Consider the following 519,681-nt stretch of genomic DNA (forward strand, 5'->3'; position numbering starts at 1 on the left):
TTGCTGATTCTTGCTCTTGAGAATCTTCTACAAATTTAGAGAACAAGCGGAACTTGACCAATACGCATACAACAATGTACGTTATAATTCAACTTTTCTAGTTCGAAATTCTATCACAGATGGAATAAAACTTCGTCAAAACCATGAAGTCATATTTCAATTTGTGTAAAAACCTAGTCATGTTAATCCAATTGTTGGTCTTTGAAAATAAAAATGAAAAGAAGGCAATAGCCAGTGCATTCACATCCACAATATCACCAGATATTGTTGATTTGGCCATTGATAAAAAAAATTGATATAGTTAAGGAGGAATTTAGACCTTTTGTGTCTCTTAGTTCTGTGTCTTTGACAAATGACACTGCTAATCTCATACCCATACGTATTTTACGAGATATTGTGGCGACTCGTTGTGAGAAGGTGAATTGTTTTTCGATTCAAGTTCTGCCACTGGTGAGTCTGTTATTGCTAAGGGTATTGAGGGTGGCTTTGTTAATGTTGCTCTTCATAACATTTATTTAACATCAGACCTACTTTCGGGACTATTTTTTAGTTGGAATAAGACCTACTCTACCAATTAAGGATCTATTATTATTGTTGGGAAATGATTTGGCTGGGAGAAGAGTTGTTGCCGAACCCACGATGGTTAGCAAGCTAATCACTGTTTCATCTAAGGATGATGTTGTTGAGGAGAATCCAGACATGTTTCCTCATGTGCTATGACTCGAGCTCAGACTAATAAAGTAAGTCTAAAGCAAAAATAGAGACTTGTTCAGAGGACGATATCATCGATTCGTCTGGGACATTATTTGTACCCGACGAGGATCTTGTGGAAAACTGTCCTACTGACAATTTTTTGGTTAGTGACAACGATGAATGTGAAGGATCAGGTTCATCTGGTGAAGTTCTGTTTGCTAGAAGCAAAGTGGTCGATGAGCAACAAAAGAAACTGTAAATCTCTTCATTGTTTCAATGTTCACTGCTAGAAGATGAACTGGAGAAAGTTCCAAATGGTTACTTTTCAAAAATTTTGTGTTCATGATAAAATAGAGACCACCAAATGTACGAGCTTTGGAGGACTGGGCTGTAGTTTATCAAATCGTTGTTCAAAAATCATATTGTTCTGATATATTGAAAGTTGCTCACATACTTTTCATTTGAGGTAATTTAGTAGTCAACAAGACATGTGATAAAATTATGAGACATTTCTTTCAGTCAAAAATTACGGAATATGCTTCCCGGTTTTGTAAAACTTGTCATATTTATCAGTTGGTCGAAAAACCTAACCACAAAATTCCTGTTGCTCCTTTGAAACCTGTTCTAGCTTTTGAAAAACACCTCAGTCGTGTGACTGTTGATTATTTCGGGACTTTACCAAAAACTCAATCAGGGAACCAGTATTTGTTGACTATCATGTGCACATCCACTCAATTCCTTGAAACTACCACTTTAGGATACATTTTAGCAAAAAAATGTCTAATGATTTTATTAATTTTTTTTTACTTTTTTGGCTTGCATATTGTCTGATCAGGGATCAAATTTTATGTCTGGATTGTTTCAACAGATTGTTTACCAGTTCGGAGCAAAACAGATTAAATCTAGTGCATCCTGTCCTGAATTGCAAGGTGCTCTTGAGCTTTCATTCTACCTTGAAAAATATGATTCAGACTTACTGTTTCCATAATGAGAATTATTGGAATGAAGGAGTTAATTTATTATTATTTGCTTTTTGTGAATCACTTCAGGAGTCATTAGAGTTTAGCCCGTTTGAATTAATGTTTGACCATTTTGTGCATGACCCTTTGAAATTGGTGAAGGAACAATGGCTGAAAGATAGCCTGAAAGAAATGCACTTACTGAATTACGTTTCAAGTTTTGGTTCAGACTGTTAGGTACTTATGAATTGGCTCGAGAAAATTTCAGCTATCCCAGCTATAATTAAAAACATTTATGATCGTAAGGCTGTAGACTGTAAAGTCTGTCCTTATGGCAAGATCTTGGTATTGTTACCCACTATGGGACATCCACTGAAAACCAGGTACCATGGTACCTATGAGATTTTTTGGAGAGACAACGAAACAGTCTATGTTGAAAAACACCTGATCATCTAAAGGCTACAAAGTTGTGTCATATCAACATGTTGAAGCCCTATCACATCCTAGATGCATCTGAAAACATTTTAACTGTTACGTGTGCTCCTGATATTGATTGCAGTCTTTTTCACTCCGACACCCATGACTTTGAAAATATTGGAGATAAATGCAAAATAAAACTGAGTAATTCTGATATTCTAGCCAATCTTGATGTAAAAGTTTATCACTTGCCTTCAGAAGAGAAAAATCAAATTATTAGTTTATTAACCAAATATGAGTGTGTATTTTCGATCTTCTTAATCAAACGAACGTTTCTGTTTATGTGTTGATGTAGGTAATGCTTCTCCTGTGAATCCAGTTGAGACTCATAAGATGCATAACGAAATATCCTATATGCTGAAGAATGGCAATATATTATCGGTCTTTACCTTGTATACTGGTTCCTGAATCTGATAGTGTGATTTTATTCTGTACAGACTTTTGTAAAATGAATGTTTTGACAAACACAGTTTCCTGTCCCATTCCAAGAATGGAGGACTGTATTTACAAAATTGGAAAAGCCAGACATATCACAAAATGTGACCTGCTGAAGGCTGTTCCTCTAACTAACAAAGTAAAGGAAATATCTGCTTTTTTACTCCTGATTGTACCAGTAGAATGTAATGCTGTTTGGGATGAAAAATTATCAGCCAACTTTTCAGCGAATAATGAGTCAATTTGTCAGATGTTGGAATTTATGTTAATGATATTGTAATTTACAACGATACCTGGGAAGAACACTTATAGGTACTGGTGTTTTGTGAGAAGCTTTAAAAAATCCACTCTCTCTGTAAATTTGGCAAAAGGTGACTTTTGTTAGGCCAAAGTTGTTTATTTAGGTCATGTGGTAGGTCACGGTCAATTTGTTACAATTCTAGCCAAAGCTGATTACATTGTGAATTATTAAACCCAATAAGACAAGAAACGTTTGATGAGATTTTTGGGAATGGCTGATTAATACAAAAAGTCAAGTAAACATTTTCTGACATCACTGTACCATTAGCAAACGTACTGAAGAAAAATCTAAACCTCAGTTGTTCTGAAACATGCCAATTTGCTTTTAAAAAATCAAATATTGAACACCCTATTTCTTATTTTTCTAAAAGGTTTAACTGTCATCAAAAGAATTATTAAATTATGTAAAAAGAAACAAGTATTAGCTTTACAACATTTCAATATGTATGTATCTGCATCTCAGTTGCATTGATCACACCTCACTGATGTTTTTGAACAAAGTGAAGGGCAAGAATAGAAAGTTTTGAATTGAAGTTCAACATCACAAAATATGATATGAATATAATCGATGTCAAAAGAGTTGATAACTTCTGTACTGATGCACTTTATTGCGCTATATAATTTTATTATCATAAGGTTATATGTATTGATTGTGTTATGTATTATCATGATTTTTGAAATAGTATAATTCTTTGACAGTATATTGTATTTAATACACTGTTATCAATGTTAATCGTGGCGTTAGACAATTTTTAATTCTTTAAGAAGGCAGGTGTAACGGATTTACTGTTGTACATTTATTTTAATACCTACGTTTTTTCAGTATAGTTTTATTTTATGCATATAAAGTATGTTGTTGGAGTGCATTGCACAAGTCTCGTCTGTTCTCTCAATTTGTAGAAGATTCTCAAAAGCGTTTTTTTCGAAAAGTGTTGAACATTCAAAAATATCCCATAATTTGTATAAAAGAAACTAGCCAAGAGACAGCTATTATTAGTCAGCTACAGACAGAATACTATAAGCTTCGGAAGCTATAATTATGGTTAATGCTTATTAATAGAAAAACAAAAGAATTAGACCAAATCGTTTGTGCATTTCGAATATTACAAACCTTTCAACTTCAATGAATTAACATCGGACATTAGCATTTTTACGAAAACATTAAAAATCTTCAACGGTAAAAAGTTAGCGGTGTGAGGCCAACAAAGCTAGCTTGCTTAAGCGAGATGTGACGATATCAACTCAGAATTAATTTGCTCGTAGTGGACCTGGATCGTCAATGATGTATTCGGTTCTAGATTGGATATAAGACTCAGGATTGTCTGCAAGTTTGTAAAACTGTTTTATACAAATCATTATTTGTAATAACTGTTATTATAAATTATAGTGTTATTTGTATAATAAAATATATTTGTTTTAAGAAAGAAAATTATGTGTATCAATTTGATGGCAAATATAATAAATTTAATATATAAAATTATTTAATTAACTTCTGAATTAAAATTTCCGGTTATTTAAAATAGTAATACGTAACGTACATAACATAATAAACCGGAAACTCGTTTTAAATAAACTATAATACCTAACATGGAAAAGAAGAAAACTTAAAGAATCTGTATATGCTAACACAGTAAAGCCTTCACTAAACAGAGATTCAGGATTATCATCCATTGATACCTAGTGCAGTTTTTCCTCCAAACAGAACCAGGGGAAAACAAACCCATCACAACTTCTAATTCTGGATAATTATAAAGACATTCTACATCATATTTCCTATTTTGTACTTACGAACATTTTGCCATCCAGTCTGTGCAAGCCAAGTTCCATGGAAAGGAAAATTCATGCAAACTCAACCACATCCAGTGCCAACCTTCCTCAACAACTTCAGTCTTGCATGTCTATACTCATCGATCCTACACTACTTTAGACCGTCTATTACATTGACTCAACCTACTATTATTTTAGCAAAGGTGACGACCATTATCGTGCTTTCCCAAGCTTACGAAGTCCCGAATGTAAATATCTTCTAAGAAAATCATCCTCATCTTCTCAATCATTGAATTTCTTTTCTGTTCATGACTTTTCTCGGGCACAACTGAAACATCCTTTTTGCACCTGAACCATGAAAGTAAGTTTTTCTCAGTGCACTTTCGTTTCCTCCTCAAGGGTAAAGTTCTTGGGCTTTAAATTTATATACCTCTTTGTCTCATGGGGATAATTTTGTTTGTTAAATTTGGATCTCTCTTATTTATGGCAGTTTGAACTCCTCTTGACTGTTTTAGGTATCTTCAAACCTACCAACTTAACACAATCAGAAATGTCAACACAATTACGAAAAACAATCATTGTTTTTAAACTAATATATATATGTATTCTCAAACAAGATTTGTTTATACATACAAAAAATTCTTTACGCTATTGAGATCGCTATGCAGTTCTCTTTTTCTTGTCAAAAGTCCTCTTAGGCCAATTCAATTTCCTTAAAATTTAGTTGACAAGTCGAAACATTACTTTCTATTTCTATCATAATAATATTGTGAATAACTCACTTACACTGTCGCACGAGTAATCGCAGTTCTATCCTGAGCGTCCAAACTTTGTAAAGGTCCACAGAGGTGGGTTCAATTAGTTTATAACAATCTTTAATAAGACAAGTTATTATCCTTATCTCTTTAAAACTGTTAATTTCACTCTAACATATCAATCGTTGGCCTTTCTCTCCTTTTTACCATGGTTAACTTTAGATTTGTAACTTCTCCCTGGCCGAATTTCTATATCGCATAACTTTGCTGTTACTCTTCTCCACTATTTTGGCCGCAGTTAATTGACTTTATATCTAACTCTTAATCCTTTTGGAAGTCTCCATAGACTTGACATGAATTAATTCCGAACACAAAATAAATGAAATTAATCATATATGCACTGCAATAAACAGTCTCTTATATCTGACAAACAACTAGTGACATCTAGAAACAACAACAAGAAATAAATAGTAGAAACATAATAAAAAATTAAGGTGAGAATTCTTTACTGAGTATCACACACACTGATCATTGGCAGGAGTATATTGATTATACTCTCACCATCTTATGAAAATGTTTCATTCAGCACTGTCAATTTGCTTAATTGATTGTTTGTTTTGAAGTTAAGCACAAAACAACGCAATGGGCTATGTGTACTCTGATAGCACATGAGTATCGAAACCCGGATTTCAGTGCTATAAATATGCAGATATATCGCTGTGCCACTGGGGAGCCAACACTGTCAAACCACTGATGTAGTCTTTCCATGGGCAGACCACCCTCACTACCTCACTTTAAGACATCTCTTGTCATCATTGAAGGTCTTTTCTACGTCTACTCTCCCTGGTAAATTACAAACTTTGTCTGCAAATGCGAACCGTAGTTACGTCTACTTCTCAAAGCCACGAGGAAACTATGTAAAAGAGGAATCCCACGAAAATCCGTAACTTATGAAGACATAAGATTCTCATGAAATCCATGGGGCTGAAGCCCACCATATTTCTAGCCCCCTCTCCACGCACCCAAAAGCTAAGCCAGCCTCCACACAGTGTTCTTGTGAAATGTAGATATAACTATTACCACAGACGGAATATTCTATTCCATAAAGCAAGATACCAACTCTAAATCCATGAGTCTATAAAGAAGATCTGAAACATGTCCCACTACATGAAGACCAAGAAAATAGCAGACTACATACTTTCCTGTGTATGCTTCTTCCAATCTTTCACTTCAAAACAGAAAATTTACAACACCATAAACCACATCTAAAATTTACCTCCTAAATGCACCAGTACAGTTCTGCCAATCTAGATACCTTTACCAGACAACCAACCAGCTCACACCAGACCAGATATCAATCCACACAAGAAAAAAATCATCACATTTCCGAGCATCTGCCACCATGATAGTTTTCTTAGCGAATAAAACCAACAATATCACACAGTTCAAGAGAAAAAACAACCTAGACTCAGCCATCATCAGAAGATGACATTGGATCAGAAACCCCTTCAGCAACTCCGTCTTTTTCATTAGAACTTCTCGCCAAACACTTGTCATCCAACCCACTGGATGTTCTAATTGTGTTTTCCAATGCCTAAAGAACAAATTCATGTGCCTCATGCACAGGTTTCTTTCTATTTCTTCCGTTGTATTTCTCAACTAATGACAACGAAGATTCGCCCTTAGACAGTTCATTAACCAACCAAAAATACTTTTCAAGCGCAGTCCGTAGCTTGAAGAATTCCATGACATGATAACATTCAGTCATGCCTTTTACTTTTAACTCCTCCACCACCAAGCCGTTTTTGTCTAATATTTTCCAGGTTTAATCTGGCACTGGCTAGGTAGACTATGCAGCCCCTAACCACTTAAAGTGGGTTTTCTAGGGGCACTCACGTTTTTCCTATATCTAATTCTTTTGGCAATTGATTTATAGGTTTCTGTCTCTCTGATGCACCATATGGCAATATCGGCTGCTTATTTGATGACAAAATCAGTTAGAAAGCAAGCTATTGAACCTAAACGAAGTCTTGAAACAATATATCCAGTATTTACCACAATCTCGGACGAGATTATGGGGAACAGCATTTTCCGAGCATCGCTGGTTGTCTTTTGCGGTTTTTCTCGGAATATTTCAAACATAAATTCCTCCTTGTGGATAGATAAACAGAAACAAACACACATTGATCTGAAGAGGAAAGACACGAGCCTTTCCAAATTTCCTTCTCTACACTTGCGTTTTAGAACAGTTGATGTCCATTCTAGTTTACTCATCACTTACAATGCTTGTTCTCAAGAACAACAGAAGAAGGAAACATTTACAAGCTCAATTGTCTTAGTCTAACGAAAACTTCATTGTTAATATCCAAGGTTGTACTCTTTTTGACATTTTGCTTAGAAATGTCTAAAATAGTTGTAAACACTATTTGTCAGTTTCTTTTCATGAGAAACTTATGAATTTATGCTTGGTTTTTCAACTATCAAAATAGAAACGTCTCTTTTATGTAGTATGGCTACTGAATACTTGGCTAATAAAAGAAATATCAGCTATAAGAACAACATGGAAAAGTTTGTTTGTTGTCTGTTTTTGAATTTCGAGCAAAGCTAACGCGAGAGATATCTGCGCTAGCCGTCCCTAATTTAGCTATGTAAGACTATAGGAAAGGCAGCTAGTCATCACCACCCACCGCAAACTCTTGGGCTACTCTTTTATCAACGAATAGCAGGACTGGCCGTCACATTATAACACCCCCACAGCTGAAAGGGCTAACATGTTTGGTGCGGGGCCTGGCATGGCCCAGCGCGTAAGGCGTGCGACTCGTAATCCGAGGGTCGCGGGTTCGCGCCCGCGTCGCGCTAAACATGCTCGCCCTCCCAGCCGTGGGGGTGTATAATGTGACGGTCAATCCCACTATTCGTTGGTAAAAGAGTAGCCCAAGAGTTGGCGGTGGGTGGTGATGACTAGCTGCCTTCCCTCTAGTCTTACACTGCTAAATTAGGGACGGCTAGCACAGATAGCCCTCGAGTAGCTTTGTGCGAAATTCCAAAACAAACAATGTTTGGTGCGACGGATATTTGAACCCATGTCCCTCAGATTACGAGTCCAGCGCCTTAACCCACCTGGCCATGCCGGGCCTTGTTTGTCGTTAAGAGCGAAACTACAGAGTAGGACTTTCTGTGATCTGTCTCTTGCAGGTATCGAAACCCGATTTTTAGAGTTATAAGCCTTCAGATTTCCTGTTGGGCCATCTGATAAAGATATTTGATGTATTTTGAACGATATATTTGTGTGTATGTGTGTTTATTTTATTTAAACTGACGCGTTTTTTAAGTTGAAAGTATAAGTAAGGATTAAAAACAATTTGTAGTTGTTTTTTGGAAGCGCATCAATGTCTACACGTGTGTAAAATTACTTTCACAATATATGAATGAAGTAAAGTCATGTATAGCTCATAGGTAAATCGTTTCGTTTAAAATCAATAGATTTTCTATATATTTTGCAATTTAAAATTGGTATTGTAAATAATCCGTATTAACTCATTATTTAGAAATAAAACAGTCTACTGTAGTCGCACAGTTGATATTTTGTTGTAGTTGTAAGTAATAATATTAAAGATGGACCCAAAATTGAAAGTCAAAAAGTTACATGCTGTATCATAATTGCTGCAGGCCTTGGTTATTTGTTCGAAAACACTGAATGTTTACTAACGGCAGCAATATTTTGTTTCATATTACTAATTTACTTTTTGAATTTTGGTCCATACGTATTTGATGTACGTGTTTTAAAATAATAATTGATTATATTTTTAGTTAATTTATTTTAAATCACATGAGGCCCTGCATAGCCAAGCGTGTTAAGGCGTGTGACTCGTAATCTGAGGGTCGCGGGTTCGCATTCCCGTCGCGCCAAACATACTCGGCCTTTCAGCCATTGGGGGCGTTATAAGTCATAGTCAATCTCACTATTCGTTGGCAAAAGAGTAACCCAAGAGTTGGCAGTGGGTGGTGATGACTAGCTGCCTTCCCTCTAGTCTTACACTGCTAAATTAGGGACGGCTAGCACAGATAGCCCTCGAGTAGCTTTGTGCGAAATTCAAAAAACAAACAAACAAATTTAAATCAGATGACGTAACAATATAATATTAATAATCGCCAGTAGTTTAACAAGGTTTTAAAAGAGGTCGCTTATGTAGACAGCGTGGAGATACTACTCTTATTTTTATAATAAAGATGGAATGTTAAAAAAACATGAATTGGAAATTATAGATCAATTAGTCTTGCTTCTGTAGTGGGAAAACTAATGTTTGATAAAAGAAATTCACAAAAGTAATCTAATTAGATACGGTAAAAATGAGAAAAATCTTCCTTTTCTGCTCTATTATTGTTACCTTTTCTTAATGTTTTTGTGGGTTGTAGACCTGTGTATTTGACTGATCTAAAAGGAGTTTATAAGATGCAACACAACAGAAAAAAAACTATATTAATGGGAGTTGGGAAACATTAATAAATTGAACTGTAAGATGGAGGTAAGCAAAACGTTGTTAAATGAGTTCTAGTGAAACTGGACTTTATAAGTAGGGTAGTTAGTGCTTAGTGGTTTTTCCTATTTACATTAATGATTTTGATACAGGCTAAAATTAGAGTTTGCATGTTATATTATTCTTGAATATATCTATTTGTAGCTGCATTAAGGATGATGAAGTACTAAAGAATACTGATCACTTGGTTAGCTGGACATGTATTTGACAAATTACTTGTAATTGTAGTAAGTGGAATATAATACATTTTAGTTATCATAATTTGAATTATAAGTTTAATACAGATGGGGCCCACTTATTAGTATGACTGGAAAGATCTTTGCTTGGTTATGGTAAGCCATACAACCCATCAAGATAGTGTTCTCTTATGAGTAGCAGAGGTAATAGAATTTTAGGGTGTATTTATACACATGGTGATTACAAAATTATCTTTATTTTATAATTAAAGCTTGATTTCTTTACTAGTGTAACCATTATAATGCTTCACAACTAAATAATGTAATTTAATAAGTAAAACACTACAATATCAGTTATTCAAATTCTAATAATCTGAATACCAGTCACTAGCTTTGAAAAGAAGATCATAAGAAGTTTTAGGACTTATATTTTAAACTCCCCATCTGATACACTACTGCCAGAAAAAGATTATTACCAAAATAATCTTCTGTATTTTAAATTGAAACTTATATAGCTACTTAAACTGTACAGATGCTAATACAGTCTGTTTTATTCATTAGTCATTTTACTATCAATTTATACCCTAATAGTTAATATATATTTTTTGTATTTCTTTATTATTAGTTATAATAGATAAGTTTGAGAAATATATCCACCATAAAAATCATTGCCTGTTTTTAACCTTCACTTAAAATTTGTTTTTCAATGTCTTCACTAGTATGAACTGGTTTGATGTCTTCATAAACTGTTGCAGACTACTATGAAGCAAAGCAATGAATACCATTCTAATTTACATGTGAATATTCTACAGTTTGTGTGAACTCTCATGGACCACTCGGATGGTTGTGACAGGTCAAAATCTGCCTGTGGATGGATTAGTGATTGACAAACAATACTTTAAGCCATTTTTTCAGCTCTTGCATCTCATTCTTAATATATGTACAGCTTCCATTAAAGTATATCTGGTGTGAAAAATAGTTCCATCATCCCCAAACAAAATAGTATTAAAAAGGTTTGAAAAATTAGATACAGTATGTATATATACTTAAATAAAATGTCTTAAAATTGATTTATGTAGGATTTCATACACAGTATTAACCCAATTGAAAAGCAAAAGTCTATTATTGAACATATTTTATAAAATCTTTGAAAATTGTGTAAGTACAAAAGTGGAGCTGTAGTTTGTAAATGCATTTCTCTTTACTGGCCTGAAAATTGGTACTGGTTTAGTAATTAATTTCCTGTCTGGAAATATTCTGTTTAACAAAAAGTAATAACAAATAAGGTATAAAAATTTAACAGTAACTGTTATAATAAAATTAAATAGCATACGTACTAATTCCATAGTACATAAAAAAATCTACTGTCAAATATTTACAGTTTTATTGTTATTAATAATATACAAAATGTTCAGTTAATATGACTGCAATTTTGAAAGTGTTAGAAATAATTATCATTACACATAGGAACTTTATGTTCCAACTCTAATCCAACATTAGCAAAAACATTAGTAAATTTACTAGTTATTTGTTTATTATATTTCAGTTTTAAACTTATATGTAATGGATTGCACAGCTTTCACATGCATCACATGTAATAGGTATTGCATAATTTAACCCCCTTGTGTTTTTTACTACTTTCTGAACACAGTATCACTTTCTCCACTATTAAAGAGTGGGAAACCTGTGATTGATAACCATAAGACAGACTATATATAATACGTGGTTAATTATGCTCTCTTTGTTTGATACTTATTTTTCGTGGACTATTTTTTTATCATAAAAAATTTATGTATATATTTCAAAAAGGTATCATAAGCAAAGTTGGGATTGTTATTACTTTTTATATCTCAGTCAATTGAACTCAAATTATTTTCTAGTTAAATTAACTAAGTATCACCTATGAAACTTTTCTTAATACAGACAGGTTATGAAAATTCATTTCCTAATTTGAAATAAGTTATTTGAAAATCCTGTAAGTGATTTCTAGTATCATTTATCAATATACAACTTTTTTAACACAAACTGGAGTTTGTTACTAGAGATGCATAATAATGTAACTAAAATAATGATCTGTATTTCATGAATGCATCTTTATTTGCAATGTTTTTTTTATTACAGCTTTGATTACTTTATTCTTAAATATACTCTTCAAGAAAAGAAACACAAAAGGCAAAATATTAGACAAATTGTTAACAAGTTTATTCCGGGTAGTTCTCTATGACATGTGTGAAACTTTGCACATTCACTGCTGAACATCCAAAGTCTGCAAAGGCGAACTCCACGCTCACTAGGTGAAGTTTAACGTCACTCAACGTCAATAATGAGTATGCCCCCCATGAGCATCAATAACTGCTTGGCACCTTCTGCCCATGGAAGCGATGAGATGATGAATCACATCCTGTGGAATGGCTGTCCAATCAACCTGCAAAGCTGCTGCAAGCTTAGGTAAGCTCTGTGGCTGAGGTTGTCACCGTCGCAGACGTCGGTCCAAATCGTCCCAAAGATGTTTGATGGGGTTTAAATCTGGTGATCTGGAGGGCCAGGGAAGAACGTTGATGTTGTGGTGTCTCAAGAAGACAGTGGTGAGTCGTGCTGTGTGAGGACGGGCGTTGTCATGTTGAAAAACGTCGTTGACGTTCACCATGATGGGTTGCACATGGGACCTAAGAATCTCGTCGACTGTTGCGTACAGTCTGATTGGAAATCCTATGCAGCCCTGGTATGGTTGAGGCAGTAGACGTCTCAGTGGTGGTCCTATCTCGAAGGTGATGTAACCGGATGTTGCGATCTTGTGCAGGCATGGTCACACGAGGTCTGCCAGATTGTGGAAGGTCACGAGTTGATCCATGTTGTTGGTGACGATTCCATAGCCTTGTGATGGTCGCTTGGGTGGACATTCACAGCTCTGGCAACATCTGATCAAGATTCGCCTGCTTCCAAGCGACCAATGGCGTTGTTGTGTTGTGCTTCAGTCAGTCTTGGCGTAACTGTATTGCGTGTCGGTGGCTTAACACTGAGCTGTGGAAACCGAGAACCCGTCACCTTTATAGGGATTTTGCACATGTTGCACTTGCAGAACATGCAGATCTCTTAAACAAATTTGTTGGACACATATACGTTTTGGCGAAAAATCCGATGTTTTCCTCCGTTTTCAAAGTGTACAACTTTTACTGTCATTTTGGTCTGACAATCAGTGCCTTAACACGTGTAACATAACATACTCTGAGCTTGTTATAACATACATTTCTCTTTAAAATAACAAAAATATCCCTTTTGCATTTCTTTTTTTGAAGAGTATATTTTAATGCAAACTAAGTTTATTACTAGACATATCTATTAATCTAAAGAAAATAATGATTGATTTCTCTAGTATCACTGGATGGTTAGTGGAATTTGATTATTAATCATTAGGCTCATTAAATAAATACCTTCAACTATTTGATTATTCTCACATGGTACTTGAATAATTGGAATAATCAATAGTTGTAATAATCAATACTGATACTAGGAGGAACACTAAATTTGATAATTTTATTATTTTGTGAGTTGTAGCACTGATCAGTCAACTTGAATAACATTTGATTAATTGAAAATAATAAGGAAAAACCATAATGGCAGTATTTTGATTACTTGGATAGTAGCAATAACTGAAAAGAGTAATAATTGGAAATAATTTCTATTGTTTGATGATTACCATGACATTTAATGGTAATTTTGACCAGTCACACTCATTCATGTAAACTATACTTATAGGTAACTGATTAAAGTGAGTTAAATGCCAAGCTTTCATTGTCATATGAGATTGCTTTCTCTATCATTACTATGACCATCTGTGACATGCATTGGCAGCACAGTGGGTGTATGTGATACTTATTTAAACTATATAACTAATCTGTTTTGTGACTATCAGGTCAGTGACTCCACTCTTTGATACTAAGGAAAATATGTTTATAAGGTAGCATAAAACATCATAGGGTTAAATGATGTAATATCTATTATGTGGGATGCACATGCAAGTTGTATTGTATGTGTGTAAGATTGAGATAACCTCTTCATAGAAGTACCATATGTTATCCTGAAATATTTATTTCTGTGTGTTTACAAGGTTATCTTAGTCTTCTCCTTTACATTTTTGAGACATAAAGGTTTGGTTACCAAAGTTATCATATTTTCTCTTCCTCCATGAGCATTTTTTTACCTTTTGAGGAAGTTTTCTTCTCTTGAGTCCCTTGTTCATCTTGGATTCAGCCATATGAATCTTTCTTATTACATTTTGGCAAATTCAAGAAGTATTTTCAGAGAGCTGCTCTCTTCTTGAATCTTTCCTATCTTCTCATGATCATGGGCTTTTGCCTCTGTACCTTAACTGTTCAATGATACATCTCCTATTTGAATAGGGTGCAGTTTGAAACGTCATAATTTTCAAGAAAGTGGTTTCTCGGTGTCATTGTCCTTGAGATATTGGCTGATCAAGAAGCTTGCCATAATAATTTGTCATGTCTTTATGGTTATCTTTCATGATCTCCTAAGAATTATTTTTTCTCACATCAGTTGACATGTTAATGTTTTGAGACTGGGTAATGAAAAACTATTATAAATGTATGATGTTTTGACAAGATTTTTCTATCCTCAGGTATAAGGAATTTACAGAGATTCTTGAGTATATTAATATATACAGTATAAAACAAAGAGGACACATTACTGGCTATTGCTTTATAGTCTATTATATATATATCTTGGTATCCCAGGGTGTTGATTTAAGGTGAGTCTGTTTTCATCAATTAAGATAGTTTCTTTCGTTTTTGTATTTATTGATGTTAGGTTTATTGTTTAAAATTACAGTTTTGCATGGATATACTGTGGTTTTTGAGTTGCATTGGTGGTAAACATGGAGGATTTTATATTTCATTCAGTGAATCTGGTTTCTAATTTTCTACCTGGTTCTCCATTATAAAATTCTGTACAGTTATTGCATGTTATTTTATAAATGACATTGAAAATGTGCGATTCTATGTAATTTTTATTTAATAATGATTTTTAGTTTAGTGCTAGTTTTTAAAACAAAACAAAACATACAATAACTGTACAGAATGTTATATTGAAAAAAAAAAAAATTGGAAATTAAAAACACCAAAATAAAGAAAAACCCTCCCACATATACCACCATTGCTGCTCAAAAACAAAGCAGAAAATCTGTGCAAAACACTGTAATTTAAAACAAATAACATGACATCAGTAAACACAAGTTAAAAAAATGTATCTTAATTGAAGAAAACAGTGCCACTGTGAAGCAATATCTAGTCATATGACCTCTGTTTTATACTGTATATTTACTTGTATTTTCGTAAACTACTTGTATCTGAGGGTGACAAAATCTTGAAAATCATACATTTACAATGAAGTTTTACTACCCAGTTAAGCCATTTCAAAACTTTTTATTTTCTAAAAAATGGGTTCCTTGTTATCAAGTGACAGGCAAACACTTGATTTGAAGAACTGTTTCCTTGTTCAAGCTTTCTCTCTGGTGTTCATGACCACCACATTCAGCTGTCATTTCACAGAACCTTTGACCCTAATGATAAATCAACATTTTGTGTGGATTGGATTCTTCCCACAGAATGGTCTTTACATCTGCTGTGCTTTTAATGGGTTTGCTCACACTTTGAATGTTTTATGCATTTGCAACTCTTCTCACTACCAATCTTCCACTTTTTATCTCTAGTTCTGGATTCTACAGCTCCTGTGATAGGTATACTCTGAGCCACAATTGGTCCAGTTTCCTTCATACCCATCCTCCTCATTGACTTCTTGCCATTTCAACTGTCACTGATTACTGAGCAGCTTTGTCAGTGGCATTCCAATCTCCCACACCTGTTTTCCATTTCTTTCTCTGATTCTTACAGATTTCTTCCAAGCCTTTTTTCCTCAGTTTCCCTTTTCATTCAGTTTCTCTTCCTGACTAGAACATTTGTTTTGCTCTGAGCATACTTGCATATCTGCTGGATGAACTTTTGACTACCTGATTCTTCTACCGTATTTTTCATAACTGTACTTCCTAAATTTGTACTTCCTTTTATTTGTTTTGCTCTGAGCATACTTGCATGTCTGCTGGATGAACTTTTGACTACTTGATCCCTCTACCATACTTTTCATAAACATTCTGTTTTTCTTTACACCTGGGAAAACACATCCTTGACATTTTCTCGTCAGACCTCCTTCTATTTTTGCCACAGATATCATTAATTTTGTTTTCTGACTGCTCTTTCCTTCCCAAGTCCTTTACCTGTTAATTTTTTTGCATCCTTTTGTGTATTTTTAATGTTTCTGCAGTTGTATTGCTCATTCAGTGTTTTTTTTTTTTTTTCATAAAATCAACCAGTTATTAGGTTACATTTTTTGTAATCTCCAGTTCAAGATCCTTTAGCTTTGAAGATGAATGATTGAAGGTTCTTGTGTGTTTATGTGACATGTTTTCAGTGTTCTACTCTAACTTCTCACTCAAATGTGTTTGGAGAATTATTTTCTATTACTTTTATCTCTGGTGCACTGTTTGATTCTTCTTTGTAATATCTATTGACCTTATTTGCATTGTCAGTTGTTATGTAGTCTGTTGGAAAAGGATTTTCTTAGTCTTTTTGTGTTTCTTTGGGAATTTATTTACCATTCCTTGAGGTCAGTTTTTGAGTCCTTATCTGTATATTATCCTCCTGCTTTTTTTATGCCTTTGCCTGATTTTCTAGGCTTTTATTTAACTGTTGAAGCTTTCACATTCTTGTTGTGAATCATGATAGTGGCTCTTAACATTGATTACTAAGGAATTTCACAAAAATTCTAATAGAACACACAGGCAAAAAACATTTTATAAAAGCAGACTTGTTCTTGAAATAACACTCGACCTTCTATTGCAATGACTGAGACTACTAGAATATTGGTAATAGCAAAAGGTTGGGTTTTCCAGTTAGACAGAAATGAGAATGTTCATGACCTATTTAAAATGTTGGTTATATTTCATATAAAGTTGATTTATGTGGTTATAGATACATAATATATGTGATGTTATGAGTGGCCTCCTTTGTACTTTGTGTTTGTTAAATACATATTTACACAAAATCTCTTGCACTGGTGGAAAACAAATAATGCAACAGTAAACTATTGAAAACATCATGTAATGTTCAACTGAATGCATATACATATATGTAGCTTAAACGTTAATTTCTAAATATAAACATAAGTTGAGAAACAAAATCATTAAAACTTGTTCACTCCGTGTCTTCAGAACCTATCAGTTTTAGTGATGTCAAAATAGCGATTTATTGCTTTGGAAAATAAAGTAGACACTATTTTTAATCTTGTTTGTTTTACCGTTTTTTGAGTTTTTTTATTGTAGGTTTGAAAATATAATCTTTGTAATTTGATTCAGTTTGTTTCTGGACTTTTTGATGGTTCCTGTTCCCCCTTTTTAATTATCTTGTCTTTATTTCAGTTGTACCTTTGTAGCTATAGTATCTTTGTATTGGTATCTGGTTAACAAAGTGCTTTCTTCAAGAGATAATCCACTTCTTTAATGAAAGTATTTTCTGAGTGATTAGTTGTCTTAGAAATGACAGTTTGTTACAACTTCCTGGTTTTTAGAGAATCACAGAGACTCTTCTATATCATAAATCTGAGTTCTGTTGTTAAACATAGATATAACACAGAGGTACATTAATTTGTTTCAATTAAGTATTTTTAAAGTTAAGATGCATTTCAAATAAATGCTTCTATATGCACTTATCTTCCTTTCATCATATTTAGTTATGGGTCTCATATGAATATGTAGGGTTAAGGAACAGGCTACTTTAGTTTAGTCATATGTGCGTATGTGATATAAAAATGCTATTAGACGAAGAGTTATCTCATAAACAGGTGAGGTATACAGTACCACCAGTACACTGTACCTCACTCATAATGTACTAGGAATACAGTGCATTATATTTTAGAAAGGTTAACAGAAGTGTCATAGTGGTTGTTCACAGTTATTAACAGTCTCAAGCATGCTAACTACTAAGAGTTTTTTTTACTTAATCAAGCTCTAGTTTACCATTAACTTACTAGATTTTTACATATCAGTGTGTATGTGCTTTCTTTACATGTAGTGTAACACCCAACAGAGCAAGCTTGCACATGGTGTCAGAATTGGGAATGGTTTCTTAGTCATTTTATAGTAAAGAAGCATTCAGTTATTCCCATAAGGCAAAATGGCTGCACAAGTTCAGTAAAAGTACAGAGAATGAATAACTGTTTTTGTGGTATAATAATTATTACTGTTTTAAAAATTTATTGTAATGGCTAATGAGAAGAAAAGATTGGCAAATTTAATGTAACTGAGGAAGGAAAACATTGAAACTGTACGTATGGTTTACAGATTTATCATACAATTAATAGAAAGGTTCATTAGAATAAAAAAAATAATTTAAAGGAAACAGCAAGTAGGATAACAGAAAAGAAAGAGTACTCACTGTACACTCAAAAACTGTGAATAATTTCTCACTGCAATAATTTAAAAAAATTACCAAAGAAAACCAAGACACTTCTCAAACAAGCATAGCAAAGTATTAATATTTTGTCATATTTGAAAATGTTTTGATTCATTGTTCTTGATTTTTTATATATATAAAAAAAATAATGGTTTGTTAATTTGGTATGAAGAACTTAAGTCTTGAGTTACATTATTATGAATAATATCCAAATAATTAAAATTTATTGTATTTTTTAGATAATGTAAACATATTCAAATGTTTATTCTTCTTTTATGACATTCTATTATCTTACAGGTGAAATACTTGATATTTCTGGATGTGGCAGTGATATTTTTGCTATAATCACAAATACTCCAAACATGCAAACTGCAAGACCTGCCATTGCCCGCTATATTCCATTGGTAAGGGGATCTTGGAGTGTGCTGTCTCTTGCTAGAAGAATCTATTACATGCCAGTAGCTGGAACTCGTATTTATGGATTTCACACTCAAATTTACTTATGTAAATCAGAGAAAAACGATGTATCTTCACTATTTATACCTGTAAAAGTGTTAAGAAATGAAGATGATATCGGTGTTGGAGAAGAGCTTTCATCAAAACTTAAAAAAGAAGATATTCTTAAAATTTTAAATCAGTTTCATAAAAGGCCTCAGATTAGAAAATTGAGTGAAGAAAATGGCTTAAATAACAGGCTGTTTGAACAAGCTTTTATTAGTTTTCGTAAGTTTTGCATGGATTCTGAGAATTTACCAACTGATCTCCACATTATTGTGAGTGACATAATTCATGGAAGTGGTCATGTTGATGATATTGTACCATTTTTCTTAAAACATGCCCATCAAGTTTTCCCTCATTTGGAATGCATGGAAGAGTTGAAAAAAATCTCTGACCTAAGGTTACCAGCAAATTGGTACCCTGAAGCCCGCAGAATCACCAGAAAAATAATTTTTCATGCAGGGCCTACAAACAGTGGGAAGACTTATCATGCACTTGAACGTTTCATTACAGCAGAATCTGGGATCTATTGCAGCCCACTTAAACTACTTGCTGGAGAAGTTCAGGAAAAAACAAATTCTAGAGGCACTCCTTGTGATTTAGTAACTGGAGAAGAACGTAAATATGCCAACTCAGATGGAACTCCTGCTGGGCATGTTGCCTGCACTGTAGAGATGGCACCCACTAATATTCCTTTCAAAGTTGCAGTTATTGATGAGATACAAATGATTCGAGACTTTGGGAGGGGATGGGCCTGGACACGAGCTTTATTAGGCCTTGTTGCAGACGAGATTCATATTTGTGGGGAAGCAGCAGCTTTAAATCTGATAAAACATATGGTTTCTGAACTTGGAGAAGAAATGGAAATACGTAGCTACAAACGTCTGACAAAACTTACTATTGAAGACAATCCACTGGGTAGTCTAGATAATGTTGAACGAGGGGACTGCATTGTATGTTTCAGCAAAAATGACATATTTTCTGTTAGTCTTCAGTTAGAACGAAGAGGCCATAAGTGTGCTGTCATTTATGGTGCACTTCCTCCAGGCACCAAACTTGTTCAAGCCAACAAATTCAATGATCCATTAAATCCTTGTAAGATTTTGGTAGCAACAGATGCCATAGGAATGGGATTAAACTTAAGCATTCGGAGGATTATATTTTACTCCCTTATGAAACCATCCATGAATGAAAAAGGTGAAAAAGAAATGGACACTTTAACTACATCACAGGCACTTCAGATAGCAGGCAGAGCAGGAAGATATGGCACCCAATTTGATGAAGGTTTTGTTACTACGTTCCGTGCTGAGGATCTTCCAGTTTTAAAAGAGATAATGTCTAGACCGGTGCAACCAATTACAACAGCAGGTCTACACCCAACAGCTGATCAGATTGAGCTGTTTGCATATAATCTTCCTCATGCTACCTTAGCTAACTTGATAGACATTTTTCTAAGCCTGAGTCAGGTTAACACTGCTTCATATTTTATGTGTAATGTAGAAGACTTTAAGTTCCTAGCAGATATGATTCAACATGTTCAACTACCTTTAAGAGCTCGCTATGTCTTCTGTTGTGCACCAATAAATCGCAAGATACCTTTTGTATGCTCAATGTTTCTAAAATTTGCCAGACAATATAGTCATAATGATCTTCTGACCTTTGAATGGTTAAAGACAAGCATTGGTTGGCCTTTTAATCCACCACAAACAATAATGGACTTAGTGCATCTGGAAGCAGTTTTTGATGTTTTGGATTTGTACCTGTGGTTAAGCTACAGGTTTCAAGACCTTTTTCCGGATTCTGAGCGTGTTCGGATGATACAGCATGAACTTGACAAAATAATTCAGGAGGGTGTATATAGCATCACTAGTTTACTTCAGACTGGAGGATTTGAGAAAGATCAAGTTATTACTGAAGAACAACTTTCAGGACATAATGAGGATATACAGACCAGATCAATGCAGTCAAAGAGTGATGATGTTTTTGTTAAAGCAGCAAGTTCTGTTAGTATTGGAAAAGGACAATTAACACAGCAGCTTTTAGATAAAGGACTGCTAACTCACCAGATGTTAAAGCAACTTCAAAAAGAGTGGGAAGAAGGTGGTAATAACAATGGTAGGAAAATAGTAACAAAAGAAAAGAAAAAGCCAAAGAGAACTAGAAAATAGATATGTAGTATTGAAATCAAAGTACTGTACATTTTTCATTGTTATATAAAATTATAAAGTAGTATGTCAAACCAACTAAAAATAATTTGTAGACAAATTTATAAAAGTCTCAAGTGGTCATTTTTGTAATGAAAAATTGTGTTGCTAAAATGCATATTATTAAAAGGAAGACGTACTGCTTTACTCTATGAGTACTTTGCCAATGAAAAGTCACATTAGTAAACACCAAAAATAAAACCAGGCTCTTGATTTAGAATGATTTACTACATATACACATTTCATGTTACTTTTTTTAATGCATTTTACTTGTATGACTAATTTTTAAATTGCACAAAAATATGGGGAAAATATATTATGCATTAAGAATCAAAGACCTTTTTGGATTAGCTATTAGCTTTTTAGACTTTCTGTGGTTAGATGGTGGACAAAATAATATTTAATGCTTTGGGTAATTTTTGTGTACTATGAATTTAATTTTTAGTATGAACATATTTTATATGTTTGTTACCATGATATTAAGTTGGGGAGTAAGAAAGATAAAATTATATTCTGCTATTTTTACATATTCTTAAGTGAACACCTTATTTCTATTAGTATGAATTCCATGGGATAGTTAATTTTTAAAGTAAAATATTTTTATTGTGCAATGTTTTGAGTATGAAACAGTTCACTAGTATATTTATGTGAAATACAGTGAATCTGTTAAGGAGGTCAAATACATTGCACCAAAATTGTTTTGGAACATCACTGTGTCATTACAGTATATGTTGCCATCCCTGGTAATGCACTGATTACTGTGCATCTTTGAAATAGCCCTTCAGGGTACTTTATGATGCAAAATACTATCCTGTATAAATAAAACCATTCTTCTGTGTATGCTTTTTATAATCGTTCTTTTATATGAAGATAATGGTTTCCCAGCATTCATTGCAATGGTCTAAAATCACAGAAATCCATTGGCATAGTATTTGGAACTATGAATGGTATTTCTTCGTATGGAATGACATGAATACCCACTTCCTTCTCCAACAATCTAAAGTATGTTGTAAATTAACATATATGTTGGGAAGTGACTTCTGTTTAAATTACTTTTTATCAGAACTTCCTTTTTTCATTATTTTGCATGCTGTTGGTTGCAGAACATGGAAAGATTTTGCTTGTGACTTTTGTGTTCATGGAATCTCACCTGTTTCAAGATGCCTTTCTTTGCTTACTGTGGTTGGGATTTAATGTATAGCAGGTTTCTTTGTAGATGGCCCTGTTATTCCAAGTTGATACATATTCCTTTGTTTTACAGTGCTATTAAGTACAAGGAATATCCTTGTCTTGGAAACTCCAAATTCCCAATCTAAACACATCTTTATGTTCTGAGCATATAAATATTTTGCATTAGAAAGAACTTGCATACCTTCCCAAAAACAATCAATATTTGGTGGTATCACATTGCCCAAGAAATTCCAAACAATGTAAAAATCTAGTTGTGATATATACAATTCTACCACTTTATATCAGCAGTGATTGTCTTGTGACTTGCTGATTTGCACAGTCAGTATTTTTTAAAAAATAATGTACTTAACCCTCTGTATAATATGGATAAATGGCTGATTAGTAAAATTAAATGTACTTAATGATAACAAATAGTTGTGTTTCTAGTACAATTAATTGCTGTTGAGATTAAAGCATTTAAAATTTATTTAGTATCATTAACTTGAGTTTAACATTTAATATTTAGATGCTTACCTTCTTTTGAAACATCAGTATAATTCCTTTGTGAGGTATAAACCTAGGACCTAAGCCTAGATTAACCATGTAGCAAGAATAGATATCACAATATTATGAGCTAACTTAGTGCTTAAGGATCAGTAAAAATAACTTTACATTTACAGTACATGTTGCTGTATGTGGATGATGTAGTTGAAAAACTGTTAATTCTGAGTTTGGTATCATTTTAATTTTCTTCAGTTTTAATTATGGTCAGCCTTATTTTCTGAGAAATTTCTTTTCCAAATACCATTTAGTTTCAAATTAGACCTATTTGGTGATTTTGTTCAGTTTACTAAGTGTCATTCTTAATTTTTATTTTGTATTTGATTTGCATTAGCTTTAATCTTGCATCTATTATTATATATATGATACTCTATTTAGTGTTTGTAGTAGTAATTCATGTGTTCTCTATTTTGCTTTGAAGTATGTCTAATTTCATTTATTTTGATGTAATGTTCTAGATCACTTAATTTCTGCTTGGTTTAACTAATTGTTTAACCTTTTTTTGTATTAACAAAGTTTCCCATTGGTGACTTTGTGTTTCATTTGTCATGCATGTGCTCAGAAGTTAATTACAGAGGATTAAAACCATCGATCTTAAAATGTTGACCTTCTAAGTACAAGGTTAAGGCCTAGAGATGCCATGATTTAAGAAAGGAGTAATTTCTACAGATGAAAGAACTGCTGATTTCATCTTTTCAAAACTTTAAATAATATTTGTTCTTGGATAAATTCAGGTAAAATTTGTGCAGGTGTTCTTTCTGTAGGTGGTTAATTTGTACCCTTCTACACAGGGTGTACAAAATCTGTAAACTTTTACTGATCCTTTGGCATAAACAAAGATTGCATTATTTTGTCTTAGACTTGCATCAGATTCTGGCTGTTATTCCTAAGTTTATGGCAACAACAAAAGAGAAGTCGTGTACCTTTGCAGAAATGATAAAAATAATGTTCTGGAGAGGAATTCTCCTAAACCAACCTATTCTTTTCGACAACCATCTCCCCTTGATAGTTGAATCTTTTTTACTGTACGTCCTATCATATGTGAAAAATGCCATTTTCTCAATTGAATCATTTTTAAACATTGCACAAGAATGATAAAAGTTAATTAACCTTAGAGCTGTTGGATAGCCCTGCTTAATACCTTCAATTTGGCTAAGATATTGATCATGAAATAATGCTAAATTTCTTTTTAACTGTTAAGCATAATAATGCAACTGGACAAAAGATGAAGTTACTCATATGGAACTGTTAGTTTTACTAGATTCAATTAACTAATAATGCTTTTGGGTCCTGTTGCAGATTCTCAATCTAACACTGCTTTGTTTGCAAGAAACATCACTTTTACCCAGAGTGATGAGTTCTACTCATGTAATTGGCCTTTCTGATTACCACATAATTAGGCTACAGCCTCTAGATGTATTACATGAATGACTTGAACAATGATGACAATGACCTTGTATAATTTGCAGTTTTATAACTATACCTTCTTAGATACAGAAGAAATATTATCTATTACAGAATAAAAGCAGCTAGAATAATGAACTTAATGACTTTTTCAAATACTCATTATGGGTAAATTGCTCTTATAAAGAATAAAAATTTATAATAAATAATATTACAAAGAGATAATAATATATGGTATATTGAAATTCCACATTAATGTGATACTCTGTTAACAGAGTAATATTAATTAGTAATCTATTTTTAATTTTCAAACTACATTTGAAGTAGATGTCATTATGTTATATTACTGGTAACACATCAATTATAAAATTTTGTGAATTTAAGAAATGTAATGAAAATACTTTAGGTTAAAAACTGATACAGGCCTACTACAGGTAAAACTAGGAAATATTCATGAACTTTTGAACTATCATAACACCTACTATCTCGTAAGTGTCTAATAGTGAGACATGCTGAAACCTAGACATTTTTGCATCTGTGTGTAAAGGAGCTACATATTGAATAGTCTTGATAAATTTGGCAAAACATTGTTTCTAAATTCTATTCAAACATTTCAGTCTGATATTCTTTGTGTGCCTTTGCTATATTTTCAGTTTCAAACAAAGTTCTTAGATATAAATGAATAAACCTACTAGAATAATTTTCCAAATGGTCACAGCATATAAAAGGGTTGATTGGATTATGTAATAAGATGTATCAATAAGAAAAAGCAGTAGTTTAGTTGATTAATTGTTTTTTGGTCTGATATACTTCAGTTCTCCTGTGGTTTAAAAATATCTTACCTTCATTTTCATGTTTGGTTGGGTTTAGCCTGAAATGGTGGATGTAATACTAAGAAAGTAAACATTGATTTTTAAGCACAATGACATGATTTATTTGTCTAGAACTTAAAACATGTTTCAACAAATTATTGATATGTCTTCAAAACAGTTCACTTATCTATCAAAACATATATGTTCCACCATAAATAAATCAATTTATTATGTTTATAAATCATTGTTTACCTACTTATTGTGATATTAACATAATATGCTTCCTTACTTAATTATGGTGGAGTATCTGGGTAACATTGTAGGCTTCTTTCTCTATCATGTCTGGATTTAAGTGATCACTTCAAAGAGTGTCACAACAGAAACTGCTTCTGTGAACATGAGAAATTCTCTCACATCTAACTACTGTAATATAAGTTCATTGGGTATTTCCTTGATTAATATATCAACAAGGATATGGTCTGTAAAGGTGGCCAGTCCCTTGGTGTTAATACTCTTCTAAGTCATGAACAAGATACAGGGGTGTCCCTAAAGTATTTGGCACCCATGGCAGATCTTTCCTTTGGGATCCCCCACAAGTAATCTTAAAATTTAAACACAAAAATATGTTTTCAAGTATATTTTTAAACAGTACAGTACTGTCAAAAGCAAATTGGAAATAAGAAAAATGCAGGGCATGAAACCTTCAGTGAACATGTAATAGTGTATTTTATTTTATAGAAAAAACATAGGAAATCCAATCTTAGTGCTCAGTCTATTCTTTGAAGGTAAATAAATAGGATTCACAGTCTCTGCTTTTGATCCTTAATTTTTGCAGATTGATCATTGACCTCATTAAAATTCACCTTCTTTTCATGTTCAATTTAAAGTAAAGGCAGATTTGTTAATCTTGTTTAACTCATGGTCATGGGAAAGAAATTTTTTATCAATTTCAATTTGAAAAAAAAAACTCGTGTGAAGCAACAGATGCACAGACAAACAATTTGCCCTCTCTCATTTCAATCCTCTTGTGAAGATACTTGGTATTTGCTCTTCAGACTCATGAGGATGAATATTTTCATGACTTTCTCCTATTGCACTTGATGTTGAAGACGTCACATACATCAAATTGATCCAAACATTGCTTGGGCCATTTGTTCTCTGGCATTCTTCATTTTTCTTTGTTGGAATCCACTGGGTCGATTTCTCTTCATCTGGATGCTTTCTGCAAAATTTCAAAATCAAAAGTATAAAGCATAAGCATGTGTGAAAAGTACAAACTATTATGACTTGAAATACATTAACTGAACAAATTGTCTGTGATGATTATTATCATTTTTTAGGAGGGGCTAATGCAAACACAACTCCTAAAAGAGCAGTAAACTATGAGCATTACTAACAAATTACTAGACCACTGACAAAATGAAAATTAACAATATATCCAGCAGATAAAAAGTGAAAACATATTACAGCAGAAAAGCTTCAAACCAGATACCCATTGAGTTATCAGACTATCAACCCAGACAAGCAGAAACAATTAATTATCAATACCATTGTATTAACACTAATTCAATGTAGTGTGGTATAACACTAGCTGTTATATTTGATATATCATTATTTTTTAAGCGGTAAGCATAAATAACGTATTGAACATACAATTATACCACACTGGACATTGTAAAATTGCTGAAACTAAGATGGCTAAACCAATAAGCATTAGGACTAATTCAGTATATAGTAGTACTGTAGCCGGTAATGTAGATCTCAACCGGTATTTACTATATTAAACATGGGAGCATTAACGCACCTCTGTGTTGTCGTATCATCACCATGTAGTTGCATTGAAAAAACTCAATCAGTTATACACATCACAGTTACTTCAGTAGTCATGGTTGTAGGAAAGAAATTCGTCTAAAGTTTAATGCAAAGTGTAACTTTCCTGTCTTATTTTAGTGATCACCACTAGTCACAGGGACCACCATTCATAAACATGAGTTTCTATAACATCAAGACGATGTATTTGTAAACATTTAAATATTACTATGATACCACATTGTCAAGAACCACTGGACAATGATATAAGTACCATGATACCGTTATAAACACCCGTACTTTATCCTTTATGATAATTATTTAATGAAGCCTCATGTATGTAAAGTCATAGTGTCAAATGAACAAAACTTGGAATATCAGTTGCAATCAGCTAGTGATGCTTAATAAACTGATGATTAAAACGTTCACCTTTCGATGTAATTTTTATCAAACATAATTTTTCGTTTGTAAACTTTGTATTGCCAAAAAATATAAACATTTATTTTATAATGGAAATTAACAAACTTTTGTAATAGTCTGATCATTTTTAATTTTCTTGTCTATCTTTAGCGAATTTCTCATTTGGTTCAGAAAACTTGTACTGGTATTTCAATTCTCCCAGTGGCACACCCATCTCCTGGCTGTCACCTGGGGCAAACTGCCTCCTTTAGTACGCCATTGACTAGGTACATTAGATCACCAAACTTTCTACTGAGTTGAATAAATATTGTATCTCATGCATGCCGTCCAAATGTAACTTCAATGACCATAACTCGTGTGCACTCTTTGTTCCAGACATGAGTAAATTCTCCTAAGTTTATGCTTGTAGATTGAATAATGCATGAAAGCTTTCTATCACATCCAGAAAAGGTCTTCTTGACTAGACGCATCTTCCCTGCAGCCACCTTTTTCCACTAAACTTTCCTTCTTGGTTGTGAGTATTGCTGTTTTTGTTTTGCATGTACCATTCTTATTTTAGAAATTACCCTTTAGATTCAATAAATACAAAGGATCGAGTAGGGCTATTATGCAAATTGTCGAAACATAAACTCTACAACAAATTATATTGTCATGGTACCAAAATTTCTCCATCCTATCTATTTGTGATTTTTTGAAGTGAACTGATTTACATGCAACTATCAGATACTACACCGAATAATAAAAGCCGAATCACTCAGAAACTAAGATGGTGTAAGGCTTATAAAATGAACGCAACCTTTAACATGGATAAACAAAAAGAAAATACAGACAGAACATGCATTTTTATATAAGAAAATAGTCATTTTAACCAGATATTGATTAGCTTCAGAGTTTTCTCTTAAGAAGAACTAAAACATTATAATCTTAGAATATGATTTTTATGTAAAGAACTTAAAAACCAAACTAATAAAATTTGCTTGACTTCAAATAGATCAACTCGGTTTCTCTATCCATTCAATGATATCACATTCTGACTCTGGTTATCTAACATACAGACATCTTCAGCTACGCCAGCCAAGAACATTACAAACACTGATTGTTTCAACACGAATACTAGACCATTCCAATGCCCTCTTGTATAGAATAGACATTCTCAAAAATAGAAAACAAGGTACCTCTAACATTTTTTGAAACTCATGTTTATGTTAACATTGCATAGAAATTAAACAAACAAAAAATACTATAAAATTTCTACATTAGCAAAAGCAGGTAGAATATATATATATAATACATCTCTTCTATATTGAATGAAGGTAAAATATTTACTACATTTCCTTTCTCGTACAAATATATTAGTTATATTTTTGGATATAAAATGCTTGCAGCATTTATTTAGTAGCTTTCTGCTTGTTTTTTTTCTTCGTAACTGATATTAATATTAGATTTCTTGATGAAATGGTATGTAGAGAGTAAAAATGACTAGTACAAGTAGGCACATTCACATGTGTGGTGAAATAATTTTCACGTTGTGGTCTAATGTTAATTTTGGTGTGTATGTGTGTGTTTTATTTTAACAAAGCCACATCAGGCTATCTTCTGAGCCGACCGAGGGGAATTGAACCGCTAATTTTAGCGTTGTAAATCCGTAGACTTACCGCTGTACTAGCGGGGACTTTAACTTTGGTATACAGAACGTTGAAAATAAAACCAGCTATGTAATAAATACACAGTGATTGGATATTTTTAACCAAAGCATGTATAATATCATATCATAATAATAGACAGCCAAACAATTTTAACATTATATTCACAGTCTACTATTAAACATTATCAAAGATATAATTTGCATCATCTTAACTCAATATGAGATTAGGTATGGAATGGAAACAGCTGAAATTTGGTTTTACTGCTCCATACCTTCAATCTAGCACGTTGGTTCACTAAAATTTAAATTACAGCAGACATGAAGCTTATTAAAGTACGTAGAGCATTCTTACAAGTTGCATCTGTACAACCTAGACAAACCTTTCATATATTGACTTGATGTCATGAAATTGTTGGAGGATGAGAATGTTTGTCAGGTTTTTATAAGGGCCGGATCCTTTACATTTTACAGTATGTGGCTTGTTGGCGATAAGTGTCAACAAAAAATGCACAACACAAATCCATTTTTTAAATAATATAATTAAAACAAGTCAAATGTATGTACATTAAATCTTTTTTCTATTGGCTTTCACATCTGCATTCATAGCTTTAAATAATTCTGTTTTATGTTAAAAGTCCACAGAAACTGGTTTAATCACATTAGAACACAACTGACAATACGAATTATTCTTCTCCATATCTGTTATTACGACAAAAGCTGTAAAACTCATTTCTAGATCACTGTAGGTGCTCAGTTAATTTAGAACACTCTTTGATAAGACAAATTATTATTCTGTTTTTCTGCTATTACAATACAAAATGTGAAAATCACCTTAAAAATCGACCATTGTGGCTAAACTGACAACCACAAAGTTTAACTTCAATGTTTTTCAGAAAAATTACTGTGGCTTCAAAATGCTTTTGACTCCGCAAATACCAACGATTTGCTTTTGAAAGAAAAAATAACAGCTCATAGAAATTTCAACTTATTACATCGTAAAAACAAAATTTCAGCACGAAGAAATTACACAATTTTGGATTCAAATGGCCGTGGAGTACCCTGAAATAAGTAAAAGAGTTTTGAAATTTTTGATGCATGTTCCAACAACACATCTTTGTAAGCAAGCATTTTCACTGTATACAGCTGCAAAGACCAAATTTAGAAAAAGGCTAAATATTGAAGATTGGTTTAGTGGTTTGTCTTAAGTGAAAGTCTTTTGTTAAAATCTTAATTAAGTAGAGAGTTATTATAACTTTTTTTTTAAATATTAACTCGTCATGTTTAGAACAATATATTAACAAAATCACATTAACATGATAATTTACAGTTTTGAATTATTTGTTAACCTTTGATTACAAAGATTGGTCATCACAATGTCTAGCGTTAAAGTGGCTGTCATGCTGTATTTTATGTTAATTTTTATTACATTTTTGTTTTACATATTTAATATCATATTTACATCAAGCTGTTTATATATGCAGAAAAAATACGAATGAGATTATAGATTAAACTAAGTATAATAGCAGGTTATGTAAACACCAGGAACTATGTGTCTAAGAATTTAAATAATTTTCAATCCAATAAATGGCAAGACATGCATAATTATAGCTTTTATTCACATTAAGAGATTGGGGGGGTCTAAGCATTTTTTTCCAAAAACATTATATCTTCATGAATTTTCTTTCATCATGAAATTCATTACCTTTTCTATCAGAATTAAAGAATAGCAGGGTCAGACATTATATTATTTAAGAATTTATTTTAATCACAGACCTCTTACAAAAGATGGCCAAATGAAAAACAATGTTGTCATGAAATATTAAAAGTTTGTTTGTAGTTAAGCACAAAGGTAAACAATAGACTATCTGTGCACCATTTGTATCGAGTAAACAATAGACTATCTGTGCACCATTTGTATCGAGTAAACAATAGACTATCTGCTCACCATTTGTATCGAAACCTTATTTCTAGCAGTAAAAGTCCGTAGATATACTGCTTTTCTAGTAGTAAGCAATATTAAAATATATATATATACATTCCTTATACGCACATTATTACTTTAACTAATATTTAAATAACACATTCATAAAATTTTATTTAGATTTGATTTTCATAATGAAATCAATATTTATCGTCATACAATACACTTAGCCAGTCTACATTAGAAAATCCACTTGTGGTTCAAAGCGATCTCTTGATCGGTAATACTCAACTCTCACCAACGTTCAAATTAGCTCAGTCTTAAGCGAAAGTCTACAGTTTAAATCCCAGTAGAGTGAGGATTTTCTATAACTTCTATTTATTTACTAACTTATTATGTGTGGAGAAAGATATTATAATATTAGGAAAACACAATAACATAATACTTTATATTAGAAATTTGAAATATTTGTTAATGTATTTTTAAACATAGATTACAAAGGCTGGATGTAACATTTTTATAGCACAAGACAATAATGTGGAAATCTAGAAGTGAAATTCCAGTCGAATTAGGATTTTCTGATATTTAGTTTTTATATTTATTATTATACTCACAGCAAGCTGGTGAATGTTTAGAATAATACAATCATGGATATATTATGTGGAAGTCTCAGGCTGAAATTTCAGTAGAATTAGGATTTCCTCTAATTTAATTTTTAATACTTATTATCATACTCACAGCAAGCAAAATAATCATATGTGTCAAAAACAACTTAAATATCTTTTCAATGCAGTAAATGGCGCTACAATACATTACTTATGTTTTTCTCACCTTCAGTAAAAGACTTTTAAAAATTGGGAAAATTTTATAAGCATTTCTTATGCACAGTTATACCTTCGTGTATTTGCCCTTTATCCTCAGATTCTTTGCCTCAACTATCACAATTAATAATTCACAGGCTCAGACATCTGATCAAGTAGAAATATTTCTTATAGAGCCAGTTTCTTGCATGATTCAGTATATGAGGCTTTATCGAGAAAACTGACTTCAACATAACATAGAAATTTACAAAAATCAAAATCCTAATGAAGGACTGACTACTTACAGGAGAAAAACAAATATAAACAAAAAATAGTTTTTCGTGAAATTCTTATAAATTATAAAAATTCCTTATACATATGTTGTTGCTGTAATATAACTTCTAGAAAATATGTTTATTTATTTATTTATATTAAAATTTTAGAAGAAAAGTTATTCATTATGCGATGGGCTGTCAGCTGGTACATAACAAACGCATCATTACAGATGGCAAAATAAAAATAAATCACATATTAACACGTGTATTACATGTCCAACGTAAACAACATTGTTGGCCTAACAACAGTTTCGTGATAGTTTTGTTGCTAAGCAACGATATATGTATAATATTGAGTGTTTCCAAAAGTAGCATGGCACAAAGACACAAACTGAATTAAAAGCTAAAATGCATTGTGGGAATTTTACGCCTTCGTGTTATTTCTGAAGACAGTAGGAGTCACCATGACGAGTTTGGTGGTAATTGGTCAAGTGGTGCAAGGACTTAACGGACAGACAAACATACACTTTCGCTTCTATGTATACAGATCTTGTGCAACTGTTTGCGTGTTTGTCCTACAGTTAACTAACTGATAGGCCAACTCTTCTATAAATGATTTATTGAGTAACTCATTACGTTTCCTTTAAACTTGATTAATTTGCCAACTACTATTTTAAATTGGCTAAACCCCATATATCATACTTTGTTTTTCGAGTTATCGAAGAAACTAACACCTACATAGCATGTTTATTGAAGCAATAATTACATAATTGCTTTGCTTGTTTTACAGCTAATTAATGGAGAACTACTACATACTCTGGTTAGTGAAACAACTCAATGCATGTTTATATAGAGATACTTAATTAGCTAATCCCTATTTAGCACGCTTGGTTCAAAAACTGATACTTTGTACGATTACAGCTAATCAGTTGGGCAAACTTTATATAGCGTATCTGTTATAACATCTCATTATATATTGGTTATACAGTTAATTAATTGTCTCATTTCTATATAACAAGCCTGGTTAAACAACTAATTAAATGGTTGGTTTACGCTTAACGAATTGCCTCATTTTTACATAATATTCCTGTTCAAACGACTAATTAAATGTCTGCTTTACAGGCAATTAATTACACTGGGGAACACTTTTTCAGTAACTTTGAGTTGCATTGGATATTTTAACTGATTCTGAAGGAGTTTTAGGCGCTGATTTCAAATCTGAAATTAGTTTTTCTCTACAAGCTCTAGTTTGTATGCAATTTGAGGTTAATGAAATTGTACAAATGTGAACTTGCGTAAACCATGTATAAGCATTTTCACGTCCATTTTTTGAATAGCCACCTTGATAAGTTCCCTGACAACCTGGGGGCTGTGAGTGACCAACAAGGAGAACGATTCCACCAAGACCTAAAGGTCATGGAAGAACGCTACCAAGGGCGCTGGGACTAAAGTATGATGGCTGACTACTGCTGGAGCATTAAACGAGATTGTCCAGATGAAGTGTACAAACGCAAAAGTTACAAACGCAAATTCCTACCTGAATAAAATACACAAACAAATTGATAAACTATTCCTATAATTTCCTATAATAACGAAACATTAAAAAATAAATAAAAATGTCAAATTGCATAAAATCTGTAGCTTGCAGACAAAAACCGACTTCAGATTTGAAATCAACACACTCAAATTGACTATAGAAAAGTCTTTTTTTTAAATGCAACAAAATGAGTGTTCCCCAGTGTTATTTAACCGAACAATTATTTAGTCGAACAATTTATTACAGGTATTTTTACAGTCGATTATTTGGTTAACCGATAGTTAACATACCTGTTTAAACAACTAATTATTTCTTTGATTTACAATTAATTAACTGGCTTACCATTACATTCTCTGATTTTTTTTTGAGCGACTGATTACACGTTTACTTCACAGTTATGTAATTGGCTATCTTTTATACAGCATGATTGGTTGGAAGCTCATTCCTATTTTTGCTTTACATTTAATTAACTGATTAAAATTTTATAATATGCTTGGTTGAACAAGTCATTACACGTTTACTTTACAGATAATTAATCCACTAATCCTATACATCATACTCCATTTAACTAATAATTGCATATATGCTTTACCGTTTGGTTGAACAAATCATTACGTATTTTTCTTACATCAAAATGATTGGTTAACACCTATATTCTTTTAGTTGGTTGATACGCCTATATAGCAGGCATTTTTGAACAAACAATTACTAGTTTCTTCTAAAGTTAATCAATTGGTTAACCTCTATACTACATACTTTTTTAACAGCTCATTACAAGTTAGTTTTACATGTACTAGTAATTAATTGACTAATCGTAAACATCATTCTTGATAAAAAAACAAAAAACATCACTAAATATTTGCATTTATTTGATTGGTTAACCCCTATTCAGCATGAACAATTCATTATGTTTGCTTTATTGTTAGTTGAATGGCTAAACTAAATACAGCATGCTTGATTGAACAACTCGTCTTTTCTTTACATTTAATTAATTGGCTATCTCCACATTGCGTGCTTCTTTGAATAACTAATTATGTTCGTTTTTCTCTTATTTAACTCGTCACCCCTTTCTCTCTCTCTCGGTGTTTTGATAAGAAATGTTCATACCCTGGATGGTCAGGTTCTCTGTGACCTCTTCCTCCTCCACTTACTTATGGTCTTGCCGGATTGGTATTTGTAATTGTTGAACTGAATATTATTCTGATCCTTTTCAGGGCAATGTCCATGTATTGTGGCACATATATAGTTATTATTTTACTCTATCAGCAGAATGTCAAGTTGTTGGTGGCACTTGTGTTTTTTGTTTTATTATTATTATTATTTAATATTTATTATTATTTTTTATGTATTTATTTATTTTTATGTTTAAAATATAAATTAACTGGGGAGAGATATTTAGGGCTAGCTTCATCATGTATGAGGTACCTATCTAGTTCGCATAGTAATTCGTTTTTCATCCAATTCTTATCGAAATACATTATTGTACTATGTTTGTTTGTTTGTTTTTTGAATTTCGCATCAAAGCTACTCGAGGGCAATATGTGCTAGCCGTCCCTAATTTAGCAATGTAAGACTAGAGGGAAGGCAGCTAGTCATCACCACCCACCGCCAACTCTTGGGCTACTCTTTTACCAACGAATAGTGGGATTGACCGTAAATTATAACGCCCCCACGGCTAAAAGGGCGAGCACGTTTGGCGCGACGAGGATGGTACTATGTAAGAGTCTATCTGGTTCGGTTGGTATGTTCGAATATTTGTGAATGAATTGAGTGATATAGTTCTTGGAACTCTGTATGATGTTGTGAGGAGTGTGTTTTGGATTGTTTGTTGTTTGGTTTTAATTATTTTATTGCTTACAGTTATCCATGCTGGAGCTGCATAATCTATCACTGGTCTAATATATGTTTTATAGATTTTTTAGTAAGTTATCTGTAGATGCTCCACTGTTTTTAACAGTTAGACTCCTAGCTTAGTTAGTTCTTCGCCAGGCTTTATTTTCAATTTCGTTAACATGATTAATCCAAGTTAATTTTAAATCATACGTTAGACCTAAAAATTTTGCCGATGGGGCAGTCTAAAGTAGTGTGTCATTCATATATAATTCTGGCTGTTGTTTTTTGTGTTTTGTCAATTTCGTAAAGACTACGTGTTGTGTTTTTGCTGTGTTTATTTTTATTCTATATCTTTGACAGTATTCATTTATTCTATTTAGTCCGTCGCGCTAAACATGCTCGCCCTCCCAGCCGTGGGGGTGTATAATGTGACGGTCAATCCCACTATTCGTTGGTAAAAGAGTAGCCCAAGAGTTGGCGGTGGGTGGTGATGACTAGCTGCCTTCCCTCTAGTCTTACACTGCTAAATTAGGGACGGCTAGCACAGATAGCCCTCGAGTAGCTTTGTGCGAAATTCCAAAACAAACAAACAAACAATCTATTTAGTTGCGGTTGTATGTTAGTGGCTGCTATCGTGGGTGTCGCGGCACTTTTCCAGACTGCCACATCATCTGCGAACTGTGAAGAGAATTATGATTTGGATCCTTCAGTGGCATATTGTTTACATACATGATGAAGAGTATAGGGCTAACCACCCCTCCCTGAGGGACACCAACTTCTGGAGTAAAGTACTCAGAAAAGGTACTCTCAACATTTACTGTACACTTTATATTTTCCAAAAAGTTAGATAACCAGCGAATAATTCCAAGCAGTAGTTCCATTTCATTCATTCGAAACCTTAGACCATCGTGCCATACAGTGTCGAATGCTTTCTCGATATCAAGGAAGCAAGCGACAGTGCATTCTTTTTTATTGAAGCTATCTATTATAGTTTCGGTTAATCTGACTAAGTGATCTGTCGTTTGTCTAAATTTACTGAATCCGTTTTGTTCTTTTGGTAATTTTGATGTTATCTCCAAGAATGTGTAGAGTCTATTACTGATTATTCTTTCGAGAATTTTGCCTATACAGCTGGTCAGGCTGATTGGTCAGTAGCTATTACGTTTATTTGCTGGCTTTCCTTCCTTATTGAACATTAACATATTAACAAGCTTCCAAGAAACTGGGATGTATCCTGAGGATAGATAGGTTAAAAAGTGTTTTTGGGTGGTCAAACAATTTCGGAGTGCACTTTTTTAGAAGGAAAGCTTGTATTTAATCTTCACCTGGAGCTTTGTTTTTTGTGTTTTTTATTGCTTCGAGTAGTTCTTGAAGGGATATTTAATTTGTTAGTAACGTGTTTGCATAATCCGTGTTGGGTCTTGTGTTTGTCTCAGTTATGCTTATTGGAAAAATTGGTTCAAATTGTTTTTTATTGTTTAATATATGGCTGGTGACTTTATTGTAGAAATATGTATTCATATCTGGATCAGAGTGAGTTTTAAAAGTATTTTGAAATTGAAAATTTGAAAGCTTCGGCTATTTCTTTATTTGTGTGTGCTATTGTATTATTATGTTCGAGTGCAGGATATTTCTTTGCGACTGTATTATCATTGATGAGTCTTTTAAGGTGTGACCAGAATTTTTTCGGGTCAATTTTATCATTTAGTTTTGAGCAGTAGTTGTCCCATTTATCTTGTTTTTGTTGTTTTATTTGTGTTCTGATGTGATTTCTTATATTGTTTATTATTTGCGTTTTTGTTTTTCTGTCTCTTGTTATTATGTACTGTCTTCTTAATTGTCTTCGTTTTTTGATTAAGGTGATTGTTTCTGTGGTGGGTTTCCATGTGTTGTTTGTTGTTTTATGCTGTTGTTTTGGTATTGTTTTCTTGGCTGCTTTCTGGAGGCACTCCGTTATTGTTTGACAGTAATTATCCATTTCAATATGGGTTTTAACTTCTTTTATAACTTTATTAGGTAAAAGGTTGTATAATTCCTGTTTGTAATTTTGCCAATTTACTTTACTGTAATTAAATTTTTCTTTCCTGAAGGTTATATTTTTATGGGGGGCGAGGTCGAAGACGCAATATATTGGTAGGTGATCACTATCAACATATTTTCCCACCTGGAATTTTATTAGTTTTTGGCTCAGATTATATGTGCAAATGCACAGGTCAAGTATGTCACTGGAGTTAGTGGCATACGCTATGTGTGTAGGGGTGGCATCGTTTAATAAGATTATATTGTTGTCATCTAAAAACTGTAAGAGGCTTCTACCATTGTTGTTTGAGCTCCAGCATCCAAAGTTAACATTTTTACTGTTTAGGTCTCCCATAACTATAAAGTTATGGTTGTGGGAAAAGATGTTGAGTAACGATATATCTAGTTGTTTATTTGGTGAGCAGTAAATTCCTGCTACAGTTACTTTTGTTTCTTTGCAGGATGTCCACTGTAACATGTTCGTTGTTACTGCTCAATCTAATTTCTAAAACTGATAGTTCCGTTTTGTAGAGCAGCATAATGCCTCTATTTTCATCATTTTTGTTTATTCTGTCTTTCCTTATTGTTGTATAATTTGGTATTTTAAATCTATTGTTATTGTGTATTAGAGTTTCGCTTACTATAATAATGTGGGGGTTAGTTTCTTGTATTAGGTCTTCAATCTCATGTTTCTTGGAAGCTATTGCACCTTGGATGTTGATATATACAACTGTGAGCATGTAACCAGTTAGTGTTGTTATTATGTATGATATACAAGGTGTGATGTGTTTTTTGAGCATATTAATTAGCAAATGATTGCAGTTGATTTTTTGGTTCGGTTTTGTGTATTCTGTTACAAATTCTGTAAATAGGTTTTTGATTATGGTAGTAATAAGGCTTGTTTTATCAGGTGTGTTAGCATTTGTTTCTTGAATGGTGGTGCTGTTTTCTTGTGGCTTTTGTATTTGTGTTAAGGTGTTATTTTCTTGAATAATAATATTCTGTTCTTGCTGCTTTGGGGGTTTGTTTCCTTTTTAACATTTGTGCATATGTGGTTTTAGTTGTTTTATTATATTCTGTTGTTATGTCTGTATTTGGTTGATCCTGTTCTGACGATGCTGTTCTTATCTGATATGTATGTTGCTTTATTTGTTTGTACTTATCACAACCTTTATAGTTGGCTGTGTGGGTTTGTCTACAGTTACAACATTCCGGTGTTTCTTTTTCTTTTTTGCACTGGAGATATGGTGTTCCCCGCCACAGCCGCAGCACTTCGGTGTTGCTAAGCAGGCTGCGGGAACGTGTCTCTATCTTTGGCAATTGTAACATTGTGTTACTACAATTGCCGGAGTTTTTAACTGTTCTACTTGGTATTTTTGATACCAAAGTATTATTCCATTATTAATGAGATTTCGTATGTTGTAACTGTCATCTATATCTACTCGTATAAGGTTTGTGAGTGCTTGTTTTGTTTTTTTTAAATTATCCGTTGAATGTTGGTGTGTTCATAGATTCAAGGTTAATAGTTTGGTGAACCCATCTTACGACAATAGCTTTAGGCTGCGGCTTACTTCCTGGCAGGTGGATTTTGATTTTACCAGGTTTGAAAGCATCTGCTGGCCATTCTTTCACTAACCTATTTAGGTCAGCAGCGTCTTGTCCTTGAACAAGGACACTGCCTCTGGGCAGACGCTTGATATTAACAATAGACGCATGTGGCTTGCAGCGTTTGACCTCTGTCGCAAGTAGGGGTTGATTGTACTGGCCTGGAATACCTTCTATAATAATAGAAAATTGTGGTGGTTTAGTTTTTTGCACAATATTGTTACTTTTTTTTCTTTCTATAATGTTATTTTTTTTTTAGATGTAATTGTCATAAAGCCTTCTTGATCTTCAGTGTCTGGCTCACTATCTGTGAGATTTTTCATGATATTGCTTTGAATGTTTTCAGTTGATCTATCAATATCCAAGGTGTTTGATTTTTCTTCTATTACATTTACATTGTTAGTTTTCTTAATGTTAATTGCAGGGGAAGCTACCTCTACCTCAGTATTAGTTGCAACGCCTGCTTCTTCTTCATTTTCTGAATTTTCCGTAGAGTTGGTAAGTTTAATAATTTCTCTTTTTAACTCTTCGTCTTTTTCTTATATTATTTTCATTTGTTTTTCCTACTGTACTTAGTTCTTTTTTTGCTATTGTACATAGTGCTAGTAAGGGTGAACTAGTTACATTACTTTTTGTTTTGCCACAAGACTTGACTTACTTGTTTTCTGTGTTTCGTGATCGGCATCGGTACTTTTACCGTCTGCCATTGCGTGTCCTGACCCAGTTGTATCCTCCAGGTGAGAGTTAAACGCGGCTTCCCGCTCTACAGTCTGTGATTTCTTCGGGTGTCCGCCGATGAAGTAGTAGTCGTTATAGTCGATCGCCTGGGTAAGTAAATATAAATCTTTCAAGCTGTATTTTAGTCAGGGGAGCCTATTTACTTAATCTTTCGTTTTAGTGTTGAGAAAACACTTCTGTCTCTTTCTCACTCTCGCCAAAGAATCACACACACACAATTACAGCAGGTGTTTAGATATAAGATTAATGTTTCTTGTGAAACATTAGTCCCCTGGGGTACTCGAAGACTAAACAGTCCTTCTTCACCCCGCACATGGTAGGAATTAGGAAAATAATTAAGTGAATGTATAATAAGGATAAACAGATTGATGGGTGTGATTTAATTCGTGTAAATGCTTGTGTGGCAGGCAACAAAGCTATCCGGTCACCCCTTTATGCAGAGGTTCCCAAATTGTGCGCCATTGCGCCTCAGAGCGCCGCGAGATATTTCAAATTTTCGAGGGAAACACAGCGATATCGACATCTGTCAGATATTGTGCGAGCTACTAGATCGAGGTAGTACACAGTTTCAACATTAGAATATTTGAGATGTGTTTTTGTTTACTTAGGCTTTCGGCTAAACCAGCAACTTCTCGAACTTTATCTTTTTTTAGATTTTGTATATAAATACCTGTCGACGCTCCAGGTCCGTCAGTAATCGAAATAACTGAAGGGTGCTGTGATCGAGTGTCTGCGCGGAAAAGCGAAGTTCAGTAAATTATTTTATTAATTTTTAGCTCTTGTGCATAAAAACGGAAATATTTGTTAACATTAATTTGTTTGTTTTGTTTTTTTACTTTCTCGCAAAGCTACTCGAGGATTATCTGCGCTAGCCGTCCCTAATCTAGCAGTATAAGACTAGAGGGAAGGCAGCTAATCATCAATACCTCTTGGACTACTCTTTTACCAACGAATAGCGGGATTGACAGTAACATTATAACGCCCCCACAGCTGAAAGGGCGAGCATGTTTGGTGCGACGGAGATTCGAACCTGCGACCCTCAGATTAGGAGTCGAACGCCTTAACACACCTGGCCATCCCGGGCAAAATGAATGAGCGAAGGGGGCACCCGGGAATGAACCGGGGACCAAACATCGTGCCGTGACCAGGACTCATTATTTCTTTGCTTTACAGATAATAAATTAGCTAACCCAACTATATCATGTTTGTATTCTTATGACGGCTGGTATGGGTATTAACACTTTAATTAAAATGTACAGAACAACGTTTCGACTTTCTTAGGTCATCTTCAGGTTAACAAAAACCTAAGAAAGTCGAAACGTTGTTCTGTACTTTATTTTAATTAAAATTTTAATACCCATACCAGCCGTCTTGAGAATACATTATTACTTCAAATGGGTTTCTCATCATCACGTCTATTTTTAACAACTTATTACATATTTGTTTTTGAATTTCAAGCATGCAAATGTATTAATGTTCCATAAAGAAGGAAAGCCAGCCAATAAACCAAAGTTACCGACCGACCAGCCTTGACCACCTCTTGAACGTATAATTAATAATAAACTCTCCACATTCCTGGAGATAATATCAACATTACCAGAAGTACAGAACGGTTTCAGAAAATTCAGACAAACTACAGATCACTTAGTTAGACTAACAGAAGCAACAGTAGATACTTTTAACAAAAGAGAATGCACTATCGCTTGCTTTCTCGATATTGAGAAGGCTTTAAACACTATATGGCATAATGGTCTCCGATTCCGTATGAAAGAATGGGACTACCGCGGGGAATTATTCGCTGGCTCTCAAATTATCCGGAAAACATAAAATGTAGAGTGAACGTTGAAGGGACCTTCTCAGAGTGTTTTTCTATAGAAGCAGGCGTCCCTTAAGAAGGGGTGGTTAGCCCTATCCTCTTCATCATGTACGTGAACAACGTGCCACTGAAAGATCCAAATCATGGATACTCATTATAGTTCGCTGATGATGTAGCATTCTGGAAAAGTGCACCAACACTAACAATAGCAGCCACAAATATACAACCACAATTAAATAGAATAAGTGAATATTGTCGAAAATATAGAATCTAAATAAACACAACTAAAACCCAACTAGTGGTATTTACAAAGTTGACTAAACACAAAAAAGTACAACAAGAGATACACTGCTGGACAAAATCTTAAGGCCAATGAATATAAAGAAAAAATATGCATTTTGTGTTGTTAGACTCAACCATTTATTTGAGTAGAGCTTCGAAAGATGAAAATAAGAAAAGGAAAAATAAAAATTAAAAACTTTTTTAGCGTTTAATAGGGATAATGTAAACACTATGAAATTAGCCTAAATACTAGCTGGTCAATAGTTTAAGACCATACTGGAACGAAGCATCAATCGGCAAACACGTAATGAAATTTAGTCATTTGTGTTCAAGCATTAGCGTTGTCAACATCTCCCACCGACATCTCCTGTGTTACATTGGGTAAAAACATGGCAAAGGCTAAAAAATTGACAGAGTTTGAACGTAGCAGAATTGTCGAGCTGCAAAAGCAAGATCTTTCTCAACGTGCCATTGCTGATGAGATTGGGTGTAGTAAAACTGCTGATGCAAATTTCTTAAAAGACTCTGAGGGATAAGAAACGAGAATTTCAAGTGGTCGGCCCAAGAAAATTTTGCTAGCGTTGAGCTGAAGTATTCGATGAGTTGTCCGGCAAGACACCAGATGATCGTCGAACCAGATTAAGACCCTTACGGACGCAGAATGAAGCTCAAAAACAATAAGACGGCATCTAGGACAGAAAGGCTTTAAATACCGTAAACGTCTTCAAAGATCACGCCTTCTTCCACACCACGAAATAGCTTGGTTAAACTAATGTTTGCTGAGAAGCACCAAACATGGAACGAAGAAAAGTAAATGAAGGTTTTGTTCTCTAATGAGAAAAAAATTAATCTGGATAGTCCAGATGGCTTCCAACGTTACTGGCACGATAAGGATATCCCACCGGAAAATTTTCTACACGAGACAGTGGAGGAGGTTCCATCATAATCTGGGGTGCTTTCTCTTTCCCTGGAACAATGGAGCTTCAGGTTATATAGGGGCATCAAACAGCAGCTGGCTACATTGGCATGTTGAAGAGAGCATCCTTATTGACTGAAGGCCCTCGCTTGTGTGGAAATGACAGGATCTTTCAGCAGGACAACGCTGCAATCCACAATGCCCGCTGGACAAAGGACTTTTTCATGGCAAATAACGTGATTCTTTTGGACCATCCAGCGTGTTCGCCGGAACTGAACACCATTGAAAATGTTTGGGATGGATGGGAAGGGAAGTCTATAGAAATGGACATCAATTCCAAACAGTCTATGATCTTCGTGAAGGCATCTTTACCATTTGGAATAACATTCCAGCCAGCCTTCTGCAAACGCTTATATCGACCATGTCAAAGCGAATGTTTGAAGTTATTCGCAATGACGGCCGTGCAACTCACTGCTGAGACCACTTGTTGGGCATTTCCTACCCTGTTTAGGACGTCTTTTTGGTATGGTCTTAAACTTTTGACCAGCTAGTATTTAGGCTAATTTCATAGTGTTCACATTTTTCCTATTAAATGCTAAAAAAGTTTTTTATTTTTATTTTCCCTTTTCTTATTTTCATATTTCGAAGCTCTTCTCAAATAAGTGGTTGAGTCTAACAACGTAAAATGCATATTTTTTCTTTATATTCATTGGCCTTAAGATTTTGGCCAGCAGTGTATATATGAATGGAGCACTCCTTCCGACTGCTACATTTGCAACATTCTTAGGATTAACATATGACTCTAAGTTAACATGGATAAACCACCTTAATAATATTAAAACAAAAATTTGGCGAAGGACAAACTATGCTCGGAGTCTAACTGGTAAAAGCAAGGGAGCAACAGCGGACGATATGTTAATAATATATAAAACATATATTATACCCGTCATTGACTATGCAGCCCCTGCATGGATGTAAAACAAAAAACAAAAAAACTGTTGCAAGCCAAACTACAAAGAAAACAAAAACACACTACTCACAACAACTTGTAAAGTACCCAGAACTACCTCATCAAAATTCATGCATAAATACGCAAACATAGCAACAATAGCAGATAGACTCCTACATAGTACGATAAATTATTTTGACAACAATTGGAGAAAAAAGGAACTGGTAGGCGAACTAGACAGACACCGTATACATGATGAAGATAGTTCTAAACACCTTTCCACAGTAAATGTACATATTCAAATAAAATAAAAAGGCCACTTATAAACTAGATTCCACATTAGTTTCGGGATTAACAAATAATCATTGGATAGGGGATTTATGTAAATGTTTTCTGGTTAATGCCTATCTAGTGATAGTGCAAATTGTTATGGAACTTTTGAGAGAAATAATATATTTGCATCAAGCGTATATGTAGATAATGCATGGATATTGTCCTGGTAGAGTCTTAAGTAAGTGCGGGTTACTCTGGTCCTCGTGTAACATTTATAAATACACTTGACAGTTGCTAATACCAATGCAAAGGAAGGAAGAAGAGGTCGACGCAACCTGACCTTCCCTGGTATACAAACACAAATACCTAAACAACGATAAGAGAGAGAGTCAAGCGCCCTAACCCCCTGGCAATGCCGAGCACATTACATGTTGGCCTTACAGTTAGTTAATTTGCTCGCCCCTACACAGCACTCTTGGATGAGCATTCTTCGCATTTTTATTTTATAGTTAATTCATTTGCTCATCTCCATCGTAAAGTTTAGAAGATAGTTTATTAACTAGCCAACGGCTTTGTATTGTGGTTTTCTCAAGTCAAGCTTAATGGAGATATATCAGGGACTTAGAACCATATGAAACCTACACAACATACTTGATATACGAAAACGTGACCTGAAAGAAATTACGTGGTCCTATATTTGTTTTACAGAAATCCAAATGAAATTATTGTTAACTTTTATTTGTAGGTTCTTTATTTTGAAACAAAACACAACAAAAAACAACTTGAATTTAATAATAGTAGGATTACAAAATAATGACAAAGTTTGTTTTTCACAGAGAATTTCGCGAGTATAGTACAAAGCACATATTTCAAAAGTACAGATAAGGTGACGGTAGACGTTTGTGCATGTACTTGAAATATTACGTCACCGAGTTGCCGTTGGTAAACTATTTGACCTCTTGTAAGCAGGCAAAAAAAACAACAAAATGCCAGCGCTTATGTACTGTGATAATGCTATCGAAGGAGAAAATATAAAGTATTATTAAATGAGAAGGAAAGAGACACGATACTGGACATTATTTAAAGTCAAAATTGTAAATTTGCAATAAATATAGTTTTATTTTATTTTATTTTCTGCCTGTAAACTTTTCCGTTATCCCTACCAAAGTAATGTTTATATGTACAATATTTTATCTTCAGATCTCTTAAGTGACAAAAACATGTTTTGTTCAACGTTATTTATAACTGTTTTACCCAAACTTTTTTTTTCACAAAATTGACTTCGATAAGTTGAACAGTAGTAAATTCATACACGATAGTGAAGGTTAAATGCAGCAGCTAGTTAGTTGTTCATTACAGTTTTAATCATGTGACTCGTCATTGTTTATTCTAGGAAAAATAGGATTTTGTTCACAGCAAGATAAGGGCTGGGATAGTCAAGGGCGTTAAAACACCAGTGTTTCGTACGTGTTAACTTCAACATACGTAGTTCGTTTCGAAATAACATGTATCAACCAAATATTTTGTTCCTCTGAAGAATTTCAACTACTTACATTCCCAAGTTCTTTTTACTAGTCTAAAGAACGGTAAGTTATTTTACACTGTTTTTTAAGAACTGACATTAGCAAATCTATGTTAAAGTAGAATGCCTCTGTTTAGAACTGTGTTATATTCGTTAACATTCCAGGTTATTGTGTTTGTGTAAATGTTTTAACACATTGTGTTAAGCTATAGTCTTATTAACTTTATTTTCTGATAATCTCGTCACTTCGATTGTAAAGTTGAGATTCTGATTTAAACTTGGCAATTTTTATCAATATTTGTTGTGTCAAACACTGCACAAATCAAACTGAAGGATTATTATGTTTTTTATTGTTGTCAAACGCACAGCTACACAATGGACAGTCTGTGCTCTGTCCTTCACGGGTATCGAACTTTAATTGTTAGCAGCGTAAGCTTCTGAACCAGTAGAAAGGGGGGGATTAGTGGACAACCGGTGCGTATTTTGTAGTAAAGTAATAAATTAATATGACATAAATACTTGTTGACGGTATGTGTAATGTGATTAGGATGTACGTTGTTTGTTTGCTTCGCTGAAGTCTACGTTACCCGTCTCGAATTTTCAGCTTACAAGTTAATGGGAAAAGGCGGCTAATTTACAGCATCCACCGCCGACCCTTTGGCTGCATTAGTTCTGACATTGTAATGGAATTACACCGCCACCCATGACTCCAAATTATGGATAACTTTTGTTTTTCTTTTCTTGTGACAAATGTTGAACTTGCAAATCCATAGTCAGGTTAACTATGATCATTGGCCACATGATCGAAATATTAATCAACGGTTTGGGATGGGACTAGAAGGGGGTAATTTTAGTTAACTCTTGATAATGTGAAACCCAATTGAAATAAACATGTATCTCAGGACGGTTGGTTTGGGTATTAACACTTGTATTGATAAGCAGAGAACAACGTTTCGACTTTCCTAGGTTATCTTCAGTTTAACAAAGAGAGAGTTTGCAACTGACCGTTGCCGAGCACATGTTAATTAACTACTTTAGTTAAATATCAATTTGAAGTGCACCTGAGGTAGTCTTAAAAGTAACTCTAGTGTTTCCGTCTTTTTTGTTCTTTTTTTTTAATAAACAATTCTGGACATCGGATCCGAAAAGATGTGACAGAAATTTAGAACTAATTATAATTATGACAAAGTAAAACTACTGTTATATCCTCTTCCTCCAACCTATACATTAGCAGATTCTTATATAAATCTGAAATGTAGAAATGTAAAGGATCTGGTGGATTCATAGAGCCTTGTCTCATTTGGTACTTTCAAGTATTTTTTTTTGTTTTGGAATTTCGCACAAAGCTACTCGAGGGCTATCTGTGCTAGCCGTCCCTAATTTAGAAGTGTAAGACTAGAGGGAAGGCAGCTAGTCATCACCACCCACCGCCAACTCTTGGGCTACTCTTTTACCAACGAATAGTGGGATTGACCGTAACATTATAACGCCCCCACGGCTGGGAGGGCGAGCATGTTTGGCGCGACTCGGGCGCGAACCCGCGACCCTCAGATTACGAAGCGCACGCCTTAACGTGCTAGGCCATGCCAGGCCGCACTTTCAAGTAAACTACAGAGTTTAAATAACACCAAAAGCATCGTGAACCATAGCTACACTTTAAAAATACATTTATAAAGTTCAATAATGTGAAAAAAGCCATTGGATTAAATGAAACCAGCCAATCACACACACGCTGTCAACGATAGGCGAGAAGGGTCTCGTTGTGTTTTAACACAGTGTTTAACCATTATTAACCAGTGGTAAAGTTGTTGAGAATCCTGAAGAAAGCAGATTATCATACTTAATACAAGTAGATAAACATTATATATTTATTGTACCTTATTGTAATCGTGAGGGAACCTGCTACATACTGAATCGGGTATTTCCAGCAGCAACCATACACCATATCAGACAGTTCACAGAGCCCAACTGTATGCCACAAAATCTAGTATTCTCGCACCAAGTCTTAAAGCAGGTTACCCACAGAGAAGCAATATTCTTTCTACAGATGAGTTCCATTTCACCGGCAGATAACAGATATGTAATCATTTAGAAATAATCCAGAAACACTTCTAACTTCATTTTTATATGGTGATGGTAAAGATATAATATGGTCGGGAAAAATAATTAATGGATGTTATGAATTAACATTTATTATATATATATCACGAGGTAAACTTTGTTATATGCAGTAAATGTGACCTTAAATGCATTTGTAAAAGATAACAAATAGGAAATTTTCTTTTTTGTTCAGCAGTCAAAAACTGTTATGCAGTTTTAGTGCTGTGAGAATTATCTAGTTATCAGTTGAGCAAAATCTTAGGGTGGATCACTTCATAACTAATTAAATGTCATGATCCTGATTGGTCAAAAAGCATAGCGGAAGGATATGAATTTAAAAGAGAAGGATGTATAACTGTTCTGAAAATGTATAGCTGAATTTGAGAGAAGGTGGACTGATTGGTTCCTGCTGAAAACAAATAATGGGATGTTGTGAGACCGGATGGAATCGTATAAAACCACATATAATAGCCTAATAACTATAACAGGAAGAAAAAGTGGAAACAAATCAGTTACCCTGTAAAAATATTCAACAATACCAGGAATGAAGTAAATTGTTTATCCTGGTTAATGTATGGAAGAAAGTATACTCAGTGCTTGAACCTAGATAGATATGCATGGAGATAAAAACTTTATAAGTTAGGTGTCATCTTACATAAATAGATATTTATGGATGATATAATTTGAATACACACACACATTTTATTTTTGTATAAGTATGTAATGCCGCATTGAAAGGTATTACTTATGATTGAATTGGCTTTGTTGATAAGAAATATATAATTTTGAAATTATTTGGCAGCAAGTCAAAGCAAACATTTGATTATCCAATAAGAACTGTTTTACTACAATTTTAACAAGTAGAAATTTTAGAAAACCATAAGGTCTAGTTTAGAAACTACATAGACTGAATGAAACTTTTTAAGTAATTGAGGAGTGAACAATAAACTAAATAAAGCATATATTTTGTTTGTTTGTTACTATACGCAATTGACTATTTGTGCTAAGTTTACCACGAGTATCAAAACCATACTTTTAACATTGAAAGCCCTCAGACTTACTAATTACCAACCTAGCGGTAACAAATACATATTACGTAAAAATACATTAACATCAACATGACTTTAACAACTGAAATAATATAAAACTGCAATGGTTGATATTCTCTACCATTAGCCATTAAGCTATGATATGTCTTACAACTTTAATGGTTGTCGAGTAATTATTTTGTTCTGATTTAAACTATTTTGTTTTTAATTCAAGTTTTATTATCAGTTATTTGCTAATATATTTCTAAGGCTAATTAATATTCAGACTGTGCTGATTATATTGGTTTTTAATCGTAACAATGGTTGATATCTTATCACCACAACTTTACCACGAATACATCTTTAATTCATAAATTGAGATATCCAGTCCATCTTTGCTGTGAATATCACATAAACTGCATAGCTTCAGCTTTTCGTCAACCTTATGGGGACTTCTTAACGAGAGAGTACGTTAGTGTTTCCTTTCCAATTGCTTGACGCGTCTGCTACGTGTTTGTTTGTTTGTTTGGGAATTTCGCACAAAGCTACTCGAGGGCTATCTGTGCCGTCCCTAATTTAGCAGTGTAAGACTAGAGGGAAGGCAGCTAGTCATCACCACCCACCGCCAACTCTTGGGCTACTCTTTTACCAACGAATAGTGGGATTGACCGTCACATTATACACCTCCACGGCTGGGAGGGCGAGCATGTTTAGCGCGACGCGGGCGCGAACTCGCGACCCTCGGATTACGAGTCGCACGCCTTACGCGCTAGGCCATGCCAGGCCCTGCTACGTGTTATTATTTATTTCAGATAAGTCTCCGATTTATTATGTTACGTATTGCTATTTCAAATAACCGAATTTTAATTGAGCTTAGTAGTCAATTAAAGGTTAATATGTATTAAAGTTATTTGCCAACAAGATTGATACAATTTCGTTTTGTAACACAAATATATTTTAATATGGAAACGTAAAAACAATACAGTTTATAAAAGCAGTTATTACTAATAGTTATCATAAATAATGGTTTGTATACAAGAGTTTTACAAACTTACAGATAGCAATGAGTCATATCCGAGTTAGAACTAAATATTTTATCGAGGATTCAAGTCCACGACGAACAAATTAATTCTGAGTTTCTATCGTCACAAAAGGCTTAAGCTGACGACGTCTTTCTTGACTAGCCTTACATTAGGTACAAGCTGATTCCTTCCAGCAAAGATATTTAATATCCTCATAGAAATCTTAACGTCCGAAGTAATTCACTGAAGTTGAACAATTTGTAACGTTCGAAATCAATGACTTTTCTGGTCAAATTCTGTGGTTTTCCGAATTATAGACGTTAATCAAAATTATAGTTTCCTAGACCCATTGAACGATGACTGTACTTGTCCAATGATATTACCTCATATTTCTTCGTTACTTTTATACAAATCATGCGAGTCTCTAAAACCTTTATCAGTATTCTCGCGCACTTTCGTCAAACAAGTATTGTTAATTTTTACACTTTCAAAAATTCCCTACATATTTCGAGAGAATGCGGGACTTGTGCAATGCACAGTTAAGAATATACGTCACAGACAAAAAGGAAAAGTGTACTGAAAGAAACTTACACCCTTGTGCAAATTAACGGAAACAAATGGTTATTTTACAATATTTTCAGCATGGCGGCCAGTGCAGGCTCGCTGGACCCGCTGATTTCCTTTAATAGTCATTTTTTCACACAGACGGCGTCATTAGCTGTGTTTTGCAGTACGGTCATCTATTTTTGGGATATATGACGAAATTTTGAGGAATATTACGTCATTCGAAATTGCGTTAGAAGGGCAAGGAGACCAGTCAAAAAACAACTTCTTACCAACTCAATGAAGAAAAAACGGTATCAATGGGGTCTGAAATACAAGAACTGTACGCAAGAACAATGGAGGAAGGTGTTATTCAGTGACGAGACTCATTTCTTCGTACAGGGTCAAATAAGTCTGCATGTTCGCAGATCTCCAGGTGAGAAACTTCGAGAATCTCGCATAAATCAGTTCGTAAAACATCCCTTGAAGAAGATGTTTGGGGCCTTTTCAGCTACTATGGCGTCGGAGGCTTACATATCGTAGAAAGTATGATGCGAGAACCACAGTACATCAAAGTTTTGCAGAGAAGAGTCGTTCCAGAATAGAAAAAGAGATTTCCAGATGGATCTGGCATTTTTCAGCAAGATCTGGCTCCGTGCCACACATCGAAACTTGTGAAGAATTTTATTATTACAACGCGAATAAAGGTGCTGGACTGGCCTGGAAACTCACCCGACTTAAATCCTATTGAAAATCTTTGGGGGATTTGTAAAAAAAGACCTCGGGGAAAAGACTGTACAACGAAAGATAAGCTTATTAAGGCCATAACTGAGGTGTGGTACCGCGATCCAAAAATTAGTAAAGATTGCAGTCAACTCGTTGACTCGATGTCAAATCGGATTAATGATTTTCTGAAAAATAAAGGCGGTCATATCATGTATTAATTTGTGAGTAATTTTTGGATTCTTAGAAATAAAATGCAAAAAATTGAAAAAATCGTATTTTTCTGCCTTGTTTCAATTAATTTGCACAAGGGTGTAGACACTAAAATAAATGTACAACAGTAAATTTGTCGCACGCGTAATAACACAATGTTCAGTCTCGGTAATCTATCGGACTGTTTTTCACTCATTATCTTAAATATTATTCATCCACTTTAGTAATGCTAAATGAGCATAAAGCATGAACTTTTGTCCAAACAGGTAGGAGAAAAAGTGTGTAATAAAATTAAACCCAAATTGAAATACTGATATCATAATTAATCCGGAAAGGGTTTGTGAGTCTTGTATGGTTTTGGTATATCATAAATATATATAAAGTCTAATGTCAGTTTATCTGAATGCTTTTCCAGTTGTTTCGTAGTGGATGTACTAGTTCTTTCAATACTTATTTCAACATGGCTTGGTTAATTTAGTGGTACTTTTGTTCCGAGTGTAACTTTTACATTGGTAATCATCACAGTGTGTAATCATCAGCTATGAAAATACGTATCGTGTTTTGATAAGTATGGAATATAACAAAACCATGCGTTTTCTATCTTCTTAGTATAATACACTATTTCTATGAACTTTTCAGTTATTCTCAGTATGTTTTTGCTTTTTTGTACTTGATTGCGAAGCTACACAATGGGCTATCTTTGTCGTGCACACCAGGGTTGCCAATGGGAACACAGCACAATTTTCGCATTACTCTTGATAAAGACAGTATTTAAGTTGATTTCGTTCTAGCTGCTTTTTTAATTTTTCATATTTGGAGAAAGAATTTGTTCTGCCAATGTATAATATAGCTGTAACATTGTATGTAGCGCAAAAACGCAGACAGTCTGTCTGTCTCAAGTGGCAGATTATGTAATAATTCGATATCGCAATTTTCCTCATGTTTGAATGGAATTGACCGTAAATGGTATTGGTGACACCAGTGTCTTGAGAGGAATAGCATTATACAACTTAATATCTGTTACTATGATTTATTAGCTCTTTTTGTCTTTAGCTATATATGTTATACATACGTGTGTATGTCATATCTATATGAATAGTACTATCTGTTGTTATATATCAATGTAACTACTTCGCAGGGTGCGGATGGACTTTCACCAAAATTGATATAGAAGTTCATTAGGTCTATGTGGGGGTACACACAATATTTCGGTTTTGTTTTTTGTGGTTTTTATGGGCGTTTTTACGTGTGTTTTTTACCACCACTTTGCTTTCTGTTGATGGACTTTCACAAAATGTGGCATAAAGATTTGTTAGGCCCATGGGGAGATACATGAAAATTTATGGTTTTACATTCTGTGCTCTGCTGTTTTTATGGGCGTTTTATTTAGAATTACATATAAGAGAACTAACTTTTCATATCTTAAGATTAATAATGATTTGAATAACTTGTGTTCAGGTGGTGGGTACTCCAGCTTGTATAACTTTGTAATATTTGCATCTTGTCTAACATACGAAGTATTTTATGATGTTGTTGTAAATTGTTGTTTTAGTTCAAAGCTGCACAGTGGACTATCTACAATTAGTCCACAGTGAGAATCGAACCCTGAATGTTGGTATTATAAGTCAGTAAACTTGTGCATGCGCTACACGTGGATAGTGCCTTCAAACGTTTGTCCGAAGTATTTTATGGCAGTTTTGAAAAGTAGTTTGGCCTCTTAACACTTGAAGGTAAATCTTAAAATATATGTCACATATAATTTTGCATTATATGTGTATATATTTTACCCTGGTTCTGTGATTTGTGTAGTCAATAAGGTGATGTAGTAAAAATATGAAGTATATTAGTAAATTGTATTAAAACTTGCATTTATTGCAAAAAAAACATGAAAAGATATATCCATATTTGGTTAAATATTTCAGCATTACTGGTAAGTGGTAAATGACGTCATAGAAGGCACTTCCTGCTGTCGACAGTGAAAGCCGGCCGGCTTCCGCCCACTTCACGTTGCTAGAGAGAGACTTGTTGCAGTCCATCAAAATAGTCTGTTTAAGCCAAGGTGACATTATCGGAATGATTCCAAAGTCCTTCTCCGAAGAGTTTGTGGTCACTTCACTAGGACCCCGTCTGAAAAGGACATACAGTTCCACTTGCAGGTATGAAGGTGAGCAACAGTTCATATCCAGCTTGACTTTAGTGCCACGGGTGGTTCCTCAACAGTTTCGTAGTACACTTTGCGTGGCTATGCCAGACACAGAGGCAGAGCCCGGGCCAGTGTTCACGGAAACTATAGATTTTGTTCCTCGTTTGACACCGTCCAGATATGGAGAAGCTATTTTCGCTTTCCCCAAAGATGTGTTTACAGAATATAAATCACAATTGAATTACTGGCCTAATTATCAACACCAGTGGTTCACGTGTGCCGTCCAACTTATTCCGGCTGAAAAACTGCACGTGTCAACCACTGTCCCAATGCCAGACACACAAGTGCTTGGTGAGTGCAGCGCATCCGTCGTCTGTACCGGAACTAAAATTCCACCGTTTATGTGTAGGCCAACAGGACAAGAACAAGTAGCCAACCTAGTCGTTAACGGAGAGGCCTGATAGGGGCGCATTACGTTTAAACTGGGGTAGGTTGTATACTTAGATTATGATAGAAATGAAGCAGTGTTTTCGATAATTGTGTAAAATGTAAATCTCAAATGAATACTGCACTATCTTCAAAGAGGAATGCTTGTTGTATACCAAGAGGTAGTCAGTTGTTTACAAGTAGATATGTATAATATATTTGTTTAGTGCTCGACTTAAAGAACTTAAATTGTAATTTATAATTCCTATGATCCTGATTATCTTTAAAGGAACTGTTTCGTTTTTTGTGATTGAATTTTTCAACCTAAAAATAATTACTTTAAACCTGATCCCCCACTGATTTTGACAAATGTTAGCAATTAAGAATTAAAACAAAAATATTTCGTTATATTGGGACGTCTTTTAATTCTGTGATCAGAGAGCTGCCCTTTATGAAATGTGAAAGATGAAAGGCTATTGTAATCTAGTTTGTTTTGTTTTTAAATACAACGATTTTCAGAATATTAGTTAAACCTTTAAATTTTGAATCCACATTTATTTTATGTTAATGTGATTGCATATTATCAAATTTTTGTTACTGCGAAGAATACATTTGTGTAATTTATAAACTCGTTTTATTTTGAAATTAATATAGATTTTTAAGCTTAGGAATAACGATTGTTGTTTAGAAGTTCTAAATAATTTAAATAATCAGCAATTCATCGAATTTCGTGTTGAGGAATGCTAGAATTAACTAGTAATTCCTTTAAGAAATGTGTTATTGTCTCGTTTTCCTATTACAAAAAGATACCTTGAGTGTTCTTGTTTCCCAAAAGATATTAATTTGAATAGCTGCTTTTAGCTTTAGTTCAGTTTCCATTTAAATAAGTTTATTTTACAACTAATGAATAGCTAGTACCATTTTAAAGACATCTTTTTATATATATATAAACAAATTATTGAGGTATCAGTTGTTTTTTGTTTTTTTTGTAATTAAGGACAAAGCTACACAAAGGGTTATCCATGCTCTGCTCACCACGGGTATTGAAATCTAGATTTTAGAATTGCAAGTCAGCAGACATTCTGCTGTGCCACTTGGGGGGATTAAATTAATATGCCTCTCAAAATCCTGATTTCCTGTCTGTTCTTTACGCATTTCACGGTGTCACAATCTAGTAGGCCAGTTCGACTCGTAATCTGAGGGTCGCGGGTAGGAATCCTCCTCACACCAAACAAGCTCGCCCTTTCAGCTGTGGGGGCGTTATAATTTACGGTCAATCCCACTATTCGTTGGTAAAGTAGTAGCCCAATAGTTGGCGGTGGGTGGTGATGGCTAGTTGCCTTTCCTGCTAAGTAAGGAACGGCTAGTGCAGATAGCCCTCGTGTATCTTTGCGCGAAATTCAAAAACCAAACTGGTTTACTAGTATTATCGAATATTAAGATGGCAGCATTAACGTTTCTTTCCTGAACATGGTCAAAAGTGTAGATCAAACAAACTGGAACGTGATTCATTAAACATATCCAACCCGTATCCACAAAAACGTAGTCTAGACTATCTTAATTATGTTTACAAACTTGTTTAGGAAAGTCTGTATTTCTAACGTCCACAATAAACTAAGAAATAAGTATAACAACAGAAACATTACCAATCTAACTCGGCCCTGACACTTGTAGTTCATTTTATTTCACATGAAATCTGCATAACAATACAAAATATAATGTGCAAGAGTAATGAAGAAGTTAAATTTATTGACAACCAGTACCCAAGCTGAAATGTATTTTCATGTATTGATTTCTTACTCTGCTCTTATATCTTGCTCGTAACCCTAAAGTTACTGTATTGACTAGTAGAGGTACAGTAGAAAAATGTCGCGTATTTACCCTAGTGGTTCTTATGTAGGGTGAAAAGATTTTCAAACTCAAAAAAGCGGGACAATCCAATCTTTGCTTCTAATTTCAAAATGGGTATTAAATTTTTGAAGTGATTTAACTTTTTATTTGATTCACTTTAAAATTGATTGAACTCTTCCACGATACTTAAAAATATATAAAGATTGGTATTGTTTTTGAAATAATTTCAATTATTTTTTAATAGATAAGAAACAAATGAGCAAAAATAGTAAAATTACGCGTTCAAGAAATCTTTAATTATTCGCTTAATCTAACTTTTCTTAAAATAGGTTACTTCTCACTTGGATTTATTTAAAAACCTATAACATTTTCAAAAATATTACTTTTACGTTTTAAGCATTATTTTCAAACTGTTTTTAAGACATGCTTTTCAATGGAACGTAGAAGTTCTGATTGTGACATTAAATAGTCATAACATTCAGTATATGAGTGTGAAAAATGAGTTTTTACCACAAGCGTTGCCTTCCCTGTGTTCACATTCAGATCTGGGATTTTCACCACGCACAGATAAAACTTTCGGAAGTTTGACTGCAGGAGAATAAGTGTTATAACTATGAACAAGTCAAGTAGGCCCACTGCTTTTGCAATACGATGTGACAGAGAGTTTGTTGTCTTTATCATAAAATCTGGACTTTTTGTGCATCCGTGAAAAGCTGTCGGGATACTGGGACAAGCTACTAAAAACAGGACTTTTCCGGCAAAACGCGAACGCCTGGTCAACCTATAATCATGCTATGATACTTGTGCCAGGAAAATATGAAGACTTGTTAGACAAAGTGCTATAACACATCAGAAACTGTAGTAACAGCAAGGACTCGTCAAAATCTATGGGTCTCTGTTAGTTGAAGCAACAGCTAGCATTGATAGCGTTTATAAAGCTTTTTTACTGTAAATTCTACACAGTCGAAAACTGAACACACCTTTTGGCCGATTTATTACTTATGTTGTACTTTTTTGCGGTTCGCAGGGTCCCTGGTTGGGGACGTGATTGTACTGAACTTGCTCCGCACCTTCCACTCTAGCGCGTATAAAAGTGACAGTCAGTTCAGTTATTCGGCTCGAAGCCAAACACAGAAAGCACTGCAACTGCGGACACGGCTAATTGGGTGGCTTTCATCTGGTTAGCAGTTCAAAATTTGGAACGCCTAAAACCTTAACCCTAAAGATTTCTGACTTTACAGATTAGCCCACATTTGTTAAGCATCGTTCAACTTACGATTTCCAATCCCATTCAAGTTTGAGTTCATAGATTTTTTATAAGTATTTAAAAAGAAGGATAATATTCGTGCTTTATTATCTATCGATTTTAATTTTCATTACTTATTGCGCGTCATATTTCGACAGAATACCACGATTTGTCAGATTGATTTTCTGGTCTCTTTACAATATACTATGTAATAATAAACGATATTTGTTTAACAATATAGTAAAATAGTTTAAATAATGTTTTTATTGTGTTTCTGGTATAGTGTCATTCACATTCGTCTTACGTCTGAAACGTTATGTATTAAACATTAAATTTTTCCATTGTACTTGATACTAGCTCTTTCATTTACGTTTGTTCTTCTGTAATTTTAAGTATTATCAAATATAAGAATTTTTATTTTCATATAAGTTATACCTTTATTCACTGTTTCTGTTTAACTTGCTTTTAAATAATTTAGTTTTGTGTTTGTATATTTAAAACTGATTGGTTAATAGAAATTTCGCTCTTTATAGAATGCTCAGTGTTTATGCATAATAATAATAATAAATTAACCTCATGATATGTCACGTGATTACTTGTTTATGCTTGATGTTTATAAGTGCAGAGATTCAGCATTAGTTAATCAGTAAAATAATTGGTCAAGTTTAGGAATATTTCTAACTTGTGTTGTTCTAGTAGTGCAAGGTAATATAATGGAAGTAGTTGTTGTTTATTATTATTTTAGAAAGCGTGCAACGTCCATAATATAGTTGTTGTTGGTCATACCATTCCAGATTGCTGCATTTTTTTTATTTTATAAGGAATCATTCAGGAAGATAGTGAACAATCCCCAATACTGGTGTTGTCATAAAAGCATTCAAAGAGCAAGACGTTGACACATTTTCTTCCTTGGCTATAGTATTCATCAAAAGTGAAGCTGAATGTCCCTTGATACATTTTAATTCTTGTGAATAAAAGGGCTAAGTAATATAATTAAAACATCTGTCAGAGCTTATGCCACCGTGAACTAAGATCAACTTGGTATGAAGGTTCGACCTTTACGAAAGTGGCCAGGAAGTGTGAGTTTTGGCCAAACGAAATAACTATTACGTGTGTGCAGAATGTACTTTATTTAAGACACGTCACTATTTATGAATTTTCAAAGAGAAAAATAAGATGTAAAGTAATTTAATATTCCGTTTCTTGATCTGTGAATTTACCATTATTCAAAAGTTAATAAAGAACATACAACTGATTTATATATATAATATATATATATAAATATATAATATATAAATAAGTAAGATATGAATTTGATGTAATACTTGCATTGCAATGATGTACACAAACCATGATATGTACATAAAAAGTATAAACCATTACAGTCTGAATCATACTGTGCGCCTATGAACAAGAAACTTCTGGGCACTTTCAACTGTTTTGTTAAAACCCAAATGATCTTGTTACAGAATGTCTCTCAAGGCGCTAAGAAAACAAACTGTCTTATTGTTTGATAGCATCATTTTGGTGATACCGTTGGAATTCGTTATTGTATAAATGTTGCCCCACCACCAACTGGGCCCTGCATGGCCAGGTGGTTAAGACGTTCGACTCGTAATCCGAGGGTCGCGGGTTCGAGTCCCCGTTACACCAGATATGCTCGCCTTTTCAGCCGTGTAGGCATTATAATGTTACGGTCAATCCCATTATTCGTTGGTAAGAGAGTAGCCCAAGAGCTGGCGGTGGATGGTAGTGACTCGCTGCCTTCCCTCTAGTCTTACACTGCTAAATTAGGAACGGTCTGCGCAGGTAGCTCTCGTGTAGCTTTGCGCGAAATTAAAAACAAACAAACAATATTTATTGGTCAGCTTGTGATTAAATGTTGTATAATGAGTGTAAATTATATGCTGGCAAATCATTTGTTTCTTGTTGCATTCATTTGAGTGTGTTTAAGTGTTGTTCACTCTTTCAAAAGTTTATACTTTTCATATATAATGACATTTTTAAAGAAATTCTACAGTTTATATTTTTCTAGCCTAGTGGTTGGTGAACTCGCCTAGCAACCGCTCCCCACTGGCACAGAGATACGTTTGCGGCCTTATATCGCTAAAATCTAGGTTTCGATACCCGTGATGGGCAGAGCACAGATGGCCTATTTGTAGCTTTGTGCTTAATTCAAACACATCAAATGAGTTCTTGCTACCTGTGGGTCGTGAGTTCGAATTACAATCATGTTCAACATTTCAGCCATGAGAGCGTTATATAACGTGATCAATTCCACTATTTGTTGGTAAAAGAATAATATGACATTTGGCGGGGGGGGGGGTGTTTACTAACTACCTTTCCTCCAGTATATCGCTTCTAGTTTAGGGAAGGCTAGTTTAGACAACTATCGGGTAGGTTTGTGCAAAATAAACCAAACCAAACCTTGCCAATATATCTGATGAACACTTGAGTTCTCGTTATTTATGAATCTTTTCAAAAGCAAGACTTTCCTCACAGTTGAATGTATTATACCCACCTTATTAGTTTTTTTATATGTATTTCTGGAGGAGTTTGTGTGCGTTTCCATATTTGTGAGATACTATTTAATTAAGCTCCTTTACTTTTTTAATTAAATATTCTGATAGTTGATTTTATATACTGTGTTATAGCTATTTTTGACATTGGTGTGTCATGAGAAATACAGTTAACAGTGTTTTGTTGTGTTTTTAGTTTTGTCTATTCACTTACACGTTACGCAAATTAAACAGAACAAGTGACTCTGCATTTAAATTAAATGTAAGAAAAACATCGGATCTAACTCTTTATATGGTCTAACGGTTAGGACAGTCGACTGGATAGAAATCTGTCAACGAACATGTTCGTCCTTTGGACATTATTATGTGAGGTCAGTCCTACTTCTCACTATTAAAAAGTAGAAAAGTTTGTGGATGGTATTAACTAGCTGTCTTTTCTCCAGTCTTTCAGCTCAAAATCAGCTTTGCACGAGATTCAATAAAACAAAGAAAAATGTCGGCCACATAGTGTTATAAATTTACATTAAAATAATCAGAATTTTTTTTACACCTTAAATTAATCTTATATTACGCTTTTACAACATAGAACTGATAAAAACGTGTGATTGATAAGAATATTTGACCTAATGAAAGCTACGCCTGGGTTTAATATTCATTTAATTAATAGCTCAAACACTGGATTTGATTGTTATACAGACACGTTACAGAGCTTAGCTTTAAATTAGAAAGAAAATGTGACTTCGACCCTTAAACAACTGTTTCGAATCATTCAATGAAATCATACGTATATGCGTGATACGAGTTTTTGTAAAACAAATATGGGAAATAAAAAAACGCACGATTTCACCTTAATCACAATATTTACATTTTACTGGAATATTTTAATAAATTTGAATGGACTAACGATGCTTTAAAATTGATTTACACTCGCGGTATGTCTGCTAGAAACCGGTTTTCGATAGCCTTAGGGGGCAGAACACATAATCCTTTTGTGTAGATTTATGCTTAAGAGGTATGGAGTAGATAGCGTTTGCAATGTCAAGTTACACCATTATTTACATTGTGAACTTCTGCTCTGAAGTCAAACATATTGCAATGTGTTGGTGTAGTCAAGAATGGTGACTTGACAAATGTAAGAACCCAAACAGATTTAATCTAGCCTTATTGCTACTAAGCATAGACTTTCAAAGTCTTTACTCTGGTAATTTGTTTTATCCATGAAGCCAGTATTGCAGCTGCCTTATGTGAGTTTTGTTTTTGTTTCTCATTAAGCACATGGCAGCACAATGTGTTCTCTGTGCTGTGTCTACCATGTATATCAAACTATACAACTTTCATTGTTATAACCCTTAAGACTCGCTGCTGAGTCACTGGGAAGCGTAACGGTTTTGTTACGATCATATTCAACAGTGTTTTCTGTTTTAAAGTAATTTAATCACTGTTATAATGGAAAGAATCTTTGATGTTGTTATTTTTCTTACAGTCTCTCCATCATCATAACAGGGCATGCAAGCTTTGAGGCACGAAATTATGCCTTGTGAAGGAATTATACTGTCTACATTTATTAAACACTGAGTGATAATTGCACTTAGCATTAACAGTACTTCATGATTAGCAATAAACTTCTAAGCACAAAGCTACTCGAGAGCTATCTGTGCTAGCCGTCCCTAATTTAGCAGTGTAAGACTAGAGGGAATGCAGCTAGTCATCACCACCCACCGCCAACTCTTGGGCTACTCTTTTACCAACGAAAAGTGGGATTGACCGTCATATTATAACGCCCCCACGGCTGGGAGGGCGAGCATGTTTGGTGCGACTCGGGCGCGAACCCGCGACCCTCAGATTACGAAGCACACGCCTTAACGCGCTAGGCCATGCCAGACCACGATGAGAACACAGAAATAGATGTTGATCAGAAGGCGTCTGACTTCTAATCGAGAAAGTTTTTCGTTTCATTATAGTATTTGATGGTTGGAGTAAACAAAAAACGAGCAATTCTCTAAAGCTCTGGTATTTTGTTGTATTTTTAGTATAAAATTACCATTTCTTCGATGAAGACCTATATATCCAACAAAGAATAGTAGATCCACAACTTTGCGAAAGAAAACTCAATTTAATGTGGAGCTGGAATACACGAGAATTAAAATATATTGTGTTTAATATAGTTCCTAAAAAATATAATCACCAGGATAACTGGATATGTGAGAAGATAAAATTAGTTACAAAGACTAATCAGGTAAATATTCTCTTGGCGTAAATCTCCGTGTGGTGACACTCACCTCCAAATACGTTTTAGAAAACTATTTTGTAGTTAAACATGGATAAGCTTATGCATTTTATGGGCACTCATAAGTATAAATGTCCGAAACAATTTTAAAGAATGTCAGAAGAGATACTGAACCTGTAAAATCAGGTTCCGAAAATATCCTTACAGTTATGGACGTTTAAAATATGTAGCTGATTGGGAATAAAGTAAAACAATAATATTGTGTTACATAATAATTATAAAGTATTCATAACAGTAGTATTTCCCTTAGTAGCGAGTAGTGGCTATAAACGTATTAATGAGTAGTGTATGCTATTTGGGGTAATAAATATTTTTTTACTTTAAAGAAGTGGATGGGAATTGGATTTTTTAACCATAGCTGATGGATTAATGGATTTTTTAATGGAGCTGAGTGGTATTGGTTTTTATAATCATGCCTAATGAGTTGTGAATGTTTTTTATTTGTAATATTTGATGATTAGCGGATGTTTTACCTCTAACATAGCGTATGCGTATTGGATTGTTTTATGTACATGTCGCTAATTGTTAGCGAATACTTCATAAAACAAATAAGTTCACGATTGTAAGCAATTAGTTTTTGTTAGTCTTTCGCATGATGGTGAACGTGTTATTCGAAACGTAACATAATGGACAGTAGATATTTTTAACGTGGTGGGATATGCATTAAATTTCACCAATACAGTGTATATTTGTTACAGGAACTTCTTAGAGCATTTTAAATTACAAAGCTCTGATTTGGTTTGCATAGGTACAAATAAGGTTAATGGATTTACGTAAAAAAATACTATTCCATTTTAAAGTGTTAATATTCCAGTCATTGTTTTTCTGCTTGTTCAATTTTTTTGTTAATGTACATGAATGTGATTAAATCTTGCTTAAATTGAGTGTATTATTAATATCATACTTTTAGTTACAGATTAGTTCTTAGTTCAGTCATTATTCTCATATCAGTTTTTAATGTGTTAGATTGTGATACTCTAATGTTAAACTGATTTCCGGCTCTGTATGGTCAGGTGGTTAGGGCGCTCGAATCGCAATCTGAGGGTCGCTGGTTCAAATCGCCGTTCCACCAAACATGCTTGCCGTTTCAGCCATGAAGGCATTATAATGTGACGTTCAATCCCACTATTCGTTGGTAAAAGAGTAGCCCAAATGTTAGCGGTAGGTGATGATGACTAGCTGCTTTCTATCTAGTCTTGCACTACTAAATTAGGGACGGCTAGCGTAGATAGCTGTCGTATAGCTTTGCGCGAAATTCAAAAGCAAACAAACAAATTGATTTCCACGAAAACTTTTAGGTAGGTTTAACTTATAATAAGAGTATTCGCTTGACTTGGTCTTCATTACTTTTCTGAAGCTATTGCGGCACTATTCACCTCCTACATCCCAAAATGGAAGCAGATTCTTTGCTTCTACCGTCCTGAACATCCGAGTTGAGGCGTCAATGACATTTGCTTCAATATATAGAGCATAACAGATAAGGATAGCTTTGCCCAGCGCTTTAGCACTAGAGCACTACAGGATGTGGTTAATTAACCCTCAGCTGACTTCAGTTTGATATGGTCGAGGTGCTTCAGTAGAGCCAACCATTTTAGATGTTCTGGGTACAGCAGAGGTCGATAGATCTTTCTAAGTTGGTGATTGCAGAGATATCAGTCAGTGTTAGAAACCTTTGCAGCATTGGTAAAGGTCTGTGTCCAAGAAACTGGTCACACAGAGGTTCAGCAATAAGTCAGAAATTATAAAGCCCAACAATTGGTTTTTAATATCCATGAATGGCACGTAACAGATAACACGTTATGTATCTTTGTGCTTAATAGCAAACAAAAAGTAAAGCAGGAGATGGTTTCTTCTAAACTCGGCACCACTCAAATAGAATAATCTCTGTCTCTTTAGCAGAAAACTCTCCTTTTAAGTCATATGTACTACTACTTACAGAAATTTCAGTTCATTAACTAAGAAGCTTTCGTTTAAGCTTCTTACACAAGAGTTAAAGTAAGAGCAACATACAAGCTAGCAAAAGCAAAAAAAAACACAAAAAAACAAGAACTTTGCTATGGTTTGGTTTTTAATTTCGCGCAAAGCTACTTGTCGTCCCAAGTCAGCAGTGTAAGACTAAAGGGAAGGCAGCTAGTCATTACCACCAAACGCTAACTTCTTGGGCTACTCTTTTACCAACGAATAGTGGAATTGACCTTCACATTATAACGTCTACACGGCTGAAAGGGCGAGCACATTTGGAGTGACGGAGATTTGAACCAGCGACACTCAGATTGTCAGTCAAGTGCCATAATTACCTGACCATGCCGGGCCTTGACGAAAGGTACGTAAAAGATGACAACACCTTTTAGTTTTATATACATGTGTATATATATTGTGATATATATTAATTATCATTGCTCTTAACAATTAATTACAAACAGTCTTAGTATTTACTGTTTTGAATCTTTATACTTGACCCACTTTGGTATGAAAAGATATGGTTGCAGCACCAACATTATTCATAACTGCATAGTCTCTTGTATTTAAAGGTAAAACTTAATCCCACAAAGAGTGTTAGGTAGGCCCTCTTTATAACTGGGGGCCCGGCATAGCCAGATGGGCTAAGGCGTTCGACTCCTAATCCGAGGGTCACGTCGCACCAAACATGCTCGCCCTTTCAGCCATGGGGGCGTTATAACGTTACGGTCAATCCCACTATTCGTTGGTAAAAGAGTAACCCAAGAGTTGGGGGTAGGTGGTGATAACTAGCTGCCTTCCCTCTCGTCTTACACTGCTAAATGAGAGACGGCTAGCGCAGATAGCTCTCGAGTAACTTTGAGCGAAATTCAAAAAAACCAAACAGAACAAAAACAAACTTTATAATTGGAGGATCGACAAGAAAAACTACAGAGTACATTTTGTTACATATTAATATTTTATTTAATAGCTGGATATTTGAATTTGAATTTAGAAGTTAATGTTAATATGTATCAAATGTGTGATATTTGCCAACAAGATTAATACACACAATTTTCTTTTTTAACAAAAATACATTTTAATATACAAATAAAAAAAATGAATTTATAATAACGGTTGTTACTAATAGTTATTACAAATGATGGTTTATATACAAATTTTTGCAAACTTACAAACAATACTGATTTTTATATCCGGTTTAGAAGTGAATATTTTATCAAAAATCCTGGTCGACAACGAGTAAATTAATTTTGAATTTAATAATGTAACACCTCGCACAAGTCAGCTAGTTTGGTTGGCCTCACATCGGTTACAAGTTTACTTCTTACAGAAAGATATTTAATGTCCTCGTAAAAATAACGTTCGAAGTAATTCACTGAATTTGGACATTTTGTAATATTCAAAATCTATAAATGTTCCTGATAAAAGTTTGTAGTTTTCTGATTAATAAACGTTAATCACAATTGTAGCTTCTGAAGCTTATAGTACACTGAATGTAGTTAACTAATAATATTCTTCTTCTGGATCGTCGGTTTTATACAGCAATCACACGAGTTTTTCGAAGTTTCAACAATGTTCTGGCACGTTTTCGTAAAACAAATATCGTTGATTTTTGCTCTCAAGAATCTTCTACGAATTTCAAGAACAGGCGGGTCTTGCGCAAAACCCGGTCAAGAATATACATCACATGCAAAAAGGAAAGTATATTGAAACAAGTTAGGTATTAAATTAAACATACAATGTAAATCCGTTACAATATGAATTGATCTACTAACTGAGTTTTAAACTAAGAAATAAAGTTGCTGGACACGATATGTAACATAAAACGAAAACAATTTTTGTTCCTTCTATTGACATAAACATGGTATACATACTTGTATCAAAGACCTGGCATAGCCAGGTGGTTTGGGTGCTTAACTTGTAACTTACGAGTCGCGGGTACAGGGTGTTCCAGAAGTCTGTACCCATATGGACAAAACACAATGTGTTATTGATTTACTTATTAATCAAATTGCATGCTATTAACAGACATGCACATATCAATTTGTCCTCCGATGATATAGCAATAAGTCTACAGATTCATAGCACTAAACATCAGGGGCTCAATTCTCTTTGGTGGACACAGTAAATAGCCGGATATGGCTCTACTATAAGAAAACACGCATATCAGTTCTAGGTATCTGTGCCATCAGGCTATTTCCTTCAGTGAAATATGTACAGTTGGCATTAGAAATGTGTTAAAGTTAAATAAAGAACATGATGTCTGTTTCACCATGGGTTTAGACTTGTGTGATACATTGGTTAAACGCTTGCATCTCAAGATTTTAAATTTAGTCACAGCTGTTACTATTTTAGAGCTGCTGATTGGAAAGATGGTACCCACATAACAACACCCGCATCACGTTAAACAGATCGTCCTTTTGGCCGTGGAGATGTTATAATATGATGGTCAATCCCATTATACGTTGGTAAAAGAGTAGTACAAGTGTTCACAAACCTAATTAAAATACATGTTCATGAAACACAAGATATTCTGAGTGTGGTATCAAATGGTATAATTCTCTGGTATCATAATTACACTGTAGTAACAACAAGAACGCCAGTGGTAGTTATAACTCACTGTTACAATTGGCAAAGCAACGAGCATATGGCAGCCGCATATAAAGTTCTCCCACGCTGTGTAGATTGTAGGGGATAACACACAACCACACCAAACTACAACGGATGCCAAAAATACAAGAACATTAAAACACGCATAACAAAGACACAAAATCAGGAAAAAGAACACCAAGAATGTGTTACCAACACCCATACCTTAAGGTACCACCAATTCATATCGACGATTTACCAAACATACATTCGCACAAGCCGTCAAAACACGCATTCATACTCACGACAACAACAACAAAAATAACACATAACTTAAAACTGCTCAAACAATAAGCCAAATAACAGAAGCAGTCAAAAATATTATGTACAAATTCCTGTCACAGTACAGAAACATGTCAAATCAAGATGACAGCATAACACTAATAATTAAAATAGCTATTGAACACCTAACACCATTACTAACACAGATCACACACTTACTCGCACTTCTAGAAACAATACAGCACACAAATACATAGCAAATATAAGTCAAGGAAGGTGCATAACCTGACAACATAAAATGGATATAGCTCTGAAAAGGAAAGTTGCAATAGAAACCAATAGATATCCAAACCAGCTTGCTTAAAATTAAATTTAGAACACAAAAATACAACAGATCAGGAGGGAAGAAGATGTCTGCTAAGAACCTGACCCTCCCAAGCCGCCAAAGAGACTTAAATTCCGATGACTGATTGAATTGATTCCATTAGGAGACTGGATGGCCATATTATGTTGAATTAGTGATATGATTAACAGTTTTCTCTCTCTCCGGATATCTTCCCCTTAACCAAATCACTCACTTCATATTTTATGTAGTCTCTTTAAATTTAATTTATCTGACTTAATGGGAAAGTCGAATTTGCCCATAATGACTAGTAATATCCACGTGGAGAGGTTTTAACCACTAGATACAATCTGTTCCACCAGTAGAGGACATTATTGTCATTGACTTCCATGCATTAAGCCAAGTAATCTTCAGGAGAAAAGCGGTTATTATTTTTAAAAACTATAAAGACACAAGTGCAACTAGAAAAACATCGACTTAACGGTTTTCTGGACTGACTACATGTTATGCAAAAATTGCGTAGAATTTTGAAAAAAAATTTGCTTTAAAATGAGATGGTACAAAATGTATGTCATGCCTACATGCCACAATATCATTTTACATTGATGTAACAGACTATGTTTATTCTGACTTTGAAAAACGTATTTTATCTTAATAGGTAAAAAAATTCTAAATTTCACAAAAACAGTGCGAGCTCAATTTTTACCAAAACATCTTTATTTATTCAAATTTATTTAATAAACTGAAATGGAAAAATAATTCATTGTTATTATTATTGTTCATTTTTATTTTAAAAGGTACTTTGAACGTTATTTTTATCATGCCCGGCATGGCCAGGTGGTTAAGGCACTTGACTCGTAATCTGAAGGTCGCGAGTTCTCGAACCCCAGTCCAAACATACTCATCCTTTGATCCGTGGGGGTGTTAAATGTTATGGTCAATCCCACTATTCGTAAGTAAAAGAGTACCCCAAAGGTTGGCGGTGAGTAGTGATGACTAGTTGCCTTCCATCTAGTCTTACACTGCTAAATTAGGGACGAGATAGCTTTCGTGTAGTTTTGCGCGAAATTTAAAACAAACTTTCATCTTAATGAAGTAGTTCGTATTTATTTAGCTCTTCTTAAGATGAACTTATTTGGAATGGCAATGTTTTTTAGTTTAATTGTTGCTGACTATTAATGAGGTTTAATTTATCAAGGATAGTAAAAAACACATTTGTATTTATTACTACTTGAAAGCATGTTAAAACTGAAATATGCGTTTTAACTTTTTATTCTTTGTCTAATAAATGTTTAGTAAGATTTGTTTTATGATTATATTATATATGAAATATGAAGCATAAATAAAATAATAAATATCGTCATCTTTGGATGTGGATTTGGGCGTGGCTTGGATGTTATCTTGGACATTTAGGATATGTAGATCAGGATTAGACACATTACTGTTAAATACACTTCTTGTTTTTAACTACAACTCCCTCATCAGAGACACAGTGGTATGTCTGCGACCTAACAACGCTAGAAACCGGGTTTCGATTCCCCCTGGTGGGCAGAGCACAAATTGTCTATTGTGTAGCTTTGTGCTTAAGTTCGAATAAACAGAGCAACTGAAAGTGTGGTATAAATCATGAAGGTCAATTTTGCTATTCATTTCAAAAAGCTTGACAAAGCGTTTATGGTGGCAAGTGACGCTGGATGTCTGCTCTTTTTCTAGTTATTAGTACAAATTGTACCTAAACAGTACTGGGTCAAAATTGTGTCTGTTTAACCCATAACCTTGCTTCCTGAGTCAATGAGCTACAAACTTTGAAATGCTCACGTCACAGAGGTCACATCGGCTTGTTCTTTGACACACACACAAACATATATTACTTCGTATTTTCAGAAGTCGACCATGAATATTTGTATTCTTTGTGTATTTATTATTTAAGGTGTATATCATTCTTGGTCGACTTTTCGTCGTAGTAAACGATTCAGTCGATGTTTTTGTTGTTTTTTTTCACAAATGCTTTAACACATGCTTGAACAATAAATAAATTAGTAATACATTGTATATCTTTTCTTATAGGGTCCGTACTTCTGGGTCCCCCTGTGTAGTACTTCTATAAAAATGTTAAATGTGATGATGAGATTCTTATTATTTATATTTTTTTGTGTATAATTTCTCAGGATGCTTGTAGATATCAAAGTTAATGAGATTTTTAAGTGCATTTTGTTTTTCAAAGTCAAATAGCATTATTTTGTCGTAGAATGTTAAAGTTTATAGTTGTAACTACATTTCGCGATCACACTAGCAATACTATTTTAAATTAGTTGAGTTGTTTGGAGGACAAATCTGATTGTGGTAATATTCTCACAGTTGGACATACGTTTTCAGATCGCATAATTAGCTATGTGGTTGGTCATTTTAAATTTGTTAGGAAATGCACTTTAAACGCACAGCGAATGAAATTAATATAAGGTAATCTATAAACACCCTGCTCTTTAACTATAGCCCACAGTGAGTTGTACTAAAGTTGTTGAGCTGTACCTTGCTTAAGGCAGTAAATGTCAATTTGTTTTTGTTTTTTCAAATTGTTCATATGCAACTCAACGGCCAATCAAATGAGAAAGTGAGCGTTTCCTTCAGTTTAAAATAATTGTCTGAAAGGCCCGTTCGAATCCTCATCGCACCAAACATGCTCGCCCTTTCAGCCGTGAGGGCGTTATAATATTCAATCAATCCCATTATTCGTTGGTAAAAGAGTAACCCAAGAGTTGGCGGTGTGTGGCGATGACTAGCTGCCTTCCCTCTAGTCTTACACTGCTAAATTAGGGACGGCTAGCGCAGATAGCCCTCTTGTAACTTTGTGCGAAATTCAAAAACGAACAAACACAAATACAAATGTACATAATAAAGCCAATTTTTAATACACTACAATTACAGTTAACACAAGCACCGGCAGAAAAACATTACATTATTCTGCGTAATGGAAGAATACGGTCCGATTACATCTTAATATAGGATTAAGCATTACGGATTGAGAAATCGGTCGTGATTTTTAATTATGATGCTGCTATACAAATTATTTACAAACCACTTAGTTAAAAAATGGAGAGAGTAGTTTTATATCAGTATATTTACACACAATTTATCTTTATTTTTCATTGATTCAAATGTTTACATTTTTGAAACAATTCCACCATTTTCTTGTAAACAATTAAGTGTCAGATTATTTTGTTCACAAAACGACCGCAAGATGTAACTCTAAAACGTCTGTTATTCTTGTATCATATTAAAACGCTTACAAAATAGGAAATTAAAGTACAAATGAATATAAATAAATATATAATATATAACTACTATATAATTTTATTATTAACCCGTTTTGGTAAAATATGCTCAAATATTCTATATTAGAATAAGGTTCTTAAGATTGTGTTCATTCGTATATGTATGACAATTTATAATTCACGTATTTTATAATTCCCTTTACCGTTTGACAGGAAACCAGCAAACCAGCTGCAGAGCCTGATATCTGTGGATTTCCTACCGTTCACCGTCAACAACGGAGTGAAGTCTTTCTCAGAACTTTGATCTTATTCTGCTCATATACATACAATATAATTCTCAAAATATTGGTTACCAATCAATTTATATGATTCCATTATTGCAAAGTCGTTTAACGTATGTAAGAGGAATGTTCATTCAGAGACAGTCTGAATTTTGCTGATTTAGTTATACATTGAAACACATTCCATGAAAATGAAACGTATTATATTGATTCAAGTTCTAATAGAAGCATCTCGTACATCTGTGAATGTGTGTCGTAAATAAATTCTCCTTGTTGCTTAAATAAAATTAATCTATAGCTTCAACACTATTGGTTTACTTTAAAGGCATTTATTATTGTTTTTCTATTGCATGATTTTTGAAAATTCAAAAGGAACTTAAAAGTGTTATTCATCTCGCTTATTTATCCAACAACGTTTCACTTAATCGATTTTTCTGTTGTGCGTTGTTAAGTAATGTTAAAAAGAGGGTTCGTATTAAAATTTCTTCTGATTATGTACACTGATTCTTACTTGGCCAGGTAACTTGCTAATAATATTTTACTGAGCTATAATAAGTATTAAAATTATGCTAGATCTTACCACTTTTTGTTTAGCTCGTGTTATCTCTAGAACGTAGCAAGTAGACACAATTAGTTATTTTGATTAAAAGTAAATATTACATCCTTTAAACTCTAAATATATATATACATATATATATGAGAAGTTTATTACAATTACTTTTACTATGTATGGTTGGCTATTTAGTTTTTTTAAAACGTTGTTGTTATTTAACACATGAAATTTAGTTGGGTCCAAACCTTCCTTGAAAGTGGCCAAGTGTCACAACAATAGAGATTACGTTCTTTAAAAAAATAATGCAGAATATTCTGGAAATATATTTGTTATAAACAACCTCAAGATACCAAAGGACACGTTAAACCCTTTCAGCATAAGTTTTGGTTTCAATTATTAGAAGAGCAAATTTCAAATACAGTATATTCGATTTCGAAAAGTACACGTCTTACATGATATTATGAATTACACGAAATCTGAAAAAAATCATCCACTAGTTTACTTTATAACATTAATTGTATCTTGTTTCCAAAAAGTTGCATCTTTGTTGTGAGAATGTTGTTAAAGCCAAATGATAATATGGTTGTATTGGTGATAAAAATCACGTGGTGTTATTACAGCGCATCTTTAAAACAGCTATATGTGTTAAATATAACATCTTTGTTGTCTAATAAAACCAAGAATTTGTCTTATGTTTGTTTCATTTGCACAATACTAATATATTTATAGCAGAATAAAGGAATTTTACCACGTAACGCACACGTGATGAAATATTTTCGAATAATGGTTATCTGTGTTAACGACAAGTTGTTTTGACAACTGAGCAGAGGGAATGTAGCCAATCAACTGCACCATGCTATCCATGCTAAGGAAATGACTCTCTTAGAATGCGCACAGAGTTTAATTATAAACTGAGAGGAAATATTTTGTAATATATTAATTCGAACCCAGTACTTCATCACCCACAATTCATATTCTAACACAGAACCAATCCATGGTCCAAAACAATCAGTACAAAGCTGTAAGAGAAATTTTTTAATGTCATGTTTATTTTCTGCCCTAGAGTTTCAGTTTAAATTGTAATAAAAAACTTAAAATATCGATATAATTATAATATACATATGTTTAAAGAGTGGAAATAAAACGTCATAAATAAAAATTAAAACTGGAATAAGTGATAATGTTGTTGAATTATCATAGATGGGGACTTAAGTAACCAACTCCAACGATGTATTACTTTTTAACAGATAGCCCTTGTGTAGCTTTGCGCGAAATTAAAAAAAACAAACAAACTTTCTAACAGAGAAAAATTAATACTGGGAAACAAACCAGTTGCCAGAATTAATTATGTATGTCATTAAACCATCAGAAATGTAAGAAAGTTCACCACAATTAACTTCATAAACAAATGTATGTTGATAACCGTATAGTTACAACTAAAGAATTTATAGTTGAAAGCATGTACACCGAAGAATATTTTTCCTGCGTGAATGTAAAGTAGAAACATCGATTTCTATATAGAAGTGATAAGATACACTACTGTATTCAGAATTTAAAAAAAAATTTCTTGCAGCACTCTAATCGTGTCGAAAGTTGATTATTTAACAGATTTACTCTAAAGTTTGTCCGGGACGTTAATGAAGCACTAAATGTCTAGTCATAAATTTACTAATCATCACTTCTTTTAACATCGTCGTCTTATTCGTATTTCCTTAACAATTAAATTATAAAATAATTAAAGTGTATCTCATTAGTCAAAGCAAAATCAATGTTGTTGTTTTTTTCATTTTAGTGCGAGGCATCGAACATGATTTCTCCACGTCGTTGGAAAGTTGTAATATTTCTCTTCTCTTTATTATTCCTAAACATGTTATGAAATTTCTGATATTACGATAAGTTCGTGGCAGGTTATAGATTTTTTAAAACTAACTACCAATATTCTGTATACTGACACAGATAAACATATGTTCGATTGTAATAACTAGTAAGAAGAGAATACGTTATGGAGATAACAATTCAAATACGTTTGTTTTTTGGATTTCGCACAAAGCTACTCGAGGACTCTCTGTGCCAGCCGTCCCTCATTTAGTAGTGGAAGACTAGAGAGAAGGCAGCTAGTCATCACCACCCACCGCCAACTCTTGGGCTACTCTTTTACCAACGAATAATGGGATTGACCATCACATTATAACGCCCCTACGGCTGAAAGGGCGAGTATGTTTGGCGCGACGGGGATGCGAACCCGCGACCCTCAGATTACGAGTCGCACGTCTTAACACGCTTGGCCATGCCGGGCCGTAGGACTATTTGTAATTAATTGTTAAGAGCAATGACAACTGGTTTGAATTTCGCGCGAAGCTACACAAGAGTTATCTGCGCTAGCTGTCCCTAATTTAGCAGTGTAAGACTAGAGGGAAAGCAGCTAGGCATCACCATCCACCGCCAACTCTTGGGATACAGTTTTACAAACGAATAGTAGGATTCACCATCACATTATAACGCCCCCACGGCTGAAAAAGCGAGCATATTTGGTGCGTCAGGGAATCGAACCCACGACCCTCAGATTACGAGTCGAACACCTTAATCCACCTGGCCATAATGATAATTAATATATATAACACTATATATAAAACTAAAAGGTTATGTCATCTTTTATGTATCTTTCGTCAACTTTCATATAACGTTTTGCAAAAATATAGAAGATCTAAAAGAACACATTTCGGTACGTCAGATTAATCAAAATGACCAACTTTTGTTTATTTACCCAAAGTGCAACTTATTCAACACTGAAAAAGTAAAAAAAAACAACCATTTAAACATTACTGGAATTTTAAAGAACAGGATATGAACCTTTGTTGAATAAGGATGAAAACAAGTTTCAAAATGGGAACTTATGTAATAAAAAGGCACAAGTAAGTAACAAAAGTTCGACTTATAATCGAAAATAATAGATGCAAACAGCTAATAAAAGATCATCTGCATGTGTGCAAAAGATATAGAGGTAACTAAATGTTGACTCAAGTTTGAAAGATATAATAAAGATCAAATTTTTGTTGCAAAAAGGTCTACTTTGATTGTAAAGCGACGTAAAATAAGTACCTAAAGTTTAACTTTTAACAGCCAATGTAAATGAGGAAGTCAGATCAACCAATATTGTTCTTAAGACTAATGTTTTATTGGATATACTTCTTTTGAAAAAAAAAAATCTTGTCACATTAAAGTGATGTTATGAATACACATTGATGTAAACCTCAGGGTTTTCCTAGTGTGTAGTTGAAAAATATTATAGCGGTTTAAAATTCACTCATATAAATAAGTGGATAAATAAGAAAAAAAAATTAACATTATAAAATTCCATTCCAAGGTTGATAGATTAGTGCATTTGCTAAACTATTCTTCATATTTTAGTTAAGGCACTCGACTCGTAATCTGAGGGTCGCGGGTTCGAATTCATCAAACATGCTCACCCTTTCAGCCCTGGGTCATTATAATGGGACGTGAAGCCCAAGAGTTGGCGGTGGGTAGTGATGACTAGCTACCTTCCTTCTAGTCTTACACTGCTAAATTAGGGACGGCTAGCGCAGATAGCCCTCGTGTAGTTTTGCGCGAAATTCAAAACAAACCAACTCCTCTAATTTTACAATGTTAAATTTGGGACAGTGAGCGTAGACAGCCCTCATACAGCATGGCGAAAAACAAAATAAATTCAAAAAACAAACAAACAGCTCAGAAACTAGTATATGGCATACTAAGAAACGCAAAAAAATAGTAAACAAAGATATACTGTAGCAGGCATGCCCGTATTTCATGGGTTCTCGGGAGAGATTGAAAAGGAAAAGAAAAAGAAGGGGAAGAAAAAGAAAAAAATTAAAGAAAAACGAAAAAAAAGCAAAAATATATGAAAAAAATAGGGAAGAAGTATGGATCGAGAGATCACCGTAAGAGTATTAAGATTTGGCTTTTGTTTTTTTATACACTCATTTTTTACCGTCGGAGCGCGAGCGCACGCATTTCAGTTGAATAATCAATATATGGAATAAATATTTTTAAATATTATATTATTCATTTCATTGATTTTCCCCACATTTTTGGACTAATCAGTTTTTTACTTTTTCTGTTCTAGGTCTTTTTCGCAATAAGTACAAAGATGCTGGAAAAAATACATGCAAGAATGTATAGCGACAATGGCTATAAAAACAGACATATTCAAAACTTTCATAGTCATATGTTGAAGACCGGTAGAGGTCCAAAGTTCTTTGAAATCGTATCAAAACCACAAAAGAAGATATGTATTTTTTGTTCTGCACCATCTACATCATCACTCGCGATGGAAATCAAAACTAATGAACGGTCAGTAGAAGTAGAGATTGATTCAAACTCTCAAGAAATTAGTTAGACTGACCCAGTTTTGACAAAAGTCAAAAGCACTGTTTCAAAAGAGGCACACGATTTTCAGGAAGAAACTTTTCTGGAAGAGGTGGAATCTATTATAGTAAATTCTGATTCGTCCAGTGACGATTTAGAAGATGATCTAAATGAAACTCTTCGGAAAAAGCATTCGGCAGAAAAAATTAGTGGTTTAAAATATACGGATTCACATCAACCACAACTTTCAGAATTCCAATCTCTGATTATCTAAAGAATTCGCTGATCATTTCAAGCTAAGTGATTAAAGAATTATTTTGGATATCGTATCATCAAAATTTTGATTCTGCGACTTGTTACTCTTGTGAGAAGTTTGCTCCAAAATCTTATAAGAGATTTACATTTGTTAAATGGTCAAACCAGAAAAACTTCAAAAACACGCTAAAAGTGTAAGCCATCAAAATTCAATGACAGCATGGATTCATTCAAAAGCAACAAAAATTCGTCAGAGCTCTGTACTAGTTCAAGCCAAAAAACAAAGTGAAAATGAAATATAACTAAATCGGCTTTATCTTTCACAAATGATAGAAACATTCATTTTTCTTGCTAAGCAAAACATTGCCATTAGGGGTGACCATGAAATCATCTTTATGCGGGTGATTCTCCTGATGTAACTTAAGGGAATTTTCTTGAACTTTTGCACCTGTAGAGTAAGAATCTTCCTTAGTTTAAGGAAAAGTTCACAAAGCTTGTTGGCCTACATAAACAATGGCTGAATTGGGATATTCAAAATGAAATTTTGAATCTGGTTGCGATAAACGTGAGAAAATTAATAACCAATGAAGTAAAATCCAATGGTTTTTATTCCGTCATCGCAAATGAAACTATAGATGTCAGTCTCGACGACCAACTTTCTCTCTGCCTCCGTTATGTTTCAGAAGGTATCTTTAAAGAAAAGTTCTTAAACTTCTTGTTGACGAAATCAATGAAAGTTTAATCCCTTTTTGAATTGATTTCAGAAAATTTAGTGATAGTTGACCAAGGATACGAAGGCGCTAGTAACATGAAAAGTGAATACGCCGGGCTTCAAAATATAATCAAGACTAAACCCCAAAATTAATTTATGTCCATTGTTTTGGTCTCTTGCTTAATCTTGCTGTTCAAAAATACCCTAAAGAAAACTCAATCACTGAGAAACACTCTAGGCACAATACAATCAATTTATTCTTTTGACGAGAAAAGTTCCAAGCGTCACCAAATTTTTCAGGATATTCAAAAAAATTGCGGAGAGAAAGCCATTATACTTCAGTCTCAGAGTGTGATCCGATGGGTCTTAAGACATACCCTATAGTTCTCGCCCTTATTAAAATTCTTTCAAACGATCCCAGGACTTCGGCCACTGGTAAAGGCCTTTTACTTTCAATCTGTGACTAGTCTTGGAAAAAACTTTAAGTGAAATTTCATCTTTGTCAACTTACCTTCAATCAGTAAAATATGGATGTCTTTTGGGGGAGCAAATCTGCTGATGCGACAATCAATAACCTTAAATCACTATAGACAAACGAAATTTTTCGAAGCTTTGAAACGAAGCAACTAATTTGATGAAAGACATAAGAAAAATAATTAAGGAAGAACAAGATATCAGTTTCAAAGAATTGACCATTCCTCACTACCTAATACTGACAGAACATGCCTTAGAAGCTGGATTTGCATCTGTTACTGCAGATTTTGATAATCCAACCTCTTATGCAAGACACGCCATTTTCTTTCTCACTGCTCAAGCTTTTAAAGAGCAAATTCAAACTAGTTTCGATTAAAATGATCAAAATATTCTTTTTGGTCTCTCTTCCGTCATAATGCAATCGGAAAAAGAGCGTGCTACAGATGAGGTATCATTGCTTTGTGACTTATACGGGCTGAATGAGAATCGATTATCTTCAGAAAGAAAGATTGTGGTTGGTCTTCTCGATCAAGAAAACAAATTTCCCATTTGTCTTCTGGATATAATTTGTCAAAATGGATTTATGGGAACGGCATCCCTCAACTCTTTCCAACTTCTTTTCAGTTGGCGCAAATATTCAACACTGTTTCAGCAACATCCTGTTTTGCAGAAAGATCATTCTCTGCTTTACACCGAATCAAAATTTACTTCAATTTTTAGCTGAATTAAATTATACTAAAGATAGTGTTCCTATTTTGGATTGAAATAAATAAAAATGTCCTTTTTTCTTTATTATTGGTCAGAAAGTTTCAAATTTGTTTCCTTCAGAGTTTGAACTGTTAAACATTTCATATTTATTTTCTGCATTTATTTTATTGCCAACAATTGAAGTTAGAGTCCAATGAAAGTAAAGTAACAAATCACCACTCTTGTCATTAGACTATTTACGTGTTACCATAATACAACACTCTAGAGAGCAACAAAGCATGGGCACAGAAGTAAGTGAACTTGACCTCTTCTCCGAGAACACGATGTGGAATTTATCAGCTTATGCATTTTACAGCTCCCCCAGTGACACAGCGGTATGCCTGCAGACGTATGCTGCTAGAGACTGGCTTTCGATATCAGTGGTGGACGGAGCACAGATAGTCCTTTTTGTAGCTTTGTGCTTAAATACAAACAAACAAAAACATCCTACAGCATTTCCAATGAAAATTCTCCAGAGTAATAAGATTATATTTTGAATCTGTGAAAATGTTTATTAAAGTATATGGTTCAAAAGCGATCCAATAAACACTGCAAATGTTTAAATATTAATCATCTTTCTGGGATGTTTGGAATTTAGCAGTATACTATTCATGCATAGAAATATAACTGTTGTATCGAAAGCCCGTATAAAGGAAGAGAACGAAGACATTGACTTTGATCTGGAAAATCGATGCACTCGTTATTACAATATTTATTGTTTTATTATAAATCGTAGAAAAAAGAAAGAAACTAAAAAGCTCTGTTATTAATGGAGCAGTAATCATTAATCGAGATCCTACTACTAAATAATTTGCTAATACTAACAGTAAAAAGCAAGAATTCCTGCACAGTCACTTAAAACAATCATCACACTTGCCCAAAGATGGCAGAAGATGATAAGGCCTTTATGTTTAGAGGGAGCAATTAAGGTATGAAATATACTCAGTACTAGTTCTATAATACACGTATGTAATATTATTCAAGAGGATAATTATTATTCCAAGATCTTATTCTAATTGAGAACACGATTGTTTCACATCAAGAATGTGCTAATATTGTCAATTGTATGAACTAAGCCAGATGTACATTAATTTATTAAACAGGTACATATAGTAAGTCTGAAAGATAATGGTTATTTGAAACTAATGAAAAATTGTTCCATATACAGCAAGGGATAAGTTTGTCCTCAAGGTTTAGAGGTAAAACTTAGATACACAGTTGTTGAAATAAATATATAAAAGTACGTGTGTGTGTGTTTTCTTTTAGTAAATCCACATCGAACTATCTGCTGAGCCCAATGAGGTGAATCGAACCCATGATTTTAGCGTTGTAAATCCATAGAATTATCTCTGTACAAGCGGAGGGGAAATAAAAGTGTCCTATTCATAAGACTTAATAACAAATGAGGAGGTAAGATTATTTAAGGAATTAGAAACTAACATTGAGACAAATTACGAAAATTTTCTAAGGAAGAGGAAGTTAACATATAAAAACTGACAGTTTTGTTGCTGTTAACAAACACTATGCTTAATAATTGTTTTAGTAAATATACTGTTATGTCAATCACTTGAAAAGCTATTAGTTCTCAATTTGTTAAAACTTTTTGACGTAGCGATAGTTTAAAAAAGAGAGAATACTGAAGCATATAATAGAAACCTTACATACTCTGAGGCAAATAAAATAGTCGAATTAAATAATCTAGAAAGACAACGGTAAACTAGGAAGTAGCTGAATCAAGTAGTTAAATGGTAAAATTCTCTAAAGTAAATATCCAGCTGAGGGATGGGTAATTATAAAATGCATCACTTAATCAAAATTATTTGGCAAAATGTAATAAGGTTTAGAATAATTGGTGGTTAGATCATTTTTAAGAAATAAGAAAGAAAGAAGGAAATGGTAGAAATTGAAACTACTTGAAATAAGAAGAAAAGCAATAAAACAGTAATAAGCCAATGAACACTAGGTACTTAAAAGTGCTTAATAGAGAATCATGTGAACAAGTCAAACATTTGAAAAACTGACATGAAATTTGATGTCAGGAACTGAACTACAGCCACAATGGTGAACCGAAAATCACGAGGACGAATGACTATGATAAAAATTGTGTATGTAGTGCAGGTAAATGTGATAATTAGAGTAAGAAAAATAATGTATTTAGTTTCTTGATTTTGTTTTAAATTACAGAATACCTAAATAAAGAATGTTATAGCAGAAACTGAAATATTCAATGTAGCATAAGTGTCCATGGTAAAGGAACTACCTCTCAAATCATGAATCCAATCTTGGTTGTATCTGTTCAAGCCACCTTATTCTAAAATACATTTGCCTTTCTAATGATTGATGACAAGATGAATGAACAGTGACGATCCTTCATAACCCAGAGTAAGAATATTGTGAATACCATTATTATAATTTTTTTTTTTCATTTTAATTGATATCAACCAGAGATGTACCAAATATATACTAATGGCATTGAAAAATCAAGGTTTCTGAGTACTTTGATAAGATACCATGTATCAATGTAGAGAGTAATGGTTGTCCATTCTAACAACAGATAATCATATCATACTTCGTGTGTTCCTATCATGATACTGTATTTGCACTATATTGTTGGTTGAAAACTTCACCAAGTTATAGCCTTGCAGAGAAGAATTTGAAATTGGATACGAAAGACAAGCAAAGATTTTTATATAAAGTGTTAAAGTTAAGTTACTATCAGTAAACTCCTATCTAACTATGTGTTCATGGCCTAACTATTCTGGATATCGATATTGAAATATGCAAAAGACTATCTAGCATTACAAATATTCTGGCATTTAAAAAAGGTATATATTTACTTACCCTTCTATAAACTAAGAAGAAGGTAAAAATGATTAATGTCGCAACAGATCAGGTGAGAGCTTGATTCTGATTTCCTTCTATTTCTTGTTTTCAAACTTCAATAAAATATTTTTGTTTTATGACATCTAATGTCACATTTATGCAAGAGTAAACACATTAATCTTTTATCGCTAAGGCTCTTTGTTTCTGAAATGGGATAGTTGAATGAAATTAATTATTCAATACATCCCCTACTCCATGTCACGATTGCCATCGACTTCCAGCATAATAAGGTAATTTATGTCCTATCTGATAATCATAATATGAGCTATATATGGTTAGATCAAGAAAATAAGACACTCTTTCATAGGTACTTTTGACAGTAAAAATGGAGTATTGTGATGATCCTATATCTCTCTTGTTCAAAAGTTATAGGTTGACTCCTGTTTGTCTTTTATATCAGTGTGAATGGTCTTAAAACGTTATTTAGGAATATATCTCAGGACGACTGGTGTTGGTATTAACAGTTACTAATAAAGTAGAGAACAACGTTTCATCTTCCTAGGCCATCTTCAGGTTAACAATATTAATTCTGACTCACAAAAAGAATCACGTAATTTACTGCGATCAAGTCACCAGAATGGTGGTCAAACCTCATTATTCAATTAGAGTATCCTAGAGTTGACAGTAAATACTTGTATTGAATAAAAGGTTTCGTCGGCGTCGATTATATAAGATATTATGTGGTTGGCTTATTGTTGTACATTCTTCTTTAATTTCATGCATAAGTCCTTAAAATTACTTATTTTGTTCTTAGGATTACATTATTTTTCTGTAGAGAAAGCATTTGTTCCTTAATATTTTATAACATAGGTTGTTGTGGGTATTTTTAACGTTTTCCTCTATTTTTGTACAATATATGAATTTATATATATATATATGCAACCCTGGATAAAAGTGATATATAAGAAACATGAATTTAAATTACATAAGGAATAAATGAAACGTATAATTTTTAGTTTATTAAGCAAGTATTATGTATTAATCTACTTGTTTTTTACTTACAAAATTCTCTTTAAAAATATTTAAATTTCACACAAATAATAATAAAAAAGAATTTGACAAATTTCAAAATATGGCAAGCAAACCTATTAGGAAGACTTTTTGTTACTCATAATATTCAAATGTCCGACGAATGGTTTTTAACTTCACGTTACGTGAATAAATGTAGCAGTAGTATTGGTAGTATTAAGAATCTTGGGTGTTATAATTTAAGTGTTTTCAATTAGCGTAACTACTTTTGTTATATAAAGATTACTTAATTTTTTATATTGTGTAGTAAGGGTTCATTGCTAGCGAACGAAATTCGTCTGATAGCCCTTATCTTATTTAAAAATTAATGATGAAAAGTAAGTATTCGATAACATTAACAGTATTAGTAATAGTATATGATTTATAGTACATGTTAGTAAAGCTATAGCCTATTATACTACACTGTAACTTATAACTTTTATCATATAATGTGAGTAATGTTAAATTTAACGACATATTGCAGTTTTTTACAAATTAATAGCATGTCTATGTGGTCACGAAAGCAGTTTAATGGAGTACAGGGAGTGGGACCAGACATGTGATAGGAAATATCCTTATATTTTACAATTATAATGTATATTTCAATTCAGTGAGACGAAATTTGCGAAGGGATGAAAGGTATAACCTAGATACACATGTAAATATTAGCAGAACTTAAATAAACTGTAGTAGTGTATTTACTTGATCAAGTAACTTGTAATACAATAACTATATGGTGATAAAGACTAACAGTTTTACTTTAAAATTTATGATGGCCAGGTGGGTTTAGGCATTCAATTTGTAATTTGAGGGTCGTGGGTTTGAATCCCCTTTGCACCAAGTATGCTCACCCTTTTAACTGTGGGGGCATTGTAATGTGACAGTCAATCCTACTATTCAGTGGTAAGAGTAGCCCAAGAGTTGGCAGTGTGGGGGGTGATAACTAGCTGCTTTCCCTCTAGTCTTACACTGCAAAATTAGGGACAGATAGCACTCCTATAGCTTTGTGCAAAATTCCAAAACAAACAATTAACCATGATTTTAGTACAAGCTACAGCTTTTTCAGTAACCAAGTTAAGAAGATTTATTTTTAGAGCCAGTAATGGTATGATGTTTTGATCATTGTACCTGTTTTATAAACAGAATATTTCTTACTGTAAAAGTTGTAACTTGTAATAACATAATACTAATAATAATAGTAGTAGTCAGCAGTGAAATTCTGCTAATACTCACTGGTATTAAGTATTGGAACTTTTTTGAGTTGCTTTATCATTTTTTTAGGTTTACAGGTAATTTTTCAAAAACAGGTTCACTTCATTCATCTGAATATCTCTACTTTTGTTTTGAGAATATCATTCTTGATAGTAGTAACTTTAGTATTAAATAGTAACAATACTATATTAGATCATGCTTAAGCTTAATTAATTAAAACAGTTAATGAGTTAATTAATATCCAGTGTGGGATGTTTCTTTTTTTGTACAAATGTTTTTTTGTTTGTTTTTTTTACAAAATTATTTGTTAGTATGAAAAACATCTCCTATGTTTATGCCGGCCCCCCGCTAGTGAAGCTGTAAGTCTTCGGATTTACAATGCTAAAATTAGGGGTTCAATTCCCCTCGGTGGGCTCAGCAGATAGCCCGATGTGGCTTTGCTATAAGAAAACATACACATGTTTATGCCAAGAACTTTCATTATCTCTTGTATGCTTTCAAATCATTATCATAATGTTAAACCAAAGCTAACTGCTGACAAAGGCCATTAAAATTTCCCATGCTAATACCCAAAATAGCAAAAAAACAAAAAACAAAAAAGATTGTCAGTTTGGCTAAATGGCTTATTCCAGTTTCTGCTATTTCTTCTAAATACTCTATTTCAAATTACTTAATAGAACAGTCTTGTATCCAGCCATAATCCCTAAACATTAAAACTGCTCTTAAACACTAAGGGTAAACTATGGCATAAGATAAACACTTTATTAGAAAAGTAAAGTAGTCCCAATTGGTTGTGCTTAAGATTTCTATATCTTATGTACTCTAGTTAATCTTCCTTATGTGGCACTTTATCAGAAGCTTTTTGATAGTCTAAGTACAACAAACCCACTGTGTTTTCCTTGTATAGATTAAACATAACATTTTCAAAGAAAAATTTGTAAGATATAATCTTCACTTTTTAAATACATGTTACCTAGCTATAGTAATGTGAAATTTGCATAAGTACTCTCTTAGAATTTTTTTGATTACAGACTAGGATTTAACAACCTTTGAACTCTGACTAACTAAACATCGACTTATTGGAAGGGGTTTAAAAGAGGGCAACTGAAATCAGTGGAGTAGGTATGGAAGGATTGTCTTGCGTGGATGAGTTAAGACAGGCATGTTGATTTCGTATCTTATGACCTCCAGAATAACATGATTTGTTTGAGGGACAACAATTTTTCACTGTTATACTTGGTGATAGAAAAAAAACTCCTGGTAGATTTCTAGGGACCCATGCAAATTCTTGAAACTTTTGAAATTTGTATGTGTAGCACATACAAATATTTAAAAATTCATACCTCTAAACCCCACACTGAAACTATAAGCACCAAAACCATATCTTGTTAATTGAAAACCCTCAGTCATCTATAAAGTAATGAAATAAGTTTAATTTTTTGGAACAATAATTACTTTTGTTTTACAGTATGGGCTAAGTAAAATTTTGAGTGCCAGATAAGGTTGCAATTGTTTTATATGCACACATTCAACAACAGTTTAGTTCAAGGCAGCACTGATATAAATCAACTTTTCTTAATTAGTTCATGCATGAGTTATTTTGCATGTTCTGTTGTTATTAAATAAAATGCATTAGTGAATGTACAGGAAGAACTTTGATATAGTACATATCATTCCCAACAAAATTAATCTATGTATGTACTATTTTCTTTTACAAGACTTGTTTTCCAAAATTTCAAACTAAGACTATACAATATTTTTACTTGTTTTATCTTGAGAAAGAAAGGTAAGAGGTGTCCTTATTTAAGTTTAATTATCTGTGGGATCAGTAGTGTAACAGCCTCTTGATATGTGCTATATTTTGAAGACAATAGGTTCGAGTCTTTCTGTAGTACCTCAATATAGCTGTAGATACCCAAAAGCTTGTCATCAGCAAATTTTACTAATCTAACCTGTCAATATCATTAATGTAAAGGAGAAAGTACAGCCCAAGTTTTGACTTTTATATAAGGTTGTCTACTAGTAACAAAAGATCCAGTTTGACTATACTTTATTAATAATTATTTTTATTTCTGTAACCCAGCCATTATAGCTGGATGATTTAATTTACAATTTTAAAACATATTGGCTGTTCCATCCTCCAAACTAAATGAAAACTATTAATAAATAAATAAATCTTAAAGGTGGCCCTTACCAACATTTCTCTCAAGCTCACTTAGATTTATTGTATGCATAACATCCAAAGACAACCCATTTTAAAGGCTGTCTTAACTGAAGATGACTCTTGTACTGTCAAAATTTATACTTATGTCCACTAGTCCTACTATTCTTACTGATAAGTATGAAAACAAATGATGCATGAACACTGTCAAATTATTTATAATCTTATACACCTTAATCAGATCCCCCATAATTTTTGTCAAAGAGAATACAACTTCAGAGATTTTACCATCTCCTCGAAATACAACCATTCTATCCCAGACATCATTCTAGAAACCCTTCTCTGAACCGTTTCCAACAATTCAGTGTATTTTCTAAGGTAAGATGCCCAAGACCGAACACAATATTCCAAATGTGGCTCAACCAGTGACCTGGACAATTAAATCAGAGCCTCTTTAAGACTCTATATTCAATGCCCCCCGCTAATACAGCGGTATGTCTTCGGATTTACAACGCTAAAATCAGGGGTTCGATTCCCCTCGGTGGGCAGAGCAGATGGCCCAATGTGGCTTTGCTATAAGAAAAACACAAACACACTCATATTCAATATCCTGCAGATGCAACTTAAGATTCTATTTGCCCTATCACTAGTAATAGCATAGTGTTTGGATGACACCTGAGACTGAGCAGCTATTGTATAAAGATATCTTTTTTTCGTGTGACCCCTTGGTGTGGATTCCAGTACGTGGTGAGGGGACCTCCCAGGGAAGGTTCTGTTCTTTCAATTTACCTCTTCTTGGATCTAAACACCCACCCATGTGTTTGCTGTGCGTGGCAACCCATAAAGGGGAGAGGAGAGGATCCTGGTGGTTGAAGGATCCAATCGTAACACACAACTTTGGCCTTGAATTCCTGCAGACGGGCAGCCTTAGGGTGGTCCCTTGGGTCAATTGGCTGGTCCACTTGGGCTAGGGTCAACTAAATACCAGTGTTGGATGTTCTCAACAGGTGTTGTGGACATTGTATCTGATGCATGTGTTTGGGTATAATGCTCATTCTGACATTTACATCACATCTTCCACCTGCCATCATCAAGGCAGGTTATCTTAATTGCAGTGTAAGGCCATACACTCCAAATCATCTCAAATGTTTCCAGTATCAGCAGTTCGGTCACTCGAAGATATTATTCCGTTGCTCCTTGACGTGTGCTCGTTGCAGTGGCAAGGACCACGATGCCTGCGAATGTGAAATGGACCCTCGTTGCATCAATTGCAATGGCTCTCACCCCTCCTACTTTCGTTCTTGCCCTAAATGGTTGGAAGAAAAAGAGGTGCAGTATTTAAAAATGATTCAGAACATTACTTACCCTGAGGCTGGAAAGTTGCTGTTCATCACTTCATCTCGGACTTGTGCTGCTGCACTTTGTTCCACTACTACAGTGAGAGTGCATATGGATCTCTCTGTGCCTCCAAAAGAATCATTCTCAAACCAAATGAAAAGTTTTTTTGACATCCATGGTTAAAAAAGTTGATGAATCACCTTAAACACCCATCTCTGTCCCTTACATACATTTTAACAAATCCCAAGGTCCACTTCCTTTGGTTCCAGATACAGGCATTTCCTCTGATACATCTTCTCCAACCCCAAGATGCAAAGTTATCATTTGTTCACATCCACAGTCACTGGAATCCATTCCAACAGCAAAGACCTGTCCAATCAACCCAGGGCAGGATCCATAGAGGTCGATAGACCTCCCTCAAATAAGGACAGTAAGGAAAAAAGACATTTTCATAAACAGAAGGATTCTCTACCCAATTCGCCTACACATAAATAAAACTGTCCACCTTGATATGAAGGAACTGTCAAGGTTTACATTCTAATCTGGATGACATTAAAATATTGATTGCTTCCTACCATCCTGTGTGTCTTTCCTTACAGGAAACATTTCTGAAATCTGCTTATACAGGCACCTTTTGGTGGTTTTCTTTGTACAGAAGTGACAGGCAGTGTGATGGACAAGTGCATGGACGGGTGACATTGTTAGTTGATCAGTATGTGCCAATCCTGTCTTTGCCACTGGACACACCCTTGGAGGCCGTAGCCATCCTTGTTTCCTTGGATCGTACCATCACTGTTTGCTCTCTCTGCCTGTCACCTGGAGAGACATACGAACAGTCGGACCTTGATGCTCTCATTGAACAGTTGCCATCTCCACTTTTAATCCTGGGGGACTTTAATGGACATTATCCCCTTTGGGAAAGTTCTGATATTGATAGGAGGGGTAGCTCTGTAGAGCATATACTCTCTGATCACAACCTTTCTCTTTTCAGTACTGGTTCTTCTACTAATTTTCATGCACCTAGTCAGTCCTTTACTGCTATTGATCTCTCAATTTGCTCCCCTTAATTATTTTCCCATTTTTCATGGAGGGTTGACAATAATCCATGAGGCAGCAATCATTTTCCTATAATTTTGTGAGAGACTGGCCATGGTTGATGCTACCTGACCCGCATACCCTGGTGGGAGCTGGATCAAGCAAACTGGTCCTCTTTCACTGCTCTTGCAAACTTGATCCTGCCATCATCTGTAAGCCATCAATAGATGACTGTGTGGCAGCAGTAACTGACTGTATTATACAAGCAATTGCTTAATGTATTTCTAAAATCTTGACACGTTTTCCAATATATCCTCATCTGTGGTGGAGTCCTGCCTTCCACATGGCATGGAAGGCTCAAAAACAGGTGTGGAATACTTTTCGTAGGTATCTCGCACTCTTGCACCTCATCACTTTCCAGCTGGCCCGTGCACATGTGGGTAGGTAAGATGTCAAAGCCAGAAGGAATCTTGGATTAAGTTCACAACCAGCATATCTTCTACCATCAGTTCCAAAGTCATATGAGACAAGATTCAAAAGGTCAATGGGCAATATAATTGTCCACCTCTCGATCTTACTCTCTGATGGCCAGGAAATAGCTGATACTTAGATCATTGCTGATACTCAAAGTAAAAGCTTTTGCCAAGTATCTAGCACTTCTGCTTCTTCCTCCACCTTCTTAGCCATCAAGACTTGGGCAGAGTGATCACCTCTTTCCTGTCAAGCTGATTGTCTCTATGACTATAATCTTCCATTTACGCTGGAGAACTAAAACAGGCCCTTCATCGGTCTAGCAGTACCTTGGTTGGACCTAATGATGTACCATATGGAATGCTGCTCTACTGGCCCTGAATTCCCTTCATGTTAGTTTATACCCTGTTCTTGCCAATATTCAAAACTAACTGGCCCATTTCTCTTTAACATCTACTTCTATCCAGTTTTTCTGGATACTGGGCCACATTGGTATTCGTGGGAATGAGCTCGCTGACACTGCAGCTAAATCTATCTGCTCTGGCTCTATAACAGTTGTACCTGTTCCAGACATGGACTGTGGTCCTGTATTCAAGGCTCAGCTGTGTGCCAGTTGGCAGTTGACTTGGAGTGAGCAATGTGAAAACAAGCTTTTTCCAAATAAAACCCTATATTGGACTCTGGCTGTCTTGCTTCTATAAGGACTGGAAAGAGGAAGTTCTAACTAGACTACTCATTGGTCACAGTTTTTTAACTCATCATTTTCTTTTATTTGGGACTGATGCACCAATATGTTGTTTGTGTAACACTCAGGTCAAAATAAGCCACATTTTACTGACTTGCCATAGTTATGACTCGACAGCAACATTTTAAACATGTTCTGTTCCAAGGTTTATCCATAACATTAGACTGTTATTAGTGATGGTGTCAACCTTGGAAATGTTTTTAGTTTTTTATAGGCCATTAATCTTGTTAATGCTATTTAAGTTTTTTAATTTATTTCTTAGACCTTTTTAATGTGCTTCCCTTTTGAGAATCACAGTTTATCTAGTTCAATTTGAAATTAGAAAATGGCTGAAATGTCAAATAACCAGGACTGGAAAGGCAACTTCAGGTTACTAATGATTGTTTTTGAACTTACCTGTTAGTCTTCCAGGTGAGTTATGATAATTACAGGTATGCTACAGAAAGTCCTTTACAACTTGTATTACTGTAGTTTTTTCTTACTGCTATAGACTAGATGTAAATATTGGTTTTAGTATTATTTATGTTTTTTTTAAACTTTATTTTGTTTTACTTAATTTCCTTTTATGAATTTTACTAAACTTACTTTAATTTTAACTTTTTACTGGATGTTTGGCACAGGTAGCCTAGCTGTTTTGTGCCAAAAAACTCCAACCAACTTTCACAATTCACAACAAAAAGAATGTTTAGAGAAGTTATATTAAACAAAAACTCTTAAGTCTATATATTTAATATTATGTGAAGTATTCTTGCTCTACCCAGTCATATTTGAACTATCTTTTTAGCTGTTTACAAAGCTTACTTTCATATATAAATAATTAAACCACTTAATGTGATACCATATTAAGATTTTAATCAAGGCCTTCATGTGAAATGCTTAAAAATTGGAGAGGAAAAAATAGAGCCCCAAGGGTGTAATATGTTCTTTGTTAATGTAATTATCTATGGGATGGTAGGAAAATATTTTTAAAAAATCAACATAGGCAAAACTCTTTGCAGCTGTGTAGAAGTAAATATATTAATTTTTATTTTCACAAATTACACTAGTGCCAGAATATAACAAAATATAGATTATAAAATATTTGAAGTTAAATTAGCTCACATAAAATTGTCTTAAATAGTTGAAGTGAAAATATGTAAAAATCTAGAACCCCTGTCTATCAGTGTACTAGGAGTAAGCTGTTTTTTTCATCCTAACTGTTGTACATGAAAGTGTATCATATGTAGAAAGTGTTACGAAACCTGTAAAAACTTAAATGTGGCATGATTAATATTCTGAAGGTTTCTCTCTACAAATATTGACATGACTACTGTACTAAAATTACTGACTTTTCAATGATAGAAATATACATATTACTGGTTTGTGACTCTTTTAAAAGAACAAAACAACTTATAAGTAATGTTAATAACTTTTACAACCTTAATAACATACAAAATAAAAAAATGAAAATGACTTTCATTGTTTTTTTTATTCTTTTAGTCACAATTACATATTACTAATACCTTTAGTAATAAAATCAGTGAGAAAGCCAACAAAATCATGATGATTAGTTCACTTGGTTGTAATCCAACAATTTGAAAGCTTCTATCTTCATTTGTAGAAAAATGATTGATGTGAAAATAAGTTGATTAAAGGCAAACAGTAAAATTTTGTTGTCAACAAGAAGTAACTATGTTAAGAACAAAATTAAAAAGTCTACACCTAAATTAATATTTTAGTATTTGTAAACAGAATGCCTCTTTTTCAACTGTAAGTCATTGCTTGTATAGCCATACAGTTTTGCTTAGTTTGGATATCAACATCCTGAGGGTTTTAATTTCAAATAATGAAAAATCAGGTTTTTAACAAGAATGACATATGCCTTCTACATGCTATAAAGAATGATTATGGTTTTATTTATGCATGTATTATACTTGTATTAGAAGAGCAGAAGGTGGCCTAAGTCATAAATATTAATGAAAACAAATCTTCAAAGTTTAGAGCAAACACACATTGCTAGTGTTTGAAAGAAGCTAAGGCACAAAATTTATTATGTCATTGTTTAATTAGTGTTTAAGTTGTTGTATTCATTTAGAAATAATCAGTTACTGGTTGAGGCCTATATTGGATTCTGCAGACTCCAGCTGTGTTCACCTTCAGAAAAACTAAAAAAAAAAACTTTTATGGTAATTAATAGGGGGCAATTAAATCAAATACAAATATTTCTTTGATACTACTGTCTGTTTTGAAAAATAATTTCTGAACAAAAGCAGTGTGGGGGTTGGATCCCCTAAAGTCTGTACCTACTTATACAACATTAAATAAAACAATTTTTTCAATTTCTGAAAACAGTAAGTGGAAGAAATTGGATGAGATTTTTAACCCCTTGGAACCCTATACTAAATCTATGCCTGCTTATACATTAACACTCCTATGAAAAGTGGGGCCTAATAGGCCCCAGAGCAACTTGAAAGGTTATTAATATTAGGCTAATAATTTTGTATTTAAATGAAATTGCCATTTAAATCCATTAATGAATGGGTTAACGAGATTCCCACTGTCCCTATCTACTATCTAGCGAAACCACAGCCAGGGGAACGGGCTTGGAGAAATCAGGACTAGAAACGTCTTTTCGTAGGAGTGTTAAGCAATGGTAATAAATTCTGAAAAAATAAATAAGAATAGTGGCTTATACTCTGGATCCCTCAGCTAGATCCACATTTATTTCTACAACATTAATGAATAAAGCTATTAATATATGGTAGAAAGATGGACAGGAATCTGGACCCTTTCTCCAGATTTGCACCTAAATACATAACATAAATGAATATAGTTATGCAGTTACAAATTATAACACAGGTGTAAAGAAAAATTGAAGAGCTGGTGATGGGTGTTGATATTAACAGCCTCTACTCAACAGGTCAAAATTAGTGACAGCAACAGATAGCCTTTAATAGCTTGCAGTAATAAAAACATGATAAATAAATTAAGGTCAACCATAATCAAATTTGAGGTTCTTAAATCACAAAGCACATTCTTCCTACTCACACATCTGTTATGTTTGTAGTTAATCTCAAAGTTGTTATATAATGTGGTGTGTCCACTACAGCTATAGAAACTGGGGTTTTTAGCTTTATAAACCTTCACACTTCCAACAGAGTCACTGGGGAGGTGCTGCCTGTTATGTGGTTTTGCACTTAAACCTAATGGCAGCATTTGTAATTCTTGATTATTCAGAGCAACTGAAAATCCTAATTTGACTAGTTGATTATTTTTCTGATATTGATCTTTTACTCTTTACTTTGAGTAATAAATTACTTTATAGGCCATTATTCAAATAATTACTGCTCGCTAGTAATCAATTAACTTGTAGTCCTAGTAATATGTTTCTGTAACAGTGTGCACCTTTTCATAATGAACTTTATTTATGTGTAAGCTTGTATTTTTTGACTTGCATGTTCTTAATTTATATCAATTTGTTTTTCTCACTTAAAGCATTTTATTAGGAAAGCAAAAATGTATTTTTGGAATATAATGAATTACATTATTATATTTAATTTTAATTACTAATTTTATCGATTACATGTAGAAGACAAAGAAGATCAGTATTTCTTATGTAACAAACTGTTTTACAAAGAAGTGCTATCAAAGTTAAATGTGTCTTTTTTGGAAATTTAAAACATTATGAATTAATTTTTAGTGCATTAATATTTTTGCATTGAACATAATATTAATTATTATTTACAAATATATGTTGATGTATTATTAAGTAGAACTATGGAAAAGTAAAATGAAAGATTCTTGACATAAATTTAGCCACATCAGTTTAAATTGATAAGTGTTTCAGTTGAATGCTATCATTTTGTGTGTGAGACTAACATACTTTTCATGACTGTAAGTAGTGCTCCTTTACAAAAATGCAGGTTATTCAATTATTAGTTATTAACTTTTGTTATAAGATGTTTGCGATAAGCTATTTTTGAGTGGTTATTTGACACTAAGCATATCTTTAGACTTAGTGAATATACTTTTTATTAAATTAGTGCAGTTAGCTGACAGCTAACAATGACAGTAACAGATGACTTCTAATTATTATTGTATCTAAACCTTGTTCTTTATTTTTAAATTGAGCTTAAATTAAGGAACATTTACAAAACATATCTGAAGTTAAAGTCATTGTTATTCTAACACTAAAACGTGGAATTTATTTGAGGCTCCTTTCATATAATGATAAGGAACTATTTTATGATATAAACATGTAACTAAAGAAACCTGAAAATTTTGTACTTATAAAACAAATATAAATTTATTGTGGTGTATCTAGGTATGAGAATTAAAAGGTAATGAATATCATTGGGGTAATTCAGCATGGCTACAACAGAGGTTTACTACTGCAGAATTGAAGTTATCCAGTTTAGTATTTGCTTTAGTAACATTCTTCCTATTTGTGTAATAAAGAATAAAGCATTTATTTGCTTTAAGATATCTCCAATTTAGAAGAGTAGCAGAAACAATAAAAATGAGGTTTGTAAATTAATTTTAAAGAATTATATACATCAGATTCTTATTTAATGACTGTTTATGCCAAAACTTGAAATAATAAAATAATTTCTTTTAAAATTTAAAGGCTTAGTGCACAGTAAACAGCAGAGTCTAAAATAAAGAGAGTTGTTTGTGACAATGCTGCTAATAGTAACTCTGTTTTGATTTTTTGAAATGGTACCTGTTGGATAATTAATGAAACCCACATTGTTATACATTACTTTTATAAACCTTTTGTTGTGAAGTTATTTTATTTAATTGGAAGGTGTTTTATTAACTCGAGAGTTTCATTTATGTATATGTTGAGGTAAATGTCAAGGATAAGTTAATTTTTCAGACCAGTAGGAAGTAGTAATGTCAACTGTTTAGTCTTGAAACTTGGTCATTCATTTTTCACATAAATTCTTCAATACAAGTTCATCTAACTGAACTAGACACTGTAAAATGCTTAAGAGAAGGTAAGTTACATTATACACAAAAAATAACTTATAATAGTTAATATAAGAATTTGAAATTAACACAAGCAAACTAGTAAATTGCTGTTTAGTGTTGGAGTTTTACTAGTAAAACTTCAAAGACATTAGCAGTAAATTGCTTGTGCACATTTCAGAAGGAAGGTTTAAAAATTCTTACTGTTGAGTTTTAATACAACCATGATAAATGCATTTTAGTCTTTTGTCAGATTCTGAGCACATATTGTAGTTATTAACAAAATAATTTTGATTGCTGGTGCCAAGTTGGTTTTGCAACACTTATTTAAGCTGTGTGGTATACCTCTGCTTATTACACTATGTAACAAAATTTTTACTTTTTCTTGTTCCTGGGCAGAAAGTGTTATTTCCCAATTGTTTATGCCTAAAGTAAGTGGAAAAGACCTGTTTTTCTCTTCACACTTTGAGTGGTTGCCAAGGCAGTTTTGCTTGCAGCATAGTTAGAGGTACTACACCCATGTGGTTACTCATTACTAAATTGCCATGAAACTGTGATTCAGCCAGTATTCAAAAGTAATGCTGATGCTATACAGAAAGTATACCTCAGCCACCAGTGTTAGTTACTAAAATCAGTTGAGGCCAGTATGTATTGACGTAGTATTGATACATTGCTAATTAGTACAAGTCATCTGCAGTTATGTATGTTGATATGCAATTGTTTCTTAGCAGGTTCAGAATTAATAAAGTCAACTTGTTCAATTTTGTTTACATCCATCATCTGTTAAGACAGGAACACTGTTTAAATTTTCATTAGTAAAAATTGAAGAAAATGTAAAATTTAATAACCCAACCATCTTGTAACCATCAGATACAAGCTTTTCTTTATCATCCCATAAGGGTCCTATTCTCATCTGAACATTTTGTTTATCCTTAACATATTTAAAGAAATCATTGTTGTTAAGTTTTACATTTTTAGCCAATCTTTTTAATACTTCTATTTTGACATACTAATTTTCTGTTTGAACAACTTTCCTATTTTCTATAATTTTCTGAATCTCCCATCATGACAGTCGATTTAAATTTATTAAAGTTATGATGCCTTTTTTAAAATTTTCTCTTACACTGTTTGTGAACCTTGTTTTTTTACTTGCAGCTACCCTTTTCTTTCTATAAGGAATTTCAATTCTTTTTAAATTTGTAAAGAAAATATAATTTTCCCTTATCTCCATATGCAGCAAAACACCAAACATAATAAGATAATGATCATGTGAACCCAGATGTTTCCCAATATCTACCTTCTCAATCACTTCTGTGTTTCAAGTTAACAATAAATCTAATTTATGATGTTAGTTTTCCAGTTTATACCACTTAATTCTGAGTTAAAAGTTTTACCATCTTACTTTTATTTACCAAAATTACTATATCTTTTTATTTAACCTAAATTACCACAAAATATAAATATTAAATAACTTTTTCAGAAATATTGAAGAGCTTAAATTTTTAGTGCTCTCCCTCTTCAGTTATGCCTTCTAGTATTAAAATCAAGTTAGACCTAAACTAGTGCTCAGCTGAAGAAAAAGTTCTTTATAAAACATTATCTAAATCATGCCAATTTGGGAATGAAAAATTTTGTAAAGGTATAAACTAAATAACATTCTTATTTGCTGTTTTATGTCATCATTATCAGTTCAAGCCTATAATTTAACACTAATTATAACCCAAGCAATGTCAGTACAATTCTCACACACAGAAACTTGTTACTAAATTCCAGTGATTTGTATTAATCATAAAATCTCTATTATAGTTTGACACATTGCATTAAACACCTTTTTTATTCTTTGGGGAATCCAGATAAATAAATATTTTTTTTCCTGACATTCATATACTTTGCAAATGGGAGACATAGTGGGGCAGTCTGTTGCTAGCCAAAGTAATCCTACTCCATTTCTGACTACATCAACTTGAGAACATCAGGGATGAATTAGAAGTGCAGTTGACAGACAGCATCTGTTGATAAGAACTATTTCACTGGTAGGTGAGGTGGAAAGCACCAAATGAGTGAAGTAGGTGAATCTCAGGCAATGGTGAGCATCTTATAGACAGAAAGTATGTTGATCCTGGAGGAACCTAGAGTGATTCAGGTGTATAAGTCTTTTTTTCTGTACTGCATTATACCAGAGATTGAGTACTCACCTGATATTTATAATCCATGAAAATACCAGCTACATCAGTACCACCTTAGTCTGATAATAGCTTAATTACATCAAAGGTTTGACTCTTTGGAAAAGTTGGGAATCAATTGAGGAGAGCATTTCAAGGCTTGTACCTTTCAAGGTGCATTCCTGTACATTGTGAGGGGACCTTCCAGGGAAGGTTCTGTATTTTCTGTTAACCTCCACTTGGATTTGAACATCCACACAAGTATTTGTCATGAGTAACAACTTGTAAAATGGAAAAGATCCTGGTGGTTGAGTGTTGTCTGGGGCACTGCAAAACTTCTCTTTGGCCTTTTATTCCTGTAGATGGGTGGCCTTAGGTTGGGCCTTTCAGCATCAGTCACCTAATCCTGTTTTGCTAATGTCTTCTGAGTTTTTGGGCATTATCAAGGGATGTTGTGGACTTTGTTTTCAAAGTCAGTCAATAGGCTATATTTTGGGGGCATCTTGGTGGAAGGATCTACACCAAAATACACTGAACTCTTCCAATTCAAAGGCCATGGCAGATATACTCATTTAAGTTACTTTCATTGCTGCTTTGAATTCAACTCAGCTTACAAGTCTTATTAATTAGTCTTAGTAAGTCTTAGTAGTTATTTTTCCTTTTTGATCTGGTAAGCTCGTTGCTTAGCAAATAATCTGAGCAAGCCAAAATGTAGTTCTTTCGAACCTAAGTAATTTGGCTCATAGTGTTTCATAGAGTCCAAAGGTGAAGTCCATGCATACTGTTAATTTGTGTTGTAAATAAAAAAAATGTTTTCATTGTGTATCATACTTTATATATAGTCCATTTATTTCTCAGCACAGACTTGGTTGTATTTACTAAACCATGGTATTACTTTGCAAATGAATCATGGTGAATATTCTGTAACACGAGGACCTACTTAATTTATTATATTGGAACATTAGGCTAGTTGTAAATACTATATATACATGTTTTAAAGTATAATTTAATTTTTACGTATTTTTCCTTTAACTTTACTGTTACTTGTCCACCTAAATATTAATGTACTTCAATTATAAGATGTTGAGTTTCATCTTATATTTTGTCATGAAACCTTTTCACCAGTCAAATAGTAAAATAAATGGAATTTTGAGATAACTGGACAGTTTTCAGATAAATATTGTCTTGTTTATTTACTTTAATTAGGTGGTATGTTTTAAAAGATATTTTAGACAATATAGCTTTTATCTAAAAGTATTTCGTATCTAAAGTGACTTTATTTGAACAATCTTAAAATATAACTTATTATTTTTTTAAATGCATGTTTGCTTTCAGGTTAAATTCTGAAAGAAAAATGTCAACTGCAACACAGGAAGCAAAAAATAGCGGATCCTCCTCTGGGGGTAATGAGAACAACACTGGTGGAAGTCAAGATGGGAATTTTGAATGCAACATCTGTCTGGATACAGCTAAAGATGCTGTAGTCAGTTTGTGTGGTCATTTGTTCTGGTAAGTTGATTTTTTCTACAACACGTATGTCTGTTTTATTACAGGCTTTTTTTGTGTTATTAAATGTATACAATTCTATTGTGCTTTTAAAAGTAAACCAATTATACTAAATTTAGATTATAAAAATGAAATATTAGAGTAACCAAGAAGGATTTAACTTTGTGTTTTTTGTTAATATTTATAGCTGTACTGCATACATGGATGTGCATATAAAATTGGGAAGAAAATGATGCATCAATATACTCCTATAATCCACAGTATTATGAACAGACTTTAGAGATATCCTTTGCTTAGGCTTAAGACAAGACTACAACCAGTTTTTAATTAGCTGATGTTACTAACATTTTGCTTTTGTAAAAATTAAAGCATCTACAGTGGTGCTAAGAGTGCTTCATCTGAATCTCACATCTGAATAAAAGGCTTATATTGTAGTGAAATAATTACCATCAAGGATACTTTATCGGAAGAAATTCATGAATTGTTTTGAATAACAATCTGAACTGAAAAAAATCCAACAGCTTCCAGTTAAATGGACTATAAATAGTAATTACAAAAAACACCTGTTACTCACTGTTTTTGACAAAGGAGAATTTTCTTTTGATGTGATACTTAATATATATGCATAGGTTGAACATGTTATATTAAAATAATTTTTGACCTAATCATGTGGTTACAATTCATGCTATCATGTCTAGTCATGTTCTATCTGAAAGGTAAGATTATTGACAATAAACATCACAATTTCAATTGAAAAATCCTTGCCTAGGGCTAATTTGATCATCATGGATTTTGTGTCTCAGGTTTGTGATGTTTTATATCTATCTCCTATTCACCTTATTATTGCTTGTTACACAAGCAGTCTTTTCAATGATTTTTGTTAATTCTCCCTCCTTTATATTCAGGTGTGTGAGGATCAACTTGTCTTTCAATCAGGAGAGGGGATCAGCATGCCATTCCCCTCAAGAACTTTTGATCAGGACACCCTTTCTTACTGTCATGTGGACTATTCATTTTTAGATCCTCAGTTGTTAGGTTAATTGGTACCTATTTGGAGGTGTGACTCTCAAATGTAATCTTAACCTTATCTATGTCCAGTATTCTTCCCCTTATCATACCATTACCAACTTTCTACAGTTTTTTCTTCCATACATTTCCTATAAGAGTGTCATCACAGAAATTCTGAGGGATTTTCTGCATATACTTTTCACATTCTCTTCTCCATATTAGCTCACATTTCATCCTTGGAAGTGGTGTTACACATGGTTTCTTTGTTGTTCGGACCTTATAGGTAGAAGCATGCTATTGGCTTGGGTTAGTTACCCTACAAAATATCCCAGGGATTTATGTCTTGCAGCTTTTGTGAGATGTCTTTGATGCAGTCCCAGAAACCACTGAGCCTTGGGTGACATCGGCTCATCAGCAATCAACCCCTATGACTTTTGTAGTCCGTTTGTCTTGGTCAGAACCTCATGTACCACTTATTCATATTTCCCATCCTTCATTCTCCCAACCCTTATCTGTTCCTTCTAATTGGGTTACTTATTTTCATTAATTTCTTTCATGACATGACATCTTTCAGTACCAGTGACTACCCTGTAGGTTCAGTGAAAGCTTGACTGTTGGAGTTTTTCTTCACTGCTATCCCTTAATTAACAATCTTGGGAAATACAGGTTCTGTCAGAATGATTCATTATCTAGTTTCTTTTCCCACCTCCTGTTTCTCCTTGCTTTGTTTCCTTTTCTCCTTTTTAATATCCCATGAAATACCAGTGTCTATCAGAGGCAGTTCAAACAAACTGGTTCACCATCTTTCATTGTCCACAAGAAAACCAGTTCATCAGAGTCTTCAAGTTCACTTTGGAGTCTTTTTCTCATCCTAAGATAGGTGTTTTCCCCAGGGTTATGGATAAGAAAAATGTCTCCATTGCTTACCTTTACATCCTCATAGCACATCAGTCTCGACCTTATCTTCAGTTTTTGAGTGTTTTACCAATTTTTTGAACTTGCCTGAGCTTTTGCTTATTATCTTTATGCTCTGGGCATGTGATTTCATTATTGCATGAATAACTGCTCATTCAGAGAAGGAATCTGTCACTTTTACTCGCAACTCCTTTCAATGATGACTCGGGTGAGCTGGTTGATCAGATTGGAGAAATCATTCATTTGATCAGCTCAGTATCTAATCCATTTGAGGGTCTTTTTTTAACACCAATGTCAGCTTCAAACTTTTGTTTCCTTTACTTCTTTGTTCCATGGAACTTTTAGTTCACCATACCTTCTCAGCTCAGTCACTTACAGCTAGCAATGTCCTGTCACTATTTGAGGATGTAATTCTCCATGACTGCTCTGGTCCCTTTAGGTCATGTCCATATAAGATCCCTGCAACAGGTGCTTTATGAACAATGGAGCCTTCCTCGGAATTCTCTCTGCTCCATCATTTTCTTTTCTACTTCCCTGTGAAATTATTTGCAATGGTGACTGGACAAAATCCATACATTAGCAGGCAAGCTGCTTCTTCCCTTGCATCCAGATTTACATGTTTTTATGGACATATTCCTTCAAATGTGAGGGTATAGGTCAGTCACGAGGAATATTCTGGCGATTGGCCTGTGAATGAAACTGTCTTGCATATCAGTGTTCTAACGCTTTTAGCAGTAAATTGTACATTAAATCTCTTCCTCCTCCTTACCTGTAATTGTATGGTGATGATTTATTTGTATAATTATGTCAGTGGTACATGTCAACCACCAAAGGGGCACCTGGTCCAGTGATATATATTTCCAGATGTTGATTCTATCATACTGGGCCCATGCACATGTTCACCTTATTGCATGTCTCATGCTAGGTTCTTTCAATCTATTCATGAATCATTTTTTGTGTCCATACCAGAATCAACAAATTAAAAATTAAATTTTCTAGTTTTCAGACACCTTTGCTATTAGTGGCATTCTCCCCAGTTGAATGCTTTTACCATGGGCCTCATTCTCAAGCTGCTTCTTTTTGGTCAGATGTACCACATCCATAGGCTTTGTTTTTCAATGTGTTCAGCCAGGATTGGTCACACACAAACTTTTACATATACCCTCCCATATGAATTCTTCATCATGAGAGTTCTACTATTTGTCAAGTCTTCTTGATTGCACTCTGTTGGCTTCTTATTTCATCTATCCTTTTAAAACATATTTCCCTTATTTCCACATCCCATCTTTACCTTAGACTGGTCCTTGATAGAGTTCTGTGTTATATAGCACATACTGCTACCTTTCAGGGTTCACCCAACCAACGTTTTACACTCATTGTATTCCACAAAACTGCGTGATGGTTAATTATCTCATGAAAATCTGCTTCATAAAAATACCTGTTCCATAATGTACCAACCACCAATGAACTGCATGAGTAAAACAAAAGAGGATTGCTGCCCTTCCCTGTAATGCCTTGAGTGAATAACTTGGTATGATCTCCTTTTAAAAATAAGACTTGATTGTAAACCTTGTATTTTCTCTGGTGAGGACATTCTGTTAGACCCTCCACCACATGATTATCCTTTTTTCCTTGAGTGGAGTATGGTAACCCTTACCATTTTCAGTTTCAAGCTGCTGAGGTAGTTGACCATGGAAGCACCCTGATGAATGCATTCACAAGGAAAAGTTTAGAACTATTAAACTGTGAGTTGAGCAGTGTGGTCTGCTGGTATAGGGGCAACAGCCTCCAGAGGAATTGAGACATCACCTAGCTGATTGATGTATCCTCATGTTCACATCTGTACAACAGCTGGATTTGAACTGACACCTTCATAGATGATTTGGCTCCCTGCTAACATGCAATCACTAGAATTGAGCCATCATCTTACTGGATGACATGGCCTCCTGACACCATTAACATAACCACTGGAATCAAGCTGTCATCTTCATAAATGGAGTTGCTTACTGCTAACATTTAAACAACCACTGGAATAGAGCCTTCACCTTTGTGGTTGATGTGGTTTCCTAATACTATTTACCCAAACATTCACAATTACAGTTTATCCCTTTGATTAGGAGACTTCATCCTACCTTGGCATGGAAGTCAGTTACCAGCATAGCAGTTTTGAATTTAGTGAACCAACCAAAACAAGTCTTCCCATGAGGTATATTGGGTGGCAGCTACAGACTGCTCTCAATTGTTTAGTGAAGTGGACCACAGCAAATTGTTTTAACTTCTCTCTTTCTAAAACTGTTTGCATGCACTTTTGCTGCCACCAGAGTATATACCCTGATCCTGAACTCCGTATCTGTGAAGTTGTGTTACCGGTGGTCCTTGAGATAAAGATCTAGCGGCTTATCTTTGACTCTAAGCTGATCTTTATACCACACATCAAACAGCTACAATTCAAATGTACAAGAGCACCAAACATCTTCTGTGTTCTCTCTTCCACCACTTGAGGAGTGGATCGATGTTATATGTTAAAGATATATCGTGCTCTTTTTCTATCAAAACTAGACTATGTATCTTTGGTCTATGGCTCTGCCAGAACCTCAGCCTTAAAGATATTGGACCCCATTCATCATCAAGGACTTCAGCCCTGCACTGGGACTTTCCACACTTCCCCAGTCCAGAGCTTATACACAGAGTCTCGTGAACCTCCTCTACACCTCCGCCATTTGCAACTCTCTTTACTGTATGCTTTGAAACTTCGATCCTTACCACAGCATCCCACCTGGGGTTGTTTCTTTTTCTTGGTGGGCTGCACTTTTTTAGATCGTTGCTCCTTTTGGCCTTTGTATCCAGGTGCAGTTGGATGAATTGGGTCTGTCCTTGGATAACATTGCTGTATCCACTGGCGAGCTCATCCCACTATGGCTTTCTACAGTCCCCAAATGTGACCTATCTTTAAGTCATCTGATAAAAGTAGACACTCCTGATTGGAAATACTGTCTGTTATTTGCTGAACATCTTTCAAACCATCCTTCCATTCCTATTTATACAGATGGTTTAAAATCAGGTGACTGTGTGGGCTCTGCCATGGTTTGTTGTGGTTCGGTGGTTGCATGCAGATTCCCCTCTACAGCTTCTGCATTCACTGCTGAACTGTACACCATTTCTCTTACCCTGGATCACACAGAAGCTGAGCAGCACTCAAACTGCACTATTTATTCTGACACTCTTAGTTCTCTAGTGGTCTTGGAATAGGTTCACGTTTGTTCGTATTCTGTTATTTCCAATATTAACAACCGACTGGGCTATTTCTTTTTAACATCTACTTCTATCCAGTTTTTTTGAATACCGGGCCATGTTGGTATTTGTGGGAACAAGCTTGCAGACACTGCAGCTAAATCTATTTGCTCAGGCACTATCACCAGTGGGCCTATTCCATACATGAGCTATGGTCCTGTATCCAAGGTTTGGCTCTGTGCCAACTGGCAGTCGACTTGGAGTGAGCAACGTGACAACAAGCTTTTTCAAATAAAACCCTATACTAGACTTTGGCCATCTTGCTTCTGTGAGGATTGGAAAGAGGAAGTTGTTCTAACAAGAATATGCACTGGCTACAGTTTTTTAACTTGTAATTTTCTTTTATCTGGAACTGATGCACCAGTGTATAGTCCATGTAACTCTCAGGTCACAATAAGGCACATTTTACTTTCTTGCCATTGTTATGGCTGTCAACAGCAGCACCATTTTAAACATGTTCTGTCCCAAGGTTTGTCCATGATGTTAGACAGTATTATTGGTAATGGTGACACTGTTCACCTAAGAAATGTTTTTATTTTTTTGAAGGCCATCAATCTTTTTAATTTTTTTTAAGTTGTTTAATTTATACATTAGACCTTTTTTAATGAGCTTCCCTTTTAAGAATCACAGCCCATCTTATTTGATTTGAAATTAGAAAATGGCTGTAACGTCAAAATACTTGAAACCAGGACTGGAAAGGCCAACTTCAGGTGACTGACAGTGGTTTTTGTATTAACCTGTTAGTCTTTCTGGCGAGTTATGATAATTACAATTATACTACAGAAAGTCCTTTACAATTTGTTAAGAGAAAAACTACAGTAATATGTTGTAGACTGGGTATAAACTTTGTTTTGTTTTGCCTTAATTTCCTTTTATGAATTTTACTAAATTTACACTAATTTTAACATTTTACTGGATATTTGGCACAGATAGCCTAGCTTCTTTGTGTCACAAAACACCAAATCAACCTAACAATCAACACATATAATTACAATTATACTACAGAAAGTCCTTTACAATTTGTTAAGAGAAAAACTACAGTAATATGTTGTAGACTGGGTATAAACTTTGTTTTGTTTTGCCTTAATTTCCTTTTATGAATTTTACTAAATTTACACTAATTTTAACATTTTACTGGATATTTGGCACAGATAGCCTAGCTTCTTTGTGTCACAAAACACCAAATCAACCTAACAATCAACACATGTCATTTTAGAGAAATTGTCCAGGCCTTTTTGACCTTTTAGAAGACTTGTTATTCAGGTATGTTACATTCTGTACTTCTCTCTCATTTGCTCTGTTCTATCCCTGTCCTTTTAGAATGTTCTAATGTCCCCATCTCCTTTGTCATTTTAAGGTTCTCTGAAGGTATACGATACATAGTTCTCCCTTCTGTGAAGCCATCACCTTTTTCATGACTCTTTCCCATTGTCCTTCTGGGTTGAATTCATTGTTTCATTCCTCTGGCATTTTCTACCTTTTCTCCTGATGATTGTCATATTTTCTTTCCATCATATCCATCACTTTACCATTCACCTAACAGTACATTTCTATTTTCTCCTGGGAGACATCAACAGTGCTATAACTGTTTATTTTTTATGATAAGTACTCTGTAATTTTTCTTTTTCTTTGCAGTGGCATTTATTGCACATTTGGATCCCACTCTGTAGTGAGTGTTTCCTGACCAGGTGTACTTAGTCTTAAATCTGCTCTGTACAATATGAGAATATACTAGTTGATTATGATGTTGAGACTTTTCCTACTGAAGACCTGATGTACCATTACACACACTGCATCAGGTGTTGGTTGATTGACTCTGTTCTCTAATCACCAATAGCACATGTAGAATGCTCACCATACTAATGGGGTGTTCTGCCGGATTGTTCATAGGTGTACCTTTGCTTTTAAAGATAGAGTATTGCAGTCACATATTGCACTGTCTAAGGTTCTCTGGATTGTAGTATCCTGTATCCTGGTAGGATACTATAAAGACCTGCAACATCTTACACACACACTAACCTAAAAATGAAAGAAGGAAGAATTTCAAAATGTCATTTTCTACACTTGTGCTTTTTACAACAGGCAATTGCTGTTCATTCCAGTTTACTCAGTTGCAAAGCTTTTTCATTGTATAGATGAATTAGAAATTTTATTGATCATTTCTAATCATGCCAATTGTCAAATTTTAAGTGTTGCATATAACATGTCTTAACTGTGTTATAGTATTTTATAGACATCCTACCTCAAAACACCACTTGATGTCTTGGAAAATAAGTCTTAATGCCCTTCCAGCAGTTATTCTGTTGATTAATTGATGTTATGGCAGCTTTTACATAGTCTTATAAATATCTAACCATAATATCCTGCTTTACAACTTGTAAGTTAAGGAATACCACATCTTTAACTAAAAGCTTGTTTATCTTTTGATCAACCTACCAGCCTTTAATGATCAAGTCAAAATGGTCATTTTGGTAAATTATCATTGCTTTTACCTCACTCTCTCAAACAGCTAGATAAGTATTAACATCTTCCTGCTAATCGGCTGAGTTGGTTTAGCATAATATAGTGATCCAGTTGTTCTCTGTTTCACCAGTTTTTCCCAATTTTAATTCCTGCCCCAAACAGTGTAGGAGAGACTTATCATTCACGTGGCTTTAACTTACCAACATGTTAAACATGCATTCATACTCTTTGCTACCCTAATAGCTGATAGTGAATGGACAGAGCTGTCTGAGAAAGCTATAAGGATCAGTGCAGCTGTAGCAAGGTTGTATCTATGCAGCAAAGACTTACCAAAACCATCTTTAGTCTCCATGATCAAACTTTCATTCTTTTGTCATAACATCCCTTTTGCAATATGATGACTTTATCAAGTTACTATGTGAATTCATATCCTTCATTTAATATAGAGCTTAACTAATCCACTTATTCATCAGTGATGTCGAGAAAACCCACTTGTAGAGAAATATATATGCAAATATGGCTCGTTTTTTTGAGAAAATATGTAAAATATTTTCTTAACCCAAACGAGCTGTTTTCGCATATATATAATCCACTTATTCCTATTGACACTGTGGCTCAATTGCACTTATATGGAGTTGACATAATCATCAGTTTGAGATGTGTACTTTCATGTTCTACTCATTTCTTTGTTGTAAATGCAAATTAACGCTACTGCACTTACTGAGAATTTTATATTAAAGCTTCATTAATGCAGTAATGTTTCTGTTTCAAATTTTAAAAACTTTGTAATTACATTCATAGAGCCATCTTTTTTGAATTTAAAAGTTTGATTTTGTGTATTTCATATTATTGCAAGATTTTCCAAGAATTTCTTTCTTTGACTGTGCAAAACAATATTTAGGCTTGACACAATAAAAATTTTGTTTCTGGAATGTTACCTAACTGTATGAATACAATGAGCTCTTAGTGTAATTTATAAATATTTTTTATTAAAAAGGGATCCCTATATAAATCATAAGTTATTTGTAAATCAAAGTAGATAATAATAAAATAAAACTGTCTTAAAACTCTTTCAGTTTATAGCACTGTAAAATACATTGACTAAGATTGAGAAGTTTAGTTTGAGGCTCCGTAAGGTCAATATTTTTTGTTTGGAGTATTTGTTTATTACTTAAAACTACATTTTCTTATAATTTAAAAGTACATTTTATGCAATAACTCAATTTCTAATTCCTTACTAATGCATTTGAAATAGATTAAAGTTATGCCTAAGTTATTATCAATAGCTGTAAACCCAACAGATGGACCGTTTATCAGTTGATTTAAGTAAGCATAGTTTATATTTTGTTATATTATCTAAATCATATATAATCTAATGTTTTCAAGTTTACCACTTTTGAAAGTGCAGTGTTATGTCCTGAAGGTAACATATGGAAAATAAACGGAAATATCGTTACATTAATCAAAGTCAGTATTTCATGTGCTGACTAAGCTAAAAAAATACCTTGAAAAAAAGCTCAAAAATAAGAGGAAAAGAAGTGAAAGTCGATGATAAAATTGACTGTATTTTATTATGTACATCTGGTTGACAAGTGACACTTCATAATACAAATAATTTATTTTTACTATGGTAGTAATGAAATTTTGGAGCAACACAGCATTCATACATTTTTTTCAAGTTGACTTATTGATTGCTAGTCCTTAAAGGAATGCATAATTTTCCTCCCTTGAAATAGTTCACTTGAAAATATAATTAGTTTGTTTAATAAAATGTTTTAAAAAATTATTTATTTACACAAAATTGTTTGATTGTAGGAATTGTGTGTGAAACAGTAGGTTACATTGAAGTTTTTGTAAATAAGGTGTTACAACCAATAATGGTGATCATTTTTCACTTGGTTAACAGTATTACTGTTGTCTGTGATGACTGAGACTGTACATGTTGATATAAATTAAAAGTATGTTGTAAATGGTAAATGGAAAATTAAAGAATAAGCTAAATAATTACTATGTGTTTTTCTATTTTTATTTGAAGAAGATTACACTTCAAGCTAGCACCCTTTCTCAGTTGGTACAACTTACAACAAAAGGTGCATGCTAAGAACTTAAAAATTACATGGGTAACATTTTAAATATTGAGCAGGAAATTTCTCTGCAAAATTACATAGTATACATAAATATTACAGGTAAATAAAACATAAAACAATTTAAAATTAAATCAAAATATGGAAAGATTTTGAATCTATTGGAAAGGAAAGCATTAATTTAAACCAGATGTTTGTAGGGTTTCCAGAATTTAGATTACTCTCATTTCCAGTTGCTTTCTTTTATGAATATCTGTTGGAGTATTAAAAGTTCCAGCATCAAAATGTCTGCAACTGTATGGTTGTTGCTGGTAAAATGTTTACCTATCTTGGTTCCCCAGTTTAATATGGCTTAGATTGTTCTTGTGCTCAATTGTTGAGTCAATTATCTGTTTGTCCAGTGTATAAACTATTGAATTTTATAGAAATTATACAATAAAAAGTACGTATAGAATTGTCTTGTGTTAGAAATTGTATTTTTTCTTGTATATGTGTAGAGCTGTGCTGTTTATATATGGACAGGTAACACACCTATTTTACTTACATGTATGAGTGCCTGGAGTGTAATTTTGTTTTTGTTTAAGGTCACTGTACATCAGTATTACTTTTAGGTTATTGTCATATGTCAGAAATAAGGGGAGGGTCCTTGAAAGAAGAATTAGTGGCATAGTCTTCAGTCAGTATTGTGTAATTGTTTAGTGTAATATCTTTTATCTTGTTCATCTGATGATATGTTAATACGAGTGGAATATGATTGGTGTGTTCTTTCTAGATAGGGTTGAGTGTTTGCTTCTGGGTATATAAGCTAGCACATAATTTTTCAATTCTGTGTATGCACCTTTATTTGTAAGCTGTACAGTCTGATGAAGAATGCTAGCTCAAAATGTCATTCTCTTGAAATAAAAAATATAAAAAAAAACAAATTTGAAATTGTTTAACTTATTTCTTAATTTTTATATCTTTGTCTCCTATGCAGTTAATTATGTATTTCTCTTTGTAAATAGCTAATGTGGTCAAGATCATTTTCTCTTGAGATTTTTGTTGCACAATCTGGTGTATTTACATTAATAAGTTATGTTACCATGTTTAAGTGCTTTTAGATCTGGTATTACCATCATATTTAATTTTCTTTGCTTTGATGCAGTTGGCCATGTTTACATCAGTGGCTAGAGACCAGACCAAATCGACAAGTGTGTCCAGTTTGTAAAGCTGGTATAAGCAGAGATAAAGTTATTCCACTTTATGGAAGGGGAAGTTCCAAAGAGGATCCTAGGTAGATATCTCTGTGTGTTTATGTTTGTGTTTGTTTACTTTTTCCTAAATATTGTGAAACTTTTTGATGGAAATCCCAATTACTATGTAGTTTTATTTCATTGATAAAAATAGAGGCTATATTCTTCTTAGATGGAGAAACATTTACATGCTTCCATATACATCTTGTATGTTTAGTACAGATGTAATAATGATAATACTCTGTCATATAAATATAGGTTACATAATGCCTTACATCTGAGAGGTTTGTGATGGTCATGAGTAATAGTACATGTTGATTATATTGTATGTGCTTCTTAATAGATTTAAATATTGAAATATGTACTAACTTTTAGCAGAAACAAAATTATCAATATGATTTGTTTTAAAACTGTATAATAATGGAATGTTACTACAAAGTTTGCCACTAAAAACAAAATGTTTGAAACATATTTTGAAAAACATAAATAATTTGGAAATTAATACAAATATTCCAATTTATTGATGTGCATAACACTTAATGTGTGATACTTAGGGCAGAAATCAGTCTGTGTTTGCCAAAATTTTGAAATGCAGACTGTCCTGTTATCCTAAAAAAAATGTACAAATACTGAAGACTATAAACATAAATACTTTTATAGCTTTTTGAAAATAATTTGAAATGATGGTTGTCTCTGGTTAAAGTAAAGTCTAAAAGTGCAAAAATTACCCAAGCAGTTTCTGCTACATTTGTAGAGAATATATTGCAATTTCACTAAAGAAAAACATTGCATACAAAGTGAAGGTAGTTTATTACCACTACTGCTGGTGTAAAATTGGTGACCATGAAAAATACTTGGCTTCACACGTGTTGTACAGTTTGCACATCTGGCTTGACACAGTGGTTGAATAAGAATAGAGCTGCCATGTGCAGTTTCCATCGTATGGCATGAGCCCAGAGATCATCTAACTGACTGTTATTTTTGCATGCCTAATGTTTTTGGATATTCAGGCAAAGCTAAACAGTACATTAAATATCCAGGTATGGTAATGAAAATAGTTCCTCATGAGGATGGCCTTCCCGTGTCATATCACCAGTGAATTGGGAAACAGAATCATTATTCTGTAATAAAGACAATGAATTGGATTCATCTAGTAATTTTATTCCTGGGGCACCTCAACATAAACTTGCTTATTTAATCACACAAGAAGAGCTAAATGATCTGGTTTATGACTTTTCTCTATCAAAGCAGCATGGGGAACTTTTTGGCTCTCATTAAAGCAGTAGATTTTATTAATTCTTGGAACAAGAGTTTCAATTTACCAAATTCACCATCACAGTTCTGCTTCTCACTACAGCATGTAAGATACTTTGCATTTCTGTAGAGTTGTTGATGCAGTTATGGAAGAATTAGTTACTGAACATTATCCTTAAGAAAGATGACTTTTTATCAAGTCATTTGAAGCTGGTCTGAAAGCTGTACTTTTGCACATTGGGAACACTAAGCCATTGATTCCCATTGCTCATGCTGTGAACATGTAAGAAACGTTTCAAAACATTCAGATTATATTTGAAGATATTAAATATGGTTAGCATAGGTGAAACATATGTGTAAATCTAAAAATTATTGTGCTCGTGGTAGGCTTGTGGAGTGAGAATACCAAACATTATTGCTTTTTCTGTCTTTTGGACAGCTGGGAAGTGAGGGAGAGAATTTCATACCAGGAAAACAAAATATTGAGAATCAAACTAGTGAATCCTTAAAATTTGTTTCTGCCCCCAATTCATATTAATCTGGGACTCATGAAGAACATTTTAAAAGGATTGAACAAATATAGTAATGGTTTCAGATATTTGTCTGGTAGGTTTCCAAAAATTAGTAAAGTAAAAATGAAAGGATGTATCAATGTTCTGCCACAGGTTCAGGAAGTGCTGATGGATGATGGTTGTGAAATAATATTCAAGCAGAAAGAACTTGCAGATTGAAAATAATTTAAACTAGTTGTCAAATGTTTCTCAGGAATTTAGAGATGAAAATTATGCTGTGGTGATTGGTAATATGTTCAAGAACTACAGAAAAATTAGGTCTAGGATGTCACTAAAGGTGCACTTCTTATGTTCCTATTTAGACTTCTTTCCAAATAATTTAGGTTCAATGAGTGATGAGCACGATGAGCACTTCCATCAAGATATTTCTGCAGTGGAACAACAATACCAAGAACAATGGTATCCTACAGTAATGGTAGTATTACCATTGGTACTTACAGCATGAAACTAAGAACATGCACAAAAGGTGCAACAAGTCAAGCAGATATTTTGTAACAAAATATACCATGCTGAAAATTTTGAACATATCCTGAATGACTTTCCAATACATAATCTTATTACACTCATTGCTTTTTCAACTCTTCAACATGGACTTGGTCAATTTGTTCAACCTCAAAATCTTTTTGTACTTGTTCAATGTCTCTGCAGATTTAGTACTTCTTACTTTCAATACAGTGTGTATATCTTCACAGAATTTGACAGGCATTTTAATTAACATTGAGTCATTCATGTATAAAAAGTTGTATTTTCTAATAAAGTATTTGTAATAAAATAAAAAGATTTTTCTGTTAATATATTGAGTACATTTTTTGAATAGTCCACATGCAAAGTAATTTTCACGTTAAGATAAAAAATATTTTTCCTCATCTAAGAAATCTGAAATCTCCTTTGTGTAATCCCTAAAATCCTTTTACATGTATTTCAAATGTCTTTTACATTAAAATTTTATCTTATTTTCTGTATCCTAACTCAAAATAAGAACGATTAATTTGACTAACCTCATTGCTACCAAAGCAAAAAATTGAAATTACTTTTTTTTTTCCTCACTAGAATTCATATTGTATCATAAAACTACATTTGTTTATCCTAACTAGCACTTAGTATACATCTATTTATAATCAAATTTTATTATTTCATTGCCATTGGAATGATGTCTAACTACTATCCATGCTGTTATAAGTTGTACATCACTAAGAATGTGCAGTTCTAGTTATGCTATTGAATTACACTATCCACATGCTGCTCACACATGTACCTCCTGGAGCAATTTTATTATATTATTTCACTTAATCTAATTTTAATTAACCTAAAAAGATCCATATTTTGACCTTTTTGTTACTTTTGTAATAATAAATAAAGAATAAACATGATAAACAAGAAGTAAATTACGTACTCAATCTTTTCATTTTTTGCTGTCGATCGTTGAGGACATTTAAGCCTACTTTTCTCTATGAATAGTAGTAATGTGCTAAATAATTTTTATTTAATTAAATAGTGCACCAAAGAACATAGACTAATAACATACAAAAAATAGACAATTTCCCCTACCTGTCACAGTTTTTCTGGCTTTATAACTATATGACAAGAGCCATTACAATTTCATTCAGTCTATCACTGGAACATTGCCTGTACTTTTGAGTGATGAAATTTACTGTTTTCTGTTCAGAACACAGTGTTATACAATACATCATTTGATTGGTGAAAACTTTGGCTTTCTATTAGTTATACATAATATTTAATTAAACATGAGATAAAGCTAACATATTCTGAATTAGAGGATGTGATAGGTGAGTGTGGCAAGAGGGGTCTGATTTTCTGTTCAATAACTGTGTAACTAAACAGAATTGAAGCCTATAAAAATTATGGTTTGCCTGAGTAATGATGATTTTATAGGGAGTAATTTATGTTTAATTTCTCATACTTTCAAGGGGTGATGTATAAAATAGAAAAACAATATGCTTTGAGAAAATGTCACATGTGTTATGTTAGGGGAAATTCAAGATTTTTTTTATACTGCCTTATAGAGTTAGGAATTTAAAACTTATATTAAAATAATAATTATTAGTTAAGATTTTATACTGTTCTAATTGGTATAACATGAACGAAAAGTAGTTTACTAAAATTTTGAATGTAAAACAAAGTTTGTCATGCATCATAAAGGATACCCAGAATGAAAAGTTTAACTGCTATTGCTATTATGTTTTGTTCTTGAATTTTCTTAAATACAATTTTTGATGAATAAATGAAGTTATTTAAAAAAATGGTACTTTTGAATAAATGTATTATAACCTGAAAATTAAAACTGATCACTAATTTTCACCATGATTTTTAGAATCAGCATCATGAAATTACTTAGTTGTGTTTTTTCTAGTGTAAGATAAAAAACATTTTTTGTTACTATTGTTGCTCAGTGTTATTAGTGTTTGTACTTCAAGTGAACAGTATATTCTTGATTAGTCCTACCAAAGTTGTATGGAAATTTCATGTTTTCATCACTGTCAATGGGTGTTTCTAACAAGATTTCTAGTTGAAATCAGGAAGTGCTGATGGATGATATGTTTGAAACAATACTTGTTTAGAAAGTACTTACTACTATGGCTATGACCTAACTTACAAGTGATTATTTTTGTTGTTTTTTTTGTGGAGGAGTGAAGGTCACAGAAATAAAAAAACAAAACAAAACATGATCAGCTTTTTAATAAGGGGACCAGTTTTTCACACTACCTTTGCTCTATAACTCAGTCAAACATGATCAGATTCTGATGAATATTGATAGACATATGCAGAATAATATTCCTGATTGTCCTGCTATAAACTGTTGATAATTGAAGACATGTGGGCATTTTTTTTAAAGAGCTAAATAAATGATCAACACTGTGTGGTGGAGATATATACATTGGACTGAGAGCCCCCCTGGTTTGTTTTTATTTTCAAACAGTTTTGTCCATATATATATATTTTATTATTATTTTTTTTTTGTTCTTACTTTTCACAACCTGTATGAGATAGTAATTTCCATGCTATCTAGTGTTAAACATGCGGTATTGGATGCTTTTTTATCAACTGATGAACATGGCACCTATGATTATGCAGAGAGTGGGAAAGGCTTGCATGCACTCTGGCCCTTTTTCAGGTCTTGAGGATGTGGATTTTAGGGAGTCTTTTCTCACTGCCTAAATTTGCAAGTAATTCCTCCAGTGCTAATATGGATATACATTGACATTCTGCATCCTTCTCTTACTTTTCTTTTCAGATATGTTACCTTTTTTTTTCACTCTTTCCTAATTCTTACTATTCTTTATTTTTCCCTCCTTCAGAAAAATGTTTTGTCTCAACTTCATGCTGGTATGCCTTGTCCTATGTCTGGGTTTAGTTATTCCTTAGCCTCTAAGCAAGCTGAAGGCTTTTCCTTGGAGTCTCTTCTTCAGACTTTCATTTCTGATCCATTGTTGCATTAATTATTCTCCATCTATCTCCTTTTGGAAACATTCTACTGTTTCCTCTTTTTTTGCTGACATTCATATCCTTCGTTTTCCTACATTGGTGTATTCTTCTTCCTTGATATCCGTTTTTCTCACCTGATTACTCTCTTTATGAAAGATACCCATCTTGCTCATGTACATATGTGTCCTTTTTATCTCAGGAACCTTCATCTGACTCTTTTTCTCTGCCAGTGGGTTTTTGTTGGGGTACCTGATTCTTTGAAATTGTGAACTGAGGCCATGTTGATTACTCTTGTGTCCTGTTTTTCACAAGCTTTTCTTTCAATTTCTTTTTCTTGACTTCTTCAATTTCATTCCTCCTCTCCTGTTCATTCTTCCACTATCAATAAATTTTAGTTTTGACAGTATCATCTGTGGTTACCTTACCTTCTTGGCTCAAGAACAGTGGGTATCCCTTTTGCTTGATTTTAAATTATGGATTCCTTTTGTGGGCAACTGTGGGGGATGCATGTTCTATCTATTAGCTTTGCTTTTCATTTTCTCTCTCCTCTCCCTTTGTCTCCTGTTCTCATTCCTTTCCTTCCTCCAGGGGATTTTGTCTCCCACCATAATCTTTATGAGGCAGTGTCAGACCTTTCATCTAAGGATGATCTCAAAAAGGGTTTCTCACATTTCTCTGGAATTTTATATTCTAGTCTGTTTACCATTTTCAAGTACAGTAGGGATTGATGTCTGGTCATTGTTCTGCCCCATCTGTATCAGTTTTTTTGCTCTTCAGTTTGTTGTCTTTTTCTCTTGAGTTTTGGATAAACAAGGCTTATATCTCTGATGCTTATATACACATTTCCATTTGCACAGCATCCAGACTTTATCTTTGTCCTGTACAGTATGATCACATTTATCAATTCCAAGTTCTTCCTTTTGGCCCTGGTATCAGCCCTGTTGTTTGCTTTTTGTTGTTGCTGCATTGTGCATGTTTTGGATTTTCATATTCATGGTTTGGAATTAAGATTCCTTCATTATATGGATGACTGGTTTCTTTTAGCAACATCTCAAAAAGAATTCTCCAACTCTAATCTTTTCCTCATTAGGTGGCTCACCTAGGTTTACTAGTCAAGCAGGAGACATTTCTCTTACCCAGTATTTGGTTTGTTTAGATATATTCTTCACACCTCAGTTGAACACAGACTTTTCTTCTGTGTTTGAGGGTCATGGAGGACTTGGTTTCCGTACAGTTTTATTCTTTCCTTCTCTTCCTGTGCAAGATTTTTTCTATATGTGGAGGGCTAGGGCTTCCTTGGAATTTTCCAAATAACATGCATACATTTAAACAATGTTACACTAATATTTGCTGTACGGTTTTAATAGCATTATATATTAACATTTGATCAGTGTAATTTTGCTTATTGATTTAACCTTGATTAAACATGCAAATTTTTATAACTAAACACTATAATATGCATACATATGTTTACTGTTATCTTCTTGCAGTGCTTGTGTGTGTTTATTTACATATATATTATCTTTCTCAATTAATGTGTTTGTGTATATATAATTTTCCTGGTATTTTGAACTATTTTTCCTGCACATGTTTTTAACTGTTTTACATATTTCTGTTACCAAGATATATCAATGAATGTGGTTATACAGCGGTATGAAATGAGTATAGCATCATGAAGCTGTGATGGGACTGTATTGATACATTGTGTGATGAAGTATGATTTAGGTATCTTCATGAAATGTGTTAAGCTTTCAGAAGACATTTTAAGTATTCTGTACAGAGAAAAATCAAAATTTCTAAAAAAATATTTTTGCTAAAAATAAATAATTCAATAAAGGAATATGAGTGTTGAGTATCACATATTGTCTTCATTTTTTTAGAATCAAAAATGTAAAATGCAAAGAAACAAGAGTAAAATAAATAGTTATTAATGTTATTTTTTTTATTTTACTTCTCTTGGCAGTTGCCGTTTAGTTTACCAAACTGAAGAATTTATAAAGGCACTGTTTAGCAAGGCAGTGTTAGCAATATAGACAATATATTAAACACAAGAATGTCAAACTTTGTAGCAAATCATTGGTAAAACTATATATAGATATGAGTCAGTGACAACTATAAGATATGCACTCTTAATATATACTAGTATCCATATATGTGCCTGGCATGGCAGGTGGTTAAGGAGTTCAACTCATAATCCAAGGGTCACAGGTTTGAATCCCCATTGCACCAAACATGCTCGCCCTTTCAGCCGTAGGGGCGTTATAATGTGACGGTCAATCCCACTATTCGTTTATAAAAGAGTAGCCCAAGAGTTGGCAGTAGGTGGTGATGACTAGCTGCCATCCCTCTAGTTTTACACTGCTAGTGCAAATAATACTCATGTAGCTTTGTGCAAAATTTAAAAGCAAACAATTTATTTATATTTTATAAAATCTTAAAATCAAGTACAACAAAGACATTTGTGGGGAAGGGATTTATGTGATCAGTATGATTTTAATATTATCTTTTATCAATTAGTGTAAATAAATAAATGGATAAAGATATATTAAATTTGCTGGTTGTGTTCATGATTATATTTTGTATACTGATCTAATGTATATAAAAGGAAATGTTGCATCATGCTTAGTTTATTAAAATAGGAGGAGTCATAAAAGCTGAAATACTTCTCCAGGTAAAATATTTTGATTACAGGCTGCCTATTACAGTTGTAGCGATGAAGGTGCAAGGATGCCATGAAACATCAATGTAGTGAGTGTTGGTATAATAAGCCTAAAGTAAAGATGTACTGTAGGATCATTTAGCCTAGAACAAATGCATAATATTTATCATGAAAGTAAAAATATTGATTCAGTTTTAAATTTAAATAATTTCTGAACTAAGTTGTTTTCTGTTATATCACCAATGTTTTCAATAAAAACAACAAACGTTTTTAATCAAGAAAGACTAAATTAAGAAAGCAACAAATATTTTTCCAGTTTTGTTACATAAACATTTCATATTATATTTTCAGTACATAAACTAACAACAATAAAAAGTAATACAAGTAAAATGCAGTTTTTTAATATGTATTAAAAGTTGTTAATCTGATTCTTACTAATAATTATGTTATGAATGTCAAATTTATTTCATGAATGATCTTATTTTGATTTGCTTACAAAAGAATTTACTGACATTTGACTGTTTTTTCTGTCTCACTGTTGGTGAATCTTGATTTTGCAAAATTAATTTATTTCAGTCAGCTATGAAATGTGAAGTTAGAGCTATGGGGTGGGAAGGTAGTAATACTTGCCCAATCATTTTTGGCAGCTAGTCTTTAATAGTCAAAGGCTGCGTTATTGTATTGTTATTCATTTTCTCTCATTAGCTAGTAATTCTTTTTTCTTTTTTTTTGATGATAGAAAATTTTGGAAAATCAGATACAACAATAATTTAATACATAGAAGTTTATTTCATTTTGTGACTAGGATGTGCTTAATTTCTTACATTTGTTTTTGAATCTATATGTATATGTAATTCTTTCCAGGTTTTAATTATAATATTTTGCATACTAATATTTCTTTAATTGTTGTGCACTAAATATTTTGTGACCAAATATTCATGTATTGTCTATTTTGATAATGAAAAGTGTAAAAACTTAGAAATAACAAACATTTTCTAAAAAAAAATGTTTAAAAATTTTTATAAATTCCATCACAAGTTAAAATCTTGAATTAAGTGTAAATGCATTATTATGTCATGCTAGTAATTTTTTTTGTGTTCATCTGTTAACTTTCCTCCTCCATCACATTCAGAGGCAAACAGCCATTCTCTCACCTCTTTTGAACAGTTTCTGGAGTAATTGACATTTTGAAGTAATGTGTGTGATGGGTGGTCAGTATAATTAACTAATACAGTAAGAAGTCAATTTTTAGTTCAGAGCAATTATTAAGGAAAAATTGTTTGTCTAAGTAAAAGAGCTAAAATTTTATTTTCATTATTTGTGATATTTAAAGTTAGATCAAATAAATGTTTTGTAAGAATTGATTGTTTTGAAATTTTTAACAAACAACTATGAGCTACATTTAACAGCTTAAAATTCTGAATTAAGATACTTACCCCATCTGTATCATAATATCAAATATCTTACAAGGTATTAAAAAAAATTCAAATGTTGTCATCCAATGTTTTTGACACATCTGACCAACAGACTTGTTGGTTCTTCTGTTCTCTTCTTCATTGTCAGACTTCTCTGTTCAATCCAGCATTGTCATCACTTGGCTTTATGCATAAAATTTGTCTAGTCCCCTGCGGGATGCTTAAGACATTTTTCACATGTAGGCTTCTCCTTGTCCCAGAAGTGGAACATTTAACACTGCTGATCTCTGCATTAATTCTACTCATTTTCTCATCCTTCTGTTCCCTGTTTGTCTGTGTTCTTCATGGCTACAGTATATCTGGACTGTTGCTGATTATTGGATAGCTCTTTCAGCTACTTTCCAGTTTTATCATATTTGTTTTTCTTCCCAGCCCTTTTTGTTCTTCTAGCTTACCTGATTGGGTCCATAATTCTGTTCTTCTCTACCTTCTTTTGAACCTTTGGTTTCCTATTCCTTATACCATCTGCCCTTTAAAACTCATTTCCTCTTGCTCCTCACCTGTCTTCATTGGTGTTCTAATGTATACATCATTGATTCTTGTATTCTATCTCATTGCTCACCTTGATACAGTGGAACTGTTGAGGTTTACATTCTACTCTGGATGACATCAAAACAATGATTGCTTCCTACCATCCTGTTTGCCTTTCCTCACAGGAAACATTTCTGAAACCTGCTGATACAGTCACCTTTTGGTGGTTTTCTTTGTACAGAAAGGACAGGCTGTGTGATGGATGAGGGCATGGAGGGGTGGCACTGTCGGTTGATCAGCACATGCCCACCCTGTCTTTGTCACTCAACACACCCTTGGAGGCTGTACCCATCAGTGTTTCCTTGGATCATACCATCACTGTTTGTTCTCTCTACCTGTCGCCTGGAGAGACTCATGATCAATCAGACCTTGATACTTTTATCGAACAGTTGCCGTCTCCCTTTTTAATCCTGGGGGACTTTAATGGACATAATCCCCTCTGGGGAAGTACTGATATTGATAGGAGGGGGTTGCTCCAAAGAGCATATGCTGTCTAATCACAACCTCTCTCTTTTCAATAGCAGTTCTACTTATTATCATGCATCAAGTCAGTCCTTTACTGCTTTGATCTCTCAGTTTGCTCCTCTTCACTATTCTCTCATTTTTCATGGAGGGTTGACAATAATCCATGAGGTAGTGATCATTTTCCTGTAATTTTGAGAGAGTCTGGCCATGGTCAATGCCACCTGACCCATGTGCCCTAGTGGGAGCTGGATCAATCAAACTGTCCTTCTTTCACTGCTCTCGTAGAACCTCATTCTGCCATCGTCTGTAAGCCATCAATAGATGATTGTGTGGCAGCAGTAACTGATTGTATTATACAAGCAGCTGCTCAAAGTATTCCAAAAACCTCGACACATTTTCCACGATATCCTCGTTCGTGGTGGTATCCTTCTTGCCATATGGTATGGAAAGCTCAAAGACAGGACTGGGATACTTTTCCTAGGTATCCCACATTCTCATACAGCATCACTTTCCAGCAGGCCCATGTACATGCTCAGTGGGTAAGATGACAAAGCCAGAAGGAATCTTGGATCAAGTTCACAACCAGCATATCCTCTTTCACCAGTTCCAAAGTCATAAAGGACAAGAATCAAAAGGTCAGTGAGCAATAAAATTCTGTCCCTCTCTCGATCTTGCTCTCTGATGGACAAGAAGTAGCTAATACCTGAAGCATCGCCAATACTCTAGGTGGAAGCTTTTGCTGGGTGCCTAGCACTTCTGCCTCTATCTCCACCTTTTGAGCCATCAAGACTCAAGCAGAGTGATCACCTCTTTTCTTCCAAGCTGATTGTCTCTATGACTATAATCGTCCCTTCACACTGGTGGATCTCAAACTGGCCCTTCATCGGTCTGACAATATATTAGTTGGACCTGATGATGTACTCTAAGAAATGCTGCACCATCTATTTCTTGCTTCTCTTGCTATTCTTCTGATTGTTTTTAACCAAATCCAACAGGAGAATGTTTTTCCTGATGCCTGGCACCAGGCTATTGCCCTACCTTTCTCTAAGCCTGGGAAGGATCCCAAGATTCCTTGAAACTACCATCCAATTGCTTTGATGAGCTGTCTCTGTAAGACCTTAGAGAGGATGGTTAATGCTCATCTTGTTTGGCTCCTCGAATCAAACAACCTTCTCTCACCTACCCAGCATTAGTTCCGACAACAGCACTCCACCATGGACTGCCTGATTTGACTTGAAACATCAGTCATAGAAGCCTTTCTCAAATGACAACATCTTGTATCAATATTTTTTTACATGAGAAGGCTTATAATACAACGTAGGAGGAATGGAATTTTGCAAGACCTCCATATATATGGGTTATGTAACCATTTGTCCATTTTTATTAATTTTTAGTGGGCAGGATATTTCAAGTTCATGTGGGTTTGACACTTTCCCTTTCTTTTCTACAGAAACTTGGAGTCACTTCGGCCTGTGTTTCGAGTGTCACACTTTTCAGTGTAAAGATTAATGCCATCACTGAACAACTTCCTCTTACTGTTGCAAACGGGCACTATGTCGATGACTTTCACATCACGTCAGTTGTCAAACATGAGGTTTATTGAATGGAAGCTACAGACTGCCCTCAATTGTTTACTGAAGTGGACCACAGCAAACAGTTTTAACTTCTTTCTCTATAACACCATTTGCATGCACTTTTGCCACCAATGAGGATATCACCCTCATCCTGAAATCTGTATCAGTGAAATTGTGCTGCCTGTGGTCCCTGAGACAAAGTTCTTGGGGCTTATCTTTGACTGTAAGCTGACTTTTATACCACACATTAAGCAGCTACAGGTCAAATGTACAAGAGCACTGAACATCTTTTGTATCCTCTCTTCCACCACTTGGGGAGCAGATGGCCATTCTATGCTAAAGATATATCGTGCTCTTATTTGATCGAAACTCGACTATGGATCACTGGTCTATGGCTCTGCCAGGACCTCGGCCTTAGAGATGCTGGACTCCATTCATCATCAAGGACTTTGGCTTTGCACTGGGACTTTTTGCACTTTCCCAGTTCAGAGCTTACACATAGTCTCATGAACCCTCTTTGCATCTCTGTTGTTTTTAACCGTTTTTACCATATGCTTCGAAACTTCATTACTTACCAGAACATCTCATCTGGGGTTGTGTTTTACTTCCTCCATGGGCCAGACTTTTTTAGAACAGATGATCTACCATTGCTCCTTCTGGTTTTCATGTCCAGGTGCATTTGGGTCTGTCCTTGGATAACATTGCTGTATCCCACCATGGCTTTCTACAGTCCCCAAATGTGACATATCTTTAAGTCATGTGATAAAAGTAGTCACTCCTGATTGGAAATACTGTATGTTATTTGTTGAACATCTTTGGAACCATCTTTCCATTCCTATTTATACAAATGGTTCAAAATCAGGTGACTCTGTGGGCACAGCCATGGTTTGTTGTGGTTCAGTGGTTGCACTCAAAATCCCCTTTACAGCTTCTGTGTTCACTGCTGAACTGTACACCATTTCTCTTACCCTGGATCACAAAGAAGCTAAGCAGTACTCAAACTTCACACCCTGTTCTCACCAATATTCAAAACTGACTGGCCCATCTCTCTTAATGTCTATTTCTATCCAATTTTTCTGGATACTGGGCCACTTTGGTATTTGCAGGAAGGAGCTCGCCAACACTGCAGATAAATGTATCTGCTCTGACACTATCACCACTGTGCCTATTCCATACATGGACTATGGTCCTGTATTTAAGGCTCAACTTCATGTCATCTGCCAGTCGACTTGGAGTGAGCAACATGAAAAGAAGCTTTTCCATATAAAACCCTATACTGGATTTGACCATCTTGCTTTCGTAAGTATTGGAAAGAGAAAGTTGTTCTAACTAAACTACACATTGGTCACAGTATTTGAACTCATCGTTTTCTTTTATCTGGAACTGATGCACCAATGTGTAATCTGTGTAACAGTCAGGTCACAATAAACCACATTTTACCATCGTTATGACTCAACAATGGCACCATTTTAAACTTGTTCTGTCCCGAGGTTTGTCCATAATATTAGACTGTGTTATTGGTGATGGTGACATTGTCCACTTTAGAAATGTTTGTAGTTTTTTAAAGGCCATAAATCTTTTTAATGCCATTTAAGTTTTTAATTTACATATTAAACCTTTTTAATATGATTCCCTTTTAAGAATCACAGCCCATCTAGTTCGATTTGAAAGTAAAATATGGCCGTAATTTTAAATAACTCAAAATCAGAACTAGAAAGACCAACTTCAGGTGACTAACGCTGCTGTTTGAACTACCCGTTAGTCATCCTGGTGAGTTATTATTAAAATGTTGCTGCAAGTCTATTAAACATTTATTACTTTTTGAAAATGGCCATAACATCAAATAACTCAGAACCAGGACTGGAAAGGCCAACTTCAGGTGACTGACAGTGGTTTTTGTACTTACCTGTTAGTCTTCCTGGTGAGTTATGATAATTAATTATGCTACAGACAGAAAGTCCTGTACAATTTGTATTACTGTAGTTGTTTTCTTAATGCTGTAGACTATATGTAAACATTGGTTTTATGTTATTTGTTTTGTTTTACCGTAATTTTCTTTTATGAAATTTACTTTAATTTTAACTTTTTACTGGATGTTTGGTACAGATAGCCTATCTGCTTTGTAGCCATAACACACCAAGTCAACCATCTCATTACTCTCATATCATTCACAATCCAGTTTTCTTTATCTGCAATGCTCGATGTGACAGTGCATTCATCCCTGTTTCTCATCTTTCCAGTCTCATTTTTATTTCTTTCCAGATCTTTATTGCCTCACCTTTTCTGTTCATACAGTCTCTTGTTATCTGGACTGTAATTTTTTTTCATGTTTCCCAATCCCATCTCTTTTGTGTGATCTTTGATTCTCTCTGACCTCTCTTCTGTTGCTTTCTCTGGATGGGCCCATCCGTTTATCCATTTAGTGTATTTATCATCAGATAGCGAAGCATGTCAGCCTTTCCAGATGTCTTCACATCAGATTTGTACCTAATTCACTTATTAACTGCTCACTTCCATCACCTGTTGTAAAAGTTTGTTCAGGCTAGCATGTAAGTGACTCCTAATGCTTTCTTCACACACTATCTCCATTATCTGGCTGTTCTTTCCTCATTAGGTTATGGAGTGCCTCTTGTCACTATTTTTCATACATCATACTGTCTCTGAGTGGATAAATCTTTCTTTTTATCATACTCTCTTTTTACAGTGTTTTGCATAGTTTAGCATTTTCCAGATCTAATAATGTCACCCTTAAAATGGGGTGTTCACAAGACTGCTCAAGGTATCTTTACAGTACTGTTTTCCGAAACAAAGCCCAATCAGGACCATACTCACTCATTGAGTAGCGTAAGTAAAGCAGACAGTAGATTCCTGTTCATCCTTCAACTCTTGATAAAAACTTAGTGCTTGCCTGCTTTTAAAATTAGTTTTCATGGTCAGCCATTGCACTGTCTTATGGTGATGCACTTTTCTGGACTTCCCACCATGCTTTCATTCCCTCCAACCCCCCCTTTTATCTAGTTGAGCATCAGAGTCCTTGCCTCGTGCTAGTTCCTCGCTATTAGTGGTGGATTATGGAGGATGTCTCCTGATTGTAATCAGTTCCACTAAGTAGAAGGAGAGTAATGATGTTTTATGTGTGAAGTAAAGTACACCCCTTTGACTGGCTTTTCCCCCATATTACTTTCCACTGCCTGGAAGTCAGGTGTCTCAGTGATGTGGATGTTACTTTCTCATTCTACTTCACTGGGCTTCAGGAAAAGATGACAAGGACCTTCTTTCAACTGCAGCCCAGAAGCTGAATTTCTGGTGCCTCTTGGTTTTGGATTAGAGTTGACCAATCACATATGGCCTGATACATCCTAGCCACATTACATGTGTATAGTACTTCAAAAAACATAATGCAGGTTTAAGAATGTGTTTGTACCTTCCTCCCATCCTTGCAACACCTCCCTTCACTTTTCTTCCAGGTAAAGAAGGTACCCTAGTACAAAATGAGGTCTCTTGCAAGTGTTTCCCCTATATTGTTCCATTAGAGAACAACTTGAAGATTACCTAAGAAGGTTGAAACATTGTTCTCTACTTTACTTTAATAAAAGTTTTAATACCCATACCAGCCACCTTGAAATACATTTTTACTTTAAGTGTCTTCTCATCATCATGAATCAAGAAATGATTGATGTGATGATTTTCAATTTTGTTTCTTACATACTCATGTTTATTTTATTTGTACTTAAATTTTTTTTTAGTTTGACCAATATAAATACAAACAAATTCACATTATATTTTATAAATTACAATTTTATCTTTTATCTCTACTTTGGCTTTATTTTCTAACATTTCTTTATCTCATTAATACGTTTAAAGAAGGTATAAAAGTTTTTTTTAAACCATTAAGTAATGAGCCAGTTAATCTTGGACAATACAAAAAATTTAAGCTTTTATTTTAAAATTTTTCTAATACAGGTTTCAAAATTGTAATTTTAACTATCGTTCGACTATTGCTGAATATATTAAATGCTTTGTTTACTATCTTTGGTGCTAAATCTCTTGTCAACCACTATGTATTTAATTAATAACAATTTATTATTTAAATCTTTATGTTTAGATATATTTTCAAATATGTATAAAATGCAGAACTCTTATGTTTGTATATGAGATAATGTTTGAGGTAACAGCATAACAATGCTTAGGTTTTATGAACTAATGTTACTAATTACCATCTGTGTTTCTTTTTGACTTATACTTTTAGAAAATGTATACTTTTTGTTGTTGTTGGACATGTATTTTGTGTGTAAATTGAATTGTTGGCTCTGTACTATTTAAATAACTAACAAATTATTTTAACTTTCTGTTTATTGTAAAAGCTTAAACCATAAACAATGTGTGAAAATTTCAAAAAAGTGCCTGACTATATAACAAAAGAGAACACTGGATGAAATGAAATGCTTAATCATAGTGAAGCATTTTTATTTCACATGTTACAATGAGATTGATAATGATTTTTTTTTCTATACCACTACATTTTTCCAGCAGGAAAGAACTGTGTAAATATTGTTTTAGACTGATTTTTGTACATTTTATCTAAATGCTTTTAGTGATTGGTATTGTTGATTGGTTGGGAGGACATTTAATGTATCTAGGTGAGTGTAAAAACATTTTAGTATTTTCTCCAAATATTTAGAACAGTTTGAGCAGTATAAAATGAGAGATAAGCTAGAGTAAATTGTCTTTATGAATGATTTATTCTAATCATTAATGAGTTATCAGTACATGATTTTAGTCAGTTTGTCTGTGTATGTCAGTCAGTTAGTTTAATGTTACAAATTCTCAATTTGTGTAACAAATTAAATGAATTGGACTTTGCATTTTCCTTTCACCAAATAATATGAAGTAATTTCATCAACAATATATACCTTTTCAACTAAACTTTGTTGTTGTTATTGTTGTACAACTCAGCCAGTGAGCATTTCATTCAACCAAATCTCCTTTAATGAGTCAGATTATAATGCTCAGTCTCTGTGAAATTAGATCTTATAGTGTGTAATGTCCTAGATGATAAAACATAGCCATTTTAGTCAGTAGGTCTGAATATCTATTGCTTTAAAACTAATGGTTATGCCATTATTTACTGTCTAAATACAAATATCCAATAAAAATAGTATGTATTACTATTTCACTTGTTTATAGCAGTTTACCTTCTGTGAAGTATTTAATTCAACACCAGGGTACCACTAGTTAGGTTTATTATGAACACACTGGAATTCTGTAGTTTTATATATTTAGCAAAAAAGACTTTAGTTGAAATTCTTAACTGATATCAAGTCCTGATGAAAATTATCAATGTTGTTGTCATGTCACACTATATTGTTTTACAAAATTCGAGTTTCTGGAACTACTTTCTGGTTTATGTTCCACATATCTAACATTTTTTTTGTTAAATGCAACACTTTCCTTTATTCTTACAAGATGTTTATCACATCATATGATATAAATTTCATTTTTAAGTAAAATTGAAATATTCTGGGATTCCATTCTTGGAATTAGTTTTGAGTAACTAGGTGCTCACAATTTGTGCTACACATTCATGTGAAAATCCATACTGTCAGAGATATCTCTTGCTCATAATAAACAACATGTTTTACTGATTTAATAAACATTTCTCACTGCAGAATTATCATAAAGATGTTGGAAAAGTTTTGAAATCTTGACAGTGAGTTGACCACAAAGTTTTAATAAAATTTATAGGTAACTAAACAACTTGAAAGCAAAAATTATCAATCAAATGAACTGTTTTATCATGTGCACACATGCACTTTATCATCTGACATGCTGGGCAAGTCCAAGAATGTATTGCCATATTTTAACTGATCTGTTAATACTGTGATTTAATCAGGTAAGTAGCTGTTTGTTTGTTTTTTATATACTTTGTTAAATTTTGCTTGTTTGGTCATAAGGTGATAAAAATATTAACATGTGTATTAAGAAATTAAAATATTGCATAATATGTGATACTGTACAGTTTAATAGGGTTTCTATGTATGTAGATGTGGGATAGGTCCTACATCATTCTTACGAATCAGACACTAGCACAGCTAATGCTAGAATCTAACATGTTTAATGTTAGTACTTAGGCCTAATATATTCATTAGAAGTGCATCTACATTAAAACATAGTAACAAAATATTAAGCTTAGACCGAGTTGTTTTTGCATGTGGTTTCAGAAGTGGCTTGAGTTGTTTATCTGTAGATCAAATGTTAAATCTAGTTTTCACATATGATACTTTGTTTTCATATAATAGCTTTTTAAACTTGTGCTCTTTTCTATTTGTGCAATTATTGCTTCCACTAGCTTTGATTCTCCCACTTACCATCACATAATTATGCATGGTTTAGTTGCACTGTAGTATGCAAATGAGCATGTGACAACCCTCCACCAATAACAATGTGAAACACCTGCTTAGAGCAGCTGACTCCTTTCATACTGAAAAGTATTTTCATCATTTCTTGATTTTGCATTCCAGTGTGCAGTTATACTTGATTTTAATTCCGTGCTTGAATTATCATGTATAATTTCACTTAATAATACTGTATAGACAACTTTTGTTTGTTTTAATTTCTTTTCTTTTTTTTTTTCTTTTTTTGCTAAAAATTGTGGAATGTTTGTTTTATCTTACATATAGCAAACTCTTAATTTAATATTACTACAATGGCACCAAAGCCACAGAAGTCATAATTCGTTTTGGATCAGTAGTGACTTTTGTGGCTTTGGTGAGGAGGCCTCTGTCTTGGTGTGTTGCAAGTTAGAGCTTGTCTTTGGGCAGCTGTGTCTTCAAACGCCTTTTCATGTGGAATCTGTCCCTTAAGAAGATGTGAGCAGCCATTTTCACTTCATGCCTTTGCTATGCTTTATTGTTCTAACCCTCTTGATCTGTCTCGTCTGTCTGTATTTTGGACATGATTTCGCATGTAGGTAACCTCTTGTCTTTTTTTTTGTGTCTTGTGATTCATCCCCCACCCTTTGTTATTCTGCCCTGACAGGATTATTTACTTTCCCTCTTTTTACCTGATATTTAAGTTCACAAAGAACAGTTTCTTATGCATTTATGTTTGGATGCCAGTTCCCATGTTTAGCTGATTCCCATGCTTTAGCATACCATAGGTTAAGATTTTTGTTTTTGGATTTTCAGACGTTATAGTCTGATTCAGGCTTGGGATTCCCATACTGCTACTATACCACCTGGCCTTATGTTTCTTTCTCTGTCTTCCCCGTACTATCATTCTCCATTATCCTTCATCCATTCATCTGCTTTCCAAAATTATCTATTGTTCCCCTGAAGGATTGGTCAGACTGGGTTGTCTATGTTGCCCTTTGCCACAGATGCTTTGGTTCTAACAGAAGGACTGCCTTTTCATTGTTCTGCTCTTCCTCATGCTTATTTCTTTCTCCCCTTCTTGGGATCCACTTTCCTACCAACATCTCTCTGAGGCAGCTCAAGTCCTCTTGAACAAGGACTCTTCAGAACAAGTGTTTTACTCTTCTACAGGTTTCTGTTCATAGTTCTTAAAAAGACCAAGGATTGGCATCTTGCTATTTATCTCTCTAACCTTAACCATTTCTTCAACCTCCAATAGTTCACCATGGAGTCTTTTCTTAGGTTGACATCTTAGGTGCTTACCTCCATGTATTGATATCTCCAGCACTCAGGCGTTACCTTTGGCTTCTTCGTGTAGTTAAATCTTTCAGTTCTGCACTGTACCATTTGGTTTGTAATTTTTCTTATAAATCTTTTGCCACGTGGTCAGAGCCTTTTTCTATTATATTTACAAGCAAAAATTGTGCTTTTTGCCATTTTATTAATCACTGGCTCCTTTTATCGCCTTCCAAACAAGCCTCTCACAACCATATGAATTTTCTCTTACAGGAGATGGCTCATGTGGGATGACTTGTCAAACTGTAGAAGTTCTAAATTATCCCACACAGTATCTTAATCTCTGGATGTTTTTTCAATACCTACTTCAGCAGGGCTATCCTTCTATTCTTTGTTTGAGGATGATAGAGTTTTTGATTTTTGAAGCTCCTATTCTTCTTGCACATGAATTTTTCTTTAGGGAGCCTGGGCTCATTCTTTGGGATCGTGCACACATGCAGTGCCTTCATTGGGTGTTGAATAATCAATGAAATCTTGTTTAATACTCACAAAAAGGTCCTTGAATTTTTAAAAATAGTAATTGATAAACCATGAAATTATATCTCTGCATAGATGCAGGGACCCTGCCACTAAATTATATCATTGATTTCCTTTTTGTAGCAACTACACTTCCTACTGACTATATTTATAACTGTAATTTATGAATACACCATGTTATTTTAGTGTTATAATAGTTATCCCAAATTTATTCATTGTTCTTCACATATTGCATGGTTGATTAAAAAAAACAAAAAAACCATTAAGTCAAGGTTTGACAGATCCTGGTTACCATGGGATTACCAATTTCATTCATGCATAAGGCTGTGCTAAATAGAACTTGAAACAAGATTATTTCTGGATTCTTGAAAGTTTGGAACTATTTTAACTTTCTTTGAATCCTAAATCAAGCTTTGTTTTTTAGAATTTTAAAGACAAATTCAGCACTACATCATATTTTGTATGGAATGAAGCATTATATAATTACACAACAAGTTACATACGATTTTGTTTTACTTCTTTCTTTTAATTGAACCAATCAGTGCATGTGTTTAGACTTGTACAAAACCAGATAGAGTTTGTTGATGCAATACTATCAAATGGTATTTTGATAACGTGACCTTTAGCAATAAATCCTGTAAAAGTAACTAAATATTTAGTGGTACCTCAGTTTTCTGCACTGGTCCAGGGAAAGCAAACAATTGCAGATAACAGAAACAGTAGATAATCAGAGCACTAGTGTATTTCACCAGTTACTCATTGTTTAATTTAAGTAAACTTTTTCAGTATATATTTTTCCTTGTTTTAATTCCAGTATTTTTACTGTCATTTAATCATGTTATCAGGAAAAATTATAAAAGTGTTTATCACAGTCATAATACTAACAGCCAAATGTCGACTGGTCATGCTTGATTTCTATGAATTTCATCAGTTACATGAGTCCAGTTCCTCTTTCTTCATATCATATTTGTTTTAGTTGCATTTATTTTCTAACATAGGCATAAATAGCTCCTAAATTTTAGCACTTTTTCTGCTATAGGCATGGAGGTGATGTGTAATACCTGTCAAAAATTAGCACATATTATTCCCAGGAAACCTTTGATAATATAGACAGAAGATACCAATTACCTGTAGGTAAGAGGATGATGCATAACTGGACAATAGATGATAATACCCCAATACAACCTAATGTATCTCTGATTAAAGGACTCTTGCTGTACAGCTAAGAGCAGTGGAGAACAATTGAAATTCTTATTGTGCATTTCAGGTTTTTTTATATACTGTGTTTTAATCACTAATTAAATAAAGTTAACTGAGCTACAAATTTTTTTATTCCTATCTTTAATAGCTTAAATAAAAGAAGAAAGGCTAAGTTTGAACTGGCTGATTTATGATTTGAATGTATGCCAAATCCTGCAATTGTAAACACTGGCTATCATGCAACACCTGAACTTTTGAAACCAAATTTAATTTCTGAGTTATAGCTTTTCCAAAATATGAATTATTGTTTAGAACCGTAATGGCATAATTATATGAGATAATCTGGAAGAAGAAGAAAAAAGATTGCAGGTAATAGTGCCACAGATAATCAATGCTCTAGTGTATTGCCCATTTCCTGGTCCAAACAGTAATGAAATTAGTTTAGGCACACCTGGCTCCTGAGTTTTAGGGCTGGCTCCTAAACCTGAATAAACAGGGTGTCCATAAATTATTCACCCCATTATAAGCCTTTATAAACACTCTGTTATATGAGCTTTCTTAAAATGGTTTGAGGCAATTAATATCACAACTCAAGAAATTTTAGTTTTATTTAAGTAAATTACCACAATTCAGTCAACAATTCACTAAATTTTCAATTGAGCACCAGTAGTAGCATGCAGAACATCAAGGTGATAGATGATTTCGTTCCAAACATTGAAAAGCACATCATGTGTGGAGGTTTTGTGAAATAAAGAAAAAACTTCTTTGTTGTGTTATTAATTGCCACAAACTGTTTTTAGGTAGTTTATATAATAAAGAATTTATAAAGGCTTATAATGGGGTGAATAATTTATGTACACTGTATATGTCTGTGCCTTTGTTAAATTGATGTAAGTTACTTTCGTTGTTTTAAAAGTAGGTACTATCTGTCACTGACCTTTGAGAACATTGCTCAATATGCCATTGTATAATAATGTTGACAGCAGTGTTAGTTTGTAAGTGTTTATTTGGTATCTAAATGTTACAGCTGTACCTGTGTTGTAATAACAATGATCAGTCATATAGGTAGTATGTCAAGCTTGATAAGCACAAGGTTTATTTTAAACTAAGGAATGTTTACTTGACATCCTAGTCTTGAACCTCATTGAAGATAATCTTGCAGAATTTCATTGTCAGTAACAAATCCAGCTATTCAGTGGTGGTTATTGTCTGGCATAAATATACTGCAAGTGCATATAGTGTTTTTATGATAACCGTTAAAGATTTTTAATTTCATATTTTTCTTTTTGTCTAGTCTTATTATTTCATTTTACATCCAGTTAAATGGTAAGATGTTTAGTATTATGTAACTATATCTTGAGAGAAAACCAGTTATTTAACATATTTTTCTGATTACTCAAATAAATGTTTACCTGAATATACTGCTGTATGGATAGATTAGGGTAAATTTTGATGCAGTGTCTGCAGAATGTTGTTATTGCAGAGTTTGTTATATCTGCTGAAGTTGTTATTGCACTTTACTTGAGCATTTATGTTGTGTTTGAGGAAGTAAAAGTTTTCACAGCTGTAAGAATTTATAAACAAGAAGAAGAGTTAGTTGCAAAGAAAAAATTGTTGTCTAAGACCGTTACTGGGTCTAGGAGAAGTTCTCTTCTACATGTAGGACTTTAATTGTTGGTGCAAGTCCAGAAGCTTTTTCTTTTTATTGCTTCCACAGATAGACAGATTTAGTTCATCTCCTAAGGATTGACCTTTGTATGAGGAAAGTTCAAACTGAGAAATATTCTAGTAGTTTAGTGTCCTGTGAGTTCAAGACTGTATGGGAAGGTCTGTACAGATTTCCTAGACTTGTATACCATCTAGTGTCTTAAACCCAGTTATAGTCAAAAACTGTCTGGAGATGAAGTAAGACTAAAAGTACCATTGGTGAATGCTATCTGTGATCTGGAGCTCTACCACTAGCAGGCAAGATGCTAGGCTCTAGATGATAAAGTGAGTGAGGTAAGGAGCATTGTTGATCCTCTCAAAGTTTAGAGGTTTACTATTGATGTGGAACTGGCCTGTGAAAGGAGTTTAGAGTTAAGCATAAAGGGTGAACAAGATGGATGGCTTTTCTTGAAATTTGGGAAATCTGTACATTCTAATTTGTTTTTGTCTAAAACCTTGAAAACAAATGAAGCACAGGTGAAATTTTTATCTTAAGGCATTTAACAAAAGCCTCTGACCAGTATGTGGTTCAAGGTATCTCCTCATTTTGAGAGCTATAATTCAAGGTGAAAGGTTATAGTTACATATAGCCTTGTTTACTCTACATCTAATGAAGCACTTAGACATTTCACTAGCATTATAAACCTGGCTTTGAAGAAATTTGTTTTACAGATGAAGTGAGATTGTAGGTCCATATTGTATTTGCTACATTCTTTTTTTGGTTATAAATTTGCAGAGAATGAAATCTAACTTATTGATAGTAACTATAAACAAAACAAATCTTATAGGGTATGTAGTGTAATTTCTTGTCTTGTAAAGGAGTTACAGATAGTCAACACCAACACAATAAAACTGGGTCAGGTATTCCAGTGTTTTGGATCTGATGCAGTCATAAATTATAATAGGATTTCATCATTACTGTTTTTGGATATTATGGCTTAGTTTATGGACTTCTTGTATTAAGTAAAATACTTCATTTGTAATGAGTTAAATTTAATAAACTCAAGTTGGAAAGAATCTGATGGATCTCTTTTCTTGTAAGCCCATAACACACGAAGTTAGAAAACTAACTAATACACTTTTTTTTATTATGTATCAATGGTCATTTTAGCAGAAAAACATTGTGTTCTGGACACAAAGTAAATTAACTGGGGGAAAAACAATTTACTCTGCATTCATGGGATACACAAAATTGCAAAGGGATGCAATAATGAAGTAAGTTTCATTCTTATATTTTCCATACTGGAAAAGTGTCACTGATATGTCTTGATTTTTTACTCCTGACAATGCAAATACTGAACCAAATTGCATAAACTTAGGAACAACTGACTATATACTTAAATAGTATCTAGTTTTGAAATAATGAAGTCCATAAAATTTAAGTTTTCTATGAATTTTTATGTTGTAGAATGTCAATAATTTCATTTTATATATTTAGTTTTTGAAGTGTCATTAAAAAAATTCCATAATTGTTGCAAAAAAGACACTTGAATGCCAAATGCAGTGAAGACTTCATGATTCTTTTTATGTAAAGGCTTTTTGTTGAGTATTTGAACTGTAGATGTATATCCAGAATGTTTACTTCTGCAGAAGGGCACAATTTGTGACTTTAATTGTGCATAATAACTTCATTTAAGACCTAGTTTTCTTTAAAATGCATAATAATTATGCATAATAAAAATGCATAATATATTTGCGTATTAGTGTTTAACTTTGTTTACTTGTTTGACTTTTGCTTTTTTTATGTTTTTAATCTTGATTTTTGACTCAGTATAACTGAAAATGAAAACTGAGTATAATGCATTTATTTTGTAATTTAGTTCAAAAATTTTATCTAAAATTTATCACTAAACAAGTTCTACAAGTAATATTCAAATCTGTTGGCTTAGTATTTACATTTCATTCAAAACTGAGTTAAAATTAACAAGTAACCCAAAGCATTGAAATAAATGTTTTAATCAAAATCAGTTCTGTAACTTACCTAAATTAAGCTTCATAAAGTGTAAGTTATGAACTCAAATGGAATTTTCAAAATTGTTTAAAAATAGTAATGCTATAAATTACAAATTAAACTTTGTGCAAGTCAGTGTATCTACTTTAAGCATCAGTGGATATTCATACATGCATACAGTTGAAAACAGAGGGATGGCATTTCTTGAAATTGGGGAAATCTGTACGTTCTGACTTGTTTTTGTCTTAACCTTGAAAATATATGAATCACAGGTGAATTTTTTATTGTAAGGCACCTGACAACAACTGACCAGTATGTGGTTCAGGGTGTCTCCTCATTTTGACAGCTAAGGTTCAAGCTGAAAGGTTATAGTTACATATAGCCTTGTTTACATGATAAAAAATGTTTATATTGCAAAGTTCCATTAATTTTGTGCAAATAAATGGTAGTTATGTATTTAATCACATCTCAAAAATGACGGGAAGCAAGGTTTTTGAATACATGGACAAAAGTGTTAGCATGACAATAATGATTGTACGATTTTATTATATGTTTCGACTTGCTAAAACATTTCATTTTCATCGTACCTTGTAGGTACTTCTTTCAGTTGGGCATGCAGACTACTTATAGTGTGTTCATCTCTCACTATTTGAATCAGATCAGTTTCATTCTCTTCAGGCTGTTGTTTTCAGCCTGTAGCTATTCTTTAGAAGTCAGTGAAACTTTGACTGGTTATTTTTCTTAGTCTTCCCTTTTCAGAGGTGTTTCTCTATAGGACCATTTTGATTTGCATATCATAATTCCATGGCCACACAACTCACACTGCACAGATGGGGAGTTCCACTAGATCTCTTGTAGGTTTGTCTTTGTGATGGAACTTTAACAAAAAAGTTACCCATCCTGGATTCTGCTCACCCATATGGCCCAGCATGGCCAGGTGGTTAAGGCACTCAACTCATAATCCAAAGGTTACAGGTTTGAACCACCGTCCCACCAAATATGCTCACCCTTTCAGCAGTGAGGGCATTATAAGGTGGCAGTCAATCCCACTATTTGTTGGTAAAAAAAGTAGCCCAAGAGTTGGTGGTGGGTGGTGATGACTAGCTGCTTTTACTCTAGTCTTACACTGCTAAATTAGGGACAGCTAGTTCTGATAGCCCTTGTGCAAAATTTAAACTAAACCAAACTCACCTATAGAGATAGCTGTCTATTCCTGCCATGTCTTGTATTGAATAAATCAGTTCTTAAAAATAGGTTTTGTAGTTGTTCATACTGTTTCAGATGTTGCCATTCCTTTGAACTTTTCACCATTTTTTCCCCATTTTTCTTGTAGAGTTTGAGAATCTTTACCACTTTCCAGTTCCAAGCCACTGGAAATATGGACCATTAAAGCATCCTCATGAATGGGTTAATGAAATACAAACAAAATATGGAAATGTTTGGTTGAGAGTAAGGCAGTGATATTCTGCTGATGCAAATGATGTTATATGCTCTATTATGAAATAAATATAAATGGGACTGAGCTGTCAAAATTACAATTCACCTTTTCATTTGGTATCCCTAATCCTACCCCCCACTTGTATGTCAGTTTTCAGTAGCTGGATTTTGAATTTCGAGTTGAACCAATATCAACAAAAGTCCTCACATGTATTACAGATGTCTATGTTCCTTTGTCAGTTATACTCTTATTACTCCATTTATGTTACGTGTCAAGATGGAGGTACTTGCAGATTACTATGGTACTTCCCCTTTCACTATCTTTAGATTGTTATTATTCCAAGGATATTACTGTGTTTGAGATGGTTCTTGCCAATTGTGAGGGAAATGTTTTCTATGACACAGACATCTTTTGGATACTGGATATTTGGTTCTCAGATTGATCTGTCAATTTCTTATATTAACATGTGCCCTTCCTTGGGTCTGGGGATGTTTTATTCCCTCCCTCCTGCCTTATGAACTAAAAATAAAAACAGTATGATCCTCTTTCCAAGTCTTGCCAGATGGTTGGGTTTTGGATTGTAGTTTACTTGCTGCAGGTTTGATCTTCTTTCCTACCTCCACATGGATGTTGGTTTCCAGTGACTTGGGTTTTGAAATGTAGTTGACTTGCTAGTGATATGACCCCCTTTCCAACCCCCACGTGGATGTCAGTATTCAGTTAGATATTGGATTGTAGTTGACTTGCTAATGGTATAATCCTTAGCCTACCTCTTCATGGATGTTGGTTCCTAGTGATATGGTTTCGGATGATGTTGACTTGCTGTGTACAGTCTATCATGCTCTAGACACTCTACATGTAAAACACACCCTTTTAATTTTACTTATTTTTATGATTTGTGAGATAGAGTCATATAAGTATTATATGGGTTGGGTCACTATCTGACCTTAGTTCTCTCTCACTTGGATGCATTCTTTCAATTTTTGCCCATATGTGCAACATCTTTCTATGATGAGAGATAAGTACACCTGGTCCAGAAGTGCTGTAATCATCCATTTCAGATCTTAGAATATGACTGTCTCATTTTAAGGAGTGTTCTTCAGATGGTTTTGAAGGATGCTTCTTTCTTTTGCTAACACTGGTCCTCTCCACCTGTTTGGTGTGGGATTCTAGCTATTTATGTGAGAGGAGGTAATGTACCATATCGAAAGCTCTTTTCCTGTACCGAAAATGTATTATCTCTTTTCACATTTTCTAACCCTCTCCACTGAAAACCAGTACTTCCATCTTCTGCCAAAACTCAAAGTGATAGCTTAGTGGCATTGAATAGAAGGAGTCACCTGATTCATGAGAGTATGTTGCATGTTTATTGATGGAGGGTAGCTAAAATGCTTGTGGCATGTATAAAATTTTTTTGCCTATAGAGGGCAGTACTGAATGAGAAAAAATATTTGTGAGTTTAAGTAAGTACCTATTGGAAATTTAATGTTTGGTGTAAGAAAATTGTAACTTTAGCTTAAAAGTGTGTTTTCTTAATTTTACTGTGATAATTCTATATGGGGTAACATAGTCTGCTGTATTTTAATTCATAAAAACAAAATGTTGATGTGTATTCAATAGTTTATTAAGTTTATTTTGTTACTTGTATTTTACTTTTGAAATGTGAGCAACATTGTTATTTTTCATTTCATATCAGAGAAAAGTTACCACCTCGTCCACCTGGACAGAGATCAGAGCCAGAGAGTAATCAAGGGGTAAGTTAATTAATTGTAAGCTAGAAATATTTTTCCACTGCAACTTGAACTGTAATGTAGTTTTTGTGGGCATTGTCATTTAGGTTTGACTCTGGACCAGCTAAAATAAATTGTTTAATGCAAGGTGTTGCAGTCATGGGCTAAACTCACAAGCTACCAGTTCAAGGAGGTTTACATTTATAATAAAAAAATTAATGTAGAGACTGTTTAATACAAACACAAAGTAATTTTAATACAAGATATTCATATATTCATCTCCATCAGAGTTCCTAAAACTATCTTGAAATAGTTTGATAACAAGCTTATTACACTATTTGTTCTGAATGTCAATATGTTCATTAATTAGACCTTCTATTATTGTTATCAATACTGAAATTATAGTAAAAAAATATCAACAAAGTTATCTGAAGACTTTTTTTTCAGGTATAATTGTGCTTTTACAATTGCAATAACGATTTTTCCAATATGTTTAGTAATAACCCTTATTTCATCTATTGTTAATGTAGTTGAATATGCAACAGAGTTAATGTTTAATACTCTTCTGTGATATTATACATTATTATTATGAATATTGTTTGACTAGAAAAGAGGTAGCATTAACTACTTGCAATTTGTATGGCAAATATCTACAAAACTTTATAGTATGACCATTTTGGATCCTGGGTAATTCTGAATCAGTAGACAGGTTAGGAGCTTGTGAAGAACTACAAACATGACATTTTATTTAATTAGTATAATTACTACTTATCAAAAAGTTCAATATGCTTAATTCTGCATGTAAGTTTTCTAATCTATTTGGTAATTTCAGAACCTTCTATCAAACCAAAACCCTAACTAAATTATCAATTAATTTGTACAGAACTATTTCTGGGCATATATCTGTCAGCATGAGTGTAAATATTCAAACCCACTAACTAGAAATGTAGGGATAAAAACTGTTCAATTTTGGTCTTTTTATAAACACATTCTTTCACTTGTTGCTTTTTCTCAAAGTTCTGTTTGGTGCTAATAAGCAGAACCAATAGCTGTTACATCTCATTTCACACTATGGAATATGTTTCCAACTAACTCATATAATATATTTGAAGTTTGTACTGTCCTTATTTCAAATGGTAATATTGCTTATTGGAAGTAAACATTTTTATAACAGGCTGATTTGATCAATGGTTTCCATTTTTTTAAAATTATTAACAATAATGCTTAAAGCAAGACATTATGAAGTACTATAATAAAATGATAGTTTGTATTAGAATTATGAATAGTTTGTCAGTATTTGATAACAAAAACTAGGTGTCATGGAGGTCATAGTGCTCAACTATCATGTGGAGGTCTCATCTTCAAATCCTGGTCGAGTTGAGATTTTGTTTGTTTTATTATTATTATGATATTTCTTTTTTTTAATATTTAATTTATATACCATATTCATAACAAACTATTTGAACATTTGGAAAAATACAAATAGATTAAATCAGGGACAATATAATGTTACATAATAAACAACTCATATCTTTTCAACCAATATATGGTACTACAGTACATTATTATTGGTGTTTTGTACCTGAGGTATGAGATTTTGTTTTATTTTGTTGAAAATATGTAAGCATGTTTTATGAAAAGTTGTATCTCCTTACATTTGCCCTTCATAAAATTCATTGGCACCATTATTCATAAATTGTACAGTCAGACATTTGACTGTGTAGAAATATTTCTTTGAGAAGCAGTTTTTCACATGTTTTAATCTATAAGGCTTTATGAAAAAGATTTGAGTATAACATAAAATACATGTAAGTCAAAATTACAATAAAAACCACTTGCAGGAAGTTAGCATATATAAACACAATGCTTTTGTGAAACATGTTGTACTATAATTAATTTTTAGAAAATATATTCAAAAAGCATTTATATTAAATTGTCAGAATTAAAATTAATAAGTTAATATATTATAAACTTCAAATGTGATGTTATATCTCAATGGTACCCTTGAATTAAGGACTTCTAGCTTGTGCCAAGAAATAGACCTAATTTTTCCACATTCAATTTATTTTGCCACCAAAGAATTAATTTACTTAAATGTTTTTATGCAAAATAATTGTATCTTGATATGAGTATGGTTAATATATTTATAGACTAGTCATCATCTCTCATGTGGTACTATCTCAATGTGGCTTATATCTATATAATGCATTGTCTAAAAGGTTTTTTCTTTAGCATTAGTGTATTCACATCACATCTCCTCTATATTTGTGTAAAGGGATATTATTGGAGGATATTAGTTCATAACTTTCTCTTACTAATAAACTTGATGTTTCTAATTCTTCTTTTTAAACACAGTAGCTTCTCAGGTTTCTAAGGTTTCTATTCTCCTTATGTGTTTGTTGGTGAGTCTTAAACAGCTTGCTTGTATTAAAAGTACTAAAAAAATGTGCTTGTACAGCAGTAGAGTTGCATGGATTTCACTGCTTGTGATAACTGCCACAAAATTATTTCTATGATAACTTATTTTTCCTTTATGTATGTGTGAACTTTTGTACTCTGGTTCATCTACACTAAACTGTTTATTAATATTGCTTAATCACTTTTTGTGCTTGATTTCCCTAGTGAGCTCGTTTCATTCTCAGTTACATATGGATTCAAATTTTCAGTCTCACTGCACTGTTTTTGATGTGGTTATTTAGTCAGAGGGATATGAATTAGTGCTTCATCTCATCAGGTTCCACTGGGGAATTCATTTTCACTATTTCGTGAACCTTTTTCTTCTTTGTATTTTCTAAGTTAAACACTTATAGATTTAATACTTGCCAATCTTTGTGGTCAGTCTGTAAACCATATGTTATCATAGAGCTGACAGTGGAAACTCAGTACATCAGTATTCACTGGGTGCATCCCTGTCTTACTGGCCGAACTCACAATGGATCCTGTGATACCAGAATTATTTGTTCTGACATCTGCATTTTGAGATAAGTACTTAATGCCTCTATATGGTTCTGTTTGCTTAAGTACTGGCAGTGCTACAACTGTCTTTATCCAGGAGAATGACAGGCACTTCTCCTCTGTTAACTTCATCTTCCTTTTTCAGTCTAGATGTTCTGGTCAGATGATGTAGCACAGTTACAGTATTATATTTGAAGTTAATACTAGCAGTGCTACAACTGTATTTATCCAGGAAAATGACAGCCACTTCTCCTCTGTTAACTTCATCTTCCTTTTTCAGTCTAGATGATCTGGTCAGATGATGTAGCACAGTTACAGTATTATATTTGAAGTTAACACTGGCAGTGCTACAACTGTATTTATCCAGGAAAATGACAGCTACTTCTCCTCTGTTAACTTCATCTTCCTTTTTCAGTCGAGATGTTCTGGTCAAATGCTGTAACACAGTTACAGTATCATATTTGAAGTTAGCACTTCAGAATTAAAATGAAATTCAAATATATACTTCTCTCTACTATAAGTGATCATGCCCTTTCCATAACATAGATAAAATGTGACTATTAAAGGTTATACGCTATCAAGGTAAATACTAGTGTGGAGGTAGTACTGTGTGATATAAGATTATTAACCTGTGATTATGATTATAGGCCCATAATTATCTGAAAGTGTGTATTTATTCTATACATAGTATATTTATATTAAAAAGAAATTGTGCATATGGAGTGAAATTAATTCACAGTAGAGGAATTAAGTGTATTTCTTGGCTTGGAACCAAAAGCTGTAAGTATTTCTGTGAATATCGCTAATTTTTAAAATGTAAATTTTAAATTTGCAATTCTGTGTAATCACTAGTTGGAATACAGGATATAGAAATAAACTTCATAACTGGATTGTGATATATATTATATACTCTGATTAGTTGAACACTCTGGTACAAAGAAAATCTAAAATGGGCAATATAGAAAGTTCAAACACGTTGTTACCCAGAGAAATGAAGATTGAGAATTTATTTAAATATTTTTTTATGAATTTGAGAAATTAAAATCTAAAATAATATAAGAATATTAATGTTAAATTATATTTTGATGTCAAGCTTACTGACATATTGATTAAAAAGATCTCTAATCAGATTTTGAATGTAACTATATAAAAGGGACATACACATTTTGACTCTCTTGTATAAATAGAGGTAAGTTATTTTAACTTTATCATGTTCAATTTTTATATATTTCCTCATTTTAAGTAATTAAACCTTATCACTTTGTGAATAGTTTACTGTTTTTTCTGCCAAATGTGTGTAAACTTTAGACACACATCTTATCTTGCAGTATATAAAATTTTGATTCTCTTAAGGTGCCTCTTAGATACGTTGAAACATACAAAAGTTACCCAAACTGATTTTTCCATACGAGTATTGCCTTGTAAGTTTGAAGGTGTGATAATGGCTTATAAAATAGTTATTTGTGTTTTATAAGTTATTGAAATTTGCTGGAGCAATTATCATATCAACATCTGTTATTCTAGTACATAACAATTTCTCCTGCTTTTATTACTGATTTTTAATTTTATTCCATGACATATCTTCTGCATCTGGCGTTGAACCATTCATTGTTAAGCATAGGTGTAAAGTTTTGTCCAATTAGCATAAAATCATTTTTAAAGCATACAGTAAACTTTCCCTGTCAATGAAGTACAAATCTCTGAAATATTGAAAATTGTACTAAATGAGTTTGAATTATTTTTTATCTAAATTTACAACAATGAAAAATAAAAAAGTTGGTTAAATATAATTTCATAACCTGGCAAAAAAGTAGAAAATTGTTAGAAACTTAAAGGCAGCAAAGATATATCAAACATCATCATTATTATAATGTAGAAAAAGAAAAATTATTTTTAATAACTATTTTAAACTCTTTTTCAAGCCTGCTGGTTTGTGACAATTAGAGGATAATTAATGTTTAAATACTTTCATTTTTTCTATGTAAAGTTGTTCCATATTTGTAATAATTGTTAACACTGTTTTTTAATTATCAGCTTTATTGTTTCTACTATTTTTTAATTGTCATAGTTCTAATTCATGTTACATCATGTTTTCATGTATTGTTTCATTTCAAAACATTCCTGTAATTGTTGTTAACCAATAGGTTTGTTTCTCACTTGTAAAAGAACGTTTGCTTGAAATGTTACCTCATGTAGATAAGTTACTACCATAATTTCTCCAAAAAGTCTTTCTTTATTTTATCACATTCCCATTTTACCATTATTTATTTGCTATCATTATAATATATGTGAGTAGTTTTATTTCAGATGAGGTTTGAAAGATATCAGGTGGTGTTAGTCAGAATCTATTAATATTGACAAAAAAAACTATTAATGAAAATTCTTTTTAATGTTTTCATTACTGGAACACAAATTTTGCAATGTAAAGCACCTGAAAACTTGCAGTGTAGACCAAACTCATTGGTTCTATCCAGGAACATTGGTAATATTTTTGTTTTCTAATGTTCCCATTATGAAAACTGTGAATTCCTTGTATGTGATTACACAAACATTTTGCTTTCTGACTTGAAAAACAGGTGTTATTATTATCTTTTTGCATGAAAATGGATTCTCAATAATTGAGCTGTCAAAATGTTTTTAACAGTAGTTTCATATGAATAATTAATTCCAAAGTATAAAAATTGATATTGTTATGAAAACCTCTTTTTGTTGACAGTGATATTGATTAGCTGGCTCTCACTTACTCTGGCACTTACAAATTAAGTGCAAACAACCATGAAGTAGCTTTTTGAAAGCTTCAGCACAAAAGCAGTTGTACTTGTTTACTATCAAATGACCTAAACATAAAATTTACTAAAACAAAAAAGTGCATTATGCAGCTCATACAATATAGAGAATATAACATGATTATTATGATAAGACTAGTTTTTCAAATTTCTCAAGCTAACAAGAATTAAATTTCAAAAATTATTACTAATCTTCATTGCAATTTTTGGTTTCATAGTTAAGGAATTTTACAGTGTACAAAGAATGTAAATGTATTAAATGTATGCTAAATATGTTATAATTGAGACAATGTATTGTACAAATGAGAAGTGCATAAAAATATGATTAATAAACAGTTTTATGAGTCAAATGTAGTGGGTATATTTTTAGTAATGTTTTTCTGAATTGTTATACTGTGTAATGATATAAATAATCTTTTCTTTTAATGGAAAACATTTAAACAAAATTATATCCTTCTTTAAAAGTGCTCACTCAAAACATAATATCTAATATAATGTTTTGAAAGTGAGTCCAGTTTCTTTAGCATTGTATTAATAAATTTATCTTTTTTTTTCAATAGATATAATTTTTAAATCTTATGTGGTATACTCAGTGAAATTACATATTGTTAATTGGGACACAAAAGTTGACCTTCAGCTTGGAAGTTGGAGTGATGGTACAGATCTAAGTGCAACACGATACGCTCTCCTGATATAGCCTACAAAAGATGGTGTCATGTCTTTAAGAACATTTCACTTCTAACAGTGTTATAATCAGTGATTCAATATAAATGTAAATGTGTTATGCAAACATAAATTGCATGTTTTTTTCTTTTTTTTTTACTCCATTGATTTTTCTCATATTTTGCTACTGCCAGATTTTCACAATTTAAATATGCTACAAAGCTAGAAATCTTATGTTATTGCATTTGGTTGACTTCACTATTTTGCAAAAGTTAACACAAACCAATCTGTAAGACCTGGTTTTTTAAGCCAGGTGTGAGAAGTTGCTTGTTCCCATGTCAGTTCTTGCATACAGTATATAACAGTAAGTTTCAAAAGTAACAGTTAAACTGCTCAATACATAATTATACATAGTACATCTATTGCAAAGTTAATAACTCAAGAGTCAAGAAGAGCACTTTGAAATACACCCATCACAAGAAGAGCAGAAAACTAAACAAAAATCCTGTGGTCATACAGAAGATTCTCTTTTACCTACCTATTGCCATATTTTCAGATATACTGGTTTCTTTTAAGAATGATTATGTATGGCTTGCAGTTAACAGAAAGTTCGGAGATGAACAGCTTTACATAGTAATTCTGAGTTCTGTAACTTTTGAGTTTGAAAAATGAGTGAGACTGAGCACAGTGAGGGGAAAAATGAAAGAATCTTTATTTGTGAAACAAAGTCAACAAGTTTGTGTGAGACAGCAACTTTTCAGGAAATTTGCAGTGCTGAAGGAATTTGTTGTAAAACTACATGATGTTCTCAGATTGAAAAAACATAACATTATGTAAACAAAACAGTAATGCAATTATTCTCAGGGTGTATCTACTACCCATATGACTGTTGATCATTTCCATCACAAAGTAAAGGATTTTCTATACAAGAGGTGTAATGTAACTTACTAGTGTAAAATATCATAGATTAGATGTTCAACTTCACAGAAGTCTTTCTTGCACAAGAGTTCTCTTGATAGCACAGGATGAGTCAGGGTAATAGAAATAAATATTGTAAAAGTAACTCAAAACACTTTGGAGACCCAAACATTTTGAAAATTAATGTCTTAACCAAAAGGAGTAGTAAACATAATGTGCCTACATATATATATACCACATATACTTTAGCTTCACATATTAATTTCACAATGTGATCAGAATCATATCTATGTTAAATAGGCTCTTACATTCATGCTATATTAAAAATATTTCAATAGTGGCTATATAGATTTTAAAGTATAAATCCCTTAGTTATTAAAATGTTTTAGCATATAATTTGTATGTGTATTAGATACTGAGTATAACATGTATATAATTTGTTTCTATATCTTCTAACTCAAAAATTTGTTAAAGTATGTTCAGTCAGACAATTTTTTTTGTTAGACTGATCATATTTTTTTCACTTACTATTATAACATTTATAATTCATTATTTTATATTATTTTATAGAACTTGTAATTTTATATTACATATTTTATTTGATATAATACAAAATCCCCATTCTACAGCTTCTGTGTCCATGTATTATTATATATAAATGTATGGTACTCAGTACTTCCTGCTGTATCAGAGAAACTTTTCATGGTGAATGCTTCATAAGTATAGTAATTTTCACTAAAAAACAAAATATATAAACTTTATTCATATACATGAGACACAATTTGATTATACAAATACTTTATACTGCAGTGTGCATTACTGATCTTAAAAGAGCAAGATGTATATTTTCTTGTATGCTCTGTTTATTTCCAAAAAATATATATATTGATGTAACATTTATTCAAGAGTATAAAAGTAAGAATCACTACTGCCAGTGAAAAGTCAAAATTTTCTTATCCACATATATAATTGACTGCATATGAAATGTGAACAGATTCATTATAGATGTTTTTCTTGCTGTTGTAACAACTTGTAGGACAACATTAAGTACATTGCCTATCTGTCAACACCTTGTTTGTCTATGTATAAAAATTCATACAAAGTCAACTAATATACACAGATGTATACAATTCGTGGTATCTAAAATAACTATGTAAATACAAGAGTCAAAAACAATGAGACTGCCATCCTATCATCGATCTCTCATCCTTGAACTGCTTCCAAGACCTTACTAGATTCACTGTCAACTTCTACCTGTCTCTTCAAAGGGAGCTGTCAGTCCTGGGATTTGTTAGACAAAATCGAATGCCTTCGACTCTAACCTTCACAAATTTATCTTCCCAGCATCTCTGCATTTTCTTTGATTTGTCCATCAGGGTTGCCCCTGGGATCCCTCATTCAGGATGCCTTTGGTCTGTCCCTTACATTATTTGTCAGGTGACCAAAACATTTACCCATATTTTTCAATCCATGGGATTTGTTTCCATCATTACATGGACAACTGGTTGTTTGTAGCCACCTTTTTCCTTACATTTTACATTTCTTCTAGAGGCTGCATGGATAGGTGGACTAGTTAAGGTAGAGAAGATTTTCCCATTTCTCACTCAGTACCTTGTTCTTCTTGGGATATTTGACAATTCCTATCTCAGCCTGATCTTTCCTCCCTTCACCTGCATTTTATATAGATATTGGTTTGGGCTATTTTTTCTTCTTTTCCAACTGTGCAAAAGGTTTATCTCTTTCAGGAATAGGAACTTCTGTTGAGGCCCCCATTTCCCTTGATTGACCCCACATGCAAATTATTCAGTATGGTTTACACTCCCCACATTTCCTTCATGTGGACTTAACTTAGTAGTTGAACTGTTACAACAATATGATTGGTATACTTCTTCTTCCTCTAGTGATGCATCTCTTCACAGATACATTTTTTTAGGGAAAAGGTATACATCTAGAGATGTAGGAGATATTGGGCCATTGATTTATCTTGCAGTTATTTCTACATATCAGTCTTTTGCAACTGTTTGCTGTCAGTAGATCTATGATTCACTTCCTTCCATCTATCTGGAACTGGTCATTTATAATCCATATGTCATCAGGCAAAGGTAATACTTAGATCTCTTTATTTCCATAAATTGAAACTCCTGTTTTGTGCCTTAGCCATTACATTTACATTTTGGTGGGTAATAGATGGGTTACTGTGAAGATTCTCCCACTGAGTGATAGCTCTACCCATGGGTGTTCAGCTGGCTGTGTACCCAGTGGAGTACTTCAGAAATGAATGCATTTGCCACCAATCTGAATTCTAAGCTACCCAGGTTTTGATTCCCAATTCCACATCCTTTTGCTGTAGTTATAAATGCCTTTAGTCAGAATTGGGAAGCTGTTCCTTCTATGCCCATCTACCCATCCATCTTCTTCCTCATGTCTTCTCAATCATTCAAGCCACTCTGTTGTGTCCTCTTGGAGGCATCACTTTGACTGATTCTGCTGTGGTTTCTACTTCTGTGCTTGCTTCTTCTGACACCTCCTCTTCCTCCACCCTTCTCACTCACCCTCTTGGGACAACTTCAGCTAGGCATACAACAACCTTCTCAGGTTTATCCACAGGTTGCTTCCCTGATTTCCCATTCTGTTTGCCCTTATACCATGTTAGTTTACCAGTGTAAATGGTATGCTCACTACTGTTGATTTTCTCATCATAGTTTTCTTTTATCCTGTCCTGCCCTTCCACACCTGGTTTCCTTCCCTATCTATTTTTGTTACAAGCAACTTTTGGTATCCACCATTGATTGTTATCATATGGCCTTGTCAACCATTTTCTATTTCACTGTCTTCATTTCTCTGGCTCTAACCCCATTGTTTTTCTTCCTCTTTCACCATGCTCTACATACTTCTTCCCTCCTTGCTTGGAAAGTTATGTTCTATACCTTTACACTTTTCCCCTTTGAGCCTGTGTCATCTTTTTCTTTATATCATCTCTCCTTACAGACCTTTTTCATCTTCCTTTTGGCATGTGGATGTCGATATTCAGGTTTGTTCATTCTTCTTTTTTGCATGTTATCTCATAGAACATATGTCATCATTTACCCAGATCAATCTTTTTTGCATACAACATTGGCCACACATTGGGGCATCTTTGTCTTCACCCCATTTCCCTCTCCTTCTTTTCTCACCTTCATCCATGTACTACTCCAGATTGCCTCTTTTGTCCTCTCCAGGCTCTTTACTGTTATGTGGCTCACATTGCTCTCATCTATGTTTCCTGTTCCTTTTTGTTCAATGGTACCACTTCCCTTCCCATGATTCTTCTTCTGTTATCCTTATCGGTTGTACTTGCCAGCTTATTTATCTAGCTTATTATTCCCTGTCTCCCTGTGATTGTCATCTGTTCCAAGTCTCCACACAGCTAATTTCTGGTGAGAGTTGGACCAGCCACATAAATCCACGTATGTAAGTGGCCCTGGTACCATTCTTCCACAAACTGGATGATTCATTCTCAGTGCTGCCTGGTTCTACACTGGAGTTGTCTAGATCTCATTTCCTGACCATTGCTGGTGTTGGTTGTTTTATATATGCACACATGATGATGTAGATCCTTGTAGTGGAAGATATTTTCCTTCAGTTCCTATGTCCAAGATAAACAGTAGAGACCCCCTTCTTATCATTAGCTGGATATTCCTGTCACAGACCTGTTGGTGTTAGTTACTTCCCTTTATAGCCTGCCCTGCCTTAGCCATTCTACACCAGAGGTCCCTTTGTTTAATTTATCAGGTCCCTCCTATATTTCCTTATTGTGATGCATCATTTTCATGCATAAAAAGTATGCTTGGCTCAGTCTTATAGACTCTTTATTTACATATCTCATGGGATTCCTTTGGTTATTTTCTAAAGGGGATGCTCTCTAGTTCCTTCATCAGGACAGTGTGGGATTCTAGCTATTCCATAAGAAGAGGTAAGATATTGTATTAGAAGTAACACTTTCATACACTGAAAATGTATTTCCAATATATTCTTACTTTTTCGACAATTTTCATCCTTCCTCTCTACTTCTGCCGTTTTTTTCTTTTCCTGTTGAAGTTATGTAATACTTCAAGTGATGGAGAGTTGCAACATGCTCATTTGTGTACTGTCAAACACCAGCCTCTTAAAAAACTCATGAGGATAGATGGGAGTATCAAGGCTGGTGATAGGAAAAAAATTGTACGTATAGAAGGCAGTACAAATTGGGAAAAGCTGCTCTAGGAATAGAGGTAAAAATCTATTAAAATTAATTTTCAGTGTTGGAAAATTATCTTTCCTACAATAAAAAAGGAGCAATTCCATATGTAAATATTTGTTTTTCATACTGATTGGTATTTACTATTTTCTATGTTATGATGTATATTTACCAGTATGTTCTAACTAAAGGAAATTATTTTGATAAAATGTTAATTTTTCTCTAATTTGACTTTCACTGTTTAGTAAATATAAGCAGATTGTTAAGAATTAAGAAAATAATTTTGTCTTGGAAAAATCAGTATAAATAAACTTGTACTTCAGACATGAAGAAAAACACCACAGATTATACTGTGAGATTATATTAAAGAAGCTGTGAGTAGAATGAAATTATGTAAAGCTATGTATAATTATACACATTACAAATAAACTCAATAAAAGTAAAATGGACTCAATATTGAGTTTAATACTAAACACCAAGTAAAAATGTACTTCATATTATTACAAATTGTAACACTAAAAATGATACAAGAAACATGAATGATCTAAGAGTTTAATATTTTGTTTTTGATTATCAAGCTGATTCAAAATCTGTAATTGCAAATACTGAAAGTATTTTATGGGTATTTTAATGGCAAATTACATGTATATAAGAAATGCTATTTGTTTACTATCTCTTGCATTTTTAGCAAAATATCACTTTTGATATCTACATATAAATGTTTATAAAGTGAGAACTTACTAATCTTTGGCACATCCTTAAATTATAATGTCATTAAGTGATATGATAGGAACCATGCTTCTGAAACATTGCTAGATTTATAAAGGTCAGAATCATTTGTATTTTGAACCATTTTTTTCTTCCTAGTCTTTCCCAGGGTTTGGATTTGGAGATGGAGGGTTTCACATGTCTTTTGGCATTGGTGCCTTTCCATTTGGATTCTTTGCTTCAACTTTTAACTTTGGTGATGGTCGTCCAGCACCATGTGAGTAGTTATTTCCTAAGGAATATATATTTGTTTGGTTTAAGCCATTAAAGTTTATTTTTTAGACTACTTTCAGTTGCGACAGATGTCATTCCTGTTTGCTCTGTTTGTCCTGTGTATTAGATCTGAAACATTCCTATGCAATCATTGTATAATATTTTATTAGTGCCTTCTCCATTAGACTAGATATCAGAAACAGTAAGTCAGTATCACTTGTTTTTAGCAGATACAAAGTACCAATTAGGTTGAGATGTACTACATATAATTAGAAGATACAATACAAATTTATCATACTTTAGATTAAATAATAGATTTAGAATATTTCCACCCATGTAAAAACATGAGAGTATAACTACTAATTTTAGATGTTTCTTCAGCTAATTAGCTTCAGCATTTTGTAAAATGAACAACAATATATCAGATAACTTAGTTACTCTTAAATATAGAAAAGAAAAGAAACTTTCATATAAATGTAACTGAGAGAAAGTCGTTACGATTCGTGTATTTAAAGATCAACTACAAATGAACTGCTTTTATTTTAGACAGTAAATATTTTTGAGAAGAAAATTTAAATTGTTTATTAGAACTTTGATGTTCAACTCGTTTAATCAATATAATTGATTACCTGTAAACATTTATTACTTCTTTAATGCTATGTAAAATAACTGATTAATTTCAGGAAATAATCAGCCAATCAAAATTAGTTTTTGATCATTACTATTTTTCATTACATCAACAATAGTAATAAAAAGTTTTCCATTATGATTCCTTGTTATTATTTTTAGTTAACCATTTCATACCAGGCTCAGTATAATATACACATTTGCACTTGTTAAGTATTTATCCTATAACTTTTGATACAGTACGAGTATTTTCACAAAATTTGCAGACTTTGAGTGAAGATTACAAGTTTTTTGTACTCAAAAAATCATATTTTTATTTAAATATTTTAACTAAAGATTTATCTGTGAAAATGTTGAGTATGATTGGTTACTATTCTGAGTGTGAAGTGATTCCATGTTATGGTTAAAAACTATTTTTTATCCTGTAAATCTTAAATGTTATTTGTGTAATCTCTAAAACTTCTTAAATACATTTCAAATATGTGTTTTTAATAATACTTTATATTTTTTATTTTCTCTACCTTATTTGAGGTCTGTCAAATGACCAATCTCGTAACCATCATAAAAAAAGGAAATATAAGTCGTCTTTTTTTTCATGCTAGAATGACTCCATATTATAACACAAAAATACAAATGTTTAGTCTAAGTAGCTAAAAAAGATATAAGGTTCTGACATTTCTGAACTGTTGATTGGTTAATTGATATATTGTAGTTGGTTATATAAGGGATCATTTCTAAAAATGAAAAGAAGTGAATAGGTCCACTGTGTTTGATTCAGTACACAGGCCACTTCTCAGCAAAATAAAAAGATGTGAGGTTCTTACTTTATATTCTACCTTGTTAATATTATTAATATGAGTTCCTAATTTGTACAAAACTATAGACTTAGTATTTTGACATCACAAGTATTAAATTTTAAACAGTACTGCATTCAACATACCACATGACTCACAAAAACCTATATTTAGATAGGTTCTTTTAATATTTACTTTTAAATTAAGAAATTTCTCATATATAATAGTATAGTTTGAATTATAATCTATAATTTGATTCCAAACTTACTGACATAAATTTATAAAATAAGAGTTCATTAAAATTTTGAATGCAAGTTAACAAACATGATGACCTATGACTTGTCGAGAAATTGGTTGAGCTTAAACAATTAATATCACTACTTGTGAAAATAATAAATTAATCAGAATTAGTATATTTGTATAGGAATCAGTATCTGCTATCTTGTACCCTGTTTCTTCCCTACTGGATATAGGCTATGTTTATATAACAATCATACATTTCGAAAAGCAGTATAACAGTGTGAGAGGATAAGTTGTGTTAACTCTTGTATTTTCACTGACAGTAATGGGCAGCTCAGGTGTATATGTGTTGGTCCAGTAAAGACCCATTAAAGCCTCGGTACTGAGACATGTATAGTTACATGTTCTACAGCACAATCAGAAAAGTCACTTGACCAAAGTAACAGTTTTAATTTTCTTTCTCTAAAAGTAATTTTGAAGAAGAGCATTATTGTAACTAGGAAGTTACAACTTTACATAAATGACTAACTTCTGATGAATCAAAATTCATTTGAATCTTACATTTTTCAGTCATGGCTTTTGCTATTCAAAATCAGATATATAATTCTTCTGGCTATTTTGTTTTTCAACTAATTAGCAGCATTTTTCATCTAAGCATGCTTAATCTCTTTGAAGATGTGCAATGTAAAGTAATTTTTCCAAAAAATCAGTATGCATAGGACTTAATATTTGATGGAAATTTAGACTTCACTGCCAAACCTGGAGCTGGCTTCATCAATAGCAATTAATCACAGTGGAAGCCCACTAGCTTTTCCACTTTCAGCTAATGTAAATAGTATTTGTATGTGAGGTTTCATATTACCAGGCCATAGATCTCCAGCTGAAGAGTTTCTAATTTTTACATTTTAGTTACAATTATTAAAAATCATATGACTGTAAATACACCAGTCTGGACATTCAACATGAACTCCATTGAATAGAAACAAACTAGATGTAAGTAGAGAGATTAATATACAGTTATTTCTAGAAGATGTTGCTCACAAGAAAATATTAGTTGCCCTTGGAATGGACTTACTGCAGAAAATGTCATTTAGTTTTACTTGTGCAACTGGTGAATTGATACAAAATGGAAGAGTTATTCATTTACCTTTACCCTGGACCCAGGAACAGTGGGTAAAATAGATGCATGTTGGAGAGAATGTAATAAAGTGTCTATATTAACACAAACTGTATTTCACAGTTTACTCCAGATAGTCTGATTATCAGTGTTGTTTAACACATTTGTATAGCCTATACATAAAACAAGCTGTTTTCTTTCCAGAAAGCAAGGAGCATTAGCTTTGTTTGTATTAAATGTTGTAGTTGTTCTGCAGTTGAGGCCAACTTGGTTATCCAGCTTTATGTTGAGATGGTCATTAGCATAATGAGTGGAAGTGGGAGTAACTGAAGCTAATGGTAACACTATGTAACACAAATTTTGTTCCTGGATAGTAAATGTTATTTCTTAATTGCTTGTGTTGTGAAAGTACAGAAAATGGCATTATTCCCTTCAAACTTTGCTTTTGTGATGTGGATAATGAAATTTAGAAATCAACCTATTTTCTATGTAAAATTGGGCAAATTTGCACATTTTCATTGACATAAAGCCTGAATAAAACAATATATGAATCAAAATTTACATGTATTTATACTAAAGTTGTACAAAAATGTTTAGAAGTGAGTAGTTTTTCAAAATTTGCGACTAATGTAAATCACTTTCATGTATCAGCTCCCAAATATAGTCTCCTATCATTTTTTCATTATATACTCCTCGGTAGCAGTATTCAAAGTCCAGTATATCTTGGTGGAAGTGCTTGCCTTGCTCCTCTGAGTATGTTCCCATGTTCTCCTTGAATTTGTTAAGATGAGCATCAAGGATATGGACTTTCAGGGACATCCTCCAGCCCATTTTGCCATAGTTCTTCACCAGAGCCTCAACCAGTTCCACATAATTTTTGGCTTTGTGATTACCCAAGAAGTCCCAAACCACTGCAACAAAGCTGCTCCAAGCTTTTTTTCCTTCCTACTGAGTTTCTTGGGGAATTGTGTGCACTTCAGGATCTTTATTTGTGGTCCAACGAAGACATTAGCTTTGACCTTTGCCACAGACATCTTAGGGAAGAACTCTCAAAGGTACTTGAAGGCTGCAGACTCCATATCAAGAGCTGTGACAAATTGTTTCATAAGACCCAATTTTATATGCAATGGTGGGAACAACACCTGGAGGTCCACTAGTGGCTCACACTTTATATTTTGCCTCCCTACAGTTGTGGCCAGTGCTTCCTGTTGTGGTGTGTTATGATGTCCCTGCTGTCCTAAAGGCAAAGGTAACAGGGAAACTTGGTAAAGTCTCTTTGTAAATCCATCAGAAATGCTGCCATATTGAAGTCTCTAATAATCTTCCAGCCATACTCCTCATACTTCAAGACTTGTAGCAAGGTCTTGATGCTGTTTTATTCCTCTTTAAGGTGCACTGAATGAGCCAGAAGACATGGATACTTATTCCCATTATGGAGCATCACAGCTTTGAGGCTCCTAGATGTGTCTGGAGAATGCTTGCAGCTTCTTGATGCCATCTCTGATAAAATCAGATAGGTCTATGTATTCACTTAGGCAGCTAGAACTAAACTGAAGTGGCGAGCCCCTGTATATATATTACTATGGAAAGTTCTAGAAAATTCTAAAAGGTTCTTGGAAATTCTTGTAAGTTCGAGAAAATTCTCTATCAGCTACTCAGCACTGAATCTACCTGGAATGTTCTGGAAAATGGGTAAATTTTAAAATTTCATTACCCAGGTCACAGAAGCAAAGTTTGAAGAGAAAAATAGGTCTTTTCCATTTACGTTAGGCATAAGTAATCGGAAAATAACACTTTCTGCCCAGTAACAAGAAAAAGTAAAAATTTTGTTACATAGTGTAATGATGGGGTGTAGCATCCTTTGTGTGTTTCCAGAAGAAAATACATGGTTACCAACACACATGAGATTGCTTGTTGAAGATTGTGTAGTCTTGACTCATCTCAGTGGCAGTAGTATGCTACTTGTTAACTGAGTATGCCAGTTTGGTCATACAGCACTAAATACAGGTGACGCTTAAATTAGCATGCTTAACTTTCAACCTGAAGGTTGCACGTTTGAAATCCTGTCACACTGATTATGCTTCCCTTTTCAGATTTAGGGGCACTGTGTTTGTGGTCAATCCCACAGTTTGTTAGTAAAATAGTAATCCAATGTTAGGTGGTGTTGACTAGCTGCTTTCCATCTAGTCTTCACTGCTTAATAAGAGATGGCTAATGTAAACAGCTCCTGTGTAGTTTTGCACACAATTCAAAACAAAACAGACTAAAAAAACTACTACATAAACTTACTTGAAACACTAGAGATATAACCATACTGACGTACAGTGAAAATTAAGACTAAGATTATACAGCCTTCAGAGACTGCTTAGTTATCTCCTCTAGTTATTGTCAAGGAGGATAATAGACCCAGGATGTACATTGATTTTAGATGTTGGGAATGCGGTGACCCATGTTAATATCTTTCTACTACCATGGACTTATGATTTTCTGGATGCATTGAAAGGAACTTGCGACCATTTTCAGCACTGTGGATGGCTTCTATGAGTTTTGCATCATGTCATTTGGTCTGTGTATTTTGTATGCCACTTTTGAGAGGTTAATGAAACTTGTAGAGATGTAATTGGATAAGTGTGTGATCTAAATTTAAGAGAAGAATCAGCCCAAATACAATAGTTATGCTGTCACTTCTTTGATTTCTGCCACTAAACCAACAGTAAATTATTACTTCAAAAATAAAGTGTATATTTTAGAGTTGCTGATGGTGATGATACTCCTTGTAGTATGAATTATGAGCAAGTAAATCTTCATATATACATATATATGCAATAAGTTGACACATTACTAAATACATGGTAGAATGTTACCAGAAAGGAGAGTATATATCTTGTTTGTGTGTGCTGTTTAAGTCTCTAACATCCTTTTCAGCATTGATGAAAATCCCTATTTACAGAATTTTTTCAACAAACTGTGTTCAATCCATAAACTTCCAGGTCACAAATTAGTAGGGAACCTTCCTAATATCAAGCCCATGGATGATCAGTACCTTTATAAGCAGAAACTTCTTATGTCTCCTTTGTATTTCGTTAAATGACTTGACATGCTGCATATTACATTTTAGATGAAGTTACAAACAATATTACTGAACTTGATCTTTCTTTGTGATAAGTAATATAGTCAGTATGAAGACTATTTGGGAAATATTAATGAACCAGTTCATACCTCTACTGTTGTATGTTTGCAACTCATATTACACAGTTATCCATTGATAATGTAGAAAACTTGAAAAACTTTCTTCACATATACATATGGGCAACAAAATTGAAGGATCTGGGTGCTGAAGTATTTGATTCAGCATATGATTTTATTGAAGGTCATTGTGACTAAAAATGTTCAAAGAATATTTGATACTTTTAAAATAAACTGCTTATTTGGTCATAAAACCATTTTTGATGCTATACATGTTGTGGGCTTTCCTGATGGCAAAACTTGCATCCACTATAGTTATCAGCCATTGTAGCCAGTAAGCATATTTGGTCTGTTTAGAGAACTACAAACCTTAAAATAAGAAATTTACTGAAGATGTGCACTATTGAGCAGTTGGCTATTGTGTATTTAACGTCTAGTTGCTTATGAAGGGGAGGACAGTAAGGAATGAGCTACAATAGAAGGTGAAACATGTGAGAATAAGCCAAAGCCTGCAAGATCTAATTTGAGTAGTTTACTCTGCAAGTTGTTAATTTGTTGCATAAATAATCAATAAGTTTTGACTTTGGTAACCAACACGTATGTTAAACTTGAAGTTTAATATTGGCAAAAAGAAACATTATGCACTTCAGAAATCAAGAGATAAGATAAAGGTTTAAGAATATTATATTAAATTTTGCAATTATGATAATAGTAATAAAATGATGTGCATTTAATTTCTTAACACTTGACTGAGATTTGAAAATATTGTAATGAAAAGATTAAAACATCTTTCGAAAACTTCATAATGTGTAACATGACAATAAGGTAAATACAGTTGTTAGAGCTTACTGATAATTCTTTCACCATAGCAATAACTACATGCTTAAGAATAGTACTGTGTTTAATATATACAAAATAAATTTAATATAGTATTAGTGAGATATAAAACTTAATTGCTGTGAAAATGTTTTTGAAATCAAGTTTTCTTGAGAAAAAGAAGTGCATACTGAGTGACATACTGAACTATAATTTGTTCTCTGTGCATGTGAATATTTAATGATTTTTTGTGTTTTATTCAATTATTTGAAATATATTTGAAGAATGTAAAAAGGTAAGTTAGATTTTGTTTACTCTTGTAATATAAAAAGTAATTGATGTTATTTTTGCAAGATAATGCTTGTATTTTGATACTTTCAGCTCCTCACACACCAGAGTTTCAAGAGGACCAGTTTTTGTCCAAAGTTTTCCTCTGGGTTGCTATTCTCTTTATTGTTTGGTTGCTAATTGCATAATATCTGCACTTAAAAAGATTTAATCTCTAGGATTATGTAAATGAATATGTTGAAATTAGAAGGTTTTTACTTATTATGTATATTCAGGTCTCTCCCTTGTGGTATAAGTGGTATCATTGTGTACAAAACAGAAGGTTAATTTCCTACCAGAGAATGCTTTTATAATTATATTCTGTGTTTGTACAATAACATCAAATAAAATCATTAAGGGAAACTCAATGTGTTTTAGTATATAGTGACTGAATAGCCAGAATTGTTTCTAAAGGACTCATGGTCATGATTCAAATAGCTGAAACATGTGTAGACCAGTTTATTTGTATAGACTGAAGCAGTGTTAGATTGTTACTTTACACTGCTATATTTACCTCCCTCTGGTCAACAATGTACAATAAACCATGTAAAAACAAAGAAGGAATGCTTTTCTTAACAACCTAAGTATATATTTGATAGGTCAGTAAAAAATATTATACATGATTACATCACAATGTTAAAATTCATAGATACTGTACTCCAAGTGTCAACACTTATTTCACATTCAATATGTACAGAGAATCCTTCTTAAATGTTACAAATACATCATATACTTTATTTCATTGCATACAAGTCTGTCTCTGTTTCATATATTATTTGTGAACATTTTTTTTTTTTTATAATTTGGTATTCTCTGAAAAATATCCTAAAACTATTCTTGAAAATGTCTTCTAGGCTCTTTTGAGGGAAAGATTGTATTGTTTGAATTATACCACTTTTCATGAGTAAATAGTTATTTTAAAAATTCTGCTCAAGGCTAAGGAGTTGGCACTGTAATTACAGGGTTCCAAAAATGTGGAAAATCAAATAATCAGGGAAATTAAGGGAGTTAGACTGTTGGTTAGGGAAGGAAAACTTTTATGTTACAAAATATGAAATAGGAAATAACAATACAGAAGTGAAAAATAGAACTTAGTCACATGACAAAAAAGTAAAAGGATTCAAATATTCTCTTTCTAGTTCAGTTGTTTCTTTTAAAGTAAGATATTTTACAATGTACAATACTGACTACAGTAGCATGTGATAATGCTGAGTAATGAATCATTCAAGGAAAATTTGGAGATATTTTGGGGACACATGGTACTTCCCTCTTCTCATACGATTAGCTGTTCTTGTTCATTGCTGCCCCCTATATGAAAACTATTTATTTACACATTCCACAAGCTTTCCCTATTGGAGTCAAAAGATTTCATTGTGTGTCTCATTTAAATTATCATTCATCACTTTTCTACCGAAAGGAGCTTGGTATACTCGTGTAATGCATGTGACTCTCTCTATGCTACTGTACTAAACTATCACTTCTTAATTAACAGTGCTTGTGTTTGAGTGTGTTTTGTTTTTGATCTAATCTTAGTTTCAGATAGTTTCTTCATGAAGTGGTTATACTTGATAAGCTCCTCAGTTTACTCTGTAATTACTTTAAATCTACCACATTGTGGTTGCCTTTATATATACACACACACACACACACATTTGCTTTTTTGTCTGCTCTTGAAGGATGAATTCTTGAAGTCAGCATTGGCACTTTGGGTATCCCAACTTTAATAGGTGCTGTATCTCAGGTATCAGGTGCAGGCAGTCCAACAGGATATTTATTGGTGTTTATTTGCAGAGACATTGAACATTACATTGGTAAACCTCTATCTCCAGACTTTGCTCCACTTCCTCCTGAACATGTTAAACCTATTCATATCACCTGTTTCCACTTACTGATTTTTCTCTGCTTTCCCATACCTGTTCTGATGGTTCAATTTGTCCTTCTGCTCTTTTCTTTGGACTTCATTTCTTGGGTATGTGGTGTTTTATCCCTTTCTCCTATATCATATGGCCTATGTACTTCCTTACTGCACGATCATTCTTGCCAACCATATTTATTTTTTTTCCCTTCCTTGATATTCACAATTCACATCTATGCCAAACAACTCACCTCCCACTTAAACAATGGCATTAGCATCTTTCATCCTTGATGGGCTTTGGATCAGTTTGCCCTTTATTATAATCATGCAGACTGTTCTTATCTCAACCAGCAACTGTTAGATTCTGTTTTACCCATTTGGTGATGAGACCTGAATCTCTTATCAGTTTAACCCATGCCCAATTTTCCCACATTGTCTTACCTTCATGACTATTTTGCAGTTATTTTTCCATTATTCATCTGCTATCTAAGGCTCTTCACAGAAATCCTGTTGGCTAATATGACATCATTGGTTCTGGCTTTGGTTTCTCTGTTGTTGGGACCTTCTAGGCTGGAATGCTATCTTATTGGAAGCCCATTTACATACACCTTATGTCCAGGATTTGTGTATTGTCCCATTTTTATGGTGTTTCACCTTTCATCCCAGTGTCTTTGGAATTTTGGGTGGCATTGGTCCAACAGCAGTCTACTCTTTCCCATCCGGTAGCTTGTTTGTTTTGGTTGGAGCCATATTTGGCACATATTAAGGTTCCTTGTCTTTCCCCATCCCAATCCTTACCTGTTGCCCCTTATCAGGGTGCCATAACTCATTGTTCTTCCCCTTGAAGTATGTCACATTTCCAATAGTACTGGTGGCTACCTGGTAAGCTCTGTTCCAGTAGGAGCTTGAGCTGCAGCCTTTCTCCATCAATGATGCCCTTTCATCAGCAGTGGGTTCTTCAAGATTTTGTCAGAAGGATCCAAAATCACATTTTTTTGCCACATTTCCCTTGCCTCCTGTATCCATTTCCTTCTCTCCACCTGGGATCTCATTTTCTGTCAAGATCTCCTCAGTCAACAGCCTATCAAACCATTTCTCCATCAGTCACTGGATTTTTGCTTAGAACAATTTGTTGCTCTCAAATAAACTAGGAACTAGAGGCTTGTCATTGATTTGTCTCTCTTCAATTGCTCCATTCACCTTCCTCACTTCACCTTGGAGTCCTTTATTACCCACTGTTGGGAATATTCTCCAGGTTTATGGATAACCAAGATGGCTGTCACCAGTGTTTACATCCATATTCCCATCTCATCATGGTCTCATCTGTATCTTCTGTTTGGTTATCCTTCAGGCTTGCTTTTGCACTTTGTTTTATGTCAGATGTTCATGGCTTTTGCTCTTTGTGTCCTGGGGCTTCATTTTTATTATTATATGAACATTTGGCTTCTTATGGCCTATTTTGAACTGGAATCTGTTGGTCAATCACACATGTCAGCTCCTTCAAATTGGAAACGTCCTACCTCTGTCCTACCCAATATCTTGTCCATTTGAGTGTCTTTTTCCAACACTTACATAAGTTAGGCCCAGCCTTCTCCTCTCTGACTTCATTCCATGGAATTGTAGGTTCAACATGCCCTGTCTGCTCTCTTATTTTCTGCATGTGAGGTGCTATCACTTTTGGGGGTGTGATCTTCCATGACACCAATAGTTTTCCTCAGTCATACCCAAAGCTATTCTGTACAGTATTTTAGCACAATCAATAGAACCTAGATTGGGATACCCTGGCTACTTCTATTATACTTCCTCCTTCTCAAGTTGATAATTTGCTTTGGTGGTTGGACAAGACTCTTACAGTGGCAGACATTCCACTTCTGTCTCCTTGTCCAGATTTACATCTAATTGTGGACACATCCCTTCAGGGTTGGGCTGCATAGATCAATCCCCAGGAGGCTTTGGATCATTGGTCTGTCAATGAGCACTCCCTACATATCAACATTCTAAAGCTTCTAGCTATCTATGAGCTTTGAATTATTTCCCACATCTATAAAGGCATTGTCTGATGACGATTCATTCCAACAATTTGAGAGTGGTGTCATACATCAATCACCAAGGTGGCACCCAGTCAAAATCTGTTTTTGTACTTTGGATCTTCTCTACTGAGCCTCCACACATCACATTTATTTAATTGCATGTCAGGTTCCAAGTGCTTTCAATCTCATAGTGGATCATATTTCTTGACCTGACAAGTTTTACCCAGCAGAGTGGTTCTTCAGTCCTCTCATTTTCTGGTGGTTTTGCACTGAGTGGGATTTTCTTCACATCAATACATTTGTCACCACCTTGAATCACAAATTACCCTTCTTTTGGTCCCAGGTGCCCCATTTTCAGGCTTTGGCTAATGATACCTTCAGCTAAGATTGGTTCTACAAATTCCAATATGTTTATTATCCTATACAGTTTTTCTTCAGGTGGTTTCCCTAATTCATTCAAATTTGAGCTGAGTTATTCTAGTCACTCCCTATTGGCTAATTCAATGGTGGTTTCCTCATTTGTACCAACTCCAATTATCCTCCTCCTTTACCCTTCCCTTATTCCCCACATTCTTTCTTCACCCCAAGTCACCAATTCTACATCTCACAGTTCACATCCTTTGTCTCCATGCCTGGCTTTTTTCTGGTCTTTGGCAAAGAGATTAAGTTTTATGTGTTGTATAGTTTTCCCTTGTTGTTGTGGCTTTTTGACAGGGATTCTTTAGTTTCCTCAATTTTGGGTTTTTGGACAGCCTTGTCCCCTACCTTTTCTCTTTTTTGTTACCATAGAGTCTTTGCTTTACCTTTCCTTACCATGTTAATCTGTTCCTTCCAGATTTATCACCCTCCTCAGAGATGTACTCCTCTGGAATGAGATGCCAGTGTAGTTTCCCATTCCCTTATTTTACACCCATTCAAACTTCTTTCCTCATGTTCAATGCTTCACCTTTCACTTAAAGCAAATTTTCTTCTCCTTTTGGCCTGTGATCATCAACAGTCTGACTTATTCTCCATTAATGTGTCACACACACTTTACCACCATACCTGTCTTCTCCTTTATTTAGATCATTCCTTCCTCCCCAAAACTGTGGTGGGCTCACAAAGGTAACTTCTCCTTTTCACCTATTTCCCATTCCTCTGTCTCTCATCTCTACCTTTGTCTTCAGTCTAAATAGACTTCTATGTTCAGTGGATTCCTGTCATTGCTATATTGCCTGCTCAGCTTTTTTCTGTGATTCCCATTCTCAACTCTTTAACCTGTCACATTCTTCTTCATTTAGAGATCTGTGTTATTTTACCCTCACTAATTGGGCTCATTGTTTAATCCTGTTGGCTTATTCTTCATTGTTCTCTTCCCACTGGAATTTGTTCAGAGTAAATTCTCATTAAATTTTGCACCTCATCCTTTCTTCTTATCTTTATCAGCTATTTGAGGAAATCCTGCAATTGGGCATGTGGACCACACCTAACACATTCATCTCCCATTATTCACATCATATTATGCTTTCAGCTTCCTTAGATATTTGCCTTCCACTACTTGTGGCTGTTTTTTGAGCTATGGTATGACTCTAATACTGGGTAAATCTATATTAATACTTTCTTATATTTCAGGGGCCTGTCCTTCATAATATCATTACAAGGATCGTACTCTATGATGACTGATACTGACAAGGTATTATATAAATCAAAATCTGCACTTTATAGCCATGCTGACTCGTACTTTCCATTCCATGGTTTCAGAATGCTCACTGTTGAGTGGAGTGTTTCACAAGATCACTTGAAGATAAATAACTTCTCTAGATTTGCTTCATAAACTTGCCTGTTCTGGACATACCACTCATGGACTTCATAGATAAAGCAGAAGAGGATAGCTCCCCATCCCTTCCATACCTTGATTGCTTTTCAAAATAGGGTTTTATGAACAGCCCTTGCACTGTTTCAGGTCATGATGTTCCTCCAGGCTCTTATGTATTTTCATTCCTTCCTCCAAATGGAGTATGGGAGGCCTTACCTTGTAACAGTTCTAGGTTGCTGAAGTAGTTGACCATTGAGACACCTTAATAAATGTTCTACACAAAAAAAGAATACTATTCAGTGTTCATTGCAGAGTAGGATGGTGATGTTCTGTTGCTGTAGATGGTGTGCTATCCTCCAGTATGGATTATACAATTACTACAATGTGAGACATCAAATTCCAGTTGTCAGCACCCTGTAGCTGGATTTAAAGTGGACTAAGCAACATAAGGCCTCTTGCATGTTCAAGGTTGTTTATCTTCCTTCCTTGATTGTGCTCTCCCTATGTTGTGGGTCACAGCAGTGATAAGGATAAATTGTCCTGGTTCTGTTCTTTTGCTAACCCTCATGTACCTTAGTCTTAGGATGTTGTTGCTTATCTGATGGTCCCTGTCAGTTTTTCTCTTGGCAGAGTATATTGTGTTTACCTAAACATCCTTTAGATACCTAATGTTGTATTGCCAAATAAAGATATTTTACAGATAATATGTACCATGCCCTGGGATTAGAGTGGTTTGAGATTTCCTCTGCTGTTAGGGGCTTGAGGTGAAGATAGTATGATCTTTATCCTATCTCCATGTAGATGTTGTTCATTCCCTCACACTGGTCCCTTCTCCTTATCTACATGGGATTTTAACTAATTTTGTGAGTGAAGTACAGTATCAGAACTTATAACTTTCCATTACTGCAAAATGTACTTTCAATAGGTACTCTATATTCACACTTCTTCCCCACACTCTTCCAGTGGTTCTGTATTCTGCTAAATTTCAAAGTGATAATTCTGTAGGGGCATATAGAGGGAATCTTATGCATAATGTGAGTATGCTTCTGTTGCTGGAGAGTTGATGTATGATGAGTTACATGAGAGACATATTGGAACACTTGATTCCAATAGCACAGAGTGGAAGTCTTGTGGTATGTCTAAAACAAAAGTTTACATATAGGGGGTAACAATGAAAGAGAAGAGCTAATCTTGTGAGAGGAAGGAAGTACCTGTCAGAAATACATATTCAGCATAGGAGAATTATAAATTATATTGGTTCTTTCTCTTAACATTCAGATTTTCATTATATTCTACAAAAATTTTGGTTTACTTTAAGTCTTATAATTCAGGTAAAAGTTTTGATAATAAAGAAATGTTCAAAAATACATTGTACAGTATAGCTAACTTATTAGTAATTTAAGCATTTTGTTTTAGTATCATCGCTTAATGTTAATAAAACTCACAAACTGACTGTTTTATTCAAAGATAACAGAATTTTCACATATGAATTCAATGAAATTAATCTCTGTCCTTTCGTCATATGTATTTGTGAAAATTAGGTTTTCTGATGACGTGGCTAATAAGCATTACTCTTATTTATATTGAAATGGCTAACAACAGAGTGTACACCTTTGTTGAAACCTTAACAATTTACAGTAAAATATTTAAAGGTGGCAACCCAAAGAAATAATATCTTTCAATAAAATATAAAATGTAAATCATCATTTCTTTTAAATCACTTCAGTTTTGAACTAATAATTATCCCTAGTTAACTCAATAGACTGTTAAATTAGTAATGTTTTTTATACATACATCATAACAAATTTAATAAATTGAAATATTATAAAAATACTTCCATCAAAAATGTTTCAATAATTGTAAAAGTAACTGTTACATCTACTTTTATTAATTTTAATGTTATCTATAGAGTATTTGCACCAATCAAAACTCAGAATATTAAATCAGTTATTTGTGAAAATCAAACAAGAAAAGAAAACAATTTGAAGTAACTTCTCCACAGTTAAAAAAAAATGTAGGTAGTTCATGTAGACCACCTACTTTTCGTTAACTATTAACATGCAACATAATAAAATATCAAATGAAAATATATAGAAACATTTGTACAGATGTAACTAATTTAGAATATATCATACAAGTGCTGTTTTATTAAACACTTATTGAATGAAGCAGAAAAGAAAGTTCTTGCACTCAATGTAAAGTTTGTTGTACCTCCTTCAGAATTTATATTTTAAAACTATTTATTAGGATTTGAACAGCTGTTGTAGAAAAAAAGCTTTAAAACAAAGTATTATCTGAAAGTAGTGAGTTATTATTAGCCCAGAAATTGAATACATTATATTAAAATGATTTTGGAGCTTTGTCATGTCCAGTTATGTTTTATCTGACAACTGCAGTTTAATTTCCATTGCAAAAAAAGGGTCTATCTTAAAATTCTTATGCCCACATATTACTACTTCTCTTGCCAGCTTTCTTCCATAACGTGTAGTGTACAAGGACTGCGGTTTCCCACCTGTGTTTGAACAGTACAGTCTCACAGAAATCCAGAGGCACTGTATTTGTCACTTTGACCAGTATGTCTTTGTATGGAATAGCTTGAATATCAGTATCAACTTCTTAATATCAAAATTCTTCTTAGACTTTTATAACTCTTCTGGAGACGACATTGAGAAGGTCAAAATGTGTAAAGTACACATGAAACTGTAGATCAGTCTCAGATACATTATTTTTATTGTGTAGCCAGACTTGTTTGACTTAGCTGCAAATTGAAGATATTTGAATGATACAACAGTTTATTAAGTTAAAAATAGATATTATAATAGAGAAAATAAATTACAAGAATATTTCTTAAAACTTAAAAAAAGCAATTATCTTTCTTTTTTTTTAATTTCAGTAAATATTACTGTATGAAACCATCAGACCATCACCAAGGTAATTTAAAGATGTTTCTAAAATACATAAAGAAGGCTTTCTTAGATGTATTGTGTCTAATATAGGTATTTTTAATCATGAACTGTCATTTTAGTTAAATTCCTTTAACAGTCTACATGTAATAAATGTTCCATTTGAGAAAGTTTTAATTTTTTTAATAAAGTGCAAAATGTGCATTTTAAGGAAAATTTTTATTTCACTAGTTTTGATGTAGGGTGTTTATACACTAAAGTTCATTTGGAAGTGACATAAAAATTAACAATGGATCTTTTACAACAGAATGATGTTACAAGATTCCCCATGTACACGTTTCAGAAATAATGAGATTTACCATCCAAGATCTCATTTTTTTATATAACATTATATATATGAGAGAGTTGCAATGTAAATCAAGTTTAGCACCATTACTCTTTCCTTTGCTACTATGAAAATAGTGATTGGAAAATTTTCCTTTACGTCTATAGCCTATATATTGTAGAAGGCATATTTATAACACTTTTGTCATATTTAATGATTCAGAACACATTTGTCACTTTCTGAACTGTTTTAGTAATCAGCATCATAATATGAGAGTAACAGAATGTCAACTTGGTTCCTTGAAGTATTAATAACAAGTTTGAATGTGAAGTGTACCATAAAATGTCTACTGATTTATATTTTATAGTTGACAACTGTATTCCAATATTGTGTAAAACAACTTTCATTAAGATATTTATAAAATCACTACTTACCACATATGATTGTATTCATATGAGTTTGAAAACATTAAAATGATTCTGAAAAAAATATATTTCAAATAAAATGGTGTGTGACATCATATCTTATTCCCTCAGTATAGTCCAAAACTGTATATAGTTGAAAGGAAATGCCTTAAACAATATGTCAATAGTATTGTTGTACACAGTCAATTGTTTATGAAATGTAAAAACAATCAGCTTTGTAAACGTTTTTTTATATATAGCTTATCCATGGATTAACTTAAGAATAATCTGAATGTAGATTACAAAATTATTTTCAGATTCAAAGAAAATAAAATGTACGAATATGTTTTGTCTTGAGTAATGACTCACCTTCTAGATCAGGGGTTCCCAACCTTTTGGCACTCGCGACATGAAAATGTAATTGATGAAATAAATTTAATGTTATCCCAAGCTACTTCTAACAAGGCTACGCGACTCCCCTGCCAAGGCTTCGCGACCCCCAGGGGGTCGTGACCCACCGGTTCGAACCCCCTATTCTAGATGGTTACAAACACTCGTAAAAAAAAAAAAAGATTTTTTACCAATAATAACCATACGTGATTAGTGAATATGATATAGCAAGATGCATAATAGTTTATTTAAAATTATTGTGAAATGAATAGATGAGAGACAATTACAAAGAAGAAGGATGCACTGGTTTAAATGTGTTTTATGCTTGTGTATAATTAAAGGCATTTACAAGGAATCTAAAGATTGGTGTCATACTGCTAACTATAGCTAAGTTTTATCTCAATTAGATCAACATAAACTTGGAAGTAAATGTAGTTGTGTGAATGCTAAGGTTAACATGTGTGTACTATTCTTGAATATTGGTACTATATCCATGATACAAAAACAAGGTATCACATTGTTCTTTAAATTATTAGTGTAGAGAACATTCCAGTAGTATAATGTGTAAATATCTACTTCAGTGTGAATCAGCTATATTTAAAGGACTACAACTTGTTTTACTGACTGGAGGGATACTCTCCCAGGGCATGGGGATGTGTCTAAAGACCATCATGATCTGAAGATACTTGTGCCCACATTTTCATCGAAACTTAACTGTTGTAATGTATATATACTTTTGTACAAGCAGTCATTGATGTCTGTCATAAACTTTTAACTTGCTAATCATATTATCTTTGTATTTAAACTTGGTTCATATAAAGAGATAAAACAGATTGCCTGCTATCAAGATAGCTGGTATGGATATTAAAACTTTTATTAAAATAAAGTACAGAACAACATTTTGACCTTCTTTGGTCATCTTCAGGTTTTGTTAAAACTTAAAAAAAGCAATTATCTCTCTCTCGTTCTCTTTTTAATTTCAGTAAATATTACTGTATGAAACCATCAGACCATCACCAAGGTAATCTAAAGATGTTTCTAAAATACGTAAAGAAGGCTTTCTTCTTCGATGTATCATATCTAATATAGGTACTTATAATCATCAATTGTCATTTTAGTTAAATTCCTTTAACAGTCTACGTAATGAATGCACCATTTGAGAAAGTTTTAATTTTTCTTATAAAGTGCAAAATGTTTTGTTAACCTGAAGATGACTTAAGAAGGTCAAAACGTTGTTCTGTACTTTATTTTAATAAAATTTTGAATACCCATATCAGTCATCTTGAAAAGAATTTTTACTTCAACTGGGTTTCTTATCATCAGGAGATTGCCTGATCAATAACTTTCAATATACAGAAATATTGACTCAAAATTAATCATCAATAATATATACTGCTTCATATCTGTTAAGATTTTGCCTCAGGACAGCAGAAAGTCTACAAACTTAAAACATTAATATCCAGGGTTCAATTCCTCACAGCAGATAGCTGAATATGGGTCTCCTTTCAAACTAACCCTTTTTCCTCCATAATGAAAATCCTTTAATAACTTGTCAGTGTAAGAATACAAACTTTTTAGCAACTATAACTACTATGGGCACAACAAAGAAAAATATACATAATATAATCACAAATTTAAATGTCTAAGCTAGTAACATGATTATTATTTTCTCCAATCTTCACTTTATGGCTTGCTGTTACATATCTTAGATTATGGAACAACTTCTTTAAACAGGAGTTACTGTAGTAATTAGTATATTTAATACTATATTCTTTTTAATCTTGTATATTAACAATCATACTAACTATAAATGATAAGTTTGAACATATCACACAATGAGATGATATGCTAAAATTTCATTATTATACATAGCTACTCTAATATAAGAATAATGCAATATTACCTTTGACAGAAAAATAATCTGTGATACCAGTTTCGCTAATTCTATATCATATAACTTGTTTCATGTTGACTCAAAATAGTTTCAACTACATCTCTAGATATGTGCACAATTTTGGTTGACAATAGTCCTAACTTGTGTGGTTAAAAACCTAAGCTGTCACATTTCTTGCAACTAATATAACCATTTGTGTTTGCGTGTGTGAGAGTATATATATCCAATTACAAATCTGCATTTATAAACTATTGAATCCAAGACAGATCACCCTCCTGGAAGTTTTTGTTATCCATTTATGGATTTTTAAATATTTTTGCTACTCTAGTGAATAACAAGAGTTATTCAACTATGACCTGTTCCTTTTCTTGTAGATGTACTAAAGTAGTTAATATTGTGGTTGATTATTTTCTTGTATTGAAAAAGTGGTTCAGTGTAGTCTTGGTTAAACGAATTTCAGCAAATATCTTGTAATGGATGAACATATAGGTGTATATATATATAAAGGAAATTAGAAATGTACTGGTATCTCTAGAGAAATGTTTTAAGTTATATTGACATGTATGGGATGTATAGATAAGACAAAAGTAGATCATATTCTTATATTAATGCTTGAACTGTATTTTTATTTACACGTATGTTTTTCAAACATAAAGTTTGTTTTATTACTCACTTGAGTATTGCACTCTGATATAAGAGAAGTTATTTATATATTGATAATTTTATTAGTTGAGAATAACTACCAGAAATGCTGCTCTAATTACAAGTGTAATTAATTATAGTATGCACATTGAGAAAAATGTGGAAAAAGTGAATATTGTTTAAAAATATTTTTCTGGAAAATGCTGCACAGAAAGTGTCTGGATTGTGCTGATATAAACTGTAATGTTTTATATATTAAAAAAAAGTTATACTTAAGAACTCTAGTTTTTAAGTACTACATTTACCAACTACATTAGTAAAAATATAATGAAACCCTCAAGTACAGTCCTACTAAAAGTGGTGTTCTTCTTGGGAGGAGAGTACTTTATTTAATGCTGTGTTCTGTTACACATAGCACAGTTATTTTACTGTCTGGTTTTGAATACCTGTGTGAAGCCATGTTTTACGAATTTTTGTTTTTGGTGGGATTACTTACATCATGTTTGAAAAATTGACTACAGAAACAGCAGGATGAAATGTTTTTAAAAAGTAGCTGCATATACTGTACACATTTTACGATAACTGTTGAATATATGTTTACATACATGATTCATAGTGAAGGGTGTGTGTAATGGTTTTTACCCAGTTGATATAGGCTAGAAGTTAAACTCACCTCAAATGTGTATAATGGAAATGCTCATTAATTTCGACAATTTATAAGCTGAAACTAAGGTTGAAAACATGGTATGAACACCTTGTTATCATTCAAAAACATATTTTCACTTACTTTCTCTAGTAATGGGAAAAAAGTTCAAACTTCAAACAACATAAGAAACCAACCAGTCAGACAACTTTTTTTGGTGTTAAGTATTTTTTATGCTTGTTTGTTGGTTTTTTCTCTTTGCTATCTATTTTCAGTTTATTTTTCTGCAAGCAAATAATTCTAAACCTTCCCTCACCACATACTGCAGTATGTAATTCTTATCTGCTATTTTTAGTATTGCATATAAATACCATTAGATAAAGTAAAAAGTTAGAAAATTTTGGCAATATGATAAAGTACTTATTTATGTTATATTTGCACTTTTTTTTTTTTTTCTTTGGTGGTTCATAACTCTGTAAACCAAGATGAAGGAGAGTTATTTCCTAAGACTGTTTATAACATGGGGAAGTGTAAGAAGCTCCTCCTATTATATAAAAGAGTATGGGGAAGCAAGAATGATTCATGATATTGATGACTAATATGAGCACTGTAGGTCACCTGAAATGGATTTTACTGAACCTTTGGGCATATATGTTGTCTAGTCCAGACAGTGGCTAGGTTTACCTATGAGTGGGAAGAGCTGATATGCATATACTGGATGAAGTCTGCTAAGAAAAACTAAATACTGCTGTGTGGAAGATCCAATACAGATCCTTGAGTTGGTCAGAAGCTTTTCTGTCTTAACAAGGCTGTTAATGACATTCTGAGATTTCATCCACTGATTAAGGTGAGTGTGAAATGCAATGATGATATATACAATTCTTCCATTTATGAAGGAAGAGGAGATTTTTTTATATGAACGTTGCACCTCAATCCCATAGTACAAATATACTAACAGCACATAAATTCCTGTACCATTCACTAATTTACAATAATGAAAGAATGAACCAGGTTAACATCTTGTTTTAAGGTTTCATGAAGGATAACCTGAACAATTTTCCAGATTTTTCAAGCAGATTATTTACTGGAATTTATCAGATTTAGGGACAAGAAATAATTCAAATATGCAGGTTGCTGAGTTTCATCTCAGATTCAAGCTATCCAAAGATCAAGTTAAAAGGTCAAAGATCATGAGTTTTATGAATTTTCTGACAATGTAAATTCACAAATTATGACAGTTCTCATAAGTTTCATCAAACTACATGATAAAAGCAGAAGTCATCAGCAGTGGCTTGATGAAAACATCAAATAATGGCTCCAAGGTATCATGATGCAACCTCATTGGTTTTTTAAGTTAAAATAGGGTTATCAAGACCATGATACTATGGTTATACCAACATTGCAGCAGTAGAGACCATTAAGATGATGTGTAGAATAAGATGGATGGAGCCCTTGTTACTTCTCCAGTGTGGGATCGATCCACTGGAATAATTTCAAAAACTAAGCACATTCATTAACGTTTCTCTACCCAGGTCTCACAAACACGCTGACAAATTCCATGAGCAGTTGTCCTACCGTATGCTTCTGTGTACCCAATATAGTCTATCAGTTGTGGTTTTTATATATTATTAAAACAGAGCAATGTGTGGATGTACACTAGTTTTTGCAACATTGTAAACAGCTTGTTGGTTGAATAATTCATAAGAATAAACTATCATATAAATAAAAGTATATAAAACATATACCAGCAATTATTGACCTAATTTGTACTTACAAGATTGTTTCTGTTGATTTAAATGTTAAGTTTCACAATGGGCCATCTACTTGTTTCCATCAAAGTAATTTCATTGGTTAATTGTCATTCTTATTGTATGAAATGGTGGCCATCGTACATTTAAGAGAGGAATGCAGACAACAATTAGTAATAGTACTGGATATTTCATTGGTGATCAACAGATACATTTCTTTAGATTAGGAAAGAAAAGTACACATAAATAAAAAGTTGAAAGGACAATTATTCAATATTCTATTAACTGTACTTTATTTCAAGTTTTATCGTTTAGAAAACATAATTTATCGATTATCACCAAATCATGTTTCCGTTTCAATTATCAATTTCTTTTGAAATTGGCGCAAAGCGACATGAGAGCTATTTGCGGTCATTTATCAATAACCGGATGACTGTGTATACTGAGGTGTAACGAAGCATGTAGCTATACAATAAGCTATGTGTTGTGTTTGCCGGTACAGAAAGTATAAAAATCATTTTTAAAGTTGTAGCCCCTCTAACTTACCGGTGTAGCATGAAAGTCGGAATGTTAAAAATTATTTACGATACAGATTTAGAATATTATCTTGTATGGTATTGTGTTTCACTAAATCTAAATTCCTCACACGTACATTAATTCTGCAGTATCGATGACTATATTTATAATTAAGTCAACCACTGTCTCGTTGTAAGAGTTATTCAATGAAATTACAGTTTTTTATTGACCGGTCAGTACCTCTTTCATTATTTCACAAGAGATACTGTTCCTGGAAAAATTACATTTAGCAGTTTCAGTGTGTTTTCTTATACCGAAGCCATGTCGAGTTTTTTTACTGTGTCCGCTGAAGGAATCGAAGCCCCGATTTCGGTATTGTAAACCCGAAAGTTTACCGCTGTCCCACCGGGAAACTTTTATTGATATTCTATAGAATCTTACGATAATTGGCTGAATGATTTGTGACATTTATTTTTTGTTTGCCATGGATTTAAAAGAACTTATGATATTAATTTAAAATAAATAATAGATACTTGTTAGGTGTTTTTTTACTTCCAGTTGAAAGTTGTTATTTAAATATTCTTGTGATTTAACTACACAGCCTTTTTGATAATTCGATTTTGAATAAAATTTGTTAGTATAGTAGTATAAAAAGTAATTACTAAAGCATATTATTTACTTTTTCTATTAAAAATTAGTTTAATTTAAAGATTTTATTTACACTTGTTTTTGAATTTCAAGCACAGCTACACAAGGGCTGTCTACGCTAGTCGTCCCTAATTTAGGAGTGAAAGACCAGAGGGAAAGGCAGCTAGTTATCACCACCCACCGCCATCTCTTGGGCTATTAATTAACCAGTGAATAGTGGGATTGACTGAAACATTATAACGCTTCTATGGCTGAAAGGGTGAGCATGTTTGGTGTGACGGAGATTTGAACTCCCGACCCTTGTATTACGAGTCGAGTGCCGGGTCTCACTAACCTAAACTTAAATCGTGGTAGAAATTTCGATTTGAATTTTTTTTTCTCCCAGAATTTGGTATCCATCGGTAAAAAAGCAATCAGGGTGTTGAGAAAAGTCCTCTTCACCCCGCTATTGTTTTAAGTAATATTTGGGAAGGGGGGGCAATATGTTAAGAATCACCGTGAAAAAAAAATGAATAAAAATAATTAAATAAAATAAGAAAAAAAATAATTGTTTGTTTATTTTGGAATTTCGCACAAAGCTACTCGAGGGCTATCTGTGCTAGCCGTCCCTAATTTAGCAATGTAAGACTAGAGGGAAGGCAGCTAGTCATCACCACCCACCGCCAACTCTTGGGCTACTCTTTTACCAACGAATAGTAGGATTGACCGTCACATTATAACGCCCCCACAGCTGGGAGGGCGAGCATGTTCGGCGCGACGGGGATGAAAACCCGCGACCCTCAGATTACGAGTCGCACGCCTTAACACGCTTGGCCATGCCGGGCCATTGGCCCTAAGAAACAAAATATAACTACAACCACACAATTCACTATCTACTAGAGGAAGAAATCTTAACAAAGTCAGCTTTTCAGGAATGTATGAAAATCCATTATAATACCATACTAATAGAAATACTACCCTGATGAATTTAAATTTAAGATACCACCAAACTCTTCTACCAGCAAATGAAAAAGGCCAATGATGTCAGTTAATTAACTAAGCTATCCTAACAAATAACTCAAATAAAAAGACTTTTCAAAAAACACTCAAAATAACGTGGTACAGAAACAAACAACAAAGTATGGTCTATCTAAAATATAATCAAGACTACCTTTTTTTGTCCCATGATGACCTGCAAAGTTTTGCTATGAAACCCCTACCTACGTAGTAGTTACAGTACAACCTCTAGTAACGACTGCCACTTAAAAAGGAGCAAGCCCTGCTGAAGATCAGTATTTTTAGTCTTGTTCTTTCTATTCACTCTTTCTTTAACATTTTTAACACTTCTTTTGATTGGCTAGTTTGTTCTAGAATCATTCTGTTTCTTTAACGTTTATGCTTCAATAGATCGTTGTGGGTGTATAAAACAGGTCTGTAAAACTTGGTATATTTTTTTTCTTGTTAAGTTATCACTATACTACCAGTACACAAACTGGCTTTTTTAACTTTCCACAAAAAAAATGTTCTTCATTTGTAGCATATCGGAGGGAGCTTCGTTTGGAAGGACAGAACTGCTGTGATTACAACAGCGTAAAGTTGCAGAACACTTTAGAATCAGGATAACTCAAATTCAAAGTATTTTGGAACAGAAAGTAATTACATGAGCATGTCAGAAGAAGGCAATAACCTATCATGCACGCGCATTTGGAATTTTCGTGTCGAAAGTCAACAGAAAATCGTCAAGAAACTCAGAGTAATCAATCATCCAATCTTTCAAAGAACTATTAACTGTCTAGTCTGCTGCAAAATTTGGGTCCAGCAAGAGAATTTCAAAATTATTATAGGGTGGTTTCAAAAGTTCAAAACCAGCCACAGTTTTTCTGCTGTAGTCCTGTCTGAGGAAAAAGTCAGCATCAATGTATCCTCCACTAACAACTGACAGTTGAAATTTTACGCCATCGTTAACGATTATGACTACGCAATATCTTCAGTTTGGATGAACTGATGTTATTTTCTTCACGCTTTACAAAAGTAATCATTTATCACGAAAGGTGAAGACTCTGCAGACATAAAGAAGTCAAACGACTGAATAAATATTGCATTTTGTGTCAATGATGTTGGCGAATTCAAAGGTCAACTAATAATTAGTCATTGTTAAAAACAATTTTGTGTCATACGGTACTTTAATAAAAAGGCATGGATAATCAATGGTTTGTTTATGTGATGGGTCGAAACTTATAACAAGCACATGAAAACCAGAAACATATAAGTTCTACTGTTTGCCAGCAATGCTTCCTCACATTTTCCATAAGGGTTATCTAATTTTCGTTTAGTGTTCTCCCAATGAATTCAACTATGGTCTTGCAGCCTTTTGACTAGGAGGTCATCAAAGTGGTAAATTGTTGAAATGTCTTTATGACCTCTGTCTTTTGCACTCCATTGTAGCAAATATGGCAAGGTCAATGACGTCAATTAGTTAGTCAAAGCTGTCTCTGTCTTTGATGCTTGCCATTAGATCAGTGAAACAGTGCTTCACAGCAACAGGGTTCTCCACCTCTAGGCACAGAGGCTTCAAATGATGAGAATGAAGATGAAATTACGTTGTTGTTACTGTAGAAGTTGTTTAGAGATGCCAAAGACCATCTGATGAGCTATCTGTAGAAAAGTACGCTACCTCAATGGGTATCACTGCCAAAAAACAACAGTAAAGCAAAACTATTCTTTGATAGGTTGTTTAGGCAGAGTATTCATGATAAAACTGAATTCGGCCTGAAGACGAAAAGCGGAAGATTTTCGAAACGTCGTCCTTTACAATTGTGTCTCTACAACAGGCAGTTGCCGTCAATTCTACAAAGTTTCATCAATAAAAAAAGCTGTCAAGGTGATTTTATGAACGACATTTCTTATGAGAGTTTTTAGTACACAGCCTCCTCACAACCTAGAAATGTAAGTGAATAATGCTTCAACAAGCACTGGAAAATTATTGCAAGGCGAACAAAACTGACACAAAGTAATTTGCTGAAACAACAAATTCGTAAATGAAATCAAACTTTTTTACAGGGTAAGGTATGAAGTACTTGATTGAAGCAATAACCAACTTTGAATGTCCTTTGCTAGAGACTGTATCTGTTACAAAACCCAAACTAAAATTTTCAACTATTTTAATACACTTCTTTGAATTACACTATAACATCCTGGAATTACTCAAATACATATTTCTATGATATCAAAATATAGTTATTTTGTTTGCGTTTATATAAATATGTACACTGTAATATAAGAGCAAACATCTAAGTGTTGTGCACTGTACATTGTATATTCATGTTTGCCTTCAATGTTGACAAAGATTTTCATGTACATATACAATAAAAAGCACAATAAAGATTAACGAGAATACAAATGTATTTCTGTATTTATTCGTAATACGTGTATGCATAGAGTTTTAAAAGATGACTTAATAAAAACGTGATATGAAATGAAGTGTACATGTAAGTGGCGCCGGGGAAGAAAGATGGAAGTCATGTTTGTGAGGTTATCAGTTTCTAGTTTCTACAATCAGACAACCTCCTAAAAGAGACCATTGGAGCTAATCTTCAAGAGTTGCAGCAGTGTAGAAGTTTTATAGTACTAGAAATAATATCATGTATAACATATCTTCACATGTTAAGAATTAACATACTTCATGGAGATCATAAATGCAATCACAAAAATCTCGCATTGATCACCTTCAATGCATTCACCCGATTCAAAAGCCTATCAGCCCTTGAAACATAACAGATACTTTGTTAACATCTTGAAAATTATATAATCATCAAAGAAGGCGTCTGTGTATATGTGTATTTTCTTATAGCAAAGCCATATCGGGCTATCTGCTGAGTCCATCAAGTGGAATCAACCCCCTGATTTTAGAGTTATAAATCCGTAGACTTACCGCTGTACGAGTAGAGGACTCAAAGAAGGCAACCTTTTGAGAACCACTACAGTAATAGAACTCAATTTTGTACATCAACTTATCTTAATGTTAACATGAAGATAAATACTACCATGAACAACAGCGCTTAACCATTGGCACACACTTGTCACTTCTACAACGATATTTTTTTTTTAAAAACAGATGCTCTAACATCTAGACTTTTGAAATATATAGATTGAAGATACATTTCTAATATGACTATACACAATACATACAAGATTCCAGAATTCAGAAACCAACCTGAACACAGTATTCATAACACAGATGGAAAAGATAACGAACTCATCTTCCTAGATGTGATAGTTACAAAGATACATTACTCGTATATCATAGTGGTTAAGATGAAACCTAAAGATACTCGTAAAACCATCAAACCATCCCAGCAGCATCAAGATAGGCATCATGAACTGCCTAGATTCCAAAATGAGTAAACTATGATACAGAGGACAGAAGGAAGAAATACACATCATTAAAATTCTCCTTGAAAATAGATTGTTGAAGATTTCATAAAGAGAATAAATACCAATAATAAGTAGGACGAAAATCACAGACATAAAGCCATATTCTACCACGTTAAACAACTCTTTATGAATACACATTGGATATGTTAACACAACATTATTAAGAAGATACAACACAGCAAAAACGATATTTACAATATCTCTTGTAAGTACAGGCTAATGCATTGGATAAAGAAAAGATACTAAAAAAAGGTACGAATATGGAGCATAACAGGCACCAAAGACTAACAATGATTTATCTGAATCGCTTAATTCGTGTCGGATAAGTAAACAGAATAATAAAATGGAATAGTAATAGGATAGAAATATGAATGAGGAAAAGAAAGATAAAAGCTTTCTACAACCACCGTATCAATAACACACTCCAATAACCTAGCATAAAAAGAGACGCAAAATTTGGATAATTCCCTGATAGTATTCGTACAGTATAGTATTCGTAGTATCAGATTTAATTAGAAATCTTCACGGGTTTTTGAAACCTTGAAAATAATGGAATTTAAAATATATATATTCTCAAGTCTTCGAAAGTCATGTTATTTAGCAAATCTCAGTCAAGAACAATGTTTTCCCGTGTGTGATTAAATGAAATAGCTGATTTTTAAAGAAAATACTTATTATATATATCTAATTATAATAGACATTGCGTGATCGAAATAATAAATACAATATATTCCCATCTATTGAATGGCATTATAAACAAAATTTTTGTTTGTTTGTTTTGAAATTTCGCACAAAGCTACTCGAGGGCTATCTGTGCTAGCCGTCCCTAATTTAGCAGTGTAAGACTAGAGGGAAGACAGCTAGTCACCACTACCCACCGCCAACTCTTGGGCTACTCTTTTACCAACGAATAGTGGGATTGACCGAAACATTATACCGCCCCCACGGCTGAAAGGGCGAGCATGTTTGGCGCGACCGGGATGCGAACCCGCGACCCTCAGATTACGAGTCGAATGCCTTAACCCACCTGGCCATGCCGGGCCTTCGTCGAGATGAAGTTATTGTAAAACTAGAGTGCAGAACTTAGGTAACACTTTCCTTAATTATAGATAGTAAAGCTACAGTAACATTGTCATTAGCTTTAAACCAAATATTGATATTAATTTTGTTGTTGTTGTTTCTTTGACAAACAAACTGTTACTGGAAATTCGTTTCTACACCTGTTACAAGAGTTCTTTATTCCACAACGCCTAGCTTGTTAAAAAAAGGGGTTATCTTCCGACAGGATAGGAGGATAGGACACAGCACCACTCTGCTTTGCTCGAATTATTAAAGTGTTTTTTAAAACAAATCTTTCCAAAACATTTGATTGGTAAGGTAGAACCTATTAAATAGCCCACTCGTTCTGGGGCTTTTTGAAAATAAGTGTATCAAAACAAACCAATAGGACCCAGCATGGCCAGGTGGTTAGGGTGCTTGATTCGCAATTTGAGAGTTACAGGTTAGAATCCCCACCACCACAACTCAATAAAATAATGGAAAATTATTAATTTAATTAACTGTGAATAGTGAGAAATAACTGTCTTAAAGAAACCCTAATTTAGTAGATAGCAAATCAGACGTTTTAACAAGACCTCTGGATCGAAAAGGGAAACCTACCATCACAGAAACGGGCCGTCTCAGATTTTTCCTGAAGACAGTAGTACTTTAGCAGCCAAAATGTAATATATGAGCTAATCAATATCTAATAATTAAAAAAGTAACTAACTAGTAGTGAAACTTCAGTACTTGTACAGGCTACCATATAAGACGTACGTGAATAATTTGATCAAATTAACTAAATGTCTTTGAGATTCAGTGTATAGGGCACGGAAACATGGGATAAATAATAATGTATTCTTATTTTCATAATATATTTAAGGAAAAATTGCAGTACTGGGACAAACCACTTTGCCTCAAAAATACCTTTTCATCCAGAACATGTAAATTCTCAACACATTTGGCTCCCGCCCACCAGAAAAATTTACCATACGCCCATGAATTTATGAAGACTTCAAAAAGGGGCCCAGTGACATTATTATCCTCAGGGCCTGACCTGCCTCTCGACGTCCCTGAAAAGATTAAAGAGCATCATTAACACATATGTGATTTTATCTAAGAATGACTTAAATCAACTAGTGATAAAATATAAAGTTGCTATGATGTTAACACTGATAAAACTGAATTGAACTGAGATGATATGGTATGGCTGTATAATCTGAGTTGTAGAAAACAAAAACTTCAAAGTTAAGCAGGTACTGGGAGGGGTCACATGCTGTACAGACAATCCAAGCAAAAGGTCATTCACCTTGATAGACTTTGGAAATATGTGGGTTAGAGTATGACCAATTTGGTAACTCAAAAAAACAACAACAACAAAGAAACAAACAAACTTGTCAGTGGAACCTCAACCTACTGAAGGGGCCAGTGTTCACAATGAGACTACTTCTAGAAGGCAGTTAAGAATGGATTCATTTAATCATACAATCAAGATAAATTTGCCCATTAACACATTTGCTAATGACACCAAAGGATAAGATATCATTACATTAGCATACCACAGGCCTCAGAATAAACTATTTATGTAATTTTTAAAAAATTTTTTGTTGTAGGACTGTTCAGTGTTATAAGTTATATTTTTTTTATATTTTAATATAAGTGTTAGATAGAGGATGCAAAATGTTAAGAACAATTAAATTTGAGAGTATAAGGGCCTTGATTAATTACTCTTAATTAACGTCATGAAAACCTATGAGCTTTTTTAAATATCTAAAATGAGGAATAGGTATAAATATGAAAGATTCAGTCAGTAAACTAAATAAACTTTCAGAATGAATCAGTATGTTTTCATCATTGTTTTGTTTTCAGTTTCTTTATCAGTCAGGTGTAAAGTTAAATTTAGTAAGTCCACATTTTACATTAACTTTCCTATAGGATTTTACTCCAAATGTCTCTAATACACTCCCATAAAATACTTTTGATTTTCAAGTTTTGATCTATCATATCCTATATTTGCTCAATTGGGTTGATATTGGGGCAGTGTGGGAGTTAATGCATCATTTGAATGACTCCCACAGTTTCTTTCTTAGATAAATAATTTATTCATAGGTTGGATGAGTGTTTGAAGTCATTACCTCCTAGGTAGTAGAATCCTTTACTAATAATATACAAACCACTCTGTATGCCTTGATGCATTAGTGCCCGATGGTACCTGTGCTGGACCATTATTCCATGCATTTAGAAACATCTCCTGTCAACTCAACACCAGAACCCCTGAAAATCATCACATTGCCTATCCCATGCTTCATAGTAGGTGCTATGCATTGAATTAAGTATATTTCACCTTTCTTTTACCAGGCATATGATTTACACTTTGAACCGAATATTTCAAACTTAGACTCATCTGATCATAACATCCTTTTCCAGCCATCAACAGTACACTTTTGTACTTTTTAGGAAATTTCAGTCTCTGCACAATATTGAGATAGAAGTAAAGATTTTTTTTATCACCACCAACCAAATATTTCATTCTCATTGAGTCTTCTTAATGCTGTAGATCTGGACACTTTTCTGTCATTTGATATATGGTTATCTCATGCTTGAGATCAGCAACAGGTTTCCTTCTATTCCAATAGCTGCATAAATAAAAGTACTTAACATCAGCATCATTGAATTCAAGTGTCCTGCCTCTTTCTTTCTTATTTTCAAATTTACATGTCTTGGTTTCACAATATATGGTGTACTTCACAGTATTTGGGAAGCATTTCAAGTCTGCAGCAATTTGTCAAAGTCCAACCAAGCATCATGTAAATCTTTTATGTAAAATCTCTGCTCTACTGACAAGTCTCTTCATTTCCATTCTATGGCATGACAACAAAACTGAATATATATAGTGTTAAACACTTTTCTTATCAAGGATTATATGCAGAGTGCTATTAAATTGATTTTTTCTATCATATACTGGTACATTTTGCAAGCTTCTTTCTCCATAGTTGAGACATTGCATGAATAGTATGTTTATTCAAACAGAACCTTTATGACATACCATTTTCCCAAGTGTAGAGGAATTCTTAAAAATGATAAGTATTCTAACCCTAGCTCAATTCAATTCCCAACAGAAATTAGTGAATAATTACAAGGGTGTTGAAATTTACATTCTGTAATGTAATGGAAGAATCAGCACCATAAACTGCAAAAACTGACAAATTATTCTCTTGTCCTAACACTTTTGCATAGTACTGTACATTTATGTTTTAGCTAATTTTAGGGTTAACCTCTGTGAAGACCAAATGATATGGATCCAGCAATTAGATGATATCCATGCTTTAGGCAAGTCCAAAAATATATACATGCATATCAAATGTCTGACAATAAACTTTGGTTTGGATTTGGAAAACAATCATTGTACAGTGTGAAAACTTCTCACAGACTTCAGTGATATAACTGAATGTTAAACTTGTAAAAAAAGAAAAAAAAATTTAGATGAATGCTGATTAGATGATTCAAGAAAACATGAACCAGGTTATTTATTGGAACTTATTACCAAAAATTTCTTTTTTTATTTAATGGAAAAAAAATGATGAGATTGATTATGTTTGTAATGGGTTTACAAAGTAAAAATAATAAAACCTTTATTACATTATAAATATATTGAAGATAATTTTGTGTGTGTTTGTTTTCTTATAGCAAAGCCACATCAGGCTATCTGCTGTGTCCACTGAAGGGAATCAAACCCCTGATTTTAGCATTGTAAATCCAAAGATTTACTGTTGTCTCCACCAGGGACAAAGGTACTTTTGATAAAATTCATAAAAATCCTATTTTCACTCTTTATTTAAGTAAAGTGATACAATATCTAATCAAGTTATTAATTTTTATGAGGTTGGAAAAAATGAGTATTTTCTGCCCGTTTTATCATTTTAGTTCAACACTTTATTTCAGAGCAATATACACATAATTATAAAAGTGCAACAATAATTAGTATTCATTAGCATAGCACCTTTTAATTTAAAAATATTGTTAATCATAAATATAACTGAAATATGCTACATCCATAAATACAACTTAAAACTCTGTAAATAGTAACACAATAAAAGGTGTAATGAAAACAACTAAAATAGGCAGTTAGTTCATTCCACATTATAAGGAAACATATGCACTTGTTATTTGTATTAGTACTATTCTATTTGTTTAACAAAAGTAAAATTTCCACATTGTTTATATTTTATTTTTTTACACAGAACTAACAAAAATGATGGAAAAAATGATTATTTTCATAACTTTGGCAAGCATCAAAACGTTTGTGATAAGCTGCAAATGTAACTTAACTTCAAAATGATGATGTCTGTGTCTATAGTAACTCAATACCTTATTCATCAAAATGCAGTCTGCTCCCCTCATTCTTCAAATATAATTAAAAATATCTTAGTTAACGTATCACAATTATACACTACATAAAAAAGTAGTGGCTATGGTTTCTTACTTCCTCTTCAGAGTAAAAGACAAATCCACACAGAATAACAATTATAGTTCTGAAATTGATAAAGTCACTTATTACTTGATAAAAAGTATAAAAGCCATCACTGCTTAATGCTCTCAAGTGTATTCTAGTGAAAAGTTTGCAATTTATAATAAATGTTTTTTTTTAAATTATAATGTAATACACCTTAGAAATGTATTACATTGTACGTAGTTATTTTGGTTGATACAACTGCTTATAAGATACTGAATGAAAAGTTACAGAAACTAAAATAAGCCTCAAACAATTACATATAATGATGTAAATACTAATGGTAAAGGATATATATCTTAATTGAAATTAACACTAAAGTAAACAGGATATTAACTTATTTAAATCCCCAACTTTTGAGAAAGAAGTACAAAATTATTGTTCAGTATTAATGTCTCTTCTTGAAAAACAGCAAGTGAAATATTTAACTGTAGAAAGAAAATATTTTCAAAGTATTTAAAAATAAATTTCCTACATTGCAAAACAATGACCCTTTGTTTAGAGTACTGTTCCTTCTCAGTACTATGCAAGATCAATTTATTACAACAGTTTTATTCTTTGCCTCAATATTACATTATACATCTCTCTTTAACCCATAAAAATATGAGGCGGGTCACAAATGTCCCATGTACTCACATTATTTTGTTTAAATTTGATGATGTTATTGTTGTTTTTTCAATCAAATATTTTACATTCCTTTGTTTACTGTAATTTTGAATGAAAGTACATGGGAGACTAATAACCCAGGGCATGCATTGAACTGAACTAAACCTAGTTTGTGATGAGTTGTATCCTGTTTAGTAACTACAACAGAATGAAACTCATTTTATGGTATATACTTTGCTAGTTCTCATTTGTTGCAGTATTCTGTTGACGAAAGTTTAGTTTCTTCTCAGTCTTTTTGCTTAACCCTAAAATGGCAAGGAAATATTTACCACATGTAATATCTGCAAGAATATTAGCTGAAGTCTAGAACAACTGCCAATTAAGAGACAAGAGAAATCCAAATATATTTACCTGGATTACTCAGATCAAGAAATAACATATACATAAATTAAAGAGATCAGTTGTCATACTGTCCATTGTAATTGTACTAGCAGTAGTTGTGCTGCTCTCTAGTAGCTGATGAAAGCACTAATGATATTGTTAGCAATGATGGGGATGAACATATTTCTGTTTCTCCAATAAATCTGTCCCAAGATCGGCATGTCTTGGAAAAATTATTTCGTAATTCTGTTTCTAGTGTGAAACAGCTCCAATATCAGAGTGCCTCAGAGGAATCATCTCTTGGTTATCAACAACATGAAAAAGTGGGTGAGCCTTTATCTTTCTAAGCACAATCAGAAAGAATATAGACTTTGAAAGTACTTACCAAAGAACAAGATAGAAAAGTAAATATTATGATAAAACAAGTTTGCCCTCTTGTCTGCAATTACAAAACAGTGCTAAATGCATTTTTTTTTCTAACTCAGTGCCTTAACAAATATTGTGGCAAACACTAATGCAAATGCCAGATCAGTATTTACAAGTAAGAGTACGAGTCCAAGCAAATAGAAATCAGTAGTTTTTCCACAACCAAAAGCTGTATTAGGACTCTTATACTTTGCTGGTATTTATAAGACATAATATGAATCTGTACATATATGTTGTGGTTTCAAGGACCTTTTACACATTATTTCCTCAGCTGCAATGTTAACACAGTAATCTGCAAGTATCCTAAGCTAGCAAGCAATTTAATTTAAAAGATACATGAGCAAACTGTAGAAACAAAAGTTCATTCCTATTAGAAAGTTAAGGGGCATTCTTTATTTCAAACTGAAGAAATTCCTACAGCGTGTAAGAATGTGCGACAGTTGATGAAAAAATTGTTTTTTTTCAAAGGACAAGACAATTCCTTTCTATCAAACCTGACAAGTATGTAATAATAATGTTTCTGCTCTATGATTCTGAAACAAGGAGCCATGTATTTTACAAAGTAAGGTATATCTTGTAAAAAGAAACTAGCTAGCAATGCAGTGAAGAGGCTTGCTCTGCTATTATTTAATTCAGAAGTAAATATTACAATGCATAATTAATTCAGTGATTCCCAATTTATTGAGCAACTTTATCTGAAGAAAATCACACACATGGGAACTATACAGAAAAAGATTTGCAATTAGAAAACCTATTCTTTGAACATGTTTCAGTCAGATGGAAACACCATGACTGCTTCATCTGTTTCAAAGAGAAACTAATGTGTCTTACTGATGTTTATTATGCACAATAATAACAGTATCAATACTGAGATGAATACATCAGAAGTAATTCTGTTTTACAAGGACATAAAAAGTGCAGTGGATACTGCTGACCAATTGTATTACACTTACTCATTCCAACAAAACAAGATGTTGGTCTTTATGCTTATTTTATAAATGTACTCAACCCGACAGGAATCAATGCTTTAGTAATATTTCTTTCCCAAAACCCTAAATGGAAGGAAAAGGTCAAATTGATGCAGGTTATTTCTTAATGAACTACAAAGATAATTTGTATGTCCTTGGCTCAAGCAAAGAGGGAAAAAACAACTTAACTTTTAGTAGCCTATTTTAGATGCTCTAATAGTGTGGCACAGAAAATGTGTCAGAAAGGACACAATGAAGTCACAATAAAGAATACTGCTACTACTTCCCAAAGCTAAAGACAATAAAAGTAGCATAAGATGTGCAAAATGTGCCAGACCTATCTACTCTGCATGCTCAAATACAACGAAAACAACTGTTTGTGCTAATAGCAATTTATAGCTAACATATCTGAACAAATGTAATGCATGTTTGCTGATGGTACAGTATTTCTAATTTTTCTTTTGCAAACTAGGTATTGTGAGCATCATGCTTGTATTATGTTTAATAAAAAAATTTACACAAATATGGTCTGAATCCATTTTTACTTTGACAAAACACTTGTGATCCATGTTATATATTAATGTAAGCATATTATTTCATGTACTTAAGGGTTAATATAAAAAGCATTATTAATAAATTTCTCCCCAATCATGACACACATTACAATACTAGAACCTACCTATATTGTTATACCCACTATTACTCTGTATTAACATTACCTGTGACTACAGTCAGTTTTCCCTAATGCTAAAACCACTGTTGTCAGAACAATAAAATTAAAAGTACAGTATGTCTACCTTACCACTGATACCATCAAAGCTAAATCATTTGTTAGTGTTAAAAACCACTATTATATTTCTATACATTCATGATGTCAGTATCAGTACTGTCTGTACCTTTCAATCCTAACCAATAGTAAAATACTTTAACTCACTTCTGCCATAACCATAAAAGTTTTCATGCTTGTCTGTTTTGTAGCATTAAAAACACTATTAACATTTCTGTCTAATCATTGTATTCAACAACACTATCGTCTGTACTCTAACCTCTGGAATAAAAATCAAAACTTTCAATTTTATCTATTCTTCACTATTAAAACCAGAGATAGACAATTAACTTAACTATCTATAAGCATCAATTATATTGGAGTCACTTAAAATAATATATATTAATTGAAATTACATTAAAACTGATTAATAATACGAAAATAATTAACTAATTCAAATTAATATTTCTGATTATTACAATTAATCATGAAATTGAAATATTTCCATTATGACTTGGTTGATTTCTCATTATTATTTTTAATTAATTCAAGATTCTTTCGTGTTCATTTAATATCACAACTCAAAGAATAACCACCTAACCTAAGTATTATTTCTAATTATTATAACTACCATAGGCTTTTACGAGAATAACCGATTTGCAAACTCCACTAATGATCCAGTAGCAACTGAAACTACTACTAATCTATTTTTTCTACCCCTCAGAATTAGAGACTGTTGTCAGAAATATCTAATTCCAAACCTAAATATAATGTATTGGAGTAACCTGTACTAATATTTTTTAACTGGCTTAAGCAATAACATAATGAATTACTATACTAAGTGAAACCGACTACAGATATTAATATGACTATCACAATTCTTACTAAGTTCTGTATAGTTACTACTTTTAAATATGTGTTGAATATACTACTTGCAAAACCATTATATAGCTCTATTTCTTCAATACTAACCATTCCTCTCATTAACAATATTATTATCACATGTATATCCATATAGCAACATATATCTTGTCCATTTCACTAATGATCACTGTTATTTGTACACCTACATAAAAACAATTGTCATGTTTATCTTTGAAATCCATGTTATTAATGCAATACTGTCTGACATCTACCATTCATATCATTACTTTTACATGTGTATTCTTATCAGAGCAGCTACTATGCTTATTTAAAATGCTTGGCTTCCATATGATATTTCTATATTATAGCAGCTGTCATATATGGCTTCTGAAACCCATGTCACTAGTCTAACATTTCTATACCCTAAAGCAGTAGTTCTTAACCTTTCTCATCGTCTTACCCCCTAAGACTCTCCAGGCTATTATCGTAACCCCTATAATAATTTTTGTAATGGTGAACTTTGCATAAAGGTAGAATAAAAAAAAAACTATATAAAGATCCTAATTTATTGAAAATGTTACAAATAAATAACCTTGAGAAATGCTACACGTACTAAACAAATACAAAACCCATGGAATTACTGAACATCATACAAAACCTACTTATTCACTGAGTGTGAGGGTTGATATAATGTATATATATAGTGAGAAAATATACTAAATAGGATGGAAACTTTGATATTTGAATTTTAAGTTCGATGTATTAATATTATATAGTTAAAAAAATTTAGGCAATTCAAAACATTGTAATATATAAAAATTTTAACTTAAAATTAGATAGGTGGTTGCTCAACAAGCATCTCAACGTGGTTCAACCGCTGCACTTCAGTGTGTTTCTCATTGGTGGGCAGTTACAGGCACTTGCCACAAAAACTACAAACTGCTCTGTGATTTCCCCAATAATTCCCAAACCTACCGTGACCCCCGAGAAACTTCAATTGACCCCCAGGTTAAGAACCACTGCCCTAAAGTATATTGTCAACTGATGCTCTTGTTTGGTCTCTAACTTGTAACAATTTATGATTTTCATCATTAATGTCACAAATCACACCCTTTATCCACATTTATGAACCACTTGTGTTAAAGCCATATGTTTACATTATGAACAATTTCAAATAAATTCACACAATTTTTGGAGACCTCAAAAGACCCACACAAGTCTTTCCACAAAGACTTAAATGGGAAACACAGTTACTGAAGTCAAACTTTTATTTACATCAGATATATTTAACAATACTGAACTGCTATACAAAGCCCTTGTCACTTTCAACAGTTATAACAGTGACAGTTATATTCTCTTTAAAAATTTCTCTTCATCCTAATACTGAAAATAAACAGATATGATAAGCACCATAAGATTTATAAAAAATTAATTCAAAACTTGCACCCGTGTTCTAATTTGTCACAAAATCCTTAACATCTCAGAGCTATAGAAATTTACAGAATGCATTATAATGTTCTTAACTGACATCACATTTTCAAAAAGGCTATAAAATTTAAGATATATTATTTATGAATGTATGAGGTTTGTCAGTTTTCACACTCCTCAAAACCTCATGTTACATACATAGTAAGGTATAGGATATTCTTTTACATCATTAAAAATACTAAAATCGTGACCTATATACATAAATATACAATACATATTAGTATGATGTCCACACACATTGATTAAATACTTATTTTTATACATTCTCCACTTTCAGGCACAAAAGAAAGAACTGTGATACTTCACATTTGGTGGATTGATATAGAGCCTTCAGTATGATTTAGAAGCTGTAGATCAAGATTTAGATTTTCCTCCTTTCCTAGCAGTTCCACTCCTCTGCTGATGTTCCTGAATCAGCTTAAGTTCTCGCAAGGCTCTGCGCTTTGACACCTGCTTTTGGTGCTCCTTTTCTAATTCATGTTCTGTTAGTGGCAGGTGAAGACACTAGAAAAAAATAGTTAAAATGCATCATTACCAATGCAACAGTAAATAAATGGTTAATAATACTTCATAAAAATTTCAAATTTTTTAAGTGCTTCAAAATTATATCCACTTACAATTAATAACTGCTGTTGAAAATAAATACAGGATCAATTTCTAAAACTTAAATTATTTTGTTTAAATGGACTTGCACACGAAATGACCACTTTCTTTGAAAATTGAGATTATCCACAAATGTGATGTGTCTTTTAAGCTCGAGACTCTCAACTTTTGAGATTTATAGGCCTCTTCAATATATAAAAGAGCAAAGATCTATACCATGGATCCTGATCTAACATAATAGCTACCTTCCCACATGACAGAACTAGTTTAGTACAGATATGTTGAAATCAATATAAAAAAAAATTTATTACTCAAAATTCTATTTAAAAATTTGAATTTTTGTCAATCTTTCAACACTTTGCCACAGAAGTAATTATAAAGTAAAATATACTTTATAGAATTAAAATTAAAACAAGATGAAAAACATATCAATGACATTAATTATACTAGAACTTCATAATAGTTATGTCACAAATGTCTCAAAATAAAGACTTTTCTGAATCATGACATTTAAGTTCCTAATACCAGAGCAACAATGACAAACAACATACTGGTTTGGCATTTGGCCCTCACTACAAAGTTAAACTCTACAACTTCTTTTCAGGTTAAGTATTACTACAGCCTTCTAGAATGATGATACATTCTCATTTAACACTGTCACTTTGGATATCCTTTACTGCACATACAACATTTTAGTGCATTACATTCAAGTTTTAATTAAACTATTTTTAGTTTAAGTTATACTAATTAGGAGAAAAAATTTTAGTTAATAGCCCATATTTTAACAGTATACAAGTTCCAAATTCTGAAATTTATAAGGCCATATTTTAGAAAATACCATTTTCTTTAGGTATCTTCTCATTTCAATTTTATCCACTACCCCAAAGAAACTGAGAAATTAAATATAAATTATTCACTGTAACTTTTCATTGCTCAGATAAATCATAACTCTTACAGCCTTCAATTTTATTTGATTACAGGGCTATCAAATAGAAAATCAGACCCCTCCTGCTACACTCACTCATCACATCCTCTCCTTTAGGATTTATTAGTAGTTTTCTCTTACTTTTAGCTATATATTACCTATAACCAATAGAAAGCCAAGGTTTCCATTTATCAAATGATGTATTTTATAAAGTTGTGTTTCAAACAGAATGTGGTCAATTTCACTCAAAGTACAAGATTTGTTCCCATGTGAATTAAGAACTAGCTAGGATGAATTTGTAATGGCTCTTGTTGCACAGTTAGAAAGCTAGGGTAATTGTCCATGTTTTGCATGTTATTAATCTATGTTTCCTGTTGTTGCATTATTTAAATGAATAAAAAATATTTAATACATTACTACTATCAGGATAAATATTGTAAGGTTATGTCAACAGCAAAAAAAGAGTAATTTATTTCTTGTTTTTCATGTCATTTATTTATTTAACATTACAATCATAACTAATAGGTAAAAACAGATACCTCTTTTGGTTAGTTTAGGTTACATTAGGTAAAACAAACAACAATAACAATATAATAATATTTCATGAGTCACACACATGAGCAACTTGGAGTAGCTTGTGGGTAAAGTAATTTGTCAGTGAAATGTGAGTTGCACATTTCCCAAGTGAGTTACAACTTATAATGCCATGAGCAGTAGTCAGACACAGATCAAAGGCCAACAAAATGAAGAAATTTAATTACAAATAGACTTGTACTGTTACAAATTTAAATCTACTTAGGATGAACAAATGTAGTTTCATGTTACATTTGAAAAGGAAGATAATTTAGATTTAATTTAATTTTTTCAGGGGGGTTACAAAGTCAGTCAAATTGACCAAACTTGAATAGAGTTAGGGTTAAGAAACTAACAGATAAAATATAGTTCTGCTAATAACAAAGATTTGAAATTACTTATATTTTACAAATTACACAAATGAAATTTGGGATTTCCAAGGTTAAGAAAAGTATTTTTAATTTTAACATGGATTATTCAAAACAAATTCTTGATATATTACAATTTTTTTTTAGTTTATTAAAAATACCTCACTAAAATATGATTTTTTTGTATGTGAAAGGTTTATGTTTACTGAAAGACTGTCAAATTTTGTGAATATATATATAAACACACACACACACACTATATCAAAAGTTAGTAGTGTCAAATCTATAAAGACTTTATATGAGTACAAAAAGGTCACATGGTCAATCAAATTGACCAAGCCTGTATGAAGAGAGATAAGAAAATGGATTTTATATATGTGGCTATAAATGTTTCTGTGCATGTTAATAACACTTTATCAGATTACAAGTCAAGTGCCTTAACCATCTGGCTATGCCAGGCCTTTTTCAGGAAAGACAGTTGTACAGCAGAAGTGTTAAGTGATGCAGGAGTCAAAGGACATAACATTGTATAAATGGAGCCTTTAATATTCCCCACAAAGTAGAACGCTTCATATAACAAAGCAATTAAGAAATTAAAATCTCCCAAACCAGACTCCGAGCCAAAGTCCTCACCCAGAAAGTGAAGTTTGTAAAGAGAATCCTTTAACCACAAAGCCAAATGCAATAGTTAATACTGTTAGGAATACATTAGACAAACATACAAAACTGACAGGCTCATTTGCAATTAGCTACACTACAAAATCAACAACCTTTTCATGAGAAAGATGGCTGAAGAAGCTGAAATCACAGCAACTCTATTTAACCACATGCCTGCAAAGTGCTCTGAATAGCTGAAATTCTTTTGTCTCCTTAACCTTATAGCTTTCAACACAATTTTTAAATTTCTTTCTATGTATAATACTGCATCACATTCAAAATTTAATTAAACCACTTTATTATCAATATATCTCAATAAAATTAACATTATAATATATAATTTAAATTTTTATCTAAGTTGTAATTCCCTTGTTTTAAAGGAAGTGTTTTAAAAATACTTAAACTACAATTTTATGTTAAGTGATCCATGTGATTAGAAAAATTTCAACTTTAATGAGATTCACTCTTAGCCACATAAACTGGCAAGATACATGAGTATATAGATACTACATACTTGTTGTTGAAATAGCTGACATATGATATCCAAAGTCCTACAATGTATTCACTGTGAAAGATTAATAAATTTTCTCACCCTTGTTAGTTGCTATACCCACCTTCTACACTTTACCTTGAAATCTACAACATGCATGTAGTTAGTTGACACACGCCTTTACGCTTGTTAAAAATAATTCAGTTTACACTATTACTCTACCAATGGTTAATTTGAAATTGATACATATTTACACACTTTTCCTCATGGTGTACATGCATCTGTCATTTGTACTGTTGTCTGCTTGATTGATTATACTGCTCATGATGGTTTCTTACCTAAGCATGCTATAGTTACAGAGACAATTAAACTGTATTGAGATCTAACTTTTATGTTTTAGTTAATTATGTATCTGAACAGTTTAATGACTTTATAAGTTTAACCTGTCATCTAGATTGGGAAAAGTTATAAACAAGATGCATGTAAAAGTGACATCTTGTTTTGGTAGTACACCTCTGCAGGGAGTCTGCCAAAATAATTTCATAAAGCTCCTCAGCTTAATAAAAAATAAAAAATAGAGTACACATGAAAATTTACAGACATGAAATTAAGCATACAAGAACAATACAGCTATTCTAGTAGATTTCTACAAAGAGTTGAAAGATGTATACATATTTCAATTTGTTAATTTTAAACATTTCATTGCACTGCAAGTTGATTACAGTATACAAAGTTAGTGATATAGCAGAGACAATGGAAAATAAAAATAAATATTCATTTACAAGGTTCGAGATTATTATACAAATAAAATGTGAAAACTATAACATAAAACTAATATTTTTACACAATGTATAAGAATCACCTTGCAGGTGAACTATTCAAAGTGTGAGTACAAATACAAACATTAAATAACAATTTTTTCTAACAAATAATAGAAAAAATCAAAATTATTTTTATAAAACTACATACCTTTAGGAATTTTCTTGCTATATTTTAAACAATTTCATCAACTAATTTTTATTTTTTGAACAAAATATGAGAAAAGTGATGCTACCTACTCAAATAGTGAGTAGACAATTGATAAAAATTTAAAGGAATTATTCTATGAATGTCTGTAAAAAAATTTAATATTATGTGCATTTATTTCTTTTACTCCTTTACTTCATACATAATATAGGGGTTTGTTCCCTGAACACACCAACTGTGTAATGTACAAAGTATTGAGTGTCTATGTGTTAGTCATCTAATGTTTTCCTGCTATTGGCTGGTAACTCCTTTCACTCTGTACTTAAGCTTTTTAAAGTAACACAAGACATTTATAAGAAAGCTAACTTTAACTGATACAAATAACATCATTTAAAATAGAATTAGTTTATGTAAAGTATAGAAGAAATAAACTTCTCAATACTTTTCCATAATACTTCATAGTATATTATTTAGTATTGTACAAAATGTTTGGGTGATATACACAAAACTGCTTATGTTGAAGGCTGACAAAAGAATAATGAATAATAATAATAATTAGTAACAGATAATTCTGAGGAATTTTCTTTTCCTTGTAAGTTTAACGCGCATGTTTATTTTTTATGCATGTTTATATATGTACAGCCTTAGCAATCAATAGTAAAGGTTTTAGTGTTGTTTGTAGCACAATCTTTACTGTTTAAAGGCACTTTTTGCCTGAACATTCTATCTGGGTTTCGTGTAATTCCTTGTGGTCCTTATTATGAACCACTATTGAGGTTCAAGACAACACATGAGTAGCCTAAGTTGGTATGCAATTATTGAAATGATTTTTTGAAATTCATTTTCATAGTCATTATATGTCTTATATATGCATTTATTTATCCTCATCTTCATTATCTGTTATTTATCAAGGTAATGGTTTCCAAGAATACATTATATTGTTAAGTTTAATTGTTGCACATCAACCCTCTTATAATATGACTGACCTGTCTGCCATGATAAAGTTGCATCTGACAAGAAGTCATTAATCAAAGGATCAGTAAGTAGGTAAAAAAAAAGTACAAGTTCAACTTGTACAAGTTGCTGTTCCCAGGGAATGAGTATAATTGGTTTATACACTGAATAGGTAGTTAGATAATGTAGCATATTGGTACACTGTATTATAATAATAATAATGAATAACAGTTCAATAAAGAGAGCTTAAATTTGTTTTGTTTGTGTATTATGTAAAATAATTTATTCATATATCACATTTATTTCATAAACATCCACATCATATTTTTATTACATATATATATAAAATGTAACAAACTGACAAAATTTATTTCATAAAAAATCATCCATCTTTGTTTTGCACATTCAAGGGAGCCACTTCAAATGTTCACGAGTCTGGCAGTTATTATATCAAGAAGCATTTCCTTGTTAGTTTTCGGCTCATGATTTGAGTATCAATTTATAAAATAACATGCAATAAATGTCTAGAATTGTACATCAGAGAAACCAAAACAGAAGCCAGATTTGCCAAACAAAATAAAAAACAATGCCCCATATTTATCACAGTTGCAACTCAAAAATCCACAATATATCTATTTAAAACATTGGAATTTTAAACAAAGACCCAAACATCAAAAACTATGCATCTTAAATGAGCAAAACAATATCAGCCTAAATAAAACTTTTACCTTGAAATTTGGATCCTTTGAGCCAAGCTCTGAAAGGAATCATTCTGAAAATTTAAAATAACCAGTAACGAAATAAGAATAAATATCTGAACTAAATTACTGCTAGACTCTAGTCAATACCTAAATAGGGTAATCTCTTTGAATACAATTACATTATATGTAATATATTGCATTAAAACAATTTCAAGTTGACTTAAAATTCTTTAATTTCCATGTTTTGTTTATTTTGTTGTTTTCATGAAAACATTTGCAGCTATCTCATATGCCTTGAGGCATTTCATTAGCCATGCTTACCACACAGATTTGACAAGTCTGTCACTCAACAAACCACAAGTTGATAACTTGTTAATAACACACCATTAGTAAATCCTAATCAAGTTACTTAATGGCCACTAGCTCAAAATCTACAACATTCATTAAAAATATATAAATCTTAATTATACAAGTGGTGAAAAGACAAATAACAGTTTCTAAATGCTTCTAGTCGCCTTTCAGGAAATGAAGAGTTTTTAAAGTATAATACCTACACTTAAGTACCAAGAAGTTCGACTTTAACTCCCTGGAATACTAAGATGCATATACTAATCTGTGAAGCAATCTCTGGTCTCGTGACTTCTTTACTCCATACTGTACACACTACATTCAGGTGTCTCTAAATTAATTAATGATATGAAGTTGTTATTCAACCTTCCACTAAAAAATCACAGTTATATGTCACATTTGTCAGGAAGTCTTTTGTAGGAGTTTAGATCAATGTATAATCTTCCTTCCAAAAGAAATTTTGGTGAGCCACTCTGGCACCACATGCACATTAACAACACTAAAACTAGTTGCTCGTTCTTTCTTTCTTTCTACAGTGATGATTAGGGTACACACAATCCTGCTACAAACCTTGAACATTCTTTAAGCAAATAGGTTACTGTTGATCCTCCAAGATAAGTAAGAACAAAGTGAAGAGAAGCTGACAGAGAGATCAACAGCAGTAAAAGACTGACTAGGTGTATGAAAATATGTATAAAAACCAGTATTGAAAAGAGAAGAGAAAGGTTGTGATCTGAAAGCATACTATGGAACAACCTCTTCCATCAATATCACCACCACCCCAGAGGGGACTGTGTCCATTAAAATCCCCCAGAATTTAAAAGGGAGATGGTAACTGTTCAATGAGGGCATCAAAATCTAACTGATCATTGGTCTTTCTATGAGATAGGTAGAGAGAACAAATAATGATAGTAAGACCCAAGAAAACATGAATGGCTGTGGTCTCCAAGGGTGTATTGAGTGGAAAAGACAAAGTGGGAACATGCTCACTGATCTGCAGTGCCACCTCTCCATGCACTTGTACATCACATAATCTGTCATTTCTGTACAAAGAAAACTGCCAAAAGGTGATTACATCAGTGGGTTTCAGAAACAGTTGCTGCAAGGAGAGACACACAGGATGATAAGAATAAATCAAATCCTTAATGTGAATAAAGAGTGAATGAATAATAATTTCAAGGCTGGAGAAGGAGGTGGACCCAAAGAAATACCTGAACCAAATGCCAAAGGAAGTGGACTTCCACCAGAAGGAGTGCCGGGGACAGAGATGGGAGTGTACATAGGCTTGTCAACTCTTTTAACCATGGAGGGCAAAAAGACTCTTCAGATGTTTTGTAAACAACTTTGCTGGAAGAATGGAGATATCTGTCTGCACTCCCACAGTGGCAATGGAACAGAGTGCATCAGCATATGTCCATGATGGAGTGGTGAACAATAACTTCCAAACAAACCTCTGAGTAGGAGATATTATCCACAGTCTTCAAGCATTGCACCTCTTTCTCCTCCACTCACTTGAGCAAGAATTAAAGTAAGAGGGGTGTGAACCACTACAGTTAACACAGCATGGTTCCATTTTGCACTCTTAGGCATCGTGGCTTTTACCACCACAATGAGCACGTTAAAGAACCATGACAAGATGTCTTCAAGTAATCGAACCTCTGACAATGGAAATATCTAAGAGGGTTAGGAATGTATCTTATAGTTCAGATAACCTACCTAGACTGTTGCAGATGGACATGGAGATGTAAATGTCAAAATCAGAACATTAGTAAACATCATAATTCCATCTTTGAGAGTGGAGATTCAGCACATCGCATAAATGCCTTGGCTGGAAAAAACCAGTAAGGATTTCTGACTCAGTAATGTTCTGCAAGCCCCTCTCAACAATAACTCCTCTTGAGGAATTCAGGGTAGAATGGGGAGTAACCTTGGCTGGTATAATCCTAGTGCTCCTTAAATTTAGCAGGAGTTTGGTGTGTTGTGATGAAGATGTTTCCACCAAGATGTCTACTGACCACAGCCTCCTTACTGACTTGGGAGAGCCAATAAGTCCATTAATTCCTTTTGAATGAAAAATGGAGGCATATGCCCTAAATATTTCTTAGACAATGAATGCATAATAAGAAATCAAGGTGTTGAGTCTGTCTTTGATGGTGACTGTATAACAGAGTTGTACATACATGGTTGTTTACTGACTGTACACCATAGTATGTTACTGCTACTCACTGTAGTGTTGGAATCAATGCACAAAAATCACTATTTTATGTCCGGAAAGAAGGCTATATTAGCTTGAATAACAATATATCTGAGTGCAGGTGTTATAGTGGTATTATTCTATAACTACAGGCATAAAGCTATGAAACTTACAGAATGAATGGTCATTAATGTGGTAAATGTAACAAACAAAAGTGATGCAAGTAACCTACACGACTATCACTGCAGTCAGTGTACCATTTTTGAGAACAGATGTTCAATTTTCAAAGCAGCTGAAGTCTACAGTTGAGGGTTGTTCTAACAATCTAAACTCATCATACAAACCTGAACTTCATGAATCGTTCAGAGAGTTTGAAGATGTGTTTGTGGGACCAGACAACCAATTGGACCAGAAAACAACCCAACAAACAAATTTCATGGCAGGAGTTTATGTTTAAAAAATCTTTCAAGCCTTATGAAAGACTTTGGGGCCTGAAAAACAATCCAGGGTAGTCAGAAACTTTTGTTTTTATTCACTCTCTGTGATATTAAATGAATTTTTAAAGAGCCACTTAAGAGTAAATTGTTATGAGACACATATAGCTGAGGAAAAAGCTGACCCATGTTCACCAGGAGAGCTGTAAAGAGACCTCTGTTTAGAAGTCAGAGTAAACATGTTTCTTTGTTTGTCCATGTGGCAATGACCTCAGTCAGAGAGAGTAGTCAATGAGGACTGGAGCAGAGGAATGCAGACCAAGTGAGAGCAATTCTACTTGAATTGTTTTCTAGAAGATTGATTTAATGAAAAGAACACTTTCTAAACTTAACATAATATTATGATTAAAGTGAGGTTGATGAACTTACAACATCAAAAGCCCTTAAAATTTTAATGCAGCAGAAAAACTGGAATGTCTGGAGAAATTCTTCTTTCAGAGATCAGGCACCAAATAACCTACCTGACCTGAACCCAACATATAGAACTGAAAAGGAAATGCTTAATTAATACATTTACAATAAATTTTTAACATAACTCAGCAGAGAATTGTATGTTTGTCATGTAAAAGGTGTGGCTGCTAGGATAAAAAAGATACTTCTTTGACTGTTTCTACTTTGGGCTTTGTTGTTCTATTTTTGGCATAGTGTATTAATGTGATCCTCTATTGTGAGGTGTTACTTGGGAGATGGAATACTGTATTATAACAGTAAATCTGCAATAAACTTAACTATATTACATAGCAAGTTAAAAAGTGTTGGATCCTGGTTTTATTTCTTTGCACACATACAAAAATAGAAGGGCATGAACTCATATAAAACTTTTTTTTGTTCTGAGACTTTTTTAAATTTAGAATTACCTTTTGAAAAAAATCACAGTTCATTTATTTTTCTGAAAAAGAATATTTGAATGGAAGATATAAAAATCCCTTACAGAATGTTTTTTACTTACTAACTTATACTAATAACTTGGCATCGTGTTGAAGTAATTATGTTAACATTTATGTTAAATAAATATATATAATATTAAATATCACACTCAATCCAGTTGAATTTATAAATATCAATGTGTTTAACTCAAGTGAAAATTTGAATTTTTCACAAGTATCTGAATTATGACATAAAAAATGAATTGCACTTTCATTACAAAATATATTGACAGTTTCTTTACAGTAATATTATTAAAATAAAATCTCACTTGTTGAATAAGGAAATCTTCCTGACTAACTTCAGGTGGAATCATACGAATTCTTTCTAGTGTTTCATACATAGATGGGCACTGCTTGGTTATATCTGACCTACCTAACTGGTGTTTCAAAAGAACTATGGCTACTCGAAATAGCACTTTCACTCCTGAAACATGAATATTAAAATATTTTATATCACATTCATACAAATGCATACATATAAAATCTATAAGTAAAAAAATGATCTGGGGGCCTATTTACTTGAGATTTTGTTTTTATGGTGAAAAAATATATTGGAACATCCATGCAACATGTAAGCATTATTAACCTTATTAACTTACCTTACTGTTCTTTTAGTTTAGTTTTATGGTTTTTAAAACAATGCAAATTTCAATATAAATTATCAAAATGCTTATAAAAGAAGTCAGAAAGTAAAACCAAACTTAAATACTAGCTGAAACAAAAGACTTACTAATTCTGTAAAAGACTGAAAATAACTTGTGCAATTTTAGGGAAAAGCACTTTTGTGAAGAGAGATGAGTAAAACTATCTGATTTTTGTTTTACACCACTTATATAAAACAAAGATATTTAATCACAAGAAATGTGCTACACTACTAACTTTTCATAAAATAGCTCAGAATGAGTTTAAGGAACTTACGCTGCTAACTTAACATTCTCAATATGGGCTCAGTCCAAGTTCTTAACCCCAAATTAACTTTTAAAGTTTGTATACTATAACTTTTAATATGTTTTGTGTATCTTCATGAAATTTTGCAAGCTTTCAGTATGCATTATGTTTCTTATACACACACAAAAAACAGAATTTTTAAGGAGGTATTTCCACTAAATTTTTTTTCTCTGTGAATGTATGTAACCAAAGTTCTCACTGTTTCAAGTGTAAGTGATTTTCATGTTAATGATTAAATAAAAATACATTTCTTCACCTGAAAATTCTCAAATTTCATTTGTGTGACCTCTAAAACATCTTGAATAAATTTATTTTTTTCAGTACAAGGTTGAACAACCTTGTAACCACCATAAACAGAAACGAAATAAACCTAAAATACTTCCTTTTCCTTTTAGAATAACTTCAAATTGTAATATAAAACTACATTTGTTTGCCCAAAATAGGTATAACCTTGTAATAGGTGGGTATGGCAAAAGGAGGTCTGATTTTCTATTTTATGACTATGTAACCAAATAAAACTGAATGCTAAAACTTTTGTTTTGCCTAAGTAATGAAAACATTATAATGTGTATTTTGGAGGAGTGGTAAACAAATTAAAGAGGGGACAAACTTGGAGACAATTAAATATCATTATGACAAATGATGAAACACACAATAACTTCCGCATTGTGATGAGCTTTTCACACAGATGTAGAAAAATGTTACAACAGAAAAGCAAGAGTTTAAGAACAATTAAAAGGTGCATAGTAATAGTATTCTAAGAATACATTCATATCCAGCAAACCAGCTGCAGAGTTGTTAAATCAGATTGGGTCCAGTGATGTTGCTTTTAGCATATTAAGTAATAATGCCATATTATGTGATATATAAAATCAATTTTGTGAAGAAAGTGTGCAAAACACTAACAGATTTCAAGTCTGATGGTCTTTCAAAAATGAATGGAAAGTACTTAACAGTTTGATAGAATGGGCACTAACTTTTAACATTACTCTGTCAGCAATTTTTGGGAATACTTCAGGCATTTTATCATGTTCATTTTGTTATAATTGGATTTTTTATATAGCAATATAAAGCCTAATTTAACTGAGGAATTTCTAGAGATCTTTGTACAGGTTCTTAAAATTTGAAAGCATGATCTGAGTTGAAACGTGACAGACTAATCTTGACAATACACTCTGTAGTATGTGATATTTCAGCATGGTCATTTAAGAAAATACTAAATCACACAATAGCTATTATAGCTATTGCACACATGCAAGCAAGCTGGAGAATACATGTTATATCAAATGAAATACTCAGAATGAAAAGCAAACATACGAACAAAAGTTTTTCACGAAATGGTGGATGAAGATCATTATTTAAGGATATCAATATTTTGTCACCTCCTGTCATTTATTTAGTGTAGTTCAAGAAGATAAAAGTTAATATTTTCACTTCTGCACAAATGCCAAGTTTTTCCATAAAGAAGACAACTTCCTTGTCAATTTTATTTTAGCAGTTTAAAGAAAGTTTAAATATGATTTGACAGAGCAATATTATACTATCAAGCATTTATAGAGTAAGTATATAAGTTTAAAGCTGTTTTGTTTTTATTCATTTCTGTAGACTTTTCTTGTGGATTGTGAAAGTATCTCCCTTTGAAAGCAGCAGATATTGTCGTTAGGCAACTTAAAATACAGTACATAAACTTATGCAATTTAGAGATGGGATGAATGAGTAAGAAAGAAAATTTATTAAAAGTTCAACATAGTAGCAAGTGTAAAACATATGGAAAATATTTTGTCAATATACATATATACACACACACAAGAATATATACACAGTATGAAGGCAAACAAATCACGATTGGGGATTCCAAAGCTTAATAAAAGTATTTGGTTGATGTCTGGTACTTTGTTTAAAAGTGTGGTGTTTTTATTTTTTAACAATTTACTATAGTTTTATTGTGTTGTAATATCTGTACACGAGGCTCTTTTCTTATGTCCACTAAATGAAATAAAACTGTCATTATATCAAATACATTTATTTAAACATTTAGTGAGTACAGAAGTGACAGCAAAATCTTGTGATGACTCAAATCTTTACTGAATATCAATTACATTTGTTACAAAACATTAAGTTAGACCTGTTATACTTGTTAATAGAACATTTTCAATCTAATCCCTTACAGATTTTCATGAATTAAAAGAGTGTATATTATAAAAATATTCCATCCACATTCTATCTGTCATGTCCTTTGCTGATGATACATTTCACCCAATCCACAGCTCTTCAGGCTGGTTGGGACACAACAAACACTACTGTAGCTGGAGTATTAAGTATTTCACACTCTTCTAATTCTTAATGGTATAACTTAATGTCTTATGGAAAATATGATTGATTATAATAATGTTTCACTTACTTGTAAAAGGCATTCACATTATAACACTTTATTAATTTTATGTTTATCCAATTCACACAACATATATAAATAAATTGCCTAATTGGCTACTAAATTATTTGTAGTTGTAATCCTGAGATGTTTTAAATAAAAACATTATTATCCATTAGAGTTATAATAAAACATGTTTTCATTATTTAATTTAAAGAAGATCACTATGGACAAGGCTAGATTAAGGGTTTTATTGGCCCTAGGCTTTTCAACTTTTAGAGGCCCCCCTCAAGATAGAACTTCTACATGCAATACATTTATAGTCATAGGCTGAGGCTTACTAATTGACTATGAGATTAACATATTCAAAAACAAACAATGGTGATAATGAGATAGTCTTTAGTCAACATTAGCAATTTATCTGTCAAGAAAAAAAAAATCCGTAAAACTTATGGGAAATATATATTTTAACAAAAAAAAACTTTATCACAGATGGAAACATTCTGAAAAGATCTATCATATGGCATCAGGGATACTTCATAAATTACTTTAAAACAAAAAATTAACAACTCAATGTAAAACATACTGTATTAGAAAAATGTGGTGGTTAAAAAAGTTAAGATGGTTGCCCATTTTTTTTTGTTTTTTACTTATACAAGTTACAGGGAGTGTGATGTTACACACAGATTAATCTAACTGGCTAGCTCTATTCACAAGTTATATTCAGAACCAAATATAATTCAGTCTGTTTTGGCTTTACTTTTGATGTTAATTGATATAGCATTCCCACAGTTTAAATATAACAATATTATACTTCATATATGTACACAACTACTACAGTCTTCACTCTCATTAGAAAATTAGAGTTCCTATAAAGCTTTCTTTAAGCCTCACAAGATTCATTCTTTTTTTTTCTTTTTAATTTTGGCAAGGGTGTGGTATGGGCATTCCTATCTGATGTGAACTTAATATATTTATTATAAAAATGTGTAAAAACATATACGTGATCTAATTAAAATAACAGCTAGAGAACTTTAAACATTATTTTGAAACAAATAGTGTGAAGGTGAATGTATAAAAGAAATGTGCCTTTATGTACTTATTTTTATACTTTTTTTTTTATATATAAAACTACTTATTAATATTTCCCTAAATTAGCATAGAAGTCAAAGCATATTGATATACTAAGTGATCTATCAAAAGATGGTTATATTCTCTTTAAACTCTTCAAGCTGTCCACATTAACTTACCTTCACACAAAAACATATCCCATATCCTTAGAACACAAGACCAGGGTAGTGTACGAGAAAAGATGCACATCAACCATTCAGTCATATAAAGAATTGGCTCCACAGCCTGTTTTCTCTAAAACAGATTACCTCTTTCATGAAAAATGGTTTACACTTTTTATATTTTATGATGAAAAAGCATGAATAAATGCATAAAATTTTTTATTACATTATTTTATGCCATCATATCATAAAGAGATCAAAATAACAAAGAAAAAAAAAGAAACCACTTTTCAATTTGTACAATTTTGATATTGAAGTAATAATACCTTAAGATTAAACTGCTTTCAAAAGTTATATTCTATTACATGAAGGTAATTCACTAAAATTTAAGTTTAGACCAATTCTCTGTGGGATTATCTAATGGTCAAGTCACATCTTTAAAAAACATTATTGAATGTGACATAGTACTAAAAACAAATATAAATAAAATGTGACCATGAACTGTTAGTATGCAGTCACTTATTTTTGTAATTTCCAACTAAATACTTAAAAATAATATATTAAAACTATTTGACTTCTTTTGTAGTTTACCTGTTGGTACAAAGTTTTCAGCCTGAGCAATAAAACAACTGATATTCTTTAATGTTTTTCATTTCCACAATGGAATTATTTAACCAGATTTTCTGTAGCTTTCAAATAAATTTAACACATACAATTTCAGGAATTAAAAAAAAAAAATTTTAAAGTCCCTACAAAAATTTAGATTTCTTGTTGTTCCTAAGTCTTGTAAACTTCCTATTAGATTCTGTTGTTTTCTGCAGAGGCTACAACTAATAATTTTCAAACTTTCATAAGTTATTTCTCACACCACATTAATCCACTCTATGTTGATGTGAACAGTTTTATAATTTGCTCTATCCAGTGGTATTTAGACTTGGCCTGTAGCTATTTTAAAATATAATCTTCATAAGGAATTGTTGATACTATGTGTTGAAAAATCATAGAAGGGTGAGAACCCTTTGTATAATAATAAACTCAAAGAAAGAGAAGGAAAATCACGTGAGAAACAAACAGATAATTATATGCTCAATGGATGATAGTTTCATAGCAAATAGAAACTTATAATTTGAGATGGGAAACAAAATTGATAAACAGATTGATCACAAGTGAGACTCCTCAGGGTTGTGCAGAAATGTAAGCTTGAATATCTTATAGGTGTCTTTGCAATGAATACACTAAATAAATAACAGTATGTTAATTTTTCAAATACTTCTGAATTAAAAGTTGTTGAAATAGAGTTAGAATTATTACTTGTACTTTTATTTTGGAATCTTATATGCAGATTGCATTCAACATATGAAAGGTTCTTTCTGTTCTAGATGGAGTTAATCTCTTACTCTTAAATAAATAACTTCACATTATAGCACATAAAAACAGAAGAATAAAATAAATTCAGAAACTCACAAAAACCTTTGTCAAGGCTTTCAAATGAAAACTTGTATGATAGTAAATACAGTTATAAACTAAATACAGACAAAAAATACACAATTTTTAAAATTTTAGATCTTATTATTTCTTACTATAAATCTAAAGGTGCAAAATCAGCTTAGCAATTTCAAATAGAATAAGCTGAGAATTCTTTATGCTAATACCATATGATATGAGGGGAATTTAACTCCTAATTTTAGCATCATAAATCCAAAGGTTTACTGCTGTCCCACCAGAAGAAAATCTGTTATGTTACAACTCCAATGTCCTAATATAATTCCACATATTGTTTCTTAATTTCTTTTGAAGAGCACCTCATTCTTGTATCTACTTATTGTGTTTAAGCACTTTCATGAGCTATGTAATTTTATGATCACAAAGTTATTTGTACTGATTGTGTTATATACTTTCAATAATTTTGAAGTTGTATAAATCTTTAATGGTGTATTATATTTAATGTATTGTCATCAATGTATATATAACATCTAAGGAGGGTGGTGTAGTGGATTTTCTCAAACAATGTTCTATATTAAATTATATGCTCTGTATGCATAGCCATTTTATGTTAAATAATAGGTGGGAAACATGCAGGATGATATAATAACTGTCTCATTAAAATAACGGTTTTATCTGTAACTTTTTACAACATATAATTAAAGACAGAAGTGAAAACTTACATGTTAATGGTGCCCTGTAACGTACTGACTAGTATATATTTATTTTAATATTGGTTTTATTAGTTAAATATATTTAGAAATGTATGTAACTTATAGTATTAAATATGTGTAACAAAACGTATGTGTATTCTCTAATTTTGTACTACATATACATGTAAAATACTAATGATTGCCGGTATTACTGTCTACTGAACTTCTGAGAATCTTGCCATAAAACTTATAAATCAGTGTGAAAGGAGACATTAATATTGTTGGTTCAAAACAGCTGATATACTATAAGCTTCTGAAGCCATAATTGTGATTAACATTTATTACTTGAAAAAATGCACATACTAAAACAGGAATGTTTACATGTTTCGAACATTACACACCATTCAGCTTCAGTGAATTAACTTTGGACATTAGATATCTCCCATTGGCAAAAAGTCAGATGATAAAAGGCATGAGGCCAGCTAAGAATAGTCAACTCAGAATTAATTGCCCATTGTGAACAATCTGTAAAATATTCAGTTCCAGACTAGACAGAAGACTTAATATTGTTTGAACGTTTGTAATATTTTTGTATATAAATCAGTATTTGTACTAACTATAAGTAATACCCTTTATTATGAATTGTACTGTAATTTGTACATTAAAATATATTGGTGTTAAGAAAGAAAACTGTGTATATCAATCTTGTTCACAATATTTGATACATACCCACATTAACTTCTAAACTAAAATGAAAATTTCCTGCTATTTGAAATCATAATACCCAACATACTAGATCAGAAGCTCATCTGAGATAAGTTATAATACTTTCATTGTGTTTATTTACTTATTTTCTTGAATTCATTTAGCTTAGGTAAATTCAAACTTGCTTCATAATTCATCCTGCTGGTCCTCCCACTATAAAGTGCTACCTAACATTTTTTTTGAGGAAATTAGCTTTCCTGAAAATACCATGCTAACATTTTCATCCTAATCTTGGATCATTTTATCTTTCCAGAGAAATTCTTAAATGCACAAACACAATTACTGTGATGCACAATTACATGCTTTTACTTTTACATGTGAAATCTTTATTAGTACTCCAATGGTAACAAATTAAAATCTCAGAATTCATGTATATAGTCTAGTTTGAGAGGATATGTTGCATTGACTTTAGGAATGCTGTTGTTCAGAATTTCTTGTTCATTATTTAAAAATTTAAAATGTTCACAAAAAAGTTATATCCAATGGAATATCATATTGTTTTGTATATATTTTAAGAGCAAGTCAAATAGATTGTGAAAAACATCTAAAAATACAAAAACATTTTTTTTTTCATAGTATTGATTCATCGTGCAGAAAAATTATTTGCATATAAATAATTTCCAACAAAACTAATGTGTTAATGCCTTTAAATATAAGTATGAAAAATAGCTTACATTATTATATTACAGAATGTCCCAAAAATCATGTAGATATCAACTTATTCAGAGGAAGACCTTCAAAATTATCCTTACACCTAAATGTAGTTTTTTTAGATAATGTCCTCCACTAGGTGGTTGGACTTTCATGTTATGTAGAACAACAATCATTTCAGAATTAAATTGAAGTCCCAAATTGATATTGTGATAATACAAGCAATGTTGTATTTTAATTTCACCAATTAACTCTCTCACTACAGACTCATTCCAAGCAACCAACCTCGTACACATTTTGAGCTTATAATTTTTACACTAGAATTTTTGTAGATTATCAGTAAAAATAACAAGGCTTTCATACACAAAATATCAGATTTGTAAAATTATTTAAGATTTTTCAAGCAATGACTTGCTCATGCATTTTTTCTTTTTGTATGTAGTATCCAACATGCTAGATAATTTTAAGGTTAAAAATAGTTTTATGTATCAGAAAAGTTAACATTTTACTTAACTGAAAATGAAATACAAATAATACTTACAGCTGCTGACACTATAGCTATTTCTTGATCTTCAGGGTTTCCACTCTTTGTCCATTTAAGCATTGAAAGTGTTTGATCCAGTATTTTATACCCCACTTGAATGTTCTAGGCAAATCTAATTTGCAAATCTCTCCACCAACTTCAACATGCTCTCTATCTAAGTACTGTATATAAGCACTTTATTCAGATAATGTAATCACTTTTTCAAGACATAAACCAGCTTTTAGTAGGAATATCAGCAGAGGTAATTACTGTTTTAAGTAAATTTTCAGTTTAGGAAAACATAAACTTTCAAAAAATACTTATCTCTGCTGACAAAATAGATATAATTCCACAAGGAGAAGGTGGAGGGGCCAATGCAGGCATGATCCATACTGAAAGTGTCTGTACAGGACAGGAAGATAAAAATGATACAGCTGTTTGGTTGGGGCTGACCTATATTGATGTTGCACAATACAGGGTTGGAATGTTGATGACTAGGGTTATTGGGCCACAGTGTTATATATACACACACACACACACACACACTTTTCACTGGATCTCAATCTGCAGCCATAAAGTGAAATGTTTCAAACCACTAGAATCATCACAAGTAAGCAAGCAACACTGAAGTGAACAAACTTTCTCCTCCACCTGAAAAAGTCCAAAGTGCAACACTCCAGGCTCAGAATGACAATATTGTGTATGCCACACTCAACCAAAGGAAAAGAACTCATCCAGTCTAGAATTATAAACACTCATCCTCACTCACTAACCAAGTGGACGAGCAAGGAGTATTCCACTTTTCACTGGATTTATGGAGAGGATGCCCTCCATAATGAGAAACAACTTAATGTTCAAAATTATGAGGAGATATTAGACCTCCTTCCATGAACAATATACAAAATGACATTGATCAAAGAGAATGGTCACACACCTCCTAGGTGGATAGCTTCATTTCAGATTTGAACCAGAATCATAAGTAGGCTATAGTAAAGGCTGGTGCTACTCCTACTGGCATCTGGGAAAAACATCCAGGGACCAGAGTAGGAGGGACCCCAATTTTGTCCTCTTCTCCAAGAGTGGAGAAACACACTCAAACATTCTGGAGGAAAAAACCTCTGCCTTCACCCCAATGACTGGAAACTAGAGATGATAAGGGCTCTCAAGCTCCACTAGTAGAGTCTGGAGGGTAATGTGTTGGGAAAGTTCTGAGAATCAATGTTCTGGAAACTATGCAATAGTTGAACCAAGATTTATACATTTTTAACAGCAAAGGAAGGAAGGGCAGATCCCCTTTTGTTTTATACATGATAGTACATGAATGGTGGTCCATAATAAAAGGTAAAACTATCTGGTACATTTCTAGATAGTCTTCTGGAACATTTCATCTCAACAAAGCCAGTTGCAACCTTTAGCAAATATCGTAAAAGTAGTTACTAGTGAATAATTCAGAAGATAAAGCATACCTACCAGGTCAACACTCACCACAGAGTGGTATCCAGTGAAAAATAAAGGAACCTAGAAAAAAAAAAGTATATGATTGAGGAGAATACTCACCTCTGGTTAAAATTAAAATATATGTGGTCAAAATAGCTACAGGGGGTAGCCAAAAACCCTCAGAAAAATAACTGCCAGATCATGTAAGATCATGAGATACAAAAGTATTAGTAGTAGTCAACCTACTAGTTCACATAATGTCTTTCAGTGGGCAGTTCAACTGAGTGGCTAATAACATAAGATAAATATGATGAGATGTGATATGCAAAATATTCCTTTTCTCTAATGATAATCCATTACAGGTCATGTGAATCAAACTGCAAAGCCACCTCATTAGGGTAATGGGAATTAAGCCATGGGAAACAGAAGGATCCAAAGGAATGAACAATCAGTTCCTAATGACTAGACATGATTTAGTACAAGCCACATAACAATTAAGACCCTGATAGGAGATAACAAACAATCAGGATCAGAGTGGTCTAAAATGTGTAAAATGTACCAGCAAATAGGCGAGTAAGGAAGATCATTCCCTTTTCTGATCCCCAAAAGTCTTGGGAAAAAATGATTTATCAGACTAAGGCAGGAATGATAAAAAGAGTCCTATACACATGGACTGCAAACAATGCTGACTGACAACACCCACAAGCCAGCAATAACAAAAAATACAATTTGAGAGAAAGGTGAAGTTAAGGGCTCAAATGGAAGAAGTGAGCAGGGCCATCTTGGTTGCTTAACTAAGTATTTCAGAACACAGAAAAGACAGGGGGTTTTATTTTACATTCTAGTTTATCAATACTTGCAATTTGTGTTTCTAATTTGAAGGAAACTATATAATTTGTATTTGGAGATCAAAAACATCTAATATGAACCAAAGCTGTATTCAACATATTATGTAAAACACAACAATCACTACTCAGGAATTTTATTTTAATATACATTTTTAAATTTAGACACTAACTAATGTATAAGAGTAAAATTTGAAATATAATGTACACTTTGATGCTGAATGTTCTGACATATGTTTGTAAAATAGTAGTTCAATAAAATTTTGAGTTGAATGTCAGTCTACAAACATGATGAGATGCCCTCTGACATATCATTATGTAAAAGCTCATACAATAAAGAGAAAAGTTCACACAGAAAATCTGCAGTGTAATAGTAAAAACAGAAAATTTCTTTGTAAACTGAAATTTTTCTGGTTAATCTAACAAAATCTGCATGTGCTACATTAATATGCCTTTATTAAAACTTTTAGTTCTATATCATATATATTCTTTCTTTCTATCAATATTAGGATGATTGGCTGCTGATATATCAAGTCAACAACATGTTTATGACTTCACATTTGGGAATGCTGTGACCTTAACGTTTCATTACAAATAATTTTATATGTATTTTGTTGGTGGGGTACCTACAGAAAAATACAATTAATTTATTATGTGTCTTGTGTTTTGAACTGTCCTTTATGCACCACATTGAACCAATATTTATATAACATTTTAAAAATACAAATATATTCTTCTGAATTATTCAGCAGAAATATTGTTTAAAATATTAAAAATATATATGAAGTTCAATCTATCATTAGATTCACCACTAAGAGTTTCTGATTTTTGACAAAGACTTAATTGTTTAGATTTATGATGGAATACCAGTGATCTATTGCTTCTAAGTTCATATTTCTGTTAAAAGCAGGCTTTCTAGTGTTGACATAGAAGGCTTTCCTTGATTTTACAGGCTTTTTTCAGAAGTTCTCAATAGTTATTAAATTTTGATTATCCAATTGATTGATCAATCTTTATTAAAGGTATGTTTAACAATACCTGAATTTTTTATCTTCAAGAGTCTGTGCTGTCTTTGTGTTCTTTGAGTGAGCATCCAAAATATTTTTCATTTATCCAATCTATGTTCAAATGCATGAACAATGGTTCTCATAATTAGTATCTCTTATTTTATCTGTGGCAGGTTTCTGTAAACAGTGTTTACTAGTAATGGTTTTAATGTTTTGGAAGACTTCCACTGAGAAGAACAAGAGCAGTAACCTTCCACAGCACTGTGGATTCCCCTAAGATACTTGAAATTAACTTTATTCCTAAATAATGCAATATTAACATGGAAGGGAGAAAAGTGTGCAAAGAAGTAAGAATCTATATAAAATACATTTTCAAGTAAGGAAAATATTAATTTCAGAAAAGTTATGTTTCAGTAACAGAAAAGAACTGAAGGGGAAAAAGCCCATAAAGTGTTATGCTTTATAGTAGGGGCTTACTAAATGGAAAACACGTGTGGAAAATTGCATCCATTTTCTGCAGGATATTGTCTTTGCACAGATGAAAGTGTGAAGGCAAAGAATCCAATGTGTCAGATAAGTGAGCAGTAAAGTGTATAATAAATTGACTCCCTAAAGTAGCCAATGAAATTTAAGTCTACAATGACAACAGAGGTGGATGAAAAATCCAAAAATTGAGCTAACGTGCCTGCTAACAATGGATCCATCTCATCATCAATGAAGTTGGTGATCTTGAAAGTCTTCCAACAAAAAGTAAAGTTATAGTTAAACAATGTTGGAATTTAAAGTTGCAAATCCATAGACTTTGCTTTATCCAGCTGGGGACATTGATCTATTTGGGTTGACTACAAACTCTGCCTTAGAACCTCAAAATTCAAGTAGTAAATGTATGATTTGAGAGTTGGAAAATGCTTCTCCGTAGCAGTGATAGGATAAATCACAAAGTTATGACAATATGTCAAATAAGTCATAACTGCCCCTTCACGTAACAGAGAAGTAAACCTACCAGCAAGAACCACAATATTCAAGGATGGAGGGAAAAACTAAAAATTTGCTCCTATACCTTTCAATTATTAATTAATGTGCAGGCTCAAAAGGAAATGGAAAATAGCACAAAACATTACACATTCAAAAAACAACAGGAAAAAACAAATCCAAAGCAGCTTATTTAAAAGTGGTCTACTTTTTTGTTTTATAGGTCAGTTAAAGACTGTTGATTAACACTGACTAGACCATCATTTTGAGGAAACTTGGTTTTATTAAAGCAAAGTAATGTTGGACCATCCATAATATTCACCCTAGAAATTGAGCCCTGGACCCCACCCAGCAATGTGAGTCTGCAAATTCACCACAGTCCCACAATAGGTTGAAAAGCCAACAGAATAAAAAAAGGTGGAAAAAAGAGTAAATCTAAATTCTCTCCAGAATGTTAAGGATTGCCCTCAATTGCATTCTTAGAGCTCTTTGGAATATCACCACAGACCTGAATATATATCTTCATCTCACTATAAATAAAATTACTGACAGTCTCAATCGAGTGTGTTTTGATTTGTAATAGAGTTAAACTTTTTATGGCCTTTAGCTATACATTTAAAAATACAAAACCAATTTAAATTTTTTTGAAACTCTGCATGTACCTTCTGGAGTCTGTTCTTAACTAACAGTAAGTAGTAATTTACTTAGAAAACAGTGAAAGTATCCATTGTGTCTATCTAATAAATTAATCAAAGATTTAATAGACAGATAGTGGATGTTTTTTATTAGTTCTGTATCATTAGTTAAATAAACAGCAATTTTCCAAACAAATTACGTATGTTCACACTGAGTTTGATACAGAATCAATACAGTTTTCCATTATTTGTTTTCTGTTTTAGTAAACAATCAAAGGTGAATTACTAAACATCTAATGGATGTACACAGTGTTTCTATGTCTAACTAGCTGTAAAAATGGAATTACCAGACAATTTCTCAAAATTCCTGTTGATTCAATATCAGCAACTAATAAGTTATTACACTAGTATAGGTTGGTGTAAAATATCAGTTTAATTGTTTCACACAGTTATCAAGCAGCTAGCGTGAGCTTACATTTTATTTATTTGAACCTTATAAACCATATGGGAAGGGTAGGTCTAAACTGCATGTGTCATGGTCTTTTTAAGGAATTATTTTCTAAATTTAATTAAACTAATTTTTGTTTATGTTATACCAATTAGTATAGCATGAAAGGGTAGCTAATAATTCATATTTTAATAATTAAGAATTTCACGTTCTTAATTTCATGAGGCACTATTTTAAAAATTCCTGAATTTCCTTTTAGTGCAAAAAATTTTCTCTTGGAATCTTCTATTTCCTAGTAATTGTTTGTTTGTTTTTTGAATTTCGCACAAAGCTACTCGAGGGCTATCTGTGCTAGCCGTCCCTAATTTAGCAGTGTAAGACTAGAGGGAAGGCAGCTAGTCATCACCACCCACCACCGACTCTTGGGCTACTCTTTTACCAACGAATAGTGGGATTGACCGTCAAATTATAACGCCCCCATGGCTGGAAGGGCGAGCATGTTTGGCGCGACTGGGATGCAAACCCGCGACCCTTAAATTACGAGTCGCATGCCTTAACATGCTTGGCCATGCCGGGCCTTCCTAGTAATTAAGAAATTTAATGTAAATTACTCACTATAAAATTATCATTTCTCAGACAAACCATTATTTTTATAGCCTTCAATTCTGTTTGCTTAGAGTTATCAGAAATAAAATCACATTCCTCTTGTCACACCCACCTATCACATCCTCTTTCTTTCAGAATTTGTTAATAATTCTATATTAGGTATAGCCAATAGAAAGCCAAAGTTTTCATCTGTCACTTGATGCATTATATTATGTTCTTTTCTGAACAGATAATTGTCAGTTTCTCTATTAGTACAAGCTTTGTTTTCACTGGAAAGATGATAACTAGCTTGGATGAACTTATAATGGTTTTTGTAGCATAGATAGAAAGCCAGGTAAACAGTGAGTGAGAGGAAATTGTCTTGTTTTTGCATGTCGTTAGTCTTTTTTTTTTTTGCTGCATTAAATAAAAATTATTTATTACACTACTACCATCAGTATAAAAAATATAAGGTTAAGTCTCATCAACAAAAAGGAAGATCAGGTATGTAATTTATTTCTCATGTTTAATGTTTATTCTTTATGTATTATTACAAAAGTATTTAAAATGTAAAATTAAGGGTCTTCTTAGGTTAGATAAAATAAATAATAACATAATAAAAATGTTTCATGATGCACACAAGCAAACAACTTGGACTTGGAGTAGCCCGTGGGCAAGGTAATTTGATAGAATAATGAGCTAAACTTACCCCAACTTATAACAACATGATTAGTAGTACTTAGACATGGTTCAAAGAGTATAAATAAAATTTAAATGTAAATAGATGTATACTGTTATGAATTTAAAGATACTTGGAATCAGCAAATGTAGTTTTATGTTAAATTTAAGGACATTCCGAAAAGAAAGAAAAGGATAATTAAGAAGTCCATTTTTTTATTTTGCTGATTACAAAGTTGGTCACATTGACCAATCTTGTAAAAGATTAGGGCAGAAAAAATAAGAAATAAAATCTAAAGTTTTACTCATAACATAAATGATATTTGAGATTTGGGGGATGACAAATAGTTTTTTAATCATAACATGAAAAATCACTTTACACTTGAACCAGTTCATTACATTTACAAATAAATTTTTAGAAAAAATCTGATATTTTGTGTACAAAAGACTTGTAATGTTTACTAAAAGTCTACCAAGTTTTATGAAGACACATACACTACATTAAAAGTTATACTAAATATACTTAATGGGTGCAGCAAACGTGTATACAAACTCACGTAGTTTACACCAAGTCCATTGCAAAAGGAATAACGAATAAATTGACCCCGTAACTAAAAGAGGTATAAGTGGATGTTGATCAGTCTCATAAACAGTAAATTTATTTATCAAACTGACACAATTGAATAAAGCAACCTAATTGCATTTTCAAATAATATTTTATACAAACACCAAGTAAAAACATACAACTGGTTAACACAATTTTGAAGTGATCCTTTTACTTACAACAGAAACATATACACAAGACTGAGTATATACATATAGTCTAAGAAATTAATTTTTAAGAATGGATTTTCTTCACAATAACATATTAACATTCACTATTACCATATGCATATATATATACACACACACACATACATAAAACAAAAACGTTACAATGAGATTGTCTCATTAGGGTAGTTTTCATTATGTATTAAGTTTATTATTCTTTTATAGTACTGATTTAATTACCTATTGACAAGTAACATTTAATATCATTAAAATTACTGATTTATATACGTGTGTGTGTGTGTGTTTATGCAGTTTGAGAAATTTCTCATAAACAAGAGCAAGAAGAAATCAACTACATGAAAGTAAATATAACACATTTTTCAGTTACTGTGAAAAACACAGCAACTCTCATTTAAATTGGCTGTAATACGTCAAAAATATAGTTTATGCTTTATAAAGCTTGTTAGTGTTTGTCTCATTCTTACCATTAGATAACTTTCTGTTTGTAAAATGACTAAATACAATAGAAAAGATATTTTCTTTAAGGATTGTCAAAACAGTATATAAATAAAACTATCCAAGTGTAATAAAAGGCCAAATGATTCACATTTGTGTTTACTGTTTTATATATCTGTTATGTGTGAAAAAAAATTAACCAAATAGATAATATTTACTGCATTACTACAATTAATTGAATAAAAATACATCCATGTTATTAAAAAAAAAAAAGACAAAATGTTATACTAATTTTCAGCCTTACCAAATGTTTATAAGCCACAGGAGATACCTTTTTCAACAATCCAAACATTATGTCACCATCTAACTGTACAGCTTCCTGGAATACAGAACATGCAAAACAAAAATGTATTGGTACTCAAGTCGCATATTTCACTCACAAAGTTTTCAAGTAATTAAATAAGAAGTAAACAAATACTTCTACACTAGATGTATGTTCTAGCTATACAACTTTCAGAAATGTAAGAAAAACTATATACATATGCAACTTAGATATTTAAACTGCACAGCTTTTTCTAGTGAAAATAGGTGCAAAAAATGTACAAGTAAAACCTAATTAAACATTCTAAATATAAAGCTTTCATAACATAGGGAAGAAAACCAAGTTCTATTAAAGTATCAAATACCAATTGCAGAGCTTACTGACCTAATCATACAATAAAAACTATAGTAGTTGCACATAAATTACATATTTCAACTACACAGCTTTCTAGCACACAAACGAGCAAGCAACCTATAATAGTACATACCAAAGTTGTTCAGGTTTGTGCAGTGCCAACAAAAAGTCAAATTTACAATCCTACACTATAACTATATATTAGCATTTTATACCTTCCTCAAACATTATCTGTTTAACTATATCTATGATATATATATTTATATATACATACATCTCCAAAACTTATTATATTTTCCAAAACTTACTCTTTTATATAGTAGTTATATATTTTCATCATAGAAGGTCAAAGGTAAACACAAGAGGAAAACACATACCCTTACCTAGTAATATTTTAAAACTATACTGCTATACTGTCACATAAAAACTAGTTTTTGCACTAGTTACATAATACAACTGTAAACATCCCTAAATATAAACCACAATAATTACTCCTGCAAAAAAATACATTCCAAACAACATTTTCAGGAATGAAAACAATAAAACAGCTACAGATGGTTCATTACATTATATAAAAATGATTTTAAATGCATGATGACAGCTAATATAAAGTTGCAGTGAAGTATAACATATCACAACTACATGCTAACATTCTGTAAGTAGTGTTATGCCACCAAAAGTTTACTGCTTTTAGGATAGGTACATAACAACTCTTTCAGACACAAAACACTCACATACTCAGACCATAAAAACCTGTTCAAATCAGGAATTTAGAACTTCCAAGATGGAAACATTCCATGTACTTAATGGCACTGGAAAACAAAGGAATACATATCAAAGTAGAGCACTAAGACCATCCAGAAAGAGTCCTGCAACAAACTGTACCACAGTCACGGTAAGAAGAGTATATCTTCTTGTAATACACAAGCATTCAACACAAGGGTTACTGATAAAAGCTGATTATAAACCCAAAACAATAGCATGCAACATAAGGAAAGGAAGGATATTTGCCAAGAAATAAGGCCAACAAAATTTGAGTTCACAAACATAAGTACTAAGAATTCAAGTCATACCTCCCATTCAACTTTTGCATATAACGCTAATGCACTCGGGAAACAGTTTCCAGCCCAAAACTGTAAAATCTACATACTTATCTCTCATATACATGGGAAACAGTGTACTTCTCTATGACTATAATAAGAGATACACATCTTTCCTACACGTAGAAAGCAACTTCAAGGACACGACTATAATAAACAGATATATAGCTCTTTCACATACAAAGAAGACAACTTACCAGTCCAGGACTATAATAACCAGGTATGTATCTCTCACAGATAGATACTAAACACCAAAATGCTTGTTCTGCTGGCATGTGCATTAATAATACGGCAGCAACAGGTGCTTGGGCCTGACAATAACCCACTGCTGGATTAAATATAGAGTAGGCCTTCAAGATTCGGAAAAGATCTGCTTGTCTAAAAATTAAAGTAATACTTTAGTAGAAAATGGGTAAGAAATTTAGGTGCTAAATACAGTTTTCAGTTGGAAAATTATAATTATTGTGTATACATGAATATTTATCATTTTTTGAATATTAAACATCTCTACAACATTGAAGGTATTAAGAAAAAAGGAAATACACTACATTGACTTATGTAGCACATCAGGGGGTTATTACAACTAATATAAAAGCTATCTGTGAGACTTCAATATAGACATACATGTGTATTTATACCATATTATTGCTCTGTGAAATACAATGTCTTCTCATAACTTTCTTTTAACAAGAAAGCAATAACTATTTAGATGATAGAAAAAAACCATTATTATTAATATGGATTTTTATATATATGCACCCACACACTGCCTTGTTCAACTTTCTAGGTTGAGAACAGTTGGCTCAATATGCCATTGTAGTCTATGACAAATTTTGTTCTTTCTTCACAGGTTTTTAAATTTAAAGGAAAAGTACTCTTTTTATATATATATACCTACATAATTCATCAAAAGATTCCAACTTTTTTATTTAAATAATTTGTTTAAGTAAATGGCAGACTTAAATACCTTCAAATAAAACTGCTTATGAAATATTTTCTCAGTTTATATGTCACACATACAGTACTATAAAGTTCATTCAACAAGGTACAAGCTACTTTGACTTATTTACCTCAATATTTGCCAGCTTATTTTTTTTAGTAGAATTCTAATATGTGATAATTTGAAAATATATTTTTATATTTTCCAAGTTTCTTAACTGGTTCATTGATCAAAAGATGCAAATATTTAATATACTTGTAAAAAGTATAGACCTTCTAAAACTGAGTGCAACAGTTTATTTATGAATTGTATTGTATAATTGATATTTTCATAAAATACTAAACTTTGACTTACTGTTAACCCCCTTCATTATGATATGGGTGTAATCCACCCAGTTTGTAACCACAAAAAGCATTCACAACAGTAATTATACTATGACTTTTGATAATGTATGCATATATTAACAAGATTTTGTACATTATTGATAAGGATTACAAGACTATGGTACACAAAATAAAGCTTTTAAAGTAAGTATAATTTTTTTTTTAATTGAAGATTTTCTTGTAATTTTTTCTTTCAGAATATTGACTATTCAACAAACAGAGTAATTTTCATTTTAAAATTAAAAATAGTTTTTGTATTAATCATTTTTCAAATTTCACATTTAAATTCTTTATAACATCCAAATAATTATTGAATATTTTTTAAGAAGAAATTTCATATTTTATTTGTTATTTTCACTATTGAATCAGAATCTCTGTATGTTTGATAGATTTAACCAATCTCACAACTCCCATAGAAAATTAGAAAATAAATATTCTTTCTAGAATGACTACAAATTACAACTCAAGAACACAAATGTTTAGGTTAAATAGCTCAAATCTTATAACATTATACATTTATATCTTTTATTATTTTTATTATATTGACCTTTCAGCAATTACTGGCTAACAACACAGTAGTTACAATAATGCAGAGCACGTACACTCATGTTACTGTATCAAATAATATAAAGCCAACCTTTACATAATAATCAGTCTTCACAGTGTTTAAACATAGTATTTTATAAAATGCAGTCATACTTCAGTTATAATACGTTATATAAGTATATACATTTATTACTCATTACATATAAGTTTTTAAACTTATTTTTCTTAAAACATAGAACAGTAAATAAAGAAGTAAAACAAACAATTATCTCTTCTACTTATGACCTTTGTACTTGGTTGCTGCTTATTGTGGATTATTAAGTCTTAGGAAATTATATACATGGAAAATAATATTTTTTAGGTTTTACATAAACATCTGAATAATCAAAAAACATTAATTACTATACTGATACCATAGAATTTCATCATAATTTATCAAACTTAGTAACTAAGCTATATTTGGATCTAAAAAATATGAAATTTCAAACAAGCTAAAAAGTCAAATTGCCAACAAGAAGGTGCATCTTGAAAGAAAGAGACATCACCTTTACATTTGAAAGTGGTTGAGATAACCACGTAGGGACATTCTGAGATATCAACTGGTCATTCAGATCATATATAGAAGTGAATATAAGCATCTGTTTCCAAAAATGGAAAGAGAAGGCCACATGTTTTATTCAGCACATCACCAATATCTCAGTACATGGAAAAGATACAAGGTTCTTATTTTATATCCTAATTTGTCAATATCAGTGAGTTCCTAATTCATACAAATCTACAGACTTTGTATTTTGATTTCATAAACATCTAATTTGAATTATTGCATGTGCCTTTTTATAATTACTTTTAAATTAGGAAATTAAATGTATAATATGAACATCTGAATGATAAGCTGCAGATTGATACCACACTCGATGACATAAGTTCACAAAATAGTAGTTCAATAAAATTTTCAATGTGAGTCAACAAATGTGATATGGCCTTTGACCCTTGACCAGTATAAAAAAGGTTAACTGATGTTACTTCAAATTGGTAAGATGAGTTATCTGTATAACCTAAACTCTCTTTGAGTGATAAATCAAGAGTCTTTGGGTACCACTACTTCAAACAAAAGGAAGAAGCTATCTTAATAATCATTATAAACAAACTAAAAAGATAGTATATAAGAAATATAGTGAATGCTTACAGAACAGTTGATAATCCGGCCATTTACATGTCAAATATTATTTTGTTATAATTTTATTCAAATTTAAATGGTTGTGTGTGAACACAAAAATTTTGATAGTTCTTCCAAAATTTTTTTACAAACATGTGGTTAGTGTATTTCTGTATCAATAATGGAAACAGATTAATAAAACTATGTCTAATACCAAGAAATCAGTGTTGCCTTTGTGTTTACGAGAAAAAAACAACAACAAGAGATATTTCTCAATTATCCAAAAAATGAAGTACAAAATGGATAAAAAAAATTCTTTGTTGAGAAAATGGCTAACTTACCCATGCCCTTGTTTGTTAACAAACATTTCATGGAAAGGAAACTGCCTGTGTAAATCTTTCTTTATGTCTTCTACAAACTTGGGATCACCAGACTGGTGGTCTATTTCCTGTTGATACAACGCAGATTTAATTTTCAAAAGCAAAGAGAATGTCAGAGTTTTTTTTGTTTAATAATTTGTGTATTAGTACATCATAAAAATGATCATAATTTCATCACACCTTCCATCACTAGATCCATATGAATTTTCTAGTAAAAGTACAACTGCATCTCAAGTGCACCCCATTCTTGGTGATGCCTTTTTTTGTTCATAAATACAACTGTATTTACAAAGCACAAAGCCTCAGCCACACCACCATTCATAACAACCACTTAATTACTTATCACAGGTATTATACAAACTAAAATTTAAAGTATTAATCTCTATTTGTTTTACACAAATTTGTAAGCAAAAGAGAGTAAAAAAAAGTCCTTTTTTCATAAAAGAAATAGGTTAATCCATGAAATATCCATCAATAATTATCTGTCTACATTATCGTATCACTCATGAGTCTTGACATGCACATCTGGAACTTTAGCATACATTAGTTATCAGTATGTGGTAACTTCAGTAACTGTAACTGGTGAAACAGTGCAACAGATGACAATGTAATGAAGCCCCTATCTACAGCTGAAAGTTGTAGAATTACAAACCTCAAATTAACAGTAAAGAAGCAACCACATCAGGAATTATAAAAGCAATCTTTTGAATAAGTCAGTATCCAGACACACAGAATAACTCCTAGCATGATTTGTAAATACCTTTACAAAATTTCATGAGCTTTTACTAAAAAATTCTCATGAACATATGGAGTCAAAGTGATTTTCATGTTACGATTTAAAATATTTTGCTTCATCTGAAAATCATTAAAGTTCATTTGCCTAATCTCTAAAACCTCTTAAATATATATATCAAATATTTTGTTATAATAAAGGATATATCTGATTTGTCATTATCTTTATGCTAACTATATATTGGTTACTCGATTTGACTGCCATAAGAAATTAGGAAATAAACCTAAACTACTTCTTTCTAGAGTGACTTCAAATTACAGCATAAAACTACAAATTTTTTATCCTAAATAGCTTTAAACTCTTAACAGTATATATAATATACATTTGTTTATACTTAAATGTCATTATTCTATTGCCCTTTAACAACATCTAACCAATTTCCCACCCTAAAATTTGTGAATCACTTTGTAAACACAAAACTCACCCTATTGAATTACATAACACACAGGCTACTTGCGAGTTGCTTGCAAACATACCCCCATGAAACTTTTTATTATTATTATTCTTTCTTTTATCTAATCTCACCATATCTAACATTAAACGTTTCCAATTTTTACACTTGTTTATTTTATTAATAATAAAAATAAAGAATACACATAAAAACAATAAATATGGTATTACCTCTGTCTTTTTTCTGTTGATAAAACTTAACTCTGTGTTTTTTTTATAATAATGGTGCTACTGCACTAAATGATTTTTTATTCAATTAAATAATGCACCAAATAAAACAAAGAGCAAACAATAGTATAGAACTTTCACAATTTTTCTGGCTTTCTAACTACATGAGAAGTTGTTAAAATTTGCTAAAGCTTGTCTATGCATTTCCTCTGGTAATACATTATTTGATATATTAAAACTCTGGCTTTCTTTTGGTTACAAATGATTTAGCATTAAATGTCAGACAGAACTATTGGCAATTTCTGAAAGAGCAGATATGGAAGATGGGGTGTATCAAAAAGGGTCTGATTTCCTAGTTCACATCTTTGCAATCAAATAAGATTGAAGTTATAAAAATTATACTTTGCTTGAGCAATGATAATATAATAATTAATAATTTACATTAATTTTGCACTTCTTGGAGGAGTGATAAATAAATTAGAGAAGAGGAAAACTTAGAGAGCAATAGTCAAAATTCTCATGCAAAGAGAAATTCATGTTTAAAATACTGCATTGTAAAATTAAGAATATAAAACTAGACCAATAACAGGAAAGCAGTAAAGTACTAGTTGATGATGCACTACCATCTTCATTGCATCAAAGACATGATGACCAAAAAAAAACCACTCAATGAAGGGTACATTATAAATATATCTACAAAAGTAAAGAAACTGCAGCACACAAAGTCTGTAAGATCAAGTTATACCCCACTTGTTGATATATCATATTGAATACCAACATGTAGCAGTGATATGATAAGGACAGGAAACGTTAACATTCGTCTGTCACAAATCTCAAATAAAATGATTAAATAAGTGGATATAAGTAGCCTACAAACAAAAGATAACAGTTTCCCCAGGACATCACCCCAGCCCTAAAGAAAGACATTAGTGAAAAGATCCAGATTTTTTGGAAGCAAAAGAAAATGTTACCTGGAGTGAAAATGCAAGAATAAACCACATTAGAAGTAACTGACAGTAGACGAAATTGCAGCAGACAACCACTCTAAGGTTAACTTCCATGAAGGTGCAAAATCCCACTGACAGTATCTTAACTAAACAAAATTCAGTGGAACTGTCAAATGATGAGGTGCCATCTTTTCTGAGTCAGAGAGGATATGTTTCACAGGTAGAGAAAAATGTGCACCCAAAACTCGATTTCAGAGCCACAGAAGATGGGTGGATAGTTCCTAAGAGAATGTTAAAATGAAGTGGGCAATAAATAGGCACAAGCTGAAGAATTCATTGCAGGGAAAAAGCTAACTGGAAAGCTGATTTATTGTGAAACAAACACTGAGCAAGGATCCTCTAAACATCCATGTAAAGATAACAATTGATACTGCATGTTTTTGTATAGAATATCATCTAACAGACTGACGAGTGTGAAAACACAGAATGCCAAAGCCAAGCTAAAAATGGGAATATTTAAACTGATAAATCACTACATCATGTGAAAAAAAGAAAAAGATGATTAATATCAGGATGGGTAAATAATTATCTTTGACATAAAAAATTCTTCATCAAAGAAACATTTAATAAAAATAATTTATTACATTCTTATAGCTCCGACCTAGAGAGGAGGAATATCTAAATAAAAACTAATACGATAAAGACATAAGAGCAGTCTCCAATCTTCTGCTGTCTCAAAAGATACGTCAGTAAAACCTCTACAGAAATATTAAGTACAACACTTATATACCTTTGATTTGGAAAATACTCAAGCAAGACAAAATCAAATCCAAACTGGGTCACATTTAGTTGAAGAATAAAGAATCAAAGGGGAAAATCTGATGTGCCCAATCAATGCTAAATGAAGGGTCCATATATGAACAAAAGTCTGAGTTGAACAAAGTAAACTAATTACAAGACAAGCACCTTACAACACAGCCTAATAAGCAGAATAAAAAAAAAAAAAGGTACACAGTGATAAAAACAACAGCAGGTAATAAAGACATCAAAGTAGATACCAGATACCAATGAGGAGAATACGAATAATGAATCATGCTGCAAAAAAAGAATGTCTCAAAATAAGACATGATAAAATTTAAGGCAGAAACTTCATAGTAAGTCAAATTCTAAAACTCACATGAAAACTCTTAGAAAACTAAGAGGAGCAATACAAAGTATACAAATACAAACCAATGGAATTTAAGTTAGCTCTGTTCCTAGATAATACTCTCCTATACTTTCAGAACACCTTTCATTTGCAACAATGTTCTGATAATTTTGAGCTTTTTTTTTTAAATAAAAGGTATGCAGGTAATATTTTTGTACTATACAAAATTTTTTATCATATTTAAATGAGAGATCAGAATATAAAGTTCACTTTGAAAAACAAGAGATTATACATTTATTCTTCAGATATACAAGTTACAAACAAGGAGAAAATGTTATCAATATCACATTACTATAAACAAACTATTTACAGGTTCATATTTCAAATACACTAGTTTATTCCCTCTGTTTTCAAAAATAGCTTAGTGTTTGTGTGCAGAGCATTTAAAACAAGTACAGAGTTGGCATTCAATTTTGAACTTGGCAACATTTAAAGCTTTCTTAAGGAAACTTTTTACCTGAAAAACACATCAATAAGACAGTGAACAACTACTTGTTAAAGATGAACAACCCCGTAATATAGTTGCTCGATGTACATAAATGTCCTTTGGCTATTGTGTTACCTTTTGTAGATCTTTTGAGCTTCAAATTAAATGTTTTGAATAGTTTAGAAACACCATATTCACAAATATTGCTGAATGTTATTTTTAAATCTCAAGCACATATAAAGGATTTTTTCAAGGTAAAAGATATAATCCCAGTGCCATGCCAATCATACAGTGTTTACAAACCCATGTGCACCTTTTATAAACAGGTCCATGCCAGTTCCACACTACATCACATCTTAAAGGTTAAAGCACTTCTTTAACTGGATAAGGGAAATCAGTCCAGCATTTACCTAAATTGCAATAACATGTGACAAGACAGCTAATAACATAGACTTTATTATTCTCTGCACACCAGAAAATGAAATCATTCTTCAAAGAAAGTAGATTTCACTGTTCAGATAACTGAAACCAAAACTAAACAAAATTTCATCTTTTCCTTTATGAATACACAGATAGTGTCAAAAATTATTTGTATTTCCAATATCATGAGAAAGAGGGAGAAATAAAAGAAGAGAGACCAACAGAAGTTAGCACTCAAATTGATAAATTCAGGTTTGCAGAATCTGAAGACAGCTAGGCTTCAAGAAAAAAAAAATCAACATTCATAAAAGAACAAAACAAAAGAAAATGGTAAGTGTTACATAAATTAAGCATCCACATTATTGTTACATCCACTAAGAACACCAGTATACAGTAACACAAATACATTGAAAGTATTGAAGGTTGATGATAATATCCTGCATACTACAAGCAAATTGCATAAGTAAAGCTTCAAATAATGTTAGAAATTTTGATAATGGCATACATAACTGCATCAGTAATGGTGTCATAAGCAAGTAAATAGCATGACTGCCAATAATAAATTCTAAATTATAGGGGTGGAGCTTGTAAGATCTCTTGGTATTTATAAAATAAGTAAAATAAAAGGTCAGACATTTTAGTGAAAGCTTGAGTTTAAACTCAACAAAAAAAGTTAAGTATTTCTGACATAAGTCTATTTGATTGGAATCATACACAAGTATACACCAGTTTGGCAACACAGCATGTACTAAAAATCCTTGTTTTTATGTACACCTTTTATTTGTTGTTATATATATTTTTTATAAAAGTAACAAGCATATAAAAATAAGAAACTACCAGTTTTAGCCTTAAAAAACATCTACTTTTCACAAGTACCATGTGCATATTTCATGTACTGTTTATGATACATCTACACTGTGAGCACTAGTGAATAAGTTAAGACACAGATTTAATAGAATGAAACCCTGAAATTTCAACATGCTTCTCCATTCAGTGAGAGTAAGAGGAAAAAAATTGTGAGTGGATGAAGGAAGGATTCGGCAGATGGAAGAGACATGGTCAGGAAACACAAAAGGAAGAAGAGCAAACCAAAAAACTGCAGACTTAACAAACAGGATATAGCAGGTAATCAGACTCTGAATGAAAATAAAGATGGGAATTAAAGAATAAGATATAGGGGTAAACACATCACCACCATAACAGATGTTTTAGAGAGGAAAGCTCAATCCAGATAGAAAAGAATATTGCAGTGATGGAAAGGGAGTAAAAGAAAAATTGGTGGCAAATAAATCAGAAGGTAAGAAAGAGGAAGAAATAAGTTGTGAGAGGTGGATGGTATAGCAAATAGGAGGCCAAAAGTTGAAAGAGAGGTGGGGTAAAGGCATGGAAAAACACATTAAGGACCAAGTGAGATGTAAGAAGGAGGAGCAGAGCTGTGAAAGGAAAAAAATGATCTAACAGAAAATCCAGAAAGTAGTCGATATAGATCCCAATAACCAGCAGTAATCGAAGTGAGCCAATCCTGGTCAGAAGGCATATGAAGAATAAAAATACGTGCAGAAAAGATGGACAGAAAAGTGAAAAGGATTGATGCAAAAATCAACAATGATAAATATGCCACTTCCATTGATAAACTCTTAAGCAGGTTGGGCAAAGAGTATACCAAATGAGAACTCACTGAAGGAGACAAACAGTGGGAAGTAAGCACAAAGGAAGAAATTGGAACCTTCCTATCTAAATGCATCCATTGCCAGTGCCAATGTATGTAGAACAGGAGAACCAAGTAAGGGAAGCTAGGCCCTCCTGTAAATGATAAAGTCATCAATGTTAGGATGGCCCAGACAAGAACAGAGCCATAAAAAACAAGATTATTGGGGTACAGCTCCAGAAAAAGAATACTGTGAGAAATTTCACTGATCATGTAAGGTCCACAATAAAAGATAACCAAAGAAAATAGGGGATTGATTACAAGGAAGTCAAAGCCTTCAACAGCAAATTAATCTTGCACAGGAAGAAAAGGAAAATATAAGGCTGTAAAAACCCAAAACTCCATATTCCACAAAAAAGTAATAAAAAGTGAGGTTGTGCCCTGCTGACATGGGAAATAAGAATGCTGAAATTAAACAAAAGTGAGTTGGTGTGTTATGAGTTCTCCTCCTTTACTTGTCAACTTAGACAAGCCATCTCCTGAAAAAGACAAAGTGTATAGTTGGAAGAGTCTTACTGAAATTGTGCTTAAAAAGCCAGACATCAATATAATGGCAGAATCTCAATCCCAAGCTATCCCATGAATGTGGTAATTGAAGGGATACAATACTGAACAAAAAAAGTGTGATACCACCTTGGACATAAAATGGTGAAGTCCAAGATCTACTAGAAAGGAGAAAGGGATGAGCATGGAAAATATGGAAACAAGAGAGAAAAAAACAAAGGGTAAAGTCAATGGACAGAACCTGTCATTTTCAATGGTTAGGCTCAAAAAGAATCTACGGACTCAGCCAAATAAGCTCCCATTGTTCCTAGTACCAAAGATAATCACTGATAAGACTGTCGAGCACTGATATCTACTACATATAGTGGAAGAACAGATGAGAGAAGACGAATGAAATGGATAAACAAAATTGAGCTTGAGAGAAAATAGCAAAGAATAATAGACCAAAATCTCAAGCCTGAAGAAGAGACTCGTGTTTTGAAGTTGAAGAAAATGGCTCCAGTTATATTTTAAGCACATGTGCAACCAGTTAAGGAGGACAAGACATATTGTAAAGTTAAGAAAAATTGAAATTTTCAGCATGGCCTTGATAATAAGGGGAAGAAAGAAAAACAAAATATTCTGAAAAAGGGAAAGGAGAAAATAAGAAATAAGTAAGAGCATAAAGATATAACATACCAGAGAGTAAAAGTCATGGATACAGATTCAACTCTGCAACAGAAGAATTGTATGCAAATTTAGATAACAGAAAAAATACTGCTTAAAATCCAGATCTGCACAGATGGAAATTATAGTATGTACAAGTCTGCGTCAAGGACTGAAAAAGGCCTAGGCTATATGAAAGACTTCACCACCTGCAGTATAACAGCCATCACATCCCCTGACAGACAGAGAAGCACCAGATACTAACTGTGGTAGTTTATCCAGAGTGAACAAAGTCCAGTTGATCAACAATAAACATGATGGAAATTACTGTTTCTGTGTAATTCATGCCATGGCAAATAAGAGCCACAAAGTCTACAAAGGCAGAATTTTTTTGAAATTAAACACAAGATTTTATAGATACTTTTAAGTTCATACTGATAATGAAAATATGGAAGTAACAAAAGTACCTGTTTTAACGCAAAAGCTAAATTCAGAAGTACTGTTTGAACAATTAATGCAGAGGAAATTAGCTGCACTAGGAGGCAATGTTATATGGAAATATGGGATTAGGTAGGACCCTCAAGGCTAGTAGGAAGCAAAAAAGTATGTATGTGAAGGACAGCACAGAATCAGGAAAACTAGAGAGAAGAGGAGGTTACTCATCACATAAGCAAAAATAACATTTTTTAAAGTAAAGCTGAGAGTGGAAGAAAAGTTGAAAAATATATAAACTATGAAAAAATAAATAAAAGTGAGAATAAATAGTGAAAAATGATCAATAGTGATGAAATTTCAGAAGTGAAAAGGAAGATTTCCTGAAATATAGAGGAATCTTAAAAAATCAAGTATTTACTTTGATGAATATAAAGCATATGAAACAAGAAAAATTAAAATTGCTAAGTTAAAAATAGACAAAGGAATAAAAAAACAAAGTTATTTCTAAAAGACAAAAATGTACAAACCACTCCCATAGAGCTGTTCTGGTTTGATCTACACACTAGAAATTACAGGTTTGATATATGATTATGAAAACTGTATTTTTTGTACAGTAGGTTATGGATTTGAGGATTTCAACTTGTTTTTTGTTGTATTTACCAGAAAACTGGTTCCACTGGCTTTTACCTATTACCTACAATTATAAACACTTTTGCCTCTTTAAATTTAATGATCAGCTACTATCCATTTTTTCTAAAGTTCCTCTTTTGTTTTTAGAAAAATATAAAACACTCAAATCACACTCAGTTCACACTACATTTAACTTTAAGTCATTATCCAATGGAAATAACTTCACAGTAGATGTTGCCAAACCTATAAGTTCATAACAAAACTGACAAATTTCCGAATAAGATAACAAAAGACAGTTTCAAATCACTGAACCTAAAGGTTGCTGCAGACAAAAAAATGCAATTTTCTTAATCAAATACAAACATGTAACTTGCAGTATAAAGTCAAACCATAAAAATGATATGACAGCCTTTATTAACCACAAATATACAGTCACATTTGAATTATTATACATTATACATGTATACAAGTTATTACCATTTACAAATAAGTTATTCAATTTTTCTTAAAATATAGAACAATAAATGTAAAAGTTAAGCAAACAATTATCTCTTCTCCCTATTACCTTTCAACTCTCTCACTGCTGGACATAGGTTGCTAAGCCTTTTAAAATTTTGCACATGGAAAACACCAAACAATATTTTTAAAGGTTTTATTATATAGTAGAATAACCAAAAAATCATAAATAACTGTAGCAATTGATACCATAGAATTCCACTGTAATTTATCAAGCTTAATAACCAAGATATACTTAGATTTTAAAAAATATGAAACTTCAAGCAGGCTCTAGACTCACCTTCATGAAATCTTGGTTTGAAAGAACATGATAGCTTTTTCACAGATTAAAATGGCTGGCAAAACCAAAGAGGACATTCTAAGCTGTCGACTGGTTTTTCACGTCATATGCTGTAATGACAGTATTTAAGGAACAATGTCCAAAAGCAGAAAATGTTAAACGAGACCACTGTGCTTGATTCAGTATATAAGCCATATCTTAGCAAAATAAAAGGATATGAGGTTTTTATTTTATATTCTAGCATCATAATATTAGTAATTTGAGTTCCTAATTTATACAAAATTATAGTTAGTATTTTGACATCATAAACATTTAATTCTGACCAGTGACACATTCAACATACCACGTGTCTCCCTAAAATCTATATTCAGTTGAGTTCCTTTAAATTAAAAAGTTAACTCCTATCTAGCATTAAAGTTTGAATTATAACCTATAATTTTATTCCAAACTTACTGACATAAATTCTTACCATTGTAGTTCAATAAAATTTTGAATGCAAGTCAACAAACATGATGCATGGCCTTTGGACCTGTGAGTCATTGTGAATGGGTTAATACAACATGACAATACAAGTTGAAAATATTGATGCACTACACCAAGACCTTGTATTACCAAATAATGTAGCCACTAAGAAAAGAGAATAACAAAGATAGCATTTTTATACTTTAACAAAGTAGAATACAAGCTGAAAAATAATTATTGTGGTCCAGCCATCAACTGTAAAAGATGTTTAAGCAAAAGTATCACAATTAAGCCAATTATTCAGTGGGTTAGGACAACAGTGCAGAAAAACCATTGTAATAGATAGTAGCTAAATACAGCTTAAAGATGTACTGGGCACAGTAAAATTTGTTATGTCTAAATGAAAATTTGTTACATTGAAAGATACTAATGGATGAAAACGTCAACTGTAGTTAGTACTTTCATGATCTCTATATTCCAAGATTTTCAAATACTACCATATACAGCATGAAAATGTTTCCAATAGGTTGGATACTACAAATCAGAAAAAGATTGGTGTAAATCATGGGAACTGTGTTGTGAACTAAAAAATCCACACACACACACACACACACACACACACACACACACACACACACACACACTAAAAGAAGGGAATAATTACAGTACTAATGTGCTGCAACACCACTTAAAAAAGTTTTCTATAAATCTGGTCTTCTATCACTGTCTAACAGTGGGAATTAATACATCTGAGTGGTGATAGATTTTTACAGAACAGTCAGAAGCATCTGTTGTTCTTAATCAGTAAGTAAAAACTATGAAGGAACATTGACAATGAATTTATTTTAAGATTTGCAGTACCTATAAAACTTCACTCATATTAGAAACAGACCATGGAATTAGCATTCTTTGCTGAGATTTGTCAAATTCTTGGAATCACAGAGACTAGAGTAGGAGTACTTTATCCTTTTTTGTATACATAAATACCCTTTTAAGTCAATTAACTATTTATTTTTTTCCTGTTCATGAGTTATCACAATTTGATAAATTAAGCTATAAGCATCACTTGTGTTTCATAAAGAACTATAAATGCTATTACACTTTCCACACTCATGCCCTGAAGATCATCACTTTATAGTGCCTTACAAAGAGTATAAAGTGAACCTTATGAAAATTACTAAGACCATATATGATTCACCAAAGAAAGAATGTAACTGAGTAAGTCAATGGTAAGGTAACATCTCTGTGATGCAAATCTTGATAAGTAAAGATCTTACCAATGTAACCAAATATGACAGTATAATATACACCACAAGAAAAAATGGTCTCCAAGTTAACTAGATGTTAAGAAGTATCCAATACAAAAGGATCAATACAGTCATTAATAGAATCCAGAAGCATAATTAGTCAAAACCTAAACATTAGTCACTGTGACCATCTTTAGAAGTATGTTGGTAGTATAATGATCATGTAAAAACAGCTGGTATGCTATCGGTCAGTTACCTCTTCCTTTCTTTATGAACCTGACGATGATCGAAGAAGGTCGAAATGTTGTTTGCTCCTCTACATAGTGCTTCCTCTTCCCATACCAGTTGTGTTTACATATATATTTTTCTCTACAAATGGGTTTTCTTGTCATTACCAATTAGAATGGTCAAATAGCTTAAGAAAAACAAAACACTAGCAGTAAGACAACTTACTGTTGAGACCTCTTCCAAATTATTATCAAAGATGGAGTTACTAGTAGATCCACTCAACCATCTAACTGAAGAGGACCCCCAGTGACATGAGATCAAATGTTAACTAAAACAAGAGGTCATTCCATCTTCATATGAAATTCCATGAAACAATTACCAAAACAATTTGGTGAATAGATAATTTAGAAACAGTGGATGAGAAAAGATCTTGTTCTGTTAATTATAAGCAACAAGATTAAGTTGTTGACTGATTAATAAATCTTTTATAGTGGTAGAATTACAATTAAGTCAGTGATTTTGTTAATTCAGTCCTGTAAGTTTTGAGTTTGTGTTTAATTTAAGTTCTAAAATACATATATAAACTTTAGATACAAGAAAAAATTAACAAGTAAGTGACTGTCTAGCATTTTTAACAGTTTGTGAAACCATTTAATATTAGAACTTGAAATTCAAGAAGGAAAATATTCATCATCAAGTTGGACTGAGCTTTGATTTTTTCCCCACAAAATAATAAAAAAAAAACTGCCCAAAAAGATAAACTAATGCAACAGAAATTTTTAATTTTGACAAAAAATTGTTTTCCTAGTTGTATCATCAGTACTTTTGAAACAGAGTTTGGTTTAACAAACAAGACATTATGTATTTTCAATTTCTGTTTTATAATTTAAATCTTCTATTATCACCACCTAGTGCTAAATATCAACTTGATAGCAAATTATATAACTTTTGATGCAAAGGTGAACATTTCTTGCTGCTTCACTTGTAATACAAATCAATATTTAGTCACAAGCCATATACTGTATCAATCTCTGTTCATATAAGACACATACACTGAGAAGGATAAGGCTTAAAATGTTTTGCCAAGAGCAACAGCATATGCTTTAAAAGATACTACCCTCTCAAAAAAGTTGAGTTACATAATGAAATAATGATAAAATTTGTCATTAAAAAAAAGGGCCAGAATCACACACTCACCGGAAATTTGTACTTGTAAGCTTCTAATAAGTGAGAAGCTCCACACAGATTTTGCCAAGCTTTAGCTCTGAGGGATGGTGGTATCCCTTTTCTGCATCGATTTCTCACCTACAATTTGAAGACAGAAATCAGATGATTCAGCAGATATTGGTAAAGTAAAGCATTAAATGACACAAGTCATTTTACAAGAAGTACTTAAAACACAAGACTGTCAAACAGATAAATTTCTAAGAAGACTTTTACAGTTTCAACACTTCTTGCATAAGAAAAATATGTGTATTTAAAATCCATCATAGTTGTACCTCTGAAGTCAAACAAGCAATTTACATTAGTGTATGAAAAAATATCAACGCATAATAAGAATTATTCTTTAAATACCTTTGACCCATTAATAGATTTATATAAAACATAGATTACTATGATATTTTGCAATTTATTATTTCCTTTAGCTCTTAATTTTGATCTTTTCATCTCTTGTTTTACAGCTCTCATGCCATCAGCCAGACACTGAGGACAGTTCATGTTATGTTTATTTCAGTATTATTATTTCCTCAGCTCAGATTTAAGTTTGAGACTTGTCATATACCATATGCATTGTAAATACTCTAACTTAACTACATGGCAAACCCTTTAGCAATTGCTATTAAATAATATTTTACAACAAACTCAAACTACTGCATTCTTTCATTATTGTAAAAAAGATCTCACTTAGAGTACTGTGTTCTGTCTTGGGTTCCTTACCTTAGGAACACCGAGCTGTTGGAAACAGTTTAAAGGAGGGCCACTGGGGATGGAAAGGTTATCACACAAGGACAAGTTACAATCTCTGAAATTTTCTCTTGAAAAAGTTAGAGGAGATCGTGTTGAGCTATTTAAGATTGTTAAAGTAACTGAAAGTGTCAATACCTAGTTTTTTTGTATTTAATAGTAAGTGGCAGAAATATGAGACACAGATATAAATTTTGGGATGGTAGGAATATGGTGTATTGGACAATATCAACGAGTATGAAAATGAGAACTGAAGCAGTAGAGTTGTGGTTTTTAAAGTACATCTTGAAAGGTATTTTGGATAAGTTACACTCAAATGAAGGTATTTTGCCAAGAGCAGGTTACTGGACAAAGTGCTGACTAACACTGGCAAAAGATGAAGTTTTCTGGATATGTTATAAGGAAAGAAGAGATTGCTAATGAAAGCCAGTACAATCATTTTGCAATTCCATCAGCATTTAGAAAGAAGTATATATCATAAGTATTTTCTTGACTGTTACACCTCAAAACCATTCTACTTATTTCTTTGCTCAGACTTAGTTAGTTCTAACCAAATTTAGCATTACTTCATGATATGTTCTACTGATCTGCCTGTTATTAAGTCAATTTACGTAATACTCTTTTAGGAAATCAGTTTAAATTGAAAATATAATAGAGTAGATAGGAAAAACTGGTGGTGCCATTACTACATGATACTAAAGCATACATTAGCAATGTTTTTGCTAATGTTTTGCACTTTCATTAACTCGTGTCACATATGTTTAAAGGAATTTTTTTAACTTAAAGAATAGAGTTTTCTGTAAACTGAAGTATTCAAGACAAAAAGGAAGAGTTAGTTACTGAATAGAGATGGTTGCACAAGAAAGGTTTTGAGTCTACAAGAAATCTTCTCATAAACGTTTGATTTTCACTAATAATTTGAAAGTCCATAACTATGATCTTATTGCAACCACAAACTAAGAAAGACCAACTAATGGATGACTGAGAGCTGTTAAGGTGGAAAGCATCTGGTAAGTCTAAGACTAGATATGTCAATTTCTGCAAAACTCTCAAGCTGTTGCAAGCCCAAGTAATTCAACTCCAGCTCTAGTTAATTTCAGCTGAGAAAGACTGTATATGTCACTAGTAGGCAAAGTCTGACAATCATACTTGTTTCCCTAATAGATGAGACAGTGAGCAAAAAAGGGAAAAGACTGCAAATTTTGATACAAAAAAGCTCTCTTTGTAATTTGTGGTTGTTCAACTAGGACAACCACAGATCACAAAGAAACATGGAGTCAAACAAAGCATTTGGAGTAATTTCCAAGAGATATGGGATTTTTTCAGTTATATTGTACAGAAATAGATTGAATCTTTATGGACCTGGCTAGGATAGCTAGAGAGAGAGAGAGAGAAAGACTGACCTATGAATGCCAAAATAACACTTAAGAAGCTTAAGGGTTAGGTAAAAATGTATATGTCATGATCGTTTTATAAAGTTACAATCAAAATTTAATTAAACAACTTTATTATTAATCCATAGCAATAAACTTGCAGTTAAAACATAGTTTATAATTCAAAGTTTTATATTAACTAAGTCTTAATTTCTTAGTTTCAAAAGAAAATATTCCCATAAGTTTTAATCACAAGTTCTGTGTGTCACATGATGCATCTTTTGAATTTTTTTCTTCAGATTTCCTCTGTTCCTTTTTAATGCTTTTAAAGAAAGGGAGGGCAAACAATCAAAATCCTTCTTAATGACAATAAACCCACTTGAAGTAAAAATGTATCTCAGAACAGCTGGTATGGGTATTAACATTTTTACTAATAAAGCAGAGAACACTGTTTTGACCTACCTGGTTCATCTTCATCTACCTGAAAATGACCTAGGAATGTCAAAATGTTGTTCTCTACTTTATTATTAATACCCATACCAGCCATTCTGAGATACAATCAAAATCCTTGTCATTCTGGCCAGGTTCGAAAGGCTCAAGAGAAAAGGGACAACAGCCAATACATCCTCCAACATGGGACCTGCATCTGTGGTCTTAATTATGGTATTAAATGGATAAGATGTACCTGAAGTGGTAACATTTACTCCAAAATTCATGCTTGATAGCAAACAAACAAGCAAAATGTTTTGCAGCAAAACATGGGTAAATCAAACATTATCGAGAATAAAATGTAAAAACAAATTATTGAAATAAAGTAAATTAAATTACACAACTTCCAGCAAAAAAAGAACAAAACTAGGACATCTGAATTCAAGCACGGCTAAATGAAAAGCACATAGGGATCACATGCATCATGTGACAGTAGTACTCTTCTATTAGTAGAGAGATGATGCATGACGATTTGCAGGAGAAACATATTAGAATCAAAGGTTTCAATAGGATGGGTTCAGAAGGTTAAAAACTTTGCATAAAGATAGCAGCACAGAATGGGAAAAGTTAATCTTGTAAAAAGCCCAAAGTATTGGATCAGAAGTATATACATTGATTTTTTTTTGCTTTTGTTTATAAATAAAGATACTATTCATTTTTCAGTCGAATGTGTCCAGTCTTCTCCTTTCTCACAAAGGCTTAAAATATCAAGTTTTTAAACAAAGCTACTCCTCAAATTTTCTGCTTGGCCATGCTGTTATCATCCAGGCTTGTCTCACAGATGCATGTAAATCAGTTCATCTGAGAATACCACAATATTATCTCATCTCGAAAGTAATGAAAGAAATTTTCAAATGACCTGTCTAATTATGAGAAAAGTATATTATATAAATGTGAGAAAAATCCATCACACAAGCAGACTTCAAGATAATTTCCTGCTTGTATTTTAAGTTTCTAATTATAACTAAGCTTCAATACTGTTGAACCTGAAAATTAACACAGTTCTTGAATTTAGAAGTATGTGTTTAACTCATACTCTTAACTAATTATTTTGCAGACTAGTATTCTTGCAACATAAGCCTGTTTTGAATAAGTATACATATAGTACTTCAGTCTGGAAAACCAGAAAATAAAGTATCTAATAGGAAATCTAATTACTTCTAAGAAGTTGCATGGAATCAAAAATTAAACAAAAAAATAAATCTTCACTTGTAAAAGCCTAACACTATTTTGAGGTTAAAAAAGCATTTTTCCTGACAATTTACATGAATCTACAGTTTCATGGAAAATATCAACTAGCCTACCTTTTTATACTTTTTGGTCATGAAACGTTCCCAGTTCTCAAACATTTCTAACCATTTCAACTCTCTTTTACGTAGTATTTCAACAGAGACTCCATACTGACTGTAAATATATATATATATATATATATGACATTCTAATAAACTTAATATTAACTACCACATGCAAATGTAACATTTTATATGGTGTTTAAAATTAAACTGGAATACAGTATACAAGTCTCCCATGTCATTCACATGATTTCAAACAAAATTCATAACATGAGTCCTGCCATCAAACTACACAAAACTAGAGTTAAAACTTTTTGTAAGCTGCACTAAAAGCAAGACAAAAATATTAATTATCAGTATTGAGGCTAAAGCTTATAACTTACAAAGTACTAATACTGCATGTACTTACGCTAAATAAACATTTACTCCAACTAACTATGCAGGTAAGATACATGAAGAAACATTTCCTGTTATGGACTGATAGAGAAGTTAGTTCAAGTAAAAGGTTAAACTGGAGAAACATCCTAAATAATTTGTTTTAAGCACCACTTATCTAGACATAATTTCAAATTATTATTTAGTCAACATTTTCACAAACCACAGTCTGGAAAATTTCGTAAGTCAATAACTGGATATTATTGCAAATGACACTTTATTGCAATGTTGTGATCCAATGTGCAATCATTCTATCTGAAGTAGTAAAGTTCATAAGCCATTTCTGCAATACACAGTTCACCCAAATAGAGAAGTTACTATCAAACAGTAGTGTCATGAAGACCACCAGTGCAGAGAATTATTTATTTATAACTGCATTCAAGAGCTGTTAGTATTCATGAACTGAGGTTCCACAAACCTGCAACTAAGATAACAATGCCAGAACTCTACTGTCACTGGTATCAGTAATGAGCAGAAATTTACCTTCTCATTATGGACATGCTAACACTAACTTCAATTAAGTCATGCTTAATGATTTAAGACAAAGGAAATTGTAAACTTCTTACTTGATCACAAGTTGAGACTGAAAGTACATTACTTTGAACTTCACAAATAAGTATAAGCTGTACCAACAATATGAATTAGAAACTCCACCTGTATGCACACTTTTGCACTTCCTCATTACACCTCAAGCACACCCATCTTATTTGCTAAACAACCAGCTCAGGTTTCCAACAGAAAATTTGAATTGTGGTCTAATAACACAACATTACTGACATAAGTAAGGAACCTTTCCCATTAGAGATCTCTTAGTGTATGCACCAATAGCTTTCCAAAAGTGGGTAGCACATTACACAAACGGAATGGCATAACGAGAAACTTGCAAAAACCATCTCAAGTATTGAAAGCAATTTCAAGTTTGTTTTCACCATCATGTTAAATTGATAAGTATCTGGATATCAGATTTAAAGTTCTGAACCATTGGGTATTTTCCAATGCATCCAGATATTCATTTGTCAGTGTGAAGGGAAAGGTGTCAGTGTGTCACCACATTCTTGCCCATGTTCTATACCAGGAATGACAAACTTGCTTAATGTAAGAGCCATATATGATAAACTTCAGGTGTTTGAGAGCCACAAGACATCAACAAACATTATACACACATTTTTATTGTTACATGCACATTGTGTTACATAAATTTTATATAAATATTATGAAATATATGTACGTAATAATATTTATTCATTGTATGTAGTTTTTAAACTGTTAATTTGTATTAGTTTCAATAATCACAAAGTACATATACATATATTCCAAATGTTTTCAAAATCTTGGCTGATTATTGTTTTAACTACATTGAGCATATTTAATACATTAATGAACTGTTTCTTTGTTCTTTTTTAAACTAAAAGTTAAAATTCCTAAACTGCTGACATCATCACTTGTTTTATAAATACATTATTCTCTGTGCTCAAAATGCTGTGTTGACTCCAACAAATTACTGGATATGAACAGACTTTTCAATAAAAACAAAACACAACTGTCAAAAAAAGATATTCAATGGACACAACTGGGTTTAGAATTTTAGTAACATCCATATTTTCCAGCTACAAGTATGTTCAAACACATTTTTATATGGAGCAATTTATACCCATGCAATACGGGCAACATGGTTAAATTTCTGCCTCTGCATCATGGCAACTTGATCACAGACTGCAATCAATGCAACTGTTGACATGGGTCTCAATGAATATTCTTTTGAATAAAGTACAATACAGGAGCTTATCTCAATTTTGAGAGAATGTTGTTTAACTGATAATCAACAATTTAAAAATCTTCAGTCTTTAAGTATTCCACTTTTTTAAACAACTGTAAAGTTTATAAGCATGAGGTTGCACGACTTATAATTTGTTTTTCACAGTTAAAATTATATGTCTTAAATTTTGTTACCGTATTATGTTAATTCATCCATTTGTAATCCCATTTCTATGTTTTCTTTGACTGATAACTACTTAAAAATTAAAACCTAAGTTTTACAGACATTTATAATCTATACTAAGGGATAGAAAGAGTTACTGCTAATTTTTAACAGTACTGTTTACTGTTTATTAAATGAAACATCTGGTGATGAAATAAATTTAAAATTGTGTACAACAGTAAGTTGAAATATATGGACTATATAATAAGTCACTGTGAAAATGGACAGCTAGAGATGACCAAATACAAGGAAAGAAAACTCCACTTGGTGTTTTTGTTTTGGTTTTTTGGAAGTAGAATTATGGCTTGAAAATTAAAAATTAGAAACTGCAAAAGCAACATTGTGGTGAACTCCATCTCAATACCAAGCAGTCAACAGTAGCAGACTTAAAAGTTTCTGCTATCCCTTATTCAATACAAATTTTGAGGAGGAAAAGTATAAAATATTTTCAATGTGGCCAGATAGTAGATTGTCTTCAGTGTGCTTACATGCATGTGTGTATTGTTGTTTGTATTTTGAGCTGATTGTTTCCCTCTTTTATGGAAACTGCAAGTAAAATAAATAATCCAAAAACCTTCCTCTTTAGAGCCTCTGCAGAGATTAAAAAATGGGAAGAGGGATGATGTGGTGCATGTAAAATGACAAAAGGTATCACAGCCATCCAAATCCAAGGTACATCAATGGCTAGAGGCAAGAAAAGCCATGAAATAATTAACTGCAGAATCTAAATTTATCACTTTTTAAAATACATTAGCAGAAAGATGTCTTACACCACACTTTTTAAAGACTAATACATAATTATAATACTTTAAAACTTCACATGTTTATTATTTTTGCTGATATCTATGAGTTGGACACAAAAGCACATTATTTCAAGAATATGGAAACCATTATTTTCACACCTTGTGCTGTAATTAATATTTTAAAACATGTTTTTAGTATACATGTACACATATTGTAAGATATATAACAGCACATATAAGGTACAGGTGAAACAACATGAACATGCAACTTACTATACATATAACAAATGCAGCAAAAATACTTCAAAAAATAACACTACAGACAATATATGTGCAAAAACTATACTTATAGCAGCAAGGCTTTAATTATATGATAGCAGTATGCAAAAAGAAGAATTTTTTAAACTTGGTATTCAAAATATACTGAAGTTTTATAACAAATATTAAAAACATGGTAACACCAATAAACATCTTTTATTTGATATTTATTATTATTTTAAATAAACAGTGTTCATATTTATATTTAAGCCTTTCCCTTAATAATTTTATTAATTAAACATGTATATGCCAAGCATTTTATCTTACATTCCATGATATTGTTACCATTTAAATCTATTCTTTCTTAGCTTTGGACTGAATATGAAAACTTGCTCAATCCTAATATTTTGTGTAGTTTAACTAATATAAACAAACTTTTATTGAAATATTAAAGCTGATGACAAATTTAAGGAGATTAGAAAATGACTGTATTAAATATGTTTTTTGGTATTACCATGTTTTTAATACTTACTATAAACCCTTGTTTTCCATCTGATAAATCAGTTGCAAATACTGAAGTTTGCAATACACTTCATTCGATTACATTTCACGTACACCAGTTTTTTGATGCATCTTACCATCTGGAATATTAAAGATAACTTTTAAAAGGATTACTTACAATCTAGGATCAGTGTACTGATTACCACCTAGGAAACCATAACGGTCTACCATCATTTCTGATGCAATTGATCCATTGTGAGTTGTAATTACACTACTGGCATCACTGTCACCATCATCAAAGGACTCATCTTGACATGAACTGGCCATAATTGTTGGCTGACTGATTTTGTCGTAATATAAAATTGAAGTATTTCCTGGCTAATAAGTATACCTCTAACTTCAGCTTTTGTCCTGAAAGAAAGTAAATATCTATTCATTAATTACAGTTTAGCATACCTATTATACTGGGAATGAAAAACTGCAAGTTAATACTTGTGCTGCATCATGAACAATGTTGGTTTAAAACTAAGAGGTCTACGTATATATATTATGAATCAACTGAAAACCATGTTACAAATTTGTGACTGCAAAACAAATTTTTCAAAACATATTAAATAAGTGAAATATATTTTTGAAAAAAACTTCATTTTATATCTTACTCTCTCTCCCCTAACTCCAAACACAGTCAGTGTTTCATTATAGTAAAACTAAAAATTGTAATTCAAAACCACTGTTGTTTATCTTAAATAGCTTAAAGCTTGTAACAATAGAGATTTAATTATACTTATCTATTGTTTTATACCCCTTTAAACCAAGCCCAACTAATGATCCCACCACACAGGTTGTAAATCACTCAATGAGCATTCAGCTCAGATTAACATACTGTATAGAGGCAAAGCTTCTTGTGAACATCTCTTATCAAGAATTTTTATTTATATTTTCACTGTCTTAATTTTTGGTCTATTGTTTTTGTTGGTTTTAGCATGAACTGTCCATGAAACTTTTCTATTGCCTAGGCAATAAAAAAAAAACGTTGGAAAACAATTTATCAGTTATAAATAATCAATGTAAGTCCTGCTTCATCTTCAACCATGCAAATGTGACCAAAACCCAACTGGTTCTTGTAGAAAAAAAAAATCATAAGCAGTATAAAGAAAAAACAATAGAGAGTTCCAAGCTCACACAGAAGAAATAGCAAACCAAATTCCTGGAATTACAAAGACTGAGACATTCAATGAAACATTTCTAGGTATCTACTCAACTCAAACCATATCAAGGAAATTCTACATTCCATTCTTGATATCACAAGGCAGAATAACACACAAGAACAAAATCAGCATGTAGCATACAGTGGCCAAGGCAAGTGAACTGTCAGTAATATATACACCAACCTCTTTGTAGGTAAATGAAGTACTATACTACAAACAACCAGAACCACAATGAGAAAATAAGGAAATAGCATCTGCTAGACATACTTTCAAATCAACCACAGGAGACAAGAAGCAAAACAAACCAAATATGGACTTATGGGGCTTTGCCCATTCCTAAAACTCAACCATAAAAACAGGAAGTCATCCTATATTCAGTATTATGAGCAAGAAAATAATTTCAACTCAACCATAAGAGCAGGAGAGAAAGATCATGCATCCAGCATTATAAGAAGAATGTGGAATGCCTGCTCAACAACAGGAGCAAGGAAATAACATTTTGCAACCATAATTACTGAGAAAGAGGGGCATTTACTGGTTTCAATCAAAATGAAACAAAATGGAATCTACCTGAACCTGGTATTAAAAGAAAGATCCAGCAATGGATGGTCCAGCTCCTACCAACATCAGCATATTTATGATTAAACCACCAGGGGTAGAAAGACAGAATGGTTCCTAGCTGTGCCCTCTTCTCATATGGTGGCGCGTAATGTTAAGATGTGTATTCTACACTCATGAGGAAGATTCCATGGTCCACCACCCCATTGGTTAGGAAATACAAAGTGGTAAGGACTTACAAGCTCCACTGAAGTAAAGGAGTAAAATGTGTTGGGGAGCCTGGAGAAATATCATACTGAAGAAAGTGCAATGAGTGACTGTGAAACCCTATTTCGAAAAGCAGACTACTCACGATTTATCCAATCAAAGGAGTAACAGAAATTATCAGCAATTCCTTTCTGCTTTACTCATGACAGTCTATGAGTGACAGTCTGCCAAAAACGTATCAAAATTCTACTTACAGAGAAATTTATATATATATATATATATATATACACGGGAACCATCTGATAATCACTGAACTCAATATTGAGACACACAAGAAACCACTAGTGTTAGAAACTGGTAAAAGATGGGAGGTTGCAAGACAAGAAACAGTTATGGGAAAGGTCATGATATCAGAATGAGACAAAGGAATAACCAAATACTAAGGGGTTGAACGTGGACTCACAAAGTCCACAAATTATTCCAAAGGCAATGGAAAATTTCCAAAAACAAACCAATGGATAAAAAAGAAGCAATCCAAAAGTCACAAAAATAAGAAGGTAAATGAGCCTGTGAAAAAAACAGCATCTTTCCCAACATGACCTCAACAGCAACAAAACCACATATGATGGCATACAGCCTGAACAAGAAAACAGCATCAAGCAGGAGTAGAAAGGGAGAATTTATCCCCCTAAAACCCCTCAGAGGTCAGTGAAGTGCCTCAAAGAGGAAGTGTATGTTGAAGAAGTACTGGAAGAAAGCTATTTGGATAAAATGAAGGTGAAAAATTGGAGATGGAAGAAATAGATACAATTATGAGAGACAGCTTCTGAGACTCATACAAGTAGCTCCTATTGCTTGGCATTGAGAAAAAGGTTAACTTGCTATAAGCAAAAGTATAAAGTTCACAATTCCATGGAAAAAAAAGACATGCTAACACCATCCTTCAAATGAGAAATTATATGATCAACACAAGCCCTAATGTCAGGAGGAAAAACAAGGGACTCTAATCATGGGTGTCATAAAAAAAGGAGCAACATTATATGAAAATTGTGAAAATGAGAAAATAGAACACCTCTGAGAAAGCATATACAAAAAAGCAAAATTCAGCCAAGTATATTTTGTAGGAGATGCAAGGGAAGACATGGTACAGTTACGAGGAGGAAAAAGGCTGTCAAAATCTTCTTTATCATGAATAGCTTCAGACAATGGAGGAGAAACCCATAAATATCTGTGAAAAAAAGGGCACCTCATATAATGGTCAATCTCCTGACAAATAAGAGACAAAACATCCTCATTTGAGACCCCTAACCTGAATCTGTCACAGCACTAAGAGAAGCAATAATAATACTACATGTAAAACACAATCTTCAGCATTCATCTTAAACTATGAAGTCAAATATGAGAAAAAATAAATAAATAGACAAAGGTAATTTATTGAGTACAATTATTACAGATAAAGTTAACTTTAGCAAATTAATAAATCACTATCCCCCCAAAATAAAAAAAAATTTACATGTGAAAATAGCACAATCTAAAAATTTCTGCACTCAATCATTGCCTAACAAGAAGTAACAGTTTGGTAGAATCGAGTATAGGGAGTCAGATACATAAGAAGAGTGAGGCACACTACTATTGATGAAAGAATGTTGCATGATGATTTACATGCAAGATGTGGTTGAATAGTGTTGATCATGGGGTACATGGGAGTTCAAGGCTCATGGCATTAGAAAAGTTTCTTTCCACCTAGAGCAACACTGAATGAAAATAGTTGTATGTGTAAAGAGAAGTAATGTTTCCTATTGAAAGTAATCACCCAGCTCTAACAGAGATGATTAAATTTCTGGTAGAATATTGTCTAATTAAGTATTAATCAGTTTGATGTGTGAAGCACAAACTGACTTCAATTTGAATTATCACACTGTAAACCACGAAATTTACAGAGCATACTGACAAATTAATTTTTGGTGCCAAAGAATATATAATGTGTGTAGAAGCAAATGATGTTGGAAGCTGTAACTCAGAATAGCTATTAAAAGGTTTGAGGAACTCTTTCAGAGGTTAATAGATAGAAACATGCATGTGGCACTTTTGGGAGTATTCACTCAGGTTAGATATTGGAATGAATTACTTAGCAGGAATGATTATCAATAATATGTTTATAACTACAGTTTGATTTTTTCAACTTATGGAATAGTTTTGAAGTAAAGGTAAATTACCTGTTTGAGGTAAGTTACACTTTGACAGTAGCTGCTTCAAACACACATGGAATTTTTATGATCTGTGCTCCTGCTTTCAACTGCTAGAAGCAGACTGTACCCACAACAGCAAATCAGCAGTTAATGTATTAAAGAAGTTAGGTAGCAGGGCATTTAAGAAAGCTCTATACATATTCATTAAAAGATAATTTTAAAATGCAGAGTAATGAGGAGCTTGAAAAATTGGGAATAAACACAATATTGGATTTTTATAGGTGTTCCCAGCATAACCTTCACCTACTGGTACTGTTTATCCATTTGCTAACTTGAGCTTACCATGAATCATACACTTTTAATAATGGTGATAACACTTCCTTCTTATGGTCATTTTGATGAGCTGTCTTCATTTTGTTTCTTCTGGCAGTAACATCCATAATAAAAATCACTCTTTTCTTGTTTCTTATCAAGACCATCTTTGTAAGTAGTTCCAGATGTTATATGTTGAGATTTCTGTTGTTGTTTGTTAGTGACAGACATGCACTTCTTTGCAATGTGCCTCAGTTTATAACAAGCATAACATCTCTTCTCCCTGTTGTATTTTAAACTCATGTCAACTTTAGTGGTTCCCGTTTCTGGTCAGTGACTCCTGGTTTTAACTTTAAAGGTTATTTTTTGTATCTGACAGTCATCCTCCCTCCATGTACTTTCACATACTGCTCTCTGCCAGTCCATGGCATCTTCTGACATCATGTAGGCCTCTTCCTGTGATCAGTGTACTGAGGCAGACTACCCAGTCACTTCTGTTCTAGTTCTGACTTAGGGCAAATCTTTCACATCTTCACAGAAAAACATCCATGTCATTTTTTTTATCATCAAATTTGGGTCAGCTAGTCCTACTCGATTCTCACTCTTGGATCCTTTATCGTTCTGTTGGGTAAGCCTCTCAATCTAAATTTGTGTTCTTATACTCTGTTTCTAGTCTTTCTTCTCTCTTTTACTTCTTTCTCTATTTGTACTCAACTTCCCTCCTTCTCTTTCTCTATTTCTAGTCTCTTCATCTTTTAGTCTTTCTTCCTCTTTTCTCTCTCTTAGTCTTGTTGTATTTAAAAAAACTTTTACAGGTCACCATATTTTATACCAAGTCACTCACCTCTCTATCAAAATCAGTTGAGATGGTTATATAGTGTGATTGTAATCTCAACTATTTTTACTCCTACAATAGTTCTGCATATACAGGCCTATTTCTGCTATTGTTCATGTTTATTTCTACTATCATTTACCACTGTAAAATTCTGGTTGGCTTGCCAATGTGAGGTTTCATAGGTGTGGATAGGCATGGCTCTTTACAGTAGGTGTCTGTGACTTGTTGGCAATTAATTTCAATCGTTAACAAACAGCACACAATCAACTTGTTTTAAAATCATAGTAATTAATCTTATTGTTCAATTTTCTAAGTTTCATTTTAAGTTGGACAGTCTTATCTTTAAAACTATAATTTCACATGTTATACCATAAATCTTCCATTTCCAAACTGTTTTTAATATATTTAAAACAATTAAAATGTATGGATAAAACTTCATAATGCTATTGGTTATCATAGCTATATCCAGATTTGTAAATAATTTTTTTTATTCCAATCAAAGTCCACATAGGCACATTCAATCACTTTAAAACACCATTTCAAAAGACAAATTATTCTCCTCTATCTCTACTATTACACAAGCTTTACACTTACTTTAGAAACTGCCCATTGCAGCTAAACAGAATAATTTTTTCACTAACTTAACTTACTTGTACTAACTTGGTTAACTATAAATATACATATTGCTCAACTAAGGTCTACAGATTCTACAAACTACAAGACTAACTTGTACTAACTCAGTTAACTATATATATACATATTGCTCAACTAAGGTCTACAGATTCTACAAACTACAAGACATTATGGTGTAGCAATATACACTTAAAGCAACAAGAAAAATTCAGAAGGTTCAAGTAGCATCACAACAGCTCACAACAACTTAATTACACAATAAATGATTTGTAAACAGTTACATAAGCAAACCTGTGATAAACTATTATTTATAAAGATATTAAATTTAAAACTTACACTTTTAAGTATTTAAATCACAACTGCTATATTAAATTTAAATGAAAGGATTGTGTATATCTAACACTAACTGATATCTTAATTAGGGCAACAAACAGTTTGGAAAAAGGAAATTTACAGTATAAGATGTGAAATTATAACATTAAAAGACAGCCTTAGGTATTTGAAGAACAAGACTAGTTCATATTATTCAATGATATGATTATTAGAAACAAAATATACGAATGCAAGTTGTATACATATTATAGGAATTATTTTGAAATTCCAGTTTCTAAATTGCTTGTGAGTGACAAACATTTCAAAAGTGGTTATTTGGTGTCTCTTTTTTACAGTGGATGAAATACACCCTGTAGGGAATGAAGATATGAGAAACAGTATTCAAAAAATAAATCTACAACAGAATCAAAATTTTCAAAGGCAAGAGTTTAACAGACAATTTCTATAGCCACTTTACCAAACAAATTATGTCAAAAAGAAACAGTATACTAATATCAAGGATTTTATTAAAAGGATAACCATGAGACTAATTTTTGACACTAATTGGGATTGCATGCAGATAAATAGTTAGGGAGAAGATATTATTTCAGTAATTGATGATAGTTTTCAATACCAAATTATTACAAAGCCAACCAGAGAGAATGCCATTATAGACTTATTGTTTATTACTAAGGTGGATAGGGCAGACAGAGTTGAAAAGCAGATAATTATTTGAAGAGTGGTCACTGCATACTTAGATTTAATGTTTACTGCATTTTGAAGTGAAAGAAGAAATGAAATTGTTGTTCCTAATTTTCATAAAAACAATTTGGAAGGCATGAGACAAGACTGAAGGAATTAAGATGAGTTAGAAAGAATGTGGGACAGATTTTTGTGATTTATCAAATAAATTGCTTTTAATTCAAGAGGAAAAAATAGGGAAGATCAAACATTATTGGCTAACTAAAGACACACAAGAAAATCAAGGCTAAATGTTGTAAGTTGTTTAAATAAGAAGTTTAAATTTACAAATACAACAGAAAATTTACAGAATTGCAGGATTCGGTAAACCCCTTTTAGAATGATACAATTTTTATCATTTATACATGAAAAATCATAAGGTACTATAATAGTTCCTCACAATACTGCATAAAATTTTGTTAAAGTTTACAAGTATTTTGTACACAAAGAATGATATTTTGCTTATATCTTTCTAATAAAAATGTAATTTTTGCTCACTCAAACTGTTAAAATAGTTTGGAGTATAACTTTTTATCATCTTATTGTTTTGGTATTTCATTTGCATAATCTCTAGAACCTCCTAAAATAATATCAAAAGTTTTTAAAGGTAAATGTTTATATTTTAGTTTTCATGTTATCTATCATATCACTAACTCTAGCTGTTATCAACATGTACAATGCAATAATTAAAATTAATAAATTGAAAAAATATGTATCTTTTAATTTTTTGTAGAATATCTTTAAGAACTTTCCTTTTGTGAAATTCATAATTTCAGGTCTTTTCCCTTCCACATAGTTATTTTTTTATGTTTCATATTTCTTTCTTATCCATCACAACTTATTATTCATCTTAACACAAGTCAACAGTGCCCTCAAGGCATATTACAATTTCTTTGGGAGACATGTACAATGCTTTGGCAAAATTTTTATTCAGTGCATAATATTGTAAGCCTTGAGAATGAAAGTATGATAAATATTTTTAAAATGTTTAAACCTTTTAATTACGCATTTTAAAGCATAACTAATACATAATTAACTTAAATATAAAAGAAAGACTTAAATACAATTTAAAATGTATCACTTACTATAAGGTATTTAGGTAAGAAACCATCATAAATTCTGTCTTTGATCAAATAATACTACAGTCAGTTCCATACGCTCTGTGATGATAACTAGTTGCCAATTTGAAAGTAACTGTTGTTAGATTATAGTTTAAAATGAGCTCTTTCTGTTGACTACACACAGTTTTGTAACATCTACATTTAGGCTATATAGCTCAAACAAGTTTGTTAAAGGTAGGTATGACAACTGTCAGGGGTTGAAAATATTTTATTAGTTATTTTAAGTGTATTTGTACAGAGAATTTTGAAATGAGCAAGTCAAAAGGTTATGTTAGAATCTAATTATCCAGGTGTACCTCTTCTCAATTACCATTGCATTATTAAAGTACAGAGAATCAAAGTAGAAATTTTTCATAACTTGTTGGTCATATGGTTTCTTAAGTTTTACACAGTTTTTTAAAGATTTGAAAGAAAAGGGTACAGATAAAGGCAGGGATAATTTTGAAAGACCAAGTAGTCTCTTCTCTTCTACTCATCCTGTAACAGCATAAACTAAGTACAAAATATTACAATAGCATTAGTATTGTAATTTATTGTACTGCACTAGAAATGTTATTTATTTACTGTTGTTGTCACAATGAGTATTACTCTTACTACTATCTGTACTGGTTATGGAGGTTAACGGACAACTACTTTTAGTAACTAATTACTGTTACGTTCTATTGTTGTAAGATGCTGATGATATATATGAAAACTGTGCATCTAATGTTTCACAGGCATCCAATATTTACAGATACACACAGCTATACCACAAATTCTTATATATTCATAAGTGTCTGAGCTACACACCACATACCAACACTTTATAGTGAAATACACAAAGGCATTAGTTTCAAGATCCCAAGGTTAGGCATGTGAATTTGACAATTAATAACTAATTTTATATCTTCAACAAGTTTTCCTTTATGTATTTCTCTTGTGAAAATAAACATTGTACAGATATTCTTTTTGTTTTCAATATGAGGAAAGGTACAGAATTATTTACTTTTGTCTCTGTTTGCCTGATTAAGTAAATGCACAATGAAGCATGAGAAACACAAAATGGCAGATAATGTTCTACATTTTATATGCATGCTCTACACTACATCATCTACGTAACGTTTAGTAAAGTTAGATCATGAGTTGTAATGTTTTGTTACTGTGATGCTCATGTACTTAACGAGAGTGAAAGAATGCAATACATAAAGTTCCAAATGGTCATTCAATGACGTTTGACCATGTATACGATTTTCATTCAGTTATTGTTCAAAAGGTTATAAACATGTCATACACCTATTATTTAAAAAGACTATATTATACACTACAGCCACATACACCCTATTTGGTCTAACATGTAATCATAACTTGTTTTCATGGTTATGGTACATTTTTGACTGTCACTGTTCTGTGGAAAGCATTTGGTAACTTTTAAGCTAGTAATTATCAAAACTCAAATGATCGTGCTTGGTCAAAATTAAATGACAGTTGTACAGGTGCTTTCATTTAACTTTATATCCATAAAACAGTCGCGTATGTATGTTCAGACTTGTTACCTATTAATATGAGTAGTTATATATATATATCAGTAAAAGCAGTATTACAGTTACCATGTGCTTGTATTATTACTAGTATTAGTAGTAGTAATATAAGTCCTGTCCCTATTGTCGTATTTATACAATGCCAATATTTTACTTTTATCTCGATTAGGCTAAATTAGTTTCCTCATGTTAAAATTATTATCTAATACATACACTAACAAATATTTATGTGTAATATACTTGAAAAGTAAACACCCTGTCAAATAATGCAATTATAAATGACAGTAAGCAAGATACAGCAAAAAAATTTAACATAAATACATGAAAACATCATCTTAACACTTACCTCCTAAAACAGGAAGTTTGTTAACGTAAAATATACCAGACGCCCTGTAAAATATACAGTGCACCCTAGTAATAACTATTTAATTTTTTTTAAATTATTTACATATATACATTACGAATGAATTGCTGAATTTACTTAATTATCTTCAGTTTGCAATCCCAGAGAGAAAATTATATCCTATCAAAATTAAATGTGTTTTAAAAACATCATAATTTAATGTCAATTTTACGTTAAAAATAATTAGATTTTTGTTATTACAGCATTGCTTTCTGTCTGCCCGGCATGGCCAAGCGCGTAAGGTATGCGACTCGTAGTCCGAGGGTCGCGGGTTCGCGCCCGCGTCGCGCTAAACATGCTCGCCCTTCCAGCCGTGGGGGCGTATAATGTTACGGTCAATCCCACTATTCGTTGGTAAAATAGTAGCCCAAGAGTTGGCGGTGGGTGGTGATGACTAGCTGCCTTCCCTCTAGTCTTACACTGCAAAATTAGGGACGGCTAGCACAGATAGCCCTCGAGTAGCTTTGTGCGAAATTCCAAAACAAACAAACAAGCTTTCTGTCAATGTTTTGTATGTGAGTGAGATAAGATTCTTCTACAGTAGCACGACTTCTGGGCAATAAATATGGGCAATAAACAGACAGCACAAAATCCACTTGTTTTAAAATAATATATATTCAAAACAAGTCAAACGCATGAACAAAAAATTATTTACACTATAGAAAATCACAATTTTATCTGAAACTAATATCCACTTTTCTTTCACAGACTAATTCAACTACTTTCGGCCTGGCATGGCCAGGTGGGTTAAGGCGTTCGACTCATAATCTGAGGGTCGAGGGTTCGAATCCCCGTCGCACCAAACACCCTCGCCATTTCAGCCGTCAATCCCACTATTCGTTGGTAAAATAGTAGCCCAGGAGTTGGCAGTGGGTGGTAATGACTAACTGCCTTTTCTCTAGTCTTACACTGCTAAATTAGGACGGCTAACGCAGATAGCCCTCGTGTAGCTTTGAGCGAAATTCAAAAACAAAAGACAAAACAATTGCTTTAGATCCCCCGCTGGAACAGCGGAAAGTCTGTGTATTTACAACGCTAAACTCAGGGGGTTCAATTACCCTCGTTGGACACAGCAGATATTCTGATGTGGCTTTGTTGTAAGTGAAACACATATACACATTTACTTTAGGATCCAACTGACAAGACGGATTATTTTATCTACTCTCATCACAATAGTATTAATGAATAATTCACATATGTTTACCATAGTTATCCTGAACTTTAAATAATTGTCTTCTTTTCGTCAAAGTCCACACACGCCGAGTTCAATTACTTTAGAATACTCTTTGAGAAGACAAATTATTCCCCTTATTTCTGTTACAATGAGAAACTAACTTTGAGATATCATCCGTTAAGATAATCACTCCACGTCAGCTAACTTCACGTTTTCGAACTTTTTTTTCTGACTGAACTTCACTTGACTTGCACACACTTAGTCACCTATACATACACGCACCTATATTTATATATTTCCAAGCTAAAGCTGGTTTGTTTGTTTGTTTTAATGTCGCGCAAAGCTACTAAAGGGTTATCTGCGCTAGCCGTCCCTAATTTGGCAGTGTAAGACCAGAGGGAAGGCAGCCAGTCATCACCACCCACCGCCAACTCTTAGGCTACTCTTTTACTAACGAATAGTGGGATTGACCTAACATTATACGCGCCTACGGCTAAAAGGATGAGCATGTTTGGTGCGACCGGGATTGGTTGTGTGGACCCATGGGTTAATAATTTTGTTGGCCCCACATCCCACGTAATTTTACATAGAAAAAATTATTAATTGGCCCCCTCATTAAGACCACGGGCCCTCGGGCTTAGCACACTAACCTACCTAAATACACCACTTATTATAATTGTTACTTTTAAAATTATTAACTTTTAAAGTTTGCTGTTAAAAATTGAGCAATCATTGAATAAACTAGATGATAACTATAAAGCTGAACAGTCTTGTTTATCCAACAATAAGCCCTCGTCAAGAAAAATATTTACAATATTTCTTTTATTCTATATATAAAGAACGCTACCAGTTCATACATTAAGTCTCTTTTTATAGTCCACAACAACATTTTCACTTTTTTTGCTGGCCTCTTTTTTCATAGAGTGTCTGACAAGATCCTTTATCTTTATCTTAATTTTCCTTTTTTCTAAGTCCGTCTTTCCTGATTTATCTGTATATTGACACAGTATATTTTGTTGCAGTCGTGTCTTCACGACCTTGTACATCTTACCTCTACTCAACGGTCTTAAATCTAGTAGGTTTTTATGTTATATAACGGAGTAATTGTCTTCATATTCTGCTTGCATGACAGCCACATATGTAATGTCCATTTGTACCTTAATACATGTAGTTGCACCTATAAGATATTTTCCATCTTGAAGTACCTCTTCAACAGATCAGCATTGTACACGTTCGTCATTTTATCCTTTCATCCACTTTCATCTTATCGTGCATTCTGTTAATGGCATTTTGTATTGCAAAACGTCCTTTACACTCCTTGGTGATTTCAATGTTGGCTGTCAGTAACAAAATTCAAACCTTTTGTCCAATTTTGAAATCTCGATCCTTGACATTCTTGTTATATAAGTACTTATGGCTTTTGACGTGTTTAGCTTCATAAGTAGAACTGCTTTGCAGGTCCAGTTCACTACTCCTTGTTGGTTCTTTGTTTTGTAAGTCTCTCGATTTTGTGTTGGACTTGGCTTTCTCGAGAGTAATATCCCGAAATTTCTGCAGAGAAGAAGCTTTTCACCTTCTTTCATTCCAAAAGACCTAAAATCGGGATGTCACTCTTTGATATTTGTAAGGGCTTGATGTGTTGCTTTAGTTTCTTCTCTTGAGTTCTACTGGTGAATGCAGATACCATATCAGTCTTCTTTTTATCTAGTTTCTACAGATTTTACTGTCTGGTACGGTTCCAATCACCAAGTTATTTACTGATGCCTTGATACATATGACTTCAAGATCTCCTAAATAATATGGAGTATCCACCTCTAAATTTGCTTTAAAAACCTTTTTCACTGCACTATCAATTAGCACACACAGGTGTGCCTTGCCTGTCATCTATTTATTAGACACTAGACTGACTCTTACTGTTACACTACCGCACGCAATGTCTTTCATGACTTTCACTTTGTTGTCCCTCACATAGCATTTGCCTACTGGTATGTCGTGATTTAATGGCATCTCTGAATATTTGTAGCATGCTCTGATAACTGGCACTGTTGATTTATTTGGTAACTTCAGCTGATCTTTAATTGTACACTGATCAATCATAGAGATAGCACTCCCTTTTCCCAATGAATTTGATGTATTTTGTTGATTTTGTTTCTTCTAGCATCAACAACAGTGGTGGAAGTCACGCTATTCTTCTTTCTTACTAACACTATCTTTGTGCGCAGCTCCAGCCACTTTATGTTGAGATTTCTGCTGTTGTTTGTCGGTGATGGACTTGCATTTTTTTGTAATGTGCCCTATTTTATAAAAATATAAAACAGCGAGAAGTCTTTCTTTTCTTTCTTTTAGAATTTCGCCTAAAGCTACTCGAGGGCTATCTGCGCTAGCCGTCACTAATTTAGCAGTGTAAGACTAGAGGGAAGGCAACTAGTCATCACCACCCACCGCCAACTCTTGGGCTACTCTTTGCGACTCGTAATCTGAGGGTCGCACGCCTTAACCTACTTGGCCATGCCGGGCCAGCGACAAGTCACTTGAGCACTTGAGGAACTTGAGTTCCTTCGAAACTACTGTCATGTTTGGTTATGTCAATACATCTTGTCAAGTACCACCGTAGATGTGCCACAAACTGAAATACAGTTTCTCAAGTATCATGTTTGACTTCTCTGAATTTTTATCAAAAACCTTCTTCAATAATTTCACAGTATTTCACCCAGACCATTTTTGGTTTGTCACAATCCATGGAACCTTCTGACGTCATACCCACATACACTTATGGGTCATTTCCTGTAAGAAGTGGGCTAAAACACACAGCCCAGTCACATTTGTTACAGTGTTAACTACTGGAAAATCTTTCACATCTCTCCATGAAGCTACGTGTCATCTTTCTGTTCATCAATTTAGACAGCTTGGGTCAAGTGGCTCTGACCCTATTATTATTCTTGTGTTCTTCATTCTGAGGGATAAGCTTGGTGATCTCAATTTGTGCTCTTATTCTTTTTCTCTTTATTTCCAGTCTCTCCCTTCTCTCATTTTCTTCTCTCTCTCTCTTTGTGCTATTATTTTCTCTCTCTTCATTTACAGTCTATCCTTTCTTTCATTTTCTTTTTGTACCTCGGTGGGACAGCAGTAAGTGTTTGAATATACAATGCTAAGCTCAGAGGTTCGATCCCGTCTGTGGGCACAGCACATGGCCTAATGTAGTTTTGCCATGAGAAAACACACCCTTTTTTTTTAATCTTTCTTCCACTCTCTTCTGCTTACACTGTTCTCTCTCTAGTTCTTTTTGTTATTTATCAAATCCTTGTATTTTGCCATCTTTGAGGTCAAGATCTGTTGACATGGTTATACAGCGTGATTATTATCTCTACTCTATTTTCGCCACCACTACCGTTGTAAGTATATTTGCCTACTCAGTTCCTCTTTCGTTCACATTTTCTTCTACCACCGCTTACCACTGTATAATCCTGGGTGGATCGTCAAACATAAGGGTTTTAGCTACGAATGGGATAGAATTATTCTACAGTAGGTGACTGTGACTTTTTGGCGATAAATGTGAGCAGTAAATGAACAGCACACAATACACTTGTTTTAAAATAATAAATATTCAAAACAAGTCAAACAGGTCCTGCATGGCCAGATGGCTAGAATGTTTGACTCGTAATCTGAAGGTCACGGGTTCGAATTTCTGTCGCATCAAAGATGCTCGCCCTTTCAGCTGTGCGGCGTTATAATTTTATGGTTAATTCCACTATTTGTTGGTAAAAGAGTAGCCCAAGAGTTGGCAGTGATTGGTGATAACTAGCTGCAGTCCTTCTAGTCTTACACTGCTAAATTAGGGACGGCTATTTTTGCGCGAAATTCAATAACAAACAAGTTAAACATATATACAAAAATTCTTTACACTGTAAAAAAAATCACAGTTTTATCTAAAACTTGAAATAATTCTCTTTTCTTATCAAGAGACCACACATGCTAATTCAAGTACATTAAAATTCAATTGGCAAGGCGATTTATTTTGTCTACTCTGATCACAATAGTGTTAGTGAACAATTCGCTTATGTTATCCCGCGGGTTATCACAGCTGAATCCTGAACTTTAGATAATTGTCTCATTTTCGTCTGGTTCAATTACTTTAAACACTCTTTTACACTTTCAATAAACGCTCTCAATGGCATGGGCCTGGCATGGCCTAGCGCGTTAAGGCGTGCGCTTCGTAATCTGAGGGTCGCGGGTTCGCGCCCGAGTCGCGTCAAACATGCTCGCCCTCCCAGCCGTGGGGGCGTTATAATTTGACGGTCAATCCCACTATTCGTTGGTAAAAGAGTAGCCCAAAAGTTGGCGGTGGGTGGTGATGACTAGCTGCCTTCCCTCTAGTCTTACACTGCTAAATTAGGGACGGCTAGCACAGATAGCCCTCGAGTAGCTTTGTGCGAAATTCCAAAAACCAAACCGAACCTCAATGGCATAATGGTAAGTCTGTGGGCTTATAATGCTATAACTTGGTTTTTGATACTGGGCATAGCACAGATATCCAATTGAGTAACTTTGCGATTAGCTGCAAACAAACAAGCTTTCAGTTATTTTAAACTTTTTATAAGTACAATCGTCCATTCCGTAGTGGTTCAGTGGGAAATCTGCAAACGTATAATGCTAAAATAAAAGTTTGAATATTCGTGACGGGCACACTACAGCTTGTCCACCTTTTAACTTTGTGCTTAATAATAAACAAACCAACTGATCAAAATAATGAATGTCCACATCCGCAAACACTGTTCGCTTCTTCCAACCAGAAGAAAACAAGAGCCTTGTACTTTCCTGCATATGAATGGCAAACACACATAAATACATATTCCAAAATAATGTTGCAATGTTTCTTGTTTACAATCACTCATTCTATACAATTCCAAACAGCCCGGCATGGCCAGGTGGGTTAAAGTGTTCGACTCGTAATCCGAGGGTCAAGGGTTCGAGTCCTCGTCGCACCAAACATGCTCGCCTTTTTAGCTGTGGAGGCGTTGTAATGTGATAGTCTTATACTAATATTGTGTTTCGTTTCATCACCGGGCAGGTGTTTTTGAATTGTTGGTAAAAGTAATGTCAATTCCAATCTATATAATGATAATTAATTAATTCATTTCTTTAATAATATTTGCTACAAGTTGTATTGACTGTGAAACAAGTTGTAAAAATAACTTCACAATGTTCCAGTGGAACAAACAGTGGTACATACGATTAACTCAGTTATAAAGATAAATAAACACGTTAATTCACAAAGTAAGTGAATACAAGAATATACCCAATAACTCACACTCAAGTGATATTGTTGCCTTGGTGCCTTATATGATTTCAATGCTCACCAAATTGTTGGTGATCAGATTACCATATTTGCCACATGATACAAAATACATGCATTATTAATGAAACAAATGCACAATATCTTGGAAATAGGTTTTAACCTGTCAGTAGTCAAGGCTAATACACTGTAAAATATAGTAATTTTAGGAGTTTAGAACTTAAGAATGATGCATGGTAATTGTTATTTAACGAGAAAAAAGCATCAGCATTAGTATTCATGTACCACTAAAAATGTATAATAATCAGCTACTGTATTCATTATTGCACATTTAAAAAATCAGTTTGATATTTTACAATATTTTTCTTTCAATGGTGTCCTGAAACTACGAAGAAACTTTTTGCAGAAGTCTGCGTGTCTCAACTCAACCTCCAGATTCGCATCTAGTACCTGTAATTATGAAATATTTTTCCAGAAAAAGCAGATTCAAATTGCCATGTTAGGTAAGTATCAAAACTGCTTTGCGATTTTTAAGCGAAGAAACATGAACTCATTTTCCTTCAAAAGTCAATTCCATAGTATCAAGACAGATTCATCTTTTGGCTGATGATTGGTCTGGCTTTGAAGAGAAAGCAAAAAGCAAATCTACTTTGAACCTGCACTTATTCAAAGGGAGTAGACTAATGAACACTTGAAACAGTAAAAAATTATTGATATTAAAGTAAAATGGGTCTTGCATGTACTGAAAGGAAAGTCCAAAACTTTCACAATCAGAGAAGCACTTGTCGAATTTGCCGAGCAAATTTTCAACCATTTCAAATAGCACTGATAACCAAAATGAGAAGCATATGCATCATACCATAAATATGAAAAGTGTGTGAAATCATTACTCTTCATACATGCCACAGAAAGTTTGTCTTGACTGAGACTCTCATACATACTGTGCTAAATTGCAAATAAGCTTTCTTTTTCCATGAAGTTTCACGTTCAGTTCATTTTGTAATGAAAAGTGACATCAATTAGAAAACACAAATCATATTGCCACGCTTCTTGCTTAATCACAGAATAAGTTGTTGGCTTTTCTTTCTTCAGTAAGAAGTCTCAGATTAGAGTGAGCAAGATAGAAATCATAATAAAATATCTCTCTGACTCAGCCATATCTTGGCAAAGTAGGTTATTTCTATGCAATCTGACACCAATTCTTTCAATTCCATAAACTGCCAATGTTTAAAAGCACTACAATGAATAAAACTCACAATTTAAAAGCCACATTCATCAAATTTTTCAATGTGACTTCCCTTACTATTTGGGAACAAATATTTTCTTGGCTCAAAACGCAGTGAAACAAGGCCAAATCATCGTCATTAAGACCTCTTGCAATCAAATGCTGCTTCAAGAGACATACAAATCCAGTTTTTATTCAATTATCTAAGAGTCACAATCTGTCGCAAATGAAGCTAACTTCTTCGAATCCAATTCAATTTTTTTCAAAGACACTTTTCAAAGTGACAAAAATACCGATGCCACGAGTATGGTCTTTCAGTCCACTAATTGCCAGCATTTCCTCATACATCTTCATGGTTTGAAACACCAAATGAATCCAGAAAGTGTGCTGGGTAATGTCTCAAATGGTTCTTGACTTGTCCAATTCCACTGTAAATGATGCACAATTCTTTAACTGAGCACGCAGTTGGATTTCAAAATGTTACAAAAATCGTGACTTTCGAACAAAATTTTCAATTATCGACCTGAAAATTGATTGTTTTTTAAATCAAAAATTCATGTTGCTTTTAACTTTCTAAAAACACCAGCTCAGATAATGAAAGAAATAATTTCAAATTCAAATTCGCCCTCAGAACAAGTAATTTAGCTGATCCGATTTTGAAAAGGAAACTTCCTATCAAATCCATTTTAAACACATTGGAAATGTTTTTTTTTAAACTGTACAATTTGTTTTCGTTGAATGTTTTTGAACATCAGTTTTTGCTCCTTTTCATGACAGAAAATTTCAAATTTCAAATTACTTAAAAACAACTTCGAAATTACCAAAAAATCAAAACATATTTAGAAAACTCATACAGACCACAGATTACGTGGTAAGATTAACAGAAACAATTCTAAGTAGTTTTACTAAAAACGAATGTGCTGAAGCCTGCTTTCTCCATTTCGAGAGAGCTTTCGACTTAGTTTGGCATAATGATTTGAGATACTGTATGAGAGAAATGGAACTATCCAAGAGAATTATTTGCTGGCTATCCAACTTTCTGTAAAGGGAGCTTTTTCAGAGTCACTCATACCAGAGGTTGGTGTTCCTCAAGGAGGAGGAGTTAGCCCTATTTTATTTATCACGAATGTGAGTAATTTGCCATTAGGAGACCCAAATTACGGATACGCGTCACAATTCGCGGATGATGTAATGGTCTGGAAAAGTGCACCTATCCCATCCATAGCAGCTACAAACCTGCAACCTTTAATGAATAATTTGAAATAATACTGACAAAAATATCGAATAAAAATAAACGTGCTTAAAAATTAAGTAATTTTATTTACAAGACATAACAAACATGACAAAGGTTATCCTAAACTGTACATGAACGGAAAACTTCTACAGAACACTTAGTTAGTTATCACCATTCGATTCCATCAAGGAACATAGGGCCGCAATCGCTTGCGGATTCTTCAGCAGGTATTTAAGTGAGTAGGTTGTTAGCCCACTGCACCGAGCCGTTCCTAATTTAGCAGTGTAAGAGTAGAGGAAAGGTCAGCTAGTCATCACCACTCACCGCCAACTCTTGGGCTACTCTTTTACCAACGAATAGTGGGATTGACCGTCAAATTATAACGCCCCCACGGCTGGGAGGGCGAGCATGTTTGGCGCGACTCGGGCGCGAACCCGCGACCCTCAGATTACGAAGCGCACGCCTTAACGCGCTAGGCCATGCCAGGCCCATACCATTGAGAGCGTTTATTGAAAGTGTAAAAGAGTGTTTAAAGTAATTGAACCAGACGAAAATGAGAAAGTTTAAACTACGATATGAAGCTAACGTGGGTTAAACATACAAATAATATACTTACCAAAATTTGGAAACACGCAAATAATGCAAGAAGTCTAACCGGTAAAAATCATGTAACTTCACCAGACAGTGTAATTATAATCAATAAAACATACATAAGACCATAGAATATGCTCGCCCAGCTTGAAGAAATATCGCACCAAAACACATAAATAAAATACAAACGATACAAAACACAATTATTACTTCAGCATACAAAATCCCCTGAAGCACATCATCAAAACTTATTTACAAACACGCAAACATTCAAACCATTTCCGATAGACTCTTGCATTGTTCTCTAAATTATTTTCACAAAAATTGGAAAAAAAACACTTTATTATGTGAGCTTTATCGAAACTACATACATGATAAAAATAGACACAAGTACCTCTTTCCTGTTACTGTCTATTTTAAGAATGTAATCAGTCCATCAATTACTAGACTACAAAACTCATGCCAATTTAGCCCTAATGTCTTAGCCTCTTAAAATAAAAGAAAATTAACTACCTATCTGACAATTATTATTAAGTAAAAAACTAAAACATTCATGGATATTCGCTCTGAAAAGAGTCGAAACAAGTACAATATACTCCAACCTGCATGTAGTTTCAGCACCAACATTCTACAGCAAACAACTTGATAGCACGGATAGGAGAAAGAGATGTCCAAGTGAGCCTAACCCTCCCTGGTCATTAAGATCAAAATCCGATAAAGAAAGAAGCGAAGCGAAGAACACAAAAATTTTTTATCAGTAAATATTGTGGCGAATTTTTCATTATTCTGCTGACCTTTCTTGACACTAGTAGATGAAATTATCGCTAGCTGAAAATTATACCTTGCTGCATTTCCGCATTCCTTTATGGCCAGGCATGGCCGAGTAGTTAAGACACTCGACTAGTAATCCGAAAGTCGTGGGTTCGAATCCCTGTCAACCAAACATGCTCGCTGGGGGCGTTAAAATGTGACTGCTATCCCATTATTTGTTGTTAAAAGAGTGGCCCAAAAGTTGGCGGTGGGTGGTGATGGCTAGCTGCATTCCCGCTAGTCTTAAATTGCTAAATTAGGGACAAACAACTCATTCCTTTATGCATATATAGTGATTTTTTTTTGCTGTGGTTACCTTCACATGCACGCAGGTGTGTGAATTTGTTTCCTTAATTTTTAAATTATTCTGCAAAAAAACCCCTTAAAAACTCGGTTTTCTTGAAATTAAGTTACTTAACAGTTTTATAAAGTTGAACAATATTGCAATGTTTCTTTTATTGTTTAAATTTCATTTTCTGTTTATCGCTTATATTTTGTTATAGTTATTGCAACACAAGAAATATTTACTTGGTTTATGAAAGATGGTTTAAAATTGAATTAAGACTGTAAGCTACAGGGTTGTCTAATGACACTTGTGGCGTTCTATTCTTTTTCAGCTGAGGTAGTGTATTTGAGTGGGTGTCAGAAGTTTGGAGTTTAAGTTTTTAACTAGTCTCAGATATTCCTTCATATATTTCTAAATGTAAGTAATGTTCAAGTATCGGTTTTTACGTACAAATAATTATTTCCTTATGGACATTATATTCCCTTTTAACCGAATTCAACTGCAGACTAATTAAATCATAATATTAAATGTTGTATTGATTTTCTAAGCGATTTTGTAAAAGTGCAGTGGTACTGGTAAACTAAAAAGTCATTTAAATTGTAATTATAATATCAATTTAATCATCGTTTGTATGCACAAAGATTAACCATATAGTATACGCTAAAAATGAAAGTGTACTACCAATACTATTGCTTGTATTATTAGGCCTACTAATAGGAACTGTTTTCATACGGATTCTAATATCTAATGTTAGCGTTAGTGACACTGTTAAGTTGTACAATTTGCACCTCTATGAATTATGAGTTACCTTATTACCACCAATTTAATATCAGTTAATATGATAGATATAATACAGGATTATTTATTTATTCAGTTGAACAGTTTGAGTTTTCGTGTGACTGAAATTGATGAAAGACTTGTGTGACACCCTTACTTTCGAAGTTCGAAATTGTTAATTAAGTAATTTGTTTAATTTTAATATTACTGAAAATAACTATAATTGCTCATTTCTGTTAGGAATGTGTACATACCTGTAAAATATTGTCATAGTGATAAAGTTGAAAATAATGAATTACAGTTGGATCCAAGCAGAAGACCAACCAACTACTGGTATAATTGAAGTAAATGGATGTAACTATAAACTTAGAAATGAAACTTGTCAGTAGAGGTATCAGCCAAGCCTCATTTATAGGCCCAGATAGACTTTGGAAGATGTTGTAAGAAACAAAATAACAGCCTACCTAATTCAGAGACAATGGGAAAGTGCAGTGGAAAATCTGTAACAAAGTTTCTGCCTGCATTGTGTGCATGGACTCTTCTTCTTTCTGCTACAGCTCTCTTCTTTGTTTTTCCGTAAGTATACAAGGGTTGCTGTAACTTTTGTCATTAATTTTCCTTAATATAGCAAATTAAGATATATTAATATTTTTCTTTATGTTAGATTACAATACTTAAGAAGTCAGTGTAAAATGGTATGAAGATTTTTAGAAAATTATTTTAACCAAAATGTAATTATTCTTTAAGGTTCTCTTCACAACATTCAAGATGATTCTGTAGATAAGTTCTTCATACATTAGAATCTTGATTAATAGGAACCTCACAGTTAAGAGCAGACCTTTTCAGACTTTTTTCTTTTACTTTTTGTAACCAAAATAAATCTTGCTGAATGAGCACCATGATATCCTGAATTAAAAGTAGTGTCTTTAATTACATTCTGTATTTAGGTTCTTGATATAGTAGGCAGTTATCTCGAGACTTTCTGTCCATGCCACATGAAACTCAAACATCTGTATTCTGCATACATCAAACAAAATGGAGGGCCTTAAAATAAAAAAAAATAAAAAATAGTTAATGTGGAATCCAGCTTTATTTGGCTCATTTTTTATATGAAGGGAATCTTGCTATAGAGGGGCATTTGGATGCAGTCAGAAGCATGCCCTTAATGATATTTTACTCTATAAATTTAAAGAACCTTCATCTTCTTTCAAAAGACAAGTAATATTTTAATAAATTTAAACTCTCAAGAACAAAGAAGTTCATGAGGTAGAAAAAACTAAGTGTAATTGACAAAACATTAAATTTTGGTAGATAATAATGTAAAGATAAGTTTAAGAATGAAAGAAAGGGGAGGTATAACCTAAGTATCATTTATAAAACTAGATTAAGTCTATGTTATTTAGTGACAGTGGAAAAGTTCTGTGGAAAATCTAGCAGTAAGTGTTTGTTCCAGTCATTTTGATGTGGATTTATCACTTCAGTAAGCATGTTCTTGATAGTTTAAACAATTCATTTTGAAGCCATTGGTATAGTAAAGTATGTCTACCACAATCAGCACAGATCTACAAATAACTTGTTGCTTTAATTATAGGAAGCATAAGGTAACATATTTGAATTATTATTATAATTTGGATCATATTTAATTTAAGTCTCTCAAGCATAGAGGCAGTGCTCTGCTGTAATAGTAATAAAGCCAAGAGATTCTTGAGTCTATTTATGAATACTAGCTGATTACCCGTGTTGCCAGTGCATTAGATCTGAGCATGATGTATTCATGGCATCATATCTTTACTCTGAGAATGGAGAAAAATAGTTTTCCATGATGAGAAATGGAGGCAAAAATGGGAAAATCATGCGACTCCTATTACAAATCTACATGCACACAGGATAAAAATTTTGCAAAGTTTGGGTTTACACATTGGGTAATAAAAAAAGTTATAGTATCATATAAGCAAGAGTTCCATTATAGTATGATACTGATTACAAGTCAAGAGAGAGTTACAATTATACAAGTCATTAGTTAAATGATGTGTACAGTTTGGGTTTCCTTGCAGACTAACAAAGGATAATGACTAATTAACAATGGTTTGCAAGTGGCAGATGGCTACTTTAGAGCTCCAAATAATTATATTTGTACAATTTTTTTTAGGTGCTTTTACACCCTGCATGATATTTATTTAGGATTGTATGATTATTAAATTTTGACTAAGGCAGGGAAATATGCTGATATTGCTTACTTGAATGGAATCTTGATCACTTCACTTTTCCAGTGAATCTGCAAGCATTGTTCATGTTAGTTTTGTGTGTCAAGCAATTGCAGGCCAGGCTGTTTAATTATAGCATTCTATGACTTGTCAAGAATTGTGTTGTAAAGCAGTGTATAGGCTTTGGCCTAACCGAAACTCAAAATAAAAGCAGTCCCATGGAATGTGAGGGAAATTGGTAGGTTACCATTCTGTAACTAGCTAACTTGTTTAGTTGGTTAGTAGAATTAACATTGCAGTGCATCTATTTTATTATCAGAGAGGATTCAATATTAAAAAGTATGTGCTCTTTTGCCTTTCAATTGCCAACCACCCTAAAAAATCACATGTTATGAAATATGTAAGAAAAAAATCATTCATTTTCTACCCTGTACTATTATTCAGAACTGTATAGTATTAGATTTATTTTGAGTGTGGAAGGGTTATCTTATGGAAATAAGTGAATATCTTGTATTTTCTATTGAGAAGAGAAGATAGAGTATAAGTTATCTCCTTGAACCTTTTACAGATTATGTAGATTGATAGGATAAAGGCTTCTGATTTGTTACATTTTGAAGACAGTTGGATGAAAGGATAGAAGTTTAAGGTTTTGTTTAATATATGCTAGTCTTGAACTGAGACAATTTTATAACCAGGTGGTTGATTTATGAAGAGATTTACTATCAATAGTAATGGAGACCTTCACTTACTTAAGTGACTTGTTGAAGATTGCAACATGCACATTTTGACTCCTACCTTTGCATGTATGGTTGATGTGACTGAACAATTTAATTTGAGTACTCGTTTTCCTGACATCAGTTTTGAACCTTTTTTTTCATTTGATGAAAAACTTCGATTCTAAGCACCAGACTGAAAATGAAGTTAAAAACCAAAATTCAGTTGCATAGATGAGACATGTTTCTAATTGTGAGCTACATCAGTTACATGAAAATGTTAATGAATTATACAGGCACTAGCAACTGCTGTTTGCAGTTATAATATTCTTATTGAGTTTGGTTTATAAGTATCTGAAAGCAGATCTACGTGCCATCAAATCTGACATTTGTATATTTACAGCAGTGAACAGCCTTGACATGCCTTGCCTTGTTTTTGATATTCATTACTGGGGTCAATAAGGCATATACCCAGTCTCAACACTGGTCATGCTTTTATTACTTTAAAAAATCGTGTTTGGTAATGTTACTTTTGTCAGACCTAAATAAATCTAGTCCTATAAATACAATGGCATATTTAACCAGCAACCTCGTTTCTGTGTAGTATTCAAATAATCTTCATAATCCTCAGTTAGTTATCTTGAATGTTTTAGCATCTATGTGTTAACTCTTAAATAAGATGCAAATGAAAAAAACTTAGCTGGATACCTCATTCTAGTTACTTTCATAATGGTGCCCATGACCATTGGCATCATAGCTGGAAGCTGAATGTCTAGTCACATTTTACAAAACTTTACTTGAATTCTGGACATAAAATCATGTTTTAGATGTTGATTCCATCATTGCAGGAGATGGAAATTGGATTTCATCTGCAGTTCACCATGGAACACCACTGTGATTTTTTTTTTTCTGAATGTGTATAATTGTGTAGAACACTGTTTTAAGATGTAGTCTGGTTGACAATGGTTGGTTTTTCTGCAGAAGTGAAGATTGCATATTGCTCATGTGAAACTTGCTGACAACTTAAGTAGGCCCATTCACAAGATGCAAATACTTGATCCAAGAGGACATGACCTCACATTCAACTTACATCATTGTGTTTCAACTGGCCAAGCTGATATCTGAGATGTCTAACACATTGTAAGATCAACTAATATATTATCTGTACCTCTGTCAATCCACAACCTAACTTCACTTTCATGCACCTTTACTGACTTACTGCCAAACTTCACCTGTGTATAGGATGAATTGACAATTCTACATATTTGTACACAAGCTAAGTAAAGTGTCTTTTCTTTCAGTTGCCAAACCACCTGGAATCTTACTTTAATGGGGTCAGAGCTATTACAACCTGAAGGTGAAGCTGGAAGAAACAAGATAGATGAAATTTCTCTTCAAATGCTCCCTCACTCCACAACTAAAGTGTGAGTTCTGTCTGGTCAAGGTGCCTGTTACTGCTAAGAGATTCTGGATCGAATTGACCAGTTGGAGGTACTTAAAGGAAGGTTTTGTTTAAACATTTTCATGAGCAGCCCTGAAAGTTGTTCTAGTTCAGATGAAACCACTGCATTTACCAATCTGGAATTCTCCTCTTGCATGTTAAACTTAATAACAACAAGATGCCTCTGTCAAATTGTAGATTCCACTAATATGGTGCTGCATTGTTCAGCAAACCATTTATAAACTTATCAGTGAAGACATACTTGTGATCTGTGATTAAGGTGATTCGATATATCTTCTTGAGTTGTGCAAATTAGACATAGGGCATTACACTGCTTGACCTTGATTTCAAGTGTTTAAGACTGCTGCTTTGAGACTCTTAAGGTAGAGGACCCAGCATCCCTTTGCATCATTTGCTTCACTTCACTGCCATTGATTTGTAATGCAATAAGAAATGTAGATAACCTCCAGTGATGTTTCAGCCAACATGCAGCTGAGACACCCATTATTCCATGAGCAGAGGTTTGTTTTGGCCTCTACTTTCTTCAGAACACGCATCTTTTTAGTTAGCAGATTATTTTCATCATGTTCTGCAGAGTCTACAGCTTTCTATTGACCCCCTAGTGTCTTTGATAGCCCACCTTTAACAGTTTCCTTCTAATTTCCCCTCAGTTTGGATTCATGTACGTGGTGAGGGGACCTCCCAAGGAATGTTCTGTTCTTTCAATTTACCTCCTCTGGGATCTAAACATTTACCCATGTGCTTGCCATGCATGGTGGCCCATGAAGGGGAGGAGAGGATTCTGGTGGTTGAGGGATCCAACCCTAACACACCACTTTGGCCTTGAATTCTTGTAGATGGGCAGCCATGGGGTAGCCCTCTTGGGTCAATTGGCAAGTCCATTTGGGCTGGGATCAACCAAGTACCAGTGTTGGATGTTCTCAACAGGTGTTGTGGATATTGTATCTGATGCTGGTGTTTGGGTACAGTGTTCACAAAACCTTGGCATTGCTGCAGTGTTCTTGTTTGGCATTGTAGTTGGTTCCCTCATAGGGCTCCATGGTGGGTACGGTCAGTGGGCACCAAAATATTTCTTTTTTTATTATATGATGCTCTGAATAAAAGCTTAAATAAAATAGTGAAAAACCAGTTCATAGTGAAAAGACCATGTCTTGAAGATTCTGAGCAGCAATCTTCAACATCTGTAATACCTGTTGTACTTCATTTTTTTATACCATATTCTATTTCAGACAAACCTTTAGGTTAAATGTCTCTTTTTCATTCAGAAGGGACTAGAGGGACTTGCTGGCTCTCTAAAGTCAATAAAGAAGCTTTGATCTGGTGACATATTGGGGGAAACATTCACATCTCAACACAGTGAACTCTACATTCAAAGGCAATTGGGGATATTCCTATTGAGGTTACACCTCATGCTACTTTGAATTCATCAGGGGGAGTTATTATAAATATATATGGGTTGAGAAAATATTTTACGTAGAGGAGCGAACAACGTTTCGACCTTCTTCGGTCATCGTCAGGTTCACAGAGAAAGAAAGAGGTAACTGACCGGAAGCTGACCACATGTTTGAAAGGGGTTGTGTAACTGAGTGTTGGAATGTAGAGGGCGGTGTTAGATGTTTGAATATATAATTTTATATTATTTATTTTATTATTTTTAATATAGGTATAAAGGTGTTCCTTTGTATTGGTTTATTTTGGGTTTAAGTTGTATAAGTTGTATAATTTTGCATTTGTTTGTTTGTTTCTTTAGTATTTAAATGTTTTCTATGGTTATGTTGTGTTTATTTGACATGCAGTGTTCAAAAGCGTGTGAAGGTGACTTTTTATGTTCTTTGAATCTGGTTTCCATTTTTCTACTTGTTTCTCCAATATAGAAGTCATGGCAGTTATCACATTGTATTTTATAAATAATGTTGGTGTGGTGTTTGTCAGTGTAGGTTTTACATAGTATAGACTTCAGTTTTGTGCGTGGTTTTTGAATAAATTTAGTATTAACTGAATGTCATATTTTGTCATTAGTTTTTGCCAAATGTTTGTTATTTTTCTGCTAATGTCAGGAATATATGGTATGCAGCAGTATATGGTTTCATAATTTTTTGATTCGTGAGATATATTTATTTTTCTTAGTTGATTTTGCTTTTTGTCTAGGTGTGTTTGTATAATGTTTTCTACAGTTTGTGGAGGAAACTTATTGATGTTGATGAAGTATTGTTTTATTTTGTCTAATTTATCATTAATTTTATCTGGTGAGCATAGTTTTATGACTGTGTTTATTTGATTTCTTGTTATGTTGAGGTTTTGTTTTGTTTCATGTGCTGAGTCCCAAGGAATGTATTGTCCAGTATGGAAGAATTTTTGGTGGATTTCTGTTTTAAATTGTGTGTCGGTTCTTGTAATTTTGAGGTTAAGAAATGATATTTGATTGCTTTCTTCCTGTTCACATATGAAGTTAATGTTGGGATGTATAGAGTTAATGTGATTTAAAGAAAATTAAGTGTGTGTTCTGTAGATCTGAATCTTGTAACTGTGTCATCTACATATCTGTACCAGTATAGTGATGGATGTAATGCTGTGTTAATTGCTTGTGTTTCAACTTGTGTCATAAAAATATTGGCTAGAACTGGTGATACTGGATTGCCCATGCCTAAGCCATTTGTTTGTATATAGTTGTGGTTGTTGAACATGAAGTTTGTCTTCATCATGGTGAATTCCATGAGGGTCGCTAATTGGTTGCTGGGAATGTCTATAGATGGGTTAGGGTCTCGGATATAGAGTTCTAAGGTGATCTTGCAGGCTTCAGTGGTTGGAACTTCTGTAAACAGGGATATAACATCGAAACTAGTCATTAAGGCTTTATGATTATGTTGATTTAGATTAGATTTGAATTTTATAGAGTCTTTGATAAATGAGCTGGCTGATGTTACATATTTGGAGAAAGCCCATGCTATGTATTTACCAAGATTGTAATTAAACTATTCATATGTGGACATTATTGGTCATAATGGACAATCTGGTTTACGAGGTTTGGGGATGCCGTATATTTGTGGTGTGTGCAAGTTGGTTTTACGTAGGTAGGATTAAAGTGTTTGTGAACCTGACGATGACCGAAGGTCGAAACGATGTTCACTCCTCTATGTAAAATATTCTCGACATCACTGATTATGAGGAGCTATTGTTGAGAGAGATTTGAAGAATATCCCAGAGTAGGAGATTCTTGCTGGTTTCTCCACCCAAGGAGTTTCTGCAGTGAGGTGAATCTCCACTTTTAAAGATGGAATTATGATGCTGACCAGTGTCTTTATTCTGACATTTACATCACCATATCCACTTGCCACCATCAAGAGAAGTTATCTTAATTGCAGGGTATGGCTATACATTCCAAACCCTCTTGGATGTTTCCAGTGTCAATGGTTCAGTTACTCGAAGATGACGTTGTGGTTCCTTGAAGTGTGCTTGTTACGATGGAAACGATCATGATGCCTATGAGTGTGAAACAGACCCTCATTGCGTCAACTGCAATGGCTCTCATCCATCCTACTTTCATTCTTGCCCTAAATGGTTGGAAGAAAAACAGGTGCAGCATTGGAAAAAGATTCAAAATATTACATACCCTGAGAGTCATAAGTTGCTGTTCACTACTTCATTTCGGATGTATGCTGCTGCACTTTATTCCACTACTACTGTGGGAGTGCAGACGGATCTCTCTATCCCTCCAAAAGAATTGTTTTCAAACCAAATGGAAAGTCTTTTGATCTCCATGGTTAAAAAAGTTGATGAAAAAAGCTTAAATACTCAGCTCTGTCCCAAACATACATTACAGCAAATCCCATGATCCACTTCCTTTGGTACCAGGTATGAGCATTTCTTGGGTGCATTTTATCTCACCCCAGTGTGCAAAATGATCATTCGTTCACGTCTTCAGTTGCTGGAATCCTCTTCTGACAACTAAGACCTGCCCAATCGACCCAGGGTAGGATCCATGGAGTTCGATAGACCTACCTCGATGAAGATAGTAAAGAAAAAAGATGTGGTAGAAAACAGAAGGCTTCTCTAACCAATTTGTCCAAAACATAAGTAAAAATGGCCACCTTGGTGTAATGGAACTGTTGAGGTTTGCGTTCTAATCTAGATGACATCAAAACACTAATTGCTTCCTACCATCCTGTATGTGTTTCCTTACAGGAAACATTTCTGGAACCTGCTGATACAGTTACCTTTTGGCAGTTTTCTTTGTACAGAAATGACTGGTTGTGTGATAAATGAGTGCATGGAGGGGTAGCACTGTTGGTTGATCAGCATCTGCCCACCCTGTCTTTGCTACTTGACACACCCTTGAAGGCTGTAGACATCCATGTTCCCTTGGGTCATAATATCACTGTTTGTTCTTTCTACAAGTTTCCTGGAGAGACCTATGATGAATCAGACCTTGATTTCATTTAACAGTTGCTGTCTCCCATTTTAATCCTGGAGGACTTTAATGGACATCATTCACTCTGGAGAAGTGCTGATATTGATAGGATGAGTCACTCTGTGGAGCATATGCTCTCTGATCACAATCTTTCTCTTTTCAATACTGGTTGTTCTTATTTTCATGGACCTAGTCAGTCCTTCACTGCTATTGATTTCTCAGTTTCCTCCCTTTCAATATTCTCCCATTTTTCATGGAGGGTTGACAATAATCCACAAGGCAATCATTTTCCTATAATTTTGAGAGAGACTGGCCATGATAGATGCCACCTGATCCATGTGCCCCAGTGGAAGCTTGATCATACAAACTGGCCCTTTTTCACTGCTCTTGCAGAACTTGATCCTGTCATTGTCTGTAAGCCATCAATAGGTGACTGTTGGCAGTTGTAACTGACTGTATTATACAAGCAGCTACTCAATGTATTCCTAAAACCTCTGCATGTTCTCCACGATATCCTTGTCCGTGGTAGAATCCTGCCTGCCACATGGCATGGAAGGCTCAAAATCAGGCCTGGGATACTTTCTGTAGATATATCAGTCTTGGACCTCATCGCTTTCCAGCAGGCTCGTGCACGTGCTTGGTGGGTAAAACATCAAAGCCAGAAGGAATCTTGGGTTAAGTTCACAACCAGCATATCTTCCATCACCAGTTCTAAAGTCATATGGGAGAAGATTTGAAAGGTCATTGGGCAGTATAATTCTGCCCCCCTCTCAATCTTGCTCTCTGAGGCCAGGAAGTAGCTGATACCTGGAGCATTGCCAGTACTCTAGGTGAAAGCTTTTGCTGGGTGTCTAACACTTCTGCTTCTTCCTTCACCTTTTCAGCCATCAAGACTTTGGCAGAGCAATCACCTCTTTCCTACTGAGCTGATTGTCTCCATGACTATAATTGTCCCTTTACACTGGTGGAACTCAAACTGGCCCTTCATTGGTCTGGTAGCACATCAGTTGGACCTAATGATGTACACTGTGAAGTGCTGTGCCATCTATCTCCTGCTTTTCTTGCTATTCTTCTGCTTGTTTTTAACCAGATCTGGCAGGAGAATGTTCTTCCTAATACCTAGTGCCAGGCTATTGTCCTACCTTTCTCTAAGCCTGGGAAGGATCCCAAGATTCCTTCAAACTACCATCCAATTGCTTTGAGAAGCTATCTCTGTAAGACCTTATAGAGGATGGTTAATGCTTGTCTTGTTTAGTTTTTTGAATCAAGCAACCTCCTCTCATCCACCCAGTGTGGGTTTCAACGACAGCACTCCACCATGGACTACCTGATTTGACTTGAAATATCAGTCAGAGAAGCCTTTCTCAAATGACAGCATGTTGTATCAATGTTCTTTGACATTGATAAGGCTTATGATACAATGTGGAGGTATGGCATTTTGCAAAACCATATATATATGGATTATGTGGCCATTTGTCCCTTTTTATTAATTTTTTAATGGACAGGAGGTTCCAAGTTCATGTGGGTTCGACACTTTCCCATTTTTTTCTACAGGAACTTGAAGTCCCTCAGGGGCTGTGTTTTGTGTGTCAAACTTCTGAGTATAAAGATTAATGCCATCACTGAACAACTCCCTCTTACTGTTGGAAATGGGCTTTGTTGACAACTTTTACATCTCCTGTCAGTCATCGAATATGAAGTATATTGAGCAGCAGCTACAGACTGCTCTCAATCGTTTACTGAAGTGGACCACAGCAAATGGCTTTAACTTCTCTCTCTCTAAAGCTGTTTGTATGCATTTTTGCTGCTAATGGGATTTTCACCCTGATCCTGAACTCTGTATCAGCAAAGTTTTGCTGCTTATGGTCCCTGAGACAAAGTTCTTGGGGCTTATCTTTAACCATAAGCTGACCTTTATAACACACATCAAGCATCTACAGGTTAAATGTACAAGAGCACTGAACATTCTCCATGTTCTCTCCTCCACCACTTGGGGAGCAGATTGATATTCTGTGCTGAAGACATATGTCATGCTCTTATTCGATTGAAACTTGACTATGGATCACTGGGTTATGGCTCTGCCAGGACCTCAGCCTTAAAGATGCTGGACCACATTCATCATTAAGGACTTTGACTCTGCACTGGGGCTTTCTGCACTTTTCAGAACAGATGATCTGCCATTGCACCTTTTGGCCTTTGTATTCAGGTGCAGTTGGATGAATTGGGTCTGTCCTTGGATAACATTGCTGTATCCACTGGTCAGCTCATCCCACCATGGCTTCTTACAGTCCCCATATGTGACCTATTTTTAAGTTATCTGAGGAAAACAGACACTCCCAATTAGAAGTACTGTCTGTTATTTTCTAAATATCTTTTGAACCATTCTTCCATTTCTATTTACACAGATGGTTCAAAATCAGGTGACTGTGTAGGCTCTTCCATGGTTCATTGTGGTTTGGTGGTTGTTTGCAGAAACCCCTTTACAGCTTTTGTGTTCACTGCTGAACTATATGCCAGTTCTCTTGCCCTTGATCACATAGAAGCTAAGCAGTACTCAAACTGCACTACTTATACTGACTCACTCAGTTCTCTACTGGTCCTGGAATAGGTTCTCGTTAGTTCATACCCTTTTCTTGCCGATATTCAAAACCGAATGGCCCATTTCTCTTTAACATCTACTTTTGTCCAGTTTTTCTGGATACTGGGCCACATTGGTATTTGCGGGAATGAACTCGCTGACACCACAGCTAAATCTATCTGTTCTGGCTTTATCATTGCTGTGCCTATTCCATACATGGACTATGGTCCTGTGTTCAAGGCTTGGCTCAGTGCCAGTTGGCAATCGACTTGGAGTGAGCAACATGAAAACAAGCTTTTCAAACAGAAATGCTGTATTGGACTTTGGCTGTCTTGCTTCTGTTAGGAGGGTCATTCCATGTCAAATCATCCAGGGGACTGCAGGTGACCCCTACAGAATGCCTTGAAAAAATTCACATGTGCTCATCTACCCATATAATGAAAAATTGCCAAAGATTAGATCAATATCTCTTAATAGTTTCTGAATTACAGCACTGCAAACTTTAAGTAATTTTTTTTCTATTTTTGGCGAATTCATTTTCTGCAATTTTGGCTGCTTAAAGCTGCATAAGACATGGTGGAAGAAGGCTGAAATATGCCACTGACTGAATTAATCTCGCAGAAGTAAAAAATGGTCTCAAACCAAGTTTATCTCTCTCAGGATTTTCGTAGTGAGGCTGTAAATTCACCTGAAAACCCAGAATCGTAAAAAACATTGGTTTATTTAATAAGCCATAGCTCTAAGATGTAATATGATACAAAGCTGAATTTTGTTTTTAAATGTCCTATAACATATTAGTTGATAAATCAGCAATTGTCGTAATTAAAAGTCTATTAGATTTCCTGTAAAAAATGTAGTTGCATGCAACTTTTTATGATTTTAGCTAAAAATAGCCCTACTTCTGGCCACAGTTTGACCATGTCACCAGTTATTCAGCCTTTTCAGATTTTTACCATATATTTTTGCATCTCATCTGAGGGGGTCACCTGGAATATTTTCCAAAATCTTGATGATTTGACATGGAACGACCCAAGATTGGTAAGAGGAAGTTGTTCTGTCTATACTACGTATTGGTCACAGGTTTTTAACTCGTTTTCCTTTACCAGGGACTGCTGCACCAATGTGTAATCTGTGTAACACTTACGTCACAATAAGCCACATTTTACACTCTTGTTGTTGTTGCGACTCAACCATGGCACAATTTTAAACATGTTCTGTCTCGGGGTTTGTCTATAATGTTAGAAAGTATTATTGGTGATGGTGATGCTGTTCACCTTGGAAATGTTTTTAGTTTTTTAAAGGCCATTAATCTTTTTAATAATATTTAAGTTTTTTAATTTATACATTAGACCGTTTTTAATGTGATTCCCTTTTAAGAATCATGGTCTATCTGGTTCAATTTGAAGTTAGAAAATGGCTGTAATGTCAAATAACTCAAAACCAGGACTGGAAAGGCGAACTTCAGGTGACTGATGCTGCTGTTTGAACTACCCATTAATCATCTTGGCAAGTTATAATTAAAATTTTGCTACAAGTCTTTTAACTTTTATTACTTTACTTTCTGAAAATGGCTATAATATCAAATACCTCAGAACCAGGACTGGAAATGCCAATTTCAGGTGACTGATGGTGGTTTTAAAACTTACCTGTTAATCTTCCTGGCAAGTTATGATACTTACAGTTGTGCTACAGAAAGCCCTTTACAACTTGTATAACTGTAGCTTTCTGTTACTGCTGTAAACTGGATGTAGACATTCATTTTAATGCTATTTGTTTTATTTTTTTAAACTTTGTTTCGTTTTACGTTAATTTCCTTTTATGAATTTTACTTTATTTTTTTACGGGATGTTTGGGGCAGATGGCCTAGCTGCTTTGTGCCACAAAACACCAAACCAACCTTCCAATGTTCTTGGCCACAGGTGAAAGTGATCATGTTGTGGCATCAAAATTCAGAACTTTGCAAAAACAAATCATTTGGTTGTTAGCACTATTTTCCTATTTGTAAATATTGTAATTGCTTTATTTGCCTTTAAAATCATATTTTTATGTACTGGTCACAGCTAGTTGGTTCTGTATATTGCATTATGTTGAACAATTTTATATTTTTGATTGTTGTAAGTGCTGACTAAAAAAATTGCTGGAATCAGTCATTTACTGTGCAATATGTATAGGAAATCAGCATTAATCACTAAGAATATGGTTACAATGTTGGTAATTTTTTGGTTACATAATTTTGTATGAGTATGGCTTTTATTATTAAAAGTCATGGAACTACAAGCAATTTGGTAAAAATTTTATTCAAAAACAGTGCTAAAAATGTTATAAAGCCATATATGTATCTCATTGGTAATTATAGAGTTACGAGATTAACTGCAATGTATTTTTCACCTTTCAGTTTCAACTCTAATTTAGTTAAGAGACTACAACAGGATTTTGTCATGAAGAAACATTTATTTGTTGATATAGAAGTGAGAGAAATGTTCATAGAAGGCAGTTCCAAGTCTTATTAGAAGTTAACGTTGTTGGGTATGACGTTTAAACTCCGAAATGTCCAGGCTACTGGTGTCATTTCGTCACTTCAAGCAAGAAAAAACATGAACATGAACAAGAAAAAACATTACATATCTTAACATCTTCATGCTGTTAATATTATCACAGCACTTGTGATGTTAGATCTGAAAGCATTTCCCAATAGATACCATAGTGATACTTGCATATACTGACACATATCAGTGTATGACTTAACATCAGGAATAAGCTGCACAATCCATAACTGGTTAATTGCATTGTGTGTGTTTGACATGTGTAACAATTTGTGTAAGAATGAAAAATCATGGAAACAAGGAAACATTCATTTCTTTTCAGAAATTAAAATGAAAAATTTTTTTTCATTTGGTCATAGCTTCAGTAAATTATTATATTTTAATTTGAAATTTTGTAAAAAAAGTTATTTTCACTTTTTTCACAGACAAACATTCAATAATTCTGTAGATTATAATTCCAAATTTCATATATATTTTTCAATCTCGTAATGTTTAGGTGTGTCTTTTAAATTTTTAATTTTGAAAAACACACCTAAACATTGATTTTTGTGTGTCACATGGTATGTTAAATTCAACACTGGTTGAAATTGGATGTTTGATGTCAAAACACAAAGCCAATAGTTTTACATGAATTAAAAATTCAAATTAACAATATTTTAAAGCTAGAATATAAAATAAAAACTTCTCATCTCTTTATATGGTGAGGTATCACTAACATACTGAAACAAACACAGTAACTCCTTGTCACCTCTTTTGATTTTTGGAAATGGTCTGTTACAAACATTTAATTCTGTATATGTGAAGAACCAGTCAAAAGCTCAGAATATCTTCTAAATAGTTTTTTAGCCATTTTGAAGTGTGACAGCAATGTTTCTTTCAAAACAAATGTTTGTGTTGGTAAGTTGAGTATTTTATCCTGTTTGAATTTATTTTTATCTATATACAGCTCCATTGCTACACGATATAAATTAATGGATTTCTGTGGTATCAGTATAGTAATTTATTATCTTTTGATTATTCACACACACACACAAACCTAAAAGAATTATTTCATTTATCTTTTTCCATGTACAAAAGTTTTTAAGGCTTGGCAACCTCCAGCAACTAAGTACAAAGGTTGTAATTAGAAGAGATAATTGATAGCTTACTTTATTTACTGTTCTGTTTTTTAAGAAAAATAAGTTTAGGATCTTATTTGTAAGTAGTAATAATGTATGTACATATAAATACATTATAACTGAAATGTGATATTTTACAAAATATTAGTCCACTAAAATACAACTAAGGCAGTCCACTTTGTAAATACTAAAGATCACTTTTATATTATTTGATACAATACTATGAGTGCACTTGTGCCGTGTCATTGTAATGTATATTTTAGCAAGTAAAGACTGAAATGTCAGCATAATAAAAATATATATAAATGTATAATGTTATGAATTTAAGCTATTTAAATTAAATATTTATTTGAGTTATAATTGTTAATAATTCCAGAAAGAAAAAAGCAAAATTTATATTCCTAATTTTTTATTTTTATGGTGATTATGACATCAGTCAAATTTACTGAGCACTTAAAAGATTCCAGTTCCATAATGAAAGTAACAAATGAAATAAGTTTTTATCTTATGAAACACTTGATAATTATTTGGAGAGCATAAAGATTTTACATGTGAAATTGATAATTTTATGATGCCTAAAAGTATTTTTAATCTTAAAATGAAAGTTGCTCTCTATGTTGGATAGTCAACATTCCAAAATAAAGTTGTGAGAAAAATCCTTAATTAAGATATATTACCATATAATTTAAAAACCTGAGTTTTTTAAATGAAAGCTTTGTGATGTTTACTGATTACCTGCAAAATTTTGTAAATGTGCTCAACTGATTAAAAATCATAGCATAATTATTCTCATGAATAAATTTGGTTATGAGCTGGATTGATTTTACCCAACCTATAATGAAAGAATTAATCCAAATATTAACACTCCTCCTCTACATGCAGCTTCCAAATATTTTTAAATGTTCTGTGGACTTAGAAACAGGCTGTGAATTATAATTAACCTAAAATAACTATTCATAGGTTTAATACCCTCACACCATTTTTTTTCTCTTTCTGTGACTTCTCATTAAGGGAGATAAGGTCATCTGTGATTGCTTATTGTTATAGGTATTAAAAACAGCCTTGAAAACTATTGATCACTATGTTGGTACCCTTGCTTATTGATTCACTTAGCTCTGTGAATCAGTCTTCCAGTGTCAGAGTTTAATGATGTGACATGACTTGTGAAATTATTTTATATAAACAGAACAAGTGTTGCTTAGTTACATAGGTATCTTACAGGGTACAAAATAGTTTAGTGGGTTTGATTAGCAGAAACTTTTAATTAGTATTAATTTTATTAACAAAGTTTGCTTAGCATCTGTTTTAAATTCATCATTTTAATGCATTAAGGTGACTAAATCCAACATTAAGTATTAACTTTTTGTGAAGACATCCAATAATGAAAAATGAGAAACTTAATATTTTATTCAAATAAAACTTTCATTTAGCTTCAAACCCAGTTATTTAATTGTATCATACATGGAATTTCATGAATATTATAATTAATAGTTATATAAGGAGAAACTTCAAAGGTGCAAGAAATACCACACACCTCCTTTGTCACAAAATAATGCAACAATCAATTAACCAAGGAAAGAAGTGACTTGGAAGATTTTTGCAACTGAATAAGATGGTCATAAGTGTTTTTAAATCCATTTTTGTTTATTGTTTACAATACCTCATAACTTTTATCAAAATATTGTCTCCTTGGCTTTTTGAAGAAAATTTCTCTTAACTTGTTAGCAGTAATTACCCCTCCTAGCATGGAGATTCTATACTGTGCATGTCAAAAGGTTTTTAGTTGAGATACATTCAAAATTTAAACTACATTTTGTTTATGTTATACCAATTCACATAGCCTCAAAATTTAGCTAATAATGTATATTGTAATAGCTTGTAAGTTTCAAGTTCTTAATTTTATAAAGCAATATTAAAAAAAAATTCTGAATTTTCCTTAGTGTGAGAAATGTTACTTTATTTTTCTCAAGGTATCTTTCTTCTCGAATGTATTTACCACTTCTCCAAGAAGTATGAAGTTAGAAATAAATTATGTATTGTAATATTGTCATCAATCAAATAAAGCATAATTTTCATAGCCTTAAACCCTGTTTGGTTACAGAGCCATTGAACAATAAACCAGACTCCTCTTGCCACATTCTCTCTTTTAGGATTTAAAAATAGTTGTATCTTACATTTGGTTCTACATTATCTATAACCAATAGAAATGCAAAGTTTTCATCTATCATATGATATATTGTTTTCTGAATGGAAAATTGCCAATTTCACTGTTAGTGCAAACTTCATTCCCACAGAAAAGATGATGACTAGTTTGGATGAATTTGTAATGACTCTTATTGCACAGCTAGAAACCTAGAATGTGCAAAGAAATACACATTATTCTACATTATTTGGTGCATTACAACCAATAGAAAAAAAAAGGTCATTGACAATTGATATAAAAAATAAAAAATCTGGGTGAGTATTTTGTTTCTTGTTTTACCATGTGTTTCATTTATTAAAATAAAATAAGTGTTGGAAAAATAGAAAGCATTTTAGGTTAGATTACGTAAAATAAATATTAATAATAAAAATTTACATATAAACAGCTTGGAATAGCTTATAGGTTTGGTAATTTGATATGATAATGTGATCTTTTCCCGAGTGATTTACAACTTATAGTAGTAAATGGTTTCAAAGGGCAATAAAAGAATGAAATAGGTATAATTAAATAGACCTAGTTTAAAGCTACTGAGAATAAACAGATGTAGTTTTATATTAACAGTTTAAATGATTCTTTTTTTTTTTATAATCATGAGGTCGGTCAAATTGACCAACATTTTGTGGAGTTAGCATTGAGAAACAAGATATAAAGTTTTACTGTAAAATAGGTTTGATATATTTAGGGGGTTTTAGAAATTACCCAAATGATGTTTGAAATTTTTGTAATGAAGAAAAGTATTTTTAATTTTAACATAAATCATTTTGTACTAAGGGTGGTCAAAAACACTGTATTCACAGATAAATTTTTAGAAAAGAGTACTTGATTAAAAAAAACTGATTTTTGCATATAAACAACAGGTAATGTTTACTACAAATATGCCAAAGTTTGTGAAAATACACATACTGCATTAAAAGTTAGTGTTAAAGCTATGTACTAGTGAAAATGGTCATGTGGCTAGTCTTTGGGTCCAAGTTCTCAGTGAGAGTTCATAATCGGTTAAATGTTTAGTGCAGGTACTATTTGCATGTATCATATTTACGTAGTTAGGATACTGTTGCTAACTGTGCACATTTCAAACACCATGAACAGACTACAAATTGTGTGGTGTGCACCTTACAAACTGGAAATATTGTATGTGCTGTTTGATGGGAATTTCCATGAAATGAAAATAATCTTTGGCTTGAATATATCAAATGGAAATGTTATGACACTTTTACTGTGTTGGAGGTTTTGAATACACCATAATAATTCCAACATTATGCTAAGCAAAAAGGAAAGTAATATGCAGATGACGTTGTTTTGATTTACAAGTTACAATGCAAACCTGGATATTTTGTTCCTTGTAGTGTAATTACAAATAAAATGGATTTAAAATTAGAAAACTACACAAATATATGATGTGAATATCTTTGGCTAGTAATATTTGTGGATGCATTAGTGAAAGTGAATATTTTCCTAATGCAGTGATAATTTTTTTTTATGTGCAGTGTATTCATAAATAAAATTATTTTGTCCACTTGAATTATTAGTTTCATGTGTGATTCACTTAGATTTCATAATGGAACCACTAATAAATAATAAGGGTTCTAAAATAGACCTTTTGAAGGATCATACTATTTACATTTTCCTATTCAGAAAAATGCTGATGTATTGTGGGTTTTTGTATTCTAATATTAAGCCAGTTTCCAATAATTGCTTTTCTTTTACAATAATTCCACTGCATGTAAATCACTTAAGTGTGTTATAAGGCTTTCTGAACATCATGATATATAACATCAACTATGATGACCTTATCAAGATATTCTAGAAAATCTGTTAGGTTTGAAAGTCCTTTCATGACACCACCCTTAAAATTATTAAATAAATATTAAATTTTCAAATATCTTTCTAATGAAATCATTTCAAAACCTTGATAATAACAGATGTCATTTTAACAGGCATAATTAGTACCTTGGACACTGCTTTGAACATTTTTCCCAACAGTTAAAGTTTATTTCATATCAAGAGACTTCTATGAAGTAACAATTGGAGTTTCTGCTTCATCTCTGTTATTTGTTTGGACAAATCTCATCAGTGTCAGTAGCTTTATTCTGATGTTCAGTATGTTATACTGAAATGTATGTTGTCATCTCTATTAAATGTGTGATTGAAATTAAAACCAAAGTCCATTCCATTACCTTACACATGATAAACTTAGCGATCATTTGCTAAGTATTTTTTATACTTCTCAATCTACGTCATCAGGGTTGCTAGAAATAATCATTAATTTGATGTCATCAGTAAACACTAGTAATTAGATTAACTGTGCTCCTGTGGTATAGAACGGCACTGTGCATTTTCTATTTCTTTACTAAAATGCAAATTTCAAAATTTTCATTTTCTTTTCAGTTTGGTATGAACACAGAAAATTGCTCATGTAAACATAGTAACTTTTCCTAGTATTAGTTCTTTGCAGAACCAGGATTGACTTATAAGAAGTTAACCACATTTTCTTGTTGGAAAGATAGCTTGTGATGTACTAAAATAGAAAACTATTTTCTCATTTCAGTTTTGACAGATGAAGATAATGTGTTTGTAGAGTGACAAGTGTAACTTAGTTTTGTATGATATTATGGCAGACTTACAGAAATATTTTCAGATTTATTAGCTAGCTACAAATCTCAGAAGCTAAGCATTCTATCCTAACTTGACTTGGGCCTACTCAAACATGAGAAACATTTTTTTTATTTTTTTTATTCATTCAGTAGACTTGGAGTAGACATTGTTATCTGCAGCTTCATGGAACCACTCTTCAAGTGGTGAAACATTTAATGCAGTTATGTAATTTTCAGTTTTTGTTAACTTTGTGTGTGTAAGTTTGGTAATTTTGATTCTGTAAAACTATATGCACTAAAGACGAAAGGCAGAAGACTTTCAAAACTTCATCCTCTACACTTGTCTCCAGAACAGGCAGTTGCTGTCCATTTTACAAAGTTTCATCATATATGCACTAAAACTCAAAGTATTAAATCTATCTTGTGCATAGTTGCTGTCACTCAGATGTCTATGCCATAATTATTTCTCAAATTCTTTTTAAGTGCATTTATCTTCTGCTTTATCCAACCAGTCTTTCCTTCCCTAGTCTTTGATAACAAGGGTTGATGGCCATGCCTTTTCTCCAATATACCTTCCTTCTATCTATCTTGTCTGTGTTTTTAGGGTACCAGGTAGATTCATGTGCTGCCCAGGTTAGTTATTGTTTTTGTCACACTCTTCCTTTTTTGAGGCTTCCATTTACCATCATTTCATTTCTTGGGAACCCTGCTTTATGTGGGATTTTTCTCCCTCCATCCTTACAAGATGGATCTGCCTGCTCATCTTTATAGCATATGCCTTTTTGAGGGTGGAGTATTGTAGGTTCTTCTCATCAGATTCATCACCTCCCACATTATCTAGGTACTATTTCATTGACTTTTGATGAAATTCTTCATGCTGGCATCAAAACTGCATCTTTATTGCTCATTATCTACTTCACGTGGTTGTCTTATCTCCATAGGGATTTAATACTTCCACCAATGGTTATTCTCCAGTCAACCCACTGTATGTGGACAGATGAGTGTACAGATATTTTTCTCACCTTGTAATCACTGTAGGATCCCACTAGACAGCTGATGTTGCTTTCCAGGGTATACTTACACACCAAACCTGCACTGAGCCAGGATAATGGGAAGTATTTACAACAGCTCTTGCAACTCTACAGATTTTTACTGGGAAATGTGTTCTGCAAGATCACTTGAAGTTTCCCTGTGGTATTTATTATGCTTCGTCTCAGATCCACACCATAACAATTTCATGAATTATCATGGAAAAAGCAGCACCAGAACAATGTTTCTGCCTACATCTATGGCTAGAACTTGTTGGATTTTTGAAGTAGGATTTCAGGATCACACATTACACCCAAAGACCTTTCTGGACTAAAAGATCAATGAATTTCTGGGTCTCCTGTATGCAAATTATCCCTCTCTCATCAAGTGAAGCACAGGAGACTCTTGTAACTTATCAGTTCTCAAGTACTGAAATGGTGGACTGTGGAGAATCCTCACCTAATGGAACCTAAGTCAAGGTTTGTTCAGTAGAGTTGAGGTGAACACACCATTCCCAGTCCATTCCACGCTGTATTAAAGAAACACCCCATGATAGTGTCATTGTTTGAGGTTGGATGAGCACAGATACTCATCACAAATTCTCTTCTCCCACAGCTGGACTTTACCTGTCAAGCCTGGTGGTAGTCTGAATGAACACCATCCTCACTACATGTATTAATTGTCCTGCAGCTTATGTTAGAGTATTCAGACAGCTGTGTACATATTCTTTCTGTCATTGTGACACAATTGTGGCTTTTTTGCATCTTCTGTTCTATGTGAGCATATAGTATACTCTGGATGAGAAGAGTGCCCCATCATTGAGAGTACCTCATGGGCTTCTTTTGGACACTTTTAAAGGGCACTTTTCTATATAATCCTTGCACGAGTCCTTCCATCTCAATATGAGATTCAAGCTGTTGTGTGGGAGGAGGTGAGTGGTTTGGAAGCTAACTTTCTCCATACTAGAAAATGTATAGATGTTCATCTTTACATGCATACCAACTCATCCTTCCTACTCTTATGGTACTCGTTTATTTTATTGTCTTGCCAAAGAATAAGGATGCACAAGATCAAATGTAAAGAGAAGATATATTACATTCATATTGGGAGAGGGTTCTGTTGTATGATAACATCACGTAGTGGTGCACTTTCATGTGAATTAATATGATATTAGGTGCGAGTTTTCATAAGGTTTGTGATTGCAAACTTCTCAGTTCAAGCAAACTCAAAAGGAAAAAAGCTCTTTGTGTGTGGAGGTGAATATCTATTTGAAATGCATTTTTAGGTGAGGAAAATGTTTGTTACCTGAATACCCATTTATTTATTTGAAATTCATTTTAATTCAAACAATGTTAATATCAATACAAATGTTTTATTGTTACAAAGTAGAATGAAATATGAAACTATTTTTTTGTACCATATCATTTATTGTTTCATTACTACAGAACTTACAAACTGTGTTTGAACATGAGAGATAATTTTATTACCACCTCTGTATCTAATTCCTCTATACTTGTAAGTAATCATGATAATGGAATTTAATTACAAATTGGATATGTTATATATTTACTTTCTTTATCCTTGAGGTATATTTACATAGCAAAATTTAAGTTGCTTGTTTTATTTTTTGATATCTGTGTGAAATGAATTATTTTTTTGGTTTGTCTTTTATTATGTGTTTTGCTGATCATTTATTTTTTCTAAGGATTTCTAATGTTGCTTTCCCACTAGCATACTAAATGTGACAAGTTTTCTCAAACAAAAATAAAGCAGTGTTGACCTTTGTTAAACCATTCTGTAACAATATGGCTTTGAAACCATGCTGTCCAGTGGTAGAGTAATTTGATAAACTGAAATAGTGAATGAAATTTGTAATGTGGGAAAGAAATTAAGAAAGATTGGAGTTCAAACAACTTGCAAAATTTTCCAGCATTTCCAGTGTCATCATAATAGAGTAAGTAACCTAAAACTTTTAATTTCCTAAGACACATTTTCTCTTTGCATGTTGGTTGTACAACACCATAAAGTCTAGAACTAACACCAGTATTAGCAAAATTAAGTTGTCTATTTTAATTTTATAGAAGGAAATGGAAGTCCCATAGTAGGAAGAACTTGTAAGAAACATGCAAAAATATTGGTAATTATCCTTGACAGTATGGATGAAAATTTGCTACTGTTAAAGGAGTATTTATAATTTTAGTTTATTTTGCTTGCATATGTTGTAGAAAAACTGTTGTTTTTAAAAATTTATTATTCTGTTTTGTTACTACTATTAGCTGCCCCTATCTAACCATCAAGTATCACATAGCAATACCAATTATCCAAGGAGTGGTTACTTTATTTGTTTTGGCTAACTTCTCTCTTGCAACATTCATGGATCCAGGAGTTATTCCTAAAGGTAAGGTTATTTCAGTTATTACATTTTTGAAATATTTTAAAATATAATTTGGTAGAATAAAAATTGCTTGAACAAACTTAGTACTTTTACATAGATTTGTGTGTTTTTTGTGTGTTTATATTTGCATGACAAATTTAGTATGTATGCATAAATTTAGCAATTTATGTGTGTGCTTCAACTTTGATAAAATATATATGCTAAACAGGGATGAGAAATGGCTGCCATTTAAATTTTTCACTGTTTATGTTGAAAAATTGGCTATTCATCTGGTGTATTCAAATACAGTGAGAAAAGAAATTTAAGAGAGCTGTGGCTAGAGACAAAATATTAAACTGGTAGACTTTGTTTCAGCTTGTCTAGTCTGTTACTATACTTGTACAACCAAAATGGATGTGTAAGCAGTTCTTAATTTCAATACATATGATAACAGCTGTAAACTCTTCTCTCTAAATTACCAAGGAGAGCAAATTGCTGTCCTCAGAAAAAACAACAAACTAAAAAAATGAGAATCAAACAAATTCTAACATGACTTTATATTGTGACTGTTCATGAACTGTTTATTTTGGGTTACAAACATAATTGAAAAATTCATTTCCAAGACCTTTAACAGATGTGGAATTATTTTGTATCATGATATGCATAAACCTCAAGTTAAATTCATTATGATTTTTGCAAATGTCATCCAAAATAACATTACATTCTCCCATAACTCGTTATTCAAGCTCTCAGTCTTTGACTGTGCATATAATAAAAGTTCAGAAGCTATGATTATACAACTTTGACTGTGAGTTGTTAGGAATTAGGAGTGTCTGCTAGATATTTTAGAAATATGTACCATTATTATTTGAACATTTCACAGGAGTGATGAAGCTTTCAAAAACAAACGTGATCATGAATCAAATTGCTTGTAATTGAGGTCATTTAAATAATGAGTTATCTGAGTAATCTGTATTATCAGTGATGGCCTCATCCTGACTGGCATTCAGTTTGCATGAGTCACCTTCAGGATTCATCTTTTTCTGGGCTTCCTGTGTTAGTTTCAGAACTTGGATGCCTTAAACTTGTTTTATTCAGCTCTGATTACTTTTTTGCATTTTTTCTCTAGCCAGACTTGGGTTTGCTTACAAGAATGTCCTCTGTTATGTGGCTCAATGCAAGTGTGCAATCTGACAAATGTGGCTGTCAGGATGCTGAAACCATGCTCAACCACACTGTTACTTACACCAATTGCTGTAACAACCTCCACAAGCAAACATAGATTGGTCAAATCCTTCAGGCCATTTTGTAGAATCTGTTCCCAGAGACTTGTAGTCCTTACACCTTCAGAGTTTTTTATTCTCACTTATTGTAGCTTGCTTCATAGTCAGCAGCTTCCAGTGGAGTTGAAAAGTAATCAACAGCTTTGAGAAACTCAAATTGAGGTGCTGCATCCATTCCTCTAGTTGACTTTACTCAAGATTATTTTATATGGGCTATTGTTGAAGGACTTACATTGTTCATCAAGAAATTGGATTAGAGCTAGGACCACATTTTGTTTGAGCATGTCTGAATTTTCACTATCAGTTGTAACAGTGCTGCCATGATGAGGTATTATATAAGTCATTCTGTCCAAAGTGGCTGATGTGAACTCTGTTTCTTTTACATTCTTTGGGAAGATTACAAGAGATATTTGTGCCATTGATAATGTACTCTGTTTTATTCATGAGGGAGTCAATCTTCATTTTCAGTTAGGTCTTGCATTCTCATCTTTGTAAATGAAAGCATGAAATACTTCTCTCTTGAACTTCAATGAAAGAGAAAAAAAAAGACTTGTGTTCAGAACCTCATAGAGCAGACAGCTTGACAGCAAGACTGGTAACTTTTCAGTTTCTTCAAGATACCTTTCAGCCTAGAGATTAGTTTTCCATGCTTGTAGTGTGCAGTGAAATTCTGATTTGCCTGAGTAAGGGGGATTCAATTATTCATAGGATGCAAATTCCCTTTCTTTGGTGGCCTACAATGCACATTCCAGGGACCTATGGATGCTTGTATATCTGATATTTCTGTACATTTGCTGTTTCTTCAAAATTCTTCTTGAATCTCCCAGATCTATTCAACAGGTAGTAGATGATGATCATCATATCATTCACTTAGTCAAAAGCTTCCTCCTTCATCAGTGTTCTTTACTGTCAATTCCAACCAGTGTAAGATTGTCATAATATAAAAGACTGTATAGTGTAAATATTAATTTATCTTGTCAGTGAATATTTTGATTTAGTTTTGCTCATGACAAGAGTTAGAAGCAATTATATTAAAGTAAATGTTAAGACAAGTTCAGTTACATAACATGGTAAAAATTGTACATTGTGTTTATAACTTTTTAATGTCAAGATTATAGAATGTTGTAAAATATTGATGTATAGGATGTATAGCAAGCAGGCAGTTTAGTAATAAACATATACCGTGTTTCTCCGAAAATAAGACGGCTTATATTAATTTTCACTCCAAAATACGACACTAGGGCTTATTTTCGGGGGATGTCTTATTTTGATATATTAAAAAAATGAAGTTACAAAGTAAAACTATTAAACTAACAATTTAAAATAAACTATTATTAAACTATTAATTTATATTAATTTTCACTCCAAAATATGACACTAGGGCTTATTTTCGGGGGATGTCTTATTTTGATATATTAAAAAAATGAAGTTACAAAGTAAAACTATTAAACTAACAATTTAAAATAAACTATTATTAAACTATTAAACTAACTGATTAATACTTAAACAAACTAATTAACTAACTATTAAACTAATTAATAAATTAATATTTTTTTTATTTCTTTCCTCTTCCTGCCACTCTTAACTAGGGCTTATTTTAAGGGTAGGGCTTATATTAAAACTATCCCCAAAAATCACACTAGGTCTTATTTTATGGGTAGGTCTTATTATCGGAGAAACACGGTAAATAGCATGAGATGAGTGCAAACGGATAGTGTAGATAAGAAAAGAAGTCACGTAAAAGAAATGCTTGGACAGAGAAGGAAGGCCTAATGATTAATATAGACCCAATGGGGGATTTATATTATAGTGAGTCTAATAGGATTGAAATACATTAAGAGAATAGCTTATTTCATTAAAGAAAGGTATAAAGTAACTGGAGCTGCCTTTGTATACTTTGACAAAAATAGACATTTAATGAAAGTAAGCTTAAATATGATAAAGAAACAGATGATTTTAGAAGTAGAGGATACAGTTGTTGGAACTTGATGAAACATAAGTGAACTATGCTTGGATTGTTTGGTGATAGCAATGGAGATAAATAGTTTGGCTTGTCTTCTGAAGTTCTAAAGCAGATAAAGTAATTAGCAATGATGTATAAGGACTTTAAACTTATTTATCATTATTTTGAAAATTATTTTATATATGTATATAAATTTCCATTTTTGTAAAAAGTAAAAGGCACCTAGAACTGTGTATTTACCATTTCTTCAGTTGCAGTTGCTGTCACCAAACCCTTGATATACTGACCATGAAGTTCTTCAACTTCAAGAATGCTCTCTACTGGCTTTTGAAGATTTTCTGCAGTTACATTCTGCTAACTGTCCATCTTTTCTGGTACAGGAAAAAAGAATGCAAGATGTCTGGTCTTTATAATTTTAACCATGACTAAATCTTTCTCACTTGCAGTTTTTCTGGACTGCAATCTATTATTGAGCAAAGCAAATAAAGTAGAAGAGCACAACATTAATAACTTTGTACTGATGCCATTTGAAATTTTTTGAACAAATTCTCTGGCTCTATTATTGCTCTTTGTTCATTGTATTAGCTTAAATCCATTTTATTTCTGCTTTCTCACAAGTGTCTTGAAATTAATTGTAATCTGTTGACAGGCATAAAGTAGGTTGCCTTCTTGGCAACTTTCTCTACTCTTGATTGTGTATGACAAGAGCAATGTTGGATGCTGGGTACTGGCAGGAGAAACGCATGAACCAGAGGCCTCATCTCTGTCTCCAACATCAAGTAACTTCTTGTAGTCAGGATCACATGTGCCTTGATTTAATAAGAAGTTTATCTAAATCAGTGTTGATTTCATTTTGGTGTAGATCTAGTATTAAAAGTATGATAAAAACATGGTGTTTAAAGAATCCATCATAATTCAGTTAATTAAAAGCAGTAGAAACTAAATAGAAAATTGGAATGCATATTAAAGTTTAATTAAAATAAAGCTAAAATAAAATTAAAGATAATACGAAATTAAATACAATTATAAATGTATGATTGTTGGTGTTATTAGTTAGTTAAGGTTTCTGTTTGCTTTTTAGTAAATGTAAGAGTGAAAACAAGAGGGCCAAAGGTTGAGTGAAGCCTTACTTTTTTTCCCTAAACTAGTTTCAAATAACTACAAAATCTTCAGTTAGAAAATTTAGGATAAATCTGCAACTTTACTGTGTGTTAATTTTTGTTCAGTTACTAAAATGTCAATGTTTCAGATCAGATAATTTTGGTGTTGGTTTTAACTTCTATAACTTTAAATTTGTGGATAATGTAAACATGTAGGAAATAGATTTATTTTCATAATTGAAAAATTCACATTTTTTACTGTGATACTTCTTTTCTGGCCATTTGAAAATGTAAGCACAAGGGAACCAGTCATTTTGTAGTTTTACAAGGTTATGCTCTTTTGAGGACCCATAGCAATTAAATTCTTTAGACAGCATATAACAGATTAGTGGAGGAGGAAATTTCTTTTTCAAGGGACAACTTTGTAGTAATTACATGACTTATTTTTTAATATTTAAATTAGCATGACCCAAAAAGTTTTTGACTAGTTGTTCATCACGGAATTGTTTGCAGTCTGTTGTTTATGACTAAAAGGTTTAAATGCATGATTGTTGATTCTCATAAAATTAAGCACATTTTATTGTGTCTGGCACATACATGTATAGTTTCTATGCCCTTTAAATTATTTTATATTTGTTTACCTTTGATGTCAACTATCATGTGGCTGTGTGTTTCATCAGAATGATGAACTGTTTGCATAGGCTTTTACATCTATCAGGAACTGGCCTTGTATCCTGATATCTGGTTTTGTTTTATGTATAATGACTCAGCAAATTTTACTTCATATTTTTACAGCATCTTCATGACCATCAATCTTCTCAGCTTATATCCAAAGCATGGCAGAATTGAGTTAAAAAATGTTGCCTACTGTGAAAATTTTTGTAGTGCTCATTGATGGCATCTTTGGTTTTTTTACTTGGTTTACCAAAATCAAGCCATAGAAAAATATGACTTTCCATACAGCATTGCCAAAAGTTTTCTCATTGCTCAAAAGCAACTGAACCAGAAAATCTCGTTAATGTATGTATGATAATGGTTAGTCTTGCATAGAGGTTACATTTCATATTGAAATAGGTTGTATGTTATGCTTGCTTCTTCAATGTTGAAAGCTCCTGGAAGATAAGTACTGATTGACTCTATTTTAGTTGAACACACTTTATTATAATAAAGATCAGCAAGAGCAGTCTGTCAATCTCTCACGAAAATTTGTCTTAAGGTATGTTGATCCACACTTGCACTGCCAAATCACATTGACTTGAAAGTATGTTTGCTACATGATCAAAGTAAATGAAATCCTCGTATTTGCTGTGATGATTACAGTATTTTTCAATTTGTTTGATTTTTAATCAAACTTTCAGAATTTTAAGGAGTGTTATTTACATTCTTTGAATGAATGAACTTAAGTGCAAAGTAATACAACCATGATCACACTACTTAAAAATAAACCTCTTTGTAAGACTTGTTTTTAACTGGATTATTAATAAGAACTGATTAATTACAAAGTGGCTTCAGAAGCTGAAGTTATCTGGACTCCTTGATCCTCTGTGGGTAGGCCAAAGTGCACATGTTGTGACTTTTTTACATTTATTTTAAAATTAAAATGTTTTCCATGTTTATTAACAAACTTAATATCAAAACAGAGTTGATAAATCAAATTTTAATTTTATGTAAGTTTTAAGCTATTTATAAAGAAATATGTAAAAAAAAATCTCAACATCCAAGAGTATGAAAATTGTGATATTTGTTTTCTATATTGTTTACCATTTTTCTTCAAGATGCAAAATTTAATGTAAATTACTTATTGTAATATAGGTATTACTCAGACAAAGCATAATTTTTATCACCTTAAAACTTATTGCTTATGGAGCTGTAAACAAGAAAATCAGAGCCACTTACTGTACTTACCTACTTTTAACAAATTAGCAAATAATTCTGAAACATTCTATATCACTTATCAATAGAAATGCAAAGAAGTATAAAACTTTGTTTTTAGTACAGAGTATTATCAATTTTGTCTTTATTTGAAAGTGTACTGTATGGTACTCAGATCAAGAAGCTAAGGGAATTGTCAAGCCACTCTTGTCTTAGTTAGAAATCTAGTTATAGTAGTTGGAGAACATTGTTTGCGTTTTGTACATGTTATTATTCTATGTTTCAAGATGCATTAAGTAAATAAAATTAGGATCATAATTAGAAAAAATTTGGCTTAAATTTTATGAGCAACCACAAACAAACAAAAAGCATGATTAAATGTGATATTTTTTTGTTTTCCCTGTACACATTTTATGCATTGTTATAAACTTAACTAAAATTTAAAAATCAGAAGCTTGTCTACATTACTTTAAGGAAGATAATGAAAAAATAATGGATTTCTTTACCAATTTGTCCAGGAACCTACTAGAAATAATGCAATTTTAGATTTATTGTTAACTTTTAATATAGAGGTGATTGAGAGGGTAGTGGTAGTTGGTAAACATCTTAGACACAAGGGATCATTGCTGTATTAAGTTTGTGTTGCTGCATGTGGAAGTCAGAAATAATATTTTGTTTCTAAATTTTAAAAAAATTATGAAGAGATGCAACAAGAATTATTTGTTGTGAATTGGCAGCTGATATATTTAGACACTGAGCAAGTGTGGAAACTTTTCCAATATTCAAAATAAATATATTCCTTACACAAAGAAATGTAAATAGCAACAAGTAAAAAACAAACAGGTTAACTCACAAAGGGTATAAGAGATAAAATAAAAGAAAAGCATCACAAATTTAAAATTCATATTAATTCACATTATAGAATGTCAAGAAAGTTGATCAAACAAGAAATTAGGACATTCGAGAGGGTGTATATCTGAAAACATTAAAGTTAATGTAATAATTAGGGGGTAAACAAAATGTTAGGATGGGGATAGGTAGGTCTCTTGAGGGATGACAAAGGAAGACTTGTGTCTGATTATGATATGGTTAGGTTATTAAATTCTGGTATTCTTTCAGTTTTTACTAATATTACTGATAATAGTAGTACATGAATATTACACTTCTAATAAGCTCCTATTTTAAGATGTTACACTCCTCAAGCTTTCCTCTTCATTTGCCTTCTGTGAAGGGAGGTAGAGTTCTAGTTATTGTGTGCAGAGAGATAAGAATATTTGATCTGAAATAACATTTTGTTACCAGAAAAGTACTTTTGATAGATAATTGCCTCTGTTCATCACCCTCCCAACTACTGGTACACATTATTCTTACCTCATGCAAGTGCTTATGGGGTTCTACTGTGCGTGGAGGATGTCACCCTTCTGTTTGTGATGGGCTGTTGTTACATGATGATTACATCAACTTCACACGAGTTACAAATTAATTCATTTAAATCTAGGTTATCCATTTGTGGGCTAAGTACACAGACCACCAAATCAATAAATTTATGTGCATATTAAAGAAACATGCTCAAAAATAGTCATAATACAAACACAAACCAAATTTTATTGAAAGTATTGGTCAATTCCTCTGCATCAAAACTGTACTAATGTATGATAGTTCAACAGTAGTGATGTGCAGAATCTCAGATACATGTGAGGAATAGCTACTGCATACAAAGAGGTAAATATCTATTACAAATACATTTTTAAATAAGGAAAGTGTTAATTTTCATGCTTCACAATGGTCTGAAATGGGCCAGTATATAGATCCCTGTGGCTTCTAGCCTCTATATTCCCAATCCTTATGGGTTGGGAAGCTGGACCAATTAAAAGTTTAATTTGTTGATCTCTATCCTGAATTTTAACATGTACATTCTAAAGCAATCTATTTAATTATTTTATGGTGTTTAAATTTCTTAGCTTTTTACCAGCATTTCAATTTCTCACATATACATAACAGTTTTCTGTGATGGAATGACTAGGTTTACTAACACTCTCATTTGTACTGTTTTTAGATTATATTTGTGTAAAGTTTCCTATCAGTTTTTAGTAATTCATATAATACAATTGTTAATAAGTTGAGCTGAGCACAGGCTGATAAACTCAGGGGTTGTGCTTACAGGTATTAAACCTCAATGTCAAACTAGGCTGTGTTACAGGAGGTTGAAGAGTTCATTTATTGATATCATTGCCTTCTGACTGTGTACTTTCCTATTTGACCTGCATCCTTTTCATTTCCTTGCTACACTGGATGGTACTTTACATTCTGGTAGTTTCATTTCCTCTGAAAATGGATGGAAACATTTTGTTGTTTTTGTTTGGTTTACAGGTGCTGAAAAGATAAGTATCCTGCTAGTAAAGCTGTGCATAATTCTCTTGCATGCTTCTCAACTTCCACGTTTTGCTTTATGCTGGTGCTATAATTATACATTTATGTTATGATTCAAAACATGCCATTCGTTTATTATGTGTGTTATGGTATCTGTGACTTTGTTAATTTACTAGTATTACAAATTCAAAGTGATCAGTTTTGTACTTATGAAGAAATGTGAACTTGTAACTGTTGATCATCTAAAACATCAGTTTTACAGTAAAAAATATACATTGTTTAATATAACCATTCATATATTTTTGTTTCTAAATGCAGCTAAAATTACAGACTACTGTTCCAAGTAACAAAACAGCTTGTCAGAACAAAAATTTCATCATGAATATAATTTTACCTGATTGGGATGGCTTGAATTAGCTTGTGCTGAAAACCTTCAAGCATGAGCTGATTTACATTGTTTAGCATTAGATGTTGAATTTCTGTGAAAAAAACAAAAAAAACAAAATTTTCACCTGTCCTAACAATTTATGTATTTGTGAACTTTGAAAGACCTTTTGAGTAGCCATAGTAACTGTGTATGCAAAGTATTTCACATGGGGTATGAAATTAGCTATTTTTACTGCACTACAAACATGCCTTGTCAGTTATAGTAGCCTTTTCATGTCCAAGAAGATACAGCCTCCTTAATTACATTTGCCATGTGCTCAGCTGTGACTCAATTGTTTTATTTATAGAACAGAATATTTAATTTCCCACTAATAGTAATGAAGGTGTCATTAGATTTTGAAGTCCATTCATTATTGGTAAGGGCAACAGGAAAAGCACCTTTCAGTTGAGTTTCAAGTTTGTTTTTTTCATTTTTGTATAGGTGTTAATTAATCCAGCAATAAAGTTGGCCTTGGAAGAAATGCCATATCTTGACTCCAAAATATTGAGCAAGTTCTTAAAGCTAGGATTATCAACTGTTGGTTATCCATTACTGAAAATTGTCTCGTATCTCTAGCCATCAAAATTTCCAATATCTCTTATCTATTTTACCTTTGAATTATGTGGGTTTAATTTCATTTTAAATGTTTCTAGGAGTTTTAGCTGAGAAATATTATGTTTTGGTTTTTGCTGCATAATGAAAGTAAAGTTTTTGAAAATTTACTTCTTACAATGTGGTATTTTCTTTTTAGGTATGTGGCTGTGTTTGATATTCCTGTTTTTTAACTGACCATCTCAGAGTTTATATTGTTTTTAAAGTTTTAGTTTTTGTTATTCTGTTTTGATCCAAACTTTAAACACTATTTTCTAAACTGCTGATTTGTAGGATGAAGTGTTGTGTCCTGTATTTTATTTTTACAAGACCTATTGTTGACACAGCATATGGTAGTTTGATTAACCATTTATTAAATAACTTTACATGGTAGTTGTGAAAAATTAGAAATCCAACTAATTGAGTTTTCTAGCTGCTTTACTAAAAGAGTGAAATATGTATATTAAGAATGGCTATATACAGTACACCTAAAACTGATCACATACTTGAATGGAAAAGTGAATTTGTAATTTATGTGATTTAACTCTTTCATGAGAAGTTGATTGTGTAAAATGTTGACTGTTCCAAGTAAAAAGCATTTTTAATGATAAGATTTAAAATGCTTTTCTTAAAAAAAAATCACATTTATGGAACCTCTAAAACCTAAATAAATAACATTCTTCTTTTGATAAAACTTTCCTTTTTATCTGTTATTTTGTTAACTCTAGCTATTTATAGTCTCAGTGGATTTGACTAACTTTGTAACTATCATTAAAAAAGAAAAATAAATTTAAAGTACTAGTTTTTTCTTTATAGAATTACTGCACCTTGTTATAGGAAAGTACATTTAAATCCTAAATAGCTTAAGGCTTATGATAGTCTGTAGAGGTTTATACTTAATTTATTGCCCTTTTTTTCCCCATAGATACGTTCTAAATAACTTGGTGAAAGCATTGTTCAATTTATTGTATTAAATGATGTAAAACATGAGCTGTTCCCAGTCATAGTTTGTGAAGGGGTTTTACTTTTATTATTTTGCTTTATCTAACCTATTAAATTTCAAGTTTTTACATTTTAGTTACTTTTCTAACAAAATACTGCATTTTTTTCCCTAGTATATTTTATGTATTTTCCTTTGACATTTTGTTTTTCGTTGGTTGTTGCTGATGAAATCTTACTTTTTTATGCTTATTGTACTAAGTCACTAAATATATTTTATTTACTTAAATAATGCATTTAAGAACACAGAATAATAACATATGCAAAACAAACACTGTTCTATAACTATCACACTTTAACTGGATTTTTAACTGAGGTAAGAGCTTTAAAATTATTCTAAAAGCTTCTTGGTTCAAACAAACTGAAGAGTAAATTGTCAATATCTTGTACTGAAAATAATATATTTAGTAATTTGATAGATTAGACTTTGTTTTGGTTATAAATGATACAACAAAATATTGGAGAGAACTATTGGCAATTTATGAAAGGATAGATGCTATAGGTTGGCATAGCAAATGATTCTAACTTCCTCATTTGTCTCCATAAATAGACTGAAGGCTAAAAAATTAGGCTGTGCTTTAGTAATATCTACTGATTATAAGTTTTTTATGATAAAATTTATACTTCAGAGAGGAGTGGTAAATAAACTAGAGAATGAACAAGACCTTAGAGAACAAATGTCATGAGGGAGTTTAAGGATTTATTTAAATATTTACTTTTAAATTTAAGAAATTGAAACCTACAAAACATTAAAATTTGCATTTATTCATATAGATTCTTAATAAAGTAGTATAATTTTGAATTTAACTGTAGAAGGTCAGGAAATGCATGCATTAAATTACCTGTAGTGATAGAGTAAAAGTTGTTTTTTTTGTAACATAAAAGGAGATTCAAAAAAAGTAACCAAACTGGAGTGTAGCACAAATGAACCATGTTTTCATGAACTATGAATAACCGTAATTTTAGTTAATTGCTACAGCTCTACTTTACACCTTGCATTGCTGGCACATTCATTCAAGTATTAGTCTTAAGTAATAGCTGTGAAGCAGAAAGTAGCATGATTAATGGAACCTTTTGTAATGGGCTCAATATAAAAAACATTATTTAATGTACACATTTACACACGTTAAGTGTTTGCATTATAACTTTTGGTGCAGTATGTGTATCTTCACAACATTTAGTAGACTTTTAGTACACAAAAAAATCAGATTTTCTAATTAAATATTTTCACTAAAGATTTGTTTGTGAAAATATTGTCTGTTTTATTACTGGTCCAAGTGCAAAGTGATTTCAAGCTATGATGAAAAACTATTCTTCATCTCCAAAATCTGAAGTATCATTTGTTCAATCTCCCAAACCTCCTACATATATTTAAAATGATTGTTTTCAGTAAGATACTACATTTTGCTATTTTCTATACATTAACTATGTGGGGTGTGTCAAGTGACCAACCCTATAACCATCATAAGACAATTAAGAAATAAATCAGTTATGTTTTTTCATAATAGAATGACTACACATTATAAATACAAAAATACAGGTGTTTAGTCTAAATAGCATAAGTCTCATAATGTTATTTATTTCTTATTATATTGACCTTCCTGTCGTGCATAACTAACATCACATAACTTGCGATAACACTGTACAGATACACTCATTATATTCAATAATGTAAAACTGACTTTTATCCTTTATAAAGTGATGCTATCTTGGTTATGTTTTAATGGACTAGTGTTTTGTGATATGCAGTCACTTTTCAGTTATTGTATATTATATATGCATGTATGTATGTAGATTATTACTGTTTAGAGAAAAGATGAAACTTTGTTTTCTTAAAATATAGAATAATAAATAATAAAGTAAATGAAATAATTATCTCTTCTAGCTAAAACCTTTGAATGCAGTCACTGCTGGACCTAGGTTGCTAAGTATTTTAAAATTTCAGACATGGAAGATATCAAACAAATTTGTTAAAGGTTTGATGTATATAGTTTAATTACACAAGTATCATAAATAACTATAGTGCTACCATAGAATTGTACTATAATTTATTAAGATTAGTAATGAAGTTGTATTTAGGTCTAAAAAACTATCAAATTTTGAGCACACTGAAGACAAGCTACCTTCTTGAGATCTTGGTTTCAAAGAATGTGGTAGCCTTTTTGCAGATTAAAATGGCTGAGAAAATCACTAGGGAGACATTCTAAGCCAGGGGTTCCCAACCTTTTGACACTCACAGCTTGAAAATGTAATTGATGAAATAAAATTAATGTTATCCCAAGCTACTTCTAACAAGGCTACGCGACTCCCCTGCCAAGGCTTCACGATCCACCGGTGGGGAACCCCTGTTCTAAGCTGTCGATTGGTTATGGTTATGTGCATGTCATGTATTGAAGTAAGTATATATAAGGGACCATTTCCAAAAATTGAAAGAGGTGAACAAAATCACTGTGGTTGGTTCAGCACATAAATCATATCTCAGCAAAATAAAAAAATGAGGTTATTATTTTATATTCTACCTTGTTGTCAGTATTGTAAATTTGAGTTCCTAATTTGTATGAAATTAGAGACTTAGTATTTTGACATAAAAAGCATCTAATGTGAACCATTGCTGCATTCAACATACCATGTAACTCACTAAAATCTATATTTAGGTGTTATTGAATATTTTTAACTTAAAAATTAACTAATTTTATATTAAAGATTGAATTGTAATCTACAATTTGATTTCAAACTTATTGTCATAGATTCATAAAATAGTAGTTAAATATAATTTTGAATGCAAGTCAATAAATGCAATGACATGACCTTTAACCAGTGACACTTCTAGAAAGGGTTAAATGAAAACATAAGGTCATTTATTTCCAGTATTAATGTCTTCTATTCACCATTATGCACTAAAGATAGATACTTTTTAAAATGATGTTGAGCATACAGAGGTTAAAGGAGTCTTCTTGCATCATTTCACATTTTTTAAAGCTTCTGCTATGCATCAGAATATCTTCAGGAATGTTTAGCTTATTGTGTCTAGTCGGTATGTCAAGGGGATTAAATATATTATGTAGATGCTGAAAAGGACAGGCAAGAGGTAATTAAGGCAGACAGGTATTGATGATAGTCTAGTCTTATTGAGCATGTGGTGTATCTTTTGATAGTTAATGCAACTATCATCCATCTTATGCTTGACATATTGATACCTTTTGAGTATTATGTCAGAAATATTAGGCAACTGAACTATTGTAGACATCTTCAGGGTCTAAAAATACTGAAAAGGTGTTCTGAACAGCTTCAAAGCTTTTCTTATATGTCAGCTGCAAATTTGTTGGGTTGATCCAGACTTATTTAAATTTAATATCCACCTAGTGATGAGGATATCGATTATTCATTCTGATAAGCAGCTTATCTAACTGCAGTTTTTTCTGGTACTTTCTTATCACCAATGTTCTTTGGGATAACTTGTTAGAATCTCAGATCATATAACTTCAGATACTTCAGATGTGTATCATTTGTAAACTCATCAGTATTGATCCAGGTTTCTCTTTCACCATAATAATCACCTAATTAAGTGGTAGTTGTTGTTTGTTCTGATGTTTGTAAGATGATTTGATAGCCTTTAAAACAAGTGTTTCTGTATTTGATTTTGTAAGGATTTAATATAAAGGTGTCATTCACCATTTAAAGAATGCCATTGAATATTATTCAGCTGATTGGTATTTTAGCACTAACCTAAACAGGTTGGTTTCTGTTAGCTTTGTAACTCTTCATATGAAGAAACCAAAATGTGTGTGTATTCTTTTAACAGTTACATTAATAATTCCAAGATGATGCATAACCTACACTGACATCTAGCTTCCTGATTCAGTGTTGCCCTCCATGCAAATTTTTTTTACTAACCACTAACATTGAAGTCAACAGAGTCTAATGTTCTGATGCTGTTGCTGCATTATTGCATACAAATGAGTATGATTCAACTTGTCACCTATAGGATTGGCTTCTATACTGATTGTTCAATTATCACTTTTTAATTTGGTATTCAAGTGTTCTTTTTCGGTGTGTTTGTTTTTCACTCTGTTTCTTAACATCAGTGTTTGGTTGAAGTATCTACAAAATGAGCTTATGGAAATATTTTTATTTTCAAACAATTTTGTTTCCATAAATTGGCTTGTTTTGCACAGATCCAGTCATTTCCACATCATCTAGTGTTGAACATCTGGACATTGTTTGCTTAGACAGACTACAACCATTGCCTTAGTGCGTATTTGTCTGTTAGAGGACATGGAGTCTTCCATGTGGCCTGGACCTTTATCAGGTCTTTACATAGACTTCTATAAATTCCCTTTTTTAGGATGTGGATTTTAAACTCTTTTTCTGTTGCTTCAATTTCCATAACATTCTTGCATTGCAGCTGTGAATCTACTCCAACATTCTGTATCCTTCTATGAATTTTTTTTTAAGTATGTTACCTTTTATTTCCCTTGTTTTTTTCCCATTCTTTACTTTATTTCTTCAGGATATTACTTTACCTCTTTCTCCTGATATCTAAGTACATGCTGAAAATATTTTCTGTCTCAACTTCACTCTGGTGCTGCTATACCTAGCCCTTCTTTATTAGCTGCATATATGCCTTGGCTTAAAATAGAACTGGAGCACTGTTTTTTCTCTGGTTTGGTGTTCTGACCCATTGTCCTTTGTTAGTCTCTCTTAAACTCAGTTTACTTGCATTTATCCTAGTTATTACCCTTCTACTTTGTCTGTCCTCTATCCATATCCTTTTGAAAACAAATCATTTCTCTGAGAGATTTTTGGCATATTCTTCTTCCTTCGCCTTGTTTTTTCCCACTTACTCTGTGTTGCTAGAATTTGCTGGGGAGGAACATGCTTGCTCAGTTATGTTTATCTCTCTCTTATCTCAGGGAATATTGCCTGGCTTTTTTTGATAATGGGTTTTTGGCAGGTACTCGATTCTTTGTTGTCACTGGCTGAGGCCATGTGACAACATTTTCTCTTGACCACACTTGTGTGCTGTCTTTATTCCATTCTCATCTTTATTCTATTTCAGTTTCTGATCACTTCCTTTGTCATATTTGAGCAGTTCTTTATTTCTTCCTTTCATTGTTCTCAGATTTTCTGTGTGTAAAATCCTTCATCCAGTCATGATTTTTCTGTTGTTACTCTTGTTGACAGCTTATCTATTTAGCTTACCTTTTTGTTGAATGGAAAACATATAAGCATTTTCAGGTGTCCTTTCATCCCATTCATTACTAAAATTATTCTTGGGCTGACATGTAGATTACCCCTCACACCTTTGTTGTACACTATCTCCATTGTTTGGCTATTTCATTTTCATTGGACTATGGACTACTTTCAGTTGCTTTTCATCAAACATCATATCTTTGATTGGGTGTGTCATTTTCCTTCCCATCTTTTCACATAGCTCTTTTGTTTCTCTCAAAGTATACATTTGCTCTTAGAAGTTTGGGGTTCTAGAATGGAGCCTGAAGTTAATCTGCATGGATCACAACTTTCTGGAAAATTGTCATCCCATATACATGCGTGCTATTTTTCTGCGGTTTTCAAACATATTCGAGGAGAAAATATGAGCGATTTGGGGGGCCAGGTAGGTGGTTTTTGAGGAGAAATCGTATTTTTTCAATGTTTATTGCAGAAAAAAAAACAAATCTGACTGCCATCTTGGAGGCAGTCTCGTTTCGTCTCGTTGCAGGTCTTGTGGTCTGGTATCATGTGCATACCAGACGATAAAATATTCTCTACGCTCCAAAGAAACAACAGCGATTGAAATGTTTAAAAGGAAAGATGTTCATTTTGATCCTGTAGACAAGAGAATGTGTAAGGAAATTAGATCAGCAGCTTCAAAGTATACCTCAAAGCTGAGGGAGAATCAGAAGAAAAGGGCAGAAAGGCTTGAGGCCTATGGTTCTGTGAAATCTGGCCCAGCCACTTTGGCTAAAGAAAAAGTCCAGAAAGCTGCAGAGGCACAGAGAGCTGCCCATTCAGAGAAGGAGAGAAAAAAAGCTTGGACGAGAGCACTGGAAACCCTTGTCTCGAAAAGAGGAAAGTAGCCAAGATTGATTAAAGGAAATTAAGTGATTTGAAATTTGACTGTAATTTATGCAGCAGAGCAGAAGTTAATATCAGTGACTGAAAAACATTTTATTATTATCTGCAGCATACAATGCCAGTGGTTTATTTTAAAGCATGTCATTAATTTTATTTTGAAGCAATGTCAAAGCTTTCCTTGATTTGCTGTTTCAGTTTGTATTGTGAAAGAATGAAAAATATACTGATATTGAGGTACCAGTAATTTACTGACAAGATTGTATAGATGAACAAGGTTTACTGTAGGTAGTCATGTAGAGTAATTTTAAGTAATTTGAAATTTTAATGGAATACATGCAGCAGAGCAGTTGTTGTTGATGTCAGTGACTGTACAAAATTTAATTTCTGAGGCATATCACTGATATCAGTAGTTTAATATTGAACCATATTAGTAGTTGAATTTTTAAGCAATGTCATAGCTTTCCTTTATATGCTGTTTTAGTTTGTATTGTCAATTTGTGAAAGAATGGAAAATTCACTGACATTAAGGTACCAGTAGTATAATGACAAGATTGCATAGATGAACAATTTGAACTGTAGGTAGTCATGATTAGTCAAAAGAGTAATTTTATGTGATTTGAAAATTGTATGGAATATATGCAGCAGAGAAGTAGTTATTGGCAATGACTGTAAAACATTTAATTGGCAGCATACCAGTAGTTGATGATGATGATGTTATTGATGACAAAAATGATAATAATGAAATGATTTGTATTTGAAATTTTTGAGTTATTTTGGCTTTATTAACTCATATTACTAATATATTTTGATTTAGAAAAAAAATTAAACTGAATAAATAGCAAATAAACAATCTTAAATTTCATTTATTTACTTTTTATTTTATTTGTTAATTTTAGATATTTTGATATATCTTCTAAAAAATGAATGCAAATTAAAAGAATAAATCAATCTGCTAAAAACTGTAAATGAAAGTTATAGTTTTTATTAGTTTGATTTAGTCTTTTAATTTCCTTTTGTTATTTTATATTATATATATTGTGTACTTTTCCAACATTGCAATGTCAAAAAACATAAAGAAATTATGTCCCAGATGGCACCAAATAGCATCCATTTTTTTAAAATTTCCCGGGGGGCATGCCCCCGGACCCCTAGTCAGACGCGGCGCAGCCACGCTGTGGCGCCTCTAGCACCAGGCTATATACCTTTTCCTCTTTTTTTCATAAATGTCATTGGCATGCCTGTATATACTATGATGGGTTATTTATTATCCCTCTAAACTTTGTTGGAAGACTCTCAGGATCATCACCTCCACTGATATGTTGAGACCATTGTTAGCATGTACATTGATTTGATTGTTAGCATCAGTATTTATCCTTGTTGTTATTAACATCTTGAATTTCCTTGGCTTTTACAGGGGGGTCATAGTTCTGCCTCTGTTTGAGGTTACTGACCATCTTTAAATGTATTTATAGTTTTATCTGTGTTATCCAAGCCAAAGATGGCTTGCTCATGCATGAAGTTGTAGTTTAGATGGGAACTGCTATAGTTTAAGTCTCTGTAAGGAGTGGGGTACTCTCATCATAAATTACTGACATCACTCGTTATAAACTTGTTAGAATAAAATGAGGTTGAACTTGTGGCACAGCTCATTCCACTTCTTGCCTTATACTCTTCTAAATTGATTGACTGCAGAGACCATAAGTTCTGTTTTGTGCAATCCCTGTCCTCTATTCATGGGCTTGACTTTGCTCACTTTCCAAGCTTTATCAGTACCATTGCTTTTACCAGTATGGTGTGTTCTTGTGCAGAAATTGTTGAATAATTTTGTTTGATGTGGAGAGATTCTTGAAGGCACAACTACCAGAAAGTTTGGCATCTTTGTACGGATTTCTATGTTGTTTTTTTACCATTCTGTTGGCCTTCATATATGAAGTGATCACTGCTGACATCATGTCTCATCTGCCAATTAGAGATGCCATCAAAGATATGGCTAGCAAAACTAAGGTCTCTCAGTTCGTCAGTACAAAGTTGGTGGCTATATTATGGAGAGCAGACTGTAAACTTTTCCAATTTAATGTTTCATGCTCATCTCATATGGGTTGCCAAGCATTGAAGACTTCTGTTGCTAGTTACATAGGAGTGTTGTCAGACAGGAATCTCCAATCTTATAGGTGATTTGCTGTTACTATTTGTGTATGCTTTGGTAATTCACATATTTGTGAGTAACTTTGAATGCATTATCTAAATTCTTAGTCACGTTTACTGTGGATGTTACTGCCTTACTGAAATGCAATGGCCATCACATATTTTGGTGAGAATGAACTCATCATGTTGTGAAAGTTTAGTCTCTTGAAAGAGTACAATATTATAAAGATTAGAGATTCTCAAGGTAGTATTTGTTTCATCAGATCCATTTGACATTAGAGAAACCTGTCCTAATGTGAAACTGATAGTCTGTTGCAATTTTCACGTATTCAGAATTTGTCAGTTTGGTGTTTATTCCTCAGTCCCCCCCTTTTTTTTTGTACTGGGGAGCCAAAAGATATGCAACAGAGACTAAATTGCACTGTGGCATTCATATGGTCACTGTTTTTCTTAATATGTCATGTTTGTTGGCATTAAATACTTACTGTTTAGAGTGCCTGATTATTGAAAATTAAGTGCACTATTGTAGATTATGGTGTACCCTGGTCAATAGGGTATAAAGGAGCCCTCTCAAAATTAAGAATCCTTTATGGTGTAGAACATTATGGTAATCTAGTTCTGTGTATAACTAATTATAACTGGGGTCTTAAATTTATTGATTAGTAAATATTACACATTTCCCAACTTTAAATACCATCCAACACCTCAAAATATGATATTGCAAAGCTCTCTAAGTAACTGGTTTCTTGACCAACTTAAGTTGTAGCTGTTGATCTGACAGTTAGTGCCAGTTATGATGATTATTGTTGTTAATGATGCAGCTGACCACCAGAACTTTCTCAGACATTTTCTTACTTGAATCATTTTATAATGTTTTACAAGTATCAGCATCTTCCTAATTATAAGCTGAGGTGGTACTAAATTTTTTTTGTCAAGTTCCCAATGTTCACCTCTGATTCCTGGTCAAGCCACTATATGGACAATTCATTTGTAGTATGCTCCACATGTAACTGCTGTATCTTCTGTGCCATTCAACTAATCCTTGCAGTACTAGGTGTTGATCTGTCCAAGCAGATCCAAACTCTTTCTCTGCTACTGAAATATTTGTATCATATCTAGTCTTTACACTGGAGTAACTGTTCCTTCACTGTTCTGTCATAACACCTCGTGTACTATAAAGAAACCTTTCCTCGTTGCTGTTATGTAAACTTGTGCATCAGCCAGAGCAGATTTTATGATGCTCCACATAATCATGTAGGACACTTTACCACATACGTTATAGGGGGAGAATTGTATATCACATTCACAGGAAGCAGTATTTCCCAAACAAATATGAGAATGTTTGAATACCCGTTAGATCTTTGTTCTGTTGAACATTATGCTGTCATGATTTACAACATGTGTTTGTTCCAGCAGTTTGACGAGGAAAAATAGGTTTTTCAAGTATCTACTTTGTAGTTTGCTTTACTTGCTCCACAAATCAATGGTTGTAATGAAGTGATGTCGACCTATTCAGCACACTCAACACTTTGCATGACTTCTGGAAGAGCTAGTTATTGAAATTAGTTCCTGATCTGTGTGCATGTCTTGAGGTGTGTTTGATCAAGCTATCCTGTATTTTGTTTGTTTTGTCAACACACCAGCTATGACTTATGCTGAAGCATCAGCCAAATTACTTATTACTGCTTAGTGAAGTAATTGATAATGACCAGCATATTATGATAACCTTATTTTGCTTCTGAGAGAGAACCAGAAATATTCAAGGCTACTCACCAATTCAAGAGAACTAATAATTCTGTTGGTTTTTATTCTGTCTAGGCCAGTTTCCCTATGAACAGTACATATAGTGCAATACCAAATATGTGAACTAAAACACATCTGCTATTCAGTGGTGCATGTAACATCTTTGTGATCTCCTGTTTATCTGTGACACAAATTCTTAGTAATATATTGTCTCAGACCCTGGGGAACACTAGCTACAAAATAGGATGAAAACTGTGTGCAGTTGTTTTGATAATAGTAGTATAATACTCTGTTGCACACCTGTAACTGCTTGTACAAGTGCCATTGCTACTTTTCTCTATTTGAGCTAGCTGAGCTTTACTTTACTGGAAGGCAAGAAGCACCCATGTTACATCTAAGTCTTTCATTTGCTTTCTATGGAGCTCCCATTGTGTTAATTATGGCATTTATTTATTATGGCCTGTCATTGCTACTATGGAAATGCTTTGAATTCCTATACATGGTGATTAGGATATTAATGAACAAATGGGATCACATTATGTAGCAAGACAGTCTATCCATGTATCTGTGTTGTTTTGAATGTTGCTTAGTGGCAAAATATTCTCACATATAACCCAGAAGGATTCTAAAACCTATTATTTCATTCATTTTATAATTTTTATGAATTTTGCAGCCTATTTCAATTATTCCTCTTACCATCCACTTGAAGGTGATGATGTAAATGTATTAAACATGGCCTCAAATTAAAAAATGGTATTTGTAAAAAACTGATATTAATGAAAAAACTTATTAATGAATAATTACTGTAAAAGACACTAAGTTTTATTCAAAGTAAAGTTTTAGATGTGTCTTTAAGATTTTTTTTTACTTTATATATATAGAGAAAGAGAGTGAATGAGTTTAGGTTCACAGACTATAAATGTTCACTGTATTTTAAATCAATTCTTTATGAGAATCTCCAGTTGGAGCTTAACATTTTACACTTCAAACTAATGCAATTACGTAGCCAATAGCTACAATAAATTATGTACCATATTAGCTAGCTATATTTGTTACCAGTACAAGTTAGCTGGTGTGTCTCACAATCCTTTTCTCATTGTTGAACATAACAAAAGCCAGCAAATAAGATAGAAAATTTGAAATTTAAAAAGTTGTAAATAAGGATCATAAAAAGTCAGGAAACAAGACTGGAAGTACTGTAGATATTATTTACTCAAACTATAAATCTCTATTTTGACTGTATCTAATGTAATCCTAGCTAACATCATGAAGTCAAAATGAGATTTGTTGTCTGATTAAAATAGTGTCTGTAGTACCTGCAGCCATGTTTGCTTACATTTTTTACAATCCCTATTTACAGGTTTTTAAACTGTCAATTGTTTACTTGCTATAATTATAATGTGGCTTTTACTGTTTGAATTTCTCAACAATTAATTATAATACATATGTACGATTATACTGAATGTATGTTTTGAGAAAATATACAAATGTGTAACTGAATTAAAGTGTACAAACTCTATTTGAATAATCTGTTAATGTATATTTATTTTACATAGAAATGTTATTTTTGCACTTCATACAGAGGTAGATATAATTGTTTGTGAGGGAAACTTTTTATTATAACTATTTCTTATAACTAGTTTCAAAAACTAGATTTTCTTTGCTAATGCAAATGTGAAGTGATGTCATATGTCAACTTGTCCCACAAGGCTAATGTACTCCACTGGTACAGCAGTAAATCTACCAACTTACAATGCTAAAATCAGGGGTTCAATTCCACTAGGTGGACTCAGCAGATAACCCAATGTGGCTTTGTTATAAGAAAACAAACACAAGGCTGACAAAAAATAAGTTGAATATAAATGTAATGGATACTTGAAACCATTGGTACTTCATGAAAGACCATAATTACACTTTTTATTCACAACTGCTTTTTTTTTCTTCAATCTATAGTTAGTGTAAATGTATAGGTAATTGAAGAATTACACATTACATATCTTTAATGGTCTGTACAGGTGTGTAAAATAGTGTTGAAAACTAATGGAATGACCAGGACATTGATATCTAAAATTGTGCAGAATAGTTGTTTTATTATAATAGAAATTAAAGCTGAAACAGTTTTTTGAGGGAAAAAAATTTAGTTTAATCCTGGTAAATAACACAATTGCAAAACTGACAAATAACACTCGTTCATGGATCACATACTTGTGTGATAGTTGCTGCTACCTACATAGGCAAAAACCCAAATATCATTTAATTGTATGTATACATGAATATGTGGAGATCTTCTATAGAAAAAGTCATAACATATCTTCAACTGAATCTAATGTTTTAGTTATTGACGTTACAGAATTATAATTGCTCAATAAAAAAATTAACATATTAAACAATATTCCTAGCTTGAAAAATAACTTTTGAGCTTATTCTCTACACCAGAGCAGATGCTACCAGTATCCAATAACTAATTTAATCCACATTATAATCCATAAACTCAAGAAAATTGAAGTTTTATAAGGTATGGTGATGATTGTAAAATCATGAAAATAATTGTAGCAGAACATGCAAAAAATTGAACTCGGTGAGTTAGCCTGTTCTAACTAATTCAGTTAATATAGGTCTATTGTGTTTCTGTTCTTTACATTTAACTCATTAGCTTTAACTCCCATCTCGCTTGTAATTGTTTACCATAATACACAGGACATTTTTTAATATTCTAGTGATTAATTGTATTTATAGTTTTTGTATTTATTGTAGAAAGTTACTGAAGATGGAATGTATATATTCCAAAACATCCAATAAATATGTTTTTGTGCATCACTTCTGTGGTTATGTTGTTTATTATCAAAATAGATACTGTATTACTTATAGCTATCTGTTTTTAGGATAGCATGACCAGATTTAAATAGAAATGGAAATTTTATTAATTATAGCATTTTTCCTCATGTGCTTATTCTAGTCACTGATTAATTATTATTATAGCTACTCCAGATGAAGACAAAGATGATTTTCGTCAGCCTCTTTATAAGAATGTGGAAATAAATGGTGTCACAGTTCGAATGAAATGGTGTGTGACCTGCCAATTTTACCGACCACCTCGTTGTTCTCACTGTAGTGTTTGTAATACATGTATAGAGGTAGGTTGTGACTTAATTTTTTGTTAGTTTCATTATTCCAGTTGCATTCTTTGTTTCCATGGTAAATTGTATGTTGTGCAAGTCTTGAAGAAAAAGTTACTGTTCCTTTTTGAGTAGTCACATCAGAGCAAAGGTAGAAAGAAAAATCAGTAAAAGAAATTATATAGCAGCTGTTTTGAAACTTATCTCTGTGGTGGCTTATACAAGCTTATAGTTACACTTTTGGAGAGAAGGGTTAAAATGAAATGCTCTTACATTCTGACTCAACTTTATCATTTACTGATAATAGCTTGTTAGGATCAATGATTATTAAAGCTATATCAATCCAGTTTCAAAAAGACTGAGTGTCCCACTTTCATTTTGTATTCTTAGTTCTATTTCCAGTATCCCCACAAAATGGTTGGTGGGTATGCTATGAAAGAAGTTGAGTAACAGGTGAACTATTGCAAGCTTTATTAAAATAGTTGAGTAATGACCAGTTTCTTTTCTTCTTTTTTTTTCTTTTGGTGTAATCACTTGTTTTGGAAAGGTCCTTTCATATATACCAAACAACTCAGTATGACACAAGTGAAAAAGGATCCTATAAATAAATTTTTGTATTTTGAGAACAAGTTTTAAGAACTATTTTTTTAGCTTTACTAATTTCTCAGTTTGTTATAAAGAAACTGAAATTATCATTTGAGATAAAACCTTAGCAGTCTGAGCATGATAATGCTTTTATGAGTAGTAGTAAATGATATATTTGTGAAAAATGCCAATATCTTTGTTTTCCTTAATTCTGGAGTTTAAGATCTGTGTTTTTCTCTTAATATGACTTAATTATATAAAGATCTCATAAGGTTGTACAGAAATTTTAGTACTAATGTTAAAATACTTTTCAGTACACAAGCAAGTCGCATATCACTCACAGTTGATGTAAAGTTGCTGAGGAATGGTATGTGTCAGAATTATATTATTTGGCATTTTATAAATGAGGGCACTGAAAATTTCTAACTGCTGGGAAGTGAATATAATAGCCTTTTCTTGCACAAAACATTCATACACTCAGATAATAAAGATGTTTATATGGAGGAATTAGAGTTTCCCAGGTGGGAATGTCCCATTTAGTTAGTAGCATTGAAAAACAAAGGAATATAAGTCAACTTGGGTGACAAGAGTCATCTCTATAGAGAATTGAAAAAAACAATGCCTAAGCTGTTGTAAACAGAGTTGCATCTTATAACTGGTGAGAATCTATTAAAACAAGTATTAGTGACAAAAATGCTGTTTATCTTGAGCAACAGCACACAGTATAAAAAGGGTCATTTAGGAAAGTGATGAAATATCATGTTTCTTAAGTTGTTTGCTTGACATATCTGTTCAACATTTGCATACTTCATGTAGCTATAGAATGAAGTGGGTATTCATGTTATTACACATTAAAATATACTGTTTAAGCCAGCAGATGCAGTGCCTCTGAATTTCTTTACAATCAGAATATTTAAGCAGGCACTGGAAAAACCATCATTTTCATGTACTAGCTGAATTATTAATGGTGAACAGGAAGTACCGGTGCATTTCTGATGTAACGTATGACAAAGCCTATTGCAGTGGGGACTGCATTACAGGGTTATAAAAAATGTATGGCCACATAAAGCACTATCGAATGTAGTAATAGGGAACATAATAGTGTGATAAGGCTCCAAAATTATTTCAAAATAACATACATAACATCAGTATCATATGATAATTTATTCTTAAAAAGTATATGAAAAAAATAATGCTCATAAAAATGTCGTACAAGTAAAGATTTCACTGAAAAGCCGAATGCATTGCCAATGAAGTGTTGTATTTTTCACATTGTTATACATAATATAACAGTGTATTTTTCTTATTTTGATAAGTTATTTTATATCATATTTTTTGCTTTTTTAGTTTATTCTTTCAGTTACTTTTGTGCATTCCATTAACATTCCTTAGTGTTTGTGTGGAAATTCCTTGTGTTGTTTGTTACATAGTAAACATTTTTAGTGATTGCATGCAATATTCTTTGACATCTTTACATGTTACTGCTATCATGATTTTAGTTTCTACATGCATTTACCAAAAAGCATTGATAAATTTCATAATAAATTAAGAAAAAAATTTATGTTATAGTTAATCCTCTCTCATTACAAATTTCTCTTCCTTCCTGGATTTGTGTCCGAGATCAGCCATTTTCTTGCCTGAAGAAGTTACTTATTACATTAGAACAGCTAGGAATTTGCAATGACAATTATTTAAAAAACAAAATCGACTTTATATGGAAGTGTGGATTTTGAGTTTGTACAAACTTATCACCTTCTTAAATTTTAATTATGCTATGTTTCTGAATTTCATAACATTCCTAAATAAGATTTTTATCTTTATTGATATTTTACTTCTACTAGAATGTTATTCATGACTCTTATTTTCTCACAGAAACTGCCTTTTGACATCTTTTTTCCTTATTTCAGACCATATTTTGTTTGTCATCACCTTATATTTTTTTCCATTTCTATCAGAGTTTTTTTCAATGCACTCCTGGGATTTCTGGTTTCACAAATAGACTTTAATTTCCCACATATTTTAAGTGATTTCTTCTAATATATAACACAGCACACAATTTGTGTTATTTTGTGTGAGGGGGAGTATAGAAAAGGATGTTCTACAAAATCATAACTTATTTAGAAAGAATTCTTAGAACACATCAACTTCATATCATACTAAAGTCTTATGGCAAATATAATTATAATGATTTCATTTTTGTTTTTGTTGTGTACAGTTTTTTGTCCAAGCACTTAACTCGTATACATAGAATTTTATAATTAGAGCTGATTTACAAAAGCAACCCTCAGTGTGAATTTCTGTATGTGGTGAGGGGACCTCCCAGGGAAGGTTCTGTTCTTTCAGTTTACCTCCTCTGGGATGTAAACATCCACCCTTGTGTTTGCTGTACGTGGCAACCCGTGAAGGTGAAGAGAAGATCCTGGTGGTTGAGGTGTCCAACCCGAACACACCACTTTGGCCTTGCATTCCTGTAGACAGTTGGCTTTGGGGTGGCCCCCTTGGGTCAGTCGGTTGGTCCATTTGGGCTAGGGTTAACCAAGTACCAGAATTGGATATTCTCAGCAGGTGTTGTGGACATTGTATCTGATGCTGGTGTTTAGGTATAGTGTTCACAAAACCCTGGCATTGCTGCAGTGTTCTTGTTTGACATTGTAGTGCATCCCCTCATAGGAATCCATGGTGGGTGGGGTCAGTGGGCACTGAAATTTTCCTTTTTTGATTATGGATACTCCAATTAAAAATCTTAATAAAATAGTGAAAAAACAGTCTAGGTAAATGACCACATCTTGAAGATTCTGATCTGTACCACCTCTTGTACCTCATTTTCTTGTATTGTATTCACTTTCAGACATCTTTAAGGCAAATGTCTCCCTTTTTCATTTAGAAGGAATTAGAGGGGCTTGCTGGCACTCCAAAGTCAGTAAAGAAGCTTTGATCTGGTGACGTATTGGTGGAAACATCCACATCTCAGCACAGTGAACTCCTCTTGCATTCAAAGGCAATTGGGGATATACCTATTGAGGTTATACCTCATTCTACATTGAATTCATTATGAGGAATTATTGTTGAGAAGGATTTGAAGAACATCCCAGAGTCAGAGATTCTCTCTGGTTTCTCCACTTAAGGAATTTCTGCAGTGATGCATTTATCCACTCACAAAGATGGAATTATAATGCTAACCAATGTCCTCATTCTCACATTTATGTCACCACATCTACCTGTCACCATTAAGGCAGGTTAAATTAATTGCAGAGTACAGCCATACCTTTCAAACCCTCTCCGATGTTTCCAGTGTCAGCGGTTCAGTCAATCGAAGACATCATATAGTGGTTCCTTGACATGTGCTCGTTGTGGTGGCAAGGACCATGATGCCTACGAGTGTGATATTGACCCTCATTGCATTAATTGCAATGGCTTTTACCTGTCCTACTTTCGTTCTTGCCCTAAATGATTGGAAGAAAAAGAGGTATGACTTTTGAAAACAATTCATAACATTACTTATCCTGAGACTAGCAAATTGCTGCCCACCACTTCATCTCAGACATATGCTGCTGCACTTTGTTCCACTACAACAGTGGTAGTGCAGATGGATTTCACTGTGCCTCCAAAAGAATCATTCTCAAAACATGCAGGATCTTTTGACCTCCATGGTTAAAAGGTTGATGAATCAACTTCAACACCCATCTCTGTCCCTTCCATACATTCCAACAAATCCCAAGATCTCCTTCCTTTCAATTTATGTACAGGCATTTCCTTGGATACATCGTCTCCTCCCACCCCACGATACAAAACGATCATTCGTTCATGCTCTCAGTCACTGGAATCCTTTTACAACAGCAAAGACCTGCCCAATTGACATAGGGTAGGATCCATGGAGGTCAATAAACCTCCCTCAAATAAAGATAGTACAGAAAAAAGATGTGGTTATAAACAGAAGGGTTCTCCACTCGGTTCAGCTACATGTAAATAAAAATGGCCACCTTGATACAATGGAACTGTCTAGGTTTACATTCTAATCTGGATGACATCAAAACACTGATTGCTTCCTACTATCCTGTATGTCTCTCCTTACAGGAAACATTTCTGAAACCTGCTGATACAGTTATTTTTGGCAGTTTCCTTTGTACAGAAATGACTGGCTGTATGATGGACAAGTGCATGGAGGGGTGGCACTGTTGGTTGATCAGCATCTGCTCACCCTGTCTTTGCTGCTTGACACACCCTTGAAGGCTGTAGACATCCACGTTCCCCTGGGTCATAATATCACTGTTTGTTCTCTCTACCAGTTTCCTGGAGAGACCTATGATGAATCAGACCTTGATGATCTCATTTAACAGTTGCTGTCTCCCATTTTAATTCTGGAGGGCTTTAATGGACATCATTCACTCTGGGGAAGTGCTGATATTGATAGGATGAGTCACTCCACACAGTACAATGATAAGAGGTTCTTACATTCTAGCTTGTTAGTATTGTAATCTACAATATGATTCCAAACTTAGACATAAATTGATAAAATAGTAGTTGAATAATAGTTTGAATGCAAGTCAACAAATGTAATGACATAGCCTTTGACTCTTGACCTGTTGCACAAGGATCAAACAAAAATAAACTTAGTTTCAAATATTTTTAGGAAATTTTGGTAGAATGTAAAAGTCAAAAATTTTGATTAAATTACAATAAATGTAACTATTTTCAATTCATTGTGTAAAAAGAGTAACAACAATGAAATCTTTTCAAATTTTTAAATTGCAAATTTTACAAATATGACATGAAAATAAGATTCTCAAAGCCACTTAACTTCTAGAAAGCTCTTATGAAGTTTAAAATATCTTTCAAATAATAGTTTTTTGTACTGCAGTACAACAAATTTTTCTATAGCCTTTAATTACAATAAAAAATTGATTTTCAACAGTGTAATACTTTTAAAAACATTTTCACTGGCAGGTGCATGTTCAGTCAATTCAACAGTAGTTTTTTACAAATAGTAATGAATAAAAATAAAATGTGTAGTCCACTCAATCCTGTGGTTCAGAGCATGTATGTGGTGTGTTTGTCTGGATGGCCATTTATAACTGTCTTTTGTCTTTCTGTTTGCTATTTCAATTATGAAATTTGCATTGCATTTGTTTTTAAGTAAAAGAGACTGAATACAATGCATTGTTGACAAATATCTTGGGTGCATCCAACACATTAAAATACTCAGCTAACATTTGCTGCTGAGATTTTTCTGCTTAATGCCATATTTCAAGATGAGATACTGTACCATACTCTGAAAGACGTGATGTTGGGCATAAGAAAGCTACAGTGTATTTTGAAATGATTATTGCACTGAAAGTTCATTGTTTTAAGAGTTTCATAATGAAAATGTGCAATTCATTTATATACTAATATTTAAATTAGGTGATTTGTTGCTATTATGAAATAAAATAATGTTTTGTTCTCGTAAGAAGTTCTGTATTTTACATCACAATTTGTATGTGTAGTTAAAAGTTAACATCTGTTGGAATGTTATGCACTAGAACACTACATAAGGAAGCACAAGTTATAGTTATAAGTGTTTTTAAAAATATTTTGAAAACCCGTTTCAATGTGAACTTCAGATTCATAGACATTTCTTGTAACTTACAAATTTATAAAGTAAAGAATCATTACCTCCATATTTTCATAAGCTCTATTTTTATTGTATTAATTTCAACATTTGCTTGAGTGTACAGTATGCTATGATTTAAAAGGTTTGTGTAGTAAGTAAGGTGAAGCAGTGAATCAATGAATGAGTAAGGGAAGTATTCAGTGAGTAGATAATAAGTATTTAAAAAGAGGTTCAGATTAGTGTTAAAAGTGAGAGTTATTGTATTTCTTTTGAAATTCATGATTAGCCATGAAATTTTGCATGTAAGTTTATAAGTAAATTAGGCCCATATACTTTATTAGTCTTAGAATTTCTGTTGGAACTTTGTGATTGTACAAACAAGTCTACAACTTGAGCCAAAGTGAACATATCCTGTAGCAAATATTATTGAAGAGAAATTAATTTGTTGTTGTAATGTGGGCTGGGATTAGCATTATTTTTGTCAAATAATCCAAATGAATTTGCCTAATGATAGAACACTTTACAATAATATTAGTTGTTGTTTTTTTGTGTCTGATACTATGTTTGTAATTAGTTTGTACACTGTAAATTATGTATAATAGATGTCATATGTTAAGGATAGGAATATATAAAAAAATGGAAATGTTTTAATTGACACATAAATGAAAATAGCCAGTATGTTTCCTGGATATGTTAGCCACATGAAATGACAGTTGAAAAACAAATACTCAAACTGAGGCATTACAGAGGTAAAGACTTTGATCTAGAAGAGATAAATTGGTGTACATGAAGTTATGAGGAAAAAATATATCAATAAGACCGTATTGTAAACCAACTGCATGAAAGTGAAGTTTTAAACACATAATCTGACAGTATATAGTTAATAATATACATTGTATCAGACATGTTCAGATATCTTGAAACACCATAGAGTTTTAAGCACATTTTAATGGTAATACCAATGTCTTATAAATGTCATTGCAGCCAGACACTTTTAGAGTTTTAGAGAGACCTGTGTCTCTTTTATCTTTGAGGTCTGTGTCTATAATAATAAAAAATTGATACGTGAAAGTTAAGTGATATAATCATGAGCACAAAATATAATTTGAACATATAAAAGCTGACTGTTTTTCACATGTTGGTGAGGTACATAAAAACAAGTTGCAAAACTTAGATTTTAAAAAAAAATTATAATAAAGCTAAATTTGAGGCCTGAGCCAAATGGCCCTAATTGCAGTGTATCAAGTCAGGTCCATAAGAAGGTGGAGTTTGGAGTGTAAGACTTGAGTTGATAGTTTCTTCTTTTTGTTCTTGTTCAGGGTAGTTTGGGTTTGTGTGTGTGTGTGTAGTGAAAGATGAGCTTCATTGAAACCAAATTTGCATATGTAAATATTGGTGTCTTCTAATACTTTTTAGTTTGATCTTTCTTGGCCATCTACAATATAAACAACTAGAACTGATCTCATTTAAATTTATTGCAAGATAAAAAAAAAACTTTTTGATATTGTGATTCTTATTTGTTCATGCTTGTTTTGATTTTCATCATTATAAAAATTGTTCTAGCCATTTTTCAGTCTTTAAATTATCTTCATTTCACAACAATTTCAGGTTTTATAGAACTTGTAATAAATCTGTTTCAGGTCAGAAAATGTTTTGGTGAGACAAAACATAGAAAATCAAATAATTTATGAAAAATAATAATATCAATAGAATTTCAATACAAAATTATGCTTAAATTATTGTTGTGATTATAATAGCTGTGTATATTTAATACTTGAGGTAAACCACTTTCATAGATTGTATTATGTTTAACCATGTTGAAGAAATCTTCTGTTATGGATCTTTGTTATTTCTCTTAATAACTAGTGTCTCTTTGAATTTGTGTTCATTTCATGCTTTGAATAGCATTTCTGTTTTTTGCATTTCACCTCATGGTTACATTTTACAGCATGTTGGGAAACTTGGAACTAAATATTATTAATTATTTTTCAATTCAGATGTTTTATAAGTGTTCCATAAGTATAACCCTCCCACATCTTAGTAGTAAATCCATGTTAATAAGGTCTATCCTCAAGTAAACTTTGTGCTCTGTAGAACATCTTTAAATTAAGGAATTTCTTCCCATTCATTGAGGAGGTTAATGAAAGATGGAAATATCCTATCACTTTCAAATATACAGATCCTCCTTGCTTGAGAGGTTAAATTGTATCCATTACCATGAAAGGATTGTAAAATACCATATTCTTTTCATCAGTAATTCATGTTTTACAGCATGCTGTGGAATGTAACTTTGAAATTAGATTTGAACAACTTGACATTCTTTTCAAGACAACACATGAAAGAAGTTAAGGTTTGAAAAGACTGGCTATTTTGAAGACATTTCAATCTGAAATAATACATGGGCTAATTAAAAAAAAAAAAGGCTAGTTGCATATTTTTAAGCTGTGAAGTTGAGAAAGTGTGTATAATAATTTTATAATAAATATTTTGTTCTTTTAGACATTTGACCACCATTGTCCATGGGTGAACAATTGCATAGGACGACGCAATTATCGCTATTTTTTCATGTTCCTCGTTTTCCTCAGTTTCCATATCATTTCCATTTTCACTTTGTCAGCTGTTTTCATCCTGGATCATAATGACTCATTGAAATCCACACCATCCATTGTTACGTATCCTTTCTAGAAAAGTGACTGGTCTAAACAATTTTCTGTATGTATGTGACAAATATGATAGGGATGGTAATCAAATGCCTTTATTCTGTAACTATACTAATTATATATAGTTAAAATGACAGGTAAATATTCAGAAAAGGAGATGTATAGAAAAATTATTAATGGGATAAAGTGTTTTGGGCTTACTTTGTGATATAATTGGGAGGTATTTAAGTTTATCTTCAACTACAAGTGCTTTGGAAATTTTGTTTATATTCATTATACATTCAAAATATAGTGTCAAGTGTTTAAATAATAAAATGTTTTAAACCAAAAACTCATCATGAACAACAGCTACATTTTTAAATTGGATGTTCTTGAAATTAAATGTTTTTATCTCCTTTATTTACTAAAAAAAAAAAGGAAAATAAATTTTTTCACCTGAAAAATTGTGTTGAACAAATTCCAGAACCAGTGAGTTAGTTTCATTCAAGTTTTGTTCGCTGCATCTTCCTTAATTCTCAATCCTTCAAAGGCTTCAGTTATGAAAACAGCTCTCTGCATCTTAACATAATGGCATTTACAGTTATTACATTGAGACATGTTTAATCTCAAAAGCCTATATGGTAACACTACACTAGGCTTAATAGTACCCATTGCAATGAATGTCATTAAATAGTAAGTTTTGAAAATAATATAAAGGCTAGTAGGTATAATTCTTAAAAATAACAGCTTAGTTCCTACAATACATGGGCACATGTTCTAATAAATTGACCCTTCTGTCTATTATAAGTTACTAAAAGTGTTATAACCAAGCTAAAATGTATCTTTTAAATGTTCTTATAATTGTCAGATTAGTGAACTAATGTAACTATATTTAGATTAAATATTGAAGTTGTATAAAGTGTATTTGTATTTCTTTTGTCTAATTGAAAATCAAAACATTTTTCTTACAACTAAAGTCTTCTTGTCTTATGGTATTTGCCAATAATACTGTTTTCTGAAAAAGAGTAAATTAGGAAGATCCTGCTGTACGCACACACACACACACACACACACACACACACACAGGGTACAAGCTACAAGGTGGGATTATAAAATGTATCTGAGGTTTCGGAGGTAACTGCAGAAGTATGACCCATATTGCAGTGGGGATACACCATCTATCGCTGATAGATGTTGTAGTATGTACCCTGGGATCCCCTTTTTTATAAAAAATATTTTTAAATTTAAAAAACAATGTGTTTTAGTTTGTAGCTTGAATATCTTATGGTTACAATTAATCAGAGGTTGGGATTTGCTGTTTATAATACAGTCCTTTCTTATGATTTTGTTTATTCATTTAACTTTATTTAGATATAAATCATAAGGAAGGACTCACCCTAATTAATTTAGTCAACATCTAGTGCATAAATTTTTAAATCTAATGCTTTTAACACTCCTACGAAAAATGGGGCCTAATAGGCCCCACTCCCCTAATAGGAGTGTTAATTTTTCAGAAATGTCCTATTTATCCACAGTAAGTAGTATTTGTTTGACTTGTAATCACATGATATCACCTGTCTTATCATTGTAGGATATTGGCTGTTGATAAATTTACTAATTTTGCAGAATAATAGCCATTCTGCAAAGAATGGAGGTAGCTAGAACAAAAATCAGCTTAACTTTTATCTTTCGATATTTGACAATTGCAAAATCTTAGAATAAATGAATATTTTTAAACATTATACTTTAACAACAAATTTCTGAACCAAACTTTGATATTCTGCATCTAAAGGACACACATCCAGTGTTTCCTTGACTCTTCCAAATTTTATAGAATATGTAAATATGAGGAATCCCACAGTGCTTTTATCAATTCAAATAATGAAACGAACTAGTTTTGATGTTGCTGTAACAATACCTTTAAGAAATTCTTTCAAAAGCAACAATCCTTTGAAGTTGTTGTGACAACCAGCATGTCTTCTGTCAGAATTGCAAAATATCATGGATAATAGACAGCAGAAGCATCAGATCCTAAACATATTTGCAACAAATGTAGGATAGAAAACACTTTATTCTACCAGTGTAATAGGTAAGGATGCAATCTTCACTTAGTATTAGTTGCATAGTAAGCATGCAATAAAACATACCAGAGAAGAATTTCCATTGGTGTTGATAAAAATGTTAAATGATCAAAGAGAAACATGTTTATCAACAGACTGGGTATGTTCAAAGAATCATTGGAATATATGAATATGACCAGAGCAGTGAGATTACAAACACTGGGGGGACATTAAAAATAAAAACAAAAACTGATTACTATCCTCTACTATTTAAGCCTTAAAGATTCATGTATTTCATTTCATCTTTTCCACACCTTGTATGGACTGTGCTTTGTCAATAAAAATATGCAATTGGTTTTGGAGATACGTTGTTAAAATAGAAGGAAGGAAATATGACACACTTGCATACCATAGGTTTACTTGATATTGGAAATTTTAATTACAATTGATAAAATATATTTCAAATATCATATTGTATATAAATAAGTTGTAATATATAAAGCAAGGTTTAAAAAAGAGAATGAAACTTGGCTTTCAGTTTTAAAAAGCATTGGAGAAAACTTATGCAGATTATAACAGTAAGATAGTTGACATAATAGTATCTTGTGTTATGAGTGCTATTTTTATATTGCACAAGTGAGGTATCTGTCCTTTGTTCAGGTTATGAACCTAAAAAATGTACTGTGTGGATGCTATGATAAGTAACTCAAAAATTCTAACTTTCACACAATCTATTTATAATATAAAATTATTAAAGTATTCATTATCCCTCTCTTCAAGTTTTATATAAGCTTTAAAAACTCACTGTATATCCTTAAAACATGATATACGCTGTGCAATGGTCAGGGTGACCTTTTACAAAGAGGTATTAACCAGAGTAGTGACAATAGAGGTGCTTTCAACACAAAGCTCTTACTGTTTTTTGAAACTGTTTCACATTATTAATTAATTGATGGTCATTGGTCATATAAATGTTTTGCAGGATGGCATTGCAAGATCACAGGTCAAAGTTGGTAGTGGGTATATCTCAAGAAACTGCTCTTAATATTGACTTTATCATGGCTATTGTAGTATGAACTTCATCTGAGTTTATGCATTACTGAAATAGTGGTGGCCATTTCTTTTCATTGCATTTCTTTATTATATATAAGGTGTTTGTGTGACCCTCTCATGTTGTGTGTATGTTGCATTATAAGAAAATTTAAAAGCAAATATTTTGTGTGGTATAAGGATGTGGCACCATTTATGAGTATAGTTGATGCTAATTTGCATCAAACATAATAATTGGAGATGAAGGTGGTTGTAAACTCTCAATCATGTCATTTTGTTCCAAACTATCATTCCCTAAACGTTGGCTGAAATTGGCCTGGTGACCTAAAAACAGAGATTTTTGTGCTTTATATATAACAATAGACAGATTTAAAATAAAATGGGTCTGATTCAAATTTCTATCCTTATCAGTATTGATAGTTTTAAATATGCAAGTATACTTCAGTTATTATATATGGATGTGTATGTTCCTCATTAAAAGAAATGTTGTAGATAACTTTATCTGTGAAACTGATTTGCTACTTTTCATCTTGGATTGTTTCTCATTTGATAAGTTTAGCTACATAATCTTTGTGTAATATAACCTTTAATTTGTTTCCATACTGACGTATTTGATGTTAAAACATTTTCATGTACTATAATGTCCAGCAAAGTTTATCTTGCTTAATGCAAAAAGTCGGATTTGATATAAAGATATTTCAGTACAAACTCTCAAATACAGTATGAATTGTGCTGTATGTTTGTATGTTCCTTTACTCCTTACTGCAGATTTGTCATAATGGGAATTATTATTCTTGTATTTATTCCAATTCTTGGTTTAACAGGTTTCCACTTTGTCTTAGTATCTAGAGGAAGGACTACAAATGAACAGGTAAGTTAAAGCCAAGTGATTCTTGGTGCCCACATTGTGACAAGTGTATTAGTAATATGTTTAATGTGTTTTCTCACAACTAAATATGTTTATTCCTTAGTCGAGAGGATTGTCAATTACTGCTACCATTTAAATCCTCATTATTTTAAGGAAATATTACTTTCAGTAAGATATTATGGCAGATAGCTAATATCCAAGTCAGTTCTTTGTAATTGTTTACTGTAATAAATCCAATCTAGTGGAGAGTTAACAGGGGTACATGTACCCCTATTCTCTAATTTGGCATTTGTGCACCCCCACTTCAAGCACTGAATAAATCATAATCAAACCAATATGGGGAAGATATTAGAGCAACTAAAAAAAAAAAAGAGAGAAAGTAATGAATTAACAATACTAAGTCAACCATTAATATTAACCATACATTTTCCACACATTTGCTTTTTTTTTTCTTTTATGCATTAGATAAAATGTTTAGAAGGCAAATATTGAAAATGTATTAACAACAAGCATTTTATAACATTCAAAATTTTAGCTTCAAAGTTCTAAGGAAAACGTTTTCTTTAAAACTCAAATTTAAATTTGAAAATTAATTATTTTTATATTTCACTTTAAAAGTAACTGAAACTGTTTGGCTTTGGAATTTCAGTCTATTACATAAAACTATAAAATCATTAAATTGCTTAATAAATATTCAAAGTAAAAGCTTTGCATAAACATTATTTACTGTAAAATGTTTTAATAATGTTAAATCTGTCATTGAATATATTTCATGCTTCTTACAAGGAAAGGTTTTTTTCAAGTTGACTGATCAACAATAATAATCATTGTACTGGTAACTTACCTGATTTGTTAATCTTTGCATCACATTGTTGCTGAAGTACTAGTATAAAACAAAAGATAAAAATTAGTGAAGCCTGAAATTGTGATTTTGTTATATATTCCATACATGGATGTGTAAATTATTGTGCTTCTCTTGGAAGTTTATTTTCATCTCTCATCCATTTCCCTCTCGGTGGGCTCAGCAAGAAAATACATGCTCATTCATTTCCTTTGAAAAGTCACTGAAATATTATTCATAGGAGAAATTAAGTCTTTATCTCTTAGAAGTGAATGAGAAATCTTTTATAAGTATTTTAGAAAGTTGGATTAAGTTAAACAGTAAATTCATTTCACTTATGTTTTTCACATTGACTTGTTTTTTTTCCTCAACAATTTACCTTCAGACATGGTTCCTTGGTTGTTGGGATACTCAGGGTAAGGACACATTTTTTAACTGATATGTGCCTTTTTGTATCATACTTCAAAAATCTACTGATGACACCAGTGTTTTAGGTGGTCAATTTTTGGTGAATGTCAAAATTATACAAGTTCAATGTGAAGGCTGTTCATCATTGCCCTTTTGTTTATGCCTTAGTTTCTTGCCTGTCACTGAATCCTGTGCATCCAGCAGTACCAGTGTCTACTCCATAAGTTTATGCACTGTGCACCTATGTTACAATTTCATCTCAGATCCTTGGATGGTGTTAGTGTTCTTGCAGTTCCTTCAGTTTCCTTCTTTACCCCCAATTATCATCTTCTTCCCTCCTCCTTGGGATTTTCTCCCTAAACATTGTCACTTGGAAATGGTTCAGATTCTACTTTTCCAAGATGCTATAGAACATGTCAGTCACCTCCCAGTGACACAGCAATGTGTCTGTGGACTTATAATGCTAGAAATTGTATTTTGAAACCTGCATTCGACAGAGCACAGATAGCCCATTGTTGTAGCTTTGTGCTTAATTCCAAATAAACTAACAAGTACCACATTTATTAGCTTTGGCAGTGGATGTCTTCCGTTTGGATCAGTTCTACTTTACATGTATGCCTGTCCTCATCTGTACCTTCTCTCCTGAGTTTTATCCTTTACCCAATCTGCTCTGTCATATTCTTATTGCACCTTTTGGGTTGACTTAGTGTTGGTTTCAGTTCTCACTTACTTTCCACTTCCTTTTATCCAGTACCTTTTCCATTAATCCATCACTTATGGATCATTCTATAGTCACCATACTCTGGTTTCATGCATGGCATTTGACCTGATACCTTGTGAGGCAGTATGGACTGTTCACGCATGAAACTTCCATCCTATTCCATTCAGCAAGACCTTCCTTCTAATGTTGCTTTTCACAATTGGGTTTCTGCATTATGATTGCATAATGTAGTATTGTAGTATTCTCATTGTAGTTTTCTACTAGCCTCCAAATATTTTACCTGACTGGTCGACAATGGTAATTCATAAATGGTAGATGAAGAATGTCATGCAACATTGTCCAATGCATTCCATTTTTTTACATTCCTGCATAACATTTTCCTATGCAACTATTTTTCTTTGGTTGCATTCCATCTGGATTCTTCACCCTCCACTCTTTCCTGAATGGCACCTTCATGTTATTCTCCACACCTTTATTTAATCCACATTTGAACCTTTGACTAAATCTTTCTCCCCATGTATCACTTAAGGCAGGGGTTCCCAACCTTTTGGCACTCATGATATGAAAATGTAACTGATGAAATAAAATTAATGTTATCCCAAGCTACTTCTAACAAGGCTACGCGACTCCCCTGCCAATGCTTCGCGACCCACCAGTTGGGAACCCCTGACTTAAGGCCTATTTCCTGCTCCCTTTTGCTTGTGGTTGGCATTGGTCTGATGAAAATCTCTTGGCATATCTTTCTTTTTTTATCACCATATGTATTCTTCTGTATCCTAATCATAGTTCTTCCCACAACATTGGCAGTTTACAAAGACAGTGTTTCCTTTCCCACATTTATCTTTTGTTGCTCCTCTTTTCATTTATTTACCCCTTTAAATTCTTCCTCTCCTAGAGATATTTGACATACTGCTCTAAAAAAAAAAAATGGATTTGTCAGTTTATCAGATTGGCTTATTCTTCTGTATTTCCTGATTCCCAGTATTATGTCTAAAATATCTTTTCATCAAATACAGCACATTATCTTTTTTCCCTGACTTTTCATCTTGATTGGTGTTTGGAAGACATCATAAAGGCTGACATATGGACCACATTCTTTTCCTCTTCCCTGCTTTGTGGCCTTCCCATCTGGATATTGTCTACTGCCTTCCAATACTCCTCACATCAATTCGACTGTGGGTGAGTAAGTAAGTGTACTAATTCTTAAATTTTCACTGTACAACCTATAAGGTCTATAATGCTTGCACTTGAGATGGGGTGTTCCACAATACTGCTTCTTATAGCCACATAGAAGTTGGTTCTTGAATGTTCTGGTGTTGGTTGGAGCTCAACCAACCAACCAACATAAATCCTCACACATGTGGTTGGACTTGGGTCCCTTCTTCTACCATGGACTTGACAATACATTCCCAATGTTGCATGGTTTTGGACTGAAGTTGACCCTCCATATTACATTACATCTTTCTACCATTGCCTGGATGTCAGGTTCCTGAGTATCTGATGCTGGTTGTGTACTAGGTCTGATTCCTTTGCCAAGTCAGTGTGAGAGTCTAGTAATCATGTAAGAAGATGTATCATATCAGAAGTTATAATTTTCTTACACCAAAAATGTATTTCTGATAGATACTTACCTACACTCACACTTTCCATTCTTCCTCCTCTTTTTATGGTGCTTCTTTGGTGTCAAATCTTGAAGTGAAAATTGGGTTCCACAGCATAGAGGATGTCAGCTGCACTAGGAGGCTGTTGCATCCCTATTGGTGGATGGCTGTTGCATGTTTATTTGCATGCTACAGTGTAGCAATATGTTAAAACATGCGACTTATAGTTAAGTGACAAAGTTGTGTGAATGAAACATATCAAGTTAATTTATAGGTTATAAAAGAAGGTATTGACACTTAGTTATTCTTTAAATATTTAAAAGGTATTTCAGTTTAATACATTTTAACTATTTGTGTATAATCTTGACATCTGTTATTGTTTTCTCATTAACAGAAAATCAGAAACCAGAATATGTATGAATTTGTTGATTCTTTAGTACAAGTTTTTTGCTAATCCCTTGATATCATGTAGTAATCTAAAAACTGTTTAGAAAAGATGTTTTGTCATAATAATACACACATCTTGTAAAGGTCACAGGTAAATTTCGAGGAGGATACAACCCATTTTCTAAAGGATGCTATAAGAATGTATGCTTCACTCTTTGTGGACCACAATATCCTAGGTAAGGTATAATTTTAGTTATTATAGTTCATTATAAGTAAGAATTACTTATCTACATTAATTTATGTAAGAGACAAAACATTTTACTGTTGTCAAGAAACACAGTAATTTATCTTGCAGCTGTAAAAAGAACCTGAAGTACATAGTGTTTTGTTTACATGAGTTTACATGGTAATCAAAATTATTACATATTGTCAGTGGAGGTGCTCTACTGGACTCTTATTTCACATACTTAGGTTAAAAGCAATACATTAAGAAGTAACTGGATTATAACATCTTCAATTTTGATTTTTTTTTTCTTCCCATCAAATGTGCGAAAACTTTATTTTAAAAACATACTTAACTTTTATGGATTTTTCTTTTTTAATTTGGTAGAGTGATAGATCTTTACAGTCTACAATTAGGAGTCTCCATTGGTATAAATATAAGTAAACATGCAAAGTTATTCAACAAAAAACATTCAAATTTAATGAAACTATTTGAGCTTGCTTACACCAGAGCTGTTGGTTAAAAAGTTTTACTACAGCTTCATCAAGGAGTAAAAGTTGACCATTTTTAGATTTTGGTCTTTCAGATTACAGATGGTTCATTTAGAACAGTAAAACTATAGTTTGAAAGGACGTGCAGATACATAAATATTGGTTAGGCCAATCAAACTAGATTAGCAGTTTATAGCTCAAATTTTCAAAATAATAAAACATGTGGATGGTTATTATCTATTGCTATCTGTTCAGCACAAATGTACTAATTATTATGAAATTATCCTAATTAAAGATTGTTTAGTGTCACATTGTAGTAGTTTAAGCAATCAGTATAAATAAGGATGCATAATATGACTACCAATTGCATGAGGGTGATGACAAGAAACTGTTAATCTAAATTCTATGGTATTAGTGTAAAGGGAGCTGTTAACACTGTTTCAGAGAGGAAAGACTACCATCATATGTTTTAGCAAATGTGGTTGGTTCTATAAAGGTCTATTTTGGATAATAGGGTTGTAGTCCTAATGTTAATTTTGGTTATTATTAAGTGTCACTTTCTTAGTTTTTGCAGTTTGTTGGTGTGCATTGAAAGAGTCATATCTAAACAAAAATACCTTATGTTTGAGAAACAACTGCAGCCAAAAGAAAAGAAAAAAAAAATTCAATATAACTGTTTAAGTCGGAAACTGCACAGTGCAGAAACCTGTACAAACCAGAAATATCAAAATTTTGTAGTATTATCTCAAGATTTCTCTTATAAAAGGCCCTCTATATGGTGTAACCTGCATAACATGGATGGAAAACTATCTTTCACCTCATCTATATCAACAAATAGGATTAGAACCTGAGTAAGGCAGAAAAAATGTTTTTGACTAAATATTAATAAATTCTTGTTTAATGAATAATTTCTTTAAATATTAATAAATTCTCAGACATTGTTACAGTAAGTATCTGTTAAATATATTGTTCTTTTTTCTGCTATCATTATTTTTGCAGTTAAATTAGATTAATGATTTGTAGAAATATTTCTTGTAAGTGCAAAATTCTACTCTTTACATAATTTTCATGAAAAAATAAATTCCTATCTTCCCTAATTTTAAAATTTAGGGAAATTTACCATGGGTAATAGATAAAGTGAAAACCTGTGCTGTTAATTTAAGGAAGAATCAACTTCCTGTGAAATGGAAAGCAAATAATAGTGTGGATGGTAAGTGCTATATTCAAGGAATTTTTGTACAATTAAACAAAAGAATGGAAAAAGGAAATAGGAATATTTTACTTTTCCCAGATAATGCAACTTGTCACTCAAAAGTTCAACTTTCAAATGTTCATTTAGTCTTTCTACCTCTATGTACAACAGTAGTTCTACAGCCACTAGATAATGGAATTATACAGTGTATAAAACTGATGCTTCAGTATATTATTGCAAACATGGATGACTGTAAGAGAGCATCTGAAATGACCATGAAAATTGATGTCTCAGATGCAATTACATTTTTAAGTCATTCAATCAAATGCATAAAAGATGAATGGATAATAAATTGCTTTCAAAACTGTGGATTTATTCTTGATAATGGTGGAGATTGGAGAAGTTTTGTTATGATGATTTTAGTGAAATCCAAACTCTGAGAAGAATGATGCAGTTGATTCTGTGAATGCAGAAAGTTTTGTGAATATTGACAATGTTTTAACAGAAACTGATGAAATTAATTTAAAATCTATAATAGAATTGCAAGATGGTAAAAATGTGAGATTCAGAAGATGAACAAAATGAAAGATAGTGAGGAAATAGAAATTCCTACTTCATTGCAAGTGTTAAATTATGTTAAAGCTATCAAATTGTATGTGAAAATGAAGAAGCAAAATGAACTTCATGAAAAGGCTGTAGAATCGGCATTCCCTTTTAACTGCACAAGAAAGTCCATTAAAAAAACAAAACAGTTGAAACTGGACACTTTCTTCAAATAAATTTGATTAAGATTTTGTGTACTTGTGTATATTTTGGATGTCTATTTTTGTTATTGTTCTAATACATATAGCATAAACAGTATAATAACTTTATTCACAAACACCTTATTTCCTTTGAGTCAAGCAAGTATAACATTACATTAAAAAATTATATGTAATTAAGGAAATGCATGTTTACTATATCTGAGCCAGAAAGCCTGCTTAAGCCAGAAATTTTACTCGGTCCCATGCAATTCTGCTTTAGACAGGTTTTACTGTATACGTGTACATTATTCATTTAATTACATAGATATGAACCTGTCAGATTTTCAAATATATTTGTTGGTTACAGGAGCTTTAACCCTCTCCACATGGGCTTGGAAAAGGTGTAAAATCAGAAATAAAATGAGCAGCTATGCTCTTTTTTTTTATTTATCAGTGAAGTTTCAAAGTATATGAGAATTTGAACAACAAAACATTTCACAATTATTTTCAATGACTAAAGTAGACACTTGGTGAAAATAATGTAGTAAATGGCTTCTTGTGTCAGTAGACTTTACATACTATAATATGATACTCTCAAAAGCAACAAAGCAAATGTGAAGAGATAGCCAACCTAACTCCTGTTCCGAGAACAAGGATCTGATCTATTGAATTATGTATCCTACAGTATTTTCTTGGAAAATGCAAAGTTATCGCACTTCACTTAGTGAAAATGTTTATGCCAACAAAAGATTGTGGAATTTATTACCTTGTATATCCTACTGTATTTACAATAATAATTCTAAGCAGTAAGACTATTTTGAATCTGTTAATATGTTTATTATATGGTTTGATGCTGATACAATAAATGTTGTACTTCTGATATTAATGTTATTTTGGGGTGTTTTGAATTTAGCAGCATAGGTGTACAAAGATGTTATTTGAGCACATGCTTATAAAATCCTTATCCATTTTTTCAGCACACTTATTAATCAACCAATAAAAATCTAAGATTCCAGTATTATCTGTTGCACTCACTTAGTATTGCGAGACTTTTAAGTGTAGCCTATTTTTCTTAAATAAAACATAACGTTATTTCTTGACATTGGTATCATATTTTATCTTTCTAAATGTTATGAATAAGCCTATTCTTAAGTTGTTAAATTTCTAATGTTGTATAAATTGCTGTTATTTTACCTGATTTGAAACAATTAGAATAGTGCACATTTAGTAAGCCTACAAGATACAGGTATTTTGCAAGTCACATTGATATTTCTGCTATCATATGTTACTCGTTTGTATCTGTATGTATATATAACACAGAAACAATATAATATTTTAATTTTCAGTTCTGTCTGTTACCATTCTTTGTTGTTGTCCACAATCCACTTGTCAGGCAAAATTCCAACCACCAATGTGAAGCTCACCAGCAACTAAAAAAAAAACAGTTAAGGGGTAGGAGTTGAGTGCCTCAACCCACAATGTCTCCACTTCAACTGACTTTTGCTGTCTATAGCCAGTTGTAGAGAAGTATATACCCTAAATGTATATAAAAATAACCTTTAGGTATCATTAAACCAACCTACTAAAAATTCTTCCAAGTAAAACACCTAATCTTCTCCATTTTATTTGACATCATAAAAAAACATTATTACAATATATTTATTGTAGAAATAAGCCACACTTAGTTTCTACAGAACTCCCAACGTCAATTCTTTTTATTAAGTGTAAATAATAAAACATTTTTCAGTAGAAAAGAACCATCCTTAAATTTCTTCTGAACTCCCAATTTCATCTTTTATTTAATAATGAGTGATGTTAAACAAAATGAAAGTTCCTTAGCATTCAAGCATAAAATGAGTGAGCTGAGACAAGCCCAGCTATATTAGGGTGGTCATTCTACTCCAATGTACTGAACTACCCTATATGTGACATTTAGCTACTTAAACCAAGTAACTAATGCCCTTTAATTTTCCCATAATAACACAGTGTCCATGAACTTATCCTTTAATATAGTTTCATATTTATTATAAAAGTTGATTTATGAATAAATCAATGTTATGCATAGTGGAGTTATAGCATTCTTGTCAGTACGAAATAGTCCCACAGGTTTGCTAATATTGATCATAATTACCGGTGAACCTGCATGTTTATCAGTTGTTGTTTTTTTTCATAATTGTCCGCTACTGTTAAAAGGGATTATTACATCCCAGTTCAGAAAGATTTTTAACAGTTTGCAATAACAGTAATGACCACAGGCATTATTTATTATGACTTAAAGGTTGCAATAAGGAATGATAAGAGGTATGTATAATTTTGAGTTTCAATTCTTTTGTATTGTTTCTTGTTTATATGGAGTTCATTATTGTTTAGTAATGCTGATTTTAATTGCCTATGAACAATTAATGTATTGCATAGCATTATATATAAATATTATTATATACTAATAAATATTTACATTTTAATTATTTATAAAACATAAAACAATGGATACAAAATACACCGAAAAACAAAGATTTCGAGTACTTGCTGTGTTGCAAAATATTGTGCTTGTGCATTACATGTGCTAAAAACCTTGCTGTAAGATTTGTTTATTCTTCTGAGCAGAGGATGGAGTGAGATGATATTTTCCTAGGCTTCAAATATAAATTTCAGAAGGTTGCTATATTAGTCTATACAAAATTCATATAATTAAATCTGGGTCTCTAAGTAAGGTGTATGTAAATTTAAAAACAAACAAAAAAACAACAACATTACTATACAAAGCAATGACTCAGTCACCACATATTAACAGTTTTGACAAAATTATTACAAATGACTGTCAGTTTTGCATAGAGGGGAAACTGCTTTTTCTCTTGGGTATAAATACATGTTAATTAGAGGAAGGTGAAACTAGACAAGAGGTTTCAAAAGTTTTATCTTAAATAAAATAAAAAAATTATGAACATACAGGTGTATTTACATTGCTAAGATCTTGTGTAAGGCTAACTTGTCAATTGTATAAGTAAAATATACTAATTTATTAAAAACAATGACCATGCAAGTATTTTTCTCCAGTAGTGTGGTTTTACCTTTTTTGTTTTTCCACTTAATAATATATAGAGGCAGCTTGAGAATTTAAGAAATTATCCACAAAACTTTAATCACTCCATTGTTATCTGAATTTATAATCTAATACTTCTGACTTTTTTATTTCAGTATTATGGCCTAAAATATCTGAGAAAATGTCATTGGTGGTATTGTATTGAATACACTTATAACTTCAGAAAAACATGTATATTGTGAACTAAGTGCTTAAGTTCAAATTTCTGAGTTGTATTAAAAATTGCCTGATTGATACTACCATTTAAGAAGTGAAATGATCTTACCTTGAATGTTTTGTGGTTGAATTTGCACTCTTTATCAATAGTTGCAGAAATGGAGTATAGAATATTAACAAAATTGTATTTTTTTTCCTTCTTATGGTGACATTTCATTTGCTTCTAAGTTAGTTTGTTTCTTACCGTTTTCTGTGAGTTATAAAACAGCCATAATATACCTAGCTGGAACTTCAGTGTCAAATTTATCAAACTCTGTAGTAGTTAGGTCTGATTGCACTGCTCTCTAGGTGTTAGAACTCAAACGTGCGTACCTGTTAATGTGTATTATATTACAAAAGTTACTATATATTAAAAATTTGATGCTTATATTATTATGTATCATATTTTAAAGTACAAGATAAGAGTTCTGAATCAGGTTTCAAATTTTTAAAAAATTAGTAATTTAAAGTTATTTCTTAAATATAATAATGAATAAAAAAAATTAATGTACAATGGTTAGAATAAGGTTTCAGAGACTGGTTTATTACTAATAAATTGCACTTAGTACTTCAAGTGATAATTTTATTTAGAAATACTATTAATTTCTCTACAGAACAAATATATAGTACTTCATGCATCTGTTAGGAAAATTTTCACACATGCCACAAACCTTTAGTGGAACTTCCTCTCCTGCAAGTATCAATGTGGAGTGCAGCAGTTAATAATGTAATCATTAGATTATAACCTTCCACAAATAATATCCCACCTTGTTGAGTACTAATGCTGCAACAAAATCTTTTCCTCTATACTACTTTGTCCAAAGTTGTTTTTCTTAAGAATTAACAAAATTTTGTACTTTCAATACTGTTCAATTATGTTTTTTATTATGAGGATCAAAATTTCAAATAATTCATTTAGAAGTTTGAATTCAGTTATCTTAAATTTTGTTTTCAGGACATGTTCCACTGTCTGTGCTCAGACTATTGTGTCAGTACTATTTCTTTCAGATGGATTTCATTACATCATATTCCATTTTATCATCACAACAATGATCAAGGCACATGTTTATGTGTAATTACTTCCTGGTGAAACCACAGTAAGTTTAGACTTGCATTGCTAAAATCCAGGATTTAATTCCCTGCATTAGACACAGCACATAATCTAATATGGTTTTGATCTAAAAAAAAAAATTTTTGTGGACTCTTTTTTTTTTTTTTTCTTGAACCTTATGTTTCTCTCAGACATGTTCATATACATCCCTTTTAGTGCATTTATATCCCAAGATCACTATCTTCTCTTGCATTTTTCTCTCCTACTTTACATTTCTTCTGTTGCAGTGACTCACTTGATCTTATAGGGACTTGAGTATTTCTCATTCTCCACTTCATATGGACTTGCACCTATTTGGAATCTCAGTCATTCAGCAGTAAGTCTCAAGGCTTATTACACTCGTATATTAAGGTTTCCATACTCATAATGGTTGCCACACAGGTAGTAAATTCTGTAGCTTTTCACTTGACAATAACTAAATCTACCAAACAATATCTGTCAACTGATGTGACACTGCTGACAGTTTCCAGAATATGCTTTCAATTGTAGGGGCCTCAAATCAACATCTTCAAAATGTTAGCTGCACATTGAGTGTGCAGTCATCTTCTAATTTGTCTTGTTTTCTTGTTGTGATTCCTTCAAACATCTCCTCTGGTTTGTTTGTTTTTCATTCACAACAGAGGGATGCTCACTATATAAACCTCTATTTTTCTTGCACTGAGCTTTTCTCTTTTAGGTTCATGACCACTTTGTTTTGTTAGTCTGTTATGTCTTAGGAGCTTATAACCTAGTGGTGGATTGCTCATGTTTTGCCTAGATCAGATCTTTCCATAGAGCAATCTTTCCATCCTCTGGTATTTACAGTGAATTTGGGAGTCCTATTTTTCCTGCCTTACTGACTACTTCAGTATTTAACTTCCATTTATAATTAATAGTAATTCCAACTCTGTCAGTAATTTTGTTAATTTGAATATATCTAATAACTGATATCTGCAATTTTGCTGAATGTATTTAGTATAACTTGCAAAGAAAAATCTTAATAGTGTGTGAACTTTGACCTTTGTGTAGCACCAATGGCTATTACATGTAAACAACACAAGGTTTTATTTTAGAATTTTTCTTCCTATCCCAAAATATAGGCTTATATTTACTCAATCCATTAGAAATACTAATCAACAATTTTATTTTTCACATTATTTTCCTCTCAGTGACTTTTCAAGAACCCTATGTTCAGAAGCTGATATGTTCACCACCACCTAAGTAAAATAGTCACTCTGATGCAGTGAACTATCGGGGTTTCCATTCTAATGCTAATAACATACTCTTGGCAAGAACTTTTCTCATTAATTGAGTACTTTTGGTTCTTCACCATCAAGTCTTGAGTAGAACAGTTGCCTCTTTTCTATCAGGCTGATCATCTCTATGACAATTGACACTCATGAAACTCTGATTTGCTCTTCATCAGTCTGGTAATACATTGGTCAGAATTGATTATGTTCACTGTGAGGTGCTGCACCTCCTCTTTTTTTTCTCTCACTATTCTTCTGCTTGTTTTTAAGTAGATATGGTAGAAGAATGTTTTTCTTATGCTTGGTGCCAAGCTCTTGTCCTCCCTTTCTCTAAGCCTAGGAAGGATTCCTAGATTCTTTCTAATTACTCTCCAATTCCTTTGACTAGCTGCAAGGTCTTGAAGAGTAGTGTTAATGCTCATCTTGTTTGGTTCTTCAAGTCAAACAGTCTCATCTTGCTCACTTCATTCACTAACTGAGGATTTAGTTTTGTATGGAGGCTTTCTGCACTTCTCCAGTCCAGAGTTTTTACACTGAATCCCACAAACCTTCTGTTCACCTCCGTCATTTGCAACTTTCATTGTAGTATGTCATTAAACTTGGATCGTTACCACAATATCCACCTGGGGTTGTGTTTTCCTTCCTCAGTGGGCTATGCTTTTTGGATAGACAATCTACCAATCTTCCTTTTGGCCTTTGTATCCAGATTCAGCTGGCCAAGTTTGGCAAATCATTGGATGATGTTACTGTCTTCACTGATCAGCCCATCCCAAAAAAGCTTATTACTCATCCCTATCTGTGATCTCTCTTTGAGTCATCTAAGAAAGACTGATACTCCCAGTTGGAAAAGCTATCTTCTCTTTATTGAACATCTTTTGAACCATTCTTCCAGTCAGGTTTATGTGGATGGTCTGTGTTCACTGCTGAGTTGTATGCCATTTCTTTTGCCCTGGATCACATAGGAGCATAGGATCACATTTATACAGACTGTTGTAAGCTCTCTACTGGCCCTGGAATCACTTAGCATTAGTTCTCACCTTGTTCGTATCAATATTCAACAACAGCTGCCCAATTTTGATATATCTTATATTCTTATCCAGTTTTTCTGGATACCTGACCGTGTCTGTATTCATAGGAACAAAATCACTGACACTGATGTTAAATTCATCCACTGTAGTTCTATCATACATATATGGAGTATAGTCCTGTATTGAAGGCTGAGCTTTGATCCAATTGGCAGTAGACTTGGAGTGAGCAACATCTTAACAAGCTTTTCTAGATCAAACTGTCTGTTATTCTTTGTTATTCTTCTCTGTCTGGTTTATATAAGGATCAGGGGGAGGAAGCCTTCCTAACTAGGCTACACATTGGTCACATTTTTAACTCATTGTTTTCTTTTATCTGGGACTGATACACCAGCATGTGGACTTTGACACTGAAGTCACAATAACCCACATTTTATTCTCATGCCGTTGTTGCAACCATGAGCAACAGCACCATTTTAGACACATCTTTTCTCTGGGTTCATCCCTGACATTGTCATTGGTGATAGTGATACTGTCCAACTTCCTTGTGTTTTTAACTTTTTAGAAGCTATTGTTTTTTTATTCTTATTTAAATCTTTTAAACAAATTTTGACATTGTTTTGTTTTAACTCAATTCATTTTTATATTTTATAATTTTTACATTTTTTACTAGTTTGGTGTAGATAACCTACCTGCTTTGAGTCAGTAAATGTCAAACAACCATACCAACCAAAAATTTAACTAAAATGTTTAATGGTATCACTGTGAGTTTAGGATACAAGTGCAAGTTTTTCTGCTTTTCAATGCTTTTAATGTTAATTGATATTTTATGGTATTTTTTTTTGCTGAATAACTCATTATATTGGTAAAGGTAACCAAATAATTGATGGAAATTAAACCAGTTAAAACTTAGTGTCTGTACAAAATGGAACTTTCTGATCAGTAATATTAAAATTAATGTAGTGTTTTCCATATTTTTCAATAATTACCTTCTTTATATATTGGAGCTTGTAAGAAAACGAGAATGAAATATTTTGTTAGAAAATGAATGTTGTTATTAGAATAGCAGATACAACAGTTAATTTTTGCAAAAATAACTATTGAATATATTTACACTATTTTACACACAAAATAAAAATGAAATCAAAATGAAAAGTATTTCTTAACGTTCTTAAAAATAGTTTTATATCTAAACTCCAAAAATCAACAACATACTAGAGAAATACTCTAGAAATGTGTATACCATATTTCATGCATATAAATTAAACATTTTATATATGAAAAAATTGAATGATTTGACATAATTTTATTCTGGTGGCCCTGAAAGGGTTAAGATTTTTAAGAGAATTGGTTGCATCAAGAGATCATATTTTTTTCCTACTTATTGGTGAGAATAAGTATTTTGTATAGTTCATGGTAATTTATTTTTTTGTGATATATATTTTATGACTGATATGAACCTGAGACATGGCATGTCAAATAAGTGATCTACCAACTGTGCTAAAGGGTTAACCCACTAACAACTGTCAGTAAGGCACTTTTTTCAACAACTGAAATTGTTATATTCTTTTCCACTTGCAAATAAGGCCTAATTTCAGGGTTATGGGACAGCCCCATGTTGAGTGTCATTGTGATAAGTTTTATTCTTCATTATTTTCTGTGTACTTTCTTGGCTGACAGTTGAACTTGAGGTTTGTCACATGGAAGGTGAGTGCTCTATCAATTGACCTAAAGGGTTAACCAATAATGCTATGGTAAATCACTTTTGAATGACCAAGGCTACTGCATCTTTACTGGTGAAAAGTTTAATTTCTACTTTAAGGATTAATATTTAAAAATTAAACAATATTTTTGTCTTTATGAATGTTAGTTGAGATAGTTTATGATGATAAACTTGGTTTTCTAAAGGTACAAGAAGCAAAAGTTAAGACAACCTTGTACAGTAGCTGGACAAACACCTTCAGTATCAGCCCAGATGACAAACAACCAAGTGAGGATTTACATGGATAGCAACACTGGTCTTCAGACCTACTCAAATGTTAATAACTATAACCAGGTCAGTTACAGAACTAGAAAATTAAACTAGTTTCCATGTTATATACAGCTGCTCAGGACATCATTGTGAAGTTTTTATTTGTGTTACAGTAACTGTTATCTTGAATGAAAGTTCTTTAATTTTATCAAAAATGGTTTTAGTTCCCAATTTTGTTTGGCTAATATAAATATAATACAGTATTATTTTCTCTTGTAATTCATGTTATAATAACAGGCTTGGTTATAAATGTAAGGCAAACAGGTGAATGTTTTATATTCATCATTTCATCTGGGTAATAACTGTTTCAAGTAATCTAGGAAACACAGGGTTTTGAAAAAGCATAATATTTACAGTAGTAAATGTCAAATAATTCTGCTAGATCTTAACTCTGTTACTAATAAGCTAAAAATATTAATACCTAGAAATAAATATTTGAAATTATTAACATAGAAATATTTCTACTTCATATAAAAGTTAAATTGTACTTATTTTGTAGTAAGAAAACTTGTTCTTAGCTTTAAAAACCCAATTTGATTTTCTTAGTTTTGATATTTATATATGCTAACTTTGTAACTTCATATCCATATTTGTGCTTAAACCTTGAATTTTCTCAATGTTTGTTTCAATAATATTACTTGTTTAAAATTGACAAGTATGTGAAAAATAATCTCTGTGCCACATTCTGATAAAACCAGTAGGTTTGTCCAAGAAGTGCAGTCCAAAATTTTACTATTGATAAATTGTTAATAACTGAGGAGATTGACAGGTTATCACTTGTAAGAAATTAAAAGGAAAGCAGTAAGCCTCATTCCTTTGTATGTGACAATTTTGTATTATATTAATATATTAAGTAAGACTGTAACTGAAATTTCAGATAATTTAATACACTTCTTTCTTGAAGAACTACATTTGGCCAAAAATATAACTTTACATGTAAGGACCAAAAATAATGCTAGTAGTAGTGAGGGTGCCCAGCTAATGATTAAGAGCAGAAAGTAAAAGTGATCACTGAATATTTTTGTTACTTGTAAGTAAAACTGTTATTATTAACTGCAATTATAGTATTGAAGAATTTTAGCAGGTCTGGTAAAGGCTGTATAGAATTGTATTCTAAAACATTTTGTCAACCTGAGGAATTTTGAACATTTTTGTATAGTTTCAAAGGATTATTGTGCTGTGAGCTCAGCCAGTTGAAAAGTTTTTATTGATATTGTGAAATTGAAAGATAAAGAACTAACTTTCACAGTAAGTGTCTGGGAAAATTGCATATTTCAGTTGGTTATGCTTTCTGTGAACTAAAAAATGGGTATTAGTTTTATGTAAAATTATATTCAAATGTCAATCACAGATGTTATAAGTAGTAAAGATACTGATTATTTTTCCAGATTTTGCTACTATCAGAATTATATGCTTTATGTAAGGGATGATCAAACCAATTGTTTCCTTTAACAGTGGACATAAAAATTATTTTCAACATTTTCCACGTGCATTTTGTAGTTTTTTTATCTTCATTTAAGAATGCTTTGTCTGTTTAAATACCCTTTCCACTTATTACAGACAATTAGGCATCTTCATTTAATGAATCATTAGGTGTTGGCATCTCTCAGTGTGTATTTATCTAATACAGAGTTGAGCATGATCCAGTGATTAACATGTTGACTGTAAATTTATAGACCCCTTATTCACATCTCAGTTACTGTAAAAAAACAGAAATAAAAAACTGCACTTTGGGATTGTTAATGTATTATAAAAAGTGATGGTAAAATCCCACACTTTGGTCATACAAGAGTAATGGAAGAGTTGGTTGTTAACTAGCTTCTTTTCTTCTAGTCTGTAAGTTGAAAGTAGTTATCACTGGTCTTTATATGCTCTTGTTGTTGTTTTTAAACTGTTTTAAGTTACCTGGTTTAAAACCAAACTAAACATTTGGGCTATTTAACCATTCCATAATGTATTTTGAATTAGAATCAGCATTCCTCCTTCAATATGTCAGTCCACTATGTGCCTGTATGACATGGTAATTTACAAAGCATTGCTCTGATGGTTATATTGTTATGTATCAGTGTTAGATTTTAATAATTTTAAGGGTATTTAATTATATTAATTATACTTTAATTTTCAATATGTATTTTATGTTTGTGTATAATTTTTATTCTAAAACAAAAGATACTATGAGAAGATGTTGCACTAATTTCTTTGTCATATTGGAAAGAACTGACATGTACATCAAAATGTAAAAATACTGTACAAAAGAGAAAACATTATTGAATTACTAATATATGTGTTAGGTATATTAAGCATTTTGCTGCACTAATGTTGAATGAGAAGAGCAATAATCTTCTACTAATTCATCTGTGTAAGTTCACAGCTCTCATCACCAGATCTAGACAAAGGAAGCTGAGCAAAAAAAACAAAACAAAACCATTAAGTCAAAGGGTGCAGATAGAAACAAAAAAAATCTGTAAAGAAAAGGCTATTCTTAATTTGTGCAATATTGTTATAGCATTGCGGAAACTGTCCAGGAAGAATTTTTCCGACAAATACACTGTTATGCACAGTTTAACTATCAGCAGGTTGTTTTGTATTATAAACTACTTTACTTCTGGCCAGAAGGAAACCATTTCACTAATATATTTACAATTAATCTAAAATTATGCTTTTGCGAGGTAAGCAAAAGTGCAGTAGCTGTTGCAGCCTTGTCACATCCCATTCTGTCATGCATCAAAATAAGCTCAGTGTGAACTTGCATAAAGTTTGAAATTCTTTACATACGTCTTTCTGCTGTAATTTTCAGCGAAGTTTAAATATCTAGCCTCTTCATAAGAACAACCATTTGATATTACAGTAAAGCTTAATTTCCTACTTTTAAACATAATTTATTGGCATCATATTTTCATAACTCCCCAAGACTTTCTTTAATATTGAGTACACTGATAGTTACTTGTTTGGGAACATACACAGGGTAATTCATAACATGTGCATCAGAGTATTGAGGATAACCTGCAACAGAAACATGTCAGTGACACTTTGTAATATGATCACAATAAATTGTTTAAAAATAGGAAATTAAGCTTTACTGTGATATCACAATAAAACAAAAGTTAGACTTTGAATTCTCTTTTATTAGAAAGGTCTCACCTATGATGAAATACTATTTTTTTATTCAAATGTTCTAATAGTTAAAGGCAGTATCATGATTTTTTTTCCCTCTATATAAGAACTGTATTCTAAGTTGACTGTACTCTCTTTTGGTTCAACTTAAACTTGTACACTTGTACTAGAAGTTAAAAGTGTAGTAAGTTGGCAGTAGTACATCTGGTTTTCAATATAACAGTTGATTTGCACTCAAAGAATATATTATTTTTTATTGTGAAAAATATTTAAAGGGCAATTAGTCATATTTTCAAAGTTTCATAGGGTGCCTTTTTTTTTTTTTCTGAACACAAATTACATTCCCCTGGAACACAATTTCATAATAACATTTATAGAAATAATCTACCTAAAAAGTACAAATACATAAATTATATTTTTAACACTTTTATATTATACTGCTTTTTTTTTTTTCAGCTTTGTCCTAGTTTTGCTGAAATTTCAGATGTAGACCTTTCAATGGATGGCACCCAGAGTCAGTCCCGAGACTGTGAACCATCACCTCCACTACCTTGTCAAGAATCCTCTGCCAATTACTTTAGAAACCAACCACGAGATTGTGAATGCATTTCTCCATCATCTCATCAAAATTCCACTACCAAGTATATAAGAAATCAATCTGAAGATGTTGCGTCTCCTTCACTGTCTCTTCAAAGATCTAATAAGAGCCACAAAAATCAGCTACAAGGTTATAAATCATCTTTTCAACCTAACCAGGTTTCAGATACAACTTATCTGGCAGAGACCCCTGTAAGCAACAATTGTCACCAGTTTCTTGATAAAGATTCTCAATCTCCTAGATCCAGTAGTCTCCAGATCAGGCAGACTCCTCCTCGTAGTCAAACTAGTCCTTCAGTGGGATATCCAAACATACTTAACCAAGCTTCTAGTCTTAATTCTTACCGTGGAGCTTTTGGCTCAGGAAACATCAAAACTAAACGTAAATTTGTATCTGAAAGTGAGCTGATACAAGTGTTGGGAAATCACTGGGAGAGCAGTTTTCCCAATATAACCAATCAGTCTATACTGACAAATCTTTTGACAGAAAATGTCTACAGAATATATCATCATTCCAGGCAAGAGAATAATTCAGAATTCATTTTCAGTCACATGGGAAAAAGACAACATCTATATCCTGAGAAAAACAACAGCCCAAGAAATGAACGTCTTGACATCAACTTTCCGCACTCCAAGTCAGCTAGTAGCCACAGTTCAGATGTTGATCACAATAGTCTTAACTCCTACAATCAAAATAAGCATCCATCAGTAGACCTGAACAGGCCAGTGTCATTTATTAAAGCTCTAGAATTTTCTGAAACTCAAGAACGAGGAAGAGGGCAGGGCACTCCACGTCTGGAACAGCGGCAACTTGTCCACGGTCACCACCCTTTAAACAATCAAGAATTTTCTCAATCTACTACTTCTGAACAGAACACTTTTTATGAAATGAATTATGAGATCTCTGTTTAGAACTTTACTATCATATTCTTCCTTTCTAGCCAGCTGTGATACTTGTCGAGATCCCTCTATATAAGTAGATTTAATTAAACAGATACAGTAATTACAACAGATTTGATACTATAATTATGTACTTCTACTGCACTCAGCTTTAACATATTATCTACAGAGTAACTGTGTTTTTCAGTGCAGTTTATTATGTTTCTCTTGCATATTTAATCCCACAACAAACATAACTGTAATAATTGTCTGGTATTTTTCATATGCCCATATTATTGTCAAGTATTTTAATTTAATGCGTATGTGAATTTTTATAGCCAAAATATAAGTAACTGAAAGTGCTAGAAAAGGTGGTAGAAGTTAAACAAATTTGAATAACAGTTTTATCTCTCATACCTGCATACTTGCCATTGCTGTAGGTTTCAGAAAAAATTGTTTTTCCTGTTTAGACCAAAAGTGTTTTGTTTAGCATAAATAGCAGACTACTTAAATTAGATTGCATTTGACTCAACATTCTTAAACTAATTTATCCTTATTATTGTAGTACAGATTACCAGTATGCAGTGGATCATTTGTTTTCATCATTTTATTTTTTTATGATAGTGCTATGTAGCATTTGAAACTTGATACTAATAAATTGACCTAAGCTAGTAGTATGTTTTTTTAGCAGGTTTATTTTCCATATATTAGGAAGCATATATTCATCAGGGTCTCACCTGAACAACCTAATATTTTTTATATTTATGAAGTGTTTTGTATAGTAGGTGTTAATGAAAATTTTATGGAGTTTGGACATAGCATGTTCAGTCTACCAAGTATATTAAAAGTAGGTGCTTCACACATATATATATATATACATAGTAAATTTTACTTGAACATTCCAAATATATCTGACATCAATGTGCAAGTTTTATGTAGCTAATATTGTTATTAAATTCATAAATGTCCATTAAACTACATTTTGTTTTAATCTATATTTAGGCATCAAATGCTTAGTGTTATAATTTTATACAGTGCATTTTTTATGTGTGTAGTTCTTTTTTCTTCTGATTTATTCTTTCCATAAAGGATTAACTGTAAAACAGAGCTTTCATTTCTAGTCATAACATCTTACTTTTAATCTTTGGCATTATGATATATTCAGGGTATAATATATATAGTGTAAAATATACAAGTTATTGATTTGACTGAAACACAAAAAGCTTCTTGGTATTAATTTAAAAATTTTAATTAGTAAGAGTGCATGAGTGTAAGGTTATTTCCAGTTATATACATGCAGTGCTCCGTGTATGGCATAATATTGTTTTGAGACTAACAGGGCCTTTTTTAAAGCTTATGACAGATCTATCTGGTGTAGTGGTTTATTGCATATAATATTAACATTATAAGTGTGGACTAATACATTATCTAAATATTTTAATTGTCATGGTATACCATATAGAATACATTATAACATATTCCATATAATGCCATGTAGTAGACATTTAAGTAACATCACAGACTTAGGTGTTTATACCATGGTGCAGTGTGTAAAGAGATGTTACCTCAAAGTTCTTGATGTTGTAATGTTTATTATTACAGAAAAACTGTTTTGGTTCCTTATGAAGTTTTTTCTGTTTTTTATAGTAAGCTTGGGCCATTGATATGTGAGTAACAATGTCACGTTTTCCATAGTTGGTATCTTTTAACAATTAAGAATATTTCTTACATAATTAAAGGGATATTTTGTACATATCTGGTGCTGCACAATGTGTGTTGCATTAACCATTAAACAAGTTATGATGTTTTGGTATTTACTAAATAGATAATAAATATTTAACTAGCAAAAATCATAGGGTCAACATTCATTCCTCTCAGTTTTATAATAAAAACTTTCACTTGTACAAACCCACATTTATTCATCCACATATATAGCATAAGGCTCAGTAAATTAACTGTTATTTAATTAGTGTATCAGTTTGTTTAATTACTCTTAAATCTTGTTGTGATATCACTTAGAAATATATTAATGATGTGTTGATAATCCAGCCAATTGTCAGACAAGCCAGAATTATGTTAAACTACTTAAAATTGCCCACACTTCCTTCAGACATTATAATGTACCTGATGTTATTTTACTCCAGGTGAAGATAGGTATTAGTTTGTTTCCATTTCAAAAATCCTTACAAAAGCTTTGAATGAAGTTTTTTAACTTACTTGATATGGTCAGTGTTAAGTGACACTATTAATTGATCATATATGTACATTTGTGACAAATGCTAAAATAACTGGAATGAAAAAAACAAAAACCAAAAAAAAGAAAAATATGAAAATATTTACTTAGTACTCAAACAGTACAATTTAGTGCCAAGAGTCAAACTCCTATTAGAAGTGAAAGGTGTATATCGTGTTATATGATTGTCATCAATATATGTACATTTGTGAAGAGTGTATTGGTTTGTTTATTGCCTAAATCACCCTGTATAATGTTAATTCTGTGTATGTGTTATGTAAATAAAATAATTTTGATGCAACATTGGTTCTTACAACAATTTCATGTTCCATGAAGGTTCTTTGGTTTCCAACTTTGTCAGCATGTAATAATTCTGATGTCTATTCCTTTTAAAAAACATTTATGTCCACATATAGCTCAGAAAGTGGGTAATGCTACTTCATTTCGTTCTTTCCTATCTTACTAAACTGACCACCCTAAATGATGATAGTTATGAGGTTAGCACTTGAGCTGAATGTCAGAACAGTCAATCTACTACTTTTAAAAGCATTTTCTTATCTGGCTGTTTATGATATGTCAAATATGTATTTCAATATATTCCTCCTCAACAGTTGAGCTGATATAGTATGACAGTGTTCACAACATGAAATCTAACCTGCTCATCTTACTCTAATTCCCAGAGAAACCAGTTCTTAAGAAGCTAATGATTGACATAGAGTTTAAATTTGTCTCCATGTTGATGTGCATATGAGCTTTTTGTAACTGCTGTAACTAAACCTTTTATCTTGTAGAGGGCCCAGCATGGCCAAGTAGTTAGGGTGCTTGACTCGTAACCTTGGAAGTTGTATGTTTGAACCCCCTCACACCAAACATGCTTGCACTTTTAGCCAAGGGGTTATTATAATGTGGCACTCAATCCCACTATTCAATGGTAAAAATAAGCCCAAGAGTTGGCAGTATGTTTTATACATTAAGTTTTTTTATCATGCTATGGCCCAGAAACAATAGAGAAATGTCAGTAGAACAGAGTTCACATAAACCTTTACATGATGCTAGTTGGACTTCCTGCTAGATATACTGCAGAGATTAAATTCTCCCTAAACACTGCCAAATACACCCTAGATTGTGAAATAGAGACAGGTAAGTTTGAAAGTAAAAGGAAGATCAACTAAACTCAGTGATACTGATGTCAAGTATCTTTGTTTACAACTTTCCAAACAGAAGAAAGACTTACTGATTTCAAGCAGGATATAAATGACTATGTATCAAATGTCCAGGTCTACAGTATCAGAAAGAGTCCATATGAATGGAATATTTGGTCAAGTAGCAGTTAAGAAACATTTACTTCAATCTTGAAGTATTGTTAAGAGACTGAAACTTGCTAAAACAAAAAGTACAAAACTAGACTATAGATAATTTGAAAAGGTATTTGTCCAAGTTTAAAATATTTTATTCAGATTATCCAGTGGAAGAAAGGTGAACAATACCTTTATGCATAGTGCCTACCATGAAGCATGGGAGAGGCAGTGTGATGGTTTGGAGGTGTTTTACTGATGAGAGAAGATATTGGCAAAATAGATGGAATAATACACCATCAGATACTTATTCATCATGGTATACCCAGTGATGTGCATATTATTTGTAAAGGATTTTACTACCAAGAAACACTCTTCCACCCTATGGAAAAATTAATTAACCAAGAAAGAAGTTGCTATAGTCATTCAAATGATGCAATGACCCCACAGCAGATCTGGGATTTCGTAGATGAAAAACTTGACAAATCAAAAGTTACATCCAAAAACACTGTGACGGTGCCAGATCTAGCCACAATATTTCACTTTTTGTTTGGTTATTGCTTTCTCATAGAATGTCACAACATACAGCCACTTAACCTATCTTCTAATGTGCATGTTCATATGCAGTAACACCAAATTCCTGTAGACAAATTGGTTAGTACATCTGCAATTGTTAAAGGGTCTACATTAGATTCAATCATCAGGAGTTGTAGTACATTCATGTACATAACAAACATATAGTTAACAGTTTGTACTGTCCATTCAGTCAGATCATGGTATGGTGAAATACATTTTTCTTATCATACCCAACACATGACACAACAGATAACTTACTATTCATAACAGCTCTTATTTATGTGTATCTCGCAAACTTCTCAATGATAGTTTCAGTCAATATATCAGTGAAATAACTGATAATATCTAGCACATTAATATATGTTTGGAAAGAAGGACCCATAGCTGTCTGCCAAAGTTTTCCTTACCGTGGTCTCCCCACCTCCTGGCAGTTCATGTTTCATAGTGCAGATAATATTCTTAAATATTTATATACAAATACAGCCAGAATATTTTTTTTTTCAAAATTCTCATTGATGCATTGCCTGATTTTCCCAAGTCTTTTCATTAGGTAAAGTTACATGTTACTATCTCATAACAGTAGTACAATGCACCATCCTGATTTCATAACTGGCTAGATAAATGCAAAATTGTAGATTCATCACTACTAAATTCAACAGCTTGTGACAATCATGTTCACTTTGCTATATGACAAAATGTACCACAGCAATTTCTGGGTCCTTTAATTAGTTTGTCTCCCAAAGTTTGTAACTGGTCATCCACATGCAGAATTGTTGCTATCTTTAGGGTTATTATGACTCCTGCTACAATAGCCACTGCAGAGTGAAGAATTTGGAAATTCTTCTGCTCTTGAAGTAATCTGTTTACATTTCAATGCTGCAGATCCAATCAATGTTCTCCATGACTTCTAATATATAGAAAAGTCAGTGTGCTTTGCTAACAAAGCATTCTAACAATATTTTTATGCCATGTTATTTAGTAACAAAAGTATATAGGCTTTACTTTTATGCTAAATTGGGTTCAGAATGTACATGTTAATAACATAATAAACCTGAGCAGACATGGATATATTCACTAGTATTGATATAGATAAATAGTGTGGATGATATATAGCTGATGTACTACAATATTGCACACACACACACATATTAATATAAACTATCTATGGTCTCAATAAATTCTATGTGTATTCAATAGGTGATTAATATGCTAAGTACTATTTGAAACTATAATCTGAGCAAGAAACATGACTTCTTCATTTGGCAGACCCTTAGTATCTAATATTGTTGAATTAACGTGTTTACAAACATTAGATTATGACATCCAGCAGCAGTAGTAATAATTGTTCTACATCTACCAATGAATAAGACAGTCTATTAAACTGCTCCTAAAGAAACGAAACTGAGCATAGACAGTAATAAATGTGTCGTATGTTAAGAGCAACATAAAAAACTATCTGTGGATACCCAAGTTTTATTAAACTAAAAGATGCATTCTCAAATTTAAGAGATGATGTGTGGAAATTGGCATCATTAGGTTTATTACCATCCAAAGTATTATATTTCACATACAAATATGACCGATCTTAGACATAAAAAGCTGACATGCACTTCCCTTAGTCAACTAACTACAACAGTAACATCAGCCAGAACGCACAAAGTTGGTTTGTCCGTTATTTTATGTGAAGGGGTAGGTACCAGAATGACTTTACAAGTTAACTTTCTAAATCAAGAATTCATCAAAACTTCCAAGGAAGTTATTATTAAAACTTCTGACCCTGATTCTGTGGGTTTGACTCCACTGTGATTTGCAAAACTAGACCATTTGGGGAAAATCCGTATTGAAACCTGACTGCATAACCCAAAACAAGGACCTTAAACGATATAATTCATCTGATATGAAAAACTCATTCTCCGTCCTTTGGTGAATTTCTATCAACTGTCCATGCACTCATTGCACACAATATCAGCATTCTTCATGAAAAGGAGATACAAGTGATGAAAATCACAGCTGACAAAGAAACTGATTTTTTTTTAAATCTAACTTAATTAGGACAGAGAGGAAAACAAACCAATTGACATTTGTTTTAAAGCTGGTATGCTATTGTATAACTCACACAAAAAATATCTTGAAAGAAATGTGAGTGCAAGTTGCCAAAATAGGAGATTTTTTTCTAGTACAGTTCTCTCCTGTGGAAGCTAACTTCAAGCAGCATGTAGAGAGTAGCCTGGCAGACCAAGCTGTGGACATCATCCCTCATTGCAAACATTGACATTGTATTTTCCAAAAGGTTATTATTGGACTAAAGTTGCTGACAGAATCACACCAATTCTTTTTGAAGATCCAACATCAGCAGAAAACATTAACAGACAAGTACATGAATGCAAAGGCAGAAAAGTTTGCACACAAACTGTGAATGGGGTAAAACTTGCATACCATGTTGCAAGTTATGTCCATGCAAATACAATACAGAAGACTACAACAATAATCTGACAAATTCAGTAGCAGTAGGTAGTGATAGTGGTTTTTTAGTTAAGTACACAATGTGTCAGTTTTGTTTAATTATCTATATCTAATGTCTAAAGCCCATTGCATTAATTGCCTAGTTTAATTTATTTATGTTTGATTTCTAGTGATGAAGTACCAGGTTGTTTTTTATTCGCTTATGTATGTAAGAGTGTAAAGTTTTAATAATTAATTATATATTATAGAGTTATTTTCACAGTAAGTAAGATCATATTCATGAAACAAAAAATATGACAATTTGGTATGTATATTTATTCATATATTTAAATACATGATGTAATATAGATTAATAAATGTAAACATTGTCAGCATATTTCATATTAAAGAAAAAATAACTGCTTCACATATAAACAACTTACTTGTTTTGAGCTTTTGAAAAGTTTTTTAGTGTTAATAATTAATAGCGCAGATAACCCTCGAGTAGCTTTGCACAAAATTCAAAACAATAATTGATTACAGAAGAAAAGGTCTGTACTTTGACATATGCATTGATTTTGACTTAGAAATGTTAAACTAAGTTAAAATGTGTTTAATATTTCTAGCAAATGATCAAATATTATTGACTTTTCAAAATGAATTTGGAGCATCACCTTTGCCTTGAAAAATTAACGTTATATATGGCAGGGCATAAAATGACTAATATTTTGACTCAGTTGTATTATTTGTAACATTATTAATGATTATCTAGAAAAGGTGTCAATGGAGATGAGAAATTAAAAACAATTTTTAAATAATATTCACAGTTAAGATTGTTTATTAGAAGATCATTTTATTGAAAAAGTTTCTTTAAAAGAAATTAAGTGAATACAAAGAATGGGTTATTTTTAAAATGGGGAAGATTTATTTTATAGATAGACTTTCTTTGATTAATAGTTGAAGGCTGGAATTACCTTCACTTATTATGTTAAATCCTTAATAAATTAGGAATGTCAAGTTTCATAATGCAGGATTTACTGGATTTCAACAATACTTGTTTGTTTTGAATTTTAGCACAAAGATACATGAGGACTATCTGCACTAGTTACCCCTAATTTAGTAATGTAAAACTAGAAGGAAGGTAACTAGTCATCACCACTCACTGCCAACTCTTGGGCTACTCTTTTATGGTGTGACAGGATTCCAACCCAAGACCCTTAGATTATGAGTCGAGCACAACTACCTCACCATGCCGGGCCACTTTAATGATACTATCATGTGCTCCCGAATGCAAATGGATAAATATTGTCAAGTTTTTCGTTACAGGTGGCCTTGCAGTTACTACATATGTATTAATAGGCAACCCAAGTCATGTTTCAATTTAAAGGGCAATTTTTAAATTATGTTGAATTTGACCTGTTGATAGAACTTTCTTATTAAAGACTTAAGTTCTTTAGAAAGTATGATACTTTGTTGTCTTAGGTGGAGGATGGACAATGAAATTGCATATCAACTGTAAAACATTTTATGAGGGTTTAAAAATTTTTTGTTCAAAATATTTTAGTTAAGCTTTCAGTTATTTTCTTATTATTTTATGAAATAAAAACAACCATATGATGTAAAATAAAATAGGTTAAAGTTAGGGTTAGTTGCTGAGTTGATTTTATATTCTACAGGAATAAAAGTATCAAACTGAACGAACTATCGTTTAAGTGTTTTCTTTGTATAACGTTGAAAAACATTTGAGCATATAAATTAATTAGCAAATGTAGAAAAGGTAGAATATTCGCTCCTTTATTCAAATTCAAAGTGAATTTTGTAGACCAATTGCTGCAAGTTTTAGTGCTCATGAAAACATTGAACTTCAGTACTGACAGAAAAATGACAAGAGTTATCAATGTAGCATTTATAAACCTGGATAAAATTACATTAAATTTGCCTGCAATTACATGGTCCAGTTGGCATCAGCTTACTGGATTACATCATATGTAATTTATTATTCCGTATCTATAACTGCTAATGAATTACCCCAGGCAACAATGAACAACCTTATTCGCCATTCTTATTATTTACCTATCAGCACATTATCATTCATAATTATTTAACTTATTGATATTTCATTACTACAATTTTATTTGTTATGACATTGAAGATTACCTCATTATTAATAATAATTTAAATTATTAACTACCCTCTAGTGATACATCAAGTTGGATAATTTCATTCGGTTTGGCATTGCCTGCTGGTTGAGGCTTTTGACTTGTAATCTGAAAGGTGCCTGTTCAAATCCCCGTCACACTAAACATGCTAGTCATTTCAGCTGTGGAGGTGTAAGATTATGTTATTTTGTTTGATCAACCAGCAGCACCATTCTACTACATAATGAGGAAGATGCTACACGACACCACCACCTTTTGGCATTATGTGTACAACATTATGACACATATAACCAGATGGGAAGACCACCTGAAGAAACTTAGAGAAGTGTTAAGACGTGTGCGCAGCAGGTCTGACCACCAGACCATCGAAGTGCTATATTGGCTGCCTGTGCTGGACACAAGGTAAGCAACCAAGGAAGAGGAGAAGGTAATCCACATAAAATCTACATCACATCCATTGACCAAGCAGCAAGTCAGATCCTTCCTGGTATTAGTGAGATACTACAGGAAGCTCATCCCAAACTAGGATGAAGTTGTTGCACCATTGACTGACCTAACCAAGAAAAGCTTATTTAACAAGATGAAGAAGGATTGTTTGTTTTTGAATTTCGCACAAAGCTACTCGAGGGCTATCTGTGCTAGCCGCCCCTAATTTAGTAGTGTAAGACCAGAGGGAAGGCAGCTAGTCATCACCAAAGAATGGCGTGATTGACCGTCACATTATAACGCCCCCACGGCTGAAAGGGCGAGCATGTTTGGCGCGACGGGGATGCGAACTCGCGACCCTCAGATTACGAGTCGCACGCCTTAAGACGCTTGGCCATGCCGGACCGATGAAAAAGGAACCACAGCAGATGACATTCCAGAAATTAAACAACATGTTAGGAAGTTTACCAGTAATTGTAATGTCATACTTCAGCAAACCATTCGTTGTTCAGACTCGTTCTTCAGGTTTTGAAATTACAGCAGTACTTCTACAAGACGCATCACGACTCAGTTCCAATAAATCTTAACACAGTTAGATGTCTGCTGACGTCACAGTGCGATGACGTGAATGCTATTATATACTGAGCTCTCGTAGATCCAGAAAGTACGGGCAAACAAACCGGCTGTTTGGCTGACAGAATGACACACGCAGGGTCGTTTTTGAGAATAAAATTGTTTGCAAAGGATGTTCTGGGATCCAAATTTTGTTATGAAGATATAGATCAACATTCAAATACTTAGCTGAAAAGAAGAATGCAATGTCGTTGGCTGCCAGTCACGGAGAATCGCACGATTCTGTTAGAAAGGTAAGGCGGCTTTATCAATTTTTTTTTTTTATTATTCACACAAGTTACTTTCAATTTTCCATCATCCTGTGTAACGTTAAAAACATATTCCCAGTGGAAAGAAACTAGTCTGTTTTCATTGTGATTTTATACCCATGTGTATGAAATCGACTCAGAGCAAGTAATAATTGTTATGTAGACTTCTTACACAGGTATAATTAACTGAATTATACCGAATTATGGTCGCTCTCATTTGTAGCAGTTTCGCAATAGAATTTCCGTCCTTTTGGCTCAAACTCACTGTTAATTTCGGAACTTGTTTCATATACTAGTACATTGTATTTTCAAAACCCATTTCTTTTGAAAGAATGAATGTAATTCCTGTGATATCATTTGATATCATTAAACACTGAACAATAAAAATACATTAGTTCGTCTACGCTCATCTTTTTAATTTCTACCCAGTATAATGGGTTGTACACGATGAGGAATAAGATTTTCCTCATTGGTAAAAGGCCAGATGACAGAGAAACACGGGCAATAAATTTATCCGTAGTTTTCATAGACGATGTCTGATTAGGGACTATAAAACCCAACTGTGTTTTTGTATCTCCCCACTACCATTTGAAAAAAAAGAAGAAGATTGAAATCGCTTTGAAGAGTCAGTTTATTGCCCGAATGTGTTTATCTGTCATTTGGCCTTTTATCAATGAGGAAAATCTTATTCCTCATCGTGTACAACCCTCTATACTGGATAGGAATTTAAAAAATGAGCAGAGATGAACTAATGTATTTTTATTGTTCAGTGTTTTATGATATCAAAGTAAATGCTATCTAAAGCACGACTCACTTGGAAAAAAATATGCCTATAATTTCTAAATTACTTTCAACTGAATAGGAAAAAACATTTGTGATGTAGAATTAATATCTGCTTCATACTCAATAAATGTTCACTAATCACAATCCAAAAGCACGTCTGTAAATGAAATTCCTCGTAGCTCTGCCAGTGTTGTTACCGGGAGTGTTTTCCTGGTTTGCATTGTATCATGATCTTAAAATAGCACAAATCCACAACCATGATAATGCATATTTCTTGTGCTGTAATGGTGCTTCAATGGACTTCAGTAGCACTACTCCTGCACACAGCGCAGTAAGGGTAGTTGTTTCTGTTTGTTACGGTTTTACACTTCATGCATTCAGGTCTTCGCGTAGCAATTAAAACTAGGCACAATATATTTATTTATTTGATTGACGTTTTGACCTGAAGTTCTGAAGACAGCCGTCATCAGGTAACTTTGGCGTGATTTCCATTTTGAAAAAATATATAAATAAATCATACTAGCTGGGTTACGGAAGTTACGTAAATTCATGATTAATGAAAGTTATCTTAGGACACGAACAGTTATTTCCTTTATATATAAATATGAAACAAACAACGAAAATGCCCATAAATACAGCTAAACACTAAATGTGAAATTGTAAATTTGAATGTACCTTCTCATGGACCCAACAAACCTTCATGCCAAATTTGAAGATCCATCAACACGGGTGAAGTTGTGGTATTTTTAAACAGAAAAGATCAATCAATTATAAAATGTATAAAAACATAATATAAATGAGTTAAAAGTAAAAAGAAAGTCAGATATTTTTAAGTTAAAATATATGCGTGAAAGTGATTTACATTACAGTCGCAAATCTCCAAAAACTACTCACTTCTAAACATTTTTGTTAGTTTTTGTATAACTTTAGTTTAAATACATCTAAATCTTGATTCATATGTTGTTTTAATCAGACCTTGTGTAAATGAAAATGTGCAAACTTTAGTATAAATACATGTAAATCTTAATTCATATGTTGTTTTATTCAGACCTTATGTAAATGAAAATCTGCAAATTTGTCCGTTTTTACATAGAAAATAGGTTAATTTCTAAATTTTATTATACAGGTCACAAAGGCAAAGCTTGAAGGGAATAATGGCCATTTTCTGTACTTTTACAACATAAGCAAATAAGAAATAACACATACTATCCAGGAACAAAATTTGTGTAACATAGTGATATTGATGTAAGATTGACCAGTGAACTGTGCAAAAGAAAAAAGAAAGCTGAATAATCTGGCAATAGACTGCATTTAAACGTTTTTTGTTGTTTTTTTCTCCATTATAATAAACCTTTAACTCATTTTTTTCATCAACAGTTATTGGTACTAGAAAGGTTTTTACACCAAATACATAGCTCCTCCAAACGTTTGTGTGGAGAACATTCATTCACTTTTGCAATACCGAGGAAATTTAATTTGTACGTATGGAAGGACCACACGGTTTTAAGTGTTCAGAAAGAAGTTATGTAGGCAATAGATACATAAGATTTATACATTTTATTCATGAAATACATGAAGTAGTTAATTTTGCTGATTTGTAGGCAGTATAGTTTAGATGTCTTTCTGGATATGAATAAGTTATAGAAGTTATAAAGTTAAGATAATTTTAATGGTACAAAACTAATTTTTTAGATACAGTACAATTAAAGATATATTTATAATGGCATTCAGATATACTTTGTATTTTATTCATTCGATGTATTTTTACAAGTATTTTCTCTTTCTTTTTATACTACTTTTTTCAAGGACTGTATCTATAACCATACTTCTTAAAATTTCAGTCTTTATATATAACATCATACAGCTAATTTACTTGTATTAATTTTGAACATCTGTGTATATTAAAAATATAATTCTCATAAATTACAGCAAAACCTTCAGCGGTAATATCCCTTGGAAGAGGAATTGACGAAGCAATGTATGAGAAAGAATTATCCATGGAAAAAATGTCGGAACTTCAAAGTAAAACAACACTTAGACTCCAATAAAGACAGTTACTCTGTAATATCAAATATTAAAACAATATCCCTTGAAAGAAAAGTTGACAAAGCCACGTATGGAAGAAGAAGGTCGAGAGATTGCGACAGAAAATACTTTAGTTTTGTTTGTTTGTTTGTTTGTTTGTTTGTTTGTTTATTTGGAATTAAGTACACAACTTCACCATGGGCTACCTGTGTTCTGTCCATCAGGAGTATCGAAAACCGATTTCTATTGGTGTGAGTCCGCAGACATACCACTATGCCACTACGAGGAGCCACCTATGGAAAAGAATTATCCATGGAAAAAGAAGGTCGGGAGATTGTGACTGAAAAACCCTTGAGACTCAAATAAAGAAAGTTACTATGTAATAGCAAATATTAAAACAATAATAGATGAATATATAAGATACGATAACTGGGAAAAAGAAATAAACAATGACACTATACATAATGAAATTTTACCTACAAAACACCCAGAAAATTTATGTAATCTAAAACACAAAAAGAGGTCATCTAAACTTAAATAGTAATGTAAATAAAGTGTATATGTTTAAAGTTTCTCAGCAGACGAATGTTTTATACAATGTTATAAAAAGTAAGCACTATACTTGACAAACATGGAAGTGCATTTAACGCTACATTTGTTATCCTTTTGTTTGTTTTTCATTTAATCGTTGTATATTTTCTAATTATTAACATGACATTTTAAATCTTGTTGTATACTTTTTATCATAATAGATGTTTATGAAAGTCATTATACAATTTAGGAGTGCACGAAAATTGTATTTAATCTAAAATGACGCCACAAAGTGAGTGATTTTTCACACACACACACATGAGTATAAAGATCTAATTATTTATATTAAAGAATGAACTTAAAGATAAATACTCTATACAATAATATCGTTAGCCTAAAAAGAACCACGAATGATATAAGACATCAAATGATACAGTGAATTTTAAACACAAAAAAACATTTTTCCTGTGGTGTATTATGTTCAGTTGCTTGTTTTTCGTTTTTGAGAATGCTATCCTTTGCCTTTAAATATTTTTAAAGTGCCCGATATGAAACAAGTACATTAATTATTACAGAAATAAAGTCGTTTTGGCAACGATCAGAAAGGCTATGTCCGTTCAAACTCTTGGCTATTACTCGCTAGGCCCTTAATTGAAAGTTATTATCAATAGCTTTTAATTGCTTGATATTTCTTAAAGGTGTTTGAAAATAAATTAAAGAACCTAAAAAGAGACTACTATGAGGTTTTGTTTTCAGCAGAGGTCCTACATTTCATCAAATGTTTTGTCTACAAGTTAACCTTAAATCGTAACGTGGATTCTGTTTTATAGATGTCTTGGTACATCTATAATCAAATTCGTACTGGTCACATTGTAAAACCGTTGTAACATAAACTATGTCCTTTTTTACGTACTAAACTTTCAAATCATGCCTCACAGCGAAGAAATTACTCTAAGATTATACATGGTCTTTTACTCAATGAGATATGGTGAATTAATTTCCACTGAAAGTTATAAATATGAAATTTTGAACAAAGTAAATCACTTACATAGGTCACACCTAGTATAGAAAATAGGTTATTGTATATACTACTTAAACTACCTTGGCCATATCATATAAAATCTAGTTTTTTTGTGCTACCGCTCCATTTTGTTTAGAAACAAAACTATGCCTTGATATTCTATGTTAAAAGTATGTATATTACATTTAAAAAACATTCACAGAGGTCGGCTTGGATTCCACTTCTTTAGTTTTTTTACCTTTCAATTTACGCATATATTGAGATTAACGTAGACCTTTTCAAGTTTTTGGTAAGGTGTAAAAACATCGAAGTTAAGAGATTAGTTACTGTAATTTGTTTGCTTTTACTAGTTTTTCTCGAAGTTTCCACTTTTATTTTTCCGGATAAAGTATCTTTTTTATTATTATTTCTTTATCTCTCCCAACATGCTGTCATTAGTTCTAAAATGATTATGTTTGAAACCAATTTTCAGGTTTAAACTTTGTGATATAATTTTCACTACAAATCATAGGCCTATAGGTTTTTGGGTGCTTCATTTTTTCGGCGTTTAAACTATTTTTAGGTTATACGACGTAATTAGAAAAATGTGTTTTGTGTGTTGTAAGAGATTTACAAAATTCTAATTTGTCATATGTTTTTGTCAGGTGAAGCAATACTCGTAATAATTATTTTAAAATGTTTCATTATTTCGACAGCCTTACTGTGAACAGTATTTTGGTCCATAAACCAATATTTTCTCAGGAAATTCGGTCAGCACACATACTAAGCAATCAACGCATATTAGTCATTGTAATAAAATAATAAACATAAAGAACGTAGTATACATGAAATAATAATTCTATTTTATCAGCGCATGTGCAATACCTACATAAATGTTTGTAATTTTCATTAAAAATTAGGAATATTTAATTTTCAAGGTATCTTCTGGCTCAGCAGTATTAAGATTGCTATATACTTTTTTCTAGTGTAACTTACTTTATAACAGTACCTACTACAAGAAAGATCACATGATACCATGTGTGAATGACTTAAATCAAAGACTATAAGGGTGAAAGGAACTTATTTATTTTCTCGAACAATGTTCTATATTATATTTATATGCACTGTATGCATAACAGTTTTATGTTAAATAACAGGCGAAAAACGTTTAATATGATATAAGAACTGTCTCGTTAAAATAATAGTTTTATCTGTAACTTTTTAAAACATATAATTAAAGATAGAAGAGAAAGATTCCATGTTAATTATGCCCTGTAATGTATTGACTAGTACATGTTTATTTTAATATCGATGTTTGTTTTAATTAAATATATATTTAGAAATGCATGTAACTTTTATTGTTAAAGGAGTATCACGAACGTTCCGCCTATCATCTAAATTTGTAAAAGATTATCGAGTGTAATAATCAACATTATATGTTGTACGAAAGCACTAGCGTATCTTCATATACCATTGCCAAATGAAAATTGGAGAATCTCAACCTAATAGTTTGTAAATCGATGCGACTAGAGACAGTTTTATATTGTTGGTTTGCTACAGTTAGTTTACTATAAATAACAGAATCTATAACTATGATAAACGCTTATTAATCATAAAATTACAGATATTTGACCAGGAACGTTTATAGATTTCAAATATTACAAACCATTTAACTTCAGTAAATTAGCATCGGACATTAGTATTTCTACTAAAACATTAGATATTTTTGTCGGGTAAAAACCTACGTGTGAAGAAGCTGGTTAGCTTCCTGTCGTGTACCTGTGTATCAATACAGAATTAATTCGCTCTTCGTAAACCGATGATAAAATATTCATTTCTAGGCTAGTTAGAAAAATCAGTGTTGTGTGAAAGTTTGTAAAACAATTTGTATATAAATTAGTATCTGTAATAACTATTATTCTAAACTGTATTATTGTTTGTATATTAAAGTATATTTGTGTTAAGAAAGAAAACTGCGTGTATCATTCTTGTTGGCAAATATCATGAACTTGATACATATCGACATTCATTAATCTCTAAATTTAAATTAAAACTTCTGGCTATTTGAAATTGTAATACGTAAAATATTAATTAGAGATTCGTCGGAGATAAACTATAATACGTAAAAACTACAGGTTGAGAAACTCGTGACCCGAAGTTTTAGCAAACTATAACAGTAACAATGACCAATCTGTGTTAAAGTTTATGATTTTTTAAAAATATGATTGAAAAATATGCCATTGCTTAGTTTTCACATTAATATAGCTAAAAATTAAAATTATATTTTAGGTACCGCTGTGTTCAACCGCTTAAATTGTATTTATTCTTAACGTGGTATGAAGGTAATAGTCTGGTAAGTGTCAATTCAAGTGGATTGAATATGGTAGTAAAGGTATTTTACCACTGTAATTACATCACAGAAATAATTAATTACTTCATGTATTTACGAATCGTTGTTTATATCTTACAACAAATTAACATTAATTATTAACATTTAAACTTAAATGGCAACAATATTGACCAAGGAACCTTTTATTGTCGTCTATTTACCAATAGTGATACAATATTATTTTTCCAGTATCGTCCATTAAATTAAACACCAAAGCACACAAAGCCAGCCCTTACCACTCCAATAATTATCAAACTTTCCTTAAAAGTTAATGCATCTGGCATGTCTGAAGGGAATTCGTTAAAAAGGCAAACCCCCACCTTTATAACACTTGAAAAGTAAAGTAGTCTTAGCTGAAAATGACTTCTACCCTGTACAAATTCATATTGATGTTTTATACGTTTACCATTCTCACATTTAAATATGGAAAAAATATGTATTGACACTATAACTTGTTGTTTTTTTTAATGTTACCAATAATACTATTAAACACCTTGATAATATCCCTTCTAACTTTTTTATCAGATAAAACAAGTTCAGGAATCTTAACCTACTTTTATATAATAGATATCCTACTAATCCTCCTTTGAACCATTTTCAAAAATTCAGTGCCATTTCTAAGGTAAGGAACCAAAGACTGAACACATTACTCTTAAGGTGTCTCAACCAATGATTTGTTTTGATGGAAATGATCTTTTTCTTTAGTTAATATTCTTAAGATTATTTCCATCAAAATTATATTCATAATTGAAATTGTAATATCCAAAACATTCCACTAACAGAAACTTGAATAGATTCAACATAATTACTATTAGCTTTGATATCCTTGAGTTGAAAAGGTAGCTTACATTTTACGCATAAAACTACTCCCTTTTTTACTTTAGTACTCTATTCTTAGTAAACAACCTATCACCTTATGTATGAAAGAAATTATCATCAAAATTGTCTACATTTAGCCAGTTTTCAGTTATTCCCAAGCTATCAAAATGCTATGTTCTGACAGCGATCTGAGGTTGAAGTCATCCATTTTATTTCTTTAAATTGTATACTTGTAGCATTATAATAACATTTTTACTTACTGGTAAAACTACCTTTGTACCTTGTTCCCATGCCATACCTCTTTCTGTATGTTATTTTCTATTCATTATTCTGGCCCCCTCCAGTTGTCTTTAGAACTAGAAGTTAGAGTTGATTTAATAGCTTTTACAAACAAGCTGTCCCTACCTTGTTAGTATTACTATTATGAAAAGTTGTCAGATGAGCCTTGTCAGGTTTAGAGAGCATAGTAGGCAATGGCAAATTCACATTCTTATTTATTCAATATGATTGTAAAATAATGTGTATAACTAATTTATTGAAAATATGGTAATTAGATGTAAATGGATTTCAAACGAAGAATATTTCTAGCAAAAATACTGTTAAAGTTGTGTAGTCTGCTTTGTTGTTATTTTGAAAGGTCAAGTCTGAGGTCATCAATAAATTCTTTTCAGTTTCTGCAGCATTTTTTTTTTTACTGACTTATGACCGGAAGTGGTGATTACTATAGTTGGAAAAATAACAGTGGTAAAATAAGTTTGATAGTGTATATCTCTGAAATAGGAAGGTTATTGGATGTTTAAAACAGAACTTTCTAAGCAACTTAAAAAAAATTGAACTGTAAAAATTAAAAAAAAAAATGAATGTCTCACAACAACACGAAAGTCTACCACTGGTGCAGTGGTAAGTCTTCGGATTTACAATGCTAAAATCACGGGTTTGATTCCCTTTGGTGGACTTACCAAATAGCTCAATGTAGCTTTGCTATAAGAAAACATACACAACAATATAAAAATGATAGAAAAATTAAATTATATGAACTGTTTAAAGCAAAATAAATGCTGCATACAGTAAAAGGTAGTTTATTTGGCATTGGATTAACCAGAAAAATTGATTAGCTGGAATTTTCTATATTTTCCCTGTACAAACAGTTATTGAATAAACTGGCAGTATCTACAAATACATCTGGAATGTTTAGTGAAGAAAAAGCAAGTGAAATATTTCAGATTCTTAAAGCTTGTTAATAACACCATTAAAATGTAAATAATAATGTTCATGTTAATGTAATAATGTTCAGGGTAATAAAGATATAAATAATCTTGAGGAATAACATGATAATTGCATTGTTTACTTTCATCCATTCGCCTTGTGTTCTAATGTTTTCTTGAATACTCTGTAATTTGAATAAAGTAATAATCTGTACTACTGTAATAATAATGTCAATGTTTATAAAGAAATAATATTAGTAATCTTGAAGAATAATGAATGCAGATCACATTTACATACTTCATGGTGTTGCCATCACTTTGTTTGCATTTTTGCTTAATTTATACCAGCTTTGGTTGTCAACACAAGCATTTCATGTCTTTATGTTTGCATTATGATGGTGTTTTTAGTCTTTATTATTGCTTAAAATTGTTATGATTATCATTAATGTTGAAATATTACCAGAAATCTTGCTGCAAAAAACTTTTTAGTCTCATTAGTATTGGTATTTGTTGACACTGAATTAATTAGTACTGCCTTTGACCCACAGATGTTGTATCATAAATCTTTTACTTTAATAAGTTTGTTCTGTGTTTTATAGCTAGTGTGATTTTTTTTAAATATATCGACAGTGAGAAAGAAAAATTCAAGGGATGTCAGTGACACCTATCATATGCTCTTATTCTTTTCTCAATCACAATTTTTAGTAAAGAAGATTGCATGATTAAAAGGATGAAAACTTGCACTGACTTTATATTAATAAAGATCATTTATCAAATATTCATTGAACAAATACATCAACACCTTCAGTACTTCAGCACTTTTATTATGATTACATACTTGGTGGACAAGTGAAATTTAGATAACTTGTCGGTTTGATATTTAAAAGTACATTGTTAACTAAATATGTTTAGATAGTTTATATGTATCATCACTATTAGTCATGTTTTATTCAATCTGTCTGGAATTTATTTTTCATCATTGTTAAATATGTGTTTAATAATAATGCTTTTTATCAGTGTTGGATTAACATTTTGTTTATGATGTACTACATCTCTGATATAATAATTCTTTTCCTGTTTGTAAGGCTGATCTTTGCTTTGACTCTTTTTTTCCTATGATTTTGATACCAGAAACCAAATTTTCTCCTCACAGTCTTTAAATTGGAGTTTGTCCCCATGGTACTTACATTGTTGATTGTTCCTAATTGATCAAAGTCAAGGGTTCCAGTTTAGGGCCCTACTGTTTTGACTAACTTCAGCTCTAAGTATCTTGTCTTGGTGGTACAGGTTCTTTCCTGACATCTTCACTCAATGGGCCTTTGTACTCATTCTTATATAGATGACTGGCTACTGCTCATTTCTTCCTGTTCATAATCCGGAGATCATACTTTTTTGTTTCTATAAAAAGTAGGACTGGTTCAATTCCTGATGAAAGGGAGAAAGTCCATTCTTACCCCCCACTCAATTCCTCATTCATTTGATGGTTTTCTTCATTCCTGCCTCAGTTGAGCCTAGCCTTTTTTTCTGTCTATTTGGGATATGGAGCAAGCAGTTTACAAGGCCCTCACTTTATGTTCTCTCACTGCTCGAGAGGCTCTGTCTGTTTTGGGAATATGGGCTTTCTTTGAAAATGTCATTCCTGTGAGTCAGATTTTTATGTGTTTTCTTCAGCAGACACTCCAAGCTTAGTGGAACTTCTAAATGGATTCATTGGACCATCCTTTTCTCCTTCATTCTTTAATCAGAGCTGAGCTGGCTTGATGGTTATAGAGACTAGACCACAGTGGGGTGTTACTCCTACCCAATGACAGGATTAACATCTGTTTATGGACTTGCAATTAAGAGGGTTGAGGTGCTAATCTCACTTCCAGGTTTTGGTTGGTCGAGGAGCCTTCTCTCCATATTGACTTCCTCAAACTTATGGTGGTTCATTATGCATTGTTACTCTTCTGCAGGTGAGGGTGGTTATGGGACACACTGACTACTTTACAGTGATCACTTATATCACCAAGAAAAGGTATACCAATTCCAGGTCTCTGTGCTTTCAAATCCTGGATCTCCTTTTCTTGGTCTACAGTCACCACATTGTGGTCTTAGCTTGCCATGTTTCTGGTATCATGAATATGGTTGTGGATTAATTATCTCATCCAAACAAGATTTTCCCCATGGAGTGTTCTCTTGATCTACAGATCTTGCAGTGTGTATGTGTTCCCACCTGGGGACACTTCATATATGCCTTTGCTACCAACTGCTACACCAAACTCCATTTTTGTCTCTTGTTCCACATCCATTTACTTTTACTGTGTAGGTGAACATTTTCAGTCCAGGTTGGAGGAGTCTTCACATCGATGCTCACCATTTTGTTTGACTCCTCTCTAGTGCTCCATCCCTAATGCAAACCACTCCATGTCTAGTCCTGCTATGGTTCTCATTGCTATGAACGTTACTTGTACAACCTTTCATACTTTTACCTTTGGCTCTGTTTCTACTCTGTCAACCTAGATTGGACATTGTTCCTCCAAATATTGCCACACTTCATCTTTACACATGGTTTCTGTTAAGTCCGTTGCTTTAGTCTAAGGACTGACTCCACATGTTGCATCTTTCCTTTCTCATTCCATCAGACCTTTATCCATTCCCATTTACCAAAAGCAGTGGTCTGTTTTTCAAGTTTGATCTCTACAATGTGGTTTCCCTTTTGTTCTACATCTTTTTCAATTTTTCACCTGTTTGTTTGAAAAAGGTTTGTCTACTCCAACTGCATTAAGCTATTGGGTAGCCTTGTTGAAAACCTTACATTTCTTCTAGTTTCATAAAGTTTTGTCTTCCCCTGTTGTTCCCTCCTTTTTTTACTCCTTTTGAATCATGCATCCTCTTTGTTTCTTTGATTTACCTGATTGGTATTTTATTGTGGTACTTTATGCATTTTCCATTCTCTGTTCAAGCATCAGTGTGTTTCTTGTAATATTTTACCCTCAAAACCTACTTTCTTATCCTCATTGGTTGTAGATGTCATTGATCAGACGTTTGTGCCTTCATATTAGCTGAATCCTCTACCATTCCTCTTTTGTTCTTCCATATCCTGACTAATACTTTCTTCATAAGACCTATGCTGCCCATGAAAGCAGTTTGACTTTCACACACATATCTGTACCTTCCATTTCTCACATGTACCTCCATTTCAAACTTGATTGGCTATTTTGTCCTGTTTGCTTCTTACAGTAGCATGTACTGCATTCTTTTAGAGTTAATGTTCCTGACTTTTTATTCCCTGGAACCCATCAGTTTCTCTTGCTCTATCCCCTGTTATGCTCACTGGTTGGGTTTCTCAACTTGTTAGGATGGTGTATTCAGATTTATTGATGGAAAGTTGCTTTTCTACGATGTTTCTTCTAATCAGATTTGTTATCTCATTATCTTTTACTGCTCACCATTGTTGTTCTTTGGAGATGATAATTCAGGCCAGAATGTAGACTAGTACCAATGCCGTCGACGGGGTATTAACCCTGATCCTGAACTTCATATCGGTGAAGTTTTGCTGCCAGTGGTCCCGGAGACCAAGTTCTTGGGGCTTATCTTTGATCGTAAACTGACCTTTGTACCACACTTAAAGCAGCTTCGGGTCAAATGCACAAGAGCACTGAACATCCTCCGTGTTCTCTCTTCTACCAGTTGGGGGGGGCAGATCGCTGTTCAATGTTAAAGGTATATTGTGCTCTTGTTAGATCGAAACTCGATTATGGATCAATGGTCTATGGCTGTGCCAGACCCTCGGCCTTAAAGATGCTGGACCCCATTCATCATCAAGGACTTCAACTCTGCACTGGGGCTTTCCGTACCTCTCCAGTTCAAAGTATATACATTGAATCTCATGAACCTTCTCTACACCTTCACCGTTTGCAACTATCTTTACAATATACTTCGAAACTTCATTCCTTACCAAAGCATCCCACCTGGAAATGTGTTTTCCTTCCTCGGTGGGCAGTACTTTTTCAGAATAGACGATCTGTCATTGCTCCGTTTGGCCTTTGCATCCGGGCGCAATTGGATGAATTGGGTCTGTCCTTGGATAACATTGCAGATTCCACAGGTTGGCCCATCCCACCATGGCTTATTACAGCCCCCAAATCTGACCTTTCTTTCAGTAACCTAAAAAAAGGCAGATACTCCAGATTGGAAGTACCGTCTTTTATTCAATGAATATCTTTCAAACAATCATTCAGTTCCCATTTATACAGATGGTTCCAAATCAGGTAATTCAGTGGGCTCTGCTATGGTTTGCTATGGGTCAGTAGTTGTGCACAGAATCCCTTCTACAGTTTCTGTGTTCACTGCTGAACTGTATGCCATATCTCTTGCCCTGGATCATATTGCAGCTGAGCAGTACTCCAACTGCACTATTTATACTGATTCGCTAAGTTCTATACTTGCCTTGGAATCGCTACACGTTAGCTCACATCCTATTCTCGCTGATATTCGAAACCGACTGGCCCATTTCTCATTAGCAGCTACTTCAATCCAGTTTTCTGGATACCAGGACATGTTGGTATTCTCGGGAACGAGCTTGCAGACATGGCTGCTAAATATGTCTACTTCAGCACCATCACTCCTATGCCTATTCCATACATGGACTATGGTGTTGTCTTCAAGGCTCAGCTCCGTGCCAGCTGGCAGTCCACTTGGAGTGAGCAACGTGACAACAAACTTTTTCAAATCAAACCCAAAATTGGACTTTGGCCATCTAGCTTCCGTAAAGTTCGGAAGGAGGAAGTTGTTCTCACTAGGCTATGCATTGGTCACAATTTTTTAACTCATCATTTTCTTTTATCTGGAACTGATGCACCAATGTGTAGTTTGTGTAACACTCAAATCACTATCAGCCACGTTTTACTTTCTTGCCATCGTTACAATTCTCAACGACGGCAATATTTTAAAATTTTTTCCAAGGGTCAGTCTGTAACATTGGTGATGGTGACTCTGTCCACCTTGATAATGTTTTTAATTTTTTAATGGCCATTAATCTTTTTAATCTCATTTAAGTGTTGCATATTTATTCATTACACCTTTTTAATTGTGGTTTCTTTTTTACAGTTTTAATCTTTCTCCTTCAATTTGGCATTGGACAATGGCCAGAACATTAAATAACTCAACACCAGGGCTGGAAAGGCCAACTTCAGGTGACTAACGCTACTGTTTGAACTATCCGTTTGAACTACTCGTTAGTCGTCCTGGCGAGTTGTTATTATACTTTTGCTGCATATCATTTCACACTTTTACTACTTAACTTTTTAGTACTGGCCATATTGACTCATAACCCAGAACCAGGACTGGAAAGACCAACTTCAGGTGACTGACGGTGGTTTTTATACTTACCTGTTAGTCTTCCTGGCGGGTTATGATCATTACCATTCTGCTACAGGTAGTTCTTTACAACTTTGTTGACTGGATGTCAACATTGGTTTTTACGCTATTTTCTGTTTTAATTGCAGTTTTGATTTTATCTTCAATTACTTTTACAAATTTTACTCCATTTACTTGACTTTTATCTTTTTACTGGACATTTGGCTACTCATTATTACGATTTTGCGGAGTGTCTTTTAAAACTTTTATTCTTTTACATTTTGATAATAGCTGCTATGACACATAACCCGGAACCAGGACTGGAAAGACAAACTTCAGGTGACTGACGGTGGTTCTTGTACTTACCTGTTAGTCTTCCTGGCGGGTTATGATCATTACCTTTTTGCTAGAGTAAATACCTTACAACTTCTTATACTCTGCCTTCTATCTTAACATTGTAGACTAGGTGTCAACATTGGTTTTATACTTTTTTGTTTTACCTTCATTTCCATTTATGTCTATTACTACATTTATTTATTTATTTTATTTATTTATTTTTTTACATTTTTACCGAATGTCTGGTGCAGATAGCCTCGCTGCTTTGTGCCATAAAACACTAAATCAGTCAATCAATCAAAGTCTCATTCATTCATAAAACATTTCTCATGGACTTCATGAGTAATGCAGAAGGGAAATTCTGTCCATACATGTTGATCCTTTGAGTGAATAAATTGAGGTCAGTCTGTTTTTCGAAGTGGGAAATTGTGGACACCCATTGCATTTTCTCCAATTTGACATTCCTCGGACTCTCCACTATATTTACTTTTCTGTGAAGCAAGTGATGTTTTATCAGTTCCCATTTGCATTGCATAATTTTTGTTTACCAAACATACTCAGTAAGAAGAAGATAAAGCTAGTTTCCCTTCTTCCATTTCCTCTGAATGAGTTTTTCCAGGTGGACAACTGTAAGTTGGAGCAAGATTAATACACATGGGATCTTCTTTAAAATGTTCTGCTCCCACAGCTGTGTACAGTAGAGGCCCCTGTTATCATTATTTCCAGTTGCAGAAGATTCTTTCACTGTTTTCATGGTTTAGTTTGGTGGACTTCATCTCCCTTCTAATGCTAGCAACAGGATATATGGATACTGTTTCTATGGTTGAGCAAATGTTTCATGTCTCTCATAATTCCAGATACATGATGCACTAAAGTTAGATAAGTTCTGATATCTTCTCATAATACCAGTTGCAGATATTGTTCTATTCTTATGGTTGCATTGAAGCCAGGTAATGTCTGTAATGTCAGGTCCAGTTTGTTGTACTTCTTGCCCCTATGGTGATTTTAGGAGTTTGTCCTTTTTTGGCCTATTGCTAACTTTTTGTTCCCAATTCTGGTTGCTTGATGTCTGACACACTATTTACTTATGATTGACATTGATGAGTGAACATAAAATGTCTGCTTTCCCTCGCCATTATATTTATGTAACACTAAATGTTTAAAGAGTCCATTTTGATCCTCTACCTCCTAATGCTGATAACAAATTGTGGAACCTTGTCTATTCAGTTGAGAGAGATTATCTATATAGTTCATTTAGTTTATAGATGACTATAGATTGCACTTTTGCACGCTTTTTTTTTTTCTCTACTCATATCAGGTTTATTTCCTGCTTCAAGGGTGAAGAGCATACGTATAATTGTTGTGCAATATCTTCCATTTGTGCTTTGGCTTCATCTCAGAACACACCTGTTCATTTTGGGCAGTTGCTTTCTACTTGGCTTCAATGTTGAGTGCCTAAACCAGCCACTTTGCAATATGGGATTATAGTTTTGAATGAGAGGAACTAAGTAACACTGGATCACAAGTTAACATTTTCTTACCCTGAAAATGTATTTCTGACAGGCCTCTTATCTGGTTATTTGAAATGCTCCTAATGCCTCATCAGTTCTGCAGCCAATGTTTTCTTTCTTTTAACATATTTAGAGAAATTTTTGCTGTTTGATTTAACACTATCATCTAGCTGTTTGTTATGAGCATTTTTGGATTTTTAATTTATTTTGTAATCAAATGCTCATCTCTCCTTTGTTTTGTAATTGTTTCAACCTACATGTCAATTTAAATTTATGGTATTTATCTATGATTTTTGTCTTTAATGTCTTTAGTAATCCAACTGAATTTGACCATCTTTTTTTTCTCGTATTTTTAGGAAAATACCTATCTTGAATGAAAAGCAGTTAACTTTGGAAAAGTTCCAACATCTGTTCCATATTGCTCTTTAACTCATTTTACCGATTCACTAGTTGTTATAGTAAAATTTAAAAAATGCTTCATCAGGTTGTTTGTATGGTCAACATTATTTGCAGAATAAATATGAAATTGAACTTTCTCTGATTGAAAAACTTGACATTAAGAAAAATTAAACTTGAGATCAGTAAATGCACATTTAAATAATTTTTATTCTTACATACATTTGAGTTTTTTTTAGAATATCTTGTATAACTGTTAATTTCTTCTATGTTCTTTTAAACCTTTGTTTGAAAACAATAAATCTAACAAGTGTATTTTGTGTTGTAATGGAACTCAAAAGAAGTTAGTTGTGTGAAACTGAAATACTTTTCTTTTTTCAGGAGTGTTAATTATCCCAATATAAATGAAGACTGTTATGGAGTTTTCAAGTTTTACGTTTGGAATATTTGGAGGAATAAGTATGTGTTGTGGGATTGCTTTAGGGTGGTTTCTTCGAGGAAAATTTTTGAAAAATCAGCAGCAATTACTAAAGATTGCCTCTGCTCTAGGAGCATCTTCAAGAGAAGAGGTTAAACTTGTTTTTAATGTGTAAAATGTTGCTATAAATCATTAGTTGTTATCAGCACTGTGCAATATTATCATTCATATGAAATAATTACTGTGATAATGGGCAGTTATTGTGTGACAAGAATTGAATTGCAAATAGTATTTATTTAAATACCAGAAATATGAAGTTAGTGATAACAAAGTTCACATGAAAATAGAAAAAACAGAGAAAAAGTGAAATATTTATCCTATGTGTACAAAATTATTAACTTTTCTTTGTTCATATTGAATGGATACTCCATGAATATTAATTTTTGTCCAGTATTTCATTTCAGAAATTAAGAGATATGTATTTAGAAGCTGAGACTTTTTCCATTTCTAAAATTTCTATGAGGACTGATTCAGGCAGATTACTTCTTATCCAGTTAACTTACTTGAGGGTTGACTAAAACTGATGACTAGCTTGTTTAGGGGCTGACTCAATTTTTATTATAGCTTTTGAATGTTTAGTTACTGTGGTGTGTGTGGATGTGAGCTGAATAGAACTTTAGTTATTATAGGAGTTGTTTTTACTAATGGCTGGAATATTTTTCCTAAAAGATCTAGGGATGTTCTGGTTAGGAATTGCATCACTGGTGAGTCTTTTCTATCAAGGAAAACTTATGTAAATGATATATTGTTTTATGTATGCTTAATACTATTTGTCCAGTGATATTTGATCATCAAAACTTGTGATGTCTTTTCAGATTTTTATCATTAGAAACTCTATGCTAATATTATCCTCTTTTAATATTCTTATCTGGCCAGATGTTTACATTTCATCAGCAGAAGTTGTGTCATGTTGTATAGTTGAAATTAGTAGTGTCAAATGGAACTTTATCCAGTTTGACCCAACTAAACTCATGGTTGTTTATGGTTTTTGATGTAACTTGGTGAAGACATGCAACTGGTATGTGTTGAAAATACATCACTAGAAAAGTACACTGCAGAAAGACATATCAAAGTCAGAACTGGCATTTGGTGTACTAAACAAAAGTCTTTTTTCGTATCACAAAGTGTATATTTTTATCATTTTTTCAAAGTATGTAGCTTGAACATTTTGTTTATTTGTATTACTTGCTGATTGTTTGTCAACTTTAGTATGTGTTTGGTGTGTTTATTTTAATGAATCTTTTCTAGCCTTTCTAAGTAAGCTTACATTAATATTATATCTGGATTAAGGATATTATCAATATACTTTGAAGGTAAGATAATATCCATGTTTTATTTAACTATGTTGATTTCACAACAAATAATTGCACCTCATCATCTGAAGATTTACAGTATCATTATTGTTAATTTACTACAATACTGTTTATTACTACAATTATTGTAGTTTTTTGTTTATATACAGAGCATAGCCATAAGAAGGTAATTTGAGGTTGTCAAGCAAAAAAAAAAGATAAATTATTTTTGTAATTAATATTGATGAGCACAGCTGGGCAGTTGGTGAACTTTGCTATTTGATTCATTGTCTAACTAATTAATCAGTTACAATGAGCTGATTTGTTATCATTACATGGGACTATCTTACTATATTTCACTGTTTTTAAGACAGTTTTGAAATAAGCTTTATTTAGTGTGATAGATATCTTCAGGTACAGCAGTTTAGGATTAAGTTACTTTCTTAACTGGTTTTCTGCAGGCTTGATCAATTTAACCAATCTTGTAATCACAAAAAATATGAAAGAAATCTAATTTACATTTTTTCTTGAAGGATTGCAGATTTTAACAGAATTACGATTATTTATTTATCATAAATAGTCTCAGAATTCTAACGATTTACATATGTTTATATTTAATTTTTTTGTTTTATTGTTTGGACTAATCACTTGCTAAAGACAGAGCTGGAGTTATGGTATTGAATTACATAACACGCAAGCTTCTTATGTGCATATTGTGTGGGAAAATTCATTCACTTTCTGTTTAATTTTTGTTTCTTTATCTAACTTAATAAGTACATTTTTGCACTTTACTTACTTTATAGCAATAAATGAGAAATATACCTAAAAACAAGAAATGTAGTACTAATGTGTAAGCTGTATGCTTTTTTGCTGTGAAATTCTTGAAGTATTGATAAAAGTTCACCCAAATGTTTACTACTGTTTGTTTGTAATTTATATCAAATATTCATTCTAAATCACAAAATAATAGCAGACGCAAAACAAACAATGCCATGTAAGTATTATAATTTAACTGTTTTTCTAACTTAGTTTTGAGTGTGGTTAACAAAATTTTCTTATCTTGGAAATAGCAACTTTGAATTTGTATGCTGAATAACATTATACACGGATTTGTGAATTAAAATATTTTTTTCTGCTGGTTATAAATAATGTAACTGCTAATATCAGGGGCAATTATTGTTCTTTTTTCAAAGACTATGTGGTAGAAGAGCATGACTTTGTGGGTTGGAAATTCTGTTTTATGTTTAACTACAACAAGATGATAAGAGATTATAAAATGATATTGTTGTAGCAAGTTCTACAGTATAAATTTGTTATTTGTATTCAAACTCAGAAGCTTGTATAGGGTGAAATGATTAACTAAATTGTGCAATTCAGAGCTAACAGGTGTCAGGTGAAACATAAAAATGAAAACTGAGATTCATTTAAGTCTTTTCTTTTCAAATTAAAGAAATAAATTTAATCTGACATTAAAACCTTCATTATTAACTACATTTTCATGCCCACTTTATTTCCCCTTGGTGTGGTTTTCTGTACATGGTGAGGGGACCTCCCAGAGAAGGTTCTGTTCTTTCAGTTTACATCATCTGGGATCTAAATATCTGCCTACATGTTTGCTGTGTGTGGTGACTCGTGAAGGAGAGGACAGGATGCTGGTGGTTGAGTTGTCTAATCCTGACACACCACTTTAACCTTGAATTCCTGTAGAAGGACAGTCTTGGGATGCTCTCCTCAGGTTCATTGGCTGGTCCACTTGACCTAGGAACAACCAAGTACCAGTGTTGGACTTCTCAATGGGTGTTATGGACATTGTGTTTGATGCTGGTATTTTGGTATAGTGCACAACAAATCCTGGTGTTGCTGCAGTGTCCTTCATAGGGCTTTCTGACAGATGGGGTCAGTTGGTACAGAAATATATTTCTTCATTATGGATCCTCCAACTCAAAATAAAAAAATCAAATAATAAAAAAACAGATCATTGATAAACAACCATATCTTGAATATTCTGACCAGCAATCTTCAATACCTTTACCTTATTTTTTGATATTACATTCTTTATTAGACAAATCTTTAGGGCAAATGTCTTCCTTTTTTATCCAGAAGGGACTAGAGAGTTTTGCTGGCTCTCCTAAGTCAGTCAGAAAGCTATGTTCTGAGGACATATTGGTGGAAATATCCACTCCCAAACAGAGTGAAATCCTCTTGCATTCAAGTCCGTTGGGAATATACCCATTGAGGTTATTCCATGTGCTACTTTGAATTCATCATAAGGAGTTATTGCTGAGAGGGATTTGAAGAACATCCCTCAAATGGGAGATACTTGCTGGTTTCTCCACCCAAGGAATTTCCACGTTGAGTTGTATCTTCACTCACAAAGATGAAATTGTGATGCCAACCAATGTCCTAATTTTGACATTTACATCACCACATTTACTTGCCACTATCAAGATAGGATATCCAAATTGCAAGGTGTGGCCATATATTCCCCTTGTATGTTTCCAATGCCAGTGGTTTGGTCACCCGAAGACATCAAGTTGTGGTGTCTTGATATGTGCTCGTTGAGATGGCAAGGACCATGATGCCTACAAGTGTGAAATGGACCATTATTATGCTAATTGTAGAGGCTAGATGTTTTGATGACCAAATTTGATGTGAAAGATGTTTACTTTCATATTCCTATTGCTCAGGAGTCATTGCATCATCTTCTGTTTATTTAGAGAGATGGTGTGTTCCAGTTCCATGTACTACTGTTAAGCTTTGCTTCTGTTCATTGTGTGTTCTGTCGAGTTGTCTGTGCCTTTCCACATCATCTTCATTCATTAGCTCTGGATTCATCATTACATCTACAACTGGCTCCTGCTTTTCTCTTCCTGTAGTTTACAACTTTGTCTACCATGTTTTATGATGGATTTTCCTAGAGTATGTAAAACCCTTTGTTTTAATAGAGTTTTTCTGACTGGAAAGGAGAATGCAAATTGGTACTTGTTGTGCTACTGTTTAGCTTTGCTTTTGTTCATTTTGTGTTCTGTTGGGTTGTCTGTGCTTTTCCTCATTGTCTTCATTCATTAGCTATGGATTCATCATTACATCAACAACTGGCTTCTGCTTGTCTCTTTCTGAGCCCAATCTGCCAATCAAGCCCATTTCCTTATTTGGGAGTTTGTTTGGGTGAGGTTTCTCATCAAGGTGGAAAAGTTCCTTCTTACTCCCACTGAACACTTCATCAATTTGGATGTATTCTTAAATTCCCATCTCAGTCAGGTCCAGCTTCCTTTATTTTGGCTGCTGAATATGGAACAAGTAGTTACCAAGGCTCTGTTTTCACCTTGTGTTTCTGCTCGAGAGGTTCTCTCTCTTTTGGAGATGTGGGCATCCTGGGACTTATTTTACTGGATTGTTCCCTAAATTAAAAGTTTCTTGGTCATTGGAACTTCTCCCTTGATCCTTTGGATCATCTTATTACACTTTCCCAAGGCTGACCTTGTTTGGTGGTTTGAAAGGGCTCTTGTCACAGTGGGGGATCCTCCTCTTCTGTTCACAGATGTTTCTTGGTGAGTTGGAGGCTCTCCTCTACACTCAGGAGATTTCAGTTAGATGATAAATTTATATAGCTAAGTGAGGTATAAATAAGGTAAAAATCCTTTAGTTTCCAGAGAAGTAAACCATGGTCACAAACAAAGTAATTATACCAATGGTTATGTTTATGTAGTGAAAAATGCTCAGCAGCTTTATATATGAATATCTCCTTTTATTTTTATAAACTTAATGTTTTTATGTAAAAAAACTGATAATTTTATTAGCATTCTGAACATAATTAATGAACTGAATCTTAGACAAATAAAAAATTGGAACTTAGCTATCTTGAACATAATATTATTTAGAAATATGTTATGTAAATAATTATAGAATTGTTAAAAATATAAAATTATTGTATTACATGGTTATATCATATTTGTGGGATTTGTATTTCCTTATTAGTATGTTTTGTATATTTATGTTGTGTAAATATGAGTAATTAAGATCAACTTCTATACTTTTTATTCATAGTTTTGTGGGTTAACTTTTTAAATTGTCTATTCCTTCTTTATAAGTAAGTCAAAACTTCAGGTTTTATTTACTTTTAGTGCTACAATATTCCTGCTTTTTGAATCTTAAATTTAACTCGTACATGAGTGATGAAGTGTATTACTGGCAAAATCAGATTTTTCTTATTTATGAAACTACAATGAATGAAAATTATTCAGTAGTTAAGATACACTACATTTCACATCATAAGAACTCGGGGACTTCTAGATTGTATACAGAGCATTTAGTTTGTCAAATTCTAAAGGTGCTTTGTAACCACAACTGTTTAAAGCATTCATTGTACCAGGAATTATTTGAGTTGCTTTGCCATTTTTATGTTTATGCATAGATTTTTTTCTTCTTTTACATAAAAGGTCCACTTCACCAAATTGAACACTTTTTTTTCAATTTCCATCCTTGATCATTTTCCAACTCTGTATCTTTCTTATTTGGCATTCTATTATATTTTACTGTGTAGTTTTGAACTAACTGGTGTACATTTCATTTATTTTTAAGTTGTTAACTTTAAAATTGGAATTTTTTATTATTAATTTTCAATAAAGCCACAAAATTATTCATATACAGTTGTTTAGATGTCTATTTTAAATAACAATCTGTTTTTGCATTTTTTTTCTCATTATTAAAATTAGGTAGGATATGGTTTTGAAAAATTTTCAGTACTGTTCAATGGCATTGGCTCATTTCAGTAATATTTAAATAGCAGATATACCTGTGATTGCTACATAGGCCAAATTTTATCTTCCTCCCTCAGTTATGGTTTGCTTATGTTTAGAATTTATTAACTGTGTTTATTGTTATTTTTAATAAAAACCATCATAAATTTAGAATTTCAGAAGTGATCAGTTGCTCATTTTAGTTCTTCATGCCATTTGTAAGAAAATAGTTGGTCTTTCATTAGTAAAATTGTATTTTGAAAAATCTGTTTGGCAAGTATTGAGAAGTCACACTTTCTGAAATAGCTTGTTTATTAATTTTCTAAATAAACAACTGTTATATGTGTGCACTTTGTTGTAATTTTGATCACTGCTTGCTTAATCTGTATTTTTATGTTGGATATGAAAGAGTATTTCAGTTCTCTGCTTTTTTATATTCCTTTTGTGTGATGTATTTTTAAGTCAGTTATTGTAAATAAAATTGGTTTGAACTTGGAATTACATCTAATTTTTAAATTTTATTTTCCTTGCCAGTTATTTATTTATTTTGCTTTAATTACCCTGTAACTAGTGACTTGTCATAGAGAATGGTGTTTGCTTCTCCCTCAATTAGTATCTAATTTTATCAAAATTTCTCTCTATTTTATTTATTTCAGTTTGGACATGAAAAGTTTTTCAAGTAAACTCACTATAACTTTGCTTCTTGCTAACTTTATTTGGGACCTCATTTGTTGTTAGTTGGTAATTTAGTGAGTTTCTTTTATAGAATAGAGTGTGTGACATTCAGATAATGAAAAGCTGCCTTGTTTGTCTGTGTATCATGTAATGGCTTGGAATTTTCCCAATATTCTATTAGAAATTAATGCTTTCCATCATTGAAAATGCATTTCTGATAGATACTCACCCCCTCTCACAATTCCTATTGGTGGAGAGTTGTTGCATACTCATTTGTAAGCTAGGATACAGCAACACTACATGTAATCACACAAATTTTGGAAGGGAGTCTAAAGGCTAGTGGCAAGTGAAAATTTCTGTGTATAGAGGACATCACAAATTGAGGAAAGCTATTGTTAGAAAGCATAAGTTGGAAAATGTTCACTTTTCTTATTGTAAGTAAATATTTGCATACTTGTGCATATATCTGTGCTGAGTCTTTGTTTGAGGTAATCTCAATTGTAGATTACTATATTCCATGGTCCAGTATTCTATAAACCTCCAGATAGTGAATGTAACTGACTACTGTGTGGAAAATAACAAACTCTATACACTTGATTTATTTGTTTTAAACTTATAAGTTGTACATTGGAAATAATTTATAGTTAGCTTTTTTTTAAATTGTAAATAAAATTATTTAGTAAGTTTAGAACTGAAACAGCCTGTGAAATAAATGAAGTATGAAACAAAAATACATACAAATACCCACTTGTAAGCAAAAGGTAGAAATACAGTGAACTCTACTGATTATGAATTATTCTGAGCTTTGTGTGTATACTTTGTACAACAACAACAAAATGGCTTGTTCAAAATTTAAAACTTAAAAATGATTAATCACTCTTAAGTTTTTAATTTTTTGAAAGGTAACAGGAAGTTTCCAAATTAATAATATCAGATGCAAATAACAATAAACACATTAAATCCATGCTGATAAAAATTAAAGACATTTTTAAAAAGAAAGGATTGCAACTAGTGAAGACAACAAAATTTTAATGAGAAAAAATAGTTAAGTTGAAATGCAATGGTTAATGTATGGATGGTTCAGTACATTATATTAAGACATTTTTGGAGTTTTGTCATGTTTTTACAGTATGCCACCATTTTCTTTTGTGCTGTCTTATCATGATAATAACTGTGAAGCATAGCTCATTTTGCTAAAGCCTGTTGTATTCAAAGCACACCCTTTCTTTCTCCTGGCTATCCATAATCTTTTAGTTTGAGAACAATGATTTTGTAGAGCCCATTAGTATGATGGTTTACTAATTGGATGCAATATAATGGTGAACTCATTTTTGTATAAAACAAGTACTACTGTTTAATATAAGAAGATCCAGAATATTTGTCTGATAGTACACAAGGTTTACCTACAATGTTTTTTTCCTCTTACCTGATTTTTAACTTGCCTCTGGCTACATATCCATTGATGAATACACTGCACAACAAAGGTTTTGCTTCTTGAACATTGTTGGGTGTTCCTTATAGAATTTTGGCTGTTGATTATGAAAATCACATCCAAATTTGCCCATCATGTACCGTTTCATTGAAATCTTCAGTTTTTCTACAATGGAAAAACAATATCAGGGCAACTGGAATCTGTCAATGCTTGCTGACTACTGTTGGACACTGCAATGTGATGCACCAGACATTGAATACAAATGAAAATCAGGAGCAAAACACTTCTAATTATGTTGAACTTAACAGCATATTAGAAACATAAATGCAATTAAATACATTACTGCCAGTAAACAGTCAACTGTCTATTTCTCAGAGTTCCTACGTGATAAAGCAAAACCAAAACTATATTTGTGCATACCCACCAGGTACCTGTCACAATCGGCAAAAACTTTAAAAAAAAATTGTTGTGCAGTGTTATGAGTCCCTTCAGAAAAGCACCAGGACACGTTAAAAGGTGCTGGACTTTGCTAACTATGAGTGAGATACAATTTGTTTCGAATCTTTTTCTCTAGATGGCCTTAGTGTCCCAAGTTGATCCTTTTTCTTTCCTTCCCCAGAACCATTATTTACTAGGATTATTCTCATCTTAAATGTTTTAGATCCCTAATTTGAACTCATCTTCAAGATGTGAATGAGTATTGTGCTTGGGAAAAAGTTGTTTCATACATTTCTCAACTGTGATCACTTTACTGTGGCATCACAATACCTATGAAACACTTGAATGATGTCAAAATATAGTTGTTATACATACTATGCCACCATACCTTTACATCAGCTGTGGTTGTCATGTGACTTGCTGATAAGTTTTTGAAATTGTTTTCTCTTGGTGGATTCCTGTACATGGTGAAGGGGGGGACCTCCCAGAGAAGGTTCTGTACTTTGAGTTTACTTCCTCTGGGAACTAAACATTCACCCATGTGTTATCAGTGTGTGGTGACCTGTGAAGGGGAGGAGAGGATCCTGGTGGTTGAGGGGTTCTACAGTAGCATACCACTTTAGCCTTGAATTCCTGTAGTCAGGCAGCCTTGGTGTGGCTCTTCCAGGGTCAGTAGGATGGTCCACTTAGGCTTGGGTCAACTGAGTACCAGTGTTGGATGTTCTCAATGGGTGTTGTGAACATTGTGTTTGATGCTGGTGTTTGGGTATCATGCAGTCAAAGACATCATATCGTGGTTCTTTGACATCTGCTTGTTGTGGTGTTAAGGACCACGACACCTACAAGTGCGAACTGGAACAATACTATATTAACTGTAGTGATTCACACTCCCGATGCTTTCGTTCTTACCCTAAACAAGTGGAGGAGAAAGAGATGTAATGTTTAAAGACTGTGAATAATATCTCCTACCCAGAGGCTTGGAAATTATTGTCCACCACTGGGTAGGAGATATTATCTCCTATTATCTTGGACATATTCTGCTGTTTTCCATTCTACTACTACAGTAGGAGTGCAAACAGATCTCTTCATGCCTCATACAGAGACATTTTTAAACCATGTGAAGAGTCTTTTGCCCTCCATGGTTAAGAGAGTTCACAAGTCATTGTCAGCATCTATCTCTGTCCCTTTCTTTCCTTCCAGTGGCTACCTAGATCGACTTCCTTTGGCTCCAGCTTCTGAGGTCTGCTCGGGTTTGTCTTCTTCAGCCCCAAGATGCTGAACAATTATTTATTCACACCTTCAGTTGTTGGAATCTACATCTGCCAACAGACCTCTTTTCAATAAAGAAAAACAACATGGTCAAAAATGGAAGGGCTCTCTGCCCAGTGCTCCTCTCCCTGAGTAAAATGGGTTCTTTCATATAGTGGAACTGTTGAGGTTTCTGTTCTGATTTGGATGTCATCAAGGTGCTAATTAATTCTTATCATTCTGTGTGTCTTTCCTTATAGGAAACATTTTTGAAACCTGCCAATACAGTCACTTTTTGGCAGTTTTCTTCATACCATAATGACAGGTTTCTGTGTTGGACAAGTGCATGGAGGTATGGCACTGCTGGTCCACTAGCATTTACCCACTTTATCTTTGCCACTTGATAATCATTTGGAGGCTGTAGTCATCCATATTTCTCTGGGTTGTACCATCACTGTTTGTTCTCTTTACATGTCTCCTTAAAGACCTATGATCAATCAGATCTTCTTGCTCTCATCATGCAGTTGCTGTCTCCATTTTTAATCCTGAGAAGACTCTAATGGACACAGTCCCCTCTGGGGTGGTGCTGATATTGATGGTAGGGGTCATGCCATAGAGTGTGTGCTCTCAGATGATCTTTCTGTCTTTAGTACTGGTTCTCCTATATTTATTTTCATGTGCCTAGTCAGTCTTTGATTGGTATTGATCTCTACCTGCTCCTCTTCATTTATCTTGGGAAGCTGACACTGATCCACAGGATAGGGATAATTTTTGTATCATTTTGTTACCTGAGCTGTGTGCATTGGTGGAAGCTAACCCAGGCCAACTGGCCCACTTTCATTGCTCTCTCTGAACTTCATAGTGTCGCCTGTAAGCCATAAATGGACGACTCTGTGGCAGCAGTGACTCAGTGACTTAGTGTATTGTCCATGGAACTGCTCAATCTATTCCTAAAATCTCAACACATTTTCCACAGTATCACTGTCCATGGTAGAATCCTGCCTTCCAAGAGGTACAAAATGCTCAAAAACAAACCTTGGATATCTTTCGTAGTTATCTCACACTTTCAAAATGCATTGCTTTCCAGTAGGTCCATGCATATACTCAGCACATAAGACAAACATTAAAAGCCAAAAGGAATCTTGGATTAAGTTTACAACCAGCATCTCTTCTACTGCTAGTTCCATCATATGGGACAAAATATGGAAAGTCAGTGGGCAGTATACTTCTGTCCCCCTTTCAATCTTGCTCTTTGATAGCCAGGAAGTTGCTGACACCCATAGCATTGCCAGTACTCTTGTGTAAAGAGAGATTGCCTCTTTCCTTTTGGGCCAATCATCTTTATGACTATAATTACCCATTTATGGTGGTGGAACTTAAGCTTGCTCTTTATTGGTCTGGCAGGCAGTTGGTCAGACCTGATGATATTCACTACACGATGCTGTGCCATCTCTCTTCTGCAGCTCTTGCTATTCTTTTGATTGTTTTTAACTGGATCTGGCAGAAGAATGCTTTTCCTGATGCTTGGCATTGTGCAATTGCCCTCACTTGTTCTAAGGCTGGGAAGGATCCCAAGATTCCTTCAAACTGTTGTTCAGTAGCTTTGATGAGCTATCTCTGTAAGATTTTGGAGAGAATGGTTAATGCTCATTTTGTTTAGTTCCTGGAATCAAATCCAGATGGCTAAATTGGGTCTATTCGTAAATGTCATCACAGTCTCCTCTGTACTCTGTCATGGTTTGTTATAGTTCAGTAGTTGCACGCAGGATCCTGTCTACAGTCTCTGTTTTCACTGCTGAATTGTACACCATTTATCTTACCCTGGATTACATAGAGGCTATGCAGTACATGAATTGTGTTATTTATACCAACTTGCTTAGCTCTCTACTGGCCCTGGAATCACTTGACGTTAATTCTCGCCCTGTTCTCATTGATATTCAAAACCGATTGGCTCATTTATATCCAGTTTTTCTGGATACCAGGCCATGTTGGTATTTGCAGAAACTAGCTCACTGACACCACAGCCAAGTGTGTATGCTCTCGTTCTATCGCTGCCTTGCCTGTATCATATATAGACTACAGTTCTGTGTTAAAGGCTTGGCTCTGTGCAGGTTGGTAGCTGATTTGGAGTGAGTAACGTGATAACAAGCTTTTCTAGATTAAACCATGTAATGCTCTTTGACTGTATTGTTTCTTAAAGGATCAGAAGCAGGAAGTTGTCCTGGCTAGGCTACTCATTGGTCACAGCATTTTAACTCATCCATTTCTTTTATCTGGGACTGATGCACCAATATGTGGCCTTTGTGACAATACTATTGTCACAATAGCCCATGTTTTAATACTAGCTCTGTTTTTAAATATTTAAAGGCTATTGAATTTTTAAATTCTATTTAAGTGTCTGTCTTAAATTTGGCTATTGTTTTAACTTGATTTTTTTTACATGTTCTAATGATTTTACTTTTATTTCTTACTGGTTGTTTGGTGCAAATAGCCTAGTTGCTTTGTGCCAATAAATTCCAACCAATTGACCAATATTGTTTTATTTTAATATACTCAGTTCTGTGTACTATTCTTGAATATACATAAATACTGTATGTAAGGACAGTGTGAAACTCAAGAAATTAGTTTAAAAAGGCAATATTTTAGTTATTAATATTTTCCACAAGTTCTTCAGGGAACTATAACTAAATACTTACTTTATTGATCTGAATGTTTGATTTTAAAATGTAGTTTACAATTTTGTCTACCATGTTTTATGATGGATTTTCCTGGAGTATATAAAACCCTTTGTCTTAATAGAGTTTTTCTGACTGGAAAGGAGAATGCAAATTGGTACTTGTTGTACGTAATGACTTGAAGATGGGAAAAGGAAAAATAGCAGCTCAAGTAAGTTTTTTATTAAAGTTTGGAAAATTGTGGTAGTATTAGTATTTATGTTTGTGATTCATAAGCCACATTTATTATACAAATAAACTCGTATATTTAGTCAAAATGGATTAAAAATACAACAGTACATATTTATGTGGTACAAAGTTTTCACTGTGTTAATAACTTAAGAACTTATTAAAGTATTGGCAACTTAAGGTTATTTATTTCTTTTGATATGCAGGGATTTATTTTTGTTTATATGAATACTTTGGTAATCATAAAGACATTTCCAAAGAATCTATTTACAGAACAATATAAAATTACATTATTGGAATGAATATTGTTTGTAATATAGGCAAAAGTGCAGTAATTTGAATTTATCAACAGGGCAAAAAAGTAAACAGTTGTGACTTATATCAAAATTAAAGAAAGGAATATACAAAAATAACTTTTTTGAATGAAATAAAAAGGTAATTTAACTGAACCAAAATGCATAAAATAATACGTTAAAATTCAGTAGAACAAAATGAGAACACAAAAATAGTAGAGATCTGCATTGTAGAGCTTGCAAACTGGATTGAATCCATGTGATACCATAAAATATTCCTTGGAATTGAAGCTGTGGTCAAATTATAACAGACTGTAAATTACTTAATTCTGACAGTGAATGATTAAGTATTACTTATTGGCTACCTTTCATATAACACTATGTAACACAAATTTTGTTCCTCTGTAGTATGTGTTATTTCTTAATTGCGTATGTTGTAAAAGTACAGGAAATGGCCATTATTCCCTTCAAACTTTGATTTTGTGACCTGGATAATGATATTGTGAAATCAACCTATTTTCTGTGTAAAAAATGGGCAAATTTGCACATTTTCATGTACATAAGGTCTGAATAAAACAATATATGAATCAAGATTTACATCTATTTATACCAAAGTTACACAAAAATATTTAGAAGTGAGTAGTTTTTTGAGACTTGTGACTGTAAAGTAAATCACTTTCACGTATCAGCCCCCCAAATATAGTCTCCCATCATGTTTTCATTATATGCTCCTTGGTAGTGGCATTCAAAGTCCAGTATATATTGTGAAATGCTCACCTTGCTCCTTTGAGTATGCTCCCATGTTCTCCTTGAATTTATCAAGATGAGCATCAAGGATATGGATTTTCAGGGACATCCTGCAGCTCATTTTGCTGTAGTACTTCACCAGAGCTTCAACCAGTTCTGCATAATTTTTGGCCTTGTGATTGATCAAGAGGTTCCGAACCACTGAAATAAAGTTGCCCCAAGCTTTGTTTTCCTTCCTACTGAGCTTCTTGAGGAATTATGTGTACTCCAGGATCTTCTTTATTTGTGATCCAGTGAAGACACCAGCTTTGACCTTTTTCTCAGATAGTGTAGGGATGAAGTCTCAAAGGTTTTTGAAGGCTGTAGACTAGACTCCTTATCAAGAGCTGTGACAAATTGTTTCATAAGACCTAACTTTATGTGCAGCTGCAGGAACATCATCTTCTGGAGGTCCACTAGTGGCTCACACTTGACATTTTGCCTCCCCACAGAGAACTTGGTCCATTGTGCTGCAATGTCACTGCTGTCCCAAAGGCAAAGATAACAGGGAAACTTGGTAAAGCCTCCTTGGAGACCCTTCAGGAATGCCACCATTTTGAAGTCTCAAATAACCTCCCAGCCATACTCATCATACTTCAGGGGTTCTAGCAAGGTCTTGATGCTGTTGTATTCCTCTTTGAGTTGCACCAAAAGATATTTAAATTTGTATAATATAAAATTTTACTATTCAAGCAAGCAAAAATTGTCCATCTTACCTTCTAGAACTTTTATGCAATGCTCGCAGGTAAAATGAGGTGCCCAGGGTTTGTATTGATCCTCAACAGGTATGCCAAAATTTACCTTGTAGGCTTCACACATTATAACAGATGCTGTCACAAAGTACCTTTTTGCTCTTGTTTTGATAAATTGGCCATATACATAGCAGAGTGCATCTGGAGAATGCTTGCAGCTTCTTGATACTACCTCTGATAAAATCAGATAGGTCTATGTGTTCACCTAGGCAGCTAGAACTAAACTGAAGTGGTGAGCCCCTATATATATATATATATATATATTATTATGGAAAGTTCCAGAAAATTCTGAAAGGTTCATGAAAATTCTTGTAAGTTCTACAACATTCTAGAAAATTCTTGTAAGTTCGAGAAAATTCTCTGTCAGCTACTCAGCACTGAATCTACCTGGAATGTTCTGGAAAATGGGTAAATTTGAAAATTTCATTAATCAAGTTACAAAAGCAAAGTTTGAAGAGAAAAATATGTCTTCCATTTACTTTAGACATAAGCAATTGGGAAATAACACTTTCTGGCCAGGAACAAGAAAAAGTAAAAATTTTGTTACATAGTGTAATTTGTTACTCAAAATTAAGTACAGCAGCAGGTAATTTTTCAATAACTACAAGATACTAAAATAAAAAAGATAAATAACTGCATTATATTAAATTTCCTAGCTTTGTATTTGTTTCTTTCTGATTTTCCAACTTATTATTTTCAGTAATATTTTTATTTGAATAAGGAGTGATATTTTGTATATGGGCCATGAGAATCATTACTGATGACTTTCTTTAAGAAATTTCAAACTATACTTAATGTATATTATTTGCTAAGTAAAATTAAATTATAGTACATGTAAGCTCTAGACTGCACCTCCTGGATATGTGACGCCTGCAAGTCAGAGAGAATGCTTTTTAGCAGTTGATAGCTGCCAGATTTTATTGTTACTTGACTTTATTCATTGCTTGAGTGTAAGGTTACATGACAAAATGGTTGTTCAAAAGAGCTTAAATTTGCCTGGCTCGTATTATTACTCCCTTGAGGCATATGAGATTAGTATAAACTAGGAGTTAATCTGTTGTTGAACACAATGGTATGGATCATTAAAGTAGGTTACCAAGGGCAATAGAATGTTGCATTAACTCTTGCTACTGGCTAGGTCCCCCAAAATTCATCTTTATAGTTTCTGTACTATAATTTCTAATATGTTTTTGTATCTTCACATGATTTCATAAGCTTTCAATAACCAAGAGTAATTTGTAGATAAATATTTTAACTAAGGTTTCATACAAATATTTCTCCATGAATATATAGTCAGTGTGTTTAGTGTTGTGAATGCAGATAAAAATTGATTTTACTTTATGATTAAAAAATTCATTTCTTATTTGTAAAATCTCAGATTTTATTTGCATAAACTCTAAAACCTTGTTAGTAAATTTTAATGTTTTTTTGAGTAAATCAATATTGTGTCTGCTACTGTCTCTACCGTGTATGAAGTTGGTTAATTTAACTGATGTTGTAACAACAACAACAAAAAATTAAAATCTAATTTTTTTTATATTTTTCTGTCCAGAATGACTTCAAATTGTAACATAAAACCACATGTTTATCCTAAATATCTTTAAATTTGGGATGTATACATCTATTATACTTAAGTTTTATTGATTTATTATCCTTTAAACAGTGTCTAATTATCCTGCTGCATAAACAGTAAGTTATGTGGCATATGTAGCTCTCTTTACATATCAATTGACATAGAACTGTCTACAAAGTATAATTTTTTTTGTTTTTTAGTCTTAGTACATATGTATCAATATTTTGTAAGAGCCAGTGACATTTTGTTTACCATACATTATACACATACACATATATATAATTACTATATATAAAAAAATTCTTAAATTTCATTTATTTTTCTTAAATGGTAGAATTTAGATATAAAAAAAAACAATCTCTACTATTTATAACATTATGAAGTCTTTTGTACCCGTGTGTTGTAGTTATTAAGCATCACTGAATTTAACACACGAGGCAAGTAGAAAAACGTTTCTGGCTTTCCAAGTAAACAACAAGAGCTGTTAAAAATTCAGCTAAGCTCATTGATGTGTTTACTGTGAGGATAAAGTTTGAATTGATTGTGAAATATACAATTCTCTGTACAGAAAACAATGTTTTATGATATGTCATTTTTATAGATTAAAACATTGCCCTTTCTATTGGTGATAAATAATGTAACATTAAGCAGAGAAACTTACTGGGAATTTCTGAAAGGACATGACAGGTGGGTATGTGGCAAGAGGGGTCTGATTTCTTGTTTGTGGTTTTGTAACCAAATGAGATTGAAGGCTACAAAAATTATGCTTTGCCAAACAATGACAACAAAATTATAATGAGTAATTTACATTGAATTTCATACTTCTTGGAGGGATGGAAAATAAATTAAAGAAGAGGGGATGCCTAGAAAGAAAATGTCACAATTTTCTAGGGGAAATTCAGGAATTTCATTTTTAATATTGCCATATAAAATTAAGAACTCAAAGCTTATATACTATTACCATTTGAATTATTAGTTATGTGTTATGTTAAATTTATTCACATAACAAGATAAGAAAATAGTTTTATTAACTTTTGAATGTAAGTCACTTAAACCTCATGACATGCACAGAAAACGATGTTTGTAGCAAACGTATTATGTATTAATCATTTTTGAAGCATATATCTGTTCGTAGTGAGGAAATTTTCCAGTGAAATTCTTGCTTGTATATTTTACCTCTTCAGGGATTCATGCATATGATTGTGTACATGGTTAGATAGGAAGGAGAGGAGTGGATTCTTGCATTCAATTATTTAAATTTTATAGATGCATTGTATCAAAACACTGAGTAGCACTGCTTGTGTTGAGACATAAACACCTTGTGCTCCATCATTTTGTTTGAGTCTTTTTTTTCTTTTTGCTCTGGTTGAAGGCCTTATCTCCTGAGGTTTTATCTTTTGACAGTGTTATCTTAATGCCTTGGTCTTATTTGTTTGTGAGCATGTAATTATCACTGAACATTTTAGATCTGTCCAATATTAGCCTTATGTAACTTTATGATAACTTACAGCATTAAAGATCTCTATATTCTATATTGCTCTCTACTTCAAATGTCAAGCTACACAACACAAATGGGGTACTGAAGCTTGATATTTATCTCATTGTTAACATAATAATTCAGTGGATAATTCATAATATTCCATGCAAATTTCTTAACCTTTTGTTCAGTTAAATTTGTACGTAAAATCTTTATAAATTTTCACCCATGTTTTGGCTTAAGTTATTGGGTGAAGTGGTTCAACAATTCCACCTCTTCCACCAGAAAACACTGTTCACTAAATACTTATGAATTCTCAATTTCATATTGTGACTGCAGTGGCTACTGACGGTACTTATGTTCAACAGTCGTGACAGAGGCTGCAGGTGCTACGGTATTAGCAGCGGAAGTGTCGGCTATAGTTTCAGATGACTTCTTTTACATGAGCTTGGGGATCTCTAATCTAAAAGCAATTCTGCTATTAGCTGAGGAGTTGGATAAGTACAATGCAAACTTAGACAGCCTCTTCCCCCCTTTCCTATACTGTGCAGGCATGTTCTCAGTCTGTTCAAACACTCGATCCCAGTCCATAAGTTCTTGCACTTTAAATCTCTTCTGGGCTTGTAGCCATCAAGTTAATGTGCTGGCTTGTTAAATATTTGCAGAGATGCCAACCATTACGATTTGAGCGTAATCATTACGATTTTGGTGTATACATTACGACTCTACGGTCATACAGAAATATTATGACTTGTTGCAACTCCCAAATTATTATATATTATATAGGCCTATACAATAAAGTGATAAATTGTATCCCGATGGCTTGAAAGGGTGAAAAGAAAATTTCTAGTGAGATACAAATAAATTTTGATAATAAATAAAAGACATAGTCCAAATGGCTACTTGCAATAATCATGTTTGTGCTTGAAATAATAAAAATATCTGTATCTCTGACATCTACCAATAGTTTGAGTGTGGTGCTTCTCCATACTGGGTATGTGGGGGAACCTATAGTTACGTCATCAGTGCTTGTCAGCCAATCAGTGCTCGCGTAGATGGGTATTTCTCGTTTTCTAAGCAGCATAGAAACACCAACGTGATCATTCACAAGATGGAAAAAAAGAGGCCTCATTCACCAGATTGTCTTGTTTCTGGCAAATCTAAAAGGACTAAAACTGTGAATCAAAAATTTAGGAAAGAGTATAGTACAAAATATCCAGTCATTGCATCAAAAGTCAGTGACAGTCATGTGTTTTGTACAGTTTATCACATCGATTTTTCTGTGGCGCATGGTGGGATAAATGATTGTTCCAGACATACAAAATCGGCATCTCACCAACAAAAGGCAGAGGCAAAGACAAACATGATGCAGATAACGACATTTATGAGTGAGAATACAGGATATGAAACCATAAATGCAGAAGTGATGTTCACGCAATTCGTCATTGCTCATAATTTACCCCTAGCTGTAGCCGATCATGCAGGACATCTATACAGAAAAATGTTCCCAGACTCTGATATAGTGAAAAGATATGGCTGTGCTAGAACCATAACTACAGCCATTGTACAAATGTTGGGTTGTGAAGATGACAAAATGATTTCAAGCATACTTACTAACACTGTTTACAGTTTAGCCAAAGATGGATCCACAGACATGGATGACTCAAACTGTATCCAGTGGTTGTACGTTATCTGAACCCTTTGCTTGGAAAAATTGTTTGTTCTCTTTTGACAATGGTGGAATGGAAAGAAGCTTCAACGGGAGAGAATGTTTTCAAGCTTTTGGACCACGAACTGACAAAAAGGAAAATTTCATGGGAAAACTGTCTTAAGTGTCATAAACATGATATAAACTAATCCTACCACAAAGGCTTTTTCTGCTTACTGTTCGTGCATGTTCAATGTTGCTTTACCAGTATGTTTGTTACTCTGAACTAAATGAAAAACATAATTTCAAAATAATTTTTTTAAATTTATTTATTAAATACACAAAACACAGTCATAAATGAGCAATCTATAGCAGTAATAAATAATAATAATAGTTATAATAATAATATAATAATAAACAGCTTAGAGACATTGGTCAGGCCTAGTAGCTGCAAATGATAAAGGGCTCGGGTCTACAATCATCACGCTCAGTCATTTGAAATAGTTGGCATCTCTGGTGATGGGATTTATAGTCTAATCAATCACATCAAGGTCCTGATTAATTTTTCAACAACTACTTTTTATCTTCTTAGAAGAAATATTCCCTTTTTTAAATCAAATTACAGCTTTTCAAAGAAAAATGCTTTCTTACTGTAAAATCTGTAATTTGTAAAATATAATCGGTAATTAAAAACAAAATTATCCATAACTAAAACACATTGATATTTTTTTGTTTTTCATAGTTTTCAGTAGCACAGAAGTATAACAATTGGAATGGATATGTTCAAAGTGGCATGGAAGTGCTTGTCAGCCATCACATCATATCCTTATTTGTAGAATTGTATATGCCATTCAAAGGAAAATATCAGTCAGAAAGATTAAGATAAATTCACTCATTAACCCTCTCACTGCAGCTATTCTTCACTGTGCATAACAGAAGGTTTTAGTGTCTTGCAATCAAATTTTTATTAAACAACTTTTTTATTTACATTATACCAATTATTGTGGTGTTAATGAGTGGATAATAATCCATATTGTAATAGCATATACGTTTTTAAGTTCTTAATTTTTATATGGCACTATTTAAAACAATTGTGAATTTCCACTAGTGTGACTTGTGAAACATTTTTTTCTAGGTGTATTGTTATCTCTTTTTTGTATCCACCCCTTCCCCCTAAGAAACTACAAAATTAAACAGAAGTTACTCACCATAAAGTTACCTTTGCTCAGACAAATTATAATTTTTAAAGTCTTCAATTTTGTTTGGTTACAGAGCTATCAAATAGAAATTCAGAACCCTTCTGCAACACCCACCTGTCACATCTTTTCCTTCAGGATTTGTCAATGGTTCTTTCTTACATTTAATTATATGCCACCTATAACCAATAGAAAGTTAAAATTTGGTCTATTAAATGATTTATTGTATTATATTGTGTTCTGAATAGATAAGTGTCAATATCACTGAAAATACAACTTTGGGTCCCAGGGGAATTATGACAGCTAGTTTGGACAAATTTGTTATGGCTTTTGTCACATAGTTAGAGAGTCAGAAAAAAATGTGATTGTTAAAGAAAGTTGTCTGCTTTTTGCATGTTTTCAGGCTCTTTCTTTTGGTGCATTATTTAATTAAATAAAAATTATTTAATGCACTACTACCATTAATATAAAAGAAGTAGGATTAACTGTTATCAACAATTGAAAGCAAGAAAAAAATACTCAAGTAAGTACATTTCTCATGTTTATTCTTTATTTATTATTATACAAATAGCTAAGGTGTAGAAAGAAGTAACTATTTATAATAGTTAAGGTTATATTAGGTAAAATAAGCAATAATGATAATAAAAAATATTTTGTGATGTACACAAGCAAGCAGCTTAGAGTAGCTCATGGGTATTGTAATTCGATGGTATAATGTGAGCTGCACATTCCCCAGGTGACATATAATGGTGTGAATAATAGTTAGACACAGTTCAAAGGGCAATAAAACAATAAAATTTAAGTATAAATATGTGTATGTTGTTATGAGTTTAAAGCAACTCAAAATAAATGAATGTAGTTTCATGCTACATTTGAAGTCATTTTAGGAAGAAAAAGAGACAAATTAGATTTATTTCAATTTTTTGGGGGAGATACAAGGTCTATCAAATTGACCAATCATTTATTGAATTAGATTAGAGAAAATAACCAATAAAATATAAAGTTTTACTGAAAACAAACATTTGAAATTTATTTAGGAGGTTTTAGAGATTACACAAATGAAATTTGAAATTATTGAGATGAATAAAATTATTTTTAATCTTAACATGAAAATCTTTTTGCCTTCAGATTATTCAAAACATACATGATATATTCAAGAACAAGTCTTTTGTTGGCATATGTAAAAGACTTATAATGTTTACTGAAAAACTACCAAATTTTGTAAAGATATATACACTATAAAAACACACACACACATACATTTGTTGCCAATTCTTCAAGTTGACTATCTTTACAATTTCATCTGTTAATGTTTTCAATGATTTATTGATTGATTGCTGGATTTTATAGTGGGGAAGTTGTCTGTTACTATGTGAAAGAAATAAATAACAGCAAGAGCCTATTTCATGATTCTCTTGATGAAAAAAGTAAACAAAGCATTAAAGTAATTCAGTTTTATTTCATGAGCTTCAGTGTGTTCCTAAGCTTATAAAATTTTTATTTATATTATGTTTGCTGCCACATAATGTATGATAATATATAATAATAAATAGATATACACTAAAAAAAACAAACTAAATTACCACATGCTTTAGACATTAAACTTACTTCCACCCAGATTTATTAATTCAATGATCCTAGTTTTTCATACTATGTTGGTTGTCCAAAAAATAATTCTTTAGCTTTCAAGTTGAATTAAACTTTTGTGTATGGGTTCAGTAAATTTGACAAATCTTGTAACTGTCAAGTAACTGTTGTAACTATACATACTATAATTTAGTTGCATCTTAGAACATAAAAAATATAAATTTGAATGTTCCAAAACTACTGTAATTTAACTGGCTTTCTAACTAAGATATAAACTGCTGAAACATCTATTAGTTGCTCAGAGTTGAAGGACAATGACCACAGACAATAAAATATGAGGCCAACTGTCTACTATGCGCCCCAAAAACAAACAACCATAGTAAGATTCTTAGGGATAAAAGTTTTTTTATTAGTTATAAACATGTCCATCACATAAGTTGACATGGTTTAGATAACTCCGTTGAAATTTATGATAAGATGGAAGGAGCATACTGGTTTATTGGTATCTCAACAAGTGGAGATAATATGACTTTCAACTTTTATATTTTGGCTTGTCAGCATTTGTTGTTTCTGTGGAACCCATATAAAGTCAGAAAGAAAATATATAATAGAGAATTCAAAGTGCAAGACATGTCATTATGTGTCACAGAGAAGTAAAGACTAAGAATTTAGTACAATACATTATATTAAAATTAAGCAAATAAAACATTGATGGTTATACGATATACATTGATAATAAAGTTGTTTAAGTTTGAAAGTAATTTTGTAAAAACATCATGATGTACATTTTTACACATTATTCACCTGTGTGTAAAAGAGTTAATATTCTTTTAACTCTAATAAAATAATAAACAAATAAGTATTCTGATTCAACAAAAAAAGTAATATTGCCTCCCTGTTTGAAAACAAGTTACTGGAACTGGGAAATAGATTGAGAAGTGTTTATCCACTCCCAAATAAACATATGATACAATATTCCCTTAGGTACAATATTGAAAATGATTTAGTTAATAACTTAAGGTGGTTAAATGTAAATGATGCAAATATTTCTAGGTCACATTATTAGACTTAATAGAAGTAGAAATCAGAAAAAACCAAAGAAAGAAGCCAGTGTATGATACACGTTTCCAGGTGAAGTTTACATATAAGGAAAGAAAAAAGAAAACTAGAAGAGTCAAAACAATATATTAAAACAGCAAAACACCAAACATTTTAAATATTGTTTTGAAGGACTCATTGCTGAAGAGTGCTTGAGGGAGAAAAATGAGCATAAGAAGCAAATGCTTTAACTGAATAAAACAGACATTTACCTTATGAGTATAGACATCAACACGGAAAGAAATTTATCTTATGTTCAAATAATTACATGTGACAAAAGAAGCTCATGAAGGTACAAGTAAATCAAGTAGTAGGGGTAGTAAAAATAATAATTTTACTTCCAGCAGTTGTTAATAGAGCAAGAGATTGTAGTATTGATAAGATTTCTTTTCTTTTCACTTGCTCTTCTTGGGAGGTTGACGTCAATTCACGGGGTAGTGATCATTTTTCTATCATATTAAGAGAGATTGACTGTAGTCAGTGCCACAGACCCGTGTGCCTTGGTAGAAGTTGGACCAGGCCAACTGCTCCTCTTTCACTGCTCTCTTGGAACTTGATCCTGCCATCTTACATAAATCATCGATAGATGATTGTGTAGCAGCAGTGACTAACTGTACAGTCTAAGCAGCTACTCAGTGCATCCCCAAAACCTCGACATCTTTCCTATGGCATCCATACCCTTGGTGGAATTCTGCTTGTTATATAACATGAAAAGCTCAGAAACGTGCTTGGGATAAATTTAGTAGATATCCCACGCTCTCAAACCACGTTGCATTTCAGCAAGCCCGTGCATTTGCTCGGCAAGTTAAGACGTCAAAGCCAGAAGGAATCTTGGATTAAATACACCTCCAGCATTTCTTCAACCACCAGTTCAAAAGTCACATGGGACAAGATCCAGAAGGTGAGTGGATGGTATACTTCTGCCTCCCTCTCTGTCTTAATATCCAATGGCCATGAAGTTGCTGATGCTGAGAGCATTGCCAATACTCTTGGTGAATGTTTCTCTCATGTATCTAGCTCTTCAAACTCATTCCCTCCCTTCTTAGCTATTAAAACACGAGTTGAGCATCTAACTCTTTCCTTTTAATAACTTATAACGAGGTTTAAGAATACCAGATATTCAACAACTAATGCATTTCAAAATTGCTTCATAATGCGATAATTGTTGTTTTTCTTTCGAATGTATTTCATCGACTTGAAATTACTGAAAAAAAGACATTGTCCCTATGACTACAGTTGCCCTCTTACACTTGTGCTTCATCGGTCTGGCAATACATCAGTTGGACCTGATGATATACATTATGAGATGCTACGCCACCTTTCTCCTGCCTCTCTTTCTACTCTCCTAGTTGTCTTTAACCGGAAATGGCAGGAGAGTGTCTTTGCTGATGCTTGGCACTAAGCTGTTGTACTCCCTATTCTTAAACCTGCAAAGGATCCAAAGATTCCTTTGAATTACTGTCCAATTGCTTTGACAAGTTGTCTCAGTAAGATCTTAGAAAGGATGATTAATGCTCATCTTGTTTGGTTCCTTGAATCAAACAACATTCTCTCACCCACTCAGTGTGGGTTTCAAAGACAATTCTCCATGATAGACCACTTAATTTGCCTTGAAACATCAGTCATAGAAGCCTTTTTGAAGCAACAACATCTTGTTTCTATTTTATTTATTTAAAGAAAGCTTATGATACAACATGGAGATATGGCATCTTGCGAGACCTTCACTCATAGGGATTGTGTGGCAATTTGCCACGTTTTATTAAGCATTTTTAATGAACCACAGATTCCAGGTCCATGTGGGCTCAACACTTTCCCATTTTTTCCCATTCAGGGCTGTGTTCTGAGTGTCACACTTTTCTTTATAAAAATTAATGCCATCAGTGAACAGCTACCCCCTATGGTTGCAAATGGTCTTTTCATTGATGACTTCCACATCTCATGTCAGTCATCAAACATATGGTTTATTGAGTGGCAGCTACAAACTGCAATCAAACATATACTTACATGGACCACAGCAAATGGTTTTCAACTTTCTCTCTCTAAAACTGTTTGTGTACATTTCTACTGCTAACAGGGTATTCATCCAGATCCATAACCTCGTATTGATGATGATGTACTTCCTGTTGTTTCCGAGGCAAAGTTTTTAGGTCTCATATTTGACTATAAATTAAACTTTACTTCACATATCAAGCAACTTTGTGTCAAATGTATAAGAGCATTGAACATCCTCCGTGCCTTTTCCTCCACCTCTTGGGGAGTAGATTGATACTCAGCCCTTAAAATTTATCATGCCCTTATCCAATCTAAACTTCACTATGTGTCTATGGTCTTGGTTCTGCCAGAACCTCAGCACTGAAAATGTTGGATCCTATCCACCATTAGGGGCTTTGACTTTGCACTGGGGCCTTTCGTACTTCTCCAGCCCAAAGTTTGTATGTATGGAGTCCCATGAACCCCTGTCTGTATATTTGCCATTTGCAGCTGTCTCTTATGTATGCTTCCAAACTTTGATCTTCACCACAGCATCCTGCTTGAGGTTCTGTTTTCTATTCTCGGTGGGCCACGCTTTTTTATAATAGAAAATCTGCCATTGTTCCTTTTAGCCTTTGTATCCAGGCACAATAATAAAAATTGGATTTATCTTTAAATAGCATAGCAGTATCCACAGATTGGCATGTTCCACCATGGCTAATTACTACCTCCAACTGTGATCTATCTTTGAGTCATATGAGGAAGGCAGATACTCCTGATTGGATACATCACTCTTTATTTGCTGAACATTTTTCATATGATCTATCCATTCCCATATATACAGATGGTTCAAAATCAGATGACTCTGTAGGCTCTGCCATGGTTTGTTACAGTTCAGTTGTGGCACACAGAATCCCATCTACAGTATCTGTGTTCACTGCCAAATTGTATGCCATTTCTCTTGCCCTGAACCATATTGAAACTATGCAATATATGAATTGTACAATCTATACTGATTCACTCAGCTGTCTATTGGCCCTGACATCATTCCATATTAGTTACCACGTATTCTTATCAGTATCCAAAACAAACTGGCCCATCTTTCTCTGTCCAGTTTTTTTGGATACCAGGTCATGTTGGTATTTGTGGGAACGAGCTAGCTCACAGAGCAGCAAAGTCCATTTGCTCTGGCTCTATCACCACTATACCTGTTCCATACATGAACTATGGTCCATTTATCAAAACCTGATGCATGAATGTGTGGTCTTTGTGGCACTTAGGTCACAATCGTACATATTTTGTTATCATGCTGCAGTTACAACCAAGAATGACGACACCATTTTAAACATATTTTTAAGGTAGGTTTGCCATTGACATTAGCCAATGTCATAGGTGATACTGCCCACCTCACTCATGGTTTTACATTTTTAAGGGTCACTGGTTTCTTTTAACTTAATTTAAGGTTTTTAATGGACGATACACTGTTTTAGCATGATTTCTTTTACACATTTTAATTTTTATTTTGACCTGAACCCAGGACTGGAGAGGCCAACTTCAGGTGACTGACAGCAAGTTTGAACTCAACGCTTCAGTCTTCCTGGCAGGTCTTAATTTTACATGTTTTACATATTTTAACCTTAATTTCCATATACCATTATAGTATACTACATCTTGTTTGGCACAGATAGCCTAGTAGCTTTGTGCCAATAAACATGAAATACCTACCTACCTTGCATAGAGAATACTTACAGCAAAACTTGTCTGTTCTTTGGTAAGTAATCAGTTTCTTTATTTTCTCTATTTTTACAACCTGTACAACATGAAATATTTTATCATACTTTATACAAATAATTCTCAAAAAAATTTTTATGGGCATGTGTTAGTGTTTACTACACCTTTGTTTATGTTCTCTAGCACTTTATTTCACTTACATGCATTGATATTTGTATTTTTAATTTCTTTTAGTGTTCCCATGCATCTGTTCTTGCCTACAGACAACTCCAGCAAAGCAGTGCTGAACTTTTGAAAGAATGGGAAGCATCAGGCCAGAGGAAGGTGGTCGTGAAAGTGGATGATGATATGTCCTTGTAAGTTGAAGATATACATGTATTGTGTATAAGAGCACTGGCAGGTCCAGCAATTTCAGAAGAGAGAAGAATGTAATATGCAACCAGGGATCAAAGGGACCTCTTTTAAGTTAGAAGAATACAAAAAGTGGCCATAAAAAATACTGCAACAGAAGAAATATGGTAGAAAATAAATAAATACACAATAGTCTTTTATAAATAACCTAAATAACACTACACCTATTACTCGACAACTGCAGGGTTTGTGTGTGTTTTTTGTGTATCTAATCAGTGGGCTGAATTTTTCTCGATTCTTTCAGTCTCCATTCCCCAATTAATTTCTATTGGTCATATCTGTCACATGACACTTTCCAGCTAGGTTACTACACTCTCTTTCATGTACCAATTGTTCTTGACAAACTATTCACTAACAGGTTTCTCCATTCTGTGATTGTTGGTGATATGTTTAGTATTACTTTGTGTTTCCTAGTCAATATTCATTTAGATAAAAAAGGCATGTTTGGCAAGCTGATATATGGCATGAATTCCTGAATTATTTCCAGCATAGAGTCAGATCAGGTCTCTTCTATCCCACCTTTGATATTTAGTGTTGTTTAACAATTGTGGGGGGATGGGAAGAGTCACTCTCAATTAAGACTGTCAGTGATCTTATTTGCAGTAAGATTAAACACATATTTCGTTCACTGGTGTTCCTCCAGGAGGCTCTGGGGCTACAATTGAGAACAATACTGGAAATTATGGAGAGAGTTTAGATTACCTTTTCCCTGTGCCTTTTTTAATTCTGATGGCTTCTCATGTGGCTACCTTGGGATTAGCTACCTTGAGCTTCTTTTCTTCAATTGATCCATTGAGTGTGTGATGTCTTTCCCAAGTTGCTTTGGAACTTTTATCTTCCTTGATGGATGAAAGGTTTTGGAATTAATACTTAGTTCTTTCTCTATACACTGATAATATGGATCATGCAGCGTGTTTTTCTGCTTTGTTACATGAAGGGACAGTTGTGCTTTATTCACTACATTATTTAGCCTACAACCACTAGGTGCAAGCATATTTTTACTCTCAAAGAATACATCTCTTCCTGGAAAGTTTGGGTTCTAGAACAAAGTGTAATTAACTGAAAAGATCAGAACTTTCTATGATTTGTCTCACCCTATACATGGTGTAGAATTATTTATTATCCCTCTAAATTTTGTTGGAAGGCTTTCAACATCACCAAATCCATTGATGACAGAGTGGGACCATTATTAGCTTCTACATTAAAATCCATGTTGTTGGTGGTGCTTCGACTTTCCTCAACTAATACAAGGGGTCATAATTCTGCTCCTGTTCAAGGGTCCCAGTCCCACGACATCAGCCCTTTGATTTCATTGTTACACTGAATAGTTTCTCTCCATATCCAAGGGTTCTGATGCTCAGTTGGGGTGTTATCAATGGCACTGGTGGCTATTTTATGCCTGTTTGGTCTGTGGGGCTTAGCTCTAAGAATTCTTGGATATGTGGTAAATCTTAGCCATAAACCTGTGGACATTACAGGTTCTTGAGTCAGGATTAGTCATTCAGTTATCATCTTCACCACCATTATTCACCCAAATTGTAGTTTTATTTTTCCACCTCCCACAAATCCTTGGTTTTTGGAACTTTGGTTTAGGGTAACCACAGTTTTGTTAGTCTGGAAGAAGGGAGAAAATCTTGCAAATTATTCTGGGGTTTTACTCCCACCAGTTTTATTGGGGCCTAGAAGACAGGAGATTGGCATCCACTCATCAGTCTTTATCTAGATCCTCCAAGATTCAGAAGTAAATTATTCTCCTCTCTGAGTCAGCATTTTTTAAATAGAATTATGGATGTCCAAATTATATATCACAGACTTCTATCTGCACATTTCCATGATGATGGTGTCCCACCATCACATATTCATTTTGTGCACAACAGTTAGGTGCTGCAGTTCAGGACTCATATCAGCATCGTATGTGTTCTGCTAAATTGTAGGAGTTTTTCTCTCATCTTCTTTCTCAAGGCCTGTGCAAACACCATTACATGAATGATTGATTATTGTTGGCACCATCTCTTTGATTAGCAGAACATCACACCCAGAGCTGTGATATGTATTCTTGTTCCAGTATAATATTCCAACAGTCTGGGTATATTTTTCACCACATATCTCAGCCAAGCTATAAGACAGGAAGTCCAACTCTTTCTCATATATCCTTCTCTCACTTTCTCTTTCAGGAATGTGGGCATCACTTGAATCACTCGTTCCTTTGGAAAGAGTGCATAAGAGATTTCATCATTGGTCTTTATGCAACCATAGATCATCAACAGCAGTTCAAGGAATTCCTCTCTTATTCAGGATCATTATTTTCAACATTGAGGGGTGGTTAGATTGCAACAATACTAAGATATGGGTTCCTTTGCTGCCATGTCGTCCAGGGATCTATTTCTTCATGGATACTTCAGTTCATGGATGGGATACACATCTTAACAGTCAGAAATTCCAAGGTCTACACATAGGTGATGAAACCTTTCTATGCAGTGTTTTAGATATTTTTTCCTCTTTAAGACACTGTATCATGGCATGGACTTATTAAGGGTAAAAAGAGGCTTCACTCCAACAATCCTGTAGTGGTGTCTTGCATTTTCTGTCAAGAGAGCACTTGGTATCTTCAGGAGTGAGTGCCTTATTGGCCATCTCTTTTGAGGCAGCCATGATCTGAAATTCTATATCTGACTTCAGATTTGGAGATTGTGTAGTGCTTTGCATGGGGTCAGGGGTTTAATTTTTAAAGTTGCAATGTATCTGTTTCAATCTTTGCTATGTCCCACAATGGATATTTATGAACAGAAATGGCACACATACTGGCAAAGGTGTATTGACAGAAGGTTCAACCCACTTCATGAGAAGTTCCAACTATAATGCATTTTTTGACCTGACCCTTTGAAAGGGGTTTTGCATCAGATTCTTTGTGAGATACAACCACTTCAGGTATTTAACTAATGTAATAAGGTGGTATTACCTGCTATTTCTCAACATCTGTTTGAGACTTTAGCCTCATGTACCATGTATCAACATTTCCTTTAGGTTTAATTTTTTGTTGCCTTTGACCTACAGACATTGCTAGGTATAATGGTTTGCACTGTTTGTCCAAAGGATGCTTTATCATTCTGTTTACATCCTCAGACCAGTTTTTATTCCCTATGACACTGATAGCCAGGGAAGCAGCTAAATTCTTTTCATTAGTTCATCAGATCATTATTTCTCATTACTATGACCAATCACATCTCAATTGGTTGTTATGTCCAGTGAGGATCTCAAAGGTTTTGTTGCCTCCACTAATGCATTTAATAATGCTAGACAATGACCTTTATTCCTTGGGATCATTCAGTTTCCCAGGACTTAGGTCCAGAATTGACCATTATAATTTATTGAAGGCTCTTCTGAAGATAAAGAGACTTCCGTGAGTCATGTTTCGTCAGTTCTGTCACGTTTCTATCTCGTTAGTGACCTGGTTGAATTGCCCACTGGAAGACGTTGGGCTGAGTGGAATCTGGGCCTCCCCCAGTTCTTTTATTTTGCATTATTTACACACCTGGCAGTATCTTTAGTTGAGGGTTTCTGACTAACCCCTGTAGCTACTTTAACAACATTTGTTGTATTATACAGAGGGATGAGTATTTTCATTGCTTCTCTTATTTACCTTTTAGGGTTCATTACCTCATTTTTAGGGGATTCCACTCTGTGGTAGGTGTACTTTTATCAAACCAGTTTTGCCTAGCAGCTGCTAAAATAATATACTTTAACTATGTTGCAACAGGCTTTGAAGAAATGAGGTGTTCAATTAGACCACCTAGTGGCTGATTGGTTGGTATTACTGTACTATGCTGGACTGATACCCATGGACTTTTATAAGTAAAGCATAAGGGGATCGTGCTAATTCCTGCCAATCATTGAACTGAATAAATTGGGGTAAGTTTAATTTTATAAACTTAGGGTACTTGATTCAGTTCTTGCACTGTTTCCAGAGTACTGTTCGACAGGGCTCTACAGCGTGCATTACCCCCAGATTCTACTAGTGGAGCTAGGGGGTCCTTATTACACCTGAGTGGATGAAATTCACTCTAACAAAATTAGGCCACAAAATCATAAATTCATGGTATAAAAATATGAAATATTGATTTATTTTCAGAGTACATTGGAGAAAAATGACAATGTTATTGTATATGGTTTGAAATTATTTGTGCAGTAGTTTTTGTGCCATTAGGAGCACCTGCCATTTGCACATTAATACCTTGCTGATCAGTAATGGTTAGGGTCAGCTAAGAATCATTATTAGTACTCTTCTTTGTCTGCTGCAATAAGTTTAAGAATAATATACAGAAAACTCTGGCATTGATGCGTCATAAAATTAGTTTATGGAGTCAACTGTAATCTGCACTCCCCCCTATTGTTCACTCATTATGAGAAAACTCTGAGTAAGATTGCATAATATTTACACAGAATGGATTAGAGTAAGTATGCTTGCTTTTAAAAATGTGAACATAAAATAATAAACACCTTTTGGCTTCCAAGGCCCTCAAGGAAATTTCCATTGAGGTTGTCCATTGTAATATCTTAAACATCTTCAGGAGAATTAATGCCAAATCCAATCTTCAGAGTATATTTAGAGAAAGAAACTCTCCATTTTTCTTAAGCCCATCCTTCTTCCATTGTTGAGGCATGTATTTGACTTGTTCCATAAAGCCATGAGATCCAAGTCCTTTTCTATCAGTCTATATGTGTGTCTCTAAAGGAAATTTCTACAAACTTGGCCAATACATATTTGGTTCAGTAGTTTTTTTATAGTGAGGAAATAAAGGTCTGTAATTGGTACATCCATGGAGATGCAGTGATGCTCGTGGTTCATTGTTCTTCATTCATGCCTTTATGGGTCATCCTATCCATACCACTAAATATACTGTTGAATGCTGTTGTTCACATGTATATTGGATGTGTGATTAAACTCTTTCTGCTTTTGATGTCCAAGGAAAATACTGATTATTTCATATACCAAGAGTTGTCACTTGTCTTCCATAAAGACTTCACTGAACACAACAGGTGTAAATGGGAAGGATAGATCTGTAAAACATTGACTCTCAAATTATATCCTTCTTGAACTCTGACATACTTTTACATCCTGATTCAGGTTTTTACTGCTATTTATCTATCCATCAATTTATCTTTTTCTTATTCGATAATTTTCATAGAAGAAAGACGAAATTTATAGGGTAATAATTATTTTTAAAATAATGACAGGAGTTAGTGTAACTGTAATTTACTACTTTGATGTAATTTGGTCCTCTCATTGTGAAATGTGTTGAGGCAGTGACTGATTGCAACATCTGTGCAGCACTGCTTACTTCATTTAAAACCTTGATATATTTCACTTTTACCATTTACCATAGTGGACTCCTGCCTACCAGCATAAGGCCTGGGATTCCTTCCATAACTATGCTTTTGCTTCTAACCTTACTGCCTTTAAGAAGGCTAGACTTCAAGCATTAAGAATGAAGTGCCATAATGAATCAGCAAATGATTTTGGGGAGGGATATGGTATTTTAATTCCTTCCAACTGTTCTGCTGAATATCATGAGCTGAAATCCTTCGTTTTATATTTCAATCTTATGGCCTGTTTAGATCACTAATCTATGGCTTCTTAAGGCTAAAATATTGACAGGTACATTGTATCATGACAACCAAAGTTGAGAAACATTGATTGACTAAATCTGATAAAACTAGTGTAGTTGTTATAAGGTCTAAACGGGATCTGTTTTCTTGAAAACATTTTAATTTTCCTTCTAAGGAGTACCATATTATCATCAGGAAAGACTTGAGGAATTCACAGTACTAATGTTTTTGTGTGAAACATGCTGAAATCAATCAATAACTTGGGATATAAAAATATTTTTGTGAACAAAATTAAATACATAAAGCCTTTAACAGAATGAATTTCATCCTATGTGTATTTAAAATAAATGTGTGGAAAAACAATTTTAAGTTTTTTATATATTTTTAATTCAGTGGTATACTTTTGTCTTTGGGGCAGGTTGAACTTACATCAGATGCAACTGTCACAAATCTTGGAAGCCTTTCTTGAACAAGAATATTTTGTCCATGTGTTTATGACCTAGGAAAGGTATATGATACTACATAGTAGTATAGTTGTGCAGTTATTTACCCATTTTTTATGTAACTTGTTAAGAGGAAAGGTTTTTCAAGTTTTTGTTAGGTCAACACTTTCCATCACTATTTTCATGCAATTTCAGCATCAAAGTCAATATTTTGACTGCCACATTTTATTTTCCCTTTTAAGTGAATCCTATTGCATGCAAAACAACTCTCCTGTCAGTTACAAACTGTTTTTGTGTTCATAATTTTCAGCTTACCTTTCAACTATCAAATGTTGAGAAGTAGCTCAAAACCACTTTTAATTAGATATGCATGCTTTTGGATGTGTTTTTTGCTGCCAGTAGGATTTACACTCTGACTTTGACCTCTATCTAGAAGCTGATCTATTCTTTGGAGATGGAAACAGTTAGTTAGATGCTTTGAGAATTGTTGTTAGATAAGTTTTAATACTCACATAAATTAACTAAAAGGGAAGTGTACATGAGCAACAAATACCCTGATGGTTGTATCATCAACATTCTAGGGAGTAGAGAAATGTTTATTGCTATTAATTTATCATGCCTTTTCTCTCTTGAAGTGGATTTCTGTATATGGTGATGGAGACTCCCAGGGAAGGTTCTGCATCTACAGTTTAGCTCCTTTAGAATATGGAGATCCATCCATGTGTTTGGTGTGCATAACAATCCATGAAGGGAAGGAGAGGATTGTGGTGGTTGAGGAGTGTTAGTGGCACATTAGCACTCTACTTTGACATTGAATTCCTGTAGACAGGTGGTTTTGGGGTGGCTCCCCAGGGTTAGTTGTTTGATTCTGTTGGAGAAGGGTCAACTAACTATTAGTGTTTGGCACTCTCAGTGAGTGTTGTGTACAGTCAATGATGCTGGTGTTTGAATATAGTTTTCACGAAGCCCTGGTGTTGCTACAGTGTTCATATTTGGCATTTTAATGCATTCCCTCATAGGACTCCATAATGGGTGGGGTCAGTGGATACTAAATCATTTTCATTTTCTTATGGAAACCCAATTCATGAAAAACTAATGAAAAAAACAGTTAATAGGTAAGTAACCTAATTCCACACCTGTGCCTTGTTTCTTAATGTTGAAATCTTTATCAGACAAACCTTTAGGCAGATGTTTCCCTTTCTTTTATTGAATCTGAATTAGATAGACTTGTTGGCTCTCCAAAGTCAGTGAAATAGCTACTTTTTGGGAACACCTTGGTGGAAACATCTACACCAAACTACAGTGAATTCATCTTGAATTAGAAGGCCATTGCAGACAAACCTATCGAGGTTACTCCCCATGCTACTTTGAATTCCACATGAAAATTAATTGAGAAGTTTACAAAACATTCCAAAGTTGGAGATCTTTACTAGTTTCTCCATCTAAGGAGTTTCTGCTGTGCAACCTATCTCCACTCATAAAGAAAGAATTATGCTGCCTACCAATGTTCTGGTATTGATGTTTACATCGCCACATCCACCTGCCACTTTCAAAGACAGGTTATCCTGAAGTATAAGGTATTGTCTTGTATTCTTAACCCTCTCAGGTGTTTACATTGCCAGTAGTTCAGACATCGAAAGGCATCTTGTCATGGTTCTTTGATGTGTTCTTGTTGTGGTGGCATAGACCACAATGCCTACAAGTGTCAACTGGGCCCTCACTGTGTCAGTTACAGTGGCTCTCTTATTTATGAACTTACCTTAACTCGGTGGAGGAAAAAGAAGTACAACATTCACATACTGTAAACAACATTTCTTACCCTGAGGCTCCGGCTAGCATTGCTGTATAATTATGATGTTACAAACTCACAAAACATTTACCAGTAACAGTAAAGGTAGTACTGTCTACTGTAGTGAATGGGTTATTGAAAAGAACAGATATTGGTGTATGATATGCATAAATGTTTTATATTAATGACAAAGTGTGAAAATTTAGAGAAAATCCTAGTTTTAGCCATTTTAGGGATCTTCAATGGATGGGAAACAACTTAGCATGTTTCCTTTTCCGAGAGTTTCATTTTTTTGCTGGAAAGGTAGCCTCAGTATAGAGATAAAACACTAGCAATAGAAAAGAAACATGAAGCAGTTTTATATCCATAGAATATTCCTATAAATGAATGTAATTTGGTTCTGAGGCCTTTTCTTTTCTACTTGCGTTCAGCTAGATACTTTTGTTTGTATTATTAAAATATATATACGTACAGTAGTATGTACCAAATGTGAGATAACGTAATAAAATTCGTATATTAATGTTAAGTTCAAGTTTTGTTTTATTTTCCCCACAATAAAAGACTGCTTTATTAAGTTGTTTTTGCATATAGAAAGAAAGTTTGCTTTAGGACTCAAAGAATGCAAAAATAGTTCCAGATTTCCAAGAGTCCATGACTATTCTAGGTTCAGGTTCTGTTTAACGCAGCTTTACGTACAATTAACATGGGAGCAAATACTAGGCACCACGATGAAATTTTTAATCCCCATGACAACCTCGGGCCTGGGTTAAAGATTATGAAATTTTCTTTTGAAAAAATAGGAGTGAGAGGGGATCTGATTGTGGTGTGTAAGTTTGTTAATGAAATGAAGTTTTGATGTATCTTTTTTTTTGTACTTAACAGTGAGAATGGTAAAACTAGGGGACACAAATTTTTGCAGCTAAGACAGCTTTACGTTTTTTTAACAGGCTAGCTAGCCTGTTGGAATGGATTGCCTTCAGATCTGATGCATGCATTGTGCTCATTTTAAAATAACATATTCAAATATTATTTACACTATATGCATAAGATTTGTATTTTTCTCTATTTTTATCTTAAACACTATCAGTATATAATTCACCTAGTCATTTTCTTCTTTCTCTCTCTTTTTTCTTGTTATCGTGACAGTATTGATGTTTACATTACTTGTGCTGCCTCATGAGTTACTACAGTTGTATCTTGAAATTCCAATACTGGTGCACTTTTTTCACTTGGGCATAATTCCAATAAATGTCTTCTTTTCACATGTAGGCCTACTTCCAAATAATCATCTGCTTTTTGTGAAAGTCCACACAGGGAAGTTCATATATTTTAGTATACCCTTTGATGAGGCAATTTATTTTCTTAAAATATTGGAGAAATTGTTAATCTCACTTTAATATGTCAATTATTAGGCATTCTATGATGGTTAACTTTACCTTTTCTAATTTTTATATGACCAAAACTCTTTCACTTGGCTTTATTTTTAGTTTTCTCCTGCTAACTGATATATACATCTCGTACTAAAGCATTCTAGAAATCTCTGTAGCCTTAACCATCAATAACTTACAAACACAACTTCCAACAATAGTCTGCTTTAACTATTATAAGAAAAACTAAACAATCATGAAATATTAACTATCAAAATAGTGTGTGTGTTTGTATGTCTACAATAATGTTAATTACAAAAAAGAGAACAGATGTCAAGTTTAATATTTATAAGTACAGTGGAAAAATACTTGTATTAGGTGATTAAACGTGAGATTGAAGTCTATATTTTTTTTCTGTTTAGAATGGAGCTTGCACATCATGCACGTAGAGTTGGACTACTTACAAGTATTGTTTGTGATGCTGGACGCACCCAAATAGCTGCTGGAAGTAAAACAGTCCTTGGCATTGGTCCTGGTAAGTACATCCATTTAAAAGTAAATATTTATTAATTTGCATCTTACATTAATTTTCATACTCTTCAGGAGCTTGTGAATTTTAATGACAACGTTGATTTGTATTATATATTTTTGTGCATATCACAAAAAATATTAGCATTGCACTCGTGCTTAGATATGAATGGCCCAATCCTCACTTTTTTATTATGCCTTCTCTCTAAAGTTTACAAGTTGGCCAAGGTTAGCAGCTATCACAGATGCTTAATAGAAGTCCATTAATCTGTTAGTGATCTGGAAAGGTTATTGAATGTAATGTTGGCAGTATGGGTTGAAAATTTCTGCGTAGTACTGAAATCCATCATGGGTCGAAGAAATTCAAGACTATTAAATATACTTTTAAGAATATTAACTCATTAAAAAATTATTATTTCTCAGTGCATTCGAACTGTAAAAATAAATTTCACAGCTGAATTAATTTAATCTCTGAGACTTCAGTAAGAATTCAGGACTTTAAACCAGCACATCCATTTTGTGCAAATTATTTCAAATATGGGCTTCAGCTCATCACAGTTACAAATGCACATTATTTGCTATAATGATGACTTGAACCATTGAAATTTGAACCACTTGCAACTTGTTTTTATTTGGTCTTAAGAAAATACTTAGGGCTGAATGCTGAAATTCTTATTAAAGCTTCACATGTGAAATGTAATGAGCCTATGGATTTTAGTGAGTTAGTTGCAACATCATTAATGACTGCATGCAAAAAATCTAGAAATTATGTTAAACTTACCTTGGTAATTTATAGTAAAGGGTAATATTAAGCCCAGAATATCAGAATGCATTTTAATTCTCCATTGGGAGGAAGCACTGGCAACATCATTTATTTATATGTCTGCAGTGTAGTTATATTGATCACAATGAGCATGTATTTTACTGATACCTTTAATTGATGTTCCTGTTTCTGAGTTACTAGTTCTTTTAGTCATGAATTTAGATTTTTGTGAGTTTGAAGTTGACTAAGGTAATTCTTCTACTTTAGAGAAAATGGAGCAGGACAGATGTGTCAGATCAAAAACATAGTTTATCAAATCATTTGTAACATGTGGAAATGCATATATAGGAGAAACTAGAATATTTTGTTCACGTGTGCATCTTGTAACTCATTAGTGCATTATATATGTATGACCAACACAAAACTGTTCTAGTTGAGCGCTTCCTATACAAATGTAGAACCCCTAGCACAGAAAACCTAAATCCATTTAATGCTTCTATCTCACACAAAACCAAAGGTTTTAAAGAAAGAAAATAAATGGAAGCAATACTGGTTTACAAAAAAAATCCAAACATGAATGACGATGGATGGGTGATGCATGTAAATAAACTGCCATGATTCCATTCAGAATACAACACATCATACCAATACACTTGTGTGTTCTGGAGTATCACACAAACTTGCAATGTGTTTTGAACACTGCTGATAAACTTTGTGTCTTTTCCATTTGTTATAGTTTCTAAGCAGCTTCTATTTTTTGTTTATTTTAGCTAATTGTAAAACATGTTGTAGTTATCTTTATATCTCATATAAAACTAATATATGTTGTATGTTAGTATAACTGTATATTTAGTATTATAACTATAGTATGTTATTAGAACAATAATGAAATAATTATAATTGATATATTTCAATAAATGTTACAGCTGACTTGAGAAATAGAACATTACAAGCAGTTTTATAATTTAAAAAATATTCTAATATCAAACAATTATGTATATTAATCCTAATGAAGCCCCAAAGGGGAGACATTGGTTAAAATAAAAAGTTCTATTATACATGTAATGATGTAATTTTTTTGATTCACTTAGATCTTTCCAAAGCATGAGTTTCATTTTTCAGTAAACACATCTAGAACAAACTGTGATAATGTGTACATAAAAATATAATCTTCAGCCCATTCTGAGAAGTAATTAACAACCAGCAAACATCAATTACCTCTCCCAGTATTGGGAAGAGAACCAGCTATATCTCTGTTACAGTCTTTTCTGATACAGTTAGTGTTTCTTATGGACAATGCACAAGGTACAGTATGTACACAACCACTTTATACAGAAAGGGTCGTAAAATCAGCATTTGTATATTTACCACAGTGTGTGTCACTTGCTGGTGCCAACCAGTCCATGTATGAATGCAAAATCAGAAGTATTCCCTGCCTTAGAACCCTTGAGGTTTGCTAGCTTCATCACAGTTGGACTATCAGTGAAATCCAGTCTGTGATGTTATAATGTATCATCCTGAAAAATTATATATACGAGTGCTATATATTAGGAATGTAATATTTACTCTTTACCTTGTTGTATGTCAAGTAGTGCCCAAGATATGTCTAGGTCCTTTCATTCCTCTTCCTGAAAATCCTGACTAATCATTTGTAGTAACTATTCATATATTTTGTCATATTTCTATTGCAATAGTTTTCACTAGGCAGTTTATCTTTTAACGTGTGAACATATAAATCTTTAACGATGCAACTATTTTTGCCCTTGAAGCAGAATACACCCTATCTGAGGAATGATAAGAATTAAAGTATTAATAAGTCGCATAGATACCTACTCAGAAATATTACGTGAAAACTATAAAATTACACTAAATCCTTCCAACTAGAATCTGAATATTCAGTAACACACATAATCTTACAGATTAGGTAGATAATATGCCTGAATTTCTGTGCTGCTGAGTCAGATGATGATGATGTATAATGAAGTTGAACTTTTTTTATTTTTTTTCAGCATTTTTATTCAATGTGTGATAGTACTTTTTGGATATTTGAATTTCATTAACCACTTCGGTGATGCATGTTCCACTTTGTGAACTTTCTCGCACATAAGAAATGGGAGTAATATCTGATAAATACTATAAATATAAACTACTTCTTTATAAATTATCACTGTTGAGGAGCAATCTGTATACAACTTACATGTACAGTTGCATTTGCCATACTATCCTCTACCTGTGACAAAAGTACTCCAATTTCATTGTTGCTGGCATTAGCATCCAGAATAAATGAGTGGTCTTGATGAGGATTAGTCAACACTCACGATTCATTCAAAGCTTGCTTTAAGACTATAGCATTTAAATAATTTAAATGCACTTGTATAGATAAAATATTAAAAAGGAATGCACAGTAAACTAGTTTTATTGCATTGGTTGCTGCATTTGTGTGAATAGTGCTCACAAAGTTAGTGACCAGGCAAACCACACTTGTACATGGTTGTCAGGCCTTGTGGTGCAGCATGGGTTCATCCATCAGATTATCTATACATTTTTTTGTAAGTATGCTATTGCAGTTATCTGTTTAAACTTGGCCATGTGGATTGCTTTCTTCTCCACAAAATCAAGTCCATGGACTTGTCAATGAATACCCATTGAGACCATTACAGTAAACCTTAGGACATTCAAGCTAAGTAGAGTTCTTGTTAAGATCTGAGATACTAAGGAACCTCACAATCCTAAGATATTCTGAAACCAAATTCTCACTTGAAACATAAAAGGAAAAAGCTAATTCTAAATCCTATATTATAGGATAAATATTATGAATTGGCTTGCCATGGTCACAATTTACCATAGAGTAAAAGGAAGAAAGAAGTTTCATAAATACTAACACCTACCATGTAATTATAACTATCTACATTACAAATGAACTAGTTATGAAAAGGTAAAATTAACTGGCCTAAATGACTCTGGAATTCCTTTTTGCTTCTATGTAATGACCAGCAAGTACTTATTTAAATTTTAAAATAGGCCAAGTATTACCATTATATTTTAGTTTTTGTGTCCTGTTTTAATACTGTATTTATTTGAAGTAAGTCTAAAATTTCTTGTGTGTAATAAACTAAGTACTATTTAATTTTGAGTTAAACATTTTTCAGTAATGCCTAAATAAAGACAATGAAACTGTAAAGAGCACTGTAGTTCAAAAATATATTTTATGTAACTTCAAATTATTTCTGGCATTTAGGTAAACATTCTGTGTATATATTTGACATAAACAAATAGTAACAATTTCAAAATGTGTGTTCTTTCTTGCTCATTGGTGACAAATACCAAAATTCTGATGAGATATAGTAGTTCTTAAAAACCCTAAAAGATACCATTTATTGTTAAACATTTTATTTATAATATTGAGTCTTACTTTCAAACTGAACTATTTTCTGTGCAATATGACAAAACTTTTTTAAAGTACTTGTGAGTAGCTGAGATGAATACTAACATCATTCTTGGAAAAAAAAAAAAAAAAAGGTAGTTGTGTATATGGAAGGGGGACCAAAGTGGAGTGTTAATGTAAGTCGATAAGCTTGGGTTCAAAACTGTTTGCACTTCATTTTAATATTGTACATATTTTAATTTCTTAACCTGTCCAGGCATAAGTACTAAATTTTTCAATATGTGTTATTTATTTATCATTATAAAAGTAGTTGAAATGTAAGGTTAGATAAGAAATTTCTCCAGAAGGAATGCACACAAACTGTCTTCCACGATATTATCCAATACTTTGTTTATTGTAACTGGCACTAAGCTCTTATCAAGTGATTCATTGCATGGTTCAAAGATGTAAATTGTTTCTAACCTGAGACTATTAAAGATAAATGTGTTCCACTCCAAAGCTATTCTTGAATGAAAAGAACAAAAACCATTGCATTTTAAATTTTGTTTCTTCTTTTACTATACATCATAAGAGATGAAATATAAAGTTTTAAATTTCAGTTACTAAATTCTAAAGGTTATGTATGTGCCTACTACTAAAAACAAGTTTCCAAACCCTAACTGGATATGAAAACAATTTTGTTTAGCAATTCCTTTTCAAAAGAACTGGGTGTTAAGTATTACAATACCAACAAATAGATGTTGATCCTTTTCCCTTACCTCTTCTCTTCTAGAAATATATATTACATAACTTTTGCTTACATCCAAGGTAGAAAAGAAGTGTTTTGTTTTGACAATTTCTTTATTTCATTCTTCTACATTTGCAGGTCCTGAGGAGCTGGTGGACAAGATTACTGGACACTTAAAACTTTTATAATACTAACTGCTTAAAAACAATGAAATTATCTTTCAGTGTGGAGAAATATTTGTAAAGATTATTCACTCTATGTACTGTACATATTTATTCCCATGCCCTAGAGATATTTAAACGTAGCAAGTGTTCCTCCATAGTTGTATGTTCAAGTTTTTTCCTGCGCTTCTTCATTATCTCAGCTTTTCTAGCATCATCTTTACCTAAAGCTTTGGCATGATTCCATTCTTGGGCCTGGAGAAAATAATATGCACTGACATCATTACTAAGTTACAGAGTATTGTAGAATTAAATTTTAATGAAAATAATTCAATAGTATTTTTATATATGCCATTTTCAGTTAAAATGTGCTTAATAAAGAATTATATAATTCAACTATTGTCTAAATAAAAGTATGAAACTTAATGTTTTGATGGGTTGTATTATGTACATAAACGTCCCATACAATCTGTTTCTTTATGTTCTGGTGTGTCATTGCTAGCTTCCTCAAATCATGGTAGTCATATAGTTGATCTCCAAGCTTATGCGTATGTAGACTTCAATTTTTCTAGCTTTCCAAAACTTGCCTGTGCCCTTAGATCTGTAATTTGTGAGTTTTGCTATTGTAGAATCTAGTATAATCTCTACCTGAAAACAAATAAGATCTTGAAGATAATATTTCAATGTTTAAATTTATTTGCTTCTCCAAAGGCACCTTTCAAGTCATCTTAAAGAATATAATTTTTTTTTTCCTGGCAGAATTCAACATATAAAAATTGAAGCAAGTACAGTGTTTTTCACTGCAATGCCATGATCCAAAGTCCAGCAAGACATACTGACATTACGTTGAGAAGATTAATGTACTTAACCACAACTCCACTATGACACTCACCCAAAGAACATAATGTTCTTGTGGACTTGCATATCTCCAGACATTTAGATTCAAGACTACTTTGATCAATTTAGGGCATTACAGAATGTGACACTGAAGCATTTGAATTTTTTGTTTTATTAAACCTTTCAAACAAGATGTTTGAAATGAATGAATCCAGGGACATGTGCTTGAGTATTATATGTCCTAATAATTGTACAAGCTGCTACTCAGTTATACACACACATTTAATGAAATGTGCTGCAGGTTAGATCATGTGAGAACTGAGCAAGCTATAGGGTCAGTTTAAAAGCTTGAAGCAAGGAGCTTAAGAGAATTTGACCTTATGTACAGATGATTAGACTGAGTAGTTTCTTACTATATCTTCTGAATATTGTGATAGTGTGTTCCTCAACAGGCTTGCTGATGTATCACATGGGACCAAGGGGCAACTCAACTGTTAGTGAGGCATTTTCTGTGATATTAAACTACACACTGGAGCAAAAAGAATCCAAGAAGTTGCAAATGCTATTCTTAAACAGTCTCCAAAACCTGTAAAGGCAAGTGCCAAAGATAAGTTGATTCTTCATTCCATTGCAGCATGGTGTAACAGGTACCATTACTTCACTGGAACTGGAGTTACACTCCCAAAGGTTCCATAGAATAATGAAGAGGCACCTGCTTTAACAGTGGCATGTGTTCTATTAGTTTTGAGAATTATGATATCTAATTTGTTATACAGAACCATTGAAGCCAATGCTAAACAGGTGCAGGAAGGTAAGCAGTAGTATCTACTGACTTAAACTAGTAACATATGAGTTGGAAATAGTGGTAAGCTTGTGTCAGAGCACAAGGGTTATTACCAGTACTGACATTCAGTGAATATATAGAGTAATACAACATTTGGAGAGTGCATGGTTGTCTCTAGGGGCAGTTGTTGTAAAGGAAAGAAGGAATAAAAGTTTGTTGTGTTTTTCAAATAGTTGGATGTGGTAATGAACATTGGTACCTTTATAATACATGGGTGAATGTCGATGTACTGGAAGGAGCCTATTGGTTCTGTATGCTAGACACAACTTTTTAATACTAGCATGTTAAACTGACAATGGAAGTAGACCTAAGCCTACTTTCAACATTTTACAAAGATTAATGAATTATGCATCTTGTCATTCAGCCTGTGTGTTTGACTAAACTTCAGTAAAAGGACTGCAATGAGAGAGTGGTCTCAACTATACAAATGACATTTTTGCCTTTGATGACATAATTAGAGAACTTGAGAATGGTATTACATATTATACCGTATTAAAGTTATAGGCTTAACATTGAACCATTGAAAGTGTGCATTTATAAGTGCAGTTTCTTAGTCACACAGATGGATTGAGATGGAACATACACTGGTACTATAAATAGCACACCTGTCATGAACTGAGACCCCTACATAAAAACAAGCAAAAAGATAACAGTTATCTGAGTTTCTCATCATCTTAGTGATAACTTGTCTCTAATTTCTCTGTGATCTCTACACTAGTGTCTCAGCTAAGGGTGGTACATGCTTTATATTTGGACATAGCAATGCAAACACATGTCCAACTACTTGAAAGTCACCTAGGTCACAACTATCCATTCATTATGAATACAAATTCTAATGACAGTGGAACTGCTGTGGTTTAGTTACAGGTACAGGAAAGGATAGTGTATGTGATCATGTATGTCAGTGTAGGACAATGAAAAACTGCTGACAGTTGTATATGTCAAAAATATTGCCACTACCTTCATGGTAAGGAGTTTATCATTTGAGTGGATTATGATATCACAAAAAAAGACATACACTTCAATAATGCAGAAGGTACAATTTCAAAATGTATTACCACACTGTCACCAACATGGAAATAATCAATTTTCTCAATGGCCTTAAGATAGCACCTGTATGTTAAATGTTCAGATCCTGATAAACATGCAGTCACATCAATTCATATAAGTGACAGTTCCACATGGATGACAAAAAGCAAATCAAGGATCCAGAGCTTTGGTGCTACTTTTCATGCACCAAAGCTGCAGGTACCTATCACAAATTGGTGAGCATAGTACTGATTAAGTACAAAATCTATTAAGCATATGCTTTCTACATTTGTTAACCCTTATCACACTGATTGGGATAAGCATCTACCACATGTCATAATAGCATATTGAGCAACAGTTAACTGTTTAAATCACCTGATGTTTGTAAAAAACATATAGCTCCTTACAAATCAATTACAGAAATATCTTTGTCTACAAAGGCTATATTGTGCATTAAATGATGTGGCAGCATATGGGAAGAATAACTGTACTGCACAACACTAGTTGAAGAAAGAAAGGTTCAATTCTGGTGACTAGTTTAGAAACTACTTGCTGCAGCCATCAAAAATTTGCACAGTATTGTCACTTGCAATATCTGGCACTTGCATGAAAGTGCAGAATTTAATTTTTTAACCATCATTACAAACCAACAAGACATGGTAACCAACCTGTTATGCAGCTAGTGGTCCTCAAAGCTCAATATGGTTCTTACACACTTTAAGTGCTTAAAATTTAGTTCCCTAATTTTTTTGGAATAGTCATTGAAAAATAAATTTCTTTTTCAACTTTCTTACAATACATATTTTTAGTATCATATACTTTCTATACCAATGTGAAGTTGCAAATACAAAATAATTGTTGCTCATTTTATATTGTTGAAAAGGTTTTACTGTTGATCAGATTGCATGATATTTGCTGTACAAAGCTATAATAAATGATAATGTTAGCTGAAATTTCCTGGGAAGTAACAGTCAGATTAAAATGTCAACAAAAGCTGGAGGTTTTGATAAAATAGCTGAAAGGACTTTGCAAAGCTTGCTTTCCAAGCATTCAGGATACATTTTTTGGCAAATATTGATGATGTTTATTTATACAAACTTATTGAGCAAACATGCAATATTTTGCCTCTCCGCAAGACAGCGTCTGATGGTGTAGTTGTTATACCAGTTTTGATGAAGTATTCTAACACAGCAATGAAAATTAACCATAGAGGGTACAAATATGCATCATTTTCCTAGATTTATGAATAAGTTATTTTTAGTCCATGTGCATATTTTGTGGTTCAGGGCATGAAACCTGATCTAAAAAGATGTTTATAACAGAATAGTTTCCTTTTGTTTAAATCCATCTATGCTGACTTCATTTTAGTGACTCAAGTTGCAGATGCTACCTCATTCAGTGGGTAGCATCTGCAAATTTTACCATAGCATGTTTTCCAAAAAGCACATGGATTTAGCAATTAATTCTAATATGTTGCTATATATATGTTTTAGCCATTCAGCAGTTATGTTACTACTACAATTTACGCAACTACTCTGGCTTGAAATATTACATTTGGATAGGTCTGGCATAAAACCAATGCAATTGGCTCTGTATTGAGATTGTGATGAAAAGGTATTTCAGGCTTGATCTCAAACTTAAATACTCAAAAGTATGATTTTTTTTTACTCAACACAATTACTAAAGAATCTACACCACATCTGAAAAATATGGTGAACCTATTATTTTCTTTAATGTTGGTGAAGAAATACCACTGGTAATTAACATATTTGTAGGTTATGTGATATAGTCTTCAATGGTAAGATCACAATATGAACACTTGGCCATCCTAAAGTAGCTTCACACAATAAGTTTTTTATTGAATTACTCAAGATCTTTCTACACTATCCATCCCTCATTTAGAAGTGACAGACTAAAGAAAAGATAGCTAGGCAATATCTACTGCAACTCTAATTTAATGGTGGAATTGACAATTGCATTACAATTTCCTTATAGTTGAAAGGGCAAGCATGTTTGGTGATGGGATTTGATGTCACATAAGAACCTAGATGAATTGTTCATTCATTAATGCTTGGAAAAAACGTGAAGAGTGTATTTGCCACAAGTGAAGCAAGGCACTGTACACAAGAGTTGAATAATGGCTTGAATGGTTGTGACATTTAACTTAACCTGATGACTGAGCTTCTGTCTGTCATAAGCTGATTTATTTGGAGCTTACAATCCTGTTTAGTCATGCAACCACAATTTTGTGAAATGTTTTGACAACATATGGTACTCATGAGATGATCACAGTGAACAACTCTCTGCCTTAAAGCCTACAGCCCAATACACTGCCAACATGAAGTAGCATCGTAGGATTGCATCTCCAAAGTATCTGCCTTATAAACTTAATATTATGAGATTACTCGAGTTGCAATGGATGAAGATAAATTACCACCCCAAGTTGGAAAGACAGGGTCAGGTTGGTAAAGAATTGACTATATAATTGTTTAATTTCTAACTGGTACTCTAAAACAAATAATAATTAATCAAATTGATCTTGGTTGTATCAGTGTAATTTTTAGGTCATACCATGTAATACAAAGCATTAAGTAACTTTTGCTGACCCTTCAATTTATTATGAGCCATGTTTTAATTAAGGTGATTATTTGTATTTTGATCTGTAATTTTTTAAATTATTTTATACCAAATTAATTTGTATGGAGTTCTCAATTTTATGCTTTCATTTTGTAATGTAACTGATCAGTGCTGATAACTCCTTATAATTTAATATTGATTAAAGTACATTAAGCATTTCATTAACTGACTCATGCAAGTTTCAATCTCTTGTGTTTATGCTTGGTGTAGTGACATTGTGTTATTTTTAGAAAATGATCATAACACTTTAGAACCTGTTATCAATTTACTAATTTGGCCATTAATATTAAAGTTGTGGTGAGACACTTCTGAGATAAATGGAGGTTTATGACGAATTTACTCAGATACATTATGTAGCATTTTTTCTATATGTAGTTAATAACACTGGCATTAACTAGATGTCTAGCTATTTCCTTTTTTAGCCATTTTTATTTCATCTTAAGTGAAAGATTTAGCAAAAGTCTAAGGTTTTACACTGTTTGTGGCCTATTGGAATAATTTTTCTCAGACATGACACACTAACACAGCAAATAGAATGGGAGTAAATTTTTGGTTGAGTGGGCTCTACACATTAAATAGCTACATTGTGTAGTAGACACAAACAGGCCAAGCAAGACAACTGGATAAAGTATGATTCCAAGGAGTAGGAAAGAAGATTTGCAAAGTTAGCAGAGGGGGAGCAAAACAGAAGTCAGAAACCAATAAAAAGAATGAAATTGCCAGGAAGTATAGCCAAAAAGATCCAAACTAAAAAATGTGAAGAAAGTACACAGAATTAATGAACTTATAAAAACTTGGAAACATGTAGTCTACAAAGAGCTTAAAACTAACAAACCATCCGTAATAAGTAATATCTAAAATGCAAAAACCATGATAGGGACTGATGAGATAAACAATACTTACACATAGATCACAGAAGTTGACTTAAACTATAAAACAAAAGACATGTAACTAATAGCAAAGATACAAAAAAAAGGAACACATAACTAATTAATATTAACAATAAAAAAAGTAAAATATTAACACAAGATAAAAACTAAATGCAAGTTGTAAACTAAAGCAACCATGATGGTAAAAGTTGTATAAAATTCAAACTTATACAACACTGACCAGAAATATTAATGACATAAATTACTAAGTGCAAAAATTAGATCCATATATCGAGCTCATATAAACTCATTCAAAATGGGTATATCTTTGGGAAGCAAAAAAATACACACTGAGCAGCTCTCCACAGATTTCCTAAGAAAAAGAATACCTATTTTGAAAGAGAAAAAAAATTGATGGCTGAACTAAGATACAAACTCTCCACAAACAAAAGCTTGTGTTTTCACCAGGCATTTCTAAACCTGAATTCATAAGATCAAAGAAAAACTGTGGAAACAGATACATCCCAAAAACAAATGAATAGAAACTTGAACTTGAAGCTGATATTTATAATTGATGATCAAGATCAACCAAAAATTGTACAATCATGTGAAGAATGTAAAACACACATCTATACATGAGAATGCCAAGCAAGAAAGTGAGGATTATTCTACAAGGGTAGAAGGAGCAACCTGCACTAGTACAGAAGGTGCACTGGGAATGGTGGAGGGTGGGTTGTCACATAATCAGAACATATTGCTGCAACGATGCAAAAAATAAATACAAAAAAACTGGTACACTTAAAAATAAAAAAATCACCAATGCCTAGCAAGAAAATGTAGGTTCAGATACTTATGAGGTAGTACTGTTTTGGAAATATTGGTATGCTTATTCACTAGTCCAACTAGTCAACTAATTATTTCAATGCTTTAAAAAGGTATATTTATATTTTGCTGTCTCTTATACTAAGTTTACTATTATGTAAAAGTAGAAAGCTTTTTTACTTGTGTATGGTTCACATATTTCATTATTTTTATTGCATATTTGGTGTATGATCTTTTCTGGCATGATGGCATATTACAAGTACTTTAAAATTTTAGTCTTTTGTCTGTTTGAGCTCCTGGTGTCTAACTGGTTGGTCTTTTTTTTTGTTTTTTTAAACAGAAATCTCTAATGACAGTCTTTCTCATATCATCCTTACAGATGGCAGCATATCAGTGGTTGAAATGCTGAATATGACATAATTAGTTAATAAAAATAAACATATAACCCAATCTATCATTTGACTTACCACTTGTCACTGAGTTACACCAGTTTAGGGGTAATTACACCTCTCAACAATGACTTTGGACAAGAACTTCATATTTATTTTTACTATTTTAAGCAGCTTGTCTGTTCAAAGTCTAAATTCTTGTGAGCTGAATAATTGAAAAGAATAAATTAGTAACATCAAATCCTATATAAATACTGTCAGTAATAATATAGTTTGTTGGTGTTTATTAATACAAAGCAACATAGCTATCTCTGCCAAACAACCAGTGAAAATGGAAAGGTAATATGATATTTTTACATTTTATAAAGTCAAGTTAAAATGAAACAGTGTCCATAATTTGGCTAAAAGAGTTAAATAAAATTAAAAATGCCAATGGCTCATACAAGTTAAAAACATAAGCAAGTTGGACAATGTCACCATTATCAGTGACACTTTCCAATGTCATGGGTGAGCCCACAGAAAAAAATTTAAAAGGGTGCTGTCACTCACAGTAAAATATGGGCTGTTGTGACTTAAGTGTCACAAAGGCCACACACTGGTGGATCAGTCCCAGATAAAAAAGAAAAAACAAGTTAAAAACTGTTAATAATATGTCACCTAGTCAGAAAAAACCTCTTTCTTCCAATCCTTATGGAAACAAGATAGTCAAAGAACAACAGAAGGTTTGATTTGGAAAAGCTTGTTGTGATGTTGCTCACTCCAAGTCAACTGCCAACTGGCAAGAAACCGAGCCTTCAATATAGGATGGTATAGGTATGGCTGTGGCAGTACTAGAGCAGATAGACTTAGCCATAGTGTCAGCAGATTTGTTCCTAAGAACACCAACATGGTCAGGTATCCATAAAAACTGAATATAGACAGAAAAAAAATAAAAATGGGCCAGCTAATATCAAATATCAATGAAAACATAGTAGGAACTAATGTTAAATTATTCTAGTGCCAGTAGAAGGCCAAGACAGTAAAAAGAGTACAATGTAAAGCATAGCTTCTACATGATCTAGGGCAAGAGAAATGGCATACAACTTTGCAGTGAACACAGAAACTACAGGGTGGATCCTGTGAGCAACCACCAAATCACAACAAACCATGACATATCCCAGAGTTACCTGATTTTGAACCATATGTATAAATGAGAATGGAAAAAATGGTCCAAAAGATGTTCAGTGAAGAAAAGACAGTACTTCTAGTTGGGAATATCCACCTTTCTCAGATGACTCAAAGAAAGGTCAGAGGTTGGGATAGTAATAAGCCAAGGCAGGATAGACTGACCAATGGAAACAGCAACATTACCCAATAATACATCAAACTCAACCAGCTGCACCTGGAAATGAAGGCTAAAAGGAAGAACAGCAGACAATCTATTCTGAAAGAACATACCCATGCTGCATTAAAAATCAAAGTTAAATGGCATACTGCAAAGAAAGTTGCAAATGGCAGAGGTTTGTGAGACTCTGTGTACAAACTCTTGACTGGAGAAGTGCAGAAATCCCCCATGCAAAGCCAAAGTCCTAGATGGTGAAGAGTCCAGCATCATCAAGGCTGAGGTCCTGGCAAAACCATAGATCAAAGACTCATGATCCAGGATGGAGCAAATGAAGGGCAATATAGATCCTGAGCACAGAATACTGACCTGCTTCCCCAAGAGGTGGAAGAGGACATGGAGGATATACAGTGCCTCTTTACACATGGCATGTAGTTACTTGATGTGAGAAATGAAAGTCAGCCTACTGTCAAAGACAAATCTCATGAACATTGCTTCAGGGACCATAGGAAGAATAACATCATCAAGATTGAGCTAAGGATTGAGATGTAATACCAGAAGTGGATGTAAATGGTTTTGCAGAAAGAAAAGGTAAAGCCATTTGCTGTGTTCAACTACAAAAATAAACCTCAAGTGGAACACAACACAAGTGGAAGTCACCAACACAGTGTGTTTGTAACAGTAGGAGGAAGTTGCATAGTGATAGCATTATTCTTGATACTTAAAAGTGCAACACAAAAGACACAGCCCTGGGGGACTTCAAGTATCTGAGGAAAGGTACAGGAAAGTGTCAAATCCATGTGGACTTGGAGTAACCTGTCCAGTAAAACATTCTGGATTAACATGGTAAATGGCCATGTAACTCGTAGGGGTGGAGGTATCGCAAAATGTTGTACCTCCACAAAGTGTTGTAGGCATTCTCAAGGTCAAAGAATATTGAAACAAGATGTTCTCTCTTGAGGAAGACTTTCAAGCCAAATCAGATGATCCACAGTGGACCATCATCAAAAGAATCCACACTGGGTGTATGAGAGGAGGCTGTTCAATTTATGGAACCAAATAAGATGACAATTAACCATCCTCTCGAAGTCCTTACATAAACAGCTAGTCAAAGCAACTGAACAATAGTTAGAAGGAATCTTGGAATTTTTTCCAAAAAAGGGAAGACAGTAGTCTAGATCAAATATCAGAAAAAACCTTCTCCTGCCACATCTCACAAAAAACTACCAGAATAATAGCAAGAGAGGCAGGAAAGACATGGCACAGTATCTCACAGCAAACATCATCATGTCCTACTGGATGAACAAGAAATATTCTCACCAATATCAGCAATATTCTGTAGATCAGCAACTTCTTGGCCATTAGAGAACAAGATGGAAATGGAACAGGAAGTATACTTCCCACTAGCATTTCGAATCTTGTCCCAGATGATTTTGGAACTGGTGATAGAAGATACGCTAATTGTGAACTTAATTCAGGATTCATTTTGGTTTTGGAGATTGACAATGTGGTTAGAAGAGTAGGGTACCTGTAAGAGGTGTCTTAGGTCCATATTTGAGCCTTCCATGCCTCCTGGGAGACAAGACATCATAATGCACAGGGATACCATGAAAAATGTGTTAAGGTTTTAGAAATAGATTGAGTAATTGCTGGGACGATACTATCAGTCACTACTATTATGTTGTCATCTATTGATGGCAGACAGATACAGCAGCATCAATTTCCAAGAGAGCTGTAAAAGAGGGCCAGTTGACCTGGTCTAAATTCTACTGAGGTGGGCAGGTTTGATAGCATTGGTCACAGACAAAATGACATGAAAATAATCACTGCCTCATGGGTTACTTTCAATCCTTCTTGAAAAACAACAGACAAGTGAGGGGAGCAGAGAGATATATGAAAGGCAATAAAAGACTGACTAAGTACATAAATATAAGATCCAGTACTGACGAGAGAAAGTTTGTAATTCAAGAGCATACACTCTATAGAATAACCCAGTCATCAATATCAACACCACTCAAGAGGGGAGTAAGTTCAATGGGTACATCCCCAACAGTTTTAGAATTATGGAAGAGTTCACTATGTTTTGAGGTAGATGTTTCCACTAAGATGTCCCTATAACGTAACTTCTTGATGGACTTAGGAAAAACTAGCAAGCTCTCTAATCCCTTTTTAATGAAAAATAGAGAAATTTGCCCAAAAATTTCTCAGATAAGGAATGAAAGATTAAAAATTGAAGTACAGGCTCTGATGGTAACAGTGTCTGGTACCAGTTGCCTATGCTTGGCATTTACCTTTAAGATTTTGTTTTGTTTTTTCAATAATTGTGATATCTATAATAAATAGAGGAAAATTAAGTGCTCACTAATCCCACCCACCATGGAGTTCAACAAGGGGACACACTACAATGCAAAACAAGGACAATGCAACAATGCCAGGATTTTGTGAGCATAATACCCAAAAACCAGCATGAGACAATGTCCACAACTCAGAGCCCTTCTATAAACCACTATGCTGTAACTAAAAATATTACTACTCACCTCAGTTAAGTAGGGGTGTTTTAAATACACCATTGTTTCCTCCTCCACTGCTAGATCTTTCCACAATTGAAGCTTCTTATTTCTTGTAACAGGTGGAACATATCTATGTTTCCTGCAGTAAAACAAAAAAACAGCTGTAACTTTGCACATAATATTAAAAACGTGAAAACAATATAGAGGTTAAAAGTTTTAATGCTTTCTCATGTTACCATCTAAATGAAAATATCAGTTCACATATAAGCATCACCTTTATAACCACTTCATGTTGTTAAAGCTCACTTCTAGTCATATATATATACATACACACACAACCACTTTATGTTGTCACCACCTACTCATGAATACAAGTCATAAACATGCACACAATGATTTATTACTGTTTCACAGCTATTATCAACAACTTTTAGACATGAAGCACACACATAAACATGTTTTACAAACAATTTATGGTGTTATTATCTGCTTGTAAACTCAAATCATACATATACAAACTTTACTGCCACTTCAGAGTATTACCTTCACTTGTTAGGTGAGGTATATATATGTACAAAGAAAGAGAGAAATATGCCCAGCTTTGCAGCCACTTCAAGCTGTTATATTGAGCATGTAAACATGAATCATACATACACACATAACCACAAAATTTCTACCAACTATATTATTGCATACTTGCAAATTTGAATGATATAAACATATACACATACAGCTAACTTTGTGGCCAATTTAAAGTGTTATAATGCATTTTTGAACAAAGTGATATGGCTTCAAAGGAAACATACAAACTGAAATATCTATGTAAATATTACCAAGTCAGGTTTATAAGATTTTAGAAGCTTTGTTAACAGGCTTTCAAATGAGCAATATTATCAATCACTATATCTGCATTCATTTTGTAATGCTTGTAGTTTGAATACATCATAATCTGAGTCCTTTAAGTTTTCCTTGGATTACTGAATTTCTCATGTCAGTTTCAGCTTGAAAAAAATTATTCGTAAAACTTTAAGGGTTACTGGCAAACTAACAAATAACAATGAAGCAATACACATATTACCAAAACTTAAAAATATGAAAATAATATTTAGCTATTAATTAAAAAGATCTTCAACCAAAGTTAGTTTTCAAATTTCTTGATGAAAAGCAGTTTTAAAAAAGAACTCACACATGGAAGACTGATTATAATTCATCTACATTGTTTTGTTTATTTTTTAATTCTGTGCAAAGCTACATGAGGGCTTTCTGCAGTTGCCATCCCTAATTTGGCAGTGTAAAACTAGACAGAAACCAACTACTCATCCCCACCAACTCTCGAGTTACTCTTTTACCAATGAATAGTGGGATTAACTGTCACAATATATGACACGTATATATATATATATATATTGCTGAAAGGACAAGCATGTATAGTGTGACAGGTATACAGACCCAGAACCATCAGATTTCGAGTCGAGTGCCTTAACCACCTGGCCATGCCAGGCCCTAATTCATCTACATATTAGTCCATAGTGCTTCCGCTGCTTTCTCTACTTCATCATTAGTAATACTTAATTTGGTTGGCTGAAAGACAACAAACTCACACAGTCAAATTTGGTCCTAAATCCTAAGTTAACTTGTACGATCACGTTATCTTAAAAGTAAACAGTGAGTACTGCACCATTTTTGCTATTATTTACTTAAGTCTTTAATGATTCTCTCTATTTTTTTAGATAAATGTAAGTTATTTTTACCAATCACTGAAAATGGTCCTATAAAAAAGTTTACTAGCTTCCATATTTGGTGCAATAAGTCTTTTATTCACTACTCCAAACACTTCAACTGATCACTAGGTAGCACAAGGCCTAAATTCTTTATACCACTGTACAAAATTCCAGAAAAATATTGCATTTGTTGTCTCAGTAAAATGAACTTTCTGTTTTGCTATACTGATGTTCTATGAAATATTTTGGTATATACATCTTCAATATCAACAGGGAATCTATCACTGTTTGTAGGGTACATTTACTTGTCAGCAATAACAGTTTCATTACAGGTTATTGTCTGACATGGAGAATATGACATGACATGCACTTTAAGCCAAAAGTATCACAATTCAAAAGATCACAAGATGCATGTGACACTTTTCACTTAACATCTGGATGAAGCCCTAGTGGTTTTAAATTTATTCTTTCTTTTTCTTAAATAATAATAACCTGACCTTTTCAATTTTTACTACATCTACAGAGATGCCAACTATTTCAAATGACTGAGCGTAATGATGGTAGAGAGCCCGTACAGATATTGTACAACCACTGGATACAGTTTTGAGTCATCCATGTCTGTGGATCCATCTGTGGCTAAACTGTAAACACTGTTAGTAAGTATGCTTGAAACCATTTTGTCATCTTCACAACCCAACATTTAAACAATGGCTGTAGTTTTGGTTCTAGCACAGCCACATTTTTTTGCTATATCAGGGTCTGGGAACATTTTTCTGAATAGATGTCCTGCATGATGTTTATGTACCTATTAGATGTGAGATATTTAACACACTACTATTACTGACTACACTGTTATTTTAACACGACAAGACTTGCATCTAAACAGCAGTTCAGCTCTTAAGCATGTACAGCTTTACAGTAGCCATATGGGAACAAATCATAACACATAACTTGTACAAGTAAGGTAAAATCAAATCCTGAACTATACATTGGTTGGCTACAATTCAAAACCAGAATCATCTTGAATGATATAAATACTTTTGTCACCAGAAAAAAGCAAATTCTAAAACAAACTGCAACTCTAGATAGCCAGATCAAAATAAGCCTTACAGTGTCAAAAAACTATATGAACATACATACATTTAAAACATCAATATAATAAGTGAATGAAGTTAAAAGCCTTAACTTTAAATATTTTATATCCCATACTTAACATTTTACTAGCCTTTAAACACAATGATAATTTATGGTGTGGTCACATGGACCCCAAAATATTGTTCTTTCAGAAATCACAAAGTCATTTCAAAAATGTATATAAAGAAAGCTTCCATTAAGGTATGAGAATATAAAAAATCTCAATATTACTATAAATACAAATATTAATTACTGAACAAATAAATTGCTTTGTTATACAGATCTTATCCTAGTAGTTGAAGTTCAAATAATATACTGACTTTATCATGACAACTGTTAAAGAAAGTTAATTGTTAAATTTAACCTAAAACTATAAGAAACATACTTCAACTTAGGTTTAATGTCAAAAGAAATCAATGCATCAAAAAGTAACCATTTTCTCCAAAGTAATTGCTCTAAACTTTGGACACACTTTAGTCCTAATTAATCTGAACTTATAAGTCATTATTTTGTATGTATACACACTATCAAAATTATTCACTTACAATACCAAAATCAGAAACTTTCAAAAGTAATGACACACTTTTCATCAGCATTTCAAGTGCATATACACATATATCAAGATTCAAAATTTGTAACCAGTCTTTCATAAAAATTCTAACTAGTCCTTATTGGGTATAACTGTCTACTTCAAGAACATACAGTAAATATTTCACATTAAAAATTCTAAAGCTCTTACCATATAACTTTGTTTAAATATATAAAACAAACATAAAATGTCAAAATATTTAGAGGCTGAAATTCTAGACTGCAGTTAACTTATTACATATCACATACGAGTTATTTAAATAAAGTATACTATTATTTTATTGCATGTACAATAGTATAATTACATGATTATGTAATTTTCATATGATTCTGGTGGATAAGATGGTTACTTTTGCACTGGCATTACTTCCTTTTGCTGTAAGCATCTTCTATGATCTTGCACAACATAGAGGAGGAATTGCTTCTGTTCTTTCTTTGTTGTGAGGAGTATGGTATTATACTCCTCACAAAGGGCTACACCCCTTTCAGCATTATCATTTACTACATTCAAGTATTGAAATGTCTGTCTACCTACCTGTAGTTATCTCTAAATCTTACGAATCTGAGTCACAATCCAAAATTCCATAAAGAGTTTTGAGGCATCTAAAGAAGTCATGATTTTTTTTATGATGACACCTTTTATTAACATGTCCTCAGGTTTCCTGATAGTTAGATGAATGTAGTTTAGAGGTTCATCCATGTCGTTCTTCTCATTTAATGCTTTTACATTGTTAATTTTGTGTTTGTGTATATAGCTAAAGCAAGTAATGCCAAACCAATGAGTTCTTCACTGAGATACCACAGACATCAAGCAAATGTTTGACAGGCAGATCTTTAAAGAATAAAATTCATTCTCTTGTACTTAATGAGACATAAAAGGAATATAAGTTCATTATGAAGAGCAGAAATTACAACAGGTGCAGTGAACTATGCCCTAAGATAGATTTGAATAACAAGAGTGCAGATGAAAAGTTCTTTCTCTTCATGACCAGTAAGCTTAATATGTTCCCAAAACATACAGATCTTGAAGACCTGAGCCATCTACTGTACATGATAGTGTTCCAGATGCTATAAGTTACATTCTGCAAGGAGAGATGCTACCAACAAAGATTACAGCTTATACAAGTACCTCTTGATAATGATTTCTAGGTTGGCTGACCTACAGTTGTCTTGTAGCAAAGTCAATGACACTGGCCTTAACTTCCTTTATGGTTGCTATTTCAGCATAGTCATCTGAAGTTTCATAACTGGACTGGACCATACATTTCCAAGGTTGCTGGTACCAACTGAAAAAGCATTATCTGAATCAAAGAAATGCCTCATGCACTTTTTAAACCACACAACAGGAAAAGTTTGGTGTACCAAATACAGAAGATTCTTGTTTAATCTTTATTCAAACAGCAAGCATGCATCACTTCTGTGAATAGTGTTGATTGCTGTTGAGTCAAACCAAACTGCCTTTACAAAATCAGTGACTTTCCACTCTTAAGAAAATGAGCCACAGCAAAAGTTTGAGTCTCTAGTGCTAGATACCAACTTTAGAACAGAGAAATTGGTTTAGTCTTGCTACAGACAAAAGCACTGGCAGACAATTCACTTGTTCTTTCCCTGTGAGAATATTCAGGAGTTTGCAATCCCAATGAACTACAAGTAAGACTTGACTGGAACTGTTTCTTTATGATTATGACAAGTTCTTCATAATTGTAACATAGAGATCTTCATATCAAGAAATGGTTAACAGTTAATTCTTGAACATCACAACCAAGAGTATGAGCTAAAACAGTAAGGATAAATGTTACCTTTCACTCAATTTGGCTCTGTTTTTTTATTCAGTGATGACAAGAAAACCCTCTTGTAAAAAACAGAAATATACATGTAAAAACGGCTGGTTTGGGTTGAGAAAATTTTTATGTAGAGGAGCGAATAACGTTTTGACCTTCTTCAGTCATCGTCAGGTTCACAAAGAAAGAAAAAGGTAACTAACCGATAGGTGACTACATGTTTGAAGGGGGTTGTGTAACTGAGTGTAGGAATGTAAAGGGCATGCTTAGATGTTAGATTATACTTTTTATATAGGTATAAAGATGTTCCTTTGTATTGGTTTATTTTGGGCTTGAGTTGTTGTATAAGTAAGGCTTCTTTAATTTTGTGTTTGTTTATGTTTGTTTTTTTATTTAGTATTTGGGTGTTTTCTATGGTTATGTTGTGTTTATTTGACATGCAGTGTTCGAAAACGTGTGAAGGTGACTTTTTATGTTCTTTGAATCTGGTTTCCATTTTTCTACTTGTTTCTCCAATATAGAAGTCCTGGCAGTTATCACATTGTATTTTATAAATAATGTTGGTGTGGTGTTTGTCAGTGTAGGTTTTACATAGTATAGACTTCAGTTTTGTGCCTGGTTTTTGAATAAATTTAGTATTAACTGAATGTCATATTTTGTTACTAGTTTTTGCCAAATGTTCGTTATTTTTCTGCTGATGTCGGGGATTATATGGTATGCAGCGATATATGGTTTCGCGATGTTTTAATTCGATGTTTTATATACTTTTGTTAGTTGATTTTGCTTTTTGTCCAGGTGTGTTTGTATAGTGTTTTCCACACTTTGTGGAGGAAACTTATTGATGTTGATGAAGTATTGTTTTATTTTGTCTAATTCATTGTTAATTTTATCTGGTGAGCATAGTTTTATGGCTGTGTTTATTTGGTTTCTTAGTATGTTGAGTTTTTGTTTTGTTTCATGTGCTGAGTCCCAAGGAATGTATAGTCCAGTATGGGTGATTTTTCGGTGGATTTCTGTTTTGAATTGTGTGTCAGTTGTTGTAATTTTGAGGTTAAGAAATGATATTTGTTTGCTTTTTTCCTGTTCACATGTGAAGTTAATGTTGGGATGTATAGAGTTAATGTGATTGAAATAATTAAGTATGTGTTCTGTAGATTTGAATTCTGCAACCGTGTCATCTACATATCTGTACCAGTATAGTGGTGGATGTAATGCTGTGTTAATTGCTTGTGTTTCAACTTGTGTCATAAAAATATTGGCTAGAACTGGTGATACTGGGTTGCCCATGCTTAGACCATTTATTTGTATATAGTTGTAGTTGTTGAACATGAAGTTTGTCTTCATCATGGTGAATTCTATGAGGGTTGCTAACTGGTTGCTGGGAATGTCTATTGATAGGTTAGGGTCTCTGATTTAGAGTTCTTAGGCTATCTTGCAGGCTTCAGTGGTTGAGACTTCTGTAAAGAGGGATATAACATCGAAACTAGCCATTAAGGCTTTATGATTAAGTTGATTAAGATTAGACTTGAAATTACAAGAGTCAGTTACCTCTTTCTTTCTTTGTGAACCTGACAATGACAAAAGAAGGTTGAAATGTTATTCGCTCCTCTACATAAACATTTTCTCAATCCAAACCAGCTGTTTTTACATATATATTTCTGTTTTTTATTGCCCAGTTTTTAGGTTCAGAATATAATGATTTTCCAGTTCCTCTATCCTCATTATTGTTATTGGTACTGACTCAACCAATTTCATCATCATTGTTGTAAGATGATTTGCAATAAATGAGAGTTTCATTCAAAGTCTGCTGTTCCTGCTCATACTTGCCTCACCTTTTTCTTAGTTCTTGATTATTTTAAAGAAAGAATTTTATCTACCTGGTCCATTCACCCACATCATTCCCTTTCTTTCCCTTTGAACAAGATAAGTCCTTGATCAGGGTTGGGTCATCCCTCTGAGTGGTGTCAAAAAGATCAAGTAGATTATATACAAACACTGCTTGATGAGATCACTGTTTTTCAGTTCTCCTTTTTATAAATTTTTATTTAGCTTTGTCCATTTTTTCTAAAAAGCTTCTCCACTTTGATAATAGCATAATGTTTTGGGCAAACTTGAATTTGGACCTTGTTCCAAAAAGTTGCAGCCCCTTTGATCATCATCTTTCATAAAATGTCTTCTTTAATGTTTTGTGAGGGTAGGGAAACTCACACACACACACACACAGTACTTAGTCTATTTGAAGACAATTTGCCTCATGAGTTCAGTTTCTTTTGAACTAAGCAACCAAAGTGCAGTCTTACTTCTTGTTGCAGTATCCATTTGCAATGATATACTAATATCAGCTGAAATGATACAGAAGATTCTGCATAAGTTCTTATATATCTTCACAGTAATTCTAGAAATTACTATCATGTTATAAAGAACATTCCAGAAGTGGCAGCAGACATTATTTACATATGGAATTTTCTTGAACATTCTGAATAATGTGGAAAACTGGAAAATTCCAAAATATGTTATAATGGTTTCAAATATGCTAGAACTTGCAGATATAATGCAAACAACAAGGTAAAATTTAAACAACCTTGTCCAACTTCTAAATGCTTTCTAATATGGATGTAATTTGGTGTGATTTAATAATTTATATATCTACTGGAATTTGTGCTAAATTTTGCAAAATAAAATTTAAAAAATAAGGATTACTTTAGAAACAGTGCTAAAATTGGGACTTTTCAAAGTGCATGAATCATGTGACACAAAAACTACAGTTTAAGTATTTCAGGTTTCCTTTGAAACGAAGTAATTAAAACTTAGATAACATATAAATTCAAATAATAATACACAATATTAATTTGATACTTATATACTGATAGTTAAGTGGTTTTATTAAAATTTGTATGTAATATAGTACATACAAAGAAAGGAATTTAAAAATGGCATTGAATGTCATAGGGCAAAAGCAAAACTGTTTTACCACATGATGATACCACAGTAGATAGAAAGGAAAAAATTGTGGTGCCATGATTCCAGGATATATTATTGTGGAACTACCATTTTATTCTGATATTTTTATTGTCCATTACTTCTACTTTTATGTTGCTAAGTTTAAAAATACTTCTTTCTTGGGAAAATTCAATTTTTCAGGAGTAGAAAAACTTACAATCAATAAAAAGTTGTTTCAATGAAAGGAGATGGTTGTTCATGTGAGTTTTGGGTTCTAAAAAAAATGTCCTCTACTGGATATATCATTTGCTGATGCTGCTGATGTCTACTTTCTAGTTACTGTCAATCTTACTTTCAACCTCCACTGCATCCAGAATAGCCAACTGAGTTCTCCTCATGAAGTTTGTTTGTTTAGAATTAAGCACAAAGCTACACAATGGGCTATCTGTGCTCTGCCCAGCACAGGTATCGAAACCTGGTTTTTAGTGTACAAGTCCACAGACATACCACTGTGCCACTGGGGAGCTCTCCTCATGAGGACCCACCATAGTGCAATGGTGATGGTGTATTGCCTGGTGAGTTTGAGACCATATAGGATAGACTGTACAGAACTCCATGTCCTTTATCAGCCAAATTAACACAACCCAAGTCAGGCTGAAGCTACATGAGACCAGCTGAGAGAAATTGGAGATGCAACAAGAGGACCAAGTCCACCAGCTGGAGCAGTTTCACTGGCAAAGGATATAAAAGATACTAAGTGGTAAACTTAGGCACAATAGTAAATCTCTCCAGAATAGAAAGTTTCCTTCCAGTATAATCATGTGTCATTGAGAAGCTGCAATCCTAGAGAAAGTTATGGTTCATACAACTAATGGGATTATTAAGAAAGCCTTCCACACTTTACCCAATATATCAAGGGTGTTTCAGTCAGGTGTTGCCTGAAAAATATACAGAAGAGATTTTGATTACAACCATGTGACTTCAAGCAGAAATTATTTCAACTGGCTGATCTCCTGGTCCAGCAGTGAAAATGGAATGCCTTATTCTGAGCTTGGATGGACCAGCCCTTGACTCCATCGAGTACTTGACTGAAGCATCATCTTAGACAGGGATATAGTCATTACAGTCTAAGATGATGCTTCAGTCAAGTACTTAGCTAATTATGCAGGTTACTGCAATGACCTTAGTGAATCACAAGAATATCTTCATTGATAAGTTTATGAAGGGGATACCAGAAAAAACAAGGAAATATCATATAGGTGTAAAACTTATAGCCTGCATTTTCATGTTTCAAAAGTGTATTTTGTAATATGAGATAATATTAACAAATACTCAATAAAAATGTTTGCTGATTTCAAATATTTCTAGAATTTTTCTCTATGTAGCCAAATACAAGTTTCTGTTGCTTTTACTTCTTCCATGAAAAATTCACTTCTTTTTATGAACATTTTAATGTTAAAACTGAAGCAATCATTACTACTGTTGAAAACAATAGGTACACTACATTACCCAATAATACTTTCCAGGTCAGCTATCCTTACACATATGGGTTGGTCCAGTGATCTTATCTCTTAGTGGAGAAATAATGCTTACTATAATTCCAAGTTTGCTATATATGCATCTTAATGGAACTTGGCAGGACTTTGGTAAAAATAAAAAGGTTTCTCTGTGAATTTAGACTTTGAATAATCTTAGTGCAAGGTAATTTTCATGCTAAAATTAAGAATATATTTTTATCTTAACAAGAGTTTTCATAACCTCTAGAATGTCCTAAATGAATAACAAAAAAGTTATTTTTCCAATAAAACTTTATTTTCTCTATCACAACACAAAATGCAACAAGATTTTGTCAAAAGTTGGAAAATATAAAATAAAATCAAAAACACGTCTTTTTATCAGAATGACCTGCACTTTTAAGCAGACAGTTACAATTATTGTTCATAAGAGACTTCGGCCTCTAACTTTTTAACAAATTATTTCACTTAATTTTGTTTTATTCTTCTTTGAATCATAGTTGTGTACAAGTACACTACTGTAATAAAGCAAATATCACCTGGCAAAGTTTTAAGTTTTCTTTCCCAACCTACTAAGTCTCTGATTTTTACCTTTTAGCTGTTTTTATAATAATAATTTAAAAGAAATGTAGTACTTATGCATGGATCTTGTTCCTTTCTTGTAGTGAAAGTGTCAATAAATGTTTACTTTAATTTTTGGTGAGGTTGTTTACACTTTATTGAATTATTTCTTTCTATCAAATATTCAATTTTGAATGTAAAATAATAAAAAAACATAAAAAATACAATTTCCTATAAGTATTACAATGTAAGTGGTGTTATAATTCAGCTACAAGTGATTTAAAATAATTAATTTGGCTGTTTACAAGTGACTCAGCAATAGCAAAGACTAAGATTGTGCACTGAGCACAAAACCTGTGGCCAGAACAAGTTACTCTAAAAGGAACTGAGTATGTTGTATGTTATTTTCTCTACCCTAACTCTATAAGAATTTGGTCAATTTGACCGACCTTGAAATAATCATAAGAAAATACAAAATAAACCTACATTGCACTTTTCTTCTTTCTAAAATGACTTTAGATGGTAACAGAAAACTACAATTATTCTACTTTATGACTTGGAAATTAACAGTCACAAATCTCTTTCAGTTGTTGGTTTCTTGGCCAGACAATTGACCTAACTTTAATAATCAGGTTGAAACCAAACAATGTAGTTCATATGCATTGTACATCATCTGACAGCTAGGAAAGCAAAGAATACCACTTCCTTTCAGTCTGTGATAATGCAGATCAGTGACTGTCCTAACTACCAAAGATTAAAAAACAGTTGCAAAATGTACAGTCATGTGAAAAAATTAGGACTCCCTATGAAACCCTGTGTATTTTGTAACATTTTTGGATATATAGATATTTAATCTCAATTTTAACAATACTGAGAGATTATAGGAATATAACTAAACAATTCCAACTGAAGAAAAGACTTTTCAATATCTTCTGTAAATGTAATTCTACAAAAATGCATATTCTAACTGAGGAAAAAGGACACCCCCACATTTATTCCCACTTAAAATGGCTCAACTCACACACAGGTGTATCACACCAGGTGCACATGATCAGAAGACTGTTACTCAGCATTCTGATTGACGCTTGCCCAATGTAAACCTCAGACATTTAGTTTGGTGTGTTCCTGACTGTTGAAGTGATAGTGAACACCATGGTGAGAGCAAAAGAGCTGTCTGAGGCCTTCAGAAAGAAAATTGTAGCAGCTTATGAGTTTGGTAAGGGATTTAAAAAGATCCCAAAAATTTTGAAATCAGCCATTCCACTGTCTGGAAAATAGTCAACAGGTGGAGGGCTTTCCAAACAACTGCCAACATGCCCAGGTTTGGTCATCCAAGCAAGTTCACCCCGAGAGCAGACTGCAAGATGCTAAAAGAGGTCTCCAAACACCCTAACATGTCATTACGTGACCTACAGCAGGCTCTGGCTACTGTTGATGTGAAAGTGCATGCCTCTACAATCAGAAAGAGACTGCACAAGTTTAACTTGCATGGGAGGTGTGCAAGGAGAAAACCTTTGCTCTCTAAGAGAAACATCAAGCTCAGACTGAAGTTTGCCAGAGAGAATGTAGGCAAAGACCAGGACTTCTGGAATAATGTTCTTTGGACAGATGAGTCCAAAATTGAATTATTTGGATACCAGAAGAGAGGACATGTTTGGCGTAAACCAAATACAGTATTCCAGGAAAAGAACTCCACACCAACTGTGAAGCATGGAGGTGGGAAGTGTCATGGTTTGGAGCTGCTTTGCTGCAGCAGGACCTAGACAGCTCACATTCATAGAATCCACCATAAATTCTACTGTGTATCAGAGGGTGCTTGAGGATCATGTGAGACCATCTGTACGAAAATTAAAGCTGAAGTGGAACTGGACCCTGCAACACGACAATGACCCAAACCATACCAGTAAATCCATCAAGGACTGGCTGAAAAATAAGAAATGGAGAGTCCTGGAATGGCCAAGTAAAAGCCCAGATCTTAATCCCATTGAGTGTGGAGTGACTTGAAATGGGCTGTACATGCAAGAAATCTCTCAAACATCTCACAGCTGACAGAATTCTGCACTGAGGAGTGGGGCAAACTTTCTTCAGACCAATGTCAGAGATTGGTAGATGGCTACAAGAAGCATCTCACTGCAGTTATTTCAGCCAAAGAGGTAACACTAGCTATTAGGGGGTAGGGTGTCCTAACTTTTCCTCAGTTAGAATATGCATTTTTGTAGAATTACATTTACAGAAGATATTGAAAAGTCTTTTCTTCAGTTGGAATTGTTTAGTTATATTCCTATAATCTCTCAGTATTGTTAAAATTGAGATTAAATATCTATATATCCAAAAATGTTACAAAAATATACAGGCTTTTATAGGGTGTCCTAACTTTTTTCACATGACTGTAGTTCATAGATTCTGCCAGACATTACTACCCAATATCAAGAAAAGCATGAATTGTAAATTCTTTTCAGTCTGTAATATTTTGCCTACCTGACTATCCTAGCTGGTAATTGAGCAGTAATTCTACAATGTATGGCATATATATCATATCTTCCAATACTATTTGACAGTTCGAAAAATAAAAGTTGCAGCAATCTTTTCACTAACTGACAGTCTTAGCTCATGATAGTCAATTACTCCCACCTGTATCAACTGAGAGGTCAAATTTTCAGGGAGGAGGGCCATATATTATACTACAAGAGTAGCACTTCTTATCCAAACAGCCTAAAGACTCCTATTCTCTTACTCTACATACTGTTATCACATATAAAAAGTGTTTGTTCCAGTTGGGATTAACTTTGTAACAATCTGCTTCACTATCTGTACTATTTATTCTGTCAAACTGTCAAACTAAGGTGGTATGGTGATACAAGTGTCTTCATCACACCTAATCCTTTAAACAATTCAGTAAACAGTTGGCTGTTGAAGTTAGATCCCTGGTATACATGGGTTTCATTTGGTGCTCTGAATCATGTTATTCATATATCAATTAATATATCACCTTCTGTCTGTGATAAAATATCAACTAATCAATAAGAACGGGCCACTAACAACTAGTGTGTACTGATGATCTCTTGCAGTCACTAGAAGTGGACCAGCAATACCCAAGACTATCTTTTGCAGAAAAGATCTAACAATTTTCTGTTAGAGTTTACTCTGTTTTGGCCATTTCTTTGTCTGAATGATATACACCCCAGAAAGTCACACCAATACTAAAATCTCAATTCATTTATAATCAAAGGAACCAGAGACAGATGTTAGCATATGTGTGGATTAAACCTTGGTTCCCTCCAGCAGAAGTAATGTCAGAAAACCACTCATTTGTGGGTCAGTAGCAGTGGTACAGTGACCTTTTTTCAATTGCAACTACCTAAAATGGTACCACAGGTTATGCACGTGCATGCTACACTACTCTACTAGTGCTGGGTGGGAATGACTTTGCTACCCACACTAGATCAGAGTCTTTTAGTTGTTTATTCTAGAGTTCCTGAAAATTAACTCTGGCATCTATCTACTAGTGGAGTCTTTTACTTTATGGTTTATTGTCACTAGAAAAATGGCCATATTTTAACTCCCAACTTATGTCCAGGATCATGACATATCACAAATGGACAAATTCTCACCAACTTGTAATACAGTTGTTTGACTTTCCATGTTGTGGGCTTTGGTGATGAACTGAATTAAAGTATATTTTTGCAATGTTATTATTCAATGTACTATTGTTCCCTCCCAGTTTTTAAAGTTTATTAACCACTTCAGCAAAGCACAGTAAAACACAAATTGCATACTTCCTACCATACAAGTAGTTGTGAGTGTTTTAAGAAGAATATTTCAAGCACCTTTTTTTCATCATACAGTATCTGTATTAAGTAGCTATATGTGGATGCCCCAGTTTGGCCTTCCCCTTTTAAAAATGCGAGATTCTATTGGACATTGATGCCAGGACAATGGAGATGTAGCAGCTTTATCACACTTCCAGGATGGAATAGAACATAATAGTATATGCTAGACATACACATATAGCTACTTAATATATAAGAGCCAACAATAATGCTCCTGTCTTTGAGAAAGTAGCCACAAACCATCAGTGAACTAATGTAAAACCAAAACAACTGTGAGCTTCTTGCTTCTAACAGATTGAGGCAAATTTCTCACTGAAGTTATCTTAGCTGGGTCCATTAAAATTTCATCTCTAACCCAAAATGTGATCCAGATTTTCCACCTATTCTTGAGTGAACAAAAACTGTGGTTTCAGTTTCAAGCCTGCAATGTGTATGCACTGGAAGACCATCTTCAAATTTATAAATGTAGACTCAAAAGTGTGAAGTGTGGCTAAACATCTAAATATCATCAATGTAGATCAGGCATCTCTCCAGTGATGGTTCAAGTATAAATTCCATCAGCTGTTCAAAAGAGTTGATGCATTATAAACACCAAACAGCTTTATGCAGAATTCATACAAGCCATCTCTTGTACTAAAAACAGTCTTAGACTTGCTTTATTCACCCAACTTGACTTGCCACTATCCAGATAGCAGGGAGTTGAGAAAATGGTAACCTTCCAATATGTTTAATGAAAGTCTGATACTAATAGCTTTGCCATCTTTGTTGCTCAGTTGAAAATTCAGGAAATTGTAGATGGAAACACAACAGTATATAACTACGGCATTTTCAATAAAATTGATTTCTGAGCAAGTATGTGATGAGGCATTAACAGCAGGAAGAAGCAGAAATTTGTAAAGTAACTGTGACTGACAACTTAACTGAATTATTTAGGGTATTGAATAGAACAAACAAGTTTTCAAGAAAATTATATTTATTACACCAAACACAGAAGAAAAAGGAGCATGCACACAACTGTGCAGACAAGATCACAGTCAACAATCTAATAGGTGATACTTGGTTCTTTATACTCAAAATGTTTTTACTTTCAAAATGTATTATTAATTTTACAGGTATCTTGTCAGGTTCAGTACTTGTATTTGTGAAATGGAATTTCTGCCACAAAATGGAAAAATAGCAATGATAGATTAATGTATGGACCAATGGGATTTGGACTCCCACCCACAATGTGAGCTACTGAAATAAAGTACACACAGCAGATAAATTACTGAATTATTATTTTTTTGTTTATTTATTTAGCATGAGTTTTTTGAGTTTGTAATGTGAAAGTTATGTGATAAGTGCTTAACTGTTCTCTTTTGATCAAGAGAACAAAATAAACTTAAAGAAGACTCAAATATTCACAAAATTTGAAAAGTCCAATATTTGGCCATTATAGATTGTTTACTGCTATGTAGAAAATACTTCTGTAGACATACAAATATATAAAAAATGAGAAGTTAAGAGAAATAGCATGGCTCCTTTGGAGTCGAATAATATTTTTTTATCCTGTCTTAATATTTATACTGAGAAAACTCTTACTCAAGGCCCAAGGATTTTGTCAACACAGTAAATGAAAAGAATATACAACATAGTGTGTTCTTATATGTGGGATGCCCAAAGTGACAAAATGTCTTAGTTGGGCCCTGGTTGTAGATAGTTAAAAAACAACATTAACTTATCAACAATTTTTATTTTGCTGTTGTTGAGTATTTTATTGTATTTTTGTTGACAATGCTTCATCCATTTAACATAAGCAAACTTAGCTACAGAAAAACTAGCATACTTTAATTCAAAAGGGAATTAGCTTTCTCTTCAAGGTTGTTGTTTGATGGACCATTAATAATCATTAGACAATCATTTCTTCAGTATCTCTTAGTAAATATTTATCAAAATCAGTAGAACTGGAAAAATCTAGCATCATAATGACAGTATCCTAACCAAATGTTGAATGGTATTCAACATTTCTCTAAACTATAAGATTTGTTTTGAAATTATGTTGTTCTTTTTTACACTCAGCAACAAAGGTTAATCAAAATAAAGTTGACTCTTCATTGCAGTGTTTTAAAAGATAATGTATTCTTTACTTAATGAAAAAGAAACTCACCCAATCCAAATATTTCCAGGAATTCTCTTTACAAAGTGAAAACGTCCTCTTGTGAACAGAATTGTAGTCAGGTGCATATTGTTCTATCTGAAAGAAGACAACATTTAACATTTTTCCCACCTGAGAATGTATTGACAAAACACACCTTTTCACACAGATTGGTTTGATCCCTCAAGTATCTTCCTATAAAACTTCCATGGCAATAGTCTTTAGATAACTCCCACCTAAAAAGCACATTTAAAATGAACTGTGCTAGTGTACGATAACAGGCAATGATAGCCCTCTACCAATAACAGTGCAACACAAACTCCTTGTAGAGTAACTCCACTAAGCACTCGCTTTTGAATTAAGTTTATTCTTAGATGAAACAAGAAGGTGCACTACAGTGAGAAGGACAAGTGGGAAAGTGTAAGGATGTATTTATCAGAAATATATTTTCTAGTCAGGAAAATGTAGAGGGGTGGTGAAAATACTAAAAAGAAAAGAGGAAAATGCAAAAGAGCCTCAAATATTGCACGGATAGGCAGAAAGTTTACATAATTAACCAAGCACCACCCACATATGTGGTCAGCAAGCCAAGAAGTTTAGTGTGGTCAGGACACAATCAGAAAGTATGGTATCTGACCCTGACTCAACTAGACAGCCAAAGAGAAAAAAAACAAATGATTTCTGCTGCCTTACTTTGACTTTATTATGCTGTATACAGTCAGTAAGAATTTTTTAAAGTCCATAACTCCAGCAGTTTGAAATTGTTGGCATATATATTCAAACAACAGCAACCACAAGCAAAAAGAAAAAATATGGTACGATGGGACATAAAACCAATAGTTTGAACAGAGTGCATGTAAACTTAATCATGATTCCAGTAAGGCATGAAAGTAAGAAATAAGATCTAATTAAAAAAAAAAAAGGAAGAACTGGAACAAAGTGAAGAGGACAGACAGAGTTGAAGGACAACAGGAATGGGATAAGAATAAGGTTAGACAACTGAAGACTCCAATTCTGTGAGAAAAGGATTGAAAAAATTCCACACATGAAGAGACAGAGAAGACACACACCCCCATGTGAAAGACATTGTGTATGGTTGAAGCAAGAAAGAGTGGGAATGGGTAGTAGTAGCATGGACACCAATCTACAAAGCAGAGGAAATCAGGATTGTGTTAGTCAAAGAGGCAACACAAACAGGACCTAACAAGGAGTGTAAAATATAAAAGCACAGAAGCAAAGAAGAAGGTTAAGGATAAGCATACAGAAAAAGGTTGGTTGTTCGGTGTTTTATGGTGCAAAGCAACTAGGCTATCTGCACCGCAGAAAAAGGCATGACTACACCTGGCTAATAGCATCAACTGCGAGGACTAGAGGACATGGAATTGATGACCAGAAGAGGGTAAATGTTTGGTACTTAAAGGAATGGCAAAGGCATTGATGAAAAAAAAAAAAGCCTGTGTGTTGTAGAACCCTATTTGGTCAAGAGAAATGACCACTACCAAGATAAACCCAATTGGAATGAGCACCAAACAGCATGTCCAATACTGCAAGCAATGAGCCTTAGAATCTTCCTGGCAGGCAGGACTCCACCATGGACAAGGATACTGTGAGAAATATGTCAAGGTTTTAGAAACAGATTCAGTAGCTGCCTGAAACAGACAGTAGCAGGATCAAGTTCCAAGTGAGAAATGAAAGAGGGCCAGTTGGCTTGGTCCAACCTCCACTGAAGCATGCAGGTTGGGTAACATCAACATGCCAATCTTCCTCAAAAAGACAGGAAAATGATCAATGCACCATGGATCACTGTCAACCCTCCAACAAATGTGATAGAAAAGTTAAAGGGAACAGATAAAAATATCAGTGATGGTAAAAGACTGACTCGATACTTGTAAATAAATATAACAACCAGTACTGAAGAGAGAAAAGTTGTGATCCAATAGCATACACTCTATGGAATGACCCTTCTGTCAATCTCAGCACCACCCCAGAGGGGATTATGTTCATTAAAGTCTTCCAGGATTAAAAAGGGAGATAGTAACTGTTCAAAAACAAGAATATCTGACTGATCAGAACACAGGTAGAGAGAACAAACAGAGATGGTATGACCCACGAAAACACTGATGGTGACGGCCTCTGAGAGTGTATCGAGTGGCAATGACAGGGTGGGCATGTGCTGGTCAATCAGCAGTCCCACCCCTCCATGCACTCAACCATCAACAGCCTGTCATTTTGGTATAACAAAAACTGCTGAAAAGTGAGTGTAGTGGAAGGTTTCAGAAATGCTTCCTGTAAGGAAAAACACACAGGATGATAGGAATTAATAGAGGCCTTAATGTTACCCAGGTTAAAATGGAAATCTCATATCCTAGGGCAATCATCCTTCTAACCAATAAACCAACAAAATGATCATAAGTGACACAAAAAAAAGAAAGAAGGTAAACCAAGTTTCTTACATCTATCAAACTAAATACACATACAAAAAAATTGTTGCCCTTTACTCTCATCTCACAACATGTGATTTATTCACATGATCAGGCAAATAATTCTGAAAGTTTCTAATTCTCTATCCTTATTAATGTTACTGAAGAATAATTCTGCACCTAGACTTTCAAACCTTAAAATTATTGCCCATGAAATTCAGTTTCTTATTTGCATAAGAAACACAAAAACAAATAACAGAATGCTACTTAGCTCATAGATACAACTTAACAGTGAAACCAATTTAATGTGAATATCATGTTTCACTTCCATAAAGTAATACAACAAACCTTATTTCACTTTCTATCAACAAAAAACAAGAAATCTTTTGATATACCTATCTACCCTACCCTATTTTCTATCTACAAACTACATGCATATAAGAAACTCAATATACATCCAACTCTGATCTCCATACATCTAAAGGCCAACTATCCTATTACAGTAGTAGTACTAGTCTAAAATAAACTGTATCTGAGTTGTTAATACATTAAATTTGTGTCCATAATGTTACTACTTAAAATGTAATTATAAAAAGGTCATCTACATTTATGGATTCTAAACACTTGCAATCTCAAAAACATCAATGACATCTCTCCCTTAGCTCTTTTCTTCAGTAAAATCATGCAAAAAATATTTCAATTTATACCCATACAATACTCCGTCCAAACCCAATCATTCTGGTAGATTTTCTCTGACAATACAACATATTTTTTTTAATATCTCATATTTCAAGCTCTCATGGTTTTCTATAACAATCTCTATACTAACATTCATACTGTACACTTCCAAAGTATCTCCTCCAAATCAATTCAAGAGTCAGAAATCCAGTTAACATCTTTCCTTGTGAAAACCAGAGATAACATAATTTAAAATCTGAGTAGCCAAGCCTGTATTCTTCCTCCATCCTTCAAAGCTGCAAGTCCAGTTTTCGCATTCTGTTTACCTCCAATATATCAGAAGGAATTTTTTCTGTTTAATCTATCATTATATGCTTACTGTTCTTCAAAAGCCCTATTAGATATCCTAATTTAATGTTTTAGCTAATTACTAAGTTCAGTAACTCTAAATCTTCCAACCTGACCACAGATTTGTAGTATGCAGTGACAGAATATTTTCTACCCTCTTACTTAACATAAAATTTTTTGCAACTTTTTATAAATATAAATAGCATGATTTTAACAATGAATGTTGTTCAAAGCAAATAAATTCCTTTCACCCATTATCTAAATATTATACCAAGTCATAAAACTAGGCTATTATAAGTACCTTTTTGTTGGAAAGTTTCTGTGAATTAGAATACAGTATATGAAAGTACACAGTGATCTTTTACCCTGGCAGTCAAGTGATACCTTTAGGTTATAACAAATGTGGCACACACGCATTGAGTAGAATAATTGTACTGTTTCATTTTCTCAGTCTGGATCAGTTCTTCACAGACATTTGTAGAGATTTACTTTCTCAGCAAGAGCTCTCAAGTAACAAGTTGAGGCACCATAAATACACTTTTATCTTTTCACTGTAGTTGAAAGCTAAATAAAAACTGTTTTACTTGATTTTCTTTGTGTCCAGTCTCTTTCTTTAACAATTTAACCATATGTCAGGGAACTCAGATTTACTGTTTTGAAAATCAGTGCCCCTGAGAATATTACAAGTCTAAATTTCCTAAACCTATAATAATTATATCTCTTATTTTCTAGTAAGCCATATAGGTTTATTCTTAATTGTAATCATGTTTGTTACTAGCCATAACATGTAAAAGTAGTTTGCCCTTAACAGGTTCCTATTTTTGTTCAATATTTCTCTTTAAATTGACTAATCAACCAAAGCTAATTCCTGCTCCTAGTTTCAAAATAAGCTTTTCAAAATTTTGGAACTAAAACTATATTATTTTTATTATTATAAACAGTAAAACATAAAATCTAATTATGTTACTGTTATTCATTCCTAAATGTTTCCCTGCCTCAACAGTGAGTATATCCTCATCAGATATTACCAGCAAATTTAGTATGACAACTTCTACTCTTAGTTTCTTAAGTACCTAATGAAGAAAACAGCTTTGAACTACTTCCATAAAACCTCTCACCATTCTTATTACACTCCAAATACTTTCGGTTAATGCCCAAAACTGAATCTAGCAATTACCTTCTTGTTAGAAGCAATCCTAATCTTATTCAAAAGTGTAATATTAATTTCCTCTAAGAAGTCTGATGACCTACAGCAGGTACCAGTTACTAACCTTTCACTCCTGTATCTATGCTTCAACTGCCTTACTTTCTTGCTTCATTTTCTCTATTTCAATAGGCTATAATTCACCCCTAATATACAGGGCTACAACACCTCTTCGAAGTAATCTATCACTTGACAATAAATGCCCTAAAGGAAAGTATCCAGATTGAAGAGAAAACACGTTAAAATATAAACAGCATAGGAAAAAATAGAAACTAAAGAGGCAAACAAATAAGGATAGGTGGTCCCAAAAAATTACCGAGCTACAATAAAGAGCCACATGAAGACATTAAGGATGGAGAGAAATACAGCAAAGTGAAGATAAGATAAAGAAAAGCAGATTACAAAAAAAAAGAGACAAATAAGCAGAAAGATGAGTATCCCAAGCAGACAAAAAAAAAGAAAAGACTGAGATTCAAAAAAATATAGGAAGGTCATGACCTTAAGCCATAATGAAAGGAATCACTAAGGCAAGGAGGAGAAGTAAGATACTTATCAGCATGGAGGTGAAACAGAAGGAAGCTCTTGAAGTGCAACAGTCAAAAAGTCATTATGATATACAAGCACAAGAAATATGAAGCCACACAGATCAGTTATGAGCATAACAAATATGCAAGAAGAAAGTACTCATTTCTTATCAGGGAAAGAAGAGCCAGAAGCAAAGACTGGAGGTGAAAAGGCAGACCAAAATTGTCCACAGGTGAGGCAGCCTCCAAAGAAGACAATGAAACAGAACAACATGGAAAATGAATTGGAAAACAAGTCAGCAGAAGTGAACCAACCACATGATGTATGACACAGTTTAAGAAACATCAACAATGGACATGCTGAATCATGGTTTAATACAATGCTATCATACCATGGTAATTTAATATTTCCATGATATTTATAGCACCTCACTATGTATTGAAATACAAGACTTGTGTGCTAGGCCTTTGCTCTACTAAGTATGCTAAAGGGATAACAGCTGAATACTAGCTACAAAAAACATATTAGGTGCCTCTAACCCCATTAACTCAGTTGGAAAAAATGTCCAAAAAAGAATGTCTGGGACTTGGAATGTTGTTGTTTTTTGTGCATTTGTTGTTTGAAGTCACACAAAGATGAAATATAGCAGCTAAAGAAAATGAAGTAACATCCACACACATGGAACAAAAGTAATGTAGCACTAAAGGCACCTGTTATGACTAATAATGTAAGGATAGCTAATTCTGAGGAACTTACTGGTAAGTAAAAAACACTGATGAAGGGATTTAAGGAAAATGGTCATGGCTTGACAGGCATATTGCCAAGAATAAATTGTGGGAACAAGACACTAAGTAGATCACTGAGATTGAGTTCCAGGTTTGTATCAGTATGTAGGATGAGCAAATAAGCTGGTTAGATTTGTGGGATAATTTTATTGGGAAAGTTAATCTTTTTGGAATAGATGACTTACAACTAAATAAGGTAAGTAGTAGCAATGGGCTATCTGTGCTCAGCCCACCACTAGTATGAAACTATATTATGAGATCAGAAAGGTAGCTAACAAAAAACTGGGAAAACTGAATCTGAAATTGAGGGGGATAAGTTTTTAGAAATTGGTCAGGATACATTTATACACTAACTGATGATGGAAGCTACATTAAATTAATATTAATATTCACTGTGAATATAGAGTTGTGGTTGGTGAGCAAATATTTGAGTGCAAACAACCACTGCACTATTAGATTTGGGATTCTACTGCATGTAGAATTGAAAAATAGCACCCTGATTCTAAATTTGAGGAAAGTCTGTTTGTTTGTTTTTTGAATTTTGCACAAAGCTACTTGAGGACTATCTGTGCTACCCATCCCTAATTTAGTAGTGTAAGACTAGAGGGAAGGCAGCTAGTCATCACCACCCACCACCAACTCTTGGGCTACTCTTTTACCAACAAATAGTGGGATTGACCATCACATTATAACTCCCCCATGGCTGGGAGGGTGAGCATGTTTGGCTCAACGGGGATACAAACCTGCAACTCTCAGATTACGAGTTGCACGCCTTAACACACTTGGCCATGCCGGGCCTTCAGAAAAGATAATTTTAATAGAATGAGACATGAAGTAGCTTTTGTAGATTGGATTAAAGAGTTGGCAGGGGATCTTGAACAAGTACAGAAAGAATTTAGGGAAAAATTAATGATCATAGAGAAAATACATATTTCCTACTAAAAAATAGGGCCACAAGGTGGAATAAGTTAGTATGGTTTAGTAAAAGTTTAAGAGATCATATTGTGGATAATTATACATAATAAATTCAAGAAATTTAAACTTAATGGAAATAATGACTTGGTGGACTATAGGAAACCAAAGAGAGCTTGTTAAAAAAGAAGTTAAAAGAGCAAAAACTAAATATGCAAGAGGGTTGGTTGAGAGAGTTAAATCAAACAACAAGGAATTATTAAGACATACGATAGGTAAGCAAAATGTTAAGCCTCTTAAAAATGAGAGTGAGAGTCTGATCTTGAAAGACTATGAGATGGTAAACTTATTAAATTATATGGGTCATTCCATGTCAATTCAACCAGGGGGTTGCAGGTGACCCCTACAGAATACCTTGAAAAAATTTAAATGTGCTCATCTACCCATATAATGAAAAATTGCCAAAGAGTAGATCAATATCTCTAATAGTTTCTGATTTACAGCCCTGTATAATTTAAGTAATTTCTTCTTATTTTTGGTGAATTCATTTTCAAGCAACTTTGGCTGCTTAAAGCTGCAAGAGTAATGGTGATAGAAGGCTGAAATTTGCTACACTGACTGAATTAATCTCACAAAATTCAAAAATGGTCTCAAACCAAGTTCATCTCTCTTAGGATTTGCATAGTGAGGCAGTAAAATTACCTGAAAACCCAAAATCGTAAAAAACATTGGTTTATGTAATAAGCCATAGCTCTAAGACTTAATATGATACAAAGCTGAAATTTGTTTTCTTATTTTCTATAAAATATCAGCTGATAAATCAGCAATTGTTGTAAATAAAAGTCTATTAGATCTCCTTTAAAACAATGTAGTTGCATGCAACCTTTTATGATTTAGCTAAAAATAGCCCTACTTCAGGCCACAGTTTGACCACGTCCCCAGTTATTCAGCCTTTTCAGATTCTTACCATATATTTTTACATCTCTGAATATGATCTACAAAATACATCAGGATGGTGTTCAACCTATATTTTGAGTTATAATTTTTTAAGGTATCCTCTGACCATATTTAAAAAAAAATCAGTTTAGGTGTGTTACTGTGTGCAAATATATCTATACAATTTTGAAAAATGTCTGTCAGAATTTTATGAATCCCACTGAAATATTGTAACCAGCCTTTCACAATGTTAAATAATGAAGTTGTAAGAAACAAGAAAGAATTAATTCGTTTCTGAACAAGTTTATTGGCATAACTGGTTAGATCACATGGCAATGAAAATATATTGTGTATGCATTACACTTATGTAGATATGGCTGAGTTTAGGATTAATAATATAACAAATACAAAGGTAAATCAGACACAAAAAAGCACAGTGCTACAAAAGGGGATAACTGAGAAAGATAATAGTCACGCCAAACTGCAATAATCATGACAATGAAATGTTTCAAAAACTGCTTTGGTGATAAATTAGCTTTAACAACATCAAATAAACATTGCTTTGTTCAGACAGCTTGAATAAATTTCTGAAATTTGAGTTTGATTATGTTTAGATCACTTTGACTTAGAACACAGTGGCGAGCACTACTGTCTTGCACAGTAGGTGCACTTATCAGACAAAAAATATGTTGGAAAGGAATCCAGCTTTCATCTTTATGCAACCTTGCAGACCATGAGAACAATTCGTTACTTGATGTCTTCATAAATGACACCAACACATCAGAACACATCTTTTATGTTTCCCATATACCATTCATGATTGTATATGCATGCCACATATTTCCCTGGCTGATAATTGTCATTGCTATCATTAGACCCTATTTGAGCTGCTGCAGCATCACTTTCACTGCTACTACCAACAGTTACAACTGTGTACACATCATCATCTGATAGCCTTCTCATATACAATTTGTTGGTAGTGTGGGAAATAAAGCTATGATGTGGCCTAATATCTGCCACAGTTTTGCATTTTTCAAAGTGCTCAAGTAGATCAAACTTTACACAATTCTGCAGGATAATTCCCGATTGACAAGAAAGAACTGAATGCCCTGAATGTGGTCTTTTGCCCAATGGTACATATGAAATACACTTAAATTTTGATAATTTATTATTTTTCAGAACCTTGATTTTTTGAAGATCATGTTCAGAGATGTAAAAATATATCATAAAGGCTGATTAGAACATTTCAATGGGATTCATCAATTATTTCACAATTGTATGGATATATTTGCACACAGTAACACACCTGAATTGAAGTCTTTTTTTTCAAGTAAACAACATATGGTCAGAGGATACTTTAAAAAATTATAACTCAAAAAGTAAGTTGAACACCATCCTGATTTTTTTTGTATATCATATTCAGAGATGTAAGAATATATGTTAAAAATCTGAAAAGGCTGAATAACTAGTGGCATGGTCAAACTGTGGCCAGAAGTAGGGCTATTTTTAGCTAAATCATAAAAAGTTGCATGCAACTACATTGTTTTACAGAAGATTTAATAGACTTTTAATTACAACAATTGCTGATTTATCAACTGATATGTTATAGGAAATTAGAAAACAAATTTCAGCTTTGTATCATATTAAGTCTTAGAGCTATGGCTTATTACATAAACCAATGTTTTTTACGATTTTGGGTTTTCAGGTAATTTTACTGCCTCACTATGCAAATCCAAAGAGAGATAAACTTGGTTTGAGACCATTTTTGAATTCTGTGAGATTAATTCAGTCAGTGTAGCAAATTTCAGCCTTCTATCACTGTCACTCTTGCAGCTTTAAGGAGCCAAAGTTGCCTGAATATGAATTTGCCAAAATTAACAAGAAATTACTTAAAGTTTACAGGGCTGTAAATCAGAAACTATTAGAGATATTGATCTAATCTTTGGCAATTTTTCATTATAAAGGTAGATGAGCACATGAGAATTTTTTCAAGACATTCTGAGGGGTCACCTGGAATATTTTCCAAAATCTGCATGATTTGACATGGAATGACCCATATGTTCTTTTCAGTTTTTAAAGAAAATTACATTTTATTCATCAACTGAAGTACTTATGAAGAAAATACTGAAGTAATAGTACAAACTGGGATGGTCAGTGTATCTACGTATACAGATTATTTTAAGTTTGGAAACTGTATGACAATAAGTTGGAAAAACCAAAAAATTGACGAGTTCCCTGGACCAGACAACTTTCATCCTAGCATTTTAAAAGAATTTAATTTTATTTGTGAACCACTAGCTAATACTTTTTATAGGCCATTGAGTAGTGGAAGAGGATTAAAATATTGAAAGGTGGCTAATGTTAGTCAAATATTTAGAGGAGGCAATAAACATTGTCCAGGCAATCAAAGGCCAGTCAGTTTAATGTCATTAGTTGGAAAAGTTTTGAAACTGTGATTAAAGATGCATTACACAGTTGCTTAAAGCAGTCTGATGTAGTGTCAAAAGTCAACATAGTTTCACTAAGGGAAAGTCTTGTTTAACATATCTTCTAACATTCTTTAAGGATGATGCTGCAAAAACTGGTGAAGGAAATACTGTGATTTGGTTTACCTTGATTTTAAAAAATCATTTGATAAGCTGCCTCACAAAAGATTTGATACAAAAATTAAATCTGTGGGTGTGGAGGTAATGTTGTTAAATTGGATAGAAAATTGGCTGGAGAGTAAAAAAAACAGAGTAATAATAAATGGACTTAGATCTGACTGGATCACAATTATAATTTGATGTGCCTCAGGGCTTTGTGCTCAGGCCTCTGCTCTTTGTGATTTATATTTGTAATATTGACTCTGGAATGACTAACAAAACTGTAAAGTTTGCAGATGATATTAACATTTTTGGAATGGTTAATTGCATCACAGATGCTGCAGACTTACCGGGAGATTTGGAACATTTCATACATTCAGCTAATACATGGCAGATGATGTTTAACTACACAAAATATAAGTTGATGCATGTACGTTTTTACAATTCAAATTACTATTAAAATTGAAATGGAAGTACATTAAACACTGCAGTTGAAGAAAAAGATTTTGATGTTGTTATCAAATAATCACTTAAATCATCTCAATAGTGTTTTGTAGTTAGCAATAGGACTAATAGCATTTTGGGTAGCATCTATAGAAATATTTAATACAAGAGAAGGGATATTGTTTGATTGTATAGGTCACTTGCAATAACTCCTTTAGAACCATATACAATTTAGGGCTCCCTTCCCCAAGAAGGGCATTGAATTGTTGGAGAAGATTCAGAGAAGAGGCACTAGAATGATATCCGAGATGATGGGATTGTCCTACAAGGAAAGATTAAAATCTCTTAAAGTTAGTTTTTCTGAAGAGGAGAAGGGTTAGAGGGAATTGAAAGGTGTTTACAGTTATTAACTCTTGTATATTATACTGAACCTGTTGCTAAAAAGTATTTATACTATAACTTTTGATGCAGTACTTGTACACTAATAAAATCTGTAGACTTTAGTAAAAACTGCAAGTCTGTTGTACACAAAAAAATCAGATTTTTTAATGAAGTATTTTTACTGAAGATTTGTTTATCGAAATATCAAGTCTGTTTTTGTTACTAGTTTGAATGCAAATTATTTAAATGTTATGATTAAAAAAATTATTCTTCATCCCAAAAATTTCAACTATTTGTGTGATCTCTAAAAGTTCCTAAATACATTTCTTGTTTGTTTTTAGTAAAACTTTATATTTTGTTTATTTTCTCTATCTTAGCTAATGTGGTCTACAAAATTAAACAGATCTTGTAACCATCATAAAAAATAAGAAAAAAATTATAAATTATGTTTTTTTCATTCTGGAATGACTAAAACTTATAACATCCAAATAGCTTAAATCTCATAACACTATACATGTATACATATTTTTATTATGTATACATTACAATCATGCAGTAGCTAACTTTATCAAAATTGCATTGACAAGGTGCACATGCACTCATGTTACCATATCAAGTAATATAAAACTGGCCCTTAGTCTTTGTATAGTGCCTTGCAACTGTAAAGGTAAGATATATAAAAACTTACCTTTTTAGAGCAGGTATGATATATGTAGAATAGTGATAAGAAGAAGTCAACAGTCAGAAGAAGATAGAACCAAAAGACATAAAAAAGGTATGATAAAAGTAGCTCACACATCAGTTTGAATGAACTCCATCAGATAATGGAAGTGAAAACCTAGAGAGAGTGAGTAAGGTGTTACATTCAATAAGATACTGTAGTTACTTCTTGAAACTAACAGAAGAAATCTCTCAAAGAGATGAGAAATTCAGAAGAATAAATAGATGGAAGCATGAACTGTGAAAATGAGCTGAGTAGGCAGAACAACAACAAACCACATGGATAGAACAGAGAAAACAATCAGGAACACAATGATTATAATATTTAAAAATGGAAGAAAAATTTTGGGAAAAAATAATGGTACACACATCATATTTCCTATAGCCACACAGGAAAAAACTAAAAATTAGGACCAAAGTGAAAATGATACAAGGAACAAGAGATTAAAGGGTCAAAGACAGGAAGGATAAGAGCATGGTGAAGAGTATTCAGATTAGAATCAGGAATAACTGCAAGATAAGGATGATAAAGGTGGCAAAAAAAACCCACAGAAAAGACAGGAGAGGATAATACTTGACATGGTGATAAGAAACCTACTTGAAATAAAAATTTATTCTAAAGATGGCTGGTGTGAGTATTAAAAATTTATTTAAATAAAAAATACAGAACAATATTTTGACCTTTTTAGGTCATCTTCAGGTTAACCTAGAAGAAGAGAAGGAGAAGACTGGAGAAGGTGTATTAGAGGAAACCATGGCTGATCTGACCAGAAATTTTCAAAAAGACTCAACATGAAGTTTCCAGAATGAAAGAAAACTCGAGCAGGAGAGAATCATCCAAAGAGAAAAACAAAATTTGGACCAGTCCTGACAGGACTCATCCCCAGCTAGAACTGAAGGAAGGGAGTCAGGGGACCAGAAGAGGGGAATTGAGGAGTTAAGAAGAGTGGCAAAAATATCAAAAACAAAAAGTATCCAGATAAAAGGACAGCAACTTAAAGTCCAGAGGAACAAAAGTTCTATCCACAGGTGGTGTCTTCGCAGGCCTCAAGAGATGAATCACAAGAAGACTCAGGACACCCAAACGAGAACAGGCTATTGTACAGTGAGCCAAGAAACATGGGTCAACAGTACAGGAAAAAGAAGAGAGAGACAATGAGCACTCTGGTGATTGATAAAGAAGACAAGTGCAGAGTTCACTGCGTGTATCATCAAGAAATATCTATGTACCATCAAAAGTTGTAAGAGATAGATTTGATGAGACAATGTATTATGGTACCGACAACTTAAATGCAAATGAGAGTCAAGACATACACTCCCCATATTGTTGAGATGACAGCTGGAAAAGGGGACTGAGATTAGAGTAATAGAGGAATACTTATTATGGCAATATTTTAATCAAGTCACCAGCTGAGATCTTTGAATAAGGAAGGAGAATAGTTGAGGACAAGAGATCCCAAGCACAGACCCAGAAAACAAGCAGCCCATTGTAGACATCACATATGAGCTTTGAAATAATGTTCATGAATATCTTTGTAACATATATAAAACGGGGTGGCAAAATACTGCAAGTTGTAGCTAATTCCTCCAATCCTTTATATTTAGTAAATGTTCAACATATATGTGAAAAAAAAAGGAATTCCCATATATTTGGCTTTGACATAATGATCTGGGCCATCCTTACAACATAAGTGAAGCAGAGAATGACATCCAAACCTTTGATACTTCTTTTTAAGTTTTCAATAACAAATAGTGTCTCCTATTGTACTAATGAACAACACACTGCAGGTATTACTACACGACATGCATAAGTATTAAAAAGTTAATGAAATTAATAAAAATTGCATGTTTGATCAAAAACTAAGTTTATTAAGTATTTAGCTATATTTTGGACTGATGTGAAATGGAATGATACTGACATGCCCTTCATCACACTTAAATAAAATGTCATGTTTCTTAGTCTGAACGTCAGACTACGTTCGTCACTTCAATCTGAAGTGAGTATACGAACAAAACGTAGATAAGTTTTAATTCTATATACTAAACAGGAACAAGATAAGTCTTAAGGTTACAACTTTTTTATGTTTTATTTTTGGTACGTTACGTTATCTACGTTTTATTTTTAACCATGGTCGTAAGGGAGTAATCCTTATTTTATTAATACTGGTATTCATACATTTCATTAATAAGTAACGTAGTTTTCGTTTTTTTAGTTTTACTTGCTTGTAACTGTATTGTAACGTTGAACTTAACTAAGAGGTTATATTTGATTGACGTTAGTTTGAAGAAAGTAAATGTCCGAATTATAACGTACCTTAGCTTGTGCTTATAGAAACCACACGTCACATCAAAGTATAATTGCCTCAATAAAGATAATAGGTGTTTTACCGTTCGTATTCTTTAAATTTTTACAAGTAATCCGAAGCCTATGTTTCACCTCCGCTTTCGTCCAACACAACCACCAAACCAAATAACACAGTTCTCAACTCTGTTCACGGTTCATTTTAGAGCTCCCACAAACTGGAAAACACATCATACGCGTTATAGTATTATTAGCGCAAATAACAAGTTACGCCCTAGAGATATTAAAAAGTCAGTTTTTCGCTTCCGATGGTTTTTTATTTTATTATTGCGTTTCTTATTATAATTCATAAAAAAACAAAAACATTTATATTGTATTCCAAAAGTATATGGAAATTACTCAAATTCTAAATTTAATTTTACTGAAAAGCATAAAAAACAAAAGACCGAAACTGATTTGATATAAAAGTCTGTCACGATTCAGTTTTTACACTTGGCACATTTTTTTCCATACAAATATCTGTCCTGATTTAGTGTTTCACATACAAAGACTTATGTCTTTCAAAAATATACGTTGAAAAAACAAATTAACACTTAGCACTGAAGCGGATCTGCAGGGCGGGTGCGATATAAGAAATATCAAATATTTTCTATTTGCTTTACAGATACAGGTTTTTAAATTTAGGTTATTTTGTTTGCATGCTGTAATAGCAGCAAACGTGGTTTAAAAAGTCGTAAAGATGCAATAGTTGTTTCATTTCTTTGTTCTTTATAGAAGGTGATATCATTTCTGCAAGAAAGGATATTGCAATAATGTATAACATCTGAGTTACAAGAAATCAAGAATTGGCATTGTGTAATAATATCCATTGTTGGCTAGTTATGACGTTTACTGTATCTAACGATCATCCAATAGTCAAGAGATTAATCTGTGAACTATTCAAAGAGAACAAGTTTACCTATTGAATTCAAGTATGCTCTCTTTAGCTGGGTTCGAAACCCCGTCGCACCAAACATGCTCGCCCTCTCAACCGTGGGGGCGTTATAATGTGAGGGTCAATTCCACTATTCGTTGGTAAAAGAGTAGTCCAAGAGTTGGCGGTAGGTGATGATAACTAGCTGCCTTCCCTTTAGTCTTACACTACTAAATTAAGGACGGCTAGCGCAGATAGCCCTCGTGTAACTTTGAGTGAAATTCGAAAAACAAACAAACTCTTTAGCCGGTTTCTTCTAGGGGATTGTCAAATAAATACTTTAGTCAGTAATAACTCATTTAATTTTATGAAGAGTAATCACAGGAGAAAGAAAGCTGCGGCGCTAAACACAGCCTTGCAGAAAGGAATGCCATTTCTTCTGCGTAAGTACCTCCTGTTTTTTGTTGTAATAAAAATTTGGTCAAATTATTTCAATGTGTCTAGACATCTTTTTTTATATTTAAATAACTTCAGTTCAAATTATCTGTTACTAATTTGAGTAACAGGTCAAAGGTAGTCTGAGAATTGGCGGGATGGTGATGCCTAACTACCTTCTCTCTACTTTTTCACTGCTAACTTAAAGACGGCTAAGTAGTTATCCCTTGTGTAACTTGCACGAAATTCAAATCAAACTAGCAAATTCCTCACAGGGTTGCATGGAGGAAGGACAACACGCACTTGTTCACATGTTTCATATATTTTCTCCTCCTTTCATATACGTAATAGTGTGTATAGATGACAGTTGTGCAACCTTCAATTACTGTACTTAAATGCCTGGCTTTTTTACTCCAGTGTTAATTATTTTAATTTTAAATCATAGTTTTATAGTATCGCTGTCTGATATTTGGGCGATTATTAAAAGTATCAAAGATATGAGACTGAGAGAACTTTCAATATTATTCTAAAATTCATAATATATTAGGCACGGCATGGCCAGGTGTTAAAGACACACAACTCGTAATCCGAGAGTCGCGAGTTCGAATCCCCGTCACACCAAACATGCTCGCCCTTTCAGCTGTGGAGATGTTATGTGACGGTCAATTCCATTATTCGTTGGTAAAAGAGTAGCCCAAGAGTTGGCGGTGGGTGGTGATGACTAGCTGCCTTCCCTCTAGTCTTACACTGCTAAATTAGGGACGGCTAGCGCAAATAGCCCTCGTGTAGCTTTGCGCGAAATTCAAAACAAACAAACAAACCAAACTTTATATATTTATGACATTCACTTAGTCCTCTTTCAATTTGAATAAACCTCCGATCGTATCCTCTTTTTCAGGAGAATGTAACCAGGATAGGTTTGGATAATTTTGTTTATTATTTTTAATGCATCTAAAAGCTATTCTTTGTGTCTCAATTAACAATGATTTTTCACTCTCTGTAATCTTGTTTTCATTTATACATTTAGTTGAGTTATTTGATATTTTCCCACTCGTTCTCTTGTCTCAAATGGAGATTATGTGGCATGTAGAGAAATTTAATTGCAAGAAAGAGTTCGGGAGAATTATTATCCTAAGTTCGATGATTTTTCTTAATATAAGCATACATCATTCTACCTATAGTTATTTGCAAAAGTGTTAGGACAAGAGAATATTTTATCATTTTTTCCGTTTTATGGAGTAATTTTTCCATGCCATTATAAAATGTAGATTTGAACATAATGGTAATACTTCACAAATACCTGTTGACAACTGAATGAGCCAAGGTGAGAATACTTACCATTCTTTAAAACTCCCGTTTACTTTTATCAAAGACATGCCAAAAGGGTTCTGCTTGAATGAACATACTGATCAAATTTAGGATCCTAACTAATTGTTATGGTACCCAATGCTCTGTCTTAATTATATAGAAAGAACCTAGCAAGGAGCTAACGTAAGGTACTGGAATATTTCAGAAGATATCAATTTAATAGTGTTTAACGATACATATTAAGTTTTGTTGTTATGCAACAGCCCCAAAATCTAAAGAATTGTCAGTAGAGCAGAGAGTTTCTATAAAAGTTCTACATGATCCTGGTTAAAGTATCTTACAAATTGCTACAGACTTTAAATGCTCCCCAAACACTGTCAAGGGCACCCTAGATCATTTGATCGAGACAAATAATTAGAAAATAAGAAAGGAAGAGGCATAATATCTAAACTTAATAATACTGATATTACAAAGCTTCGTTTATACAGCCTTAGGGACAGAAGAAAGACTGCTATTGACCTTAAAAATGAGATAATGCGTTTGTGTTTTTCTTATAGCAAAGCCACAAAGGGCTATCTGCTCAGCCCACCGAGGGAAATCGAACCCCTGATTTTAGCGTTGTAAATCCGGAGACATACCGCTGTACTAGCGGTGGGCAACAATGAGATAAACGACCATGTAATAAATGACAGAAAATTGTCCAGATTTACAGTATCGAGAACACCAAACAAGAATAGAATATATGGCCATATAGCAGTTAACAAACATTTACTTCAATCATCGAATATTTTCAAGAGACTGAAATTTGATTTCAAATCCTAATTTTAACACTGGCATTTGTAAATACCTGAACTTTTTATGATTTTAGTTATATTTTTACATAAAAATGTTGTGAACCTGCTGTAGTTTCTTAGATCTTATTACAATTAGCCTATAAAATAATCCATATTTGAACAGATCTCATTGAGTGTATTCTAAAAATATATAGTTGTATATATTTTTCTGTTATATAATAAAAGATATAACAAATTAACAACATTTTAAGGAGGGGATTTCTTTTTGTCCACCTTCTGTGTACATACATTGGAAATATTTTTTCTTGAGGAAGAACTTATTAAATATACTTGACTCTTTCAGTTTAAGTTTATTGCTAACATTATGATTAAGATTTTTTAATAGTGTAGCTCTCATATAAAATAAATTTAATTATCTTGAGAAGCAATATTTTATGAGTTTTTTATGTAACTGTTTACAAATCATACCTTATGTAGTTCAATTGTTATTAATTACAAATTCTTTAGAGTAATGAGATTATTGTGTTATATTGTTGAAACCTTCTGAGTTTCTCATTGGTTTAATTGACTGTTATTGCATCCAGATATTCAGCATTCTGTGGAATGTTCTACACTTCTGTCAACATAATACATGTCAACAAGTCTTTATTAAGCTTTAGTTTTAGACTGTGTGATCGTGAGCTTAGCAATCAAGAGTGTATAGCGGTGATTTTTAAAGAAACAGTATCACAGACTGCATCGTAATAATAAAGTATCGAAAAATAATTAATCTTGTCAATTGTGTTATGAAATAATTGAATCGCCTTTGTTGACTTTGACGAAAATTAAGTTATTTAAAGCTCTTGTTGCAACTGTGTGATAAAATGTGTAATGTACATTTGTATACAAGTCTGACTTCTTGTAATATATTATTTTAAAAACGAGTGGACTTTATTGTTACTTGTTTGTAGCCAACAAGTCACGATCACTTTCTGTAAGTAATCCGACCTTACAAAGCACGTTTAATTTGTTTGTAACTGAGCTCAAAACTACACAATGACCTATTAGTGCTCTGAACATCATGGGTATCGAAACTCGGATTCTAGCGTTGTAAATCTGAAGAATTACCGCTGTACAACTAGGAGGCCAACCAGGGTTAAACAAAAAATGACAACGACAAAAGTCCAAAATAAAACTTTCAAACAGTTGGATTGTAAAATTTATCACTTACCAAAAACACGGTTAACAAATATGTAACTGGCCCTGCAGGATTTGATACTTACGTTATGTACAACTTAACGCAAATTTTTATTACTCTTCCGTATTTATGTTTCATATTTAAGCACACAATTTATTAAATATTGGTAATAATGCACCTTGCTTAAGCTAGCTAGCTTGATTTTTATCAGAGAGGATATTTAATGTCTTCATAGAAATTCCTACGTTCGAAGTAATTTACTGAAGTTGATCGGTTGTAATGTTCAATATATATATATATTCTCCTGGTCAAATTATGTAGCTTTTCAATTAATAGGCGTTAATCATATTTATAGATTCTTAGGCGTATAGCACACTGACTGTAGCTGTCCAATAGTAATAATAATACGTCGCACAGCGCGTCGATTTTCATTTACGAACCACACGAATTTCTCGATGTTTCTACAATATTCTAACGCGTTGTCATAAACAATTATTGTTGATTCTCACTTTCAAGAATTCTCTACAAATTTCGAAAAAAAAGGTGGAACTTGTGCAGTACACAATAAAAAATATGCATCACATGCAAAAAAATAAAACTATACAGAAACAAGTGTAAGAACTAAAAATAAACGTGTAATGGTAAATCTGTTATATATTAAAAACCTGGATAAAATAATAAGCAGGGTACGCAGAAATCAAGGTGAAATGTTTATATGTGAGGGTGGAATTAATATCTTTTACATGTACAGTTGGAAAGCTAGATTTAAATCCCAATAAGTTCCTGTGAGATATCACAACTGACTGAGAAGGGGAATGATCTTATCAAAGAGGGCAGAAAAATAAGCTTCCGAACTGAGCTATTAGAAATATTAAATTCAGGATTAAAGCTGAATCGTGATACTGTCAATAGAGACATAAAATAATGATGTATTAATGGCATGGATGTTATTTTCATCATGTGGGACCAAAAAGACTATTACATGTTTTGGGCGTATTAGAAGAGAAATGCTACTGGTTAAATGAAGCAAAAATTGTATTGACTTTAATTGCAACAAAAATTGTCTTACAATGGATAACAAAAGTATTCTCATAGACACCCTGATACAATTGAATTAGACTGAGGCATTTAGGAAACGTAGAAAATGTATAAAGATAAATGGGAGATAATGTATCTTTTGGAAACTCTGAATAAAAATAAAATAATAAAGTCCCATCAATGAAGATAACTTCTCACAGGGAAAAGAAGAAATAAGACAAATGTAGACAACAGGAAAAATTACTCATGGAGTAAATCATGGTGCCATATACAGTCAAATGTTCATTGGAAATTAAATAAAAACATTGGTTTTGGTTTGAATTTTGCACAAAGATACACGAGAGTTGCATTAGCCGTTCATAAGTTAGCAATGAAAGCAGTTAATAATTTCCATCCACTGCCAACTCTTGGAGCTACACTTGTACTAACAAATAGAGGGATTGACAGTATCGTTATAATGCCCTCATGGGTGAAAGGACGAGCATTTTTGGTGGAACGGAGATTCGAACCTGCGACATGCAGATTGTGATTTAAGCACTCAAACTACCTGGTTATGCTGAGTCCATATCACACCCTACATGAAAGCTTATTGGTATTAAAATATTAGTAACAGAATCAGATAATTTCAAAAGTTAATACCTGGTAGAGAAATACAGGCGAAGTCCAGCTTGAGAATTCTACAACAAGCAGTGGTCATCATCAAATATGTGAAAACTGGAAACCAGGATGTGTTCAAGAGTTCTACTAAGAACACTAATAAGACTGATGAAATGATACAAACTCAAATCAAACACTGACTCATCAGATTTTACGAAACGCAGGGTAACAAGAAAATTACACGGAAAACTCAGGAGAAAACCCAAAAGAAAGAAAGAAGGCATAAAATCAAGCAAGGAAACGAAAGGACCACAAAAGAATATGTCAGAGACGGCAATAAGAAATCCAATCTGAACCAGAAGCAGAATTTTGCTTGTTCTAAAGCACGTGTTGGACACCTACTACAGTGATGGAAGCATGCATATAGTTATTGTAAAGAATGAATGTGAATGGAGCTAGGAGTAAGAGCACAGAATGAATCAATGGTTGAATAAACAAAGTGTCGAGCTTACTGTAATCAAGAGGATGATGGTCCACTTTTGAAAGTTATGTTGGTACAAGTAATCAAACAGATTTGCTTTTCCTAACGATGAAATAAGCACTGAGTCACCCACAACGATAGGACGTCGAGGGAGAGCAGTTTTGACCCACAAACAGCTTAAAATAATTTCAGAAACCAGAAGAAGTTGACAAATAATTTAATAAATTAAGTAATAATTTTCAATACCGAATACTTTTGTATATCTAACAGAAATAGAAGATATTTTCATTTAAAATGCTCAATTTTTATTTGCATAACCTCTGTATTCTCGTATATTAATTTAAAAGTTTACTGTGGTAATATTTTTACCTCTACACACAGCATAGTTGATTCCAAGGTTTTAGAGCTATCATGTCAATATAATGAAAAGAATTACTGAAAATCATGAAATAAGCAACAATTATATCCTTTTCAATGTTGAACATAAAGTTAGAAGTTACTTATATTTACAGTTTAAACCTATATTATTTTATCAAATAAATTTTTGTTGTGTTTTTTATTGTCTATTTTTACTTTGCCTGTGGAACAGATATCCCGAGACCATAAAATAAATCATTGTATGAGCCTTTACGCTTGTTCCAGTGAACCGTGGTATCTGTATGTGAAGGGTACAAGTACAAGAAGTATTCAGTTATATCTCAGTAAAACTATAAAGATGAAGGTTAATTTAGATTATGGCTGAGCAATATCTGTCGTGAAGCTGATTTATACCAGAATTTAAAGATCAAGGGATAAAAGGAAAAAAAAAAAAAATCTGAAATGGGTGATGTCACTGCAGGTACATCACGAAATATACAGGTGAAGACAGATATGAAATATTTTCCTTTAAAATTAAGAAATTAAAATATGGATTATGAGCTGCGTTTGGGTACTTAGTTTATTGACATTTATTGATAAAAAAGTTTTAAAAAATCGTAAGATGCGCACATTGCAGCAAAGTAAAGAAATAACACATGTTCAGTCGATACATTTATAATTATTCAGTTAATTCGACGACATAGTACGATCGTGTATCGTGACGCATTTCTTGTACTTCTATTGTACCAGTATTGATATTTCGAGTATCGTATATATATATAATTAATAGACATTCCAAATTGTTTGAAGTTTAGTTATTCTTGTTTAAAATTATAACAATAAATAAAAAATAGTGATTTCTAGTATATACATTTCCGTAGAGCATACAGGTGTAAAGAAGGTATTTTAATACAATAAATTAACGATCTTGATTGAATATAAACAACAACATGGTGTTATGAAGTATTTTATTAATAGTATTAAAATGATTTCTAGTACTTAACAATGTTGTGTTGTCCACTTACATTCACGTGGTCGCTAATTCTTGCGTTAAGCCTAGTTGATTCTGCCAACCTGTGGCGAACACAAATTATGCGCTGTGATATTTGTCCGAGTGTTCGTCTGTCTCCTGTCACGCCTGCAAAGCTCAACACTTACTTTTGAAATGACGTGTTTTTTTTATTAATTTCGCGCAAAGCTACACGAGGGCTATATGCGCTAACCGTCCCTAATTTAGCAGTGTGAGACTAGAGGGAAGGCAGCTACTCATCACCACCCACCGCCAACTCTTGGGCTACTCTTTCACCAACGAATAGTGGGATTAACCGTAACATAATAACGCCCCACGGCTGAAATTGCGAGCATGGTTGATGCGACGTGAATTCGAACCCGCGACCTTTAGCTTACAAGTTGAACGCTTTAACCCACCTTTCCATGCCGAGCCTTGAAGGCACAGAGACATCTGTCTGGACTCCCACTGTTGTAGTGGAACGAATTGCAGCAGCATACGTCTAAAATGAAGTGGTGGACAGCAACTTTGAAACCTCAGGGTAAGTTATGTTTTGAATCATCTTCAAACGCTGCACATCTTTTTCTTCCAACCATTTAGAGCAAGAACAAAAGTAGGATGGGTGAGAACCATTGCAATTGATGCAATGAGGGTCTGTTTCACATTCATAGGCATTGTGGTCCTTGCCACTGCAATGAGCACACATCAAGGAATCACGACATGATGTATTCGAGTGACCGAACTGCTGATACTGGAAACATCTGAAAGGGTTTAGAATTTATGGCCATACCTTGCAATTAAGATAACCTGACTTGATGGTGGCAGGTTGATGTGGTGATGTAAATGTTAAAATGAGGGCATTGATCAGCATTATAATTCCATCTTTGCAAGTGGAGATATGCCTCAGAAACTCCTTAGGTGAAGAAACCAGTGAGAATTTCTGACTTGGAGATGTTCTTCAAATTCCTCTCAACAATAACCCCTCATGACGAATTCAAAGTAGTATGGGGCATAACCTCAATAGCTATATATCCCCAATAGCCTTTGAATGTAAGAGGAGTTCACTGTGTTCAGATGTGGATGTTTCCACCAATATGTCACCAAAGCAAAGCTTTTTGGCTTACTTTGGAGAGCCAGCAAATCCCTTCTGAATAAAAAAGGGAGACATTTGCCCTGAAGGTTTGTCTGAAAGAGAATGTAATATAAGAAAATGAGACACAGGTGTTACAGATGTTGAAGATTGCTGCTCAGAATCTTCAAGACATGGTTATTTACCAATGGACTGAAGGCATCTAGTAATCTGCTACTAATTATCTTGACAGTTTGTGCAATTTTTGTGAAACATTGAACAAAAATGTGCCTTAGAAAATCACTTCATAGCTTTATAAAGAAAGACTGTCCTTTTAGCTTATTTTTGAACTCCCATAGATCATCCTCAGTCTGCTGATGTTCTATATACTCTCCATACTACCATCAGCTGTCTTGATTGTGGAGCAGCTATCACTGTATATCCTGTAGATATTTCTCAGTGAAATACTAATTAGGAGCTCAGAAAGTGAGGATACAATACCTTTTTGGTCCAATTATTCTGACAATCAACAAACCATCCCAACTTTGCAATAATCAAGGAGCAATCTCATAATACAGTACATATAATTAGTGAAATACCCCTTTACAGCTTGGAAAATAAAGAATACAACTTTCTTTCTGTCTTTGATCTTAAAATTATGTAGTTGTCTTAGCTGCTACTCTAGCAGATAATCCAAGCCATAATGATAATAACTTTTGTGTTGACATCGTGGCTAATCAGCAGAGTTATGTTATGCTTCTTCTCCAGGAATTTCCTCATTTGACTCATTTTGTGTGACAGTGAAATTACTCTCTGCATCCTACAGCTCATCAACTGAGTAGAGATTAAATGAAACAGAACTTGCATCATCCTGTGTCTCATCAGATTCAACCTTTAATTGTTGATCTAGCCAGTGCACAGGATGTTTGTGAGTAATGTAGTCTTAGCTTCTCCATGTACTTATATGTATACCATGTAACTGCTATAACTTTAACATTACTTAACTGCTTTACCACATATTCTACCATATTGTCAACCTTACTTTTATGTAATGTACAAGGTCATGCACTTCAACAAATGAAGACATTAATCATTCGACATATGTTTAAGGAGTTGTTTTTTTTATCAAACATGAGCATGTTCAGAGAACAAACAGTATACCTATGCTTCAATGCATGATACATCATCCCAGTCATTTCTGCCATGATTAACAAATTGTTTCAGCATTTATTTAATAGTTTGCATTGTCCATTATGCTAAACCATTAGACTGAGGTGATAAGATAAATTATATATCTTTAATACACCAGAACTTTACCTAACTGAAAGAAGAGCTAGCTTCTGAAATTGTATCCATGTAAATCTCTTCAGGTGTGCCGACTCAAGCTATTCAGTGTCCTATCAATGCATAAGAGGCAAACTGTGGTGAAAAGTGGGCTGAGTAAAGTAATCAATAATGACTAGTACATAACAATTACCACATTCAGTTTTACAGAATGTACCAGCAATATACAGGGCTATTCTTCACAAAGGAGAAACAATACTCAACTGGTATTCACCCTAATTAAGCTAACATTTACTCTAAATAGAGCACATCATACAATGCTTACAACACCACACCACTTAATGCTTCAACTCATGTATGTCAAGTAAAATCACTGTCATGCATTTGCACAAAAGTATGTAAAACCTTAATAGTCTCCAGTTTTCACCTTATACAAAGTCTAAAGTATATCATGATTAAAAGCTGTAGGGAACATATTTGTGAGACAACATGAAAACCAAATGTCAATATGTACTAGCCATGTTTCACCTTCTGCACAGCAAAGAATATTCAAGGTAGATTTCAGTCCTTCACTTACATTTTACGTAGTTTTGATAGTTGTATCCAATTACTAATGGATTCTCCTTCCATATGACTTGATGCCACTACAACAGAAATAAATGGCTTTATCTCCCACACAGAATTTACAGTTAAGACATGCAACAAACAAACAATTTATCCCCACATGGAAAACAATTTCATCAAATTTTATTTGCATGCCTGAACAACACAGGACAACAAAGTAATGCTCCTGCAATATTATGATCAAGTGTTCAATCATTCTTTCCAGGGGTTTAATGTTAGAAAGCCACTTCTTCAATGCATGGTGTGTATTCAAATGTGAATTTTCAATCACAGAAGTAGTGATGGCAGTGTTTGATGAAGACCACACCTTCAACTTCAAAGCTGTTCTTTCTTCCTTCACTATATGTATATCAGGAGCTACAAGAATATGCCATTCCACTTATTCTCTAACTCTGATACCTACCCTCCATTCCACTATTGCTAGCATCAGTTTCCAACTAGAACTCACATTCTCATTATGGATATACCAGCACTGAAAACCTCAACTAAAGTATCGTTAATAACAGGAATGGTTGATTATATCCTTCAATCCATCTAAAGTTCACATCAGCTTTAGTGAGAGCCAACAGTGAATAATGAAGAAATTACCACAAAGCATCATCACTTAATGCAAGTTCAAAGAAACAGCAGAATTAAATTAATTATAGGATGAGGTCAGTCTTGCACCACTGTAATCTTCAAGAATCAATATATGACAGAAAAATTCCACATCTTTGCATATAAGCACACATTTTCCTTTTAATTTCAACCCTACCCTTCTTATTCACTAAAATACTATGCTCAGTTTTCAGCAGTAGGAATGAATATGCATTCAAATATTGTTGAATTAAAGCAGGCTTTCTTTCCCATTGCACCCTCTTCATTATAATAAAGTCCATTAGCCTCTTGAAAATGATGGGCATATTACAAAGGCCAAGTGACAATATAAAACATATAAATCATCTCAATGTTGAAAACAGCCTTAGGTCAACTCTCATTATGTAGCATAATTTGCCAGTATCTGGAAGCTAGTTCTAAAGTGCTGAATCACTTGGTATCTTCTAATATATCTTGACATTTAGCTAGTGGCAGAAGTAGACACACATCATTAAGTGCCATTGAATTCACCCATCTGAAGTCAGTACTCAGCATGCCTTCCTTCCTTCTGACAACCAGTACTGGAAATGCTTATGCACTCTGTAATGGTTGTATGATTATATCCTCTAACATACACTATACGTCAGTGCCGGCTCCATTTATAGTGCCCTAGGCAAAATTGAGCAGCAGTTGATTACTCTGAGTTGTATATGATGTGCATTATCCATATCTATGTGAAGACAAGTTACACTTGTTCAATCATTTGATTCACAAATACATTAGCACATAATCAACCAATGAAACTGAGAATAGAAATTCCAAGTTACAAGAATAAGACTAGGTTTCATAGAGTAATAGTGTATATTAATATATCTTTTACTCACCACAGTGATTCTATATGTTTATATAGGCTTTCAAGAATATGTAGCTTTGATGATGCTAACTTATTCTTGTGAATTATTTAGCCAATAAACTGTTTAAAATACTTAATAATAATGTGAAGCCAGTCTATCATTCTGTTTATTATTTGTTACTCAGTTATATCAATTTCAGGGTATTCCATCCTTTTACATTCGCCCTGGACAAGAACAATACAGGAACACAGTAAAAGACATCTCATACTTAAGTTATAAATGCCACAGACACTGACGGACGTCAACTCCTAAGATTGAGGTTGCTTGAGAGTGTAGCCCTAAGTGGATGGTTAACTGCTATGACAGACTGTTTAGAGCATTATGGAAGTTAAAAAGTTAGTTAAATTGGCATTAGGAAACCTAAAAGAATGTATGTAATACAGGCTGGCTGAAAATGTAAAAATTAACATTAAAGATTTTTAAAAATATATTAAATCTAAGCAGAATATTGTGATTAGTGATTAGGACCTCCAAGGTATGATAAATTAAGGCTAATTTCTAATGATTATAAAAGAGTAGGTTTCTTAAATATTCCTTTTTTTTTACTATCTTGCCATTATGGTTGAACAATGCCTTGAGCAATCCAATCAATATATTTTTGCTAGTGATAAGGCAAATAGGATTTTAAATCATATCTACAGAAATATTGAAAATTAGTCTAAAGAGGCTATCATTTCATTTTATTAATCACTGGTTAGACCATGGATGTTGTGCTTAGTCTTGAGCTCCATACAACAGAAAATACACTGAACTTTAGAAAGGATTAAGAAAAGAACTACAAATCATACTTGAAATAGAAATGTTCTCATATGAGACAGTTTAATATACCTAAAACTGAGTTGTATTTAAAATAAGTTAGAGGGGAACTGACTGAGGTGATAGTGTTGATATATAATAGGACTAGGGAATACAAATATACAATTTAGCAGGGTAACAATAATCTTCAACCATCATAGCTTTATTTTTCAAACAGCCTTTAGAATAGATTGCATTCAAATAGATAGACAGTCAATTTAAGGGAGTTTAAATTGAGGGCATGATAGATATTTGTATTATAAGAACTGGCTTTCAATTGGAACAGCCAAGGTGAACCAACACATCCCTTTTTGTCCTTAAACTTTACATTTAGCTAAAACACCATACACACTCCACCACTTTATGGTTTGGATTGTTTTAAATTTTGTGCAAAGCTACACAAGAATTGTTTTAAATACTTGAAATAACATGGAAATATATCAAGATAATAAGTAATGTGAAAAACTGGCATTACTTTTTGTTTCAAAAAATTATGCATCGTGAAATATCACTATTGATTTTTATATAACTAATTCATTCAACTGGGGGTTTATACATGTATAACACCTGAAGCTATATGACAAACTTCTTTAATCAACTTGTTGTAATGTGTATTAGCAAAGAAGACTTAATAATTAACTTATGTACAGTTCTTAAATTTTCTGAAATTCAAACAGTCTCTTATTTATATCTTTAACTGTCACTTTCTTTAAGTAACATATTTAAGAGGATTATAACTTCAAGAACACTATTCATAACATATCAACACTGAGTGTACATTTGAAGAAAATTGCCATGGAACAATCTGTAACAAAAAATTCAAACATATACACCAGTTCTTTGTTCATCATTTATTTTAATTATTAACCATTAACAGTGCTTTTATAACTACATCTGGTATTTTTACATATATGAGAACTTATACAAGTTACAACAGTACATATTACTAACACAGATTGCAAGACTAGTCTGTGGGTTATCCTACTGAATATTGTTAAATAATGTTTTTAATTCAAAACATACAACCAAAGCTTAGATACTTTCCAAGTTGAAGAACCAAATTAAAAGGAACAGAAAATGTTTACTTTTAAGACAACTACCTATTCTGATAATGGTAAGTAACAACTGAATGTTCTGTCACTTTATGACAAAGGCCCACAATGTTACATCGCATACTTTCTTGTCCATTCTCGTGCAAGTTCGCTGTACTTATCCTGATCAGTCTTGAAGATTCTAGCAATTTCTGGCACCAAAGGGTCATCTGGATTAGGATCACACAACAGTGAACAAACTGACAAAAGTACTTTTGATATTGTTAAGGCTGGTGACCACTGAGACCTCAAAATATCAAGACAAATACTTCCATTACTATTGATGTTTGGATGATAAATTCTTGTCGTGAATGCAACTTTTGGTGGCTTGAATGGATAATCTGTGGGAAAATGAATAGTCAGAAAAAACACTCCTCCTTGATATGGGCTTTCTGGTGGTCCGAGAATCGTGGCTTGCCAGTGAAATAGATCATCACCAACCGGGCCTGCAGAGCACTGAGCTGGTGGGTCCCTTCTCAAATCATCTAACTCTTTCTTTATTCTTTTTAGTGCCATTTTATGGGAATGTTAACAAAATAACGAGAGAAAACAGTAACTGATTCTAACTTATGTTTTCTCTTTAAATTGCATGACACAGAAATAAATTTAGCGATTATACAATAATCTCAAACTTCTTCACACAGACAAAAGGTCAGTAGTCGTTATGCAGTGGAGAAACAACCGCCCTCTCGAATATTACAATTAACAACAAATAATCACTAACAAAGTCTTTAACATAAAAATAAGTTTGATAGTTAAATCTGACTAACCGTTCCTAAAACTATTTTTTATCACTCTTGTAATGGAAGAATATTGAGAGAAGCATAATCATTACATTAATAAAGTTTGCTAATTAAATTAAACTTTCAGGTATTTCTACCTGTATTGTGAATGTTTAGTCACTACAAAATATTTTGTTCGACAAATAAATATACGAAAAATTACATTTATTATAGTAATTGCATAGGAATGGATTTAAATTATCATCATTTATATTAAATGGCAATATAAATGATATATCACTCAATAGAAGGAATGGAGAAATCGACCTTGGAATAGTAGAAGATAATTTACTCAAACCATATGACAAGTGCTCTGTCACTAGAAAAAAAGGTATTGAAATTTTAGAATTTACTTGTCAAATTTTGGAGCATTATAAAAAATTTTCCTTATTGGCTCGTAGGAAAGAGTTGACAGTTTCTAAGGTGGTTCCGAAAACGAAAGGGTTATCTTACAGATGTGATAAGCAGACATGCTTCTTGTTTTATAACCCCATCATATCATTACACAATTTTTTAAAATCATCTTATTAGATATTTGTGAAATGCAACTTAAATTGATCAAGAAAGTTGTCAAAGTCCTTTTGCTCTTTGAATTAAATTCAACTCAGAATTAATTTGCTCATCAGGGAATTTGATCGTCGATAAAATATTAAGTTCTAGACCGAATATAAGACTCATTATTGTCTATAAATTTCTAAACTTGTTTTATATCAGCGGTTCTTAACACAGCGTGTGTGTCCGTTCCGTTCACCCCACTGGTATGATTCGTGACGTTATGCTCCACTTGGCCATCATTGGCTGCGGCTGATCACGTCACATCACTTGGCCTTCATATCTGTGCTGCATGGAACTTCGTGCGATTAGCAGTCGACTTGTGACTGTAGTAATCGGGCGTCATTTGTGATTTTTTTTCCTAATATTTCAATACCTTCATACTAACTATGTCGAGCAAAAACAAAAAGTGGTCGGACGAATACGTACAATATGGATTCACGTGTATAACGGAACATGATGGGAGTCAGTGTCCTCAATGCATGATTTGCAATGCCTAGTTGAGCAATTCTAGTCTAGCATATAACGGAACATTATGGGAGTTAGTGTCCTCAATGCATGATTTGCAATGCCTAGTTGAGCAATTCTAGTCTAGCACCAGCAAAACTAAGAGAACACTCCTTAAAGCTGCATGGAGATGCGAAATACAAGAACACAATGCTTGCTGAATTCAAGGTAAAGAGAGCCAGGTTCGATGAAAAGGCTACTTTGCCTGTTCTTGGCTTTGTACACATCGACAAACCGATCCTCACAGCATCGTACGAAGTTGCGTACTTGATCGCAAAGCAGGGCAAACCACACACCATTGGTGAAGCACTCGTAAATCCAGCTGCATCAAAGATGGCGAATATTATGCTGGAAAAAGCTGCTGAAAGTAAGTTATCCCAAATTCCTCTTTCAAATGACACCATCAGCAGCAGAACAGATGACATGAGCGATGACATTTTGGCTCACGTAGTTGCAGATCTGATTTCAAGCCCAGCAAAATTCAGCCTTCAACTCGACGAGACTACCAACATTTCCAGTCTAAGCCAGCTTGTTGTATTCGTGTGCTATGTGAAGAACTACGAGATAAAAGAATTTTTTTTTATTTTGTAAGCCTTTTATAACAACAACTAAGGCAGCCGACATGAAGAAATTTGTGGATGACTTCTTCAGAGACAACAATCTTTCGTGAGATATGGTTTCTGCAGTTTGTTCGGACGGAGCTCCAGTCATGCTGGGACGAAACTCTAGTTTTGTTGAGCTGGTAAAAGCCGATGCACCACACATCATTTTAACGCACTGTGTTCTGCACAGGCAAGCGTTGGCAACAAAAACCTTGCCTTCAAAACTGGCAGAAGTTTTTAAAATTGTAGTGGAATGTGTGAACTTTGTGCGAAATAGTGCCCTGAAGCACCACATCTTTAAAGAGCTGTGTAATAAAATGGGCTCTGAATTCGAGGTACTTCTGTACCATTCTAATGTTCGGTGGTTATCCCGGGGAAAGGAGCTGAATCGTGTTTTTGCCATGCGTATGAAATTATCCCTGTTTTTGCGAGAGCACAAACATTGTAATGCAGATTGCTTCGAAAAATCTGAGTTCATTTTCATTTTGGCATACATGGCCGATGTCTTCAATGCTCTCAATCAACAGATGCAGGGCGGTGGAGTCAACATCATCGAAGCGGAAGAAAACCTGAAGGCTTTTCAAAAAAGCTACCGTTATGGAAACGACGAACAGAGAATGATAACTTTGCAAACTTTCCCCTGCTGGACGACTGTGTAAGTAAGATGGAAGATGTGTCTGAAATCAGAGACATTTCTGTACCCGGGGAACTGAAGCAAGCAATTCCCATGCACTTAGATGAGCTCGTAAAGTCTCTCGACGGATACTTTTCCACCAGAGAGTCATATCCAGCATGGGTGAGGCAGCCGTTCACGTTTAGTGTTGCGACAGCAGATGTCAATGATAAATGCCTCGACGAAATCATTGAACTTCAGCACAGCCAGGTGCAACAACAAATTTTCAGAACAATAAGGCTCTCAACGTTTTGGTGTCACCAAATCGTAGCGTACCCTCTTATTGCTAAGAAAGCCCTTGAGATACTCGTACCGTTTGTTACAACGTATCTTTGCGAGCAATCCTTTTCGAGAATGGTAGACATAAAAACGAAGAAAAGGAACAGACTTTGTGAAAGCCGTTTGATATGAGAGTGGCACTTGCCAAGGTGAAGCCGCGCATTTCTGAACTTGTCACTGAAAGGCAACAGCAAAAGCCACATTGATTTACAGTAAATATTCATTGAGTTATGTTTTCGCTTTTGTGTGAAATTCATGTTTTGTTGATTCTGTTCTTTGAACACAGTGATATTGTGTGCAACTGATGCATGGTTCATTTTGTGCACTAATAAAATATCTACTTATGTTTTGAATTTGAAAAAAATCATATTTTATTTTTCCAATTACGAAAGGTTCAGTGAATGCAAGTACGAAACATCCGGAATTCAGTACCTCCAACAAGGTTAAGAACCACTGTTTTATATAAACCATCATTTATAATAACTATTAGTAATAACGGTTATTATAATTTGTATTGTTTTTACAAATTTGTAATTGTAATTTAATTTGTATTGTTTTTATGTTTGTATATTAAAATATATTTGTGTTTAAAAGAAAATTGTGTGTATCAGACTTGTTGGCAAATAACATAAATTTCATACATATTAACGTTTCATTAATTTCTAAGTTGAAATTTCTGGTTATATGAAATAGAAATACTAAAAGTGCATAATACAGTAAAACCTGTACAAGCCGGAAACATCAAAATTTTGCAGAATTATCTTAAGATTTCTCTTATAAAAGGCCCTCTGTATTGCGGAATCTACATAACGTGGAAGGAAAACTATCTTTCACCTACCTCATAGGCCCGGCATGGCCTAGCGCGTAAGGCGTGCGACTCGTAATCCGAGGGTCGCGGGCTCGCGCCCGCGTCGCGCTAAACATGCTCGCCCTCCCAGCCGTGGGGTTGTATAATGTTACGGTCAATCCCACTATTCGTTGGTAAAGAGTAGCCCAAGAGTTGGCGGTGGGTGATGATGACTAGCTGCCTTCCCTCTAGTCTTACACTGCTAAATTAGGGACGGCTAGCACAGATAGCCCTCGAGTAGCTTTGTGCGAAATTCTCAAACAAACAAACCTACCTCATATATCAACAAGTGGGATTAGAACCTGAGTCAGACGGAAAAAATATTTTTTTATTAAATATTAATTTCTTATTTAATTAACAATTTCTTTAAATATTAATAAATTCTCGGACATTTTGTTACAGTAAGTATCGGTTAAATATGTTCGTTTTTTTTCTGCCGTCATTATTCCGGAGGTCGCTATTCGAACGAACAATTGACTGTGCTTTTGGTCGCATTTGCTGATGGAAAACTAAAGAAACCATGGGTAACAGGTAAAAGTGAAAATTCGCGCTGTTTCAAAAATTAAGGAAGAATCAACTTCTTGTGGAATGGAAAACGAATAATAAAGCAGGATGACAAGTGTTGTATCTGAGGGATATTTGAACAAATTAAACAAAAGAATGGAACAAAAAATAGTAATATTCTACTTTTCCTAGATAATGTAACTTGTCGCCCAAAAGTTTAACTTTCAAATGTTCGTTTAGTCTTTCTACCTCCATGTAAAACATCAGTTCTACAGTCCAAAAGATAATGGAATTATAAAGCGTTTTCAATTGAAATACAGAAAACTGATGCTTCATCATATTATTGCAAGCATGGAGAACTGTAAGAGAGCATCTGAAACGTTCATGAAAATTGACGTGTTAGATGCAATTGCATTTTTAAGTCATTCAATCAAATGCGTAAAAGATGAATGCACAATAAAATGTTTTCGAAACTGTGGATTTATTCTTGATAATGGCGGAGATTGTGGAGAAGTTGTTTGTTATGACGATTCTAGTGAAATCCAAATCTGACTGAGAAGGTTGATGCAGATAATTCTGTGAACGCGGAAGGTTTTGTGAACGTTGATAAGAATGTTTTAACAGAAAACGATGAAATTGATTTAAAATCTATAATAGAAGTGCAAAATGGAAAAGATAGTAAGAAAATAGAAATTCCTACTTCATAGCGAGTGTTAAGTTGTATTAACACTATCAAACTGTATGCAAAAATTAAGGGGGAAAATGAACTTCACAAAATGGCCGTAGAATTGGCGTTCTGTTTCAACCACATGAGAAAGTTCATTAAAAAACAAAACAGTTGAAATTGGACACTTTTTTCAAATAAATGTGATTAAGATTTTGTGTGCTCATGTATATTTTGAATGTCTATTTTGTTCTTATTCTAATGAATATAGCATAAACAGTATAATAACTTTATTCACAAACGTCTTACTTCCCTTGAGTCAAACAAGTATAACGTTCCGCTCAGAAAGTATATATAATTAAGAAAATGCATGTTCACTGTATAAGCCGGAAGTTTTACTCGGTTCCGTGTGATTCCGCTTTAGACAGGTTTTACTGTATAATAAACCAAAGGATCGTCCGAAATAAGTTATAATACGTAACAAATACCATGCTCTTAAAATTGCTCTCAGTGTTGCATTGCCTCGTCCTATTCAGTTGTACAACCATATCAGTTTTGCATATGTCCTGTTATACCTGAATCAGCTTTATATTTGTTATATTAGTAAATGGCTCCTTTACTAAAATACGATGTTTTCCATTACTGACACCTTCAAATTCACAAAAATACATTAATTATATTAAAATAAATAAATAAATCTGTCTAACTTTTTCCAGTTCTTCTGGTTCTTTGGTCCATTCTCCTTTCCTTTGCTTCACATAGGCCCGGCATGGCCAAGTGGGTTAAGGCGTTTGACTCTTAATCTGAGGGTCTCAGATTCGAATCCCAGTTGCACCAAACATGCTCGCCCTTCTAGCAGTGAGGGCGTTATAATGTTATGATCAATCCCACTATTCATTGGTAAAGTGTAGCCCAAGAGTTGGCAGTGGGTGGTGATGACTAGCTACCCTCTCTCTAGTCTTACACTGCTAAATTAGGGACGACTAGCGCATATAGCCCTCGAGTAGCTTTGTACAAAATTCAAAACAAACAAACAAACCTTTGCTTCACATTTTACATTGCTATATTAGACCATGCAGTTTTATCTATTGCTTTTGTTTTCCTTTGTCATCGCTTGGTTCTCGTTCCCAGCTGCTGGATAAAGAGGAGACTTAACCCTTTCTTGGACTGCCAACCCACTGGGCTAAAATAAAATGACACATTAAAAATATTCATTAATTTACTGACTCAAACTATGCTGATGAGCATTGAGAGGTAAAAGTACAGATTACAGCAGGGTGTGTGTTTGTGTTCTCATAGCAAAGCCACAACGGTTTTTCTGCTGTGGCCACCGAGGGGAATCAAACTCCTTATTTTAGCATTGTAAATCCAAAGACTTGCCGCTGTGCCACCGAGAGACGTCGCACAGTAGAGGGAGAAGCAAATCAAAGAATTCATTGAGCCTTTACGTCAGAGATTGTATTTTAAATTTTATCTTTGGTGAGAAAAATAAGCCTATAATATAATTATTAATCAATTGATCAGATATATAATATCGTATAAGAAATTAGGCATATATATAATTTAATTAGGTTACTATATAGCGAGTTCAAAAGAACGGAAAACCACGTAAATACTGTTCTTATTTTGTTTGTTTCAGTTTATGTTTGGGTTCCTCATTTTATATCCTTTGTTGTATATGTACACGTTATGTATGATATTATTTTTTTCTTTCGGTAGTTGATACCATAATCATTTGTTGATTACATTTCTGTAAACATCTTAAAGTTTAGAAATGGAATTAAAAATATACCTATTTTTTCAGAATACCTGTGATCAATTTTACATGGATCATAGCAATATTCACGAATTGCTCCTTGAATTAATAAAATTTTGTTTCAATATTTTCCAGTTTCTCAGCCTTTTGTTGTTTTTTTCTCTGAAAGTAGCAGATTACCCATTCGTTCCACGCTTAAGTTTATAATAGACATTAAATACAACAGTTTAACATTACTGTAAATTTCTTTCGTGTATACTATATTTTCTCATTTCTTTGTTTCATCAGTGAAATACAAACGATATTCGTGCAAGTGAACTAAATGGTTAAAAGTAACAGGCAAACTGCGTTAACAAACTCAGAAACATTTTAATGTATCCTAACTTGCTCTTGATATGGCTGAAATTGTTTCCTAAGTTTTTGAGAAAATTACCAATTTTAAGTCGCATGCTCATCTTATGCAATCAAACTTCCTCTCGGCAAAACAGCAATAGAAACATTTTCTTAAAAAGAAAGAAAGAAAGAAAAACAGCTTACAATTGTATTTCTAAGAATTTGTGAGTGAAAGTAAAAATAATGCATAACAACATGGGAAATAAGCAATATCTGCTATACCCAGAGCTGTTGAAGCATTTTGTCCAGTACCACGGCTCATTGATTCAAGCTAGTAGGGATACAATCTTTATGCTGTTAAACTGTGTGAACAAAAACTGCTATGCTGTGAACTACTTACACTAGTGAAGTGTACTTTTTATCAATTTTATACCTATAAATAAGAATTAAGCTTAGGATCAATAATACAATACTATAATTTATCTTAACACCAGTTTTTTGTTTTGTTTTTCCACGAATTAACTTTATTTGTCATAAAGAAGAACTGGCGAATTATCAAACTAGTCTTATGATCAAAGTTACAGTTGGTGAAGAAATTGCATTTTTATCACATTTTCTTTAATATATATATTTTTGATTTCAAACTACATCCATGAACCAGTCGTAAAATTTATGAGTGAGTTTATGTAAAAGATGTTGTTTGTGTTTTTTAAATTTCGCACAAAGCTACACGAGGGCTATCTGCGCTAGCTGTCCCTAACTTAGCAGCGTAAAACTAGACGAAAGCCAGCTAGTAATCACTCATCACCATCCACCGCCAACTTCTGGGCTACTCTTTTAGCAACGAATAGTGGGATTGATCGTCACATTATAACGCGCCCACGGCTGAAAGAATGAGCATGTTTGGTATGACGGGGATTCGAACCCACAATCCTCGGATTTCGAGTTAAGCGTCCTAATCACCTAGCCATGCCTGGTTAGTAAAGATGAAATATAGATCTGAAATGTTATTTTTATATGCCTCTGATTTTGAATTAAGAATGTGCAAATTAGGAGGAATGTAGAAAAAAACTAACTGCAAGTTAACAATTTTTATGAAACATTTTATGCCTATATTTCTCATACATTTTTGTGAAATTAATTAATTTTTCAGAAATAAGCATTTATAACATATTGGACTGTTAAAGTTTTGATTCATTATATATTACTGTGTTTTTGTCTGGTTGCTATCTAACAGTTGTCGTATTGTCTTATGGATATGTTGGTTCAGCGTTCATGTGTTTGTGCCAAAATGTATCAAACAATTACACCCTGCACTATGGGGATTGAATAAGGATGATGATCAAATCCTATTATTCAGTGAGACAGAACCTCAAAGTTTTGTAGGGGGTGACATTGACTAGCTCCCTTCTTCTAGTCTATCAGTTAAAATTTAAATATGAGTAGTTGAGATAGCTTTTTAAGATTTATTTTTCGAATATCCAAAATAATCCGAAAGCAAGTTGTTTTGTTTGTTGAATATTTAGCCATAAATGTTGTGGCAGTTTCAGATTCAATGTATTTGCTTAGGAACTGCAGCTTAACAGAATGCTGTCTGAAAATATTTTACAATGTAAAACTATGAATTATTTGACCCAAATACGTTTGAACGAAAGAAAACTACTGGAAGTAAGTTAAATTTAATTCACTTATTTTTGTTTAACAACAATACTCTAAGGTTAACGCAAAAGACAGAAAGAAGTATATTTTGCGCGTGCCTTTACTGGAAAATTCAAATGTCATCAAAGCGATTCGAAATTTTAAACAAGTTAACCACTATTCCAATATAGCATTACCTACGAAAAACAACTGTACAATTTCTTTCAGAATACAGGCACTACCTCTGTGATTAATAGTCATTCTATCCACAAAGTAAGGGATATTGTATCTTTAAGGCATCACCTGGTCTGCCATTGGAAAGACCAGTTACTGTTTATTTCTATACAGTATGCTCCATTTTATAGAACTCATTTCCATGAGAAAGTGCAAGTAACGCCCTGTTCGAGTGACTCACTTCAGTAGGTAACTAGAACCAGAGGATCTAAGCGGCTCCGCTAACCAGTATTCTATATTAAAATTACATACACAATGTCTACAGAACTGTTTAAAACGTTTATATTAAACAAGGGGGTAGAAAGCACATAACATATCTCTATACTATAATATCAAGTAACTTAAAGACAAATTAATTAAATCAACACTTGTGCATATGTATACAATTGAAAGGAGAACAACATCAAAATAATTGCACAATAAACAATTTATTAAAATTAAGCTCCAACACTAAAATCACTAAATTTTTCGTTGTTCTATACTACAGTTCTCAGATGAACGGTGGTGTAGAACGTCAAAACATCTAGAGTCTATTTAGGACTGAACTCTGTTTGTAATATATTATTTATTGTGCAATTATTTTGATGTTGTACTCCTTTTATTTGTATATGCGTGGATACGTAATTCTTACAAGTGTTACACATTGCACTTTATAGAATGTACTTATATAAACTGTTCCAATATTGAAGAATAAATTTTCTTGTTATGTTCTATTTTATTTAAATACCTATATTTTTTATATTACACGAATTTATATCAAAAACACTATGACACTAAAACAATGTAAATGCTTGAAACTAATCATACCTTTGACTTAACGTTTCAAATCAATGTCAGATAAAGTGCTTTTTTCACATTTCACTTAGTGTATCCGTTTTGTATTTCACTTGAAAAATAGATGGAAAATGCCGCTTTTACATAATTCTAGCTTAGACTCTAAAAAGGCCAAATGAAGAGAAATGTGAAAAACATTTTATGCGTTATTACATTAAAAACTTTCTTCATGAAATAAATACTCACGTAACTAATCATTTAATATATTTATTGATGACGTCTTTCAATGAGGTAAGCTATTTTCTTTATATATTTTGTGTGAATATCCGTTAGAACTCTCAAAGGAGCTCTATTGTTTGATGTGGAACTATTTCCCAGAATAACATAACTATTGTTTATTAACAGACATATAAGTCTGTTGACATTGGTAGAGCAACTCTTTTGAAGCTATTTATATAACTTGCTATAATATAGAATATGGTGCAATTAACTTTGAATCACATCCATAAAATATGTCAACGTTATGGTAAAAAAAAATCCATTAATAATTGCTCTTGTGATAATTAAAATACTTTAATTCTTAAGCAGAGATATAAGTATTGAAACCGACAGAAGAAACTAGAACCTGGAAAATGGTAGTGTATCCTACTAGTAAAATAAGAAAAAAACTATATTTTTTGAAATAAACTCTTTCTCGTAAAGATTTTAAAATTCGCTATTCTGGAATTATGTTCACAATATCACTACTTTACTTTATCAATATATATAAATTTCTTGAAATTGGTAGAATAAACCTCATGATTTGTTCATATAACAAGAGACTGAAAATTGGGTGCTACCTCCTTTCTGCAACATGCATGAACTATCTACAATTAAAACACAAAATATACTTGTCAGAAACCAGTATTTAAGCGACTATAAATTTGTAGAAAATGATAGAATTGTTAATAAGATATTTACACAACACATGGTAAAGACTGGGAATCAGTGATACTATTTAATAAAATGCATAATGATTCAGAACAAAAAATATTGAAGCTTATAGAGAATTTATAAATTTATTGATATCGCTAAAAGAAAGGGTATTCCGGGAATGACATTACTTCTTGCAGTAGTATGTTTAAACAATGTCAGATTTACTTTGAAAATTCTAGAAGTACGTCCCAGAACAATAGTATTATATTTTATGAGAGAGCATATATATATATATCTGTTGAAATCGTTAGAACAGTTTTTGATTAGAGTTTTATACATTTAAGAATGGATCTTAGAAAATGGTGCTAATCATATGCAGGAGTATTCATACATCAAAACTGCCGTCAAGTGAAAAGCCAAATCGTTTACAATTAACCCAAGGTAGAATTATGAACATGATGCTAGTTGCTTGAATCAACATGCATAAACTATAGTTGATCTGGAATGAAAATTCACTATTTAAGAATTATGTCTCTAAACGACAAAACTGCAGTTTCACAAATAAAATATAAATCTGTTAAAATTAAAACAAAGCTTAAATAATACCGTATATATATATATATATATTTCAGGGTAAAACCTGAGAAACTATGGTATTAACTTCCAACAAAATATTCACCTCACAATAAAAGTAATGAAGTTTATTAAGATTCATACAACATTTATGAGATCAGTAGACGATAATTTAGGAATTTTTATGTATTTAATGTTTGGAAATGGTGCTACTTATTTTCAGCAACATGTGTAAACTAATTATGACTGGATTAAAATTTTCACTCTACCAGTATTATGCTCCAAAATAACACTCTGAAGATCAATAGCTGACCTATAAATGTGTGGAATTTTGTAACCTAATAATCTTAACTTGTTTAACATATAACCCAAAAGGAGAGCTTAGTATTAAACGATTTTTCTTTGAAACAAGTCAATAATCATGCAACAGTGTAAGAAGACGTATAAATCTGTTGAAATCGGAAGAACAAATCTTGGTTACTTGTTTATATAACCAGAGGAAATCATGGAGCAGTATATATATAATGCTTGTGGGTCACTTTTATAAATTAGCATAACTTCGTTTGAAAATGCTCGAGTAAACAAGCTTCTTTAGAAATCAGAAGAAATCGGCTGAAGTAATTCCGCATAATTTTTCTCAGGAAACTACTTTTTCTTTCATTTTATATGTTTTAAGGAAACATTACCATGAGTATTAAAATTAGGTATATAGAAAGAGTTTTGCTCTGTCTGCTATAGCGTACTAAAAGTTATTCAAATATCTAGCCTGCCAACTATGCTTAAGTCTTAGTTTTAGTAAAATTGTTTTAGCTGGTTTTTAATGCAAAAGTAAGAAGTAAAATCTCAATTATACATTTTTTAGATTTGTAAAAACCTGTTACACGTCCATGAAGCAAAAAATTGGAAAATTGCTCGATATTACCAAATGATTTATGAAGAATTTCCATAATAATTCCGAATGTAATTTATCCAATTATGAAATAACTTCACAAGGAAGCTGTTTGACATTAATACTGCTCATTGAAACAAAGTTGTTAGCTAATGTTTAAAACTCTTACAGAATGGAAATCGCTTCAACAACGTCGTCAAAGTATCACAAAAACATAAAGACTGGTGAAAGTTGGTTGATTGAAAAATATCCGTGTTTCTTAGCATACATGTTTACCTAGACCAAATAAAAGAAGGAAGTGTATCACGTGAAAAATTTGAATCAGTAGCTGTTAAGTGTTTTCTCAGTGGTATGGCTTACATGATTCATGGCGTAAGAACAGATAATAGTCACTAAAAGAGGAAAATTCATGAGCATCTCCAATGAAAAGCGTATATGGAAGCCATACAACATAAAGAACTAGAGAAACAGTGACAGCAAATATCTCTCAACCATTTGAGGATCAAATTTTTGAAGCGTTACCAAGTAGGGGTAGTGGAATTTCTCATTCATTTTGCTGTTAATGTGTACTTACGACTCTCTGCTAGAAACTTTATCTTGGAGTTGGCTTTCTAGATCGCTCGCTCAATTTCACAGCGATAGACTGATAAAATTAATTTCATGAGCATGGTATAGAAGTAACATTTTAAGGATTTAACCCAAATGTTAGTATGTTATATTATAGACATTCCAATTACTATCACGAAACGCAACTCGTTATTGCTAATGAAGTAGTAAAACAAGTGCAGTTACAGTTACATGAGTGCCTTGCATTCTGCATACAGGTGGATGGTAATGTTAGTTATCAAATGGTGGATTACAAGTTACATATTTGAACGTCTCGTTTCTAAAGCTTTCGAAATGAAAAATATTTTCTAAGCTGAAACTTTGTTTGTTTTTGAATTTCGCACAAAGCTACTCGAGAGCTATCTGTGCTAGCCATCCCTAATTTAGCAGTGTAAGAGGAAGGCAGCTAGTCATCACCACCCACCAACTCTTGGGTTACTCTTTTACCAACGAATAGTGGGACTGACCGTCACATTTATAACGCCCCCACGGCTGAAAGGACGAGCATGTTTGGCGCGACGAGGATGCGAACCCGCGACCCTCAGATTACGAGTCGCACGCCTTAACACGCTTGGCCACGCCGGGCCCTAAGCTGAAACTAAATTAGAGTGGAGCTGTAGGCCTGTTAGATACATCTCTATGTTTTGTCCTCAGTAGGTGCAGGTTTAGATAAATTGTCAGGAATAACAACTGATGGAGAAAATGTAAACACTGGTTCTGAAGGTGGTTTATAAAAGAATATAAAATATACTCTGAAGAGAAGTATTTTGACTCTCTGGAGTGTTGTACATATAAATGTTCTTGCTACTAAACAGCATGCAAACAAGTGTAGTTGAAATTAAAATTTGGCTTGTAAATTTAAAATCAGTTACATTATACTTTAAAAATATTCTACAAGGATCAAATATGTATGCAATTTTTTCCCAAATTGTAAGCACTTTCCCACTCGTTTTGAAATGTGCTTTTTAGAGCATCACTGCAGTAGTATTTAACACAGAGATATAGGCAAGTGTGGATACATCCTAGAAAATGAGAATAACAAGAATGAGAGAACTATTACAGTTGGATTTTTAAAAACATAGAATTATTAAGGACTTCAGCATTAGTTGACCTGCATTATGACAGATCAGCTACTTTTTAAAGAATCTACAAATGCAATCGCAAAAGAATGATTTCATTTGTCGTGATGTTTCCACTTGTTAAAATTCCTCATTACGAAATTTTTCATGAAAGAAACCAAGATCTACCCTAGTGAAGAGGAAGGGAAACTTGAAAATGTGAAGCACACGACTGATGGTAGAGTAAAGAACACCATGTAAATAACAACACAGGATAGGTTGTGTATAGTTGTTGAGAAAGAAATTAGTTATTATTAAAAATATTTTTCTGAACTTGCACATAAAACAATAGGAGATCATGAAAGAAATAGTAGCATTCTTTGAGTTCAAACATTTGCAAAATTTTGTGCAAGCTGGTAAAAGTATTATTTCGCGAATATTTCCAGAAAATTTAACAATTTGCCAAAAATTGTGCAAAGCAGTAGCCCCTTATAAACAAAGCTGGAGACATTATTTTGGACTCTAATCATAGCTTTTGATTAAATCAAAAAATCTCTAAGTTCTTATGAAATATTTAGTTGTTTTTACATACCAGAGAAATGGTATACTCTTTGTAACAACACGTATAAATTATGTGTGGTTTATAGGGAAAAATTCATATTTATCAGGACAAAATTACTGCATTAATTACAAAGCTGTATTAATGTGCTATAATTAGCAGTTTTTATATAACCTGTGCTAGTCCTATGTATTAACTGTTTGTCTTTGTTTGTCCATGAAGTCCTCACACTATTATGGAGTTAGCAAGTCTAGGATTGGAAGATAGTTTTATGATGGTACAAAGTGTACTCTGTGTTGATTTTAAATAGATGAACGTAATGACTCACACTGATGACTTTCCTTTACCATGAAAAAAAAATAACATCTGAAAGTGTTGAATGATTCTTATTGGTTATATGCTCTGGATCTGGCATCTGGATGGTGTCAAGTCAAGCTTGGTGATTAAGGAAACCTAAGACTTTTTAACTTAACAGATTGCCTATATGAACTCTCCAGTATGTTATTTGGTCTTGATAATGCACCAGTTACTTTAAAAAATTTATGGAGCTCAGAACCAAAAAACTATAATGAATGATATGCTTGTTGTAAGTTGATAATATTTTGATGTTTAACACTCTTTCAGCTCCGCATCTGAGAATCCCAAGATAGTATTTTAGCGCATATAAAAACAGGGTTGAAACTGAAAACAGAAAATTGTTCACTTATGCAGAAATAAAGTTTCTCAGTCTCATTGTATGAAAAATAAGTGAAAAAATGGAAGTTTTTTTGGTTTGGGATCATATTGCCAGTGATTTGTCATATGAGTTCTGTAAGAAGAGGAGAGTAGTAGGTACTATCTGCTTGTGTATAACTTACCAAAAAATATGTAATTGAAAAGGTTAAGACAACTCTAGTCGTTGGCTCAGACGTGGACGACAAGCCCTTGATCACTAAAACAAGATTAATTGTCCAATCAGCAGTTAAAACTGTTGATTGATTAAGAAATCAATGACTGAAAGAGTTCTGCTATCCTTGTTTTCTGAGTTATAAGATATGGTCTTTTCTGATAAAATGCTTGTACAGTAATTAGTGATCACCACTTGATTAACAACAGTGAAGACAGTTACCAGTTCAAAAATCAATGAAAGAAAGGATGTTGCGTACCAATCTTTCCATGGTTGATCTTGTACAATGTATGCACTACATTGTGCGATCACCATTCGTTTTTTACAAAATTAAAATGATTTTCATTCGTAAGATTGACCAGACCAAAAGGTCTTTGCGAAAATTGCTTTTCAAGATATCAAGAATAGTGTCACTATGCGATATCTGAGGATATTGGCTAATAGAACAAATCTCGTTAGAAGATGTAATACCAAGAACACCATTGGTTAGTACAACTAAATATAGGTGCTAGGAGTTTCAAAACTCAGCTGAAAAATTTTAGTGACCCTTAATTTCAGAAATATAAAATGCTTAGCAAAAAAAAAATCATTCAATACTTTGTGAAGAATGTTCACCCTGTCTAAACGAGTAATTATAATCTTCCTAATTTACCCATACAGTATTTACTGGAATCTTTTGTACATTTGCACGTGTATAATACCTTCATGAGCAATAACTGGGAGTTTTGTTTATCAGCACTGAAGGTAAAAATTTATTGACCTGTGAATTGAATGCTGTATCAAACAAACAAATCACCAAACACAATTGGTGGGCAATATTTTAGTCAAAAGAAAAGTTTTTTATGCCTTTAAATCTTCAAATGCAGCCAGTTACTTGGGTGTTGTATAGAAAGATAAATTAATTACTAAGGATATAATTGGTGCATACGGTATGTAATGTCAAAATATCATACAAGTAAAACAGATTAAATTTACCATAACCAGCTGATGAACAATGTAAAGAGTGAAAGCTTACCCAGTTCAAAGAAGATATAATGTTAATATTTAAAACAGAACTTAATAAAAACAATTATGTAACAGAGTGAAAAAAGAATGGTTGGTCATACAGAAATTATTTAGCATAATCATACTAAAACCATCAGGTAAAGGCAAAGCGTTTGTAGTAATCGCGACAACCGTACATAAGGGCAAAGTAGACTATTGATAGGAAAAAGAACTGGTCAAAATGTGTTTCCTTGTTGGTACAACGTGTCCAATGTTTCCTTCCTATGTCAGATATCCGAAGCTTCCGTCATTCGGTTGATTGTTTTCGTTTGTTTATTGTTATTGTTTCAATTTTGCCCAAAGCTACACGAGGGCTATTTGTGATAGCCGTCACTAATTTAGCAGTGTAAGACTAGAGGGATGGCAACTAGTCATTACCACCCACCACCAAGTCTTGGGCTACTCTTTTACCAACGAATAATGGGATTGACATTATAATATCCTCACGGCTTAAAAGGCGAGCATGAGTGATGTAACGGGAATTCGAACCGGCGTTCCTTAAATCACGAGACAAGCGCCCTAACCACGTGCCCATGCCAGGCCTCCTTCCGCTGATAAGTTTTCTCTCACATCTCCTTGTTTTTAGTATTGTTAAGAATGGGATGAAAACTCTTTTTTTTTATCTGTCCTCAATCTGATTGATTACGGCATCCAGTTATGACACAATTATTTTTTATTGTAATCAGGGGCGTAGATCTTGGGGGGATACATTCCCCTTCATTTTAGGGGTGTATGGTAAATACAATCATCCCCCCTACAGTTTGGTCTGTTGAATTGTTTTATTGCATCACAGGCCTACAAATTGTGTTTGTTCTTCTGATTCTCGTGTTCTTACCAATCGAATTACATAATTAGGCCTAGATGTAGGCTTTTTCAGTAGCCGAAATGTACATCTTTAATATAGGCGTGTTTCTAAGCTTTTCGATCTAAGCGATCAGTAGGCCTAAGTACACATGCAAGTATCGTGGTAACAAGATTACTGTGACTGCATGTTTACAGCTTTCAGGTTTACGTAATCAGAGATTACCAAATTGAACGGTTCCCATAAGTGGTTGCAAAATTAATCCCCCCCCCCATCGGGTGTAAAAAATCTACGCCCCTGATTGTAGTAAACGGAATGCGATACATAGGTTTTGGACAATGGCCTGTTGGATATTTCGTGCATGCTTTTATTAGACTCGATAGACATGAGCACACAAAAATTGGGTGCCGTAGGGTACATACACCACAATTTAAGTAACGTAGTGTTCTTCTGAGGACTCTTCAAATAAATTTTCAGACACATTTTTACCTAACATTAATAAACCTGAATCTTTTGTTTTAAATCACAAATAAAAGATTCTTAAAAACACAACTTTTTTGTCATTAGGCCTACATCAGATGTCAAAATTCAATACATATTTTATTGTGGGAAAGAGAATTATTTTTCAAAACTCATTTAAGGATATACCATATTAATCCAACAATGCTGAAGTGTATGAAAATATATAATAAGAAATATCATATTTCATTAAATGAAGTATTTATTTTAAATATTTTTTCAAACATATTTTAAAAATGAAAAAAATAGTCGACTGAAATATTTTGATTTGTTTAGTCATGTAAATATATTATTTAGAACTGGTTTTACATTCCTCATTATTAATTAATTTTTAGTTTGGATTTTTTTTAATTTCGCGCAAAGCTACTCGAGGGCTATCTGCGCTATTTTAGTTTGGAATTAAGCACAAACGTACACAATGGGCTATATGTGATATCTAACATGGGCATCGAAACTCGGTTTCTAGCGTTGAACATCCGTAGACATACCACTGTGTCACTGGGGAAGCCGTTCCTCATAAACATGCTTTCAGTTATTTTTTGCTATAAACAGAGATAAAAGTTTAGAAACTATACCAATGGTAAAATAATACCGTATGATGGATAGGTTCATAATTTGTTTGTTTGTTTGTTTTGGAATTTTAGCAGTGTAAGACTAGAGGGAAGGCAGCTAGTTATCACCACCCACCGCCAACTCTTGGGCTACTCTTTTACCAACGAAAAGTGGGATTGACCGTCACATTATAACGCCCCCACGGATAGAAGGGCGAGCATGTTTAGCGCGACGCGGGCGCGAACTCGCGACCCTCGGATTACGAGTCGCGCGCCTTACGCGCTTGGCCATGCCGGGCCAGGTTCATAGTAATACTAAAAAGCATAGTGTGCACCTCATGGCCTTTGATGTATTCCATAACTTTTTCATTAATAAGTCTATATGTTTCTACGAAGAAGTGTAAGTAAAACTAAACAACAGATTCAGCAAAATGAACTTACAGTTCGCAATGTTAACAAAACAAAAATTGAGTATGAAAAGAAAACTTTGCTACATAATCTTGATTTTACTTCACCACTACCGTTTATCAATGAAAACTTAACCAGTATAGTTTAAAAAACCTAAGGTCTGATGATTTTAATGTGATGTTTGTAGAAAAGCGAGGTTCCATCTTTCAATATATTTCTTGTGTAATTACGTTTCATCCTTTTTCCAGTCTGGATAAAAAGTGTATTGCTGGATGATAAAAGCTCTTCAAAAACTTTGTTTATAAACTGTCCTTGCTTTGTGTGAAATAATCATATTAAATAAATATGTTTGTTTGTTTTTTAATTTCGCGCAAAGCTACACGAGAACTATCTGCACTAGCCGTTCCTAATTTAGCAGTGTAAGACTGGAGGGAAGGCAGCTAGTCATTACCACCCACCGCCAACTCTTGGGCTACACTTTTATCAACGAATAGTGGGATTGACAGTCACATTATAATGCCCCCACGGTTGAAAGGGTGAGCATGTTTGGTGTGACAGGGATTAGAACTTGTGACCCTCAGATTACGAGTCGAACGCCTTGACACACCTGGCCATGCCGGGCCAAATAAATACGTAGACCTATACAAAAGATCGTGGAACATGTAATAGGTAAAAATAATCTTTGCCTACTAATATAAAAAAAACTAAGCCACATGTCAAATATAAAGTTCAATTGATGTCTGGGAGTTGCGTAATACTTTAAAAGTATTCAATCATGAATTGGTCTTGCAGAGATAAAACATAAAATACTGGCCATGAATCTTCATTGGATTGGAATGTTCATATGAAGGTGGAACTTTCTCTAGAAAGTGAAATTCACAAACAGTAACTAGTATAATGCCAAAGATATGTTTAAAATTAGTGCCTGTAAGTGCATAGCCGAAGACTAGTGATAAAACTCATACGGTATAGCTTTGCATTTTTTAGTTATGTTAACTCTTATCTCAAAGGAACCCAAAAGAAAAGAAAATGTCAATCTTAATGAATTCTCATACTTAAAAAGTCAAGGATGGCGGCCAACCTAGTTTCAATTACTTGTGTAAAAATCAGTATTTGCAGTTTCATCTCCATTTTTCTTTCTATATACACTGCTGGCCAAAATCTTAAGGCCAATAAACATAAAGAAAAAATATGCATTTGCGTTGTTAGATTCAACCACTTATTTGTGTAGAGCTTTGAAAGATGAGAATAAAAAAAAACAACTTTTTGAGCATTTAATAGAGAAAATGTGAACACTATGAAATTAGCCTAAATACTAGCTGGTCAAAAGTTTAAGATCATACCAAAAAAAAGTCCTAAACAGGATAGGTTTCAGTAGTGAGTTGCACGGCCGTCATTGCGAATAACTGCAACCATTCGCTTTCGCATGATCAATATAAACATTTGCAGAAGGCTGGCTGGAATGCTATACCAAGTGGTGAAGATGGCTTCACGAAGATAATGCACTGTTTAGAATTGACGTCCATTTCTATAGACTTCCCTTGCCATCCACCACCAAACATTTTCAATGGGGTTCAGTTCGGGCGAACACCGCTGGATGGTCCAAAAGGATCACGTCATTCGCCATGAAAAAAGTCCTTTGTCCTGCGGGCATTGTGGATTGCAGTGTTGTCCTGCTGAAAGATCCAGTCATTTCCACACAAGCAAGGGCCTTCAGTCAATAAGGACGCTCTCTCCAACATGCCAATATAGCCAGCTGCTGTTTGACACCCCTCTATGACCTGAAGCTCCATTGCTCCATGGAAGAAGAAAGCGCCCCAGATCATGATGGAACCTACTCCACTGTGTCGCGTAGAAAATGACTCCGGTGGGATATCTTTATCGTGCCAGTAATGTTGGAAGCCATCTGGACCTTCTAAGTTAAAGTTTTTCTCATCAGAGAACAAAACCTTCTTCCACTTTTCCACGTCCCATGTTTGGTGCTTCTCAGCAAAGTTTAACCGAGCTGTTTCGTGGTGTGGAAGGAGGTTTGGCCTTTGAAGACATTTACGGTTTTTAAAGCCTTTTTCTCGTAGATGCTGTTTTATTATTCTTGAGCTGCATTCTGCGTCCTCCAAATCTGAAGAAACAATTAATTTCTTCTATTTGAGTAATTATTTAACCGTTTTATAAATAAAAATCTTTACAAATCAAGACCTCCCAGTGGCTCAGCGGTAAGCCCGCGGACTTACAACGCTAAAATCCGAGTTTCGATACATGTGGTGGGCAGAGCACAGAGAGCCCTTTGTGCAGCTTTGTGTTTAATTCAAAAACAACAACAAATCAACAGTATACTCCATACTAAAAACTTTACTTAACTGACACATATAAAATGAAAGTGTCCTTTTGTGGTATTCTCAAATATATTGACTTCTGTGTAAGAATAAAATAGACCATCTTAATAACTAAAGATTGAAGAGGAAATTTACAGCGCAATGTGAAATTTATAAGCTGATTGAGTTTTAAATAGTTAGAAATAATTAGACTGAATATATGTGGTATTTAGTTAAAACAGTGTTTTATTGTGACACACAGCAAAAAAATACAATGTGCGTAATTGTGCAGATGCTTAGACAATAATATATACTGGATTTAGAAATTGAACTTTAGCTTTCAACCTCTCACGATAAACCTCAGTTGGCAAAGTTTAAGTAGAACCGTACCTCAGGACTTACACCCATACAAGCCATCCTGAGGTACGGTCCTACATGAGCTTTGTTAATTGAGATTAAACCTGAAGATGACCTAAGAAGGTCGAAACGTTGTTTTTAGCTTTATTAGTAAAAGTGTTAATAGTCATACCAGCCGTCGTAAGATGTATTTTTTCTTCAAGTGGGTTTCTCGTCATCAAGAATTTAAGTAGAATCGTTCTGTATAGCAGACTGCATCTACTTTGTCCACAGAGATGTTGTTGCAACTTTTTTCTTTCTGTTGAATAGGTATGTGATAGCAGTGAGTTGAAGTCTGTATGTTGCAGTCACAAATGCTAAGAAAATGACCAGTCAAGTGGTGATACTCATCATAACGTAATTGGACTGAGGACTGCATAAAGCCTTAGCTCTACTGTCAGTTCTACCTCGATTTTCAAGTGATTAGTTTAACAGAAATTTGTCTTGAGAGAAAGAAAACTGCTGACTCATTCAGTGTCTACCAATTATACATACACACATCTGTGTTACAAATAAAATTGTTCCCACATTGTATCACGTGTCTAGTTTACTTACTTTTCTCACAACTTAGATCTCAACACCTATAGCATTAGAGGTATCTCATCCGTGCACTATCCAAGAATTCACAGAGTAAAGACATCCACCATATATCCCTGAGAGTGAGGCAAAGCAGATTTCGATTCAAATGAACAAATATTCAGAAAAAATTTAGGCTACTTCCTGAATTATTTTAAATAGATAACTACCTTGAATGGTTGTACTTAGGAACAAGCAAATTCAATGCCTGACTCCAATTTTAGAAGACCCAGCCATGGGTGCCATGAAATACTTGGATTAGTAGCAGAAGAGAGACGGGAACACACCCATTTCTAAGTTTTGCCACTAATTTATTCTCAAGAGAAAATAAAAACCTATTTCATACCATATTCACAAACCTGTTAAGTACTGGCATACTTCCTCTAAGGATCTCCCCTTCTATATGGATGATCGATATCAACTGCATACTAAAGCCTACGCTGAAATGGGCACTGTGCATTTGGTGGATATCCTTATGGATCAATTTATTGAATATTTTCACAGCAAAACCATGAGGCACAATTGGATGTAAGGGATATCCTCGCTTTGATAGAGGCATGAATTAGTAATGTAGATATTTTTAATAAAAAGAAAACTACTCACAGTTGAAGTCTTTATGAAATACTATCACCACTACTGATAGGAGTTTCATCATGTAGGTGAGCCATGATTTGTTGAAGCGCTTATAAACTTTAAAAATCTGGAAGAATTTGTGATACATTGTATTACAACATTGCACAAATATGACTTTTTTATAGTTCACCATTTTGTCTTGTCAAAAGAAAATATGAATTGAATACCTTACCACACATTGGGAACTTTTTCACTGTATGTGATTTGAAACAACAATAATTTCTGTCATAACAAAAGGTAAAGCATGAAGTAGGAAATTTCACTAGTAAATGAATGCTAAAATTAGTATTTTTGGAATTCCAGAAAAAACAACATATAAAATGTCCTTACAGCAATATGAAGTCTAATCAACAGTACTAGAGAACAAAAGCACATACGCAAATAACCTGCGGCATAAGTACAGTCAAGTGCTGAAAGGTGTGTTTTACTGTTACCATACATCATAAAGACATGGTTCTATGACAGTGCTTTAACTAATAGTTCTCAGAGCTTTAGAAAGAAAATTTTCCATGCTGTATACAACACAAGGGCTAGAGGACATTAAGGTATCACACACATATATGCTAATATTCAATAGCATTTTGTGGCTGCATTTGAACCGAGATATTTGGTAATTATGTAAAGACTTTATAGTGTATGTCACCCAGAGAAAGAATTAATTGAAAAATGGTAAACTCCGTATAAAGAAAGAATTATTGGGTTCTCTCTGCACAGGATAGCCAGGATATTATTGATACACTCAAAAGTACTGCAGAAGTCATTAAATCATCCTGTTATTATCAACTATAAAATGAAGAGACTTGAGGCTTATCATTGGTCTGTGGATTAGCACTTTCTTTTGGTAATGTATCAGCAGAGAACTAGATAGCACAGTTCAGAACACTGGTAGAGTAGGTAATATAGGCTATCATGCAAATTCTTACAAGGTTTCTAATTCTGACATAACAAAATAAGGTCAACACTTACCATAAGTGATGATGGCATTCAGAAAACAAGGATCTACATGCTGTTCATTAAATATGCTCATGTTAGAATGAGACATACTCCTTCCTATTGCACTGTATGTTACCCTCCCGAGAAAACATTTCTCATTGTTTACAAGTCTCGAGGTCTTTTACATTTGATGTGCCTGTCGACAGAAGACGAGCTATGATCAGATAGTCAAAGAAAAGATATTCCAGTGTTGAGACTTTTGTCAGGTTGCAGTAAAACCTGGAAATATGGAAGCAACTTGAATCCAGTCAAACTAATCGAAACCCTGACAAATTAGTCCACTGTTGCATGAGTTACAGCATATGTGAGGCATGCAAAGGTTGAAGAAATATTCTGCATCCATATGTCAGAGACAAGTCAATGATGCACTGAGAATCAGATTAATTAATAACAGGGGAACGAAGATATTGCTTCGAATCATGCTAACTCACCTAATGAGGAAGAAGAGCTGAAAAGATTTATTTGGTAGTCTGTGATGAGCCATTGGTGATAGAAGCAACTGAGAACTTTGACCATTGAATAGGTTACCAACATAAAAATCCAGATTAATATGGGTAAGGTTGAGAGAAGACTGATGACAGAAAGGGTCTTAAAACCCTTGGTTTTTCTAGATGTTGAACAGAATTTTACTAAATAAACTATCCATCAAATATCACATAATAACTGCCTGATCATCAGAAGTTAGGAACGTTGTTGACTTGCATGATCACATACTGAAGAAATGAGACATTATTTGTTTACCGAGTTATCAAGTGAAAAGTGTCTACTACATTGTAAACTTCCATTTGATTTTTTGTAAAGGCAGTCTTTGGTTGAGAAACCAATGGCTGCAAGAACCTTGTAACCGCTACTCTCTGAGCTATCAGATATTGTTGTCCATCAGAATGTATGGAACGAATTTTGTGAGTATTACCATTCAATTATCTTAAGTTGGAATGATCGTATGGCTGCGAGTTCAAAGCAACCTTCCCAGCTATTAATTTGATTTTCTGATGCAAAATATCGTCCAAATATTTCATAGAATCACTTCTATAATCTAGTTGCTTGGCAAAAAGTCTCAGAAGAATATTACTTGTATTCACTAGATTTTCGAGTATTTACCTAGAAAAAATGCCAGTTCAGCAGGCAAGGAGGAAGATGCATTTCCTTTGATAATTTATTGAGAGTTTATTTTAATCTTCAATTAAACCTTCAAGCAAAATATCCTAATTCATTCAAACTTTGCCATTGACTAGTTATTGTGTTAAGTTTCAAATATAAGTCAGTAGACTATGTCAGCTGCCTGATGATATTAATGTCGCCACTGAGCATTGCTCCAGATGACTACCAAATTGTTTTTGTTTTTGAATTTCGCGCAAAGCTACTCGAGGGCTATCTGCGCTAGCCGTCTCTATTTTAGCAGTGTAAGAATAGAGGAAAGGCAGCTAGTCATCAACACCCACTGCCAACTCTTGGGCTACTCTTTTACCAACGAATAGTGAGATTGATCGTTATATTATAACGCCCCCACGACTGAAAAGGCAAGCATGTTTGGTGCTACGGAGATGCAAACCCGCGACCCTCAGATTATGAGTCGCACACCTTAATCCACCTGGCCATGCCAGGCCTAGATAAATACCAAAGGTATTCATGCAATACCTGAATGCAATTTGTATAAAGTACTGGAGGATTTGATGATGTATAATAGATGTATATGAATACAGTGATATATACGTATATGTAAATAGACACATACGTATGGTCTCATACATGTGCATTGTAACGGATTTACAGTTTTACGTTTATTTTTATATCTATGCTTGTTTCAGTACGTTTTTTCTTTTTTACATATGACGTATATTCTTGACTGTGTATAACAGAAGTCCTGCCTATTCTTGAAATTTATAGATGATTGTTGAGAGTAAGAATCAACAATACTTCTTTGTGGAAACGTGCTATAACATTGTTGAAATTTCGAGAAAATCGCGTGATTCATATAGAAGCAGCTGAGCGAAAGAGAGAAGACTATTATTGGACAGCTACAGTCAGTGTGCTATAGGCCTCGGAAGCTATAATTGTGATTAACTCCTATTAATCGGAAAACTACATATCTGGACCAAAAACGTTTGTAGATTTTGAACATTTCAAACAAATAAACATTTTCAAGCATTTTTCACAGTGGAGATGTAATGCATTTTCGCGGTTTTGGGTTAACAATTCTGTAATTTGCAAAGTATGGTCGGATTTGTACCAAATTTCATGGGTACATCAAGATTTGAACTTCTCAGCACACTTCAATAAATGCAATTGATTATTCTGCATCTGAGAAGGATGTTCTGAATTTTCGAAGGTGAAATTTGACGTTTTCTCAAATAAACTTGTGCAATCTTGAAAAAGAGAGGCGGAGCGAAGGTATGTAATCTCCTTGATTCTTTTGTTTTAAAAAGAATACCAAAATTTTGACAGAGTTCAGGATGTCTATTATAATCACTAGAATGTGAAACTCATAATTGTGAATTGTCATTCTGAAAATCCTTTAATTTAAGAAAAAATACTGGAAATAAAAACTATTTTGTGTTTCATAGACTCTTGTAATTTTTTATGTATATAAGAAGTAGTTCAGCTTCGTGCCGAATTGATAGAATAAGTTTCTGGTGATTGTTTTATCAGAGCTACACCACGATTGTAAAAAGTGGTATTACTTCTAAAAATAACGGAAGTTCTGTTTTTTTTTAAATCAGAAAGTCACGTTAATAAATATTAGGTTTTTTGAATCGCAGGTATTGTCTAATGATGGAATTCGAAGGCATTTCCATGCAGTGGCTAGAAGATTCTAAAAGAAAATATATGGAAGCTCGGAGACTAATTGACGAAGAAAGTTTGAGAGACCCGGTGTCAGAACCTTACAAGTCCAAGTATGCTGCGAAAGAAATACTTTCTAGTTTGAAATGTGACATAGAATGCTTTTTCAAACATGATGTTTCCAAAATAGATGATACATTTGAAGTTAAAGAGAAATCTTCCAGAGCTGCCTTTTTATATGCATTGATCCATTTTGACCTTGGTGTCTTAGCAATTGATACTGAAGAACTGAATGTGGGAGAGGAATATCTTGGAAAATGTACACAACTTTTAAGGCAGTTTTCACAAAGACACGAAACGCTATTAATATTTGTTTCCTCATTGAACAGTCTAGGTGTCTTATGGGCTGGAAGAAATGAACAGAATAAAGCTTGTGAGTATTTGAAAGAAGCAGAACGAGTCTTTGCAAGTTATAAAAAAGAGAATAAAGCCTTACCAGCAGATTTTTGTGATTTTTTCGAGCCTGAGCTAAAAGGAAGCAGAGAAGGTGAGCTGAAAATTGAAAAAGCTCACACTCACACGTTATATTATTTAGCACAAGTTTACGAGCATTTAGGTGAAAGTGAGCGAGCAGCTATGTATTGTCATTCAACATTAAAACGCCAAGTAGAAAGTGGAGATTATGATCCTGTTGATTGGGCTTTGAATTCAGCTACCTTAGCACAGTTTTTTATTGCAAGAGATAATTTTTTACCTGCACGACATCTTTTAGCATGTTCTAGTTATGTGATATCTAAATATGAATGTGAATTAAATTCCAAGCTCTTTACCCCAGAGGAGATGGATGGGAAATTAGAAGAGCTTAGGCATCGTAAAGCAGATGTTGCTAGATGTTGGGCGAAGTATGGTCTCGTTCTTTTGATTTCTTCGCAGGACTTTCTTTCAGGTAATCATGATGACCTTGCAACAACCAATACATTAAAGAGTGAAACTCATTCTCGAGATCAACCATACTTATTGTTTCGTAATCAAGAAGTCAAAGATTATGAAAAAGACATTCCTTATAGTCCTGTTGCTAATTATGAAGAAGCACGACTTGTTTTTCTTAATACCCAGAAATGGCTGAATGAAGCTAAAGGCTATTATACAGTAGAAGACCATGCTAGTGACTATGTCCAGGTAATACAAGAAATGAGCAAGCTTTTTAAAAGTCTCTCTGCTTTTGAGACTTCTCCTGAACGTCAGTGCAGAATGCACAAACGAAGGATTGATTTGTTGGAAGAATGTTTGAAAGCTTTAAATCCCCAATACTATTTGCTGGTTTGTCGGCAGTTAATGTTTGAACTTGGAGAAACATATTCAGAAATGATGGACATAAAGCTGCAGTTGTTTACATCACACTGTAGCAATGAAGCTCATGCTGTAAAGAAGATAAATTATTTGGGAGAGAAAGCTATTGAACATTTTAAAAGTTTCCTTTGTACTCTTAATGGTTCTGACCAGAAATTACCTGAATCTCTTGCAGATGATGTTGTGAGACCAGCATTGATTGCTCACTTTTATCTTGGACGACTGTACTCTAAACTTGTTTTCATGGATCACCGTGAACAGTTGGAAGCACTTTCTGAGAGTGAAACTAATTATAAGTTCATTGTTGATTATGTGAAAAGAAATCCTTCACACAGAGATGTTGTTTCACAAGAAATTCAAGCAATAGAAGAAATGTTGCAGCTTATTCCAGGAAAAATGCAGAATATTATGAGCAGCACGCTTTATCCTTAATTTCTGAACAAATAAACCAGGGAAGTTTCCAGTGTGTTGTTGCTGATGTTTAACTTAAGTATTTATTAATTGTGTAATTAATATATCTGAAAATAGTTTGCCATTAGAGACAGACACTTTATACAGAAGATAGTAATTTAGACTGCATACCCCAAAACACCTAAAAGGCTATTTATTACAGAATTCAGGTTTGTTCACATGTGAATTATAATCTGCACAGTACTATACTTACATGTACTTTATTTTTCTAGGGATTGTTATATTTGTTAGAAAGTTTAGTTTTTATGAATGTTGTCACCTCTGCCATTTAAAACTTATTTCGCTGATATTAAATTATTTTGGCTTTTTTATTTAATCAATTAAGATTAATATTTAAATAAATGAAGACTGTAAATAATAAACACTTGGGAATATTAATGTATTCCTAACAATAATCTTTTAACATAATGTTTTGAAATGGATAATGGAAAGTTTTGAAAATCACTTTCGTGAAGTAAAGTACTTTGTGCTGTTTTTTAAAGATTGTCAAATAAGTGCTCTTTTGTTTGTTACTTTGTACTTAAAAGAACATATGGCCAACCCATGTATGCTGTACAAAATGCAGACGGACGACATAGATACCCGTAGTTGTTACTTTTTCTTATCCTATAAGCCACTAATTTCTAGTGCTTTTATCCATACCTTATTTATATTTTGTAGAGCTAATAAACATGAGAAGAAAAAGTTCCAATGTTAGGTTGTTTATAGGAATATTTGTAGAAGCTCATAATTATCTTTGCTATGAAAGATAAATTAGTTTAATGGCATAGTTCAAAAATATAATTTTTGCAACTCCAATTGTATTAGTTAAATAACAGGTGTTTTATTAAAACGTCTGTATTAAATTATTGCCATTTATAAACACTGAATAATATAAATTTACCAGGTATTCCAATATTGTAGTGTTTTATCTTTTAACATAATGCTAATATTGTGGGTTTCAGGAAATAATCTTTTTATGAAAACCTCTGGAGCTTTTCTGTATATATGATACCACACTTGCATTACGCTTTTTGTATTCAGTTTACATTAAGTATTCGTAGCTGAGACATAAGCTAGTAATTATTTTGTTACCCTTCCTGAATTATCTGTATTCAGTGTATAGTAGACTAAATACAGTACATTCATGTTCCCTGTTCTTCTAAGTTAGCTATGCATATAAAAAAAACAGTAATGACTAAATTGCATTCAAGCACACTGTTGTGAGACTTCATTGAAATGTTGTCATTTAAGAAATTTCAAAGGGATTTCTTTTTTTAAGGAAATTGGAGTAATTTTCAATTATGTTTGCAAGATTGTTTTTGTAAGTAGATCTATCTTTATACCTTATATCTAAAATTTTAATTGGAATACCTTTTTAATTTCAGTTTTCTTTTCTAGTGTTTATAGCTGGATATGTTACTATCCATTAGATTTTTTAATGTTGGCCACATTGATGAAATTTTAGGGTGAAGCTTGTGTAAGGTGATAGTACAGGTAGAAAAGCTTTTGTTACAGCTGCCACATTTCTTTTGACATTATTTCATATTTACTCCTATATTATTAGTGATGCATTATTGAATGGACACCATCCCATTCTAATCACCATAGCCACTGAAAAACATCCTTTGTTTCAATGTTTACCAATATGATGGGACAGAACAATAACAGTCATAACATTTTAGAAGAAAAAGGAGAAATTGTAACATGTATGAGGGTATACATAAATGCCTTACAAAAGGTTATAAATAGTCTCTGCTTTATCGTATTAAGTTTGTGGAATTTTATAATTTGTGGAAAATTTGCTTTTCTAAAATATGATTTAAGTTCATTAATTGTTTAAACATTGTTCAGTTTTCTGAAAACAAACTTGAAGCTGTGTTATGAATTAAAAAAAAAATGATTAGAGGTATGTTCTTCTTCCCCTTCAACCATCTTCAGGTGCTGGTAATAGTAACTTGTACTTAAGGTCAGTAGTACAGTATTAAAAGTGTTAAAAAAGGAATGAATAAACATGCAATACTTGCATTAATGACTAACATACTTTCATGATGTGACTTTATCATAGTACATCTGCAGATTTTCATTCATATTAATATTTTCTTACATGTGGTTATCACTGTGCAATATTAGTTTGTTTCATCAGTTTCCTCTATATTTTCTTCTTTTTAACTTTAGTTGTAAAGTACCTCAACCTTTTCCTATGTGTGATTTTACTGCATATTATAATTTTATGGTTAGTAACTTCTCAGATCAGAATAATAAATTTAATGTACTTCGGTAATGTAAAAATGTTTTGTTTTTGGTGTGTATGTTGTTTTTTTCATTATAATGGTAGAAAGTATAACTGGGTGCACAAGAAAGATTACTTGTATTAGGTAGATGTTACGTGATGCTTTTGGTTACCTCCAAGTGTTCCTACATTAGAGGAGCACAGAAAATGAACATTGTTTGTAATTCAAAATACAGTAATAAAAGTTCATTTGCATAATAGTTTATAGTTTTGTAAACTTCATAAAACAAATTTTATTTATGGATTATTTACCAATCTAATCATGTAACCATATGTCTTATTATGCTGGATGAAAGTGAACAAGTATCCCTAAGGTTTTGTTTGGCAATGTTGTTTCTCTGTCCGTGATGAAGATATTAAATTTTGGTGAAATATTATTAGTTCGAAGACGTCATGATGCACACTTGTCTCAATAACTTGTAGTATTATGTTACAGTTTCTAGAGCCCTTATGTGAATATTTGTTAAAGAATCTTGTGCAAGATTAATTTTACTAATTATAATATTGCACACATTTTGATCTCCAAGATTTATAACTACCAAATAATTTTACCCGAATTTGTCATATCAACATCTTGTAAAACCTAGACATTCACATTTATGGTGACACCTTGATACTTGTTAAGAATGTAAAATGGCATTTCAGTATTTATATTATTCTTGTTGGTTATGTATATGGATTAAGTGTTTTAGCATAGTTATATGCTTGCAGAGAGGGTGAATGTAAATTAGTGGAGGTGTGTATATAAGCTTCCTTCATTATAGTAACAGTTTAAATCATAAAATTATATTGTATAAATCATCTGCAATATTTAAATCACTTGAATGTTTTGTGCTTAGGCATTTAATGTGTTTACTGCATCATGTGTATAAACATTCATAGGTTATGCAGTCTAGCCAAATACTCTTTAGGTATGACAATGACTTGGAATGATATTTGTTATGCATGTTATGAAAGTACTTGCTATTAATGTAAGGAGTGGTTAATAGTACAAAATTGTTTCTAGACATTTATAATGAATGTCTGAAAGCAATTGGGTAAAGTTGATAATAACCTATTGTGTTTTGTGATAAATTTGTAATGTCCATCTTATATTTATGTCTAAGACGTAGACTGCATTTAAGGTAGTGTTTTGTTTATGTCAGTTGCATTTATATCCTGTCAAATAACCATTCTAAAAATCGGTGTCCTAACTAACCCAATAACATTGGGCACGTGCATATGAGTGAATTACTTGATTCCAGATTGAAAATACAGACATGTACTGGCCGAAATAAAAAGCTAATTGCTAATCTGCTTCTGTAAAGTGCCTCTTAAAAAAAAAAAAAAAAGTCTTTATTATCAAATGTACTTTTTGTTTGTTTGTTTTTGAGAAATCTGTTTGTGTCTGGGACCAGAAATTGTTCCTGCTAAAGATTAAATAAGAGAAATATAAAGGAGAGAGTATTCTCTCCAAAACAAATTCAGTTTTTCTTAAATCCTGTGATATTTGAAGAACACATACTACAGCAATTTAAACTTCAAAGCTATTTGTTTATTAAATGTATATCATAATATACAAGTGTAAATAATAAAAATTTACAGCAGAGGTGCTGGTTTTCAGTTTTTTTCAAATGGCAACTTGTAGCTCATAAGTCTGGTATCTCTTTACCGATTTGAGATCCATTACAGTTTTGAATTCAGAAGGTCAAACCCTTTTGTGTGTTTGACCATGGTCGGTGTGTTATATATTAATTTACTGTAACCCTACCTAAAAGAATTTCAGTTTAGGGTTGGGTAGGTTGGGAGAGTAATAAAATTGAAAGTTATATTCTCACTTGGTATTGCTGGTGCACAAAATTATAGCTAATAAAAAGGTAAAAAAAGTATGAGATTAATTTTAATATAATTTTGTCTAAAAAATTTCAAGCATCATGGCTGTTGAAGATTACTTCTTATTTTCTTTAAATCAGATGGGTAGAAGCAGAGAATTACAATTTGTGAGTGCAGTCTGCGAGTATTTGTTTTGGTATTAATGGAGTTGTTAAGTTTAATTATTAATTTTTCATTTTGAAAATAATTTTTGTTATTAAATTGAGTAACATCTTACAACAGTATAAGATACAGAAATACAATTACAATAAAAGAATAAACTCTCACTATTACATTAAAAATGTTTTGGTCACTCTGAGGTCCTTCAGTGGTGCCTAAGTCGTGTATCCGAGATTTTTGTCCTGGACTTTGTCTCACAAATGAAATATAACTTTGGAATATGGGATTTTCTCAGTAAAGAGAAAACATTCATTCATTTATAATTCAACCTTAAGAGGTAATTTAATCCTTCATTTTGTACACATTATTCCTTGAATAAAGAGACCAGTCACACTTACTGCACCTTCCAGAAACAGCCCCTTGGTGTGGATTCCTGTATGTGGTGAGGGGACCTTCCAGGGAAGGTTCTGTTTTTCAGTTTACTTTCTCTGGGATATAAACATCCACCCACGTGTTTGCCATGCATGGTGATTCATGAAGGGGAGGAGAGGGTCCTGGTGATTGAGAGGTCCAACGCTAACACACCACTTTGGCCTTGCATTCCTGTAGATGGGCAGTCTTGGGATGGTCCCTCTTGGGTCAGTTGGCTGGTTCACTTGGGCTAGGGTCAACCAAGTACCAGTGTTGAACGTTCTCAACAAGTGTTGTGAGCATTGTATTCTGATGCTGATGTTTGGGTATGGTGCTCACGAAACCATAGCGTTGCTGCAGTGTTCTTGTTTGGCATTGTAGTGCGTCCCCTCATAGGGCTCCATGGTGGGTGGGGTCAGTGAGCATTGAAATATTCCTTGTTTTATTAGGGATCCTCCAAATAAAATCTTAAATAAACTAGTGAAAAACAGTCCAAAGGTAAACGACCATGTCTTGAAGATTCCGAGCAGCAATCTTCAACATCTGTATACACTGCTGGCCAATAAACAAAGAAAAAATATGCATTTTGCATTGTTAGACTCAACCACTTACTTGAGTAGAGCTTTGAAAGATGACAATAAGAAAAGGGAAAATAAAAATAAAAACTTTTTAGCATTTAATTGGAAAATGTGAACCACCTCGTTTTTTTTTTGCGAGCTATATGCTTATCATATCTACCTTATATTACCACTGGAATATCTATTTCATTACCAATAATAACGTCATTCTAAGCCTGCAGAGTTAAAAAGAGTGCCGATATTACAGCACCATATGTACGGTGACCTGTTCTTGTTGATTTATTTGTTATTTAATACTAAGTGACTTACAGCAGCTACGGGTCAAATGTACAAGAGCACTGAACATCCTGCATGTCCTCCCTTCCACTACTTGGGGAGCAGATTGATATTCTGTGCCAAAGATATATCATGCTCTTATTCAATTGAAACTCGAGTATGTATCAATGGTCTATGGCTCAGCCTTAAAGATCCTGGACACCATTCATCATCAAGGACTTTAGTTTTGCACTTGGGCTTTCTTCACTTCCCCAGTTCAGAGCTTATACATAAGGCCTCATGATTTTTCTTTGCACCTCTGCCGTTTGCAACTGTCTTTACTATATGCTTTGAAACTTCGTTCCTTACCAAAGCATCCCACCTGGGATTGTGTTTTCCTTCCTCGGTGATCCATACATTTTCAGGATAGACAGTCTACTATTGCTCCTTTTGGTCTTTGTATTCAAGTGCAGTTGGATGAATTGGGTTTGTCCTTGGATAACATTGCTGTGCCCACTGGTCAGCCCATCCAACCATGGCTTATTATGGTCCCCAAATGTGACCTATCTTTAAGTCATCTGAGAAAAGCAGGCACTGCTGATTGGAAATACTGTGTTTTTTGCCGAACATCTTTCAAATCATCCTTACATTCCTATTTATACAGATCAACTTCGGGTGACTAACCGTGGTTTTTGAACTTACCTGTTAGTCTTCCTGTCGAGTTATGATAATTACAATCATGCTAACAAAAGTCCTTTACAAGTTGTATTACTGTAGTTTTTCTCTTCCTACTGTTGACTAGATGTAAAAATAGGTTTTAATGTTATTTCTGTTTTGTTTAAACTCTGTTTTATCTCAATTTCCTTTTATGAATTTTACTTTAATTTTAACTTTTTAACAGATGTTTGGTGCAGATAGCCTAGTTGCTTTGTGCCATGAAACACCAAACCAACCAACCAAATCCATAAATAGACCAGTCCTGCATTTTAAAAATACTTGGTCAATAAGTTAGTCAGTCACGTATTTTGTTTATCCTGGCACTCCAACAATTCAAAGAGCCCTATAAATTAAGCATTCCGTCTTCTAAGCAACAGCGATAGTCTTGTAACTATTAGGTTTTTAATAGCTGACACAATACCAATTCTATCCCACATATCATAAGTTTGATAAACTTTGTTTTTATTTACATAATCTTCTGTTACAGGTAAACTAGGCCTCTAATTTATATTATACTGACATATTTTCCATCATACCTATTTTTGTATGATATTCACAGATTCATTTTAGAAACTGCAGGCTACCAACAAATTCACTAGAAAAAGTATTTGGGTCTGTCATGCATAAAGAGACTGAACAAGAATTTGCACATGGTAAAACATTTCTTTATAACTGACAAACAATCAGTGTAAAAAGAAGTGTTTGTATTACATCTTTACTATAATGAAATATACTAATTTTAATTGAAAGCTCTCAACAATTCAAAAATTGTTCAGAACTGATGATATTTAGATGAATTCTGGAATGTTGCTGGAGTTCTTGTTAAGCTTTTTCAGGATGAGAATTCTTGGCATTATGTGCAGAAAAAATGTCAATTAATTCAGGGCACAGCCATCACCTACGTGACTGAGAGTCACTTACTGGAAAACAAACAATAATATATTCCACCGACATCAGTTGGCTTTCCATCAGAAATTGTTACCATTACTATCTGTATATGCTATAGCAGTTTGTTGTTTTTCTAATAAAGGAGCACAAGTGATATTCCATAAAAAGTGGTCCCATGCCCTACATGTAATGTTACTACAGTAGCCAAACTAATTCTGAATAATATTCGCTCCATAAACCAACAAGTTATGAATTTCGCGTATACAAATTAGTTCTCATGATGGTTTAGTACAGCAAGTCGTGTTTGTCCCTAAGTAAGGTGTACTATTTATTTATTATTGCTTTCAATAATATTAATTATATCAGCTAGTATATTGAGTCATTATGTTTGTATTTTGATTCGTTTTTTATTACACTGTCAGTATAAACACTGTTAGTTTTAAAATTATTTAGAACTTACCTAAATCTCTTAAGTTTGCAAATCTTATAATTTACTATTAGGATAATGGCCTAAACTATCATTTAACTGATGAGATAATGCATTCTGATTCTTAAAAGTCGAAATGTGAGAAAAGTATATGAAATAGCTTTACTGAATTCTTGTTTGATTTTTGGTTTCATTCTAAATTTATTCCGATTGGAAACTAATAAATTGTCTTCAATTTAATATGCAAGTCCTTCTACAGATTGTCTCTGGGTCGTACATATGGTATTGACTTCACAGACACGTCTCATATCCTGGTCCTACAACACCAAAATGATCCTAAATTGTCTCTCTAGAAACAAACTAGAATTAAATTCTGCATATGTTGTCCATCGACAGCCAAACTTCTATACATATATCAGCTATAATTGTTTGCCAAAAACATTCATCTCGTATAGAGGGGGTGTTCACACTCTGATAAGATGCAAGGATTAATGCTTAGCCCTTGTAGCCATTTCTAACACAATCAATGGTGTTCTATGTGATGAATTTGATTGTGGATTATTTATCTGAAGTACAATTTTCCACAATAAGTAATTTTTTTTTTCCAAATATACTGAGATCAGTGTTCTCATCCTCCTTCCTTTACTGGTTTTCTAAAGCCCATCATTCACACATATAATAAATTGTGGAGGAATACTTGAATAATTCAAAGGCAGATAATTCCCTGAAAGATTTTCTCAGTTTCATGGTGCTTTTTATCGTCTACAGATGGAAATTATCATGGAACATCATATTTCGTGTAATTTTCATAATTACTTTTGAAAGACTTTGTAAACCTGTTTTGTGTTTTTAAATAGAAAGAACTAAAGCTCAGTAATTTTGCTTTGAGTGATCCACCAGGATTTGCAAAACAACATGAATTATTTTCATTTTGACTTGTTTTAAATAAAAAAAAGAGAAAAAACAATGAAAAATAGTGTGAAGACAGCGTTTATTCAACACAGAATTACGAGTGTGTAGATGAAGAACGATGTTTTTACTGTATTTTGAGATCTTTGAAAAACCTGTAGATAAGAGAAGAATCTCTACCAAGCTGAGAAAATGCAGCATTGAATGCATAAATCCATAAGGCAGATGTTGACAGGGAATGTACACTATCCACGTCATTCAAGTTTACTCCAATCGAAAAATAAGGACAGATCTATGATCAAGATATCTTTGATTCGTCAGTAGAAAAAAATCGCAGTTTTTCACCTCTTTCAACACTACTATAACCTTTACCACAAGAAAACTCGTGATGAAAACATCACTATATTGAAAGAAACTTAACTTCCTTGACAAATGTGTTCTACTTAAACCAATCTACAAGGTCTGATCAAAACATTCAGACTTCTTCTATTACGAGTGCCAGCACAGAAACAGTGAGCTTCACTGAGGTGTGTACAAAGTGGAAATAGTGATTTACCCAACAAACAAGTCATTCTCTACAGACCTAAAACACGTGTTGCGAAAAACGTGTTTAAAGACAGATGTATCTTTTGCCCCTGTCATAATAAAAATGGTCAGAAAAGAAGAGCAACGTTTTTAAATCAAGTTTTGTGTGAGAAACGGTAAAGAACTGCCTTTGGTGGTGACTGCTTAAGTAAGGATATCGTTTATCAGTGGATAAAACGCTTCCAAGATGACCGAGAATGAGTCAAAAATGACCCACGTTCTGGGCGACAGTCGACATCGTCCACTGATGAAATGGTCACTAAGGTGAAAGAAAAAATTCGAAGTGATCGATGATTAACTCTCCGCAAAATTGCTGATGAACTGGATATTTCCTTTGGATCATGTCTGGCGATTTTAACTTAAAAACTCTGCATGAGTACAGTGTATGCAAAATTTGTTTCAAGTCTGTTGAATGATGTCCAAAAGTTTCACCGTCAATAAGTGTGCGAGGATCTGAAAAAAGGCTAGAAATTGGCCGTAATTTCATCAACGTCATTATTACTGGTGACGACTCAAGGGGATACGGTTATGACTCTGAAACGACACTTCTGTCATCGCAGTGGAAGTCTCCATCATCACCACATTCATAAAAGGCACAATAGTCTCGATCAAATGTAAATACGATGTTGATCGTGTTTTTTGATGTTCGATGATATGTTCATCCTGAATTCGTACCACATGGCCAGATAGTTAATCAAACCTTTTATGTAGAGGTCTTATTATCTTAAGGGAGAAAGAAGAAATCACCGTGGGCTGGGGGAGAATTGTCAGTTTTTTTCCATCATGACAACGCGCCTTCACACACTGCTGTCTTTTCAAGAATTTTTGACAGAAAAAAATTCTCCAGATCTTGCCCAGTGTGATTTTTTTTTTCTGTTCTCAAAAATCAAAATTAAGTTGAAAGGAAACAGATATGATGACATTTTAACCAACCATAGTAATGTGAAAGCACAACTTAGTCGCATAACAGTTGAAGACTTCTAGCATTGCTTCCGATAATGGCAGGAACGTTGAAACAAATGTGTATCAGCTGGGGGAGATTAGTTTGAAGGGGATAACATATGATAATGATGTATGTACATTATTTTTCGGAGTAAAAGTGAAGTCTTAAAACCTTTTGATCACACCTCATACACATTATGCCTGAAAATATTTCAGGTGGACTTTAATTTTACTATACAAACAAGACAGAAGACATCCTGGATGCCTCTATACTAAAGAGATATTATCTACATGAACTCGTAACCAGGTAGTTCCCAAATTAATGTTTGTGTTCATGAAAATACGTCATCTAAATATTAAGATCATTATAGGTACCTCCGAAAATGACAGGTTCGATATTCCTTTTGGATGCTAAACACTGGTGGGCTTTTAGCAAATGATTTATGTTCCTAAACCATATATAGTGTGGAGACAGGGAGTAAGGTTATAAGTGTACATAGTTATCTAATTTCTATAAAATTACAGTTTCATGGAACTAATTTGAAGAAAGAAAGTTTATCAATTAGAGATAGATGGAATAAAAGTGACAAAACACAGTGTAGAAATCCAAAAATTTATAATAATAAAACATTATTTTTCAACTCGCATAAGCACGAGCAAATGTGCATGAAGATAAAGTGAGAACATGAAGAAAGTGGGACTGAGTAAATTATGAGGATTTGACAAGAACACGAACACTCGTATTGTTATCAGACAAGAGACTTTCTGTCTACTCATAAAACCGGAAGATAAAACAAATTAACATTAAATAAAGAATGGAAGAAGCAAAAAATAAGTCGGACAAAAAGCATGACAAAAAATAGCATTGAATGGCTGATCATACAAGGCATAATAAAAATTGCACACATTTTAACATTGAAGAAGGAACAAAAACCCTTTTAAACAGCCCAAACTTTAAAGAAGGTAATTCAGTAAGCATATAAAAATTAAGCAAAACCATTTATTGAAATCGAAAATTAAAAAATTACCGTAATTCCCGGTATCGAAGATGCACCCCCATTTTGATTAGCTAAAGTTTGAAAAAACAAAACAAAAACATAAGAATAAAGTCGCATCACTTCCATTAATCTTACCAAGATGTTTCGTGGATTATTCAGTGACTTATGGTACACAAATCCTCTTGCCCACTTCTCGTTTTTTGTTGTGAGCTAATATCATATCTACCTTATATTACCACTGGAATACCTGTTTCATTACCAATAATAATGTCATTCTAAGCCTGCAGAGTCAAAGAGTGCCGATATTACAGCACCATATAACACGGTGACCTGTTCTTGTTGATTTATTTGTTATTTAATACTAAGTAACACATTTCATTCTTGGTCATATCGAGGGGCTAGGGTTACGATCTAGCATCAACACGCTTCCCCTAGGCTTAAGTTTAGGCCTATGAGCAATGTAACCTTCGGCCTGAATTGTTTGTTTGTTTTGGAATTTCGCACAAAGCTACTCGAGGGCTATCTGTGCTAGCCGTCCCTAATTTAGCAGTGTAAGACTATAGGGAAGGCAGCTAGTCATTACCACCCACCGCCAACTGTTGGGCTACTCTTACTAACGAATAGTGGGATTGACCGTAACATTATACACACCCACGGCTGGTAGGGCGAGCATGTTTAGCGCGACGCGGGCGCGAACCCGCGACCCTCGGATTACGAGTCGCACGCCTTACGCGCTTGGCCATGCCAGGCCACCTTCGGCCTGAAAGACACAGGGTAACATCTGGATACTTATTTTTGGGAAATAAGGTATTCAAGAAAACATCCCAGTGGCTCAGCAGCAACTACTGAAAGCTTATAACGCTGAAAACTGGCTTTCGAGCATAGCACAGATATCCCAATGTGTAACTTAGCACTCAACAACAAAGAAACTTTAAAGAAAAACGTCAAATTACACACAAATTGTAGAAAAAGCTTTACATAAATCATTAAATACAAATCAAACTCTTCAAACAGTTTACAGTATAAAATCCCTCGCTAGTACAGTGGTGAGTCTATGGATTTACAATGCTAAAATCAGGGGATCAATTCCCCTCGGTGGACTCAGCAGGTAGCCCACTGTGACTTTGCTATAATAAAACACACATACAATATAAATTCTTTAAATAGAGTATTAACATGGACTAATAAGAGAAGAGTAATAACAGAAAAGAGAGCAGGAGAGACAGAAAATAGGGAAAAAAGGTTAAAAGAAGAAGAGGAAATAAAGAGAAAATGAATAAGAATACAAATTGAGAAAGAAGAAAAGAGAGACAGAAAATAGAGAGAATACAAATACAAATTGTGATCATCAAGCTCACTCAACAAAACGATGAAGTCTCAAGAATGACAATGGGGTTAGGGCCAGCTGAGCCAAGCTGCTCCAAAAAAAAGTATATGAACAAAAAGATGACATGGATACTTTCCTGGATAGATATGAAAAGCGCAAAGTCAAAACCAGAGCAAGGCAACTGGGCAGTCTGTCAAAGTCCACTTACTCAAAATGGCCTACAAGTGTATGTATGGCATCAGAAAATACCATGAACTATGAAAAGTTTAAAGTGACCTTGCTGATCTGCAGAATAATGTTTTCATTGAAAGTTCAGAGGAGCCAAACTCTTCACTGGAAAAACTGCATTTCAGTTTTTGGCACATCTACAGTCATACTTTAGAAGATGAACTGATATGTCCAAGTATAACAATAGGTTCAAGGGACTGGCAGATCTAATATGTAAACAATTTATTATCATGTGCTCAACTAACATGCCACCATTCCTAAAGAAGAGAACCCCTAAAGGCATGGAGGAGATGATCAAAATGGCAGAACAGCATATGGAAGCCTATGGAAGGAGTACAACTGGGAAGTTTAAGAATATCCACTTGAAATCTAAACCAATGATGGTTGACCAGGGGAAAAGGAGTCCACTAAAGGTGACATGAGGTTAACAGACAAATAGGAGAAGAGATACTGTAGTTGTTATAATATAGGGCACTTTGCAAATGAGTGCAAGTCCAACACCAACAAGCAACAGTAGTAATATCAACATAAAGCAGCTGCAAATATTAACAAAGATATTGCTGGAGTGCGACTTTCACCATGGATGCTGCTGCTAGAAGAAACAGAATCAAGAAAACATGTCAGATTTACCACAAGAAGGAAATTCCATTTCACTGGTTGATTAGTGTATACCTAATGGATGGCTGAAGTTACCCAGTAGTTTAACAGGGCCTGTAATGATCAGAACACGTTACAGATATTGTGAGGCATCAAGAAATTACGATAGACCAAGAAGTAAAATTATGTCTGGGACAAGAAAATGAGAGTGTGGTATCTGATAATCAGATGACAGACAATGCACACATAGGCGTGCTTAGCTGATAGGACAGTTAGAAAGTTTTCCATAGAAAAATTAAGGGGGATATTCTATATTATGAAGTATAACTTGAAGCCATGTGAATAAAGGAACCAATATGAGACTTGGTGTTGGAAACGTATGGGTATGAGAAATTTGTAAGAACGAGCATTGACGTGGCATCTGCAGTCATTTCAAGAGCTCAATGGAAAAATAACACAAAATACATCAAACCTCTTAAAGTTTCAAAAAGTGAAAGTCCGAATGTAGGTCGATAGGAGGTGAAGGAAGTGCAAAAGAAACACTCTTACAAAACAGAAGACGGGAAAAAGTACATTAAACTAGATCTGTCAAAGTTGTTGTTCTGGGGAAGTCAAACTAAGCAGACAATCAGAAATTAAATACCTACTAGGCCTAATACCAATAGGAAGAAAGGAGGTGAACAAGGATGTCAACATAAATAAAAAACTGACTGGCAAGAAGAAATAGTAACAATATCTAATGTGCTAATATACATATATATCAGGAAAGACTATACCCCATGCAACGCAAGATAAAGACAAGGGATCCTGTTACAGTGAAGCCACACTGAAGCTCTATGTAATCTAGTACTAAGAACAGTCTTTGCATACAATGTTAAAATACTGTAATTATTTTTATTGAAGGGGAGCTTATTGTCGAATACACATGACTGTTAAGTGCAAGCAGTATTATTTAAAACATTGACAGTATGGCTGGGTATTGAACTTGAGAAAAAAGGAACCAAACAAGATAGTGATGGAAGTGTACATTTCATGTGATCTGGCTAATGATCATATAGCAGACTAAGCCATCTCAGCTTTACATTACTGGCTTTTTCATTTTCTCTATCAAAAGCTTGATGTTTAAATAGGATCTCAGCTTACATCATGATGCCCTTCCGACAGTTAATCTTAGAATTCTAATTTTAGGACTATTTTTCAAGAGTGTAACAGTTTATCATAGAAAATTCTGATTATATTTGTGGAAGCCAATAATGTATAGATAAGATAGCTTATTCTGCTATATGATCATGGATAAAATGATAGTCCTGGCCAAATTGTTTGCATATTTTATAATAAATAAGACCATTATTATTACAATGAAATACTAATACACTTAGTACTGTCAAATTGAGAATTGTATGTTATTTAAACATCTATGCGTGTAATTTATATAATGAAAGAAACTCTATGGACATCATGAATGATTTATTAGAATAGTAAATAATTTTAACAAGAGCTTGTAGAAAGATGTGTAATTCACCATTTCACCTATCACAACAAAACCTTACCAGTTATATTTAATGATAGAACATAACAAATAATTATAAATAGCATATGTAGATTTATATTAGATAATTTTAAACGTTCAATACTTGGTTGGTCCCTCTTGTAAGTTAATGATTTCAACAAGGTGACGTTGCATGCTGTCAATGAGGTTCTTATGGAAAACCCGTGCTTTCATCCCAACTGGTGATCAGAAGGTACTCCAACTCAAGTTATATCAGCTGCTTGGGGTCGTGATTATTAATTTTTCGGCTTTTTTCTCTCCAATAATTCTCCATGGGATTGCAAGCTGCAGACTTTGCTTAGCATGGTAATCCCATAATGTCCTCCTGATAGAAATAATCATGTACATTACATACACTGTTTACAGTGAGATTAATTATTGCCAAACCTTGCTCTATCATATAGCAAAAATATCGTCTCCATCTGATGCTTGTATTAGGTACTATTGACGTTTCCATGTAAGATGTAAAGACTAATATGCTCATCATAATGAATAAATAGCTGCTTAAACACGTGCATCATGGCCTCCTCTGTGTTCCTTGTGGGAAAGACAATCTTTCCTCATTTGTTGTACAGGCAAACGATAAACATAAAGCCTTACCATCAGCTTTAACAAGCTGGAAACAGGACTCATCTGGCAAAAACATCTCACCACTGTCATAACTGTAAGTTGGCATGCTTCAACACCCAACTAACATGGTGATCATAGTGTATTCTTGTTGATATCAGTCTTCTATTCACTGATCTTTTGAATACTCTGGAATGAATGGATTCATGTTATTCCTATCTTTCGACTTTGATGTATTAACCCGGTCAAAACATGATAATCACTACGGCATTTTTAAAATTTTGTCTAACATTAAACTTTCCGAGAACAACGTTTTCTATACTGATGACGTTTCAGGATTGTGGACACAATTGATTAGGATTACCTCTACTGTTCTAGCAAATCCATTTACTTGGTACCGTTTATTGACAGTTGAATACTTTGATACCTACAGTTTTTTGCACGTGACGAGGCATGAATCTTACATGAGGCATAGGGGAAATGTTTGAATAAAATACTAATCTGTTTCGAAAACGATTATACCAATAGTACACCCATTTATACATGGAGAAATAGATGTGCATGTATGTGTCTGACATATAAATACTCAGAACAAATTATACAGACCAGAATAACAAATAGTAGTTTTTCCGATCATTTGTTACCTTCCCTGTTACTACTTGGGCATTTATTCAATATCTACTCCATGTATATAAACAACATATAGTATATACAAATATCTTTGGACCCATTCCATTCTTGTCTCGTTTGATTTCATTTTTTCAAGTTCAGTAGCTAGCCTTACATAGTTCTTTTATTTAACTTTTTCCTAATATTTGGTTGTTTACTTTTATAAGATGACATACGTGAGTTATTATAAAAAAGTGTATTCTAAAGCTTTACGATTTTACATCGAATTATAATAAATTAGTAATCAAATATTGTAAAGAATGTTTTGCTCTATCAAATGATGATGAAATTATGGTTACTGTTAGAATTAGGTAAACGCCAGGTCAGTTGAATAAAAAAATTATAAAATGAAAATAAGAAATGTGTTTTTTGGCTATTCACTGAAAACGCCACATCCACAAGAGGTGGAGCGATTATGCCGGGTAGCTTTTCAATTCAAGCTTCTGATGACAACGTATTTTCCAATAAAAGTCCGGAATATTTCCAGTTTACTTAATATCTTATGGTTTCTTTCTTTGGGGTTTTTGATCAAGTAATAAAAAATTGTTACATTTTAGCTGTAAATTGAATACTGATGATGCATGCAATTATCATGTATACAAATCTCGTAAAAATTAAAATCATAGCATAATTCCTACGATAACGGAAGTTGACTGGTTAATTATTTGTATCAATGTAAAATAAACATAGTAAACAAATGTTGGTTGTTACGTGGTTTTGCACTATATCAGGGGGTATTACTCGAAAAGGTAAGTCTATGAATTTCTAGATAATCCGAAATCAGTATCTTGTTTTAGTGTAAAAAATGCATTCTGAATGTAAGTTTTCCGTTGTTGCTGTCGTTTTCACATTTTAAGAAAAGAGAAAGAAAATAAAAAGACAAAAACGAAAGTAATTAGCATTTTGAAAAAAAAAAATGCTAAATAAGAGATAAATAATTATAGATAAAAATAAAACAAATTGAAGAAAAGTTGACGAACAGTGGCGGCGCCAGGATATTTTCGTTGGGGGGTCTTCCCAAATGTAATCAATATGAAGTATAGATGGTAAATTATAATAATGTAAATACCAAGGTACATTTCAGAAAGATGTGCTATTCTGAACTGCATTTTCAATGCAGTTTCCATTGGAAACTCGTACTCTGATTAATAATTCATTATTACAAATTAGAAATAATCTGTTTACAAAATTATGCGTATATGTAAAAAGAGGAAGCTCACCGAAATTCCACCCAAGGTAATACATAATAATAAAGAAAATCAAGATTAGCTTAGATGGAACATTTAATATACCATTAAGAGTAAAGCTACAAATCAAAAGAAATATAACATAAAGACAGTTTATATAGCAGAAACGAATTATCCCATGTGAAGTTAATACACTCTGACGAAAAGTAAAGTCACTATCAGGCTAATTATCTTTCATCATGTGTTTATAGACAATATTACATCAAAACAATGCGCTTGTTCTGGTGATTGGCAGCAAATGCGTCTGTAACAGTATCAATATCGAGTTGTTTTGCACTCCTGGAGTTTATTGATATGATAGCAAGGTTGCTAGTGCGGTTGTTACCACTGCTGTTGCACAAGTAAATCTTGAGAAGCTTCAGACATGAGAAACTTCTCTCACAAGCAGCTGAAGTGACAGGCAGGGTCACAGCGATGCATACAAGTTTGTGGAGATTCATGAAGGCACCCTTGTATGGCTCAAGCATGGTTGCAAGCTCCAATGGTGTGGATACTTCCTGCCCCTTGTCTTTCTTCCTGGCAATTAGCCAGTTCAATTGGTGTACCTCTATTGCAAGGTCATCCTCTGCCACACCATAGTTTGCTACCATTCTTAAGAGTGCTTGCTTGTCCAGAAATGTGGAGTGTTTGGGGTTCAATGCAGTTGCACCCATCAGAACACTACAGGCATCAGAGGAGAATCTTCTATTCAGCTTGTTGAGCATCCTGTCTATGATGGCATAGAAGGTGTGTCTTTTGGCATCTGGTGTTGGTTCATCTCTTTGGCCAGTACCAGATGTGATTATGAATTCGTCCAGGTGTCCAGGGGCAGATCGCTGTCCAATTGACGCACCATCTCAGTGCGTATTCCCACTTTCTTACATATATCCTCAACAGATTCTTCCAAGTCTTTCCATGCTGCTTCAGTTCTCATTTCTGAGAGACCAGAGATGACAGATTGTACTAGGTTTCTTCATAAGTTCACATTATTCATACAGGCCAAACTGTGATTGTGATATTGTTCTTATTATCATCAGTGTGACAAGCACCTGTTACAATAATGTAACTACTACATTACATTAAATTAGGCACTTCTAAATAGCTCAGTGACAACTTCAAAATTCATTCTAGAATTGTTTAGAAATATTATTTGGTCAGTTAACATGTATGGTTATTATCTAATCATAAGCATAACATTGATTGGATTGTAAGTCACAATTTTAAGTGTATGCCAAATCATCAGTACAATTTTGGATGGCTGATACACAATGCAAAATGATCTCACAGAGGACACAACACCAGCTAAATGCTTCATAGTTTCGACCTATACAAATACATTTATACATGCATGCTAGGTTTTACTTTTCAATAAAAGATAAACGAAATTAATGGGTAAATACCTGTAATACCTTTGGTTTATCAAATAAAATCCTTGATGATCTGTTGTAACTTGAAATCAATGTGGTTGTCTAATATTCGTCAAAGATCAAAATAGAATGGCATTACACAGGGAGCGGCAATACAACGCACGAGTTGCAGTGCATTCAGTACTTGGCTATGGGACGCATGACACATACTTCTGTCTTAATGAAGACGTTGAGTTCTACAGATCTGTCTCTCTTTGATGTTAATTGTTAAGCAACAACGACGATTGTGTTTTCCATATTTTATGAATATATATAGGTAACAATATTGGAGGGTTGAGGGGGGATTGGGTCATTTGGGGGATCAAAGCCCCCCTGTCGCCGCCACTGTTGACGGAGTAATTGGAGATATAAGGAGAGATCACAACAAGACTGAAAAGTATAGAAAGACAAACGAAGTACATAAGTTCTGTAATAACACTGAAGAAGTAAAAAAAGTGATTATAGAGGTAGGGAACACCAGGAATATAACTTAGGAAATGTAAAGATTAAATCAGTAACGCCTCTTTCTGTATTTGTTCAAATACTCAAAATTAAAACACCATTTACTGCAAAATATGAATGAAGAAAATCTATTTGGTCTATAGTTAATGCAACTAATCCTGTTCCATTTATTACAGCAAGCCCTTCCTGGACTAAGCTGCATTCAATTCCATAAATTAGATAGTTAATTTACAATATTGTCCAAGTGAAAACAAATGGACTATTATAGTAAGATATCATAGGAGACATAAAATAACTTCCAAAGTAAACAGATGGGACAGTGAACAAACCATTCATCTTTTTGCCCATTTTAAATAACTATCTTTAAAAACATCAATGAATCTTTCAGCTGATAGCTTTAACAACTATCAAACAGTGTTAGCTACCTCTTTCAACAGGTTCAGAGTGACACAACAGAAGGAAGTATCCAGAGTAAATTTCTGAAAGATATAGAGGGAAGGAGGCATCGTAACCTACTTTAAGGGAATCTCTCCAGTTGGTGATGGGACTTGAATCAATTAAAGTTGCAGATTAAATACTAATGACACCATACAGAAGCCATGGGAGCACCAAATCTCGTAGTATTGAAATACCAACACTCCCTTTCCTAAATTAGTCTAGAAAAACTGAAAGATTGATTAGTGAGCTAGTTACTGAGAATGTAGAAAATAGATTACAATGATAAAGGCATTTCAAACATAACTTGAAAATAAATATTGTGAATAACTATATTTGAAAGCCTAGATAAAATACGATCTCTGCCTAGACGAAACTAGAAAGAGGAAAATGCTATAACTGTGAGAAATATAGCCATTACAGCTGAGAATGTATGTAGTCAATAGCTGCTACTAAGGCAAAGACACAGAACTCAACCTCATCAAGGGAATAACTTGTCAGGTACCAAGAAAATAGGAATTTGTAAAGTTATGTGACAATGTTTATCCAGAAATACCTTACGAAACAGAAAGCTTATTACTTGACGAAAAATGTCGACAAATACATGTTATTCAACACTGGTTCTACCACTGTAATAGTTCGACCTAATTTGATATTTAAAGGTGGGAAATTGCCTCCAATGATGAAGGAGAAAGAGGGAGTGGTTGAAACAGCAAGAAGGCATAATATTTTGATAAGACCAAATTAGAAGTCACTTTCACTGTTGGAAACTTCTCTGTATCTCACTTTGTGTGGACACATGGACTTTGAGAAGAGTACACATTGGGAACTGATTTTGTGTGGAGAAATGGATGCAAGGTTAGGCTTATTCCAAGTAGCTCAATATTCTTTGTCCATGAAATTTAGGTACACTATATGTAAATTACCACATCAGAGGTTTACTTTTCAGTGACAACAAGAATGGTGGTCACTGCACTATTAAGAAGTGGAATACTAGAACCGGGTTGTGGACCTGAATAATAAAAATGTAATATATGGCTTGCCCATGAAAAAAAAAGCTGAAATCAACTTCTTACAAAATGAAACATAACATCACTATGGTATAACTAAATAATTCTCGTCAAAACAAAAATTCCTAAAAATAATAAGTGTTGGAGAGGTCCATACAGAGTTCAGAAGAGAATAGATCATGTGCTTTACAGAGACAAGCAGTTAAGTCATAGGTCATTCATCAAGTAGGGACAAAATATCACCCTGTATGTATAACATAAGCCCCTTTAAAAGAGTCACAAAAGGTTTATCGTACGACTTCATTTTCATGAAGACTGTTCATTGAATTTCACAATCTATGAACGTGGCACCATTGTGAACTTTATTTTTTATACTTTAATCTAGAAGAAGCATAATGTTAAATAAGTTCATAAAAGTAGTACAATACCTAGAAAGTTCACAATCACTTTAAGAAAAGTAATTTTGATGTATATCTAAATAAAGGTAGATTGTTTATAGATATGAATAATAAGTTAATGAGAAGTCAGTGAAGTATTTATTGAGATATGACTGATAATCCAATGAAGTATTCAATGTGTGTGAAATATCATATTGTTATTGATCAAGAGAAAATTAATCAAAAAGGTTATTTAGTAAGTCAGTCAGGTGTTTGTTCAATTAAGTAATTTTCTGTTAAACATTGTTAGTGTATTAGCCCTATGATAGTTTTATAATTTCTATTGAAAATAATTTTGTGAATGTACACCTAAAACAGAGTACAATTTAAAGTAGAAAGAATAAATTAAATAGTTATTGTTAGGTGGACTCGATCTTACATTATTTTCATAAATAATAAAGAGTTTGCTTGTTTGTTTGTTGGAATTAAATACAAAGCGACACACAGTGAGCTGTCTGTGTTCTGCACACCATGGGTATCAAAACCCAATTTCTAGCAATGTGAGTCCACAACCATACTGCTGTGCCATAAGGGTTCAAGCCTGCTTGTGTAAAACATTAAAAGAAAATTCTTCAAAGAAATAACAAGGTAGAAACCTTTTATCATAAAACATTAAAATACTAAATAAAAAAATCTATTAAATTAAAACACGAAATATAAAACAAGTAAAATTTTCAAAAATTAGTAATACAAATGAAATAAAAATCTCAAACAAATTAATATACAAATAAAAACCTTAAACAATAAATAAATTACATATTAAGTAGAACCCTTTGAACAAATCATTGAAAAAACCTTTCCCCTTTTGTACATCATTACTACGTTTGCAGACTTGGAACATAAAAAGTGGGTTTGATACTCATGGTGAGCAAAGCACATATGAACTGTTGTGTAGCATTGAACTTAAAAACAACAAAACACCCATTAAATGAGACATTATTGCAGAAACATGTACCACTGAAAAACCTTTGACATAAACATACATAAAGAGCAAAAGATAAAAACATAAAGAGCAAAAGATAAAAATATCAAGTAAATGAAACTTTACATCTTTAAATATATTGTAATATGAAAACTCTTTAATCATAACATGCAAAAGATTTAGAACATATATATTAATTTTGAAGGTACTTGAACAAAGAAAATTCAAATACAGAAAGATAATAAGACAAGAAATTTATAAATTTATAATCATAAGTCCCGTCGGTTTACAGGGATGCAAATCCGGTGCAAGAGATTAAAAATGGAGATACTATAAAACTAGGAAGACAATAGCTTTCAACTGATCATGCCTATAATCAGAACAAAAATCATGCTCTAGACTGTTGCTCTGTCACTGTTTGACAATTATAAAAAAATGGTATCAGTCTGTTCAGCCTATCCAAGGGCACCAAGAGTTGGTTTCAATATAAGGTAGTGACTGGCAAAACCTACATTTTTCTCTATGTTAATGGGCATATTACACGTTTACCACCTCATTTAATAAATAGTACATTAGAAATGTTTTAACTTTTCAATTTGTTTATACTAGTTGCCTTTGTTTGCTATAACTGATACTATTTATTCTACTAGAAGGCATATTATCATAATGTCACATTCTTGTTGAAATGAACAATTACTGTATTATCCTTTGTTGGATGAGTAGATGATATCAATATGTTCCAGCCCACTAAATGATGGGAAAGAATGACTTGTAACATGGTGATACTATCCATAAGGCAAAAGTCATGAGGTTTCTTGCAAGATTGAATGTTCTATACTTTTAGAGTTCTAATGGTTTCAATGATAGCTCTATAAAGGTGTATCTGACAAAAAGGAAATATCCAAATCTATTCACTGATTGAGTAATCATTTACTTGTCTGTGCAAATAGTTTTTATATGCAATGAAGTTTCTTTTTCTTAAAATACTTGTGTTCAATCCCTTTATTTCTCACATAGCATAAAATCCGGCCCAATCTTAAATTTCAGTTTACTCTGTATATTTTCTGTTTAATCCTTCTGTTATTAAATGGACCTATCTGCTACATGTGCAAATTCTTACTTTATTTGTGAATACAATAAGTAAATAGGAAGGACAACTTTTGTGGCTGTGTTTGTTAATGAGCATACTGGCCCTAACTTGATCCCTTGAGTTAAATGAGTTTAAAGAAACTTGTTTACTACAAATGTTGACTTATTATGGACATAAAATTATTCAACAAAGAGGAATATTTTGCTATCAGAGAGGAAAGTTGAACTTTAGGAAAAAATCTTTTCAACATAGAACTTCTACTTATGCTGCAAAAGTTCCTTAAATTGATCAACTTTCAACCACAAGCTTTAGGAAGATATGTGAATGTCTGAAAAATATAGATAAGTGGATTAAACCTAGTTTCTGAGGATATATCTCAGCAAAATAGAAGCAAAGAGAATGGAGAGTGACTGATATAAAGACTGAAAAGGGCTTTACAGGACTTTCAGGCTGTTACTATGTACAGTACCACAGGCCCCTTTGTGGTACAGAGCATCAACATTCAGTTGGTAAGGGTAGGACTTGCCACTGGTGGACAATATCCACTAGTTAGAGCTATTTCTTTGGTAGATAAGGCACTGAACACCACGAGTCAAGACTATGAATCTTGGAGCAGTGAGATTTTGAGATGAGACTTACTCCACAATGTCAACCTTGGCTTACAAGGGCATATCATGGCAGCATAGGGCCATACTATGAACTGGAATGCAAAGCTTGTTACCCTATCAACTGGAACCCATTACATTTTAGTTGTTGATATCTTAGCTAAGCATCAAGTGAAAATTTGTTAGAAAGAGACTTTTGCCTAAGCCACAGGCTTATATCATTGAAGAAAAGTAGAATATCCCCTGATATTTGAGTGAAAAGCAAAAAAGGACCTTGAACATTTTCTATATGTTTTAGGCAGGTAAACAAATGTAATGGATGGACTCAGGAACAAGCTGTCAAACACCTGACCCTGAACTTAAATGGTCTTGCCTTGGATACTATTAAACACTGGAAAACAGTTGTCTAGGAGTTGCTTCATTAACTTAACTCATTAGAGACTCCAGCAATAAACTGGTTCAAGGCTAAAAAAAAGGACAGGAAGTGAGGGACTAGCCACCTTCAATAGTATTTGTAGATTGTGAAAATATTCTTGCAGATAAGTTCAGTGAGTCTTCTAAATGAAATCATAAAGTAACACCTGGGTGTGTAGAACAATCTTATTCTAACTTAAACAGTTTCCATTGTAACTCAATATGAGGTAATAGTTTTGAGGTAGTTATTAGAGAAAAAAATGTGTACCAACATATGTTGTGTCTATCTCTCAGACAGACACACCTACTCAGGCACTTCGACTATACAAGAATTCTCCAAAGGAGACAGAACCTTCAATTCAGGAAGTGTGCAAGAGGTAACAACTAAGATGACTAGATGTTCCATATCTAGCAGCCAAATGGAAGAAGTCTAAACCAGACTAAATCGAGAATTGAAAAAATGTTCTGAGGTGAAATGAGTACTGAGTCAGACAGAATAACTTGGAAAACTTGATCCAGCCAAGATGCTTCAATGAAAAGTGACACAGCTAATGAAGAGACCTCCCAAGAAGAGCCAAGTGGGAGCCAATCATCCATGTAATAATGGAACTGAAATCTAAAACTGGATGTGTCAATCAGGTATTCCTATCACTTAGCTGAAAGCATAAGAAGCTGAAAATATTCTGAGAGGAACAGCTTGAAACAGCATCTGAACTTATTGAATGAGTAATGTTGCAAAGATGGGGCAACTGAAATGTATATAAAGGCATCTCAGAGTTTGATCTTCGTCATCTGTAGTTCAAGGTAAAACCAAAAGAGGAAGAAACACTTCCATTTTGAATTGTGAAACGACCAAACAGTGGTTGAGAAAAGAAAGGTTAAACAAAAAGAAAAAATGACAAAAATAAAATCCACAAGAGGGACAAATGACACTAAATCCCTTTTGTCCAAACGATGAGAAGTGAAATTAAAGGTTGTTCTTATGAACATGAATGACCCACTGACCAGTGACAAAAGTAGTCCTGATGTACACAAATATGAAAAGAATGAGGTAGTAAGACAAAAGTATAGAATATTACCTGTGGAAATATTTTAAGTTTTCCATTATGAACGGTGTAATTTTTGTTTATAGAAAGCTTTCCTAAAAATCTGTTCCATAAAGTCATTAAATTGATGGCGATCTTACTGTCTTTACACCTTTTGATCTCACTAGAATGACATATGCTCTGCCCACTGGAGAAAAATGCATGGTTGTAGTGCTGTACAGCATGCAAGGCAGTATGGTATCCTTCAATGGTAGGTTACAGATTTCTTTTATGTTTGAATGAAAATGACCATTCAACATGGGTAATGCTTGTCCTTTTGATTATATCTTGTATTAACTAATATAAGGAATAATAAATTTAAATGATATTAAAAGATGTTCTAGGTGTGACCAGTTTCAAATGAATCTATTTGATTCGGAACAATAAACTAACCTGCATCTGTACCTACAAGCACAATCATGATGACTATTCATTTACAGTATCTTTCTTTCTTGAACCTACATAACCTGTACAAGTCAAAACAGAATTGCACAAGCACTTGTTAATAAGACTAGTGTTACACTATTCACTACAAGAAATAAATGACCTCATAACATCCAATTGTTGTTTTTCTTTAATTGGACACTCAATATTTTGCTTTATAGCTTCCTCAGGTGCATTCCATTAAAACACCTATAATGTAATTTTCTTGTAGTATTAAAATGTATTCTATATACCAATATGCAATTCAGAAACTAAATCATGAGTCTCATACACTATTTACTGTTGATGTTGAATATTGTGGTAAAATTGAGATCACCTTATAGCAATAATAACCAGAGGTTCAACAAGTTATTTATTATGTAGTAGTACTGAATATCAGCAACTGAAGTCTCTCACTTGCAACGATACCAGGATGCAGGCCATCAAGAAAGAGCAACTCAACATAATTCCATTCAATAAAGGTGAATCTGTATCCAGACAGGTTACCTATTTAAATAAAACTGACTACTTTAAATATAATAGTGAGTGAACTGAATCAGTATGCAAACCAGACAGACATAAGCAAGAAAGCAGACCTCAAAAAAGTAAAATGGAATGATGTTCCTCTTGGAGAGATTTTATCACACTTGGGTTTGATTACAGCTTTGGGATTTAAGCTATAATTTTTATATTTCTACCTATTGGTCTACCTGTTTTACTTTTCTTAATCCTTGATTTACTAACATCTTTA

The 519,681-nt window shown here is 33.1% G+C and overlaps 8 protein-coding genes, 2 long non-coding RNA genes and 1 pseudogene across 36 annotated transcripts; 7 read left to right on the forward strand and 4 right to left on the reverse strand.

Annotated features, from left to right (window-relative positions):
• The first annotated feature begins 9,363 nt into the window (after positions 1–9,363).
• Positions 9,364–21,468, forward strand: Suv3 (Suv3 RNA helicase). 7 transcript variants are annotated; one of them, XM_076454481.1, is made up of 4 exons: positions 9,364–9,912; positions 10,069–10,151; positions 10,820–11,113; positions 18,917–21,468. In XM_076454481.1, exon 4 carries the CDS (start codon positions 18,982–18,984, stop codon positions 21,283–21,285), a length of 2,304 nt encoding a protein of 767 aa, XP_076310596.1. In that variant the 5' UTR covers positions 9,364–9,912; positions 10,069–10,151; positions 10,820–11,113; positions 18,917–18,981; the 3' UTR covers positions 21,286–21,468. The 7 variants fall into 7 exon arrangements, with proteins under 7 accessions (XP_076310596.1, XP_076310616.1, XP_076310587.1 ...); XM_076454501.1 differs by lacking the exon at positions 10,820–11,113; XM_076454472.1 differs by lacking the exon at positions 10,069–10,151 and having other exon boundaries at positions 10,820–11,132.
• Positions 21,469–24,509: 3,041 nt separating this feature from the next.
• On the reverse strand, positions 24,510–27,283 carry LOC143225327 (uncharacterized). Its single transcript, XR_013013794.1, has 2 exons — positions 27,073–27,283; positions 24,510–26,490 (listed from the first exon to the last, which is right to left on the reverse strand). It is a non-coding gene; the product is annotated as an uncharacterized LOC143225327 (long non-coding RNA).
• Positions 27,284–39,860: 12,577 nt separating this feature from the next.
• Positions 39,861–71,700, forward strand: LOC143225330 (uncharacterized). 5 transcript variants are annotated; one of them, XR_013013799.1, is made up of 5 exons: positions 39,861–39,960; positions 45,500–45,692; positions 53,180–53,887; positions 57,745–59,813; positions 70,388–71,700. XR_013013799.1 is itself a non-coding variant. In XM_076454531.1 (4 exons), exon 3 carries the CDS (start codon positions 53,331–53,333, stop codon positions 53,859–53,861), a length of 531 nt encoding a protein of 176 aa, XP_076310646.1. In that variant the 5' UTR covers positions 39,862–39,960; positions 45,500–45,692; positions 53,180–53,330; the 3' UTR covers positions 53,862–53,887; positions 70,388–71,700. The 5 variants fall into 5 exon arrangements, 2 of the variants coding, with proteins under 2 accessions (XP_076310646.1, XP_076310655.1); XR_013013796.1 differs by lacking the exon at positions 57,745–59,813 and adding an exon at positions 60,926–64,052; XR_013013795.1 differs by lacking the exon at positions 57,745–59,813 and having other exon boundaries at positions 53,180–54,008.
• Positions 71,701–81,517: 9,817 nt separating this feature from the next.
• Positions 81,518–165,495, forward strand: LOC143225350 (E3 ubiquitin-protein ligase RNF185-like). 4 transcript variants are annotated; one of them, XM_076454604.1, is made up of 7 exons: positions 81,542–81,790; positions 83,696–83,824; positions 96,862–97,035; positions 107,938–108,066; positions 136,178–136,235; positions 148,617–148,734; positions 155,892–156,205. In XM_076454604.1, exons 3-7 carry the CDS (start codon positions 96,881–96,883, stop codon positions 155,984–155,986), a joined length of 555 nt encoding a protein of 184 aa, XP_076310719.1. In that variant the 5' UTR covers positions 81,542–81,790; positions 83,696–83,824; positions 96,862–96,880; the 3' UTR covers positions 155,987–156,205. The 4 variants fall into 4 exon arrangements, with proteins under 4 accessions (XP_076310708.1, XP_076310719.1, XP_076310729.1 ...); XM_076454593.1 differs by lacking the exon at positions 83,696–83,824 and having other exon boundaries at positions 81,518–81,790; XM_076454614.1 differs by lacking the exons at positions 81,542–81,790; positions 83,696–83,824; positions 155,892–156,205 and adding exons at positions 92,898–92,917; positions 164,411–165,495.
• Positions 165,496–180,991: 15,496 nt separating this feature from the next.
• Positions 180,992–249,131, reverse strand: LOC143225340 (TBC1 domain family member 10A-like). 2 transcript variants are annotated; one of them, XM_076454571.1, is made up of 11 exons: positions 249,010–249,131; positions 239,209–239,441; positions 235,128–235,227; positions 231,194–231,301; positions 218,891–218,997; positions 215,722–215,902; positions 214,053–214,127; positions 201,859–201,973; positions 197,559–197,713; positions 193,355–193,398; positions 180,992–187,594 (listed from the first exon to the last, which is right to left on the reverse strand). In XM_076454571.1, the coding sequence occupies exons 2-11, from the start codon at positions 239,355–239,357 to the stop codon at positions 187,576–187,578; spliced, it is 1,053 nt and encodes a 350-aa protein (XP_076310686.1). In that variant the 5' UTR covers positions 239,358–239,441; positions 249,010–249,131; the 3' UTR covers positions 180,992–187,575. The 2 variants fall into 2 exon arrangements, with proteins under 2 accessions (XP_076310686.1, XP_076310678.1); XM_076454563.1 differs by lacking the exon at positions 193,355–193,398.
• A 10,793-nt stretch (positions 249,132–259,924) lies between these two features.
• Positions 259,925–342,585, forward strand: LOC143225361 (palmitoyltransferase ZDHHC8-like). Of its 5 annotated transcripts, none has more exons than XM_076454625.1 (9): positions 259,925–260,096; positions 260,758–261,032; positions 283,585–283,706; positions 307,233–307,387; positions 316,044–316,216; positions 320,062–320,164; positions 324,264–324,355; positions 335,337–335,484; positions 339,031–342,585. In XM_076454625.1, exons 2-9 carry the CDS (start codon positions 260,935–260,937, stop codon positions 340,081–340,083), a joined length of 1,944 nt encoding a protein of 647 aa, XP_076310740.1. In that variant the 5' UTR covers positions 259,925–260,096; positions 260,758–260,934; the 3' UTR covers positions 340,084–342,585. The 5 variants fall into 5 exon arrangements, with proteins under 5 accessions (XP_076310740.1, XP_076310752.1, XP_076310747.1 ...); XM_076454632.1 differs by lacking the exon at positions 320,062–320,164 and adding an exon at positions 321,388–321,418 and having other exon boundaries at positions 259,938–260,096; XM_076454637.1 differs by lacking the exon at positions 283,585–283,706 and having other exon boundaries at positions 259,937–260,096.
• Positions 342,586–349,843: 7,258 nt separating this feature from the next.
• Positions 349,844–356,374, forward strand: LOC143225379 (uncharacterized). The gene is made up of 2 exons (XR_013013821.1): positions 349,844–350,047; positions 352,775–356,374. It is a non-coding gene; the product is annotated as an uncharacterized LOC143225379 (long non-coding RNA).
• A 121-nt stretch (positions 356,375–356,495) lies between these two features.
• LOC143225383 (peptidyl-tRNA hydrolase 2, mitochondrial-like) lies at positions 356,496–414,403 on the forward strand. 4 transcript variants are annotated; one of them, XM_076454688.1, is made up of 7 exons: positions 356,521–356,754; positions 357,316–357,412; positions 366,779–366,966; positions 379,499–379,585; positions 393,949–394,070; positions 403,754–403,866; positions 408,873–414,403. In XM_076454688.1, exons 3-7 carry the CDS (start codon positions 366,802–366,804, stop codon positions 408,920–408,922), a joined length of 537 nt encoding a protein of 178 aa, XP_076310803.1. In that variant the 5' UTR covers positions 356,521–356,754; positions 357,316–357,412; positions 366,779–366,801; the 3' UTR covers positions 408,923–414,403. The 4 variants fall into 4 exon arrangements, with proteins under 4 accessions (XP_076310822.1, XP_076310793.1, XP_076310812.1 ...); XM_076454678.1 differs by lacking the exon at positions 357,316–357,412 and having other exon boundaries at positions 356,500–356,754; XM_076454697.1 differs by lacking the exon at positions 357,316–357,412 and having other exon boundaries at positions 356,500–356,754; positions 409,655–414,403.
• LOC143225395 (large ribosomal subunit protein mL63) lies at positions 408,829–450,862 on the reverse strand. 5 transcript variants are annotated; one of them, XR_013013825.1, is made up of 5 exons: positions 450,609–450,860; positions 436,369–436,455; positions 420,181–420,292; positions 416,401–416,527; positions 408,829–409,150 (listed from the first exon to the last, which is right to left on the reverse strand). XR_013013825.1 is itself a non-coding variant. In XM_076454731.1 (5 exons), the coding sequence occupies exons 3-5, from the start codon at positions 436,443–436,445 to the stop codon at positions 409,007–409,009; spliced, it is 333 nt and encodes a 110-aa protein (XP_076310846.1). In that variant the 5' UTR covers positions 436,446–436,455; positions 441,074–441,210; positions 450,609–450,849; the 3' UTR covers positions 408,829–409,006. The 5 variants fall into 5 exon arrangements, 4 of the variants coding, with proteins under 4 accessions (XP_076310846.1, XP_076310865.1, XP_076310836.1 ...); XM_076454731.1 differs by lacking the exon at positions 416,401–416,527 and adding an exon at positions 441,074–441,210 and having other exon boundaries at positions 450,609–450,849; XM_076454750.1 differs by lacking the exon at positions 416,401–416,527 and adding an exon at positions 441,074–441,210 and having other exon boundaries at positions 450,683–450,845.
• A 13,941-nt stretch (positions 450,863–464,803) lies between these two features.
• On the reverse strand, positions 464,804–465,751 carry LOC143225407 (ubiquitin-conjugating enzyme E2-17 kDa pseudogene; annotated as a pseudogene). Its single transcript, XR_013013826.1, has one exon. The product of XR_013013826.1 is annotated as a ubiquitin-conjugating enzyme E2-17 kDa pseudogene (transcript).
• Positions 465,752–491,491: 25,740 nt separating this feature from the next.
• On the forward strand, positions 491,492–497,385 carry LOC143225408 (KIF-binding protein). The gene has a single exon (XM_076454785.1). It carries the CDS (start codon positions 491,693–491,695, stop codon positions 493,484–493,486), a length of 1,794 nt encoding a protein of 597 aa, XP_076310900.1. The 5' UTR covers positions 491,492–491,692; the 3' UTR covers positions 493,487–497,385.
• Positions 497,386–519,681: the final 22,296 nt, after the last annotated feature.

The sequence above is a fragment of the Tachypleus tridentatus genome, chromosome 1 (assembly GCF_004210375.1).
Source record: "Tachypleus tridentatus isolate NWPU-2018 chromosome 1, ASM421037v1, whole genome shotgun sequence".
Lineage (NCBI taxonomy): Eukaryota > Metazoa > Arthropoda > Merostomata > Xiphosura > Limulidae > Tachypleus > Tachypleus tridentatus.

Bases quoted from the DNA above. Each gene is read 5' to 3' on its own strand.
- LOC143225330 (XM_076454531.1), top strand. From the start codon at position 53,331: ATGATTCCAAAGTCCTTCTCCGAAGAGTTTGTGGTCACTTCACTAGGA.
- LOC143225350 (XM_076454582.1), top strand. The intron at 97,036-107,937 runs GTAAGTTGATTT...GCTTTGATGCAG, and splicing joins TTGTGTGGTCATTTGTTCTG to TTGGCCATGTTTACATCAGT. The intron at 108,067-136,177 runs GTAGATATCTCT...ATTTCATATCAG, and splicing joins AGTTCCAAAGAGGATCCTAG to AGAAAAGTTACCACCTCGTC.
- LOC143225340 (XM_076454563.1), bottom strand. From the start codon at position 239,357: ATGGCCAGTTCATGTCAAGATGAGTCCTTTGATGATGGTGACAGTGAT. The intron at 235,228-239,208 runs GTAAGTAATCCT...ATATATTTACAG, and splicing joins CAGTACACTGATCCTAGATT to TCAGTATGGAGTCTCTGTTG. The intron at 197,714-201,858 runs GTAAGTTAATGT...TTCATGTTTCAG, and splicing joins GGATATGTTTTTGTGTGAAG to GAGTGAAAGTGCTATTTCGA.
- LOC143225361 (XM_076454625.1), top strand. From the start codon at position 260,935: ATGGGAAAGTGCAGTGGAAAATCTGTAACAAAGTTTCTGCCTGCATTG. The intron at 283,707-307,232 runs GTAAGGTTATTT...TTATTATTATAG, and splicing joins TCCAGGAGTTATTCCTAAAG to CTACTCCAGATGAAGACAAA. The intron at 316,217-320,061 runs GTATCCTTTCTA...TCCTTACTGCAG, and splicing joins TCCACACCATCCATTGTTAC to ATTTGTCATAATGGGAATTA.
- LOC143225383 (XM_076454678.1), top strand. From the start codon at position 366,802: ATGAAGACTGTTATGGAGTTTTCAAGTTTTACGTTTGGAATATTTGGA. The intron at 366,967-379,498 runs GTTAAACTTGTT...TTGTCTTAATAG, and splicing joins GAGCATCTTCAAGAGAAGAG to AGTTTTTCTGACTGGAAAGG. The intron at 403,867-408,872 runs GTAAGTACATCC...CTACATTTGCAG, and splicing joins AGTCCTTGGCATTGGTCCTG to GTCCTGAGGAGCTGGTGGAC.
- LOC143225395 (XM_076454721.1), bottom strand. From the start codon at position 436,445: ATGCACCTGACTACAATTCTGTTCACAAGAGGACGTTTTCACTTTGTA. The intron at 420,293-436,368 runs GTGAGTTTCTTT...GTTTTACTGCAG, and splicing joins CCTGGAAATATTTGGATTGG to GAAACATAGATATGTTCCAC. The intron at 409,151-420,180 runs GTGAGTAGTAAT...TATTTTCTCCAG, and splicing joins AACACCCCTACTTAACTGAG to GCCCAAGAATGGAATCATGC.
- LOC143225408 (XM_076454785.1), top strand. From the start codon at position 491,693: ATGATGGAATTCGAAGGCATTTCCATGCAGTGGCTAGAAGATTCTAAA.